The 576,716-nt window shown below is 43.2% G+C and overlaps 3 protein-coding genes across 5 annotated transcripts; 2 read left to right on the top strand and 1 right to left on the bottom strand.

The window, feature by feature from the left end:
* The first annotated feature begins 159,910 nt into the window (after nt 1–159,910).
* Nucleotides 159,911–219,776, top strand: col1a2 (collagen, type I, alpha 2). Its single transcript, XM_068009944.1, has 52 exons — nt 159,911–160,158; nt 164,144–164,160; nt 164,267–164,287; nt 166,808–166,852; nt 167,126–167,203; nt 168,207–168,257; nt 171,750–171,794; nt 171,952–172,005; nt 172,114–172,167; nt 174,425–174,478; nt 174,670–174,723; nt 174,835–174,888; nt 178,309–178,353; nt 178,500–178,553; nt 178,996–179,040; nt 181,489–181,542; nt 183,600–183,698; nt 183,802–183,846; nt 183,953–184,051; nt 184,185–184,238; nt 184,345–184,452; nt 185,010–185,063; nt 185,223–185,321; nt 185,875–185,928; nt 187,284–187,382; nt 188,120–188,173; nt 191,543–191,596; nt 192,132–192,185; nt 193,818–193,871; nt 195,333–195,377; nt 196,271–196,369; nt 198,524–198,631; nt 199,081–199,134; nt 199,265–199,318; nt 199,533–199,586; nt 199,798–199,851; nt 199,953–200,060; nt 202,452–202,505; nt 203,676–203,729; nt 207,120–207,281; nt 207,403–207,510; nt 209,213–209,320; nt 209,447–209,500; nt 209,603–209,710; nt 209,826–209,879; nt 210,516–210,623; nt 210,721–210,774; nt 210,865–210,972; nt 216,719–216,968; nt 217,657–217,847; nt 217,947–218,189; nt 219,608–219,776. Exons 1-52 carry the CDS (start codon nt 160,077–160,079, stop codon nt 219,752–219,754), a joined length of 4,113 nt encoding a protein of 1,370 aa, XP_067866045.1. The 5' UTR covers nt 159,911–160,076; the 3' UTR covers nt 219,755–219,776.
* Nucleotides 219,777–262,668: 42,892 nt separating this feature from the next.
* casd1 (CAS1 domain containing 1) lies at nt 262,669–363,232 on the top strand. 2 transcript variants are annotated; one of them, XM_068009923.1, is made up of 18 exons: nt 262,669–262,848; nt 307,024–307,120; nt 315,817–315,937; nt 328,630–328,674; nt 329,876–329,938; nt 335,816–335,860; nt 335,956–336,079; nt 336,191–336,405; nt 339,183–339,599; nt 340,383–340,472; nt 340,674–340,793; nt 342,168–342,324; nt 343,018–343,097; nt 346,141–346,242; nt 347,188–347,328; nt 352,211–352,288; nt 352,410–352,502; nt 360,539–363,232. In XM_068009923.1, the coding sequence occupies exons 1-18, from the start codon at nt 262,716–262,718 to the stop codon at nt 360,800–360,802; spliced, it is 2,385 nt and encodes a 794-aa protein (XP_067866024.1). In that variant the 5' UTR covers nt 262,669–262,715; the 3' UTR covers nt 360,803–363,232. The 2 variants fall into 2 exon arrangements, with proteins under 2 accessions (XP_067866024.1, XP_067866034.1); XM_068009933.1 differs by lacking the exons at nt 352,211–352,288; nt 352,410–352,502; nt 360,539–363,232 and adding an exon at nt 343,594–343,742 and having other exon boundaries at nt 347,188–347,318.
* Nucleotides 363,233–377,264: 14,032 nt separating this feature from the next.
* sgce (sarcoglycan, epsilon) lies at nt 377,265–502,706 on the bottom strand. Of its 2 annotated transcripts, XM_068009915.1 has the most exons (12): nt 502,588–502,706; nt 499,100–499,204; nt 479,717–479,842; nt 476,655–476,809; nt 464,764–464,836; nt 448,590–448,788; nt 442,765–442,927; nt 431,696–431,907; nt 431,217–431,243; nt 401,469–401,660; nt 386,225–386,268; nt 377,265–380,441 (listed from the first exon to the last, which is right to left on the bottom strand). In XM_068009915.1, the coding sequence occupies exons 1-12, from the start codon at nt 502,622–502,624 to the stop codon at nt 380,425–380,427; spliced, it is 1,350 nt and encodes a 449-aa protein (XP_067866016.1). In that variant the 5' UTR covers nt 502,625–502,706; the 3' UTR covers nt 377,265–380,424. The 2 variants fall into 2 exon arrangements, with proteins under 2 accessions (XP_067866016.1, XP_067866009.1); XM_068009908.1 differs by lacking the exon at nt 499,100–499,204.
* Between the last annotated feature and the right edge of the window lie 74,010 nt (nt 502,707–576,716).

Here is a 576,716-nt window from a genome sequence, read left to right as displayed (position 1 = left end):
ATAACTACGAGATGATAAAGTAGATTAGAATCAGAGATCACCTTGGCAACAGTGACCACAGGTTAGGTTTATGCCCAATGGAAGTCGTATGGCAGGCTTCAATAGAAAATACATTCAGGTGGGCTGTAGAATGATCCACAATCGCCAGTTTTCCACCTGCGCTCCAAATTAAAATGACCCCCAAAGCTGTCTGAGGTTGAAGATGGCACCATATTGGAGGAAGGATTTTAAATACTAGTGAAGAGGTAAACCAAAGTTTTCTAAGTAAATTAAGAAGGTGAGCAAATGACATTTAAGTTAGACACATACAGGGTAATGGAATTGGGGGAGGAAAATAAAATGTAGGAATATATTGTGATCTTTGTTTTTCAAATTATTTTTCAGCAATTTTTTCAATTGCCAAATTTTGAGAGAGTGAGCAACTTTTTGAAATGGTATTTTGCATTCGTGCTTAGGTCTAATAAAGGTTCAGTATGGTATTTACATAAGTGGAATAAGGTTTGGTGAGTTTTTTCTGCCTGCCTCTAAAGGCTTGTGTAGGTGGAGTTCTCTTGAACTGTGGTTAACTCTTACTTGTGTTTTCATCAAAGTCAAATGTAAATTTGGAAATATTTAGCCATTTGCTAAGGAAATGTTTGACAGAGACCAGAAGTTGCATCAGCTACAGTCCAGAGTTTATGGAAGTTTGAGTAGCTGATTCGTTTTTGCACTAGTGGGCTTGTCTTTGGCAATAGAAATAATACATATACAGTATGTACTTCCATGAGTATTAGTCAAGTCTGTCTGTGACCCCAGGCATACTGTAAATTACAATTGTAGTTTGAAACTAAGATATAACTTAACAAGGAACTAAACATGATATCGCTAAACAATCTGAATGTGAAATATATATTTTTAAATTTGATTTCTGCACTCAATAGCTGAGCCAAACCATGTTATAAGAAGCTCAATTATTATATGTTCTCTTATAACAAACATTCAAACTAAAGACATTTTGTACTCAGAAATGGAACTCTAACCATAATATGATCAAACCCTGATAAGAACCACCTAACAATTCAATGGTATGTTTGTAATAATGTATTCTTACTGTGTCCCATTAATTTGTTCCTCCTGCTCTTGAACTAAACCTTTTCACTACATAGACGCACATACTCATAGACACACACACACACTTTCACGCTTAAATACACAGACACACACTCACTCACACACACTCACGTATGCACTCACATATACACTCACAGATACTCACAAAGACAGACACATTGACAAACAGACACACGCACATGCACACACATCCTGGCAGTTTTTAAAAATGTAGTCCTCGCTATGTGTGAGCAGTTAATCTACATCTGCTGTGCAGATGAGAACCAACTGTTCTCTGGGCAGCAGATAACCACAATATTATAATTTATTGAACTTTTTGCATTTTCATTTACTAATCACAGCATAATACCTAATCTGAATTTATAACACAACTAAAACTGACGTCAACATAGATTCTATACATTCAATATGAAACATTCACATTTATTTCTTGTAATATTTTAATTTACTTTTAAGTTTTATGCTTTGTTGAACTTTTTTGAGCCATCTTCCTTCTTTACTTACATATATGTAAGTGATATTTTTGAACCTGCATTTTCAGGCACTTGATTTTATTGGTGTTTATGCAAAATATTCAAATATGCATGGAATTTATTTTAAGTTTTTTTGGGACAGTGGGAATAGAGGGAGTTGTCACTATATAATTGTCAGCTCACCACGGCATACACGTTTCAGTTTAGCATAAAGATTTATGGGAAAGATATATTTCCCTGTGATAAAATCTGAAGCATTGCCTGAATGAAATACTATTATTTACTACCTTTTACGGCATAACAGTACCACATATTTGGGGGATTTAACTCATTCACTGCAGTCTTCAGTGAAGTTCCTTGCTATGGTCTGCTTTCATTTTATTTAGCAGCAAGCAAGCTGCCAAATGGCATCATCCCAACTGGAATACATGCCATAGGATATTTGTGTTTGTAACAAATGAGGTAGTGTAATTTCTTGCTAGATCAGAATCACCAGTGTGTTTAAAGACGGGTGGGTAAAAAGGGGGCATGCTCTTGAACTGTAATCCAGGCTCAGCTTTTAAGGCTGTTGAGGCATTGAGAGACATTCCTTCATAAAGACATCAAAAAATTGATTAGGGCCTTTTGTTGGTTTACCCTTTTGTCCACCACCAGTATAGTGTCAGCTCAACTCAGCTCAGCTCTGTTCAAGTACTCCTGTCTCTGAATTAGAAGCTTGTGGCTTCAAGTCCAAAATGAAAGCCTCACTTAAAGTCTCGATAACTTTGGCTATCATTCCTGGGCAATGCTACATTATTAGAGGTGTTATCCTTTGGATGAGACATTCAGCTGCAACCCATCAATCTGTTCAGGAGTATTGGAAGAAGAGTGTGAAATCCTCCTGGTATCCCAGCTGATATTTCACAGCACCTTTCACCCACGATTATATGTGCTATATGAATGCATTATTTCTTTATTTAGTTATTTATTCCACAACTGACTCACTCCCAGGGAGTAATTGTGACTTTGTGTGAAAGTGTAAAGCAGGTGATAGTGAATCGACAATCTGATTTATAGCTTTCCTAATTTCTATTTCTGTTGACTTCAGTGGAAATAAAAATGGGGAGATGTAAAACAGTCTGTCATAGAAACATAGAAACATAGACAATAGCAGCAGGAGTAGGCTATTCGGCCCTTCGAGCCTGTTCTGCCATTCATTATGATCATGGCTGATCATCCAACTCAGTAACCTATTCCTGCTTTCACCCCATATCCTTTGATCCCTTTAAACCCAAGAGCTATATCTAACTCCTTCTTGAAAACATACAATGTTTTGGCTTCAACTGCTTTCTGTGGTAGTGAATTCCACAGGCTCACCGCTCTCTGGGTGAAGAAATTTCTACTCATCTCGGTCCTGAATGGTTTACCCGATATCCTTAGACTATGACTCCTGGTTCTGGACTCCCCCACCATCGGGAACATCTTTCCTGCATCTACCCTGTCAAGTCCTGTCAGAATTTTATAGGTTTCTATGAGATCCCCCCTCATTCTTCTGAACTCCAGCGAATATAATCCTAACCCTCTCAATCTCTCCTCATACGTCAGTCCCGCCATCCCAGGAATCAGGCTGATAAACCTTCGCTGCACTCCCTATGTAGCAAGAACATCCTTCCTCAGATAAGGAGACCAAAACTGCACACAATATTCCAGATGTGGCCTCACCAACGCCCTGTATAATTGCAGCAAGACATCCCTGCTCCTGTGCTCGAATCCTCTCGCTATGAAGGCCAATATACCATTTGCCTTTTTTACCACCTGTTGGACCTGCATGCTTACCTTCAGCGACTGGTGTACGAGAACACCCAGGTCTCACTGCAGATTCCTCTCTCTCAGTTTATAGCCATTCAGATAATATTCTGCCTTCCTGTTTTTGCTACCAAAGTTTATCCACATTATACTGCATCTGCCATGCATTTGCCCACTCACTCAACTTGTCCAAATCACCCTGAAGCCTCTTTGCATCCTCCTCACATCGCACCCTCCCACCCAGTTTTGTGCCATCTGCAAATTTGGAGATATTACATTTAGCAATAACCTGCTTTTCACTAATGTACAAAGTGACAATGACCGCCTCTTTCACTATGTTTACGTGAGACTGTTACAACACAGTGATGGCATACATTTTATTTTGCATCACTACTATTACTACTTTATCAATAAGAACATAGGAACTAGAAGCAGGAGTAGGCAATTCAGCCCCTCGAGCCTGCTCCACCATTCAATACGATCGTGGTTGATCTCATCTTGGCCTCAACCCCACTTTCCTGACGGTTCTCCATAACCCTTCAACCCATTACTAATTAAAAATCTGTTTATCTCCTCCTTAAATTTACTCAATGTCCCGGCATCCACCGCACTCTGGCATAGTGAATTCCATAGATTCATGACCCTTTGAGAGAAGTAATTTTTCCTCATCTCTGTTTTAAATCTGCTACCCCTTATCCTAAAACTATGACCTCTCGTTCTAGATTGCCCACAAGAGGAAACATCCTTTCTACGTCTACTTTGTCAATCCCCTTAATCATTTTATATACCTCAACTAGATCTCCTCTCATTCTTCTAAACGCTGGAGAGTAAAGGCCTAAACTGCTCAATCTCTGTTCATAAGACAAACCCCTCATCTCTGGAATCAATCTAGTGATCCTCCTCTGAACTGCCTCCAATGCAACTACATCCGTCCTCAAGTAAGGGGACCAAAACTGTATGCAATACTCCAGGTGCGGTCTCATTAATGCCTTGTACAGTTGCAGCAACACTTCCCTACTTTTATACTCTATTCCTTTAGTAATAAATGCCAAAATTCCATTTGCCTTCCTTATTACCTGCTGCACCTGCATACTAGTTTTCTGTAATTCATGCACGAGAACACCCAGATCCCTCTGCACCGAAGCACTCTGAAGTTTCTCTCCATTTAGATAATAATTTGCCTTTCTATTCTTCCGACCAAAATGGATAACCTCACACTTATCCACGTTAAACTTCAACTGCCAAATTTTGGCCCATTCACCTAACCTATCCATATCCATTTGTAAATTTCTTATTTCTTTCTTGCAACTTACTATCCCACCTATTTTAGTGTCATCTGCAAATTTGGCTATAGTACCTTCTATCCCTGCATCCAAGTCATTAATATAGATTGTAAATAGTTAGGGCCCGAGGACCAAACCCTGTGGCACCCCACTAGTTACATCTTGCCAACCGGAAAAGGACCCATTTATCCTGACTCTCTGTTTTCTGTTGGTTAGCCAATCCTCTATCCAAGTTAATAAATTGCCCCTAACCTCATGTGATCTTACCTTGTGTATTAACCTTTCGTGCAGCACCTTATCAAATGCCTTCTGGAAGTCCAGATATACTACATCTACAGGATCCCCATTATCCACTTTACTTGTTACATCTTCGAAGAACTGTAGCAAATTAGTCAAACACGATTTACTCTTTATAAAACCATGCTGACGCTGATGGATTGTGTTTTGACTTTCTAAATGTCCTGTTATTACTTCCTTAATAATGGATTCTAACAATTTCCCGACAACAGATGTTAAACTAACTGGTCTATAGTTTCCTACTTTCTGCCTCCCTCCCTTTTTGAATAAGGGTGTTATATAAGCATTTTTCCAATCCACTGGAACCTTTCCCGCATCCAGGGAATTTTGGAATATTATAACCAATGGATGTGCTATCTCCGCTGCCACTTCCTTTAAGACCCTAGGATGTAGGCCATCAGGCCCTGGGGACTTGTCTGCCTTCAATCCCAATAGTTAGCTCAGTACTTTTTCCCTAGTGATGATGATTGTTCTAAGTTCCTCCCTTACTATAACCTTTGCATTACCTGTTACTATTAGGATGGTGCTAGTGTCCTCCACCGTGAAAACTGAGGCAAAATACTGATTTAATGTCTCCGCCATTTCTGTGTTCCCCATTATTAACACCCCAGTCACATCCTCCAAGGGACCAACATTTCTTTAGCTACTCTCTTCCCTTTTATATACTTATAGAAGCTTTTGCTATCCGTTTTTTTTTTCATAATTCATAGTTTTCTTTCATAATTTACCTTTGCTTTTTTTATTACTTTTTAGTAACCCTTTGTTGATCTTTAAAAGTTTCCTAATCTTCCAGCCTGCCACTGGCCTTTGCAATATGGTATGCCTTAGTTTTTGTCTTTATGCTATCCTTAACTTCCTTGCTTAGCCATGGATGTTTTTTCCCCCTCTTACAATCTTTCTTCATCTCTGGAATATATTTTAGTTGGGAGGAATTGAATATCTCCTTAAACATCTGCCACTGCTCATCAACAGTCCTACCTTTTAGTCTTCCTGCCCAGTCCACTAGGGCCAAATCTGCCCTCATGCCTATGTAATTACCTTTGTTTAACTCCAGAATGCTAGCGTGGGACTCCAGCTTCTCACCCTCAAACTGAATTTGAAATTTTAGCATGCTATGATCACTCTTCCCTAGAGGATCCTTAACTATGAGATCATTAATTAATCCCACCTCATTACATAATACAAAATCTAGAATAGCCTGCTCCCTGGTTGGTTCCACAACATATTGCTCCAAAATAATATCTCTAATACATTCAATGAACTGTCCTTCGAGGCTACCCTTGCCAATTTGATTAATCCAGTCTATATGCATATTAAAATCACCCATTATTATTGCCATCCCTTTCTTACAAGACCCCAGTATTTCCTGGTTTATACTGTGCCCCACTGCAGAACTACTGTTTGGGTTATAGATTACTCCCACCAGGGACTTCTTTCCCTTGCTATTTCTTATTTCTACCCAGATTCTATGTCTTGATCTCCAGTGCCAATATAATTTCTCACTACAGCACTGATCTCTTCCTTTACTAACAAAGCTACACCACCTCCTTTTCCTTCCTGCCTATCCTTCCGAAATACTGAGTACCCTTGAATATTCAATTCCCAAACCTTGTTTCCCTGCAACCACATCTCAGTAATCTCCACTAAATCATGCCCATTCATCTCTATTTGCGCTGTTAACTCATTAATTTTATTCCAAATGCTTTGTGCATTCAGATACAAAGCCTTTAAGATTGTTCTTTTATCAAATTTCCCTACTCTTGTACGATTCCTTGGTGCAATATGACATTTACACGTTCTGTCCCTACTTTTTATTTTCTGATAACAATCAGCCTCATCACTAGCCTGCACTCCTACCTTCTCCTTTAACTTTGACTTCCTAATTTTCCATGCAATTGAACCCTCCCCCCCACTATTTAGTCTAAAGCCCTATCTACAGCCCTAGTTATGCGATTCGCCAGGACTCTGGTCCCAGCATGATTCAGGTGGAGCCCGTCCCATCGGAACAGCTCCCTCCTTCCCCAGTACTGGTGCCAATGTCCCATGAATTCGAACCCATTTCTCCCACACCAATCTTTGAGCCATGCATTTACCTCTTTAATCATATTGACCCTGTGTCAATTAGCTCGAGGCTCAGGCAGTAATCTGCAGATTATTACCTTTTTGGTTCTGCTTTTTAATTTAGCCCCAAGCAGCTCATATTCCCTCAGCAAACTGCTGGACATAAATCACCCCAAATAAAATGGGCATCCAATGTTGATACGCAGTAAGGAAGAGGTGCATTTCAAGGGCCCAACTGTTGTTATAAAAGGATTCATGGAAACCTAACTTCAAGAATTTTTGGGAGGTTTCCTGTTATTACAATTTTTTCATCTTTGTGACTTTAGCAGGGGTGGTGTTTGGAGAGAGTGGGTGTGGAGGAGCTCCATTGTTTCACCCTGCCTTTCTCCCTAGCAATTCTAAAATGGCTACAATTAATTTTCCATTGTTGCACCCCTGTATCTTTGCTCCTGCTCTTACTGCTACAAAGAGCAATGATGAGAGGTGAAACTGCCTGGGCACCACAGGAGACCCATGACATCTGCGAGTATGCCTACTCTAGAATATACAGGCTAAGGCACGACTAGCTCCCAAGGAGCAGGGTTTGCAGGCTCTACGCTTCACAAAGGATGTCATTAGTTATACCACATGCTGCAGCTTAATCTGCAACCCACCTTCACCATAGGAACTGCACTGTCAGTGGCTATGAATATCAAGCTGCCCTGCATTTTGATGCTATAAGGGCATTCCAGGCTTGCTACTGGAGACATCACTAACATCAGCCAATCAGTTGCAAACAGTTGCATAAGGTAAGTTACTGATATATTGTTTGCTGGAGTAAGCCAATTCATCCACTTTCTCATAGACAATCAACTGCAGCAGGACAAATCCTTGCAGGTTTAGGAACATAGGAGCAGGAGTAGGCCATTCAGCCCATTGAGCCTTCGCCGCCATTCAATATGATCATGGCAGATCTTCCACTTCAATGCCTTTTTCCCACACTATCCTCACATCCCCTTATGTCATTTGTATTTATAAGTCTGCCAATCTCTGATCGAAACATACTCAATGACTGAGCTTCCATAGCCCTCTGGGGTAGAGAATTCTAAAGATTCACAACCCTCTGAGTAAAGAAATTTCTCCCCATCTCTGTCCTAAGTGGCTTCCCCCTTATTTTGAAATTGTGTGCCCTGGTTCTAGACTCCCCAACCAGGGGAAACATCTTAGCTGCATCTACCCTGTCTATCCCTTTAAGTACCTTGCAGGTTTCAATGAGATCACCTCTCATTCTTCAAAACTCTAGAGAATACAGGCCCAATTTCCCAAATCTCTCTTCATAGGACAGTCCTGCCATCCCGGAAACAAGTCTGGTGAACCTTCTGGTGAACTCCCTCTATGGCAATAATATCCTTTTAAAGTAAAGGAACCAAAACTGCACACAGTACTCCAGGTGCAGTCTAATCAAGGTTCTGTACAATTGAAGCAAGACTTCACTACTCCTGTACTCAAATCCTTTTGTGATAAAGGCTAATAAACATATTGACAACATTCCCCAAGGTCTAAGAAGTCTCAGATTGTACCCAAATGCTCCATTAATCAATCTGAACAGGAAACAATTCACCTATCTCACTGCACAGCTTATTTCTGACTAGCAGAACACCATCCTCCAAGTGAATAAAAGCAAAATACTGCAGATGCTGGAAATCTGAAATAAAAACAGAAAGTGCTGGAAATACACAGAACCCTGATTCTGATGAAAGGTCACAGACCTGAAACGTTAACTCTGCATCTCCCACCACGGATGCTGCCTGACCTGCTGAGTATTTCCAGCACTTAATGTTTTTATACCCTCCAAGTGAATGCTTGTTTTCCTGGTATTAGATTAGATTAGAGATACAGCACTGAAACAGGCCCTTCGGCCCACCGAGTCTGTGCCGAACATCAACCACCCATTTATACTAATCCTACACTAATCCCATATTCCCAACAAACATCCCCACCTGTCCCTATATTTCCCTACCACCTACCTATACTGGTGACAATTTATAATGGCTAATTTACCTATCAACCTGCAAGTCTTTTGGCTTGTGGGAGGAAACCGGAGCACCCGGAGAAAACCCATGCAGACACAGGGAGAACTTGCAAACTCCACACAGGCAGCACCCGGAATCGAACTCGGGTCCCTGCAGCTGTGAGGCTGCGGTGCTAACCACTGCGCCACTGTGCCGCGTATCTCAGCGTGTCAGCACTCTTTCATCTAGAAGGCGGCCCCCTAGTCATAGCGCAATCTCACCAGTTCCCTGCAAAGGGGACACATGCAGGAAGCATCAGTGTGCCCCCGTCAGTGGCAACTGGACTGCCGGCAGCGTTTATATTGGGAACCAACAGCTCCTTTCCCTCTGTCTGCACAAGAAGATTGCAGACAATCAGTCAAAAGAGTGAGCCAAGACTGGCGGTGGGCTGCCCATTCTCCATGTCTTAACCCCGATGGAGGAGGAGGTCATGGCGCTGGCTGGACCACAGGACAACAGAATATTGTGGATGGAGAGACAGGGACACCTTTCTAAGACAGTGAGTAAGGTTGCCATGGGGGACAAGGGTGCATCTGTAGTGATGGGGCCATGATGCTCATCAAGCACCCGGTTTCCACAGGGATCCATGGGGGTGTGTGCGATGGCAGGAGGGGAGACCCTTGACCCTTAAATGTCTCTGTTCTCTCATGCAGGTCAAGCTGTGCCAAATCAGACAGCCTCGGAATCCATTGGGGAGCCTGACACCTCTGAGGGGGAGAAAGGAGCCTCAGAGGATCCATTGTCACCTCATACCTCTGCACCCTCCACCAGTGCAGATATTCGCACCTTGGTGGGTTTGCACTCGAGTTTAGATCTGGCCACACAACCTGGTGAGCACAGCATATACACGCCCAGGCAGCTGACGGAGCTTTTGACAGCCGAGGCCTCTGGACAGTCAAAGGACTGTGGGAGGTCAGGCCTATGCTGAGCCCCAGGCTCATGATGTGCCTCTGGTGTCGCCAGCTCCATAGGAAATGCTGCAGCTGCAGTGAAAGGTCGGTAAACATCTGGCAGAGATGCCAGAAGCAATGCGTGCCCAAGCACAGATGATGGAGGAGTCCATCCAGGCCTTGAGTTCGACATTGTCTCTTACTGGTGCATGAGTGGTGTCCTCTTTTGAGAGATTGGCAGTTATGATGGAGAGTCACATCCAGCAAAGCACTCAGTGTCTGCAGGACATTCGTGCAGATCTGTATACCCTCGTCTTGACTATGGTCTCAAGGCAGCAGTGGCAATGCGAGAGAGGACAGGGGAACAGGAATCACCAACAGGTCTTCTGCATTCTCAGGTCAGCAGGGAGTCAGAAGTCTGAGGAGGGGATTCCCTCTGCCTTCCAGCCCACTGCCGGGACCCTATCATCGGAATAAAATCCAGCCCATTGTTTCCCCTGCACCTCTCGCAATTATCATCTATCAATTTTTTTATGTTTTCATGGGATGTGGCATCGCAGGCAAGGCCAGCATTTATTGCCCATCTCTAATTATCCTTTAACTGAGTGGCTTGCTAGGCCATTTCAGAGGGCAGTTAAGAGTCAAGCACATTGCTTTGGGTCTGGAATCACATGTAGGCCAGACCAGGTAAGGATGGCAGATTTCCTTCCCTAAAGGACATTAGTGAACCAGATGAGTTTTTACAACAATGATAGTTTCATAGCACCATTACAGGGACTAGCTTTCAATTGCAGATTTTTATTTATTAATTGTATTTATTAATTAATTGAATCTAAATTCCACCATCTTACATGGTGAAATTTGAACCTGTGTCCCCAGGGAATTAGCCTGGGCTTCTGGATTACTAGTCCAGTAACATTACCACTACACCACCATCTCTCCTCATTCCACTTGTTTGTAGTGAGACAAAACTTACAGCATCAATCTAGTCCTCTACCTTATTCCAAGCTAAATAGCATCCATATATATATTTCTAATTTCTAACAACTGACATGAGTTGCTGACAGCTCGGGAATTAGGTGTGTTGCTAAAGCCAGATGGTTAGTTAAAACAGCAGTTAATGACTATCTGAATATTTTAATTATTTACCCAACAGCTCCAAGGGGGTTCCCTGCTCACCTGCAAACTCACCCAGGTGAAACCTGCATTGCAGCGGGATGATGTCAGGATCTGAACTCAACACGACATTAAGGGGATTTCATTTGCTGCACGCATCTAAATCCTCCTCCCCTGCCTGTCAAAATTCTCCCATGAGCCATTAACTTTAGGAAAGGAGAACATTTTAACATACATTGAATGACAATTAAGTACTACATTCATTATTTGAAAATATGGCTGTGTATTTCTACATTAAGTCGAGTTTAGATCTGGCCACACAACCTGGTGAGCACAGCATATACACGCCCAAGCAGCTGACGGAGGCTGTGACAGCCGAGCCTCTGACAGTCAAAGGACTTGGGCGGCACAGTGGCGCAGTGGTTAGCACCACAGCCTCACAGCTCCAGGGGCCCGGATTCAATTCTGGGTACTACCTGTGCGGAGTTTCCAAGTTCTCCCTGTGACCGCGTGGGTTTCCTCCGGGTGCTCCGGTTTCCTCCCACCGCCAAAGACTTGCAGGTGATAGGTAAATTGGCCATTGTAAATTGCCCCTAGTGTAGGTAGGTGGTAGGGAATATGGGATTACTGTAGGGTTAGTATAAATGGGTGGTTCTTGGTCGGCACAGACTCAGTGGGCCGAAGGGCCTGTTTCAGTGCTGTATCTCTAAAATAATAAATAAATTAAATAAAGTACCAAAGGGAATATATTGTGACATTTTCTGTTGTATATTTGGTGGTAATAAATTTATGTGATGCAGTTTTGGTGGTTTTAGTATTTTTTTACTCAACCGACTAATAGCTGCTTATGTCAGCAGCGCCTTGCCCATTACAGTCTGGAACCTGACCCTTCCCTTTAGTCACAGTGGCATATGTTTGAGTATTTGCCCACTTGCAATAATCTTTGATTTAACATAAATTTGCACTACACAACCACAGACCCTTCAAAATGATGGTTGTTGTCACAAATCAATGATGTATGAATTAAAACAATTAAGCCGACTGTTTCCGCTCAATTTCGGTGGTTTATTCAGTGCAATTCCCCCAATATTGGCATAACTGATACAAAAGACCACTCTAAGTGCATTGAACAAGAAGCAGGTCACACCCACAAAACTGGGCATGCCCCCAGGGTAAATCAATCACCATTGGGAGCTTCCGGTAACTGCGCTCGTTTGCAGGCCTTCAAGGAGGCTCCAAAAATTAAGCAGGAACTTTTGGATGCAAGAACATTTTGAAAGGTTTTGTATGTATTTTTATTTCATTTACTAAGGAACTGATTATTGTACTCCAAACTAGAAAATAGATTTGTATATTTTTTAACAGTCATTTTCATTAATTCAAAATCTGGTTGCTCACAGGTGGTGGTGCAATACTGTGATTTAAGATGCTTTTTTGTGATAAAACCCATTTCTGCTGTATTAATCAAACTTTATCAAGTTACCACTCTTAAAAATAACAAATATAATTGAGTTATATTTTAAAAGGCTGCCCAATTATGCTGATCATTGGTAGATTTTATGTACAGCAATTTGCAAATGAATTTGTGCAGAAACTTTGGGAAAAACATAGCAGGAAAGGATGAACAGGCTGGGTCTCTTTTCTCTTGGAAAAAAGAAAGCTGAGAGGTGACATAATAGAGGTCTTTAAAATTATGAAAGGTTTTGATACAGAGTTTCCACTTGTGAAGAACAGCATAACTGGAGGCCATCAATATAAGATAGTCACCAAGAAATCCAACAGGGAATTCAGAAGAAACTTCTTTACCAAAAGAGTAGTGAGAATTTGGAACTTGCTACTACAGGAAGTAGTTAAGGTAAATAGCATAGATGCATTTAAGGGGAAGCTAGATAAGCATATGAAGGAGAAGGGAATAGCTTCAGAGTATAGATTTAGATGAGGAAAGATGGGAGGAGGTTCCAGTGGAACATACATGGACTGGTTGGGCCAAATGGTCTGTTTCTGAGCTGCATAATCAATGTAATCCTATCAATGTAATAATGTTGAGTTTCCAGTACAAACACCACCATACTTTATATATACTGCCAATAAAAGGAAAGAACAGATGTCACAAATAAAATGACAAACATTCTGATTATTCTGTGGGAGATATGCCGATGAGGGACTTAAGTTTTGAGGACAGATTGGAGAAGCTGGAGCTGTTCTCCTTAGAGAAGGGGATGAGAGGAGATTTGATCGAGGTGTTCAAAATCATGAGGGGTCTGAACAGAGTGGATAGAGAGAAATCATTACCATTGGCAAAGTGTCGAGAACCAGAGGACACCGATTTAAGGCGAATGGCAAAAGAACCAAAGGCTTCCTGAGGAAAAACCTTTTATGCAGCAAGTGATTAGTATCTGGAATGCACTGCCTGAGAATGTGGTGGAGGCAGGTTCAATCATGGCTTTCAAAAGGGTGTTGGATAATTATCCAAAGAGAAAAAATTTTGTAGGGATATGGCGGAAAGGCAGGTGAGTGGGATTAGCTGAGTTGCTCTTGTAGAGAGAGTTTGAACATGAACACAATGGGCCAAATGGCCTCCTTCAGTGCTGTAACCATTCAAGATTCTATGAGTTTGTACATCTACATCAAACATGCAAGCCTTCACAATGGAACAAACTAGTTAGTTCATCTGAAATGGACAATACTGTTAATTAAATGAAGGTAAGGAAATAATTTGATCTTTAAATTAGACACAATTAATTTTTTATGTAAAGGACAACTGAGCAATTCAAATTCTGCTACAAAAGTTACAACTGCAGTGTAAAGATATAATATTTTCTCAAACTTTGAGCAAGTTTTAAAGCTGTAAGGAAGCTCTGCAAGCTGGGGAAAATATCAAACATTTTCTTGCAGTCTGTCTCAGGTCAGTGAAGTTGATCCATTGCTTATTTTGGCTCAACTCATCTTTTTTCAACAAACCACATACTTATATTTGGGTCTGTTTCAACTCAGCAGTAAACTGGTGTTCACAGCAGAATGAGTTTCTTTTAGGTTATTTTAGTTTTAGTTATATATTATGAATTTTTAAGAGAAGTTTGCTGGAGTGGTTTGAGATTTTTGTTGAAAATTATAACCATTCAATGCAGATGAAAACCTTTTGTTGAAGGCTGCACTTTTTTGGGGAAGTAGAAAATAGCTGAACATTCCCTAGGGCTCCAGTTGGCAGTCTACGTGGAAACAATTGCAGGCACCACTTATGTAGTTGGATAGAGCAAATAAATAGGCTGCTCTTTGGTGTCACAAGCACATCGTCGAGGATAGATTCAGAATGGACTTTTCAGCAAAAGTTGAAATATTGAAAAGATGTTGCGAGCACTTTGTAACAACAAGTTTATTTGTGCCTGATTGATGAGCATAAGGTATCAAAAGTGTTTAAAACAACCAGTTCATAGTTTTAGGAAAAAAAGCAGTTGACTGAAAAACAGTGAGAATAAGCCACTGCCAGTCTGAACAGAACAAGCGGCTGCCAAAATGAAATGAGGGGCCTCTCCCTTTCTTTCTCTCCCTGGCTCCCTGGAGGAAGTTAAGACTTCATAGACATGTATGAGATGTATGCTGAGTGAACAAAATCAGCAATGCTTTTGATATTGTTAAAAAATGTACATACTTGCTTGGAAGTATCTGGATGTGTTTGTCTGATAAGCTGGTATGATCATGTAGATAGATGGCACATCAAAATGTCTTAAATGTATAACAATAACAACACAATTGTATTTATAATGTGCCTGGAACATAATAAAATATTCCAAGGCAATTCACAAGAGCATTATAAAAGCAAATTTGACACTAAGCCACATAAGGCAATATTAGGGTCAAAGATGTAGGTTTTAAGGAGCATCTTAAAGGAGGAAAGAGAGGTAGAGAGGTTTAGGGAGGGAATTCCAGAGCTTAGGGGGGCTAGGGCAGCTGAAGGCACGGTCACCAAATATTTATTTCATTTTAATTCGAAGGTTTCCAGTTGGAGTAGCTAGTAAATAACATTGGCTACTGGAGGATCACATTCATTTTTATTCATGAGTTGTGAAACATTTCTCACTCTTCATTCATTACAATTAAGCAAACTAGAAAGAAAAGATCTGCACATGGTAAGAATGTTAACAGCGAAAGAAACTCAAGATTTCTTGAGAGGAAATATATTGATTGATAAACAGTTTTAATCTAAGACTGTGTTGTTAAGGGAGCTTATGTAAATCTAATACTGAGATATTAATATGCTGTTCTGGTCAGTGTGTGATATTTAAAAACTGATGTACATTTGTAAAACTTTAACTACAAGCCAACTTCAAACTAGTTTCCATTTAATGGAATGCAACCATCCTGTGAGGTTCATATGTGTTACCAGGTTTGTTTCTATCTCAAGTGGTGGTGTAGAAATGGGGTCATGTTCCAAGGCTGCTGGACCAGACAGCAGCTGTATTTCTCTACTGCCTGATTTCAATTAAATTGCTGAAACCCTGGCATTATTCACTAGTGCGAGTGAGTAGGAGGGAGGGACACAGTATTCATTTTCCCTGTGTCTGGTATCTGTCCACACATTTTCTCTTTGTCTAGCTACCTCTCAGCCTTAGTCACTTCACATCCATTTGCCTTTTCCTTCACTCTATGCTACACTGCACAGAGTGGGGCAATACAAGGAAATAATCCAAATCATTAGATTCATGCCTTTCTACTAGTCAGAAAAATTGTGTATAAAAGGTTAGATTTAAAAAAAACTTTAAAACTGGAAATCTGAAACTAAAATCGTGAGACAATCAACATCTTAAAGATCGATTCACATTTAGGGTGTCGATCTCTATCAGAACTGGAAACTGGAAGAGAAGTGAGCTCCTCAATAGAAATTATGAAAACAAAAGGAGAGAACAACAGGTAAATAAGAATCAGGAAATTTAACTCTGATCATAGAAGAACAGTTTAATGGGCATCAGAAAGAACCTTTGAAAAGCTGGAAGGAAATAAAATTGGTGATGCAAGTAATGATTAGAAATTTTTGCTTAATATTGGTATTATAGAGTCATACAGCACTGAAACAGGCCCTTCAGCCCACTGAGTCTGTGCTGACCATCAACCACCCATTTATACTAATCCTACATTAATCCCATATTCCCTACCACATCCCCACAATTCCCCAACCACCAACCTACACTAGGGGCAATTTACAATGGCCAATTTACCTATCAACCTGCAAGTCTTTGGCTGTGGGAGGAAACTGGAGCACCCGGTGGAAACCCACATGGTCACAGGGAGAACTTGCAAAGTCCACACAGGCAGTACCCAGAATCGAACCCAGGTCGCTGGAGCTGTGAGGCTGCAGTGCTAACCACTGCGCCACTCTTATATATTAGAATATTTCTGTATGTTAAATTCAATTATTTTGTTTCAACAATAAACCAGCAGGCTAAAACTAGGCTAGTTAGCATAATGATCTGGAGTATTAATTAGTAACCAAATGCCAAATCTAGGTTAATTATGTGTACTCGCAAACTTTCAGGCTATTATGAATGGAAGATCCTTAGTCAATGTTAGTTCCTTGAGTTGTCCCCAATACAGAGGAACAATATGCAGCTTACATTAAACCAGTATCATTCAGGACACTCTGGGCTGCATTTCAGGAAGTCACCAGATCTGTGCCGGCATCAGAAACATTGCTTGAGGACGCCAATAGTCTACTCAATGAAGGCACCAAGTGACTCGGAGATCTTACTGTAGTGGCGGCACAGTGGTGCAGTGGTTAGCACCACAGCCTCCCAGCTCCAGTGATTTGGGTTCAGTTCTGGTTACTGCCTGTGTGGGGTTTGCAAGTTCGCCCTATGACCGTGTGGGTTTCTGAAGGGTGCTCCAGTTTCCTCCCACAGCCAAAGACTTGCAGGTTGATAGGTAAATTGGCCATTGTAAATTTCCCCTAGTGTAGGTAAGAGAATGTTAGGGAATATGGGATTAATGTAGGAATAGTATAAATGGGTGGTTGATGGTTGGCATAGACTCGGTGGGCTGAAGGGCCTGTTTCAGTGCTGTATCACTCTATAACTATGACCCTATAGTGCAGTTCAACAATGGAATATGGGCCTTGAGAGGAGTGATGAATTAACTGTGCAAGTGATACCTTTGTCCTTAAGCAGCAAGCCTCACATTTGCTAAGCAGGGGCAAAGATTGGAGAAACAGAATTTGCTGCATGACACATACAATGCTCTGCTTGTGATCACACATCATTTGCACATTAAGGAGGCTGAATGGTAACAAGGGTGCAGGTAATGAGTTCTGGACTTGGGGAATTCCTGTAATAGGTGCAAAACCCAAAGCCCTATCCTGCTGCTTCTAGATGCCTATGGAGAATGTGACAAAAGTGAGTAAGATTTTATTCTGCCCTTGGAGATGGGCATGGATTTGGGGGGAGGGGGAAACAAAATGGCAGGGGGCACTATTCCTCATGTTGCCCAGTTTCCCCTGCCATTTTGTCTGGGGTGGGGAAGGCAGCAAGGACAGGGGGGTGGCTCTCAGTGGGCCATCCCTTCCCAATACCGGGCCCCTCAATCAGACAATGACTGCTTTTGAACGAGGAATGCCTCCCTACTCCCCCCCACCACCCGAGCCAGAAAGAAACCTGCTGGGGTTCACTTGTCATGCTCCCCGCATGGCGACATCATCACTGGGCTAATACTGGCGGCGGCAGGAAGAGACCCTTAATTTGAAATTAATTGCCCACTTAAGGGCCCCAATTGGTGGTGGGACAGGAAGGCAGTTCATGAGCCTTCCCGCCATGGACTTTATTGTGGTTGAGGTGAGAAGGTGGTGGGGTCCCTACCCGTCACCATCCCACCTGATTAAATGCTCTCCCGCCTTCAAACTCGCCACAGGGGAGAGCATAAAATCCAGCTCAGGTATGTTGCTTCCCTGGTGCCAAGGTAAAGGGCATCACTGAGAGGAAGCAGAACACTTTTTTGGGGGAAGGGAACAGCCAGAAGTTATAGCCCATGGGGGAACCAATGGCATCAGAAGGAAAATGGTTGAGGTCCTACAGTCAGGGTTTCAGGAGCTAAGGAGGAAGTTAAAAAGAAGAACATCAAAGGTAGTATTCACTGGATTGCTCCCAGTGCCATGTGCTAGTGAGCATAGGAATAGTAAGATAAAACAGGTTAACATGTGACTGGAGAAATGATGCCAGAGGAAGGGCTTCAGATCCCTGGAAGATTGAGACCAGTTCAGAGGCAGGAAGGACCAGTTCAAGGTGGATGGGTTGCACCTCAACAGAGGTGAGACCAATGTCCCCGCTGGGTGGTTAACTAATTCTTTGGGGGAGGGTTTAAACTAATTTGACAAGATGATGGGCAGCATATTGAAACATCAGAGAGGAGAAACAAGATGCACAGAGGACTGGGAGGGGTAAATAGCACTAGAGTAAAGAATAGTAGAGAAATAGGAGGGTTCAGACAGGGAGTAAATGCAAAGTAGTCTAGATGGGTTTGGAGTGCATGTACGTAAACGCACTGAAGGTGGTAAGTAAGGTTGGGAGCTGCAGACACAAATTGTCACATGTGAATATGGTATAGTGGCAAAGAAGGGGAGGATTAGGAAATTAATGGGGCTTAAATTGAATAAGCTCAGAAAATGGACGTGGGAATCGTGATGCCCGATTAATCCACACCTGTTCATTGTGTTGCAGACAGCATGATAAATTCAAGCCCCCATGATTTAAAAATAAAAATCCTATTAAAATGCAGATATGCAACCTCCTTAAAAGATTTTACAGGCTGACTCGACTCCTGAGAGTACATTGGTTGTCCGGCCCCCAACCCACCTCTGTTAAAACCAGAAGTGGGCAGGATGAAGGTGGCTTGGCGTTGAGTTTGAGATGTTTAACATTTTTATCTCTCATCCGGCCCAACCCACTCGTCCTTGGGGGTTAAATCTCCTCCCTGCTGCATCTTTTCCGACTTGAACACAACTTCAGGACCTGAAAAACATCATGGTCATGGTGCTGTAGATTACTAAAAGGTGAATGTAATAAATGTGCAAATACAAACACAGGGCAGAATTTTCTCAATTTAGTCCCTGCCGAAATGATGGAGCTATTAGGGGGTCGGAACTTGTCGAAATCCCGAGTGGACTTTGCTATGGCTCTTAAACTGAGCCATGGCATTAACACCCCGTTTCCAGGTTCCCCAACCAATCAGAGAGGCAGGTGGGATCATACGCCAGATCTGTCATTGAAGGCTTTCTATTGAAAGGGACCCCGGCAGGGGTCACAATGGCAGCAGTAAATCTTGCATTGGAAAAGAGGAAACTGTTTCATGATGAAAGCAAGACATGGGAAGGATAACATCCCTTAGCCCGCACCCACCCCCCCAAACCCTGGTTCTTGGCCTCATCCCTGGATGTAATGGTGAAAGCAGTTAGGGTCAGGAGAGAAGTCCTCTTCCCTGAGGACAGGAGGAGAAGGCCAGACAGCCTGATCAAGCATGCATGGCTGGAGATTGCTGAGGTTGTCAGCAGCCAAAGTGTGGTGCCAAGAACCTGGATCCAGTGCCGTAAAAGGTTCAATGGCCTCATTGGAACCATCATACCACTCTTAGGTGGCATCCAGCACTCTCTGACCTCCCTAGCTTTCTCCTGCAAAGCATTACTCTGACTGACACACCTTACGGTTACACACGTTCCTTTCTCTCCAGCCTCCTCCTCAAAACTCCATCTCAGCAGGCAGTACTCATACTCACTTTCATCCTATTGCTCTCTTGCACCAATCTTTCACAGTCTACTTCCACAAATGTTGTCATTCCATATGTCCACTCATTCCACTTCTCACACTCATAACTCTCTGCACAACTCCAGGGAAAGGCAGAAACCGGGAATTGAGCTGAAGCCATTGCCACCCTGACCACGCTGGAGGAGGATGCCTTAGAGATCAGCAGGGTGGCACGGGTACTGGGCATCAGTAATGGAGAGATGGGAGTGGCCCACAGACCTGGTGATGGAATTTGATGAAGCACTGCCACTTGGCATTTAACAGTCACTAATGTTGAATTGATGTTACCACTAACTAAACTGTTATGATATCCACTATGCTGAACTTGTACCTTTCTCAATGTCAGCACTAATTCATCTCTTTGATTTCCCACAGGTCCTTCAAGGGTGGCAGAGGAGCTGCTGAGGGAGGAGGTCGAGGGGTCCTCAGAGGAGGTAGAGTACTCTGAGGATGCATCATCACATGACTCACGCAGACCCTCCACTAGCGCAGATACACACACCTCAGTCGGTACTGCAGTACAGATAGATAGGGTGCCACATGGTTTCTCACACATCACATGTAAGCAGCAGCAAGTGTTGGAGACACGGAAGGTAATGGAGAATCCTTCCTCTGTGGAGAGAAAAGCAGTGTTAGCGTTTCAGGTCTGTGACCTTTCATCAGAACCATGCAATAAGTCAGAGCCGGAGACAGTTTAGTTTAGCACTGAAACAGGCCCTTCGGCCGACCATCAACCACCCATTTATACTAATCCTACACTAATTCCATATTCCTACCACATCCCCATCTGTCCTTATATTTCCCTACCACCTACCTATACTAGGGGCAATTTATAATGGCCAATTAACCTATCAACCAGCAAGTCTTTGGCATGTGGGAAGAAACCGGAGCACCCGGAGGAAACCCACGCAGACACAGGGAGAACTTGCAAACTCCACACAGGCAGTACCCAGAATTGAACCCGGGTCGCTGGAGCAGTGAGGCTGCGGTGCTAACCACTGCGCCACTGTGCCGCCCTACAGTCACGGAGGACGGAGATGTGGCTGTGAAAACGAATTTTGGTAGACACCTTATCAAACACCAGGAGGGAAATAGAAAGCAATGAACCTGAACAAGGTAAAAGAGACAAACGGAAATCCCATCGGAGAGAAGAGCAGAATTTCTTCAAGGTAGGTATTCCTGGAAGAGAAGTGGCAGTGAATTGAACACTAAAATCACTAAATAGTTCGGATGAAAGGTCACAGACCTGAAATGTTATCTCTGCTTCTCTCTCCACAGATGTTGCCTGACCTGCTGAGTATTTCCAGCACTTTCTGTTTTTATTTCATGGTTATCTGGGATTGCAGTGCTCTCCACAAGTTCCCACATGTTGCAGTTACAGCACCACATCAGCCCTGCCTCATCGATCTAACCTTATTTATTTATTTATTTGATTAGTTGATTAGTTACGAACTTAGTCAAGTAAAGTAATAGCTAATTACAGTTTCCTATCTTACAGACAAAATAAAAACATTCACCAGTAAAACAATAAAACAATAAAAAGCACCACCTCCTTCCCCCCTGCACTGAATTCCCACTTGCAGCAACTTTCTGACTTTATCACTCTGTTTACGAAACACGTCTTTCACCAAATCTCTGTGCTCCACACTCAGTCCAGCCACTGCAGCAAAGGCAAACGCTCTCTGTATCTGCCTGGCCTCATCAGTGCCAAAGTTTGCATATTGGGCGGCCTTGACAAACATGGCACCTGTGAACTGGGATATGGATTTGTGGGTTCCAGATTGTGAGATCCTGCGGTTATCCAGCTGGTGCCTGAAAGTAGTCAGAGGCAAGAAATTCAGGACTGCGGTTGACCTTGATAGCCACCTAGCACTCTTGGAAGGAGGCTCTTTTTCCAAAAGGTTGCAGGTGCAAGCAGTGAGCTGCCATGAGAGCCTGTGCCTCCTGAATTGCTATTGTTCTGTCATATTAAGGAAGCTGTTACACTGTTTTGGGGGTATCACCTCCTTCAAGCTGGAGCTCTATGTCCTTCCCCTCTGTCCTGTGGAGCGACATACAGCTGCAGAAATGACAGCTGCTATTGGTATCGGTGCTGCTGGTCTTTCTGTTCCTCCTCACAGGTCAATTTAATGGCCGCAGAACTTGCTGCCATTCTGCAGAGAAGAGTGAGAGCAGATAAGTTTTGATTAAAGCAAGGTCCAAAGTAAGTCAAATAACTTCCAAAAAGGTTGTTCCTGTCCTGTAAATCAGGGAATTCACGCTCTCAAGACAAGTGCCTAGAGTACAAGCCCTTCCCTTAGGCATGGCTGCAGCTGGTCTGTTTCACTATTTGAACACTTTCTAGTATATCAATTTCATTGATCAGTGACATCCCACTGTGTTCTTGCCTTGTGCACCCTGGCAAGATCCACACAGCAGAGGAAATCCACGCGTGGCTGTTAAAGACAGAATAAAAAGACAAATTATCAGTTAATTGCTATTTAACACATTTGAATGCTTGAGCCAGAGCTTTAAGGGGGTTTCCCACTCCATTTCAAATGCACACCTGTTAAAATGCAGAATTGAGCAGGAACATGTCAGGTTCCCCACATGCCATCATTTTTAGGAGCTTTAACCCGCCGCATACACCTGAGCCCGTCACCCACCCACGCCCCCTCTCATTCTCCCCCACCACCTTTGCACATAAAATTCTGCTCACTATGTCTATAATGGATTCGCTATTGGTGGGAGAGCATCAGACAGACAGTTGAAATGAGTGTCATTTCATCAAAATTAGATCCTTTTAAATGTTTACAAACAATGGCTGACTGATCATCAAACATACGAACATACATACGAACAGACAAGTTAGGAGCAGGAGTAGGCCATTCGGCCCCTCGAGCCTGCTCCGCCATTCAACAAGATCACAGCTGATCTGATTGTAACCTCAACTCCACATTCCTGCCTACCCCCAGTAACCTTTCATCCCCTTGCTTATCAAGAATCTATCTAACTCTGCCTTAAAAATATTTAAAGACTCTGCTTCCACTGCCTTTTCAGGAAGACAGTTGCAAAGACTCATGACTCTCTGAGAGAAAAAATTTCTCCTCATCTCTGTCTTAAATGGGTGACCCCTTATTTTTAAACAGTGCCCCCAGTTCTAGATTCTCCCACAAAAGGAAACATCCTTTCCACATCCATCCTGTCAAGACCCCTCAGGATCTTATATGTTTCAATCAAGTCGCCTCTTACTCTTCCAAACTCCAGCAGATACAAGCCTAGCCTGTCCAACCTTTCCTCATAAGACAACCCGCCCATTCCAGGTATTAGTCTAGTAAACCTTCCCTGTACTGCCTCCAACACATTTACATCCTTCCTCGAATAAGGAGACTAGTACTGTACACAGTACTCCAGATGTGGTCTCACCAATGCCCTGTATAACTGAAGCATTATCTCCCTACTTTTGTATTCAATTCCCCTCACGATGAATGATAACATTCTATTAGCTTTCCTAATTACGTGCTGTACCTGCATACTAACCTTTTGGGATTCATGCACTAGGACATCCAGATCTCTCTACATCTCTGAGCTATGCAATTTCTCACCATTTAGATAAAATGCTTCTTTTTTTATTCTTCCTGCCAAAGTGGGCAATTTCACACTTTCCCACATTATACTCCATTTGTCAGGTCATTGTGTCATCAGCAAATTTAGCAAGCATACCTTCGGGCCCTTCATCCAAGTCATTTATATAAATTGTAAAAAGTTGAGGCCCCAGCACTGATCCCTGTGTCACACCACTCATTACATCTTGCCAACCAGAAAATGACCCATTTATGCCTACTCTCTGTTTCCTGTTAGCTCGCCAATCTTCTATCCATGCCAATATGTTACCCCTACACCATGAGCTTTTATTTTCCGCAATAACTTTTGATGTGGCGCCTTATCAAATGCCTTCTGGAAATCTAAGTACAGTACATCCACCAGTTCCTCTTTATACACAGCATATGTTACTTCTTCAAAGAATTCCATTAATTTGGTTGAACATAATTTCAATTTCACAAAACCATGTTGACTCTGCCTGATTACCTTGAATTTTTCTCAATGTTCTACTATAATGTTTTTAATAATAGCTTCTAACATTTTCCCTAAGACAGATGTTAAGCTAACTAGCCTGTAGATTCCTGCTTTCTGTCTCACTCATTTTTTGAATAAAGGAGTTACATTTGCTATTTTCCAAGCTAATGGAACCTTCCCTAAATCTAGGGAATTTTGGAAAATTTAAACCAACGCATCAAGGTAAATAGGCCCTTCACCTCCACTCTATCCAGGCCCCTCAAAATTTTGTACATTTCAATCAAATCTCCCCTCAGCCGTCTCTGTTCCAAGGAGAACAACCCCAGCCTATCCAATATTTCCTCATAGCTGCATTTTTCCAGTCCTGGCAACATCCTTGTAAATCTCCTCTGTAACCTCTCTCGTCCAATTACATCCTTTTGCTTTTATTACATCCTTTCTGTAATGAAGTGACCAGAATTGCACACAGTACTCAAGTTGTGGCCTCACCAATGAACAAACAAAGAACAAAGAAAATTACAGCACAGGAACAGGCCCTTCGGCTCTCCAAGCCTGCGCCAATCCAAATCCTCTATCTAAACCTGTCGTCTATTTCCTAAAGGTCTGTATCTCTTTACCTCCTGCCCATTCATGTATCTGTCTAGATACATCTTAAAAGACGCTATCGTGCCCGCGTCTACCACCTCCGCTGGCAACGCGTTCCAGGCACCCACCACCCTCTGCGTAAAGGACTTTCCACGCATATCCCCCCTAAACTTTTCCCCTTTCACTTTGAACTCGTGTCCCCTAGTAATTGAATCCCCCACTCTGGGAAAAAGCTTCTTGCTATCCAACCTGTCTATACCTCTCATGATTTTGTACACCTCAATCAGGTCCCCCCTCAACCTCCGTCTTTCTAATGAAAATAATCCTAATCTACTCAACCTCTCTTCATAGCTAGCACCCTCCATACCAGGCAACATCCTGGTGAACCTCCTCTGCACCCTCTCCAAAGCATCCACATCCTTTTGGTAATGTGGCGACCAGAACTGCACGCAGTATTCCAAATGTGGCCGAACCAAAGTCCTATACAACTGTAACATGACCTGCCAACTCTTGTACTCAATACCCCGTCCGATGAAGGAAAGCATGCCGTATGCCTTCTTGACCACTCTATTGACCTGCGTTGCCACCTTCAGGGAACAATGGACCTGAACACCCAAATCTCTCTGTACATCAATTTTCCCCAGGACTTTTCCATTTACTGTATAGTTCACTCTTGAATTGGATCTTCCAAAATGCATCACCTCGCATTTGCCCTGATTGAACTGTTCCAGCATAACCTCCCTACACTTATATTCTATACCTCGGCTAATAAAGGAAAGGATTCCATATGCTTTCTTAACCACCTTATCTACCTGTCCTGCTGCCTTCAGGTATCTGTGGACATTAACTCCAAGGTCCCTCACTTCCTCTACACTTCTCTGTATTTTCCCATCAATTGTGGATTCCTTTGCCTTGTTTGACCTCCCCAAATGCATCACCTCACACTTCTCCAAGTTGAATTCCATTTGCCATTTTTCTGCCCTTCTGACCAGACCATCAATATCTTCCTGCAGCCTACAGCTATCCTCCTCACTATCGACCACACAGTCAATCTTTGTGTCATCTGCAAACTACTTGATCATACCTCCTACATTTACGTCCAAATCATTAATATATACCACAAAAAGCAGGGGACCCAGTACTGAGCCTTGAGGCCCACCAGTGGAAACAGTCCTCCAGTCACTAAAACAGCCTTCAACAATTACCCTTTGTTTCCTGCCACTGAGCCAATTTTGTATCCATCCTGCTGCACTTCCCTGGATCATATGTATTTTTTTTAACCAGTCTGCCATGTGGGACCCTGTCAAAAGCCTTGCTAAAATCCATGTAGACCACATCAACTGCACTACCCTCATCTATCTTCCTTGTTACTTCTTCAAAAAATTCAATCAAGTTGGTCAAGCTCAATTTTCCCTTAATAAATCCATGCTGACTATCCTTGCTTAATCTATGCCTTTCTAAGTGACAGTTTATCCCGTCTCTCAGAATAGGTTCCAATAATTTGCCCACTACTGAGGTTAGACTGATTGGCCTGTAATTATTCAGTCTATCCCTCGCTCCCTTTTTAAACAGAGGTACAACTTTAGAAGTCCTCCAATCCTCCAGCACCACACCTGTATCCAGTGAAGACTTGAATTTAATTTAAAATAGGTAACAGGACTGAACCTGAGAAGTATAAAAAAGAAGTTAAACCTCAGTCTTTGTGGAAGCAAAAATAACATTATTAATATGCAGCTGCAACTGGTGAGGTAGGCTTGGCCTACCGCAGGCTTGGAGGGCTGAATGGCCTGTTCCTGTGCTGTACTGTTCTTTGTACTTCTTAAAGAATGCAACAGTCATACCTTTGGCATTTTGAATAAGTACAACAAAGATTTGCTTTACTGTTAGGAACAATTTCAATCAAATTTCATCAAAGAACAAAGAACAGTACAGCACTGGAACAGGCCATTCGGCCCTCCAAGCCTGCGCCGATCTTGATGCCTGACTAAACTAAAACCTTCTGCACTTCCGGGGACCGTATCCCTCTATTCCCTTCCTATTCATGTATTTGTCAAGATATCTCTTAAATGTCGCTATCATACCTGCTTCCACTACCTCCCCCGGCAGCAAGTTCCAGGTACTCACCACCCTCAGTGTAAAGAACTTGCCTCGCACATCCCCTCTAAACTTTGCCCTTCGCACCTTAAACCTATGCCCCCTAGTAACTGACTCTTCGACCCTGCGAAAAAGCTTCTGACTATCCACTCTGTCCATGCCACTCATAACTTTGTAAACCTCTATCATGTCGGCCCTCCACCTCCATCGTTCCAGTAAAAACAATCCGAGTTTATCCAACCTCTCCTCATAGCTAATGCCCTCCAGACCAGGCAACATCCTGGTAAACCTCTTCTGTACCCTCTCCAAAGCCTCCACGTCCTTCTGGTAGTGTGGCAACCAGAATTGCACGCAATATTCTAAGTGTGGCCTAACTAAAGTTCTGTACAGCTGCAGCATGACTTGCCAATTTTTATACTCTATGCCCCGACCGATGAAGGTAAGCATGCCGTATGCCTTCTTGACTACCTTATCCACCTGCGTTGCCACTTTCAGTGACCCGTGGACCTGTACACCCCGATCTTTCTGCCTGTCAATACTCCTAAGGGTTCTGCCATTTACTGTATACTTCCCACCTGCATTAGACCTTCCAAAATGCATTACCTCACATTTGTCCGGATTAAACTCCATCTGCCATTTCTCCGCCCAAGTCTCCAACCGATCTATATCCTGCTGTATTCTCTGACAATCCTCATCACTATCTGCAACTCCACCAACTTTTGTGTCGTCCGCAAACTTACTAATCAGACCAGCTACATTTTCCTCCAAAACATTTATATATACTACAAAGAGCAAAGGTCCCAGCACTGATCCCTGCGGAACACCACTAGTCATATCCTTCCATTCAGAAAAGCACCCTTCCACTGCTACCCTCTGTCTTCTATGACTGAGCCAGTTCTGTATCCATCTTGCCAGCTCACCTCTGATCCCGTGTGACTTCACCTTTTGTACCTGTCTGCCATGAGGGACCTTGTCAAAGGCTTTACTGAAGTCCATATAGATAACATCCACTGCCCTTCCTTCATCAATCATCTTCGTCACTTCCTCAAAAAACTCAATCAAATTAGTAAGACACGACCTCCCCTTCACAAAACCATGCTGCCTCTCGCTAATAAGTTTGTTTGTTTCCAAATGGGAGTAAATTCTGTCCCGAAGAATCCTCTCTAATAATTTCCCAACCACTGACGTAAGGCTCACCAGCCTATAATTTCCTGGATTATCCTTGCTACCTTTCTTAAACAAAGGAACAACATTGGCTATTCTCCAGTCCTCTGGGACCTCACCTGTAGCCAATGAGGATGCAAAGATTTCTGTCAAGGTCCCAGCACCTGGTTTACATCTCAGGAACTGTAGCATAATCCCCACTGGAGATGTTTCTCATTCTGAGGCTGCTTCCACAGTGCCAGACACCAAGAAGACATTGTACATCTGTCCTTTGCTAAAGAGATAACCCTCACTCCCCTGAAAAATTTAAAAATATATAAAATAAAAACACACAATGGTAGAAATACTTTACAATTCAATCAGCTTCTGAAAAAGAAAGGTGGGCTCTTTCTGTTGTGATCCGTCAACAGTGCTGTGATGATTTGCAAGCCCCTAGAGAGAGCTACCCTCCTAATCCAAGACCACCTCACATATATGCCACTGATCCAACCCTGCCATGACCCAGAAATTTCTCTCAATTGCAACTGCTGTAAGGGCATGTGCCTCTTGTGGCACTCCTCAATTGCTGTTCTTGGCACTCGTGGAAATAAAAAGAAAGAAAACGCTTGCATTAAGATAACACCTGTTATGAAAGTGTTTCCATTTTTTAATATTTTTGAAGACTTGTGTTTAGAAATTGTGGAAATTGATTCATTTGAAAGACTGAAGAGATTTCTTAGATGCTGGACATTTTTTTTTTTAAAAGTCACATGAAGGACTTGGGACTTGGTTTAAAAACAAACCTTTACTGGAAGTCACATGTCTTAAGCTAAGCTAGGAGCCTTGATGACTAGAGGAGTTGTTTACAGAGAAGTGACATGTCAAGATTTATGGTGGTCAAGAGTTGGTTTCATTTTGAATATCATTTTGAGTCAGTTGGGTGTAAGCCTGCAAAGAGAAAAGCCACCAGCTCATCTTTCTTCCACTTCTTTGAGAACCCCTGAGAATCCAGTGTGATAGCTGAAACCCTGATGCAGTGATTCTCCTGGAAAGCCTGCCAGACTAATCCTTTGACGTTGCCTGGAAAGAATTGCTCCAACAAGATTCCAGTGACAGCTGTCTACATGTATTTGGATGCCAAAAAAAAAAGGGTCATTTGGGAAAATTCCATATCTTACCTTTTTTCCTTCAAGAATTAACAAGTATATGTTAATCTGTTAATTGTGTATCAATGGTTTGATTATATGCAGGGGAAGGGTGTTAATTGGGGTCTTAGTTGAGCACTCATAAACAGACATTCACTGAGACTAGTGGAGGGTTTTGAGTGAGGAGCTATATGTTTGTAATACTTTTACTCTGCCCAATAAATGTGAAACTGAGTAAAGATGGGCTCCAGCATTATCCTTTCCGGAGTTTAACAGTATTTAGCCAAAGTATTTTTTGTCTTCTTTGTAAAGAGATCACTACAGAGAAAACGTCTTTATTTTTTCTTTAGCAAGTGTGTGTGTGTGTTGAGTTAATTTAGAAGGGAACTTTCATGTTTCAATCCGTGTGTTAATAAGCTTTGCATCTGTATTGAATAAGTCTTGTTTTTATAATAAATTAATAATTTTGTTGTTTATTAAAGAAACCTGATTGGTGGATTTTATTCTGAAACTAAAATAGATATAATTGGCCATATTGGTAACTGGGTAAAACATTTAAATATATGTTGTGACCTGTGGAGAAGTGGAACTAGAAAAAGACTGTGCGCTCTACCAGCCTCGGTCGTAACACACCTTTCACAACCTCAGGACATTGCAAAGCACTTAACCACTGCTGTAATGTAGAAAATGAGGAAGCCAATTTTCACACTGCCAGGTCCCACAAACAGCAGTGAGGTAATGACCAGTTAATCTGTTTCTGTAGTGCTGTTGGTTGCGGCATAAATGTTGGCTAAACCAACAAGGAAAACTCCCCAGCTCTTCCTCGAAATGGTGCCTTGGCTTCTTTTGTGTCCACCTGAGAGAGTAAACGGGGCTTTGGTTTTACATCTTATCCGATAAACGGCACGCCCAAAAATGTCAGCCTAAATTTTGTGCTCAAATCCCTGGAGTGAGACTTAAACCTACAACATTCCGACTGAGAGGTGAGAGTGACACCACAGAGCCACAGCTGTCGGGATCATGATCTATGGTATCAGGGGCTAAGCTTTACCAGAAGCTATCCAGTTCTTCCATGAAGAGATCAGGCGTATAGAATTCAAAGCAGAAAATGTTGGAAATACTCAGTAGGTCTGGCATCATCTGTGCAGCCAGAAACAGAGCTAACCTTTTAACCTTATGACTTTTCAGCAGATCTAGAATTCCTCAGGACAAATGCACAGTGGTAACTTCCAGCAGAGAATGTAAAATCCATTGCTTGTGGTCATACATGATCTAGGCATTCAGCAAGTGGAAACCCATTTTATTCAAAAAGGATAGAGTGTTTACTGTAGCAGTTTGAAATGCAATGTGAGTGCCATCTATCACACCCTACAATTCAGTAACTTCATAAAACAGTATGTCTCTATCATGATGCTGCCTGGTATTCATGTCAAACTGAATGAACTCCCCTATTCTCCTAAGCATGTTACCTATTAAATGCATGTCCCAATTGCATCCTGGGTGATAAGTCAACTTGAAATGAGCCTAGCTCATGAAACGTGAGCACCATTGCTAGTTGCTTTCACTGCCACACCCAGATGATCTGAGCTGCAAGTCTTCAGGCAAAAGGTGGGTCTCCCATAGCCCCTTTGAAAGAAAAATCAGGAGAGATGTATAATAAGTGGATGATCCAGTATCTCCCGTTTTACACTATTGCCAAAAGTTAAAATTACCCCCAATGACTTACCTTTGAGGTGTAGTGATTTCGGCAAACAAGAACAGCCAGTAATCACCAGCACTGTCTCACAACTGGGCACCCAGATCATGGTTGAGGAAGGAATATCAGTCAGGACACGATGAAAACTTCCTGCTCATCTTTGAATACTTCTGTTGTGGGATGGCCTTAAGAATGGACCACCTCAAATGAAGGTCACCAGAGGAGGTGATGTCATGTCACACTTGACCAGGGAGTTGTAGGAGTAGCCCAACAGAGTGAGATGTGTTTAGATGTATCTCATAAATTAACTATTTATATATTTATGTTTCAGCTAGGTTATAATAAAAATCTACATTTACTTTGGATATTACTTATAGTCCTGTGAATTTTACAAAAGAACACATGCCATAAGAACAAGAACTATTACATGGTGACAACATTTGTGATATATTGTTTCTGAAGACCACCAAATATTACATCGTGGCAACATTTGATTTGATTTTTTTCTGAAGAACATTCTGAGAGAGAACAAAGAACAGCACGTCGCTTAACTGGAGTGGCAGAAGATCCTGAAGAGCCCACAACAAAGTGCAGTGAGATCAGATGACAGGCAAGACTCCGGGAGGTGTTGAAACTCTGTGAGTACAATGGACAGTTTGCCAGGAGATTAGAGCTCTCAACTAATCTGGCAGTGAGTCGCAAAATTTGAAGGGCAGTAGCTGAAGCCATTACAGTTTTATTTTCCTGGTTTCTTTTTGCTTCCTGGGTGGGGCCTAAGCCAAAAAGAGAGGGAAGAACTCAACAGTGCCACTAGAGGTCCACAGCACAGTGAGAATGCCTGGTTGTGGCAGCTGCCAGTACTTCAAGGTGCAGCTCTTCAGAGAAAAAAACTGTTCAATTTTTTTAAAAAGCTCACAGTTTTTTAAAAAAAGAAGCAGCTGTGCACACAAAGTTATCCCACAGTTTTAAAAAAAACTGAGTTGTGCAAACAGAAAACAGCTGTGGTATGTCACTCTTAAAGGGGCAGGCCTGCAGAAAACAAGTCTGTCTAAACAGGAAAAAGGTGTGCCTGTGAGAAAAAAAACAATAACAAGTCCTATGTTTATAAAAAATTTAGCAGGATAATTAAGACAATGGCTTTCAGGTATCCAGTTATAGATTGTAAGACATCAGACATAGCATCTAAATTAAAGTGTTTCGACAATGAGTGGAACTATGTTTCCTGGATCTAGAAGTGAGTGAACCTGAGAAACAAGCTACCAAAATCAATATTTCACTGGGCAATGAGGGCCTGCAACAGATCAATTACCTTAAGATTGTTAGATGAGGATCAGTAGGACCATAACAAGCTATGGACATTTCTGGAGCAGCAACTCAAGGTGAAGGTAAATTTCTGAGTACACAGGCTTGAGCTGCAAAGGCAAGATGAGTCCATTGACTGGTTTGTTGCAAAGTGCCAAGACAAAGCTCAAGAATGCAACTTTGCAGATACAGAATTGTAGGAACTGATTATTGAGCTAGTAATTACGTCTATCCCACTCGAGGCCTTTCAAAAAGACCTGCTAGAAAAGAAGAAAGGACAAACCATAGATGCACTACTCATTGATAGAAGAAAATTTGAAGTCATCATGACTGGGGGGTGCCAACAATTATAAGCATTGGGGGTGGCTATGGCAATTGATATGGTAACCAAGGCTCAGAAGTCTGCTAAGGCTTGTGGCAAATGTGGTCTGACTCATCCAATTTATAATTGTCCTGCACACCAGAACCAGTGCAAAGCTTGTGGCATGCGAGGACATTAGGCAAGGCAGTGCAGAAGGCTGAGCTCAGATACTGCACACAGGAATGGTGTGGTTAATTTGGATCAATGTGTCAATGCTATTATGCAATCTGAGGCATTTGCCATGATTGGGATTATATATCCGCAGAAGAGTGGCAAGCATAAGCCAAGACTGAAAATTGACATCGGAACAAGTGCAAATGTTCTGCCCATCCGTATACTGAAGGACATATACTTAAAGTAACGGAAATCTATGGTACGACCCACCGCAGCTAGATTGACCACCTACAATGGTTCTCCAATCAACTACATTGGAACAATAACCTTACAGTGCAGCTAAGGGAGCTCCGAATGGCTACCAATAGTGTTTTACATTGTAGACACAACTGCACCAGCTATCGCAGGACTTTCAATATGCCAACATTTACGAATTGTCACAATACATGAATTCATTAACCCACTGAAAACAACATAAAATGCCCACATCGAGTGTATCAGGTCGGTCTATGTAAAGGATGGCACTAAACCTGGGTGTCTTGACATGAGAAGGCAATAAAGCTGGGAGTCTCCTCTCAGCTTTCAGTTCATTGCAGCAAGTACCCAGAAGCCAGAGGAATCACTGACAATTGGTGATGTTGCCAGTCATTTTTCTAAGCTTTCTAAACAAGAGAAAATGAAGGCATCGTATGACAGGCAAGCAGGACCAGAATTGGCTCAATTACTGGTAGGACAGAAGGTCAGGGTCCTCATCATGCATCAGGAACTTGGTATCCTGTGGACGTTGCTAGGATATGCAATCAGCCCTGAGCATTCAAGGTCCAGACACCCAATGGTGCGATTCTCTAGACGGAATGAAAGTCAACTCAGAGAACTGTACAAAAATACTACATGTGACAACCCTGTGGCAATGCAGAGATGCTCAGAGACAAAGTCTGAAGTTGGCTGTATGAAGCTACAAGCACAGAGGGCGAACATGCTAACCAGAGTTCTGTGTCACGAGAGTCTCAGAGGAGTCGTGAAGATGAGCTGAGCTCTGGGAAGAGGTTTACGATAATAAGACCAGGACGAATAAGCAAATCTCCTCTGCGTTTTAGTGAGTATTAAACTTACTCACTTGTAAATAACATTTTGTTTTATTCATGTAGAGTTAGTTTGAACCACAACAGCATTGTATATTGTACATATGTTTTTATCTTTGGAAAAAAGGGGAATGTTATGGGATGACCTAAAGAGATGACCACCTGAAGAAGCTGTAAGTGAAGGTCATCGGAGGAAGTGATGTCATGTCACATATGACCAGGGAGTTGTGGGTGTAGCCCGACAGAGTGAGATGTGTTTAAATGTGGCTCGTGTAGTAACTGTATATATATGTTCTAGTTAGGTTATAATAAAAAACCCACATTTACTTTGGATATTACTTATAAAATTACTGTGAATCTTATAAAAGATCACACACCAAAGGGACAAGTAATATTACAAATCCCAGAGGATCTTCAGCATCCACCTGAATGACTAGAAAAGGCAGATTGTTTAATGTCTCCTCCAAAGGACAACACCTCTGTCAACAGAGTATTTCCTCAGTAATGCATTAATGTCAGCTTATATTGTGTGCTCACACCCCAGCCAGCAATGGGCTTAAAAACACAACCTGCTGAACCAGGTCCAAGATTTCTACAACGAGTAGCCTTGTTAGCAGAGACTCTTTTGTTTTGTATTTTTACCCAATATTCATTAATAAAGATGTGTATGCTAGCTACTAGCTACTTTTAAAAGGCATGAAACTTCTAAATGTTGATGTTCAGAGAGACTTGGGTGCACTTGTACAAGGAACACAGAAAGTTAGCATTTAGGCACAGCAAGCAATTGGGAAGGCAAATAACATGTTGGCCTTCATTGCAAGAGGATAGGAGAACAAGAATAAGGAAGTCTTGCTACAATCGTATAGGACTTTGGTGAGAACACACCTGGAGTACAGTGCGCAGTTTTGGTCTCCATATTTAAGAAAGGAAATACTTGCATTGGAGGCGGTCCAGCAAAGGTTCACTAAATTGTTCCGGGGATCAGAGTGTAGTCCTATGATGAGAGGCTGAGTAAAGTGGGCCTATACTCTCTGGAGTTTAGAAGAATGAGAGGTGATCTCATTAAAGCATATATGATTCTGAAGGGGCTTGACAGGTTAGACAGATTTTTGGTGTCTCAGGGAATCATGGGATATGGGGAGCAGGCAGGAAAGTGGAGTTGAAGCCGATTCGTATTGAATGGTGGAACAGGCTCAGCGGGCCGTATGGTCTACTCCTGCTCCTACTTCTTTCATTCTTATGTTCTGACTCCTGTGAAATGAAAGTCACCCACTGGGAGTTATTGGTTTACACCATCATTAGGACAAACAGCAAATGTGAGACTAAACTACACCAGATGTTATTGTTGTTTTGCAAAGATTGTCCACTGTCATTATAGGAAAATGAGAGATAATTATTGTAAGGATTAAATCTACTTTAATTAATTATTGAGAATTGCACATTACATATATTATTGAGCATGACACCTATTTTGTTAAATAATTCCTGTTTTATGTATTCCTTTTTCAGATGCAAAACAGACAGCTGTGAGTTGAATTTCTTCCCCACTGATATTAAGCTTCACTGGACAGATTCGAAAAAATAAAGCAGTACAGCAGGATTCACAAATTGTGCCTTCTTTTGGTACTTTTTAATGAATCAATTTCTGTGCAAAATGTTGAACATAGCAATGATTTTACTGTTATAGTCTTGATAGAAAAATGGGTCAGCCAAGCATAAGGGGAGAGGAAGGAAGGTCATAGTCAAATAAGAGAAAAAAGGTCAATAGATGGTGAAGTATTTACCCGAGAAATGGCCCCAGTAACATAATAATTTGACTGATCTGTAGATGAAACCCTAGGTTTGTAAGGGAAATACAGACTGCTGTAGGCAGGAGCAGCAGGGCTAGAGTCAATCAAAGTCAGGTCGGAAACAGTAGGAGGGGGTGAAGTTAAACTCAAAGTTTTAGTAATAGAGTTACTCCCCTGGTGTTTTTGCAAGCTTGCACTACACAGCTAAAACTGGAAATGATGCCACTAACAGCAGCTGATTCTTATTATTTTCTGTTGGCGAAATACCCTTTGCCCCTCCCTCCACCAAAAGGTTGATGACCAACTAGGAGATTTCTGGCTGAATCTGGAGCTGTGCTCCTGTAAATTGTGGGAGTGGCATTAATCACGCTGTGTGCAGCATAGTCTCACACTGGAAACATTAAAGCATAGTTCTGGTGGAAGTTACTTCCCTCTGGTCATAAAGCAATGCTCCCCCCAACCACACAATTGTTCAGATGCAGGAAGATTCAGTATGTAGTCAGAAAATAGCTAGAAAATTAAAGGCTTCAGACGCTTGTGCATGTTATACTCGTTGGATTGCTTCATTTTTCTTTAAGAACATGAATGAAAAGGTGCAGAGGAGATTTACTAGGATGTTGCCTGGTATGGAGGGAAGGTCTTACGAGGAAAGGCTGAGGGACTTGAGGTTGTTTTCGTTGGAGAGAAGGAGGAGAAGAGGTGACTTAATAGAGACATATAAGATAATCAGAGGGTTAGATAGGGTGGATAGTGAGAGCCTTTTTCCTCGGATGGTGATGGCAAACACGAGGGGACATAGCTTTAAGTTGAGGGGTGATAGATATAGGACAGATGTCAGAGGTAGTTTCTTTACACAGAGAGTAGTAGGGGCGTGGAACGCCCTGCCTGCAACAGTAGTAGACTCGCCAACTTTAAGGGCATTTAAGTGGTCATTGGATAGACATATGGATGAAAATGGAATAGTGTAGGTCAGATGGTTTCAAAGGTCGGCGCAACATCGAGGGCTGAAGGGCCTGTACTGCGCTGTAATGTTCTATGTTCTATGTTCTACGAAGTAAAAGAGTTTTGTAATTTTATTCATGCTCCCAAGAAAAAACAATTCCAAATTATATCATCTTTTCTCATTTGCTAGCAATCCTATTCTGGTCACGACAGATGGCAAAATATGATTTTACAAGTCTACAAGTCATTATATCACATAAAGTCCACAGAACAAGCTGATACTTTTACAGCATTTACTCCATTAGACCATTTAGGATTATTTAATTAAAAGATTTTTTTGTTAAACTTGAACAGCAATATGAAGTGTACTTGTATATTGTTCATAAAATGGCTGTTACACACCACAGGTCTGTTCTGACATTTGGGTGAGCAACCAGTGGCAAAGAGGCCCCAGTGCTTTTGAAATTAAATTTGGCAGTGAGTTGTAGGGCTCTAAAATGGTTCAGGTGCAACTTGCCGGATTGAGGCCTCAAAATCAGCTCGTGCAGCCCTTAGCAAGATAAGTTGCAAGAAAGGTCAAGATCGTGGTGGATGATGGGTCTGGGGCGACAACAGCCTAGATTATTTTTTGCTGCTCCCACTGGGCCCAATATAATAACTTAACCTTTGGTGGGATCTTCAGTTCCATCACCTGTGGAACTGCCAAGCTCAGACATTAAATGGCCACCGGGATAATAATTATATCACAAGACCCCTATTTCCATAGTGAAAAGGGCCTATTGCCTGAACGCTCGGCGGTAGGCCCCTATTAAACTGAAGCTGGCTACATCACCAGTGTTAATGGAGTAATAAGGCTGCTGACTCCATTTTGAGGATACTACCACAAGACAAAAGCTGTGAAAATTGACCCCAGAAAGAGCTATCAGTTAAGAGTGAAAATGTATCAGGCTGTCCTTCTCACAGTACTAATTTATCACAAACATGTACAGACATTTGTTCAGTAAATAGACTTAGAGTAATGTTTGCATTCTACCATCTATGGTACATTAAAGTGAATAACTTCAATTCTTCAAGAGTTCAAAAGGAAATAAACATTTTCTATTTTAAATACTACGGACAAAGATGAGATGCATTAAATCAAGCTATAGAATCAAATTGCTGCTGCAAATACTCTCCATCAAAAGCTTTCCTACAATATCTTCTTCTTTGGCCTCCTTGTCTCGAGAGACAATGGGTAAGCGACTGGAGGTGGTCAGTGGTTTGTGAAGCAGCGCCTTCCGTGTTGTTTCAGTCGCTGTGAGGCAACTATGGAGTGACCTCTCCATGGCGCATGCCTGGGCAAATTTATGGAGGTTGAGAGTTGCCCAGTCGTCAAAACCCCCCTCTCGGCCTTTCTGGTGGGGTCCAAAGGAGTGCAGGACACGACGTTTGGCACCAGTATGGCTGCAGGAACTGCCGGAAACATGCCAAAGGTGACACATGACCGCCTACGGGGTTCCGCTCCGGATTTTCTGTTAGGGTTTACTCCCTTAGCCTTGGTCTCTCCCGAGACGCCCACAAGGCAGTGGGGTTGTTGGGGCCCCTACACAGTTATGGAATGGTATTATACATAAAAAAACTGCCTTTTTCTGATGAAATCAAATTGAGAGTCTCACGCTGTCCTTCACCAACCATGACAGTATTATTGCCATATACAGAATGAGTATTAAGGAAATAGGATCAGGCTAGTCAGTCCAAGGTTACTCATTAATGGGTGTGTCTTCCAGTCATCACGAATGTCAGTGAAAATGTTGGGAGTGCCTGGAGTAAATTTTGCCCGTTTTTGTTGTCTCGGGCTACTGTCTGGTTAGATGGTGCGATGAATGGAGCCTCCGACTGACGGCTGTGAATTTGTTTTGAAAAACTGACCAAACACAAAGCAGCTCTTGGAAGAGTTCCTACAATATATTTTCATAAAAATTGGTGTAACTTTTCCTTGAAGCATCACTATTCTAATTTATTCAAATACAATAGCTGTTTGCAACAAGTGCCCAGGTAGCAATTTCCATTTGTTATGAGCCTTCATACCCTGACTCCCTTTCTTTATCCAAGTCTCACTAAATTTCTAATAATCTTACCTTTCCTGAATGCAATGGCCCAGATTTTGCTGGAGTGGGGCATCCTTCAGTGTGTCGTATTAGATAGACCTGGTTGTGCATGTTTAGGTTTTAAAATGGAAAGTACAAACTGATAATGGTGCAGTGAGAGCAACAGTGCAACTGAGACCTTGGTGAACAAATGGATAAAACAGTGTATCTCCCTAACCAATTGGAGTAAAAGAATTGAGAAATAAACAGCGGAAGAACTGAGACGGAGGGTGAATTATAGACGTATGATAGCATATTCGTTATGTTACTGGACTACTAGTCCATAGGCCTGGACAAATAATCCAGAGATCATAATTCAAATCCCAACATGACAGTTTGTGAATTTGAATTCAGTTAATCTGGAATGCAAAGCTAGTATCAGTCCTGATGACCATAAAGCTGTCAGATTGTTGTAAATTCCCAACTGGTTCACTAATGTCCTTTAGGGAAAGCCCGGTCTGGCCTATATGTGATTCCAGACCCACAGCAATGTGGTTGACTCTTAACTGCCCTCTGAAATGGCCTGGCAAGCCAATCAGTTGTATCAACCGCTACAAAAAAGTGCAATGAGAATAAAACCAAACGGACCACTTGGCATTCATCTCGGCATCGAATTCGGACATGACAAAGGCACATTATGTCCTGTCTTTGCTGCAAAGTCCTCCTCACATACGTCTGGGGACTTGTGCCAAAATTGGAAGAACTGTCCCACAGATTAATCAAGCAACATCCTGACTTGGTCATACAAGTAGGATCGTACATCACAGCCAATTTCCCAGATTCATCCATCATCATCCTTGGGTATGTCCTGTCCCACCGGAAAAACAGACCCACCAGAGGTGGTGGCACAGTGGTATACAGTTGAGAGGGAGTGGCCTTGAAAGTGCACAACATTGACTCTGACCCCATGGAGTGTCATGGTATCAGGTCAAACATGGGCAAGGAAACCTCCTGCTGATTACCATCTACCACACTCCCTCCACTGATGAATCAGTGCTTCTCCATGTTGAACACTATTTGGAAGTGGCACTGAGGGTGGCAAGGGCACAGAATGTACTCTGGCGGACTTCAATGTCCATCACCAGAAGTGGCTCTGTAGCACCCCGACTGACCGAGCTGGCCAAGTTCTAAAGGAGATAGCTGCCAGGCTGAGCTTGCGATAGGTGGCAAGCGAATTGACGCAGAAGAAAAACCTACTTGAACGCGTCCTCAAAAATGTTCCTGTTGTAGATGCATCTGTCCTAACAGTATTAGTAGGAGTGGCCACTCTATAGTAACCTTGTGGAGACAAGGTCCCGTTTTCAGATTGAGTACACGCTCTGTCATGTCGTTTGGCACTATCACTGTGAAAGCAGATCCAGCAGCTCAAATCTGGGCATCCAATAGGCGCTGTAGGCAATCAGCAGCAGCAGAATTGTATTCAACCACAATCATTAACCTCATGGCTAGGCATATCCCTCACTCTACCATTGTACCAATCCTGGTTCAATGCGGAGTACAGGAGAGCATGGCAGGAGCATCACCAAGCATACCTAAAAATGAGGTTCCAACCTGGTGAAGCTATAACACAGACTACATGCGTGGTAAATAGCGGAAGTGGCATGCTATAGATAGAGCTAAGTGATCCCACAGCAACAACAGCAGCTACTTGTGTTTGTATAGCATCTTTAACGTAATAAAACATCCCAAGGGATTTCATAAGGGCATTATAAAACAAAATATGACACCAAGCTCATAAAGAGATATTCGGGCAGATGACTAAAGTCTTGGTCAAAGAGGTAGGTTTTAAGGAGTGCCTTAAAGGAGGAAAAAGAGGTAGAGCAGCTGAGAGGATTAGAGGGAGTATTCCAGAGTTTAGAGCCCAGGCAGCTGAAGGGACAGCCACCAATGGTGGAGCGATTAAAATCAGAGTTGCTCACGAGCCCAGAATTACAGGAGCACATTAAAGGGTCTATATACATTTTAACTGTTGAAATTCTGCCAGCATAGCTCATTTTGCCCATTGGCCCTACTCAGCTTTTTAATCCCAATTCCATGTTTTTTCACATATCTTACTACCCCTGCTTCCCGGGTCAGGAGTTATCTCTTTCTTTGAATGAGACACTAAACCAAGGCCCTATCTTCCTTCTCAAGTTGGTGTTGAAGGTCCCACGCCATGATTTAAAGAGTAGGAGAGTTCTCCCAGTTTCTTGGCCAACATTCATCCTCAACCAACAACTAAAATAGATGAGAGATTTTCTGATCATTTATTTCACTGTTTGTGGGAGCTTGCTGTGTATTACAACAGCGGCTTCACATCAACAGTACTTCATTGACTGTATCGTGCTTGGGATGCCCTGAGGTCATTAATGGCACGATATAAATGCAAGTTCTTTCTTCTTTCTTTCTATCCTTTCTTTTTAAACACTTCCATCGTTTTTGCTTTTCTGGCCTTTAGAGCAATGCATTCTGTATTCTCACAACTGTTTGCATGAAGAGGATTTTTGTAGATTCACTCCTAACCTGGTTAGCTCAAATTCTAAAGTTCTATTCCATTTCCCTATTAAATGGTAGAAGCATCAGTCCCTATTTACCTTGAGAATTCCTTTCAATTAGATCTCCCCTTAACCACTTCAAGGCAGGATGTACCAGCTCAATATTATTTAAATTACTTTGGGATAGGAATCAGTTCTAAATATGTATCCATCTATTTATGACTTAGCTTTTGCAACATGGAGGACGCTTAGCACTATCTTTGTCTGTCTGTCACTCTCCCTCTGTCTATTTGGATTTCTCCAAAGTCAGCAATTTAACAAATTCTGGTTGAAAGGGTGTATGGAAAAAAATATGACTGACTCACTGGAACTTTTACTTAGCTGCACATATGCAGCCACGTTGTGCTTCTCTGAAGAGTTCAATAGTTCAATCTTAATTGTCTAGTTAACTCTTTCCATACCTTCCCTGACTCTGGGATGTTTATACGAACTGTTATTTTAATCTGAAATAAAACATTGGTGACGAAACCCAGTGGTGCATTCCAGAGGAAACTAAAATAAAGATGAACTGCTTGGTTGAAAAATGAAATTCAGTTCTAAGGACTGGGACTTTTTCACTTTTGTACCATATAGAGCTGTCAACATCAGAGAAATGTTTGAAGTGTCACTTGTGATCAGCAGAAGAGACACAGCATGAAACCCATTCAAACATATGGAATGGTTATACCCGGCATGTCTGGATCTTAAAGCTTTTTTTTACTTTGGTGGTTCAATGTTAACAAGTAACTTACTGGAGCATGCTACCAAGCTCACAAGTAATGTATTAATTTGACAAGAAATTAAGAAAATAAGAGGGCAGTTACATTAACTTTTGCAATAATGTGAAAGAGTTCCAGCTCTGTGTTGATACAAACCATGCAGCATAATTCAGACTGGATGTCTCCTGAACTGAATTTAGCTAAGTGGCAGTGGCTTTACATCACTTCGGTTACAAACCAGGCCAATATGGCTTCAACCAGTATAAAAAAAACTTCCCAGATAATCTACTGAACCATTTAAATTTCACCCTTTAATCCATTGAATACCATCAAAATGTCCCATTAACATTTTTGTTAACATTAAAAATGTAACTAGCATTTGCCAAATTCATTTTTCGCTGGCTGGAGAGCAACATTGGAGAGGCAGTGAAATTCTGGTCTGCCAGCTTTAGGCACTGACCTCAGGACAGTATCTATAGTGTAACAACACTCTAAGCTGCTTTTGAGTGGCTTTCATGTAGACTTGATGCCTGCATACCAGCTGGCAGGCAGGTGTTACAGAACATGCATTGATCTTCTCTGCATCAGTCGTTTGGTATGCTTCCAGGTTTTTTTTACAAAAAATCTTTATTTTTTTTTTGAACCAGCAAAGAGCTCTTAGAGACTGGGACATCAGCCAGCAGATGGTTAAATAACTGGTGGAAAACTAGACCAATGTGGCTCAGACTATGAGGAATGTGATATCATCATGTATTGTGCCACGTATTAGGAACCAGTGTGTAATCATTTAACCCTAACAGAGCCATAGTTTCAGGAAGCCATCCCAGCTGAAATAGCTGTGATATGCAGTTACAGCTTCTCATTTATTGCAATCAAATTATTACAGATACTAGTTAAAGATAAAAGGGCTGAAGTCGTCTTCTCACAATGAAAGGAAGCCATACACTGGCAATTAATTTGTCCTATGCATACATTTCTGTTTTCTAGTCTAGATGCTGTTTAAAATTAGAAAACTATGGATGCATTTGGTAGTTTAAAGATTGTTGTTAAAGGATCTTTAGTTCTAGAAATTCATTTTGGAAACTATCCATTTGAAAGATTCCTTTTGCTTCTCCAGATGAGATTTAGATCCTCTGAATGGAAAATGCAAATACCTCATACAGAGCACGCTTAAAGATCTATGAACCATGTCTAAACTTTGGTTACCTAAATGAAGTCCTGCACGTATATGTGTGTGGTTTCACTTTGCACTGGTGCTAAAAAGTTGTGATGTAAATTCAGAGTCCAGGTCCTGTCCGTCTCTGGAGAAAAGTGAAGTAAAATTTCCTCCCTTGAGGCAGCTTCTCCAGTGCCAGCTCCTCCCTGCAGTCAGGTCAGATCCCAAAATTGACATTACTCATGGGATAGAGTTTCCACAAGGAGTCTTGCAACCTTCTGCCATAACTTTGTCGGAAGATTGGCAGAAACTCTAGAGATTCAACATAAACAGCAGGAATCTGGGAGAACCCCTGCACAACTTCCAGGTGTATAACTTCAGTATTTGTGCAAAACGAAATCACTTTGCTCTCGTTCTACAGTTTTAGTGTAAATGCAGCCTTAAAATGGTTTTGGAAACCCAATGGGGTATGGAAGCATAATTTTATAACAAGCTAAAAGGAAAACCATAAAAAGGTGTGCTGATTGGATGGCAAATACTTCTCCACATCAAAGGAGGAAATCCTCAATGTAGAATCACCTCCGGCTGTTCTCAGACACCTCCCACCAACTAATTACCAAGCAGCACAGACAGATTTCTGAATAAGTCACCACCCTGCCTTTTCAACTCGAGCAGTGTGTATCATGAGGGGAACTTTTTAAATGAGATTAAGGAAAGCTCTTAACATTTTTCAGTTTTTAAACATATACTAATTTACAGTTTGTCATATCCTTCCTTGGAAGTAATGTGAAGTAGTGGAAGGATTCACAGGCATATTAAGTCTAACATTGCTATACGCTGATAGAGTGGTTAGTCCTATACAGTGGGCTATCACAACTGAAAAGATGGAAGGGGAGGGTGGGGGCAAAAATTCACCCATCAGACATGGGTATCATCCTAGAGCCAGAGCTCCAGTCCACGCTCTCGCCAGACTATCTGGAGTGCGAACTGAACGCTAAACCTACCTAATTCAGAGGCAGCAATGCTATCAATAAGCTGAAGGAAAAATTACATCTTTATAAAGCTTTCCCTTCCTGCCAAATGACTCTGAAATATAAAACTATAAAATTCTGTGCTACAGCAGGGAGCTTCACTATGCAGCCACCTATATCGAGGATTTGAGGGTGCAGTGCCCAGGATTTTCTGTACATTAAAGTTAGAACAGGAAGTCATGGGACACATCCCACAATTTCCAGATACCTACAACTGGCAGCGAGGCTCCCCAAAAGTAGCATGTGTTCAGAAAACTGACTTTATGTAGTTCTCTTATCTTTATTTAGCTAGTTAACATGCGATGTACAGCCATTGAAGTTGTGTTATCAGTAATAATAGAAGGTAAATATATATAGGACAAGGCTCACTGCTGGGAACAAATGGTTCAAACTCAAATAACAAGAACTGGCAACAGCCTCTCCGCCTTTCTCTTCTCCTATAAGATGCTCCTTAAAACCTACCCCTTTAACCAAGCTTTTGGTCACCTGTCCTAATAGTACCTTCTTTGGCTCGCTGTCAATTTTTGCCTGATTCCGATCCTCTGAAGTGCTTTGGGATATTTTATGATGTTAAAGACACTATATAAAGGCAAGTTGTTGTTGTGGTTGTTAGAAGGTGGTACAAGAAATGCCGAATCATGGTCAGCACACAATGAACTTATCAGAAGATATAACCCCATACAGTAAAGATATTCTGCTGTAGTGAAATATATGAACTGGATTACAACATTTATGAAAGGTATCTCAAATGTCCACAAGATCCATGCAACTAGTTTCCAGTCATGTGAGACACTCCCCAGAAAGCAATGGCAGAAGCCACACTGGAGGAAAGAGAAAAATCCCAGGTCAATATCATCCGCTCACTCTCTCCAAAGGATGACAATATGTCATCCCAAGGATCAAACAAAAATGAGAGAAAATAATTATTTCTTCCAAATTTCTCCTTATTTTCCTTCTCTCCTGAAGGCATGATTCTGAGGTGTGGTTCTTTGGTGTCAGAAGCCCGCCGATACCAGACCAAATGGTCTTTCCTTACTTATGAGTCGACACAGGGAGTAGCGTTCGAATATTCGATTACTGAACACGTAGGGCTGAATTTTAAAGCCTCTCTGCCGTCGGGAACGGTGGTGGGGGGGTGGGGGCCAATGAAGATCGGTGTGGAGGTGGCAGCCACCCCGCCAGCTTGGTGATGGGACCCCCATTTCAATATGTAAACTAATTTACATACCTGATTTAATAAGGGTCCCCTCGCCTGCTTAATCATCACACCGATCTTCATTTGGGCAGCCGACAATGCCATTCGGGGGAATGTGACACGACACCTGTAGGGAGGGGGGAGGAGGATTTTTTTCTCTGCAGGAGCGGGGGAGCGGGATGACAATGATGCGGATTGGTCGGGGGGGTGGGGTGGTGATGGGAAGGGATAAACGGCAAGGGTGCCGAACTTTGGGGGGGGGGGGTGGGGGCAGAAGGTCAAATTCTTATTATACGAGTTTTGCAGGGGGAAAGGGCAGGAATGTGTTGAAATGCCAATCGAGGGGGGGTGGGAAGGAAAAAGCATGGAAAGGTCATGTAATTGTTTTTTGCGAAATGGTCACTTCCCTGGCCCTTTAAATGTTAAATGTCCATTGAGGGCCTTAAGCCCTTTAAAAATGGTGCCGGCGCCTGCACATTGGCACCAGACGCCGTTGCCTGCGGCGGCTCACCCACCCCCTACATGTCATCACGGGGGGCGGGCACTGTGGCCATGCTAATGAGCCACTACGTTTGAAATTGCGGTGGCTCCATGACGTGGCGCCCACGCAGGCAGGCCGCATTTTTTTACGCCCTCCGCCGACTTTGGCGGTCAACTCTTAAAATGCAGCCCATCATATCCAACCCCAATTCTGTACTCATTCTACAACCCCATACATGAATTTCCAGCAGGAAACAAAGGACAATGACCAGGAGCAAGAAACACAATCAATTTTCCTCGCTTGGTGCTGAGACCAACTGTTGCCCTACTTGAGATTCACTAACTCTGAATAGATTGTCTATTAAAATTTGAACCTTCAGGTACTGAATGAGTATTTTCCATATGTCTTTACCAAGGAAGAAGATATTGCCAGAATCACAGTAAAAGATGAGGTAGTTGGGATACTGGATGGGTTAAAAATTGATAGAGAGGTGGTACTGGAAAGGCTGGCTACACCTAAAGTGGATAAGTCACCAGGTCCAGATGGAATGCAATTTAGGTTTCTGAGGGAAGAAAGGGTGGAAATTGTGGAGGTACTAGCCATAATCTTTCAGTCCTCCATAGTTATGGGGGTGGTGACAGTGAACTGGAGAATTGCAAATGTTACACCCGTGTTTAAAAAAGGGTGGAAGGATAAACCCAGCAACTAGAAGCCAGTCAGTTTAACCTTAATGGTGGGAAAGCTTTTAGAAATGGTAACCCAGGACAAAATTGAAAGTCACTTGGACAAGTGTAGATTAATTAAGGCAAGCCAGTGCAGATTTCATAAAGGAAAATTGGGTTTACTAACTTGATTGAGTTTTTTGATAAGGTAACGAAGAGGGATGATGAGGGGCAATGTGGTTGATATGGTATATATTGACTTCCGAGAAGCAGTTGATGAAGTGTCATATAATAGACTTGGTGGCAAAGTTAGAGCCCTTGGAAAAAAAGGGACAGTGGCAGCATGGATACAAAGTTGGCTGAGTGACAGGAAGCAGAGAGTAGTGGTGAATGATTGTTTTACAGAATGGAGGACAGTATACAGTGGTCGGTATTAGGACGACTGCTTTTCATGATGCATATGAATGACTTGGACTTGGGTGTACAGGATACAATTGCAACATTTCCAGAAGACCCAAAACTTGGAAGTGTAGTGAACAGTGAGGAGGATGGTGACAGGTTTCAAGAGGGCAAAGAAGGGCTGGTGGAATGGGCAAACAAGTGGCAAATGAAATTTAATGCAGAGAAATTAGAAATAATACATTTTGGTTGGAAGAATGAAGAGAGACAGTATAAAATAGTGCAATTGTAAAGGAGTGTGGGAGCAGAGAGACCTGGGGGTATATGTTCACCAATCATTGAAGGTGGGGGGGCAAGTTGAGAAAGAGGTTAAAAAGACATATGGATCCTGGGGGTTTTATAAATAGAGGCATAGAGTATAAAAGCAAGGAAGTTATGATGAACCTTTGTAAAACACTGGTTCAGCCACAACTGAAATATTGGAGTATAACATTTTGAGTGGATGGGATTGTCTGCAAATGTCTTCAGTGCTTCTATTGGAGTGATGAGGAATCGCAGACTGAGGCAACAATTTTACCGTTGGAGTGAATATTGACACAGCTGTGCCAGCCAATGAGTTGGAGGCAGGTTGGAGCAAACAGAGCTTCTGAACTCATGATCGAAACTATAGCAGTGTCTCGAGTACAGAAGGACTATTTCTCCAGCAAAATGCAGTGAATGGAGGATAGTTAATCAAATATGCACTTAAAATCAATCCCAGTTGCTTACAACAATGCAGCCTCTGTGGGGAATATTGCCCAATCATATCTGGTTGGAACTTGTGGTGTCTCTATTTTTAAATTTTTCACAGAGCAGGAGATATTTGTGCAGATTTCACGCGATTACACTTGGTGTACTGGAACACCTGGACACTGTATATAGAGGAAATTGAGCAGCAAGAGAGTATTGAAAATGGATAATGAATTAATGGATTGAAATTCAAGTGAGTGCCATTACATTCCTACCTGTCCAGTTTTACTGTACTGTATGCTGAGCTGAGGTGGCCCAGTTCATCAGTTCCCTGCACATATCGTGCTATAAGAAGGTCTGTGCCAGCCATTATAACACAAGGACATTGGACATGTCAGTGAAACAAGTTATTTACATCAGGAATTTATTTATGTCCAAGCTGAGAGAAGGATGCGTGCTCTGCTGATTAAAGAGCACACAAACCTTTATGACCATCTCTAACCCATGAAAGAAATGTCTCAGATTGCGCATAGATAGATATTGAAGATGTTTGCCCAAGATTGTACTTGTGATGGGGGAGGAAAGGGAACTTATGGTTCAATTTATACTAAGCTACACAGTAGAGATTCTAACTTTTTTTATTCATTCATGGGTTATGGGCATCGCTGGCAAGGGCAGCATTTATTGCCCATCCCGAACTGCCCTTTAGAAGGTGGTAGTGAGCTGCCTTCTTGAACTGCTGCAGTCCTTGTGGTGTAGATACAGCCACACTGCTGTTAGGGAGGAGTTCTGGATTTTGACCCAATGGCAGTGAGGGAAAGGTGATATATTCCAAGTTAGGATGGTATGTAGCTTGAAGGGCAACTCGCAGGTCATGTTGATCCCATGCGCCTGCTGTCCGTGTTCTTCTAGGTGGTAGAGGTCGAGAGCTTGGAAGGTGCTGTCGAAGAAGCCTTGGCGAGTTGCTGCAGAGCATCTTGTAGATTTTACACACTGCTGCGGTGGTGGATGAAGTGAATGTTTAAGGTGGTGGATAGCATGCTGATCAAGCGGGTTACTTTGTCCTGGATGGTGTTGAGCTTCTTGAGTGTTGTTGGAGCTGCACCCATCCAGGCAAGTGGAGAGTATTCCATCACACTCCTGACTTGTACCTTGTAGATGGTGGACAGGTTTTGGGGCGTCAGGAGGTGAGTTACTCACTGCAGAATTCCCAGCCTCTGACCTATTGTTGTAACCATAGTCTTTATACAGCTGGTCCAGTAAGGTTTCTGGTCAATGATAACCCCAGGATATTGATAGTGGAGAATTCAGTGATTGTAATTTCATTGAATGTCAAGGGGAGATGGTTGGATTCTCTCTTGTTGGAGATGGTCATTGCCTGGTATTTGTGTGGTACAAATGTTTTGTGCCGCTTATCAGCCTAAGACTAAATATTGTTCAGGGCTTGCTACATGTGGGCATGGACTGTTTCAGTATCTGAGGAGTTACAAATGGTACTGAACACTGCAATCATCAGCAAGTATTCTCACTTCTGACCTTATAAAGGAGGAAAGGTCATTGATAAAGCAACTAAAGATGGTTGGGCCAAGGACACTGCCATGACAAATTCCTGCAGTGATGTCCTGGGGCTAAGATAATTCACCTCCAATAACCACAACCATCTTCCATTGTGCGAGACATGACTCTATCCAGTGGAGAGTTTTCCCTCTGATTCCCATTGAGTTCAATTTTGCTAGGGCTCCTTGATGCCACATTCAGTCATATGCTGCCTTGATGTCAAAGACAATCACTCTTACCTCACCTCTGGAGTTCAGCTCCTTTGTCCATGTTTGGACCAAGGCTGTCATGAGGTCTGAAACTGAGTGGTCCTGGCAGAATCCAACTGAGCATCAATCAGCAGGTTATTGCTGAGTAAGTGCCGCTTGATAGCACTGTTGAGGGCACCTTCTATAACCTTACTGATATTAGAGAGTAGATTGATGGGACGTTAATTGGCCACATTGGATTTGTTCAGCTTTTGTGGAAAGGACATATCTGGGAAATTTCCATATTGTCAGGTAGATGCCAGTGTTGTAGCTGTACTAGAACAGCTTGGCTAAGGGTGTAGAGAGTTCTGAAGCACAAGTTTTCAGCACTACATCTGGGATGTTGTCAGGGCCCATAACCTTTGTTGTATCCAGTGCCTTCAGCCATTTCTTGATATCACATGGAGTGAATTGAATTGGCTGAACACTGGCATCTGCAGTGCTGGGTCCTCAGAAGAAGGCTGAGATGAATCATCCACTCTGCACTTCTGGCTGAAGATAGTTGCAAATGTTTCAGCCTTGTATTTTGCACTGACATTCTGGGATTTCCCATCATTGAGGATGGGGATGTTCATGTTCTCCTTCTGTTCGTTGTTTAATTATCCACTACCATTCATGATTGAATGTGACAGGACTTCAGAGTTTTGATCTGATCCATTGGTTGTGGGTTCACTTAGCTCTGTCTATCGCATGCTGCTTCTGCTGTTTAGCATGCATGTAGTCCTGTGCTGTAGCTTCATGGGATCTCTGGTCTGGTCATTCTCTGGTCATTCTGTCCTGCCGGTCAGACAGGATATGCTTATGGATGGTGAGGGAGGAGCCTGGGACATTGGCTGTAAAGTATGATTCTGTGAGCATGACTATGTCAGGTTGTTGCTTGACTAGTCTGTGGGACAGCTCTCCCAATTTTGGCACAAGACCCCAGATGTTAGGAGGACTTGCAGGGTCAACTGGGTTGGGTGTGCCTTTGTCATGAATAAAATCAAAATACTGCAGATGCTGGAAATCTGAAATAAAAACAGAAAGTACTGACAATACACAGCAGGTCTGGCAGCATCTGTGGAGAGAGAAACAGGGTTTACGTCAGTGACGTTTCATCATATGCCTTTGTCATCTCCACTGTGTGGTTGCATCCATTTTATTTTGTGATATCGATATAACACATGTCTAGTTTCCAAATCACTAAATAAATCAATGAGATTGTAGATTTTTATATATCAGAGAGTCGTAGAGTCATTAAGGCACTGAAGGAGGCCATTCAACCCATCGAGTCCATATTTGCCCTCTGTAGATCAATCCAATCTGTCCCATTCCCCAGCTTTATTCCCGTAACTCTGCAAGTTTATTTCCCTCACGTGCCCTTAAACCACATATTTAACCTATTCTTAGGGTACAAATTGGTCTTCATTGCACCCAAGTTGAGCTTTTATTCAGGCGACCCTGGCAGCCACCTAAAACAGGTATTAAATCCCTTCAATATGTAAATAAAGGGCCTAAGGCAAATGCAGAAAGAAGAGGGGTTTCAGGGGAGTATGGGTATATGGGTGGTGAGAGATACAAGGAAATCGTTTGAAATCACCAAAGATGAGGAGTCACTCATGATACGAAGGGAGGGAGGATATCTCAGAGAGAAACTTGGGATGGGCTTGAAGGTGTGGGGGGAGTGGTTAGAGAATGAGGATTTTTTTTAAATTCATTCATGGGATGTGGGCGACGCTGGCCAGGCCAGCATTTATTGCCCATCCCTAATTGCCCTTGAGAAGGTGGTGGTGAGCTGCCTGCTTGAACCGCTGCAGTCCATTTGGGGTAGGTATACCAACAGTGCTGTTAGGAAGGGAGTTCCAGGATTTTGACCCAGCGACAGTGAAGGAACGGCGATATAGTTTCAAGTCAGGATAGTGTGTGACTTGGAGGGGAACTTGCAGGTGGTGGTGTTCCCATTTATTTGCTGCCCTTGTCCTTCTATGTGGTAGAGGTCGTGGGTTTGGAAGGTGCTGTCTAAGGAAAGAGGAGAGATGAATACAGCAAGGGGTGGTGCTTGAAGGAAACAAAACAGCCAAAGGAGTAGAGGGAGAGATCAAGGTGAGATTTGGTGATAAGAGCCAAACCAGCACCAGTTTGAGCAGGATAGATGGTGGAATGATGTTGCACACGTGACTTCTGATTGTCTTCAGTTATCTTTACAGCAACTGAGTTGCATTTCCTAGTAAGTAGAAGAAGTATCTTATGTCAATCACATATCAGAAGTCAGATACGGTTCTGGTTATGGAATAGCAATCTCAGAGGCAGTGGTTTCAAATTTCACTATGGTATGTTATGAAACTGAATTCAGTTGGTGGGCTGCCACATTATTCACCACTGTCCATCAGAGAAGGGAATGTGCCAGCCTAGCCAGTCTATATGTGACTCCTGCACACACATGAAAGATTAAATAATAATGGCCTTTGTAGTGACCTAGAAAGCCACAATTCTAAAACAATTGCTTCTAGAAGGTTCACCAAAAAGTGTTGTTTTGCCCATATCCTGCGGATACATAAAAATAGATCAAATCGAAAGAGGAAATTTGCAAATGCTGGAAATCTGAAATTAAAGCAGAAAATACTGTAAATACACAGCAAGCCATTCAACACCTATAAAGAGAAAAGATAGATTAGAGATCTGTACCTTTCATCAGAATGAAAATTACCCAGAGAAGGTGGTCTCACACTGGGAAGGATAGTTATTGACTGCAAAGTAGAAGCAGTTTGTGTGAAACTGTCAAAAAAAAATAGTGTTTTAAAGATACACCAAATTTTATTAGCCTGTTCTATCATCATTCACATTTTAATGATTGATCGTCTTAGCAGTTATTTTTCACATTAAAAATCCTACTGGTGACAGGAGGCTGGTGAGGGCTAAATTCTTGGAATCCAAATTCACAACCATGCAAACAAGCAGTGAAAATGTGTCTCCAACTTGTAGCTCAGCAAATAGAAAAATAATGCATCCTTCTTGGCATTAATGCATTTGTCTCAGCTCTGCCTCCGAGCTCCTTCCTTTTCTTTCTTTCTCTCCTTTCGTTCTCTCCCCCAACCCACAATTTTTCTTTTTACCTACTTCCCTCTTCTAATTTTCTGCCATTCCACCTGGCTGCAGGTGTGGATAACACCATTGTAGTTTTCTTCTGTCTGACAGGCAATAAATGCTGGCCAGCCCAATGGCATCTCATTGAAACATAGAAGATTCTAAAAGGGCTGGATAGGGTAGATACTGAGAGATTATTTCTGCTGATCGGGGAATCTAAAACACGGGTCACAGTCTCAGGATAAGGGCTGATTATTTAGGACAGATTTGAGAAGAAATTACATCATTCAAAGGGTTGTGAATCTTTGGAATTCTCTACCCTAGAGGGTTCTGGATGCTCCATCGTTGAATACATTTAAGGATGGGACAGACGGAACTTTGGTCTCTTAGAGAATCAAGGGATATGGGGAGTGGACAGGAAAGTGGAATTGAAGCCTAAAATCAGCCATGATCGTACTGAATGGCGGAGCAGGCTCGATGGGCCAAATGGTCTACTTCTGCTCCTATTTCTTGTGTTCTCGTGTTCTTGTGACACTCACATCACATGAACGAATAAAAAAAGAATTCTGTGTTGACAGATCTATCTCAGGATCCACAGCAATGCACAGCAATTGAGAGAGCTGATTGTTTTAGTAGAGGGTTTTCACTTGCACTGTTGATTCTGAGATAGCCCCAACTCCAACATGTGCGAATGGCAGATTTCCTTCCCCTAAGGGCATTCATGAACCAAATGGGTTTTTATGACAATCCAGTAGTTTCATGCCATCATCATATCTTATTCCAGGTTTATTTAATCAATTGAATTCCCACAGCTCCTATGGTATTTGAACACATATCTCTGGATCATTATTTCAGAATCCTCACGCAGTAACATAACCACGATGCCTAGTATTTAATTCTATGTTCCACTAAAAATGTTTTAGGGGTGATGAGTGCGCAGCAGAATTAAAGAGGTTCTCTGTACTAAGCAATGGACTGTCATGGGTACTGTAGAACAATAGGCTTGTTAGCGGAATTGAAGTCGATGGGATTAAAGCAAGACGGAGCTGTATGAATACGAAATTGGCTAGCAAACAGAAAGCTGAGAGTAGCGGTAAAAGGTTGTATTTCACACTGGAGGTAGGTGTGCAGGTGTTGGCATTTTGAAAAGTATGAGCTAATAAATGAAATACAGCATAGTTTTATTAAAGCAAATCATGTTTGACTAACTTAATTGAGTTGTTTGATGAATTAATGGAAAGAGTTGATGATGGTGGGGGTGGGGGTTGATCTGTATATGGACTTTTAAAAGGTGTTTGACAAAGTATCAGATAATAGACTTGCTAGCAAAATTAACGGGACAGTGGCAGTGTGGATAGGAAACTGGCTAAGGGGCAGAGAGTAGTTATGAACGGTTGTTCTTCAGACTGGAGGGAAGTATGCAGTACTGTTCCCCAGGGGTTAGCATTGGGATAACTGCTCTTTTTGATATATTGAACTTGGGTATACTAGGCATAATCTCAAAGTTTGCAGATGACACAAAACTTGGAAATATAGCAAACAGTGAGGAGGATAGTAACAGACTTCAAGAGGACATAGTCTGATGACATGGACACATGGCATATAAAATTTAGCGTAGAGAAGTGTAAAATGAAATATTTCAGAACGAAGACCAAGGAAAGGAAATATAAGGTACAGTTTTGAAGAGAACAGACCAACATAGGAACATAGGCGGATACAAGACTTTGAAGGTGGCTTTTAAAAAGGCACGTGGAAGCCTTGGCTTTATTAATAGAAGATTAGAATACAAAACCAAAGAACTTATACTAAACATTTATAAAACACTCATTCGGCCCCAGCTGGAGTATTGTAACCAATTCTGGGCACCACATTTTAGGAAGGATGTCCAGGACTTAGAGTCATAGAGAGATACAGCACTGAAACAGGCCCTTTGGCCCACCGAGTCTGTGCCGACCATCAACCACCCATTTATACTAATCCTACATTAATCCCATATTCCCTACCACATCCCCACTATTCTCCTACCTACACTAGGGGCAATTTACAATGGCCAATTTACCTATAAACCTGCAAGTCTTTGGCTGTGGGATGAGACTGGAGCACCCGGCAGAAACCCACACAGTCACAGGGAGAACTTGCAAACTCCACACAGGCAGTACCCAGAACCGAACCCGGGTTGCTGGAGCTGTGAGGCTGCATAGCCAACCACTGCGCCGCTGTGCCGCCCACCTGTGCCACTGTGCAGCCCACCTGTGCCACTGTGCAGCCCACCTTTGCCACTGTGCCACCCACACTTAGAAAGAACGCAGATGAGATTTACTGGAATGGTACCAGTGATGCAACCTTGGTGTCATGTTTAACCCCGAGATGAGCTTCAAATCGCATACCTGCACCATCATTAACATCACCTATTTCTACCTCAGTAACATCGTCCAACTTTGCCCCTGTCTCAGCTCATCTGCTGCTGAAACCCTCATTCATGCTTTTGTTACCTCCAGACTTGACTATTCCAATGCACTCCTGGCTGGTCTCCCACATTCTACCCTCCATAAACTTGAGGTCATCCAAAATTCTGCTACCAGTGTTCTACCTTGCACCAAGTCCCTTTCACCTATCATCCCTGTACTCGTTGAACTACATTGGCTCCCGGTCAAGCAATCCCTTGATTTTAAAATTCTCATCCTCGTTTTCAAATCCCTCCATGGCCTCACCCCTCCCTATCTCTGTAATCTCCTCCAGCACCACAACCCTCCAAGATATCTGCGTTCATCTAATTCTGGCCTCTTGAGCATTTCCGATTTTAATCGCTCCACCATTGATGTCCGTGCCTTCAGCTGCCTAGGCCCTAAGCCCTGGAATTCCCTCCCTACACTTCTCCACCTCTCTATCTTAAGACACTCCTTAAAACCTACCTCTTTGACCAAGCATTTGGCCATCTGCCCTAATATCACCTTATGTTGCTTGATGTCAAATTTTGCTTCATAATGCACCTGTGACGTACCTTGGAGTGTTTTATTAGGTTAAAGACACTATATAAATATAAGTTGTTGTTGCTGTGGGACTTCATTACATGGAGAGACTGGAGAAACTGGGATTGTTCTCCTTAGAGCAGATACAGTTAAGAGGAGATTTGATAGAACTGTTCAAAATCATGGAAGATTTTGATCAAGTAAATAAGGAGAAACTATTCCCATTGGCAGAGGGTTGGTAACCAGAGGAGACAGATTTAAGGTGATTGGCAAAAGAACCAGAGGTGACATGAGGATAAATAAATTCACAGCAAGTTGTTGTGATTTGGAATGCACTGCCAGAAGGAGTGGTGGAAGCAAATTCAATAGTGACTTTCAAAAGGGAAATGCACGGCTATAGGGAAAGGGCAGGGAATGTACTAATTAATAGCCCTTTCAAAGAGCCGGCACAGGCGCAATGAGCTGAATGGCCTCCTTCTGTGCTGTAATATTCTATGATTCTCTGGCCGGAATTTTACGTCAGGGCAAAGGCCCCACCCACAGGCCAAAAAGCCGGTGACGAGACTGCCACCGCCGGGCCTGGAACCCAAACTGTAACTTTACATGGCACAGGCCCTTATAGCCTCCGGGCCCTCTGAGGCAGGAAGTCCCACCTCCAGAAGCTGCAGGTCAATCAGCAGTCTGGCCGCTCCTCCGTCCCAGCAGCTCCACCGGGATCGGTGACCACTGCTGGGATTGCACCAAGCTGCAAGGGGACCATAGCGTCAGCCTCCATAATGTTGAGTGGAATTTCGAACCTCACTGGGAACAATCAACTGGGCCCTGGCGAAGGGGTGAGGGTCATTCAGTAGGGCAGAGGAAGGTGCTCCACTGTGGGTGGCATGTGCTGATGTGCGGGCCCTCTGGGGGCACAGGATACCCGATCAGGAGGGCCCCCCCACCACCGCCGCCAGGTTTTACCGGGCGGCCTCCACAGGTGCTTAAGGTCCCTGCTGCCGCTGGTAATATACCAGCGACAGTGGGAGAAGGCTCTTAAGTGGCAATTAATTGGCCACTTAAGGGTATCAATTGGTCTGAGGCAGGCAGGCCATTTTTCACTTCCCCTGCTGCTTGTAAAACTGCAACAGGGGCGGGAAGGCAACGAGAATGGCACCCCCACCTCCCACATGATTTTACAGCCCCCCACCCCAGCCTCCTGCCTGCTCCCGCAGGGGGCATAAAGTTCCAGCCTATGATTCTAATGGTCATCTAACATTATAAGTACAATATTTTTGTACAGCATAGTGTAAGAAAATATAGTTTACAGAAAATACAATTCCATGATATATGGGGCTGAATTTTACCAGCCCTCTGGAGATTGGTTGGGATGCGGGAAGGGTGGTAAAATGGCAGCAGAAGGCATTGGGAGGGGAGGCCGCAATGTTCCCACCGCCATGGGATATTATCAAAGGCAGGAGCAACAGTGGCTCAGCTGCCCACCAACCAGAGGCAGGCGGTCAATTAAAGTAATTAATTGGCCTATTGTCAGCCATTTTACAACCCTGCCAGGATTTTATGAGCCTCAAAACAACCCCCTGCCATGTGGTGAGTCTGCCAGCTATATCAAGGCGGCCTTCCAGCAGCTTCCCTGGGGGAAGGAGGGCTTTCCTTTCTGAGGTTCCATGACCCACGGAGGGGCCCACCAGCGGCAATGGCCAGCCCCATGGCCCTGACACTGCTGCTGGAGGGTTCAGCCCTCCAATCACCAGGGCCTGCTGACTGGCCCCAGCACATTAAAAAAAAATTCATGTACCTGCGAGGGCACCTCAATATGAAGACGCCCTCTCCTTCCCCTTGCAGTCTCAACAGCAGCCACCTCCATCAGTGGTACTGCTGAGGCTGCAGAGCTGCCGGCCTTCTAGTTGGGCCAGCAGCTCCAAGAGGCAGGTCGTCGTCCTTAATTGGACAAGTTGCTGGCAGGAGCCTCTTAATTGGTCGCCGCCAGTACAATTGCCTCTGCGGTCCCACTGTTGGCCAACATGGGTTTGGAACCCGCATTTGGTCCCAACAGCAGGACTCAGAGCATGTCTGTAAAATTCAGGCCACAAAGTATAAAGTATTTTGTAAGTTATAATGTATTTTAAGTTTCTATTTAACACCAGTAATATTTTATATAAAATGTCTGGGGTAACTTTCCCTAAAATACATCAATAACTTTTTGCACATTCTATGTGCAAAACCCTAGATCCAAGATCTTTCATAAAAGCAAAATACCACGGATGCTGGAAATCTGAAATAAAAACAGAAAATGCTGGGAATACTCAGCAGGTCAGGCAGCTTCTGTGGAGAGAAAACAGAGTTAATGTTTCAGGTCTGTGACCTTTCATCTCTTTCTTCAGATTTCCAAGATCTTTCACTTTAGGACACAACTTAGTAAGTGACAAAACTTTTAATTAAACTGAATACATATGCAATTTAACTCAATGCCACACTTTCATCTCTAATAGACAGACTCAATGGGCCAGCTGGTCTTTTCCTGTCCTTATGTGTAAATTGATAGGTTTATATAATAACAGTAATATGTGCCTCAAAACCTTCATTAGTTATAACTTCCATCCTTATGATAGAATAATAAACAAAGTATGTACTGTAAAGTTCAATTAAAGTGTTCTGTTGTACTTAATAGTATCCATTATTTAAGGCTGATTGTGTGCACATATGCTATAGATCAGAATAGCACAAATTGGCCCAACATTATTTCTGGACTAAACAGGAAATTCCATCGAAATGGAGTCACAGACATCATAAACTTTCAGTGCACACATTCATTTGCTTTGGCAAATACGAAGTAACAAATGTATTAAACGGCTGCAGCACAAAAAAAAAATTTAATTTCAATCGATATTTAGGCAGGAGGCCCTACTTCTTAAACTTATATGATGACGGTGGACATGTATGTAACGGTAATGTATGTCTGGATGTGGCTGGAACTGCTTCAGCAGAAAGCAGGGAAGAGAGGTTTCAAATTCTTTGTTCAACATTAATCCACCCCTCCCCCAACTCCTTTGTGATTCCCCAGACAAGCTGTTATTCATCATAGCAGAGATCAGACCCACTCACTTGGAAACTTAGTAACGGCCCCTCACTTATCTCCAACATTATACACAAACATAAATGGAGAGTCACGAATTTCTTCAGCTTTCAAAACTGTGCTTGATTTCATTTTCTTCTTGTTGCTATTTTCAGTAATTTGCAGGATGATTATTCCTGTACAAATTGGTGCCTGACCAGTCCTGCTGTGATCTGATAGCTGTAGAATCAGGTCAAGTGCTGCCTGTCATCAAGCAACTACACGCTTGAAAATTTGATTTTGGCCTTGCTAATGGACTAATGGGAGAAGATGAATTTAAAGAAATAGTTGAAAATATTGCTGTGACCTTTCACAGTAATGTATTACAAACACTTTTGAAAGGTACTTTTTTAAGTTCCTTAGCATACTGTTTTGTGTAGATTAGTAATTAATAATACTGGACAAATCCACCAGAGCATCTGGAAGGCCCCACAGAAGAACAAAAGCAGCAACAAAAACATGCAGTTCCTCCAAACTAAAAGTTAAGTGACAAAAGGTCACATCTGAATATATGAAGTAATCAATCCCATCCATGGCCTCTGAATTGTCAGATTGTTTATCCAACATCTTGCACTGGATGAGCAGAAATTTCCCCCAACTAAATATTGGAAAGACCAAAACCATTGTCTTTCGTCCCTGCCATAAACTCTGTTCCCTAACCACTGACTGCATCCTTCTCCTTGGCAACTCTTTGAAGCTGAACCAGACTGTTCACAACCTTGATGTCATATTTGACCCTGGGATGAACTTCTGACCACACATCTGTGCCATCACTCAGATTGCCTATTTCCACCTCGTAATATCGCCCAACTCAGCCTCTGCCTCAGTTTATCTGCTGCTGAAACCCTCATCCATGCCTTTGTTACCTCTAGACTTGCCTACTGCAGTTCTCACCAGCCTTCCACCTTCCACCCTCCATAAACTACTTGCTGTGTCCTAGCTCGTACCATGTCCTGTTTACCCATCACCTCTGTGCTCGCTAACCTACATTGGCTATCAAATAAGAAACAGCTTGATTTTAAAATTCTCATCCATGGTCTCACCCCTCCCTATCTCTGTGACCTCCTGCAGCCTTACAACCCCCCGAGATATCTGTACTCCTTCAATTCTTACCTCTTGAGTATCCCCGATTTTAATTGCTCCATCACTGGCAGACATGTTTTCAGCAGCCAAGACCCTAAGTTCCGGAATTTCCTCTCTAAACCTCTCTGCCTCTCTAGCACTCTTTCCTTCTTTAAGTGCGAAGTAATACATTTTGTTACAGACAGGTGAGAAACGATAGGGATGGTTCCCCTTTTTCCACCGCTCAACTGACCAAAGAGATTATTTTTTTTTCAATGGTGTGTTTTTTACCCCTGAGGGCTTAAATTATCAAGAACAGACAAATGAGAGGCTTTACCATAGTTTAAAAAAAAAAATATTGTTATTATCTTCTTCTTTGGCCTCCTTGTCTCAAGAGACAATGGGTAAGCGCCTAGAGGTGGTTTGTGGAGCAGTGCCTGGAGTGGCTATAAAGGCCAATTCTAGAATGACAGACTCTTCCATAGGCGCTGCAGATAAAATTGGTTGTCGGGGCTGTTATACAGTTGGCTCTCTCCTTGCACTTCTGTCTTTTTTCCTGCCAACTGCTAAGTCTCTTCGACTCGCCACGCTTTCGCTCCGCCTTTATGGTTGTCCGCCACCTCTGGCGATCACTGGCAACTGACTCCCACGACCTGTGGTTAATGTCACAGGACTTCATGTCATGTTTGCAGACGTCTTTAAAGTGGAGAAGTGGAAAAACCCCCGGGAAGGACGGCATTACCCCTGAAATAATCAAGAGTGCCAAACCTGCTATACTCTCAACACTCCATGAACTGCTTTGCCTGTGCTGGGATGAGGGAGCAGTACCACAGGACATGCGCAATGCCAATATCATCACCCTCTATAAGAACAAGGGTGACCGCGGTGACTGCAACAACGACCGTGGAATCTCCCTGCTAAGCATAGCAGGGAAAGTCTTTGCTCGAGTCGTTTTAAACAGACTCCAGAAGCTGGCTGAGCATGTCTACCCTGAGACACAGTGCGGCTTTCGAGCAGAGAGATCCACCATTGACATGTTGTTCTACCTTCGCCAGCTACAGGAGAAATGCCTCAAACAGATGCCCCTCTACATCGCCTTCATAGATCTCACCAAAGCCTTTAACCTCATCAGCAGACGTGGTCTCTTCAGACTACTAGCAAAGATCAGATGTCCACCAAAGCTACTAAGTATCATCACCTCATTCCATGACAATATGAAAGGCACAATTCAGCATAGCAGTGCCTCATCAGACCTCTTTCCTATCCTGAGTGATGTGAAACAGGGCTGTGTTCTCGCACCTACACTGTTTGGAATCTTCTTCTCCCTGCTGCTCTCACATGCGTTCAAGACTTCAGAAGAAGGAATTTTCGTCCACACAAGATCGGATGGCAGGTTGTTCAACCTTGCCCGTCTTAGAGCGAAGACCAAAGTACGGAAAGTCCTCATCAGGGAACTCCTCTTTGCTGATGATGCTGCATTAACATCCCACACAGAAGAGTGTCTGCAGAGACTCATCGATAGGATTGTGACTGCCTGCAACGTATTTGGCCTAACCTTCAACCTCAAGAAAACATCATGGTACAGGACGTCAGAAATGCTCCATCCATCAATATAAGCGACCACGCTCTGGAAGTGGTTCAAGAGTTCACCTACCTAGGCTCAACTATCACCAGTAACCTGTCTCTCGATGCAGAAATCAACAAGCGCATGGGAAAGGCATCCGCTGCTATGTCCAGACTGGCCAAGAGGGTGTGGGAAAATGGCGCACTGACACGGAACACAAAAATTCAAGTGTTTCAAGCCTGTGTCCTCAGTACCTTACTCTGCGGCAGCGAGGCCTGAACAACGTATGTCAGCCAAGAGCGACGTCTCAACTCATTCCATCTTCGCTGCCTCCGGAAAATCCTTGGCATCAGGTGGCAGGACCGTATCTCCAACACAGTCCTCGAGGCAGCCAACATCTCCAGCATATACACCCTACTGAGCCAGCAGTGCTTGAGATGGCTTGGCCATGTGAGTCGCATGGAAGATGGCAGGATCCCCAAGGACGCATTGTACAGTGAGCTCGCCACTGGTATCAGACCCACCGGCCGTCCATGTCTCCGCTTTACTGTTTATTATAAAACAGCCAAAATATACACAACACCCACTCACATGTTCATACAGATACATACCCACTCAAGAAAAGATAGAGATCATAAAAATAACATGTGTTGGGTCTGATGATTTTAAAGAGTTCGCTGTTAAACTTGCTTTTGCCGGGGTGGGGCGAGGGGGTGGTAAAGAGTTGAAATGGTGCAGGCCTGTAATGTTTTCCCTTGTTTACTGAAGAAAGACTTGGGAGGTTCTGAAAGATAGATACGCTGTTGCAGACTGCACTTGTTATATTCCAGCCAAAGGTCAATGGCCAGGTCCTGGGATGAGTTCAAGGCCAAGCTCCAGTCTATGCCTGCACGTAGTTCAAAACTGGTAATCTCAGGCAGGGTACTTTCTCTTCGATGGCATAGATGGAAATCTCCTTTGTCTGCCTAGAATATACCTTTATTTAAAGCTCCTTATCAGAAATCTATTTTCTGTCATGTGACCATAGTTTCTCTTTCCATTGTCCCCATAAATGGTTTCTGGTAGTGAGGCCATTGTTAGATAATGGAGTCTGGGTGTATTCAACCTCATCTCACCCTGATAAAGTAGGGTTTTTCACACCCATTCTTTGGAATTTGAGTTTGGAGTCAAAAGGTCTGCAACAGTATTGTTAACTCAATCAGTTGAGAAAAGCAGCTATTACCACAGAGGGGGTCATTTGCATTTTAATGATTCTAGAAACAGAGAAACAGTGAAAAATAGGAGCAGCAGTAGGCCATTTGGCCCTTCAAGCCTGCACCACGATTCAATACGATCATGGCTGATCATCCAAACTCAGTTACCTGTTCCCGCTTTCTTCCCCTATCCCTTCATCCCTTTAGCCCTAAGAACTATATCTACCTCTTTCTTGAATATATTTAATGTTTTGGCCTCAACTGCTTTCTGTGGTATATAATTCCATAGGTTCACCACTCTCGGGTGAAGAAATCCCTCCTGATCTCAATCCTAAGTGACTTTCCCCTTTCCCTTTGGACTGTGACCCCTGGTCCTGGACTCCCCCGCCATCGGGAACATCCTTCCTGCATCTAGTCTGTCCAGTCCTGTTAGAATTTTGTAGGTTTCTATGAGATCCCCTCTCATTCTTCTAAATGCTAGCGAATAAAAGCCTAATCAGCCCAATCTCTCTTCATACAGCAGTCCTGCCATCCCAGGAATCAGTCTGGTGAACCTTCGCTGTATTCCCTCCATAGCAAGAACATCCTTCCTTAGATAAGGAGACCAAAACTGCACACAATACTCCAGATGTGGTCTCACCAAGGCCTTGTATAATTGCAGCAAGACATCCTTGCTCCTGTACTCGAATCTTCTCGCTTTGAAGGCCAACATACCATTTGCCTTCTTAACTACCTGCTGCACCTGCATGCTTACTTTCAGCGACTGGTGCACAAGGACACCCAGGTCTCACTGCACCTCTCCCTTTCCCAATCTATCACTGTTGAGATAATAATCTGCCTTTCTGTTTTTGCCACCAAAGTGGATAAGCTCACATTTATCCACATTATACTGCATCTGCCATGTTTTTGCCCACTCACTCAACTTGTCCAAATCACACTAGAGCTTCTTTGCATCCTCTTCACAGCTCACACTCCCACCCAGCTTTGTGTCATCTGCAAACTTGGATATATTACATTTAATTCCCTCATCTATATCATTAATATATATTGTGAATAGCTGGGGTCCTAGCACTGATCCCTGTGGTACCCCACTAGTCACTGCCTGCCACTCAGAAAAAGGCCCGTTTATTCCTACTCTTTGTTTCCTATCTGCCAACCAGTTCTTTATCCATGTCAGTACCTTATCCCCAATCCCATGTGCTTGAATTTTGCATGCTAATCTCTTATGTGGGACCTTATCGAAAGCCTTCTGAAAGTCCAAATACACCACATCCACTGGTTCTCCTTTATCTAAACTACTAATTACATCCTCAAATATTCCAGTAGATTTGTCAAGCATGATTTATTAAATCCATGTTGACTTTGTCTGATCCTGTCATTGTTTTCCAAGTGCTCTGCTATTACATCTTTTATAATGAACTCTAACATTTTCCCCACGACTGATGTCAGGCTAACCGGTCTATAATTCCCTGTTTTCTCTCTACCACCTTTTTTAAATAGTGGGGTTACATTAACTACCTTCTAATCCGTTGGAACTGCTCCAGAGTCGATAAAATTTTGAAAAATGACCAGCAATGCATCTACTATTTCTAGGGCCAGTTCCTTAAGTACTCTGGGATGTAGATTATCAGGCTATGGGATTTATTGGCCTTCAATCCCATCTATTTCCCTAACACCATTTCCCTACTAATACTGACTTCATACAGTTTCTCCTTCTCACTAGACCCTATATTTCCCAACATTTCTGGGAGGTCATTTGTGTCCTCCTTTGTGAAGACAGAACTAATGTATGTATTTAATTGGTGTGCCATTTCTTTGTTCCCCATTATAAATTCCCCTGTTTCTGACTGTAAGGGACCCACATTTGTCTTCACTAATCTTTTTCTCTTAAAATATCTATAGAAGCTTTTACAGTCAGTTTTATGTCCTCTGAAGCTTACTCTCATACTCTATTTTCCCCTTCTTAATCAATCCCTTTGTCCTCCTTTGCTGAATTCAAAACTGCTCCCAATCCTCAGATTTGTTGGTTGTTCTGGCCATTTTATATTTCTCCTCCTTAGATCCAATACTATCCCTAATTTCTTTTGTAAGCCATGGTTGAGCCACACTTCCTGTTTTATTTTTGCACCAGACAGGAATGAACAATTGTTGTAATTCATCCATGCACTCTTTAAATGCTAGCCATTGCCTATCCACTGTCAACCCTTTAAGTAACATTCCCAAATCTTTGGCCAACTCATGCCTCATACTTTCATAGTTTCCTTTATTTAGATTTAGGACCCTAGTCTCGGAATCAACTCTCTCACTCTCACTCTTAATGAAGAATTCTATCATTTTATGGTCACTCTTCCCCAAGGGACCCTGCACAACAAGATTGTTAACATCAGAGATGTGTCCAGAAAGGTCATTTATATTTTAATGACTTCTCCAAGACTTGTCCAGACATGAAAATCAGCCCAGGGTTCTTGTAGTTCTATGTGTATTGGCAGGAGAGGAAGGGTTACCTGACCTCTTACTCCATTTTATTTACAAGAAAAGTGTCCATTTCTGGTTTACTTCATAAGTTCATTTTATAGTTCATAAGTTTGGAATGCGTGGCCAATCCATAAAGAAATCCACAGATGTTTACCTTGTTCACTCAAATCCTAGATGCCTTGTTTCCCTTGCTGTGACATTATCAGCTCGCACTTTCAGCAACTTGCCATGCAAAAAAAAAGTAAAATGTGTAATGTCAAGTCTAACTAATGGCAGGCACCATTATTTGCCCGGCTAAAGGAAATGATGGCCTATTCTAATCACCATGGTGAATCCCATGATCCATTGTGGTGTCAGTTGTGCAGAAATAGGCTATTTTCTAATTTTGAAGGTCACACCTGTTAGAAAATATCTGAGATGTTTCCTTTCACATCACTAACTTCCATCACCTAACTGAGTCTAGATGTAACAAGTGACTACCGCACAATCCTCTTTGTGGAAAGACTTCCAGAGGCCATGATCATTTCAACACAGTAACATAGAGAAAGCCGAAAAAGGGAAATGCACAACAGGGCAGGAAAAGAAAAAGAAGCATAATGGTTGCAGATAGTAGGAGGAATAAGAGAAAAACTTCACTGTGGAAATTTAACTTTGGAGTTACAGATGTTTTCCACAAATTCCTTAGTTTTTGACTCCTGTGTCTGTAGAATAGATACAAGTATCAATGTAATCAAGGCTATGACTATGATAAGAGCAAAATAGTGCAGATGCTGGAAATCTAATATAAAAACAAGAAATGCTGGAAATACTCAGCAAGTCTATCAGCATCTGTGGAGAGAGAAGCAGAGTTAACGTTTCGGGTCAGTGATCTTTCATCAGAACTGACTATGACTATGATATTGGTATCTACCTGACAATGTGGAAAATTGTCTAGATAAAGAACATATCTAAACCAGCCAATTACAACTATATCAACCTCCTCCTAATCATCAGCAAAGTGATGGAGCAATTATCAATAGCACCATCAGGCTACACTTCTTAATGATAGTCTGCTCATGAATACTCTTTTGTTTCTTCCAAGAAAACAGGGCACCATGCCTTATGCATCCTTGCTGCAGACATGGACACTAGAACTAAATACTAGATCAAAGGTGAGAGTAGCTGCCCTGAACAACAAAGCACTAAGAAGCCGTATCAAAACTAAAGTCAATGGAGATCATTGCAAAAATCATCCAATTGCTGGAACAATGCTTGACATCCAGAAGGATAGTTGTGGCTATCATAAACTAATTAGCGTGACCCCATGATGTTACTACTAGATTTTATTAAGGTAGCTTTCTCAGCCCAATCATCTACAGCTACTTCAAAAATTGTTTACCTTCTGTCAAAAGCTCAGGAATGGAGTCGTTCACCTAAAGTTGCACGGGGCCCAGCTCATTCACAATAATGAAGCAGCCATGCTAGCCCACTGCAGGATCTAGCTAATATCCAGACATAGAATGACAAACAGCATGTGACAATAGTGCCAATATAAGTACCAGGCAATAACCATCACTCCAAAAAGGAGCCAACCACTTCCACCTCATCTTAATCGGTACCACCATTGCAGATTCTCTCACTACCAAAATCCTGGGGTTACTTTTGCTTTACTGAAACAATCATATCAAAAGCACAGCTACAAGAACAGGGCAGAGACTGGATATTTTGCAACAAGTCGCTCACCTCCTGATCCCTCATTGTTTTCCTACCAACGATAAGACCCAATTCAGGAGTGTAAAGGAATACTTACTACTCATTTAAGAGCATAAGAACATAAGAAATAGGAGTAGGAGCAGACCACACGGCCCTTCGATCCTGCTCCATTCAGTACAATCATAGCTGATCTTTGGCTTCAACTCCACTTTCTGTCAGCTCCCCATATCACTTGATTCACTGACAGTCCAAACATCTGTCTATCTCAGCCTTAAATATATTCAACAATGGAGCATCCACAACCATCTGGGGTAGAGAATTTCAAAGATCCACAACCATTTGAGTGAAGAAATTTCTCCTCATCTCAGTCCTAAATGTTCAGCCTCTTATCCTGAGACTGTGCCCCCATGTTTTGGATTCCCCAGTCAGGGGAAACAACCTCTCTCTGTCTACCCTGTCAAGCCCCTTCAGAATCTTGCATGTCTCAATGAGATCACTTCTCATACTCTCTGGAGTTTAGAAGAACAGGCCCAATTTACTCAGTCTCTCATCGTAGGGCAGCCCTCTTATCCCAGGGACCAATCTAATCAACCTTTGCTATTCCACCTCCAATACAAGCATATCTTCCTTAAATATGGAGACTAATATTGTGCACAGTATTCCAGGTGTAGTTTCAGCAAAGCCCTGTACAATTGTAGAAAGACCTCCAATCCCCTTGCAATAAAAGCCAGCATGCTATCTGCCTTCCTAATTTCTTTCTGTACCTGCATGCTAACTTCTTGTGTTCCTTGTATGAGTATGCTCAAGTCCCTTTGAATCAACTTTTACCATTTTCACGTCTTTTAAAAAAATTCTGCTTTTCTAATCTTATTATTAATATTAATTTAATATTATCGAATATTATTATCAAAGTGAATAACCACATCATACTTCACCTGTCACCTTGTTGCCCACTCAATTAACCTGTCTATAGCTCTTTGCAGACTCTTTGTGTCCTCCTCATAGCTTACATTCGCCCTAGTCTTTGTGGAAAAATTCAAAAACCAAAATGCCAGACTATTTTGATGGAGTTTACTATTACAGCCCTATCACTTAAAAATTATCCACATTGTGGGGCAAAATAATGTAATTTATGATGTTTTGTCTAGAATTTAACTTTGCTTTGAGTTATCCGAGTACAAAGATGGTACAATGCTGAAATGTTTTCATTGTAGGTAAAGACTGAATGAGAATGAGTGTGTAAATGTGTTTTAGTATCTTTTCATCTTCTGTTTTTTTCCCACACTTTGTAATGAAACGGATTTACAAATGGCATTTCATTCCTCCAAGGATGTAGGTGTTATGAAATTGCTTCCATTTTTTTATATTTCTTGAGGACTCATGTTTTAGAATTGTGGAAATGGATTTATTTGGAGGACTGAAGTGATTACATAGATGCTGGACTTTGTTTTTTAAAAAGATCACTGGAAGGACTTTGGGAATAGAGCTTTCTGTTTAAAAGCAAACTGGATGTCACATGTCTTAAGCTAAACAAACAACAGGAACCTTGGTGACCAGGGAGAGGTGTTTACAGAGAAGTGACATGTCAAGATTTATGGTGGTCGAGAGTTGGTTTCATTTTGGTTTGTTTTGAGTCAGTTGGGAGTCAGCCTGCTAAGAGAGAAGCACCCAGCTCATCCTTTTCTCCACCTCTCTGAGAAACCCTGAGAATCAGTGTGTGATCACTGAAACCCCTGATGTTGCATTTCTCTTGGAAAACCTGCCAGACTAATCCTCAACATCGCCTGAAGAGAACTGCTCCAAAAAAATCCCAGTTCCAGCTGTTTACGTGTATTTGGGATGCCAGGAAAGGGAGAACTCATATAATTCCATATTTTATCCTTTTCCTTCAAGAATTAGCAAGTATTTGGCCAATGTGTTTGTTCTTTTGTCTTTTTTTCAAAGAGATCTCTGCAGAGAAAACGTCTTTATTTTTGACGTGTGTGTCTGTGTGTGTGTGTGTTGCACTAAGTTAGAAGGGGACTTTCATATGTCAATCTGTATGTTAATGCTTTGTATCTTTACTGAATACATCTTGTCTTATAATAAATAGATCATTTTGTTGTTTATTAAAGAAACTTGGTTGGTGGATTTTATTCTGAAATAAAAATAGAATATATAATTGTCCATAACAGTAACTGGGTAAACATTTAAATATATGTTGTGACCTGTGGAGAAGTGGAACTAGAGAAAGACAGTGCACTCCTCCCACCTCAGTTGTAACAACAACCAAGTCCCTCTGAACATCAACATTTACAAGTCTCATGCCTTTTAAAAATATTCTGCTTTTCCAACCTTATCAAAGTGAATAACCACCCACCACCCCACATTATACTTAATCTGTCACCTTATTGCCCACTCACTTAACCAGTCTATATCTCTTTGCATAAAATAAAAGCAAAATACTGCGGATGCTGGAAATCTGAAATAAAAACAAGAAATGCTGGAACCACTCAGCAGGTCTGGCAGCATCTGTGGAAAGAGAAGCAGAGTTAATGTTTCGGGTCAGTGACCCTTCATCGGGAGGGTCATATCTCTTTGCAGCCTCCTTGTGTCCTTGTCACAGCTTACATTCCAACCTAGCTTTGTATCGTCAGCAAACATAAATGCATTACTCCCTGTCTCTTTGCCTAAATCATTAATATAGATTGTAAATAGCTGAGGCCTCAACACCAATCTTTGTGGCACGCCACTAGTTACAGCCTGCCAACTTGCATGGGTGAAGAGGCAACAACACTCGATAAGTTCAACAGCTTCTATGGCAGAGCAGTCTTCTTGGTTGGCACCCCTGCCTCTGAATTCAGTGTCTACTCTCTCCACTACCAGTACATTGTGGCTGCAGGATGTGCAGTATGCACAGCTACAGAATTCACTGTAGAAATTACAAGCTGACCTTGACAGGACCCCAATGCACCAACCTCTACTACTGAGAAGGAGAAGAACAGTAATGTCATTGGAAGACCATCACCTTCAAAATCCCATTCAAGTCACACAACATCCTGACATGGACTTACATTGCTGTTCCTTCATTATCACTGGGTCAAAATCCTGGAATTCCACAGCTAATATCATCATGGGAGTGTGAGTTCAAGGAGAAGACCCCCACCACCTTCTTAGATTAACAAGGGATAGGCAATAAATAATACTGTGCCAGCATCACCCACTTACTTTTCAACAAGTCTCATCTACAGAGGTCAATAACCAAGGGACAGAGATTTCAAATAAGTGGCAGAAGGTTTAGAGGGGAGTTGAGGAAAAATCTTTTCACTCAGAGAATTTTGGGGGTATGGAAATCACTGCCTGAAAAGGTGGTAGAGCAGAAATCTTCACACTTAAAAAATACTTGGAGATGAGCTTGAAGTGCTGTAGCCTTAGCAACAGCTAGAAAATAGCATTAGTCTGTATAACTCTTTATTGTCTGGCACAGAGGCATTGAGCCAAATGGCCTTCTTCTGTGCCGTGCTTTTATGTTTCTAAATTGGTTGACTATCTTGAGGAAGCCAAAAGTCTAACTTTGATAGAAGAAAATCATCTTTTTGCAGTTGTTTATTACATCTCTTCAAGGTGATTGTCACAATTATAATTCTAGTGCAACACCATAATTAGAAAACAGGCACTCCCTAATCAGGGAAGGAGCTACTTACAGAATTAACAAGGACATTGTTATATAATTAATAACTGATAGAAATAACCAAATTGTTGGAGTTACAATTTGAAATGTTGCCATCTATTTAGGATCGCCCACATCATGCAGGCTCATTCTCTTCTCACTTTCAGCAGGAAGAAGGTATACCTCTCAGAGGAGGAATCACCTGACATACCTCACAGCAAATATGTGGGCAAAATATCTGTATATCATTTCGTAAAATTAGCTGCAGATATATAGCTTGAGGCTGGAAAAGGCCCAAAAGGTATGCAACCTCGTCTCGCAGGTCCACTTTCTACAAGTGGCATTGCCCTGGGGTTTTACTTTCTGATTAATTTGATAATGGAACAATAAACAAGTGAAGAACTGTGGAAAGGCTATGGTCAGAATAGCAAAAGCTCACAGTGATAACAGGAGAATTGACAAACAAATTGATCACAGTTTTGTTAGAATTCAAATGGAAGTGGTCAGGACAGAGAGTAAAACATGCTATCAAGGCTGCAAAAATCTTAATTATCAGGAGGAAGGACCAAGTAGTAGAAATTCAGACATGTGGGGGGCACAGGATCCATTCCCTGCAACTGAATGGTGAGGCCCGAGGTGCCCTCAATATTCGAGCTCAAACCTCATTTCAGTGAAGCTGGCCAACTGCCAAAAGGAAACCAAGATCAGGCCACTTCTAGTGTTGCAGCAGCTCTCAGGTAAGTGAAGCAGGTCAGGGAGGTGTTGGGATGTTAAATGGAATAGGAGGCTGATGGGGAGAACTGGAGCCCAGGAGAGAGTATGAGAGACTTAGCGGGTTAGTGGGGGCATTGGAGGCTGGAGGGAGCACTGGGAGCCATTGAGGGGAATCAGAGGCTGAGTCGGGGAGTAGAAGCCCATATTATTTAAATGCTCCACATTCAGGTAGTATATTTCAATAAGTTACCTTATAGGTAGCAGGTGGTCCTGATCTGGTTTTACTGAGTGGAGCTGGTGCTGTCACTGCCTGCCTCAGAACAAACCAATCTTGAATTGGGGGGCTCAAACATATGTTAGACCCCTTATTTCCATATGTAAAGTATAGAGGAATAGGACTGCTCCTCTCGGCCCTACAAATTAATGTAGGCTCCAGCTAGCCCACCTTGGCCTAGCCTAAACCCCTGGATCTTCCTGTAATTGCCACAGCAGACCAATATAGAATAAATAATATTCCAGAGCTAGTCTCACACTGCCAGCATAACCATGCCATAAATCCATCCGAAACTGGGTTCACTTTGTACTTTGCTGCGCAGGGACATTAAGGTAATTTTTGAAAGAAAGCATTCCACTGGTGTGAATGTGTACACTCAGGAGATGAATATTGGTATAGTCCTGTTAGCACATGACTGTTGAGCTGTCCTTGATGCCCTAAGTTTGGTAATGGTTTCAAGGAAGGCCACTTTCTTGCAAACTGGGATAGAAGAAGGTGGCAATGCCAGTGTAGCCAATCAGTGGCTGAACATCTCCTGCACAATGTGATTTCAGATGGGCTTTATAGCAGCGAGGGATGATCATCCTCCTGAATTGCTGGGGCCTGCAGCTTCCTTTTCTCAGACAGCACTGAATCCTTGTCATGAAAGCTGAATTGATGGCCTTCTTCCAATGGAAAATAGTGTAGATTTCAGCATGCTCTGATGATCCACAAGACTCTTTGGTGTGAGTACTCCAGTTCTCTGCTGGATCTGTCCAGGCAATTAAATCTGCTCTTCAAGGTCCATCCACCAAGTCTTGTTGCTAAATCGGCCAGGTTGTATGTGTCCTCTAACTGTGGTCTCGATTTCCTCAGTGGAGTCATGAGACATAGTTGAAGAGAGTATGCCTCATCTCTGATGAACCATCCTTGAACATGGTTATCCTTGTAGAGGAGGTTGGAGACTGTACAGGGTCTCTATGAGAAGTATCATTATAATTTTGAAATATAGCGGAACAATGTTCTTGCCTGTTTCAGTCTGCCAGAAATCTGTAAGCCTCAAGTGTGGACATCTCAAGACTGGTACTTGTGAATAAACAAACAAGTAATAGTCATGGTCAATTTAAAGAGTCGTATACTTTACTATAGCAGTGAATACTGACAGAGTAACATTGCCATTTTGGTCTATTTATTTAAAGTCCACTGTAAAGCATTGCAATGGACTGATTGGGCTACAAAACCTATCATAGGAGTAGCCAAACATTGGCTCAGGTGCGACATGCAGCTCCTGACCAGGCATCCAGCCCTTGAACAAGCCGCACGGTTTCATTTGAACTTATATTTCTCATTCACTGTGGACAGGCTTTGGGGAGTCAGGAGGTGAGTTACTCGCTGCAGGATTCATAACCCCTGACCTGCTCTTGTAGCCACGGTATTTATATGGCTACTCCAGTTCAGTTTCTGGTCAATGGTAACCCCCCAGGATGTTGATAGTGGGGGATTCAGCGATCGTAATGCCATTGAATGTCAAGGGGTGATGGTTAGATTCTCTATTGTTGGAGATGGTTATTGCCTGGCACTTGTATGGCGCAAATGTTACTTGCCACTTATCAACCCAAGCCTGGATATTGTCCAAGTCTTGCTGCATTTCTACACGGACTGCATCAGTATCTGAGGAGTCACGAATGGTGCTGAACATTGTGCAATCATCAGCGAACATCCCCACTTCTGACCTTATGATTGAAGGAAGGTCATTGATGAAGCAGCTGAACATGGTTGGGCCTAGGGCACTACCCTGAGGAACTCCTGCAGTGATGATCTGGAGCTCAGATGATTAACCTCCAACAACCACAACTACCTTCCTTTGCGCTGGGTACAACTCCAACCAGCGAAGAGTTTTTCCCCTGATTCCCATTGACTTCAGTTTTGCTAGGGCTCCTTGATGCCATACTCGGTCAAATGTCAAGGGCAGTCACTCTCACCTCACCTTTTGAGTTCAGCTCTTTTGTCCATGTTTGAACCAAGGCTGTAATGAGGTCAGGAGCTGAGTGGCTCTGACGGAACCCAAACTGAGTGTCACTGAGCAGGTTATTGCTAAGCAAGTGTTGCTTGATCGCACTGTCGACGACACCTTCCATCACTTTACTGATGATCGAGGGTAGACTGATGGGGCAGTAATTGACCGGGTTGGACTTGTCCTGCTTTTTGTGCACAGGACATACCTGGGCAATTTTCCACATTGTCGGGTAGATGCCAGGGTTGTAGCTGTACTGGAACAGCTTGGCAAGGGATGTGGCAAGTTCTGGGGCACAGGTCTTCAGGACTATTGCCGAATGTTGTCAGGGCCGATAGCCTTTGCAGTATCCAGTGCCTTCAGTCGTTTCTTGATATCACACGAAGTGAATCGAATTGGCTGAAGTCTGGCATCTGTAATGCTGGGGACCTCAGGAGGAGGCTGAGATGGATCATCCACTCACCACTTCTGGCTGAAGATTGGTGCAAATGCTTCAGCCTTATCTTTTGCACTGATGTACTGGACTCCCCCATCATTGAGGATGGGGATATTTGTTTAATTGTCCACCACCATTCACGACTAGATGTGGAGGGACTTCAGAGCTTAGGTCTGATCCGTTGGTTATGGGTTCACTTTGCTTTGTCTATCACATGCTACTTATACGGTTTGGCATGCAAGTAGACCTGCGTTGGTCCCCTGGCTTGATGGTAATAGTAGCGTGGGGGATATGCCGGGCCATGAGGTTACAGTTTGTGGTTCAGTACAATTCTGCTGCTGCTGATGGCCCACAGCGCCTCATGGATGCTCAATTTTGCATTGCTAGATCTGTTCTGAATCTATCCCATTTAGCACGGTGGTAATGCCACTCAACACGATGGAGGGTATCCTCAGTGTGAAGACGGGACTTTGTCTCCACAAGGACTGTGCAGTGGTCACTCCAACCAATACTGTCATTCTCAGATGCATCTGCGGCAGGCAGATTGGTGAGGAGGAGGTCAAGTATATTTTTCCCTCTTGTTGGTTCCCTCACCACCTGCCGCATACCCAGTCTAGCAGCTATGTGCATTAGGACTCGGCCATCTCAGGCAGTAGTGGTGCTACTGAGCCACTCTTGGTGATGGGCTTTGAAGTCCCGCACCCAGAGTACATTCTGCGCCCTTGCTATCCTCAGTGCTTCCTGCAAGTGCTATTCAACATGGAGGAGTACAGATTCATCAGCTGAGCTTGCAAGTTTGGAAGGTGCTGTCGAAGAAGCCTTGGCAAGTTGTTGCAGTGCATCTTGTAGCCACGCTTTGGGGAATCAGGAGGTGAGTTACTCGCCACAGAACTCCCAGCCTCTGACCTGCTCTTCTAGCCACTGTATTTATGTGGCTGTTCCAGTTAAGTTTCTGGTCAATGGCAACCCCCAGGATGTTAGTAGTGGGGGAGTCAGCAATGGTAATGTGGTCAAATGTTAAGGGTAGGTAGTGAGATTCTCTCTTGTTGGAAATGGCCATTGCCTGGAACTTATGTAGCGTGAATGTTACTCGACATTTATCAGCCCAAGCCTGAACATTGTCCAGGTCTTGCTGCATGCAAGCACGGATTGTTTCATTATCTGAGGAGTTGTGAATGGACCTTAATACTGTGCAATCTTCAAACATCCCCACTTCTAACCTTATTATGGAGGGAAGGTCATTGATGAAACAGCTGAAGATGGCTGGGCCTAGGACACTGCCCTGAGACGTCCTGTACTTGATATCCAGGGGTTGAAATGATTGGCCTCCAACAACAACAACCACTTTCCTTTGTTGTAACTATGATTCCAGGCAGTGGAGAGTTTTCCCTCTGATTTCTATTGATTTCAATTTTACTATGCTCCTTGATGCCACACTTAGTCAAATGCTGCATTGATGTCAAGGGCAGTCACTCTCACACATGGAATTTAGCTCTTTTGTCAATGTTTAGACCAAGGCAGTATTGAGGTTCAGAGCTGAGTGGCCCTGGACACTGAACATCGGTGAGCAGGCTATTGCTGTTTCAGTGCTGCTTGATAGCACTGTCGACAACACCTTCCATTACTTTGCTGGTGATTGGGAGTAGACTGATGGTGTGGTTATTAGCCAGGTTGGATTTGTTCTGCTTTTTGTGGACATTTTTGTCTCTATGAAAGGTCTATCTGTATTCTTGGCTTTTTAGCAATGCCATGAAATAAATAAAACACCTGAAAAATTGAATGCTTAAAGTAGCCAAGCTCCCCAATTTTGCAGTTCATAAAGAAAGCATGTAACTCAGGTCATATAGGTTAGAAAGTCTAACTCGGTTTGAGTTCACTGATCTCAGCCAAGATTATCACAAAGCTGCTGTAATTGATCTGGACGCTTCTGGGGTTCCCACTCCTGATCACTAATGACCACTGCTAGAAAGTGTAGATGTCCAGTGAAGACAAGATCAGCCTTAACTCCAAAGTGGAGGGAAGAAAATTGAAGAAAAAATACCCCACACTACAGTTTGAAATTTAACCAAAGTTTTGCTCCAATTGAGGGCTGCAATACATTTCAACATTAGAAAATGCAACAATATAGAATACAATTACTTGATTTAGTGTTGAAATGTTTGTTCTGGCACTTACACAGTGAACTATTGGAACCCTTATGGCAAAGAATAATAGTTTATAATGAAGTTCTACTCTACATAAATTTACCTTCAGTTCAAATATTGGCCAGCCTGCCAGCACCAACTGAGACACATCACAGCAAGGACTCAAATTTGCGCTTCAAGAAATCTAACTCCAGGGTTGAGATGGTGCAGTGTGAGATAAGTAACAAATGCTTCAAAATGACCATTACCAATCTCACACGAAGCAATTCACCACATAAACAGTCATGTACATTATCAGAAAGATCAGTGGGGCTCAAATGAGTTTGCAGGAAATTTCTTTGCCTGCTATTTAAAAAGTTGCAAACCTGATTAAAATAAAAGGGTTAAAATAGCAGATGAAGTTTCCAACAAATGTGCTGATGCATTGCCAATATCACACAGTGCAATTGTACCCCAAAAACTCCACTTGTGCATCAAGTCACTCAGTCCCCTCAATCGCCACTAGAATTGGGACATAATTTCCAACTGTTGGTGAGCTTCAGGCACTAGTTGTGGCCCCACAGGCAGATCACCAGTCCCAGGAAGCAGCAAGATCTTCTGGTTCCAGCGCTAGCCGATGTTCCACTGAGAGTATGATGGAAGGAGGCATTCGGGAGGGGGTGAATGGTGACCAACAGCAGGCCATAGATTTAAAGTGGAGCTGGGAGAAGCATGCCTGCTCCACAATATGGTAAGTAAAAACATTCAAATTTATCTTTGAGTATCACCGGTTTATCTCGTGAGCACCTGAAATAACTGATCTCAACATGGACAGTGTATGCTGCAGTTGTGCGTAATCCAGTTTTGCAAAGTGCCTCTTGTTTGCATATGCAAAATCCTTGTCCCTGGGCATGATTTTCAAATCAGGTTCAGGAACCCAACGACAGGATAATTTCCAGGTCCTGCAACTGCGTCGTTCACACAACACTATCTTGAAATGTAAATGCCCTAATTGTGCCAGCAGTGAGCTTGGCGCCCAATTAGTGGTGCCAAACGTAACCAGGAGGCAGGCGTTGCTTGCAGTGCGCAAGTGGCAAAGGCAGTCAGCAGCCATGATAGGGCCTACCGCAGCCTTGCAAGAGAAAGCAGGCAGCAACTCAGAGGGCCAGCAGCTTCACTGAGCACAAAAGAGGCCAAATGGCCAAATAGAAGGTAAAGTGCATGATCCGACGACGCAAAATTCCCCAGCTCCCAAAATGTTTCAGCATCAAAAAAAAAACTTTACCTTCTGCCCGCTTTGAACCCAACTGCTGAGCATTAACATGCACCAGACTGTTTGGGTCAGGCGATTTCAACTTGAAAATTGCCTTCTCACCCTGCCTGGCCTGTTAAGGAGCTTAATGGGCCATCAATTGGAGGTGAACGGATTCCACGTTCCCCACTTCCCACCCTCTCTTTGAAAATTGCACCACATTCTGAAGGTGGCGGGATCCAGGGTCACGATTTTCAAATCGTACCCACACTCCTTCCCGACCCCACCAGCAATTGAAAATCCTGGCCCCTGTTTCAGGCAAGTGCCCCGGACACGTCTGGAGATACCTTTACGAAGATGGCGAATGGCTACTTAGGGCACAAAACGAGTGCATGCATGCCACCCATTGATACCTGTAAAATGGGAACAGTATGATCTAATTTCTAGGCCAAAGAGTCTATTAGCTTGACAATTGTATTTTGATCCACAATGGCAAACTAAGACAAACAAAATCATTGCACTGAACACAAGATAATAAAGAACTCTAAATCATGGAGGAAAGCCTAATACACAAAGATATTTCCATTCCTTCACTGACATGGATTTCTGCTTAAAATAGCAACAGTCAATAAGCAGCCTCAGAATACTGAAATTGTAAGAGCCAAAGAACTTTGAGAGCTATATTCAGTATTACCAATTACAGAGATCTAAGTTAAGTGTGATTGTTTGAGTAGCCTGAAGCACTAACTTTACAATTTGTGGCTCACTGAAATGAAAATGATGGTGAAATTAAGGTCCAAACAGAACTGTTTATTTCACAGTATACTGTCTTCAAATTTTTAAGTCCAGCTTCAAAGCTTTGTGTTGTTAAAATTTTACAATCCTTGAAGAAACAGTTCTTTAAGTTTTGACTGTTAGGGAATTGGATTAATACTTGAGGAGGAAAAATTGCAGGAATATGGGGAAAGAGCAGGGGAGTGGGACGAGCTGCATTATTCTTCAAAAGAGCAGGCACAGACTTGATGGGCTGAATGGCCACCTTCTGTTTTGTAATATCCTGTGATCCTATGATTGCAGCCTTATCTGAACTTTCAATATATTAATTTTTCCATTCTGTTTCCATGAAATTTCATTCGTGGCATTTTGAAATGGTTTCAAATTACATTTTAACAACTGAGCCATAATTCTTGACCGCAATACCACTTCTTTTTAAAGAACACACAATTTCTGGTGATTATAAAACTATAATAGCTATGACAGTAGATTAATTCAAATGATTCAGTGCAAATTATTATATGCAATTTATTTAAATATCATAAATTTAGCTATTTACATTAAGTTAAAATATCCTTATTCTTAGTTTCCAAACAGACGTTTATGTTTAACAGTAAAAACAAAAAGAAATGTTGTTGCCTGTTTATCCCACAGTGATCCAGGCAGAACTCATTTGTTCTGTTTTAGAAACTCAGTCAGCTATATAGCCCAATGCACAGTGACCAAATTCAAAATTTACTCTCCATATGTTGTCTATTAAACTTGGCTTGCCTTACGGTATCTGTTACATGAGGTCTCAAATCTGGAAAAAAAATTCTTCAGCACTCATTTGGAATTTAACCCTTTAGTATCACCAGAGTCTTTTTGTTTCAAAAATGTTTGGGCTGAAACTATACCCAAATCAAGTGGATGAAGTTGCACTTTTCACTGTAAAGAGTGTTGTTATACTGCAGCGACCACTCTCACTGGTGAAGAGTGACATGGGCCTGAGTTGTATTCCCAATTCCCCCCTCAGTATTGTGATCAGGGAATACTTACCTGGCAGGGGAAGAATCCATGATCAGTGGCCTTTGATCCTGTTCCAGGTAGGTTTTGAGTAAAATGGCTGTAACCAATTCTAGAGCTTCAGGCCAGGGAGTTTTAACACCGATTAGGTGGTGGTGAAGGATAAGGAAGGAGGTGCACCAGTTGACCATACCTTCTTCATTAAGAAGATCCTTATTGATTGCTGTGGATTCCAAGCTGAGGACATCTGCTGCCTGCAGGACTTCCCCAGCAGTGGATATTTCAACGTGACTTTCAAGAACACAGCAGGATGCATCAAGTTCCTGAAGGTGTTCAAGGAGAAGGGAAACCAGGCGCCGCTGTCGATTCTCACAGTGGAGCCACTCTTCATGCTGCCGTCGCAACGTGACCGGGTGGTGACAATTCACCTCTACAACCCCCATGTTCCGGTGGTGGATGTACTCACCTTCCTCGCCAGATACGTTGAGGTGGCCGACAGCAGCACTGATGTCAAGGACCCATTTGAAATTTGGACCAGCAAGCGGCAGGTCAAGGTGACCTTGTAGGTTGATGCCAACAGAGCCATCATCCATCCTCCCTCCAGCTTCACTATCGGGGGAAGTCGAGGCTTCTTGGTCTATGCGGGGCAGCCCAAAGTTTGTCGCACCTGTGGCAAATCTGGTCACGTGGCAGCCAACTGCAGCACAGTCGTCTGCAAGAACTGCAAGAATGAAGGCCATCAGACCAAGGACTGTAAACAGAGTAAGTGCTGCAAGCTGTGCGGCGAGGCAGGCCACCTCTACAAAACCTGCCCCAAATGCTGCCTCAGTTATGCTCAGGCAGCAAGATCCAAGGAAAGGCTGGGAGAAGGAATGGTGAATGCGTCTGGTGCTGGGAAGGAGACAAGCAACCCTCTCCGCAGCGAGGAAAGTCAACCTGAGAAGGAGAAGAAAGGGGAGGCAGCTGCAACCAACAACCCAACACCTACCCTGTGCCCGGAAACCCCTCCTCTACAGACAGAATCAATGGAGGATGAGGCAGCAGATGGACAAACTGGTCAGTGGCAAGCGGTACAAAGGAAAACCACAAAGAAAAAACCTCCAAAAAAGAAACAGGCCACCACCCAACCAGTGGCAAGAGGAGGCTACCAACTGAGACAGACTACGGCAGCTCCTCCTCATTGGACGAGGAAGGGCCGGAACAACGGCACCTGCAAAAGAAGCGACAGAACTCAAAGGAGCTGGAAGATAAAGTCCCCTAGCTCCTCTGAGCACTGGAAGCTGTGATGGGCCCAGCGCGCCCCAAACCCAAAGCACCGAACCTAGCGATATGCCCAGCACATCCCAGCTCCGGGACACCGAGAGCAAAGAAGTGTCGGACGCACTCCAGCTCCTGGAAGCCGGGAGCAGTGATGTCTTTGAGGAGGAACAGAGAGGAAAGACACCAACAGCAAAGGACAGTGGTGACTTCAACTGCATCATCGATGCAGCTGGACGATCCGGCAGTGATGACAGCAAACTACATCCAGATTCCTAATGGAAACAGTAAAAGATGCCAAGCTGCACGACGTCTTCAGCAAACCTGCAGATGGAGCGCAGCATAGATACACCTGGTGAAGATCGGACGGGTCTGCCCGTTCCAGGATTGACTTACTGTTTGTGTCCCGTGCTGTCACGGTCAGATCCATCGATGTCAAGCCAGTGTTCTTCTCTGACCATTGCCTCTTACTGGCCGACTGTCACTTACAGGACGACCAGCGGGTTGGCAGGGGGACATGTAAGCTCAATGCTACACTGCTAACCCCAGAGAACATTGAGGAACTCAAAAGGGATTAACAAAGGTTGGTGAACCGTGAAACTCCTCTTTGAGTCTCCAGTTCACTGGTGGGAAGCGATCAAGGAGGACATCAAGAGGTTCTTTATCCTCAAAGGGGTTCAGAGGGCGAGAGAGAGACAGAGGGAAATGTCCCGACTCCAGAAAAGAATGCAAAATCTGCTCCCGCTGCTGTCGATGGGGTTCAAGGTCATGGAGGATCTCCAAGAGGTGAAGAGCGAGCAAGCCTCGCTCTTTGCCACGGAGGCCTCCAACATCATCGTCCGGTCCAGAGTCCGCTCCGCTGAGCAGGATGAGACGTGCTCGCGTTACTTCTTCCAAAAGGTACACAGAGAGAGCTCTGTGATCAGCAGCCTGAATGAAGAGGATGGCTTGGTAACGTCTTTGTAGTCCGACGTACTAAGGATCAGCAAATCCTTTTATGCTGGGCTGTACGATGTGAAGCCCACGGACAACATAGCTTCCCATTCCTCCTGTCATCTATCACAGAGGTCTTAGATGACAGCAGGAGGGAGAGACTGGACAAACCGCTAACTCTGGATGAGCTGACAAATGCCGTCAGGTCCTTCAAGACGAGTAAAACTCCCGGAAGCGATGGCTTACCGGTTGAGTTGTATTCGGCCCTGTGGGACTGGGTCGGCCCAGACCTGCTGGAAGTATACGAGAGTATGCTTCTAGCCGGCAGCATGTCAGAATCCATGAGGAAAGGCATCATCACCCTCATCCACAAGCAGAAGGGGGAGAGGGCAGAAATCAGAAATTGGCGGCCCATCTCACTGCTTAATGTTGACTACAAGATTCTGTCCAAAGGCATCGCCAGTCGGGTCACGTCTGCTCTGGAGTTGCTGATTCACCCTGACCAGACCTGCACTGTACCCGGCAGGAAGATCTCTGATAGTCTCGCGCTACTCAGGGATACGATCGCCTACTTACAGAACAGGAGGGTGGACACCTGCCTCATCAGCCTGGACCAAGAGAAAGTTTTTGACAGGATATCACACACCTACATGATGGACGTGCTCTCCAAAATGGGGTTTGGGGAGGGAATGTGCAATTGGATCAACTGCTCTACACGAACATCAGTAGCGCAGTCTCAATCAATGGGTGGGAATCGGAAAGTTTCCCGATCCAATCTGGAGTCAGACAGGGCTGTCCTCTCTCCCCGGTCTCGTTTGTTTGCTGTATTGAACCCTTTGCTGAGTCCATTAGGAAGGATGCGGGCATAAGAGGGGTGACAATCCCAGGCAGCGGAGGCACTCAGGTGAAAACCTCCCTGTACATGGACAACATCGCCATTTTCTGCTCGGATCCGCTGTCCATTCGCAGACTGATGAGTTTCTGCAACCAGTTCAAATTGGCCCCAGGAGCCAAAGTCAACCACGGCAATAGTGAGGCCATGTTCTTTGGGAACTGGGCCGACCGATCCTTTATCCCCTTCACCGTCAGTTCAGACTACCTGAAGGTGCTGGGGATATGGTTCAGAAGGGCTGGGGCATGCGCCAAAACCTGGAAGGAGCAAATAGCCAGGGTACAACATAAACTGAACAGTGATCTCTCCCCATTGTGGGTAAGAACCTGGTCATCAGGTGCGAGGCGCTCACGTTGTTGCTGTATGGGGCGCAAGTCTGGCCCATACCCCACTCCTGCGCCATGGCGGTCACCCGAGCCATTTTCCACTTTATCTGGAGATGCAAAATGGACTGGGTCCAGAGGGTCACAATGTTCAAACCTCTGGATAAGGGCAGGAAAAATGTACCCAATGTCGCCTTCATCCTGATGACCACCTTTGTGTGCGGCTGCATCAAGCTGTGTGTAGACCCCCACTACGCAAACACCAAGTGTCACTACATGCTGAGGTTCTAGCTGTCCCTGATGTTGCGAAGGATGGGCCTGGCCATATTGCCGTGGAACACTCCATCCAGTTGGACCGTGCCGTACCACTTATCCTTCGTGGGAAAGTTTCTGAGGGAAAATACCTTTGACAACTGCTGCTGGAGGACTATCAATTCGGTGAAAGACACTCTTTGGTCTGCCCGAAACTTGCTGGTCTTCCAGCACAAAGAGTTGTCCACAACCGAATGTTGCAGACTGGCACATTCCAAGGTCCAGGATTACATGCTGAGGGACGCACTAAAGCTTGGGGCAGCCGCTGCGAAGGCTCAATGGGGAAAGACCACTGGGTAAGGTCCTCCCACCATAGTGAACTGAGGGGCTCGATCCATGGAAAACCCCTCAGGCTGTATACACCAAGTATGAATTTGCTGTAAAATGTACATGGCACGTAAAATGGAACAGAAGGGTTGTGAGGCAACTCACAGAAAACTGTTTTCCTTTGCACTCTTTGGAATGTCAACTTTGTGCTGTTTTGAACTGTTTGTAATGCATTTTTTACAGATTTTTATGAATGAAGTATATTTTGGGAAAAAAAAATTGTGATCAGGGAATGCTGAGCTCTGCTCAATGGCCCTGAAACATCAGTTAAAGTTTTATGTTACCAAAAAGCCAACTGTCTGATAAGCTTCGTGCTAATTCAGGCAGTAGAGACATTTTAAACTTTGCTTTACACCAGTCTTCAGTAATGCTGCAGAAAGTGTTTATCTTTTTGCTGTTGGTTTCACAGCTTTGCCAAACTTCAACCGATTTTGCGGCAAATTACATTACACAATTTTCATTGAGGCAAGTGAAGTCATTTTGCATCAATGTAAGCCAGATAATATAACTAGCCCATTTGTAATTATGTGTATTGGGCTTTTGCAATCTAGCAGTGTTTTTACAGAATGATTTGTACAAGTATTTTCTGACTTTCATGTTCAACAATATGGAAATGAACTGTTATAAAGGATCATTGAAGTAATTTTTATTGTCGTTTTAAAAACCCAGGACCCCAAAATTCCTGCAGAGGGCAAAATGTCTGGAGGTGCAGAATTTGGGATAGAATCTGTTTACACGGGATTGCTCCCCATTTCCTTGCCCGTTTAAATTCAGGTCAGTGGGGATCAGGTGTGGCACCTCTCCTGCCACAATCACAACCCCCCCCATCATTCCCAACGTGGTTTGAGGAGAATTCCTTAGTAACCTCGGGATTTCCACCCTTAATGCACTTGGAAGGCTTCATTGGAATTCTCATCAGCTGAGAGCAGGCATGAATCCCTTGGATGTCTTCTGGAAGGCCCTAAGCCATAACTTGACGAAGGTAATCTGGAACAAAAATAGGCTAATCCCCAAAAACATGGTTGGGGATTGTGGTACACAATTAACCTGCTCGCATTCATGCAGGTTAAATTGGTGCTGCCTGCTAATGCTCCCCGCGCCGTTGATTGGCTGCACGCATATGCAGGAGTCCAATATCGTGAGTGACTAGTGCTACTTAAAGGCAGTCTGCGCCTCTTAAAGGGGTGGTGGATTGTGGCTGCAAGAAGTGGTGGGAGCTTTTTCAAAAGTCAGTCTGTGCTGTGATACACAGGTTCAGCCACTGCTCAAAGTGAGAGCGAACACCAAGGTTTTCAGAAAATTTACTGGAGATCTTGCTGGAAGAGCTGGAAAGAAGGAATGATGTCCTCTATCCATGGGGGTAGCCGAGGCCAATGTCAGGTTACTCAAAGAACGTGGACGCAGTGCAGGAAGAGGTTTAATGCTCTCACACAAGCTGTCAAGATGAGTAAATGCCATATCTTACCATATCCTACCAATCTGTACTAGTAATCCAGAAGCCCAGACTAATGCCCTGGGGATACAGGTTCAAATCCCACCATGGCAGCTGGTGGAATCTAAATTAAATTAATTAATAAAAATCTGGAATTATCTCAGTGATGGTGCAATGAAACTATCATCGATTGTTGTAAAAACCCACCTGGTTCATCAATGCCCTTCAGGGAAGGAAGTCTGCCATCCTTACCTGGTCTGGCCTGCATGTGATTCCAGACCCACAGCAATGTGGTTGACTCTTAAATGCCCTTGGAAATGTCCTAGCAAGGCACTCAGTTCAAGGGCAATTAGGGATGGACAACATATGCTGTCCTTGCCAGTGACACCCACATCCCATGAAAGAATAAAAAAAACAACTGGACTACTAAGCTCAACCTCTACTCAATTCTATACACCCCCATTACCCACCTACCAGCAATCTTTATCAATCAGCACTCAACCCTTCAATAAATATATACTTTACCTCATCCTCACACATTTAGCACAGCTGCAAGTCTCGCACCACAGCTCACAGCTCACGCGCACTGGCAGCTATTGAACCATGAGAGCTACATCACCCAAATATATTGCAGTGTATCTACATACCTAATCCTCCTTCTCTCTTCCCATTTATCCCTCATCCCTCAATCTATACTGACTCACAAGTTGCAGAGAGCTTAAACACACGCTTCCTACTTTTTCCCTTCTTTTCAGTTCAACTCAACCTTTGTCCCCTTTTCATTTCTGATACCCAAGAACTGGAGCCTTTCCAGTTAGTGGAGAAAGAGGAAAAAGATAGTGAAGACGACGAGACACCATCACTCCATCTTACACTTGCAGCCACCAGCTCATAAATTGATACTGTGTGGCAATTGTATCAATCTCAGATTTAAAATTAACAATTGTTCTAGTGGGTCACCGCCGCCTTCTCAAGGACAATTACGAAATGGACAATGAATGCTGGCCTTGCCAATGATGTTCACATCCCAAGAATGAATAAAAAAAAGATTGATGCTAGAACAATTGTAAATTTTAAATCTTAGATTGATAGATTGTTGTTATCCAAAGGTATTAAAGGATATGGGGCATAGGTAGGTATGGAGTTAAGTCACAGATCAGCCATGATCTAATTGAATGGCAAAACAGGCTCAAGGAGCTAAATGGTCTACTGCTGTTCCTATATTCCTATTTTAGAGTTTAGGATGGTGGAGGGATCTGCACTCAGTGAGCTTTCAGGCACAAGTTCATAGGAGCCAGGGTGGAGTGGGGAGGAAGGATAGTACAAGTGTGAGCTTGCTGGATGGTGAGGTCACAAACTAGCTCTACTGCAGAGGAGTCAGATGATGATTTTGATGGGCCATGTTGCAGAAGAAGGCTCATGTTTGTACAAAGCCAAATGCTTGATGCACAGGAAAGCCTGCCAGATAACCTGCACTCAGTATCAAGCAGCATGGAGGAGTCCAGCACCAAGGTGGCACAGGTCTTTACCGAGAGCTAGTTTCCCATCCTTTCCAATATGGAAGGGGTGGTCACATCCATCAGCAAACCTATGGACCCAAACATGATGCAACTTCTGATGGCTGATGTCACTGCCGCCATTGCAGCATAAGCAATCTCCATGAAAGGCGTGACAATGGAAACTCAGATTGCTGTCATCATGGCTCTGGATACCACTGTTCAAAGGAGCTTCGAGGGAGTCACAGCAGTCCAACAATCTGTTCTCCAACAGTCCAGTAGGATTGCTGAGGAGCCAGCCCAGGGGAGCAGCAGTGACTCCATGGAGCATGAACCTGTTGTCCTCTCTCAGGATGACAGCATTTCCCGTCCATGCCATTCCACCTGTGTCCTTATTGTGGCCTGTCTGCCAGCCAGTCCAGACTGCTGCAACCCAGGTCGAAATGGTCTGAATCTGGGCCTTGTCGACGAGCTTCTCATGGTGACCCTCCAAGACCATTTGCAGTCATCTCACATTAGCACCCATGCTGCAGCCATTGGGGAAGCTCCATGTAGGAGCAAAAGCACATGCAAGACAGGAACTAAGGAATGCACAAGAGTGATCAGTTTAGTTTGTTTGCATTATTTAATGATTGGATGGACACTTCGATTGGAATGTGCATTTTCTGGTGGTTATTGGAAAGAAAACGATGTGATGGTCAGTGAGAGAGGAAAGGTGAGGAGTGTGGTACTGTTGGTGAATGGGGAGGTATGGCCGAGGTAATTGGAAATGTTCATTAATTATTTAATCATGTAGAGCCCAGGCAAAAGTTGGTGCCTAAGTTGTATCTTCCCTTCCTCTTCTTGTTCCTCTACCTCCTGTTGCAATTCCTCCTCTTCCATTTCCTCCTCTCCTCTTCCTCATGCTCCTGCCTGATAGGTGGTGGCAAGGGCTATTCCCTCATAATGGCCAGATTATGCAGTATCCTACCACAAATCTTCAAAACTTGATACTTGCTCAGCTAAGTATTGCAGGGCTCTTCCAGAGCAGTTCAGGCAGCGAAAGTGTTGCTTCAAGATGCCGATGGTGTGCTCTATAATGTTCCTTGTGACAGCATGGCTCTCATTGTAGACATACTGTGCACGTGTGCATAGGTTCTGGACTAGAGCCATGAACTATGTGATGAGTAGTTAACCAGCCTTTGACCTGCTGTGGTGGCTGAAACAGGGGACTGCTATAGAAAGAAGGAATCATGACCACTGCCAGGATAACAGGCATCACATGTATGATGTGGTGCCTGTGGTCACATACCAGTTGTACAGTGAGGGAGTGGAATTTGTTTCTGTTCATGAAAGGGGGCGAGTTCACATGAGGCACACAAAAGGTAATGTGTGCACAGTCAATGGCATCCTGCACCACTGAGATGTCTACAATCCATGCAAACTCTGTTGCTCACTCTACCTGCTTGTCTCTGACAAGAAGGAATAAGATGAAGCACACACAAACCCCTTTATCAAGATAGTGTCCCCACCTTTCCCTTCGGAAGCGTGAGTGCATATCTCGGACCCCATTTTCAAACGTTAGTAGGCTGCATAATGTCGAATAAGCAGGCGCTACACAGCCTGATATTCCCCCATAATATCTTGTCCGGAATCAGACTAGCTTTCTTTGGAACCAAAGACTGAAAAAAGTAAATTATCTTTTCGGGGGCCTTGCGGGGGGAATTCAAGAGAGTGGCTGTGGGCAGCTTCACCTTACAAGGCCAAATTAGATGGGCAGCACTGATGCACCTTTGTAGGCACTAGTGCTGACCCAACTGTACAAATGGGCCCTCGCCTGAGATTTGATATGCAGTTTGGGGCTAGGGCAGGTGAGTGATCTGCCACACTGTACTGGACCCAGAATTTCAGGACCAAGGGAATTTTTTTTGTGTATTTCTAACATTATATTTTTAGTGAAAAAAATAATAAAATCAGGTGGAGCAAATTGAATCCCAAATAGCCCAGGTAAACTCAGAGAGGGCAAAATTGAATAGCCCCCGAAATCGGGTGTGGGGATCATAACGTGCAATTAACCCATTTATTCCTATGCAGGCAGCACACAAACTTTATGCTGCCATCTCATTTACATAATTGTAGCATTCAGCCAGCGCTAAACGCACTTTTAAATGGCTGCAAGCACGAGCAGGGGGTGCAAAATAGAAGATCATGGTATGCTCATACCTCATCCCCCTTCTCCAAATATGTAAAAAGTAACAGAGTAGCAAATGTTAATGATGAAATGGCAGAGACGTTAAACAAATATGTTGCGTCTGTCTTCACAGTCGAAAGTACAAAAGCATATCAGAAATAGTGGGAGACCAAGAGTTCAGCGAGAATACAGAACTTTTAGTAATTAATATTAGTAAAGAAAAAGTACAGGAGAAATTAATGGAACCAAAAGCCGTCAAATCCTCTATACCAGGTGGCCGACATCCTAGGATTCTAAAAGCAGTGGCTGCAGAAATAGTGGATACACTAATTGTGATCATCCAAAATTCTCTAGATTCTGAAATGGTTCCAATGGATTGGAAGGTAACAAATGTAGCACTGCTATTCAGGAAAAGATGGGGTAAGAAAGCAGGGAATGATGGGCCGGTTAGCCTAACATCAGTCATCAGGGAAAATACTGGAATCCATTATTAAGTGGGTGGTAACAGGGAACTTAGGAAATCATAAATTGATTGGGCAGAATCAACGTGTTTTTATAAAATGGAAGTAGTGTTTGGCAAATCTACTAGAATTTTTGAGGATGTGACTAGAAGGGTAAATAAAGAGGAACCAGTGGATGTAGTATATTTGGTTTTTCAATGGCATTTGATAAGGTTCCACACAGAAGTGTGTTGCACAAGATAAGGGCTGATGGGGTTGGGGGTAACATTTTAGCATAGCTAAAGAATTGATTAAAGGTCAGAAAACAGAGAGTAGGAAAGAATGGGTCATTTTCAGGATGGGTAGGCTATTACTAGTGCCACAAGGATCAGTGCTGGGGTCTCAGCTATTTACACTGTATATTGATGAATTAGATGAAAGGACCAAGTGAAATGTATCCAAGTTTGCTGACTATACAAAGCCAGGTAGGAAAATAAGCTGTGAGAAGGACACAAGAGGCTGGATTTTCCAGCGGGCTTCAGGACTCCGACATCAGGACTAAATGGGGGTTCAAGAGCCCACATTTGCCAGTAGCACACCCAACAGTGCAATCTTCCCAGAGGCAGCCCCTAATTGGCCACCTACGCATTAGCTGTCCTATTAAGGTTCTCAATGCTGTAGGCACAATCAATGGCCTCTGGAGCCTCAGCAGCCCTAAGGGAGAGGTGGGTGCTGCTGAGGTAGTCAGGGACCACAAGTGTGCCTCAAAATGGAGGCGCTCTCGGAGGCATGGAAACAAGTCAAGAATTAAGAAGCCTTTTTGCACCTCAGGGTGGAGGGGAAGCCCCTCCCAAGGAATTGTTTTGGCCACAGATGTGGCCTTTCCTGCCCATGGACTTGTCATTGCGGCATGGAGCTTCCGGCTTCTATGGCCCCCCCAGCCTGCCTCAAGGAGGCCACCTCTATTGAGATTGCGGCTTCCGCATGCAGCGGGGGGGCGGGGGGGCTACTCCACCAGCGACAAAATGCTGGCAAGGCCACAAAATCACCCCTAATTGGACCTTAATCAGCTTAATTGGCTGCCTGCCTCCGTGGTTCCCCGCCCTTCCCTGGAGACAGGAATGCGTCAGGGAGCCATTCCGACACATCTTCCCCCCTACTTTCCGGGAGGCCTCTGTCTCCAACCCCATCTCTACAGGGCCAGTAAAAGCCAGCCCAAGGAGTCTGCAAAGGGATATAGACAGGTTAAGCGGGTGGGCAAGATGGTGGCAGATGGGGTATAATGTGGGGAAATCTGAGGTTATTCATTTTGGTGGTATGAAAAGGAAGACAGAATTTTTTTAAATAGTGTGAAGCTACTAAATGGTGTTCAGAGGAATTCAGTGTCCTGGTACAAGAAACATAGAAAGTTAACATACAGGAATAGCGAGCAGTTATGGAGGCAAATAGTATGTTGGGCTTTATGACAGGGGTATGGATTACATGAGCAAGGAAGTCTTGCTGCAATTGTACAGAGCTTTGATGAGACCATACCTGCAGTACTGAGAACAGATTTGGTCTCCGTATCTAAGGAAGAATATACTTGCCTTACAAGGGGTGCAACAAAGGTTGACTAAATTGATTCCTGGGATCAGAAGGCTGTGCTATGAGGAAAGGTTGAGTAGAATGGGCCTGGAGTTTAGAAGAATGAGAGGTGATCTCATTGAAACATATAAGATTCTGAGAGGGCTTGACAGGATAGATGCTGAGAGAATGTTTCCCCTGGCAGAAGAGTCCAGAACTAGGGGGCATAGTCTCAAGATAAGGAGACAACTTGAGTTGAGGAAAAATGTCTTCACTGAAAGTGTTGTGAATTTTTGTAATTCTCTACCCCAGAGGGCTGTGGATGCTCAGTCATTGAGTATATTCAAGAGTATAATCAATAGATTTTTGGGCTCTTAAGGGAATCAAAGGCTATGGGAATTAGGCAGGAAAGTGGAGTATATGCCGGCCTATGCAGAACAGGCTCGATAGGCGATAAGTCCTACTCCTGCTCCTATTTCTTATGTTCTTATGTTATTATATTTTCACATCCCACTTACCCCTCTATCACACAATCTCTTCTGATTTACAAGCTGCAGATGGAGTAAGCAGACAAATCTTGCTTCCCCCTTCCCTCACTGCAATCCTATGCTTCTGCCTTTCTCCTTTCAGACACCCAAGAACTGCAAACTGGCCAGGCAGTGGTGTAGGAGCAAGAATTGGAAGAGGAAGAAAGGACTGATGAAGAAGAAACACCGTCACTCGTTTTCACAATCGCAGTCACCACCTCAGATAGTGACACTGCATGTGCTTTAGAGGGAAGCTTAAAGACAAGAACAGGACATGGTGAGGCACCAAACATGAGCGTCCTACAATCAGGGCAGAGGAAATGGTAGCATAGGTGCCAACTCGTTGAAGAGTGAGGTCATACATGAGTTCTGCTGCAGAGAACTCAGAAGAGGAATTAAATGGGGTGGCCTACAGTAAAAGGCTGGTGCATATGTTTAGAGATACAGCACTGAAACAGGCCCTTCGGCCCACCGAGTCTGTGCTGACCATCAACCACCCATTTATATACTAATCCTACACTAATTCCATATTCCTACCACATCCCCACCTGTCCCTATATTTCCCTACCACCTACCTATACTAGGGACAATTTTATAATGGCCAATTTACCTATGAACCTGCAAGTCTTTTGGCTGTGGGAGGAAACCGGAGCACCCGGAGGAAACCCACGCAGACACAGGGAGAACTTGCAAACTCCACACAAGCAGTGCCCAGAATTGAACCCGGGTCGCTGGAGCTGTGAGGCTGCGGTGCTAACCACTGCGCCACTGTGACGCACACAGAAGTGCTTGGTGTATTGGCAGACCTGTCAGAAAGCCTGCAGTCACTGTTGTGGAGCCCTCAGATTACACATGACTTTGTGCAGAGCTTGGAACCCATGCTTTCCGCATACTTGTGGACCCAACCATAATGCAATGTCTGATGACTGATGTCTCAGCTCCCTTGCAGTACAAACAGAAGCCATACAATGTCTGAGTGCTACAAGTGGAAGCTCAGTCTGAAGTCCTGCAAGCATAGCCTGTCACCATTCAAGCACAGCTTGTTGCCACACACGCCCAGTCTGCTGCCTTCAATACTGTGGATACCAGTGTGTAAAGGGGATTGGAGGGTCTCACAGCAGTCCAACAATCTGCCCTCCAACACATTACTAGGATTGCTTAGGCACTACCCCATGGGTGTGGCAGTGGATCTGTCGAGCATGAAACTGTTGTCCTTTCTCAAGATAACAGCATTCATCCTCCCACTATTGCCACTCACCAGTGCCCTTGCTGTTGCCTGTCAGTAAGCTGGCCCAGACTGCCGCCACCCTTGCTGAGGTGGTGTAGTCTGAAGATGGGCCTTCTAGACCTGGAACTACTCGAAGGCATCCTCCAAGCCCATCTGCCTGACTGAAGGTTAGTAGCCTTCCACCAGCCATGCTGCAGCCACTGGCTAGCACTGCATAGCTGCACTCAGACAGACAAGATCATTGGGAATCATAGAATCATGGAATGGTTACAGCACAGAAGGAAGCCATTCGACCTGTCACGTCTGTGCCGGCTCTCTGCAAGAGCAACTCACCAATCCCACTCCCCTGCCTTTTCCCCATAGCCCTACAATCTTTTTCTCTTCAGATAATTTTACTGTTCTGTTTTGAAGGCCTCGATTGAATCTGCCTCCACCACAATCTCAGGCAGTGCATTCCAGATCCTAACCACTCGCTTGCATAAAAAGGTTTTTCCTCATGTCACTTTTCCTTCTTTTGCCAATCACCTTAAATCAGTGTCTTCTGTTTCTGGATCCTTCAGCTAATGGGAACAGTTCCTCCCTATCTGCTCTGTCCAGACCCCTCATGATTTTGAACACCTTTATCAAATCTCCCCTTAATCTTCTCTTCTCCAAGGAGAACAGACCCCGCTTCTCCAATCTATCTATGTAAATGAACTTCCTCACTCCTGGAACTATTCTCGTGAATCTTCGGCATCATCTCTAATGCCTCAACATCGAAAGTGTGGTGCCCAGAACTGGACGCAATATTCCAGGTGAGGCTGAACCAGTATTTTGTACAGGTTTATCATAACTTCCTTGTTCTTGTACTCTATGCCCCTATTTATAAAGCCCAGGATCCCATATGCTTTATTAACCTCCTCCTCAACCTGCCAATGATTTGTGTACATATACCCCGAGGTCCCTCTGGTTCTGCGCTCCCTTTAGAATTGTACCCTTTGTTTTATATTGCCTCTCCTCGTTCTTCCTACCAAAATGAATTACTTCACACTTTTCTGTATTAAATTTCATCTGCCACTTCTCTGCTCATTCCACCAGCATGTCTATGCCCTCTTGAAATCTATCACTATCCTCCTCACAGTTCACAAGTTTTGTCAAGATGTTTACTAAGGGGAGGCACAAGAGTGATTAATTAACTTTTGTATGGAATATTGGATTGTTCAATTTATAAAGTTGGTTTGGAATGTTCTTTTTATGATAGCTTTTATTTCAGCACTGTAGCCAAGAGAACACTGTAAAGGTCAGAAGTAGAGGGAAGATAAGGTGAGGGACCATTGGTGAATGGGAAAATCAGTTGCATTCACTGGTACTGCAGTTGGATGAGCCGAACATGGACAGCTCAGCCAGAAATGTGTTGGTTACCTTCACCCTTCATCTGCCTCCTCCTCCTTTTCCTCCTCTTCCTCCTCAGCTACTCCCATATACCCGGTGGCAGGGGCTGTGCCCTCATGATGCCGAGGTTGTGCAGGGTACAATAGATCACGATGAATCGTGGCATGCAGTCTGGACAGTACTGCAGGGCTCTTCCAGAGTGGTCCAGGCAATGGAAGCTTTTCTAAAGCACCTCAGTAGAGTGATTGATGCTTATTGGCCTCTCTGCTAATGGAAATTGATCCTTCTGCTTCTGCTTGATGACATTTTGTGTGGCAGCATAGCTCACATTATATGCATGCTACTCACACATGCGTGGGTTGTGCACCAGAGTCATGAGCCAGATAGTCAGCAGATAGTTTTTATCATCCAGTAACCACCCACTGGCTTCTCATGGTGGCTCAAATGGCAGCATAAAGGCATCATGACTGCTGGCAGGATACCAGGCATTGATCTGCATGATGCATTGAGTATGGTCGTAGACCAGCTGGAATTGGAGGGAATGGAACACTTTGCGGCTGCGATACATGTCTGAATTTACATGCAGCACCCACAAAGCAAAGTGTGTACAGATAATGACTCCCTGGAACATGGGTAAGCCCGATATCCTGCGAAGCCAGCTTCTATCTGGAAAGAGGGGATGCAATATATTTTCCTCTGTTTGCATACAGTGCATCAGTCATTTCCCTTATAAAGGCCTGCTCAGGTCAGGGAGAAAAAACCCAAACCCGAACCCGACAGAACCACATGGGACCCAAGCCTGACCCGGCCCGAGTCCCTCCATTTTTTCCCGCACCCGACCCAACCCAACCCAAGCCCAACCCCACCACTGGAATGTTCACTTTACCTTCCGACTCCCAATCTGCAGGAAGCTGCAGCATGAGCATGATGACATCATAGAGATGCTCACTCGCTCACTGCGCAGACTCAGAGCTTCCCTCCTTGACGTCACAGACTCCCAGCTCAGGTAGGTTTTTCAACTTTTGACACTTACCAGCAGAGCAAAATGCAATACTTACTGTGTGTGTCCGACCCAGACCCAGCTCGACCCAGACTCGGCCTGACCCGACCCGAGCCCGAAAGCCAGACCCAGAAGAGCGACCCAACCCGACATGAACCCGACATATGTCATCAGGTCCCGTTGGGTTCGGGTCGGGTAGCAGGCCTTTATTTCCATATACAACAACGGATAGCGAACTGCAAGATGCTGAAAATGTTAACTATGTACATTAGCTATGAGGAACGATTGGATAGACTGGGGTTGTTTTCATTGGACAGAGGAGGCGGAGGGGAGATTTAACTAAGGTGTATAAAATTATGAGGGGCCTAGACTGAGTGGCTAGGAAGGATCAATTTCAATTAGCAGAGAGGTCAATAACCAAGGGACATTGATTTCATGCAATAGGTGGAAGGATTAGAGGGGAGTTAAGTAATTTTTTCACCCAGAGGGTGGTGGGTATCTGGACATCACTGCCTGAAAGGGTGATAGAGTCAGAAGTCCTCATCGCATTTAAAAAAACTCTTGGATATTCATTTGAGGTGCTGTAACCCACAAGAGCTGGAAGTTGGGATTAGACTGGATAGCTCTTTTTCAGCTGGCCTGGACACGATGGGCCAAATGGCCTCATTCTGTGCCATAAATCTTTCTATGTTTCTGTCGCCTGTTCCTGCCTGGAAGGAGCCCAACACAAAGAAGTCCATGGCCACTGTCACCTTAATAGCCACTAGTATTGCCGTCCTCACCCTGCTTTGATGCTACAGTTCTGCATGTAACAGATGGAAAATTTCATTGAGCACCTCCTTAATGAAATGGAAACATCTTACACACTGTTCCCATATTAGATTGAGGTAGGAGAAATGCTCTCTGAAGACTTAGGTGGATATGGGTACCTGCTGACAGCCTTTCCCCTCCTCCTCATCTCTGTTCAAGCAGCTTGTCCTCCTCTGTGTCACCTCTGCTTATTCTCCCTGTCATGTTGCTGACCAAGAGGGATAGAAACTACAGCACCCATGATTGGGAGCAAGTAGTCGGAGCAGTATGCTTGAAGTGAGAACTGAGACCTTCACCAGCTGCTATACCACTCCCTGAAGACTTCACCAAGTTCAACTAGCACTGTAAACCTGCAAACACTTCTACTAACTCATCAACAGCCAGTAGAAACCAATCAGTAACTAAGCTGAACTGGAGGATCCTTTTAAATAACACTGGTGGTTTGTGGTTCCTTCTTGCTATGGAATGCATGTGTGAGGTTAAGAGAGGGCGTTAGCTGGAGCGTTCAAGACAAAAATGGCACCACCAGAGTCAAATCAGCATTACACACTGACTGACCTCACAATCTGCTTACTCTTCCTACTTCCAGTGCCCACACTAATGACTTAACCAAAATGGCATCTGCGCAGGTCACTCCAGATGTGTGTGTGTGCATGCGGCGCAAATGCCATTTTGGACCCCAGACAGCACCTATAACGCTGAACATATGGGTGCAATGCAACCAAATTTTGTGTCCAGAGTCTTTATATATTTTTATATTAGTCTCTCATGCATAATTTACAACCAGCCTCTGAAGTGCATCTCCAGCTAAAGGCTTGACGAACTTGGACACCAATGGATGCTTCTTCATTGGAAGTGAGTAATGGAAGCCAGTACATTGGGCTGCCATTCACATGATAGTCCTGCAGAATCCTGGGTCCTCGTTATAACAAATGTGTGCATTTCGTCAAGCAGACTACATACAAATAATAAAAGCAAAATACTGCGGATGCTGGAAATCTGAAACAAAAACAAGAAATGCTGGATTCACTCAGCAGGTCTGGCAGCATCTGTGGAAAGAGAAGCAGAGTTAACGTTTCGGGTCAGTGACCCTTCTTCGGAACCCTGAGTTCCGAAGAAGGGTCACTGACCCGAAACGTTAACTCTGCTTCTCTTTCCACAGATGCTGCCAGACCTGCTGAGTGAATCCAGCATTTCTTGTTTTTGTTACATACAAATAATGGTCAACACATGAATGCAATTTAAACAGACCATGCAGTTTTAAAATGTTTCCCATTCTGCCTTCTCACTGGTGAGGTTATACACACCCAAAGTGTACTTCGCCTGATATAAACTGAGCCCACCTGTATGTCAGGGTTAAGCTATTTACATAGGCCAGATGCTGCCTGCCAGGACCCAGTGCATGGAAGCTGTGGGGGAGAAAGCCAGCCTGAGAGGCCTGCAACAGCAGTAATGGCCACCAGCTGTGGGGCCTTTGGCTGATATTCAAAAACCGCAGCCAGAAATTCCTCCAGCTACAAAGGCGTTGGCCAGGACTTGCAAAAGAAAAAAGTACTTGCTTACTCTCTCTTCCATCTTCTAGCTGCCAGTCCCTTTTCTTATCCTTTTTCAGAACTAGAACTTCGGGTCTAGTTTTCCTCATAGTCACCGGGAATTCATGACTGCTATACGATGTGTGAGCAAATTAAAGCTGGCATTGTGGTTATGTCACTCTCATCTCATTTTCAGAGAATCAGCATACTTGTGCCCCTTCCCTCAGGGCATAGTCCCAGGGCAAAAGAAAAGGAGCAAAGATGGTGGAATGAATTTTAACTCCCAAAATAGATGGGTTACAAATCTCAAGCCCAACCCCAACCCACATCTAACCTGCCCACTTCCGGTTTTAATCGAGGCAGGACAAGCAGCAGGCAGCCAGCTTCCAGGAGGTGGGTTGACCATTTAACTATTATAATGAGGCTGGAGGCCTCATATTTCACCTGCTCTGCAGGTTTAACCCTGGCTGACTTGGTATCCCAGGTCTCAAGGGAGATCAGCAGGTGAAGAGAGGCAAGGACAGATTCGCAGAGAAGGTAACTGCATTTACAGCACTGCTTGTGGACCAGGAGGAACACAAGTGCTTACCTCCTGGGCACCAAGCTAACTCATTTGCCTAGGATCGGACCTCCACACCACCACCCCCATCAGTCTCCTCCCCTTAAAGACCCCTGGGGTCAGGGATCAACCAACCACATGCCCCAACCCCCATCGGGTTGGTGATTGAACAACCCCCCCAACCAGGATTGAAATTTCCCCCAGGGTCAGGGATCGGACCTGCCCATGCTCCCAGCTGCAGCTGCAGACTCCCAGCCTGGGGCTATGGCCTGGTCTACAGTGTCCCGGCCTGACCAGAAGGCAAGCTTGTTAATCAGGCTGACTTTCGGGCGATGATCCCGGTAAAAATAAATATACATGCTGTTGTGTCAAAACTCCACAATATGGATGTCCTCACCTAAACTCCACCCTCACCCCAACACTGCCCTCCATCCCCCACCTACACAACCACCCCCCACCCTCGTTAATATCAGGGCCATGAGTCTCCCACCCTTGTTCTCCACATTCCACGTGGCTCCCAGGATCATTCCATGGGCACAAATCAGAGGACATTGTCCACTCTCATGTTTCTGTTCATCAAGGTCTTATATTTGATACTAAAACAACATCTAAACCTGCATACACACGAAGTGTAAACAATTTCTTTTCTGTTTAAAGATGTCAACTGAGCTTTTTCCTACATTTTTCTGTTTCAACTGCAGATTTTCAGTATCCACAATCTTTTAATTCTTTTGTATATAAGTGAAGCTAATTTTTTGCTGTTCCAACCAATGCCAACGAATAATAATACAAAGACTACAGCAACTGGTTTTACTTTTAACTGATCGAAAAAAGGTAGCATTGCCAGTCACCATACACTGGGCTTTGAACTGTCAGAGGTTTTCGCATGGCTTTCATTGAAGGACACCGCACAAGCCTTGGAGGTAGTCGCCCGCAACACTGCCTGTCTCTGGGGAATCGAAGTTGTTTGCATAGAAGCAGCACTACGCGAACAAATTATTTTCCCAACGTTTTAAAATATTGTTCCAGCTATACCCCCAAATACATAAAGACTAATGTAGATTAAACTATTACAAGTGCTGTAAATGATTTCTGATTCTATGCCTCGAAGTGCATTTTATGGATGGGTTATTCAATATATCTCTTGTTAATAAGGTATATAAGTTAATTAGCTTTTATTTATGTGTATATTTCATCAAGTGGCCCATATATGAATGGAACTTTAAGTGAACATGCCAATTCAATTTTTCCTTCCCCAACACCCCCAACATTCCCCGCCCCCCAACCCCCCTCACATTCACCTAGACACAGGTTAGGTGGAGTACACTGGAAGTACTCTCTGCCTGACATGACCTCAACCCACCTTGATTTCCGAATTTCAGTCAGTTGCATTGGCTTGACATTCCCCAGGTTACTTGCTGGCCTCTGGAATCAGTACCAGAAATCCAGCCACTGCTGCAGTGGAGGAATGGCCAGAAAGCTTGCAGCTCAAAGTGCCTTGTGAAAAGATGTATGAATTGCCTTTTGACGTCCCCTCACCTTGCTGCTCTTCCTTCTCACATTGTCCAATCTGAGAGCAGTCAGGTGCAAAGACTTCTGCAAGCTTCTTTGGGGCCCGCAAATGGTTCCTGCCTGCTGTACTTGCAGGAAAATGAGGAGCAGGCACTGTTAAGTCTCTCTCTTCTTATTTCCTTCAGCCTCTGATTCTTGCCCCTGCATCAGGAACAAGTACTTGTTCCTCCACGGGAAAAGTTCAGAAAATCTGGAACGATGCAAAAGAGGAAGAGACTTAGAGTAATGGGTCTTTTCCATCTTCGCTCTGCTGTGGATCTCAAAAATAGGCATACTTGGGGTGCCTAGTAAAGGAAAATAAGCAATTCTGTGTTTCTGTTTCTGAAGTAAGTAGCACAAAGTCCAGTCTGCTGGAGTACTGCTTCGACAGAGTAATTAACCCAAGGAATTTGGTGAATGAGGGAATTTTAAGGGTTGATCTCTTTCTAAAATGTAGGCACATTTTGCAATTGGCATTTAACTTTAACCTTAACTTGTAATTTCTTTCACAATGTTACTGGTCAACAAGCTGCCTGCTAAGTGGCAGCTACACAGTTAATTCAGTGGCTCGTTAGAATTTGTTACCTGGTCAGCAGGGGCTCATTCAGGGCTTTGGAATTTTTGCTAGTATAAATACAGAAGACTTTTGCTTACACATGAAGTCCAGTTTGATGGACTGCTACTTCAACAGTCAGGTTTTCAAACCACATGGAGTGAGGGGCACACAGAGTGGAGACTACACCAGAGTGAGGCATAGTCAGAGTGTGAAGGTGGGAATTTGGCTCATGTGGGAATTCAGTGCAGAGGGGAAAAGAGTAATTGACATGTCATGTTATAGCACAGAAGGCAAATGATTGGTTGGTGAGCATTTTCTCTTTTCCTCTTATCTGAAATAAGGAATTTTAATTGGGGTTAGTATAACATTAATTGGAATAATAAACATAAGAATCTTCTAAGACTCAAGTGATCTATCAGTAATGTTTTATTAGTTGTAGTAAGGTTTACCAGCAGTAGTAAAGCTTACTAGAAATGGGGCTTAGTGGTAGTAGGGTTCATTAATTATAAATTAGTTAAGAAAAATATATTAATTAACACATTATAAAGACGGCAGGGCAGGTGATGTGTTGCAGCTGCAGTATGTGGGAGCTGGTGGATGCCATTGTCCTCCAAGGCAAACACATCAACAGTAAGTATTTGTGGCTCATGGAGCTTTGGCTCAGAGTCAATGAGGTGGAGGCTGAACTACAGACACTGCGATGCATCAGGGAGGGGGAAAGTTACCTGGATGCTTTGTTCCAGAAGGCAGTCACACCTCTTGGGATAGGGTCTTCTGATTTGGTCAGAGGTCAGGGACAGGAAGGTGTGACTGCAAGTGAGGTAGGTCAGGGGATCGAGAAGGCAGAAGTGGAGGAGCCTCAGCCCTTGCAATTGTCCAACAGATTTGAGGTTCTTTCTACTTGTATGGATGAGAGCAAGGACTGCAGTGTTGGTGAACAAACTAACCACAGCATCATGGCACAGGAAGCCATTCAAGTGGAGGGCATAAATAGGAATGTAATGGTAGTAGGAGACGTTATAGTCAGAGGGATAGACACCGTTCTCTGCAGCCAAGAGCGAGAGTCCAGAAGGCTGTGTTGCCTGCCCGGTGCCAGGCTTCAGGACATCTGCTCAGGGCTGGAGAGGAACATGCGGTATCAGGGGGAGGATCTAGTTGTTGTGGTCCACATGGGTACCAACGACATAGCTAGGACTAGGAAGGAGGTTCTGCATAGCGAGTATGAGCAGCTAGGGGCTAAATTAAAATGCAGAACCGCCAAGGTAATAATCTCTGGATTATTACCAGAGCCAAGAGCAAATTGGAGTAAGGTGAATAGATTTGGCAGTTAAATGCATAGCTCAAAGATTGGTGTGTGAGAAATGGGTTTTGATTCATGGGGCACTAGCACCAGTACTGGGGAAATTGGGAGCTGTATCGCTGGGACGGTCTTCACCTGAACCATGCTGGGACCTGTGTTCTGGCGAGTCATATAAATAGTGCAGTACAGAGGGCTTAAAACTAAGTAGTGGGGTGGAAGGGATCAAGTGAGGGAAGATGTGATAATTTCGAGAGAGAGGAGAAGACAAGACAGCAAGGTAGCAATAAGTGAATTGATAATCTGCATGTGGCAGGAAGGGATGTTTGGAGGGAAGTAAATCTGGTAACTTCTTGCTGATTACCACCTACAGCTCTCACTCAACTGATGAATCAGTACTCCTCCATGTTGAACATCACTTGGAGGAAGCACTGAGGGTGGCAAAGGTGCAGAATGTACTCTGGGTGGGGGACTTCAATGTCCATCACCAAAAGTGGCTCGGTAGTACCATTACTGACCGAGATGGCCGAGTCCAAAAGGACATAGCTGCTAGACTGGGTATGCAGCAGGTGGTGAGCAAACCAACAAGAGGGAAAAACAAAAGCAAAATATTGCGGATGCTGGAAATCTGAAATAAAAACAAGAAGTGCTGGTATCACTCAGCAGGTCTGGCAGCATCTGTGGAAAGAGAAGCAGAGTTAACGTTTCGGGTCAGTGACCCTTCTTCGGACCCGAAACGTTAACTCTGCTTCTCTTTCCACAGATGCTGCCAGACCTGCTGAGTGATTCCAGCATTTCTTGTTTATATAAGAGGGAAAAACATACTTGACCTCATCCTCACCAATCTGCCTGCCGAAGATGCATCTGTCCATGACAGTATTGGTAGGAGTGACCACCGCACAGTCCTTGTGGAGATGAAGTCCCACGTTCACATTGAGGATACCCTCCAGCGTGTTGTGTGGCATTACCACCGTGCTAAATGGGATTGATTTCAAACAGATCTAGCAATGCAAAACTGGGCATCCATGAGGCGCTGTGGACCATCAGCAGCAGCAGTATTGTACTCAACCACAATCTGTAACCTCATGGCCCAGCATATCCCCCACTCTACCGTTTCAAGCCGGGATACCAACCCTGGTTCAACAAAAAGTGCAGAAGAGCAGGCCAGGGGCAGCACCAGGCATACCTCAAAATAAGGTGTGAACTTGGTGAAGCTGCAACCCAGGACAACTTGCGTGCCAAACTGAGTAAGCAGTATGCGAAAGACAGAGCTAAGCGATCCCATAGCCAACAGATCAGATCTAAGCTCTGCAGTCCTGCCACATCCAGCCATGAATGGTGGTGGACAATTAAACGACTAATTGGAGGAGATGGCTCCACAAATATCCCCATCCTCAATGATGTGGAAGCCCAGCACATTAGTGGGAAAGATAAGGCTGAAGCATTTGCAACAATCTTCAGCCAGAAATGCCGAGTTGATGATCCATCTCGGCCTTCTCCTGAAGTCCCCAGAATCACAGATGTCAGTCTTCAGCCAATTCGATTCACTCCGCGTGATATCAAGAAATGATTGAAGGCACTGGATACTGCAAAGGCTATGGGCCCTGACAACATTCCGGCTATAGTACTGAAGACCTGTGCTCCAGAACTTGCCCCACCCTTAGCCAAGCTGTTCTAGTACAGCTACAGCACTGGCATCTGGCATGTGGAAAATTGCCCAGGTATGTCCTGTACACAAAAAGTAGGACAAGTCCAAACTGGCCAATTATCGCCCCATCAGACTACTCTCAATCATCAGTAAAGTGATGGAAGGTTTCATCGCCAGTGCTATCAAGCGGCACTGGCACAGCAACAACCTGCTCACTGATGCTCAGCTTGTGTTCCGTCAGGGCCACTCAGCTCCTGACCTCATTACAACCTTGGTTGAAACATGGACAAAAGAGCTGAACTTAAAAGGTGAGGTGAGAATGACGGCCCTTGACATCAAGGCAGCATTTGACTGAGTGTGGCATCAAGGAGCCCTAGCAAAACTGAAGTCAATGGGAATCAGGGGGAAAACTCTCCACTGGTTGGAATCATACCTAGCACAAAGGTTGTGGTTGTTGGAGGTCAATCATCTCAGTCTCGGACATCACATTCCTCAGGGTAGTGTCCTAGCCCCAACCATCTTCAGCTGCTTCATCAATGAACTTCCTTCAATCATAAAGTCAGAGTGAGGATGTTTGCTGATGATTGCACAATGTTCAGCACCATTTCCAACTCCTCAGGTACTGAAGCAGTCCATGTAGAAATGCAGCAAGACGTGGACAATATCTAGGTTTGGACTGATAACTGGCAAGTAACATTCGTGCCACACAAGTGCCAGGCAATGACCATCTCCAACAAGAGAGAATCTAACAATCACTACTTGACATTCAATGGCATTGTAATCATTGAATCCCCCACTATCAACATCCTGGGGGTTACCATTGACCAGAAACTGAACTGGAGTAGCTATATAAATACCGTGGCTACAAGAGCAGGTCAAAGACTAGGAATCCTGCGGCGAGTAACTCACCTCCTGACTCCCCAAAGCCTGTCCACCATCTACAAGGCACAAGTCAGGAATGTGATGGAATACTCTCCACTTGCCTGGATGGGTGCAGCTCCAACAACACTCAAGAAGCTCGACACCATCCAGGACAAAGCAGCCCACTTGATTGGCACCCCATCCACAAACATTCACTCCCTCCACCACCACCACTGATGCACAGTGGCAGCAGTGTGTACCATCTACAAGATGCACTGCAGCAATGCACCAAGGCTCCTTAGACAGCACCTTCCAAACCTGTGACCTCTACCACCTAGAAGGAGAAGGGCAGCAAATGCAAGGGAACACCACCACCTGCAAGTTCCCCTCCAAGCCACACACCATCCCAACTTGGAACTATATCGCCGTTCCTTCACTGTCGCCGGGTCAAAATCCTGGAACTCCCTTCCTAACAGCACTGTGGGTGTACCTACCCCAAATGGACTGCAGCGGTTCAAGAAGGCAGCTCATCACCATCTTCTCAAGGGAAATTAGAGATGGGCAATAAATGCTGCCCTAGCCTGCGACACCCACATCCCCATGAATGAATAAGAAAAGGAAGTAGAAAAGTAGTGAGAAAAATAGAAGACAGACAAAGCGAAGGCAAATATCAAATAGGATCAGAATGCAGAATAATATTCAAAAGTTACGGGCACTGTATCTGAATACACAAAGCATTTGCAAGATGGTAGATGATTTGAAGTCACAAATACAGGTAAATGGGTATGATTTAATTGCAATTAATTGTGGTTATAGGGTGACCAAGACTGGGAACTGAATATTCAAGGATATTCATCATTTAGGAAGAATAGGCAAAAAGGAAAAGGCGGTGGGGTAGCACTCTTAATAAGGGACAAGATCAGTACATTAGTGAGAGAGGATCTTAGTTTTAAGGATCAAGGTGTACTATCGGTTTGGGTGGAGCTATGAAAGAGGATTGGGCAGCAAACCTGCTGGGAGTTGTTTATAGGCCACCAAACAATAGTGGTAATGTTGGGCACAGTATAAATCAGGAAATTAGAGGTGCATGTAACATGGATAATACAGTAATAATGGGCGAGTTCAATTTACATATAGACTGGGTAAACCTAATCAGCACTAATGCTGTGGAGGATGAATTCCTGGAGTGTGTATGAGATGGGTTTCTGGAACATTACTCTGAAGAACCAAATAGGGATTGGGCTATTTTGATTGAGTATTATGTAATGAGAAAGGGCTAATGAGTAACCTTGCTGTAAAGGAGCCTTTGGGAAATAGTGACCATAATATGTTAGAATTTTACATTACATTTGCAATTGATATAGTTCATTCTGAAACTAGAGTCCTAAATCTGAACAAAGGAAACTATGAAGGTAGTTAGCTAGGGTGGATTGGGGAAATACATTAAAAGATTTGACAGTAGACAGGCAATGACTAGTATTCAAAGAAGTATTACATGGTTTACTGACAAATAAACATTCCTCTAAGACGCAAAAACCCAACAAGAAAGATGAATCAAACATGGCTAACAAAAGAAGTTAAATGTTGCATTCGATTAAAGGAAGTGGCTTATAAGATCACCAGAAAAAGTGGTAAGCCCAAGGATTGAGAGCAATTTAGAATCCAGCAAAGGATAACCAAGAAACTGATAAAGAAAGGGAAAAGAGAATATGAATGCATGCTAGTGAGGAACATAAAAGTGGATTGTAAAATCGTCTTTAGGTATGTGAAAAGGAAAAGATTAGCAAGGACTATTACAGGGTCCATTACAGGCAGAGACAGGAGAATTTATCATGGAGAAAAGGGAAATGGTGGAGAAACTAAACAATTACTCTGTTTCTGTCTTCACAGAGGAAGATACAGAAAATCTCCCAGAAATATTAGGGAACCAAGAGACTTGTGAAAATAAGGAACTGAAAGAAATTAGTATTAATAAAGAGGTAGTGCTCAAAAATTAACTGGATTGAAGGTTGATAAATCCCTTGGACCAGAAGTGCTACACCCCAGAGTGTTGAAGGAAGTGGCGATGGAAATAGTGGATGCATTGGTGGATATCTTTCAAAATTCTATAGATTCTGGAATGTTCCTGCAGACTGGAAAGTAGCAAATGTAACCCCACTATTCAAAAAAGGAGGGAAAGAGAAAATGGGGAACTACAAACCTTTTAGTTTGATGTCAGCAGTAGGGAAAATGTTAGAATCTATTGTAAAGGATGTAATAACTAGACACTTAGAAAATAATATGATTGGGCAGAGTCAACATGGATTTATGAAAGGTAAATAATTTATGAAAGGTTTAACAAACCTATTGGAGTTTTTTTGAGGATGTTACTTGTAGCATAGATAAAGGAGAACCAGTGGATATGGTGTATTTGGCTTTTCAGGAGGCTTTTGATAAGGTCCCACATAGGAGATTAGTAAACAAAATTACAGCACATGGGATTGGGGGTAATATACTGGTATGGATTGAGAATTGGTTAACAGACAGAAAACAGAGAATAGGAATAAACGGGTCATTCTCAGGATGGAAGGCTGTTACTAGTGGGGTACCACAAGGATCAGTGCTGGGGCCACAGCTGTTCACAATCTGTATCAGTGATTTAGATGTGGGGACTAAATGTAATATTTCCAAATTTGCTGATGACACAAAATTAGGTGGGAATGTAAGTTGTGAGGAGGATGCAAGGAGGCTTCAAGGGGACTTTGACAGGCCAAGTGAATGGGTAAGAACATGGCAGATGGAATATAATGTGAATAAATGTGGAGTTATCCACTTTGGTAGAAGAAACAGAAAGACAGAGTATTTCTTAAATGGTGAGAGGTTGGGAAGTGTTGATGTGCAAAGGGACCTGGCTGTCCTTGTTCATGAATCACTAAAAGCCAGCATGCAGGTGCAGCAAGCAATTAGGAAGGCAAATGGTATGTTGGCCTTCATCGCAAGGGGTTTTGAGTACAAGAGTAAAGAAGTCTTGCTGCAGTTATATAGAGCCTTGGTGAGGCTGCACCTGGAGTATTGTGTACAGTTTTTGTCTCCTCATCTAAGGAAGGATATACTTGCCATTGAGGGAGTGCAATGGAGGTTCACCAGACTAATCCCTGGGATGGATTAAAGGAGTGCAGGAATAGCAGCTCAACAATCCTGGTTACAGGATTTTCAGACTAGATATAGAGGGGGATAAAAAAGGAGGGGGTGGTCACAATATTGATTGAAGAAACAATTATAGCTGGAAGGAGGAATGATATGATAGAAGGATCATCAAGTGAGGCCATATGGGTTGAACTGAAGAATGAAAAAAGTCAATCACCCTACTGAAACCCCAAACAGTCATAGAAAGATAGAAGAGCAAATATGCAAGCAAATCTTCGTGAAATGCAAAAACAATAGAGCAGTAATAGTGGAGGATTTCAACAACCCTAATGTTAACTGGGGGCATTGGCTGGACAGCTAGAGTGTGATGGAGAAAAGCACCAACAGTGTGGGTTTAATACCTGCATTAACTGTAGTAGCTCATGGAGGTTTGTCTCCTCGCCTTGCCCCACATATGAGGAGCGGTGGTCCTCAAACTGTACTTTACCAGCTGTTTCTCTATAATGCAATGATATGCCTTATGGCCCTTTGGGCCTACAGCTAGAACAACAATATTAACTAGGTGCAAATTAGCCTGAAAGGCAAAGAGGGAGCAGAATTCTTAAAATGCATTTAGGAGAACTTTTTCAGCCAGTACATAGCAAGCCCAATGAGAGTGTGTAGCTCTGGACCTAGTTTTAGGGAATGAAGCTGGGCAGATGAAAGGGGTATCAGTTGGGGAGCACTTTGGTGGAAGTGATCATAATTCAGTTAGATGTAGGGTAGTTATGGAAATGAACAAAAATAGACCAGAAATAAAAGTCCTCAATTGGGAAAAAGCAAAGTTAACTCAGCTGAGATGTAATTTAGCTATAGTGGACTAGAAACAGCTACTTGAAGGTGAATGAGTACCAGATCAGTGGGAGGTGTTCAAGGAAGAGATAGTGAGGGTTCAGAGCAAGTATGTTCCCTTAAAGTAAAAGCATGTGACTAACAAATACAAAGCCCCATGGATGTCATGGGCTTAAAGGAGAGGATAAAGAAAAAAAGGGAAGCTTATGACAGATGCCGAGGGCTCAATACAGCAGAAAACTTAGAGGAGTATAAAAAGTTTAGTGGTGAGATTAAAAAAGAGATTAGGAAAGTAAAGAGAGGACATGAAAAAATATTGGCAAGTAAAATCAAGGAAAACCCAAAGATCTTTTATAAATACATAAAGAGCAAAGGATAACTACAGAAAGAGCAGGACCAGAAGGGTAATCTGTATGTGGAGGTGGAGGCAATTGATATGGTTCTAAATGAATACTTTGTGTCTGTTTTGACAAAAGAAAGGAATAATACAGCTATTGCAATCAGCGAAGAGGAGTGTGAAATATGAGATGAAATTAACATATTGAGAGAGGAAGTATTAAGGGGTTTAACATCTTTGAGAGTGGATAGGTCCCCAGGCCCGGATGAAATGTATCCTAGGCTGATAAAGGAAGCAAGAGAAGAAATAGTGCAAGCTCTGACCATCATTTTCCAATCCTCTCTGGCTACAGGTATGGTGCTAGAGGACTGAAGGACAGCTAACATTGTACTATTGTTTAAAAAGGGAGATAGTGATAGACCGAGTAATTACAGGCCAGTCAGCCTAATCTCGGTGGTAGGAAAATTATTGGAAAGAATTCTGAGGGACAGGATAAATCTTCATTTTGAAAGGCACAGATTAATCAAAGACAGTCAGCATGGATTTGTTAAAGGAAGATCGTGTCTGACTAACATTGAATTTTTTGAGGCGGTAACGAGGAGGGTCATGAGGGTAATGTATCTGATGTAATCTATATGGATTTTAGCAAAGCTCTAAATAAGGACCCACATGGCAGACTGGTTACAAAAGTAAAAGTCCATGGGATCCAAGGCAAAGTGGTAAATTGTTTCCAAATTCGGCTCAGAAACAGGTCAATGGGTATTTTTGTAACTGGAAGGCTGTTTGCAGTGGGGTTCCGCAGGGCTCAGTACTCGGTCACTTACTTTTTGCGGTATGTAGCAATGATTTGGACTTAAATGAATGATTAAGAAGTTTGCAGACAATACAAAAATTGGCCATGTGGTTGATGATGAAGAAGAAAGCTGTAGACTCAGGAAGATATCAATGGAGTAGTCAGGTGGGTGTAACAGTGGAAAATGGAGTTCAATCCGAAGAAGTGTGAGGTAATGCATTTGGGGAAGGCTAACAAGACAAGGAAATACACAATAAATGGTAGGATACTGAGAAGTGTAGAGGAACGGGGGACTTTGGAGTACATGTCCACAGATCCATGAAAGTGGCTGGACAAGTAGACAAGGTGGTCAAGAGGGCATACAGGATACCAGCCTTTATTAGCCGCGGCACAGAATATAAGAGCTGGGAAATTAGGCTGGAACTGTGTAAAGCACTAGTTATGCCACAGCTGCACTACTGTGTGCAGGTCTGGTCACTGCACTATAGGAAAGATGTGGGGCCAGATTTTGATTGACAGACTCTAGTCCCACCATCAGGACCAGAAGCGGGTGTGCATTATGCCAGGGCCAGGAGTGGCCAGCTGCATGCGATCCAGCACGTGATCCGGCTGGGCAATTCAGGGCAATAAAGCGCAGGGGCCATCCAATTACATGGTCGGTGGCGGGGGCAGAGATGGAGATGCCAGCATCAGCTGATTCTGCGGCAGGTGCTGGCACCATTTTTAAAGGCATGCCAGACCTGCATTCAATCTTGCTGTCTGTAGTGATAGGAGTGGCAGAGTTCTGAAAGGCTGCTGGATGATGGCGGACAGTAGAGCCCGGGTGGCACCAAGCTTCAGTGATGCCTCCCTCCAGGTGCTGTTACAGGCCTCCAGGGAAAGGCAAGATATTCTATTCCCTAGAGACGGGTGGAGGAAAGCTGGGAGCCTGACCAAGCACCGGGTTTCAGAGATTGCGCAGTGGCAAGATGCACTCATGGGATCCTGCCCTGCATGACTGGTCTTCCTTGTCCTTCTGGCAGTCACCCATTCCCCCTCTGCCTGTACATTTTTAAGCTGCTGGGTGACCACCTCCAGAAGTGTGCTATCCACAAAGCTGTCAACGAAAGTGAGGACCTCTTAATGCCTTCAGCTCCTGGGCCTTGGGCTTTGCATCTGGGAATGCAGGAGGGAGTGTTGGGTGTAGTGGGAGGTGCCCACCCTCCCATGGGCAAGGAATCAGGGTATGTAGACAAACTGCCTGAGGCATGGCGAAATGGCCCTAAAAGGAGGCCGTTTGTCGGTGCAGACCCTCAGGAGGTCCCTGGAATGGAGCCACATGCAGGAGGTATATGTCTGCCCCCATGAGTAACAGCTGGACTATCACCAACATATTTTGTGGGATTGTTCTCACTGAGGAACCAACAGCTTCCATCCCTCTGCCTGCAGGAGAAGATTGCACGCAATCATAGAAAATAGGCTGAGACCAACAGTGGACTGTCCATTCTCCATGTCCTGACCCCAATGGAGGTGGAGGCCATGGAACTGGCTGGATCACAGGATGGATGAAGCGTTGCAGATGGAGAGACAGGAATTCTCCCAAGACGGTGAGCGAGGTTGGCATGGGGCACAAGGGTGTACCTGCAGTGATAGAGTCATGCTGCTCATCAGGCATCCTGAGCCTACAGGGATCTCCAACGTAGGGGTGTGCACTATGTCGGGAGAGAGGCCGTTGACCCTTCAATGTCTCTAACCACTCATGCAGGTCACATGGTGCCTACCGGAAGAACAGAGACTGTGGGAGCTCCTGCTACCTCTGACAGGGAGGATGGAGCCTCATATCCCTATACCCTCCACCAGCACAGATACTCACATATCGATGGGTAGGTGCTCACGGTTAGACTCGAGCACACAACCTGGTGGACATAGCATGGACATGCCTGAGTAGCTGACTCAGGCTCTAACAGCCCAGACCTCTGACAGTTGGAGGACTGGGAAGGCCAGGCCTATGCTGAGCCCCAGCCTCACGACGTGCCCCTAGTATCGCCAGCATCATGGGAAATGCTGCTGCTGCAGCATGAGGTCTGGCAGAGATACCAGAGGCTATGTGTGCCCAAACACGGATGATGGAGGAGTCCATCCAGGCCTTGAGGCTGGCATGACTGGTGCACAAATGGTATCCTCCATTGAGAGATTGGCAGCTGTGATGGAGAGCCATGTCCAGCAGAGTACTCAGTGTCTGCAGAACATTCATGCAGACCTGCATACCCTCATCCTGACCATGGGCGTAAGGCAGCAATGACAAGGGAAGAGGGGACCTAGAGTCATCACCAGGTCCTTTACCCAACTCAGATCAGCAGGGAGCACAAGTTTTCCTTGGAAGGGAGGGGGAGCAGCTGCCCACTGTGTCGCTATGCGTACCCACATGGGTCCTAGTTATGCCTGTCTTTTTGTGGGATATGTAGAGCATTCTTTGTTCCAGTCCTACTCAGGCCCCCTCCCCCAACTCTTTTTCCGGTACATTGATGACTGTATCGGTGCTGTTTCCTGCTCCCGCCCCGAACTGGAAAACTTTATCAACTTTGCTTCCAATTTCGACCCTTCTCTCACCTTTACATGGTCCATCTCTGACACTTCCTTTCCCTTCCTCGACTTCTCTGTCTCCATCTCTGGGGATAGGTTGTCTACTAATATCCATTATAAACCCAGCGACTCCCACAGCTACCTCGACTACACTTCTTCACACACTACCTCCTGTAAGGACTCCATTCCATTCTCCCAGTTTCTCCATCTCCGACGCATCTGCTCTGATGATATTACCTTCCATGACGGTGCTTCTGATATGACCTCCTTTTTCCTCAACCGAGGATTTCTCCCCACTGTGGTTGACAGGGCCCTCAACCGTGTCCGGCCCATTTCCCGCACCTCTACCCTCACCCCTTCCCCTCCCTCCCAGAACTGTGACAGGGTTCCCCTTGTCCTCACTTTCCACCCCATCAGCCTCCATATCCAAAGGATCATCCTCCGCCATTTCCGCCACCTCCAGCGTGATGCCACTACCAAACGCATCTTCCCCTCCCTTCCCCTGTCAGCATTCCGAAGGGATTGTTCCCTCCGCGATACCCTGGTCCACTCCTCCATTACCCCCACTATCTCATCCCCGTCCCATGGCACCTTCCCCTGCAATCGCAGGAGGTGTAATACCTGCCCATTTACCTCCTCTCTCCTCACTATCCCAGGCCCCAAACACTCCTTTCAGGTGAAGCAGCGATTTACTTGTACTTCTTTCAATGGAGTATACTGTATTCACTGCTCACAATGTGGTCTCCTCTACATTGGGGAGACCAAGCGCAGACTGGGTGACCGCTTTGCGGAACATCTCCGCTCAGTCCGCAAGTAGGACCCTGAGCTTCCGGTTGCTTGCCATTTCAACACTTCCCCCTGCTCTCATGCTCACATCTCTGTCCTGGGATTGCTGCAGTGTTCCAGTGAACATCAATGCAAGCTCGAGGAACAGCATCTCATCTACCAATTAGGCACACTACAGCCTGCCGGACTGAATGCTGAGTTCAATAATTTCAGAGCATGACAGCCCCCCATTTTACTTTCATTTTTAGTTTTTTTTTCTTTTTTTCTTTTTTCTTTTTTACATTTTTTACAATTTTTTTTTGCATTTATTTCATTTCATCTTAGTTTGTTCAGTTTGCTTACCCACTGTTTTTTTTTTCAGGTTTGCACTTGCTGCTGTTCAATATTCAGTCCTTTAACACCTAATCTGTACTTATGCTTTGTCTTTCAACACACCATTAACATATTGTTTGCCTTTGCTCCATGACCTTTTGGTCAGCTATGTGGCCTTGTCCAATCTACACCTTCTCCTTTGTTATCTCTTGCCCCACCCCCACCTCACTTGCTTATAACCTGTGACTTTTCTAATATTTGTCAGTTCCAAAGAAGGGTCACTGACCCAAAACGTTAACTCTGCTTCTCTTTCCACAGATGCTGCCAGACCTGCTGAGTGGTTCCAGCATTTCTTGTTTTTATTTCAGCTGCCCATTGCTGATGGGTCTCCTCTCAGTATGCTCCTGGTGCGGCCAGCAGTTCCTCTGCCCCTCTGCCAGTGATGCCAGGGCCTCCATCATCCCTGACGACAAACAGTGCTACTGCTTCTGTGCAGGAGGATCCCAACATGCCAGGGCCCAACAGGCCTCAGGCAACCAGAGGACAATCGCCAAGGTCATCCCTAACCAAACCACTTCAGCTGACAGTGCGGGGAGGGCATCGCGTAGGAGTGCATACAAAAGAAAGAAAAAGACCATTTATAAGTAGAGGGTTTTCACAGGTGAATGTTTAGTTTTGTTTAGTTTAGAGATACAGCACTGAAACAGGCCCTTCAGCCCACCGAGTCTGTGCCGACCATCAACCACCCATTTATACTAATCCTACACTAATTCCATGTTCCTACCACATCCCCACCTGTTCTTATATTTCCCTACCACCTACCTATACTAGGGGCAATTTATAATGGCCAATTTACCGATCAACCTGCAAGTCTTTGGCATGTGGGAGGAAACCGGAGCACCCGGAGGAAACCCACACAGACACAGGGAGAACTTGCAAACTCCACACAGGCAGTACCCGGAATTGAACCCGGGTCACTGGAGCTGTGAGGCTGCGGTGCTAACCACTGCACCACTGTGCCGCCCTGTATATTGTTGATGGAAAGGGTAGCATTTGCTGTCACATTAAAGTTTCTTTATCCAAGAAATAAGATCTCCTTCCTCTTCCCTAAGGTTTTTGGCCCTCGCATCAACCCAGCCTCTGTGAAGAGGCTCGAGGTGAAGCATCATGCTGTGAGGGGTCCAGTCTGGAGCCTTGCCAGCTCAGCGCTGCGCAACTGATCAATGAGCATTTGTTCCCTAAAGGAAAGAGGCAACAACAGGGCTGCACTAAGGTAAGTCTTTATTGCTCAACGTACAACTGGCAGTCAGGATCGAAGGAAACGCGAATGTATAAGGTCATTGCGTGCCTCCATTGCACGTATATCCTGGTGTCTCTCCTGTTGTCCCTGGGGTCCTTCATCTGGCGATGCTTCACCAGCTTCCTCCTCCGCATCTTCATCATCCAAGGAAGCAGCACTGCCCTTGCATTCCTCAATGTTTACCGCCTCCCACCTCTGTAGTGTCTGGTTGTGCAGTGCACAGCTGACCATTATGTTATGTGAGACCCTCACCAGGGTATACTGAAGGGCTCCACCAGTATGATCTGCATCTCAGCAGACCAATGGCCTGCTCTATGGTCACACGAATTGCTCTGTGGCAGGTGTTGTATCTCTCCTCAGCATCTGTGCGTGGTTTCCTCACATGTGTCAGTAGCCATGTCCTCATTGGGTAGCCCTTGTCTCCAAGGATCCATCCCTGAAGGTCTGAGGGAGGCTAGGCCAGGGTTGTTTTCTTTGGTTCAGAGGAAGCTGATAGGAGCTATATAGGACGGAATTGTCCAACATACGGCCCGTGGGCCAGGATCCAGCCCGCCAAAGGTTTCCATCTGGCCCATGTACACTGTACCCATATTAACAGCTGACAGATGCTGAGAATGGGAACAGCACTTTCCAAACTTCAGATAGATTTGTTGTTTTCCAGTGGACATTTTTTTAAAATCAGAACCCGCTGGAAAACTGCAAATCTGTCCGAAGTTTGGTAACTGATGTTCCCGCTCCCAACACCTGTCAGGACAGCTTCGGGGCTTTCAGGTGGGTTCTGTTTTTTTTAAAAGCCCGCTGGAAAACCACGAATCTGTCCCAAGTTTGGAAGCTGCTGTTCCCGCTCTCAGCAATGGTCAGAGAGAGAAAGAAGTGGGGGTGGGGGTGGTGGGGGAGAGACTGGGCAGAGAGAGAAGAGAGGGAGGGGGCAGCGAGAGACAGAGAGAGGGGGTAGAGAGACAGAGTGAGGGAGGAGAGAGAGATACAGAGAGGTAGGGTGAGAAAGCCAGAAAGAGAGGGGGAGAGAGGGAGGGAGGGATGGACGGAGGGGGAGAGAGAGGAGGAGAGAGAGAGGGAAGAGAAAGAGATCAAGATCACTCCTGACAGATGGACATTTATCGGGAATATTCTGCTTTGCTACGTCAAGTGTGTAGGCAGAGATTGAGTACTTCTCTTTGGCCTCCTTGTCTCGAGAGACAATGGGTAAGTGCCTGGAGGTGGTCAGTGGTTTGTGAAGCAGCACCTGGAGTGGCTATAAAGGCCAATTCTAGAGTGACAGACTCTTCCACAGGTGCTGCAGATAAAATTGGTTGTCAGGGCTGTTACACAGTTGGCTCTCTCCTTGCGCTTCTGTCTTTTTTCCTGCCAACTGCTAAGTCTCTTCGACTCGCCACACTTTAGCCCCACCTTTATGGTTGCCCGCCAGCTCTGTAATCAATGTCACAGGACTTCATGTCGCGTTTGCAGACGTCTTTAAAGCGGAGACAAGGACGGCCGGTGGGTCTGATACCAGTGACGACCTCGCTGTACAATGTGTCCTTGGGGATCCTGCCATCTTCCATGCAGCTCACATGGCCAAGCCATCTCAGGCGCCGCTGGCTTAATAGGGTGTATATGCTGGGGATGTTGGCTGCCTCGAGGACTTCTGTGTTGGAGATACGGTCCTGCCACCTGATGCCAAGGATTGTCCGGAGGCAGCGAAGATGGAATGAATTAAGACGTCGCTCTTGGCTGACGTACGTTGTCCAGGCCTCGCTGCCGTAGAGCAAGGTACTGAGGACACAGGCTTCATACACTTGGACTTTTGTGTTCCGTGTCAGTGCACCATTTTCCCACACTCTCTTGGCCAGTCTGGATATAGCAGAGGAAGCCTGGCTTATGCAAGCAAAAACAGTGCCAGATATGTTACTAAATCAGTGTTCAACATAGTGATGAGAAAGCAAGTCATTTAAATTAGTTTTCTCATTTAAAGCTTCTTCACAAAAATGCACGTTTTTTGTTTTGATAGTAAAATAATTTTTTAATGCCTTTATCTTTTCGAAATGTTCTCATTGGCTCCCTATGTAGGAGATAAATTGTAATTTGGCTCCCCCCATGCGAAAAGGTTGGACGCCCCGTTATAGATTTATGAGGAGTCTAGATGGAGTGGATAGGAAAGCCATATTCCCCTTGTTTGAGGGGTCCATAAACAGGGGCATAGAGTTTGGATAAGAGGTAGGAGGGGAAATTTTCAAGGGGAAATTTTTTCACCCAGAGGGTGGTGGGAATCTGGAACTCACTGCCTGAAAGGATATTGAGGCAGAAACCCTCATAATATTTAAAAAGTACTTGGATATGCACTTGAAATGTCATAACCTACAAGGCTACAGACCAAGAGCTGGAAAGTGGGATTAGGCTGTATGGCTACTTGTCAGCCAGTATGAACTCGATGGGCTAAATAGCCTGCTTCCGTGCTGTAAATTTCTATTCTAAGGTTTACACTTGACTTTTTGTGTGTTAGAGCAATTGACCTAAGAATAATAGGGAACAATTTACTTTGCATACTGTCTGTAGCAAAATCTAAAACCTACTTTTAAAGAACGTGCAATATTTACAATGTTGCTATGTGAAGCACACAGAAGAATTCTTCTATCCATCATTCTTTCTGAATGGCACTTTATTAGATTATCATTGTGAATTTAAGAGGTGATAGAAGAATTCTAGCTATCATGGAATGGATCTGTGGAGAAACACATAGGAATCATAAGAATGTAATAAAAGAACCTGCTTCTTCCACAGATGTCTCCATTTATGGACTCTATCTCACCCACATACTGTCCTGAGGGAAAGATCTGCCTTAACACTTCCTGATTCAAACAAAGCTCCAGAATATTCATTCATACTCACTTCTCTGCTATTTAATCTTGCTCTGCTGTCTCCATAGATAATATTATAGCATTCCTCACCCCTCTCTCAGCCTCAGCAACACAGGAACTGCCATATCTCCTCAAGTATTTGATTATCATGCTTACATCTCAATAATCCTCAATTCTGTCCTAAACCAGATATTTATCCAGCTCTTAATTAACCCAGTATCAGCTGTGTACTAGAATCCAGCTCCACGTGCCCACTAGTCTGCGGAAAATTAATTTTCTTAATCTCATTTTAAACTTGTTAATTTTGTATCCATATTCTCTATTTCCATGCTCACAAACCAAGTAAAATAGCTGCATTTTATTTTCTCCCCAGTTTCTCCCTTCCTTTCCTGGTCGCAAACTCCCACTGGGCTATGGTTCCACGTGCACCAGGAGCCCTTCAGTACCAACAACAACAATTTGTATTGATGTAGCATTGTTAATATAGTAAAACATCCTAGAGCTCTTCACAATCAAAACGAAGATGGATGTTAGGCCAAAGAAAGAGATGAGGTGACCAAAAGCTTGGTCAAAGGAGGGTCTGAAATTTGGGAGAGAGTTCCAAGATACGTGTCCGAGGTTGCTGATGGTTCAGCCCACATGATGAGGTGAAGGGAGAAAGGATTGCACAAGAGGTTGCAGTCAGAGAAGCAGAGAGTTAGAATAGGAGTTGTAGGGCAGAAAGAAGTTGTGAAGATAAGGAGGGGTGAAACCATTGAGGGATTTAAACAAGGATGATAATTTAAATTTGAGGTACTGTTGGCATAGGTGTCAATGCAGGTCAGCAAGTACAGGGATGATTGGCAGGCAGGACGGTGCAGGAGAGGATTCACATATCAGAGTTTTGGAGAACTGGAATTTAGGGAAGGTAGAGAATAAGAATGAACACCAATGGAATAATCAAATCTGAATATAACAGTAGCAAGGATGATGGTAGATGTGTGAGGTGAGGTGGAAGTGGATGATGTCACAGCAGTGGAAGTAAGTAGTTTTTGTGACGGAGAGTATATTGGGTTGAAATCTCAATCTGGATTCAATAGGATGTCGAGGTTGTGAACAGTTCTGGTTGAGCCTGTGACAGAGGCCAGGAGGGAAATAGAACTGGTAGCACGGGTATAGAGTTTGGGGCAGCAGCTGATGACAATGCTCTTTCCACTGGAGGAAATTGCAACTCCTCTTAGAATGGATGATGGACAAACAGCCTGACAGCTCAGAGACAGTGGAGGTAATGAGAGAGGTGGTGGGTATCATCTGCACACATGTGAATGCTGACACCATCTGAGAATGATGCCATTAAGAAGCAGCATGTAGATGAGGAAGAGGAGGAGATTAACAGTGAGTGGATGGGGAAGTCAATGGATCAAAAAATTAGGAAAGTACATAACAGGCAGCCAAACCAATCCAGCTGGCTGCTCCCACTAATGTTGAAAGTGACCCCCTATGTACTAACTAGAATTTTCTTACAGCATGCCATTGGAAAGATATTTAAGATTTCCTGTAGATAAATCTATGAAACTACCAGCCCAATGCTTGTCTGCAATTAAAAGGCAAGTGTATTATGTTGCATTAGCAATGAGGAAGAAGAGAGATAAAGATTTAATTCCATATGGTTGGTTTCCACTGGAACAGCAATAATGTGTGGACCAAGTCATAGGCTGAGGTTTTGGAGTGAACTCTCATGCAGTTTACTAGCCCAACATGCAATAGGCAAATGCAGCCACATTTAGTACTGTTAATGCAGATGAGTTCAGAGTTTGTTGTTTCATTTTGGTTGTCAGTTTGTCTTCTTCTTTTTCACCTTTCCTTTTTGTTTGCACAGTTTCAATACATGTTGTTCAAAGAGCCATCTGTCTTGGTAAAGTAGTGTCCTGCTCCCTGACTCTTATCTGTGGCCTGCTGCTCCCTGGATACAATATCGATCTCATATTTCTTTATGTTCCATTTGAATGTACCATTATAATGTTTGTCCTCAATTAGATTAGGTTAAAATAATAGAATGTTACAGAAATAGCCCATTCAACCCATCAAGTCTCCACCTGACTCAGCTAGGCTAAACACATTTCACTGCTTGCTTCCACATATCTTTTAATATTCCTGCTTTTCAAGACAATATGGCCTAGAAATGCGGATGGGCATCAAACGTTTTTGTGGCAATAATGAGCCTACTAAGTCCTCAATATGGTGAACAAGAAGCGCGCACGCTTTTTTGGTGGAAAATGAGATTATGCTGGCAGTAGGTGTGCATGCTGGCAACATTTAAAAGCAAGAATAATTTATTTAACTTAAATTCTCAATTTTCAAATGCTCTATTGCTTCACCCACAACATGCTGATCTCGCACAGCTCAACATGGCATTAACCAGCATTAAGGCCTATTGACCGGCGCTATAGCAATGGATCACGCAGTACTTGCACGTTAATTGCTAGTTTATGATTTCAGTCTGCTGCCTGATTGCTGGACTTTTTTTTAGTGTGTTTTATCAATCTGCAACACCCACTTTGTCAATACAGAGAATGGTTTGACTGCTCTTGCACTGATGTTGCTCTTTACCTCAGAAATGATCTGGCTGCAGACACGTGTGGTCTCACATGGCTGTCTATCACTATGTAAATATCCCTGCTCATCCTTCTCAACCTGTCTGTAGCCTTTGATATGGTTGACCACACCATCCTCCTCCAAACACTCTCCCCCCTCACCCAACTAGGTGGGACTGCATTCACCTGGTTCCAATCTTATCTATCCATTTGTAGCTAGAGGATCACTTACAATGGCTTCTCTTCCCACTCCTGCACAGTTACCTTAGGAATTCCACAAAGATCTATCCTTGGCCCCCTTTTATTTCTCATCTGCATGCTGCCCCTCAGTGATAGCATCCGAAAACACAAAGTTAGATTCCACATGTACACTGATGACATTCAGCTCTACCTCACTACCACCTCGCTAGACCATTCCACTGTCTCTCATTTGTCACACTGCTTGTCTGACAATCCTATATGAGATGAGCAGAATTTTCCTCCAACTAAATATTGGAAAAACCAAAGCCATTCTCTTCAGTCCTGCCACAAACTCTGTTCCCTAGTCACCACTTGCTTCTCTGACCCTGAAAACTGTCTGAGACTGAACCAGACCATTCATGAGCTTGGTGGCATATTTCACTCCAAAATGAGCTTTCAATAACATGTCTATTCCATTACCAAGTCTGCCTACTTCCACCTCCATAACATCACCCAACTTTGCCCTGCCTTAGCTCATTTGCCACTGAAACCCTCAGCCATGCCTTTGTAACTCTAGACTTGACAAATCCGATGCTTTCCTGGCCAGCCTCCCATCTTCCACCCTCCATTAACTTAAACTCAGTGAAAGCTCTACTGCCTATATCCTAACCAGCACCAAGTCCCATTCACCCATCACCCCTGGGCTCACTGACCTATATTGGCTCTTGGTCCAGCAACGCCTCAATTTTAAAATTCTGATCTTTATTTTCAAATCCCTTCCATGGCTTGGTCCCTCCCTATGTCTCTAACCTCCAGCCCTACAACTCTCTGATATCTCTGCCCTCCTCCAATCTGACCACTTGAAAATCTCTGATTTTAGTTGCTCAACTATTGATGGTTGTGCCTAGGCCTAGGCCCTAAGCTCTGGAATTCCCTCCCTAAACCTCTCTGTCTCTCTACTGTCCTTTCCTCCTTTAAAACACTCCTTAAATCCTACTTCTTTGAACAAGCTTTTTGTCAACTACCCTAATATTTCCTTATGTGGCTCAGTGTCAAATTTTGTTTGGTAATGCTCCTGTGAAGCATCTTGGGATGTTTTACTATGTTAAAGGCACTATATAAATGCAAGTTGTTGTTGGTATTGTTGTTGTTGAACACTGTGCCTTCACTCAAAGCCAAACAACTCTAATTCCAGTTTTTGGACCACTGACCCTTATTATTTTTCCTGATTTCCTCATAATTTTTGATACGAATTGCTCTTTCTAACTGCTCTTATCTCTCACTATCTGATAGTGTTCCTTTCCCCTTTTCCTCTGACAGTATTTTCTCATTATGTATTTCTGCTATATTTATTGGCTCATGTTCTAACAGCTTTATTAATCTTGCTCTCCCTCTAGTCTCAAACTTAAATAATTCCACCCTCCAAATCCTACCCACTGCTTTGTTCACCCTCTCTGCAAGGACAATTATGCTATTTCAGGTCAGGTGAAGACTATCCCTTCAAAATAGCTTTCCCTTGTTCCAAAAATTACTTCAATGTCCCAAGAATGTGAACCTTTCTGTCCTGCACCAACTGTACAGAACACTATTGACCTGATATTCTTCTTAAACTGTCCAGCATTGTGGCGCAGGAAGCAATCTAGAGATTACCATCCTTGATGTCTTGTTTTTAAATTTCGTGCCTAGTTCCTTAAACTTCCACTGCAAGACCTCAAACATATCTCCATTTAAATCATTGTTTCTAATATGAACCATAACTTTTAAATGCTTCCTTTTTAAAAGTTGCTTTCACCCTTTCTATGATACCTTTCAACCTGGCACCAGGGAGACAGCATATTATTTGGGAACCCCAATCAGGACTGCAAAAAAGGCTGTCTATACCCCTGAGTACAATATCCCCCACTCCTATTCTTGTAATCTGTTTTTCAAATCCTGCCACTCTCTGCCCACCACCATCCCCACCCCCACCCCCCAGTTGCTCTTTGCTCCACAGTGCTACAATGTTGATCAATTTCACCCCCCTCTGTCATATCCTCTTCATGCCCCTCTAATGCTAAGTATCTGTTGATCAGTTCCAGTAACTGAGGGGTTTCTTACACCTGTAAGTCCTGTACCCCTCTGCTGCTCCTGCAGAAGCTTATCCACAGCTTTCCTTCTACTCTATTCCTGGTCCCAAAACCTCTAGCCTGCACCTTATCTTGCACTAAGTCCAGCACCTTTGTCATCCTGCCCACACCAATCTCTATGGCCCCCAGTACATTGAATTTTGTTTTTATTACTCGTTTGCGGGATGTGAGTGTCTCTAGATGGCCAGCATTTATTGCCCATCCCTAACTGCCCTTGAACTGAGTGGCTTTCAGAGGGCATTTTTTTAAGAGTCAACCACATTGCTGAGGATCTGGAGTTCACATGTAGGCCAGACCAGGTAAGGATAGCAGGTTTCCTTCCCTAAAGGACATTAGTGAACCAGCTGAGTTTTTACAACAATCAACAATGGTTTCATGATCCATTAGACTAGCTTCTTAAATTCCAGATTTATTAACTGAATTCAGATTTCACCATCTGCCATGGTGGGATTCAAATCCAGAGCATTAGACTGTGCTCTGGATTACTAGTCCAGTGCCATTATCATTACACCACCACCTACCCACATTCCCAAATCTTCAGTTTCATTTACAAATCTCTGCATAGCCTTGCCCCACCTCACCACTGCATCTAAGCCTAAATGCCAGCCTGCACACTTTGCCCTTCCCACTCTGACATCCTTTGCACTCCCATCTCCCTCGTCTTCACTTTGTGAAGTGGCTTAGGATATTGACAATGTTAAAATACTGTATAATTGCTAGAATTTGTTTTTGTTGGACTCCATCTGGAACATTGTGTGGAGTTTTGGTCATCTAATTGTAAGAAAGATATTATTAATCTCAGCAGAGTATGAAGGGAAGCAACAAAAATGATCCCAGGTATGAAGGATTTAAGTTAGGAAGAAATTAAGAGGTTGGATTTTATTTTTTGTGAAAATAGGTGGCCGAATTGAAGTTTTCAAGATTATGAAGATTATCAAATGAATGCAGCAAATTATTCATTTTTCAAAAGTTTTAAATACCCAGGTACACAAGTTCCAAAGTAGGAAATAGGGCTAAGAAAAGAAATCCAGCAATCTCTTTGCACATAATGGGCAAGAGAGCTGTGGAATAAGTTTTTATCAGGACAGGTCATTTAAGTGAAGTTCCAGAGTGTTGAAAAAAAGGATTGTGCAAAGGCATGAAAAGGCAGGTGTGTACAGATCAGCACCATTCATGACTCCTCAAATACTGAAGCAGCCCATGTCCAGATGCAGCAAGACTTGGATAAATCCAGGCTTGGGCTGATAAGTGGCAAGTAACATTCACACCACACACGTGCCAGCCAATGACCATCTCCAACAAGAGAGACTCTAAACATCTCCTCTTGACATTTAATGGCATTACCATTGCTGAATTCCCACTATCAGCATCCTAGGGAGTCACCATTGACCAGAAACTGAACTGGACCAACAACATAAGTGCTGTGGCTACAAGAGCAGGTCAGAGGCTGGGAATTCTGCGGCGAGTAGCTCACCTCCTGATTCCCTAATAACTGTCCACCATCTACAAGGCACAAGTTAGGAGTGTGATGGAATACTCTCCGCTTGCCTGGATGAATGCAGCTCCAATAACACTCAAGAAGCTCAATACCATTCAGGATAAAGCAGCCTGCTTGATTGGCACTCCATCTACAACTTTTAATATTCAGTGGCAGCAGTGTGTACCATCTACAACATGCACTGCAGCAACTCACCAAGGCTCCTTCAACAGCACCTTCCAAACCTGTGACCTCTACCAGCCAGAAGGGTAAGGACAGCAGATGCATGGGAACACCACCACCTGCAAGTTCTCCTCCAAGCCGCACACCATCCTGACTTGGAACTATATCGCCGTTCCTTCACTGTCGCTGGGTCAAAATCCTGGAACTCCCTTCCTAACAGCACTGTGGATATACCTACCCCACATGGACTGCAGTGGTTCAAGAAGGCAGCTCACCACCACCTTCTCCAGGGCAATTAGGGATGGGCAATAAATGCTGGCCTAGCCAGCGATGCCCACATCCCATGAAAGAATTTTAAAAATCAATTAAAAAGGCACGGTCTTTATTGGTTGCAATGGTCTTTTTCTATTTGTAGAAATTATAAACCCCAAATCCCTCAGTCATGGAGGATAATTCTGAAGGCAGAAGATGAGGAGGTAGTGTAATTTAAAGCAAGACCCACTGGATCTCCAACCCTTTTTCAATTATGAAAAATTCCAATGAGCACTTCTTCCCATTCACGCACCCCATCCCTATCACCCACACACACCCCATGCTCCCCACCACCCCCCCCCCCTAATGCCCGCACCACCGATGTTGGCTTCAGACAAGGAGCTGAGGCCAGCAGGATGATGCCATCTGTTGGACAGCACTCCAGTTCTGCTTAACTACACACCCCCACCCACCCCACCTACTAAAAGAATCCTTTGTTTATAAAAATTATTTGATTCGTTGCCAAAACAATCCACCCCACCCCACTGAAGAAGGTTTGTGGCCCTGTCATACTCTGGTGGACACACAAAGGAGATCTGTAAATGGCACAAGTCACAAGTGCCAACTCCATTTTGTGGAAATGACTCTGTTCCTGGAGCCTGGGTCAGAGTTGAGGTCAGGGCCAGGGCATACTGCTGAGTGGAAGTCCTTTACCACCACACTTCTGACAGTGGAGTTGGCCTCCAGCAATCTGAGGCATTATGTTTTCATTTTAAACTATATCAGCCCTGTGATATCACCAGGTCCAGAGACTACAGTAGCTTTCGCAACTATATAATGCCAGGACATCAACTGCTCAGTAGCTGTGTGAACCACATAACAAAAGTTATTAATTTATTCAAATATATTCTGTACTAGAATCCTGTGCAATAAACTGAAGTGATGAAGTAAGATGACACTTGAGACCTCAGAACAAAAATATTTCAGCAAGTTGGCTCTCGTCCAAATCTCTTGGTTATTTGAGTTGGCAAAATTTATAGCTGCAAGTTATGACTCTGAGTCTTTTCATGATTTTGGCTCAGGGCAATAATATATTATGCTATTGGTTCAGGCCATGTTCCAACACTGAAAATTTTTTTTGCTAGTATGAACAACTTAACTTGAATAAACCTCGTCAAAATGTGGCACAAGGGCGGTGCCAGCTCTGCAGTTCACAACAGTAACCTGCTGTGTCACACACAAGGACATGTAATTAGATTTCCTCCACGAGCACATGCATTTGGAAATTTATTCATTAATAGACTGAGAATAGATGTCAACAAAACTAGGATACATCCAGCCATCAGTCCAGCAATTTTCATTCCCCAAATTTGCATCAAGAAGATCCTAGTTCTGAGCACAGACAAGAGCTGCCAATTTTGACCCCAATTTGCTTCAATTACTTTTTTTTTCAATAGTAAACTCCAATAACTGTTTGTTATTCTTCATTCTCTTTCATAGCAAAAACAAAAACTTTCCCATTAAATTACCATTTCTCTTCAACAATGTCTCCAACCAGAGGCCTGTCTGCTTTTAGGAGACTGAGGCCATAAAATGTGCCTCAAGCTGGTGCCAGATGAAAAGGAAAATGGTGCCTGTTCCACTTTTGTCTTACCCCTCAGCAGGTGAGAAGTAATCATTACCTCTGGATCGCTCTGAAATTGATGACCTTGTTTACCTTCTGTGTTCGGACCTTCACTAGCCCGGCAATCGGACTTTAGTCTGCTCTCGACAGGTGATGAATGGGGTGGGGGTGGGGTGAGGGAGATGGGGAGGTTCTTGACCTCCTTTGGAAATTTTGACTGTTAAACCAGCAATATTAGCAATACATCCACGTGCAAGAAGCTGGGGCTCATGCCTTACAGGGCTGCATAAGACGAATCCCAGACAGATTGATTTCCAATTGATGTTGAATATACCATCCCGGATGCTGTAGTGGAAAAAAACTTACATCTTCAGCTCTTCATCTCAACCAGTCTGTTGACCCCATCTCTGGGATAGGGAATGGAGTCATGATGGAGACAAAGCGACAGCTTGAAGCTCCATCTGCACTGCACTTCTACTGGCGCAATACTGATACTGGAATTTATAGGACTTTTCCGGCAAGAAAAATTGGTAAACTAATAATATTCCAAAAGACAAGATTGGTGTATGTTAGAATAAAACCATGCTGTGATATCCATAGTCCCAGAGTGACTAAGGTTACAAAGAGCTGTATATTACATCACCTTTGAGGACTTTGGCAACAACCTCAGTATTGCAGTGCAATAAGGCTGTTCACCATATCTGTAAATGATAATGCTCCAACTTGCTCTGCCTAAAGAATTGGGAACTGATGGAATGCAACTACATGGGTTCTACATTGAAGAAGTGAGTCTAAGGGAGGGACAGGAGTAGATTTTACAGATATATTTTCTTCTGTGTGTAAAGTTAAAGAAAAATTAATTAACAAAATTGTTATTATTTTCCATTGGTTTTATGCCTCTGTGATGGTGGTGAAAGGTGCCGCTATTTTGATGCTGCAGTGAATACTTAAAAATTATGGGGACTAAATTGGATAGTCCCTGAAATCGACTGGGCCTGATCAAAGTGATGCAGGCACCATGTAAACTTCATGCTGTTTGCTAATTATAATGATTGTGACGTGCAGCCCAGCACTGAACATGCTGCCACCTATGCTGAGGTCGTACAGACCGAAATCAGGCCTTCTAGGTCCAGAGCTGCTCGAGGACTGCTCAAAGCCATCTCCCCTGGTGAAAGTCAGCAGCCTTCCATTAGCCATGCTGCAATCGCTGGGGTAGCACCGCACAGGAGCACTAGGATAGGCAAAGGCTCCCACAAGACAGGCACTAACAGGATGCACAAGGGTGACTAATTAAGTATTGTATGGAGCATTGGATGTTTTGTTGGATAAAGCTAGTATGAATAGTTGTTTTATGGTGGCCTTTATTTCAACATTGTGGCTAAGAGGATGCCCTGATGGTCCATAACACAGGGATGATGAGGTGTGGGACTGTTGAAAAATGGGGATCCAGTGTTTAATTCATGGGACCCAGAGTGGAATGATGCGGTCATGGACAGCCTTTCCAGAATGTGGATGTGCCAGCTACCTCTTCCCTTCCTCCTATTCCTCTTCTTGCTCCTCTTCTTCCTCATCCTCTTCCTCCTCCTCCTGAGGCGATAGCCAAATCCTTGGTGGCAAGGGTTGTGCCCTCATGACTGCCATGTTGTGGAGGATACGGCAGACCACCAGGATTCAGAACACCCACTCCGCGAGTGCTGCACGGCTCCTCCAGAGCAGCCAAGGCAGTGGAACCATTGCTTCATCACTCCAAGGTTGTTCCTCATGGCTGTGAATGTTTAAGAGAGGGCATTAACTAGAAGGCGAAATGGCAGGTCTAGCATCAAATCAACATTAGACACTGACTGACATCACAATCTGCCTACTCCGATACTTGCGGTGCATGGACTTAATGCCCATGTTCACACCCTCACCAAGATGGTGTTCGGCACAGGCCACACCGTAAGTGGGTGGAAGTGGCACAGACTCCATTTTGCTACTGAACCGGCAACCATAGCACCGAAACTACCAGCACTATGGAGGAGAATTTTGAGGCCGACATGTTTTCTTTAAAATAATTCTTCTTTAATTTTTACAATCAGAGCGAAATAAGACCAATATTAGAGTTAAGCACTCTCATGTCATTTGTAGAGTCTTCCAGCAACAGGGTAAGGCTGTATCCACGCTGCTGAAAGACCATAGACAAATACCCCTTGTCATGCAGACTCCCCCACCTGCCAAGAACAAGGTATATTAATGTTGTCATATGAACATTGATTTTGAACTGTTGCTGGAGTAAAGAAATGACTTGTTTGAAGATCACCAGACACTGGGCTGGAAGGACATTTGCAAGCCAAGAGATGCTGCTTGTGGAGACAAAGGACTATTCCCTGCTCCAATTAACCCAAATGGATTTTGATCACCAGACATTGAAGGGATAAGGAAGTGCATTCCAGAGACTACTAAGGTAATACAATCCACAAATCTCGTAGGAGAGGGTGTTCCAAATAAGGAGCAAGTCACATGACTAACCAGCTGGGCAACCTAGGGTTTTTTGAATTGTGCCACACAGAAAGGGACAGAAGGCAGTGAGCAACTGAAGCTGGAACAAGGAAGCTTCTCTCTCTCTCTCACTTTCTCCCAAGCCACCAGACCCTGGAAGACACGTAAACCTTAAGAGAGAAAAGACATTGGAACAAGTTGAAGCGTGAACTGGGCCCCAACAAATTGAGAGACTTATCAGCAACCAAAGACTCCACATTGAACTTAAAAGGACTGTAATTACCAGATATTGCCTCAAACAATTCCCCTTTATTCCTTCTACATTTTCTGTCTCTATCTGCGTGTGTGTTTATTGCGTATGTATGCTAGCATAGTTGCATTGCACATTCGTAGTCATTAACCAGATTAGAGCTTAAAATGAATAAACTTCTACCTTTCTTGTTTAAATCTAAGGAAACCTGTTTGATTTCTTTGCCTTACAATTGGATTAGTGAACAAGGATTCACTAAGGGGCAGCGAAAAACACGGTGTTTCTAAAATTAAACCCTGTTATGGTTAAACCAGGCTAAGGCTGAGAGGGAACCCCTAGACCCCTTCTCACCTGGCCGTAACACCCTCCTCAACTGATATGAATTGTTATATTTTCCAGAGTAGATATCATAGCAGAGCCGGATTAAGAACTGTTGGTGAGATAGGTACACATAACATTCCAGGCCTCTCCGTACACTGCTGTCCCCCACAGGCAGTGTGGAGTCATGGGCTCTGAATGCATGCCAGCTCTGTAGCATGGACCAATCAGTGGCACTCATGGTGCCAAGAGGCATGGAGTAGATGCCAGTTGCGCCCCAGCTGGTAGTCCCCTCCAGAAATCCACGGCACCATCCAAAGGCTGAGGCTGTCACCGATGAGGATGAGAGTGCCACCCCTCACAGTGCACCATCACCATCACTGGCCTCCTTGGCCTCTCTGACTGAGGGACCAACTATGCAGCAGGGCCCTGTGTCTGAGGCTGCCCCTGCATTGACGCTGATACATCAGCCTCAGAGATGAGCCCTCCCCCCCATCCCAGCATCTCCATGACAAGGACGACTGCCATATGTATCTCAGCCATAAGCCGACACACGTGAACAGGCTACCTCAGCTCAACCAAGGCCACAAGTTGCTGAAAGCGAAGGCCACTGCATTGGTCAGAGCACTGAGTGGTCCACCGAGGTTTATTTCACTTGTGAATGTGCATTTTGTAATTTATTAATAATATAATAATATTTATTATGGAGAGTGCAGCGGACCGCCATAATGTAAGAAACACTTTCGGGAGTGTACTGCAGGGCACTACCTGACTGGTCCAGGCACTGGCACCAGAACCGCATCTTCAGAAGCCCTTTGGCTGCTCGATGGTGGTCCTTGTGAATAGATGGCTTCAGTTATAGCGCCTCTGTGCCTCCATCTCAGGGTCACGTAAAGCAGTGAGTAGCCACCTCTTCAAGGGATATCCCTTGTCCTCTTGAATCTATCCACAGAATTTCGCCGGTGACACAAAGATCTGCGGCATCCTGGAAGGTGTCATGGCAGCTGCTAGGATAGTGAGCGCAAACATGCATAAAGCTCTTGATGTGATCATAGATCAGTTGAACATTTAGGAAATGGAAACACTTCCTGTTGATGAATCTCACTGACAGCTCACTAGGGGCCATGATGGCCACATGGGTGCAATAATGATGCTTTGTACCTGGGAAAATCCAGCAATGGAGGCAGTTCCCCCTGCCCTTTGTACCTGCAAAGCCCCATCTGTTTGAAATTGTATAAACTTCCCAGCTCTCACAAATAGAGCATCGGTGACCTGCGAGATGCAATGGTGTGCTGCCGTTTAAGAGACACCACCGAGGTCTGCTGCTGAGCCTTGGAACGAGTTAGTGGTGAAGAAGTTCGAGGACACAGTGACTTTAATGGCTAATAGCAGAGCATGGCAACTAGTGCTGTGAGGTCTGAGGTCTTCCTCAACGAGGACACAAATCTCAGTCATCATCTGCCTAGATAGGTGCGGTCTCCTGCGGCACTGATTCTCTGTTATATCCAGGTAGCTTCTTTTTTGGTGGTACACCCGATGCTGAAGGTATGGCCTTCATTGCCTTCTTCCCCTTTGTTCCTCTCCTCTGCCCTCCTCATGCCCAGGGCTCTGCATCTGCTCCTGAGGATGCTGATCCTCATCGTTACTGATCCCTATCTCCAAGTACCTTAATCCCATAATTAAAGCAAAATACTGCAGCTGCTGGAAATCTGAAATAAAAACAAGAAATGCTGGAAATATTCAGCAGGTCTGGCAGCATCTGTGGAGAGAGAAGCAGAGTTAACGCTTCAGGTCAGTGACCCTTCATCATGCGGGACCTTGTCAAGTGCCTTCCTAAAAGCCATGTAGACCACATCCACTGCACTACCCTCATCAATCCTTCTTGTTGCTTCCTCAAAAAGTTCTATTAAGTTAGTAAGACATGACCTTCCCTTAACAAATCCATGCTGACTATCCCTGATTAATCCGTGCTTTTCTAAGTGGCAGTTTATCCTGCCCCTCAGAATTGATTCTAATAGTTTACCCACCACCGAGGTTAAACCGACCGGCCTATAATTATTTGGCCTATCTCTTGCGTCCTTTTTAAACAATGGTACGACATTCGCAGACGTCCAATTGTCTGATACCTCTCCTGTATCTAGTGAGGATTTGAAGATGATCCTCAGTGCAGCCACTATTTCTTCCCTGGCTTCCTTTAACAACCTGGGATGCAAACTATTTGGCCCTGGCGATTTATCCACTTTCAAGGATGTCAGACCCTCTAGTACGTCCTCTCTCATTATGCTTATCGTATCTAATATTTCACACTCCTGCTCTTTAACTACAATGTCTATATCAACCCTCTCCTTTGTAAAGACAGAGACAAAAAACTTATTAAGAATCCTGCTCAAATCTTCTGCATCCATGCATAAGTTCCCTTGTACATCTTTGATAGGCCCTACCCTTTCCTTAGTTATCCTCTTGCTCTTAATGTACTGATAAAACATCTTTGGGTTTTCCTTGATTTTACCTGTCAGTAATTTTTCATGCCTTCTCTTTACTTTTCTAATTTCCTTTTTTATTTCACCCTGCACTTTCTATACTCCTCTAGCTTTCTAAAGATTTTGGAGATCATCATAAGCTTTCTTTTTCTGTTTTAACTTTCCCTGTAAGCTTCTAAATAACCAGCGGGTTCTAGATTTGGCCATACCACCCTTTATCTTTGTGGTGACAGGCCTACACTGTGCCTGTAGTATGTCCTCCTGAGCAAAATCGCCAACAGTCAGCACGGCGACAGGAAACCAGCACAACTGCCAGCAGCACGAAATTACACGCCCACCTGCCTCCATTCTTACCCACGTATTGGGGCGAAAATTTAGCCGCATATGGTTTAAGTGCATTTACATTCCAGTGACATTGTGTCTTTGTATCATAACATTGTATTAAACATTTTTGCAAAAAAACATTAATCATTATCTTAAATAAAAACAGAAAATTTTGGAAATACTCAGCAAATCTGCAGCATCTATATGCAAAGTGTCAGAGTTAACGGCAGAATTTTGTTCTCATGGTGGCAGGCCTGATGATGGGCCCGAAACCTGGGGTGTGGAGGACGACCCCATCTCGGCCATCTGTGGCACTGAGAGCTGCATTTTACTGGGGTCAGGCAACTAATTTGCTGCTGTCAGAGCTGCCATCCCTATTAAGGATGGTGGCCAGCCCCCAGAAACTGCCAGCCAATCGGAGGGCCGGTAGCTCAGCTGTCTCAGCAATGCCACCGGGAGTGGTGACCACTGCTGGGACTGCGCCTGGAAGAACAGGATGCCATGGAAAGGTGGCACCCTCCCAACCAGTTAAGTAGGTTCTGGAGGGTGCCAGGACCAGTCAGACGGGCCCCAGTTAGAAGGGTGCAGGGATTGGTGAGGGCAGGCAGCCCAGTTGCCACAGGGGGGCCCTTCCATGGCCAAAGAGTGCCCGAATAGGAGGGCCCAACCCCCACTGCCTCAAGCTGACTCAGAGGCCACCAGGGTTTACCTCGTGGTCTCCCCACACAGCAGAGGTTCCATCTGCCATTGGTAAAACATTAGCAGCATCAGGAAGAGACTTTTAATTGGCCACTTAATTGGTTCAGTTGGTTTCTGGGCAAGAGGGCCGTCTCCCACCTTCCCCACCACTGGCAAGATGGCATGGCGGCAGGCAGGTGATGGGCACACCATCTTAATCCTTCCCTCGCCATTTTATGGGCCCCTGCCTCCCAGCCCTTCCCCAAAGGCCTGGTAAATTTCAGCCCAATGTTCCAAGTCTGTAACCTTTCATTAATCATTATCTTATATCTTTTATGTTTGTTGATTTCAAATCATCTAAATCGTGACAGCAAACAAGTTGATCTGTCTCCTGAACCCCAGCCCCTTTGTGTAACAGTATATAACTACTATAATACTCCTATGATACATATTATCTTTCCTTCACCTTGAACAAAACAAGCTTTAGTGCACTGTAGTGAGGAAGATTTGGAGGACATGAGAGAAAGCATACCAACCAAATCATCCAATTTTATTTTCATGCCAGGTGATCTTGTGTGATTGAGATGTGACTGCTGAGCAACACGAAAGATGTCCTCTTTGGAATGAAAATCAGTGGGTTCCAAATCCAAACAATGTGCCTGCTGAGCAAATATACACTCTACCATAAGCTTAACAAGTACAATGATTGAAATTCCTCCAGCATCAGAAAGCAGGAAGCATAAGTCACACAGCTATAATCAAACTTGCCTAACGGGGAACTGATGAGATTAGATATGCCACCTATTTTACACCCTGACCAATTTTACTTTCCATTGAAGTCAATAGAGAGTAAAATGGGGCACAATACAAGATAATCAACTCATCTGATCTTGTTAATTTCCTGATGGACAGGTTAAGATAAAATGATCCCAGATACACAGGCAGTCAATCGGGTTTTTGAAAGTGAAAGCTGAAAGGCAGTCAGGCCCAACAAAGGCAAGATAATCCACTCATGTAGGGAAGCGTAGCATGTTCATTATTTTGTATTATTATATTGTATTATTTTGTGTATTTTGTGTCTGATATATTTTAATACCATACTCCCAGTATAAAATAAATGTATGAAATAGTTGGCCTTTCACAATACTTCAATCTTCATTGCTTTTTCTTCTCTCTGTAAATGGAATGTAGCACCTACACTGAGATATTTTTTCTTTTCTTTATACTTTTTTTAGGACTGTTATAGTTCTAGTTCTTCATTTTTCATCACACCATTCCTGTTTTCACAAGAAAATGAAGGTGGGCATGTTTTTCAAACATTCCAATTAAACAGTAATGAAATTTCAGAAGCTAATCTCGTTCTCACCCGACGACCATGTACGTAGACTTCCAGTAGGGGTCACAAAGACCAATGTGCATTATTAGGAAATATAAAGGAGCATCTGGTTAGCACTCATGAGTTCTATACCGTCATTTAACCTTTCACAAGTGGTAATAGGAGATACATGTGTGGAATAATTCCAGCAAAGGAGGACCTATTTCCACTGCAGGCCCAACAGGATTAATCACAAATACAGGGAGTGGATCTTTATGTTACCTGGAGCTTAGCTGTTACATGTGCAGCCATCCATCAGTGTTAATCAATCTGTATAAAGATATTTCCTTTACTACATGTTTGTCTCATCACTGCATTTATGCAATCTACTGTTTCACAACTGCTACCAGAGGGCCTATATGTAACTCCCACTACAATCTTAAATCCTTTTCTATTTCTTAATTGTATGCATAAAATCTTGACTGCCTGCTCACATCCTTTCTTATCTTTGAAGTGATTTCATTGCTATGATCAGGTGAGGAGGAGGTCTAAGACTCCCCTCTTGTCCTTCCTCTTATTTGACCACAACAGGGCTTATTCCTTTAAAAACAATGGATGAGCTTACCACTTCAGTGAGTATTTTACCATTTACCTTTGTTGTGATTGTAAAAGAACCAATTGAACAGGTTTTCTTGAGTTTAAACAAGAAAGAGGTGAGTTTATTATACGAAACAATCTAAACCCGATCTAAATAAAAATAATAAAATTATGCTACACTTTCATGCATACACACACATGAGAATCACACATTCACAAATAGATTACAGAGTGATGAGGAATGGATTTATGTTGGATTAGAGTCCAGAACAAATAAAAATAATACACAGCCTGTGTTGTCTGGTGACTTTAGTGGTCTTCCAGTTAAATTCATGCTCCTGAAGTTCTGTGTTGGTAGTTGTCCTTGGAGACAGTTGAGCAGAGGGCTTCCTTCTCAGTGTCTTTGTCTTGGATCCAGCAGCCGGCAGCTAGGCTTCACATGCCCCACCAAACATTCTGGGGGGAGAGAGAGAGAGACAGACCTTCTGGTTTCTGCACAGATTGAGTCTCTGACTTGTCTACTTGTCCAAGGGTAACTCCCTGCTTTCACAGAGATGGACAGATGATCACATGACTGTCTCTGTGTATTTTCTGGTACCTTCTAATGAGATTCAAGTTTAGGAATTTCCATCTCTCAAGCCTCATGGTTTCAATGTTAATGTCCCAGGATGGCTTTGAATGTCTTGCTAATGAAAGCAATCTCAGGTAGCTCAATCAATAGTGCTACAACCAAGGTGGGAGGAGTGTACCATCTTTTCTAGTTCCAGTTCTCCACAGGTCACAACATGTATTTAAATGCTTACCCAGTTACCGATATGGTCAATCATATACTCTACTCTTTATCCCAGAATAAAATACAGGAACCAGGTTTCTTTAATAAACAAAATCATCAATTTATTATAAAAACAAGACTTATCCAGTAATGAAGCAAAGCATTAACACACAGATTAAATATGAAAGCTCCCTTTTAAAATATCCCACACACAAACTCACACACACACTGAAAAAATAAAGAAATTGTCTCTGCAGAGGCCTTTTACAAAAAAAGACATAAAAGAATGCTTTGGCCAAATACCTGTTAATCCTTGAAGAAAACAATAGAAGATATGTAAGGATCTCAGTTGTCCCTTTCGGTCTGGCATCCGGCTACATGGAGATGGGTCACTGGGATCTTTTCAGAAGCAGTTTGTTCTGGAGATGTCGAGAATTAGTCTGATAGGCTTTCCAGGAGAAATGTAGCATCAGGAGTTTCAGTTATCACACTTTGGATTCGCAGGGTTTTTTGAAAGAGGTAGAGAAAGAGGAGCTGACACTCTGGATTTCTCAGAGTCTCTTAAAAGAGGTGCAGGAAAGATGAGCTGGGGATTTCTTTTCAGCAGGCTACAAAATTAAATGCTTTTCAACACTGTACACAACCAAATGAACCAAAACAATATCTCAGAAGCGAAACCACCTCCTGACCCTCATAAATCTTGACATGTCACTTCTCTGTAAACATCTCCCACAAGTCACCAAGGTTTCTGTTGTTTATTGAGCTTAAGGCATGTGATATCCACTAAAGGTTTGTTTTCAAACAAGACCTCTTACTGTCCTTTCATTGAACTTTCAACAAAAATCAAAATCCAACATCTATAAGATCTTCTGCCTTCCAAAACCAATTCATTTCTGCAATGTAAATATGAGCCCTCAAAAAATATTTAACAAAAAATGGAAGCACTTTCATAAATATAGGGCAAGACAATTTTTTGGCTAATCAGACATGCATCTCCACTTTTGATGCCTTGGAATATGCAAGGTTTTCAATTGGTGGTGGCTATTTTTAGCTGCAGCAAAGCCTTTGTAAAACTTGTCTCTAATATTCCAGCTTTCCTTTTTTTAAAGTTTAATGTGAGTTTCCAAATGATGAAAAGTCCTCATTTGGCATAGCATGTTTGCTTGACATCATCCTTAATCACTCAGACTACTCCTGCCCTCTACTAGGGGCGGCACAGTGGCGCAATGGTTAGCACCGCAGCCTCACAGCTCCAGGGACCCGGGTTTGATTCTGTGTACTGCCTGTGCGGAGTTTGCAAGTTTTCCCTGTGACCGCATGGGTTTTCGCCGGGTGCTCCGGTTTCCTCCCACAGCCAAAGACGTGCAGGTTGATCGGTAAATTGGCCATTGTAAATTGTCCCTCGTGTAGATAGGTGGTAGGAAATATGGGATTACAGTAGGGTTAGTATAAGTGGGTGGTTCTTGGTCGGCACTGACTCGGTGGGCCGAAGGGCTTGTTTCAGTGCTGTATCTCTAAAATAAATAAATTTTCCCTATCTTTCCTGTAGGCCTTATAACCTGTATATCTAGTGCTGATCATCCTGCAGCCATGCCTCAGTAATGGCTTCCATATCATACCCTCCAAGTTGAATTTTTGCTTGCAATTCATTCATTTTTTTCCTTATACTCTGTATTAATTACAATATGTTTAAACCTTTAATAGTTTTTAATGGGGGATTTTAACTTTCAGACTCAAGGGGCTTAATAGCCTAATCCTGTTCATAAGAACATAAGACCGTAACAAATAAGAGCAGGAATAGGCCATTTGGCCTTTTGAGCCTGCTCTGTCACTCAGCAAGATCATGACTAATCATCTATCTCAACTCCATCTTACCACACTATCCCCATATCCCTTAATTCCCTTTGTACCCAAAAATCTATCAAACTCTGTTTTGAATATATGAGCATAATGTGCCAATGTTCCTACATTCATACTGGTTACTAACGTCAATATTATTTTATTGATGAAGATACAAAGGAAAAGTTTTTAACTCTTGCAGCATCAGAATGAACTGGCACAATGGAGGGAATTTTAACCTTGTAAAGTGAGTGGGTTTGGGAGCAGGCAGCTGGTTACAAGGGTTGGAATGGACAGCACGTCAGGAAGCCAGCAGCATCTGCCTTAACTTCAACATGTTCAACTGCATGCAGGAAACCCTCTTGGGAGAGGTGGGCTGCCAATTATAATAATTAATTGACACCTGTTGGGAGCACAGGCAATGATGCCAAGGAGAGTTATAATGGAAGCCACCTGACCACAAGAGCTGTCATCGAGCAAGCAATTGGGTTGCTGAAGATGCACTTCAGGTACCTGGACAGATCCTTCAGTATGTATAAGCTGGAGTATCCAAAATGATAGTGGTGTGTTGCACAACATGTCACAGCAGTGAGGACTGGAGCTCCAGGTGGAAGAAGGTGCTGAGTGCACTGCCTCTTCAGAGGAGGAGGAAGAGGAGAAGGAGTAGGAAGGAAGAGGAGCAATATGAAGAGCAAGAGGAGGAGGGACTTGAAGTGGCAAAGACAACAGCAGTGGCACAAACAGCTGCCTGGGATGTCTGAGATGCCCCAATTCTGATACGCTTCAGTTAGACTGCAACAGTGAACAAATCTGACAGCCAAATTCTGAACCCACTTCCCCCAACACCACCCCCACCGCTGCATCTCCCAACACAAAGCAGTCCTACAATCAACAAAGCAACCCTGTCACAGACATCCATTGTTTATCTTTAACTTTTGTTTTACCATACATCATCAGTGAGCAGGCCACTTGTCACGCAGCAGGCAAAAATGAGCAAGACAGAAAAATGGAGCAAACAACTAATAGTAATCATACAGAAAAATTAACAGAAACTTAACAATGGTAACATTGTGTTAAACACTCAGGTGCATACCCTTGAACCTTTACTCTTCCTTTTTCTACTACTCCAACATGATGCAATTCCTGTGGATTCAGCAGGGGTAGAGGGAGGTTAATTATACCCCTGCTCTGACGGCTGAGATGACCTTCGCCAACGTTCTCTGCCTTTTGAAGCCCACGAGGGCCCCGCCAAAGACTGTTTCATCTACACCTGTGCAGGGGCAGACCCAGCCATCAGGACAGGACAGTCTATTGACAGAAGGGGTTCAATGGGTGAGAAATGGAAGCGCTTTGAGCACAGTCCCTACTTCCATGTCCCCTTTCGCCTTCTTCCCTCTAATGGCTGATCCACACTTCCCTGCTCGCAAAGAGCTGGAGAACACATCACTCAGGCTCTAAATGGCCAAAGTTAGGTGTTCATCATAAAATTCTAATAAAAGGCAATCAACCTGAAACATTAATTCTGTTTATTTCTCCACAGATGCTGACTGATATGCTGAGTATTTCCAGCATTTTCTGTTTTCAGTTTCCTCTGGCATCTGCAATATTTTGCTTTCTTTTTATCAATCCTGTGGGCTGAATATAGTGGAGCTGGTGGGGCTCCTGGTGCCGGGCCGAAAAGGCGAGGGGAACCCCGCCTTGGCCTTTTGGAGCCACGCCCCCAGCACTGTTCAACAGCACTCTGGTAGTTAAGTGCCCAGTGCCGGGAACCCGTCCCTTTATAGAAGGGGATCCTGCCTCCAAGAGCTGCCAGCCAATCAGAGGGCCAGCAACTCAGTAGTATCGGCAACGCCACCGGGAGCAGTGGCCACTGCCAGTACTACAGGAGGCTTGGGTCTAGCCCAGGACCAGAGGTAAGGGAGGTGGGGTTGCTGAGGCCAGTCTGGCAGGCCCCAACGATGGGGGCAGGGGGGAGGATGGACAATGAGGGCAGGGGTGTGGTGTTACTGGAGGTGTGGCCTTTGCCGCCGGGGGCCCTCCTGAGCCACAGATTGCCCATAGAGGAAGCCACCATAAGCCCACAGGGAGGCCACTTTTTTCACTGATTGGCCACTTAAGGGCCTCAATTGGATTCTGGCTGGGAAGACTGTCTTCGGTGTTTCCCACCCCGACTTAATCGCGGTGCAATGGGAAGACAACAGGGCCTTCACCCCTCCCCACCACCTTCCATCGCAATTCTATGGGCCCCCATACCTCCTAGCCCGTCTCTGGAGAGGCCCCATTAAATTCCACCCTGTAGGTGCAAGCCATAGGTTAGGGCCAGCATGGACTTGTTTAACTGCTGCGTCTGATGCTTCATGCAGATGGCCACTCTTTCCACAAATGTAGACGTCATTGTGCAGGTCCGAGGCATCATGGACCTCATTCTAGAGATGGAATCCCCCAATCTCTCTCCAAGCATGTACAGTGCGACTGTAAAGTCTGACAGACTTCACAATTTTTCTGCTCCTGCTCCAGAATAGTCCTCTTCATCAACAGCCCCCGAGGTCTGTGTCCAGCTGAGCAGAGTTTGGAGTGTCCTGCCCACTCCAATGGGAGATCTGTACTGCTCCTCCTGTTTCTACCACCTGCTCCTGCTCACTTGTGATGTGTGAAACACATGTCTTGGAGCCAACCACTTGTCTTGGAGCCTCCCCAAGGTGTGTGTAACTGCACTGGTGGACAGTGCACAAGTCATGTGGCGGTGCTTCCTCAGAGTGAGTGATCTCCTCTGAGGAGTCTTCATCCTCCTCCTGTACCATGTCCTGAGGGACGCTTGATGAGCCTATTGGAGATGAAAGACATGATTTAGAACTGTTAATGTAAGAAGGTGTTCATTTACATTATGCATATAATCTTGCTGCTGACATCAAGTCAACATGAGTGAACGTTATGTGCCTTGTGACTGTGTGATATTTAAGTCTGTCACCAGGTGGCTGGGAGACCACCTTCCCCCCCCCCCCCCCCCCCCCACCCACACCGCCAATCTCTCTATCTCCAATAGCCAGCCATGCTGAGACATGGCTTATCTCCAGCACCTCCTCCTCTGCAGCTGTCAGTATGGTGATAACTGGAGGGCCATCCCCAGTTCTCTGCCTCTCCCTGGTTTTCTGTGCTCTGTTCTCCTGCAAGGAGAGAAAAGATACATATGAGACACAGTAATGGGCTGTGTTGGGTGGGCAACACTTGTGAACAGTTACTGTGAGGAATGGGTATGACATTGAATTAAGATGAGGGTGAATGTCAGTGGTGGATGGTCAGATGGGGATGCGAGTAGGTGCCTTGAGACAGATGTATGGGTACACCTGCAAGGTAAGTTGGTCTGAGAAGTGATGTGCGGGAGTAGGCTTTGGAAGGCAGAGTAAGGGGGTGTGTTGGGGTTAGACACACATCAGGACAGACTGGAATGTGCCATGCTCTCACCTTTCCAGATCTGATCAGGTCATTAAACCTCTGTATCCAGGAGTGTGGCAGCACATTCCTGCTGCTGATCTCTTCAGCAATTCCCAACCATACCTTCTTGTTTTCTGTGGCAGGCTTCTTCCTCCTGTCAGCAGGGAGCAGGATCTCCCTGTGGGCCATTACAACCTGCAGCATCAGCTCTAGGGAGGCATCAGTGAAGCCTGGTCTTGCCTTGTAATGTTGTGAGCCCATTGCTGCTCAGTTTCTTGCTCTGTTGAAACACCTGGACGATCCTCCAAGTTTCATCCTAGTGGGGTCCCTTTAAATAGCTGAAATTGACTCATGCGGGTTGTCATTGCACCCGCTTGCACTAATTGGTTGGGAAACCCGGAAGTCAGATGCAAATACAGTGGTTGGTTTCAAAAGTCTCTAGGTTCCCCACTCGCTGCCGGGATCCCCGATGACAGTGAATCAAAAAGTTAAAGTCCAGCCCAATGCTGGTAAAATTATTTAGTGATGTACAACAATAACATCATTATCTTACTCTCCCCACTTAGTAGCATTGGAGCAGCACTTGCCAAAAGACCTTTCTATTGATTGGATAAGCAATAAGCAGAGCAATAATAATGCTAATGTTTTACATTTTGTGTAGTGCAATGAATCTTGGTCTGTCAAGTTATATAAATTCCTTAGAAGTAAGCAGCATTTCTAATACATGCAATAAGTAGCATTTATTTTTTCCTTTAATTTTGTGTTATGGTGGGATTACATCACAGTAAGTACTACCTGGATTTGGGAGTAACTACAGTCAGACCCACAGCATTCTCAGGAAAATCATAACAAGGCAGATATTCTACATAAGCCATTGCTTTGCCTCCTGAGACTTCCTTGTGAGGATGTGGTGGGCCTGAGGTAAAATAAATTGGCTAATATCGTCTTAGCTTTGGCCAGAAAATCTGTTACCCTGGCATGGCTCAGAGAGAAGCCTTCCCCATTTAAAATGTGGCTTGAATTAACTTGCAACGCAATGGCTATGGAGAATTGTTTCAATTTAAATGATTGAATTACTTGATAACCCTTGTGATCCAGTCATAAATATTTCAGTATATCTGAAGCAGTACATGGGATGTCTTTTAAGAGGCATAAACCTGAAAATTATAATGTGTGATATTATATAAACTTTTAACATCACGCACTGTTATTTTAACAGATGCTAGCTAGATTATTTTAAATGGGTTAATACATCTATTAAAATAGTCGATGCAGGAATTTTATACAAATGTGGTAAGATTTTCTACACTAAAAGCAGAACAGCATAGCTTCCAGTCTACTGTTTTCATAAAAGAACGCAAGAACAAAAGAATTAGGATTTGGACCCTTGAGCCTGCTCTGCCATTCAATAAGATCATGGCTGATCTGATTGTGGCCCCAACTTCACTTTCCTGTCTGTCCCCCATAACCCTTGGCTCCTTTGTTGGTCAAAAATCTAACTCAGCCTTGAATATGTTCAATGACCCAACCTCCACTGCTCCCTGGGGAAGACAATTCCACTGAGAAAAAAATTCTCCTCATCTGAGTCTTAAATGGGAGACTCCTAATTTTTAAACTGTGTCCCCTAGTTCTAGACTCCCCACAAGGAGAAACATCCTTTTAGCATCCACCCTGTCAAGTCCCCTCAGGATCTTATATGTTTCAGTAAGATCACCTCTCATTCTTCAAAACACCAATGGGTATAGGCCCAACCTGCTCATCCTTTCCTCATAAGATAATCCTTTCATCCCAGGAATCAGCCTAGTGAACCTTCTCTAAACTGCTTCTAACGCAATTATATCCTTTCTTAAGGAAGGAAACCAAAATTGTACACAGTATTCCAGATGCGGACTAACTAAGGCCCGAAGATTAGCAACACTTGCCTAGTTTTATATTTGATTCACCTTTTGCAATAAATGCCAACATTCCATCTGCCTTCCTAATAAGATTTGTCATGTATTTTTTTTAGTGTACCATTTGAGAATTGCATGCTATGGTGCAAAATTCATTCACCCCAATTTTGGTGGCAGGAGCCACGATTCGTGGCATTCCCACACCTGTTAGAAACAAGGCAGGTAAGACTACCCACCTCAATTCCCTGATCATAGTGAGGTCACTAGCGGCTCCCGCACAGCCCTGGACTCCATTTCTCTGCTGGCATCCTCGATTAGCTCCAGGGGACCGTTGGGAAGAAACCATGTATTCCAGGCAGCCTTCCCTTTTTAAAGGCACAGCCCCTATAAAAGGGATGTTGCAGTAGTGCACTGCAGATCTGCTGGATAATCATTTATTACCATTGAGGGACAATGTGTGGCACACCTGGGGAAGGAGAGGGCTCCCCACATTAGTGACGCCACACTGGATGCACTATTTACAAAGGTTGAGATCAGGAAGAAGGCCATGTTTCCAGACCCTTATCCTGAAAGGTGCCATGAAATGGAAACTGCAGATGGAGCACCCATGGATCTCCTGCTTTCCTCCCCATCCCACCTCCTTCCCTGACCCCTACTCTCCCCTTATATTTTTCTGCTTCCTGATCAGCCACTGCAGCCTCAGGTGGAAGGGTAAAAGGAGGAAGAGGTCTCACTTGACCTTACACTTGCAGCCACCAGCTCAGATACTGGCACTGTGCGAATGTTAGAGGCTAGTTCAGAGTCAGGATCAACACGTGGTGAGTCACCAGTCAAAAGTGGGCTGCAGTTAGTCCAGTTTATGTGTGAACTCCCTGGAGGGTGAGGTTGCACACCAGTTCTGCTTCAGGGGACTCAGATTAGGACCTCATTGAGACAGACTACAGGAAAACATGATGATGTACACTGAGATATTTGGTGCATTGGCAGGCCAGCCAGATAGCCTCCAGTCACTAACTAGGAGCTTGGAGGAGTCTGGCTCCACTATAGCACAGGGCATTGTGCAGAGCTTGGAGCCAATCCTTTCAACAACAATAACAACAACCTTTATTTATATCACATTTTAAATGCAATAAAATATTCCAAGATATTTCACAGGAACAGTATAAAACAAAATATGTCACCAAGCCACATAAGGATGTATTAGGCCAGATGACCAAAAGCTTGATCAAAGAGGTAAGTTTTAAGGAGTGTCTTAAAGGAGGAAAGCGAGGTAGAGACGTGGAAATGTGTAGGGAGAGAATTCCAGAGCTTAGGACCTCGGCAATTGAAGGCACGGCCACCAGTGGTGGAGCAATTAAAATTGGGAATACTCAATTGGCTGGAATTAGAAGAGCCTAGATATCTCAAAGAGTTGTGGGGCTGCAGGAGATTTCAGAGATGGGGAGGGGCGAGCCATGGAGGAATTTGAAAACAAGGGGTGTGGTCAACAGTGTCAAAGGTTGCAGACAGGTCGAGAAGGACAAGGAGGGAAAGTTTACTTTTGTCACAGTCACTAGGATGTAATTTGTGTCTTTGCTAAGAGCTGTTTCAGTACTGCAGCAAGGGCAGAAACCTGAACATGAATTCCAGGAAAGATGGACACAGATTTGGGAGGCGACAACACTTTGGAGAGGAAAGAGAGGTTGGAGATGGGGTGATAATTTGCAAATACAGTGGGGTCAAGGGTAGATTTTTGAGGAGGAGGTGATGACTACAGATTTAAAGGAGAGAGGGAGAAAACCATTTACAATAACAGTTAACATGGGAAGCAGAAGGGGAAGTTGGGTGGTCATTAGATTAGTGGGAATAGGATCGAGGGAACAGGAGGTAGGACTCATGGACAAAATGAGCTTGGAGAGGGCATGAGGGGATGAGGGCAGATAGGAGAGAAATTAGAGAAAGATGAGAGGAAAATTTCCACTGTGGATGTGACAGACACTTCCATGGCAGCACTGCCCAACTGCCCCAGGATGGAGTGCTTGCTGGCCACGGCCTTAGCTTCCACTGCAGCACAGGTGGAGGCCTCCCAATGCCTTAGAGCTGCAGTGGAAGCTCAGATAGAGTCTCAGACTGTTCCCATCGTGGATGCATATTTCAGTGCTCAATGGGACATGCAGGTTCTCACTGCAGTCCGGCAATCTGTGCTTCAGAAGATTACAAGGATTCCTGGGATACTGCCCTGGGGAAATGGCAGTGGCTCTGTGGAGCACGAACGTGATGTCCTCTCTCAGGCTGACAGCATTCATGCTCCCACCACTGCCACTCCGCCAGTGCTCCTGCTGTTATCACTCCACCAGCCAGCCCAGACTGCTGCCACCCATGCTTAGGTAGTGCAGTCCAAAACTGGGCCCCTAATGCCGAGAGCTGCTCAAGGGCATCCTTCAAGACCAACTTCAGTCTCCACCAGTGAATGTCAGCAGCTTTCCACCACCATGCTGTAGCCACTGGGATAGCACTGTGTAGGAGCATTAAGTTAGGCAAAGGCACCCGCAAGAAAGGCCCTAAGGGGATATGTAAGGGTGGTTAGTTTTTTTTTGTATTAATACTGGATAAAGTTGTTGCGTGAAAGATTTTGCCATTGGCCTTATTATTGAGTGATGTTGGCCCAGGGGACTTTGTCATGGGGAGTCAGAAGTGAATGTACTGTTAGGGAATGGTGGATCCATGTTGGGGGTAGGGAAGTTCCTTTTAACTGAAGCGAAGCCACAAAATGCAGTCCCTCTCTCTCTGTCCAGTTGCATGTGGTGGATGTGGTCTCCTTGTTTCCTCCTCCTCCTCCCCACGAGGTAGCCTCTGGATCCCAGGAGGTAGTGACTGGGCTCTCATAATTGTAAGGTTATGGAGCATGCAGCACAACAGCACAAGCATGGACACCCTCTCGGGCATGTACTGCTGAGATTCCCCAAACAATCTGAAACCTTTGCTTTAAGAAAACTATGGCTTGCTCGATGGTGTTGTTAGTGGTACCATGGCTTTTACTGAAGGCCCTCAGACCTTGTGTGGTGGAATGGTGGAAGGGGGTCATGAACCATGTGCAAAGGGGAGTTTTCTCTGGTGTCCTAGCCAATATTTATCCCTTAATCACAAAAACTATCTGGTCATTTTCACACTGCTATTTTGTGGAAGCTTGCTGTGTGGCTGCATTTCCTACATTATAACAGTGACTACACTTCAGAGTACTTCATTGGCTGTAGGCACTTTGAGACATCCTGTGGTCATGAAAGGCACAATAAAAATGCAAGTGGTTCCTTTTTTCCCTCAGCTGCTCACCTTGTGGCAAGGCTGTACCCTCATGATGGCGAGGTTGAGCAGCATACAGCAGAACACGATGAATGGTAATACAAGCTCTGGTGAGTACTGCAGTGTTCCTCCAGAGCAGTCCAGGTAGTGGGATCATTGCTTAAACACCCCAATGGTCTGCTCAATGACATTCTGTGTCGCAATGTGGCAATTGTTATATGTATGCTGTCCACATGTGCTTGGGCTACCCACTGGAATCGTGAGCCAGGTGATGGATAGCCCTTGTCACCCAGTAGCCAGCCTTTAGTTTGAAGGGGTGGCTCAAATAATGACTGGAGCAGAACAAAGGCATTATGACTGCTATCAGGATACTGAGATTTACCTGCATAATCTGTTGCATGATCACACACAACTGCACATTCTGGCAGTGAAACCCTTTGCAGTTGCAGTACATCTCTGCATTTAGATACAGCGCTTGCAAAACCACATACATGCAGTCAATGGCACCCTGCACCATGGGGAAGCCCGTATTCCTGGCAAAGACACATGCTTGCTCTGCCTGCTTCTCCTTGGTCTGAGGGAATGCAATGTAATCCCCTTTCTGGCATACAGAGTGTCAGTCACCTCCCATATACAGCAGTGGACAGTAAACTATGAGATGTTACTCATATTGAGATGCTCCAGCCTGATACAAATGAGTTCATGGCCACAGGCATATTGACAGCCACTGGTAGAGCTTTCCTCACCCTGCTCTGAGGCTGCAGATCGACCTGAAACAGGTCGCAGGCTTCAGTGAGAACCTCCTTCGTAAAAACACACTGAGCTGAGTTTTATGCATCCAGAAGGAGACGGTTGGGAGTCATGGGAGGATGAAAAATTGGGAGGGGACGTACACACCCCCCGGAAACCCGATATCGTGACATCAGTTCTGGATTTTGTCAGGTGGGAAAGGTCCATAACAGAGTTGCCGCTACCACGCAATGGGACTGCAATTTGAATTGCTGAGCATGTACTTCATATGCATTTGCATACACCTCACTCCGATTTTATGAAGTGCTTTGAATTTAATCAACAGTGCTCAGTTAAAGGTGGCGGTACCAAGTCGAGTCCTCAGTGCCACCCCGGGAAAGTAGCTATGGGGGGGGGTTGGATGAATGCAGGAAAGGGATGGGGGGGGAGCAGCAGCCATTGCCTGACAGTGGTGTAGCCCTTATGGCAAGGGTGTCCGCAGAGGGTTATCAGCCTTAACGGCAAAGGCGGGCACATAGGGTAGTGGACTCCCTGCAAGGTTGAATGCTGAGAGGCATTTGCCTATGTTCAGAGGGGAGTGGCAAAAGGAAGGTTCCAAAGGCAAGGTCCTCTCTCCAGGACAGTGCACAGGAAGGAGACCAATCAGCTAGAATGGGTCTCATACACCCAGTCTTTGTAAACCCCCGCGCTGTACAACAGAAACTCCGAGGGAGACAGGGCCAAGCAGCAGCTGGGCAAGCTGGTGAAAATCAACTAAAGGAGCCATAGCAGCGGCCGTGCCAAGAAGGCCGCAGCACAGAATGTACCTGACTCATCTCAACTATCTCCAAATGTCCGAGCATCAGTGTCAGCAAAGACTGCGGCTCTCTAGAGAGGCCATCATCGACTTATGCACCATGCTGCAGGACGAGCTGCGACCCATGGGCTTTGGTGGACATTCTAGGCCTGTGGCCCTGTAAGTCACCATGGCACCTTACTTCTACACCTGTGGATCTTTCCAGGGATCCACTAGGGACATGTGTGTGGTCTCCCAGGCAGCAGCTGATCAATGCATGAAGGAGGTGACCAATGCCTTGTTCAAGAGGGCAGGAGACAAAGTGTGGTATCGGACAGATCCTGACAGACAGGCAGAGAGGGCCATAAACTTCGGGACCATCGCTGGATTCCCCCAGGTGTAAGGTGTGATAGATTGTATGCATGTGGCCATCAAGGCTGCAATGGACCAGGCAGCCGCCTTCATCAACAGGAGGGGCTTCCATTCCATCAACATTCAACTGGTCTGCAATCACCGAAAGCGTTTCCTGCAGGTGTGTTCCTGCTTCCCGGGAAGCAGCCACAATGCCTACATACTTCAACAGTCCCAGGTGCCACAGATTTTCAGGCCTCCCCACTCGCCTTCAGGAATGGATTCTCTAAACAACGAACTGGAGGAGGTGGCTCCACTAATATCCCCATCCTCAATAATGGAGGAGTCCAGCACATCAATGCAAAAGATAAGGCTGAAGCATTTGCAACAATCATCAGCCAGCAGTGCTGAGTTGATGATTCATCTCGGCCTCCTCCTAAAGTCCCCAGCATTACAGATGCCAGTCTTCAGCCAATTCAATTCACTCCACGTGATATCAAGAAACAACTAAAGGCACTGGATACTGCAAAGGCTATGGGCCCTGACAATATTCTGGCAATAGTACTGAAGACCTGTGCTCCACAACTTACTCGGCAATGTGGAAAATTGCCCAGGTATGTCCTGTACACAAAAAGCAGGAAAAGTCCAAACCGGTCAATTACCACCCCATCAGTCTACTCTCAATCAGCAGTAAAATGACAGAAGGTGTTGTCAACAGTGCTAGCAAGCAGCACTTGCTTAGCAATAACCTGCTCAGTGATGCTCAGTTTATGTTATTTTTTGCGCAGCCACACTTGCACTGTAACGTAAAGGGGCCGACTTGCGCTCAGTCTGCATGGCAACTTCTGGGTTACTGTGCAGCTACACGGCCGTGCAGCTTAGAGAAACATTGCTTTTGGGGGGTCCTTTCTGCTGCTGAACACATGTTCAGCTATGTGAGGTTAAAATAGCATTGAGGTCCAAAATAACTGCACGATTTGTCTACTCTGCGTACTTCCAATGCCTGTTCCTAATGCCTGCGCTAACACCCTCGCCAGAAGTGTGCACATGTGACGCTGACGCCAAAATGGCACCTGTGGCGTCAAAAGTATGGGCACTATGCAGCTGAATCTTGCGGCCAGTGTGTCTGCTTATGAACATGAGAAGAAGTTATAATGAGGCCACTGAGTACAGGCAGTTTTCAGGTTCTTTTGAGAGGTGACAGATGCAATTAGAAATTCAAAAATGAACTTAGTCTTTGAATGTATAGATGTCACATACTTCCATATGTGTAAACTCCAGAGTGTCTGCAGCCACGGCATGCGGTAAGTCCATTGAGGTGAAGAAGGAGCTGCGGGACCCGAGAGAAGTCCTGAGAAAAGGTGCCCCGAACACCCAAAACATCCACGAACGGCCCCCCCGGCCGCAACTTCAAAGCGCCCGCGGGAGATGGCTCGGAGAGCATCTGCAGCGCACTGTCGGCAATGCTGCATGCCTTTATTTAAACCACCGCAAAAAAAAAAACTCTTAGCAAATGTAATCACCTCTAAGTCTGCCAAATGATGCTTCACCTCCCGAAGGACGTGGATGAGCTTTCCGGACGTCGATGGTGGGCACTGAGGAAATGGCTTATTACCTGCACCAGATTCCACCCCCCCTCCCCCCCCCTTTACCCCCCTTCCACCCCCCCCCACCCCCGTCCCCTTCCCTGCTCCACCCTCTCAGCTCACCCCCTCACAACCCTGTCCCAGCCCGCCCCCCCCTCGCACCATCTTCACCCCGCACCCCCTTCCCCTGCACCCCCCCCCCACCCCCTCCCTCTACCCCTCCCCCTTGCATCCCCTCCTCCCACCGGCACCATCCTACACCTGTGTAGGGGCCCCAACAACCCCACTGCCTTGTGGGCGTCTCGGGAGAGACCAAGGCTAAGGGAGTAAACCCTAACAGAAAATCCGGAGCGGAACCCCATAGGCGGTCATGTGTCACCTTTGGCATGTTTCCGGCAGTTCCTGCAGCCATACTGGTGCCAAACGTCGTGTCCTGCACTCCTTTGGACCCCACCAGAAAGGCCGAGAGGGGGGTTTTGACGACTGGGCAACTCTCAACCTCCATAAATTTGCCCAGGCATGCGCCATGGAGAGGTCACTCCATAGTTGCCTCACAGCGACTGAAACAACACGGAAGGCAGCAGTTACGGGTTATAAGTCCAGATAAATTGGCGTAGAAACTGGGCGCCACGGGTTGCCTTTGTCGGTGGGAGAGGTCATTGCACCTCACTGGACAGCTACCGCCCGCCTCAAACCGGGCAGCCCCCGGTCAATAAGGTTCTGTCCCGCCACAGTCTGCCTGCTTCAATGGGTGCTTGGAGCTCAGGGTCATTGCCCGAAAGGTGGACTGATACACCGCACCAAACAACATGAAAAAAGGAAAGAAGGTACCAGCCCTCCGCTTTGCAAGCTGGAACGTCAGAACTATGTGTCCTGGCCTGTCGGAAGACCTTACACAAATCAACGATTCTCGGAAGACCGCCATCATTAACAACGAGCTCAGTAGACTCAATGTCGACATTGCAGCACTTCAGGAGACTCGCCTCCCCGCGAGTGGCTCTCTAGCAGAGCAAGACTACACCTTCTTCTGGCAGGGCAGGGATCCTGAAGAACCAAGACAGCATGGAGTGGGCTTCGCCATCAGAAACTCCTTGCTCAGCATGATAGAGCCTCCCTCAAATGGCTCGGAACGCATACTGTCCATCCGACTGCTCACCACCTCTGATCCAGTACACCTACTCAGCATCTATGCTCCAACACTCTGTTCCGCATCTGAAGCTAAAGACCAGTTCTATGAACAACTCCATAACATCATTAGCAGCATCCCCAACACCGAACACCTATTCCTGCTGGGGGACTTTAATGCCAGGGTTGGGGCCGACCATGACTCATGGCCCTCCTGCCTTGGGCGCTATGGCGTTGGAAGGATGAATGAGAACGGGCAGAGACTGCTTGAGTTGTGTACCTATCATAACCTCTGCATCACCAACTCGTTCTTTCACACTAAACCCTGTCACCAGGTTTCATGGAGGCACCCAAGATCACGTCGTTGGCACCAGCTAGACCTCATTGTCACAAGGCGAGCCGCCTTAAACAGTGTTCAAATCACACGCAGCTTCCACAGTGCGGACTGCGACACCGACCACTCCCTGGTGTGTAGCAAGGTTAGACTCAGACCAAAGAAGTTGCATCATTCCAAGCAGAAGGGCCGCCCGCGCATCAACACGAGCAGAATTTCTCACCCACAGCTGTTACAAAAATTTCTAAATTCACTTGTAACAGCCCTTCAAAACACTCCCACAGGGGATGCTGAGACCAAGTGGGCCCACATCAGAGACGCCATCTATGAGTCAGCTTTGACCACCTACGGCAAAAGTGCGAAGAGAAATGCAGACTGGTTTCAATCTCATAATGAAGAGCTGGAACCTGTCATAGCCGCTAAGCACATTGCACTTTTGAACTACAAGAAAGCCCCCAGCGATTTAACATCCGCAGCACTTAAAGCAGCCAGAAGTACTGCACAAAGAACAGCTAGGCGTCGCGCAAACGACTACTGGCAACACCTATGCAGTCATATTCAGCTGGCCTCAGACACCGGAAACATCAGAGGAATGTATGATGGCATGAAGAGAGCTCTTGGGCCAACCATCAAGAAGATCACCCCCCTCAAATCTAAATCGGGGGACATAATCACTGACCAACGCAAACAGATGGACCGCTGGGTTGAGCACTACCTAGAACTGTACTCCAGGGAGAATGCTGTCACTGAGACTGCCCTCAATGCAGCCCAGCCTCTACCAGTCATGGATGAGCTGGACATACAGCCACCCAAATCGGAACTCAGTGATGCCATTGATTCCCTAGCCAGCGGAAAAGCCCCTGGGAAGGACAGCATTACCCCTGAAATAATCAAGAGTGCCAAGCCTGCTATACTCTCAGCACTACATGAACTGCTATGCCTGTGCTGGGACGAGGGAGCAGTACCCCAGGACATGCGCGATGCCAACATCATCACCCTCTATAAAAACAAAGGTGACCGCGGTGACTGCAACAACTACCGTGGAATCTCCCTGCTCAGCATAGTGGGGAAAGTCTTTGCTCGAGTCGCTCTGAACAGGCTCCAGAAGCTGGCCGAGCGCGTCTACCCTGAGGCACAGTGTGGCTTTCGTGCAGAGAGATCGACTATTGACATGCTGTTCTCCCTTCGTCAGATACAGGAGAAATGCCATGAACAACAGATGCCCCTCTACATTGCTTTCATTGATCTCACCAAAGCCTTTGACCTCGTCAGCAGACGTGGTCTCTTCAGACTACTAGAAAAGATCGGATGTCCACCAAAGCTACTAAGTATCATCACCTCATTCCATGACAATATGAAAGGCACAATTCAACATGGTGGCTCCTCATCAGAGCCCTTTCCTATCCTGAGTGGTGTGAAACAGGGCTGTGTTCTCGCACCCACACTTTTTGGGATTTTCTTCTCCCTGCTGCTTTCACATGCGTTCAAATCCTCTGAAGAAGGAATTTTCCTCCACACAAGATCAGGGGGCAGGTTGTTCAACCTTGCCCGTCTAAGAGCGAAGTCCAAAGTACGGAAAGTCCTCATCAGAGAACTCCTCTTTGCTGACGATGCTGCTTTAACATCTCACACTGAAGAATGCCTGCAGAGTCTCATCGACAGGTTTGCGTCTGCCTGCAATGAATTTGGCCTAACCATCAGCCTCAAGAAAACGAACATCATGGGGCAGGATGTCAGAAATGCTCCATCCATCAATATTGGCGACCACGCTCTGGAAGTGGTTCAAGAGTTCACCTACCTAGGCTCAACTATCACCAGTAACCTGTCTCTAGATGCAGAAATCAACAAGCGCATGGGTAAGGCTTCCACTGCTATGTCCAGACTGGCCAAGAGAGTGTGGGAAAATGGCGCACTGACACGGAACACAAAAGTCCGAGTGTATCAGGCCTGTGTCCTCAGTACCTTGCTCTACGGCAGCGAGGCCTGGACAACGTATGCCAGCCAAGAGCGACGTCTCAATTCATTCCATCTTCGCTGCCTTCGGAGAATACTTGGCATCAGGTGGCAGGACTATATCTCCAACACAGAAGTCCTTGAAGCGGCCAACACCCCCAGCTTATACACACTACTGAGTCAGCGGCGCTTGAGATGGCTTGGCCATGTGAGCCGCATGGAAGATGGCAGGATCCCCAAAGACACATTGTACAGCGAGCTCGCCACTGGTATCAGACCCACCGGCCGTCCATGTCTCCGTTATAAAGACGTCTGCAAACGCGACATGAAATCGTGTGACATTGATCACAAGTCGTGGGAGTCAGTTGCCAGCATTCGCCAGAGCTGGCGGGCAGCCATAAAGACAGGGCTAAACTGTGGCGAGTCGAAGAGACTTAGTAGTTGGCAGGAAAAAAGACAGAGGCGCAAGGGGAGAGCCAACTGTGCAACAGCCCCAACAAACAAATTTCTCTGCAGCACCTGTGGAAGAGCCTGTCACTCCAGAATTGGCCTTTATAGCCACTCCAGGCGCTGCTTCACAAACCACTGACCACCTCCAGGCGCGTATCCATTGTCTCTCGAGATAAGGAGGCCCAAAAGAAAAAAAGAAAGAAAACTCCGAATAGCGTAGAGAAAGAAATTGAATGGGCTTGATGTAGAATGGGATTGTGAAGGGATAGAATGTACTGCCCTGTGTCAGAAACAGGGACAGATCTTCCTCTTTAACACCTGGCAGTAAAACATTGCTTGAGCATAGAACATGAAAGAAAATTGGACAGGGAGTATCACACACTCATAACAGAGCCTATCTGGTTTTCCATTCATTTAAATTAATAGGCAGGCATCTGCCTGCAAAACAGGTGCTGCATGATCCAATTTCTAGACCCATGGCTTCGGTCTTACCAATCTTGAATTGAAGTTCTTGCTTATGCAGTACTTGATTCAGTTGAATAGTCAGGTAGCAACATATTGGCCCAGAAATCAAAAATGCTGGGAGATAGTTGGATTTGGATGTTGTCAGCTGGCTTCAGGCCTATGAATGATATTGCCAAGGCACATCATGGAGATGAAAAAGAAATAAGTGTGTTAAGGAGGGAGGTTTTGGACATACCCAAGGTTATTGTTCAGGGACAGGAGAATGAAACCATTGCAGGAAAAGTAGGAGTTGCTCACAGAGGAAAGAGAAAGAATGGTCAGTTATGATAAAAACCACAAAAAAAGTGAAGGAGAATAAGGATGGATACTGTGGGCAGGGCAAATCATCAAATGGTTTTGAAGGGGAGAAATGAGAGAAGTGGGGAGGAAGCTGGGTGGTAATGACACATTCAAGGTCTTTAGGGAGGGAGGGGAGGTTGGAAATGAACCATTAGTTGGGGTTGGTGGAAGGATTGATGTTGATTTCCAAAGAGGAGGTTGATATAAGAAGTCTTGAGACAGAATCGAAGGAGACAGCTATTGACAATATCAATGAGCATTGGGCTGAGAAAGGATAATTAAAGAATAATTAGAAGCTGAACAGTACAGGAGGTGGGTGAGGACCAGTGTGGAGATGAGCGAGAAGGTGATGTGTGGTTAGAACAAGTAGATTGACGAGACAGGAAGGAATCCAAAACAGGAGGGGGACGAATTGGGAAAAGAATGGAATAATCAAAGAGTGGAATCATCAACAAAAGCATAAAGGATGATGAGTGGAGTAAGCCACTGATATGGAGAGACTGTAGAATTGAAGTGGATAGAAGGAAGACTTTTATTTACATGGAGCATCTCCTAGAAAAATTCAAAGCACTTCATATACAACAAATTACCTTAACCATAATTACTGTAGTCATTTGGCACACAACAAAATCTCACAGTTAACAATGGGATGAATTACCATTTCCTCTGTTTCTGATTGAGTGCAGAAATGTTGGTCAGGACAGCAGGAGTACTCTTTAAATTGTGCCCTATGATACTTAATGCCCATGTGAACTACCAGAACAGACAAACAAAGCCTTATCTCCTGTGTTACCAAACTATGCAGTACTCCCTTATATTGCACTAAAGTGTCAGTCTAGGCAATAGGTCTGAGGATGAAGAATTTTGAGTTGGGATATGGTGTAAATAGGCAATTATGCATTTGCAGGGCCAGGAATATCTGATAAACACTGGAAAAATGCCCCAGCATAAATTCCTTTCAGTTTCAGGACATGCTGAAAAAGCACCTGGACTCCCACTGGCAGCTACATATAAATGGCAGAATTAGAACTGGATGATGTCATCCATCTTAAATTCCATGACTTGCACCTTCCCACCCACCCTTGTATTGTGTGCCACTATTTAAAAGATAAAGTTTTCCCAGACCTGCTCATTAATGCAGAAGTACTTGGTTACAGGATCACTGAGATTACTTGTGACGGCTTTTGGTCATACCTTGGTACTTACTGCACATATTGCAAAAATAATTCCGCTCATATTCAGAAAATCTTCCCCTACATTCTGAAGTATCCTTAGAAAGCATTCCATTTTAATACAACTACTGTGTTGGGTACTGTGAGTTGTATAATGGGCTTCCCACTTTACATGTTCTACATATGATGAGGCAGTGGCGTAGTGGTATTGTCAATGGACTAATAACCAAGAGACCCAGGGTATTGCTCTGGGGACATGGGGGTTCAGAGCAGAAGGTGGAATTTGAATTCAATTAAGAAATCTGGAATTAAAAAGCTAGTCTAATGATGGCCAAACCATTGTTGATTGTTGTAAAAACCCATCTGGTTCACTAATGTCCTTTAGGGAAGGAAATCTGCTGTCCTTACCTGCTCTCGCCTACATGTGACTCCAGACCCACAGCAATGTGGTTGACTCTTACATGCCCCCTGAAATGGCCTAACAAGCCACTCAGTTGTATCAAACCGCTACAAAGTCGATAAAAAGGAATGAAACCGGACGGACCACCCGGCATCGACCTAGGCACCGGAAACGACAACGGCAAACCCAGCCCTGTCGACCCTGCAAAGTCCTCCTTACTAACATCTGGGGGCTTGTACCAAAGTTGGGAGAGCTGTCCCACAGACTAGTCAAGCAACAGCCTGACATAGTCATACTCACGGAATCATACATGACAGACAATGTCCCAGACTCTGCCATCACCATCCCCGAGGTAGCGGCACAGTGATATACAGTAGGGAGGGAGTTGCCCTGGGAGTCCTCAACATCGACTCTGGACCCCGTGAAGTCTCATGGCATTAGGTCAAACATGGACAAGGAAACCTCCTGCTGATTACCACCTACCGCCCTCCCTCAGCTGATAAATCAGTACCCCTTCACATTGAACAGCATTTGGAGGAAGCACTGAGGGTGGCAAGGGCACAGAATGTACTCTGGGTGGGGGACTTCAATGTCCATCACCAAGAGTGGCTTGGTAGCACCACTACTGACCAAGCTGGCCGAGTCCAAAAGGACATAGCTGCTAGACTGGGTATGCGGCAAGTGGTAAGGGAACCAACAAGAGGGGAAAACATACTTGACCTCATCCTCGCCAATCTGCCTGCCGCAGATGCATCTGTCCGTGACAGTATTGGTAAGAGTGACCACCGCACAGTCGTTGTGGAGATGAAGTCCCGCCTTCACATTGAGGATACCCTCCTTCGTGTTGTGTGGCATTACCACCGTGCTAAATGGGATAGATTTCAAACAGATCTAGCAATGCAAAACTGGGCATCCATGAGGCACTGTGGGCCATCAGCAGCAGCAGAATTGTACTCAACCACAATCTGTAACCTCATGGCCTGACATATCCCCCACTCTACCATTACCATCAAGCCAGGAGACCAACCCTGGTTCAATGAAGAGTGCAGGAGGGCATGCCAGGAGCAGCACCAGGCATACCTCAAAAAGAGGTGTCAACCTGGTGAAGCTACAACTCAGGACTATCTGCGTGCCAAGCTACATAAGCAGCATGCGATAGACAGAGCTAAGCGATCCCATAACCAACGGATCAGATCTAAGCTCTGCAGTCCTGCCACATCCAGCCATGAATGGTGGTGGACAATTAAACAACTAACTGGAGGAGGTGGCTCCACAAATATTCCCATCCTCAATGATGGAGGAGCACAGCACATCAGTGCGAAAGATAAGGCTGAAGCATTTGCAACAATCGTCAGCCAGAAGTGCCGAATTGATGATCCATCTCGGCCTCCTCCTGAAGTCCCCAGCATCACAGATGCCAGACTTCAGCCAATTCGATTCACTCCGCGTGATATCAATAAACGACTGAAGGTACTGGATACTGCTAAGACTATGAGCCCAGACAATATTCCGGCAATAGTACTGAAGACCTGTGCTCCATAACTTGTCATGCCCCAAGCCAAGCTGTTCCAGTACAGCTACAACACTGGCATCTACCCTGCAATGTGGAAAATTACCCAGGTATATCCTGTACACAAAAAGCAGGACAAGTCCAACCCGGCCAATTATTGCCCCATCAGTCTATTCTCAATCATCAGTAAAGTGATGGAAGGTGTCATCAACAGTGCCATCAAGCAGCACCTGCTTAGCAATAACCTGCTCAGTGACGCTCAGTTTGGGTTCCGCCAGGGCCACTCAGCCCCTGACCTCATTACAGCCTTGGATCAAACATGGACAAAAGAGTTGAATTATAGAGGTGAGGTGAGAGTGACATCAAGGCAGCATTTGACCGAGTATGGCATCAAGGAGCCCTAGCAAAACTGAGGTCAATGGGAATCAGGGGGAAAACCCTCCGTTGGTTGGAGTCATACCCAGCGCAAAGGAAGATGGTTGTGGTTGTTGGAGGTCAATCATCTCAGCCCCAGGACATCACTGCAGGAGTTCCTCAGGGTAGTGTCCTCGGCCCAACCATCTTCAGCTGCTTCATCAATGTCCTTCCTTCAAACATAAGCTCAGAAGCGGAGATGTTCGCTGATGATTGCACAATGTTCAGCACCATTCGTGACTCCTCAGATACCGAAGCAGTCCGTGTAGAAATGCAGCAAGACTTGGACAATATCCAGGCTTGGGCTGATAAGTGGCAAGTAACATTTGCGCCACACAAGTGCCAGGCTATGACCATCTCCAACAAGAGAGAATCTAACCATCTCCCCTTGACATTCAATGGCATTACCATTGCTGAATCCCCCACTATCAACATCCTAGGGGCTGCCATTGACCAGAAACTGAACTGGAGTAGCCATATAAATACTGTGGCTACAAGAGCATGTCAGAGGCTCGGAATCCTGCGGTGAGTAACTCACCTCCTGACTCCCTAAAGCCTGTCCACCATCTACAAGGCACAAGTCAGGAGTGTGTTGGAATACTCTCCACTTGCCTGGATGGGTGCAGCTCCAACAACACTCAAGAAGCTTGACACCATCCAGGACAAAGCAGCCCACTTGATTGGCACCCCATCTACAAACATTCCCTCCGTCCACCACCGACGCACAGTGGCAGCAGTGTGTACCATCTACAAGATGCACTGCAGCAACGCACCAAGGCTCCTTAGACAGCACCTTCCAAACCCACGACCTCCACCAACTAGAAGGACAAGGGCAGCAAATGCATGGGAACACCACCACCTGCAAGTTCCCGTCCAAGTCTCACACCATCCTGACTTGGAACTATATCGCCGTATCTTCACTGTTACTGCGTCAAAATCCTGGAACTCCCTTCCTAACAGCACTGTGGGTGTACCTACCCCACATGGACTGCAATGGTTCAAGAAGGCAGCTCACCACCACCTTCTCAAGGGCAATTAGGGATGGGCAATAAATGCTGGCCTGGCCAGTGACACCCACATCCCAAAATGAATTTAAAAAAATAAAAAATAACTGTGTTATAAAGGCTACTTTTATTGCTTCCTGGATTGGAATGCCCACTGCTGAGTGGGAGGGCAGACCTGATGATATCAGTTAGATCCTACATACCCTGACTGATACAATTTTGAAGATTAAAAGGACTACTTTCCATTGTTTTCTTCAAACTCTCCTCATCAAAGTGTTCACTGCCAGTGATTGGTTAGTCTGGAAGCTTCTCTGTCAGGGAAGACAGATACAGTTGTTTGTGCTGCCACCACCTGCAAGGGGTAGAGCTTCATTCTGTTGAATCCTTCTCAGATGTTGGTGTTGAGAATGGTCTTGGGCTCTGCTACGACCCCTACCATCTGTTTGAGGTCCACGAAGGTGCCTCCTGGTGAGTGTGGTGCTTATCCAGCATCCTGTCTGGGCAGGGCCTCCGAAATCTTGAGTCCACAGGCTCGCCAGGGACTGACTTCTGTGGAGCTGTCATTCCTCACTGTTAGATTTTATTTTCACCTCTGACTCCTCAGGCACTATGAGGATAATGAATGAAGCAGTACCATGCTGATAAGGAAAGGTCAAGGGGAGCAGACAGACTATCTTGGCTGCTGTCATGAGATGGTTAAACTTCTTCCTAAAGGACAAAGGATTCCTGAGTTTCAAGGAGTGGCATTCATTGCAATCGCTATCTCACTAGAACGCGAGGAACTGTGCCATCAGAATAGAAGAGAAATTCGTAGAAGCTTTCAGCCTGGAAATCCCTTTTTACTCAATTATTTGACAAGCTGCTTACTATAATAAAAGATGTAGAGAATAACCTAATCGTGGCCTAAAATATTACTGTAAATAGTGAAATTCGATGTGACTTGATCTTGTAAACTTGGCCTTAGTTGATACATTTTTACATTAAAGTGAATAGATGTTTTGTTGTTTGCAAATGTTTTATTTATTTCAAGTGGAATTCTATCCTTGTTCAGCATTTATCTTCAGCTAGTTAGGATACATCCAATTAGCAAAATGTCATAAAACTTACATGCTGACATTAAACTCACAATCGTTAATATAGTGTCACACTGATAAATGTCATTGCTAACAATAGGATAAATCAAGAAGTGTAAAATTCTTATTGATCAGGATTTTCAAGATGAAGATCTGTTTGACGCTTTAAGAGAATTTACACAATGTTGCATTACGTTCTTCTCCAGATCAACGGATTTTTTAAATCAGCTGTTTCATACAAAATGAAAGTTGCCTCCTTATATCTTCATCCATTTTTGGTGAGTGGTAGGAGAGATAGCCCGTCTTTCCTTGTGGATCATAGTCATTTTGAAAACATGTTCAGGTGTGCAGAAAAAACGAAATGCTGACTTGCGCACGACTGGGGGAAAAAAAGAGCTGATATTCCAGTTGTCCCCAGGATTCAAACATATCACACCGTCTATTTGAGAAATAACTGTAATCAGAACAATATTATCTCGCCGTCTGTTAAAGATGAAATTGGTACCGTGCCGTCAGTGAAAGCGAATATGCCTCCATGACCCAATTTCCCATCTGGCTAACGTCTCCACATTTCTTTTCAGAAGTGATAAGAAACCATTCTGCAAGAAGAAAGGGGTGGTGGGGCCGTCTGCTGCTGCTCTGTTTGTCTGGGCATGGTTTTTCTTGCCCTGTTTCTCATTTTTAAGTGAAATAAGAGCACAGAGTTTTTGTTCCCTTTAGGCGCAAGCCTGTGTTAAGAATCCGCTGATAATATGGGCAGCAGCAAGTCAACGCCACGCTGCATTCCTCCAACTGAGGAAGTTTCTAAAGCTATAGGACTCCCAATTTTAAATACTGCAGTCGTTCTATCGCTAGAAAAATCATTTTGTCACTTTTCACCTTGGACATACAGTGCCAGAGATGTGCAGAGGGTTATCGATACGTAAATGTGCGAATGTAATATTACTAAGTTACCGGTTATGCAGCATTTTTGTTTGACATTTGGATGATTTGTCTGATTTATGTACAATTCAATAGACACAGAAGGAATTTGAATATGTGGCATCTTTTGTAGCCCATAGCTCTAGATAAGAGCTGGTCTGGTCATCTGGGGGGGGAACCTCAGCCACGATTACAGCTAACACCGCAACTTAAATATAGCACAATTTCAAACACGTCGCAGTGTCATTAGTGGCTTTCTCTAAATAGAATAAATGTGAAATTATGAAACTCATTTGCATAGCGAAAGAAATGAACCACGAAGTTAACAGTACACAGGTTTCATGCGTTTTTATATATAATTTTGGACATTCACCCTATTTCAGAAAATACATGAAAATCTACTGCTACACAGGACCCGCACCCCTTCCCCCTCACAAATATAATTGTGTTCATATGATGAAACTTGAATTTGGAACTGTAATCGCAATTCCATCTCTTTTTGTTTAAGAAACTGACACAATTAAATGCACTTCCGCTCAGCCACGAGTACAATTCAGCTGCACCCTATCTGATGGTTTCTGATGAGAATGATAGCATTTTGGTTTACGAATTGCAACACCATTATAGCGAGGGCAATTCTGAATGACGTTAAAGTTTCGAATGAAAAGGATACATGAGCAATGTTAAGAGCAACATTATTGTTAAAAGTTTTGCAAGCTTTTCAGAAGATAGTTGTGGCCAAGCTTACTGAAAGAATCGTTTTGTTTACAGAGACAACCCGCGTCACTTGATCATTTAACGTTAACGATATTTTGCACAGAGGAGGACGAAATGTTTCTCATCCTATTGTAGCTGATGGAGGGGTTTTAATGCTCGCTCAGTGCCTGTTCATTATTGTCCTGTGTAATCTTTACAATTGAACTGCGACAAACCATGAAAAATGACATTGATGTAAATTAAATGCAGATTCAAAAAACACCGCGTGTGTTTTATAATAGATGATGCCATGCATGTTTCTTTTTGTCAGCGATGTTTTTTTTATTTTAAAGAGATACACATATTTTGGCGTCTAATATCTTTCAGGGTGTCCTTTGTTGTGTCTTTTGTGAAAGTGAGACAGGAAGCGCATCTCCTGCGATGCAACCAAATAAATCTTTGGGTTGATTTCCAGCATATGCAGTATTTGGCTTTTATTTGGGTTGACTCTGTTCTTTTACGATGGGTTGATTTGTAATTTGAGCTCCTGCCGTTAAACGGTTTGTTTACAATCGCTACTGATAAGCAGGTAATGAAGCCATTTAAGAACTAAAAAGGCAAAGTGCTTTAAGACCCTGTTAAAACTGCCCGTTACATGGATTGAGACAAGGGAGCCGCCTGATCTCTTAGGGAAAGGGCGTGGACCCCTTAGATTGTCATCCTTTGATTTCGCTGTTCTTTCTTCCCATTGAAATAAGTGTCGAAGTTTCTACCAAATCCTTTGGAATTTAATGACTGGCAAGTAGTTACCATAAATACTCGGTTTTTCCGATGCAAGTTACTGAAACGATCGTCAGCCTTGTTGGCGAAAAGATCTAATATATACCCAAAGCAAACTATTGAAATGTTCTGTTCCTCGGGTTCACACATAAAGTTGCCCTTTTTTTTCCTTGTCCTGCTTTGTTAGTGTTAGCAGTTTGCTGACACGATAGCCATCAAATTGGGGCACATATTAAATACCCCAGCACAGCTCACGAAGACTGACCCGACAAAGCAGAGGGCTGGATTCAATTAAGTGTTTCTGGATTCGTCATCCAATGTTGCTGTGCCAGTATTCCTCTGGCAGGCTGGGCGCATTGGAACATGTTCCTCCAATGGACCTGTTGGGGTTGAAAGTATTGGGCCGTTGGCTTTCTATTGGTTAGGGGGATGTCCTGACACGCAGACAGGGATCCTCCTGTACTATAAGAAGGGTACAACACGCTGAAGATACGGCAGGAGGGTTCTGTAAAGTCTGGAGTTATCATCACCTCTGTTTTATGCTTGCTGGGTAAAAAGGCTGGGCTATTTTTCACAAGGAGTCTGCATGTCTGACATTTAGACATGCTCAGCTTTGTGGATACACGGATTTTGTTGCTGCTTGCAGTAACGACGTTCGTTGCAAGAGGCCAATATGAAGACGAATGTAAGTGCCCCTTTTCAATCTGACAATCTAATGTATATGTTTGTTTGGACGCTGCAGCCCAGTAAGATAAGGCATGCCAGATTCTTTCAGAAACCCTAAGTTCAAGCTTATCAAAAAGTATAACAGTGAAACAAGAAAAATAAAAGTATAAAATCATTTTGTGGCCCGTTATAAATCCAGTAATTTGCAATGAACAATCTTTCTTAACAAGTAACGCAATACAATTGCAAAGGATTCGTCAAACGCACCTTGTTTATTTCGTAAAATATATAGGCATATATTTGCTTAAAATTAATGTGTGTTTAAGTACTTGAAGGTGTGGTCGCACAAGCGTTGAACTTTTAACGAAAACTAGCGCTGGTGTATTTAATACGATCCATCGTTTAACTGGGCGTCAGTTTAAATTATTCTGTTTGATTGAGCCCAGATGACATACCAAAAAATCAATAAACAGGAAACTATCTTGGGGATGGAGGTGGAGGGGATTTATGTTTAATTGATAGAAGTAATGTTTTCCATGACAATGCCGGGCTGGGCAGAGAGAGGACGGCGAGTATTTTGCCATGTCGCCACCTTGCGGTAGTCCTTCCACTTTAATTCGGCGCTTTACCTCATTGTTCTGTGAGGCAGACTGTAGTAAAGACTGATCTGTTATATTTTAGGAAGAGCGTTTGAGGATATCTGTTTACAAGGTCCAAAGCACTAATATATCAAATGAGCAAATGTATATTTCGCGCGCGTGGATTTTTTATATGCCTCTGTCCATCTAATGGGCTTACATTGCCCTTTGGAGCAACTGCAGAGCAACTTACAATGTTTCCAGTTGAGGAGCGGTTTACGAATTCTTAGTTTCAAATAGTACTTATGTTAAACCCAAAGAAAGCGTGATCTTTTTGAGCGTGCGAATTAGTGACACGTAGAGAGATCAGCAGGTTTGATCATTGGTGGGAATGAGGGTACATCTGCAGGATCTCATTACAGCTCGACTTCATCAATTCCCAAAAGTATTCAGACGCTGAACATATGTGATGACGATTTCTCATTTATAACAAATGCGTTTCGGATCGTTTAACGTATTGGACAGATTGAATCTTTATATATCACCTACAATGTAATTTGGTGTTTAATTATATATGTATATAAATATATATAGGTGCATTACATATATATATAGACACACACTATATATATACACACATATTCATACTGGCAGTGGAAAGAACTGAAACCAACTCAAGAACTTTGGAGCCTCCTACTGGTAATTCTAAGTAGGTGCCGATTTGGCCCTGGCGAAAGCTGGGAGAGAGCAAAAGGAAAGTAATCAGTACAGTTAGGGCAGAGATAGATGTAACTTCAGCTAATTTTTGACATTTTCACTGGAATCATTCTTTCTATTTTGCTTTGAGCAAGGAATTTCTTATATTGCTTTATTTTGTCACGGCTGTTCTAATTTTTTAATCCATTTTTGGTACTATAAAAATAACAGTGCGTGCAAGGTAGTTTTGGATAGTTTTGCACATCACAAAGTATTGCCCTATTGAAGTGATGTTCATTTGCATCTACTGGAAGAGCAAAACATATTGTGATTTCCAGAATATGTTTGGTTTGTGCTCATGTAAGGACAAATCATTAATAAAGCAGTTTCTATCTAGATGTTACATGGCCAATCTTATAACCATCGTGCATCCTCATAAACACAATAGAAACACTTTTTAATGTCATCATCTGGCATTGTTGTAAGTGTATAGTTTTAAATTCAAATATCATTGCCACCAACAAGCTAGCAGATATAAACAGTGAAGTACCAAGCCTGCTTGTACTGTTCAGCTTTTTATGAATAACTTGGTTTCAGTACATTGAAAGCATTTGTATATATACATGACTTGTGGTTTGTAGCCACTTGCCATCATCTCCCTATTGCAGCAGGCCTAGGTAACGGTGTAGGGTGAATCAAAGGGCAGGAAATTAAGAGCAAGGAGGTGTAGAAACCTCAGCCTTGTTGGCCAGGTTTGTGTGACAGCAGCCCTTTGACCCTGATGATATCATTGGAGGGTCAGCAAGGTGGCTGCCAGAGTTATGGGGGAGGAAATGTCAACAGAGTGCCAACCTGATCCTAACAGCACTAGCCTTAACTCATCTTCCAGACCACACACTTTCTATGTTCCCATTTTCATCTGCCTCATTGGATTATTAATGTTCATAAATAACTGGACTCCAAACTGAAATCTGATAAGATCATTATCTACCTTAAATAGATTTACATGTTTGTTTTTAATGTATAAGTACTATAAAGCAAGTGTGCTAATCTGATTAAACAGCAATTAAGAAGTATAATCAATGAATAAGACATCCATTTAAATTTCCTTCACATTTTTATAATAAATATTAAATAATTAATGTAGGTCACCAATATAAAATGTTTGCTTCAGTGAAATTGACATTTGAGTTTTTTAAATTACCAACATTTTTTAAATGTCATTTTGTGTATTCCAGAAAGCAAAGAGACCTCGCACAGTTTTAAAGTAAACAGTATTTTTTAAAAATAACTAATTTAGACCCACTAGTTTCGTGACCAAGATAAATATACACCATGTAATTAATTGGTGATAAATAATAAGTGCAGATGGGAATAATTATTTAAATAATTCCAAAAAATAACTTTCTGCAAATCTGCTTCACTACTTACTTGCTGACTCACACAGTGACAACAATGAACATTTGCTTCACTCCCCTTCAGTTGAAGATGAGTTTCTGTTCTAACTCACAGAGGTTATTTCTATTCATGACTGCTCTGGATCCTACTAACAGGAATCAGTTTTATCACCATCCAGTTCAAATGAGGAAGGGAATAAATAAGACATACTTTTAGCCGTTACATTTGGTTTAGCATAATGGGTTCCAAAAAAAGTAAAACTATCACTGCATGTCCATTCCATTTCAACATTTTTTTGCATATTACATTGGTACTGCAGTGGCATTAGATAATGTATTTTTGTTCTTTGGGACGTAGGCTGATGGCCAGCCTAGCAGGACAGGATAAAAGATTTTTTTTTAGCTCTTTTGGCAGTAAGAATTCTATGTGAACTGGGTTTGGACAGTCTCAACCTAGTTGTCAGAATGCAAAGAGCACAGTTGTCATAATTTGCCAGTGAATGGCAATTTTGCTGAACAAAGTCTCAAGCAAAACTATCTATAGGCAAGGAGGGTTCACTTCTGACAGTGGATGTTGGGATTCGCCACATTGTTGGAGCAGAATAAAGTTACTTCACATCTAGCTATGATGCGTTTGATCTGTGAGAACTTGATGCTAGGTGCCTGAAATGAGAACATGTTTCATTCCTCTATGAATGCAAAATTCACCAAAAAAATGCATTATCAAATTTTTTTTAATGTACTTATGATTCTAAGAAGTCACTTATCACAATTTAAAAGTGTACCAATTACTGAGTTAGATTTACTTTTGACGTATTTTGTTTTATAATGTTCCTGTGAAGCGCCTTGGGATATTTTATGTTAAAGGCTTTATATAAATATAAGTTGTTATGTTGTCCAAATCACAGCTCCAGATACAGATGCAGTGCCGTTCCACTGGGGTATATTTCTTACTGAAAAATATTTGATGATTAACCTTCTGAACAATGTAAGAAGGACATTTTTATTTACTGAGCCTGAAGCTTCAGTTTCATTTTATCCATTTTGAAAAACATCAAATGTTTGGGGAAGATTTTACTCTGTTATTTTTAGCAAAATCACAAGTCAAGTGATTACAATTTTATGACAAATAGTGAAAAAAGGAAATATTTCCCTACTTTCACTACCATTATATGTTGACTACTACTGTATACCACTGCATCAACCAGGATAGGTTTACACCAGTTTACAATGATATGGAGTATTGTGTATGCACAATATATGATTAACTCTATCGTTTTATATATATGGTAACTACATCATTAACATCTTATTTTATGTTCTCTTTCTGCAGACACATATGGAAGCGAGGTAAGTGTTAACAGTCATTATGCTGTTACTCTTAAAAATTTGATTATATTTTGGTTTTGTCTAGATAAAATAATTAAGTAATTTTGTTTTCTCTTGCTTGTTGCAGGCTTATCAAGATGACTTAATGGTGAGTATAATTATATTATTATTTTCTTTGTGTGACTGTGCACGCTGTTGTATGGGATATTTCCACAAACTACTGAAATACAAATGCAGTGAGACAATCTTGAATAGTCTCAACTCACTCCTAGCAGACACTTGCTCACACTTCAGTACTAATTGCACAAAGCCCCTCAGACACCTTAAGAACATTCCACATATCAGATGGAAACTGCCAGTTCCAACTGTTCCAGTAAGAGGTGCTCTTCTGAGGTTGCTGTTAAGGCAGTTTGTTGAGATAAGTACTGTGCTGCATAGGTACTGTGCTATATCCAGTATTATATATATATCATATATATGTTATATATATATGTAATCACAAAGAAATAAAGTGCACTATGAAACCAATTTAAACATTTTTTACTCAGTTGTCAATGCATGATGTAAACAAAATACTTTACATCAATCCACTGGGCATGGTTATTACCTTCTCATGGTGTTCACCATAGCTTATGTAATCTGTGTCAGTCATGAATTACACAAGTCTATTCATGTGGCATAAATAAATGCCATAGGTTTTTATAGCTTGTTGTCTACTTTGTGTTCCTCCAGTTTGCTAAAAAAAAACACAAAAATGCAACAAAAAATTCGATAACAAAAATCAGCACACAATAATACAAAATTTTCCTTTTTGACATGAAAGCTGATGCTCACCTAGTATCAGCAGCACTGGAATTGTGTCCAATAATCACAAAGATTTAAATTGAAGTGTGATTTTTACATGCTTTCACTTGCTAATTTTTGTTTCTTCACATTTCCCATGGAACCTCTCTCTGTAGGCAGCTGTCATCACACATCCTTCTCCAGTCTTGACTGCAGGATGGTCTGAAGCACAGATATTTGCATAATTGTCTTGCAGGGGTTGCATGTCAACTGGATGATATCAGTTTGATTTCCTGCATCCGCGAAAGAAAACTTCTTGTTCAAAGACAAAGCTGTATCGAGCAGCATGGCTGAGCACTGACTAAGCTCACCAAAATGGTCCAATGAGGCTCTGAATTAGAATTTAGCTGATGGACCAAGCTGATATTAGATTAGAGATACAGCACTGAAACAGGCCCTTCGGCCCACCGAGTCTGTGCCGACCATTAACCACCCATTTATACTAATCCTACACTAATCCCATATTCCTACCAAACATCCCCACCTGTCCCTATATTTCCCTACCACCTACCTATACTAGTGACAATTTATAATGGCCAACTTACCTATCAACCTGCAAGTCTTTTGGCTTGTGGGAGGAAACTGGAGCACCCGGAGAAAACCCACGCAGACACAGGGAGAACTTGCAAACTCCACACAGGCAGTACCCAGAATCGAACCCGGGTCCCTGGAGCTGTGAGGCTGCAGTGCTAACCACTGCGCCACTGCATGATCTTTCTCCATTCCTTCTTCCGTTTGTTCTGATGCAATAAGCAAGCTCAGTGTCAAGCAGCTCTGATTAAGCATTTGACTGCTGGGCTACTGTGAAGCAAGCATAGAAAGAACTACATTATCACATTTATCCTATTTACTGAATTTTTTTCTTAGGAAGCTTTTCATTCTGTCACTTGTCACAGTATCTTCATACATTGAGTGGGAGTGGCAATGGGCAACATTGAAAGGAAATATTGGAAGCAGTATTTTAAGGTAGAATGTGTGTTTCTTATTTCGGTGAAGGAAACAAGACTGAAAAAAAAATCTTGCATTGTCTCTGAATGTCTTTCAACTCCAGCATTTTCAATGTATATGCTGTTTCATTATAAAAATAATGATCCACCCTTGATTAATGTTAATTCTCTCCTCCCAAGCCTCTCTGGGCAAATCCTTTGCAAAACACTTTTGCATCTTTTGGTAATCTTGTAGGCTTTTTAGTCATTGTGTCAGCCTTGGTTCAGTGGTAGCATTTTTGCCTCTGAGTCAGAAAGTTGTTAGTTAAAGCCCCACTCCAGATACTTGAACACATGACCTAGGCTGGCACTTCAGTGCAGCACTGAAGGAGTGCTGGACTATCAGAGGTGCTGACTTTTGAATAATGTTAAACTCAGGCCCATCTTTCCTCTCAGGTGAACGTAAACAATTCCATGGTGCTGTTCAAAGAAAATCAGAAAAATTCACCAGGTCTTCTGGCCAACATTTATCTCTCAACAAATGTCACCAAAAATAGATTGGCTGATCATTTACCTCATTGTTTTTTTGGGAGCTTGCTGTCCACAATTTGGCTACCTGTTTCTCTACATTACAACAGTGATTACATTTCAAAAGTACTTCATTGACTGTGAAGTGCTTTGGGATGTCCTGAAGTTATGAAAGGCCCTATATAAATGCAATTTCTTCTTTCCATATTTCTTCTTAGACATTTCTATGATATGAGCTTATCAAACATAAATCTAAGGGAAGGGTAATGAATCAATCTTGTAAACATTTGGAAGTATCATATAAACTGGAACTTTTGAAATTGTATTACAGCTTTGTATATCTAACCTGATTCAAATATTGATGTTTTTAGGGACCACAAGGACCCCCTGGCAATCGAGGTCCATCAGGAGACAGGGTATTTATGCTTGAGATGGATGCGTTTTCACCAACTAGATTTTTTTTTAATTAAAAATTTATATTTAACCTGCTTTGGAGAAAATGTTGCTGCCATAGAATATTTTTTGATATTTCCTAGTTTTGTATTCTGTTGATAATATCAAATTGATTTATGGATAGTCGCATTGTTCCAAAAATTATATTAATTAAATTGTCAAACCTAAACATTTCCATTTTTTAAAAATTATACCTATAGTGACCATAGTCACAATCTACATTCTTTCTATCATAGGGTTATCCAGGACAAGACGGTAAAGATGGAACACCAGGCATACCAGGCCTTCCTGGACTACCTGGCCTACCTGGCGTTGTAAGTTATTAATGCATAATTGGCTGATTCTATTTGTTATTAGATCAATAATTTAGACCAATCTCTGTTCCCATTACTCAATATATATAATACAAATGGCATAAAGCAACAGTAAGCATTTAGACCATCTCCCAATGTTCTCCTTCCTTCCAATAGCAGTAAAAAATATATTCAATATATTCATTCTTGCAGTTTTTTCTTCCCTGTACATTTAGTTTAGTAAAATTACATGGTTTAAATCAGAGCTTATTAATGACAAAAAAAAATTGGGGTGCATTTACAATTGTCCAGTGCCTTATCCAAGCACCAACTTTTCAATCTTCTAAAGATAGTATCACAGTGATAATACAAAGTAGGAACATCACAGCCAAACCCAACCTTGCCTTCACTCAATGTATTCACAGGTATATCTTTCTAGCTGGGGACAGTTTGGGAAGGGAGGGAGAGAGAGAGGAAGTCACAGGCTAATGAAAAGGAACTAGAATCCTGGTTAATTTGTTTTCTCTTGCTTAACTAGTGGATGCTGGAACTAATTTGAGTGTTCCCACATATTCACCTTAGCCGAGTTCAGTTAACTCCTTAACACAGCCCAGGGATTGAAACTAGGACTTTCCTCCTTGGTGTGGCAACAATAAGGAATAATATTCAGTAAACCCTGAATTTTTATGATTTTGAGTGACAACAATTGAATATTTAAAGATTAGTTATATGGAAAACAAGAACAGTGATAAATTTAAAAATATAGTTTGATTCCTCTGCCCCTTCTCATTCTCTCATCCCTGCCCCTGTCCTTGGGAAGAACTGGTTAATATGGATGTTAGCTTTATCATGTATTTGAAAGAATTCTGTGTAGGTTACTATTATTTATACATCTAGTGTTGATTTTTTTAATGAGTGTAGCCATGTTGCTTTTATTATAGCTAATATTTCCATGGCTGCACATAAGTTGATGATCAGTTTAAGGCCTCTGTTAAACTAAGAATGTGTCTCTTCTTTTTTTTAGAGCTTTGCTGCTCAGTACATTAAACGGGATGATATGACACCAGGGATCATGGTATGCATTTACAGCCTGTTTTTCATTTATCTCACTTCACAGTAGGGTAAATTTTGTGATCCAGTTCTCCCAGCACCAAAGTCACATTTGAAGAGAATGTGGGGCCTAAATAAAATTACAAGATTGCAGCTATGATTATTCAGCTTACATTTCTTGCAAGTGTGGCTGCCCACTGGGATTGTGGGATCACAGAATTAGCCTTTATGTAATTTTGTAACTAAGAATGTTCTTATTTTTCACACAAAGGGCTGAAATTAATGTTGGCGGCTGTAAACAATGGCGGCCCGCTTGCGCAGGCCAAGCTTCATGGAGCCGCTGCAATTTGAAACACAACGGCTCATTTAAATGTCTGGGATGCACCGCCACCCACCCCCCCAATAATGTGGAGGGGGCAGGTGACCCGCCTGGGCAATGGCATCAGGCACCACTGCACAGGCGCTGACGCCATTTTGAAAGGGTTTCCAGCCCTTCAATTTAATTTAAATATTTAAAGAAAAATGACTTTAAAAAATTAAATTAAGTTATCCCGACCCTCTCCCACCACCCCACCCCCGCCATGACCATCAAATTCATTACTTGCCCTCTCTCCCCCCAAAACACTTACCTTGCGCTCTGGACCTTCCCCCCCAAAGTTCATATACTTTAAACTTTACCCCTTCCCACCGCCCCCTAGACCAATCACATACGTTTGACGCTGCTCCTCCCACCCCCGGCCACCCTGAAAACTTACCTGCTCCCCCCTCCCCACCAGTATTCTGTCTCGGATCCCTGGACGGGGATCTGAAGGTGTGGGGGTGCCGGCCACCGGCACGAATATCGCACCAGGACCAATGGCGGGAGCAGGTAAGTCATCAGTTCATTACTTTCAATAAATTAACATATTTAAATTTTGATCCCACCACTGAACGGCAGGGGGGCTGCCACGAGGCCTTGCTGCCGCCGGTAATATGGGACCAGGCCTTCCCGTGTCAAGGCCCATGCTGGGCCTTTCCTGGAGGCATCTTCCACACCACCACCTCCCCCCACCATGACCCCCGACCCCCAACATCAAGAGGGTCTGTAAAATTCGCCCCAAAGTGTCCTGAAAATGAATCATGTTTTATTTGAAAACTATCGTTAAAGAAAACTGAAACCGCACACTACTTTTAAGATGCATAAGTGCATTGATTTTCATAAGAAAGAATTTGAAACACCAAGTTGTATCTGAGAAACCAGAATATAGCTGAAAGGTATGATCTTACGTCTTTCAAGATTTTACACTACCTTGTTATTATAAAGACCGTAGTTACCCCTTATATTATCTAGGAACATTATTGCTTCTGTGCCGGGTGTTCTGTCTAAGACACTTTAAAATAAAATCTTAAAAGTATAGGTATAATGTAAGGGAACATTTCAGTATGAAGTATTCCCCAAGCTATATTATTTCAAGGCATGAAGAAAAGATCTTCCAGAGATACCATCATTATTGCCACTCCATCTTCCCAGCATGCACACCCACTGTTTTGTTCTCTATTCATATTGAGCACCACTCTCTGTAGCTGGTCCAATGAAATGGGTTATAGGTGTCTCCAAGGTCAGATCCATAGTATAACTCAGTATGCTGAATTTGAACCAATTTGTATGTTATTTCAGTGGTACCTGAGCAAAGAAAATGCTGGATTTTAGCAGCTCAGGATACAAGAAGAAATCCAAATTGCAGGGCTCCACTGCCTGAAAATGTAATTATAAAATATATATAAATTCCAATTCTTTTGAAATTAGATGGGTGATGACGGTGCTTTGCTAAACCTCTCCAAGCACTTATTGCACATCATACCCTGTAATTCCCTTTCCAAAATAAGGCAGCAGACAAAGACCAATAAGAAATATATTGAGATTTCACTCCTTTTGTTTTTCTCCAGTAAGGTCAGTTTAGTAAAATTATATAATATTAATGAAAACGTGCAATGATGAAGAAATCACTGGTAAAATAAAGTATCTCATGTAGCTTGTCCTGTAATTGTTATCAGAAGATTTGTGTCTATTGTAATTGACAGCACCAATCCCAACAGTGGAAGAACTTTTGGTCATTATAATTAGAGGACAGATCAGAAAGTTTTCCTTTTTCACTTTATTTTGGGTAGTTCCCTTTTAGCATAAATATCCCTTTTGATATATACTATCAACATAAGCTTGGGTTAGTTGCTGTCTCTGTCAGAATGTTGTGGGTTTGAGACCCATTCTAGTATTTCAGCAAATATCTAAGTTCAGACTTGGTGCAGTACTGATGGAGTTTTATATTGTTGAAGGTTCTGTACTTCAGATGAGACCCATCTGCATATTTCTCTGTTTCAGTTGGATGTTAAAATTCCATGGTACTATTTAAAGAAGAACAGAGAACCCTTCCTGTTTCCTGACCAAGTTTTTCTCTTAACCAACACCACCAAAAACAAAAAAATTGGTCATCATCCCACTGCTTCTTTTTGTGAGAACAACTGGCTGCACTTTTACCCATATAAAAACTCACTGCACTTCAAAGTAATTCATGGTGAGGCTCTTTGAGGCATGGCAAAGCCCTATATAAATTCAAATCTTCATAGTTCCCTTTAGTTGATAGAGAATTAAATATCTAAACGCAGATTAAATTGATTGAAACATAAGCAGGTGAAAACATTACCAACACAAAAGCAAAGTACTGCAGATGCCGGAAATCTGAAATAAAAACAGAAAATACTAGGAATACTCAGCAGGTCAGGCAGCATCTGTGGAGAGACAAACAGAGTTAACGTTTCAGGTCGATGACCTTTCATCAGAACCATATCCACTAAAATATATCAATCAGTTATATTGATCATCTAAAGTCAGATTCACTTATAGTTTAGTATTTGTGGATTACATTTTTGTTAACTGGCCACCTATTTATAAAGACTAAGCCTAAAGACAGTCTAAAACATAATGGTACATGTAGATTATTCAAGGGGAGATGGTGGCATAGTTGTAATGTCATTGAACTAGTAATCCAGAGACCCAGGCTTATACACTGGGGACATGGGTTCAAATCCCACTATGGGAGCTGGTGGAATTTAAATTCAATTAATTAATTTTTAAAAATGCTAGACTCAGTAATGGTGCCATGAAACTAGGATTGATCATTGTAAAGACCCATCTGGTTCACTAATGTCCTTTAGGGAGGAAATCTGCTGTCCTTACCTGGTCTGGCTTACATGTGGCTTTTGTCACATGTGGTTGACTCTTAACTGCTCTCTGAAATGGCCTAGCAAGCCATTCAGTTGTCAAAGGCAAATGGGATGGACAACAAATGCTGGAGTTGCCAGCAAAGCCTGCATCCCATGAAAAAAGTTTTAAAAATTAGTCAATTATATCATCAGTCACTCCACTTTTATCTGCCTTGTCTTCATCTATACTGTGTTTATGTTTCCAAAGATTGTCTTGTTGTTTTAATACTGATTAACATATTGTGCACGAATTCTAATATAATGTGTTTTTCTTTAGGGACCCATGGGACCAAAAGGCCCACAAGGAGGCGCTGGTGCTCCTGTAAGTTTTACAGCTTCTTGGTATTTTGCTCTTGCCCATTTATGATTAAAACTATGCAACACATTGTACTACCTCTCTTTGAATTTATCATAATGAATATTTATTTTAGATACTTCAGACTTAAAAACTCAAATCAAATGCATGTGTTCATTTTCAGGGTTCTCCTGGCCCCTCTGGAGTTCCAGGCATTACAGGTGAATCTGGTGCAACTGTAAGTATACTTCCAAGCAGCAGTTTCATTTTGTGGCAAATTAAGTAATTTGTGAATCTATTATTTCATATTGATTTTGATTATCTTTTTGTCCGTTTTATTCACTAGGGTCAAGCTGGTCCTCGTGGTCCTCAAGGCGTACCTGGAAAACCTGGTGAGGATGTAAGTATAGATTATTAAAGAAGTAAAATATGAACTGTGACAGCATTTTTAAATGTTGTCAGCTCCTTGAATTACAACTGTTTTAAGTGTCAATCAGATAATATCACTTGTTGCGATGCTTCCCATGGTCCCTCACCCTATCTGAAATTGGTTGTCAATCACATTTTTGCTGCCAAACAAAGGCAATATCTAAAGGAAACAAATTTAAGTTCTGAATAATTGAAAGAAATGTCTGCAAACTAGTGCTGGGCATTCAGATCATTCTTAACTGCAAATTCAGAACTTCACATAGGAATTTATTTGAATCCCTAGTCCAAAATAGAGGTGAGTGACTATGAAGGGAAAAGAAAATTCTAAATTGCCAGAGTTTAGAAATTAGTCCTATCACCTTGATTTTTTTAATAATAAACTGCATACTTCAAAGAATTGACTACTGGTCAAGTCTCCCTGGGGTTTTGCCTTGGAGATAGTTCCATAAATGACCATCTGCAACTTCTTGAGTTTCCTTTTCTCTTTTGTTCCCAAGATAAAGAGCTTGCACTAGAGTATAAGGAAGGATCAAGATGATTCACAATGAGATAGGGTGATAGTATTACTAACACACACATAATTCTTCCCTTTTGTGATTGACAGCATCCGATTTCTTAGAATTTGATTATACATTTACCAAGATAGTCAGAACAAACATCTTTGATCACCTTCTGACTATTAAATGCTAATGGACTCCTATCCTTTGTGAAACAATTCTCCTGCTTTCCTTTTGTAGTTCTGGATGTTTTAAAATCAAAACCATTTTCATCCATTACATCAAAACATGATGTGAGTTGTATATTCCGTGGGCAGAAGCTGTTAAACATGTCCATAGCAATGCATAAAGCCTTACTGGTATTGCCAATGGAAAGCTTAAAAATAACTTGCCAGCATGCAAATCTAACTCTTTTAATTCTTAGCCAGTTGAACAAATAATGTCACAAGTATGCAACTACGAACTAAAGAACAATGCAATGTGTTTCATAATGCAATATGACATTACTAATTTAGATTACTAATCTAAAATGTACATCGTTAAGGATGAGAAAATCCTTGATTCAGTATCCCATCATATAGGGAACTTGCATTTGTAGGTTTCTATGTATTTAGTGCCTTCTCAGAATTGGGCCAGATAAGCATCTTCACTACATTTGCCATCAGGCCTGTTCATTCAGGTCAAGGTTTGCTTATTGTTACACATTATAAAACAACGTAAGTTTCTGGTATTGCATGATATACAATTTTTTTTTAATTAATTAATTAATATTAGAGGTGAATTTGGTCTATGCCAGCAGTGTGAAATGTACTCGTAACGAATCAGCAGCCAATTGTTCACTATGCCTGATCATCTTTCCACTGAAATTCACAAATCAATAGTTCAAACTCTTTTTGGACTCTCATTTCCTAGTCTCACTGTCACTTTCACTTGGTTTGAAATTAAAATACTTTCCAAGCCAGTGGAAAAGAAAAACTGACATGGTGAAAAATCAGCTGCCGATTCTCTATGAGCCTGTTTTACACCGCTGATGTAGGCCAACTTCACCTCATGAAGTTTTTATTTTTGCCATATTTGTCCAAGTTGCTGAAGAAGACGTCCATCATGTTATCCTGACCAACAGAATAGCTAGCCACCTGCACCCACGCAACACCCCCCACCACTGCCGCCACTCCCTCACACCACCGTTCCAGTTAGTGCCATTCTGTAACCAACATTATGTTCACGAGTACAGGATAGATGCAAGTCAAATTTCCCGTTGTAGGGGAACAACCTTAATTCCTCTCTGCAAATGGGTCTGGATAAGATCATAAATGATCCTATGGCTAATCTGGGCCTTATCTGTCCAGCATATAGTTTTAGCAATCTACCCCATTCTACCTCCAAAAGAGATAAATACAACTGTGGCTTGATCTGGAGGACCAAGTATGCATTGAATCCACCAAGTTTCTGTAAATGATGTTATCATTTTGGCACACTATACTGAAAATCTATTCACCTGATGGATATTAAACAATTTGCAAATGTCTAATGTATGAACAATTACTTATTTTGGTAATTGTTAATGCACCAGAAGTAAAAATGTTAACATTTATTTTAGCAAGTATAGAAAAGCAGAGCATGTCTCTCATATGTAAATAGTAATATAATCTATCTAATAGTATAAATATATGTGGATCCCTTCTTTAATTATCATTGTATTAATACTAAGTATTTACTTTTCTCAAATAGGGTGCAAATGGCAGATCTGGCAAACCTGGTGACCGTGGTATTCTTGGATCTCAGGTAAGATTGCAGCATGAGGTAAATATACATGCAATCTACTAATAACATCTGGTTTTGTGCTATCTGACTTGAAGGCACTTCTCCTTCTGCTGAATGCAAATATTTATTACTTTCTTTAACAAGCAGCCACAACAACAATGTCAGATCTTTTCATTTTGTTATTGACTTGTATTTCTGCTTCCTCTTCACAGGGTGCTCGTGGTTTCCCAGGAACCCCTGGTCTCTCCGGCAAGAAAGGACACAGAGTGCGTTAGACATTTTATTTTGATACTTTCGATATCTTTTTTCTACTGTAGTAAATAATTAGTGCTATAATGTTTAACTGACATTTTTTAATATCTTCCATTTCATAACAGGGTTTCAACGGTTTGGATGGAATTAAAGGAGAGCCTGGTGTTACTGGTATAAAGGTAAAACATGCAGCCATGGTCAAATCACAGTAGACTGAGCTGTTAAACATTAATTGGGGACTATGTTATTTGTACAGTAAAAAAGGAATATTCTGTGTACCGACTGTAGCTTTTCAATTTAAAAGCTATATACTTAATTTCATATCAAAAAATTTATAATTATGTTCAGATGTAGTGAACTTCATATTTTTCTGTGTAAGTATGTTTAACCACTTGCTCATTTTGGGTATTATTTCTGCAATTTAAAGTATTAGTGAAAACCAGACATGAGTACGAAACTGGAAATCCCATTTTGTACTCATGCTGGGGGAGATTACATTGGGAAATTAGAATGTCCAGGAAGAGAAAGTACAAATACAGTCCATTTTTGGGGATCCCAGTACACTGAAATCATAAGTTCCCTTATAAAGAACAGGTGTAGAATTTTGTTACCCATATCCCACATTGGAAATCTTCCTGCACTGACCGTTTAGATAAAAATGTTTGAGGGAGGTAGTTCACCCCTTTTTATTCTCACTATTCCTGAGTTGTTCACTGGAGCCTGCTTCCACATTATAATATTGACACATGTAGATCTTTGTTGCTGTATGGGTTTTCCTGGAAATCTATGCTCTTATTTCAGGTCTTTTATGTGGTTCTTTTCCCTAGAGTTCTGCGATACATCTTTTCAGTCCATGTTAGCAATGCTATTGTACTTTGACCAACTAGCCTATTGTATGTCACTGCATCCTAGTAGCAACCACAGCATTCTATTAAATGTGTGTCATAACCAAAATATACCATAAAGTAATGAAAGTCAGAAGCAGTCACTTGCAACTAAAATCATTACAACAAGAGTTCACAAAGCACCTGGGTCAGCAGCTATGTTCTTTACTTTCCATGCCAGTCCTGGAATTAAAGAGTTCCTGGATCCCAAGTGCAAAGCCACCCATGAGGTCTAGACAAGACTGATTCATATCAACCTCTAGTCATACAAATGAAAAAGGGATAAATAATTACAATTTTGCCTAAAATTGTATCTCCCAGGAGTTGGAGCCTGGTTGGAGGATTTCACAGCAATGTACATACAAAAGAAATAATTAAACAGAATAAAACATTAGTGGCTATAACACATGCAAAAAAATGCAGTATCAAATGTGCTCAAAAACTGCTGAATTTGTTTGTTACTCACCGCAGTCGTGAATTGATATGCCAAATGTTCTATCTCCAGACCATATGGAAAAAGTTACTGTTTTATGAGGGCAATGACTCATGCTTTGGCAAAAAAAAACACATTTTAGCTTCACAGCCATGCATATCCCAGTGCAGAAATTAAAAACAGATTTATAACTTTGAGGCCAATGATTGTTTCCATGCAGAACACAAGATAAATTGTACAAATCGAGTGTTGGCTGCTTCATCATGTCTTTAAGGGTTGCAGTGAACAGTCAAAAGCCAAACTTCCTTGCAACTTGCCTCGACATATTTGAAGTAGATATTCAAGTTCATCATAAAACAACCAAAACAATTCTGCAGCAGACATGTCAGATGTTGTTTCTAGGCATATTATTCTCTGGACGGAATCTTCCCAGCTCCACGGAGGTGAGACTGGGTGCAAAGTTGCAAAATAGCATGCTGAGTCAGCAACCTGACGCATTCCCACCTCCGAGTGAGCTTGCCGGAGGCAGGGTCAACATGGATGAAGCTATTCTCCCAGCAGTGACAGGTAGACAATTAGGCCCATTAATGAGGTAATTAGGGGAGAGATGATTGTGCCACCAGGATCTTACCAATGGTGGAAGAGCCCCCGCTGAGGCCAAAGCCCAGAATTAAACAGAAGGCAGCCTCGTAGCAGCAGGCCGGGGGCCATCAATGCCTCCTCTCAATCACCCCAGCACAGTTGTGGGGGTGGGGGGGAAGGGGCTCCCCTTCCACAATGATATCCTGACAGTTGTGGTTGTACGATTTTTAATGTTGCACAATGCTGCAGAGAATGCCTCCATTTTGAGGCGCCCTCACAGTCTCCTGCCTACCTCAGCAGCACCCACCTCTGCCAGTGGGGTTTCCAGCCAGACATTGCTGCGGGCCCTCTGATTGGGCCTCCCACTTCCCTGGTCCGCCAACCGGCCTTAATTAGATGAGGCTCCCGGAGGCGCTTCTCCATTGGTCACCCTCCGGGATGATCATGACCTATGTCCCGCTACAGCCACTTCCGGATTCCAGACCCAGAATTGAGGCTGACATCAGGATTGTGACTCAACCAGGAATATTCAGCCCTCTGTATTTAATGATTTCTGTCAGAAAACTTGATGTTATACATAGAGGAATATCCTACAGGAACCAGAAATGTTTATTTTCTATTGTAAGCACATCTCAGACCATTTATAAAGTTTGCATATCATGATTCTATTGAACCGCCCTTAGAGAATCAAAGATCATGGCAGACAATGTGGATCTGGTATTATCTTTATACTGAATCACATTTCTGACAGTCTGAAGAGACGAATGTTCATTAAGACAACATCCAAATAAACTCTATAAAATCAAACTTTTCTCTGCTTTTGCTTGATAAGGACAAATCCTCTTTTTCTTCCCTACGTTATTTTTATCAGGATTTATTGGTTTAGCTGAGAGGTCTGGAATAAAACTTGGAAAAATTGCTACATAATGTCATCAGAGTCAGGCCCGAGAAACTAATACCTCTAACATTAAGTTTTATAAATCTGATGGTATACACATTATGCAGATTGAAAGTAGCAAATTGCTTTTCAAATGCATGTCATAATTCTCTACTCTGTTATATCCTATTGTTGTCTGGCAGCAGACATAAATGAAATGATATTACCATTTAACCATCACCTTATCAGCATTCTCTTCCTCAAGCTACTGAGGAAATGGTGTATAGTCCAACTCCACTTGATTTAACGTTGCTTAATTCACATTATCTGACAATTCAAATTTTTTAGTACTAAATTTACAGTTGACTGTGCGATTTACTTTGCTTCATTCAAATTATTAGGTATTTTCAATTTTTTCCATCAAAAGATGACATTGGTTTTATCAGGATTAAACTGTCAATGGACCACCTCTGCTACTGAACATGAGGAACACTTAGCAACCCCTGTAAACAGAGGCTAAGTCATTATTATTGGAGTAGTTTTTCCACTACTGTCTGAACAGTGAGCATGTACATTTCTCAATGTCTAGAAGCACTGAACAAAGCAAAGTTTTCTTGATTATGTTTGTTTCAAGCTGGCCAGTCATCAGACAATGAAATATTTTACATTTCGTTTTGCACAAATTAAAGAATAGAATCTTTGTTATCAGGTAAGGTTAGAATATATCACCCATTCAAGTTTAATTGTTACACAGGTTTTCTTGTGTAATTAATATTGTAAAAAGCAACAAATAAAAATAAATATTGTTTTCATGTTCTTCCAGGGTGAAACTGGTAACCCAGGATCAAATGGTAGTCCTGGACTCGTGGTATGTGTTCCTTCATTCAAAATGTAAAAATAGTTATGATCACACTGTGTAATCCTTAAAGATAACTTTGTACACAATGACATATATAATGTTTAAAACTACATTGCCTAAGCAAAATAAAAACATCCGTTTTGTTTTGCTAACAGGGTCCTCGTGGTAGTCCAGGTGAGAGAGGCCGTTTTGGAGCTTCTGGCCCAACTGTGAGTTTCAAGTTTTTAATATTAACTCAATTTCACTTGCTAGTGCTCCCAGTATGGAGCCTCGCCCAACAAGAGGCAGATCAGACAATTGGGCTTGGTGGTCACCTCAGCTGATTCACAGCCCTCTCATTTTTGTACTTATTCATTGCCAGATCTGCCTTCCCATTGAATGATGCCCTACACTGAGGTCACCAATAATATTTTTAAACATTATTAAATATATACCATTAAAAATAGGTCTCGAAGATTATTTTTAAAATATTGCAAATGTTTTACTTTTTTTAATGTTATATTGTAAACTGTTCTGGCACTTTCATGAAAGCATTTATTTTATTGTCTACATTTATCATCAATTTGATACCTATTGATAGTCTGTCTTGTAGGATTGAGCATTCTTAGGTTTTTGTAAATTTATTAATGCAATTGTTGTTTTTCCTTTAAGGGTGCCCGAGGCAGTGATGGTATGCCTGGACCTGCTGGCCCTCCTGTAAGTATGCCACTTGCATATTATTAAATGAATCTTAATCCATCAGTTAATCAGCAAATATGCAATTATGAACAAGTTATAAGAGTGATTCTGCAATCCGCTGCCCCCCCCCCCCCCCACCCCAGTGGGGAGCCACAGTCTCTGGGAAAGCAAAGGATGACTACTGGGCAATAAGGGCTATCCACTGACAAAAAGACTGTTGACTCTGTTGCGCAACCCATGCACATCTGCGCAGCTTGCAAACGATGTAACCTTGCTGAATTGTAATAGGGTAGACCTTTCGGGTGCTGAAACAATGTTTCCGCTTCCTGGACAGCTCTGGAAAAGCCCTATAGTACTCAACAGAGCAGGTGTCAAGATTCGTGGTGGTCTGCTGCATGCTGCACAACTTCGCCTTCATAGGGGCACAGACCCTGCCACCAGCTATACTGTGGCCAGTTGAGGAGCAGGACGAGAGGAGGAGGAGCAGGAGAATGAGGAGGAGCAAGAAAAACAGGAAGAGGCAGCACAACCACATTCTGCTCAGGTTATCTGTGATCAACTCAACCAAATGCAATATCAGTAACTGCAAACCAATTCCCCATTCACGAACACTCCCCCATCTTACCTTCCCTCAGTCACTTAACATCACAGCATCCACTGGGCACAATGCAAGAATAAAATTCATCACAAAAAAAACAAATTTATAAATGAAATCATGCCATATTGCATACAAAAGTCAACTAATGACTCTTGTGCATTCCCGTAGTGTCTGTCTTCCCTGTGCCTTTGCCTATCCTAGTGTTCCCACCAAGTGCTACCCCAGTGACTGCAGCATGGCTGGTGGAAGGCTGCTGACTTTCACTAGGGCAGACTGCAAGTAGCCTTGCTGGATGCCCTTGAGCAGCTTTGGGCCTAGAATACCTGACTGCGGACTGCAACATCTCGACGTGGATGGCAGCAGTCTGGGCTGGCTGGCTGACAGGGCACTGGTGAACTGGCAGGAGTGGGAGAATGAATACTGTCTTCCTGCAAGAGGAGAGCAGGTTTGTGCTGCATGAAGCCACTGTCGCTCCCGCACACAGGCACCTCAGAAATCTTAGTAATATGTTAGAGGACAGATTGCTGGAATGCTGTGAGACCCTGAAAGCCCCTTTAAGCATTGTAGTCCACAATCATGATGGCAGCTAGCCGACCTTGCACAACAGCAGTCTGAGCTTCCATTGGTCATCAGATGCTGCATCATGGTTGAGTTCACAAGTGTTCTCTTGTAGTTGTCCACCACTTCCATGTTGAAAGAGATGGGCTTTTAGCTCATGTAAAACCCTGTGCCAAGTTGTGCTGGACTCTTCTATGCTCTTTGACATTGACCACAGGCTTTCTGAACCCGAGGTAGCCACAAGTCACATCCACTTTAAGGAGCACAGGCTAGCTTTAAGTACTGCAGGCCAGCTTTAAGTGGCGCCAGCCACTCATGATATTGACTCTCTTCTATGTTTCTATGAATCCAGCCATTCAACGCACAGTTCACATTGGCTAGATGCTGAAATCGTTGAAATAAGTGGGGAGGCGGTGGCGTACTGGTATTGTCACTGGACTAGTAACCCAGAGACCCAGGGTATTGCTTTGGGGACATGGGTTCGAATCCCACCACAGCAGAAGGTAGAATTTGAATTCAATTAATAAAAAAAAATCTGGAATTTAAAGCTAGTCTAATGATGGCCATGAAACCATTGTCAAAAACCCATCTGGTGCACTAATGTCCTTTAGGGAAGGAAATCTGCTGTCCTTACCTGGTCTGGCCTACATGTGACTCCAGATCCACAGCAATGTGGCTGACTCTTACATGCCCTTGAAATGGCCTAGCAAGCCACTCAGTTCAAGGGCAATTAGGGATGGGCAATAAATGATGGCCTGGCCTGCGACGCCCACATCCCATGAAAGAATTTTTAAAAAGCAGGCAGCTCTAAGTTGGCATGCTGCCTGCATTGCAATCAATGAGCACAGGTTAATTGCACATCACAGTACTGGACCCATTTTCAGGATGCTATTGAATTTTGCCCCCAATATCATCAGTGCATCAGCATCTACTTTTGTATAGTCTGGCACTGTGCATTAATAATATGAAAAAGTGACATACTAATGATAAGTTAGTTTATGTTACATGATTTCCATTAAAGCTACTGTGCATGGTATAATATGAGTAGATAGGTACAATGCTGGAACAGTATCTCTCCAGTTACTGATGCTTAAACTATAATCAGCAGAAAAACAAGTCCACTGCAATACCACTGAATTGATTTTGATGGAGGTTTTATCTATTTCCCAATTTACTACAGTTTTCATCAGTATTAGCATAGAAGTTGCTTCTGTAGACAATTGATAAAGCATGGAACCACATGGTAAATTCTGCGATAAAATGAGCATAAAAAGCAAACCATTGATATTTACAATTTATTTTCTGTACAGGGAGCCGTAGGTGCAAATGGTCCCCCAGGCTTCCCAGGCAGTCCTGGTTTCAAGGTAACGGTTGACATTTTATAATGGTACAAAAAGTGAATGCAGAGCAACATTATTTAAAAGTGAACATGTAATATCACAAAAAATATAATTTACAGTTTGGGATATTATTGCATTTCTAACCATTGAAAATTATGAGAATGCTCTAAATAAGCTATTTACCAATTCATTGTATCTGTCACAATTCAGTATTCAAATTTCTGAATATATTAGTAGTTACCATATGATTTAAAATGCTTAAAAGTCTAACCATGACTCCCATTCACAAACCCCAGTTGTAGAACAGGTGTTTCACAACCAATTGCAACAATTGTTTAATTGTTTGAACATAATTCTACACAGACCAAACACTTACATTTGTTACACAAATGCCAAATTTATTGTATTCAGTATTGTGTTAAAGTAAATATTGTATAATCTTGAGATACAAATTACATAAGTAAAGTAGCTCTGCAGCTTTTATTTATAGTTACATGTCCAACTCTAGATAAGGCAAGTGCAAACAAGAACAATCATTGAGCTCATTTTATCTTTATGCTAGTCACATAGGGACTATTTTGACTAAAGTCTCCGTAAACCTGCGGGTATAATAGTTAGTAGCTGTAAGTAGGCATCTATTTATAAATTGGATGTCTCACCCATATCCTGCCCTATTTGGACAGCTCTGATGTCACAAGAGTTCAGAAACTTAGTGATATTAAAGGCACAAAACTCACAATTTTACAACATTCCTGAGAAAACATGGGAAGGTGAACAGAAGTACCTTGATTATTATTCAAACTAAAATTATGCTGGATTATCAATAACTAATTTAATTGATATGCCTACCTTAAGACATTTTGCCTACCAAAAAATCGTTGCACCCATAGCTTATTTCAGAAAGTAAAATAATACCATCAAAATGAACTTATTGATTATTTAGTGAAGTCCCAAAGAATGGTGTGTTTTTAAGCATTTCAAAATCATGGTTTGGTTTTCATAGCACCGCAAATTTGATCGGCCAGTACTCAGAACTGCCTTTAGTCAAAGAAATACATATATTATATGATTTTAAAGAAATGTCAGTGTGCATTATTTGTGGATAAGAAGAAAATTAAAAGTACTCTTTTCTTCATTTTTATTCCAAATAGCAACCTATAATTAGATCTAACAAATTAACTTATTGAACTTGAGCAATATCGTTATATAGTTTCCTGCCATTGGCTTGATCATTAGGTATCATTTAATTTATATTACAGATTAAAGTCAAAAGCACACCCATTTTATAATTAATTTCAATTTTGAACTAGAATGACAATCATTCAGGTGTTCTAAAAGTTGCAGCTTGGTTGTTAAAAAGCCAAAAGGTTCTCCACAAACTGAATGTAAATAAGAACAATAAAATGATAACTTATTTATTTTAGCACCAAAAAATTTTAATTAAATATCCACGCTTCACAGAACATCAATTGAAATGATTCATAAATAGTTTCTGAATTTATTTAGATAGGATTTAATGTAGTTCCCATTCCATTTGTTTAACTAGCAGGCATAGATTTAAGATAAGGGGCAAGAGGTTTAGAGGGGACTTGAGGAACAAATTTTTCAGTCAGAGCGTGGTTGGAATCTGGAACACACTGCCTGAAGAGGTGGTAGAGGCAGGAACCCTCACAACATTTAAGAAGTATTTAAATGAGCACTTGAAACGCCATAGTATACAAGGCTACAGGCCAAGTGCTGGAAAATGAGATTAGAATAGTTAGGTGCTTGATGGCCAGCACAGAAATGATGGGCCGAAGGGCCTGTTTCTGTGCTGTATAACTCTATAACTCTATGACCTTCCTTATTTAAAACAATTAGAATTAAAATGCGCCATTGCTGAACAGAATCAGACTATCTCACTTTGTATTGTTCAGTAATCATGTGTTAGTCGGAGAAGATTATAAAGAAAGTTAGTTTTGTGCTGGATGTACTTATACTGTATCAATTAGCTTTTAGCACATTAATAAGTACAACATACATGTGGTAACAACCTATGTTGAATACACAATTTAATTTTCTTTTATCTCTGCATAACATAGGGTGAGCTTGGACCAGCTGGTGCTCGTGGTCCATCTGGTGCTCAGGGCCCTAGAGGTGAGCCTGGTTCTGCAGGTATAATTGGGCCAGTGGGTCTTCCTGTAAGTACTTGTGCTAACAATATCATTATTACATCTTGAGATATGATTTGACCTAATCAGCAAAATTGCACCTACTATATTCATATTTTTATTCTAATCCTAGGGTAATGCAGGTTCCAATGGACTAACTGGAGCAAAGGGTGAAATTGTAAGTATATATGGTACACCTATGTAGTGCTTTCATAAACTGCCTCATTGATAAATCCACTTATATTTTAAAATATAAAATGTTTGTCTTGTTTTTTTTTACATAGGGTACTCCAGGTGTTGCAGGTGCTCCTGGTTTTCCAGGCCCACGTGGTCTCGCTGGCCAATCTGGAGCAAGTGGTCCTGCAGGTCTTCGGGGGATGCCTGTAAGTAAAATACATAATCCTATATTAAAGCAATTGTCATAAATAATCCCTTCATGGATTGTAACAATGGAATTTTACTGAAGTTATAACTAAATTTCCAATAAACTTGTTCTTTTGTAAACTTCCTGCACAGGGTGATCCAGGTGTCCCAGGTGTCAAGGGTGAGACCGGTTCCAAAGGCGAGTCTGTAAGTACTTTTTAATTTGACATGCATTTAATATTTTAATTGTATATTTTCTTTCATATTTTTGATTACCATTGCTCATGCCTGCACCTTTTTGCTGCAAAACCAGGGTGATGCTGGCCCAGCAGGTGTTGCTGGTTCATCTGGTGAAGAAGGCAAGAAAGGTCCTCGTGGTGAAACAGGTTCTCAGGGGCCTGCAGGAGCTCCAGGTGAAAGGGTGAGGTTAATTTTACATTGTAAAACTTACATTGACATATTACTGAATTATATTTACAGGTCTTCACTTTTTTTGAAACAAATCAATAACTAATGGTGACTTTGTCATAATGTTTACAAAGATTTAATGAAATAGTAAAGCTTATATCTATTGTTTCTAATTAGAAAATTCCAAGCAAGACAGTTCTGATCAAATAAATCTTGGATTATTAAGCGATTCAGGATATCATGCATTTGTGTCTGATACTATTAATCATTATAACTTATTAGGATAATTTTTACAAAGTTCTAATGTGCTGATCATGAGTTTTGTGTGGGACAATCATATCGATACAGAATGGGCCATAATAGTTTTGGCTGTATAACATTAGTCCATGTACTTTATAATAATTATATATATATAAATTAATTGTGTAGTAAACAACATTAAGATAAATGAGAAAATATTACATCTGCATTACAATTGTTTGCTGATAACTTCCCAGCAAGTTAACACATTCACAGTTCATTGAGTCCCATGGGTAAGATTTTCAGCTTTTTCTCTCATTTCCTTTGCAGGGTTCCCCTGGTAACCGTGGTATCCCAGGGCGCGATGGATCAGTTGGTGGCATGGTAAAGTTTGTTTTGTTATGATTAATGCATCAAGTTAAAAATTGAAAACATGTAGTTATATTTTCTACAGTGATATTTTCTCCATATGAAATGATGAGAATGGCACATTTATATGTAGTGTTCAGAATGGTGCTACCATATTTTCTATTTCATCACTAGGGTCTACCTGGCAGACGGGGTGAAACTGGTCCACCTGGTATCAAAGGGACTTCTGGTGACATTGGACGTCCTGGTGAAAGTGGTATCACTGGTCCACGGGTGAGTGAAATTGAAACAACTACAATAGCAATAGGCCTAATTGTATTGCATAGAATTAAAATTTTGTTTAGTAATATTTATCTTTTACTTATATACTTTTAAACTTCATATAATGTTTATACTTTCTTAATTTGATATACTGCTGCAGTTTATCATGTTAATTAATTGTAATTGAAATTTTAGTAGAAGCTCCAAGAATTATGTTGTAGACAATAGAAAATATTTCATTATCAAAAGGTACTGTGTAACTTAGACATTTTTCATCAATACATCTTCAAGAGAATGAAGTGTCACTGATTTTGTTTTTCTTATTTCTTAACTTGGAGCTGGTGTTTGATTTGTTTTACTAACTATATCTGTTGAGCACTTTTAGGAGCAACACATTTCTGTTTTCACAGATGGGATTGTCATCACCCCTAATTAAAATTAATCTTTGAGAGTTTTTAACGACTACATGAAAATGAATGGACTTCAATGAAAATATAAAATAAAGTATCTAGTTGTACACATGATAGAATGACATCTAAAGTGGTTTTACTTTCAATATTTATAGGGTCATATTGGACAACCTGGTAGAACTGGTGCTATGGGAAATCAAGGTGTTCCAGTAAGTTTTCTCACCTTACAATAATGTGTTATTTTTTCAGGGTCTCGTAGGTAGTGCTGGCATTATAGGTGCTCCAGGCAAGTCAGGTCCTCCTGTAAGTTGATTTTGAGGTTTTCTGCTCCCCATTCTTGACAGCTTATTCAATCTAAGTGAAGGTTTGAATTAAGCATGGCAAATTGCATGGGGATACTACATTAAAAATGTTGCAGAACATTTAAAAATGAAAAGGCTTCAATTGTTAGGTTTTGCTAACCTTAAAGGTAACAACTTTTTTATTAGCAATTAAAATAATATATTAATATAGGTGCAGTAACTGCAAACACTGTGCCGTATAGTTATACTAACAATTACTTATTTATGATTTAATAATATTGCATACTTATTACTACTTAACAAAAGCTATGTCTAGTAACATGAAATCATATAATAATTGTACAAGAAACCTGCCTCCTACACAAAGACTGCACTTCATAATTACTACCGTAATTCAAATATATAATTGTGTTATATTAATCATTTATTACCTAAAATAAACCCATATCCATATTTTATGCATACACGTTTAAGCATTATACATATGATATATATCATAGAATGCTAAATGAAGTCTCTTAAATATAACTTTGCAGTGACTGTCAGTACACAAGGAGTTCAACGTAGTTAAATAAGGTTTAGCTACATAGAAGGCAAAATGTCAGAATAATGTGCTTATGAAAATATTGGCATTCAGTCTATTAGAAAGGAGCAGCCATATGACAACATTTTGAATGTTATATTAAAACTTAATTATGTGTTCAACACGAAGAATTCTGAGCCATGTTGATTAAGGGTATCAGCCATCGCAATACAGCTGTAGCAGTTTAGTTTGATTCAGTTGCAGTCGTTTTATGTATTACTGTCCGGTCATAATTAGAGTGTTATTCAGATTATATTATCATAATTTAATTATCAGTATTTCAGACCAATATATAGACCAGTAGATTAAAGTTATAAATCCTGCTGCAATTTACATATTACTGGAGATAATATCATAGAATAAGTAGTAATCATTGACATCTTCCTCAATTGATTTTCATGTTGTGTTGTTCAGATCACAATTTTCTTCGATGTGTAATGTGATCCTGAAAATATTAAAGCATACTAATGTTAGATTCGTGCTTTATACTACAATACCAACTACTGTGGAATTAAAAATGAATAACAAATGCAGAGTATTCACTCAAATGTTTTTGCAATTAATAACATGCATGGAAGTAAACAATAAACCAAAGCACAATTAATTGAGCTTTATGCAAAAATAATCTGCAGTAACTTGTGAAGAGCAATGTTTCATTGTCTAAGATCATACATTTTAGGGCCTATCTGGTGAAGAAGGTCGTACTGGTCCCCCTGGTGCTGCTGGCCCAAGAGGTCAGGCTGGTATGATGGGCTTCCCTGGTCCAAAGGGTGCTAGTGTAAGTGACACAAATACATTTTTATCAGTAAATAAATTATAAATTTTTAAATATTTTGTCTTAACATTTTTTGAGTCGCCTTTACAGTGGATCTATAAGTACCATTTTTATTATTGAAATTATTTGAATGATTTTTAAATAAATTTTTCCTTAAAAACTTTTGATATTCTATTAATTTAAACAAAATAATTTCTATTGCAGTCAATTTCTTTGTGTTTTCTGAATTGTAGCTTTGACACTCAAAGGAGAGCTTTAGTTAGACAAACAATAAGAAGTGATTGGCGATTGATTCTACTCTTAAACAACTGCAAAACGTGTTGTCATTCTTTAGTGGCTTGTACATTTGACGCATCAGCTGTTTGGATTTTGTCTGAGTGATGTTTATGTGCCGGCTCCCTGCATTTACATAACTAAAACCAGTTCCTGTAGCCAAATGGCAGAATTGATAGCTTTAACAATATAAATGCAGGGAGCTAGTATATAGATGCCAACTCTAACAGTCTCAATAACAGAAGCTCTAAATGTGAAAGCACTGTTTGCTTGTTCTGCACTAGCTCCAAATATTATCTAGGATCAATCTCCCAATTTTAGGTCAAGTTAGATAAAATATGAGCTAGTTTGAATAATCATTCATTTAGATGAGTTCAAACATGATTCTTCAAAGTGCCAAAGATAAAAAGAAACCTTGTAATGGAGTCGTAACTTATTCTTATTACAATATCTACTTTATTTCCCAGGGACAACCTGGTAAACCTGGTGAGAGAGGAAATGTTGGTTCTGCTGGTCCAAGGGTATGTTTAATGTCATTAGATCTGCAATGGTTTCAACAGTATTGCTTATTTAATGTTCTGTATAAAGTCAATACATAATACACTCGAGCATCAATGGGCTGAATTTTTCCAGGAGTATCAGGACCCCTCTGTTAGGACCAAATGGGGGTCCCAAGCTTGCACGTGCCAGCAGCAAGACCACAGAGCAGTCTTCCCAGAGGCAGCCTCCTAATTGGCCGCCACCACACTCGCAGCCCAATTAAGGATGGCTGGAAGCTCTCGAGGCTCAGCGGCCCCACCAAGAGAGGTGGGCACTGCTGAAGAAAGTCAGAGACTGCAAGGGTGTCTCAATATGGAGGTGCCCTCGGAGGCCAAAATTTAAGCAAAAATGTCAGAGAGATCAAGTCGGTAAGCCCCTCGGATTAGAAGGGTAACCCCTCAGCGGAAGTGCTTGGCTGCGTGTGCAATCTTTCCTGCTGGCAGCCTTCCTTTTTGGGCATGGGGCCTTCAGTTCTGATGACACCCTCTGGCCTTCCACTGGGAGGCTGCCTCCATGGAACTGGTGGTGTTCGCATGTGGCAAATGCTGTAAAATCACCCCTAATTGGGGCATTAAGTATGTAAATTGGTTGTCTGCCTCTATTCAGCAGGCAGCCGATCCGTTTCCCATGCCACCCCTGGCAAACTTGCCTGGAGGCAGGAATGTATCAGGGAACCATCCAGACATGGCTAGCCCCTATTTTCTGGGCACCACCCCCTGCCTCCCCCACAAAACGTTTTCAAGCCCACCATCACATGGCCAGGAAAATTCAGCCCAATATGTCTATTTAGTTACTTAAAGTAAGAATGTGCTTTTTAGAACCATTTAAGGGTAAAAGCTGCTGTTGTGATGTTGGCAGAAAAACATTTGTTTTCATAATGTTTCTCGATCCATTATTTTATCAGAGAGTTAACCCATTTTAAATAAAAGGGTTAATTCCTGCATTAAAATAGCACAAGACCATTGCATGGAATATTGAAGCAGTCATCAGCAACTTCCAGCCTTTAACATCTGATCTATGTTGACTATGTAACAAATTCCACCAATATTAATGATTGTCACTTGAAGATAATTTAACCGCATTTACTAGGAATGGAAATATAGGAATTACTATACCTTGATTTCAGTGGAAAGTAAAATCGAGCAGGGTGTAAAACAGACAGGCAATCGTTTTCCAGTGGGCGGGTTAGGTTACATTACCCCCCACCCAGGCATTTTAATCCTGCCATGAAAAACAGGCATTCAAATTCTAATGTGTCTTCTGAAAATCTATTGTCCACTATTTTAGTGAAGAAATCAACTGATTTATTTCAAATGGGTTCATGGCTCAACTAAAACAGTAGAGGGAGGAATTTCAGATAATTACATTAGCATTCATATGCAATATTTCATGGTATAATTCAATGCTATGGCCCTATTTGTCTAAAAAGGTGAACTTTGCCTTAACATTAGGCCACTTAGACAATCAAAAGATAACATGCCCAAAAACAGAAGAGTCTAAAAGCTGAATTAGACTTTCAACAGGACTATACTTGAGAAGAAATTTAAGAATATATATTGCTGTTCTCAGAGGCAATCTGGTAACTTTTTTTTCCATACACAAGAAGCTTACATTTCAGAAGTCTATCATCCTTCAATTACACAAAATAGTCATGCACATTAAGTGGGAACTTAAGATAAGCAATGATTGGATGCGGATGGCGTGAGAGGTTACCAAATAGTAGAGCTGATTTTCAATTTTGACCGGAAATGGATATTGCTGTCTGCAGTGAACCCATGGCACCCATCTAAGGCCGCATTCACAAGGCCCGAATTATTTTCCAGTTCCAGCCTTATTTGAACTTTACAAGTAAGCTGCAGGAGTGAAAAGGGCACAGATTGCCGATTTCAGATTGCGGAAAATTGTCAGCTTCCACACAGAGTGGCTAGCAAGTAGGTTCTGGTTCTTCTGATCTTACATAACCTTAAAAATAAAACATTCCTTTTCTTGGCCTTTCTATGGACCGTTAGTTAGGCCCCTCAATGTCTGGCACAGCTGGGATTAGTATGCATGGTACATACTTCACCCCTATTTAAATTTACCTTACAGTCGGCATCCTGAAACCCTGACTTACGTCTTTAAATAACCTGTCACCAATTGTGGGTGAAAAAGGCTGGACAGCTATTTAAAAACCTGCTTGAAGATTGAACCAGGTGGACAAATTGTTGTCCAAGCTGCCCTTCGGGTTTTCCTCTGCTAGTCACTTGCTTCTCAGGCAAGGAAGGAGGAGCCAACAGTTAAAAAACGCTCCCAATGAGTGCGATGAAGAGCATTAATTGTTAATATTTTTTTGATCTGTTGCTCGTAAATAAAGTTTGTTTGGGAATTATATAGAAAGCAAAGAATAAAATACAACAGGGCAGAATTTGAGATTTATTACATTTATTACAAAACTGTGTAAGTCTGTAGATGATTCTCCATTTCTGGAGAAAGATGTAGCAATAGAGCTGAGTCTCCAATAAAGTCAATAACAGAGCAGCAGGCCATTGTATAAGATATATGGGCAGGATTTTATGCTGCCTTTGGAGATGGCATGGAGGTGGGGGAGGCAAACAAAATGGCAAGTGGTGCCATTCCTGACATTGTCCTGGCCCCCTGCCATTTTGTCTGGGGTGGGTAAGGCCAAGGACAGCCACCTGCCCTAGGCCAATTGAGGCACTTAAGTGGCTTCCATTCCAATTTTCTGGAGGGTAGACGGGCTCGTCGCCACATGGAGATGCTGCCAGGTGAGACATGACAGTTTTCTAGCTGCCTCAGGGGATCTCTCCTTTAGGGGAAATCCATGGACCCCCAAGGGAGCCGCCGTGTCAATGGCTTTCCCCACCCCAGCAAGACCCCGCCCTTCTCCCACTCTCACCAACCACTCCCCCTACCCAGTTGCAGAGGCCTGCCTGACTGGTTCCGGAGAATCCGCCCCCACTCACCTGTCCCCGAGTCTCCAATATCTTTGGTACTGGCCACCACTCCCGATGGCGCTGACCATACTGCACAGCTCATCCCTTAATGAGACTGTGTCCCTGACAGCGGTCAGTTAATTGGCTGCTCGCCATTAAATTACAATGGGGGGCCAATGGAGGGCCGAGGTGGGTTCTTCCCCCACCTTCCAGCCCATCACTAGGACTCCCATTGCCGGAATAAAATCCAGCCCTAAAGTCAGAAGAATCTCCAAAAATGGCAGGCACAAGATGCAATTAACCTAATTGTTCTGAATGTTACATGCAGTATGAAGAATGCAGACAAGGCAGTAAGTTGTGTTTTTGATGTAAGTAATAGCACTGACAAGATTTTCTTCTGATCCCTTTGTCTTTCAGGGTGCACCTGGCAAAGATGGTGAAATTGGAGCACAAGGTCCTGCTGGTGTTGCTGTAAGTAGATAATTGCAAGCATAAAACTACGTTACTGGTTTTAGATACAAAACCAGGCCATAAAATGATGCTGTATGAATATTAATTGATGAATGCTTAATATATTCATATGCAATTCCTTTTTCTTTACTTTAACAAAGACTTTAACCAACTTAAAATAAATGGGTTAATGCCTAGATTTAAATCAAGGATACTAGAATTGGACATAGTGTATTAGAGTGTTTGCATATTAATAGTCACACAGTTTAATTTTAGAATCTTAGTTTTTATAAAGGCTGTTACTTTAAAATTTAAAAATGTTTTCTTCATGCAACCTTAGCAGGTATTAATATACCAGTAGATGTTTTATAGCAGCTAAACTAATAAATGTATGTAATTGACTTTTAAGATTTATGCAATAGAAAGTTTTAAATGGCAATATTATTTCAGAGTAAATTAATTTACTTCTTTTGATTATCACATATATTGTAGATATAAATTTGACAAGTGCACTCAGCAATTTGGTCAGATAAACAATTTCAGTGTTATTATTTAGGGTCCTATGGGTGCAAGAGGTGAATCAGGTCCAGCTGGCAGTTCTGGCTTCCAGGTATGTCTCTAAAATTGAATATCCTTTTTGTACTAGATGCAATAGTAGAACCTTGTTGAATTATAATACTTTTATAGGTAACAGCACAGTAAAATGGGACATATGGGAGGTGGTGGCATAGTGGTAATGTCACCAGACTAGTAACCCAGAACCCTGGGTTAATGCTCTGGGGACATGGGATTGAATCTTACCATGACAGATGGTGAAATTTGAATTCAATTAATAAATCTGGAATTAAAAAGCTGGTCTAGTGGTGATCATGAAACCATTGCTGATTGTTGTTCACTAGTGTCCTTTAGGGACTGAAATCTGCCACCCTTACCTGGTCTGGCCTACATGTGACTCCGGATCCACAGCAATGCGGTTGACTCTTAAATGTCCTCTGAAATGGCCTAGCAGGCCACTCAGTTGTATCAAACTGCTACAAGAACTGTAGCGGTTCAGGAAGGCAGCTCCCCACCACCCTCTCGAGGGCAATTAGGGATGGGCAATAAATGCTGGCCTAGCCAGCGATGCCCACATCCCCTAAAGGAATATAAATATGTAAAACAATCCTGTAAATTTTACTATAAAACACAAATAGGTTGCAATTGGTTTGTGTACAGGTATAAATTTAAAATAAGTGGGTTTCTACAAACACTAGGCCAATGGATGTTCATACATTTGTGTTAACATATGGCTTACTAGCATGCAGCTTTATTTCAATGCAAAAAAAATCTTATAGCAATTGTATTTTAATCAATTTTTCCAAATTTGATGTTATGGCTGACTGGGGAGTTGTTACAGTCACATAGTTAATAGTATTAATTCTACGGTGTCAGCATTATCTTGCAAGTGCTGAATTAGGAAATTACAAATATCCCATTACTGGTGAGGTAAAAGCACCTGGTATTGATTTTGAACACACTGCGAGGGATTGCAGGCTGTAGTTAGAAGAGGTTGCAGTTGGCTATCTATCTGAAGTTCATTTAAAACCCATTAAGTGAATCTTAGTTCCCCCAGGATATAGTATTTTGTGTTTTGCCAATCAAATAAAACAGATGTATTACTGCTAAATGTAATTCTTGCATTAAAGCAGTTTGTTCTTGAAGTAACAATAAAGGGGCATTTTCTAAGTGTTAAATATGGTTGACAGTTGATTGATGATAAATTCTCCTCTTGGCTAAATAGATTTGAAATATTTCTCATTTTATTAACTTTAATCATGAACAGCATGCACTAATTTCAAGTCTTACAAGTAGAATTATTGTCAATAATATTATTATACAAACATTTAACATACTCATAGCAAGTTCCTCTCTTTGTTAAAATAAATGGATTAATTCTTATATTAAAATAGTAGAGGGAGGAAGTTGGTATAAACAAGTCAAGCAACTCATACATCAACATCTCCAGCAATAATTTCTGCAATTTAATACTTTTAAAATTTGGTATAGTTACTGAGAAGAATGTAGTATGAAGTAAATTTCCAAAATATTTATTTTTCTATTCTTAGACAATAGAAGATTTTATAAATGCGCACTATTAGCTTTGTATGCCAGTTGCACATGATTTTACAATGAATTAAAATCCCTTTTATCTGGTATTACAATCATAATGTGCTAATGTCTAGCATATTTTCTGTTATTTTAGGGAATCCCTGGTCCTTCTGGTGCAGCTGGAGAACCTGGTAAACCAGGTAATCAGGTAAGGGAAACAATCATCTGCTCATACCATGGGAGACAAAATATGAGAAATAACTTGTATGATCTATATGTTTGAAGTTGTATAATCTGAAAGTTATGGTACAAAATACTGCAAATAATGAACTTTGAAATAACTATACCACCCTGCCCCCACTTTATGGAACAGGCACTGGACAGAACAAGCCTGTTACCTGCTCAGTGAGCTTCACTGGAGGTCTGTACCACTTTCATGATTGAGCCTCACTAAAACATATTGACGAGCTGCCCAGAAGTTTGCTCCACTTGGTCCCACAAATGTAGTTAGAAAACCTTACCTGGGGTAATCTTTTGAGCAGCCTCCAGCAGTACCTTTAAGGTCTAATGGTCTGTCCACTTTACAATGAGTACTACTGGGCAGTGCTTGCACAGCACATGCATCACATGTTGCAGTATTGAAAGTGCATTAGATTCCTATGTATGTCATAAAACCCCGATTCACTTAAATTAATGAAGTTCCTGTCTGCTTCAGGCAAGTATGGTAGTTGCCTATTTTTCAGCCCACTGCAACATCTTAGCAGGCTAGACATCAACAAGAACAGGATGATAAATGCTACACTGTGATTTTGATCTCACTTCCACTGTCATGCCATGGTGGTGATCTGCCCAAGGGCAGGTCTTCCACTTTTTTTCCTCCACCCCGGAGAAATGAGCATGACTAGGGAAGAGGGTATATCAGGTGGTTTCCCGTTGCCTTCCTCAGATCGGAACGCATATTGCACTTACGCTGTTGAGATTGTTCTGAACCATAAGTTAGCCATCTAGCCAACTGAGCTACCCAGTGCCACACATCCACAGAGAAAAGTGGGGCTGCACTGAGAACAAAATTTGCCTAATTGCCTCCAACAGCTTGATTTAATTAACAAATGATGCGCAAATAAATAACGTTTTCTGTTAGTCTTTGCCCACTGAACAAAAGTTGAAGGACAATTATGCTTCTAAATTTACACATCTGTCCTAAGATAAACAAACTGTAGCAGTATTCATCCTACTTACATTCATGTATGTTAATCTTTGTTGAAGGAATTTGGGGTAGATTTTCATCGTCACTACCTGGGTGATAATTTAGTGAGGTGGATCGCATGCTCTTTATAGAACCCGTCTGATTTTTATTCTAAAATCAGATGGGTTGTATAATAGGCAGACAATCTGCTTCGCCAGATTACAACCCATACAGTAAAGGTGAAAATTTACCCCATATTTTCAGCATTCATACCAGCCATTACAGACAGTGGTATGGTTTCCTTTTTGTGTTGTGTGTGATGAAATCATAAATCCAAAGGGCTTATGAATTTATTACAATAGCATGCAGAGAAACTCTTCACTATAATGGCCAAATATAGCATTTTTTTCATTTTTAATATGTACTTTATAATTCACTGTGGTATCAAAACATCTTACTTATTATTGCCTCATTTCTCTACAGGGTATCCGAGGTGATGCTGGTAGTCCCGGTATTGCCGGTTCAAGAGTAAGTTTAAATCTCTTCTGTGGTTTTACACTTTCAGTTTGTTTAATGTCATAAGATCATGAGCTGGATTTTACCGGGCGCCCGACTTCGGGCTCCGTGGTGGGGGGGGTTGGATGTAAGATGGTTCTGGCAGAGGCCCGCCATGGAGCCCGACGCCAGGAGGGTCAGGCCCGATCTTTCCAACAGGCACAAGGCTACGTGGCTGCACCCCATCTACTGGGCGACGGGACCTCTCTTTGCATAGTGAAATGAGCATCATGAATACGTTTAAAAAAACTTACCTGGGATCTTACAGGCCCACCGTGATGTTCAGTGCAGCGGCCGGCACTGCCGTGCCTTCACTTCCCCGTCTAGGGAAAGCAGATGTGACACTGGTGAGGAGGGGCTGGGGGGTGGGAGTTAAGATTTGTAGTGTGAGGGTAGGGGACGGCGTCAAATAAGCTTCATGAGTGTAGGGTGTGGTGGGAATGGGTGAACTTTAAACTTTGCACAGTTTTCATGGGGGGGTCATATTTCAAAGGTAAGTGTTTTGGGGGGGGAAAGGGCAAATACTTAATGTTATTGCCATTAGGCAGGTGGGAAAGGGGTGATAGGATTTTTACTGTAGTGGGGGAGGTATGACTTTAAAAATGTTAATTCACCTGCAGGGCTGGCTGCCCTTTAAAAAAGGCGCCAGCGCCTGTGCACAGGCAGTTGACGCCATTGCCGGCATCGGACAGCGCGCCCCCTCCACATGATTGGGGGGGCAGGCTGAAACAGATATTTAAATGAGCCGCACGGTAGATTGTGGCGGCACGCGGCACGCACATACAGGCCGCCATCTTTTTAAAGCGGCGAGCTCTTAAAATCCAGCCCCATGATTAAAGCATTGTGATTCACATTTTCCTATTTAGGGTGAACGAGGTCTCCCAGGTGAACGAGGTGCTCCAGGTCTCCAAGGTCTTAGTGGTGCTCGTGGTTCCTCTGGTGCTCCTGGTACTGATGGTGGAAAGGTATGTTGAATGCAAACAACTTTATAGAATGTCTAATGCCTGCTTTTTAAAGGTTCTTTGAAAACAAAGAAGATGTTTGGTTTCTACCTTGAAATCTAATTATAGACATCACAAATGTACAGTCGGTGTCGCCCAAACTCACTTAACAGTTAATTAGTGAATCTCTGGTGGCTCTAATTTTAAATTCTAACAGAACACTGTCACAATTTGATAGTTTATTTCCTGTAAAGCACTAATTAGAAAGATCTATTGCAGTTTGTTTTACTTTGAACATTATAATATATAGTTTATAGACTAATATTACACCATAATAATTTGGGGTAAGTAAAATCTGTATTTTTCCTTCTGTCTAAAATTCATATGAAATATATTCTTGCTAAGGTTTACAAAAGAAAATTTGTATGTGTACTTTTTTATATGTCACAAGCATTATGCAGTGTTGAATAATTTTCTGATATCTAATTAGAGGTTACTGTATTGTGCACAAGCCTAGATATTTGATTTTATTCTATCCGGTTTAGGTCAGTTGTGAATTCACAAGCATAAAATTAGGTTTACTGATGCCACATTGATTTGATTGAGGAAATATATACTTAAAATGGTACAATATAAAGTATCATAAATAAAATGTATTTGAAATACAAGCTTAGTGAAGTTTTTTAGTTTCACACCAATACTAAACTTGTGAAGTATTATTCAGGTATTAAAGCCCCAACAGCCTCCCAAATGAAGAGTGTGGAAACTCTCCCTGTGTTCCTCACTCCACTTTGCTCTGGTGTCAGCTCAGCCTGATATTGGATTCAAATTGCATTCCCATTGTAACTGCTGTGTCAATAGGAAGTGAAACCACTTTACACTGGCCATACGCCACTACACTGTGAATGTATCCATAATTTCCAGGTGGAAATTCGAACAAAAGTCATTCAGAAGTGATACATTCTCCCTCATTACTAATAATATTTTCTCACAATTTAACTCTTAAGTTCTTAAAACATTTCTGTAGTAGCTAGTAGGAATATTTTTAGGAGTTTCGTTATCAATATTCAGCCTATGCTTTGATGTCTGCTCCTTGATCTCTTACAGTATTTCTTTGAAATCATTTGCACATATCTCATATAATAATAACATGGATACAAAGGGGAACAAATTCACATTCTGCCATTTTTCCGGCATAAGATCTTCGGATTTCATATCACAATCTGCCATGCCTAAGCCGCGCCAGTAATGTGCTGGATCTCATATTGACTTGGGTGACCTTTAGTGCAGAATCTTCCTGGCCTCGCAGAGATGGGTTTGAAAGGGGGACTGAAAGGAAAATCAGAGATGAAGGCCTCAGGTCGGTGCCCCGATGCCTTCCCGCCTCCAGGTGGTCTTGCCAGAGGCAGGATCAATGCGGCACTGGTTACCCACCAGGCAAAAGTGGGTAGGCAATTAGTCCAATTAAGTAGCCAAATGGGAATGGCAGGGACTCCGCCAGGATCTTCCCAGGATTGGAACAGACCCCCACTGAATGTGAAGCTGGAAAGTTCCATGGAAGCAACCTCCAGGCAGCAGGCAGGGGGATGGGGGCCATCGGAGCAGGAGGCTTCATGCTCCAATGACAGGGCCGCGGGGACAAATGGCTACACCTGCAGTCAACATCAATCTTCCAGATGAGTTTCCCCTCCACTCTGATGTCCCTGTTAGCTTTGAACCTCTTTAATTTTGGCATTTTGTTCACACTTCTGAGGGTGCCTCCATTTGGTGCATCCCTAGCTGCCTCAGTAGTGCCCACCTTTTCAGGTGGGGATGCTGGCTGTCCACAGCTGCGGGCCTTCCAATTGGGCCTGGAGCTTCAGGAACCCACCTGCCATCCTTAATTGGAGGCTACCTCCCAGAAGATCATGCTGGAGTGCGCATTACAGACCCGTGTGGGGTCGGGACCCGGAAATGATGCCGACACCAGAAAATAATCTATCAGCAGAAGATCCCGCCCTTAGTTGTCGATGGTGCACACCAGAAACTAGCATTAGGCTCTTTAAATTTGGAAACTGGGTTCTTACACCATAACCTGGATTTCTTAAGAGGTAGCAATGGGGTTTTCAGTGCTTTAAGTCTGGTGTTGTATTAACTAACTCTTAGCAACTTAATCAGCTGATCCTTGTTCCTTATTAGGGTGAAGTTGGTGCTACTGGTTTGATTGGTCATTCAGGTCCCCAAGGTGCTCAGGGTATGCCTGGTGAGAGAGGTGCTGCTGGTGCTCCTGGTGTCAAAGGTGAAAAGGTAAGTTGCTTTTAATATTGTGAATCTATTTTTAACCTATCTAAAAATGTCTCCATTTTCTTTTTCCCTTTTTAAGGGCCTCTACCTTCCTAGCTGATTAGTAGTATAGGCTTCTATAGAGTCCATTAGTCATGCATCTTTTTTTCTCTTTCTGAAATACAATGCAGTATCACCAATCTAAATAAAAATTGTTGAAATTCACTCATATGTCCTACGCTTCATATTAGAAGCTTTATAATTATAGCTCATTCTATATGTTTCCAGGATTTAGTATTAATTTTTTAATGATTTGCAGGATACATTGTCATAATAAGTATTTCACAAAAATAAAATTATTAGCAGTTTTAAAGTAATGCTTTGAAGAATTCTAGAGATATTAAGCAACAATATGTGTTGCTATTTCTGCATTATCCTAAGTTCAGCCTAACTTATCATGCATGTTTTTATAGGGTGATCCCGGTCCAGCAGGTCCTCAAGGGAATTCAGGCTTAGATGGCCCACGGGTAAGTGTCCCATAATTGCTTGCTGCATATAGTTAAGCCTTTAATACCACTGTATCTGTAAGTACACGGCAGTCTAGCCTTTATCTTATTTTCAGATTTATCTTTAAATTGCCATACTCCTATTTTATAGGGTGCTCCTGGTCCTGTTGGTGCTCCTGGTCCCAGTGGCCCTCCTGGTGATAGGGTAAGTTTCTGAAAGCTTACATTAACAATTATCAGAATTACTGTACTTTCTATCAATACCACCATCATTAAGACCATTGCTGTCATTTTATTATCAACATAAATATCACCATTGTTCTCATTAGTATTACAATCAAGAATTCCTTCTCATAATATTTTTCATCTTTGTAATGTTTTATTGCCATCATCAGCTGACTAACATTTTTCTTCTTCAGGGTGAAGCTGGTGCTGCTGGTCACTTTGGTCCAGCTGGTCTTCGTGGTGCTCCAGTAAGTAAAAAACAGGAATAAGTGGTAAAATGAATTTCAACTGAGTTCCTGTATTTTATATGGTCTTCCAAATATTTTATCAATTGCTGATACTACAATGAATTGAAAGTCTGTTGTAATTCACAGCAATAGTAATGACTTTTCAATCAGGCGACTATGTGAGAAGCAGCTTGGACAGTAAGGTTATTTGGTTTGATTTTCCTCTGCCTAGGGTGAACGTGGTGAAGCTGGTCGTACTGGTCCTCCTGGATTTGCTGGTCCACCCGTAAGTTTCAAAACTTTATTTTATTTTCATTTAATTATTTCCATTTCTTTTAAAAATTGGGCCTACTTTTTTATTTTGCTTATTTTTTTCTTCTGATGTAGGGCGCAGATGGACAGCATGGAGCTAAAGGTGAGCACGGTGTTCCTGGTTCCAAAGGAGAACTTGGCTCTGCTGGTGCTGCTGGTCTTCCTGGTCCCGCTGGTCTTGCAGTAAGTATCCTGTCCTAAAGTCATTAGAGTAAAGTGTAACTCTATCTTAATTCATTGGCAGTTTATTATAAAATATTTCTCTTTTTACATGTAGATCATGGTTTAAAGAGATATATATTATCTGGTGTAAAAATGGGCAGTGATCTGGTGTAATGTGCCATTACTGTAACTAAAGCCGTAGTAAATAAGAGGAAAGGCCTACCTGAACTGTCCAAACTCTGGGACAGTTTTGGTTATCTTTGAAATACCCTTGACTCTGAGAATGAAATATTAGCTGGGGGTTGTGATCCTAAAGACTAGTTTACATTGAAATAAATTGTTTAGATGCTGAAGGGCACAACTTACTTTAACGACATTATGCTTCTGCAGCAAAAGATTTAAGCTGAAATCCAGGCAAACATTTAAATTCCTTATGCATGCCTCAATACTATTTCCACATCATACTTAGGTTATCATGATCTAAAGAATTTGTGATATGAAGTTAGAAATTACTCTTGGCAATAAAGAAGCATGATGTGAACATTCCTCATATTGTTTCAGTGTGATTTTGCACACTTTGAAACTACACTTTTACTCTTTTTATTTAGTATGTAATTCTGTGCACTATAATGAACGCACAACAGAATAGCCAATGGAATATTAATGGCATTAATCCAGTCCAGCACCTGTATAAGGTGCTAAGCACCCATTTAGGTTATGAAAATTGTATATATCACCTCAGCACAGCTGTTTCCTGGGCAATTTCACTTGAACAATCGAGCACCTGGGACTCTGATAAAGGGATTAAGAGTACAGATGGATACCAACTCCCAGACAGATTGGTAGCCTCCCAGGGAAGCGCCTAGTTTACTAGGCAGGGGAAGGAATAAATGAACAATATTGGTGTCTGTAGGGGTGCCCTTGGTGATGCATGCCATAGCTATGTGAATGCTGGCATTACTGCTGTAGTCCATTGAGGCTAAGTTTTCCTCTCCAGCACTATCATTAGCAGAAGTGTGGTGGGGAGGAATGCTACCTGCCCGCTAGACTCAGCTCTGACCACGATGAACTTTCTACAGTTAGCTTAATTGAAATATATCAGATGGTTCCCCCATGTCATTGGTACTTGTTATTGGGAACTCATCACTGGGACGGGGGCAGAAAATAGTTGTTGCTGCAGGATTGCAGTACCTGCTGCAATTTAAAGAGCCAAGCAATATCCTCAATTATTAGCATGCAGCTGCCTCCACTCAGATACACAAAATTCTTTAATAAGGAACATAAGATCGAACTTCCTTCTCGTTATTAAAGTTGCTGCTGTGGCTATTTAAATATTATTCCTCATTTCCCATCAACATACACTTTAATTTGTCTGTTGTTAATGCAAAAGTACTATGAGCTATTGTTGTAGAAGGTGTATATGTAATCAACGTTCCAATCTTACTTTCCTTCCAAATAACAATGATGCTGTGGACCAGCTTAATATAAAGGTGCTGTGCAAGTTCCCTGGGAAGTGAGCATTTGCTTATATAATTCTAAGCTGGGGCAGCATACCAGCTGCATATTTAGTCAGTAAAGCCCCTTGCAGTTCATGTAGAGCATAACATTGTGCATGTGGACATGAATGGCAAGATGCATGCAGTGAATGCTGTACCTTTGGGAAATATGTTGCCCAATTGGTGCTATTGGCTGGTCAATCGAGAAAGGAATGAAATTGTTGGCATGGCAGAGTAAAATATCTGTCATTGCTGTGATGAATCTGAGTATAGCAAACTGGTTCACACTAAATATATCAGCAGTGCTTGCCTGGAATGCCCCAAGGCCACAGAAATTCCAGGGACTTTTATTATCACTGGCAGTGCTGTATCCAAGTGGACTGCAGACCTTCATTCAGCAGATGACAGAGATCTCTTAAGAACCTTGGAGTTTAGCTTCAGCTCTGCATGGAACAATATACTTGATGCTTCAGGTTCTGCCTTCTGTATTACCTTGCCACACAGGCTTCCCATAGCCATTTTTCCCTGCTCCTCCTCAGACAGTTGTGATGTGAGGGGCACACTAAACACAGTTCCACTTGTTGCTTCAGTATTTCCAAAGTCTTTGTTCACTTGTCCAATCTGATTTATTCTGAGCAAAGCTGTTACAAAAATCAGCATTCGATCCACGACATATGCAAAGCATTAATATTGCAAAATTGTACAAGTTGGATTTAAGTACCATTAGGCAAACATTACATGCTAAGCAATGCTTCAGCAAGAAATCAACAATATAATACCTGCTAGTCACTTCTTGCTGGGAGTCATTTTGTAAACACAGGTAAAATATGCTCTCTGCAGCTCTCAGGAAATCATTTGTCTATAATTACCATGCACATTAATCTATGTTTATAATTATTTGTATTTCTCTGTTTAGGGTCCTGTTGGAACTCCTGGCATACAAGGACCTGTTGGTTCCATTGGTCCATCAGTAAGTTGAATAATAATTGTACTACAAATATTTAATTGAGTAAAATTGACCCTTATCTCTTGAGTTTAGAACAATCAAGAGTAGATCTCAATGAAACATGTAAAATTCTGACAGGGTAGCTGCTGACATCTGTTTCCCTAAGCTGGAGATCTAGAACTAGCAGTCGCAGACTCAGCATAAGGGGCGGGTCATTTAGAACTGAGATGAGGAAAAATTTCTTTACTCAGACGGTTGTAATCTTTGGAATTCTCTACCCAGAGAGCTGTGGATGCTGAGTCAGTGAGTATGGTCAAGACTTTATTGTGACAATGGGGATCCCAGCAGTGGGCTGGAAGTCCCTCCGTCAAACCCCCAAAGCCATTTGGCGGCAGACAGCCAATTAACTGTTTGCCATTGGGATGCAGACCCTTTGAGGGACCAGCTCCTGCCTCCAGAGCTGTGGGCAATCAGAGGGCTGGCAGCTCTGCAGTACTCGCAGTGGCACTGGGAGCAGTTGTGACTGTGGGTACTGCAGGAGGCCCTTCAGTATAAAGATGTCCGGGAGACCCCGAGAAAGGTGAGCGGGGTTGCAGTTGCCAGGATCATTCAGGCAGGCCCCAGCGACTGGGTGGGGGTTGGTGAATGTGGGGGTGTCTTCCCAGGGTGCTCAAAAGGAGGCACCCCTACATCCCCACTAGTAGGTGGCCAGACTTTACCAGGTGGCGGCAAGCCCCTCCGCCTTTCACAAAATTGAGATGGAGGTGGGAGGAGGCCCTTAAATGATCATTAATTGGCCACTTAAGGGCTTATTTGACCTGGGGCGGGAAGGCCACCCTTCGCCTTCACTGTCCCAGACAAAATGACAGGGGGCTTGGGGAACATTGAGAATGGTGCCCCCTGCCATTTTGTTGGCCTCCCCCCCACCTCTGTGCCCACCTCCAAGGGCAGAACCAAATTCTGCCCTAAGATTGATAGATGTTTAGGCACAAAGGAATCAAGGGATATGGGGATCAAGCGGGAAAGTGGAGTTGATATAAATGTTCAACCATGATCGTATTGAATGTCAGAGCAGATCGAGAGGTGGTAAAGCCTAGTCCTGTCCCTATTGCTTGAGTTCAAGTTGAGTTCAACTTGAGTAATGTGGCTTGGCATATAAATAACTAATTTCACCAACTGCTTTACTTTTTCTAGGGTATGACAGGTTTCCCAGGTCCTGCTGGTAGAGCAGGTGCTCCAGGTCCAGCAGTAAGTATTTTTTCCTAATGTTTAGTAATTAACTTTGACACTATGACGAATCTGATGCACAGCATTCAAATGGCAAGAGTTAATGTAACAATAATATTTGTCTTCTGGTGTAAAGGGCAATATTTTTTCATTGTACAGTGATAACTTTGGGGATTGGTATTTTGAACAGCAAATCTAGACTGAAGGTTTATGTTGTAAGTTCCACACTAGTACCCATCATACCTCAGCACAAGGTAATTCTGTGTTTAATTACTGAAAATTGGATTTGAGGTTAATTAGGAAAGATAAATTGATTGAATATGTCACTATTTGCAGCTATCCTCAACATTATGTGTTCACCGGTATCTCAACTCTCAACCAACGGAGACTGAATTAACATCACACAGATGTTTGTTATAGAACTCTACCTATCTCGAGTGAATTTTGCCTTGGGTTAGACTGCTAGCTTAATTTTGTTTTACACATTCGTGGGATGTGGGCATCACTGGCTATGCCAGCATTTATTGCCCATCCCTAATTGCCCTTGAGAAGGTGGTGGTGAGCTGCCTTCTTGAACCGCTGCAGTCCATGTGAGGTAGGTACACCCACAGTGCTGTTAGGAAGGGAGATCCAGGATTTTGACCCAGCGACAGTGAAGGAACGGCGATATAGTACCAAGTCAGGATGGTGTGTGACTTGGACGGGAACTTGCAGGAGGTGGTGTTCCCATGCATCTGCTGCTCTTGTCCTTCGAGGTGGTAGAGGTCACGGGTTTGGAAGGTGCTGTCGAAGGAACCTTGGTGCGTTGCTGCAGTGCATCTTGTAGATGGTACACACTGCTGCCACTGTGCATCGGTGTTGGAGAGAGTGAATGCTTGTGGATGGGGTGCCAATTAAGTGGGCTGCTTTGTTCTGGACAGTGTCGAGCTTCTGAAGTGTTGTTGGAGCTGCACCCATCCAGGCAAGTGGAGAGTATTCCATCACACTCCTGACTTGTGCTTTGTAGATAGTGGACAGGCTTTGGGGAGTCAGGAGGTGAGCTACTCGCCGCAGGATTCCTAGACTCTGACCTGCTCTGTAGCCACAGTATTTATATGGCTACTCCAGTTCAGTTTCTGGTCAATGGCAGCCCCTAGGAAGTTGATAGTGGGGGATTCAGCAATGGTAATGCCATTGAATGTCAAGGGGAGATGGTTAGATTCTCTCTTGTTGGAAATGGTCATTGCCTGGCACTTGTATGGCGCAAATGTTACTTGCCACTGATCAGCCCAGGCCAGGATATTGTCCAGGTCTTGCTGCATTTCTACATGGACTGTTTCAGTATTTGAGGATTCACGAATGGTGCTGAACATTGTGCAATCATCAGCGAACATCCCCACTTCTGACCTTATGATTGAAGGAAGGTCATTGATGAAGCAGCTGAAGATGGTTGGGCCTAGGACACTACCCTGAGGAACTCCTACAGTGATGTTCTGGAGCTCAGATGATTGACCTCCAACAACCACACCCATCTTCCTTTGCGTTAGGTATGACTCCAACCAACAGAGAGTTTTCCGCCTAATTCCCATTGACTCCAGCTTTGCTAGGGCTCCTTGATGCCATATTCAGTCAAATGCTGCCTTGATGTCAAGGACAGTCACTGTCACCTCACCTCTTGAATTCAGCTCTTTTGTCCTTGTTTGATCCAAGGCTGTAATGAGATCAGGGGCTGAGTAGCCCTGGCGGAACCCAAACTGAGCATCACTGAGCATGTTATTGCTAAGCAAGTGCTGCTTGATGGCACTGTTGATTACACCTTCCATCACTTTACTGATGATTGAGAGTACACTGATGGGGCGGTAATTGGCCGGGTTGGACTTGTCCTGCTTTTTGTGTACAGGACATACCTGGGCAATTTTCCACATTGCCGGGTAGATGCCTGTGTCGTAGCTATACTGGAACAGCTTGGCTAGGGGTGCGAAAAGTTCTGGAGCACAGGTCTACAGTACTGTTGCCGGAATATAGTCAGGACCCATAGCCTTTGCAGTATCCAGTGCCTTCAGTCGTTTCTTGGTATTACGCGGAGTGAATCGAATTGGCTAAATCTGGCATCTGTAATGCTGGGGACTTCACAGTGATTGTGCCGCACAACACGATGGACGGTATCCTCAATGTGAAGGCGGGACGTCATCTCCACAAGGACTGTGCGGTGGTCACTCCTACCAATACTGTCATGGACAGAAGCATCTGCGGCAGGCAGATTGGTGAGGACAAGGTCAAAAAATTTTTTTTTACCTCTTGTTGGTTCCCACACCACCTGCCGCAGACCCAGTCTAGCAGCTATATCCTTTAGTACTTGGCCAGCTTGGTCAGTAGTGGTGCTACCGAGTCACTCTTGGTGATGGGCACTGAAGTCCCCCACCCAGAGTCCATTTTGTGCCCTTGCCACCCTCAGTGCTTCCTCCAAGTGGTGTTCAACATGGAGTACTGATTCATCAGCTGAGGGAGGGCGGTAGGTGGTAATCAGTTGGAGGTTACCTTGCCCATGTTTGACCTGATGCTATGAGGGGTCCGGAGTCGATGTTGAGGACTCCCAGGGCAACTCCCTCCCTACTGCAGACCACTGTCCCGCCACCTCTGCTGGGTCTGTCCTGCCTGTGGGACAGGACATACCCAGGGATAGTGATTGCAGTGTCTGGGACATTGTCTGTAAGGTATGGTTCCGTGAGTATGACTATGTCAGGCTGTTCCGTCAGGGTGGAGGAAGGGTAAAATGAAAATAAGGAGCTTGAGGAGCAGGATGCCAATATCTTGTTTCTTGTCAACAAGCAAAATACCACAGATACTGGAAATCTGAAACAAAACAGAAAACTCAGCAGTCAGACAGTATCCGTGGGGAAAGGTAGGTAGGGTTAACATTCAGTTCTATGATTCTTTGTTAATTCAGACAAATGGTCATAAACCTGAAACATTAGCCCTAGCTTCATTTCTCCACCTTTGCTGTCTGATCTGCTCAGTGTTTCCAGTATCTGCCCTTTTTTATTTCATGGTTCTTGTCCCCGCTTGAATTATTCATTGTTAAATAATCATGGAATTGACCATGCAAATTTAAGATTGTCTTAAGACCACATTGTAAAGAGTTCTAGTATTTATCCTTTGAGATTATCATATCCATGGAGACTTCTATCTGAATATGTCTCACCAAAGTTCATACAATAGCAGAGGAGGCCCATGTGTGGTTTCTAGAATGCATGCTCTGAATATACACCATATAATAGAGCTGTGAAGGCTTGTTTTGCTAACAGGACAAAAAGCAGGTTTTATACATGTTCTATTCAGGAGAGAACAATAGAAAATATGTTATATCAGCAGGCATCAAAAGGTGTAATCAAGAATATAAATATATGTGATTAATGCATTGTGCTTTTACAGGGTCCTCAAGGTATCACTGGTCCCTCTGGTCCAATGGGTAATTCTGGCCCACAAGGTCCAAGAGGTGATTCAGGTCCACAAGGTCGTTCAGGTCCATCAGGTCCTTCTGGCCTAGCTGGTGCACATGGAGAGAGGGGTGCACCCGGTGAATCAGGTCCTACTGTAAGTTACTTTGAACTAGTAGGAAAGATTCTTTTTAATGGACATATAACTTTTGAATTTCCATTACTTCCTTCAATAAACACATTATTACTTATGCACTTATTTTGATATGTCTTTACAGGGTCCTCCAGGCATCCCTGGTCCTCATGGACTTCTTGGCTCAGCAGGTTCATTTGGTCTTCCAGGTGCAAGAGGTGAGCAAGGTCTCCCAGGTATCTCAGGTCCAAATGTAAGTACAACACTTTTATCAAACAGTATCTTCTGAAATAGTTAACAGTTTAGTTAAGTAGTGCCATGGTATGTTCATGGCTTCCATGTATCTACTTGGAACAAATACAATATAATGTATTATCAGCTCAGACCATACTTTTAGAAATATTGCAGAGGTGACAATATATTCAACTTGAATGTTGTTTAATATTTATATTCAGAAACCAATATAAATGTTGAAAAGAATAAGAGAGGAAACAAGATAAATCAAAAAGCTATGATTAGGTGCGAACAAATTTAGATTTTAAAAGCCTGTATGTTGTAGGAGAGAGGTAAGATTTGAAGAATTTCCACTATGCTTAATTTCAATACAAATTAGTTTGAAATACAGAACAAGAAACTCCATTTATATATCTGTTTTAGTCAGTTTGAAATTTGTTTAAATACCTTTTCCTACATTAATATTTTACACATGTACATTAAAGGGCTAGCTTTCTGAGTCTAATTCCCAGCAAGGAGCCTCACTCACCAGGAAAGCACATTGGAAACTTGTTTGTTTAAATGGCTGGAAACTTGTGCAAGCCTGAAATTTTTAACTATGATACTTGCAGTACAGAGGGAGTACTGCATTGTCGAAGATGTCATTAAAGCGATGTCCCATTCCCTGTACAGGTGACTGTAAAAGATCCTGTGGCACTTTTTTATTGGTGCCCCGCCAGTGAGCTGATCTATATTCATCTCTCAGCCAATAGTACCAAAAATCGGTCATCTGTCTCACTTACTGTTTGTAGGATATTGCTAAGTGCAAATTAGCTCTCACATTTGTCTACAAAAGCAACAGCAACTACACTTCAATTAATTTATGAAGTACATTGGGAGATTCTTCAATTGCGAGACGTACTATATAAATTTATATCCCTTTTTCTCATGTGTTCACAACACCTGAGGATTCCCAGCAAGAAAGTAGACATGGAACATTATCCCTCAAGTGTGCGAGCAAAGCTTTGTTTAGCAAGGCTGTTGGTTTAGGCTCATCAGACAGAGCAAGTGGTTTTAAGGTTGGGTTGTTCCTCACAATGGGATTTTGGGGTGGGTTGTTGCTCTTTCATTTTCTGGTCATATCTGTTAGTTCTTTCAATGAGTGCAAATAGAACACCTCGGGGGAGATTTTAACTCATTCAAAACCCATCCACTTGTACAGAGCTAAAAGCAGGTCTCGATTGTCCAATTTTTAAATGTTCAAGTTGGAAATATTGGGCGGTTTCTGCAGCGGGAAGCAGCATCCGCACGTAGCCCTGGTTGGGAAATCATGAATCTGCAGCCCTGATTTCCTGTCCATTCATTTAATGGATAAAAAAAAAATCATGGGCCGCATATCTGGAATTCCTTGAAAAACACTCAATGTGTTCTTCTCCAGGAATTCCTAAATATGGAATCAGTCTTTATGTTTTTCCTTCTAGACCATTTATTTCAAATATGTTACCATTACAATTATTATCCAGAACAAAAGGCCTATATTATTATATGTCACCAGCCTATCCCAACCTCAGCAAAATCGCTTGGTGACAGGGCAGCAATGGGCCCTCCACTCCCTGCCTCCCGTCATGATTCTATGGGCCCCCCCACCTCCAACTTCATCTCGGGGTGGAAGGGGGGGGGCCATAAAATCCAGCCCGAAGAGATTTCTTCTGCATTTAATCTTATTTGTTATTTATTTCTAGGGTCTACCTGGTGCAACAGGTCCTGCAGGACCTCAGGGTTCCCGTGGTTCATCTGGTGCTGTCGGTCCTGGTGGTCTGTCTGGTCCAAATGGTGAAACTGGTCGCGATGTAAGTGAATGAATACGTCAATATTGCCAGTCTTGTTATTATGTACATGATAACATAAATGGGTAAATAATTATGGGTATACAACATTGCATGATCCTTTCTCTTCCTTTCTGTTTTGCTTTTAAGGGAAATCCTGGCAGTGATGGTCCTCCTGGTCGTGGTGGACTCCCTGGATCTAAGGTATGTGCAGTCATAACATCTATCCTCAATAGGGTTATAGGTTTTTGACCGAATACCACATATCTTCTTGAATGATTAACTGTTTTTTACTTCTGTATTCAGGGTGAACGTGGTGATCCTGGCAGGGTTGGCTCAGTTGGTGCGGTTGGTCAACCTGGTGCCCATGGTCATGCAGGTCCCGCTGGCAAGTCTGGCAACCGTGGCGAGGCTGTAAGTTTAGAATTTTATTTTGCTTTCAAACAAGGAGGTGTGTATTAGTAGATTTAAGTCTTGCATTTTGTATTTTATAAATAAAAATAATTCTTTATTTCCCCTTTTACATAAGGGTGCTACAGGTTCAACCGGTCCTGTTGGTCAAATGGGTCCAAGAGGTCTTGCTGTGAGTACATGTTCAAGCAGCTGTAATATCATTCATATTAATAGAGAAAGGTTAGATGATTTAGGCTTCAAGGTGTTTCCCCCTATGCCTGGGAAAATGATTATTTCACAGGTGCTACGAAGAGGAGGAGGGTCGGAGAACCAGTTATGTTGAGGTTTATGTTGCATGGAGATTTCTGGGGCTTTGCCAAAAAATCAGGATCTGCATCTACAATAAATCACAGATCCAACATTGGCATTATAATGATATGGGAATGGGCATTTCCAGCTCTCCCACCTCAATATTCTCTGCTAATCTTCAAAAAGATAGTCACCTACAACTGTACTCCAAGAATCTGCCACTGAGCTTTGCACTAGAATCCCACTTAAACTGAAGGGCTTGGTATGACAGCAAGGCAAAGAAAGGCCAACAGCTAAGTGTCCTTTTTATTGTAGATATGATTGGATTGTGCCTCAAGAGTTTCCTTCTGCTGTTCTCCAACAGCAGAACCTGGCAGCTAGTCCCAGAGCTATTACTTCTGTTTTCACCCACTACTTCTAAAAGTAGGGTCCTATTGGGAGTCTTTCTTTGTAATTTTGTTCTGTTTCTTTTTCATATGATATCAACAATTAAGTAAATTTATTGTTTATTTTGTAGGGCCCTCAAGGTCCACGTGGAGAAAAGGGTGAAACTGGTTTTGCAGGTGTCAGAGGCTTGAAAGGATTAAGAGGACCTGGTGGCTTGCAGGGTCTTCCTGGCGTTTCTGTAAGTAATCTTTATTATTCTTGAATTTTCCCCCCTTCAATCTTTGTTCTATTGTTCTTGGTGACAAAATTCCTAATTGATTTCTTTTTCTTGATAGGGTATTTCTGGTGAACCTGGTAATCATGGTCCTGCCGGTCCATCTGGCCCAAGGGTGAGTAAATAAATATCCGTTTGAGCATTCTACTGATCAGTCATTTGCAATTGAGATGGTGGGTTAAACTGCTATGTTGTTTCCATACAGGGTCCAGCTGGTCCTTCTGGTCCTCCTGGCAAAGACGGTGCATCCGGACATCCTGGTCCTATGGGTCCCGCTGGTCATCGTGGACGTCCTGGTGATCACGGTCCTACAGTAAGTTGAAATTTATAAGGGGACGACAGTATTTTTAAAGTTTTTAAATGCAGTACAAGGGCCACCTCCCTAGTGCGTCAATGGCATGGTGAAATGTGACATTGAACCCTACAGATCTGGTCCAATCTGCTGCAAAGTGACTTGTGCATGGCTTTTGGCTGACAAACGGATCAAGCACAATTGTGATGCCCTCATTATCAAATAGCCACTGAATTGCTGTCCAGGTTCACACTTGAAGAATGGTCACTTACTGTCCATATAGACGAATGGATGCTTTGTGAGGTACCATTTATAGAATCCACCATCAGAACAGGGAAGGTAAGGGGAGGAAATTGAAGGGGAAAAAAACACAATCTGAATGAATAATTAAACCCCACAATAATGACCTCCAGATTCCCTCTTAGAGGTGATAGTTTCTGTTCTGATTGTTCATATAACCAAGTTGTTTTAATAGCTGATCTAAAAAAAGAAAATGAAAACTTGTACTAATATTGATTCCTCTCACAGAGGAAGATCCCACAAAAAAATGGATAATCAGTTTTTTAGGTAATGTTTAAGGGAGTAATCAGTTCCAGAATAATGGGAGGACTCTGCTTATTCAAGTAGTGGCATGGGATCTTTAACATCTTCAGTTTAACATCTCAGTCAAAGGACAGTCCTTCCAATGAGTTACCATTTCCTCAGTCAGCCTAGTTATGACTCAAGTCCTGAGAACAAGCTTGAATTGCAATTTTCAGACTCAAGGGGAAAGTTCTAACAACTGAGTCATTTTGGAAGTGATGTCCAAGCTGCGAGCTGGAAAAATGCATACCCAATCAAAGTATGAAAAATAAGCCAGAATTTATAAACAAATTACTATTTGTTAATCATATTCAAATGTACATTCTTGCCGATTTTTTTGTGGTGAGGTGAGTGTGTACATAGAAATCCCACAAGTTTAAGAATCTGCAAATCACGCTACTAAGAATTCACATAACTACAGCTTATATTTATATAGCACCTTTAATCTAATAAAATGTCCCAAGGCGCTTCACAGGAACATGATAAAACAAAATATAACACCTAGCCACAAAAGCTTGGTCAAAGAGGGAGGTTTTAAGGAGTGTCTTAAAGGAAGAAAGTGAGGTGGAAAGGCGTAGAGGTGTAGGGAGGGTATTCCAGAGCTTAGAGCCTAAAAAACTGAAGACACCACCACCAGTGGCGGAGTGATTAAAATTGAGGATGCTAACAAGGCCAGAATTAGATGAGCACAGATATCTCAGAGGATTGGGAGGCTGGAGGAGATTACAGTGATAGGGAGGGGTGAGGCCATGGAGGGATTTGATAACAAGGCTGAGAATTTTAAAATCAAAATGTTGCTTAACTGGGAGCCAATGTACATCAGCGAGCACAAGGGTGATAGGTGAACGGGAGTGGTGTGAGTGAGAATACGGGCAGCAGAGTTTTGGATGACCAAGTTTGTGGAGAGTAGAATGTGGGAGTAGAATGTGGGAGACCAGCCAGGAGTACATTGAAATAATTAAGTCTATAGGCAACCAAGCAATGAATGAGGGTTTTAGCAGCAGATGAGTTGAGGCAGGGGAGAAGTCGGGTGATGTTATGCAGGTGGAAATAGGCGGTATTAGTGATGTCATAAGTATGTGGTTAGAAACCTGCTTGATTGGCACCCCATCCACAAACATTCACTCCTTCCACCACCGACGCACAGTGGCAGCAGTGTGTACCAGCTACAGGATGCACTGCAACAATGCACCAAGGCTCCTTAGACAACATCTTCCAAACCCGCAAACTCTACCACCTAGAAGGACAAGGGCAGCAAATGCATGGGAACACCACCACCTGCAAGTTTCCCTCCAAGCCACACACCAGCCTGATTTGGAACTATATCGCCGTTCCCTCATTGTCACTGGGTCAAATCCTGGAACTCCCTTCCTAACAGCGCTGTGGGTGTACCTACCCCACATGGACAGCAGCGGTTCAAGAAGGCAGCTCACCACCACCTTCTCAAGGGTAATTAGGGATGGGCAATATATGCTGGCCTAGCCTGCGACATCCACATCCCATGAATGAATTAAAAAGAAGCTCATCTCAGGTTCAAATATGACACCAAGGTTGTGTACAGTCTGGTTTAGCCTCAGACAGTTGCTAGGGAGAAGGATGGAGTCAGTAGCTAAGGAACAGAGTTGGAGTAGGGACAAGAAACAATGGCTTTTGTCTTCCCAATATTTAATTGGTGGAAATGTCAGATAAGCAGTCTGATAATTCAGCAACATTGGAGGAATCAAGAGAGGAGGTGGTGAGCCTGAGCTGGGTGTTGTCAGGATACATGTGAAAACTGACAGTGTGCTTTCGGATGATGTTGCTGAGGGGCAACATGTAGATGAGAAATAGGAGGGGACCAAGAATAGAATCATGGGGGACTCCAGAGGTAATGGTGCGGGAGCAGCAAAAGAAACCATTGCAAATGATACTCTGGCTACGATTAGATAGATAAGAATGGAACTAGGCAAGAGCAGTCCCAACCAGCTGGATGACAGTAGAGAGGCGTTGCAGGAGGATGGTGTAGTCAACCATGTCAAAGGTCAAGATGGACAAGGAGGAATAGATTACCTTCGTCACAGTCACATAGGATATCATTCGTGACTCTGATAAAAACTGTTTCGGTACTGTGGTAGGGACAGAAATCTGATTGGAGAGATTCAAACATGAAATTCTAGGGAAGAAGGCCACGGATTTGGGAGGTGGCAACACATTCAAGGACTTTGGAGAGAAAAGGGAGGTTGGAGATGGGGGAGTAGTTTTTAAGAAAGGTGGGGTCAAGGATATGTTTCCTGAGGAGAGGGGTGATGACGGCAGCTTTAAAAGAGAGGGGACAACACCTGAAGAGAGAGAACCATTAAGAATGAGCTAATGTGGGGACCAGGAGAGGAAATTAGATATTCAGCAGTTTAGTGAGAATAGGGTCAAGAGAGCAGGAGGTGGGTCTCATGGAGAGGGCATGAGGGAAGATAGGAGATAAAGTAGAGAAAGATGAAAGTTCAGGGCTAGGGAAAGGGGGGAGCTTTAGAGGAAGTTTGACCCAGTAGGCTAGTAGAAGGGAAGGACGCGGCAAAGGCAGCTGATCAGATGGTCTCGGTCTTGGTGCCAAACAAGTCCATGAGTTCCTCATACATCTTTTTGGAGGTGAGCTTGGAGGAGACAGAGGAGAGGGATTTAAGAAGACATTTTACAGGACAGAAAAGATGCCGGGGGCTATCTTTGCATTCCTAGATGATCCTGGAATATTGAACTGTTTTAATAGATGAGAGCAGGACTCAATAGTCCTTTGTATGATCCAGCTAGATCTGCCGATGAATAGCTAAGTCCTTTCAAGTTTGCATCCCTTCTGTTATTTGGTTAATTATGTTGTTAAAGGATCTGTGTCTAGCTTCATTCTTCACCATTTGGCTTGGATCTATATAACACCTTAGACTTAAGGGAGTGGAGATGAGGGCCATACCAGAGGGAACGACCGGGGGAGAGAGAGTAATTGTTTTATTTGGGACTAGGGCATCAAAGGTGGAGGTTTCCCCTGCGTATGATTATGATTATGATTAATGATTATGATTAGATTATGATTAATGATTATGATTAGATTATGATTATGATTATGATTATGATTATGATTAGAGATACAGCACTGAAACAGGCCCTTCGGCCCACCGAGTCTGTGCCGAACATCAACCACCCATTTATACTAATCCTACAGTAATCCTATATCCCTACCACATCTCCACCTGTCCCTATATTCCCCTACCACCTACCTATACTAGGGGCAACTTATAATGGCCAATTTACCTATCAACCTGCAAGTCTTTTGGCTGTGAGAGGAAACCGGAGCACCCGGCGAAAACCCACGCAGACACAGGGAGAACTTGCAAACTCCACACAGGCAGTACCCAGAATTGAACCCGGGTCGCTGGAGGTGTGAGGCTGCGGTGCTAACCACTGCGCCACTGTGCCACAAACTGGTGCGGTCAAGGGGGTGACCATGAATATGAGTTGGGGAGTTTACATGGAGGGAGAGATTTGGGGAGGATAAGAGGGTTGTGAATTCAGAAACGAGAGAATGTGATGAAATCACCAAGGATAAGAAATCTTATGGTGCAGAGGCTGAGGGAGGAAAGCAGTGAAAATATCTCAGTGAGAAAACTCTTATTGCACTTAGGAGGGTGGTACAGAATGAGGATTTTAAATGAGAGGTAAGGGGAACAAGGTGAGATGTTCAAAGGAGGAGAAAGTGCCAGAGGAGTAGGGGGTCAGGCCAAGGTGGGATCTGCTGATTAAGCACCACACCATCACCGGGATGGTCTTGAGTGGCAAGTAGTGGAAGATATAGCCAGACGGGGAAGCTTCATTAAGGGGAAAGGTGTCATCACCCCTCAGACAGGTTTTCATTAAAGCCAAAATAAAAGCAAAATACTGCAGATGCTGGAAATCTGAAATAAAAACAAGAAATGCTGGAAATACTCAGCAGGTCTGGCAGCATCTGTGGAGAGAGAAGTAGAGTTAACGTTTCAGGTCAAGTTCCGATGAAGGGTCACTGATCTGAAATATTAACTCTGCTTCTCTCTCCACAGTTATGATGCCAGACCAGCTGAGTATTTCCAGCATTTCTTGCTTTTATTCCATTAAGGCCATGTTGTCAATGCAATCATCCACAATAAGTATATGGATGGCAAGAGCCTTATTCACAAGTGGACGGACATTCTGCGGGGGGCGAGGGGGAGATGCATAGAGAGGCAGTGAGAGCTGATCCACTGGCAGAGTCCACAATGATAGCACGTGGAGGGGTGAGTTGGATGGGAAGGAGATTGGCAAGATTAGCCTCAGCAAGCCGTCTGGGCAGGAAGGTCGATGACAGAGTAGGATGGAGCAATTGGGGCTGCTGCTCATCATGAGACAACACTGAGTACCTTGCAGAGCACTTTGGAGATTGCCAAGAAAGACACAGAGGGAAGCTGTAGGCTGATCTAAGAGGGAGTCAAGCTTGGGATGATGGTAAGAGAGCAGAAAGGTCACAGATATAAAGTTTCTGTCTACTCAAGTCAGAGTAGGTACTCTCTCCTAAAAGGACACACTTCATTTATTTATGTCCAGAGGACTTAGGCAAAGATTAAGAAGGCTAAGGGGTGGGAACCTTGAATTGTACGCATGAATGGAGTTTCACCAGCTAAAATCACAGTTTATCATGACTGAGCTTCTCCCCACTGCTCGTCAATCCAGACCACTCTATCCACAGATTATTAGCTTGCAGGGTTAACTAAGTTCAGAAAGGGAGGAATTTCAGCTTCCAGTGAGCTAGGCTGACTGGGCAATAGTACTGCCCTGGAGTACTGTGGATCTGTCTTGTTCAGGTATTTGATTACCGAGTCAGCCACAGACAAGTGAACATCCATCACCAAACATGTTATCTTGGAGTCACCTGGACCCAAAGAGGCACTGCTGACCTCCCTACCCCAACTTTCCACCCCAAGATAGACAAACACTCACTCAGTCAGTCAGTGTTATTTCTTATTTAAATAAACTCTTATTTCTGAACATATAAAGCAACATTTCTTTAAATAAATGAAAATTGTAAAATCATCTGAAAACCTATGCAAGGAGAGCTGTATGGTGATAACGGAAAATAGCAAGCAAGTAATTTGTTATATAATGGGAGCCAACTGAAAATAGACAAGTAACTTCTAAACCTTGCCTTTCTTAGGGTCCTCCTGGTGCACCAGGCAATGCTGGCCCCCAAGGTATTGCTGGCGGTCACTATGAAGTGAGTTACGATCTTGAATATTACAGAGCCGATCAACCAGCTGCAGTAAGAGAGAAGGATCTTCAAGTTGATGCCAAACTGAAAGTTTTGACCAATCAGATTGAGAACATCCGCAGCCCTGAAGGCTCAAAGAAAAATCCTGCTCGCTCATGTCGCGACCTGAGACTCAGCCACCCAGAATGGAAGTCGGGTATGTCCATGCACAAAATTATTACATGAGAATCAGTGGTTTGTCATAGGAAAAAATTGCTAATTATACCATGTGGTATGGTACAATGACCAGGAAAGTCAAAGGGTCAAACCCTGATCTGTGCTGAGTGAGCTAATACAGCCACTGAGGAAAGGTTATAATTGGCCCCTGTCCTTAGTCTAGGGAGGAGAAAAATTGGCCAAAATTCTAATTCGTGATTGCTATTCAGTGATCCCTGCTGGAAAAATGTAGATATCAGATGAGGGTGAACTAAATTTCATTATGATGTTCTTTATCTTTTATAACAATCATTATGTAGTTCTCACATGAAAATTGATCAATTGAGCAAGGTGGCACGGGACTGCCAACAGCTACAAAATTGGGATAAAAAGAATTTAGAATAAAGTAAAATACATTTATACGTCACTGCTACCTCCTCCTGGAACTACAAATAGAGATTATTTTGTGTGTTTATTCCTGGCGAATGCAGCAATAAATTAGTTAGCATTTTTTACTTTATTAAATTCTAGAAGTTTTAGTTTACAAACTGTGAATTTCAAATCCATTTATGAGAAGTATAATTCAGATTTGAGCATCTGTTTTCTAAGTTTTTATAGAGAGCTAGCTGTGACCTGAGTTGGTCTGGTACAAGAAAGTATGCTTTATCACTGTACTTTCTCAAATTTAGGTTACTATTGGATCGATCCCAATCAAGGATGTATCATGGATGCCATCCGAGTTTACTGCGACTTTGTATCAGGCGAGACTTGTGTACATGCTAACCCAGACATCATTGAACGCAAGAACTGGTGGAATAATAAGACTCCCAAAGAACAGAAACACATATGGTTTGGTGAAACTATCAATGATGGTGTCCAAGTAAGTCCAATTCAGATGCCAAAAAGTCTATGCAGCGTATAGTACAATACTTGAAATATTGGGAGACAGATATCTTACCCTAAATCTCTTTTTTTCTAGTTCACTTACAATGACGAACATATCACTCCATTTGTAATGGGTACCCAGCTGACCTTCTTGCACCTCCTCTCCAATGAAGCCTCACAAAATATCACCTACCACTGTAAGAACAGCGTAGCATACATGGATGAGGAGACTGGAAACCTGAAAAAGTCAGTTATTCTGCTTGGTTCCAATGATGTTGAACTCCGAGCTGAAGGTAACAGCAGATTCACTTACAGCGTTCTGGAGGATGGATGCACAGTAAGTCCTGGTTACTTGTTTTAATACTAATCGTGTCCAAATATACTAACTGTGCATATTGTAAGAAACCTGCAGCTACCAAATGGATTATCTGCTTGCACACAATTTTTCTTTTAGCTGCAAGCAATGTAATGAAGCATCACAAATCTCACTGAAACAAATTGTAAACTCTGACCTGAATTTTTACTGGTGGATATTTCTTCAATACTCCTAACTAAAGTTCTCACTAAGCTGCAGGCACCCATGCCTGCGCAGTAGCCTAGAAGTGACTGCACAGGTCTTGTTCTAGGTTAAATACTGTCTGTACATAGCTTAATGGTACCGTGCATTGAAAATACTGGTTGTGCCCAACAACAAAATTTTACAAGGAACATTACTCCTAACTCCAAATTCCCAGAAAATATTCTCAAAGTAGGATACTACTTTTCTTTCTCTTACATTATATACCTTTTATTTTTCTTTATTATTTAAATGTTTATTTTCAGTAATTGAATTCTAGAAAGAAAATTTGGTCTGAAAAGCCATACTTATTTCATTATTTGTCTCATCCACATTCCAGCCTTCTCACTATATCCATCTCTCACTTCTGTTCCTTACATCCATTTTGCATTAATTTAACCACTTCCAGTAAAGGCCATGTCATAAGCTTTACTTCCTTTTCACTACCTCATTGCTCCTAACTATTTTATTCTATAATCCTGGTAACTGTTCTTGATACCTTTCCAGAGATTGGCTGTGGCACTGTAAACTGAAAATCAAATGATGGGCATTTTGTACTTTTGCTAAATATATCCTGTAAAACAAAGCATCCTAATCACAAAAAGAAACTGAAATATATAAAACTATTTGCACGAGTAAAGCTTGTGCATATATTAGCAAGATGCTGCTACCACTGACAATAAACACATTAAATAAAAAAGATCCGTACACATGTTCAAAACATTTGATAGGTCCATAGCATGAAGGCAATAATTGGAGGGTTCAGTAACTTCTGGAAGAATATTTTAAATAGTATGTCTTATTTCTATTCCTTTATGGATATTGAAGAAGGAACCATGTGAATTAAATCAAACTGTGCCATTATGCTCTGCCAAAAATAAGACTCGTCTTGCATGTGCAAACCCAACCCCCATCACCCCATCCCCACACCCGGCCTCGACATTTGAGGCCTGGCTGATTTTAGCTCCTGGGCCTCACCTGCATGCCCCCAGTTAGTAGTTCCTCCAAAACCAGAAGAAGCAGCAGCTGGCTGGAGCAGAATCTCAGACAGCAATAAAATTGCTCCATTTGTGACCTATTTAGCTTAGAATGAAAAAAAAACTTTTTTCCTTGATATCTACTCATGTCACATTTATCCTTTTAATAAATCATAATGCATTGCCTCAAAATAACCCTTCACTCTCTTTTGCTTGTAACAGAGACACACCGGTGAATGGAGTAAGACAGTCATTGAATACAGAACACAGAAAACATCTCGCTTGCCATTTATGGACATTGCATCTATGGATATTGGTGGCCCTGAACAAGAATTTGGTTTGGACATTGGCCCAGTCTGTTTCAAATAAATGAACTTGAGCTAACTTAGAATACTCTCCGCATTTTTTCTTTTATTTTTTACTGAATGCTGACTCATTCCATGTCTTCTGCTCATCCACTTGCTTAAGTTCTGGGCTTAAAGAGAAGTAGGAAATCCAAAAAAAAGGAACATTATTTTCTCCATGCAATTTTAATGCATTTCCCAACAACTTGGACATTTCAAGAGATTATTGCAGGTGAAATCTTGCCCTAAAGGTCACAAATAATGGAAAGTAAATAAAAGAAAGTGAAAACGAGTGTCATCTGTAGTCTTTGAATATTTTTCAAAGAGGAAGTTTAAAACCACAGCTTCCCAAGGTTTAAACTACCTCATATACTTATTTTAAAGTATTAAACACATAATTTCTTTCTCAAAATTAACTGTGGTACTTGGGGTTCAAGTCATTTTGTAAAGGTGCTAAGTGGTATTGAATTGTGCAGATACCGTACTTGAAGTACTGACTGTGGTGCTAACTGAATGTCCCATGCCATCATTGAGACGGTCACTATGTGAGGCCACGTTTCCAATGCTGTATTAAGTTGTACAGTAGTTTTATTTCTTAGTAAAATCCATTCATTATTATCATGGAATCCTCTTGTCTATTCCCAAATTAAACATGTGGATACCTTCCTTGCCATTTCCATCTCATTACTTCAGGTGTTCATGCTTTTAGCCATGCACTTTCACTCCAACTGAATGGAAAAAGGAGGCGACAGTTCTAAAATCAAAATAATAAAAACCAAAAATGTTCCTATTTTGTATATGTGACAAGTGAGATGTTTTAATAATTGTGAAATAAAGCATGAAAATGTTCTGAAGTAACTTGTTTCATGACTGTGGTTCATGTTACAACTTTGTGAAATAGAATTACCCTCAGTCTCTACCTCCCATATAGACAGAGGTGTAGTTTGTTTGGATGTCGCCACCTTTCTCATATGGAGACCTAATATTCTCTCCAGTCCAGTGATTGGTAATAAAAGCCTGTTGTCACCAGTACCTATCTGAAGTCACAAGTTACTCAAGTAACTGGTAATTTCACTATAGTACTCAATGTAAATTGGCTGGAAAGTGTAGGTAAAGTGGACTAATTAGTGCAATAAAATATCAGGTGTGAAATTAGGATGGGTAGCACCCATTGTTTGGGAGCGAGGGATGCCATTTGGGGACCAATATGACATCTGATGTGTGCCAGAGGCTGTCTTGATAAAGGACAAACTAGAGGCATCCTTTACCCATGTCTGAAGCAGGCAATAGTCCATTTGCATATGAAAATAAAGGATCTAACACCTGCTTCTGGTCCCTGCAGTAGCTTTGGTTCACCCTAAGGCAGGCAGTGGCAGTGCTGATTGCCTCCAGGAAAACCAACGCTTAACACCATGTAAGTTAAAAAAGGTAACTGCTTACCATAACCACCGCTGCTTCTAGTCCTGGGATCTCTAACCTCATCCTGACTCTGACTTCCAGGACTCCCGATCTTCTCCTCCGCTCCCCCGTCCCTGACCTTCTAGCACCCTGTCCCCAACAGCACGCCCAACTCCCCCACTGGTAGTCTCAAGATGTGCAATCTTCCTACCCGATTCCCAACAGAAATCCTGACCACACCTCCCAAACCCCCACAACAGGACTCCTAAGGCCTGCAACCATAATACCTGATCCCTCATGAAATCCTGATCCTAGTCTCCAAGACCAACCCATTCCTCCTCAGGACCCCCACAATCCAACCAATCACTTACCTGGAAATTTGAGCACTAACCTGTGTGTGTTCCTACAGCAATGCAATGAGGCCTGCGGCAAAAATTCCAGCATCTTCTCATTTCAGCACAGATTGTTAACACTGTGAGGGTAAGGTGCCCAAAAATAGGCACACCAAAATTTCTAGGCCATCATCTTTTAAAGCGGGATTGACAATGCAAACTCAAGGCAATGGTCAACTTGAACAATTACCAACTTAGAACAAACAGGAAGCATCTCTAGCACACAATATTCTAATGAATTTGCTTATTATTCATGTTCAACAAAACAGTTTCCTTCATCGGAATTCAGCATATTTTCAGAATTTGCATTCTTGTGGTTGTAAGTACAGACATGTATGTAATGTTTATTATTGTGTTTTCCTTTCTATGACCCTGGATTCAATTTCTAATCTAATGGCAATGGGCTACTAATGTTCCACTACACCAACATTCTCTGTTCCTGCTCTTTGCAATGGCCTCCCTCAGCCAGTTCACCTTGCCACCTGCCTTCATATCTTCGGAAATCTTCTAAAACTCTTCTTTCACTGCCCCTTTCATCTCCTACCCATTTACATTTCCTCACATTGTACTACATTTTTCCTTATTTGATAAGTACATCAACAACTTGCATTTATATAGCATCTTTAACATCGTAAAACACCCCAAGGTGCTTCACAGGCATGAAATCAAATAAAAATAAAATGCAAAAGCAAAATACTGCAAATTCTAGAAATCTGAAATAAAAACAGAAAATGCTGGAAATATGCAACATGCTTGGCAGCATCTGTGGAGAGAGAAACAAAGTTAATGTTTCAGATCGATGATTAAATTAAAAATGCAAGCTGCTTTTAAAATAAAAATCTTAGTCAAGACAGTTTTATTTGCGTCGAGATGAGAATAAAGTCTTTCTTTTCCTAGGCATATTGTAGGCCTTTACTGAAGCTGCGGTATAAAAATACTTCCCATTGTCTGAAATTCTGAGAGCAGTGTGTATATTTCCTCAGTTTCCTAATGTCAGAGAAAAGTCAGCAGGAATACAAAATAAGCTGCTACGCTTGTATAATCATGGTGATTTTTTCATTCAGATTAGTGAACAGAGAAAAATATCATCTCAGACTTTTTTTCCCTAAAGGCTTTTCTGGGATAAAATTTGAATGACATAATGCACCTTTATCACCCTGGCAAATGTCCATTAATTGTATATGAGCCTCAATAGTAAGTGCCAGTAGCTTAGTTGACTGCAGAGTAGGTCACAACTTAACCTAGCCCTGTCTTTGCAATGTCCGTGCATGTGCTCTTTCAGTGGGGGCATTGGATAGTAATCAATAGCAGTAACCTCAACTAATTTGTTCCCTTACTCACCAGTAACACCCATTCCACCTCTACGGCTAAAATGTGCAGAGACCAGGGATTGAGTCTTTTTTATACAAGATACATTAGCTGAGATGCTATTATGTACTTGAATTTAAAATGCTGACCTAATTAAAGTTATAGGCTTCAATTTGAATCCCTGTCCATCCCACACCTATGGCAGGCAGGAAAGGGTTGAGCAAGGGGTTCAAATCATAAACATCAAAATCCCACCTCCAACCTGTGTTCCAGGACACCATAATATTTATGGCAGCGAGTCAGGATCTGGACAAGGATCACACTTAAAAGCAGGCGGGGACTACTTCAGATTCAAAGTCACTGATCAATGATGTCTTCAGCATTGCAACATAATTTTAAGGTCCATGCAGGGGCAGACCTGCCCCGTCTGCTGCCTGGCAGCAGAGACATGGCAGGAGGATCCAATTTACCAAAAGAGGAGGGGCAGGAATACTTAAACCCGAGGCTTTTCAATGGGTCCTTGGACCTGCCGAGTCTCGACATCCACAGAATCTCCAGAGAGTCCCCAGCCCAGACATTCCCCCAATCTCTCACTAAGAAGAATCCTCGGCCTATTCCTCCCACCACGTTGCAAGGGAATCCCCTCCACTGACTGCCAGCTTCTGTTCTCATTGGCACCGTATTCCTACTCCCGCCTGTTAGCCAGGTAGTCAATCAGCTTAGGGCTCGAATGAGGGCCTGACATTAGGTTTGACAGGGCATCCATGTCCTCCATCTTGCTGGGATCGTCAGCTGCTACTGGGCACACCCTTCCCATTCACCCCTGTAAGAATCAAGGCCACTGTCTACAGAAATGTGCCCTCATCCTAACAGTTGAAATGACATATATGAGTATCATTGTCTCCTAGTCACCCCTGAATAACCTTTACTAAACTTTGAATTGCTGACCGAAAACAACTAGCGATGTTATAAATAAGAAGTGCTGTCCACAATCCACTGCCTCCATTCATGTCAGTAGACATGGTAATGTCACAGCAGGAGACATGCTACATAGTTCTCTGGTTGGTTCTAAGTAGTAGGTAAAAAGCGTAAAACTGGTTAACAAGTGTTTAATTCACTGCCACTTCTCTTCCAGGAATACCTACCTTGAAGATGTTTTTATCTTCTCTCCGACGGGATTTCCGTTTGTCTCTTATAAGCCCACCGACTCCCACAGCTACCCCGACTACAATTCTTCACACCCTGCCTCCTGTAAGGACTCCATTCCAATCTCCCAGTTTTCCGTCTCCGCGCATCTGCTCTGATGATGCTACCTTCCACGACAGCGCTTCTGAGATATCTTCCTTTTTCCTCAACCGAGGATCCCCCCCCCCCACTGTTGTTGACAGGGCCCTCAACCGTGTCCGGCCCATTTCCCGCACCTCTACCCTCACCCCTTCCCCTCCCTCCCAGAACCGTGACAGGGTTCCCCTTGTCCTCACTTTCCACCTCATCATCCCCCATATCCAAAGGATCATCCTCCGCCATTTCCGCCACCTCCAGCGTGATGCCACTACCAAACTCATCCTCCCCTCCCTTCCCCTGTCAGCATTCCGAAGGGATCGTTACCTCCGCGACACCCTGGTCCACTCCTCCATTATCCCAACCACCTTGTCCCCTTCCCATGGCACCTTCCCCTGCAACCACAGGAGGTGTAATACCTACCCATTTACCTCCTCTCTCCTCACTATCCCAGGCCCCAAACACTCCTTTCAGGTGAAGCAGCGATTTACTTGTACTTCTTTCAATGTAGTATACTGTATTCACTGCTCACAATGTGGTCTCCTCTACATTGGGGAGACCAAACGCAGACTGGGTGACCGCTTTGCGAAACACCTCCGCTCAGTCTGCAAGCAGGACCCTGAGCTTTCGGTTGCTTGCCATTTCAACACTCCCCCCTGCTCTCATGCTCACATCTCTATCCTGGGCTTGCTGTAGTGTTCCAGTGAACATCAACGCAAGCTCGAGGAACAGCATCTCATTTACCGATTAGACACATTATAGCCTGCCGGGCTGAACATTGAGTTCAATAATTTCAGAGCATGACGGGCCCCCCATTTTACTTTTATTTTTAGTTATTTTTTATTTTTTACATTTTTTACATTTTTTTTGTATGTTTATTTCATTTCATCTTAGTTTGTTCAGTTTGCTTACCCACTGTTTTTTTTTCATGTTTGTGCTTGCTGCTGTTCAATCTTCAGTCCGTTAACACCCTATCTGTATCTGTACTAATGTTTTGTCTTTCAACACACCATTAACATATTGTTTGCCTTTGCTCCATGACTTTCTGGTCAGCTATTCTGTGGCCTTGTCCAATCTACACCTTCTCCTTCATTATTTCTTGCCCCACCCCCGCTTTACTTGCTTATAACCTTTGACATTTCTAATATTTGCCAGTTCCGAAGAAGGGTCACTGACCCGAAACGTTAACTCTGCTTCTCTCTCCACAGATGCTGTCAGACCTGCTGAGTATTTCCAGCATTTCTTATTTTTATTATGTAGGTGTGTGATATCCTGTCAAAAGCCTTCTCCTGGTCCAGGCTGATGAGGCAGGTGTCCACCCTCCTGTCCCATACCATGGCCCTACCAACAAGCTACTTTCTCCAGGGCTGTCACTGACCTCATCTCCTCTGGTGATCTTCCCTCTACAGTTACCCACATCATAGTCCCGCAACCCCGGACAGCCTGTTTTTACCTCTTTCCCAAAATCCACGAACAGACTGTCCCATTAGACCCACTGGGCAGGATTTTAAGAGCCTGCTGCTGGTCTCATCGCGAGCTTAAAAAATGCTGGCCTGCCCATGCGGGCCGTATGCCAAAGGGCCGCTGCGATCTCCCGCACTGCAGCTCATTTAAATAGCCAGGGCGGCCCACCAATCACATGGTGGGGGCGGACTGTCCGTCCCTGGCAATGGCATCAGCTGTCTGTGTGCAGGCGCTGGTGGCCTTTCTAAAGGGCAGCCAGCCCTACTGGTCAATTTGAATTTTTAAAGCAGTATCCCCACAATTTATGAAACAAATTTCTAACGCCCCTTTCCCACCCACCCAATAACAATGACATTAACTATTTGCCCTGCACCCCCCACCCCCCCAAAGACACTTACCTTTTAAATCTGACCCTCCCCCCAAGACTGCACTTTGTTGAACTGTCTGCAGCGCTGGCAGCCTTTTAAAAATGGCGCCAACACCTGCTTCCGTATCGGTGGCCTATGAATGGCGTCACCAATGCTGTCCCACCATGTGATTGGGAGGGCAGCCGCCGTGAATATGTAAAGTAGCACGGGTCCCAGGAGGGACGGCCGCCATTTTGCATCCCCACCGCTGCTCTCGATAGCGGGACAATAAAATCCAACTCTGCTTCTCTCTCCACAGATGCTGCCAGACCTGCTGAGTATTTCTAGCACTTTCTGTTTTTATTTCAGATTAAGAGCTTCCGCAGTATTCTGCTTATAACAAGGGATGATTGGAAGCCATCAGTAAATTGTAAAACATCTCCCTTTGTATTAACATTTAAGATTATGAAGCAATTCCATAGATTATACTTCTCCTTCAAGCTGATTCCTTTTGCTAACCCATCTACTGATGTGGCTAGAGATAAATCACTAAAATCAAAAAAAAACATGGGAGAGCAATACATCACGTGAAGCAATATGCAGCTGGGATTCTTCACAGTGATGATAAATCCTTTGCTAGTATATAGCAAAACTTCAGCCAATAAACACTGCACATTCAAAACACACAACTGACATAAGGGCAATTATTTTTGTGGGGGTTCTTCCACCTTCCAACATAACTGCAGCAGAAACCTCAGAGCAACAGTATAAACTGCTCTTTGTGCCATTTCTCAGGGGTTTTCATCATAGTTATGGTGGGAGATCGGGAGAACCCCCATGGAAATATAACCCCAAAAAGACGTGTGAGTGGCAAGTTTGATTTCAAGCATTTTATTATGTAAATATAAATGTTATTGGCAAAAGAAAACAATTATTCCAGTGTTTTATCGATAACTTTTTTATTTTAAAACTTAAATATTTACATGTTGATGCGTGGCAGGCCATCATGTTTGGAGCTGTGCAACTTTCGGGGGTGCACCTTCACTCTGCTGCTGATAAGAGAGTGGTTGGTGTCGCAATCTGCGCTATGGTAGGTGCAGGTGTGAAGAACACTGGGCAGATCGCGCTTCCTTGTGATGACTAGGTCTAGTTGGTGCCAATGTCCAGATCTTGGGTGATGCCATGATGCCTTGTGGTCATGTCTGCCCTGGAAGTAGGTGTTGGTAATGCAGAGTTCATTCAGGAAACAAAACTCAAGAAGATGTTGTCCATTATCGTGGATCTTGCCCACCTCATGATGACCAAGGCACATTGGCCATGAATCACTGCCTGCCCCAACAAGTATGTTGAAGTCATCCGGGATGAATAGCCTCTCGCCACTTGGGATGTTCCTCAGAACGCCACCTAAAGAGTCCAAGAAATGCTCTTTATCTGAGGTGTCGACATTCAGAGTTGGTGCGTAGACACATATGATGTCGACTGGCCCTCCATCAGATGATAACTGCAGGGATATGAGACGCTCCGAGGTTGCTACCGGTGGCTCAATTGACTGTCAGCCGATTGCTCACTGCAAAACCTACACCATACTCACAGTAATTTTCAGCACTCTCTTCATGCCAGTAGAAGGTGTTAATAGCCTCTCGAATAGAGTCTGTGTCAGCTAATCTGGTTTCTTGTAGAGCGGCAATGTCGACACCAAGCTTGTGTAGCTCACGGTCAATCAGAGCTGTCTTGCATACACTTGCTGTGGAGTGTGGGTCACTGTTGATTCATTCCTTCCAAGCCAACATGCACTGCACTGTACAGTTTGATGGCTCCACTTCCAAAAGTTTCGGAGTGAAGAATGGAGTGAAACAGGGTTGTGTCCTAGCCCCCACTCTGTTTAGCATCTTCTTCTCCATGCTCCTGACCTTCGCCTTCCCTGCAGATATGGAAGGAGTCAACTTGCACACTAGGTCAGATGGCAAGCTCTACAATCCATCAAGGCTGAAATCAAAGACAAAAACACATCACATCCTGATCAGAGAATTCCTCTACGCTGATGATGCTGCACTAGTAGCTCACACGGAAACTCAACTACAAAGACTCATGGACCGTCTCTCCCGTGCCTGTAACTTGTTCCCCTTGACTATAAGCATCAAGAATCATGGGACAAGGTGTTGTATCTCCACCCTGATCACACTAAATGACACCCCACTGAAAGTGATTAGCAAATTCTGCTACCTTGGGTCCACGGTGACAAACAATCTGTCCCTTGATGCAGAGCTCAATACACGCATAGAGAGAGCAACTACCACCTTTGGCCGACTTTCGGAACGTGCATGGAATAACACCAAGCTGAGTCTTAGGACCAAGCTGATAGCTTGTAAGGCCTGTGTTCTCGGCACCTTGCTCTATGGCTGTGAAACATGGGTGACTTACAGCTACCAGGAAAAGAAGCTCAATCATTTCCATCTTTGCTGTCTGTGGTGCATTATGAGTATATCCTGGCAGGACAAAATTACAAATGTGGCAGTCCTCTCAAAGGCAGAGCTCCCAAGTGTGTTGACACTAATCAAACAGAGGTGGCTTCAGTGGATCAGATAGGTTCGCAGGATGGAATAGGGTCACAAACCCAAGGATATTCTGTATGATGAGGTCCGGAGCCAGACAACCAGTGAGGCGCCCAAACCTCCACTTCAAGGAGGCTTGCAAGCGAGGTATGAAGGCCCTAAATTTCGACTATCACACCTGGGAGTCACTAGCTGGCGAAAGAGGGAAATGGCGACACATCCTGTGGACTGGTGCGGACTACCACAATTACCAGTTGCTACAGTAGTTTGGCAACAAGCGCCAATGTCAAAAACAACAACTTACAGCATCACTTGGCAGCTTCATGTGCAGCACTTATGGTAGAACCTGCCTCTCAAGGATTGACCTTCACAGCCATCAACAAAGATGCACCAAGAGAAGACACCCCACCTAAATGGATTGTTTGCTGCGCATCCATAATCTTTCATAGCTGAAAGGATGCCAACCAATATTTACATTGACTGAGAAATTTGATGGAATTAGCCTTGCCTGGTTCTTATTCATATTTATCGAGTCATAGCCAGAGTATCTCATGTAAAGTCTTCTGTTCCTGCTTCTGCACCATTTTCTCTGGAGTCCCCTTCCTGTTTCTAATCTACATGCTGCCGCTCAATAACATCTTCTGAAAACAGGTCAGTTTCCACATGTACGCTGGCGACAACCAGCTCTAACTCATTATCACCTTTCTTGACCCCTCTACCAGTTCTGATTTGTCATTCTGCGTGCCTGACATAGCACTGAGTGAGCAGAAATTTTCTGCTAGTGAATACTGGGAAAACAGAAGCCGTTATCTTCCTTCGCCATCACAACTTCAGTTCCCGAGCCACCAAATCTATCCATCTTCCTGGCAACAGTCTGAGACTGAACCTGTCCACAACCATGGCATCCTATTTACCCCTGAACAGAGCTCCCAACCCCATCTCCACTCCATCACCAAAACAGCTTACTTCAACCTTCCTAACATCACTCATCTCCACCCCTACCTCAGCTCATCTGCTGCTGAACCTCTCATCCATGCCTTTGTTACCTCTAGACTCAACTACCCAATGCTATCCTGGCTGGCCTCCCACCTTTGTAAACATGAGGTCATCCTAAACTCTGGGGCCATGAACTGTCTCCTTTTCACCCATTTCCCCTGTGGTCGTTGGCCTACATTGGCTCCTAGACCAATAATGCCTCAATTTTAAAATTCTCATCCTTGTTTTTAAATCCATCCATGGCCTCGCCCCTCCCTATCACTGTAACTTCCTTCAGCCCGACATTCCTCCAAGATCGCTGCACTGCTCCAATTCTAGCCTTTTGCGTATCCCAGATTTTCATTGCCCCACAAATGACAGCTGTGCCTTCAGCTGCCTAAGCCCTAAACTCTGGAATTCCTTCCCTAAATCTCTTCATCTTTCTACCTCTGTCTCCCCCTTTAAGGCACTCCCTAAAACCTACCATTTTGACCAAGCTTTTGGTCATCTGCCCCAATATCTCCTTAAGTAAATTTGAGTCAATTTTTTTTGATAACTCTCCTGTGAAGTGCCTTGGGATGTTTTACTATATGAAAGATGCTATATAAATACAAGTTGTTGTTGAATCACATAAGGGTTCATGCTCGTTCACATATTCTCAATGCCTTTAAAGAGAAATCGGGACAGTTTTGGAAATTGAATGGCGATCTCCATTCTATCCTGTTGCTGGAGAAGCTGAACATCACCTGTGCGACATGAGGACATTCATGATTAAATTTTTTATCAATCTGCTTTTCTGGCATCACTATCTATTCAGGCTTCAAATGAAAATCTCACATTGCTAAAGCCACTCTCGGATGCCTCAGTTTCGTTTTGATGGTAACCTCTGTTATGGGCGTTTGCACTTTACCTTAATTTTTTAAGAAAACATGCAAGGCAAGTTACAACTAACAACATAGCAGTATATATAGCAAACAGCTCTAAAGCTTTGCAGATAAATTCTAAACAGATAATAATGTTTCCTGTGAATGTACATAGTTTTGAATATATGCTTGAAACTAAATCATAGAGGTTGATTTTAACTGGAAGCACGTTTGGGAAGACATGGGTGCAAGATGGGAGAGGAACCCCCACAGGGAACTCAGCATGGTGCCTAGACCATTTTGACTGCTGAGTTTCATTTGAATAAAACAGGCAGTCTCTTGCTTGAAATCAGCAGCTTGATATTAGGACTGACAGACGGGAGCAAAATTGGACTGGGAGCATAAGGGAACAGAGAGTGACATAAAGTTACCACTGGGGAGAGTGGGTTCGCAGCTGATCCAGGGAGGCAAGGCTGGGGCTGGAGAGGTCCATGGACTCTTGGCGGGCCTGCGGGAGCACTCCTGCTCCTCCTAGTGCACAAGGATCGTTAAATATTTAAACTTACCTTGAGTCCATCTGGCCACTCCACAACTCCCTCCATAGTCTGGCAGTTGGAGCTGGTCTCTTGTGGAGCTTCTGATTATGGAGGTTAGAATGTCATTGCCAGGTATATTATTGGGCTGCAGCTTCCCCATGCAAAGTAGGTCCCCACTTGCCAGTGGTGCACGGATCCTCTGTGGTCGTTTCTCAGGTAAGTTAAGATGGTAGGGATGGGAGTGTGGCTGGAACATAGCGCGACCTTCACCCCCGCCTCACCCCCACCAACCCCCACCAACCTTCTTAATGCACCCACACCTTTCTGCTGGGCAGGGGAGGGGGGTTAAAATCTACTTCCTCATGACAAAATGATGCAGTATGTCAGAGCACAGATACTCTGTTACAAAGAAAGAACAGAAAATGCTGGTAATACTCAGCAGGTCTGGCAACATCTGTGGAGAGAGAAACAGAGTTAATGTTTCAGGTCGATGGCCTTTCATCAGAACTTTCATCTGCAGTATTTTGCTTTTGCCTTTGTTACAAATTGATAGGTTACAGTCAGCAGCTCCCATGCACCATCTAGTGCTTAGTCCCGGAATAACATCAGTAAATGCTGGCCCAAGGGAAAATGGAGGGAAAGTCACTTGATGTCACACTCATCCTCTCTTGGCCATCTCTGGAAACAAGAGTGTACATTGCCTGGCCCAAGAAGCTCCAGGAGAAGGAAATCTTTTTTTGATGGGCTTAAATAATTTAAAATTTAAAAAGATGACTGAATCCCACAGTAAATATCAAATTATTTATTTGTATAAACAGTATCCTTAGGACCCAGATTTTCCCATCAAATTAACAGTAAGGCTAATGGTGCTTGCTGTTATTTGTGTGCAAATAGGGCAGCAACTTCAAGTGAAGGCATTTTCACAGTTATAATTGGTATTGGAGATTTAAAATATGTTCAAAATAGAAGAGGGTAGAGAGGAAGAGGTAAAGCCAGTTATCTATGGTATGCCTATGAAAGCTGATTCCATGCTTACTGATAATGTATAGATGGAGAATGGGAGGGACGAATGATGGAACCTGCAGGCTTATCACAGGAGACTGTTCTGGAAACTTTCAGATATCTGCAGACAGTGTAATGGAGGTGAACCATGGATAAGTGGTGGAGGAAGATGGTATAGTCGAAGACCTCAGAAAAATCAAGGACGAAGAGAAAGGATGATTTCAAGTGCATTTATCCAGTATACTGTTGGTATTTTGAAGCAATGTAGGTTGTGTGTTATACTGAGTCTGTTTATATTATGAACATTTACCTGCAGTGGTATTACAAAATCACAGAATCGTTACAGTGCAGAAGGAGGCCATTCAGCCCATTGTGTCTCTTACCGTCTGGGAGAGGAGCAGATCTGCGGGAAGAACACGGAGCGAGGAGCGGATAAATAGAGCCCGAGGATCGCAGCCTAGAACAGTTACTATCTGGGAGAGGAGTCCAGGCTCACCGGAGTTTGAAAACAAAATGAACAGTGACATCACAGGAAAGCTGCACAGTGATTGGTTGGTGAGTAACTGCTCTGAGGGAGAATCAGTAAATAGCTGGGTTAGAAACTAAAGAGAAAGGTAAGGTCTACATTTTTTTATATAATAAGTAGTCTTTTTTAGGGAATCAAGGTCCCTAATGTAAATAATATCTATATCTAATTTTTGAGTAATTTAAGGGAGTAAATTAAGGATAAGGCATGGCAGGGCAGCTCAGCAGCGTGGAGAGCTCCTCCTGTGAAATGTGGGAAGTCAGGGACGCTTCCAGTGTCCAGGGTGAACACGTGTGCAGGAAGTGTCTCCAGCTGCAGCTACTTGAAATCCACGTTTTGGATCTGGAGCAGCGGCTGGGGACACTGCAGAGCATACGCAAGGCTGAGGTCATCGTGGATTGCATGTAGAGTCATAGAGTCATAGAGTTATACAGCACAGAAGCAGGCCCTTCGGCCCATCGGGTCCGTTCTGGGTATCAAGCACCTATCTATTCTAATCCCATTTTCCAGCACTTGGCTTGTAGCCTTGTATGCTATGGCGTTTCAAGTGTTCATCTAAATACTTCTTAAATGTTGTGAGGGTTCCTGCCTCTACCACCCCTTCAGGCAGTGTGTTTCAAATTCCAACCACCCTCTGGGTGAAAACATTTTTCCTCAAATCCCCTCTAAACCTCCTGCCCCTTACCTTAAATCTATGCTACCTGGTTATTGACAACTCAAAAGTTTCTTCCTATCTACCCTTTCTATGCCCCTCCTAATTTTGTATACCTCAATCAGGTCCCCCCTCAGCCTTCTCTGCTCTCAGGAAACAATCCTAGCCTATCCAGTCTCTCTTCATAGCTGAAATGCTCCAGCCCAGGCAACATCCTGGTGAATCTCCTCTGCACTCTCTCCAGTGCAATCACATCCTTCCTATAGTGTGGGGACCAGAACTATACATAGAATTCCAGCTGTGGCCTAACTAGCGTTTTATACAGTTCCATCATAACCTCCCTGCTCTTATATTCTATCACTCGGCTCATAAAGGCAAGTATCCCATATGCCTTCCTAAACACCTTATGCACCTGTGCTGCTGCCTTCAGTGATCTATGGACAAGTACACCAAGGTCCCTCTGCTATTCCTAGGGTCCTACCATCCATTGTATATTCCCTTGCCTTGTTAGTCCTCCCAAAATGCATCACCTCACACTTCTCAGGATTAAATTCCATTTGCCACTGCTCCGCCCATCTTATCAACCCATCTATATTGCCCTGTAATCTAAGGCTTTCCTCCTCACTATTTACAACACGGGCGGCATTTAGGGCGGCACAGTGGCGCAGTGGTTAGCACTGCAGCCTCACAGCTCCAGGGACCCGGGTTCGATTCCGGGTACTGCCTGTGTGAAGTTTGCAAGTTCTCCCTGTGTGTGCGTGGGTTTTCTCCGGGTGCTCCGGTTTCCTCCCACAAGCCAAGAGACTTGCAGGTTGATAGGTAAATTGGCCATTATAAATTGTCACTAGTATAGGTAGGTGGTAGGGAAATATAGGGACAGGTGGGGATGTTTGGTAGGAATAGGGGATTAGTGTAGGATTAGTATAAATGGGTGGTTGATGTTCGGCACAGACTCGGTGGGCCGAAGGGCCTGTTTCAGTGCTGTATCTCTAATCTAAAAAAATCTAATCTAACACCAACAAATTTCGTGTCATCTGCGAACTTACTGATCATACCTCCTATATTCACGTCTAAATCATTAATGTACACGACAAACAGCAAGGGTCCCAGCACCGATCCTTGCAGTACACCACTGGTCACAGGCTTCCAATCGCAAAAACAACCCTTGACCATCACCCTCTGCCTCCTGCCACTAAGCCAATTTTGGATCCAATTAGCCAAATTGCCCTGAATTCCATGGGCTCTTACCTTCTTAACCAAGCTCCCATGCGGGACCTTATCAAAAGCCTTACTGAAGTCCATGTAGACTACATCAACTGCTTTGCCATCATCTACACATCTAGTCACTTCCTCAAAAAATTCAATCAAGTTTGTTAGACACGTTCTCCCCCTGACAAAGCCATGCTGACTATCCTTGATTAATCCCTGCCTCTTCAAGTGGAGATTAATCCTGTCCCTCAGACTTTTTTCCAATAGTTTCCCTACCACTGATATTAGACCCACAGACCTGGTTTATCCCTGCCACCCTTCTTGAATAATGGTATCACATTCACTGTCCTCCAGTCTTCTGGCACCTCTCCTGTGGCCAGAGAGGATTTGAAAATTTGTGTCAGAGTCCCTGCTATCTCCTCCCTTGCCTCACATAACAGCCAGGGATACATCTCATCTGGGCCTGGGGATTTATCCACCTTTTAGCCCAGTAAAACTGCTAATATCTCCTCCCTTTCAATGCTAATTTGTTCAAGTATATCACAATCCCCCTCCCTGATCTCTACATCTACAACGTCCTTCTCCATTGTGAACACAGATGAAAAGTAATCATTTAAAACCTCACCTATGTCCTCCGGCTCCACACACAGATTGCCACTTTGGTCCCTAATGGGCCCTACTCTTTCCCTGGTTATCCACTTGCCCTTAATATACTTATAAAACACCTTGAGACTTTCTTGCCCACCAGTGTTTTTCATGCCCCCTCTTAGCTCTCCTAATTACTTTTTTAAGAACCCTCTACACTTTCTATACTCCTCGAGGGCTTCCACTGTTTTCAGTGCTCTGAATCTGCCATAAGCTTCCTTTTTTTTCTTCATCCAATCCTCCAAATCCCTTGACATCCAGGGTTCCCTGGACTTGTTGGTCCTACCCTTCACCTTTACGGGAACATGTTGGCCCTGAACTCTCACTATTTCCTTTTTGACTCCCACTGGTCTGATGTAGACTTTCCTACAAGTAGCTGCTCCCAATCCACATTGGCCAGATCCTGTTTTATCATATTGAAATCGGCCTTCCCCCAATTCAGTATCTTTATTTCCGGTCCATCTTTGTCCTTTTCCGTAACTACCTTAAATCTTACAGAGTTATGGTCACTATCCCCAAAATGCTCCCCCACCGACGCTTCTACCACTTGTCCGGCATCATTCCCTAGGATTAGGTCCAGTACCACCCCTTCTCTTGTCGGACTTTCTACATGCTGGCTCAAAAAGCTCTCCTGTATGCACTTTTGATTGATATAAACTAACAGGTAGTGCAGGAGTCCCCTGGTCCATCTCCCTATCTAACAGATTTTCCGCTTTGGATACTGTTGTGGGAGATAGCTTCTCAGGGGAATGCAGCAAGAGCCAAGTCTGTGGCACCATGGGTAGCTCAGCTGCACAGGAGGGGAGGAAAAAGAGTGGGAGAGCTATAGTGATAGGGGATTCTCTCGTAAGGGGTACAGATAGGTGTTTCTGTGACTGCAAACGTGACTCCAGGATGGTATGTTGCCTCCCTGGTGCAAGGGTCAAGGATGTCACGGAGCGTCTGCAGGACATTCTGAAGGGGGAGGTTGAACAATCAGAGGTCAATGTTCACATTGGTACTAATGACATAAGTAAAAAGAGGGTTGAGGTCCTGAAACAAGAATTTAGGGAGCTATGTAGTAGATTAAAAAGCAGGACCTCAAAGGTTGTAATCTCTGGATTACTCCCGGTGCCATGTGCTAGTGAGTATAGGAATAGGAGGATAGAGTAGATGAATCCATGGCTGAAGAGTCATACAGCACAGAAACAGGCCCTTCGCCCATTGTCTCTTCATCAAGCACCAATCAAGCACCAAGCCATCAAGCACCTATCTATTCTGATCCCATTTTCCAGCACTTGGCCTAGAGCCTTGTATGCTATGGCGTTTCAAGTGCCCATCAAAACACTTCTTAAATGTTGTGAGATGGTGCAGGAGGGAGGGCTGTAGTTTCCTGGATCACTGGGTCTTCTTCTGGCGAAGGTGGGACCTGTATAAGTCGGACAGGTTGCACCTGAACCGGAACGGGCCCAACATTCTTGCAGGGAGTTTGCTAGTGCTGTTGTGGGGGGGGGGCGGGGTTTAAACAAATTTGACAGGGGATGGGATATAGAGTGGAGGTACAGTAGGGGGTGAGGCACAGCCAAATATAGAAGAGAAACTGAGTCAGTCTGGAAGGCAGAACAAATATAGACCTGTTAAGGCACAAACGGATAATGCAAGGCTGGATTGTGTCTATTTTAACACAAGGAGTCTTACAAGTAAGGGAGATGAATTGAGGGCATTGATTAACACATGGGAATATGATATTATAGCTATTACAGAGACATGGTTAAGGGAAGGGCAGGACTGGCAGCTCAATATTCCAGGGTATTGAATCTTCAGGCGTGACAGGGGCTGGTGTAAAAGAGGAGGTGGCATTGCACCATTGATCAAGGAGTCAATTACTGCAGTATGGAGGGATGATATCTTAGAAGGTTCCTCAAATGAGGCCATATGGGTAGAATTTTAAAACAAAAAGGGGGCAATCACTTGGCTGGGAGTGTACTACAGGCCTCCAAACAGTCAGGGAGAGATAGAGGAGCAGATATGTAGGCAAATCTCAGAGAGGTGTAAAAAAAATAGCATAATAATAGTAGGGGATTTAACTTCCCCAATATTAACGGGGGATAGTCTGAATGCAAAAGGCTTAAAGGGGACAGAATTCTTAAAGTGCATCCAGGACAGCTTTTTGAGCCAGCAAGTATAAGAAAGTCCTAAAGATAAGAGGTGGTACTGAACCTAATCTTAGGGAATGAAGCTGGACAAGTGGTAGAAGTGTCAGTGGGGGAGTTTTTCTGGGATAGTGACCATAACGTGGCTACAAGAGCAGGTCAGAATCTAGGAATCCTGCGGCGAGTAACTCACCTCCTGACTCCCCAAATCCTGTCCACCATCTACAAGGCACAAGTCAGGAGTGTGATGGAATACTCTCCACTTGCCTGGATGGGTGCAGCTCCAACAACACTCAAGAAACTCGACACCATCCAGGACAAAACAGCCCGCTTGATTGGCACCCCATCCACAAACATTCACTCCCTCCACCATCAGCACACAATGGCAGCAGTGTGTATCATCTATAAGATGCACTGCAGCAACGCACCAAGGCTCCTTAGACAGCAGCTTCCTAACCCGTGACCTCTACCCACTAGAAGGACAAGGGCAGCAAATGCATGGGAACACCACCTCCTGCAACTTCCCCTCCAAGTCACACACCATCCTGACTTGGAACTATATCGCCGTCCCTTCTCTGTTGCTGGGTCAAAATCCTGGAACTCCCTCCCTAACAGCACTGTGGGTGTACCTACTCCACACGGACTGCAGCAGTTCAAGTAGGCAGCTCAGCACCACCTTCTCATGGGCGATTAGTGATGGGCAATAAATACTGGCCTAGCCAGTGACACCACGTTCATGAATGAATAAAAAAAACTTCTCCAATCTATCATCATAACTGAAATTCCTCACCCCTGTTACCATTCTCATGAATCTTCTCTGTACTCTCTCCAATGATCTCACGTCTTTCCTCACGTGCGGCACCCCGAATTGAATGCAATACTCCAGCTGAGGCCAAACTAGTGTCTTATGCAAGTTCAACATAACTTCCTTGCTCTTGTACTCTATGCTCCTATTAATAAAGCCCAGGATACTGCCTGCTGTATTAACCGCTCTCTCAACCTGTCCTGCCACCTTCAATGATTTATGCACATATACAACTCGGTCCCTTTGCTCCTGCACCCCCTTTAGAATTGTACCCTTTATTCGATATTGTCTCTCCATGTTCTTCCTACCAAAATGAACCACTTCACATTTCTCTGCATTGAACGTCATCTGCCAACTGTCTGCCCTTTCCATCAACTTGTCGATGTCCTTTTGGAGTTCTACACTATCCTCCTCACAATTCACAATGCTTCCAAGTTTCGTATCAGCTGCAAACTTTGAAATTGTGCCCTGTACACCTAGGTCTCGGTCATTAACATATATCAGGAAAAGCAAGGGTATCAACACTGATCCCTGGGGAACTCCATTACAAACCTTCCTCCAGCCCGAAAAACATCCATTAACCACTACTCTTTTTTTCCTGTCACTCAGCCAATTTTGTATCCATGTTGCTACTGTTCCTTTTATTCCATGAGCTACAAGTTTGGTCACAAGTCTGTTACAAACAAAATGTATAAGCTATGTATTAAAAGAGTCATTAACCGCTATCATACAATTCCACATCAGGACCGTTTGAGATTTACCATCTAGGTCTGAGGTTATTAGATTTAACTAATCTCTGAAACAAATTACGTTGCTCAGTCCAAAGTATATTATCAGTAACACAAATCAAACGAACCAGAGGAGGAATAGTAGGATACATACAGACCCAACACCCATAGGTTACAATAACTGATATTTTTGTTTTGAGCAAGAACGATGATTAATAGATATGAGTGGCAATTAACAGAAAATAAAGAATTATACTGTTGTCCTCTGGGTAGGAGCTGTATCCTGGTGGCTGCAAGAATGTCCGATATTGTTTCTCCATCATAATTATCTGGTCTCGCTGTAAAGTTATACACTATCTTAATCGCCAAACATCATTATATTACGGCATGGGACTGTGGTAAAAACAGGTCAATTAGCTCTCCTAACTTATTTTGCCCATGGTCCACTTGTTAACCTGATAATATCCTGATAATAACCTGATCAGCATTTGTGTACACAATCCATACATTAACCTAATCACAACCTGATTATGTGCTGAGGTCTTGCATCAGCCAGGTGTTTTGTAACTTCTGTCAGCATGCTCTTAGCTCTCATTTTTTACAGTTATCTGCCTCCTCCAAATCACCTTCTTACAGTATTTAGGCACTCCTTCCGAGCTGTGTTTGTCTTGACACATTTAGCCTAACTAATCTGGCCTGGAGTTTGTGTCTTCTCAGTCTGCGGCAGATGTCAGTTCACTTGCTCTGTTTTTCATCACCCAGTACTCCTGCTACTTTAATCAACACCTTAGCTGCTGCACAGAAACTACCAGGGACAGCATTCCTTTATAGTCCCCGCTCTGAGAGTGTGAAACTCCTAAGAGGGCCAATTTCTCATACTTTCTTAAGTAGGGTTGCCACCTCCAAATTCCTCTGCTTCCAAATCACCTGTGTCAAAGCTCACTTAACACCTTAGTGCATCTTTCTCCGTAACCAGTATTCAGTTACAGCGGGGACTATAAAGGAATGCTGTCCCTGGCAGTTTCTGTGCAGCATCTAAGGTGTTGATTAAAGTAGCAGGAGTACTAGTTCTGAATACTAGTGACAGTGATAATTTCTCTGGGGAATACAGCCAGAGCCAAGTCCACAGCACCATGGATGGCTCAGCTGTGCTGATGGTTGTGGGGGGGAGAGGAGGAAGGTAGTGAATGCAATAATAATAGATAATTCAATAGATAGGGGAACAGATAGGCATTTCTGTGACCACAGACGTGTTTCCGGGATGGTATATCGCCCTCTGGGCAAATGGCCGGACAAGATGCATCTCAACAGAGCTGGGACCAATGTCCTTGCGGGGAGGTTCACTAGTGAGGTGGAGAAGGCTTTACACTAATTTGTCAGGGGGGTGGGCTCCAGGATGTAACATTAGAAAGATTAAACAAGGACCGAGATTTTGTTCTAGTGGCAGGCTAGAAGGCAGAGGGGAGACCACACCTTGGGCCTGTTTTGGAACCTCGTTGCAATTTCATGGCAGGCAGCCATTAACTGCTTGCCATCGGGCATACTGTCCCTTTAAAGACAAGCTCCTGCTGCCAGAGTTGCTGGCCAATCGGAGGGCTGGCAGCTCTGCAGTACTGACAGCGTCACTGGGAGTGGTGGCCACTGCCAGTATTGCAGGAGGCTTGCAGAGGACAAGATGTCGGAGACCCCGGGATGCAGGTAAGAGAGGGTTGGGGGGGGGGGAGGGGTTGGTTGGTGAGGGTGGGGGGCTTCTTGCCACAGGGACAGCCATTCCCGCTGGAGAGACCCTCCGGTGGCCATGGATTGCCGCCAGAGGTGGGACCACCACCCCAAGCTTGCTAGGAGGCTGCCAGGTCTCTCCTGGTGGTGTCTCCAAGCAGCGGAGGGCCTTTCCGACTTCAGTAAAATTGGAGTGGAGGACACTTAAGGGCTTCAGTTGGCCTGGGGCGGGAAAGTTGACCCTGAACAAAATGACAGGAGGCCAGGATGACGACATCGGGCATGCCGCCCGACGCCACCCCTTGCCATTTTGTGTGCACTCCCCACCTCTGTTCCCTTCTCCAAGGGAGAACTAATGATTTGAAGAGACAGATATCACTAGAGTAAGAAATAGTACAGTATTAGGTGAAATCAGACTAAGAGAGAATACAGGAAGGTCTAAGATAAGTTTACAGTGCATGTGTGAAAAGGCATGGAGCAAGGTAAATAAGGTTGGGAAGCTGCAGGTGCAAATAGCCACATCGGAATATGATGTTGTGGCAGTAATGGACACCTGGTTCCAAAAAGTGCAGGATTGAGTACTAAATATTCCTGGATACAAGGTTTATAGGGAAGGAAAGAAAGTAGGAGGGTTGGCACTATTGATTATGGAGAATATTGCAATGCTGGAGAGAAAGGATGTCCTGGACCGGTCAAGGGCAGAATCTATTTGGTTAATGTAAGAAACAATACTGGTCCCATTACACGACTGATTGTATTCCAACTAGTGGGAAGTATATAAAGGAGCGCGTTTGCAGGGAAATTACAGAGAGGTGCAAGAACTATACAGTGGTGATAATGGGAGACGTTTATCCTAATATAGAATTGGACAATACTGCAAAGGGCACAGAGGGGGATGAATTTCTGAAGTGTGTTCAGGAGAACAGCTTGATCAGTACTTTTCCAGCCCAATAAGGAAGGGATAGAATAAAACTAGGGGGCACAGTTTAAAAATAAGGGGTGTATCATTTAAGACTGAGATGAGGAGAAATTTGTTTCTCTCAGAGGGTCATGAGTCTGTGGAACTCTCTTCACCGGAGAGTGGTGGAGACAGGGTCATTGAATGTTTTTAAGACAGAGGCGGACAGATTCTTAACAAGCAAGGGAGTCAAAGGGTATTAAGGGTAGGCAGGAAAGTGGAGTTGTGTCGACAAGGTTAAAGTCTCCCATTATCACCATTGTATAGTTCTTGCAACTCTCTGTAATTTCCCTGCAAATGCGCTCCTCTATATCCTTCCCACTAGTTGGAATACAATCAGTAGTGTAATGGGACCTCTCTAGTTTCTTACATTAACCAAATAGATTCTGCCCTTGACCGGTCCAGGACATCCTCTCTCTCCAGCCATGATCTTATACAATGGCGAAGCAGGCTCCAGGGGCTGAATAGCCAACTCCTGCTCCTAGTTCATATGTTCTTATGTATGTTCGTATGAGGCATTGCTGTATCTGGTTCTGGGGAATATGATGGTTCAAATGGTGGAAGTGTTAGTAGGGGAACACTTAGGGAACAATGATCATAGTATCATAAGGTTTAAATCAACTATGGAAAAGGACAAGGAATAATCTAAAATAAAAATAATTAATTAGAAGAGGGCCAATTTCGTTATGTTGAGAATAAATCTGGCCCAGGTGAATTGGAATCAAAGATTGGCAGGAAAAACCGTAATTGAACAGTTAGCTGTCTTTAAAGAGGAGATATTTTCAGTACAGTCAAGGTACATTCCCATAAGGGGGAAAAGTAGGGCAACCAAAGCCAAAGCTCCCTGGATGCTGAAAAAGATAGAGAATAAAATGAAGCAGAAAAAGAGGGCATATAACAGATGTCAGGTGAAAACTAGGCTGAATATAGAAAGTTCAGAGGGGTAGTAAAAGGGAAATATGAATGGCAAAGAGAGTGTAAGGGAATAAACTAGCAGCTAACATAAAAGGAAATCTGATAGTCTTCAATAGAGGTATTAATTGTGGAGGCCACACAAACAATCGGAACCAGCCTGGATCAGATTTATCCATTCAAACATGTTAACTGATTGAAGGGTGTGGCTCCTTGACGGGCATGGAATGCTGCAGAAGAGGTCACATAACTGGGGCAGGTAGGTTTCCTAGGTTGGGATAGAGATCGTGAGGTGGGGTAGGTTCTGAGTAGTTTGGAGGGTCGGGAGGTGATCGTGGGAGGGAGGTCAGAGAGACATTGGAGCAGATATGGGGGTCGGTGGAGTCAGTGATCACGAGGATTAAGTCAGTGATCACTGGGAGGGGAGGGTTCAATGATCGTGAGGGGCTTGGCGATGATCTGAGAGTTCTAATCATGGTGGGGGTTGGGGGAAGGTTCCGACTGCAGGGAGGGAAGTGGGTTAGCTTGGTGAACTGGGGGACTGCACTCATTCTCCTGGCCCACAAGCAGTACTGGAAAGGCAATTACCTCTTCTACACAGCAGTCCTTGCCTCCCTTTAGCTGCCAGGTTTTCTGTGGCCTGGGAAACTTGTCTGCCCAGTGGTAAGGCTGGAAGCTTCACTAGCATATTTAAATGAAGATCAATCTGCCTCTTGGTAGAAGGTTGTTTGTCCACTTATCCCATCGGTCTCCATTAAAATCAGAAATGGATGTGTTTGAGATGGGTTGGGTTCTGGTTTGAGATTTTTTAAATTTAAACATTCCACAGACCCATACCCACTTGTTTTGGGGGTAAAATTCCCCTCAATGTGTCTGGCATGGCTATCACATTGGAACTCCGCTACCGACAGTACTGGTAGAGCTGACTCGCTTCACTTTCAGCTCTGAATTTGGGCTTCCTGTTCAATTGGGGCAGAAGGGGTGGGAGCAGTAGCAGTTGCTGTCACTTGTTCTGATTATGCCATAATATTGCTGGTTGTCATTTCTGCTATGTCCAATTTATCACTCGTGGTACTCTGTGGCGAATCACATGCCAGCTGTTCGGAGTATCGGGGTGCGGCACCAGGACAGTGTTTGCTCCCTGCCTACACACTTCACCAAGGTGTCCCATCTTGCCACAGTTGTAGCACTGTGGTCCCCTGTAGCTAGGTCCTGATCCCCTTTTGATCCCCAATCCTTCTTTACCTTCAGTGGTCCCTCCCCCACATCAACATGGGTTTAACAACTTTCACAGTCTCCTATGCCTGAATAGAAAGTTTCAAGATATCACCTCAAGTACTATGTTTATTAATAACTCCGTTCAGTGTCATCTTCACTAAGGATAACTGAACTAATAACATTTGCTTAAAGAAGAGTTCATCATGTCTATTATGGGGTCGGACTCCAGGCACCACAGGTAGCATGGTAGGCTGTGTTCTTTCAATATACATCAAACAGATGGGTCACAAAAGCACTAGGGTGTTCTGTTGACCACTGTATGGTCTATCCACAAATCTACATTAAAATTATACTACCTATTCCTAACAAAGGTAATATCTCTCCAAGGAACATCCCCCAGTCCTGGCCTGGTAAACTGCAGGACCAAGTCACTGCTCTAAACCCCCATCCAAAGCAGTTAGTAAGCCAGATTTTAGGTCCACATTCTCCAATTCCCTGTATCCTCTTTTAAAATCTCCCCTTGCCCGGGCCAGCATAATGAAGTCATCCCTGTCTTTTATGGGTCCCAACAGGCATCATCTGGCCTGAGTGATCTGCTTCCAATATGCTGTGTGATGATCAGATGGTTTGCTTTGCATCCCACACAGGTTGATATCACATTGGTGGGCTGACTTTCCCAAACCCCACAATTGGAATTATTGTAACATGATGCTTCTCTGCCCAGAGAATCACAATCTATACCATCTCCCCTGCCGCCAGCAGTGATGGCAGAAGAAAAGGTTGCCTGCTGTTCCAATTTGCCTTGTAACTCGCATTTTCATTTGGCATTTGGTATGATCTGCCACTCAGGCAGGTTGCTTTACAGTGGTAGCATGGGTACAAATTTGGTTCAGGGACAAACAACAGAGAGTAGTGGAGAATAATTGTTTTTCAGATGGAGGGAATCATATAGTGGTGTTCCCTAGAGTTCGGTAATTGGACCACTGCTCTTTTGATATATATTAATGACCTGAATTTGAATACACAGAATAATTTCAAAAGTTTGCAGATGACATGAAACTCAGAAAAATTGTAAACAATGTGGAGGATAGCAATAAATTTCAGGTGAAATGGGCAGAAACACGGGAGATGAAATTTAACACAGAGAAGTGTGAAGTGATGCATTTTGGTAGGAAGAATAGGAAAGGAAATATAAACTAAATGGTACAATTTTAAGGGGGTGCAGGAACTAAGTACATACACAAATTTTTGAAGGTGGCAGGACAAGTTGAGAAGGCTGTTAAAAAATCATATGGAATCCTTGGTTTTATTAATAGAGGCATAGAGTACAAAAGCAAGGATGTTATGATAAAAAATTTTAAAACACTGGTTAGTCCTCAGCTGGAGTACTGAGTTCAATTCAGGACATCACACTATAGGAAGGGTGCCAAGGCCTTAAAGAGGGTGGAGAAGAGATTGATTAGAATGAGACCATGGGTGAGAGACTTCAGTTATATGGAGAGACTGAAGAAGCTGGGATTGTTTTTAAAGAGCAGAAATGGTTAAGAGGATATTTGTTCAAGGTGTTCAAGAGCATGAACAGTTTTGATAGAGTAAATAAGGAAAACTGTTTCCAGTGGCAGAGGACTCGCTAACCAGAGGACAGATTTAACGTAATTGGTAAAAGAACCAGAGGCTACATGAGGAAACATTTTTTTACACAGTGAGTTGTTCTGATCTGGAATGCACTGCCTGCAAGGGTGGTGGAAGCCTATTCAATAGTAACTTTCAAAAGGGAATTGGGTAAATACTTGAACGGAAAATAATTACAGGGTGAAGGGGAAAGAATAGGGGTATGGGACTAATTGGATAGCTCTACCAAGGAGCTGGCACTGGCATGATGGGCTAAATGGTCTTCTTCTGTGCCATATCATTCTATGAGACTACTATGAATTTTACACCACCCCAAAGAGCGGGATGATGGAGAGGAGGTGGCGTGAAATGGAGTGGGAGGTGTCAGAAGCCCTTCCTGATCCACTCCTACCTCCACCACCACTTTACGCAGGACGGTGGCAGCAAAAAACAGCCCACCTGCCCTAGGCCAATCAAGGCCGTTAAGTGGCCACTTAAGGACCTTTGCCCGCCTCCAGGTGGATTTTACGCATGACAAGTGGGCCTCCTAGACCCAAGAGAAGCCGTCTGGCAAAAGCAGGTGGCTCTTGAACGTCCCGGGGGAGCCCTCATGACCAACCACCCTTGCCTTGCCAGGGCCCGACCGATTACCCCCGGCGAGGCAACCAAAACTTACCTTTGCTCCAGGCTCCTCAACATCTTTTCTTCATGCTGGGCTCTAGTCCCAGTAGTGGCCACCACTCCTAAGGGCGCTGCTGGGACTAATAGCTGCCGGCCCGCTGATTGGCTGGCAGCTCTATTATGCGGGACTTCCTACCTCAAGTGGGTGGAAGTTCCGCCTCACACCAATTGAAGCCCAGCGACCCGCAAAATACGAGTCGGATCCCCAGGCGAGGCGGAAGCGGGTTCGTCACTGACTTTTCAGTAGGGTAAAATCCCAGCCAATGAGCTGGTATTTGTTGTTAACTGACAGGTTTGAATTTTTACGGGAACACACATTAGTACATTGCAATATCTCAGCATTATCTGTTACAACAGTAAATTAGTTACACTTAGTACCCAAGCAAGGTTACAGTTATAGTTTGTATTCATGGTATTTCAAAAAATGCAACTAGTCAAGTACAAATTGCCCAAATCTAACATAACTGTTCTTGATTAGCTGATGTATTTCAAAATGTTCATTAATGCCATCATATATTGTGGATTCTCGAGGGCAGATTCTCCTATTATTGTGCTTGCACATAAAGGATCACACAAATGCTGTGTAGGTTAGTATGGAAGTATGAATTCGGAAAATGCCGAGAAGCGAGGCATAATTTTTAAATAATATAAGATTCTGATGTATGGAGGATGGTGGAAAGAAATGTCAAGCTGTTATAAAAGCTTAGGTCAGGATGTATTCTGACCTATGGCTGCCTGGAAGCTTGGATAAGCATTTTTGTCTGCCAAACTCTATAATAAGACAATAGCAAAGATAAAGAACTATGTTATGTTAACAATGTTAGCTAAAGGGTCTCCTGCTTAGTAAACAAAAATACCATGCAGGAGGGACATGTAAGTTTACAATACAGTAATGGACAATAATGAAATAATGTGAAACTAATCAGGTCAATAATAAAATAATAGTAAACTAATAAGGTTGGCTAAGATAAGGTTTCACACTGCACTACTCAAGGGTAAAACTAATCAGTCACCTAATATGGCACAAGGCTGGACTCAAAAAGGGTATAAGAAGAAGGATCTTGTAACCCTCAACACACAACCAAGAGAATAGGAGACAGACTATGGTGGACAAGAATGCAGCAGAAACAAGAGCAGGAGACAACACCCCAATTAATCGGAGAGTCCAGAGCTGGTGTTCATAAGAAGAGTGTGACTACTGCGTTGCTAAGTACCATTTTGTTATACTAATTGTGCTTCCACTTAATAAACTTACTACTGTTTATACCAAATGCCTCATACCCGGAGTGATCAGTGACTAGTCAGAACTAAAGGTCCCAAATGTTGACTTGAACTTATGTTGGTGCCGAAACCCGGACCTGACTAGCACAAAACGACGCGGCCGTGATAAGCAGGGTAAGGGTAAGCGCAGGGAGACCTGTTTGGCCGATGGTGATTTGTGTGGGGAAAACTACTCATTGACCTTGAGAGGGAATGCCAGTTTTTACTGTTCCGGTCTGTCTCTTGAATGTCTGAAATGTCTGTAAAGACAAATTTAAAGGGGACCCTGTGGCAGGAATTCTAGGCTCGGGTGGTCGCCAAGTGCAGCACCAAGATGGTTCAGGTCCTAATGACTGAGTGCCGGGTCGCCTTGGGGGGCATGGTGATGTTTATAGGGGACCAGATAGCAGCAAAAAGGTGGAAGGCGGACAAAGCAATGATTGTTGCCTACGTCATGATGTATTGCACTCTAAAGAGTGAGGATCAAGTTTATATTCTCACCGAAAAGTGCCGACAGCAGCAGGAACAACTCAGTATAGTACAAAATCAATTGGCTTCTTCTATAACCATATTGCAGCAGCAAGCCTTGAATGCCATATCAGCAGGCTCAGCTTAGCATAAGCTGCAGATGGCAGTGAAAGAAATTGCTGTCTTGATTCAGGACAATGCACAGCTGAAGCAAAAGTTAGAAGACGCCTGGGGAGTGTCGAGAGAAGCTCTCAAGCAACCCATTCAAGAAACTGATCATACACCGTGTAAAAGAGTGATCCAGCAGCTGAGGCTGCAATTGGGAAAGCAGCAAGCAGCGGTAGCCGCAGTTACCATGACAGGTTATGAGTCTAGCGAATTGATCAAAGAGACTATCATCATGAGGACAACAAGGATGGTGTCCCCCTCCCAGTGTGTCCCACCACCAGAGCAAAAACTGTTAAGCACATCAAGCCACCAGCAAGGCTTGAAAAGAAAGATGAGATGGCTGGGGATGAGGAAGAGGAGAGGGCAAAAGGACCCAGGGGAGTATCACCACCGAAACTTTGACAGAAACATTTACCCCTTTGAGTTACACAGAACTCAAAGCACTAGCAGAACAGTTAGGTCCCATAAGTCACAAAACTTACCTCTTGAGTTGGCTCAGAGGCTCCTGTCCTTTTGACAGTGTAACTCACAGTTAGGTGATGAGGATATGAAATGGATAGTGCTGTTGGCATGTGCCAAGGATTTGCGAGATAACCTTCCCCAAGAGATCTTATTAAGTGGGACTATTTGGCGAGATTTCAAACAGGGAATTCAAAATGCCTTGGGGCTGGACTGCATAGACCTCAGGGAGGTGTTAAACAACACCAGACATTCTTCACGTGAGAGCCCGACAGTCTTTGCAGCATGGCTATATACGGTATTTAACATGATGCAGGCTGAACCTAGTGAAGGAATAACCGGTATGATCTCGGAGCCCTTTAAAAATTGTTTCTACAAAGACTGCACCCAGGTCTTAGGAATGCCCTAAGTTATGCTGCTATCCACAGGATCCCATGGACAATAAAGCACGAGAAGGCTAGAAATGCCTGGGAATATACCAGGAGTCAGGGAAAATTCCAAGCTAGCCCCAAGTGCCCTGTCCAGGTGGTGGAAGAACTGAGAATTTCACTGTTGACTCCCTTCTAAAATGCTATAATTGTGGAAACCCAGGGCATATGGCTAGAGAGTGCCAGGCCCTGCAAAGGTAGGAAGTGGGTGTGAGGAATGGTCCACCTAGAAGACCTCAACCTTGGTCCTCAACCTCTTCCTGCTCATAACAGCGCCTCCCCCGCCTAGGGAGGAACCTCCCCAATGCACACCCACACCTCCCGATATGACACAAAGACAGTTGGATGCTTTAACTAAAGATATAGGGAAGCTTACAGCCATGTTTCAGACCTTGATCTCGACCCAGGGACCAAATTTGGCAACAAGGACGGGCCTGTACCCTGTATGCCCAGTAACTCAGGAAGATCAGGGGACATCACTCACTTCATTGCTGGGGGGGCAGGATGGCCAGCATGATTGCTGACGATGATCAGCCCCATCCAGTCTGTCTGGAGTGGGGTTCAGGCGTGACCGGCATGGCAGATGGCACGGTACAGCATGTAGTTACACCATTGCTTCCTGGGGGCCGGCAACAAACTATGCTGATGGACACTGGTTCTTCTGTCACCATCATACACACCCCACATCCCAAACAATATTTGGGAACAGGACATACCTCACAAGCTATCAAGGGAGTCTCAGGAGCAGAGGCAGTTGCATACCCGGGACGAGATATGCACCTTAAGTTAAGGAACCGCCAAGTCTGGGTAGGACAATCCCTATACATGACAATGACAGATGGAAAAGGCATATTGGGCAACGATACCTTAGATTTGGCAGGTGTGGCCGTCAGTTATAACAACAATTATCTTTGGATGGGGGTGCATCATGGGAAACTGAAGCAGGTGTCAGAAATGCATTCTGTTTTCACAATTAAAAAGGCCAAAATTCTAGCAATGCCCAAACAACCCTTCCCTGAGGTTGAGGTACTCCAATGTCAACATTTGGAGATCTTTGCGAAGCCTAAACATGACTGCGGATGTATGAGTATGGAGATTCAGATTAAATGACTTCCCCACAAGCCTTGTAAACAGTACCTGATTCCACGAGAAGGCATTACGTGTCTAAAAACCGTCATTGCCTCCTTGATGGACCAAGGGGTTCTCTGGAAGGGATCTTTCACTACTAATTCCCCTATATGGCCAGTCAAGAAGCCTGATGGCTCATGGTCATCGATTACCGAGCTTTGATTAAGGTCACCCCCCAAGCATACTCCTATTGTGAATGAGGCACCATCTCTCCGATCTACAATTCCCTCTACTGCCTCTGTTCTCTCGACCCTCGACATAGCCAATGGGTTTTGGAGCATCCCCGTGGCCAAAGAAGATCAATACAAGTTTGTGTTTATGTTTGAAGGGCAAGGATACACCTGCCACAAGGCTTCCATGACTCCCCATCGATATTCCATCCGTATATTGGAATTTGAATTCAATTAATAAAAAAAATCAGGAATTGAAAAGCTAGTCTGATGATGACCATGAAACCATTGTCGATTGTCGCAAAAACCCATCTGGTTCACTAATGTCTTTTAGAGAAGGAAATCTGCTGTCCTTACCTGGTCTGGGCTACATGTGATTCCAGACCCACAGCAATGCAGTTGACTCTTTAAAAAATGCCATCTGAAATGGCCTAGCAAACCACTCAGTTGTACCTAACTGCTAAAAGGTCGATAAGGAATGAAACCGGATGGACCACCTGGCATCGACCTAGGCACCAGAAACGGCAATGGCAGGCCCAGCCCTGTCGACCCTGCCAAGTCCTCCTTACTAACATCTGGGGGCTTGTGCCAAAGTTGCAAGAGCTGTCCCACAGACTAGTCAAGCAACAGCCTGATATAGTCATACTCACTGATCATACCTTACAGACAATGTGCCAGACACGACCATCACCATCCCTGGGTATGTCCTGTCCCACCAGCAGGACAGACCCAGCAGAGGTGGTAACACAGTGGTGTACAGTCAGGAGGGAGTTGCCCTGGGAATCCTCAACATCGACTCTGGACCACATGAAGTCTCATGGCATCACGTCAAACAGGAAACTTCCTGCTGATTACCACCTACCGCCCACCCCCCCCCCACCTCAGCTGATGAATCAGTACTCCTTCACGTTGAACACCACTTGGAGGAAGCACTGAGGGTGGCAAGGGTGCAGAATGTATTCTGAGTGGGGAACTTCAATGTGCATCGCCAAGAGTGGCTCGGAAGCACCACTACTGACTGGGCTGACCGAATCCTAAAGGACATAGCTGCTAGACTGAGCCTGCAGCATGTGGTGAGAGAACCAACACGAGGGAAAAACATCCTTGACCTCATCTTCACCAATATGCCTGCTGCAGATGCATCTGTCCATGACAGTATTGGGAGGAGTGACCACTGCACAGTCCTTGTGGAGACGCAGTCACGTCTTCACTTTGAGGATACCCTCCATCATGTTGTGTGGCACTAACACCGTGCTAAATAGGATAGGTTTTGAACAGATCTAGCAAAGCAAAATTGGGCATCCATGAGGCGCTGCAGGTCATCAGCAGCAGCAAAATTGCACTGAACCACAATCTGTAACGTCATGGTCAGGCATGTCCCCCACTCTACCATTACCATCAAGCCGGGTATCAACCCTGGTTCAATGAAGAGTGCAGGAGGGCATGCCAGGAGCAGCACCAGGTGTACCTCAAAATGAAGTGTCAACCCAGTGAAGCTACAACACAGGACTACTTGCATGCCAAATAGCATAAGCAGCATGCGATAGACAGAGCTAAGCAATCCCGCAATCAATGGATCAGATCGAAGTTCTGCAGTCCTGCCACATCCAGTCGTGAATGGTGGTGGACAACTGGCACGAGGAGGTGGCTCCACAAATATCCCCATCCTCAATGATGGGGGAGCCCAGCACATCAGTGCAAAATATAAGGCTGAAGCATTTGCAACAATCTTCAGCCAGAAATGCTAAATGGATGATCCATCTCAGCCTCCTCCTGAAGTGCCCAAAATCGCAGATGCCAGTCTTCAGCAAATTCGATTCACTCCGCGTGATATCAAGGTCTGAAAGTACTGGATACTGCAAAGGCTATGGACCCAGACAGCATTCCAGCAATAGTACTGAAGACCTGTGCTCCAGAACATGCCGCGCCCCTAGCCAAGCTGTTCCAGTACAGCTACAACACAGGCATCTACCCGGCAATGTGGAAAATTGCCCAGGTATGTCCTGTACACAAAAAGTAGGACAGATCCAACCTGACCAATTACCACCCCATCAGTCTACTCTTGATCTTTGGTAAAGTGATGGAAGGTGTCAATGACAGTGCTATCAAGCGGTACTTGCTTAGCAATAACCTGCGCAGTGACGCTCAGTTTGGGTTCCGCCAGGGCTACTCAGCTCCTGACCTCATTACAGCCTTGATTCAAACATGGACAAAAGAGCTGAACTCCAGAGGTGAGGTGAGAGTGACTGCCCTTGACATCAAGGCAGCATTTGACCGAGTATGGCATCAAGGAGCCCGAGCAAAACGGGAGTCAATGGGAATCAGGGTGAAAACATTCCACTGGTTGGAATCGTATCTAGCACAACGGAAGATGGTTGTGGTTGTTGGAGGTCAATCATCTCAGCACCAGACATCACTGCAGGAGTTCCTCAGGGTAGTGTCCTAGGACCAACCGTCTTCAGCTGCTTCGGACACCGGACAGGGTTTTCCAGTGTCAAATGATACCACATAGGTTAAGGGGTACTTGAGAAACTTCTCAGAGTATAGTGAACCCAGTAGTGGTCAGTGCTCCTAGCTGTGCAGTTCACCTGGCTGAGGTGATGGACAATCGGGACACTTGGAAGGAAAACATGAAACAATTGGAAGACTATGCTTGGAAATTTGAAATGGGTTAATTGGAACAAACTTTTGAAAATTTAAAGCCGAAATGTTCTGGTGGAAATTGGTGCTGTAGTCTAAACATTTTTTTTAGACAAGTGTATATCTGTAAATGCGGCGATCAAATGTGTTAGCATTTTTTCAATTTGTATTTTTTTTACCCATTGTAATGAAATGCATTCCAGGAATGACATTTCATTTCGCTAGAGGCAGAGGTGTCATGTTCCTGTCCTTTTATTTTTCTCCGGGGAATATGTGGAGTGTCTTTAAGGCTTGCAAAGGATCAGTACTACTTTAAGAACTAGCAAGCTTCAGGATTTGGAGAAAATGCATTTTTGGTTGCCGTTGGATACAGCCATTTGGGGACTGCGATTCAAAGGGTGCATTCTCGTTACCTTAGATACAGCCACTTGGACTGAGCATCAAATGATACATTTGTTACAATTCAATTTTAAACTGACTTTTTAGTTGAAGACAGTCTGTTTTAACAGAACACAGACAGACAGCTGGTGTTAGCATCTGAAAGAAGGGCTCTCAGCCATTTAAACTGAAGGAAGAGAATTTAGTCTGTTTAATTATTATTATCTCTGATAATTTAAACTGAAGGAAGGAAAGCAACACTTACTGCTGGAATTACACTCTCTCTCTCTCTTTGGCCTCCTTGTCTCGAGAGACAATGGGTAAGCGCCTGGAGGTGGTCAGTGGTTTGTGGAGCAGCGCCTGGAGTGGCTATAAAGGCCAATTCTAGAGTGACAGACTCTTCCACAGGTGCTGCAGAAAAAATTGTTTGTCGGGGCTGTTACACAGTTGGCTCTCCCCTTGCGCTTCTGTCTTTTTTCCTGCCAACTGCTTCGTCTCTTCGACTCGCCACACTTTAGCCCCGCCTTTATGGCTGCCCGCCAGCTCTGGTGATTGCTGGCAACTGACTCCCACGACTTGTGATCAATGTCACAGGACTTCATGTCGCGTTTGCAGACGTCTTTAAAGCGGAGACATGGACGGCCGGTGGGTCTGATACCAGTGGCGAGCTCACTGTACAATGTGTCTTTGGGGATCCTGCCATCTTCCATGCGGCTCACATGGCCAAGCCATCTCAAGCGCCGCTGACTCAGTAGTGTGTATAAGCTGGGGATGTTGGCCGCCTCGAGGACTTCTGTGTTGGAGATACGGTCCTGCCACCTGATGCCAAGGATTCTCCGGAGGCAGCGAAGATGGAATGAATTGAGACGTCGCTCTTGGCTGACATACGTTGTCCAGGCCTCGCTGCCATCGAGCAAGGTACTGAGGACACAGGCTTCATACACTCGGACTTTTGTGTTCTGTGTCAGTGCGCCATTTTCCCACACTCTCTTGGGCAGTCTGGACATAGCAGTGGAAGCCTTTCCCATGCGCTTGTTGATTTCTGCATCGAGAGACAGGTTACTGGTGATAGTTGAGCGTAGGTAGGTGAACTCTTGAACCACTTCCAGAGCATGGTCGCCGATATTGATGGATGGAGCATTTCTGACGTCTTGTCGCATGATGTTCGTTTTCTTGAGGCTGATGGTTAGGCCAAATTCGTTGCAGGCAGCCGCAAACCTCTTCAGTGTGAGATGTTAAAGCAGCATTGTCAGCAAAGAGGAGTTCCCTGATGAGGACTTTCCGTACTTTGGTCTTCGCTCTTAGACGGGCAAGGTTGAACAACCTGCCCCCTGATCTTGTGTGGAGGAAAATTCCTTCTTCTGAAGACTTGAACACATGTGAGAGCAGCAGGGAGAAGAAAATCCCAAACAGTGTGGGTGCGAGAACACATCACTGTTTCACGCCACTCAGGATAGGAAAGGGGTCTGATGAGGTGTCACTATGCTGAATTGTGCCTTTCATATTGTCGTGATGATACTTAGTAGCTTTGGTGGACATCCGATCTTTTCGAGTAGTCTGAAGAGGCCACGTCTGCTGATGAGGTCAAGGGCTTTGGTGAGATCAATGAAAGCAATGTAGAGGGGCATCTGTTGTTCGCGGCATTTCTCCTGTATCTGATGAAGGGAGAACAGCATGTCAATGGTCGATCTCTCTGCATGAAAGCCACACTGTGCCTCAGGGTAGATGCGCTCGGCCAGCTTCTGGAGCCTGTTTAAAGTGACTCGAGCAAAGACTTTCCCCACTATGCTGAGCAGGTTGATTCCACAGTAGTTGTTGCAGTCACCGCGGTCACCTTTGTTTTTATAGAGGGTGATGATATTGGCATCGCGCATGTCCTGAGGTACTGCTCCCTCGTCCCAGCACAGGCAAAGCAGTTCATGGAGTGCTGAGAGTATAGCAGGCTTGGCTCTCTTGATTATTTCAGGGGTAATGCCATCCTTCCCAGGGGCTTTTCCGCTGGCTAGAGAATCAATGGCATCACTGAGTTCTGATTTTGTTGGCTGTACGTCCAGCTCATCCATGACTGGCAGAGACTGGGTTGCATTGAGGGCGGTCTCAGTGACAACATTTTCCCTGGAGTACAGTTCTAGGTAGTGCTCCACCCAGCGGTCCATTTGCTTGCGTTGGTCAGTGATTGTGTCCCCTGATTTAGATTTGATGGGGGCAATCTTCTTGATGGTTGGCCCAAAAGCTCTCTTAATGCCATCATACATTCCTCTGATGTTTCCGGTGTCTGACTATGAACTGTTCTATTGTGGAAGAACCTTTTTTCCCCATCAGACGGTTTGTGAGGACTTCAAGCAACATTGGACTGTCAATTTACAAGGACCCTAATTTTTTCTATTTAAATATTGTTTATATCTGCATAGTGTTTCAGAATTTAGTTTTTTTAATTAAACAGTTAAACCGGGTGCTCCGGTTCCTCCCACATGCCAAAGACTTGCGGGTTGATAGGTAAATTGGCTACTGTAAAAAATTGCCCCTAGTGTAGATAGATGGTAGGAGAACTGAGGGAAGGTGGGGATGTGAGAGGGAAAATGGGATTCATGTAGGATTAGTGTAAATGGGTGGTTGATGGTCGGCGCAGACTCGGTGGGCCAAAGGGCCTATTTCAGTGCTGTATCTCTCTATGACTCTATGACTCTAAAGACACCTGGTTTGCTTAGCCTCATTCGGAGGTTAATAGATGGTACAATTTGGCTGGGTCTTTCTTTAATTTGGAAAGTTTAAAATAATATGTTAGATGATCTGTGGAGGGACGAGATTGAATTAACAGTGCGTTTCTCCCACCACAATCAGAATCGAATATTTTGATTGGGGGCTTTGACTGGAGCGGTTGGTCGCAACACCTGGTGTACCATTTTTTTTTAATGTCTGTGTGTGTGCATGAGGGTTAAGGCATTAAGGAGTTTATTATATATATAGATTTATCTCCTTAGCAGTTAAGACCTATTATTTCTTTTCTAATAAATAGTTAATGTTGTTGTTTAAAGAAACCTGGTTTGGTGTGATTTATTCTGAGGGACAAATAGAGTGTCTACTTTGCCTATTCTTTAGTCAGTAGAAACATCTTTCTTGATATACTGTGACCTGTGGATTAGTGGGACTGAATTAACAGTGCATTGCTCCCACCTTGGTCATAACAGTAGTGAAATAAAGGGCCTTGTCAATGATTGAAACCACAGGAAAGAAAGGCCATGTGAGATGGCAAGATTTTGTGGATGGCTGTTAATATGGGTAAGAGAGTTTAAGTGCATGGAGAGTTTAAGGGAGGACAGTGTTACGACTAGGAGAGAAAGAGGTCTTAGGTTCCCTTTCAGCCTTCACCTGGTCTTAGTGTAACAGAATTTATGTTTCTAAACACACTGTGTTTTGAGCTCCCCCTTGGTGAATCCTTGTTCACCACTTTCCAATTATAAGTCAAATAAATGAGCACAAACAGGCTTTCTTAGGTTTAAAGCAGAAAAGTGAAATTTTATTAAAACTTGAACTTAAACTCTAATTCGGTTAATGCCTATGGATAAACGCCACAGCCCACGCTAGCATGCATACGCAATACACACATAGAGATAGGAAAGAACAGAAGAAAAATAGTGGAGAGGTTTGAGGCAATCTCTGACGAGGGGTTTTTGTTACTGTGCTTCAATCTCGCTGTAATCCTTGCTTGTAAGTAGATTGTGCTTTTCGTTGGGGCCCAGTATTCTTCTTAAACCTTGTTCTCTGTATGAGACTTTTCTCTCTCGGGGTTAATATGTCTTCAATGGATTGAGAAGCTGGTGAGAGAGATGAGAGCAGGCAGAAGAGGCTTTTCAGTCCAGGAGCAAACAGTTTTCTGCCTTCAAACACTGTTTCTCCAATTTAAAACTCCCCTAGCTGGCCAGCAGGTGGTCACGTTACCGACTGGTTTGACCAGGTCTCTTCTGTGTATTGGGACAACTTAGCAGTCAACCTGGAATGCTAGCTCCTCCGCCTGCAACACCTGGTATTCAAAAGTCCACTGTGGATTGAATGGGTCAGGGAATGGTCTTTTGCCCCTTTTAAGCACCGTCTGTAAATATGCAAATGTCTTGCCAGTCAAGGGTCTGGTGTTGTTTTCTTTTAAAAAGCAATTTTTTTCTTTACTCCATTAACAGTTTAAAAATCAATGTTCATGTGCCGAAATTAATGTGCCTCATTCTTGGTGGGTGGGGCCTGCATGACAACAGTGATTGATGGATTCAGACAAGATAGGGTAGGAAGAGTTGAAATGGAGATCGAAATCACCAAGGATGGAGAGCCACTTAGTGTACAGGCTGAGGGAAGAAAGGAGGGAGGCTACCTTGGAAAGTAACTTGAGATGAGGTTTGGGGATGGCAATAGAGAACAAGGATTTTTAAAGGAGAGGATGAAGAGTGGAACAGGTTGAGATGCTCAAAGGAGGGGAATGTGCTGGAGGGGTACAGGGAGAGATGAAGCTATGATTCAGTAATAAGAGGTTTAAAATATAAGGTTTAAAGAAGGTTGAGAGGAGATTTGATCGAGGTGCTCAAAATTGTGAGGGGTTTGGACAGAGTAGATAGGGAGATACTATTCCCATTGGTGGAAGTATCGAGGACAAGAGGGCACAGATTTAAGGTCTTTGGCAAAAGACGCAATGGCGACATGAGGAAAAACTTTTTCACGCAGTGAGTGGTTAGGATTTGGGCTGCGCTACCAGAGAGTGTGGTAGAGGTAGGTTCAATTGAGGCATTCACAAGGGAATTGGATTGTTATCTGAATGGAAGAATATGCAGGGTTATGGGGAGAAGGTGGGGGAATGGCATTAGGTGAATTGCTCATTTAGAGAGCCACGGCAGACACGATGGGCCAAATGGCTTCCTTCTGTGCTGTAATAATTCTGTGATTCCATTGGGACCAAACGGGGGTCGTAAGCCCACTCTTGCCGGGAGCTACAGCAGCAGATTAATCTTAACAGAGGCGGCCTCCTAATTGGCCACCTCCACATTTCCCGTCTTACTAAGGACGGTGGGCAATCTCCCCATTCTGCCATGCCAGCCCAATCAAAAGGCTGGCAGATCTGGACTCAGCAGCCCCACTGGAAGGGGTTGGCACTGTTGAGGCAGGTCGGGGACTGCTAGGCACCTCAAAATGGAGGTGCCCTCGCTGGGCTGCATATCATGGAATAAAGAACTGGGATCTAGGCCAGTAAATCAAGCGTTTTGGAGGAGATTGATTTAGGCTGCAATTGAGGCCATTAATAAACACAGTTCCCTATTAGCAGCATGGAGCCTTTGACTCTGATGATCTCCTGGCCTGTTGCTGAGAGGCTGCCTCCTTTGAGATGGCAGCCACCACATGTGGTGGAGGCACTGCTCCGCCGCTGAAAAAATGGCGGAGAGATTGCAAAATCACTCCTGAATGGAGCCAATACAAATTGGCTGCCAGCCTCAGTTGAGTGGGCAGCTGACCCACTTCCCAGCCCACCCCTAGGAAAGATCCCAGGTGGCGGGAATGCATTGGAGAGCAGTCTCGACGTGATTCCATGCCATTTCCCTGGCACAGCCCTTGCCCCCCCCCCCCCTTCCCCCGACCTCCAAGCACATCATCATGGGGCCTGGAAAATTCAGCCCAATAACGAAGGAGACGTCTTGGTCCATCAGCCTAGAAATTTGGCTTCTCAGGACCTCTGAGCATTTTTTTGATGTGGTTGTTCTGTGTTTGTTCTTGTCCTTACAGATGGTCTGGCTGCAGTGTGGCCTCATAGGGCTGTCTTTGGGGTTGGAGTATGCAGGGAAACAGCATGTTAGACAACCCAGAGCAGAGAAGCTGCCAGAAGAGAAAGAAAGATTTGCATTCATATAGTGCCTTTCATGACCACAGGATGTCTTAAAGTGCTTTACAGCCAATGAAGTACTTTCGAAGTTTAATCACTGTTGTAATGTAGGAAATGTGGCAGCTTATTTCAGCACAGCAAGCTCCCACAAACACTAATGTGATAATGACCAAAGACTCAATTTTTGTGATATTGATTGAGGAATAAATATTGCCCACAATTAATGCTGCCATGGAAGCTGTCAAACCTATCGCACAATGTTCCATCATGGTGGGTTCCACTGTGTTGTTGATGGATCTGCCACTCTATGTTAGACAGTGATGTGCAAAGCTTTGAGACAGGTTGGAGTTGGACTGCTGCATGCTCTGCGAAATTGAGCTCACAGCTATTGTGCTCAGTATGCATTAAGAGTAAGGGAAACAGCAGTGAGCTCCTGGTACACCCGAAAGCACTCAGGTTTCTTGGCCATCATATCTGTTCGAGATCTTTGCTAAAACAATCCAAAACTAATCCAACTGCAGTGCTCTCTCCCTAGTGACCTTTAACCTGTTTTGAGTTGTGAAGACTTTTTGGCATGAAACATTGTTGCAATATTTGTGTAATCTCATTGTGATATGATTGTTCCGGGTTTCTTGCTTCTGTAAACATGGATAATTTCCCTCTTTAAAGATGTAATTGTTTTTATTAGCTAACTGCTAACAATGCTTATTTTACCTCCTATTAAAAACATGATATTGCGACACTGCCACGATTAAATGACACAGTACGTTTAAGGTGGAGCACAAAAGATTAAAGCCCCGCCTATGCCAGAGTAGATCTGGCTCTGTAGAGGAAGTAAAAGAAAGTCTAATTTCAGCCTCATTTCAGTTTAACACACCTGCGACAATTCCTGCTTCAATCTATCTTCCTGTTGTCTTCGCAGAAACTCAGAGAAATGGATCAGGTTTCCAACAATCCAACAACAGAGACAAAATCTCCATCGTGTGCAGGTGAGAGAGTTTTAAAAATTAATTAGTTGATCTTCTGTTGTTTTGCACACAGCAGCGTAAAATTGGTTTGGAGTGGCTTAACTTGATTGTGACTAGTTGTCAAATGATTTCAGCTCTGCAATGTAATGATAAATAGATCATTTATAAAGTATATTACTTTCTGTGCGCCAGTGCATGGTCCTGTCTGTTCTTTCAGGCTGAATGTGTCCTGGACTCTCCTCCCTGTCAGTGTGCTCTGCCTTGTCTCTAATGATTGCGGGAGAGTCATGCACGGCCCATGCATTCCAGGTTGTGTCCTTTTTCTCTCTCTCTCCCTAACTCTGTGGCCAACATCCCACTTTTCCACTCTTTCTTACTGATCCCATCACCTCAGTCTCTCCCCTCTCTTTCAGAGTGCCAGTCTCTTCTAACCTCTCCTCTCTCTGAATGGTGAGCCTTCTCGTTGTGGTTGAACATATCCCCACCTCCCCTCTTGACTACCCCAATCCCACTGGTACAGTGTGGTCCAGCCTCCACTCTCTATCTCAGCCCAGCCCACCTCACTGATACAGTGTGGCCCAGCCTCCACTCTCTACCACCCTCAGCCCCACCCCCACTGGTACAGTGCTCTGGCACAGGGAGGCCCCAGCTCCCATATCTAGCCCCTCCCCACTCTGATGCAGTGAGGTCTATTCTTCCATAACTAGCTATTCCATGCACTGATGCAGAAGCCTACTTCCCGACTCTAGCCACCTCTCCCCAGTCTAGATCCAAGTACTACTGCAATGAGGTGCTACATCCCCACCATGCTCAGGTGCATTGAGCACCATCTCCCTTTGTAGTTTCTTTCTGCACTAGTATACCTATGCCACGCCAACACACCTCTGTCGCCCCTCCATACTCTTCTGCAGTGATGCTCCGCCTCCTGTTCCTTGAGCTCCACCTGCCTACCAATACAGTGTGGCCCCACCCCTCTCCGTCCCCGCCTTTAATACCCTGCAGTGGGACTCACCCCTCTCTAACCATGCCCCATTCCATTGCAGCATGGCCCCACCCCTCTCTAACTCCATCCCTTTCTGCTGCAGTGTGGACATATGCCTTTCCGCTGTGGTTTGGCTCCGCCCCTCTCTATCCCACTTCTATTCCGACAGGTGTTGCCCTGCCCCTTTGCACTGTGGTGTGGCTCTGCCCTCTCTAACCCTGCCTCCATTCCACTAACGTGCGACTCTGCCTCTCTTTAACACCACCTCCATTCCTGCGGTGTGGTGCCACCCTTTTCAAGCCTCGCCTCCATTCTGCTGCAGTATGGTTCTGCCCCTCTCTAATCCCACCTCCATTTCACTGTGGTGTGGCTCTGCCCTTCTCTAACCCTGCCTCCATTCCTGTGGTGTAGCTCAGCCCTTCTCTAACCCCGCCTCCATTCTTGTGGTGTAGCTCAGCCCCTCTCTAACCCCACCTCCATTCCACTGTGGTGTGGCTCTGCCCTTCTCTAACCCTGCCTTCATTCCTGTGGTGTAGCTCAGCCCTTCTCTAACCCCATCTCCATTCTAGTGCAGTTGGCTCCGCTCCTCTCTAACCCCTAAAATAAAAGAAAAATACTGCGGATGCTGGAAATCTGAAATAAAAACAAGAAATGCTGGAACCACTCAGCAGGTCTGGCAGCATCTGTGGAAAGAGAAGCAGAGTTAACATTTCGGGTCAGCGACCCTTCTTCAGAACTAGCAAATATTAGAAATGTCAAAGGTTATAAAAGGTTATAAGCAAGTGAGCCGGGGGTGGGGCAAGAGATAACAAAGGAGAAGGTGTAGATTGGACAAGGCCACATGGCTGACCAAGAGATCATGGAGCAAAGGCAAACAATATGTTAATGGTGTGTTGAAAGACAAAGCATTAGTGCAGATAGGGTGTTAACGACCTGAAGATTAAGCAGCAGCAAGTACAAACATGAAAAAAAACCGTGGGTAAGCAAACTGAACAAACTACGCTTATAACCTTTGACATTTCTAATATTTGCTAGTTCCGAAGAAGGGTCACTGACCCGAAATGTTAACTCTGCTTCTCTTTCCACAGATGCTGTCAGACCTGCTGAGTGGTTCCAGCATTTCTTGTTTTTATTTCAGATTTCCAGCATCCACAGTATTTTGCTTTTAGTTTAGTGTTTAATTCACTGCCACTTCTCTTCCAGGAATGCCTACCTTGAAGAAATTCTGCTCTTCCCTCCAACGGGATTTTCGTTTGTCTCTTTTACCTTGTTCACCTTCATTGCTTTCTATTTCCCTCTTGGTGTTTGATAAAGTTCTACCAAAACTTGTTTACACAGCCACATCTCCTTCCTCAGTGACTGCCTCTGGCTCCGACTTATTCCACGTGGATTCCAACTGCATTTTCACCCATCATGTTTTGAATCCACCCAGGATTACAGATATCTCCGAGAAATACAACGTTCCTCGGACTGCTACTCTCGCCACATCCTGAGATCCACACTCAGTGCTATGTGCCGCCACATGCACACACTGAACCCCTCTCTCCAGCAGCACCGCCTCACCTTATCTCAAAGCAGTTCTACTCCGCAGTTTCATTTCATCTTTCGTCTCATCCGACGCATTAACAACAAACTTTTTTTACAATTTTTTTCCTTTTGTTTATTTCATTTCATTGTAGTTTGTTCAGTTTGCTTACCCACGGTTTTTTTTCATGTTAGTACTTGCTGCTGCTTAAGTCTCAGTTCGTTAACACCCTATCTGTACTAATGCTTTGTCTTTCAACACACTCTTAACATCTTGTTTGCCTTTGCTCCATGATCTCTTGGTCAGCCATGTGGCCTTGTCCAATCTTTGCTTATAACCTTTGACATTTCTAATATTTGCTAGTTCCGAAGAAGGGTCACTGACCCGAAACGTTAACTCTGCTTCTGTTTCCACAGATGCTGCCAGACCTGCTGAGTGATTCCAGCATTTCTTGTTTTTACTTCTCTAACATCGCCTCTATTCTGCTGTGGTTGGCTCCACCTCTCTCTAGCTCCACCTCTCTCTAGCTCCACCTCTATTCTGCCGCAGTTGGCTCCGCCCCTCTCTAACCCCGCCTCCATATTTGTCTTGTACCAGATACTCTGAGCGATCAGTTCTCATTCGGTTGTCATGGGGGAGCCAAGATGGCGGCGCAGGCCTACGCGATGGGCAGACGGGAGATTAATCAACACTTCAACATCAGGAACGCCAAGCTGCTCGCCATCAGTTTCGTGATCATCCTAACCGCTGGCCATGGGATCCACAGGATTTATGGAGGTAAAGTAAGGAAAGGCGATGTGAAGGGGTCCGCGGGGAGACGGGTTCAGTATCGATGGGGCTGCGGGATTGGGGAGAGGCGCCGAGCGAGTGTCTCTGACATTCCGTTTAGTACCCACCGGGTTAGGCCAGGTCGCGCCTCAGGCCTGGAGTTGGGTCTGGCGAATGAGACCGGGCTGAGGGAAGATGAGAGTCGGGTTGAGCTGGACCTGGCTGTGACTTTACGTTGAAGTGACCCAAGTTGCGAGCACAAAGGAGTTCACGGCTCGGCTCGCCTCAGGTTGCAAAATGTCAGCCTTGATTTGAGTGGCTGCCGCCTTTGTGTTTCATTAACTGGGGACGATATGCTGCCTCCCCGAGCCTTTCTTTTGTATTTGGAACAGAAAACCCAAACATCGAGAATTACAGCCGCCAGTATACAACGTAATGTGGAGAGGGGCTGCGGAGTCTTGGCGGTACTGCGCTGAAATGCGAAACTCGCGATGGTTCTTTGTTGTTTTTGGTAAAAATATCCAACATATAAAAAATGTTGCACTTTATCGAGAGAAGTTGTATTTTTAATGTTTATTGTCTCACTTACTTTGTACTAGTAAGTTATAAATTGGCTATTCAGCAACTTCGTATGTCAGTGAATTAAATGTACAAATGCGTCCACTGTAAAGGTAAAATAACCAAGGTTCAAAATTGGAAAATGTATAAAAGATGAAGCCAAGAAATCTTGATTGAGACTTCCCGAGCTTGGACTTAAAAGCCTGAAGACCATGCCAGCAGTAAATTACTGGTTCCTCTTTTGCTTATCTGATCGTAGCCAGAACATTTCTACTGTGGTTAGCACCGCAGCCTCACAGCTCCAGCGACCCGGGTTCAATTCTGGGTACTGCCTGTGTGAGTTTGCAAGTTCTCCCTGTGTCTGCGTGGGTTTTCTCCGGGTGCTCCGGTCTCCTCCCACAAGCCAAAAGACTTGTAGGTTGGTAGGTAAATTGGCCATTATAAATTGCCCCTAGTATAGGTAGGTGGTCGGGAAATATAGGGACAGGTGGGGATGTGGTAGGAATATGGGATTAGTGTAGGATTAGTATAAATGGGTGGTTGCTGGTCGGCACAGACTCGGTGGGCCGAAGGGCCTGTTTCTGTGCTGTATCTCTAAAACTAAAAACTAAAAAAATTTCTGGCACTGGCTTCTTTTGCCCCTGGACCAATACCTCTTGAGACCCTGAGGATCTATTTTTGCCTCTCTTGCTCCTCATCTACAGGCTGACTCCTCGCTTGCCCCATATCTGTGCATGATGTTGTTTTGACATGTAAGCCAATGACACTCAGTCCAATCTTCAACTCTCATCTCCTCCACTGTCTCTATGCTATAGACTGTGCAACATCTAGTCTTGGACAGTCTTAACTTCTTGCTGCTACTCAATGGGAAAGTTAAAGTCACCAGCTTCAGCCTCTACCACAAACTGTATCCTTACCAGTAACTGTTCTCCTCCTGACTTAGGCTAAACCAGAATTTTCATCTATCTTAGTATCTTGCTTGACTTTGAGGTGAGAGCTGGTATAACAGTACCTGTTATAAATGCACAGTGCATTTGACTGGTTTCCGCTGCTCTTGCATTTGGTATGATGATCATAGAAAATTAAAGCTTGGGGCAGCCGCAGCAAAGGCTCAATGGGGAAAGACCACTGTGTAAGGTCCCCCCACTAAGCTGAACTGAGGGGTTGGATCCATGGGAAACCCCTCGAACTGTATCGGGAAGATTTTCGTTTGCTGTAAAATGTAAAAAGTATATGGCATGAGAAATGAAATGGAAGGGTTGTGAGGCAACTCATGATTGTATTGAAGGAAACTGATCTCCTTTGCACTGTTTGTATTTTTTGACTTGGTGCTGTTTGAAACTGTTTGGTAATGTATTTTTTTACAGATTTTTATGAATAAAGTATATTTTGGAAATAAAAAAAATCATAGTAAGTTAAAGGCACAGAAAGTGGCCACTTGGCCCTTCTTGTCTATGCCGGCTGAAAAACGATCCACCTATTCGAATCCCACCTTCCAGCATTTGGTCCATAGCCCTGCAGCTTGCGGCACTTGAGGTGCATATCCAGATTCCTTTTGAATGAGTTAAGGGTCTCTGCCTCAACTACCCTTTAGGGCAGTGAGTTCCAGACCATCACCACCCTCCGGGTGGAAAAGTTTTTTCTCATCTCCCCTCTAATTTTGCTACCAATCACTTTAAATCTATGCCTCCTCGTCACTGACCTCTCTGCTAAGCTGAATAGACTCTTCACCTCCACTCTATCCAGGCCCCTCAAAATTTTCAATTCAATCTCCCCTCAGCCTTCTCTGCTCCAGGGAGAACAACCCCAGCCTATCCAATATTTCCTCATAGCTGCATTTTTCCAGTGCTGGCAACATACTCATAAATCTCCTCTGTACCCTCTCTAGTGAAAGTGCATCCTTTCTGTAATGAGGTGACCAGAACTGCACACAGTACTCAAGTTGTGGCCTAACCAATGAGTCATACAGTTCCAGCATAACTTCTCTGCTCTTGTATTCTATACCTCGGCTAATAAAGGAAAGGATTCTATATGCCTTCTTAACCACCTTATCGACCTGTCCTACCTTCAGGGATCCGTGGACCTTCACTCCAAGGTCCCTTATTTCCTCTACACTTCTCAGTATTTTCCCATCAATTGTGGATTCCTTTGCCTTGTTTGACCTCCCCAAGTGCATCACCTTGCACTTCTCCAAGTTCAATTCCATTTGCCACTTTTCTGCCCACCTGACCAGACCATCAATATCTTCCTGCAGCCTACAGCTATCCTTGATATCTACCACACGGCCAATCTTTGTGCTGTCCACAAATTTCTTGATCATGCCCCCTACATTTACGTCCAAATTGTTAATATACACCACAAAAAAGCAGGGACCCAGTACTGAGCCCCGCGGAACGCCACTGGCAACAGCCCTATCGTCACTAAAACAGCCGTCAACAATTACCCTTTGTTTCCTGCCGCTGAGCCAATTTTGTATCCACCTTCCCTGGATCGCATGGGATTTAATTTTTTTAACCGTCTGCCATGTGTGACCTTGTCAAAAGCCTTGCTAAAATGCATGTAGACCACAACAACTGCACTACCCTCATCTATCTTCCTTGTTGCTTCAAAAAATTCGATCGAGTTGGTCAAACAAGATCTTCCCTTAACAAATCTGTGCTGACTATCCTTGATTGATCTGTGCATTTCTAAGTGACAGTTTATCCTGTCTGTCAGAATAGATTGCAATAATTTGCCCACTACTGAGGTTAGACTGATTGGCCTGTAATTATTCGGTCTATCCTTCGCTCGCTTTTTAAACAGAGGTACAACGTTAGCAATTCTCCAGTCCTCCGGCACCACATCTGTATCCAGTGAGGACTGGAAAATGATGGTCGGACTCTCTGCTATTTCCCCTCTTGCCTCTTTTAACAGCCTAGGATTCATTTCATTTGGCACTGGTGATTTATCAACTTTCAAGGATGCTAACCCCATTAATACTTCCTCTTTCCCTATGTTTGTCACATCCAATACTTCACACTCTTCCTCCTTAACTACAATATACTTTAAAAAAAAAAATTCATTCATGAGATGTGGACGTTGCTGGCTAGGCCAGCATTTATTGCCCATCCCTAATTGCCCTTGAGAAGGTGGTGGTGAGCTGCCTTCTTGAACTGCTGCAGTCCATGTGAGGTAGGTACATCCACACTGCTGTTAGGGAGGGAGTTCCAGGATTTTGAGCCAGTGCCAGTGAAGGAACGGCAATATAGTTCCAAGTCAGGATGGTATGTGACTTGAAGGGGGACTTGCAGATGCTGGTGTTCCCATGCATTTGCTGCCCTTGTCCTTTCAGTTGGTAGCGGTCGCAGGTTTGGAAGGTGCTGTCTGAGGAGCCTTGGGGCATTGCTGCAGTGCATCTTGTAGATGATACACCATGTTGCCACTGTGCGTCGGTGGTGGAGGGAGTGAATGTTTGTGGATGGGGCTGCAATCAAGCGGGCTGCTTTGTCCTGGATGGTGTCGAGCTTCTTGAATGTTGTTGAAGCTACACCCATCCAGGCAAGTGGAGAGTGTTCCATCACACTCTGACTTGTGCCTCGTAGTTGGTGGGCAGGCTTTGGAGAGTCAGGAGGTGAGTTGCTCTCTGCAGGATTCCTAGCCTCTGACCTGCTCTTGTAGCCACTGTATTTATATGGCTACTCCAGTTCAATTTTTCTGGTCAGTGGTAACCCCTAGGATGTTGACAGTGGAGGATTCAGTGATGGTAATGCCATTGAATGTCAAGGGGAGATGGTTAGATTCTCTCTTGTTGGAGATGGTCATTGCCCGGCACTTATGTGGCGCGAATGTTACTTGCCACTTATCAGCCCAAGCCTGAATATTGTCCAGGTTTTGCCGCATTTCGACACGGACTGCTTCAGTATCTGAGGAGGCGCGAATGGTGCTGAATACTGGGCAATGATCAGCTAACATCCCGACTTCTGACCTGGAAGGTCATTGATGAAGCAGCTGAAGATGGTTGGGCCTGGGACACTACCCTGAGGAACTCCTGCAGTGATGTCCTGGAGCTGAGATGATTGGTCTCCAACAACCACAACCATCTTCCTTTGCATTAGGTATGACTCCAACCAGTGAAGAGTTTTGTCCCCGATTCCCATTGACTCCAGTTGTGCTAGGGCTCCTTGATGCTGTACCCAGTCAGATGCTGCATTGATGTCAAGGTCAGTCACTCTCACCTCACGGGTTCAGCTCTTTTGTCCATGTTTGAACTAAGGCTGTAATGAGGTCAGGAGTTGAGTGGCCCTGGCGGAACCCAAACTGAGCGTCACTGAGCAGGTTATTGCTAAGCAAGTGCTGCTTGATCACACTGCCGATGATGCCTTCCATCACTTTACTGCTGATTGAGAGCTGACTGATGGGGTGGTAATTGGCCGGGTTGGACTTTTCCTGCTTTTTGTGTACAGGACATACACGGGCAGTTTTCCACATTGCCAGGAAGATGTCGGTTTTGTAGCTGTACTGGAACAGCTTGGCTAGGGGCATGGCAAGTTGTGGAGCACAGGTCTTCAGTACTATTGCCGGAATATTGTCAGGGCCTATAGCCTTTGCAGTATCCAGTGCCTTCAGTCATTTCTTGATATCACGCGGAGTGAATTGAATTGGCTGAAGTCTGACATTTGTGATGCTTGGGACTTCAGGAGGAGGCTGAGATGGATCATCCATTCGGCATTTCTGGCTGAAGATTGTAGCTAATGCTTCAGCCTTATCTTTCGCACTGATGTGCTGGGCTCCCCCATCATTGAGGATGGGGATATTTGTGGAGCCACCTCCTCCTGCTAGTTTTTTAATTGTCCACCACCATTCACGGCTGGATGTTGTAAGACTGCAGAGCTTAGATCTGATCTGTTGGTTATGGGATCACTTAGCTTTGTCTATCGCATGCTGCTTATGCAGTTTGGCATGCAGATAGTCCTGTGTTGTAGCTTCACTAGGTTGACACCTCATTTTGAGGTATGCTTGGTGCTGCTTTTGGCATGCCCTTCGGCACTCTTCATTGAATCAGCGTTGGTCTCCTGGCTTGATGGTAATGGTAGAGTAGGGGATATGCTGGGCCATGAGGTTACAGATTGTGGTTGAGTACAATTCTGCTGCTGCTGATGGCCCACAGCACATCATGCCCAGTTTTGTATTGCTAGATCTGTTTGAAATCTATCCCATTTAGCACTGTGGTAGTGCCACACAACACGATGGAGGGTATCCTCAATGTGAAGGCAGGACTTCGTCTCCACAAGGATTGTGCGGTGATCACTCCTCCCCATTCTGTCATGGACAGATGCATCTGCGGCAGGCAGATTGGTGAGGATGAGGTCAATGAATCTCCCTCTTGTTGGTTCCCTCACCACATGCCGCTTACCCAGTCTAGCAGCTATGTCCTTTAGGACTTGGCCAGCTCAGTCAGTAGTGGTGCGACCGAGCCACTCTCGGTGTTGAACATTGAAGTCCCCCACCTAGAGTACATTCTGTGCCCTTGTCACCCTCAGTGCTTCCTCCAGGTGGTGTTCAACATGGAGGAGTACTGATTTATCAGCTGAGGGGGGTGGTGGGTGGTAATCAACAGGAAGTTTCCTTGTCCATGTTTGACCTGATGCCATGAGACTTCATGGGGTCCGGCGTCGATGTTGACGACTCCCAGGGCAACTCCCTCCTGACTGTATACCACTGTGTCACCACCTCTGCTGGGTCTGTCCTGCCAGTGGGACAGGAGATATCCGGGGATGGTGATGGCAGTGTCTGGGACATTGTAAGGTATGATTCCATGAGTATGACTATGTCAGGATGTTGCTTGACTAGTCTGTGGGACAACTCTTGCAACTTTGGCACAAGTAAGGAGGACTTGGCAGGGTCGACAGGGCTGGGTTTGCTGTTGTCATTTCCGGTTCCTAGGTCGATGCTGTGTGGTCCGTCCAGTTTCATTCATTCTTATTGACTTGGTAGCAGTTAGATACAACTGAGTGGCTTGTTAGGCGATTTCAGAGGGTATTTAAGAGTCAACATTTGTCTTCACTAATCTTTTTCTCTTCACATATCTATAGAAGCTTTTACAGTCAGTTTTTATGTTCTCTACATGCTTACTCTCATACTCTATTTTCCCCTTCTTAATCAATCCCTTTGTCCTCCTTTGCTGATTTCTAAACTGCTCCCAATCCTCAGGTTTGCTGGTTGTTCTGGCCTTTTTATATTTCTCCTCCTTGGATCTAATACTGTACCTAATTTCTTTTGTAAGCCACGGGTGAGCCACCCTTCCTGTTTTATTTTTGCGCCAGACAGGAATGAACAATTGTTGTAATTCATCCATGTGCTCTTTAAATGATCGCCATTGCCTATTCACTGTCAACCCTTTAAGTAACATTCCCCAATCTATCATAGCCAACTCACCTCATACCTTCATCGTTTCCTTTTAGATTCAGGACCCTAGTCTCGGAATCAACTCTCTCACTCTCCATCTTAATGAAGAATTCTATCATGTTATGGTCGTCTTCCCCAAGGAACCCCGCACAACAAGATTGTTAACTAATCCTTTCTCATTACACAATACCCAGTCTAGGATGGCTTGTTCTCTAGTTGGTTCCTCAACTTATTGGTCGAAAAACCATCACGTACGCACTCCAGGAATTCCTCTACAGTAGTATTGCTAATTTGATTTGCCCAATCTATATGTAGATTAAGATCACCCATAATTATAGTTGCACCCTTATTGCATGCATCTTTAATTTCCTGTTTAATGCCATCCTCTACATTACCACTGCTGTTTGGGGGTTTATATACAACCCCCACCAATGTTTTCTGCCCCTTGATGTTTCTTCGCTCCACCCATACAGATTGCACATCAGGATTCTCTGAGCTAATATCCTTCCTCACTATTGTATTGATCTCCTATTTTACTAACCATGCTACTCCACCCCCTTTCCCTTTTTGCCTGTCTTTCCTAAATGTTGAATACACCTGCATGTTCACTTCCCATCCTTGGTCACCCTGCAGCCATGTTTCCATAATCACAACTGTCTCGTATCCATTTACATCTATTTGCGCGGTTAATTCACCTACCTTATTGCGAATACTCTGCGCATTGAGACACAATGCCTTTAGGCTTGTCTTTTTAACATTCTTAGTCGTCTCAGCATTATTTCGCACTATGGCCCTATTTGTTTATTGCCCTTGATTTCTATGCCTTCCACTTTTGCCTTTTTGTTTCCTGTCTTTCGTTTCTATCCTTGTTTCCTCAGTCTCCCTGCTCATGTTCCCATCCCCCTGCCATTCTAGTTTAAATCCTCCCCAATAGCACTAGCAAACGCCCCTGCGAGGACATCGGTTCCAGTCCTGGGTGTAACCCGTCCCGCATGTGCAGGTCCCACCTTCCCCAGAACCAGTCCCGATGTCCCAGGAATCGAAATTCCCTCCCTCCTGCACCATTTCTCCAGCCACGCATTCAACTGGTCTATTCTCCTGTTCCTATACTCACTAAAACGTGGCACAGGATGTAATCCTGAGATTACTACCTTTGTGGTCCTGCTTTTTAATTTAGCTTCCAACTCCTTAAATTCATCTTGCAGGACCTCATCCCTTTTTCTACCTATGTTGTTGGTACCGACATGTACCGTGACCACTGGCTGTTCACCCTCCCCGTTCAGAATGTCCTGCAGCCGCTCTGAGACATCTTTGACCCTAGCACCAGGGAGGCAATGTACCATCCTGGAGACTCCTTAGTGGCCACAGAAATACCTATCTGCTCCCCATACAATTGAATCTTCTATCACTATGGCTGTCCCAGTCTTTCCCCCCCACCTGCTGTGCACCAGAGCCATCCGTGGTGCCATGAACTTGGCTGTTGCTGTTTTTCCCTGGGAGGTCATTCCCCCCACCCACCCAACAGTGTTCAGTGATATATCTGTTTGCGAGGGGATTAGCCACAGGGGACTCGTGCACTACCTGCCTGCGCCTACTACTCCGCCTGGTGGTCACCCATCCCTTTTCTGCCTGTGCAGCCATTACCTGCGGTGTGACCACCTCGCTAACTGCTATCCACAACGTCCTCAGCTTCGCAGATGCTTCACAGTGAATCCACCCGCAGCTCCAGCTCCGTAATGCGGGTAGCCAGTAGCTGCAGATGGATACATTTCCTGCATGCATGGTTGTCGGACACTGGAAGCGTCCCTGATTTCCCACATAGTGCAGGAGGAGCATGTCACAGTTGCAAGTTTTCCTGCCATGACTTACCTTTTAGATTACTTAGTTATTCCCTATATAAAAAAAAAATACTAATTACAGTAGGGGCCTTGTTCTACTCCAAACACTACCCACTGCAATCTAAAGTCCTTAATAAATTAAAAAAAACACCTGCCCATCTTCATTTCCTAAAACAAAGTCTAAAACTGTGCCGTCTCTTGGACTTGCTACATACTGGGCACAAAAGTTCTCCTGAATGCACCTCAAGAATTCTGCTCCCATTATTCCTTTCACACTAAAACTATCCCAGTTAATATTGGGGTAATTAAAATCCGCTACTATTACTGCCCTATTGTTCTTGCACTTCTCGGAGATTTGCCTACATATCTGCTGTTCTATCTCCCTCTGACTGTTTGGGTGTTTATAATATACTCCCAGCAGTGTGATTGCCCCTTTTTTGTTCCTTGGCTTAATCCATTTGGCCTCCTTTGAACCTTAATGCATATCATCCCTCCTCACAACTGTAATAGTTTCCTTGACCAAATTTGACACTCCCCCTCCTTTCTTATCCCCCTCCCTATCGTGTCTGAAAACCATGTAACCAGGAACCAGCTGCCATTCCTGTCCCTCCTTAAACAATTTTTCTGTAATTGATGTGACGTTTGCCACGTTTCTATCTGTGCCCTGAGCTCATCTTTATTTGCTATACTCCTTCCTTTGATTTAGATACCTTTGAGCACTGCCAGACTTTTTTATTTTCTAACCCTCGTTTCCTCTGTCTTCCAGACTCTTCCATTAATTGTCCGCCTTCCATTTTAATTTCTGATTTTTGTCGCAATTGAGTCTACCCTCAGGTCTCCATCTCCCTGCCAAACTAGTTTAAACCCTCCCCAACAGCACTAGCAAAACGTCCTGCAAGGAGCTCAGTCCCAGCTCTGTTCAGGTGCAACCCATCTGGCCTGTACAGGTCCTATCTCCCCTAGAGCCGGTCCCAATGTCCCAGGAATCTGAAGCCCTCCCGCCTGCACCATCTTTCCAGCCACGCATTCATCTGTCTAATCCTTCCATTTCTATACTCACTTGCGCGTGGCACTGTGAGTAATCCAGAGAGTACTACATTTGAGGTCCTGCTTGCCAATTTCTTACCTAGCTTCCTAAATTCTGACTGCAAGACCATATCCCTGTTTCTGCCTATCTCATTGGTTTCGATGTGGACCATTACTGCTGGCTGTTCACCCTTCCCCTTCAGGATGCTCTGCAGCTGCTCAGTGAAATTCTTGACTCTGGCACCAGGGAGGCAAGTTGTATCCTATTGTGGATAAGTTCTAGAAAAGAACTATCGCAAGCAGATTTTCTTCTTGTTTTATGGTAGTGGTCTTAACTCAATAGTGGTGTTGCAAGGGTAACCTGAGCATGCGCAAGCTCTTGACTGGCTGAAATAGGTCATCCCGCTGCAACAGCAACTTGCAATATATAACACATTTAATGTAATAAAACATCCCAAGGCAATTCACATGAGCATTATAAAGCAAAATCTGATACTAGGTCAAAGAGAGAGGTTTGAAAGGAGAATGTTAAAGGAGGAGAGAGGGGTGGAAAAGTTTTTAAGGAGGAAATTCCAGAGACTGGGGCCTAGGCAGCAGAAAGCAGGGCTGGCAATGGAGAAGTATTTAAAATAGGGGATGAGTAAGAGACAAATATTGGAGGCACACAGAGGTCTTGGAGGGTTGTAGAATTGGTGGAGGTTAGATAATGAGTGGTGACACCAGGGAGGAATTTGAAAACTAGGATGAGAATTTTAAAATCAAGGTTTTGCTGCACCAGGAGCTAATGTAGATCAGTGAGCACTGGGGTGATGAATGAATGGCACTTAGTGTGAGTTAGGATGTGGGCAGCAGAATTTTGGATGAACTCCAGTTTATGGAGGGTGGATGATGTTGGGCTACTCAGGAGTGCATTGGAACAGTTAAGTCTAGAGGTTCCAAAGGCATTGTTGAAGGTCTCAACAGCTGATGAGCTGGGGTGGAGTTGGACAATGTTCTTTATTCTTTCATGAGATGTGAGTATCGCTATCGAGCCAGCATTTGTTGCCCATCTCTAATTGCCCTTGAGAAGGTGGTGGTAATCTGCAACCTTGAACTGCTGCAATCCATCGAGTCATAGAGTTGTACAGCACAGAAGCAGACCCTTTGGTCGATTGTGTCTGCGCCGGCCATCAAGCACCTAACTATTCTAATTCCATTTTCCAGCGCTTGGCCCGTAGCCTTGCTGCTATGGCGTTTCAAATGCTCATCCAAATACTTCTTAAATGTTGTGAGGATTCCTGCCTCTACCACCCTGTCAGGCAGTGCGTTCCAGATTCCAGCACTCCATGTGATGTAGGTACATGCACAGTGCTGTTGGGAAGGGAGTTCCAGGTCTTTGACCCAGCGACAGTGAAGGAAGAGTGATTCTAGTTTCAAGTCAGGATGGTGTGTGGCTTGGAGGGGAACTTGCAGTTAGTGGTATTCCCATGTATCTGCTGCCCTTGTCTTTCTCGATGGTAGAAGTTGCGGGTTTGGAAGGTACTGTTGAAGGAGGCTTGGCGAGTTGCTGCAGTGCGTCATGTATCGTGGTTGCAGAAGTGAATGTTGAAGGTGGTGGATGGGGTGCTGATCAAACAGGCTGCTTTGTCCTGGATGGTGTCTGGCTTCTTGAATGTTGTTGCTGCACTTATCCAGGCAAGTGGAGAGTATTCCATCACATCCAAGACTTGTGCCTTGTCGATGGTATTGTGGACAAAATATAACCACTCTGGAGTCCACGGGATTAAAGCAAATAAAGGCTTTAATCAAGCATATGCAAGGGAGAGATCTCTGGTTCACCCAAAGAGCTTCTCCATAAAACAGAGTTTGCAGTTGACATTTATAGAATACAATAACCATTACTCACTGTTCACAATACCCCAACACATTCCAGGTCTATAACGTGATCAGTACATTGGATTGTATTGTCCTACAAACTTCCTCCCATTATCTCCCCCCTAAACCTTGAAGCTGCTAGTGAAGCTGCCAGTTCATAGTTTATTGCTTACTGCATCTTGTCTCACTCCAGCCTTTCCCCTTATCCCTTTGTTTAGTGAAGCAAGGAAAACATGTTTACACAGATGTGGAGGCAATTAGGTGCTGGGTTGTATAAATCCCAGAATAGTGGTCAAGTATCCCATCATTCAACAACTACAGTGTTTCTTCTAAACTTAGTAATACATTGCGATGCTAATTCTACTAATGTTGCCCTTCTTGTCCCACTTCAGTCCCTCCTTTTGGACACCTGGTCAGGTGCACCACCTGACTGGTTGGACATGCCCGAAATCCTCCACCCAACAACTGCTCCAAGGATCCAACTGGATTTCAGTGGGCTTCAGATCTCCTAGTCTACAGTTCTCTTCTGGCTTCACTGAAGTCATATTGACCTAGGCTGGGCCCGGAACCATCATCCCATTAGATAACAAAATCGTCATAAATGTTCCTGAGTTTTATATTCCCTGGGAGAGGGGTTTCAACTGCGGTGGATACCGCGATGTACCCTTTGTTGGCCAACATCCCCATCTGCACCGCTTGGGATATCATCAGTTTTTGGTAGCAAAAAATACAGAGAACAACTAACAGGGCCGCAATGGACAGGACAGCTGCAGCGATCCTTCCCACCAGTTATACTGCATTCTTGCTATCTTGGCTGGATTGTTGGCCAAGACCTCCAATACTGCAAGTACTCCTTTGGCTAGGTTCACCTGCACCCTACCCCTCATGATTGCTTGACAGCTTTGCTCCATAAACCTCCAACTGATGGCTAGGGCCCTTTGCACTGCTTCCCAGGCAACTCTTCTCAGGACGTTGTCAATGATTTACAAACCATCCCGCCATGGGCTGAATTGATTTCCACGAGGGTCATGTCCGCAAGGTAGAAATCCCCCACCGTAAAGGAGTCAGTGATCTATAGGCAGAAGGTATGGTTATTATCACACTCCAATCCTCTGTATAAGAACCTCATCCTGTCTGTGAAAAAGCACCACTGCGTAGGGGTGGTTTGGACTCTGTTAAAAGCTTTTACAAGAGGGCTGACCGATAGCACTATGGCAGTCCTGATGAGTCTCAGAGTATTACAAGAGCAGATGATGTAATGCTGCAACTCAGTACAACATTCTCATATTGTCATCAAAAGAGTACCATTTAAACCTGGAGCTATGTGCCCCCAGGATCCTACTTGATACACCAACTCATCCCTCACCACCCCAGGGATACAAATTTATATCCCCTGTAAAGTACTATTGGCATGTTCTTGAGGCACAATCATCAGGAACTTGATTGTGTTCTCCACTCCCTTGTTATAGGTCATGTAACTACTAGTTCCTGTCTTTCCTCGTGCAAATTAATAAGATCTAATCTTTTCACAGCCTGATGTGTGTGTCAGAGGGCTGTACCAAATCTTGTATTTTCAATATCTGAAGCAATGTTATCTACCAAGTCCCAAGCCAACATGTCACAGGCCCTTCCCTTTGAGTTCTCAAACAAATGGAGGCAGATTAGTCCATCCCGCCATGATGTTCACTCTGGTGTTGTATGCCCTCGAGGAACTCCATTCTTTAAGTAGTTGCACTTACTGTCCTGAATACAGGCAATGTGGTTCTGTTGATATTTACAGTGGGCGCCTCTCATGTTGCCGCAGTTACCAGGAGAGTGATCCCCTTTACTGCTACCCACCATGCTGCCATTGCTCTAGTGGTTTACGTGAAACAAAATAATTCAGAGATCTGCTGGCCCTCCTGTGGGCAGAAACTGAGGATGAGTCATATAGTTTGACCTGAGATTATTGGGAGTGGTGTCACCCTGTGCGGCATTCCTGGAAAGTAAAGTACCATTCCCAACACTTTAAGATTTTTCTTTTTACAATCTAGCTGTACAGGATATACCTGTACTAAACCTCTGAGCTGACACACAGTGGTGTTGTTTTCATATTTAGTCCAGTATTTACTGTTGTCCAAAGGGGAACCACCAAGATTGTGTGTGTATTTTCCTAGAATCTCGTCAAATTTCAGTTAGAATACCAACTCAGAGTAAATTAATTTAGTTCATATTTAATTCATTGTAGATGTCTGATCAAATTCCTGAAGCTGTCAGCAATCTTGTTGCAATAAATTTTGAAAGTTGTGTGGTTAGCTTAAACTGTTAGCAGAAAGGGTTAACTTTCTGCTAGTTTGAAAGGGGGTGGGGTGAATATCTCATGGACTAGTGATGTCACCACCCCCTTTCCTATGAAGACAGAACAAACCATGAGCTGTGGAATAGTCTAAACACACACTTTTCAAACAAATGAGAAATTGGTATTTCAGAAAGCTTTCCTCTGACAATGTTTCAAAATTCCAAGTTTTTTAGATCCCTTCTTCAAATTCTCTTCCTTTTGACAATTTGAACTGAAAACACATGGATTGTTTCAGACCCCAACTATTTTCCAAGTTCCAATTAGCAGTATCCAACATTAAAAATTACCCTGTTCTCACATGCGTGAATTCATATCTGGATTAAAATTCCCACGTTTATCAAAATACAGTCGGGATGTGATTCTTGGCCAGAAATCTCAACTCGAATCTTATAACTTAAACATTTAGTTTGTTGACACCTTCCTGTTGATTCAACTCATATTCCTCATTGTGAAATTCCTTTTTAAAAAAAATGTGCTGGCGCCCCTTTTGCCCAACCGCCATTTACGGAAGCAAGCACATGAAACTTGCACACATATTATCCACAAAATTTCTGCAACACTCATTCAACTTAACAACTTAAGATGAAAGAAAGGAAATAAAGTGCATCAGTGGTCTTGGTCCTTCATTTAAATCTGCTAAACTTCGAACAGCAGCCTCTCAAGCATGGGGGGAAGGAAAGGATGGTATTTGAGTTTTTCACCCACAGGAACAATCGAATTGACAGTGCTGAGTGTCATTATCTATCATTTTCCCCCTCCCCCCTTTTTAAAGGAACCCCTTTCTCTTTTCATTTGCCAAAACAAAGCGTGTGCTTTAACAGTTTCTCATCCATTTTGTACAGCTATCAAAACTTTAGAACATTGGGTTGATAGGTAAATTGGCCATTGTAAAAATTGCCCCTAGTGTAGGTAGGTGGTAGGAGAATTGAGGGAAGGTGGGGATGTGAAAGGGAAAATGGGATTGATGTAGGATTAGTATAAATGGGTGGTTGATGGTCGGCGCGGACTTGGGCCTATTTCGGTGCTGTATCTCTCTATGACTCTATAACGTCATGCAGGAGCAGACCTCTGAGGGTTAATAAGCAATTAGTTCGGTGACAGAGATAGACAAGGAAATCACTGGATGCTGATACAATACACCAACAGAAACTTTATGCACACATGAGTTTTCTTTCTGACTCCTGCCCAAGTTTGTTCAGGACAGTTCCCTAAAATGGTAAAACAACCCAAATTATTTACTGTCAATCCTCTAAGATCCTTTATCTTTCCTCATGTCTGCTGCGCACCATGTGTCCATGACACAGAGCTACAATTCCCTTTTCTGTTTTATCCTTTGTTTGTTATCATAGATGACATTTCAGTTTCTTAAAAGTAACTTGCTGAATTACACTGCACTTTTTGCATCTCAAAACTATCCCAAATTCAAATAACAGTGTTGCTGGAGTGACAGGTTTTGTTAATGTTCCATTGATTTCTTCCCAAAAGAAACATTTCTCTATATTCATAGAAACCACCTAGATTGCTTGCTTTTTGTTTCTAAATTTGATTTTCCCCTTAAACTTCAAAACATCGCCATTAGGGAAGGAAGCATTTTAGATTAAACTCCAATTGTTCCCAAATTTTTAACATTTTGTAAGCGGTTCCTAACCTAAGGTTTTTTTGATGCAACAAAGATATTCCAAATTCCAATTCACAGCAATAAGCATTTAAAATTCAAAACTGCCAATGTTATATATGAGCGAGCCTTATATCTGGAATTCAATACTCCCTCATACCATGAGATGATCATTTTGAAGTTCATTGTGGTCAAATGAAATTCCAGTTTTCCAACTTAACAGGTCAGTTAACCTTAATAATTTAAATCTAATTCAAACCACTGCTTATTAGCTATGCGTAGAAAAGAATAGCATGTGCTTTTTTAAAAGAAAAGGTAATTTACATAATTTTTCATGTTCTTTCTTCCGGCGCCTTTTCAAATGACTGTAATAAACCAAGAATTGAAGAAAAGGTTATTTAACATTATTACAATGAAGACTTAACACCAGCCTCTTAAACTAACTTTAAAATCTTTCCAATATCTCCTTTTATTTATCCTTTTGTCAGTCAGACATGTCTTTAATTTAAACTAAAAAAAAAAGCAATTGCAGATTTTAAACTTTGGTCCAATTAAAACAAAACATTTAAAAACTTCAAATTGGATTTCTGCCAGGCATCTTTAAGCCTTCAAGGCTGAAGTTTATCGCTTACAAAATTGTTCATTGTCTTTTCACAGTTTCAAGACGAACTTTTAAAATAAAAACAAAACAGTACACCAGCATCTTTAATTTAAAATGTAATTCAATTTTTATATCCCATTTCTGGGTACACAATCTTGAAATGAACACACTCAGCAATCACATACACACTTTCTTAACTCCAAACAATTTCGAAATATTGATTCCTGTAATTGAGTCATAGTCATACAGTTATACTGCACAGAAACAGGCCCTTTGGCCCATCGTGTCTGTGCCGTCCATCAAACACCTAACTATTCTAATCCAGTTTTCCAGCACTTGGCCCGTAGCCTTGTACGCTATGATGTTTCAAGTGCTCATCTAAATATTAAATGCTGTGAGGGTTCCTGCCTCTACCACCCCTTTAGGCAGTGCGTTCCAGATTCTAACCACCCTCTGGGTGAAAACATTTTTTCTCAATTTCTCTCTAAACCTCCTTCTCCTTACCTTAAATCTACGTCCCCGGTTATTGACCCCTCCGCTAAGGGAAAAAGTCTCTTCCTATCTAATCTATTAATGCCCCTCATAATTTTGTATACCTCAATCAGGTCCTCCCTCAGCCTTCTCTGCTCTAAGGAAAACAACCCAAGCCTTTTCAGTCTCTCTTCATAGCTGAAATGCTGCAGCCCAGGCAACATCCTGGTGACTCTCTTCTGCACCCTCTCCATTGCAATCACATCCTTCCTATAGTGTGGTGCCCAGAACTATACACAGTACTCCAGCTGTGGCCTAACTAGCGTTTTATACAGCTCCATCGTAACCTCCCTGCTGTTATATTCTATGCCTCGGCTAATAAATGCAAGTATCCCATATGCCTTCCTAACCACCTTATCTACCTGTGCTGCTACCTTCAGTAATCTATGGACAAGTACACCGAGGTCCCTCTGATCCTTTGTACTACCATCCATTATATATTCCCTTGCCTTGTTAGTCCTCCCAAAATGCATCACCTCATAATTCAGGATTAAATTCCATTTGCCACTGCTCCGCCCATCTTACTAGCCCATCTATATCGTCCTGTAATCTAAGGCTTTCCTCCTCACTATTTACGACACCACCAATTTTCGTGTCATCTGCAAACTTACTTATCATACCTCCTATATTCATGGCTAAATCATTAATGTACACTACAACAGCAAGTGTCCCAGCACCGATCCTTGTGGTACACCACTGGTCACAGGCTTTCAATCGCAAAAACAACCCTCAACCATGACCCTCTGTTTTCTGCCACTAAGCCAATTTTGGATCCAATTTGCCAAATTGCCCTGGATCCCATGGGCTCTTACCACCTTCACCAATTTCCCATGCGGGACCTTATCAAAAGCCTTACTGAAGTCCATATAGACTACATCAACTGCTTTACCCTCATCTACACATCTAGTCGTCACCTCTCAAAATTCAATCAACTTCGTTAGACATGATCTCCCCCTGACAAAGCGATGCCGGCTATCCCTGATTAATCCCTGCCTCTCCAAGTGGAGATTAATCCTGCCCCTCAGAATTTTTTCCAATATTTTCCCAACCAATGATGTTAGACTCACCTGCTTGTAATTACCTGGTCTATCCCTGCTACCCTTCTTGAATAATGGTACCACATTCGCTGTCCTCCAGTCCCCTGACACCTCTCCCGTGGCCAGAGTGGCTCTGAAAATTTGTGTCAGAGCCCCTGCTATCTACTTCCTTGCCTCACATAACAGCCTGGGATACATCTCATCTGGGCCTGGGGATTTATCCACTATTAAGCCTGCTAAAACATCTAATACTTTTTCCCTTTCAATGCTAATATGTTCAAGTATATTGCAGTCCCGCTCCCTAATCTCTACACCTACATCGTCCTTCTCCATAGTGAACACAGGTGAAAAGTAATTATTTAAAACCTCACTTATGTCCTCTGGCTCCACAGACAGGGACCAAAGTGGCAATCTAATGGGCCCTGCTCTTTCCCTGGTTATCCTCTTGCCCTTAATATACTTATAAAACGCCTTGGGATTTTCCTTTATCTTGCCATAATGGGTTATGAATTCAAAGTATCAAAAATCTGCATTAAATTCCCAGTTCCAAGCCCAAGGAACATACATAGCTTCAACTAGTTCACAACCAAAACATGACACAAGGTTCCCACAGAAATATACATGTGCAAGAATAGAACAAGTAACAGAATTGTACTTTCAACATTAAAGCCAGACCACAAAGGGTTAACGACTGTTAGCTCTACAGCACACAAGCTACACAGACAAGGACGTAAAGTCGTGGAAGCTTCTAACATTCATACAGACTTGAACAAAGACACAGTAACATTTTTACTCACTTTAAATTTCACTAAAGCATCTTATTTAAGTTGTCCTTCTGACTTCCCGCTTTCCCGCTCCAACTCTCGCCCTTCTAAAACTTGTAACCTGTCTCTTTTCCTGTGTTAGCCTAGCTAATTCAGACTTTCTGGACTGACACGTGGTAAGATAGCATTTGCATAATATCATTATTCCCTTTAGTCTGTTCTTTCCACCATTCTTTATGCTTATCCAGGGTCCACGAGGGATCCCACCCTTATTTTATCTAAAGTCGTCTTAGTTTTTGGGGCTTCCAAAAATTCGGTGAGTGATCCTTCAGGTCTCCACTCCAGATCCTTATTTGCCATGGCTGATGTTTTTTAGTTTGACTGTTCTTATTTGTGTGGGTACAGACCTCTCGTTACCTTATGTTTGTTCCGACGTCGGAAATGGACCTCTGGTTTCTTCTCCGATCGTTCTTATTTCTTCCCGAAAACTGACCTCTCATCTGCTCTACAACTGTTCGTTACTTTGCCTGGTTAACCCTGAGAACGATATTACCTCCTCGTTTACCCAAGGAACTGCGATCCTGGCACTGCGCTGTCTTTAGTTACTCCACCCGTGGACCTGTTCTTTGGTTCAGATCAATCAAATTGGCACCCCAGCTTCCTGTACCGAATGCAACCTCCCTATCTAATGGGTGGTAAAGTAAATGTACTCACCCGCTCTCTCGTGCTGACGTTTGATTGGGCACCAGCAACCGAGCCTTGACAATCCTGCCGACTGTGCCAGACTGTTGTGGAGAAAATATAACTGCTCCCAAGTCCCTGGGATTAATGCAAATAAAGGCTTTAATCAAGCATATGCAAGGGAGAAGTCTCTGGTTCACCCAAAGAGCTTCTCCGTGAAACAAAGTTTGCAGTTTATATTTATAGAAACTAATAATTATTATTCATTGTTCACAATACCCCGACACATTCCAGGTCTACAACTTGATCAATACACTGGATTGTATTGCCCTACAAACTTCCTCCCATTATCTCCTCCTTAACCCTTGAAGCTGCTCGTAAAGTTGCCAGCTCCGATAGTTTATTGCTTACTGCATCTTGTCTCGTCTCCAGCCTTTCCCCTTATCCCATTGTTTATTGAAGCAAGGAAAGCATGTTTACACAGATGTGGAGGCAACTCGGTACTGGGTTGTACAATTCCCAGAATAGTGGTCAAGTATCTCGTTATTCAACGGGCCCCAAACAACTACAGTGTTTTTTCTAAACTTATTAATACATTCTAATACTAATTCTACTAATGTTGCCCTTCTTGTCCTGCTTCAGTGGTATACAGGCTTTCAGGAGGCACGAGGTGAGAGACTTGCTCCAGAATTCCTAGCCTCTGACCTGCTCTTGTAGCCCCAGTATTCGTATGTCTTGTCCATTTCAGTTTCTGGTTAGTGGTAACCCCCAGGATGTTTGTGTGGGAGATGGTGATTGTAATGCCGTTGAATGTCAACGGGAGATGGTTAGATTCTCTCTTGTTGAAATGGTCATTGCTGACATTTGTGTGGCATGAATGTTACTTGCCACTCATCAGTGGAATATTTCTTGTGTTCTGAAAGTGACTCTGTTTTGTGAAAAATAATTTCTTAAAAAAAGGAATTTTTAGTTAAGCTAAATTTTTTTTCTAATCAAGGGGGCAGTGAGGGCTGGATTGGCAACAGTGTTGCTGTTTGTCACCTGGTTTGGGCTCTGCTTGGAGCAGAAGCCATGGCAACAGGGGCAGAAATTGACCAGCACTCTTGATTGGACAAGCCCAGTAGCAACAGAGAACATCTGGGTGGGCAGAAAACTGCCAAGCTGTTTGGTTGTTAGTGCGTGTGTGTGATACCTTCTGGAAGGAGACAAAAGTCAAGTGCTGCTAAAGTGTCAAAAAAGGGCAGAAAAAGGAGAGAATTCCAAGGAAGAACAGAAGAATACAATAAAGTTTGCTTCCTAGAAATTCCATAGAAGATCCTGTGAAGTTCAGTGTCGATTTGTCTTGTTTCCTGTTTTTGAAGAAAGCCTGCTGAAATTAATTCTCCACGCCATCTGAAAAAGAACTGTTTTTAAAAAAGACCTGTTTATGTACTCGGGAGTTACAGTATGCCAGTTTGGAACAACATAAACACCCCTGTTTCCTTCAAAAGCAAGCAAGTAGTTAACACACATGCTTTTTGTCTGCATCAGAGCTCTGATCTAAAAATCCTTTTTATTCCAGTTAACTGATATATTCACATTATATATTAAATTAAATGTGAGTGTGAAGGGACGAAGTTAAAGGGGACTTAAAAAAAAAAATTAATGTTGGATATTTAAAAATTTGATCTATGTAATATTATTTGACTTCATTATTATTCTATAATCTGTTAATTTTGTTCAGTAAAGAAATGTGGTTAGTGTGTTCTATTCTGGGGAAATATAGTATATTGGTTGATTGTTTCAGCAAGTGGGAAAAGTTTAAAAAAAAATATTGTGACCTGTGGGACTGAAATAACAGTACACTCCTCCCACCTCATTTGGACCACTTGCCACTCATCGGGATGTTACTTGCCACTCAGGTTATGAAGGTGGAAGTAGGCAGACTTAATCATGGTGCAGATACATGGTTGGAAGCTCATCATGGGGTTATATATGACATCAAAATTGCAAACAATGTATTTTCAGCCTCAGACAGTTGCCAGGGTGTGGAATGGAGCTTGTGGCTAGGAAATGGAGTTTGTGATCAGGGCTGAAGACAATGGCCTTGTTCTTTCCAATATTTAGTTGAGGAAATTTCTGCGTCAGTGATAAATTATGGACACTGAAGGGGTCGAGAGAGGTGTTGGTGAGGTAAAGCTGAGTGTGGTCAGTGTACATGTGAACCTGATGCATTTTCGGATGATGTTGCTGAGGGGCACCATGGAAATGAGAAACAAGAAGTGGGGGGACCTAGGATAAATCCTTGGGGCCTTAAACATAACATATCATGGACTGGGTTGCAGTTTTAATCTGACTAGGTTCGTTAGACGACTTGAAAGGTTGGTTTTTCAGTTAATCAGTTGTTATGGCCAGGTGGTAAGGGGTATGGGTGGTTCCCACTGTTCACCTCCCAACTGACCACAATCTTATTTTGTTTAAAATGATGAGTTAGCCCCTGGGTGTTTTGCTCGCCAAATAAACAGACGGTCGCAGGTTTTCTTGTAGGTTCAAAACAGAAGATGAACTATTTATTGAACAATATTCCCTGAAATATTCGCAACGCCACTCATGCACGCATTGTTACGACTGAGGAGGGAGGAGTGCGCTGTTTAATCTAGTCCCACTTCTCCACAGGTCACAACATATATTTTTTTTAAATTTTCCCACTTACTGATGCAGTCATTCGTGTATTCTATTTTTCTCAGAAGAGAACACACTAACCAGGTTTCTTTGAATGAACAAAATAATCAGTTTATTGTAGAACAAGTCTTAACCAGTTATGAAGTAAAGCATAAACACAGATTGAAATTTTTAAAGTTCCATTTTTACCTTGGTCCCTCATACTCCCACTAACACATACCTGTCTACTGGTTAACTGGAAAAATAAAATGGATTTTTAAAAATTCAGAGCTCTGTTATAGACAAAAAAAACACTTGGGCTGATTACTTGCTCATTTTTGAAGAAAACAGCAGATGAGATATGTTGTTCCAAAACTGGCATACAGTCTAGCCTCCGAGTACAAGTGGACAGGTCACTAAGATCTTTTAGAACAATTCTTTTCAGGCAGCGTTGAGAATTATTTTTAGCAGGCTCTCTTCAAAGACAGGAGATGAGATGAATTGACGCAGTGGACTTGTCAGGTTCTTTTAGAGATAGTTATACAGCACAGAAACAGGCCCTTCAGCCCATCGTGTCCGTGCCGGCCATCAAGCACCTATCTATTCTAATCCCATTTTCCAGCACTTGGCCCGTAGCCGTGTATGCTGTGGCATTTCAAGTGCTCATCTAAATACTTCTTGAATGTTGTGAGGGTTCCTGCCTCTACCATCCCTTCAGGCAATGAGTTCCAGATTCCAGTCACCCTCTGGGTGAAAACATTTTTCCTCAAATCCCCTCTAAACCTCCTGCCCCTTCCCTTGAATCTATGCCCCCTGGTTATTGACACCTCCGCTAAGGGAAAAAAGTTTGTTCCTATTTACCCTATCTATGCCCCTCATAATTTTGTATACCCCAATCGGGTCCCCCCTCAGCCTTCTCTGCTTTAAGGAAAACAACCCTAGCCTATCCAGCCTCTTTTCATAGCTGAAATGCTTCAGCCCAGGCAATATCCTGGTGAATCTCCTCTGCACCCTGTCTCGTGCAATCACACCCTTCCTTTACAGTGGCGACCAGAACTGTACACAATACTCCAGCTGTGGCCTAACTAGCGTTTTATACAGCTCCATCATAACCTCCCTGCTCTTTTATTCTATGCCTCCGCTACTAAAGGCAGGTATCCCATATGCATTCCTAACCACGTTATCTACCTGTACTGCTAAATTCAGTGATCTATTGACAAGCACCCCAAGGTCCCTCTGATCCTTTGTACTTCCTAGGATCCTACCAGCCATTGTATATTCCCTTGCCTTGTTAGTCCTCCCAAAATGCATCACCTCACACTTCTCATGATTAAATTCCATTTGCCACTGCTTCGTCCATCTTACCAGCCCATCTATATCGTCCTGTAATCTAAGGCTTTCCTCCTCACTATTTACGACACCACCAATTTTCGTGTCATCTGTGAACTTACTGATCATATGACCTATGTTCACGTCTAAATCATTAATGTACACTACAAACAGCAAGTGTCCCAGCACCGATCCCTGCGGTACACCACTGGTCACAGGCTTCCAATTGCAAAAACAACCTTCAACTATTACCCTCTGCCTCCTGCCACAAAGCCAATTGTGAATCCAATTTGCCAAATTGCCCTGGATCCCATGGGCTCTTACCTTCTTAACCAATCTCCCATGTGGGACCTTATCAAAAGCCTTACTGAAGTCCATGTAGACTACATCAACTGCTTTATCCTCATCTACACATCTAGTCACCTCCTCAAAAAATTCAGTCAAGTTTGTGAGACATGATCTCCCCCTGACAACGCCATGCCGACTATCCTTGTTTAATCCCTGCCTCTCCAAGTGGAGATTAAGCCAGTCCAACATAATTTTTTCAATAGTTTCTCTACCACTGATGTTAGACTCACCGGCCTGTAATTACCTGGTTTATCCCTGCAACCCTTCTTGAATTCGCTGTCCTCCAGTCCTCTGGCACTTCTCCTGTGGCCAGAGAGGATTTGCAAATAGTTTCCCTACCACTGATGTTAGACTCATTGGCTGTAATTACCTGGTTTATCCCAGCTACCCTTCTTAAATAATAGTACCACATTCGCTGTCCTCCAGTCCTCTGGCATCTCTCCTGTGGCAAGAGAAGATTTGAAAATTCGTGTCAGAGCCCCTGCTGAAACTAGACCGCATGATGTCTCATGGCATCAGGTCAAACTTGGACAAGGAAACTTTCTGTTGGTTACCACCTACCACACTCCCTCAGCTGATGAGCCAGTACTCCTCCAGTTTGAACACCACTTGGACGAAGCACTGGGGGTGGCAAGGGCACAGAATGTACTCTGGGTAGGGGACTTCAATGTCCATCACAGAGAGTGGCTCGGTAGCACTACTACTGGCAGAGTCCTAAAGGAGATAACTGCTCGACTGGGTATGTGGCAGGTGGTGATTGAGCCAACAAGAGGGTAAAACATACCTGGCCTCGTCCTCACCCATCTGCCTGCCGCAGATGCATCAGTCCATGACAGTATTGGTAGGAGTGACCACCGCACAGTCCTTGTGGAGACAAAGTCCCGTCTTCACATTGAGGATACACTCCTTCGTGTTGTTTGGCACTGCCACTGTGGTAAATGGGATAGATTTCAAACAGATCTAGCAATGCAAAACTGGGCATCCATGAGGCGTTGTGGGCCATCAGCAGCAGCAGAATTGTACTCCACCACAATCTGTAACCTCATGGCCCAGCTTATCCCCCACTCTATCATTACCATCAAGCAAGGAGACCAACACTGGTTCAATAAAGAGTGCAGGAGGACATGCCAGGAGCAACACCAGGCATACCTCAAAATGAGGTGTCAACCTGGTGAAGCTACAACACAGGACTACCTGCATGCCAAACTGCGTAAGCAGCATGCGATAGACAGAGCTAAGCAATCCCATAACCAACGGATCAGATCTAAGCTCTGCAGTCCTGCCACATCCAGCTGTCAATGGTGGTGGACAGTTAACTAACTGGAGCAGATGGCTCCACAAATATCTCCATCCTCAATGATGGGGGAGCCCAGCACGTCCGTGCGAAAGATAAGGCTGAAGCATTTGCAACAATCTTCAGCCAGAAGTGCCGAGTTGATGATCCATCTCGGCCTCCTGCTGAATTCCCCAGCATCAGAGATGCCAGTCTTCAGCCAATTCGATTCATGCCGCGTGATACCAAGAAATGACTGAAGGCACTGGATACTGCAAAGGCTATGGGCCCTGACAATATTCCGACAATAGTACTGCAGACCTGTGCTCCAAAACTGGCCATGCCCCTAGCCAAGCTGTTCCAGTACAGCTACAACACAGGCATCTACCCTGCAATGTGGAAAATTGCCAATGTATGCCCTTTACACAAAAAGCAGGACAAGTCCAACCCGGCCAATTACCTCCCCATCCGCCTACTCTCAATCAGCAGTAAAGTGATGGAAGATATCATCGGCAGTGCCATCAAGCAGCACTTGCTTAGCAATAACCTGCTCAGTGATGCTCCGTTTGGGTTCCGCCAGGGCCACTCAGCTTCTGACCTCATTACAGCCTTGGTTCAAACATGGACAAAATAGCTGAACTCCAGAGGTGAGGTGAGAGTGACCATCCTTGACATCAAGGTGGCATTTGACCAAGTATGGCATCAAGGTGCCCTAGCAAAACTGAAGTCAATGGGAATCGGGGAAAACTCTCCGCTGGTTGGAGTCATACCTAATGCAAAGGAAGATGGTTGTGGTTGTTGGAGGTCAATCATCTGAGCTCCAGGACATCACTGCAGGAGTTCCTCAGGGTATTGTCTTAGGCCCACCCATCTTCAGCTGCTTCATCAATGACCTTCCTTCAATCATAAGGTCAGAAGTGGGGATGTTCGCTGATGATTGCACAATGTTCAGCACCTTTCACAGCTCCTCAGATACTGAAGCAGTCCGTGTAGAATTGCAGCAAGACCTGGACAATATCCAGGCTTGGGCTGGTAAGTGGCAAGTAACATTCATGCCACACAAGTGCCAGGCAATGACCATCTCCGACAATAGAGAATCTAACCATCTCCCCTTGACATTCAATGGCATTACCATTGCTGAATCACCCGCTATCAACATCCTCAGGGCTACCATTGACCAGAAACTGAACTGGAGTAGCCATATAAATACAGTGGCTACAAGAGCAGGTCAGAGACTAGGAATCCTGCGGTGAGTAACTCACCTCCTGACTCCCAAAGCCTGTCCACCATCCACAAGGCACAAGTCAGGAGTGTGATGGAATACTCTCCACTTGCCTGGATGGGTGCAGCTCCAACAACACAGCCCGCTTGATTGGCACAATCTCGAGTCAGGCCAAACAAAGATACACGGGTTGCCCTTGCTTCTTGTGCACACTTAGGACAGAAAGATGTATGGCCGTAAAGGGATTGGAACATGAGGACCACAAGCTCCCACAAAGAGCAATGTGATAATGGCCAGATAATCTATTTTTGTGGTGTTGATTGAAGGATAAATATTGACCAGGACTCTGGGAATAATTCCCCTGCTGCTCTTAGAAATAATGCAGCGGGATCTTTTATGTCCACCTGAGAAAGCAGCCAGTACTGGTTTAACTCTTTGTCTGAAAGATGGCACCTTTGACAGTACTGCATTGGCGTGTCAGCCTAGATTTCTGTGCTGTAGCCCTGGAGTGGGATTTGAGCCCACAAACTTCTGACTCGGAGAGCAAGAATGCTACTGACTGACCCGCAGCAAAGCTGATTACAAATTAGTGAATTCAGTATACTAGCAAAGAAGTGAAATCCAGGGGCTGAAAGCAGTAAAGCACAGGGATCCAGGGATGGTAAAAGCTAAGTCCATAGTTCCCTCTGAGCTGTGCATGTGCTCAGTCATGCAGCAACCCAGAAATTACGGTTGTCCCCTTTAAGATATCAAATGTGCACTGCAGTGCAAAAAATTCAAAGATGCCACATTTAGATGAATAGCCCATACACAACAAAAAAAAGAGAGGACTTGCTGCAGGGGGAGGTGGTAGAAGCAGGTACGATAGCGACGTTTAGGAGGCAACTTGAACAATTACATGAATAGGATGGGAATAGAGGGATACGGACCCAGGAAGTGCAGAAGGTTTTAGTTTAGATGGGCATCATCGGCGCAGACTTGGAGGGCCGAATAGCCTGTTCCTGTGCTGTACTGTTCTTCTTTGATGTTGCACAGGAACCTTGCAGATGACAGGAGCACACCAGATTGGGAGGTGGAGTCCGCAATGATCAGAAGTGAGCTGGAAGTGACAAAGCAAATGGCATTTGGCAGCAATGGAGCAGAATCCGGAGCAGGATGGGAACCAGCAGGAGCAGTGCAGCGTTGGCTCGGTAGAGTGAAAAATTCGCAGCAGAAAACTGAGGAATCTGGAACTGGACAAGTACGAGGATTGAGGCAGTCCAGCAGAATACAGCCTTTGTAGATAGCGGCGGTGACATTGTATTTCACCAAAGGTTTCAGAGGCCACTGGCACAGGGAAAGTGGATGTCTGTCTGGGAACCCGTGGCAGAGAAGTAAAGTTCAGAAACCAGCAGTGCATTGGAGTACAGTTGGAAGCTTAACAGATAGCACTAGTAGGTGGGGGATGGACTGTAGGCGAGAAAAGGTTACCTTAAAACATGAAACAACTTAACAGAAGATCAGAGTCACAGCAGCTGACTCTTGTAGTATAGACCAGCAGAGTAGTGTAATCCTGATGACTGAGAAATCCAGAAATGTGGGAAATCAGATCGGAGTAGTGTTCCAGCTGTTGAAACAAAGAACAAGCAAATTCAGGGTATGGCATTATGGTCTGTGCAGGTAGCTTTAAACTTGTTACTTCAACTTGTAACTTACATGAAAATGCATTAATTAATAGGGCTAGGGATTTTAAGCAGTGGAGGAGGGAAGAATCGGGCGGGTGGAAAAGAGGGAAATGGATATTAGGCTCCAAGTGAGACGAAGAACAGTACAGCACAGGAACAGGCCATTCGGCTCTCCAAGCCTGTGCTGATCTTGATGCCTGCCTAAACTAACACCTTCTGCACTTCCGGGGCCCATATCCCTCTATTCCGTTCCTATTCATGTATTTGTCAAGATGTCTCTTAAACGTCGCTATCGTATCTGCTTCCACCACCTCCCCTGGCAGCATGTTCCAGGCACTCACCACCCTCTGTGTAAAAAAAAAAAAAAACTTGCCTCGCACATCCCCTCTAAATTTTGCCCCTCGCACCTTAAACCTATGTCCCCTAGTAACTGACTCTTCCACCCTGGGAAAAAGCTTCTGACTATCCACTCTGTCCATGCCGCTCATAACTTTGTAAACCTCTATCATGTCGCCCCTCCACCTCCGTCGTTCCAGTGAAACCAATCCGAGTTTTTCCAACCTCTCCTCATAGCTAATGCCCTCCAGACCAGGCAACATCCTGGTAAACCTCCTCTGTACCCTCTCCAAAGCCTCCACGTCCTTCTGATAGTGTGGCGACCAGAATTGCACGCAATATTCTAAGTGTGGCCGAACTAAGGTTCTGTACAGCTGCAACATGACTTGCCAATTTTTATACTGTATGCCACGACCGATGAAGGCAAGCATGCCGTATGCCTTCTTGACTACCTTATCCACCTGCGTTGCCACTTTCAGTGACCTGTGGACCTGTACGCCCAGATTTCTCTGCCTGTCAATACTCCTAAGGGTTCTGCCATTTACTGTATACTTCCCACCTGCATTAGACCTTCCAAAATGCATTACCTCACATTTGTCCGGATTAAACTCCATCTGCCATTTCTCCGCCCAAGTCTCCAACCGATCTATATCCTGCTGTATCCTCGGACAATCCTCATCATTATCCGCAACTCCACCAACCTTTGTGTCGTCTGCAAACTTACTAATCAGACCAGCTACATTTTCCTCCAAATCATTTATATATACTACAAACAGCAAAGATCCCAGCACTGATCCCTGCGGAACACCACTAGTCACATCCCTCCATTCAGAAAAACACCCGTCCACTGATACCCTCTGTCTTCTATTACTGAGCCAGTTTTGTATCCATTTGAATTGTTGAATCACACTTGAATTGTTTGACCTATGTTGTACTTTGCTGAGTATGCTCTGCAAGAAATATGGTGCCTACCATTTATTATTTATTTAGAGATACAACACTGAAACAGGCCCTTTGGCCCACTGAGTCTGTGCCGATCATCAACCACCCATTTATACTAATCCTACATTAATCCCATATTCCTACCTTCCCTCAATTCCCCTGCCACCTACCAATACTCAGGTAAATTGGCCATTATAAATTGCCCCATCAACCTGCAAGTCCTTGGCTGTGGGAGGAAACTGGAGCACCCAGCGAAAACCCACGCGGTCAGAGAGAACTTGCAAACTCCGCACAGGCAGTACCCGGAATCGAACCCGGGTCGCTGGAGCTGTGGTGCTAACCACTGCGCCGCCCCATTGTTTCAGTTAAGGTTGATCTTGGGTTTATGTTGGAAGGAAATGAGAATGCATTTAGAATTGGCAAACTATAAAAGACTGAATCAAAGTATTGAGATAAAGATATAATCCTGTAATTATTCAATTAATTTCTCAAACTTGCCAAAATGACCTTTTTGATCTTGCTACAAAAACAAGAAATGCTGGATTCACTCAGCAGGTCTGGCAGCATCTGTGGAAAGAGAAGCAGAGTTAACGTTTCGGGTCAGTGACCCTTCTTCGGAACTGACAAATATTAGAAAAGTCACAGATTATAAACAAGTGAGGTGGGGGTTGGGCAAGAGATAACAAAGGAGAAGGTGCAGATTGGACCAGGCCACATAGCTGACCAAAAGATCACGGAGCAAAGGCAAACAATATGTTAATGGTGTGTTGAAAGACAAAGCATTAGTACAGATTAGGTGTGAATATACTGAATATTGAACATTGTTCAATTCAGTATATTCACACCTAATCTGTACTAATGCTTTGTCTTTCAACACACCATTAACATATTGTTTGCCTTTGCTCCGTGATCTTTTGGTCAGCTATGTGGCCTGGTCCAATCTGCACCTTCTCCTTTGTTATCTCTTGCCCAACCCCCACCTCACTTGTTTATAATCTGTGACTTTTCTAATATTTGTCAGTTCCGAAGAAGGGTCACTGACCCGAAACGTTAACTCTGCTTCTCTTTCCACAGATGCTGCTAGACCTGCTGAGTGAATCCAGCATTTCTTGTTTTTGTTTCAGATTTCCAGCATCCGCAGTATTTTGCTTTTATTTTTGATCTTGCTATTTATTTTGTGTTCAGTACAACCCGCAACAATCTAAAATGAAGAATGGCTTCACTGCAAAAAGTCTTTGGCTTTTATCTTCCCTTTTGATGTTTTCCAAAATCAGCTGCTTAATAAATTGAATGTGCCTATTCATAGCGATGTGCTGAGCATCAGCTGTATTGCAAAAATAGTCTGCAGTACAGTACTTGTCTTTTTATAGTGGCAAATCTTAAAACAGATGAAGCAGTGTTGTGAATTAAGGAACTTTCAACACAGTATATAAATGAAATGAACACTCTTGAAACTTGATTTTCTTTTTCTGAAAGAGTTAAATTTAATGTGAGGTTTGAACTTGGTCTAATTGTCAACTATTTTAATCAATAATCATTGCTTGATGGAACTATTTAAGCCAGTAATACTGAGATTCCTTACTTTTATCTATTTACTGAGTAACTAGTAAATTGAAACATGTATGGCCATAATTTAGGTGTATTTATTCTTTATATATTGTACAGAGTAGGTTTAGCTTTTCAATACTTTATTGGGTAGTTTTCAAAATATTTTTCCATGCATAGTTAATTCTGAAAATCTTGTGCAACTTTGGATTAGTTGTATATTTTTAATAAATATTAACACCAAATATGGCTCCATACTCGGTACATTGTAGTGCCTGCTAGAAACGCATGAACTTACTGTCAGTGTTACAAGTGTTTCCATTTTTATTAAATTTTGAGAATTTGTATTTTAAAACTGAAAAGGATGCTATAGATGCTGGAACTTTGAAAAAAAAATGGAGGTCACAAGAAGGTTTGGACTGAGTTTCAACTGTGAACAGTTACTGGAAGGCACCTGTTTTCAAATAAAAATCCAACAGGAGTGGTTTTTGACTTGGAGAGATGTTTACAAAGAAGTGACAAGCCGGGATTTATGGATGTCAGGAGACTTGACTTTTGGAATGTTTTCAGTTTCAATTTGAATTGTTAAAAAAGCCAGTTGATTTTAGCCTGCCAGAAATTAGATGATGAGATGAGATGAGAGATACAGCACTGAAACAGGCCCTTCGGCCCACCGAGTCTGTGCCGACCATCAACCACTCATTTATACTAATCCTACACTACCATATTCCTACCAAGCATCCCCACCTGTCTCTATATTTCCCTACCACCTACCTATACTAGTGACAATTTATAATGGCCAATTTACCTATCAACCTGCAAGTCTTTTGGCTTGTGGGAGGAAACCGGAGCACCCGCAGAAAACCCACGCAGACACAGGGAGAACTTGCAAACTCCACACAGGCAGTACCCAGAATCGAACCCGGGTCCCTGGAGCTGTGAGGCTGCAGTGCTAACCACTGTGCCGCTGTGCCGCCCTAAATTGAATAGCTCCATTCTCTCTCTCTCTCTTGAAAATCAACCCTGCATATAGTAAAGTAGTTTCCAATTGCCTCCTGTATTTGAAGAAACCCTGCATGTTTGAAGGAACCTTTGCATCAGATGTGTGGGAACTGAAACCTTTGTTGCTGCATTCCTGCTTTAAGACCTATTTGGAGCCTCTGTAGCTGCAGCTCTTGGAAAGCATACACAAACTGATCTTCATCGCTCGGAAAGAACTGTTCTAGGAAGATCTTAGTGATGGCTGCCTTTATGCATTTGGGGCACCTGACTGAAATAAAGGACATCTTTCCATACCTTCTTTTCAGCCTAAGTGGGTCTTTTTTATTCCTTCTATTTCTTTGTAACAGCTGTAAACGAAAATCCCTTTCACTTTTTTTGTGTGTGTGCGCGCGCGCTCTAGGATAAATAAGGGGGCTTTAATGTGTGAATTTGTATGTATGTTTTACTTCATTGTTGGTTAAAACTTGGTTTATAATCTGTTAATTTTGTTGTTTAAAACACACCAACCAGGTTTCTCTAATATTCTAGAGAAAAATAGAGTATATGATTAACTATTATCACGGACTTGTATTTATTTTTCTCCTCGGATTAAAAACCGTGAGTGTGCCTTTAACACTGTTAAAAACAATGCATCTTTAAGAGAAAGTTCTGGAGACACAGTATGCCACAGCTGCATTTTTGTTACCCTGGGCAACAGCAGGAGAGAGGTCGCATGATGTAATGTTTCCACTTAACTGTGTGTAAAACTGGCAAAAATTGGTAGAAACCACTTAGTTTTCAGACTTTCCTGTGAACTATACTGAAGAGAAAGGAGCTGTTTATTCTCTCGCAGCAGAAATTCTACAAGGTGCTACAAGCCAAGTTAATTCCCTGTGTAAAGAAGAAAAGCTGCCTTTTTCAAGAAACTGTTTGTATTGCCTACTGCAGCCGAAGAGTTGCATGCCTATCTACAGAAGCACTATTTTCATCAAATTCATGTGCGTGGCTTTGATTGTTTCCGCATTAGAATACCTCATCCACCAGGAACGTAATCCACAAAAACTTATATATTTTATTCAGTCTTAAAAGACAGCTAATTTTTAAAAACCGGCACTTATAAAACTGGTAACTACTGTTATTTTTGAGTGTATGTGTGTGAATGGGGGAGTGAGATTTAAATAAGAAGTTAGAAGGTCTTTAGGCATAGATTTATCTTAATAGTCTTTAAGATTTAGTTTTTTAATAAATAGTTAATTTGTTGTCTAAAGATACCTGGTTTGGTCTTGGAGTTGCATTTCTGGTTAAAGAGGAAATTAACGCAATAGTGAGTAAAGATATGAGCTCTGACTATGTGGAATCTGTATGGGTAGAGCTGAGAAACACTAAGGGGCAAAAAATGTGAGGGAGGTTGTATATAGACCCCCACAGTGTAGTGGTGATGTTGGGAAATTAGAGACACATGCGATAAAGGAACATTTGTAATTATGGGTGACTTTTTAATCTGCATTTAGATTGGACAAATCCAATTAGTCACAATACCGCAGAGGAGGAATCCTTTAATTGTATGCAGGATCGTTTTCTGGACCAATACATTGAGGACCCAACTAGAGAACAGGCCGTCCTAGACTGGGTATTGTGTAATGAGAGAGGAATAATTGACAGTCTAATGGTGCGAGACCCCTTGGGGATGAGCAACCATAATATGGTAGAATTCTTCATCAAGATGGAGAGTGACTTAGTTGATTCTGAGACTAGGGTCCTGAATCTTAGTAAAGGAAACTACGAAGGTATGAGGTGTGAGTTGGCTATGACGGATTGGGAAACTTTATTTAAAGGGACGATGGTGGATAGGCAATGGCAAACATTTAAAGAGCGCTGGGATAAACTGCAACAATTGTTTATCCCTGTCTGGTGCAAAAGTAAAACGGGCAAGGTAGCCAAATCATGGCTTACAAGGGAAATTAAATCCAAGGAAGAGGCATATAAGTCTGCCAGGATAAACAACAGACCTGAGGATTGGGAGCAGTTTAGAATTCAGCAAAGGAGGACCAAGGGATTGATTAAGAAGGGGAAAATCGAGTAGGAGAGCAAGCTTGTGGGGAAAATAAAAACTGTAAAAGTTTCTATAGGTATGTGAAGAGAAAAAGATTGATGAAGACAAATGTAGGTCCCTTACAGTCAGAAACAGGGGAATTTATTATGGGGAACAAAGGAATGGCTGACCAACTAAATGCATACTTTGGTTCTGTCTTCACAAAGGAGGACCCAAATATCATACCAGAAATGTTGGGGAACACAGGGCTTACTGAGAGAGAGGAACTGAAGGAAATCAGTAGAGAAATGGTGTTGGGGAAATTGATGGGATTGAAGGCCGATACTCCCCAGGGCCTGATGGTATGCATCCCAGAGTACTTCAGGAAGTGGCCCTCGATGCATTGGTGGTCATCTTCCAAGATTCTATAGACTCTGGAACAGTTCCTACATATTGGAGGGTAGCTAATGTAACCCCACTATTTAAAAAAGGAGGTGGAGAGAAAGCAGGGAATTATAGACCAGTCAGCCTGACGTCGGTAGTGGGGAAAATTCTAGTCATTATCAAAGATTTTATAGCGGAGCACTTGAACAGTGGTAGAATCGGGCAGAGTCAGCATGGATTTACGAAAGGGAAATCATGCTTGACAAATCTACTAGAATTCTTTGAGGATGTAGCTAGTAGAGCTGATGAGGGGGAGCCAGTGGATGTGGTTTATTTGGACTTTCAGAAGGCTTTCGACAAAGTCGAAGAGATTAGCATGTCAAATTAAATCGCATGGGATTGGGGGTAGTGTATAGTGATGGATAGAAAATTGGTTGGCAGATAGGAAACTAAGAGTAGGGATATACGGGTCTTTCTCCGAATGGCAGGAAGTGACTAGTGGGGTCCCGCAGGGATTGGTGCTAGGACCCCAGCTATTCACAATATACATCCATGATTTAGATGGAACTAAATGTAATGTCTCCAGATTTGCAGATGATACAAAACTGGGTGGGAGGGTGAGTTATGAGGAGGATGCAGAGAGGCTTCAGGGTGATTTGGATAAGTTGAGTGAGTGGGCAAATGCATGGCAGATGCAGTATAATGTGGATAAATGTGAGGTTATCCAATTTGGTAGCAAAAACAGAAAGGCAAATTATTATCTGAACGGCTATAAACTGAGAGCAGGGAATATGCAACGAGACCTGGGTGATCTCGTACACCAGTCGCTTAAGGTAAGCATGCAGGTACAACGGGGTAAAAAAGGCAAATGGTCTGTTGGCCTTCATAGCGAGAGGATTTGAGTACAGGAGCAGGGATGTCTTTCTGCAATTATACAGGGCCTTGGTGAGGCCACACCTGGAATATTGTGTGCAGTTTTGGTCTCCTTATCTGAGGAAGGATGTTCTTACTATAGAGGGAGTGCAGCGAAGGTTTACCAGACTGATTCCTCGGATGGCGGGTATGAGGATAGATTGAGTCGGTTAGGATTATATTCGTTGGAGTTCAGAAGAGTGAGGGGGGATCTCATAGAAACCTATAAAATTCTAACAGGACTTGACAGGGTAGATGCAGGAAAGATGTTCCCCAACCAGGGGACATAGTCTAAGGATACGGGGTAAACCTTTCAGGACAGAGATGAGAAATTACTTCAACCAGATAATGGTGAGTCTGTGGAATTCGCTACCACAGAAAGCAGTTGAGGCCAAAACATTGTATGTTTTCAAGAAGGAGTTAGATCTAGCTCTTGAGTCTAAAGGGATCAAAGGGTATGGGGAGAAAGCGGGAACACATTACTGAGTTGGATGATCAGCCATGATCATAATGAATGGCGGAGCAGGTTCGAAGGGCAAATGGCCTACTCCTGCTTCTGTGTTTCTATGTCTGTTTCACTCTGGGGTTACTCGAGTGTTTGTTTAATTCGGCTGTTTTCTGATTGGGTGTGAAAGCTTGATAATATGCTGCGACCTGTGGAGTGACGGGACTGAATTGATGGTGCGTTGCTCCCGCTGCAGGCGTAACCATATCAGTAAGTGGAGAAATTTAAATATATGTGAACTGTGGAAATGTGGGACAAGAATAAACAGTGCACTCCTCCTGCCTCAGTCGTAACAATAGGAACACAGCAACTCACTGGATATTTATTTCTTGCCTTTATAGTTTTGAGCGGGCTATGTTTTTGTTGAACTATTCTCTTACTGCACTAACAAATTGAATAGTTCTGAAGGGAAATCATGAGCAACATTACTCAAAACAAAGATATGTAGACAATGACCTTTTCCTTAAATTATGATGTGTTTTAAATCCCTTGCTATATTCATTACATCAGTCTGTCAAGACAAATAATTTCTACCTTTTTAAGTGTCGAAGATTCAGATTTGGACTGACTAGAAAGACTTGAGATGCAGTTTAGGCAGTCAGTTTTTTTCCTCTGAAGTATTAGGATTAAACATAAAATGTTCTTAAGTAAGTGAATTTGGTGTTATGTAGACACAGCTTGCAAATATAAATATGGTATTAAGGCCTGAACTGACTCCACAACAAATTAGATTGAGGCTATCTTCTTTGTGGCATCACTTGGGCTCTGATTCAAACTCTATGAGCTGAATTTTACGAGCCCCTCGATGTTGGGGGTTGTGGCGGGGGGTGGGGGCTGTAAAATTCTGCCTGGACTGGGCCACCTCAAACAGATGTTGAGAAGGCCCTGTCTGATATTACCAGCTGCGGGGTGGGGGTGGGGGGGGAAACCTCGGTGTGGCCCGGCGGGGCCTTCATCTAACTATTAAAATAAACATTAATGAAATGCAAATGTACTCACCTACCATTGGCAGCCATCCCACACCGATTTTACATTCCACCGGGCAGGACTCGCACACCTTCGGAACTCTGTGTTGGATTTCTGAGGCGAGACCCTGGTGGGAAGAGGGGGGAGGAATAAGATTATCAGGGCGGGAGAGGTAGGGGAGCTGGGAAAACACATTTTATTGGCTGTGGGGATTCAGGGAAGGGGTTGAAGGGTAAATGTGAGAAGATTGGGAAGGGGAAGTTCGAGTCAGGAATAAAATAACTTTGCAGAATAAAAGGCAATGAAAGGGCCTCCATCTTCTAATTTATTAAAAAATAAATTAAATATAATATGCCTTTAAAAATGTAAAATTTTTGCTAAGGGCTTGAAGTCTGTGCGGTGGCACCAGACGCAGTTGCTGGGGATGCAGCGGCTGCCCCCTCTGTCATTTGGGACGGTCAATCCACTCCCTCTATTAAAAGGGATATAGCATGCGCGGGGGCTCGGCCGCGGCATTTAGGAGCGCAGTGCGCTGATAAAATTCAGCCCTATTTGTATTTTAACTGCAGTATCATTGCCAAGGGTAACAGTTTTCCTGAAAGTTTGTGTGAATTCATCTTGAATTTCCTATTTTTAATTGAGATACCAGACATATGGAAAAGATGTTGCCATTATTTATTTGCTTTGTTCAGATTTATTTTCATTTTACTGTTGTTTTTACTGCATCTTTTATGGTAAAGAATTTTCTTTAAAGAATGACTGCTCAGAATAAATGCTTGAACCTTGCGATACATTACTGACCAGATAAGCTCAAATCTTGTACTCACGAAGTGCCAATACCTATTTCAATGCTGTCCATTTCCCTGCTATACCTACTTTTGGAGAGTTTTAACTGATTACACTGGAGCATTGAGTGATGAGGCAAACTGATGCTTTATGGATGTTATTTCCTGTGAATTCTGTGAACAAGTTGGCATTTATTTAAAAGTTAGACTGAGCTTTGTAGCAAATGGAAACATTAAGGTTCTTGTAAGCTGGGGGCTTGACATTCCTTGTGTGTGTGTACCTGGTGCAGTTGACTTGATGTATCCTGGAGACTTTTTTTTTTTCCCCCTCCCCCCCCCAATTAGTTTCTTGAATTCTTAGAGGAATCCACAATGCCAGAGTCCACAGATGAACAGTCTCCTTGCATTGTAATTATTTTTCCAGTAATCCTGTATTTGCTGTGAATCCTAAAATTCCATTCGGTGTCTTGTTGAGTTCTCGCTTTCTCCTGTAGAACAGAACCACTATTGGTCCTGGATGTCGGGCGGGTATCCACAGCTTCCTCATGATTAGTATATTCTTTACTACAACATTCCTCCTAATTGCCAAAGACTTGCAGGTTGATGGGTAAATTAGCCATTGTAAATTGCCCCTAGTGTAGGTACGTGGTAGGGAATATGGGATTACTGCAGGGTTAGTATAAATAGGTGGTTGTTGGTCGGCACAGACTTGGTGGGCCGAAGGGCTAGTTTCAGTGCTGTATCTCTGAAATAAATAAATAAAAATATCCAGAGTTCAGTTCCAGACTGATGTAGTGATCTCTGAAACATGTTACTGACTTCTTGTTTTTTGCCTCATTGAGTGCCCCCAACTTCACCTCAAACAATACCTTTCTTGCGCTTTTGTCACCCTTACATGACACATTAAAGGTCTCAGATTTCCTTTTTGAAGGACATTAGTGAACCAATTTTCAGTCATTTTCTTCCCCTGATGCTGGACCACAAATTACTAGATTTATTGAATTCAAATTCACAAATGGTCAAGATGGGATTTAAACACACAACCTCCAGGCTGCTATTTCAGTACCAGAACTGCTACATTACTGTGCTCTTAAATTTAGGACAAATAACAGCAAGTTCATAGACTAATAGGTGCATCAAATGGGCAGAATGGCAGAGGTGCAAATAGTGCAATTATTTTGAAAGCCATCGGATGTTGAAATTTGAGATCGGTAGAGTCTTTCTGAATGTATGAGTGAAGTTGATACAAATAATCTTCATTTGTACGTAAAATTAAAAGATTGCATTAGAATCAAGGCAGAATTGTTGCAATATGATGCCACTTAAAATTGTTTATGGATTATTCTAAGATTGTAATTTACTTTGATTTAGGCAATAATGCTTCCATCTCCATATGTGGCGCTTGAAATTGAGGGGAACCCAAAAGATTATTTTGGTGTATCTGGAGAGGACATTTTAAAAAATGTTATTGTACAACAAAACCAATAGTACAAATAGACTGGATTATTTTGAAATTAATCCTGATGGTCTTCATCCTAGGTTCTTAAAAGAAGTGGCTAGTGAGATAGTTGATGCTTTGGCTTTAATTTTCCAAAATTTTCTAGATTCGGGGAAGGTTCCATTAAATAGGAAAATAGACAATGTAACTCCTTTTATTTAAAAAAGGAGGGAGTCAGAAAGCGGGAAACTATAGGCCAGTTAGCTCAACTTCTGTCATGGAGAAAATGTTAGCATTATCATTTATAGCAGGGCACTTGGAAAAATTCAAGGTAATCAGGCAGAGTCAACATGGTTTTGTGAAAGGAAAATCATGTTTAACCAATTACTGGACTTCTTTGAAGAAGTAACATGTGCTGTGGATAAAGGGGAACCAGTGGATATACTGTACTTGGATTTCCAGAAGGCATTTGATAAGGTGCCATATCAAAGATTATTGTGGAAAATAAAAGCTTCTGGTGTAGGAACATATTGGCATGGATAGAAGATTGGCTAGCTAACAGGAAACAGTAGGCATAAATGGATCATTTTCTGGTTGGCAAGATATAACGAGTGATGTGCCACAGGGATTGGTGCTGGGGCCACAACCTTTTACAATTTAGATCAATGACTTGGATGAAGGGACCGAAGGTATGGTTGCAAAATTAGCTGATGCCACAAAGATAGGTAGGAAAGTAAGTTGTGAAGAGGACATAAAGAGGCTACAAAGGGATATAAATAGGTTAAGTGAGTGAGCAAAGATCTGACAAATGGAGTACAATTGTCTATTTTGGCAGGAAGAATAAAAAAAAAGCCTATTATTTAAAATGGTGAGAGATTGCAGAGCTCTGAGATGCAGTGGGATCTGGGTGTGCTAGTGCATGAATCGCAAAAGGTTAGTATGCAGATACAGCAAGTAATTAGGAAAGCTAATAGAATGTTAACATTTACTGCAAGTAGGGAGGTTGTGCTTCAGTTATACAGGGCAATGGTGAGACCACATCTGGAGTACTGTGTACAGTATTGGTCTCCTTATTTAAGGAAGGATGTAAATGCGTTAGAAGCAGTTCAGAGAAGGTTTACAAGACTAATATCTGGGATGGGCGGGTTGTCTGAGGAAAGGTTGGACAAGCTAGGCTTGTATCTGCTGGAGTTTAGAAGAGTAAGAGGCGACTTGATTGAAACATATGAGATTCTGAGGGGTCTTGAAAGGGTGGATATAGAAAGGATGTTTTCTCTTGTGGGAGAATCTAGAACTAGGGGTCACTGTTTAAAAATGAGGCAGAGATGAGGAGAAATTTTTTTCTCTGAGGGTTGTAAGTCTTTGGAACTCTCTTTCCCCAAAAGGTGGTGGAAGCAGAGTCTTTGAATATTTTTAAAGTGGATAGATTCTTGATAAGCAATGGGATGAAAGGTTATTGGGGGTAGGTGGGAATGTGGAGTTGAGGTTACAGTCAGATCAGCCATGATCATCTTGAATGGTAGAGCAGGCTCGAGAGGTCGAATGGCCTACTTCTGCTCCTAATTCGTATGCTCGGAGCTTTTTGTACTTTAATATATAAATTAGTAAAGAGATTCATCTTATGAAATGGTCAAAATACCATTTATTTTCAAAGTTTCATCCCATCGCTCCAAGCTGGATCGTGATTCCAGAGGCGAAGGAGCCATTAACTCCACCTTAATCACTTCAATTATATATATATTCCAAATGATTTGTATTTAACACCACAGACTTTCTCAAATACCTAGATCTTCTGATTATTGTAATTGCCATATATTGCATTATACAATAAAAATTATGGAAATAAAAGCTCAAAGCTAAAGTATGCTGCTTGCAGCTACCAAAAATTTTGAATTCTAACATCTGCTTAATGATTAAAACAATTTTCACCATAGATGGGATTAAGATTGAAAGCTTGCAGCTTGTGCAGAAATCGAATGAACCTGAATGCTCCGGCGTTTGAGACCCAAAAACAGGTGCAAGGATTATGGTGCACGAACTTATGTACCTATGTTGCTTCCGACGCAGTAATTGCACAAACTTTGTGCTGCCTGCTCATTTAAATGATTGTAGCGTGCAGCCAGTGCTAAGCATACTGTTATGTGGCTGCAAGACTGAGCGGGGCACAAAATCGTGAAAGGCAAGCACAAGTTCAAGTTAGCCAGCACTACTTAAGGCCAGCCTGCACCTGTTAGAGGAGGTGCATTTTGGCTGGAGCAGATGCTGGAAGTCATTGTAAACGTGAGTTTGACCTGGCAGTCACGTCATTGGTCACATTGGCCAGGCAGTTTTTATATTGTGAACCATGTGGGGTATTTGGACGGAAGAGTTTCAAACCGAATGATGGGAAAGCTGAATCTATACCTAGGAGATGGAAACTTATTCAAGTGCCTTACAGTAGAAAGGGAAGTTATAGCTGGGGTGAGGATGGGAATGGGAGTTTTGAGCAAGAGGATGACTTTTTTTTCCCCACCTTTGAACTGGGGGATGGGGAAGACCTTGAAACCAACTATTTTAAAAAGATGATGATAAATCAGCTACTGTATGAAAATTGGTTCAGTACTGTAATTGAGACTTGCTATATATTATCTGATCTTGCAGGAGCTGTATAATGCTGCTACCTAATCCCTACGAGCTGAAAATAGTGTTACTGGTGTAATTTTTCTATCGTAATGGTAGCATAGTGTTAATGTTACTGGAGGTCTGAATGAATGCTCTGGAGATATGAGTTCAGATCCCACCACAACAGTTGTGAAAACTTAAAATCAATTATTTAATAAACCTGGAATTAAAAGTTAGTCTCAGTAATGGTGACCATGAAACCATCAGATTGTCAGAAAAAAATCTAGTTCACTAACGTCCTTTAGGGAAGGACGTCTGCTTACACAGTCTGGCTTACATGTGACTCCAGACCCACAGCAATGTGGTTGATTTTTAACTGCCCTCTGAAATGGCCTAACAAGCCACTCAGTTGTATGAAACCGCTACGGAAAAGTCAAATAGAAATAAAACAGGACTGGCCTCCCGGCATCAGCCTAAGTAACAAAGGCACATCCAGCCCAATCAACCTTGAAAGTCCTCCTCACTAACATCTGGGAACTTGTGCCAAAATTGGGAGAACTGTCCCACAGACTAGTCTAGCAACAGCCTGACATAGTAACCTTATGGCCCAGCAAATCCCTCACTCTACTACCATTACCATCAAGCCAAGGGACCAACACTAGTTTAATGAGGAGTGCAGGAGAGCATGCCAGGAGCAGCACCAGGTACACCTAAAAATGAGGTACCAACCTGGTGAAGCTACAACACCGGATAGAAACATGCTAAACAGTGGAAGCAGCATGTTATAGACAGAGCTAAGTGATTCCACAACTAATGGATCAGATCAAATAGAATAGAATCCTAAAATCATACAGCTGGTGGTTGACCATTTAAAAAATACTAGAGAGGAGGAGGCTCCACTAACAACCCTATCCTGAATGATGGTGGAGCACAGTACGTCAGTGCAAAGTTGGAGGCTGAAGTGTTTGCAACTATCTTCTGCCAGAAGTGCCAAGTGGGTGATCCATCTCATTGCCTCCTGAGGCCCCCAGCATCACAGATGCCAGTCTTAGATTCACTACACAGGGCAGCACAGTGGTTAGCACCACAGCCTCACAGCTCCAGCGACCCGGGTTCGATTCTGGGTACTGCTTGTGCAGAGTTTGCAAGTTCTCCCTGTGACCGCATGGGTTTCCTCCTGGTGCTCCGGTTTCCTCCCATATACCAAAGATTTGCGGGTTGATAGGTAAATTGGCCGTTGTAAAAAATACAATTGCCTCTAGTGTAGGTAGATGATAGGAGAATTGAGGGAAGGTGGGGATGTGAGAGGGAAAATGGGATTAATGTAGGATTAGTATAAATGGGTGGTTGATTGATGGTCGGCACAGACTCGGTGGGCCGAAGGGCCTGTTTTGGTGCTGTATCTCTCTATGACTCTACACGTAATACTAAGAAATGGCTGAGCGCAATAGACGCAGCAAAGGCTCTGGGTCCCAATAACATGCCAGCTATAGCGCTGAAGATGTGCTCCAGAACTAGCTGCGCTCTAGTACAGCTACGAGACAGTCATCTACCCGACAGTGTGGAAAATTAACCAAGTATGTGCTGTCTGAAAAACTCAGGACAAATCTGATCCAGACAATTGTCGTCCCATCAGGTTACTTTCAATCGTCAGCAAAGTAATGGAAAGTGTCATCAACAGCACTATCAAGCAGCACTTATTTGGCAATAACCGATGCTCGGTTTGGGTTCCACCAGGATAACTCTGCTCCAGACCTCATCACAGACTTAGTCTTGGGCTCAATCATCTTCAGTTGCTGCTTCAATAACCCTACCTCTATCATAAAGTCAGAAATAGGGACGCTCGCTGATTGTGTACAGTCCCTTTTGTGACTCCTCAGTTAATGAAGCAGTCCGTTCTCGCATGCAGTAAGACATAAATGTTAACGCTTGGGCTGATAAGTGGCAAGTAGCATTTGTGCCAGGCAATGACCATCTCCAATAAGAGAGAATTTAACCATTTCCCCATGATATTCAACAGCATTACCATTGCTGAATCCCCCATCAACATCCTGAGGGTTACAATTGACTAGAGACTTAACTGTACCTACCATGTAAATACTGTGGCTACAAGAGCAGGTCAGAGGCTGTGAATTTTTTGTGGCGATTAACTCACCAACTGACTTCTCCAAAGCCTGTCCACCATCTATCAGGCACAAGTCAGGCAAGTAATGGAATACTCTCCAGTTGCCTGGATGAGTGCAGCTCCAACAGCACTAATCTTGGACCAAGCAGCCAATTTGATTGACACCCCATCTGCCACCTTAAACATTCACTCCCTCCACCATCGGTGAACATTGGCTGCAGTGTTTACCATCTACAGGATGCACTGCAACAACTTGCCAAGACTGCGGTTCAGTAGTACATTCCAAACCTGTGGACTCTACCGCCTAGAACAACAAGGACAACAGGCGTATGAGAACACCATGACCTGCAAGTTCCTCTCCAAGTTGCACACCATCCAGATTTGGAACTATATTGCTGTTCCTTCATTGTCACTGGGTCAAAATCCTGGAACTCCCTCCCTAAACTATGGGTGTATCTACACCATAAAGCCTGCAGCACTTCAAGAAGGCGGCTCACCACCATCTTCTGAAGGGCAACTAGGGATGGGCAATAAATGTTGGCCTTGCCAGTAACGCTCATATCCCATGAACAAATTAAAAATGTAAAAAGAAATGTTGATGCTGTGTACATTTTGGTTTGTGGGGTTTTCTAACTTTATTAAACCTGTATCTGCTATATATTTGTTGTGACTCCACATTTCTGTAAAGTGCTGCCCATTGAAAAGGATGGGCAAAATTCAAATCATACCATTCGCCGGCTAGGAGTTGCACAAACAATTGCTTCAGATTCTGTCCATGCGTTCAATAGTTTTGCTGCTTTCAATCATTACCTGGATTCCTTTTTCACTTCTTGCATCCAGTCACTACTTGTTTCTTCATTGTTTCTAGTTGTGGTTAGTAAACATCTACATAACAGATTTGTTTCTATTTTGTGATCATCTCTCTCCAGGTGGTGATACCTGTGAGTCGCTCCTTTCTAGTGGCCGATTCCTTGGTGAAAATGTGTGGCAACCTAATGGCTGCATGATGCATAACTACAAAATCAGGCAAGTGACTTTGAAATAATTTCATGGAAATTTATGTGCCGTAAAGACTATGTGGATTGTAACATTCGTGCAAGTAAAGATGTTGCCAGTATCTCAGTTGCTTAGCACATTAATAGGATGTGTGAAAATGATGTGACTGAGCTTCTACATATTCACCTATTTCTTTCATTTCACTCTTCTAATTGTCGAATATGTTAATTGCTTCACATTGAGGGAGGAGCATAATATCCTCGGAGATAGAAAACCAAAATTTTTTCTGCATAGAAATGTGGATTTTAGCTACTGTGGCTTTATCTGATTAGATTAAAGGCTTACTTGTGCCTGCACAAGGCTTGGTCTTCCCCTTCTGTGGATTCTTATTTTTTCTGCTTTTCGTGGTGGTTGGTTTTAAAAGTCGGGGATATTGTATGTTAAACATTTTTTCCTTACTACAAACCATGTGTTTATGTTTCATTTGTAGAAAGTGGCTTAAAATAACAGTGAAGTTTAGCCTGTACCATTTAAACACCATTGTTTTACTGATTTTGCTGGTTTATTTATTTTACTTTGTAAAATAAGTAATTCTACTCCAAACACATCAAGCTGCGGTTTTAAGCTAGGATATTTCCATGTGTCTCTTCTGTGTATTTGTTTTAAGTATTCTGGAAAAGGTGGTGCTTGTACTCTCCTAAGGAAGTGCAAATATTCCCTATGCCGTAGAAGGCACAATCGAAGATTTTTCACTCCTATTTTGCAAATTTACATGTACATCTCCCAGACGTTACAAAGGGCAAGAGAGTTCAGTGTAATTCCCTCCTGTAATTTCTGCCCAGTAACTCCCAAAAGGAAAGTGCTTATATGGACAATGTTGAAAACAGGGTTGTGCATTCAGCTGTTCTATGCAAGGCTGAATAACCTGCCAACAGTCAACTTTCTAGGCTTGTAAAGAATGGCCATATAGGTGAATTATTGGAGGGCAGCTGATGCTGGCAGAGCCATAATCCAGGTAGTTATTACCTTCAGGAAAGGAGGGAGGAAACTTGGAAAGAAAAAAAAACTCCACTGGACTTAAACTAAATAGCATTGCCTGATTGGTTCAAATTTTTCAGGTTATTCAAGTGTACTTCTGCCACAGTAACCCAACTATGTATCAGTTGAAATTTCAACTAAATTTATTGATCTGTAACCTACTCTTTCCAAATTCAGGCTGACACACTTTAATCGGCTTGCTTGTCCAAATGTTCAGTTATGCTATGTCTGATATATTCTCGTAATCATCCCACATTTGATGTTAAACTGATGGGTCTGTAATTATCTGGTTTCTCCATCCCTCCAACAGGAACCACTTTTTGTACTTTATATAGTACCTTTATAGCATCTTTAATATGGTAAAACATCCTACAGCACTTCATACGAGTATTATCAAACAAAATTTGACACCATGCAACATAGAGATTATAGAGATTACAAACACTTGATCAAAGAGGTAAGTTTTAAGGAAGAAAGAGAGTTAGAAAGGCAGAGAGATTTAAAGAAGGAATTACAGAACTTCGAGCCTAGGCAGCTCAAGGCACAATCACCAGTAGTGAAACAGTGAAAATTTGGGATGTGCAAAAGGCCAGAATTGGAGCAGCACCGCGATCTCGAAGGGTTGCTGGGCTCGAGGAAATTAAAGAGAGAGTAAGGGATGAGGCCATGGAGGAATTTGAAAGCAAGAATGAGAACCAGTGTAGGCCAGCGAACACAGGAGTGATAGGTGAATGGGATTTGGTGTGAGTTGGAACACAGGCAGCAGAGTTTTGGATGAAGGTAGAACATGCAAGGCCAGCCAGGAGTGCGCTAGAATAATCAGAATTGGAAGAGACAGATAGCACTAGAGTAGAAAATAGCAAAGTATTAGGTGGGGTGAAAGTGTTCGTACTAGAGATGGGAGTGGACTGCGAGGAATGCAAAGACAGGATTACAATGCATATGTGTAAGCACACAAACTGTGGTGAATAAGGTTTGGTGAGCTACAAGCACAAATAGCAGTATGGGAATATGATGTAGTGGCAATAACAGGAACGTGGCTTAAAAATGGTGAGGACTGGGTACTTGGTATACAAGGATATAAAATGCTCAGAAGGTAGAGAAGGAAAAAGGGAGGTGGGGTGCAAGTCCTAATTAGGGAAGATGTTGCAGTACTGGAAAGGAAGGATGTCCTTGAAGGGGCAAGGATAGAATCCATTTGGTTAGAGTTGAGGAACAAAAAGAGTATGATCACTCTACTAGGGGTGTTGCATAGGCCTCCAAAGAGTGAAGGAGAGTTAGGGAGCAAATCTGCAGGGAAATCACAGATGCGCAAGAACTATAGAGTGGTGATATTGGGAGACTTTAATTACCCAAATATCGATTGGGCTAATTTTAGAGTAAAGGCTAAGGAGGGGGAGGTATTCCTCAAATGTGTTCAGGAGAACTTCCTTGATCTGTATGTTCTCAGCCCAACTAGAAAAGAGACATTGCTGGATCTGGTACTGGGAAATGAGGTGGACCAAGTGTCTGTGGGGAGCACGTGGGTAAGAGTGATCATCGTATCATAAGGTTTAGATACAGAAAAGCAAGCATTCAGGTGCAGCAAGCAATTAGGAAGGCGAATGGTATGTTGGCCTACATTGCAAGAGGATTTGAGTACAGGAGCAAGGATGTCTTGCTGCAGTTATACAGGGCCTTGGTGTATTGTGTGCAGTTTTGGTCTCCTTATCTGAGGAAGGATGTTCTTGCCATGGAGTAAGTGCAGACTCCTGGGATGGCAGGATTGATGTATGAGGAGATATTGGGTCAACTAGGCCTATATTCACTAGAGTTTAGAAGAATGAAAGGGGATCCCCTAGAAACCTATAAAATTCTAACAAGACTAGACCGGCTAGATGCAGGGAGGATGTTCCCGATGGCTGGGGAGTCCAGAACCAGGGGTCACAGTCTCAGGTATGCCGTTAGAACCGAGATGAAGAGAAATTTCTTCACTCAGAAGTTGGTGAACCTGTGGAATTCTCTACCGCAGAAGTCAGTGGAGGCCAAATCATGAAATATATTTGAGAAAGAGATAGATATATTAAAGCCAAAGGGATCAAGAGATATGGGGATAAAACAGGAACGGGGTACTGAATTAGACGATGAGCCATGATCTTTTTAGAATGGCGGAGCAGGCCCAAAGGGCCGAATGGCCGCCTGCTCCAATTTTCTATGTTTCTAAAATAAGGTAGAATGTCTAGGTTGGAAGAGGGCTAATTTCGACCACTAAAAAGGGATCAAGCCAGTGTAGAATGGAACTAAAGACTGGTAGGAAGAGCTGTATCGGAACAATGGATTATCTTGAAGGAAGAGATGCTTCTGTTACAGGCTAGGAATATTCCAATAAGGGTGAAAGATAGGGGAACCAAGAACAGGTCTGCTTGCATGACCAGGGAGATGGAGCTGCTGATGAAACAAAACATTTTGCGTGCCAGGTGAACTCAAGTGAGAACCAGGCCATATACAATAACTTGAGAGGCGAGGTGAAGAGGAAAATAAGACCAGCAAAGGGAGAATATGAAAATAGAATGGCAGTCAACATAAAAGGGAACCCAAAGATCATCTTCTAACATGTAATTAGTAAGCGAGTAGTAAGAGGAGTGGGGCTTATTTGGGACAGTAATATATGCTTAGAGATGCAGGACAAGGCTAATCTACTTAATATGAGTGCTTTGTATCAGTGTTCACTAAGGAAATGGAGGCTGACAAAATATCGGTTGAAGCAGAGAGAGTAGAGGCAATGGACAGGCTAAAAATTGAGAGGGGGAGGTACTAAAAAGGTTGATAAGTCACCTTGTCCAGATGGCTTGCATCCCTCGTTGCTAAAGGAAGTGGGGATGGAGAAAGTAGAAGGGCTTCTTGCTATAATCTTCTATTCTTCCATGGATACAGGGGAGGTGCCAGAGGATTGGAGAGTGGCGAATGTGATACCCTTATTCAAGAAAGGGTGTAAGGACAGTTGTAGCAACTACAGTCCAGCCAGTATAACATCTGTGGTGGGTAAGGTTTCAGAAGAAATAATCAAGGGAAAAAACAGGCAGTTGGAGAGGTTTGAGTTAATTAGGGAGAGCCAGCACTGATTTGTAAAAAGCAGATCATGCTTGACTAATCGAATTGACTTTTTTGACGAAGTAACAGAATGTTGCTGAAGGGAATGCAGTGGATGTTGTTGATTTGGATATTAAGAAAACATTTGATAAGGTACCACATAAAAGGCTGGTTAACAAAATTGAGGCACATGGAATAGGAGGGTCATTGGCTTAAGGACAGAAAACAGCGAGTCTTGGTAAATTAAAAGCAAAATACTGCAGATGCTGGAAATCTGAAATAAAAACAATAAATGCTGGAAATACTCTGCAGGTCTGGCAGCATCTGTGGGGGGAGAAGCAGAGTTAACGTTTCGGGTCAAATAGTCATAGTAAATGGTTGCTTCTCAGACTGGAGGATGGTAGACAGTGGTGTTTCCCAAGGGTCAGTGATGGGACCACTGCTTTTTTTTGCTGTATATAAATGACTTGGATCTTGGAATACAGAGTAGAATCTCAATTTGCTGATGACACCAAACTTGGAGGTGAGGCAGACAGTAAGGATGATATGAACTGCCTGCAACAGGACATACGTTAGCAGAAAGGTGGCAGATGGAATTTAATACTGACAAGTGTGAGGAGATGCATTTTGGCAAAAGGACTAGGGAGCAGCAATATATACTAAAGCCAGGCTCGGGTATAAAATTAAAATCCGATCCGGGCCCAAGTCCTTTTAATTTTTTTAAATGCCCGACCCGACCCGAAAATAACAAACATATTAGATTAAATGTAGATTAAAATGAAAACAATACGAAACAAAACCGTACAGTCCAGCCCGACCCCGAATGCTGGACACAGAATACGGACCCGATCCGACCCGAACCCTGTTCATACACCTGGAAGCAACCTTTTTGATAAACTAGATGACCATTATTTATGCTCAGTGAAGCAAAGCACTGCCGCCCTTCACACTGGTCCTCTCCACCACAAAACATCCCTTCACACGCACATTTATAGAGGCCTGCATTTAATTTCGGCTCCTCATCTTCACAGCTAGAACTCGGAAAGGTCAGTGTCATTAGGACAGGAAGGATCATCGTACCAGTTAACATCATACATCTGTACATTACTTTTCCTGGATGCAGATTTAGAAAATGTAGAGTGCAGAGAATCAGCTCTTTATTCTGAGTCAGTTCCTTCCAACAGGTCTCTTACGAAGTCTAAATTCCTCTTTAGAAGAGGCAGACATCGATCCAACTCTTCAACCGGGCTTTACCGCTACTGAAAAAAAATGTTCAACCATGTGGTCGGGTTCAGGTCAGGTAGCCAGGCTTTAATATATTCTTAATGATGCAGTTCTAAAGAATGTGCAGCAACAGAGGGACCTTGGAGTGCATGTGCATCGATCTTTGAAGATGGCGGGACATATTAAGAGAGTGGTTACTAAAGCATATGGAATCTGGGGCTTTATAAATAGAGGCATTGAGTACAAGAGCAGGGAAGTCACAGTGAACCTTTATAAGGCCCCAACTGGAGTACTGTGTCCAGTTATGGTCACCACACTTTAGGAAGGATGTGAGGGCTCTTGAGAGGGTACAGAGGAGATTTAGCAGAATGGTTCCAGGGATGGGGATTTTAGTTACAAGGTTAGGTTGGAAAAAGCTGGGTTTGTTCTCCTTGGAACAAAGACCCACTCTAGGGCTTAATCACAAAAATCAAGACACACTCTCTAGTGCAGTACTGAGGGAGTACTGAGGGGCCATCTTTTGGATGAGATGTTAAACTGCGGCCCCATATGCATGTTTGGGTGGATGTAAAAGATTCCATAGCACTATTTCGGACACGAGCAGGGAAGTTACCCCGATGTCCTGGCCAATATTTATTCCTCGATCAACATCACAGAAGAACAGATTATCTGGTCATTTGCACATTGCTGTTTGTGGGAGTTTGCTGTGTGCAAATTGGCTGCTGTTTCCTACATTACAACAATGACTACAATTCAGAAATGCTTCATTGGTTGTAAAGCACTTTGAGAAGTCTGGTGGTCGTGAAAATTGCTATAAAAACGCAAGTCCTTTCTTTATAATTTTCAAGCTTACTCCTGATGATGAATTCCATTTTGCACAGAGTGCAAGTAAGACTTAGCGAGACTGTAGTTACCTGTGTCTGATTTTTCTTTTTTGAATGATGGCAACCCATTAACCTATTTTACCACTCTACAGGTACCTCCCCAGCTTCCAATGATTTCCTTATAATAATAGTTGATGTGTCACAGATCTTCTGTCTAATCTTTCAGCATTCTTGGATAAATACAGTGTTGTGCATTTTGATAAATACATTTGTGTTGAGCATGTTTAGCCTACCTCTGGTGTCCACCTCATTAATATTGAAGCTATTGATTTTACTTAGATTAGCTCTTTTTGGAGAAGGTATATTGCTTGTTTCTTCCCTGGTGAATACTTAGATGTTTTTGAAAATACATATCATTTATATCTAGTCATTTTCCTTTTTCTAACTTCCGTTTCTGCTAAGAATGCTGAATTTAGTCAAACAGAATTTGATTTTTAGAAATATGTGTTGAGTGGCCCTGATTAACTGTTCCTCAAAGTGCCTACTAATTTCACCAGCAAGTGAAGTAAGACCTACTGGTCCATAATTTCCTGGTTTATCCCTGTCTCCTTTTTTGAATAGGGAAAATTTAAATCTGAGCCTCCAGTATTTCTTCCCTAGCTTCCTTCCAGATCCTCAGATGCAAACCTTCAAGTCAGGGTGTCTTGTCTGAATTTAGAATAACTTCTTTTGTACTAATTTTCTTTGAATAAGAACTGTTCTGCCCCAGTTCTGATGGTTCTACAATCCCAATATCAACAACCTCTGTGGAAACCAAGGAAAAGTACAGTACTTAGTAAGGCTGCATTCCCTCAATCTCCACTACAAGCTTGTTTCCTTCATCTCTTAGCAGCACTTGCCCTGCCTTGATTATCTTGCCATTAATGTGCCTGTAGAAAACCTTTTGCATTGGCCTTTATGTCTAGTACAGTTTCTTGATTATAAGGTGACTAGAAACTTGTCTGTTCCAAATAATGTTTGCATGGCCATCTAAAACAAGAAATAGCAGGAGTCGACCAAAGGGCCCGTTGAGCCTGCTCCGCTATGCAATACGATCATGGCTGATCTTGGGCTTCAACTCCACTTTCTCGCCTGCTCGCCATATCCTTTGATTCCCGGAGAGACCAAAAATCTGTCTATCCCAGCCTTAAATGTACTCAACGATGGAATATCCACAACCCTCTGGAGTAGAAAATTCCAAAGATTCACAACCTTTTGGGTGAAGTAATTTCTCTTCATTCTCAGTCCTAAATGATTGGTCCCTTATCCTGAGACTGTGCCCTCATGTTTTAGCTTCCTCGACCAATGGAAGCAATCTCTGTGTCTACCCTATCCAGTCCCATCAGAATCTTGTATGTTTCAATGAGATCGCCTCTCATTCTTCTAAACTCCTGAGAGGATAGGCCCAATTTACTCACCCCGTCATCCTAGGGACCAATTTAGTGAACCTTCGCTGTATTGCCTCCAATGCAGTATATCCTTCCTTAAATTTGGAGACCAAAACTGCACACAGTACTCCAGATGTGGTCTCACCAAAACCCTGTACAATTGTAACAAGACTTCTTTATCCCTGTACTCCAATCCCCTTGCATTAAAGGCCTACATGCCATTTGCTTTCCTAGTTGTTTGCTGTACCTTCATGCTAACTTTATTTCATTCCTTGTATGAGCATACCCAAGTTTCTTTGAACATCAACACTTAAAAATTTCACATCATGAAAAAAATTTCTGTTCTATTCTTACAACCAAAGTAAATAACTTCACATTTCCCTACATTTTACTCCATCTGCCATCTTGTTGCCCACTCACTTAACCTGTCTTTATCTCTTTGCAGCCTTTCTACATCCTTCCCACGGCTTATCTTGCCACCTACCTTTGTATTGTCAAACTTGGATGAAGAGACAGAGAGGAATGTATCTAAGTCATTAATACAGATTGTAAACAGCTGAGGCCCCAGCACTGATCCTTGCAGCACTCCACTATTTACTGCCTGCTAACTTGAATATGCCCACTCTTTGCTTCCTGTCAGTTAGCCAATCCCCTCTACCCATGCTGATATATTACCCCCAACTCCATGAGCCCATATCTTGCCTATTAACTCTTTATATGGCATCTTAGCCTTTAAGAATGCCTTTAAGAAATCCAGGTATACCACATCTACTGGTTCCCCTTTATCTACCCTACTAGTTACCCTACTAGTCAAAGAACTGTAATAAATTAGTCAGACAGGATTTACCTTTTGTAAAACAATGTTGACTTGTCCAGCATTTTCCCAACGACTGATAGGCAACTGGCCTGTAGTTCCCTATTTTTCTCTTACACTGCTTTTCAAGAAAGGAGGGAAACATTTGCCAATTTTCAATCTGATGGGACCGTTCTTCAAATTGAATTGGTATGACATTTTTTATTATGACGTCAAAAAGAAAAATAGGGCAGCAAATGTAACAGGAGGTATGGGTGTGTGTTTTAATTCAAATGTATTCATTTTTATTACTTCCCTGTTTAATTTGTATTCATAACATTTTTCTTTCAGTGAAGTAAAGAGGTGTCTTATGAACAAATACATAACTTTTGTAGGAGATTCCAGAATTCGGCAATTGTTCTACTCCTTTATTAAAATTATAAATTCCGACATTAAAGAAGAAGGTAACAAGGTATGTATCTGTTCTTTTGCTTTGACTTAAACTGTTACTGCAAACCCTGCCCTCTAATATTGACACAAAGAAATGTAATTGCCACCATACAGTCTCACTCTCACTCTGGAACTTTGTTTTCTTTTGGCTTCTGAGTTTTTTTTATAAAGTATTTAACTCAGTGCAGCTCCAACATTAAGTAAACACACCAAAAAAGTTTTAATTGTGGACATTGGTATCAAGATCAATTGAACAATGATTTAAAGTTGAAATTAGTTATTGTATGTTTTCTGTACACTATACCATTTAATTGTATTAACTACAACAAAAAATCAAAAACAACTTGTATTTATATGGTGCTTTTAATGTAGTAAAATGTCCCAAGGCACTTCAGTGCAGTGTTATCAAACAAAATTTGACACTGAGCCACATAAAGATAAGAGGGCAGATGACCAAAAACTTGGTCAAAGAGGTAGGTTTAAGGATTGTCTGAAAGGAGGAAAAAAGAGGTAGAGAGGTGTAGGGAGGGAATTTCAGAGTTTAGGGCCTAGACAACTGAAGGGGGTTGGGCGATAAGTGGTGGAGTGATTAAAATCTGGCATGCTCAAGAGGCCTGAATTGGAAGAGCACAGAAATTTTGGAGGGTTGTAGGACTAAAGGATGTCAGAGATGGGGAGGGTCGAGGCCATGGAGGGATTTGAAAACAAGGGTGAGAATTTTAAAATTGAGGTGTTGCTTAACTGGGAGCCGATGTAGGTCTGTGAGCACAGGGATGATGGGTGATTGGGACATGGTGTGTGTTAGGACGTGGGTAGCAGAGTTTTGGATGACCTCAAGTTTATAGAGGGTAGAAAGTCTGAGGTCTGCTCGGAGTTAGAATAGTCAAGTCCAGAAGTAACAAAGGCATAATCAGCAGCAGATGAACTTAGGCAAGGGTGAAGTCAAGTGATGTTATGGTGCTGGAAACTGCATATGATTACTGAGAAATGAGAAGTAGTGGATAGCAATGGAAGCCCCTTTGATGTAACGATAGTATTTCCTAATATGTAAGTTTTATTCAGGAAATGTGTTGACCGTTCTCTGCTACTCTAAGTAAGGAAGGAGCTTGACATTTGATGTTTTCAGAGGTTGAATTTTACATCTGTTATGGTTGGTCAATATTCAGACTTTGCGTGCATGGTTTCTGAATAGTTCAGTTTCGAAGTGTTAGAGGACAGCTATTTTATTGAACTTAGTTTCTGCAGTAAAAGATTAGTGTTACCATGCATTTTACAAAGAAGCTGTTAACTTAGTTTTCTTTAAAGATTGTTGGATCGAAGAGGATCAGACCAAGCTGCAGTGCAATTGTAAGGCTTGCATAACATACATCTTGACGGCAAAAGTTGAGCTGTTCATGCAGGTTCTATAAAATAAAAGATTGTTTTATCATAATGTTGTAGCTGCTTCTCTGTTAATAGTCATTGTAAAACGTACCATGCCTGTCTGTGGTCCTCTCTCGAGTTGTAATGTGTGTTTATGGTTGAAAATAATGCTTCATTGGTATGTGGAAACTGGGGGGGCTAATCCTGCCTGCCTGCCCACGTTTCATGTGTCTATAATGGGTCTTCAGTTCCATGGGAAAGAGATGGGAGCCGGCAGGAGAGAGATCTTTTCAGTCCAGGAGCAAACAGCTTTCTGAGTTTTAAAACTCTGTGGCAAGTTCGAATTCATAAAACTCCAATAATCGGTTAGTCATGTGACTGAACTGTCTGACCACATCTGTTTATGTATTCGGTCGTCTTAGCAGTTAACCTGGAATGCTAGTCTCTCCACCTTCAACGTCTGGTAATCAAAAGTCCATTGTGAATTAAATTGGAGCAGGGAGTGGCCCCTTTGTCCGTTCCAAGTAGTGTCTGTTACTATGCAAATGTCTTTCCAATCAGGGGCTTGACAACCCCTTGTAATCGGCCGCCTTTTCTTCCCAGCAGCAATTTTAAGTTTTAATGTTCATGTGGCGAAATAATGTGTGCCTCATTCTTGGCAGGTGGGGGCCTTTTTTTATTTATTCCAGCTGAAAATGAAGCTCTCATTCTGGCTGTCTATTTCCTGGCTCTGGAAATGAGATGGTGACATAATATCCTTCTGACTTTGTCTGTCTCTGGGCGTAGTAAATTATACTGAACAAAAGCATGAAGTTCTGGACAATTTTCTTTTATATATTTAAGATGACCTTCACTCATGCGGTGTATCAAGCAAAATGATGCTTATAACCAAAACTACTTTTTATTGTTTCATCAAATTTTGGTATGTCCTCCCCTTAATTTTTCTCCATAACAATCAAGGATCCAGCTTTCTAATGACATATTAAACTGAGGCCCTGTCTGCCCCCTCAGGTGGGTGTAAAATATCCCATAGCACTGTTTTGAAGAGCACAGGAGTTCTCCTTTGAGCAGTGAAGGTTATCCTGATCAATATTTATTTCTCAGCCATCACCACTAAAAAAAGAAATTACCTGGCTATTATCACATTGCTGTTTGTGGGACTCTACTGTGTGCAATTTGATTGCTGCATTTCTTACATTACTACATTTAATTTGTTATAAAGTGCTTCAGGACCTTCTGAGGTCATGAAAAGCATTAGATAAATGCAATAAAAACTAAGTCCTGAAAATGCACAGCAGGTCTGGCAGCATCTGTGGCGAGCGTAAAACAGAGTTAACATTTCAGGTCTGTGACCTTTCATCAGAGCTACCAAAGAACATAAGAACATAACATAACATAAGAACTAGGAGCAGGAGTAGGCAATTCAGCCCCTTGAGCCTACTCCGCCATTCAATACAATCATGGCTGATCTCATCTCTGCCTCAACTCCACTTTCCTGCCCATTCTCCATAGCCCTTCAACCCATTTCTAATTAAAAATCTGTGTGTCTCCTCAAATTTACTTGACGTCCTGGCATCCACCGCACTGTGGGGTAGTGAATTCCACAGACTCACGACTCTTTGAGAGAAGTAATTTCTCCTCATCTCTGTTTTAAATCTGCTACGCCTTATCCTAAAACTATGACCTCTCGTTCTAGATTGCCCCACCAGAGAAAACATCCTCTCTACGTCTACTTTGTCAATCCCCCTAATCATTTTATACACCTCAACTAGATCTCCTCTCATTCTTCTAAACTCTGGAGAATAAAGGCCTAAACTGCTCAATCTCTTCATAAGACAAATCCCTCATCCCTGGAATCAATCTAATGAACATCCTCTGAACTGCCTCCAATGCAACTACATCCCTGCTCAGGTAAGGGGACCAAAACTGTATGCAATACGCCAGGTGCGGTCTCACTAATGCCTTGTACAGTTGCAGCAACACTTCCCTACTTTTATACTCTCTTCCTTTAGCAATAAATGCCAAAATTCCATTTGCCTTCCTTAACACCTGCTGCACCTGCATAGTAGCTTTCTGTAATTCATGCACGAGGACACCCAGATCCCTCTGCACCAAAGCACTCTGAAGTTTCTCTCCATTTAGATAATTTTGTCTTTCTATTCTTCCGACCAAAATGGATAACCTTACACTTATCCACATTAAACTTCATCTGCCAAATTTTGGCCCATTCACCAAACCTATCCATATCCATTTGTTAATTTCTGATTTCTTTATTGCAACTTACTATCTCACCTATTTTAGTGTCTTCTGCAAATTTGGCTATAGTACCTTCTATCCCTGCATCCAAGTCATTAATATAGATTGTAAATAGTTGGGGCCCGAGGACCGAACCCTGTGGCATCCTACTAGTTACATCTTGCCAACCAGAAAAGGACCCATTTATCCTGACTCTCTGTTTTCTGTTGGTTAGCCAATCGTCTATCCAAGCTAATAAATTTCCCCTAACCCAAGTGATCTTACCTTGTGTAACCTTTTGTGCGGCACCTTATAAAATGCCTTTGGGAAGTCCAGATATACAGGATCCCCATTATCCACTTTACTTGTTACATCTTCGAAGAACTGTAGCAAATTAGTCAAACACGATTTACTCTTTATAAAACCATGCTGGCTCTGATGGATTGCGTTTTGACTTTCTAAATGTCCTGTTATTACTTCCTTAATAATAGATTCTAATTATTTCCTAATGACACGTTTTAAACTAACTGGTCTACAGTCTTCTACTTTCTGCCTCCCACCCATTTTGAATAAGGGTGTTATATTAGCTTTTTTCCAATCCACTGGAACCTTTCCTACATCCAGGGAATGTTGGAATATTATAACCAATGGATCCACTATCTCCGCTGCCACTTCCTTTAAGACCCTAGGATGTCGGCCATCAGGCCCTGAGGACTTCAATCCCAATAGTTTGCTCAGTGCTTTTTCCCTAGTGATGATTGTTCTACGTTCCTCCCTTTCTATAACCTCTGCATTACCTGTTACTATTGGGTTGGTACTAGTGTCCTCCACTGTGAAAACTGAGGCAAAATACTGATTTAGTGTCTCTGCCTATAGTGTTCCCCACTATTAACTCCTCAGTCTCATCCTCCAAAGGACCAACATTCACTTTAGCTACTCTTTTCCCTTTTATGTACTTATAGAAGCTTTTGCTATCCATTTTTATATTTTGCGCTAGTTTTCTTTCATAATTTACCTTTGCTCTTTTTATTACTTTTTTAGTAATCCTTTGTTGATCTTTAAAAGTTTCCCAATCTTCTAGCCTGCTACTGGCCTTTGCAATATGGTGTGCCTTATCACAGAATAATACAGCGCAGAAGAGGCCCTTCAGCCCATCGAGTCTGCATTGATGCATTGAAGACACCTGACCTGTCTACCTAATCCCATTTGCCAGCACTTGGCCCATTGCCTTGAATGTTGTGACGTGCCAAGTGCTCATCCAGGTACTTTTTAAAGGATTTGAGGCAACCCGCCTCTACCACCCTACCAGGCAGTGCATTCCAGACTGTCACCACCCTCTGGGTAAAAAAGTTCTTCCTCTTAGTTTTTGTCTTTGTTATCCTTAACTTCCTTGCTTGGTCATGGATGTTTTTTTTCCTCCTCTTACAATCTTTCTTCCTCTCTGGAATATATTTCAGTTGGGAGGAATTGACTATCTCTTTAAACATCTGCCACTGCTCATCAACTGTCCTATCTTTTAGTCTTCCTGCCCAGTCCACTAGGGCCAAATCTGCCCTCATGCCTATGTAATTACCTTTATTTAACTCCAGAATGCTAGTGTGGGACTCCAGCTTCTCTCCCTCAAAGTGAATTTGAAATTCTAGCATGTTATGATCACTCTTCCCTAGAGGATCCTTAACTGTGAGATCATTAATTAATCCCACCTCATTACTTAATACCGAATCTGGAATAGCCTGCTCCCTGGTTGGTTCCACAACATATTGCTCCAAAAAACAATCTCTAACACATTCAATGAACTCTCCCTCGAGGCTACCATTGCCAATTTGATTAATCTAGTCGATATGCATATTAAAATCACCCATGATTATTGCCGTACCTTTCTTACAAGCCCCCAGTGTGTCCTGGTTTAAACTGTGCCCCACTGCAGAACTATTGTTTGGGGACCTATAGATTACTCCCACCAGGGACTTCTTTCCCTTGCTATTTCTTATTTCTACCCAGACTGATTCTACGTCTTGATCTCCAGTGCCTATATCATTTCTCACTACTAACAAAGCTACACCACCTCCTTTTCTTTCCTGGTTAGAAATGTAATTGGCTTTGAGCAGGTGAAAGAGGGGAGGAGGTTCGGGGGTGGGGGAGGAAGAAGAGCAAAGGGAAAGGTCTGTGATAGGGCAGAGGGTAAGAGAAATTAAATGGCAATGAGGTCATGGAACACGAGGCAAAGAGAGTGATAATAGCCATAGTTAAAGACAAAGCATTTGTACAGAGTGTTAACTGCAGAATATTGAAGTGTTCTGTCCGAAAGCAAAAACATGAGAAGCGCGTTTGAGACTGGTACATGGGGGGAAAAAAGAAACAAATCGGCGGTCATGGTCTGAGGTTGTTGAACTCGATGTTGAGTCCAGAGGGCTGTAGAGTTCTTAATTGGAAGATATGTTGCTGTTCCCTGAGCTTGTGTTGAACTTCACTGGAATACTACTGCAGGACAGAAATGTGGGCGTGAGAACAGGATGATGAATTAAAATGGCAAGCAACCAGAAGCTCAGAGTCATGCTTGTGGACTGAATGGAGGTGTTCCGCAAAGCGGTCACCCAATTTGGCCTCCCCAGTGTGGAAGGGACCACGTTGTGAGCAGCGAATACAGTATTCTAAATTGAAACAAGTACAATTAAATAGCTCCTTCACCTGAAAGGAGTATTTGAGGCCTTGGATGGTGAAGAGAGGAGGTAAAAGGGCAGACATTTCACCACCTGCGATTGCATGGGAAGGTGCTGTGGGAAGAAAGAGGTGATGGAGGAGTGGACCAGGATGTCGCAGAAGGAAGGGACCCTTTGGAATGCAGACAGGAGAGTGGGGAGGGGGAAGATGAGTTTGGTGGTGGCTTTGTGTTGGAGGTGCTGGAAATGGCGAAGAATGATCCTTGGATGGGGAGGCTGGGGTGAAAAGTGAGGACAGAGGGACCGTGTAGCGATTAGAGTCATAGAGTTATACAGCACAGAAACAGGCGCTTCGGCCCATCTTGTCCGCGCCGGCTATCAAGCCTATCTATTCTAATCCCATTTTCCAGCACTTGGCCCGTAGCCTTGTGTGCTATGGCATTTCAAGTGCTCATCTAAATACTTAAATGTTGAGGGTTCCTGCCTCTACCACCCCTTCAGGCAGTGTGTTCCAGATTCCAACCACCCTCTGGTTGAAAAATTTTTTCCTCAAATCCCCTCTAAACCTCCTACCCCTTACCTTAAATCTATGCCCCCTGGTTATTGACACCTCTGCTAAGGGAAAAAGTTTCTTCTTATCTATGCCCCTCATACTTTTGTATACCTCAATCAGGTCCCCCCTCAGCCTTCTCTGCTTTAAGGAAAACAACCCTAGCCTATCCAGGCAACATTCTGGTGAATCTCCTCTGCACCCTCTCCAGTACAATCACATCCTTCCTATAGTGTGGCAACCAGAACTGTATGCAGTACTCCAGCTGTGGCCTAAATAGTGTTTTACACAGCTCCATCATAATCTCCCTGCTGTTATATTCTATGCCTTGGCTAATAAAGGCAAGTATCCCATATGCCTTCCAAACCACCTTATCTACCTGTGCCGCTGCCTTCAATGATAGAACAAAGAACAAAGATAATTACAGCACAGGAACAGGCCCTTCGGCCCTCCAAGCCTGCGCCGATCCAGATCCTCTCTCTAAACATGTCGCCTATTTTCTAAGGTTCTGTATCTCTTTTCTTCCTGCCCATTCATGTATCTGTCTAGATACATCTTAAAAGACTCCATCGTGCCCGCATCTACCACCTCCGCTGGCAATGCGTTCCAGGTGCCCACCACCCTCTGCGTAAAGAACTTTCCACGCATATCCCCCCTAAACTTTTCCCCTTTCACTTTGAACTCGTGTCCTCTAGTAATTGAAACCCCCACTCTGGGAAAAAGCCTCTTGCTATCCACCCTGTCTATACCTCTCATGATTTTGTACACCTCAATCAGGTCCCCCCTCAACCTCCGTCTTTCTAATGAAAATAATCCTAATCTACTCAACCTCTCTTCATAGCTAGCGCCCTCCATACCAGGCAACATCCTGGTGAACCTCCTCTGCACCCTCTCCAAAGCATCCACATCCTTTTGATAATGTGGCGACCAGAACTGTACGCAGTATTCCAAATGTGGCCGAACCAAAGTCCTATACAACTGTAACATGACCTGCCAACTCTTGTACTCAATGCCCCGTCCGATGAAGGAAAGCATGCCGTATGCCTTCTTGACCACTCTATTTACCTGCGTTGCCACCTTCAGGGAACAGTGGACCTGAACACCCAAATCTCTCTGGACATCAATTTTCCCCAGGACTTTTCCATTTACTGTATAGTTCACTCTTGAATTGGATCTTCCAAAATGCATCACCTCGCATTTGCCCTGATTGAACTCCATCTGCCATTTCTCTGCCCAACTCTCCAATCTATCTATATTCTGCTGTATGGACAAGTACACCAAGGTCCCTCTGATCCTCAGTACTTCCTAGGGTCCTACCATGTATTGTATTCCCTTGCCTTGTTAGTCCTCGCAAAATGCAGCATCTCACACTTCTCGGGATTAAATTCCATTTGCCACTGCCCTGCCCATCTTGCTAGCCCATCTGTATCGTCCTGTAATCTAAGGCTTTCCTCCTCACTATTTACGACACCACCAATTTTCGTGTCATCTGCGAACTTACTGATCATACCTCCTATATTCACTTCAAAATCATTCATGTATACTACAAACAGCAAGGGTCCCGGCACTGATCCCTGTGGTACATCACTGGTCACAAGCTTCCACTTGCAAAAACAGCCCTCGACCATCACCCTCTGCCTCCTGTCACTAAGCCAATTTTGGGTTCAATTTGCCAAATTGCCCTGGATCCCATGGGCTCTTGCATTCTTGAACAATCTCCCATGTGGGACCTTATCAAAAGCCTTACTGAAGTCCATGTAGACTACATCAACTGCTTTACTCTCATCTACACACCTAGTCACATCCTTGAAAAATTCAATCAAGTTTGTTAGACATGATCTCCCCCTGACAAAGCCATGTTGACTATCCCTGATTAATCCCTGCCTCTCCAAGTGGAGATTAATCCTGTCCCTCAGAATTTTTTCAATAGTTTCTCTACCACTGATGTTGGACTCACCGGCCTGTAATCACCTGGTTTATCCCTGCAACCCTTCTTGAATTCGCTGTCCTCCAGTCACCTATGCCTGAAATGCTCCCCCACTGACACTTCTACCACTTGTCTGGCTTCATTCCCTAAGATTAGGTCCAGTACTGCCCCTTCTCTTGTAGGTTCTGGGAGGGAGGGGAAGGGGTGAGGGCAGGAGTATGGGAAATGGGTCGGACATGGTCGAGGGTGTGCCTAACCATGCAAGACCCTTCAGGTGCAGCAGCAATTTACTTGTTACTTCTTTCAATTTAGTATCCTGAATTCCCTGCTCACAATGTGGTGGTCTCTACATTGGGGAGACCAAACGCAGATTGGGTAACTACTTTGCGGAACACCTCCGCTCAATCCGCGAGCATGACACTGAACTTCCGTTGCTTGCCATTTTAAATCACCATCCTGCTCTGATGCCCACATTTCTGTCCTTGGCCTGCTGCAGTGTTCCATTGGAGCTCAATGCAAGCTCAAGGAACAGCGTTTCTTCCGATTAGGCACTCTGCAGCCCTCTGGACTCAACATTGAGTTCAACAACTTCAGACCATGACCGCCAATTTGATTTTTTTTTTACACCATGCACTCGTCTCAAACTTGTTTTTCATGTATTTGCTTTCGGACAGAATTGTTCAATTATCACTCCCTTTGCCTCTTGTTCCCTGAACTCATTGTCATTTAATTTCTCCTGCCTTCTGCCCTGTCACAGACCTTCCCTTTGTTGTTCTTCCCTCCCTTCCCCCTTTCACTTGCTCAAAACCTATTACATTGCTAACCATTGCTAGTTCTGGTGAAAGTTCACAGGCCTTTCTCTCTCTCCAACGATGGTGCCAGACCTGCTGTACATTTCTGTTTTTGTTTCAGGTTTTCAGCATCCATAGTATGTTGCTTTTATTATATAAATGCAAGTCTGTTTTCTTTACCCATTTTAGTCTCCTTTTGAATGTTTCACATTGAACATTTTGTCAGAATAGTTAAATATGTGAATCAAAATTTTTTTTAATGTGTTAATTTACAAGCAGAATGTTCAGATACTCAATCGGAACAACTCATTTTAATCGTATTGAGCAGATCATTATTGATTTTTTTTTTTAAGGTGCTTTTATTCTTGCTAGTGCTGTCAAGTCCAACCAGCCGCAAGCCAAATTTAAAACTGCTGAAACTTGCTAATACCAGCTACAAGGAAGTCCAGCAAATTTGCATTCTTTTATCCTCAAACTCGCACAAAAATACAAATGTTTGTGGGCTCTCCAGCACTATCTCCTTTTGTGTGATGTCCCGCTTCTCAACTAGGAATTCAACTTGCAGGCTTCCTGGATCTAGCAAGGGCACTATAAGTGCTTTTATGTTGCAGGGATGTAGCTGATAGCACAGTCCTCCTTCTGCCTCTGTCAGTTGTATTCCTTAGAGTAAATGATCCAAACTAACTAGATCAATAGCATTCATGAAAATATGGATCTACACATCGGTTTTTGCAGTTCTTGGATGTAGATTTTCAGTTTTGCCATCTGTTATAGAAACTGCCCAATATTCACTTTTAGCTGGTTTCTATAATGGGCAGGTAATCTGCAAAACCAGTTTTGCACGCAGGCAGCATGTTAAAAATCTGCCCCAGTGACTCGGGCTCCCATAGTCATACACGATAATAGTCAGCTGTCCTGATGACGCGGTAGAGCCTACCACATCCAAAACTTGATTGAACTGATAAGTGCATTGAGTCTGCTTCTTACATGAGAACTGTTTTAAATTGTTGGTGTAAAAGTACCATTATAGGCTTTTTAGATAGATGTGCAACGATTTTACGATGTTTTCAGCTTCCTTGTTTAGTGTGGAAAGCTGCAAATATTTTGTCGGAGAATTCAAATTAAGGAAGTCCAGCAACCTTTCACCTGAATATGCTTCCTTTAGCAGCCAAGAAATGCTTGTTTAGCTCTTTGTTAGACTTTTCCAAATCCTTTTATAGTTTTCTTAAAAAGAAAATCAGCTTTTTATTTGTTATCCCCAATTAATCCTTCAGTTTATCTCTCTGGAAATCTCCAGTTCCTTACAGTGCTCTTCTGTACATAGGCATCTGTACTACTATTTCTGACTTTAATATTTTTGATCTCGAGTTGAATTGTGTGTCTGCCTGTTTTCGATATACTAAATTATTTTTGTTGGACTGCTAAGACGTGAATTCATATTGCACTCCTTATATTTTCACCTTTTCCTTTCAATGTCACTTCATCTCTAAAATGTTGTAACATTAAATCTTTAAGTTTTTCTGCAGTTTATCTTACTTGCCTAAATAGCTTTCTGTCCAGATGTTCAAGCAGCTGACGATTATTACTTTGTCACCCTGTCATCATTTTAATCCTTGTATTGATGAAGCATCTTTTCCACATGAAACGTCACAAAAGTCCTTTCACAAATTCGATTATAAGTCCTTAGTAACATCTTTTGTCCGTCTTCTGCTCCTGTCAGTGTTAAATTAATGATGTCAGTTATTTTGACATTTTCACTGACTGTATTAACCTTTAGTTTGTGCTTAAAATAAAAGGAATGCTAGGATAGCTAAATATTTCTATTCTCATTTTCTATTTTTCTGACCATTATTTATTGTTGTATTCCTTCTTGGCCTTCCTGGTCTTATTGTCCCTTGCTTTCCAGTTCACTTTGTGTAAAGCTTGGTTTCTGTTTTGCTGGGTTTACCATTAGTTCTGTCAGACTGCTCCTTTGACTGGAAAGGAATTGTGACAGCATGACACTGCAGGGCACGAAGTTCAGTATCTTATCCAGCTAATTTGTCTGGAGCCTCTAGATTTCTATAGTCCATCGAAACCAATTTTCCCAGCAAACACCACCAAAGTTTGGATGGGACTGGATTCCACAATAGGTCTACTCAGGACCGGAGGGGAGCTGGGAGGAGATCAGATTTGTTTGTCGAAATGAAGTGTTCATTATACATTTATTTGTTATAACAAATCATATATTGCTATTACTTCATCGTTGCTGTGTCAGAATTCTGAAGTTTCCTACTGATCACCATCACTAAGACTGCCGCTATTCTAGAAGGCCAACCATCACATTTGGGCAACTAGAAATGGGGGATTAAATGCGCCTTTGCCACCATCATCCGCATCCCAAGAATAAAAGAAATAAGTAAATCTACAGAGACATAGCTAACAAGACATCCTCTGCTTCCTTACAAGAGTAAAACAACAATAACTGGAAGAAAAAAAATGATGAATTTGCAATAAAGTTTTGCTCCAACTGTAGGTTAAACATTCATTAACCATGACCTATGTCATTCTCATTTCAGAGTTCTGCTACTATTATATTTCATCATTCCTCAAAATATGATTAAACCAGTGCTCAAATATTAAGCCAGTGTTATGTTTCTGTAATCTGAATTTTAGATAGTTGAATATTGTGTCCTGACCGTAAAGGTACAACCTTGTTTTGTTGTAACTTTTTTTTCCTGCGTGTCCGTCATAGCTCAGTGGCAGCTCTCTCGTCTGAGTCAGATGGTCGTGGGTTTCAGCCCTACTCAAGAAACTTGAGCATATAACTTAGGCTGGCACTTCGGTGAAGTACTGAGGGACTGCTGCCAACATCTTTCCCTTGATGGATATCACTGGAAAAAGAGTACCCAGTCATTTATTTTCTTGCTGTTTAGGATATTTCTGCACATTTGTGATGTGACCAAACACAAAACAAGTCCTTGCCATAAGTTTGGTTACCATCAGCAGACATAGTAAATGAGAGTTGAAGATTGAGTAAGTTCCAGTCTCAGCAACAGAAGTGTAGCTTTATGATAAAAATAGTAGTAGTTTGTTTGGCCACAAGATTGGAGAGTGGGGTCTGTTCAAATGTGTGTGAATGTTATAAGTTGTGTGTCATGCTGTAAGAAACAAATGTTAATTTGATTGAATAATGTACTTAATTGACAGCATGAGAACATTTCCTTTGAAGACAGAAGTACTTCGTTGAAAGTTGTAAGTCCCAGTGTTCTTTTCAGATTTTAATGCAGTAAATTGTTTTAGAGAATCTTATTATCTATTATATTATTGTATATTATAATTTGACGGTGATATTTGTGTTTACATGAACTTGAAACAGGGATAGCTGAGAACCATTTCTCAAAGTCATTGGTGTGTAGGAAATAAAAGGCACACTTCACGAGCAGCTTGGATAGTATTTTGTATGAATCATTATATTCAAGAAAAAGGTGTAAAGAGATAATTGGGGTGCTGGAAATAACATTCCAGACAATTTTGGCTGTTAAAAGATGGCTGTTTTATTTGAGCTGCAATTTTCTGCTTTAACTCGTACAGCATTATGAAAAGTTCTAGTTGGTAGCAATTATTAAATACAGGGAGATTTCATTGCTCCGCTTCGTGAATCCATCTGTGAAGGATGTATTTATTGTGACTACTATGTGCTCTGTGGGAGCAATGTAAGGCTTCTCACTCCTCAGTGCAAGGCTGCATGTGGGAACTGCAATTGATCTCATTATTTTCTGCTCCCTAATTCAGGAACCAACACTTGAATTCCTGGTCCTGATATCTTCAGTGACAGCACTGTAAAATGTGTGTGGATAAAGGACAAGTACAGAGTTAAGCTTAGCTGTGGTGCTCCCTCAGCTTTGCAGCTTTTGTCTGTATGGTGACTTGGTGTAATATTGTTGAGTTGCATCTTTGTTTCTAGAAAAGGCAATGGCATAGTGGTAATGTCACTGGACTAAATCCAGAGGCCCAAGCTAATGCCCTGTGGACACTGGTTCAAATCCCAGCACGGTAGCTGGTGGAATGTAAATTCAATTAATTAAAAAAAAAATCTGGAATTGAAAGCTAGTCTCATTACTGGTGCCATGAAACTGCCATCAATTGTCATAAAAACACATCTGGTTCACCAATGTCCTTTAGGGAAGAAAATCTGCTGTCCTTGCCTGGTCTGGCCTACCTGTGACTCCAGACGCACAGCAATGTGGTTGACTCTTAACTGCTCTCTGAAATGGCCCAGCAAGCCATTCCAAGGCAATTGGGGATGGGCAATAAATGCTGACCTTGCCAGTGATGTCCACATCCCATGAAAGAATATAAATAACTTTTATAACCTCACCAAATGCCCAAAGAATTTAAGAGATAGAAAAACCTCTGCTTTTGCTTAGTATTTGCACTTTGTTTTGAACTACAGGATTTTTTGTGGTACCCAGAAGTAAACAATTCAATGAAGGACTGTTTTAAAGCTTGGACTGAGGTTTGTATAAAATTTTATCAGTTTTTTTCTAATATAGAAAAATAATGGGATAATTTACAAGTTCAAATATGATCGAGAAGTTCATGTATTATGGAAAGTATGCAAATATATTGAAGAACATGCAAACTATGGATTGACGGGCTAATTAGTATGCTGAAGTTCATTTTATACTGCAATTTCAGTTTACTTCATTGCTGGAGTGGGTGTCCTTTTGATATGTCAAGTAAAAACTACACATTTTTGTGCCAGCAGGACAATTGAAACATATTCACTTATAAATTATGGTAACTGCATTAAGTTCTCTTTTGATCACTACATTCTCCTGCACCACCATTCCACCACAGTTCATCTCCATGGCCTCCCATAGCTATCACACAGTAAACATTATCTGAAATGGTCTCTTGTAAAGCGTGGCTACCCGACCAGACCCGGCGATGTATCTGGTTCTGGTTGGGTCTCTCTTCTGGATCCAACATTTGGGCTCGGGTCGGGTCAGGCTGGATATGGGAACAGTTTTTTCCGTATCCACTCTGTTGACACCTGTCATGATTTTGAATACCTCTAATAAATCTCCTCTTAGCCTTCTCCAAGAAAAACCGTCCTAACTTCTCCAATCTATCTTCATAACAGAAGTTCCTCATCCCTGGAACCATTCTTCTGAATCTTTTCTGTACTGTCTTCACATCTTTCATAAAGTGTGGCGCCCAGAACTGGATGCAGTACTCCAGCTGAGGCTGAACTAGTGTCTTATACAAGTTCAACATAACCTCCTTCCTATTGTACTATATGCCCCTATTCACAAAGCCTAGGCCTAGCATACTATATGCTTTATGAACCGCTCTCTCAACCGGTCCTGCCACTTTCAGTGACTTGTGCACATATTCCTCCAGGTCGCTCTGTTACTGCACCCCTTTTAGAATGGTACTCTTTATTTTATATTCTTCCTACCAAAATGAATCTCTTCACATTTGTCTGCATTAAACATCACCTGCTGCTTGTCCGCCCATTCCACCAACTTGTCTGTCCTTTTGCTGTTCTGCACCAGGGTTGTCCAACATATGGCCCGCAGGCCAGAATCCGGTCTGCCAAAGTTTTCAATCAGGTCCGCCAATCCTTCATAACTTGTGAACAGAAAGGACGAGATTGATTTTGTTCCATTGTGTTCCCCCCTCCCCCCAGTTGTTAGCAGTAAGTGAGCTAAGAGTTGGTGCATTGCAGCCTGTACCTGAGCAGTCACTAGTGTTCGTTTCCTGCAGCGAGCGGCAGTATGTGGGTGGGCACCAGAATGATGCTCATGCGATTGATGTGGAAGCTCACCATCAAAAGCGTGAACAGTTTGCCTGTGCACAGACCTTAGTCGGATTGGAATGCGGAGGAGGTGGGGAGGCGAGACTTGCTGGGAAGACTGGTGCCATCAGTCAGGGGACGCGAGTGAGCATGCAGAGACAGTGGTTGGTGAGGTCGCAGAGACGGTGGGGGGTGCGGGTGGTGGTGAGCATGCAGAGATGGTTGGTGGGATGGGGGGGGGTGGAGCGATGGTGAGCATGCAGAGATGGTGGTGGGGGGTATGGTGGTGGAGCACGCAGAGACGGTTGTGGAGGTGGTGAGCACGCAGAGATGGTGGTGGGGGCACGGGTTGGTGAGCTCGCAGAGGCGGTGGTTGTGGGGGGTGGTGGTGAGCACGCAGAGATGGTTGGGGGGGGTGGGATGTTGGTGAGCACAGAGAGATGGTGGGAGTGCTGGTGGAGGGAGGTGATGTGCAATTCAGAAAGCAGTGTGTTTCTGCTCCTGAAGCATGATGGGTGAAGGGAGGAATTGTTGGGAAAAAAAGTTGGTAATTTTTTTTAACCCAGTGTGCCCTATCCTTACCTACCCTAACGCCTTTATCTTTCCAAAATTTGCTCACTGGCCCCCGATGTAGGACAAAAGCTGTAATGTGGGTTCTCATGCGAAAAGGTTGGACACTCCTAATCTACATTATCCTTCTGACAGTTCACAATTGTTCCAAGTTTTTTATTGTCTGCAAATTTTGAAATTGTGCCCTATACACCAAGGTCTAGGTTATTAGTATATATCAGGAAGAGCACGGGTCGCAACACTGACCTTCCTCCAGCCTGAAAAACATTAATTAACCATTACTTTCTGTTTCTTGTCACTTAGCAATTTCGTATCTATAAATATAAATTCATCTTCAGTTAATTTGAAAAGATTTCCAACCGCAAGGATTGACTGCATGATCTTCAGGAAAGCATTGCTTCCTCAGATTGAACATAAGAACACAAATGGGAGCTAGAGTAGAGCATACAGCCCCTTGAGCCTGCTCCATCATTCAATACAATCATGGCTGATCTTCTGCCTCAACTGAACTTTCCTACACGTTCCCCATATCCCTTGATACAAAAACCTGTCTCTCTCCGCCTTAAATATACTGAACAATGGAGCCTCCACAACCCTCTGGAGTAGCGATTTCCAAAGATTCACAGCCCTTAGTGAAGTAATTTCTCCTCATCTCAGTCCTAAACGTTCGACCCCTTATTCTGAGACTGTGCCCCCATGTTCTTAATTCCCCAGCCAGGGGGAACAGCCTGAGTGTCTACCCTGTTAAGCCCCTTCTGAATCTTGTATGTTTCAGTGAGATCACCTCTCATTCTTCTGAACTTCGGAGAGTATAGGCCCAATTTACTCAGCCTCTCATCATAGGACAAGCCTCTTATCCCAGGAACCAGTCTCGTGAACTTTTGCTGTACCGCCTCCAAAGCAAGTATATCCTTCCTTGAATATGGAGACCAAAACTGCACACACTACTCCAGGTGTGGCCTCACCAAAGCCTTGTGCAACTGTAGCAAGACTTCCTTATTCTTGTACTCCAGTCCCCTTGCAGTTAAGGCCAACATCCAATTGTCTTCCTAATTGCTGGATCTACTAAATGTTGGTCAGGAGTGTTTTTACACCAGCACAATGTTTTAGTAGCAAACTCTGGCATCCAAAATGACAGGCTCATTTCTGTACCAACCTTCCTCCAAATTGCTACCTAATTCTCAGACACTCACTGGAAAACAATCAGTTCTGTTTCCACAGTTGGGTCTGATCTCCACTCTTACTCTGAAAGATGTTATCACATCCCTTGCTTCTCTGGGTTGTTGGCAGAATTCTGAATATAGTTGTCATCTTCCAGTTACAAAATTTCTGATAAAGTATTGGAAAAAAATAAGCAAACTCGAGGTCAACTCCTTCAAATGTTTGATCCCAGAAAAGCAACTGACCATGATGGTGTAATGCTTGACTTTTTAAAGCCTTATGTGAGGAACTGGCTATTCAACTGGATGCTAAGCAGCATATATCCTGCCTTTCAACAAAACAAAATATCAATGTCGGCCTCCAATAACTGCAGGCTGCCTGCTGTGTCAAAACTTACAACAGAAGTTTCTTGCAGCAACTCAACAGCCTGAAGTCTGTCCCAATCTCACTTCAGAGTGGATGGGCTGGATTCTACAGAGCCTTCGACGTCTGGATCCATGGGTGGGTGGGGGGAGGTGGTGGGGAGCCTGAAGATGGCCCCCAGATGAGGCAAACCATGGACCTCGACGCCAGCAGGGCCCAGCCTGGCCCGCCACTCTGCGACAGGACTGCAATTTAAATATTCAAATAAATTGCATTGCCTGAATTAATGACTCTCCCGTCGCCTCCTAATGTCCTGGCGTGATCTTCACCCCAGCGGCTAGCACTGCGGCGCCTTCGGATCCCCATCCAGGGAAATGAGACGTAACACTGGTGGGGAGGAGCGACGAGGTATGTTTCTCAGTGGAGGAGGTTGTGGGGGGAGGAGGGGGGAGGTCATATTAGCGTCATGCATGTAGGGGATGGTGGGAAGGGTTATAGTTTAAAGTTTGTCCAGTTTGGTGGGGGACGGGGAGGGGGGAGCGGTGTGGTGGGGAGAAGGTTAGATAGTAAAGTTCAGTGTTTTTGGGGGGTTGGGATGAAGGGCAAATAATCAATTTAATTGTTATGGGGGGATGGGAGAGGGGAAAAAGAGATGTATTCATTGTTTTCATTTAATCTATCTTTAAATATTTACGTTTCCTGGTAGGACTGCCAGCTCTTTAAAAGTGGCATCAGCTGCCTGGGGACAGACAGCCTGCCCTCTCCACGGGATTAAGGGGGTGGGGTGGCCCGCCCTGCCCTGGCTATTTAAATGAGCCGCCGCGATTCTGTGGCCCGTCCTCACCCACTGCCGATTTCAGTGGCGGGCTTATAGAATTCAGCCCGATTTATATCTAATTGTGAAACACTGCTCAGTATCAACTTCAGAGCTCGTTCAACATTTATGGCACCCTGCAATTATTGAGACGTTGTCCTCCTTTGTGACATGTTGGATATCTTCAGTGGATATTCAGTTATAAGTGGATACTTGCCTTTATTGCAGCACTTGAGCAGGATCCCATCATGAAAACATGCTTGGCCCTTTCGATTTCTCATTTTTCAATGACCTGTGATAGATATCATCAAAGGTAATCTCTTTGTCTTCACCAATTGGATAGTTAATGCACAAGTGATGTGCTGAGAACATGAAGCCTCAATGGATGAATGTAGACGACAATCCACTCACCTCTGCTCCTAAAAATGTTTGCTTTCTCCATTTAGACATTCAAGTTCTTGGCTTGGTAATTTACATTCAGTCAGTGTTGGAGAAGTGGCACAGATGGAATGAAATGTTGATGGAAGAGCAGGAATTCTCAAAAATACTTAGGCCCCTCATCATTTGTCATTTCAATGATCTAAAAAGCCTTTGTCTTCCTATAATATGTTAGGTTGCAAAGAATACAACCACTTTGCCTGGAATCCGTACAATACAAAGGAATACAGATCTATGAACTGATTTTTTTTTTTTAAATCAACTACACTTCAGCAGAGAGATGTGACCAGCCTCTCTGCTCTGCAGTATTGTGTCTAGGTACCATTAGAATTAATTATGCCTGAATTTCAAGTTAATTCTAGAAAATAAATGGCTGAGAAGCTGCATCATAACATTCTGTACTTTTTTTCCCCCGAACAACTTTATATAGAATTCCACAATGGCATAGTTAGTAAATGTTCTGCCCAATATGAAACTGAACAGTATAAACCATGAAGAAACTAGGTTTTATTTCTGGTCTATGCTGGGTTAGCTGATCTCAGCTGGGGCAGCTCTAATTGCAGGGGAGACCAGAACTAAGGGCCATAAATATAAGACTGTCACTAATAAATCGAATAAAGAATGGAAGAGAAATTTCTTTACACAGAGTGGTTAGAATGTGGAACTCGCTACCAGAAGGAGTAGTTGAGCTGACTATCATTGATGCATTTAAGCGGAAGCTAGATAAACACATGAGGAATAGAAGGATATGTTGATGGGTCTGATGAAGGGTGGGAGGAGGCTCGCGTAAAGCATATACACTGGTATCAACCTGCTGGGCCGAATGACCTGTTTCTGTGCTGTAGATGCTGTGTAATACTTTGTAATAAAAAACCCCACAAAAATACTAAGAGAAGTTGCCTACACTGCTTCTGCCTATAGACTTCTATCAGATAGTATTAAAGTTTAGTTGTACCTGGCTGTACCCAGTTATACTAACATACAAAAATGTGAAAAGGGTGGTAGTCCCTTTTATTTTCCCCTTTAGTAATCTTCAAAAAAACAGATTCCAAGTTAGTTTGGCATCTTGAAGATTAAATCATGATTCTCTTCGTGTTTCCTTTCTTGTCATCCTGTCTCCTTGTATAGCTATATACTAAGAATCTACTTTGTAGTCTTAATATCACAATAATTTTCCTTTCTTGCAATAACATTGTTGTCTGCTTACATGACTACAGAAATGTAACTATTGTTTTTCTTTATAGGGTACCCAACTAAAACCCCATATTATCGTGGTGGGTGCTGCTACGGTAATTTAATTTTCTTAAAATCTGCAAAATATTCTACAACACAATTTAATCATTAGTTTTGCATTGCAACCAAATGTATGTTTGTTTGCTTACAGTGGTCAATTAAGATACATAATGGGAGTATGGAAGCCCTCACCCAGTATAAAATCAACCTTACATCAATTACGCCTCTTCTGGAGAACTTAGCAGAAACCAATGACATTTATTGGGTTCTGCAAGGTAAACCCATCCTTATCAATTCCTTATTGTACTATAGAATTTGGGTGTTCTGTAGGTTATCTGAAATTTTAATTTGACTTGTAGAGGTAATTTATTTTTTATTTTTCTTAGATCCAGTATATGAAGATTTGCTGAGTGAGAACAGAAAAATGATCACTAATCAGATGATTGACTTATACAATGATGTAACTTTGAGTATTTTGAACAACAGTGCCAGAAATATGGCAGCCAAGGTCAAGATCCTCAAGGCTTCCAAATTAGTTGCAGAAGAAACCATTGCAGGATCTTTAGATGGCTTACATTTACCTGAAACCACTAGAGACATTGTAAGTATCTTATGATAATAAATAGCATGCAAGTTTTATTACTTTCAATTAGATGAAAATACACTATATAACTCTAATGATGTTTGCTCCTTCATGTACCTATGAGAAGGAAAATTTAATGGGTAAAAGATGAGAATTAAATAATGAGATAGGAAATGTGTATTTTATTTGTAGATGACCACATGGAATCTGTTGCCCTGTTGGTCTGAATCTTGTAGCCTTAATATAACTTGGATAAATGCAGGTGTAGGTGAAGCAGACTAAACAGGTACAGCAGTTTAGATTTCTGATACTGGAATAGATATTTAATTTTTATAAATATAAAGTTATAGGAAACTGTCCAAAATGATGTCCTCTTGGAATACAAGTGGTAGTCAATCACCCAGATGGAAGGAAACTGGTGAGCAAAGGTGCTCTGTATTCAGTGTGGTGTTATTTATTGGCTAGAGGGACCCTATAGAAGAACTGGGAGGAGCACTCTTGTTTTGGATGCTGTTAGTTACCCATACTTTATTCTTTTGGCCCCTGTATAATATTCCCCAATTAGTGTTAAGCAATATGCTAAAGGGCTTATCATGTCTGCTGTCTCTTGTGTTGGTTCCTATCCAGGAAAAGATATCTTGTAACCCTCTGGGAGCATCTTCATCTTAAAAGACCTTCTGAAATGTATCAGTGGCACTAGTCTGGATTGCTGAACCTCAAAACTAAGACTTAACTCCTTTTTGATTCTGTGGAGGACAGTAAAAACTTGGGGGATGATGGGAAGTTCTGTCACGTTTCAAATCATAAAGTTCCACCTTTTGTTGCACATGTGTGTCACTGGGCACTCTGTTTTGCTGCAAGCTTAGTTTCTGCGGGTTGGGGACAGAATTCAAATTCCCTAATAGGTCGGTGGAAATTGCCATTGTGGAAGAACAGTTTAGAGATATTGGCTCAAATACTTGCAAGCAGGAAGCTGGGGGAACTTGGAGTGGCCAGGAAGTTTGGAGAATGCAGAGGTCCAGCCAAATTTAACGGCAGGATCACATTTAATTTTTTTTCTCCTTTCATCATCAGCTGATCAGATCAAGTGGCTAATACAGAAGTAAAATACTGCAGATGCCAGAAATCTGAAGTAAAAACGGAAAATGCTAGAAATGCCCACCAGGTCTGGCAGCATCTGTGGAGAGAGAAACAGAGTTAATGTTCCAGGTCTGTGACCTTTCATCAGTTCTGATGAATGGTCACATTCCTGAAATATCAACTCTGTTTCACTATTCACGGATGCTGCCCGACTTGTTGAGCATTTCCAACATTTTCTGTTTTTATTTCAGATCAAGAGGCTGTCGAGCAGGACTGCCTGCACCAGAAGGGACTGTAAAGGAGGGAGGAGGAAAAGATTGCAGAGATAAGGAAGATGGAGAGATCACTGGTCAGACTGGAGATCGGGATCACATAGAATTGGGGTCGGCCTTAAGATTTTGCAGCAGGTGGTGGCCATTCATGGCAGATTAGCCTTAGGGCCAGAGAGAAGCACTCCTCCTTCTCCTGGTCCACAAGCAGCACTGAAAAAGCCTGGTGGATCTGGCAATTGTCACCAGCCTTCAGCTGCCGGAATTCCCGAGCCCTAGGAAATGCAGCTAGCAGCGATCAAAACTATTTTACTTACTGATCTTCTTGAGAGCAGGTTACTCGACTGCTCCCCGCCCCGGTTAAATCAAAAGTAGGCTAGTTGGGGTCTGCTTTCAGTTATTTTAGGAACTGCCCCTCTCCTGGGTTAAAATTCCACTCATTGAATTTTTCATATGTAAATACATTTTGATTGTAAAGCAAGTATAAACTCCTCAACGCACACTTCTTGGGATTGAAATCAGTTTCAGATAAAAAGTTTGGTAACACATGTAATTGATTTTGTGTTTGACATTTAATATGTTACTTGAGCAGAAAGATATATTTCCACAGCCTGCTGCAGCTTTCCCGTTCTTCTAGGCTCATCTAGAGAGAGCTAAAGATGCTTTTGTATAGATTTTCGTTAACAGATGCCTGTGCGGTTTCAGTATATCAGGATAGTCAGCTTTCTATTCAGGCTTTTGAGGAGATGAAAGTTAAATGTTTTATAATTATGTGCAATCTCTTGTACTGATATTTACATTTTTTTTGTATTGTTAATGAACCCAATTTATAGTTTATATCCCAAGTGACAAGATCTGATCTTTCTTATTCTGATCTTAATTGAAAATGAGAAGGAGATGGCTTATGACAATTCAGTATGCTATTTATAGTCTCGAGGATTTCTGGTTGACATCCATTTAGCACTATGTCACCTGATAAAGTATACTGTCACAATGTAATTTATAGGGAGCAAGGGATCACTTGCAGACGTGACATTTGATGCTGAACACAAGGAAGCTAATCGATGAACTGTTAAAAGTGTAACAGTTATCAAAAATGTAAATTAGTTTTAGTGTTAGGTATTTTTAACACATTGCTGTATTATTGGATAATGTTTATTTCATAAGTAGTAGCATTGTATTCATGCTTTATGGTACTAAGGGATTTTGGAAAGTAAGGGAATTAAGGGATATGGGGATAGTGCAGGAAGGAGGAGTTGAGGTGGATCAGCCATGATCTTAGTGAATGATGGAGCAGAGTTGAAGGGCTGAGTGGCCTACTTTTTTTTAATGAAATGAATACCTATTGTGGAGTATTTTTGAATTTCAATTGAAATTGAATGTTGAAAAATCTCGTGTAAATTGTTGAAAGGTGAAAAATCAATCATTATATTCTTTCTTCTACAGAGCGCTATGATTCTCATGAATTCCTACTGCAACAGGATTGTGAAGCCCATTGATGGTTCATGCTGCCTTCCCCGGTCTCCTCTTTCTTTAATTCAGAAATTGACCGGCTGCTTTTTCATCATTTGCATAATTAGCTGCACAGTTGTGACTTACTTTTGTCATAGTTGGCGGAAGAGTAAGCCTAGTACTGATGTCGAGATTGGCGAAGAGAAAAAACCTGCTACAGCTTCACTTTCCAATCCTGAAAAACTACTGTTGTCCCTCTCTAAGTTGGGCTTGATCATGGGCTATTTCTATCTTTGTGACAGAGCTGATTTATTCATGAAAGAGCAAAAATATTACACACATTCAACATTCTTCATACCACTAGTATATATAATTGTACTGGGAGTTTTCTACAATGATAACACGAAAGAGGTATTTTTTTTATATCTATGCAGCACTAATATATTGCAGTGTACTTACTGAGAGCAACAACATTTTGGCATCAAAACTTTTGTTTATTTCAAAATGAGTTATTTAATTTACACAGCCTCCTAATGCTTTATATATGAACCTTGCAGAAAACTTATGCAGATATATAAAATATAAAAATGTATTCAGCCCTGAATGGTTACTTTTTCACTTTGTAAAATGTGATCATAGAATTAGTTTTGGAATCTGTTTCCCTTTGTAAAATAATTTCTTGGATCCATAATTTGACCTGTATATTAAATCAAAGAAAGTCTTGGGTTCATTCATTTGTTGTTTCTCCTGAGACCTAAAATCAACTAACTTACAGCAGGTATTACAGTTGAAGGGTCTGCTGCCATCTTTTCTTGAAGTTGGAAATTTTTATGGTGCCATGGTGACCCAATGCACTGTTAAATTCAGGTTCCCTCTCTGAATACTTTGCTGTCAAAGATGGGTGCAGATTAGGGATTGCCACTAATCCCACTGCAAAAGGTAAAAATACTGAGCAAATCATGCTGGGTTGCTCTTGGACGCCCCTTTAAACAAATAAGCTATTTGTGGTGGGTGGCTGTTGTGATTGGAAGGAGATCAAAGCATTGATAAATTCTTGACCAGCAGAAGCGAAATGTTTGGACTTTCTTTGACTTGTAGGCCAGAGCAGTTTATGCTGTTGGTTAATGGCAAATGGGAATTAATATATTGAAAATGTATCTATGTTTATGAACAGTTTATTCTTGTTCTTATTAGACCACTATGTTGAACAGAGAGCAGACAGATGAATGGAAGGGTTGGATGCAGCTAATTATACTGATATATCATATATCAGGAGCAAGTACCGTAAGTGTTAGTTCTTATGCATTCTAGATATGTGCTTGAAGAGAGTGTGAAGACTTTTTAGACTGAAAGTTTATTTAATTTTGTGTTAATTATTAACAGATGGTCCTTATTTTTTTGCTGTTAAATATTTGTGAAATATTTTTATTTCTGTCTAGTGTTGACATGAAAATTGTAATCTAATATCAAACTTTACATTTTTAGTTTTTACCTGTGTACATGCATGTTCGTGTTCTCGTGGCAGCATACCTGTTCCAAACAGGCTATGGACACTTTTCTTTCTTTTGGAAAAGCGGGGAATATGGAATATCTCGAATTTGTCAGGTAAACAATATAAAAATCATACATAGATTGCACAATGTGGGAACTGTTTGTATTTACCATTGTTGCTCTCGGTTAAAAATGACCTCAAAGCTGTAGTACCAACATAAAACAGTTTTGGTCAGTAATTTAAAAAAAATAAACAAATTCTGTTTAAACCCGTTTTAAAAAAAATTTGTTGGCCTTTTGAATGTTTTTTTACTCCAGTGTAAAGTTCAAAGTGCCAGTTTAACACTTTGCTTAGAAATCTTAACAGTTAAGAAAATGTGCCTTTGGACGTTTAATCTATATTAGTTTTCAATCCAAATTGCTCTAGTAATTTTCATCTCGATTGAGGGTTTATTTTTTGAAATGTTGAAGAGAAACTAACTTTCTAATCCAATGACACTAGCTGTAGAATGTTTGAATCCCAAGTGGGAGATCTTGATCTGCAACCCAGTATATATACATATTGCTATTCACGCTTGCTCTTCCTAAAGGAAGTTTTTGGCAATCTCAGCTGGTTCATCTTGATGAGGTGGGGGGGGGAAAGATGCCTTCTCATATTGCTTCAGCATACTTGTTCGGTTAGTTGATCAAGGAGCAATAGTAATGACATTTGTGGAAAAGCTGTTGATGGTAGTCTATTCCTCCTTCTCAACTGAGGCTGTGCTTGGAATGAAATGAGATGGGGTCCTTGAAAATGAGGTTTCTTAATGTTTTATTGGTATGCATCAATTTGCGTTGTGAAAAATGTTTTATTCCCATTCTAATAAATTAAGGGATGACCTTGGGCACTTGTCAGGAAATATGGTAAACCCTTCCTTAACAGTTTTGCAAAACATGCTCTGATATATATCCAGAGCCTGATGTTCAGTATACTGTACTTGTATGAAAATCATGGCACATTTTTCACTTGACAAAATACTGAACCACACAAACCACAATAGCCCAAGTTAAATCTTGGCTTACTTGACTGATGTAATTTGGGATGCCACATTTGACCTCGGATCCCTGAGCTAGGGCAGTGAAAATCAGCAATAGTTTTTGTTAAGATATCGGAAAAAGAAAGAATTGGAAATACTAAAAACCTGGGAAAAGAGGTAATTCGATAAATGCACACAGGCCCATTAGTTTCTGAAGAGAGAAAAGACAGATTTAATGTTTCATTTGTGAGCCTTTAGAAGAAGAGCAGGGAAGAAAACTGGAGGTGGAGGAGAGAACAGAAATGACATGAAAATATTGCGTTTTAAAAAAAAAACTAAAGTGGTACCAATATTGACAGTGTTCATTATTCCCAACCACCTCTGCTTACAAAGGATGTTGATAGCTGATATTTGTTAGCTTTGATAATGTGCTGGAAATAGTGATCTCTGGCTTATCAATTATCTGTTACAGATATCATTTCGTCTGAATTTCTTGGTGGTGGTGCTGTGCCTAGTAATGGATCGACCATATCAATTCTACTACTTTGTTCCATTAGTAACTTTCTGGTTCATGGTCATCTATGCCATTCTAGGCATTTGGCCTCAGACTGGCAAGAAAGATGAAAACGGTATAGTACTTTATGTTAAAAATAATAAAGTGCAAAACTTTTTTTCCGCAACTTGCACCATTTAGTGGGCAGGGCAGGCCAGCAACATGGGAATCAAATTACATTGCTTTTTTTTGCAAGGTGGTTGTGTTGTATCAGCCAGTGGAAGCATATGTCCCAGAAGTGTGTAATGTCAACTGCCATAAACACTTGCTGGTTCACTAGACTTGAAACAATGATCTGAAGGACAGTTATGCTAACTCAGTTTTGAATAACTGGGAGGCAAGAAACTAGGACCTTCTGCTACCTGGGAATATATAATGTAATGGCCAGATGGTTAAATTTCCCCAAATAATATTAGGGGTAGCTACAAGTTCTGATTGAAAATGAGTATTCTTGTAATCTGAAACAGAACAGATCGTCAAGCTTGCTATAATAAAATTGGCTGGGGATCATGCAGGTGGTGAAGGAGGAGGGACTAGTTAATGGCCTCCATTTTTTTCACAAGATGGATGTAGTGGTATGAAAGGTAAAGGCTTCGATTTATTTTCAAGCTAGCCAGTTGCACCAAATTATAATAAGCACCACATATTAGTGCATGCATGAAATAATTTTACCCTTCACTACATGCTTTCACAGTCTTTTTATAGTTCTACTAATCTGAATTTATTAGTACACTGATCTAATGTAGAATTTTTTTTTTTTTAATTTCAGGTTCTTGTTCCCCCTATTGGGAGGTAGTGTTCAAACTGCTTGGTTTGCTTTTGTGTATATGCCTTCTTGCAGCTTCTCAGGTTAGTATTTATATTCTTTAAATGAAAATTATTAGAAGGAAGAGCTCACCGTTTTTCTTTACAGGTCGAGTAAAAGGAATTAAGTGCACTATTTTTAATCACCTCTAGTGGAAGAGGAGAGAAGTGTGTTCTTGCATGAACTGTTGACTGTCAGCATTCAATAATTTGCAGCTTCTAGTTTTGAAAAAGACTGGCGGGCTGTCGGACTTCATAGAGTGATTCATTCTGAGATGTCCGATTCTTTTTTAAAAATACAAGGCAGGCACCCTAACTTTGAGAACTTGTATGTATTTGAGATTATCATTAAACTTCCAATAATGCTCAGGTTGGAACAATAGCAGATGCACCTAGAACTAGAATTTTAGGATTTTTTTCTGCAAATGTAATAGTTAATTTTTGGGGGAAAAGTTGATTGTAATTTTGTGATTTTTCTACAAATGTTGAATTTGGTCTGGTTCTAATTGTACTTTGCAAATCGTCTTTATAAATGTTTCAGTGCAAGGAATTATCCCATTTAGCCACTTCTGCTCCCCCCCGCACTGAAAAACTTAGCTGTTCCGCCTCAGATCCCCAGATGGGGACCCGAAGGCGCAGGAGTGCTGGCCAATGGCACCAGTTTCGCTCGGGAACGGACGGCGGGAGCGGGTAGGTCATTTATTTGTTAATTTAAATTAATTTAAATTTGGCTCCTGTCACCGAGCAGTGGGGGGCTGCCACAAGGCCTCGCTGCCGCCAGCAATATCGAGCCGGGTCTTTGGAGATCATGGTATGCAATTGACCCACACCTGTTCATTGTGTTGCAGACAGCATGTTAAATTCTTGCTGGCTGCTGCTCTACCTAATTGCTAAGTGCAGCTAACACAACCTGTGCTGTTTATTAGTTACACTCATCAGGGGCTTCAATATCATGGGTGGCTAGCACTACTCAAAGGGAGCCTGCACGTCTTAAAGCAGAGGTACATTGCAATAGCAAGAAATGGTGAGAATTGTTTCAAAACTTGTGCTATAATATTTTGAGGAATGGCTGAACATGTGAGAGAGTGTACACCAAGGCATTCTGATAATGCACTGGAGATCTTGATGCAAGACATGGAGAGAAGGAGACACATCCTGTATCCGCAGGCGATGGGGGGTCCTGCTTATGTCTGTCCTCATCCTGCAAGGCCCCTCCACCCCCCCACCCATCGAGTGCGTAGCTGTGCAGAGCACAGCAAACAGCAACGATACGAGCTACCCTTTCCGGCTCGTACTGCAGGGCACCACCCGATCTACGCAGACAGCGGAAGCGCATTTTCAGCATGCTAATTGCCTGCTCAGTGGTGGCTCCTGTAGCTCCGTGGCTGGCATTGTATCTATCCTCTGCAGCAGTGGTGGGGTGTCTCACTGGTGTCAGGAGCCATGTCTGGTAAGGGGTAGCCCTTGTCTCCAAGAAGCCACATTTTTATCAGAGCCAATTCAGTATGCAGCAGCGGCAGCTGGAACTGTCGCAGGATGAAAGCATCATGACAGCTGCCTGGACAGTGGGCACAGATTTGCCTAATGCAGTTACGGTGATCACATACTAACTACATTGAGCAAATGGAAGCCCTTACGGTTTACTTATGCAGCTGGTCCCTGGTGGGAGCCTTGATGGCCACATGGGTGCAGTCTATGACCCCTTGCACTTGTGGGAATCCCGCAATGAAGCCGAAACCAATGGCCATCTGGGCCTGGCTCCCAGGGTCCGTTGTGAAGTGGACATAGCCACCGGCCCTCTAGTACAGGGCATCGGTCACCTCCCTGATGCAGTGGTGCACTGCTGACTGACCCTATAAAGGTCTGGGGTGGGCCCCTGAAATGATGCAGCGGCATAAAAGTTAGAAGTCACTGTCCGTATGAGGGTTACAGGCATGGGTTGTCCGCCAAAGCCCATCAGCTACAGGTCATGGTTGAGCAGGGCACAGAGATGTGTCACAGCCTCTCTCGACATCCGCTGTCGCCTCTGATATTGGCGCTCAGACATCTGCAAGTATGACTTGCAGGACCTGTAGATGCACGGCGATCTGTAGTGGCGAGCTCTCCTTGGGGTTGCTGCTCACGACCAGGGGCTTCTACATGTCTGTCCTGCTGGTTTTGCCTGCGGCGCGTATGGATCCTCATGAGAAGCAGATCAGACAATATAGGTTGAACCATACCCATCTCCATGTGACAAATAATGTCATATTCCTCACTTTTTAGGAGATTCCTATTAGGGCAGGCAATGTTGCTTTCATGCATCAACTATGTGGCATAGCAAGGCATTACCCGTCTTAGCTCCCACGAAGAATGGCACAGCATGACCGCATCAAGATTCTACCCGCTGCATCGATTTCCCCATCAGCCTGGTAATCTTTACATGCTTACCATTTCTGGTACCCTCCCCACTCACAGGGTGACTGGAGTGCCATTGCTCCCTCACTCACGCAAACAATGCAGAGCAGCCTCCCTTTACAGAATGAGGGCATGCAGTACCTCCTTTCAAGTACGCAGAGCTGTGCCCCAGTAATCCCACCTCCCCTCCCACCTCCCTCAAGTATGCAGAGTGGAGATCCCGATATTCTCATCTCCCCCTCCCTGCAAGTATGCAGAGTGCACACCCCGATATACAGAGACTTACCTGCACTGACACCGATTGCTCCCTCTTCTGTCCCACTGGCTTCTCATTCGTGAATGGGATGGCACGTGACAGCCACCCGTTCAGCGAAAAATATGGAACTGAGGAGTGATGAGCAGCAGGATGCGTAATTGGGCAAGGTAAGCAGCGCTTAATATATTTAAATTGGGGTTCCGCTGCCGGAGGTGGGGGCCACACCGAGGTCCTGCCGCCAGCAATAAAATGGGGTGGGACATACCCAGCATAAGGGGGTCATGCTGGGCCTCTCCCGCTAGGATATTCTGGGCCCCTCCGCCACAGCCCCCGATGTCGGAGGGCTGCTAAAATTCAGCCCCGTGTGTGATTGTTAAGCTTAACCCACTTAATACTGTGCTAAATGTCTAAAGTATTGTTTGTTTTTGTTAATTTCAGAGTTCCTTTGAAAATGCATTTTCAATATGGCCAATTTCAAAGCTATTTGAGTGGCAGGGATTCCTTCATGAATGGTGGTTTCGATGGAAGTTGGATCGCTTTGTATGTAACCTTTTATCAGCTGTCACATGATAAACCTCTTGTTATATGCTGCAGTGATTAATCTGAATGTTAAAGGTTTAGTTCTTTCAGTAATAAATTGTTAGCTTAAGGTATTTTTGTTTTCTCAACCAGGTTATTACTCATGCCTGTTTTTTTTTTAAGTAGAAAAAGTTAAATTAACAGTGTCCGAAGGTATGGATCACTTGGCTAAAGTTTTCTTGCTTTTACAACTTAATCTAAATTTATAGATATGACTAAAATTAGTTACACTGTTAATACAGACTAGTCTTTTCCTGTATCATTTGAGCTCGAGGGCAATTAGGGAGGGGCAACAAATGCTGACACTGCCAGTGATGTTCACATCCCATGAAAGAATTACAAAAATTACTATGAATTGGAAATTGAAAGGGAAGGGCATATCTTCAAAATAAATGGGAAAAAAAATAACTTGCGGTGAATACTTTCAGTAGTAATTAGTAATCTATTTGTCTTTTGTGGTTACTTTATTTTGTAACTTTGTGTATTTAATTTATCTTTTTAATAATGTATGAGAGTAAATAGATCCTATCGAAAGAAAGTAAATAATTAGACTGAGTTGTTGAGATGGATGTGTACTTCATCCTCTTCTGAAAAGAATGTGTACTTGAGGGGAGTTGTCATTTATATAGATTTGATGATGAATAAGTTATAACAGGATTTTATGATTATCAGCTCATTCACAGCAGGGGTTAAGAGCTGGATACAAAGACTATAGTTTTCACCCAAAATGTGCCTTTATTTTCCAGATTGCTATAAAATCATTTTTGCTATGTTCTGCATGCCTTATTATGTTGATTAAAATGGTTTGTGATATTACCATTTTGTGTCCTTTTAAGCAGATAGTTGTCTATGCAGTAGTTTAAAATATAACTTTTTTTTAAACTTTAATCTTATGTTTCTATACAGGCAGTCCTGCATGGTATGGGCTTTGCTTTTCTTTATGGTGTATTAAAGAAGGGTCACCTGCTTTCTGAAGGCAAAGGAGAGACATTGTTCACACCTAGGATGTCATCCTTCTTACTTTTTACATCAGTAGTTGTATTTTTGGTGAGTCTGATGAATTATAATTTAGATAAATGAGATTAGAAATGTTTTGTCAGCAATGGGAGAATACTACGTTGATTTAACTGTATGTTGCTGTTCTGTGTAAAAGAAACAAAGAACAATCTTTATGCATATTTGCAAATCCCTCCTTGGCTTTACCCCTCCCTATCTCTGTAATCTCTTCCAGCCCCACAACCCTCCGAGATATCTACACTCTAATTCTGGTCTCTTGAGCATCCCTAATTTTAATCGCTCCACCGTTGGTGCCCATGCCTTCTGTTGCCTAGGCTGAACTCTGGAATGTCCTTCATGCACCTCTCCACCTCACTTTCCTCCTTTAAGATTCTCTTTAAAACCTACCTGTTTGATCAAGCATTTCGTCATTTGACATAATATCTCATTGTGTGGCTTGGTGTCATAATTAGTTTTATACTGCTGTGAAGGACCTTGGGGCATTTTATTACGTTAAAGGTGAGATAGATATATATATATATATATATACACTAACTTGCATTTATGCAGTGCCTTTAATCAGGATTTGTGATCCCATTACAAAGACACCCAGTGAAGTAGCAGAACAAATTATTATATTGAAACTTTTCTCTTTATGGAATTTTAAAAATTAGTCTTTTGAAATTTCCAAATATCACGAATCATAAGCAATATTCAGTTTTCAGTCGTGCGGATATCAGTAAGACTCTCGCTGTGGCTCCATCTTCTTTTGTGAGCACCCCTTCTCTACCCCATACACCACCTCTGCCATATCCTTACCCATGCCCGTACTTCATTTTGCAAATCTGCACATGGTAATTCTAATCTTGGTACACACCAGGCAATTACCTGCCTTTTCTTTGGAACTGGGTCTGTGACTTCTCATCTATAAGTGATATGAGGGGTTGTTGTGTGCCATTCTGTTACCCATAATTACCAGCTAACTGTACTTTCCTTAAAACTCAGACTTGGCCAGCACTCCCAGATCGGAAAACAGTAATTGACGCTTATGGATCACAGCAGATATCCTGCTGAATTTGCGTACTCAATCCTGACTGCAAGACTGTGCTTATCGCCCTGACAGAATGCCTCCCAAAAATGGAAATTCTAGCCCATTCATAGTGAAATCAGGCCCAGCAGATAAATACATCGTCATCAACCTTCACCCTGGTCCCTTTACTGAAAGAAACCAGGCTTTGGGGGGTGGTGGTTGCAGTAACCCTCTCCACCGTAACTAAAAAATGTTCTTAATCACTCAATACTGACCAAAATTATAGCCCTCAGTGGAAGGAAAATCATCCTAAACTACAGCCACTTAGAAAAACTGAGCCCCAGGGACAGAGAAGGTAAAACTTAGCACCCTCTCCCACCCACCCACTTTGCTCTTGATGTTCCCAACCCCCCTTCTCTTCTCTTGTCACTGCAGCCAGCCACCTTCCTTTATCCTCCTCTTTCACACCTATGCTCCTGCATCTTCCATAGAGGTCTGAAATAAAAACAGTACTTCACAGGCAGCTGAAAAGAGTATTTAGTTGACATCGAAAAATCCTTTATTGGCATCTTTTGAATGGATGACCTCAATGTGCACCAGGGCACTTAAGGCACCAAATGGAAGCATTTCCCCTGTGGGAGGAGAAAAATTCTAAATCAATCCATACTAGCCCTCTGTTCATCAGAAGAGCAATTATGGGACAGGTGTTGGCCTGCGAATAGCTCATCTGCCTCCTGTATTGGTCAGTGAATGAAGGATGCAGAGGGAACTTAGAGGGGTGAGAAGAAAACATCTTGAGGCAGGGGGAACATAGAGTCATAGAGTTATACAACACAGAAACAGGCCCTTCGACCCATCGTGTCCGTGCCTGGTTTATTCCTGCTACCCTTCTTGAATAATGGCACCACATTCGCTGCCCTCCAGTCCTCTGGTATCTCTCCTGTGGCCAGAGGGGTTTTGAAAATTTGTGTTGGAGCCCCTGCAATCTCCTCCCTTGCCGCACATAACAGCCTGGGATACATCTCATCTGGTCCTGGGGATTTATCCATTTTTAAGCCCTCTAAAACAGCTAATACTTCCTCCTTTTCAATGCTAATATGTTCAAGTATATCACAATCCCCCTCCCTGATCTCTGCACCTACATCCTCCTTCTCCATAGTGAGCACAGATGCATTTAAAACCTCGTCTGTGTCTTCCGGCTCCACACACAGATTGCCACTTTGGTCCCTATTGGCCCCACTCTTTCCCTGATTATCCTCTTGCCCTTAATATACTTAGAAAACACCTTTAGGATCTTCCTTGATCTTGCCCGCCAGTGTTTTTTCATGTCCCCTCTTCACTCTCCTAATTACTTTTTTTAATACCCCCCTACACTTGCTATTCTCTGGTGCCTCCACTGTTTTCAGTGCTCAGAATCTGCCATCAGTCTCCTTTTTTTTTCTGATCCAATCCTCGATATCCCTTGACATCCAGGGTCCCTTGGACTTGTTGGTCCTCCCCTTCACCTTAACGGGTATATGTTCGCTCTGAACCCTCACTATTTCCTTTTTGACTCCCACTGGTCTGATGTAGACCTTCCTACAAGTAGCTGCTCCCAGTCCACTCTGGCCAGATCCTGTTTTATCATATTGAAATCAGCCTTCACCCAATTCAGTACCTTTATTTCCGGCCCGTCTTTGTCCTTTTCCGTAACTACCTTAAATCTTGCAGAGTTATGGTCGCTATCCCCGAAAAGCTCCCCCACTGACACTTCTACCACTTGTCCAGCTTCATTCCCTAAGATTAGGTCCAGTACTGCTCCTTCTCTTGTAAGACTTTCTACATACTGGCTCAAAAAGCTCTCCTGTATGCATTTTAAGAATTCCGCCCCCTTTAAGCCTCTTACACCAAGACTATCCCAGTTGATATTAGGTAAATTGAAATCCCCTACTATTATTACCCTATTATTTTTACACCTCTGAGATTTGCCTACATATCTGCTCCTCTATCTCTCCATGACTATTTGGAGGCCTGTCATTCACTCCCAGCCAAGTGATTGCCTCCATTTTGTTTTTAAGTTCTACCCATATGACCTCATTTGAAGAGCCTTCTAAGATATCATCCCTCCTTACTGCAGTAATTGACTCACTGATCAATAGTGCAATGCCACCTATTTTATCCCCTCCCCTGTCACACCTGAAGATTCTATACCCTGGAATATTGAGCTGCCAGTCCTGCCCCTCCCTCAACCATGTCTCTGTGATAGCAACAATATCAAAATCCCATGTGCTAATCAGCACCCTCAATTCATCTCCCTTACTAGTAAGACTCCTTGCATTAAAATAGATACAGTCCAACCTTGCATTTCTCCCTTGTGCCTTAACAGATCAATATTTGCTCTGCCTTCCAGACTGACTTAGTTTCTCTTCTATATTTGAGCATCACCCCCTACTGTACCTCCACTCTGTATCCCATTCCCCTGCCAAATTAGTTTAAACCACCACCCTACGGCAACAGCACTAGCAAACCTCCCAGCAAGGATGTTGGTTCCATTCCAGTTCGGGTGCAACCTTTCCAACTTGTACAGGTCCCACCTTTGCCAGAAACAGACCCAATGATCCAGGAAATTAAAGCCCTCCCTCCTGCACCATCTCTTCAGCCACGCATTCATCTGCTCTATCCTCCTATTCCACACTCATTAGCATGTGGCACTGGGAGTAATCCAGAGATTACAACCTTTGAGGTCCTGCTTTTTAATCTGCTACCTAGCTCCCTAAATTCTTGTTGCAGGACCTCATCCCTCTTTTTACCTATGTTGTTGGTACCAATGTGTGCCACGACCTCTGTTCACCCCCTTCAGAATGTCCTGCAGCTGCTCTGTAACATCCTTGACCCTAACACCAGGGAGGCAACGTTCCATCCTGGAGTCACATTTTCAGCCACAGAAGCACCTATCTGTACCCCTTACGATAGAATCCCCTATCACTATAGCTCTTCCATTCCTTTTCCTTCCCTGCTGTGCAGCAGAGCCATCCGTGGTGCCACAAACAGTATCCAAGGTGATCTATCTGTTTGAGAGGGGGATGGCCACAGGGGACTCCTGCACTACCTGCCTGCGGCTACTACTACACCTGGTGGTCACCCATTCCTTGTCTGCCTATGCATCCATTATCTGCCATGTGAGCACCTCGCTAAATGTGCTATCCATGACGTCCTCAGCATCACGGATGCTCCACAGTGAATCAACCCGCAGCTCCATCTGTAATGCGGGTAGCCAGTGGCTGCAGCTGGATACATTTCCTGCACACATGGTCATCGGGGACACTGGAAGCGTGCCTGATCTCCCATATAATGCAGGAGGAGCATATCACGGGTGCGAGCTCTCCTGCCATGATTTACCTTTAGATTAATTAGTTACTCCCTTAATTTAAAAAAAAAATGCTAATTACAGTAGGGGGGCCTTGTTCTACTCCAAACACTACCCACTACTATCGAAATTACACTAATTAAAAGAAAACACACTAGTAGTACTCACTTTATCACGAGGTCTTTTTTTTTAAAAAAAAACAACTTTCCCCTTTTTTTTAGCTATTTAAATTGACTAACAGTTGTTACTTACCCAACCAATCACCTTGCAGATTTCCCTTGAGGTCACTAAGTTTTTTTTTGAGAATTATTTGACATGTTGAGATTTGAACCAAATTTATAAGTAGTGTTCTCTCATTTAGCATTATATTTCAATAAGTAGCAACTTGTGAACTTATTTTCTGAATGTTTACTTTATTGCATAGAGTAGCAAATTAGTATGTATACAGACAGAGATCAACTTCAACTGAATAGTAGATTATCATGTGCATAACAACTTGTCCTTTTTTCTGTGTGTGTGTATTGGCAACAAATAAATACCTAATCTTGTTTACACAGACCTATTCAATATGGTGTGCCAGTTGTAAAAACAAAACTGAGTGCAATGAGCTTCATCCTTACTTCTCTGTGTTGCAGGTATTTATTTCCCTTTATTTTTGATTCAGGATTAAAGTGTGCTGTAAATTTATATTTGCTATATATGTATGTATGCAATACATGGTATTTCTTATCACAGTCCTCAAACGTTTTTTTCCAGATCTTGTCCTTCGTTCTTATTAGGAATATTCCTGGTTATGTTCGTTCTGTGTACAGTTCCTTTTTTGCCTGGTTTGGCAAGATTTCCTTGGAGGTAAGTGGCCCATACAATGTGTAAGTTAACTTTGAGGGAGTTGAGTTCTGAGAGTTTAAAAATGAGTTGAACTTCCATGGCATTCCTATTCAATGGCAAGTGGAGTTAGAGGGAAAAAAAGTTGCATTTATATAGTGCCTTTCATGACCACCAGACATGTCAAAGCTCTTTACAGCCAATGAAGTAAAGGAAAGGTGGCAACCAATTTGCACACAGCAAGCTCCCACAAAGAGCTATGTGATCCTGACCAGATAATCTGTTTTCGTAATGTTGATTGAAGGATAAATATTGGATGGGACACTGAAGATAACTCCCCTGCTCTTCATCAAAATAATGCCATGATCGTTGACATCCAACTGATAGAGCAGCTGGGGCCTTGGTTTAATGTTTCATCCAAAAAACAGCACCTCCAACGGTGCAGCAGTCCCTCAGTACTGAACTGGAGCGTCAGCCTTGGGTTTTTTTTTTGTGCTGAATTTCTGGATTGGGACTTGAACCCAGAACCTTCGAGTCAGAGGCAAGAGTGCTACCAACTAATCCACGGCTGACACACAATTGAAGTATTAAACCATGGTGGACAAGATGAGAGGAGGCAGTTGGAGGTGAATAGGGGCACTGGGCCAGACAGAGTACATCCAATGAACGAAAGAGAAGAGGGATGTAGCAAAAGACATGGGGTTGGAAAGGAAGAGGAGGAGGGTGAGCTGAGAAGGAGGGGAGGAATGGAGAGGTAAGCTATGTATAGCTGGGAGAGTGATGAATGACAGCGGGAGAGATGGGATGAGGGGCAAGTGAGTTTGCCTCAGTGGGGTGGGTGCTAGGTAACTGCCACTGTTCAGCAAAATGGTTTTGTAATGTGATTTTGCTTTTGTTCTTCCCCTTCCTGCCACTGCGCCACCTTCACCAACACCCCAACCCACCTCTCAACCTTTATGGGCTTTTTCCTTCAGGTGGCCCTCTAATTTGACATGACATCACTTGACAGGCTCACAGCATTCCCTCCTGTTGCTATACCTTTGAAATGTTGAGGCCGCTAAACATGTTTTATAGATTGTTAGTAATTTCATAAATTGTGGTTCTGATTCATGATTCCAAATTCTTTAAGTGCATTCCTTAAGTTTTGAAAAGGCAATAAAACTTAAAAATCAGTAGATTTTCTGTGGTGTTACAGGTGGCAAGGGATGGGAGTCAGGCTGAGGGGCATCGCTGTAAGCTAGGTGTAGAGTGAACTTGCAGTGCTTTGAACTTGAACAAACAGAAATCACCAGATGAGGGAAGATTGGGGATCCGTCTCTTGCAACCCATTTTTTCTATTACTGAGATTTGATTGGCTCTTGCTAATTATGGTCTATCGTACATGTGTTTAGCAATCAGAAAGCAGGAAGAATACATCCCTTTCCCCACCCCCCCCCACCCCACCCTTTTCCCTTCCCTTCTTTCCTTTCCTTCCTCCCTTTGTGGAAATGCAGAATGCCTCACTGCCACAGTGCACAAGACTTTCACATTGTTAAAAGAAACTCTTAATACCATTTCTGATCCAAATACTATTGGGCAGCTAACCAAGCTGGCTATGTAGCCATTTATCCTCACTAGTAAGAAAATAAATTGAACAAAAATGCGTTTATACTACTGCAGATACTTGGATCTAAAGCACCTTGTTTGAGAAATCTCAGCATTTATCACAGAAAAGATTTTGAAACTTAGGAACCCTGTGTTTTGAAGCTAAATAGCATTGCAAGCTGAACACAATATTAAGTACAATCATTGAATTTCATAATCACAGTGTAACTCAGAACCTACCCAGCAGGAACTGGACAGCCCTTGCCAACAGGTATATGGCAAGCAGCTGTGAAGGAGGAAGAAAAGGGAGGAGGCAACTTAAACAGCCCATCCGTGAACATTTTAGCTGACTACGGTGCCAGTAAATGCATCTCCAGTTCCCCAACATTTCCACACCTTACCTTTCATCTTTCACTGACCATCACAGTGTTCACTTGGCTACAATGCAAAAATAATAGCCAAAACAAAAGAGACATTCCAAACCAAATTTATGAATCAAAGCTTACCAATCTGCATACCGAGGCCAACTAGTCACCCTTGTGCATTCTCTTTGTGCCTGTCCTAGTGCTTTTGCACAGTGCTACTGCAGTGGCTGCAGCATGGCTGATGGAACGCTGCTGACTTTCAGTGGGTGTAACTGCAGTTAGTCATGGAGGACGACCTTGAGCAGCTCTGGGCTTGTCCCGGCTGCAGACTGCAGCATCTTGCTGTGGATGGCAGCAATCTGCACTGGCTGGCTAACATGCAACAGCAAGGTGAAGCGGTAGTGAGAGTGGATGCATAGTCCACAGAGCCACTGCCGCTCCCCTGGGACATCGCCTCAGCTATTCTAGCAATCTGTAGGGGGGCATATGGCTGGCCTGCTGTGACACCTTCGAATACTGGTATCAACAGCCATGATGGCAGTATTTTGAGCTTTCATGACACAAGTCTGAGCTTCCATTGCAGAAGCCAGAAACTGAGACATCAGCCATCAGACACTGCATCATGGTTGGGTCAAATATGTAAATGGAGTTGGCCGCCACTTACAGTCATGAAAGGATTGGCTCTAAGCTCTGCACAAAGCCCTCTGTAAAGTTAGTGCTGGAGTCCTCCATGCTCCTTGATGACTGCAGTCCTTCTGGCAAGCCTACCAATGTACCAAGCATTTCATTGTGCATATCGACTCCTCATCGGAGTCCACTGCAGCAGAACTCGTGTGCAACCTTCTCCTCCTACAAGATGGCACATGTTCAACTCTTGTCTCCTGCCCTGACTGCTGATCACTTGGTGCTTGATGCCCCATCACTTGCAGAATTTGCCTCTAAGCTATCCTCTAAATTACACAGTGGCAGTATCTGAGCTGGTGGCTGAGAGTGGTAAATCGAATGATAGTGTTTCCTCCTCATCAGTGTCTTGTTGCTCCTCCAGCACTGCCTGGCCAGGTGGCAGTTCCTGGGTTTATGAAAGGAAAAAGGCATGAGAGTAAGATTGTGGTGATGACAGGTGGGGAAAAGCAAGAGATACGTACTTACACCATCTGCAGCTTGTAAATCAGAAGATATTGTGTGATAAGTGGGATGTGAGAAGGAGTATTGGGTATTTTCTGTGGTTTCAGCCCCACAGCTGGCCCTGGCCTCAGCCATGGCTGCTGTAACGATGATGAGTACTATCTCCTCCATTGGGGTAAGGACATGTAGGTGTGCCTGTTAGCCATCGGTTGGCTTGGGCTGATAAGTGGCAAGTAAATTGGTGCCACTCAGGTGGCAGGCAATATCCATTTCTAACAGAGTCTAACCACCTCCACTTGACATGTATTGGCATTACCATTGCTGAATCCCCCAACATCAACATCCGGGGGGTGGTGCTTACCATTGACCAGAAACATAACTGGACCAGCCATATAAATGCTATGGCTACAAGAAAAGGTCAGAAACTGGGTATTCTGCAGCAAGTTACTCTCCTGACTCCACAAAGCCTGTCCACAATCTACAAGCCACAAATCAGGAGTGTGATGGAATACTCCCCACTTGTCTGGTTGAGTGTAGCTCCAACAACACTCAATGAAGAAGCTCGACACCTTAAACATTCACTCCCTCCACCACTGGTGCACTGTTGCTGCAGTGTGTACCATCTACAAGATGGACTGTAGCGACTTGCCGAGGCTGCTTGACAACAACACTTAACAGGAGCAACAACAATTTATATTTAACTAGCACAATTAGCATTATTAAAACATCCAAAGGTGCTTAACAAGAGCCATATCTATATAAAAAAATTAATAACACTTTAGACACTGCCACAGAAGGAGAAATCAGGACAGACCAAAATATTGATCAAAGTGGTAGGTTTAAGGAGTGCAGCAATCTCAAAGGGCTGGAGGAGGCTACACAGATAGGGACCAGTGAGGCCATGGAGAGATTTGTGAAAGTAAGGATAAGGATTTTGAAATTGAGCTGTTGTTTGATGGAGGGAGCCAGTGAAAATAAGCAAGCATGGGGTGATGGGTGAACGAGATTTGGAGCGAATTAGGATACGGGCAGCAGAGTTTTGGATGAGCCTAAATATATGTTGGGTGGAAGATATATGGCCGGCCAGGAGGACATTGGAATTATCAAGTCTAGAGGTGTCAAAGGCATGGATGAGGGTTTCGGCAGCAGATGAGTTGAGGCAGGGTCAGAGGCAAGTGATGTTACAGAGGTGGAAATAGGTAGTCTTGGTGATGGTAGGGATGTGTGGTCGGAAACTCATCTCAGGATCAAACACAACACCAAATTGCAAATGGACTTCGTCAGATTAAGGCCAGGGATGGAAATGGAGAGGGAACAGAGTTTGTGGTAGGAACCAAAGACAGTATTTTCAATCTTTCCAAAATATAATTGGAGGAAATTTCTGCTCATCTAATATTGGATATAGGGCAAGCAATGACGAATCAGACAGTCGAGGAGTCAAAGGGGAGGTGGTGTTGAGGTAAAGCTGAGTAGTGTCAGCATACATGTGGAACTTGCTGTCGTTGGAATGATAACGCTGAGGGGTAATGTGTAGATGAGTAGGAGGCCAAGGATAGATAAGAGATTTTGGGAAGTGAAGCCATAGCAGGAGATTTTCTGGCTACGATTAGGTAGATATGAATGGAACCAAGTTAGGGCAGTTGCCCCCCAGCTGGACAATGGAGAAGAGGCATTCGAGGAGGACGCTGTGGTGCAAAGAAGAGGTGTTGGAGGAGGACGTTCTAGTCAACAATGTCAAAAGCTGTAGCAGGATCAAGAAGGGATCATTTATCATTATCCCTGTTGCAAAGAATGCCATTTGTGACTTTAATATGGACGATTCAGTACTGTTGCCGAGCTGAAAACCTGATTGGAAGGATTCAAACATGGAACTATGGGAAAGATGGGCATGAATTTTGGAAACAACAGCACATTCAAGGACTTTGGAGAGGAAAGGGAGGTTGGAAATGGGGTGGTCGTGACCCCCCCCACCCGAGACCTCTGCTGCCCAGAAGAATAAGGGAAGCAGGCACATGGAAACGCCGCCACCTGCAAGTTCCCCTCCAAGTTGCATACCATCCTGACTTGAAACTATATCACTGTTTCTTCAAAGTCATTGGGTCAAAATCTTGGAACTCACAACCTAACAGCACTGTGGGTGTACCTATGCCACATGGTCTGTGGCAGTTCAAGGTGGCAGCTCACAGGCAATTAGGAATGGGCAATAAATGCTGGCCCACATCCTGTGAACTAATTTATAAAAAGCTTCTGTTGCCTCTGGTTGTTATCCCCCTTTTGCAGGACAAGGTAACTGTGTGTCAGTGAGTGTGGTGCAGTCTTTTTGAGTGATGTGGCTGTCATTGTAGCATAGCTGGCTGTGTTTGAAAGTCTAAGATATGAGTATGAGGCTTGCAGCAGTGCTAGGTATGTAAGGTGAGGAGTAGCTATGAATGTTGGGTAAGAGTTCTGATGGAGATTCTTGGTAGGTGAGAGGTGGGGGGGGGGGGGTGGTGGTGGGTTGGGTGGTGCACTGAGCGGTGTCTGAGGCGAGTGGTGCAGTTGATGGGATATGGCATTTGGAGGTGAATTAACTGGCGACCACTCGTGCGAGGTCATTGAACTTCTTGTCGCACTGTATCCAGGTACTCGCGGCTTGACTATCTGGCTGTTTGGTCCAACTGTTTTCTGAACATTTCTCTGGAGGGCCCCCTGTGGATGCAGCACTTCTATTTTTCACTTTTTCCACCAAGGTCTCCAGTGCAGTGCCCAAGAGCCTTGGAGTATGGTCTGTCCCACGTTGTGCTGTAATTCGGTCTTTTACTGAACGACTTGTACAAGGACTTCCAGCACCTGTACCTCTACTTCAAGAGGTGCAGGGTGACTTTAAATAGTGCAGGGAAGCTTAAACATGTGCTTGCCCCTCTCTATTTTAGACACCCTACTGTGCAGCCATTCAACAGTGCATTTAGTGCTGGCTGCATTCTACAATCATAGCAATGAGCAGGCAGCACGAAGTTGAAGTTCTGCCTGCATCACATAGAATGAGCATGGGGTAATCTGCATTATGAGCAATATTGCCTCTAGGCTATGTAGCAATCCAAAACCTTCCACGCACAAGTTGGCTCTGTTAAAGTACTCAACATGCGCAGTCATGAAAAAAAACTTAAGTGACTCACGCACTTAGACAAATTGGCCATGCACAGCAATAAAGCAATTATGAACCACATGCATGTTTTCGGCGACTATCTGATTTAGCCCCCTAAATTTCTAAATATGTTTCTACTAATAGTAATAGATGTTGACGTGCACTTTACCATCCAGATAATAGGCAGACTGGTGTTTGGTTCAGTTGGTAGTGTTCTCACCTCTGAATCAGGCGATTATGAATTTAGTCCTAGGGACTTGAGCACAATATAGACCAACAGAGCAGTACAGTATTGTGGCAGTGCTACATTGTCGGAGGGTGCTGTCTTTCAGAGGAGACATTGAGCCAAGGCCTTGGTCCATTTGTTATTATTTGAAGAGCAGCAAGTTCTCTTGTTTCAAGGCAACATTCTCCTTCAGTCACCTCACCAAAAATAGGTTATCAAGTCATTTGTAGAACTGCACTTCTGTAATTAGCTGCAGAACAGCAATGCCTGTACTTTGGTAGTAATTCAGTGGCTGTAAAACATATGGAGACATGATGAAAGGGAGTTTCACTAAATTGAAAAGCAAGCAAACCTTGATTTTTTTTTTATGTGTGCGCAGAAAATTTGAAATAAAAAAAAAATGCTAGAAATGTACAGCAGGGCCAGTCAGCATATGAAAGGAAACATGAATTAATCCTGGGGATGTGAGCATTTAACAGAACTGTCCATGACTTATGGTAACTTAATTTGAAACATGAGGCGTATTGATAAAGGTTGCGTTTGCTGACAAGGCAACCACTACGTGGCGCAGTACTGGCACATGTGCAAATACAAACTCATCCACTGAAACGTCACTCTGTCAAGGCAGCTGCCAGTAATAAAGATGGCGCTGCTCAATTTATCTCAAAAAGCAAATTAAACCCAAACCCTCTCAGTGGCTATGATCGCCGCCTCCATCCCACCCCCAACAGTACCCCGCTCCCTTCTACCACCACGATTCTCTTCGCTGCTCCCTCCCATGCCCTTCTGCTCCCCGCCTCGCCACTGCCTTCTCTCAGCCACTTGCTCCTAATCTTGTCCTTCGGCCGCTCTGTCCCCGCTGCTTCTTGGGGCAGGGAGAGTTTGACGAGGGGAAGAAGCAGTGAGGCCTGGACCAAGCTGCTGGGGTGGGGACTGGTAGTTTGATGAAACGGGGTATGAGCGGCCGAGGTGGGGAAGTGACGAGGCCGGGAGTGAGTATCTGAGGGGGGGAAGCAGCGAGGCCGGGAGCGAGCAGCCCTGTTCCAGCACACAATGACGTTTTAGAGCGCATGCACAAATTAGTCCTGGTAAGCTGGGTGCTGACATAGGCTGTGCATACGCAGCACCACACTGGCAGGAAGAAACCGATCTGCGCATCTGGGAACGCACTGATGACGTTGGCACTTGGCTGCGTTGTTAGGAGTCACTATTTCAAGTGTATCCTAGTTTTTGATAGAGTATAAATTTAATGCAGTTGAATTGATGAGTAATAAAAACAAAATTGCTGGAAATACTTAGATCAGGCAGCATCTGTGAAGAGAAGAATAGAGTTAACTTTTTCAGGTTGGTGAGCTATCGTTAGTTAATGTTTCACGTCTATGATCTGTTTCTTTCTCCACAGATGCTGCCTGACCCCCTGCTGAGTAGATCCAGCATTTTCTGTTTTTATTTCAGATTTCCATTATCCGCTGTATTTTGCTTTTGTATGAGCTGATTAGTACATTCAAAGTAGCTTATGCTTTCCAACAGAATAGAACATGAATAATATGGAAAGTTGGTCTTGTTAAAGTTTTGAAGTGACTGTATATTATACCAGCTTGTATTACAATACATATTGAAACTTTTTTTCTTTCAGCTCTTCATATGCCAGTACCACATCTGGCTTGCAGCAGATACCAAAGGAATCCTCATACTCATTCCTGGCAACCCAGTGCTCAATATCATCGTCAGCACTTTTATTTTTGTGCTAGTTGCTCATGAAATCTCTCAGATCACAAATGATCTTGTACAAATAACCATTCCCAAAGATAACTACATTGCACTGAAAAGACTGCTGTGTGTAGCTATTTTTTTACTGGGGATTCTTGCATTGTCAACTGTTGAACAATTGAACAAATAACTGAAATAATGACTGAGCAGGCTCAAGTACCTACTTTTTGACCTTCATATTTATAAAAAGATAACCTCAAAGAATTCAGTGTATTGGGGGGAAGAAAGGAGCATAAATCTGTGAGACACTGTGAAATTCATCACTATCAAATCTGAAAAAAACAGCTATTGCTTATGTATATAGAAGTGATAAAAATGTTTGGTCATATAATTGATTTGAAGGTGATTTTTATAAGCATAGGCACGATTGATGGAATGACTACTGAAAATATGGCATTTTTTGAAATGCTATTTCATGTGATTTTCTTTTTGGATGTATTTCATGGGCAGATGTTGGGTGATACTTTAGTTCCACTTCAAGTTTTCCATATTTCCACTGCAATTTTTTTAAATGGCAATTATTCTAATTTTATGAAGGAAACATTAGAGTTATCTGCTTAAGTTAGGTCTTAAATACCTGATGGTGCATATTTTTTCCCATTCATTCCAGCCTTATTTATTGAAAATTGCAATTTTCTGATGCCGAAGACTTTGACATTTATTTTCCTTTGCATTGATGGTGGTGATGGAAAAGAAGTGACTCTTTCTCACACTTCATATATCGGTGCAGTTTAAAGAATGAATATTTGTATGGAGCACTGGCAAAATGAAAAGTTTGAGAGTTTGTTCACTGATTTATCCCTCACTTGAAAGAGTCTTACTGGTTGTTACTTTTGAGGTGTTGTATTAGTGGCAAAATAGGGCTGCCAAAAAAATTTAGCCATTGCTCGTATTAGACTGCTGTTACATTTCTCTTTTTTAAAAAATAACCTTTTATGAGCTTCTTGTGGAATAACTGGTTAACTGTTGCAAAAGTAAATTCATCTGTTTAAAACTCCTAACACCTAGAATGTTGTCAATAGACTGAAACACTGGTCTAATTAGGGACCCTTGCTTTGTTGTCAAATGAAGTGGCCAATGATTTGTAAATTAAGCTAGCGTGATTGAATCACCAGGTCCAGTGACATTTTGTGACCCTTTTCAACTTGTATGATCGGTTATGTTTTAGGATCATTGAATTATATTGGAACTTACTAACAATGTGCTAGAATTTGTTCATTAGTAAAATTAAAATAAATTAGATGAATACATTCATACTACTTAGGTATTTTAAAAGTTTGATAGGAAGAATGGGAAGGAGGGGAGCTAAAGATTTATGTTGCACATTCATGGCTTCACCATAACTTCTAATCTCGGATTTGAACTGCATTTCACTAATCACTTCCTCTTATTGGAATCTGGATTCCTTTTTGAAAAATGGCCATATTGAATACACGTATCTTGTTTATGCATTTTTAAACATTGATATGTTACCACAATAAATTTTAAGATACTTTATCAGATTTTAACCAGTCTTGATAAATGATTTGTATTCTTCTGAAAATAACATACTGGAAACCATCAGGTGACTTGTAAATGCCAAATTCTTCATTTTTTCACTAGCTTTATAGATCAAGTAACTGAAGTATTTGAAGTAGTTATGAATTTCTTTTTATATACAACGTGCCATAAATCATTGTTACTGCTATCTTTGAAATCATGGTAGCATCTTTAAATATACATATTTCGGACTTGATTTAAGACCCTGCAGTACATTATTTTTTCTCATTCTTTGCCTAATGACCACCAAATTTCAGCATATCTGCATATTTCACAACAAATATTCTGAAGTTGTATAGTATGTACTTTTCAAACCAGAAATGCTGGAAATTGAATGTGTCCTTGCAGTATGACTAAAAATATGATTCTTAATGGGTTCTAAACACTGAATTTCTTAAGTGTCTGAAGCATGTACCACTTTTGGCCCATCTGGGAAAGGTGAATCAGGAGCACTCAATAGTAATTCTAATTTATCTGGATTAAAAATTTGATTTGTTCTTGTATTAACTGAGATTTCATATAAAATTCCCTTTCTGCTATCCAATAAACAAGTGGGTAGAGGTGCTCTAGCATTGAGACACCCAAACCATAAGACCCCAGGTTTGACTGTGTAAGTTATTAGCTGATTTCATTGGGGATACTACAGTTGACCTTAGCAATGATGGGCTAAATGTTATAGGGTATCTTCTATTGGAAAGTGTACTCCACTACAGAGGACTCCACAGTTGAATACGCTGCCAATGCTCACTGTTTAAGATCATGTGAAGCACAGCCTTATAGGCAAGGAACTGTGCCCCAGCATCCTCAGGGGAAGGAAATGACATATTAGGGAATATAATCTTTCTAGAGAAGTGTGTCAAAGTGGGTAAAATGTTGTCACAATGCAGTCAGATTTCTAGTACACTAGTTAAATTCAGACTATTGTTTGTGTGTTTGCCACAATTGCTTGAGCCTTTATTTTGTTCTGAAAATCTGAAATGTCAAGAAGAATTAACGCTCTGAATAAACTTTGCACTATGAATTTGAGTTTATAATGTTTCACTATTTGCATGTGCTTTTCTTTTTGCTTGCGAATGATTTCTATAGCCTTCTGTATCTCTAGTCACCAGAATTGAGGTGATTTTTATGATATGGCCCTTTTGTGTTTTTTAAACTTTGAAATGATTGCTTGGCTGAAGATCTTACTGCACTTAATCAGAATTCTGCCTCAAGTAAATTCCTGCAGTTACAGAAATTAATATATAAGTACAGTTTAATGTAATACCAAATGTTAATATCTTTTAATGACACTTTGTATTGCACTTGGGGACAGCACCATTTATATTTTGGAGCTCTTGCAGTATTGCTGGTCAAGCATATTTTACGTATAATTTAAATCCTTGTTTTGAGATTTTGCACTTATGGAGCTATGTGACTGTGGTAAGGTACAATGGGTTATAAACTTTCAACTTTTTCCTGAAACAGCTTAGTGCTAATTGTTTTTACTTAAATGTTTGTTTTCATTTACAGCTTGGTTTCATTTATGATGGATTTCCAGGGTAGTATGAGATGTGAAAATTAATGTTGCATTACAGACAAAGTTATATTTTGTTCACTTTTTAATGTAAATTAAGGTGTTTTGCAGCTTTCTGAAATTGCTTGTGATTTTTTTTTTGCTGTTAAAATTAAGAATGTGTTGTAGAGTTGCAATGTCATTCAGTGGTGTTTACGCATAAATTGTATGGAAGAATTTTACCTGGATCAATGGTTGAAGTCTGTTTCTTTCTACACATTTTTAATTAGCCTGTGGGCCGTATGTAAAATAACTAACCAGTTATGCTAAGCATAAATAAATATATTTCTGACTTAAGCAGATTGAGGAATGCATGTTATTTAAATCTTTTCCAGAATGTTTGTAGTTTTCATATTTCAATTTTTCTTTTAAATTGCTTCGACTATATTGGATTTTGCTAGGCCACCAACACTTGGTGTGTGTATCTGGTACCGAAGGTAGTAAACCTAAAATAAACTTGCCATGTTTTCGAAGGCCAGCTGCTAGGGAAACATGTTTACTGAGTTTTTCTGGCAAGCTGGTATTGGCGAATTGGCAAGTTGCCACCAGATGCATGGAAACCCTCAAGCCTAGGAAAACATTAAATTAATATAAACTGTTTTATAAGTAGCTGCTGCTTTCTAAAAACCATAAATTTGTCTGTTATTTTAATACACTTGTTAATGCTTAGTTTATAATTTTCTCTGGATAGTTTGCAAGTTGCGTTGTAGTTTGTTTAGTTATAGTTACGGTATATTCCTTTGAAGTGTCTTTTATGGGCCTATGTTAGTAAAAAAGTTAAGACTCTAAATTTATGCAGCTCATGTCCAACAGGGAATATAGTGGAAAAATTAGTAGCAACTAGTTTAACTAAACAGGAAATTCCTACTTTTTTTTTTATATAGTGGCTCCTATTTCAGAGATTTAATATTGGCTGAATAGTGAAGAGATATTTCCTGTTATTCACTTGTATTGCAGTGGAATCTGGGCAATTCTTTGCTTCGTTTAGGTGATCCAGGGTAATATTCCTCTTCAGTCCCACTTAGAACTGTTCCAAGTGCAATCCCAAGCGCATTTGTTTTGTTAAATGTTTGCATATCTACATAATGTTTACTATTGCCAGAATGTTGAATTCTACCTTTTGGTTAGTTTTTTTTAATAGATCAGGTAGATAATGCTGGCATTCAGCACTTGTTTTATGCTGTGTGACACAAAATGCCAGTAAATGAGCATTCCAATCCATTGGCATTGGTGAGACCACATCTGGAGTACTGTATACAGTATTGGTCTCCTTATTTAAGGAAGGATGTAAATGAGTTGGAAGCATTACAGAGAAGGTTTACTAGACTAATACCTGGAATGGGCAGGTTGACTTATGAGGAAAGGTTGAACGGGCTAGGCTTTTATCTGCTGGAATTTAGAAGAGTAAGAGGTGACTTTATTGAAATATATCAGGTCCTGAGGGGTCTTGACAGGGTGGATGTGGAAAGGATGTTTCCTCTTGTGGGAGAATCTAGAACTGGGGTCACTGTTTAAAAATAAATGGCTGACCGTTTAAGATAGAGATGAGGAGAAATTTTTTCTCTGAGGGTCGTGAGTCTTTGGAACTGTCTTCCTGAAAAGGCGGTGGAAGCAGAGTCTTTGAATATTTTTTGATCACTTCTAAAACCTGTCCACACAGAATAAGCAAATTGTGTAATTTTGCTGTTTATACTGTGTAGTCCAGTAGTATGCATAGATTATTGTGCAGTAAATCCAAATCAAGTTAAACAATAGAGTTAAACATAGAACCCTGTCAGGTTACAGCTTTATTAGGGGCTGTTAGGAATTGCAGAAAAGCATAGATTGAAAAGAAAACATTTTTTGAATAAATTAGGTATTAGACCCAGATGTGTATTTTAAAATAACTACAATGGTCTGTTGTGAGGGACATAGTCTGAGTGAATTCATCAAACCAATACAGGCAAATCCTTTTCACAAACTAAATCCACATGTCAGAAAACATCTTTGTGGCACCTTATTGGGGTGCGCAATGTAAATTCAAATGACAGTGTTAATTAATATTCAAATGAAAGCAGAAAACAGGATTTTTTTTGTGCTTTTTAAAAGCTTGAGAAATGGGCTATATGTTTAAAGATCTTTTTATATTTTGGATGAATACAATCATATAAGTATTAAAACATTTCATTATGAATATCTGGCCATATCTTGCTCACTGTACAGGTTTCACAAATTACAGCAATTGTGGATATTTTAATAAACGTTTTAATATTTGAGGTCCAAGTTTCAACCTGGAAATTGGCAAGGCCTATCACTACCTTGTAATTTTGATCTCTTTGTATGTTTGAAGTCTTTTGCAGCAGCACAAAAAATACAAGTTCTCAGGCAGTAGCAAATACACAGTCAAATAGTTTGGAAGGTATAGCAGTTCTGCCATGTGATACTTGACCTAAAGACATTGATCTAGAAACAAAACGAGGCTTTTGTGTAGCTTCCAAATAATTTAAAATGCATAAATGTTGCCAACTCCCTTGCTGCTCAGAACATGTTTTGATTGTAAATTATTACATGCTATTTCAGTTCTTACAGCATGTGTTAGTGTGGCTAAAGATGAAGTAGAAATTGTTGACATGCAATAAAAACATTGTGGCAAACAATTTTTTAAAAATGCAATAGATCAAGATAATTAAATGCTGAATTAATTCCTTTGCTTTATCTGTCTACAACTTTTGATGAGTTGAAATTCAGTTTAAGTTTAATTCTTGGTATGCAATAGAAGTGATGGTCTTATTTGTAACTTGTTCAATGATGTGATTGATTCTCAAATAAATGAAGCAATCTTTTTCTTTTATGGACGAACTCTATCAATTAGAGACACTCTTCGCAATGTAGTCCAATTACAAAGAAGTAAGTTCAGGGTTTTTTTGGTCTAAAAGCTGGTTAAAGTTGTCTATGTCCCAGGTCGATAGATGCTTTTTAAAATTGCTTTTTTTCCAAAATATTTCTGTTCTGAATTAGGGTCTGTGATCAAAATTATTGAACTGGAATTTATATTTTGTTCCTTTTTTTAAAAAAAACTTAGTGCTTGCAACATATTTGAGTATGCATTGAAATTTTTGATATGCAAGTTTGAAAATGGCGGCTGTATGAGTTCCCAGTCATTTTCACAACAATGTGACATTTATGAACAGCTAGGAAAGATTACAACTTACATAACTGAAAAAACATTCTTCACTACATTAAATAAAATTTTACCTGAGCCAGTGTGTTTATTCGAAATAGGTCCCTTTTATAAAAAACAGAATTATGACCAATGCCAAATAGAGTAGGAGAGTCTGATGTAGAATCTCCAATATGCTGGCAAACTCATTAATGTGTGCAGTAAGTGACGAGTCCAATATAATTCCTCATTACTGAATTCAGGCATGAGATTGCTGTGTTCACTGCAGTGTAGATGGCTTTGTCTTCATGATTGTGTGTGTCTTTGTTCCGCTGATAGTATGATAACACTGTACATTGCTGTTCTTTTGTGCTGAAGTTGAGAAATTATACAAAGTAATTGACTTTTGTTGAATCTAAATATTGAACCACTAGACAATTGCTATCCTTTAAACAGCAATACAGTGAACAAGCATATAGAAAGATTGTTGCATCTACACAGTACTCTAATGTATATTTCAACTATAAGTATGCCACTGAAAAATGTGTTGTACAGATGTACATACAACATCTATTAGATTTGTGTACGTTAAGTTGTCATTTGCTGTTTACTGTCTACCTGAAATGTAACACTTTTTTTTGTTTAACATAATCTTTTCACTGGATTTTAAAAAAAAATGTTCAAATCAAGTGTGTCTCAAATATGGATGATCTGTGAAGTTAAATGACTATTTATTTGAGATTTGACCTAATTTATGATTCCTTCGTCATTTGAATCTGATTTTGCATGAAAAGTAAAACATACCCTGAAATATATTGTGCACCCAACGTATTTCAATGCTGTTTGCACTTCATGTTCTGTAATATTTTAGTCAAATACAGTGTAAAACACTTGTCATTTTCAGTATGTTGTACAAATTGCAGCATAAAGCTCCGATGTAATAAACAATTTGGGGACTTGGTTTTTAAAATAAAATTTGAAGACTTCATTTTACAACATTAATGTTTGTACTTTTACTAATGCATCTATTTATTTATGTTATAGTTCAGCTTCTGCCTTGTGATTTTTTAAAATACAGAACACATCCTTGTCCTAGATATGTTTATCTTTATTTTCTCCCCCTTTTCTATTTCTAGTTCTTGCTGGAATATGATTATCACACATGCCAGCTGTCATCTAATACCTTCCCATTCTTGATGGGCGAGTCTAGTTGTGTAATTCTAATTAGTCAGAAAATACTACCAGAGACTGGGAGACTTAATTCACAGTACAATAAAGCTAATGGCACCATCATCCCCAATGCATCCCCAGTTTTTCCAAACTCCAAGTTCTTCTTCAGAAGTGCTGCTAGCCTCATAACCCATGTCTCAGCGCTGTGAAACCCAGGATTCCTACTTCAATGCTAAATTTCTCTCCTCCCCATCCCCTCCCCCAGCAATGCTGCCAACCTCCAGATCACTATCCACTACTCAATCATCTCTCTGCAATACCAGAAAAGCCCAGACCCTGCACCAGTGCTGCTAATTCCAAGGGCAGGATAGGGTGAGTTAATCCAGTGGAAGGTGTTTGCTGATTGCAAGATCCAACTACTGTCACTACTATCAAAAACATGAAGCCAGAAAATTGGGTTGCTGTGGAAGGGACAAAATCATAGTTACGTTTCGAAACTGGTTGGGTAAATATGAGTGCTAGGCTTGAGGCCAAACAACTAATATCAAGAAAAGGAAACTGGATGAGAGTGGGTAGTGTGTGACTTGTGCCAACCAATGGTTAGTATGCAATGTTTTATCAGCAGCATGAAAAGCAAATATTGACATACTTAACCATGAGAAGTGTTGATACCTTTGTAAATAGTGATATGGACCTAAAATTTGATAATGTGGAGTTCAGATAACTTAGTGGTATGGTACTGGACAAGCCATAATCTTCCAATCCTCCTTAGATATGGGGGTGGTGCCAGAGGACTGGAGAATTGCAAATGTTCCATCCTTGTTCAAAAACAGTGTAAGGATAAACCTAGCAACTACAGGCCAGTCAGTTTAACCTTGGTGGTGGGAAAGCATTTAGAAACAAGAATCTGGGGCAACATTTAACAGTCTCTTGGACAAATATGGATTAATTGAGGAAACCCAGCACAGATTTGTTAAAGACAAATCATGTTTAACTAACTTGTTAGTCATGCGGTTGATATATTATACATGGACTTCCAAAAGGCATTTGATAAAGTACCACATAATGTATTTACAAGCAAAGTTGAAGCTCATGGAATAAAAGGACAGTGGCAGCATGGATACAAATTTGCCTGAGTAACATGAACCACCGAGTGGTGGTGGATTATTGTTTTTCAGACTGGGAGAATATATACAATGGGGTTCTCCAGGGTTTGGTACTAAGACCATTGCTTTTCTTATTGACCTAGACCTGGGTGTACAGGGCACAATTTCAAAATTTGCAGTTAACACCAAACTTGGAACAATTGTGAATTGTGAGGAGCACAGTAATAGATTTAGAGGACATAAACAGGCTGGTGGAATGGGTAGACACGTGGCAGATGAAATTTAATGCAGAGAAATGTGAAGTGATACATTTTTGTAGGAAGAATCAGAGACAATACAAAATAAAGGGTAAAATTCTAAAAGGGGTGAAAAAACCGAGACCTGGGGATATATATGCACAAATCTTTGAAGTTGGCAGGGCAGGTTCAGAAGTGGTTAAAATGGCATACAGGATCCTGGACTTTATAAGTTGAGTACAAAAGCAAGGAAGTTATGATGAAGCTTTTAAACCACTAGATCGATCTCAACTGGAGCATTGCGTCCAATTCAGGACACTTTAAAGAGGGTGCAGAAAAGATTTACAGGAATGGCTGCAGGGATGAGGCACTTCAGTTATTTGGATAGATTGGAGAAGGTGGGGTTGTTCTTCCTGGAGAAGTTTGAAAGGAGATTTGATCGAGTTGTTCAAAATCATGATGTGTCTGGAAGAGTAGATAGAGAGAAACTGTTCCCATTTGTTGAAGGGTTGAGAACCAGAGGACACTGATTTAGGATGATTGGCAAAAGAACCAACAGTGAGCGATTAGGACCTGGAAAGCAGTGCCTGACTGTGGTGGAGGTAGATTGAATCATCACTTTCAAAATAGAATTGGTTGAGCAATTGAGAGAAAATTTGCATGGCTATGGGGAAAGGGCAGGGAAGTGGGGCTAGCTAAGTTGCTCTTGCAGGGAGCCAGCACAGCGACAATGGGACGAATGGCTTCCTTCGATGCTGTTAACCATTTGATGATTCTATGTCCTTTGGGGAAGACCTGTCTGGTTTGGCCTACATGTGAATCCAGTTCCATGGTATGTGATTTTTAATCTCTGGGACGTTGCATGCTAACTAAGAATATGATCTCTTACCTGCTGTGCTGCTGTTTTCTGGTTATTTCCCCTTAACTCTTAATTTTGCTTTTTGCATTTTTCCTTTTGGATGAGAAATGGAGGAAAGAGCTGCAATGGGCTGCAGACTGAATTTTCTGATTGGGGTGGGGAGGGGAATTACAAGCTTCCTTCCACTCCCTCATTCACATTTGAATCCCCAATCACCCCCTTCACTTATTCAAAGGGCATGAAATTAATTTGAGAAGCGGTGCCACAAAGGCCTAACTGATTTTTAGCAGCCTGTGAGGCATCATTGGCTACTTCCTACACAGCCCATGCTGGATAGCGCATGCATGTCCCCTGTGTACCTGAAAATGGTGAAAGTGCATGGTCTTGATGTCACTGACTTCAACAGAGCTGATGCAATGCCAGGATGCCAAAATTGGTCAATGAATGTGCATGCAGTCTTCTTCCTTAACTCCTGAAACAACAAGCTTCAGAAAGCAAGATGGTGCCTGTTCTGGTGCTATTTAAAGGGCCATGCAACAAGTTGAGGCTGAGATGCTTTTGATTTGTGTTCAGGCAAAGTTTGTGGATGCAATGTGGTGAGTTGCTGGAGGAATTGAGGTTTTAACTGATGAGGATATAACATTGCCATGCATGGGTATGTACCTATACCTATCTGGGATAGTATTAACTGGGATAGTTTTAGTGTGAAAGGAATGAAGGGAAATGAATTCTTAAGGTGCATTCAGGAGAACCTTTTTTGGCCAGTATGTAGCAAGACCAACAAGAGAGGGCACGGTTCTGAATTTGGTTTTAGATAATGAAGCTGGGCAGGTGGAAGGAGTGGCAGTGGGAGAGCATTTTGGTGGTAGTGATCATAATTCAGTTAGTTTTAACGTAATTTTGGAGAAGGACAGAGATAGAACAGAACTTAAAGTTCTAATTGGGGTAAGGCCAATTTTACTAAGCCAAGAAGTGATTTAGCAAAAGTGACTGGAAACAGCTACTTGAAGGTAAATCGGTGTCAGAGCAGCGGGAGGCATTTTAAGGGCAGATTCAAGGTGTTCAGAGTAAACATGTTCCCACAAAGGGAAAGGATTGGACAGCCAAATCTAGAGCCCTGGATGTCAAGGAGCTTACAGGGTATGATGAGGCAGAAAAGGAAAGCTTGTGTCAGACACAGAGAACTCAATACTACAAAAAGTCGAGAGGAGTATAGAAAGTGGAGGGGTGAAATCAAAAAGGAAGTTTGGAAAGCAAAGAAACGGCATGAAAGAATATTGGCAAATAAAATCGAGGAGAACCCAATGCTGTTTTATCAATACATTGAGTAAGAGGATAACTAAGGAAAGAAATAGGGCCCATAAAAGACCAAAAAGATAACGTGTGTGGAGGCAGGGAATGTGGGCATGGTTCTTAATGAATATTTTGCGACTGTCTTCATAAAAGGAAGGGGGGGGGGGAGACGGTGATGCAGATACAGACACTGTAGTAAAGGAGGAGGAGTGTGAAGTATTGGATGTGATAAACATAGGGAGAGGGGAAGTATTAAGGGGATTAGCATCCTTGAAAGTGGATAAGTCACCAGGGCTGGATGAAATGTACCCGAGATTGTTTTAAGAAGCCAGGGAAAAAACAGTGGAAGGTCTGACCATCATTTTCCGATCCTCACTGAATAAAGGTGTAGTGCTGGAGGAGTGGAGATCTGTTAACTTTGTACCTTTGTTTAAAAAGGGAGTGAGGGATAGACTGAATAATTACAGGCCAGTCAGTCTAACCTCAGTGGTGGGCAAATTATTGAACTCAATTCTGAGAGACAGGATAAACTGTCACTTAGAAAGGCACAGGTTAATCAAGGATAGTCGGCATGGATTTGTAAAAGGAAGGTCGTGTCTGATTAACTTGATTGAATTTTTTGAGGAAATGACGAAGAGGATTGATGAGGGTAGTGCAGTTTATGTGGTCTATGTGGATGTCAGCAAGGCTTTTGACAAGGTCCCACATGGTGTCATGAAAGCTCTACATGCCAAATGGGAAAGATTAATTTCATCAGTTGGAACCTTCCCAAGGACTTTTACTGGAAATTGTTACAAATAACTTTTTTTTTAAAAAGCCAGCAGCCAAGATGGCCAGTGCAATTTACATAGAATCATCAACAGACTGACTCCACCGCGCCAGAACAATGGGGTGCTCACTGATAAAATTGGCACAGAGCATATAAGATTAGAGAAATTAATGTGTGGCTCAAAGACTGCTGTGGTAGAAGTGGGGTCTGGTTCGTGGGGCACTGGTACCAGTACTGGGGAAAGTGGTGGCTGTACCGTTGGGACAGTCTACACCTAAACTGTGCTGGGGCTGGAGTTCTAGTGAGCCACATAAGTAGGGAAGTAGAGGGGGTTTTAAACTGAATAGTGGGGGAAAGGGATCAAATTTGGGAAGATAGGGTAAATCAAGGAGTAGAGACAAGGCAAGAGAGAAAGGTATTAATATGGGAAATGATAGACTGTAACAGGAAAGGACAGAGTGTATAAATCTAAGAGTAAATCAACAGATAAGGTTAGAGGTTACAAAAATAAATGGACAAAACTAAAGACTCTATCTGAATGCATGTAGCATTCGAAACAAAACATAAACTGAGCACGTAAATAGAAATAAGTACGATCTGATAGCCATTACAGAGACATAGCTGCAGGACAACATAGATTGGGACTTGAATATTGAAGGGTACATGGCATTTAGGAAGGACAGGGAGCTAGGAAAAGGTGGAGTCGCTCTGTTAATTAATGATGGTATTAAAGCAATAGAGAGGGATGACCTGAATTCAGGGGACCAGGATGTAGAAGCAGTTTGGGTAGAGATGAGAAATCATAAAGGCAAGAAGTCACTTGTGGGAGTCGTGTACAGGCCACCTAACATTAACCACACTGTAGGATGGGGTATAAAGGAAGAAATAATGGCAGTTTGTCAGAAAGATACAGCAATAATTATGGGGGATTGGTTGAGTGGGTGGAAAAGTGGCAAATGGAATTCAATCCAGAAAAGTGTGAGGTAATGCATTTGAGGAGGGCAAATAAAGCAAGGGAATACAGAATAAACAGGAGGATGTTGAGAGGGGTAGAAGAAGTGAGACCTTGGAGTGCATGCCCACAGGTCACTGAAGGTGGCAGGACAGGTAGGTAGAGTGGTGAAGAAGGCATTTGGAATGCTTTCCTTTATTGGCCAAGGTATAGAATTCAAAAGCAGGGATGTAATGCTGAAACTTAAACGCTGGTTAGGCCACAGTTGGAGTATTGTGTACAGTTCTCGTCACCACGTTACTCAAAGGACATAATTGCTCTGGAGAGAGTATAGAGGAGATTTACAAGAATGTTGTCAAGGCTCGAAAGTTGCAGCTGTGAGGAAAGATTGGATAGGCTAGGGTTGTTTTCCTTAGAACAAAGGAGGCTGAGGGGTGACTTAATAAAGGTATACAAAATTATGAGGGGCCAAGATGAGAGTAGACAGGAAGGGCCCGTTTCCCCTAGCAGAAAGGTCAATTACCAGGGGGCACGGATTTAACGTGATTGGTAGAAGGATTAGAAGGGACATGTGGTGGGTGTCTAGAATTCACTGCCAGGAACTGTGGTGGAGGCAGAAACCCTCAAATCTTTTAAAAGGTATCTAGGCATGCACCTGAAGGGCTGTAAGGGAATGACAAGGTATTGGAGGTTTTGGAAGGCTTAAAAGTGGACTAATCTCCAGGTCCGGACGATTTGTGTCCCAGGATGCTGTGGGAGGCGAGGGTGGAGATTGCAGGGGCTCTGACCCAAATTTTTAATTCCTCTCTGGCACCGGGGAGGTGCCAGAGGACTGGAGAACAGCTAATGTGGTCCCACTATTTAAGAAAGGTTGCAGAGATAAGCCAGGGAACTACAGACCAGTGAGTCTCACGTCAGTGGTAGGGAAACTATTGGAGAAAATTCTGAAGGAGAGAATCTATCTCCATTTGGAGAGGCAAAATTTGATTAGGAATAGTCAGCATAGCTTTGTCAGAGGGAGGTCATTGTCTAACAAATTTGATTGAATTTTTTGAGCATGTGACCAGGTGTGTAGATGAGGGTAGTGCAGTTGATGTAGTTTACATGGATTTCAGCAAAGCCTTCGACAAGGTCCCACATGGGAGACTTATCAAGAAAGCAAATGCACATGGGATACAAGGTAACTTGATGAGGTGGATTCAAAATTGGCTTAGCTGTTGGAGACAGAGAGTGATGACAGATGGCTGATTTAGTGACTGGAAGCCAGTGTCCAGTGGCGTACCACAGGGATCTGTGCTGGGTCCCCTATTGTTTGTCATTTATATAAACGACATAGATGACTATGTGGGGGGTAGGATCAGTAAGTTCACGGATGACACAAAGATTGGCCGAGTGGTTAACAGTGAGGTGGAGCGTCTTAGGTTACGGGAAGATATAGACGGGATGGTACTGATTAAGTTGTTGGAGCTGTGGGCTGACAAGTCCCTGGATCCTGACAGACTTCATCCGAGGGGGTTAAAAGAAGTGGCTAGTGAGATAGTTGATGCGTTCGTTTAAATTTCCAAAATTCCCTAGATTCCAGAAAGGTTCCGTTAGATTGGAAAATGGCGAATGTAACTCCTTTATTCAAAAAGGGAGATGGAAAGCAGGAAACTACAGGCCAGTTAGCTTAACATCTGTTTATATTTTATATTCAGTTTGAGGGAGAGAAGAGTGTGTCCAAGACGAGTATTTTAAACTTAAATAAGGACAATTATGAGGGCATGAAAAGGGTGTGAGGGATAGGCCAAATAATTATAGGCTGATCAGTCTGACCTCTGGTGGTAAATGGTTAGAATCTATTCTGAGGGACAGGATAAACTGCCACTTAGAAAGGAATGGATTAATCAGGGATAGTTAGCATGGATTTGTTAAGGGAAGGTCATGTCTTACGAAATAGTTTTTTGAGGAAGTAACAAGGATTGATGAGGGTAGTGCAGTGGATGTGGTCTACACATTTGAAGCATTTGACAAGGTCCCACATGGCAGACTGGTCAGTAAAATGAAAGCCCATAGGATACATGGGAATGTGGCAGGTTGGATCCAGAATTGGCTCAGGGCCAGGAAACAAAGGGTAGTAGTCGACAGATGTTTTCGTGAATGGAAAGCTGTTTCCAGTGGTGTTCCACAGGGCTCAGTGTTGGGTCCCTTGCTGTTTGTGGTATATATCAATGACTTGGACTTAAATGTGGGAGGTATGATTTGGGAACTTTGCTGATGACACAAAAATTGGCCGTGTAGTTGATAGTGAAGTGGATAGCCATAGACTCCAGAAAGATATCAATGGTTTGGTTGAGTGATAACACAAAGATAGGTAGGAAAGTAACTTGTGAAGAGGACATAACGGAACTACAAAGAGATATAGATAGGTTAAGTGAGTGGGCAAATGGAATATGATGTGGGAAAGTGTGAAATTGTTCACTTTGGCAGGAAGAATAAAAAAAGGATATTATCTAAATGGTGAGAGATTGCAGAGCTCAGAGATGCAGAGGGATCTGGGTGTCTTAGTGCATGAATCACAACAGGTTAGTATGCAGGTACAGCATGTAATTAGGAAAGCTAATAGAATGTTATCATTTATCACGAGAGGAATTGAATACAAAAGTAGGGAGGTTTTGCTTCAGTTATACATGGCATTGGTGAGACCACATCTGGAGTACTGTGGACAGAACTGGTCTCCTTATTTAAGGAAGGATGTAAATGCGTTGGCGGCAGTACAGAGAAGGTTTACTAGACTAATACCTGGAATGGGCGGGCTGTCTTGTGAGGAAAGATTGGGCAGGCTCGGCTTGTATCTGCTGGAATTTAGAAGAGTAAGAGGCGACTTGATTGAAACATACAAGATCCTGAGGGGTCCTGACAGGGTGGATGTGCAAAGGATGTTTGCCTTTGTGGGAGAATCTAGAACTAGAGGTCACTGTTTTAAATGGGCGACCCCTTATTTTTAGACAGAGATGAGGAGAAATTTTTTCTCGCAGAGGGTCGAGAGTCTTTGGAATTCTCTTCCTCAAAAGGCGGTGGAAGCAGAGTCTTTGAATATATTTAAGGCAGAGGTAGATAGATTCTTGATAAGCAATGGGGTGGAAGGTTATCGGGGGTAGGTGGAAATGTGGAGTAATCAGTTCAGCCATGAACTTATTGAATGGCGGAGCAGGCTCGAAGGGCCCAGTGGCCTACTCCTCCTAATTCTTATGTTCGTATGAAAGGGATAATGAGTATGAGGCAGAAGGAGGCCTAGGCAATTCTCAAATTGAACCTCCTACTATCCGGTTAGCTAATAGTGAATTGCTAGGAAGATTGGACATTATACTTTCATATTTAGATGCAGACCAACGAGAAGACCTCTCTAAGGCAACTCACAGCATTTAAAAGAGTCTGTAGGGATACGTCAGGATGTACAATCTCAGCCACACATGATGTGGATGTCAGGGAATCCGTTCCTGTAAAACAACATTCTAACCGCTTAAGTCTAGGTGAAAGCAGAAATCCAATACCTGTTGGAAAATAACCTAATAGAACACAATCAAAGCAGCTGGAGTTCACCAGTAGTATTAGTGCTTAAACCTGACAGTTCAACTAGACGCTGTGTAGATTATAGAAAAGTTAATGCTGTAACAAAAACAGACTCCTACCCAATTCCTCGTTTAGAACAACTGAGGGGCTCTATTTGGAAGGTGCAGTCGACTGATTTGGTGATAGACTTTATGGAAAAATTTTAAAACCAGAATGCCAAACTATTCCAATGGAGTTTACTATTGTTACGACCGAGGCAGGAGGAGTGCACTGTGAACTCAGTCCCACTTCTCCACAGGTCACAGTGTAACAATAAATTTTCCCACTTACTGAAACAGCCAATTAGATAGTCTATTTGTCCCTGAATAAACCACAGTTTTTTAAATCAAATACAAAATTTAACTGTTTATTGATCAAGACTTGGTTTTATAATAATGAAGTGAATCTATATACGAATTGAGATATTAAAGCTCCTTATTTTCTCAAGCCTTCATGCACACGCACATACATCCAAAAACTGGTTAACTAGGGAAAAAAGGGATTTTGGTTTACAGCTGTTATCACAATCTGGAAGGAGGTTCTTCGGTTTGGCGAGGTGTCCCAAAGTCGAATGGTTAGCTGCCACTCGAAGCCTTTCCAGGCGAGGTTGATGAGCAGTCTGTGATGGGTAGGTGTTCCAAGAACTTCAACAGTAGAAGGCTTCACATAAAGTCTTACATCAGGTGTGCAGCAACAAGGATCTTGTTGGGTCTTACAGCAGCAGTATAGCAGTAAAAGGTTTCTTCCAATATTCTGGATTTCTTAAACCCAGGGTAACAGTATAGCTCGATGCAGGGATTCTTCAGAAACAGGAGGCAATAGGAATCTGCCACATTTGAAATACAGGGTTTCTTCTCGAGATGCAGCATTCCTTTACAGAGAGGTAATACTATTTCTGGGTCTTCTTATCTCCAAGCAGGTCAAAAATCAAATTTCACATGCCTGCTTTTGTCCAAACACACTAGCATTTTAAAGTTCAAAACTGAAACCAAAACCTTCCATAAACAAGTCACATGCCCAGTCATAAATTATCTCTAGTCATAACAGGGTAGCTCTGATGTGAAGCCCTGGTTTCCTTGAAATTGCCTGGATTCCAGTCCTTGTTTATCAGTTCAGCCTTTGTTGAACTTCCTTTCAAAACATCCATAAAGTTCAACTAGTTGCAGGTGTCTCAATGTCCATTGAAATTCTTTTTCAATTTTTAAAAACACAGAATCCGAAGTTTTAATACAAAAAAAATCCACCTAACGCTATTACAGAAGATTGTCCACATTGCAGGCAAAAATAATGTTATTGCAGAAGCTTTATTGAGAACCTAACTTTGTTCGAGATTTCTGAATGAACAGAGGATACAAAGCATAATTGTATTAACTATAATAAAAGAGTAAATGAGTATGAGTGTAAAATGTTTTCAAATTTTTGTCTTTTATTTTGCCACACTGTGTAATGAAACACATTTAAAAATGGCGTTTCATTCCTCCGAGGGTGGAGATGTTATGAAAGTGATTCAGGTTTTTGTTAAAAATATTTTTAAAAGGAATTTATAGTTAACCTAAATAAATGTTGGACCAGTTTTTTGTAATCAAGGGGGCCACTGGAAGAACTAATTTGGCAACAATGTTACTGGTTGTCATATGACTCAAGCTAAAGATAGAACAGAAACTTTGGTAAGGGGGCAGAGAAGTGACGAGCGCCCCTTTGATTGGACAAGCCCAACAGTAGCAGAGCACCTGGGATGGGCAGAAAACTCATAAGCTTTCTGGTTGAGGGTCAGTGTGGTTAGTGTGTGTTTTACTTCCTCGAATGAGATAAAATCAAGTCTGCTGAAGTGTCAAGGAAGGCCAGAAGACCACAACCCAGCTCACTTTCCAGAAACTCCCAAGGAAGGACCCTGTGAAGTCCACTGTGCCGATTCATCTCGTTTCCTGTCTTTGAAGAAAGCCTGCTAAATTACTTTTCAATGCCACCTGAAACGAACTGTTCTAAAAGATCCCAGTGACCTGTCTGCGTGTACCCAGAAGGTAGACTGTATGCCAGTTTTGGAATAAAATATCTCATCTGCTGTTTACTTCCAAAATACGCAAGTAATCTACCCAAAGTTTTTTTTGTCTGTAACAAAAAATCCCTTTTTTTTTGGTTAACTGGTGTGCGTGTGTGTATATTTATTATATATAATCTATATATATTATATAAGATAATATATACAAGTGTGTGTGTGTGATGAGACTTGGGTAAAAAGGAAACCTTAAACATTTTGATGTGTGTTTGTTTTACTTCATTACTGGTTAAGACCTGTTTAATAATAAACTGATAATTTTGTCTTTTTTAAAGAAACCTGGTAACTGTATTGTTATGAACAGGTGAGAAAGAGGTTCCATTTCAGCCTTCACCTGGTCTTACTGTAACAGGGTTTTATTTTTAAACACACTGTTTTAGCTCCCCCTTGGTGAGTCCTTGTTCACTGCTCTCCAATTATAAGGCAAAGAAACCAGCACAAACCGGCTTTCTTTCTATCACCTCACCGATCTTTTATGTCCTTTTTTTCTATTGAGCAATTTTAAGGTCATTTAACTATTAACGCCCTCTGTGATGGGCTTTTCTTGATTCTATCTTACTCTCCCCGTTCTTGTTTTTTTTTCTGTTTACTTATCTTTTAGTTCAATGAAAGGTACACACCTGAACATCAAAACCTCTATCAAGATTTTGCTTTTATTTTAGATTTCCAGTATTTGCATTTTTTTTTGCATTTTAGACGTTTCTAGTTTGAGTCTTAAATCATTTTCTCCAATACATTGTTCCCTATTCTATATCCTGAGATTGGCTTTCTGCTCAGTTTTATCAAATCTTCAAGGACTGGATGAGTTCTTGGAGAAGGCTGATAATGCTGCATTAAAAAGGTAAGTGAAAATGTGGGGAGCATTAAGGGTTATGATGCTTAGTTGCAAGTTGGGTGCACATCAGCGAGAACTATTGATTCATTGGCTGCTTGGTGGAGGGTGGGCGATGGAAAGGTTGGTGGTGATTGGGAGGTTTCCTTGACTTTGTTTAACCTAGTGCTGTGAGACTTAATGGGAGTCCACAATATTAGTTCTGGCCCCCATGACCACACACAGTTAACTGGCTTGCTGTGTTCATATCAAGTTGCCAAAAGAGGTATTATGCAATATGTAAAGTAAGAAGTGTTACAATTTACTGAAACTGATGGTAAAATGTCAGGTATTTATTAATAGCACAATGTATTGGACATTATTAGGCAAGTTATGACAAAATTCCTTCTACCTGTAACAAAGTTTTCCCTGTTAAGGGTTAGCTTTTTTCCGCAAAAAATAAATATTACAGGCTTGTTGTATAATTCGATGCACAAAAAGCAAATATTGCATTTGTTATGCTGGAACAGCGTCAAACACTGGTATCAAACATTAAATTCAGAACATACACATACTATAACCAGATTCGTCATCATGCATTTGGTCAGTATACAGAAGAGGAATAACCTTCCGAAGTGGAATCTGATATCAGGAAAATGCTTCATTCAGTTTTCCTTCCTCAGGTTTGCCATTTACCTAAACATAGATGGATAGATTCATTAATTGAACATCACTGGAATTGTCCAAGATTCCCACAATAGTGTAAGCTAGGTAGGGGCAGGCAGTAGACTGATTTACCTTATTCCACTGATAATGACAACAGCCCAGACTTTGGTAACAGTGCTGCTGTTGTCAAGCTCACCAAACGAAGTGGTTTTGCTCTCATTTCTAAAAGGAGTTCCACAGCAGCAATACAAATGCTGCTGCTGACACCGCTAGTCTTCATTTTCTCTCGCTAGTGGACTGACCACACAAATTTCCAATTATGAGCTGCACGGACCTTTTCTGCTCATATCTTATGGCCAAATTACAAGCAGAAGATCCTGAATATACCCTATTCCACAACACTATCACCTTTTTATTCTTTCACGGGATGTGGGTGCCACTGGCAAGGCCTGCATTTGTTGCCCGTCCCTAATTGCCCTTGACAACTGAGTGCATTGCTATGCCATTTCCGAGGGCAGGTAAGAATCAACCAACTGCTGTGGGTCTGGAGTCACATGTAGGCCAGACCACTTAAGGAGAGCTGCTTTCCCTCCCTAAAGGCATTAGTGAACGAGATGGGTTTTTATGACAATCAATAATAGTTTCACGACACCATTACTGAGACTAGCTTTCAATTCCAAATTTTTTTTTTTATTAACTTTAAAGCTGCGTGGTGGGATTTGAATCGATGTCCCCAGGGCAATAACCCCAGACCTTTACATTAGTTCAGTGATATCATTATGCCACAGTTTCCCGAAGAGTATTGCTGAACTGCCTCTTGCACAGTACTTCTGTAACCTAAACACAGTGATTGTGAATTTCCTCAGAGGATCATAATGAATGGTGCAGCAGGCTTGAAAAGCCAAATGGCCTCCTCCTATTTCTTATAACTGTGCCAGAAGAGCAGTGGAAACTCCATTTACAGTCATTTTTTAAATTATTCGTTCCTGGGATGTGGGCATCGCTGGCTAGGCCAGCATTTATTGCCCATCCTTAATTGCCCTTGAGAAGGTGGTGGTGAGCAACCTTCTTGAACCACTGCAGTCCACGTGGGGGTAAGTACACCAACAGTGCTGTTAGGAAGAGAGGTCGAGGATTTTGACCCAGCAGCAGTGAAAGAACGGCGATATCGTTCCAAGTCAGGATGGTGTGTGGCTTGGAGGGGAACTTGCAGTTGGTGTTCCTATGCAACTGCTACCCTTGTCTTTCTAAGTGGGAGCCTTGGTGAATTGCTGCAGTGCATCTTGTAGATGGTACACACTGTTGACACTGTGCATCGGTGGTGGAGGGAGTGAATGTCTGTGGATGGGGTGCCAATCAAGTGGGCTGCTTTGCCCTGAATGGTGGCGAGCTGCTTGAGTGTTGTTGGAGCTGCACCCATCCAGGCAAGTAGAGATTATTCCATCACATTCCTGACTTGTGCCTTCTAGCTGGTGGACAGGCTTTGAGGAGTCAGGAGATGAGTTACTCACTGCATAATTCCCAGCCTCTGACCTGCTCTTGTAGCGACAGTATTTATGTGGCGACTCCAGTTCAGTTTCTGGTCAATGGTAACCCCCCCAGGATGTTGATAGTGGGGGATTCAGCAATGGTAATGCCATTGAACATTAAGGGGACATGGTTAAATTCTCTCCTTTTGGAGATGGTCATTGCCTGGCACTTGGGTGGCATGAATGTTACTTGCCACTTATCAGTTCTCCCCGATTCCCATTAACTTCAGTTTTGCTAGGGCTCTTTGATGCTAGCTCAGTCAAATACTGCCGTGATGTCAATGGCAGTCACTCTCACCTCACGAGTTCAGCTCTTTTGTCCATGTTTGAACCAAGGCTGTAATGAGGTCTGGAGCTGAGTGGCCCTGGTGGATCCCGAACTGAGCATCAGTGAGCAGGTTATTGCTGTTGATTGAGAGTAGACTGATGGGGCAGTAATTGTCCTGCTTTCTGTGTACAGGACATATCTGGGCAATTTTCCACATTCCCGGGTAAACGGCAGTGTTGTAGCTGTACTGTAACAGCTTGGCTAGGGGCACGGCCAGTATGGAGCACACGTCTTCAGTACTATTGCTGGAATGTTATCAGGGCCCATAGCTTTTGCAGTATCCAGTGCCTTCAGCCGTTTCTTGACATCACGCGGCGTGAATCGAATTGCCTGAGGTGTCATTCCAGATTATGTGCTCATATCTACGGCGTAGGACTCGAACCCACGACCTACTGACTCGAGCAAGAGTTTCACTCACTGAGCCATGGCTGATATAAATTGCTGGTTAATGGCAAAAAAAACAGCAATGTTTCTTCCAGAAATGGAATAACGCTGGGACAATTTACCTAGTAGCCCAGCTGAAGTGTCATTGTGCTTGAGTTTCTGATCATAGTGTAGATGTTACACACTGCTGTCACTGTGCATCGGTGGTGGAGGGAGTGAATGTTTGTGGATGGGGTGCCAATCAAGCAGGCTGCTTTGCCCTGAATGGAAACTGTGGATATTTGTTTCATTTAAAAGCAGAAATGTAAATTCAATAACAACACCTTGCATTTTTAGCACCTTTAATGTACTAAAATGTCCAAGGTGTTTCACTAGAGCATTATCATCAGACAAACTTTGATACAGAGCCACAAAGAGATATTAAGACAGGTGACTGAAAGCCTGGTCAAAGAGGCAGGTTTTAATAAGCAACTTGGAGGACAGGGTTGGAAGGGCAGAGAGGTTTAGGGAGAGAATTCCAGTGCTTGGGTGTAGGCAACTGAAGGCACAGCTGCCAATGGTGGAGTGAAGGAAATCGGGGATGCATAAGAGACCAGAATTGGAGGAGCACAGAGATCTGAGGGTTGTCAGGCTAGAAGAGTTTAAACAGATAGGTAGATACTAGGGCAAGGAGGGATTTGAACAGAAGAATGGGAATTTTAAAATCTAAGTGTTGCCAGACTAGGAGCTACTTTAGGCCAGCGAGCAGAGTGATGACTGAAGATACAGCAGCAGAGTTTTGGATGAGCTCAAGTTTATGGAGGGTGGAAAACTGGCTAGGACAGGATTGGAAGAGTTGAGTTTAGAGATAACAAAAGCATGGTTGAGGGTTTCAGCAGAAGATGAGCTGATGCAGAGATAGAGATGGGCGAATTTATGGAGGTAGAAGACGATAATCCTAATAATGGAGAGAAGCTAGGGTCAGACTTTCAGCTCAGTCAATTAGGACACCAAGGTTGCAAATAGTGGCCTTGAAATTCCATCACTTAGTTCTTTCTTCTTTTGGGCCTCCTTATCTCGAGAGACAATGGATACGCGCCTGGAGGTAGTCAGTGGTTTGTGAAGCAGCGCCTGGAGTGGCTATAAAGGCCAATTCTAGAGTGACAGGCTCTTCCACAGGTGCTGCAGAGAAATTTGTTTGTCGGGGCTCTTGCACAGTTGGCTCTCCCCCCTTGCACCTCTGTCTTTTTTCCTGCCAACTACTAAGTCTCTTCGACTCGCCACATTTTAGCCCTGTCTTTATGGCTGCCCGCTAGCTCTGGCGAACGCTTAGTGCCGCTAGATAAAGGCCTACCTGGCTTCCCCGAGGACAGGCTATGCCGCTGCACTATCTGCACAGCCTGTGGGGTGTTCTCCAGCAATGTGGATGCACATGTAAATTGGTGCTATCCTTACATAACACAGCTAAATCGGCTGATGTGACACCAGGATTCCAAATTTGAACAACGCAGGTCCTGGCAATGCCTGCATTGTCAACTCTTGAAGAAAGTATGAAACAGAAAGAGGTATGGTCACACCCTTGGCACCTTACATATGTCAAATAGCAGGATGAGGGTCGTGCTCGGAATTGAGAAGGGGCATATAGCTGAAAGATGCCTTCATATTCTCAATGTTCTCAGCAACGCGGATGCTGCGGGCCCTGTTTCAGCCAACACCATGATGCAGAGAACCATCTCCTTTCGAAGGCTCAAAAGGTGAAAGCGTCCTCGAACCCCGCTGGCTCTGCTCCCTTCTATTGTGTGCCATCGTGTCCTGCAAGAGGGAGTATAGAATATCAATGGTTGTTTAGCATCGTGTGAATAGCTGGAGGTATATGGAAGCAGTGAGAGATGGGGTAAGGCTGACAGCATTGGTAGGTGTGTGAGCATGAGGTGGAGTAGCTGGATGTTATGCATGAAAAGTGAGTGATGAGAATGTGGTGCATTGAGCAGTGTGAGATGTCATCTGAAGATGCATTCATTGACCATGACCACCCATGTGAGGTCATTAGAGCTCTTGTGGTACTGCTCCCATGCCCTTGGGTCCAGGCCCTGCAGCTGACCTTCCTGACCAGTTGCTCCCACTCCCTCCCAAGCATGGTCCTTGAGGTTCTGCTGGCCATCTAGCAGCTGCATGGTGTCTTTCCTTCTGTCCACTTGCAACACTTATGCCTCCAGCTCCACATCCGTCAATCTGGATCGTTCTGTCTGCCCTAGAGTTCAGTTTGCAATCATTTCCATTGCAGCAATCTCTTTGTGCAGCTTTCCTTTGAGAGGCAGCCTGCCTTTAACAAAGAGCAGATTGCCTCCACATGATCTGCAGCAATGCTGCTGTGCCTCTTGCTGTACGCAAAGCTCCCTGGCTGTATTGAGGAGAGCGCCGCACTGGAGGCACAGGAAATAGTGCCTAAATCATTCAGATGAGATGGGTATATAAATTTTGCGTCTTACCCACCTCAATCTGAACAGGCCCAAGCACGCCGCGAATTGCAGCTCCTGCATCCAAAGATCCGGGCACATGGATTTCACGCTCAGTCTATTTTAGCCTTACAGTGGCCAGGGAGGGGGGATGGAATCAGTTGATAAAGCTTGTGATGGGGACCAAAGGCAATGGCTTCAGTCTTCCCAATATTCAATTGGAGGAAATTTCTGTTCGTTCAATACTGGTTGTTGGATATAGAGTGACAAATCAGAGGCAGTGAAGGAGTCGAGAGTGATGGTGATGAGATCGAGCTAGGTGTAGTCAGCATACATGTGGAATCTGACATTGAATCAGCATGCACATGAGAAATAGGAGGAAATATTCATTTACATAGTAAATAAATGTTATGTCCTTCCTGATATATAAAAAAAAAATCAAAACACAGCCTTCATATTAAAATTAAACCTGTTGGCACGGTGCCAGTTCAAATTGAGTTCACATGCCATAAAGCTTTTGATCATTTGTGCTCAGATCAATGGTTTACCCTGTAGATGATGCTTGGCTTTAATGGAAAGGGATTAAAAAAGACTTAGAAATGTCTTTTTAAATAAAATGATGGAAAATCTTTATACTAGTTTGTACTTGCCTCAAATTGCAGAAATGTCGACATATAAAATTCTCCTCCAATCAGGAAAGCAAGAATGAAGAAGTAAAAAATTTGATTATGAATTAAGAATTTATTTTTTTTCCTTCTGATAAGACTATACCCACTGAAAAGAAAAAATCTTCTGCAAATTAGCAAATGGCTTTGTTTTGGTTATATTAGCACGCACAAAAATGGAATGGGCCTTTATGACAGCAGTACATGAAGCGTGTTATCCAAGGGTCCTATTCCCCTGTATACTGACATAACAGTACCACCCCTTGTCCAACATGCAATATCTGAGCCAAAGTATTTTGATTGTAACAAAATCTGTAATCTGATACAGTTAACTAATACAGTTATTAAATAAAAAATACACATTCATGAGAAGGCTTTTCTCTACAGTTATTCTTCAATTATGCTGCATGATAATCAATATGATAGTGGTTTGAGCAGGGAATGGCTGGTGAGAGAGATGGTGGATACTGACCTGCATCTTGCTGCTGGGGGAGCTGCGTCTGTAATGGGTGATTTCTGCAAAGACAAGACACAACCTCATTAGACAAAACTGAGCTAGAACCAAATTCTGCATCTGGTGTGAAGAATGATTTTTGTCTTTAAGTCGGTCAGCTTTTACTCTACCAGGACCATACAGTTAGAAATATAAGGAACTTCATACTAACAGTTAATTATTTCAGCCAATCCTAATAAAATTTTATAGCTCAATGAACTGGCACTGTCAATAAGTTTTCACTCTAGTTTGTTCACCTGACTGGATTTCAAAGTTTTTTTTTAATTATTTGGTTCATTGATAACTTGAAATAAATCTTAGCTACAGTAATTAAATCATAGTTTGGACTTTTTTTCTAGGCTATAAGGATATAATTTGTTTCCCCTTTTGTTGTTCCCCATTGGTTTATGCGTCTCTATCTGAAAGAAGAAGATTGTCACAATTCTGCTTTCCATTGTCAATGCTGCTCTGGGCTAGCCACCAAGAGAGTTCCACTGAAGATTCTTCCCTCTGATTTTCCTTCCTTTCTGCAGAGAATTGATATAAGAAAAGTCAAGGGCGGCACAGTGGCTAGCACTGCAGCCTTACAGCTCTAGCGACCCGGGTTCGGTTCTGGGTACTGCCTGTGTGGAGTTTGCAAGTTCTCCCTGTGACCGCGTGGGTTTCCTCCGGGTGCTCCGGTTTCCTCCCACGTCAAAGACTTGCGGGTTGATAGGTAAATTGGCCATTGTAAAAACTGCCCCTAGTGTGGTAGGAGAATTGAGGGAAGGTGAGGATGTGAGGGGGAAAAAATGGGATTAACGTAGGATTAGTATAAATGGGTGGTTGATGGTCGGCATGGACTCGTTGGGCCGAAGGGCCTGTTTTGGTGCTGTATCTCTGAGTCTAAGGATCAGAAATGGCAAATGGCTCACTGACACTCATCCCACCAGTACCTTAATTCTTCCATTACAACATCCAAACTCATTTGGAATTACCCCAATGCTCTTGCCTCTGCTATTTGGACCGGCAAACCACTTCAAACCTTATCTGTCTTTCAGTAAAGCAGTTATATATGAAATCCATTTAAATTTACTTTCTTGGTTTATAGTGAACTTATAGTTTGCATCTATTTTTATCAGCACTGTTAAATAGTTCATGTACATGCATCATATCCCCCGCTCTGTTTTTTGACAGTGTACAGCTTGAGCTTCTCTAATCTTTCCTCATGGTCTAACATGTGTTACGACCAGGTGAGGAAGGTATCTAGGGGTCCCTCTCAGCCTTCACCTGGTCTTACCGTAACTGAGTTTAATTTTAAACACACACTGTTCTTAGGTCCCCCTTGATGAATCCTGGTTCGCCACTTTCCCATTATAAGGTAAATAAACCAGCACAAACAGGTTTTTTCAGGTTTAAAGAAGAAAAGTTGAAATTTATTAAACTTTAACTTAAACTCTACTTCGGTGGACGCCTAAGGATACATGATGCACCCACACTAGTATGCATATTCGATACACATATGCAGATAGAGACAGAACAAAGTAGAAGAAATAAAGTGGAAAAGTTTGAGGCAATCTTTGAAGGGGGTTTTTGTTACGGTCCTTCGAGTTCACTGCAGAGTCCTTGACTGTAGGTAGATCTTGCTTTTCGTTGTGGCCCAGTATTCCTCTTAAACCTTCTTCATTGTAGGAGACTTTTCTCTCTTGGGGTTCATGTATCTTCAGTGGATTTGGAGTTCCGTGAGAAAGAGATGGGAGCAGACAGGAGAGATCTTCTCAGTCCAGGAGCAGACAGACACTCTCAGTTTAAACTCTCTGTGGCCAGATCAAAAGAAAACCCTGGAACAGCCAGGCAGTCATGTGACCAGCTGCTCTAACCAGTCCTGGCCCTTGTGGATTGTATCATTAGCAGGCCCTGGAATGCACTTCCTCACCTTCGACGTCTGTTAGTATGTAAATATTTTTCTCCAGCCACGGCTGATCTGTTTAACAAGTCATTTCCTCGCTCCAACAACAGTTAAAAATCAACGTTCATGACAAAATTGATGTGCCTCATTCTTGGCAGGTGGGGGCCTAGCATGACACATGGTTTATGCTGTCTCTGTACCCTTTCTAACTTATGGACCTCTTTTTCAAAGCATGATGATCAGATTCAAACAGCACTCCAAACAAGTAAACTCAGAGTATAAAATCTCTAGGCCTGCCTTTTACTGTTCTTGTTACATATCTGAACCTGCATTTGCTTTGCTTTTTTTTTTTTTTAATTGCTTCACCATTCTTTCTGGACATTGAAAATAATGAGTTTACAATTACAAAAGCACAAAACGAAGCCACAATTACAGCAACATATATTTATTTAGCGCTTTCAATGTAATAAAATGTCCCAAGATGCTTCACAAAGTATGACACCAAGCCCCAAAAGGAGAAATTCGGTCAGATGAACAAAAGCTTGATCAAAGAGGTAGGTTTAAAGGAGTGTATTAAAGGAGGAAAGCAACGCGGAGAGGTATAGGGGTGTTGTTCCAGGGCTTGGAGCCTAGGCAACTGAAGGCACGGCCAATAATGGTGGAGCAATTAAAGTCATGGATGCACAAGAGGCCAGAATTCGAGCAGTGCAAATATCTTAGAGGGTTATGGGGCTGGAGGACATTACAGAGATGAGGAGGAGCAAGGCCATGCAGGGATTTGAAAACAAGGATGAGAATTTTAAAATCAAGATGTTGCTTGACTTGGAGCCAATGTAGGTCAGCAAGCACAGGGGTGATATGGGAACGGGACATGGTGCGAGTTAAGACACGAGCAACAGAGTTTTGGATGACCTCAAGTTTATGGAGAGTAGCATGTGGGAGACCAGCCAGCAGTGCACTGGAATAGTCAAATCTAGAGGTAACGAAGGCATGAATGAGGGTTTCAGCAGTACCTGAGCTGAGACATGGTGAAGTCAGGCGATGTTACCAAGGTGGAAATAGGCAGTCTTAATGATGGCGCAAATGAGGTCGGAAGCTCATCTCGGGGTCAGATGTGACACCAATGTTGCGAACAGACTGGCTTAATCTCAGACAGTTTCCAGGGAGAGGAATGGAGTCCGTAGCTATGGAACAGAGTTTGGAGTGGGGACAGAAAATAATGGCTTCAGTCTTCCCAATATTTAATTGGAGTAAATTTCTACTCATCCAGTTTGGATGTCGGATAAGCTGTCTGATAATTTAGCAACAGTGGAGGAGTTGCGAGAAGTGAAGTGGTGATGAGGTCAAGCTGAATGTCATCAGCATATATTAGAAAACTAATGCTGCACTTTCAGATGATGTCGCCGAGGGGCATTATGTAGCTGGGAAACAGGAGGGGGCAAAGGATAGATGTTTGGGGAACACCAGACATAACGGTGCAGTAGCAGGAAAAGAAGCCATTGCAAGTGATTCTCTGGCTACAATTAGATAAATAAGAATGGAACCAGCTGAGAGCAGTCCCACCCAGCTGGACAACAATGGAGAGGCATTGGAGGAGGATGGTGTGGTCCACCATGTCTAAGGTTGCAGACAGGTCAAGAAGGACTAAGAGGAAAAGTTTACCTTTGTCATACAAACATACAAATTAGGAGCAGGAGTCACAATCATAAAGGATTTCATTAGTGACTCTGATAAGAGCCGTTTCTATACTGTGGCAGGGCTGAAACCTGATTGGAAGGATTCAAATATGGAATCCCTCCAAAGATGCAAACGGATTTGGAAGGCAACAACACGTTCAAGGACTTTGGGGAGGAAAGGGAGGTTGGAGATGGGACAGTAGTGCAAGGATAGTGGGGTCAAGGGTTGGTTATTTGAGGAGGGTGTGGAGAGAGACACTACACCTGGAGAGAGAGAGAACCATTTACAATATTGCTAACATGAGGACCAGGAAAACATGGGGACTAGGAGGGGAATTGGGATCATCACTTTAGTAAGAATAAGATCGAGGGAACAGGAGGTCTCACAAACAAGATGAGCTCAAACAGGGCATGAGGGGAGATAGGACAGAAACTTGAGAAAGATGGGAGCTCAGGGCTAGGGCAGAAGGGAGCATTATAAGAAGAATGGCAGGTGGGCTAATAGAAGGGACGTGGCAGAGGCAGCTAATCAGATGGTCTTGATCTTAGTGACGAAGAAGTCCATGAGCTCCTATCACATATTGTTGGAGGTGAGGGTGGAAGAGACAGGGGAGAGGTGTTTAAAACGACAGTTTTCAGTCGAGAAAAGAAGCCAAGGGTGTTTTTGCATTTCAAGATGATCCTGGAATAGTAAGCATTTGTGACAGACAAAAGCAGGACCCAGTAGTGTTTTAAGTGGTCCAGCTAGATCTGGCGGCGAATGGCTGAACAAACTGTCTGCTATATCCAGAGTAAAATGGAACCAAAGATTGACAGGAAAATCTATAATGAAACAATGGGTGATCTTCAAGGAGAAGCTGTTTCAGGTACAGTCTAGGTACATTCCAACAAGGGCGAATGTTAAGGGAACCAAAGCCAGGTTTGGATGACGAGAGATAAAGAATATAATAAAACAAAAAATGGTGTATGATGCCTGTCACGTGAATTCTTCAAGCGCAAATCAGGCCAAGTACACGGGGCTGAATTTACACGTGCACTGCGGTTCACGGATGCTCACTCTAAAAGCAGCAAGCATCCCGTGCGGACGTGCCGTCCCTGAGCCCCCCGCGATATTACGCGCAGGGGCTTGTTTAAATAGAGGAGGCGGAGTGGCTGCCCCCGATGACGTAAGGGGGCGGCCGTCACATCCCCGGCGTCCGGCGCCACCGCGGGCGCCATTTTTAAAGGGCTTTAAGCCCTTGAGTAGCATTTTAAAATTTAAAGGTCCCGATCTCCAGGATGTAACATTAAAATGTCATTTCAAACATAAATTCACTTCCCCCACCCCCACAATGGGTAGATTATACATTAATCTCATTCTTCCTACCCATAATAAACCTTTAATAGTATTCAGAACTTTCCCCCCAAAATCTTTTCGCTTTGACACTCAACCCCTTCCCACCACCCCATTAGCCAGTAAAGATTGTTTACCCCGCTCCTCCACCTCTCCCGTCCTGAAAATTCTATTCCTCCTCCCTCCCCACCAGGTTCTCGCCTTGGAACTCGATACGGAGTTCCGAAGGCACGCAGAGTATGAATGGTGGCTGTAAAATCGTCATGGGACGGCTGCCGCCTGCGGGTAAGTTCATTTACATCTTCTTATTGTCAATTTGAATATTATGAAGGGCCCACTGCACTGAGGCCCTCCCCGCGGCTGGTAATATGCGGGAGGCCCTTTTCGACATCGTGGGTCGTTGTGGCCTCTTGGCCTCTCCCCGCTGCATTTTACCGGCCCCTGCGCCACAATCCGCGGCGTTGAGGGGCTGGTAAAATTCAGCCCACGAAGTTAAGAGGGGAAGTGAAGAGGAAAACAAGACTGAAAAAGAGAGAATATGAAAACAGACTGGCAGTTAACATAAAAGGGAACCCAAAAATCTCCTACCAGCATGTAAATAGTAACCGGGTTATAAGTGGTGGGTTGGGGCCTATTCGGGATAAAGAGGGTTATACATGCTTAAAGGCACAGGGCACGGCTAGAATACTTAATGCGCACTTAGTATTAATGTTTACTAAGAAAGAGGATCTTCCAATCTGCCCTAGATACAGGGGAGGTGCCAGAGGATTGGAGAGTGGAAAACATGATACCCTTATTCAAGAAAGGGTGCAAGGACATTCAGTAACTTTTTGTTTATTCGTTCGTGGTATATGGGCATCATTGGCTCGGCCAGCATTTTTGCCCATCCCTAATTGCCCTAGAGAAGGTGGTGGTGAGCTGTCTTCTTAAACCACTGCAGTCCTTGGGGTGTAGCTACACCAACAGTGCTGTTAGGAAGGGAGTTCCAGGATTTTGACCCAGCAACAGTGAAGGGATGGCAATATAGTTCCAGGTCAGGAATTTTTTTTTTTAGAATTAGAATATTACAGCGCAGTACAGGCCCTTCGGCCCTCGATGTTGCGCCGATCATCTGACCTACACTATTCCATTTACATCCATATGTCTATCCAATGACCACTTAAATGCCCTTAAAGTTGGCGAGTCTACTAATGTTGCAGGCAGGGCGTTCCACGCCCCTACTACTCTCTGCGTAAAGAAACTACCTCTGACATCTGTCCTATATCTTTCACCCCTCAACTTAAAGCTATGTCCCCTCGTGTTTGCCATCCTCATCCGAGGAAAAAGACTCTCACTATCCACCCTATCTAACCCTCTGATTATCTTGTATGTCTCTATTAAGTCACCTCTCCTCCTCCTTCTCTCTAACGAAAACAACCCCAAGTCCCTCAGCCTTTCCTCGTAAGACCTTCCTTCCATACCAGGCAACATCCTAGTAAATCTCCTCTGCACCCTTTCCAAAGCTTCGACATCCTTCCTATAATGCGGTGACCAGAACTGCACGCAATACTCCAGGTGCGGCCTCACCAGAGTTTTGGACAGCTGCATCATGACCTCGTGGCTCCGAAACTCGATCCCCCTACTAATAAAGGCTAACACACCATATGCCTTCTTAACAGCCCTATTAACCTGGGTAGCAACTTTCAGGGATTTATGTACCTGGATACCAAGATCTCTCTGCTCATCTACACTACCAAGAATCTTCCCATTAGCCCAGTACTCTGCATTGCTGTTACTCCTTCCAAAGTGAATCACCTCACACTTCTCCGCATTAAACTCCATTTGCCATCTCTCAGCCCAGCTCTGCAGCCTATCTATGTCCCTCTGTACCCTACAACACCCTTCGACACTATCCACAACTCCACCGACCTTCGTGTCATCCGCAAATTTACTAACCCACCCTTCTACACCCTCATCCAGGTCATTTATAAAAATGACAAACAGCAGTGGCCCCAAAACAGAACCTTGCGGTACACCACTAGTAACTAAACTCCAGGATGAACATTTGCCATCAACCACCACCCTCTGTCTTCTTTCAGCTAGCCAATTTCTGATCCAAAGCTCTAAATCACCTTCAACCCCATACTTCCGTATTTTCTGCAATAGCCTACCGTGGGGAACCTTATCAAACGCCTTACTGAAATCCATATACACCACATCCACGGCTTTACCCTCATCCACCTGTTTGGTCACCTTCTCGAAAAACTCAATAAGGTTTGTGAGGCACGACCTACCTTTCACAAAACCGTGCTGACTATCGCAAATGAACTTATTCTTTTCAAGATGATTATAAATCCTGTCTCTTATAACCTTTTCCAACATTTTACCCACAACCGAAGTAAGGCTCACAGGTCTATAATTACCAGGGCTGTCTCTACTCCCCTTCTTGAACAAGGGGACAACATTTGCTATCCTCCAGTCCTCCGGCACTACTCCTGTCGACAATGACGACTTAAAGATCAACAACAACGGCTCTGCAATCTCCTCCCTGGCTTCCCGGAGAATCCTAGGATAAATCCCATCTGGCCCAGGGGACTTATCTATTTTCACTCTTTCCAAAATTGCTAACACCTCCTCCTTGTGAATCTCAATCCCATCTAGCCTAGTAGGCTGTATCTCAGTAATCCCCTCGGCAACATTTTCTTTTTCTACTGTAAATACTGACGAAAAATATTCATTTAACGCTTCCCCTATCTCCTCTGATTCCGCACACAACTTCCCACTACTATCCTTGATTGGCCCTGTTCTAACTCTTATCATTCGTTTATTCCTGATATACCTATAGAAAGCCTTAGGGTTTTCTTTGATCCTATCCGCCAATGACTTCTCGTGTCCTCTCCTTGCTCTTCTTAGCCCTCCCTTTAGATCCTTCCTGGCTAGCTTGTAACTCTCAAGCGCCCTAACTGAGCCTTCACGTCTCATCCTAACATAAGCCGCCCTCTTCCTCTTGACAAGCGCTTCAACTTCTTGAGTAAACCACGGCTCCCTCGCTCGACAACTTCCTCCCTGCCTGACAGGTACATACTTATCAAGGACACGCATTAGCTGCTCCTTGAATAAGCTCCACATTTCGTTTGTGCCCATCCCCTGCAGTTTCCTTCCCCATCCTATACATCCTAAATCTTGCCTAATCGCGTCATAATTTCCTTTCCCCCAGCTATAATTCTTGCCCTGCGGTATATACCTGTCCCTGCCCATCGCTAAGGTAAACCTAACCGAATTGTGATCACTATCGCCAAAGTGCTCACCTACATCTAAATCGAACACCTGGCCGGGTTCATTACCCAGTACCAAATCCAATGTGGCATCGCCCCTGGTTGGCCTGTCCACATACTGTGTCAGAAAACCCTCCTGCACACACTGGACAAAAACAGACCCATCTAAAGTACTCGAACTATAGTATTTCCAGTCAATATTTGGAAAGTTAAAGTCCCCCATAACCACTACCCTGTTACTCTCGCTCCTGTCGAGAATCATCTTCGCTATCCTTTCCTCTACATCTCTGGAACTATTCGGAGGTCTATAGAAAACTCCCAACAGGGTGACCTCTCCTCTCCTGTTTCTAACCTCGGCCCATACTACCTCAGTAGACGAGTCCTCAAACGTCCTTTCTGCCGCTGTAATACTTTCCTTGATTAACAATGCCACACCCCCCCCCTCTTTTACCCTCTTCTCTGTTCTTACTGAAACATCTAAATCCCGGAACCTGCAACATCCATTCCTGCCCCTGCTCTACCCATGTCTCTGAAATGGCCACAACATCAGGATCCCAGGTACCAACCCATGCTGCAAGCTCACCCACCTTATTCCGGATGCTCCTGGCGTTGAAGTAGACACACTTTAAACCAAGTTCTTGCTTGCCAGTGCCCTCTTGCGTCCCTGTAACCTTATCCCCTACCTCACTACTCTCAACAGCCTGTACACTGGAACTACAATTTAGGTTCCCATTCCCCTGCTGATTTAGTTTAAACCCCCCCGAAGAGCACTAACAAATCTCCCCCCCAGGATATTGGTACCCCTCTGGTTCAGGTGAAGACCATCCTGTTTGTAGAGGTCCCACCTACCCCAGAAAGAGCCCCAATTATCCAGGAAACCAAAACCCTCCCTCCTACACCATCCCTGCAGCCACGTGTTCAACTCCTCTCTCTCCCTATTCCTCTCTTCGCTAGCACGTGGCACAGGCAACAACCCAGAGATAACAACTCTGGTTGTTCTCGCTCTAAGCTTCCACCCTAGCTCCCTGAATTTCTGCCTTAAATCCCCATCTCTCTTCCTACCTATGTCGTTGGTGCCTATGTGGACCACGACTTGGGGGTGCTCCCCCTCCCCCTTAAGGATCCCAAAAACACGATCGGAGACATCACGTACCCTGGCACCTGGGAGGCAACACACCAACCGTGAGTCTCTCTCGTTCCCACAGAACCTCCTATCTGTTCCCCTAACTATGGAGTCCCCAATGACTAATGCTCTGCTCCTCTTCCCTTTTCCCTTCTGAGCAACAGGGACAGACTCTGTGCCAGAGACCTGCACCCCATTGCTTACCCCTGGTAAGTCGTCCCCCCCAACAGTATCCAAAACGGTATACCTGCTGTTGAGGGAAACGGCCACAGGGGATCCCTGCACTGCCTGCTGGTTCCCTTTCCTTCCCCTGACGGTAACCCATCTACCTACTTCTTTTACCTGAGGTGTGACTGCCTCCCTATAACTCCTGTCAATAATCCCCTCCGCCTCCCGAATGATCCGAAGTTCATCCAGCTCCAGCTCCAGTTCCCTAACGCGGTCTGCGAGGAGCTGGAGTTGGGTGCACTTCCCGCAGATGCAGTCAGCAGGGACACTCTTGGCGACCCCTACCTCCCACATTCTGCAGGAGGAACATACAACTGCCTTTACCTCCATTCCCACTATTCTAGATTCCCAATAAATCTACTGAAAAACCAAACGAAAAAAAAAGTCAAAATTTGTTCGCTTAGCAATCCGACGGACTGAACTTTTTAAATAAAAAGCTTACCTTATCAACACACTAGAGTCCTTTTTTTTTTGGTTAGAGGAGAGAGGAGGAGGGTGGGTGGGAGACACTACACGTGTAGTGTCTCGGGTACTGCCACTGCCCAAATAAATAGTTTTCCCCTACCCAGCAGTCCCCGGTCCTCCGAAACAAAAAAGGGATTAACTTGTAACTTACTGAAATTGACCGCTCAGCTGAAAGTCCGCTCCGCACCTCGTTCTGTCAAGGTGAAATTGACTGCTCAGCTGAAAGTCCGCTCCGCACCTCGTTCTGTCAAGGCTGCTCCTCGCAAAAGGATGTGTGTGACTTGGAGGGGAACTTGCAGGTGGTGGTGTTTCCATGCACCTGCTGCCCTTGTCCTTCCAGGTGGTAGAGGTCGTGGGTTTAGAAGGTGCTAAGGGGTCTTGGTGAGTTGCTGAGATGCATCTTGGAAATGCTGCCAATGTGCATCGGTGGTGGAGGAAGTGAATGTTGAAGGTGGTAAATGGGGTGCCAATCAAGCGGGCTGCTTTGTCCTGGATGGTGTCAAGCTGCTTGAGTGTTGTTGAAGCTGTGCCCATCCAGACAAGTGTAGAGTATTCCAATACACTCCTGACTTGTGCCTTATGGATGGTGGACAGGCATTGGGGAATCAAGAGGTGAGTTGCTCACCGCAAAATTCCCAGCCTCTGACCTGCTCTTGTTGCGACGGTATTTACGTGGCTGATCCAATTCAGTATCTGGTCAATGGTAACCCTCAGGATAGCGGGGGATTCAGCGATGGCAATGCCATTGAACATTAAGGGGAAATGGTTAGATTCTCTTTTGTTTAAGATGGTCACTGCCTGGCATCTGTGTGGTACGAATGTTGCTTACCACTTACCAACCCAAGCTTGGATGTTGTCCAGGTCTTTCTGCATCTGGATACAGACTACTTCAGTATCTGAGGAGTCGCAAAAGGTGCTGAACATTGCGCAATCAGCAGCAAACATCCCCACTACTGAATTTATTCAGTGGTTATTGATGGAGCAGCTGAAGATGGTTGGGCCTAGGACACTACAGGCCAGACAGTTTAACATCTGCGGTAGGTAAGGTTTTAGAAACAATAATCCATGGGAAAAAAAATCAACAGGCACTTGGAGATGTTTGAGTTAATTAGGGAGAGCCAGCATGGATTTGTAAAAGGCAAATCATGCTTAACTAATCTAACTGATTTTCTTGATGAAGTAACAGAGAAGGTTGATAAGCAGAAAGCAATGGGTGTTGTCCGCATGGATTTTAAGAAAAGTACCAAGTAACGTGGTCTCTTCAGACTACTAGAAAAGATCGGATGTCCACCAAAGCTACTAAGTATCATCACCTCATTCCATGACAATATGAAAGGCACAATTCAACATGGTGGCTCCTCATCAGAGCCCTTTCCTATCCTGAGTGGTGTGAAACAGGGCTGTGTTCTCGCACCCACACTTTTTGGGATTTTCTTCTCCCTGCTGCTTTCACATGCGTTCAAATCCTCTGAAGAAGGAATTTTCCTCCACACAAGATCAGGGGGCAGGTTGTTCAACCTTGCCCGTCTAAGAGCGAAGTCCAAAGTACGGAAAGTCCTCATCAGAGAACTCCTCTTTGCTGACGATGCTGCTTTAACATCTCACACTGAAGAATGCCTGCAGAGTCTCATCGACAGGTTTGCGTCTGCCTGCAATGAATTTGGCCTAACCATCAGCCTCAAGAAAACGAACATCATGGGGCAGGATGTCAGAAATGCTCCATCCATCAATATTGGCGACCACGCTCTGGAAGTGGTTCAAGAGTTCACCTACCTAGGCTCAACTATCACCAGTAACCTGTCTCTAGATGCAGAAATCAACAAGCGCATGGGTAAGGCTTCCACTGCTATGTTCAGACTGGCCAAGAGAGTGTGGGAAAATGGCGCACTGACACGGAACACAAAAGTCCGAGTGTATCAGGCCTGTGTCCTCAGTACCTTGCTCTACGGCAGCGAGGCCTGGACAACGTATGCCAGCCAAGAGCGACGTCTCAATTCATTCCATCTTCGCTGCCTTCGGAGAATACTTGGCATCAGGTGGCAGGACTATATCTCCAACACAGAAGTCCTTGAAGCGGCCAACATCCCCAGCTTATACACACTACTGAGTCAGCGGCGCTTGAGATGGCTTGGCCATGTGAGCCGCATGGAAGATGGCAGGATCCCCAAAGACACATTGTACAGCGAGCTCGCCACTGGTATCAGACCCACCGGCCGTCCATGTCTCCGTTATAAAGACGTCTGCAAACGCGACATGAAATCGTGTGACATTGATCACAAGTCGTGGGAGTCAGTTGCCAGCATTCGCCAGAGCTGGCGGGCAGCCATAAAGACAGGGCTAAATTGTGGCGAGTCGAAGAGACTTAGTAGTTGGCAGGAAAAAAGACAGAGGCGCAAGGGGAGAGCCAACTGTGCAACAGCCCCAACAAACAAATTTCTCTGCAGCACCTGTGGAAGAGCCTGTCACTCCAGAATTGGCCTTTATAGCCACTCCAGGCGCTGCTTCACAAACCACTGACCACCTCCAGGCGCGTATCCATTGTCTCTCGAGATAAGGAGGCCCAAAAGAACCAAGTAACACATAAAAGGCTGGTTACCAAAACTGAGGATCATGGAAAAGGATGGTCAGTGATGCTTTGGAAAAAAAAAAATGACTTGAGGACAGAAAACAGTGAGTCGTGGTAAAGGATTGTTTTTCAGACTGGAGGACGGTAGACAGCAGTGTTCCCTAAGGTTCATTGCTCGGACCACTGCTTTTTTTTATATACATAAATGACTTGGATATTGGAATATGAAGTAAAATTTATAAATTTGCTGATGATACCAAACTTGGAAGTGTGGCAGACAGTGAGGATGATACCAATCAACTACAACAGGGCATAGATAGGCTGCAGAATGGGCAGACAAGTGGCAGATAGAATTTAATGCATTGAAATCTGAGGTGATACATTTTGGCTAAAGGGATAGGGAGAGGCAATATAGACTAAATGATACAGTTCTAGAGAGCATATGGGGACAGAGGGACCTGGTGTTTATATAGATCTTTAAAGATGGCAGGATGCATTGAGAGAGTAGTTAGCAACGCATGTGGGATCTTGGGCTTCATAAATAAAAGGTATGGAGTGCAAAAGCAGAGAAGTTATGCAGAACCTTTATAAAGCGCTGGTTAGGCCATAACTGGAGTATTGTGTCCAGTTCTGGTCGCCACACTTTAGGAAGGATGTGAGGGTCCTCGAGGGGGTGCAGAGGAGATTTACCAGAATGGTTCTAGGATGAGGGATTTTAGCTACAAGGTTAGGTTGGAGAAGCTGGGGTTGTTCTTGGACCAAAGGAGATTGAGGGGAGATTTGATAGAGGTGTACAAGATTATGACAGGTTTAGATATGATAGACAAGGAAAAGCTGTTTCCATTAGCTGCTGGTTCAAGGACTAGGGGACACAGATTTAGGTTTTTGGACAAGAGATGCAGGGAGGAATGTGAGGAAGAACTTTTTTACGAACCGAGTGGTAATGACCTGGAATTTGGTGCCTACGCAGGTGGTGGAAGCGGAGACAGTGAATGATTTCAAAAGGAAATTGGATGGGCACTTGAAGGAAATAAACTTATATGGCTTAGGGGATACAGCCTGGGACTGCGACTGATTGGACTGCTTTATAGACAGCAGGCATAGATTTGATGGGCTGAATGGTCTCCTTCGGTGCCATTATGATGCTATACATTAAATAATGATTTCACTTTGGTGTTTAAAGGGAAGTTAGAACAGGCAGACATCACACTGAATGATGAGATAAGTGTATTTAAAACAAAGGGGATGTATCAAATAAACACAACAAACTCAAAGATCCCTTGGTCTGCAGGGATTGCATAAACCTGGGGAAGAGATAGCAAAGGCATTACTAAACATATTTAATAATTTGTTGGAAAAAGATGTAGTGCCAGAAGACTGGTGGATAGCTAAAGTAATTCCTATATTTAAGAAGAGGGAACAGAACATGCCCAGGGAATTATAGACTAGCCAGTTTAACATCAGTGGCAGGAAAAATAATGGAATCCCTAACTAAAGGCGAGCTGGCATCAAGACAGAAAGCAGAGAATGGAAGTAAAGGGTAATTATTCAGAGTGACAGAAGGTGAGAAATGGTGTTCCACAAGGATCAGTGCTAGGACCACTGCTGTTCATAATTTACGTTACCAATTTGGACTTTGGAATCAAAAACACAATTTCTAAATTTGAGGATGACATCAAATTGTGAAGGATAGTCAACACGGAGGAGGACTGCAACAAATTACAGGAGGACATTAATAAACTTGCAAAATGGGCAAATAATTTGCAAATGAATTTGGTAGGAAGAATAGGGAGGTCACATATTACTTGAAAGGTACAAGTCCAGGCTGGGTAGAGGAACAAAGGGATCTCCAAGTACAAACATAACAATTACGAAAAGTTGTGCCACAGGTTAGCAAGATCATAAAAACAGCAAACTAAGCACTAGGTTTTATTTCTAGAGGAACAGAATTGAAAAGTAGGGTGGTTATGCTAAAACTGTGTCGAGCCTTGGTTACACCACATTTGGAGTACTGCGAGCAGTTCTGATCGCATACCATAGAAAGGATATAGAGGTACTAGAGAGGATTTACAAGGATGATACCAGAAATGCATGGGTATACAAATCAGGAAAGGATTGACAGGCTAGGTCTCTTTTCTCCTGAAAAAAGGCTGAGGGGTGATTTATTAGAGATCTTTAAACAACGAAAGGTTTTGATGCAGTGGATGGGGAATGTTTCCTCTTGTGGAGTAAAGCATGACTGGAGGCCATCAGTATAACAGTCACCAATAAATCCAATAGGGAATTCAGAAGAAACTTCTTTACTCAAAATGTGGTGAAAATGTGGAACTCACTACTGCAGGGAGTGATTGAAGCGAACAGTATAAATGCATTTAAGGGTAAGTTTGACAAGCATATGAGAGAGAAGGGAATAGAGGATTATGATGATAAATTAAGATGAAGAAAGATGGGAGGAGGCTCAAGTGGAGCATAAACACTGGCATGGACTAGTTGGGCAGAATGGCCTGTTTCTGTGCCATATATCCATTGTAATCTTATGTAAACATCACTGCATAACGTTAAAGTTATTCATGTGCTGACTGTTCTCTGTAAGAAATACAAATACTCCAATTTCGTTGAGCTCTGTTGCATTACGGAGGAGAAAAAATATTCTGTACCATCTAATAATGTGGTATCAAATAAACACTCACTGTTGCGTCTGCATGAGAGGCATGTTGGAGGTGTCACAGTTATCTGAATGGTGAAGGGGTGGCACGATCTCACCAGTTACTGGGTTAAACACTGGCAGTGTGGAGAGGGGCCAAGCTGCCTCCCGATTCTTCGACATGTTCCGAAGCTCCTTAGTTGACTTCTGGATGGAACTGTGATGAACCAACTGGATGCTGAAGAAAGACGTGAAATTAGAAATTAGAAGATTATTCTGTAAACTCTGAACACTGCATCTGGTTGTATTATCTTGCTTTTGTAAACAAAGCTAAGCACTGCTCATTTTCTGACTCAGGAAACCAGCTCAGTTCTAAGTTTCTGGATTGAAAGAATTCACTCTGCAAGTAAGTTTCTGTTTGTGCCTGATATACAGATATAGGTAAGCATTTTTTAAATGATATTTATGAACTGCAGCTGTGAAGTCAAATGCAGACCCGATATAATAACCAGCAATAGTAGCGGATTGGTGTTTAATGCATTCGTATGACATTCCTCTATTTATTTTAACATAGGAATCAGACTATTTCAAATAACCAGGTTAACTGCTGTTTAAAAAATGGATAGAGAAATTCCATAAGAAGGTTAAGTAGCTTGTTCCGTTATTATTGTCATTTCCAGCCTTATAACTCAAGATCCTCAAAGTTGAGCCTTTCCTTTGCTGCTGTGTTTCTATTCATGTCTAAGAGCCATCAGATGCTAGTATGGTTTGGATTTCAAAATCACAAATTTAAAATATAATAAAAATTGTATTCGAATATTAATAAGAATGTACAATTTTAATTTATCTAATGGTCAGAAACCACTTCCGTAAAAACATTGCACAGGGTGATTCCCAAAGCATCACTGATTCTAGCAGGTAATTTAAACTTCTGTGAATGTCCAGCATATTTGGATTTTATACTAACACCAGCTACGTACTAATGTATAAAACCTTAGCTACACTATGATTCAAGTCAGGTGAGAAATTGCTAGGGACAGATTTTAAGTGTATATTTTGAACTGGTCATCATTAACAGAGCTTTTAAAGTGGAATTAAAAGTAACATATTGAAATTAAACAATTAACATTTGCTACAGTTCCTTTTTTTCATTGCTGTCTTTTATATGCGGCTACAATCTATCCACTTTCCTGCTGGGTATTATACAGCAATGGATGGATCAATTATTAGTGTCAGCAAAGAAATTAAGTGAGTCTTGTATGAATTCATCGTGTAGCTTCCAAATTGAAACTAGCAACATTAACTGTGCACCTGATGAAAAGGTTATTACGGTGGCTTTCACTTCTGTTATTTGCTTAGAGGGCGAAATTGTAAATATTGCCACACACAAGTTATTTCCTACCTACACTCAGTTTGAAAATAAGCATTCCCACTGACTGTGGCTGTGGTAAATAATGAAACTAAGACAATGATCAGAAGCTGCAGTTGTGGCCTCAGCAGTGACTACTGAACATGCATTTCAGTGACTGTTCCCTGCATTTTTAAGGCTCTTTTTCTGAACAATAACGTGTTAGAAACATTCAGTGTGACACAATTGGGTTCTAAAAGCATTTAAAATATAATTCCAAAGTAAGGAAGGTAGAAAATGTTCACTGGGAATGTTACAGCTTTGTCTTTGTAAAAAACAGTGTCAGGCAAACCCCCCACCTACCAAGACTGAGGCACGCATTATTTTGCCACATGAACATTACAACTTAAAATTGCAAGCCCTGACTGGAAAGACATTTGCATTGTAACAGACAGTGTTGGAACAAGGGGACCCATTCGTTGCTTCCTCAATACACAGAAGTGGTCTGACCAGTTTTAGTCACCTGACTGACTGGAGTTTTATTGAATTTGAACTTCCAACAGGGAAAGAAGTCAGAAAACACTTTTCCCCAGACGAAGAACATCTCTCTCTTGTCTGCTCTTATCTTGCTCTCACCAGCTTCGGAAACCATTGAAGATATATCAATCTCAAGAGAGAGAAAAGTCTCCTTCAGTGAACAAGGTTTAAGAAGAATACTGGGCCCCATCGAAAAGTAAGAGCTGTCTACAATCAAGGACTCTACGGTGAGCTGGAAACACAGAAGCAGCAACAAGAAACCCCCTTTAGAGACTGCCTCAAACCTCTCCATTTTTCTTGTCTTCTGTTCTTTTCTGTCCCTATTTGCATGTGTGTATCGCATGTGCATGCTAGCATGGGCACGTCGTATATCCGTAGGCATTAACTGTATTAGAGTTTAAGTTTAAGGTTTAATAAATTTCACTTTCCTTCTTTAAACCTGAGAAAGCCTGGTGTGCTAATTTCTTTGCCTTATAATTGGAAAGCTGTGAACAAGGATTCACAAAGGGGGAGCTCAAAACACAGCGTGTTTAAAATTAAACCCTGTTACAATAAGACCAGGTGAAGACAGTAAAAGACCCCTAGACACCTTTCTCACCTGGTCATAACAGAAATTTGGGTGCTAGCATCCGGAATTTTACCCACAGACGAAATTGTTCCCAATCAAAAAGAGCAAATTTCAATACAGGTTTTCTTGTGGTTGTGTGTGATTGAATACTAACATGTTTGCAAATGAAGCTAGTAGCTCTCCAAGCCAGGGTGAAGTAACTTTGGATAAGTTAAAAGCACTGTCCATGGAGGAGTTGAGAAAAATGGCTGAGGAGTGTGGGATCACTGTACATAGCAAGTCGAGGAAATCTGTACTCCTAAGGCTAGTGGCCAACCATTTTTCCCTAGAGTCTGAAGAGGTAGAAACAGGCTTAGAAGCAGAATCCAACAGGGTATTGTTAGCAAAGATACAACTGGAACAGAGGAAACTGGAATTTGAGGAGAAGAAGAGAGAGAGAGCTTTCCAGAAGGAACGGGAAGAGAGAGAGCCTTCCAAAAGGAATGTGAAGAAAATGAAAGGCAGGAGAAGGAACAAGAGAGAGGAGAAAGAGAGAAAGAATATTTTGGAAGGAACGCGGAGAGAAAGAGCTGAAGCGGCTTGAGTTAACTGGGGGCAACAGAGTAACCCAAGTGAAAGCATGGCCATTATGGAGGAGCACAATTCAGGGCTGGGTACAAAATTGCTAAAACTCGCTCAATTAATTCCAAAGTTCAAAGAGGAAGATGTGGAAATGTTTTTTGTGTCTTTTGAGAAACTGGCAAGGTAGCCAAAATGGCCAGCTGAGACCTGGTCTCTTTTAATGCAAAGCAAAATAACCGGAAAAGGTTTATTCGCTGTTGCCAGATGACAGATCATCAAATTATGAACTGACCAAAAATGCTATCCTCGGGGCATATAAATTAGTACCCGAAGCCGAACGCCAAAAATTTAGAAACCTTAAAAAACAAGCTAATCAAACTTAGCTGGAGTTTGAAAGCAAGCAAGCAGCTGGCTTTTGACCAGTGGCTGAAGGCTTTAAAAATACAGCTCAGCTTTGAGACTCTCAGAGAAGTAATTCTGTTAGAGAAATTTAAACACTCTCTCCCACTCTCAATAACAACCCAGGTAGAGGAAAAGCGGGTTCAGGGGGCTCGGCAAGCAGCTGTTCTGGCTGATGAATTTGCTTTAATTTATAAGTCGGTTTCCCAGGGGAGAACCTTTCCCATCACCCCCACAAATCCGAAAAGGACAAAGGGTGGGAAGGTGATTGAAGCCCAGGCAATCCTGGAAGAGAAAGGAAAGCAGGAGACACAGGGGCCCCTCCTCCAGCCAAAAAGGAAGGTACTGTGAGCAAGAGTGAGACCCGGAGACCTGTGTGCTTCCATTGTAATAAGGTAGGGCATTTAAAAGCTGACTGCTGGAAACTAAAGGGGAAACCGGTGGGGTTAATCAGGGCACCCCCGCTCAATGAAGACGAAGGCCTGATGGAAAACGCGGAACAAGCTGTGGCTTTAACTGCAGTAAAGAGTGCAACCCAGGAAGCTTACCATGGCCAGTGCAGGAAAAGTTAATAGGATTCCTGAAGGTTATCAGGGTTTTGTATTTGAAGGGAAAGTAACTCCATATCCCTTGAGTGGGGGAAGCAAACCCATATTAATTCTCAGGGACACAGAGGCCACTAGATCCCTTTAACTAGGAAAAGGCCTGACCTTTCCCCCAGAGAGTGCACTGAACACCAAAATGGTAGTGAATGGTATTGGAGGGCAGTGCATGCCTGTACCTGTACACCGGGTGCACCTGGAGTGTGACTTAGTTTCCGGACCAGCGACTGTAGGGATTGTCCTTAGTTTGCTAACTTAAGCAAGGAGTCAGGAGGGCTAAAAGGGGTCATGAAAAGTCATTGGCAATCAGGATTAAGGAAAATCCCAAGGCTTTTTATACGTATATAAAGAGCAAGAGGGTAACTAGGGAAAGGGTTGGCCCGCTCAAGGACAGAGAAGGGAATCTATGTGTGAAGCCAGAGGAAATGGGCGAGGTACTAAATGAGTACTTTGCATCAGTATTCACCAAAGAGAAGGACTTGGTGGATGATGAGCCTAGGGAAGGGAGTGTAGATAGTCTCAGTCATCTCATTATCAAAAAGGAGGAGGTGTTGGATGTCTTGCAAAGCATTAAGGTAGATAAGTCCCCAGGGCCTGATGGGATCGACCCCAGAATACTGAGGGAGGCAAGGGAAGAAATTGCTGGGGCCTTGACAGAAATCTTTGCATCCTCATTGGCTACAGGTGAGGTCCCAGTGGACTGGAGAATAGCCAATGTTGTTCCTTTGTTTAAGAAGGGTAGCAAGGATAATCCAGGAAATTATAGGACGGTGAACCTTACATCAGTGGTAGGGAAACTGTTAGAGAGGATTATTCGGGACAGGATTTACTCCCATTTGGAAACAAACAAACTTATTAGCGAGAGACAGCATGGTTTTGTGAAGGGGAGGTCGTGTCTCACTAATTTGATTGAGTTTTTTGAGGAAGTGAAGATGATGATTGATGAAGGAAGGGCAGTGGATGCTATCTATATGGACTTCAGTAAAGCCTTTGACAAGGTCCCTCATGGCAGACTGGTACAAAAGGTGAAGTCACACGGGATCAGAGGTGAGCTGGCAAGATGGATACAGAACTGGCTCTGTCATAGAAGACAGAGGGTAGCAGTGGAAGGGTGCTTTTCTGAATGGAGGGATGTGACTAGTGGTGCTCCGCAGGGATCAATGCTGGGACCTTTGCTCTTTGTAGTATATATAAATGATTTGGAGGAAAATGTAGCTGGTCTGATTAGTAAGTTTGCGGACGACACAAAGGTTGGTGGAGTTGCGGATAGTGATGAGGATTGTCAGAGGATACAGCAGGATATAGATTGGTTGGAGATTTGGGCAGAGAAATGGCAGATGGAGTTTAATACGGACAAATGTGAGGTAATGCATTTTGGAAGATCTAATGCAGGCGGGAAGTATACAGTAAATGGCAGAACCCTTAGGAGTATTGACAGGCAGAGAGATCTGGGCGTACAGGTCTACAGGTCACTGAAAGTGGCAACGCAGGTGGATAAGGTAGTCAAGAAGGCATACGGCATGCTTGCCTTCATCGGTCGGGGCATAGAGTATAAAAATTAGCAAGTCATGCTGCAGCTGTACAGAACTTTAGTTAGGCCACACTTAGAATATTGCGTGCAATTCTGGTCGCCACACTACCAAAAGGACGTGGAGGCTTTGGAGAGGGTACAGAAGAGGTTTACCAGGATGTTGCCTGGTCTGGAGGGCATTAGCTATGAGGAGAGGTTGGATAAACTCGGGTTGTTTTCACTGGAACGACGGAGGTGGAGGCGCGACATGATAGAGGTTTACAAAGTTATGAGCGGCATGGACAGAGTGGATAGTCAGAAGCTTTTTCCTAGGGTGGAAGAGTCAGTTACTAGGGGACATAGGTTTAAGGTGAGAGGGGCAAAGTTTAGAGGGGATGTGCGAGGCAAGTTCTTTACACAGAGGGTGGTGAGTGCCTGGAACTTGCTGCCGGGGGAGGTGGTGGAAGCAGGTACGATAGCGACGAAGGCATCTTGACAAATACATGAATAGGATGGGAATAGAGGGATACTGTCCCAGGAAGTGCAGAAGGTTTTAGTTTAGACAGGCATCAAGATTGGCGCAGGCTTGGAGGGCCGAATGGCCTGTTCCTGTGCTGTACTGTTCTTTGTTCTTTGCCTGTGGACGGGGTTGCTCCTCGGTAATGTTCTGGCAGGGGTGAAGGTGGTAGCCCCCCCCAGCTGTGAAAGAAAGACCGCAGGAGGTCAGAGAGACAGCTCAGTGGCAGGAGACGGTCTCCTGCAGAGTCCCTGAATGTGAAGTGGATCAGGCCATGATCAAACCAGCTTCCCCAGAGGAGATGCATTGGTACTGCAGGCAAATGACCATGAGGTCTGCCTGTCTGAGACTTCTTTAGAAAGTTAGGAGGCCCAGGGAATGAATTAAATGGTAGGTCAGTCTCAGCCAGCCGATCCAGCAATACGAGAGTTAGCATAGGCTGCCCAGTCTGAAATTGAAGCAGAGGGAGTCGCTGATTGCTAATATTTAAAGAATGAGGTACTGATGAGAAAACAGAGTTCTCCTCACAGACCTGAAGGCAAGGATTGGACGGTAGCTCACCAGTTAGTGGTGCCACAGAGGTACTGGGGAGAAATATTAAGAAGGGTCCAAGAGGCTACAGTAGCTGGACATGCCAGTATACAAAAGACAAAAGCCCGCATAAGACAGCAGTTTGACTGGCCAAAAACTCCAAAGATGAGGTAGAGTACTGCAGGAGTTGCCACATGTGCCAGGTTGAGGGGAAACACTAACCTACAGTGAAACCTGCAACCCTAAGGCCTGTATCGGTGTTAGGAGGACCCTCCAGTGGAGGGCTGGTGAACTGTAAGGGAACCCCAACAAGAATAATCGGGGACAGGCAGGCACATGGCTGGCAAAGAGAAGGGGAAATGTGATCAAGAGGGCAGGTTAAAGGAAATCTGGGAAGAATCCCGCATGAAAACCCCTGCTGTCCGGTCAACCAACCCTGGGAAATGTGAAAAGTTAGACCCCACATCCTCCTATGTAAATGCAGACTCGAGAAGCACCCCACCAGAGTTGCTAACAACATTTACAGGAACATGCAGAGACAAAGAGACACCTCTGGGGAGCACAGAAACCGTGAGGGTGATGCTTCACTTAGTTGAAGTGCCACAGGAGCGTGCAGCCAAGTTTGCAGAAATACCTGCAGGGAGGAGTGTCCCAAAGAACAAAGGGGAGAGTAACAAAGACTCCTCCCCCACAGTTAGAGGAAAAGGGAACCCTGAAGTCAAAAGTCTTTGCATGACTCAGAGTTCAGGATAGACCCACCCACTAACAACTCTCCAGGGAAAAAAGGGGAAATTAAAACAGTACTGGCACCCAGAAAAGGCCATTTTTAATAAGCTTTAGGATTGGTGAATGAATGGAAATGAATGAGAGAAATGCATGGTTTTTCTTTCTGTATCTCATATTTCTCTCAAACCCTGTAATGAAATGCGCAGTTTTTTCCTCAAATCGCATTTCATTCCCCTGGGTGTGGAGGTGTCAGGCAAATGCCCCATCTGCCAAGACTGAGGCACACATTATTTCACCACATGAATATTGAAACTTAAAATTGCAAGCCCCTGACTGGAAAGAAAGTCATTGCGTCCTCAATACACAGAAAAGTGGTCAGACCAGTTTTAGCCATGTGACTGACTGATTGACTGTTGGACTTTTTTTTTTGAATTTGAACTTCCAACAGGGAAAGAAATCAGAAAGCACTTTTCTCCTGGACTGAGAACACCTCTCTCCTGTCTGCTCTCATCTCGCTCTCACCAGCTTCAGAAACCACTGAAGACATGTGAACCCCAAGAGAGAGAAAAGTCTCCTACAGTGAACAAGGCTCAAGAAGAATACTGGGCCCCAACGAAAAGTAAGAGCTGTCTACAATCAAGGACTCTACGATGAGCTGGAAACAAAGAAACAGTAGCAAGAAACCCCCTTTCGAGACTGCCTCAAACCCCTCCATTTTTTTTTTCTTCTGCTTTCTGTCCCTATTTACATGCGTGTATCGCGTGTGCATGCTAGCGTGAGCGCGTTGTATATCCCTAGGCATTAACCATATTAGAGTTTAAGTTTAAGGTTATGTAAATTTCACTTTCCTTTCTTAAACCTGAGAAAGCCTGGTGTGCTAATTTCTTTGCCTTATAATTGGAAAGCTGTGAACAAGGATTCACAAAGGGGGAGCTCAAAACACAGTGTGTTTAAAATTAAACCCTGATACAATAAGACCAGGTGAAGAAAGTAAAAGAGCCCTAGACACCTTTCTCACCTGGTCGTAACAGCAGTTATTGCACATCAGCATTAATTCATCAATGTGAACCACTTTTGAGACATTTCAAATGCAGAGGGTTCAGTAAAAAGCCAGAACTTGCTGAATGCTCTTCATGTTGTTTAGGATACTGAGTGGATATGACAACAACTTGCATTTTTAAATTGCCTATTTCACGTAGCAAAACACCCCAAGGTACATCACAAAAGTGTAAGCATACAAAAATCAACAATGAGCTAAAAGAGAAGATATTAGGAACAGTGACTAAAAGTTTGGCAAGAAAGCCGAGTTTTAAAAAGGATCTTAAAAGAAGAAGGAGGTGGTAAAGTAGAGGGCATCAGGGAGGGAATTGCAGAGATTAGGGCCTAGATGACTGAAGGTGCGACTGCCAATGGTAAGGCAAAGGCAGCAGGAAATGCACAAGAGGCCAGAGTTACAGGAACACAAAAGTTTTCAGAGGGTCGTAGGACTAGAAGAAGTTTCATTAAGACCATTAAATGGATCTGAATACAAGGATGAGAAATTTCATTTGGAGGAGCTGGGAACTGGTAGCCAATGAAGGCCAACAAGGACAGGGCGAATTCGATTTGGTGCTGGATTGGATACCCACAGCTGAATTTTAGATGAGTTGGAGATTATGGAAGGTGAAGGATATGATGCCAGCGATAAAAACACTGCAATACTCTAACCTGTAGATGACAAAGGCATGGTTACTAGTTTTGGCAGATGTGCTGAGGTAGGGATGGAGACTGGTGATGTTACAGAGCGGAATAATAGAGAACATGGGGTTGAAACTCAGCTGTGCTTGTGTTTGAAGTCACCTCGAATTCATTAAGTTTCAGGTGCAGTGTCTTTGATAATGATTAATCAGTCAAATTTGAGCACGAAAAGATCTGTTGCATGTTGGACACACATGTATTGTTGGTGCAGAAGAGGTGCTTGTGGCTTTGGATTTGGGAAGTTCACGTTTCCCCACTTGTCTGAGTGCAGCCCCAACATTCAAGAAGCTCGACAACATCCAGGACAAAACAGTTCGTTTGATTGCCACCCCACCCCATAGGGTCATAACGGCACAGAAGGAGGCCATTAAGTCTATACCGGCTCTCTATGGAGCAATCCAATCAGTCCATTCCCCTGTTCTATCCCTGTAGCCCTGCAAGTTTATTTCCCTCAAGTGTCCATCCAATTTCCTTTTGAAATTATTCTCCATTTTCACCAACCTCAGACAACAAATTGCAGGTCATTACCACTCGGTTCGTAAAAAGGTTCTTCCTCACATTTCCCCTGCATCTCTTGCCCAAATATTTCAATCTGTGTCCCCTAGTCCTTGTACCAGCAGCTAATGGGAACAGTTTTTCTTTGTCTATCTTATATCTAAAACTTGTACACCTTTATCAAATCTCCCTTCAATCTCCTTTGCTCCAAGGAGAACAAACCCTGCTTCTCCAACCTAACCTTGTAGCTAAAATCCCTCATCCCTGGAACCATTCTGGTAAATCTCCTCTGCACCCTCTCAAGGACCTTCTCATCCTTCCTGAAGGTTGGTTACCAGAACTGGATGCAATATTCTGGTTGTGGCCTAACCAGAGCTTTACAAAGGCATAACTTCCCTGCTTTTGTACTCTATGCCTCTATTTATGAAGCCTAAGATTCCAGAAGCTTTGCTAGTTACTCTCTCAATATGTCCTGCCACCTTCGAAGATCTATGCACATGAACCCCCAGGTCCCTCTGTCCTTACACACTCTTCAAACTGTGCCATTTAGTCTATATTGCCTCTCCTTATCCCTTCTGCCAAAATTGGTAGGATCGATGTACTGGAAAGGAAGGCTATGCTTAGAGTGGATACGTCGATTGCTTCCAAGGTTGCTAAAGGAAGTGGCAGTGGATAGCAGAAGGTCTTCCAATAATCATCTAATCTTTCTTAGATAAGGGGGAGGTGCCAGAGGATTAGAGAGTGGCAAATGTGACACCCTTATTCAAGAAAGGTGTAAGGGTATTCCGAGTAACTACAGGCCGATCAGTTTAACCTGAGTGCCGGGTAACGTTTTAGAAACAATAATCAGGGGAAATAATTAACAGGCACTTGGAGAGGTTTGAGTTAAATGAGAGCTGGCATGGATTTGTAAAAGGCATATCATGCTGGAGTAATCGAATTAAATTTTTTGATGAAGTAACAGAGAAGGTTGATGAAGGGAGAGCAATGGATGTTGTCTATATGGATTTTAAGAAGGCATTTGACAAAGTACCACATAAATTGAGGCTCATGGAACAGGAAGGTCAGTGTCGGCTTGGATTAAAAATTGACTTAAGGACGGACACAGCATGTCATGGTAAATGTTTGATTTTCAGACTGGAAGCTGGTAGCCAGTGGCGTTCCCCAAGGTTCGGTGCTAGGACCATTGCTTGTTCTGATAGAAATGACTTGGATATTGGAATACAGAGTAAAATTTCAAAATTTGCTGATAATACCATTGTGGCAGACAATGAGAATGATATCAATCGACTGCAATAGGCCATGGATAGGCTAGCAAAATGAGCTGACAAGTGGCAGATGAAATTTTACCCCGTATTCCAATATCCAAGTCATTTATATCAGATTATATTAGGGCCTTGCCAGCGACAGCCACATCCCGTAAAAGAATAAGAAAATCCAAGGCTTGGTGTCGTTGGACAAGCATCAACACAGAAGCCGTAAAGAAGTTGAGAAAAGTACAGAAGACACAGTTAAGTTACAGATTATGCCCATGCCTGACAAAGAGCACCATGTCAGATCTGAAGCCCATATGTGATAGTGTTGAGTATCTAAACATTTTTAAGGGAGTAAGTTAGTATTCAAAGATAGGAGTGGCTCCACAGCATAAATCCCGTTACAAATAGTTGCTCTAAAATGTAGGATTACACTTAAAATTGTACAGGAACCAATACATATTTCATAGTGAAACTTTTTTTTGCCCTCTCTGTCCATTCTGTAAATCTGTCAACACATTTTATACATCAACTTTGTAGCTATTGCGAACAAGTGTACTCAAAGTAGCAAACCGGTAACAATTTGCAAATTGTTTACACTGTGAAAGGGGCAGCACTCTTCAGGCACACCAAACCTTAAGAGTATACAAATTTATACGAAAAAAACATTTTATACTTTGCAAAGAATATTCCCTATAAAGTTACATTTAAAAAAGTGCAAATTACCTTTAGTGCTGCACACTAGTGGACGAAAATCAGTACCTCCCAATTTAGAACTAAAATGGATAATCTGCAACCAAATATTCTATAAACTAGATTTTTAATCTTTTCCCCATTCAAAGAAGAAAAATTACCAATACAATAGATAATCTCAGATGCCAAAGAGTTTATTCAATACAGCCTTTAATTCATTTTTTTTTAAAAGAGATAAATGGTTTGACCTTTGCTGAGCAGATCTGGTGACAAATATTCTAGCAGTATCATCTCAAAACAACCCAACTCTTCTATTGAGAAACATAGATGAAGGACCGAGCCCTTTGGCACAGGGAGCAGGTTTGACAGAAAATAGAATAAGGAAAATCAAGTAGTAGTGATGAAGTGTCACCAAGTATGGGTTTTAAGAGTCTATATGTTGTGAGTATAAAAGAAGCAAGGAGTTCCAGAGTATGGAGGTCCTGGAAAAGAATGAGCTAAAATAGGATGTGGTGTAATAAGTTTTGATTTTAAGAGTGATGATGTCTGGATTAGAAAGTGTGTGTTTCGTGGGAACAACAAAGAAAAACTAAAAGAGCAATGATCGTGGAAGTATTAAGGAGTGGGACACTAATCAAACAGAGGCGGCTTCGGTGGATCGGACATGTCCGCAGGATGGAAGACGGTCACATACCCAAGGATCTTCTGTATGGTGAGGTAGCCGAGACCAGGCAACCAGTGGGGCGCCCAATGCTCCACTTCAAGGATGCTTGCAAGCGTGACATGAAGGCTCTAAATATTGACTATCACACCTGGGAGTCACCAGTTGGAAAAAGAGGGAAATGGCGACACATCCTGTGGACTGGTTTGCACTACCACCATGATCAGTGGCTACAGCAGCTTGGCAACAGGCGCCAACTTCAAAAACAACTACTCACAGCGTCAGCTGGCAGCTTCGTATGCAGCACTTGTGGCACAGCCTGCATCTCAAGGATTGGCCTTCAGTGTCATCCACAAAGGTGCACCAAGAGAAGACACCCCACCTAAAAGGATTGTTCGCTGCATGTCCATCATCTTTCGTAGATGGAAGGATGCCAACCAACAAATTAATAGGACTAAAAGCTGCCAAATTCCCTGGACCTGATGGCCCACATACGAACATACGTATGAACAGACGAATTAGGAGCAGGACTAGGCCACTGGGCCCCTCAAGCCTGCTCCGCCATTCAAGAAGATCATGGCTGATCTGATTGTAACCTCAACAGCACATTCCCGCCTACCCCAATAACCTTTCACCCCCTTGCTTATCAAAAATCTATCTACCTCTGCTTTAAAAATATTCACAGACTCTGCTTCCACCGCCTTTTGAGGAAGAGAGTTCCAAAGACTCACGACCCTCAGAGAAAAAAATTCTCCTCATCTCTGCCTTAAATGGGTGACCCCTTATTTTTAAACAGTGACCCCTAGTTCTAGATTCCCTCACAAGAGGAAATATCCTTTCCACATCCACCCTGTCAAGACCCCTCAGAATCTTATGCGGAACATCTCCGCTCAGTCCGCAAGCAGGACCCTGAGCTTTCGGTTGCTTGCCATTTCAACACTCCCCCCTGCTCACATCTCTGTCCTGGGATTGCTGCAGTGTTCCAGTGAACATCAACGCAAGCTCGAGGAGCAGCATCTCATTTACCGATTAGGCACACTACAGCCTGCCGGACTGAACATTGAGTTCAATAATTTCAGAGCATGACAGCCCCCCATTTTACTTTCATTTTTAGTTATTTTTTCTTCCTTTTTTTTACATTCTTTTTTTACATTTTTTACCATCTTTTTTTTTGCATTTATTTCATTTCATCTTAGTTTGTTCAGTTTGCTTATCCACTGTTTTTTTTTTCAGGTTTGCACTTGCTGCTGTTCAATATTCAGTGTATTAACACCTAATCTGTACTAATGCTTTGTCTTTCAACACACGATTAACATATTGTTTGCCTTTGCTCCGTGACCTTTTGGTCAGCTATGTGGCCTGGTCCAATCTAGACCTCCTTTGTTATCTCTTGCCCCACCCCCACCTCACTTGCTTATAACCTGTGACCTTTCTAATATTTGTCAGTTCCGAAGAAGGGTCACTGACCCGAAACGTTAACTCTGCTTCTCTTTTCACGGATGCTGCCAGACCTGCTGAGTGGTTCCAGCATTTCTTGTTTTTATCCCCTCAGAATCTTATGTGTTTCAAGCAAGTCACCTCTTACTCTTCTAAACTCCAGCAGATACAAGACTAGCCTGTCCAACCTTTCCTCATCAGACAATCTGCCCATCCCAGGCAGTAGTCTAGCAAACCTTCTCTGAACCTCTTCCAACGCATTTACATCTTTCTTTAAATAAGACGACCAATACTGTACACAGTACTCCGGACATGGTTTCACCAAAGCCCTGTAAGCTGAAGTATAACCTCCCTACTTTTGTATTCAATTCCCCTTGCAATAAAGGATAACATTTTATTAACTTTCCTAATTACTTGCTGTACCTGCATACTAACCTTTTGTGATTCATGCACTAGGATACCCATATCCCTCTGCATCTCAGAGCCCTGCAATCTCTCACCATTTAGATAATATGCTTCTTTTTTATTCTTCCTGCCAAAATGGACAATTTCAGATTTTCCCACATTACATTCCATTTGCCAGATCTTTGCCCATTCACTTAACATATCTATATACCTCTGTCGCCTCCTTATGTCCTCTTCACAACTTACTTTCCTACAAATCTTTGTAGCATCAGCAAATTTAGCAACCATACCTTCGGCCCCTTCATCGAAGTCATTGATATAAATTGTAAAAAGTTGAGGCCCCAGCGCAGATCCCTGTGGCACACACTCATTACATCTTGCCAAGCAGAAAATCATCCATTTATGCCTACTCTCTATTTCCTGTTAGCTAACCAATCTTCTATCCATGCCAATATGTTACCCCTACACCATGAGCTTTCATTTTCTGCAATAACCTTTGATGTGGCACCTTATCAAATGCCTTCTGGAAATCTAAGTACAGTACATCCACCTGTTCCCCTTTATCCACAGCACATGTTACTTCTTCAAAGAAGACCAATAAATTGGCAAAACAGGATTTCCCTTTCACAAAACCATGTTGAGTCTGCCTGTTTACCTTGAATTTTTCTAAATGCCCTGCAATAATGTCTTTAATAATATCTTCTAACATTTTCCCTATGACAAATGTTAAGCTAACTGGCCTGTAGTTTCCTGCTTTCTATCTCCCTCCCTTTTTGAATAAAGGAGTTACATAGTCTATTTTCCAATCTAATGGAACCTTCCCCGAATCTAGGGAATTTTGGAAAATCAAAAACAACCACATCAGCTATCTCACTAGCCGCTTCTTTTAAGACCCTAGGATGAAGTCCATCAGGACCCAGAGACTTGTCAGCCCGCAGCTCCAATAATTTTTTCAGTACCACTTCTCTGGTTATTGTAGTTTTCTCGAGTTCCTCCCTCTCTTCCATTTCCTGATTTACAGCTATTTCTGGGGTGTTACTTGTATCCTCTATGGTGAAGAACTTTACAAAATACCTGTTCATCTGCCATCTCCTTATTTTCCCTTATTAATTTTCCAGACTCACTTTCTATTGGACGAATGCTCACCTTGCTAACTTTTCTTTTTAAAATATCTATAGAAACTCTTACTATCTGTCTTTATATTTCTCGCCAACTTTCTCTCGTGCTCTAGTTCTTCCCTCCTTATTAATCTTGTAGTTGTTCTTTGCTGCTTTTTATATTCTGTCCAATCTTCTGACCTGCCACCCATCTTTGTGCAATTATATGCTTTTTCTTTAAGTTTGATACTATCTTTAATTTTTTTAGTTAACCACGGATGGTGGGTCCTCCCCCTAGAATTTTTCTTTCTTGTTGGAATGTATCTATTCTGTGTATTCTGAAATATCCCCTTAAATGTCTGCCAGTGCATCTCTATTGACCTATCCCGTAACCTATTTTTCCAGTTCACGTTTACTAGCTCTGCTTTTATGCCCTCATAATTGCCCTTATTTAAGTTTAAAATACTAGTCGTAGACCCACTCTTCTCTCCCTCAAACTGAATGTAAAATTCAATCATATTATGATCGCTACTGCATAGGGGCACCTTCACTAAGATTAATTAACCCTATTTCATCGCACAATACCAGGTCTAGTATAGCCTGCTCTCTGGTTGGCTCCAGAACGTGCTATTCTAAGAAATTATCCCAAAAACATTCTATGAACTCCTCATCTCAGCTACCTTTGCCCATCTGATTTTTCCAATCGAAATGTAGATTAAAATCCCCCATGATTATCGCTGTACCTTTCTAACAAGCACTCATTATTTCTTCCGTTATACCCCGTCCTACCGTATGGTTACTGTTAGGGGGCCTGTACACAACTCCCACAAGTGACTTCTTGCCTTTATTATTTCTCATTTCGACCCAAACAACTTCTACATCCTGGGTTTCCTAAACGTAGGTCATCCCTCTATAATGTGCTAATACCATCATTAATTAACAGAGCCACCCTTCCACCTTTTCCTAGTTTCCTGTCCTTCCTCCACATCCTCGGATTTTAAAAGAGGTGGCTACAGAGATAGTGGATGTATTGGTTTTGATCTTCCAGATTGCCTACATACTAGAACGGTCCCCGTGGATTGGAAGGTGGCAAACATAACCCCAAGAAAGGAGGGAGAGAGAACACAGGGAACCGTAGGCCAATTAGCCTGACATTAGTAGAGAAAATACTAGAATTTATTATTACGGACATAGTAACAGGGCACTTAAAAAGATTGGGCAGAGTTAACACAGATTTATGAAAGGGAAATCGCATTTGACAAATCTATAGAGTTTTCTGGGGTTGCAACTAGCAGGTAGATAAAGGGGAGTTAGTGGATGTAGTGCATTTGGATTTTCAAAAAGCATTCAGTAGGGTGCCACATAAGACGATATTGCAAAAATTAGGGCACATAGGATTGTGGACAACATAATACCATGGATTGAGGATTGGTTAACACACAGAAAACAGAGAGAGTAGGAATAACAGGCTTGTTTTCAGGCGTGCAGGCTGTATTTAATGGGGGATCTCAAGGATCAGTGCTTGGGACTCAGCTATTTACAATTTAGACCAATAACCTAGATGAGGGGATCAATTGTAGGGTATCCAAGTTTGCCAACAATACAAAGTGGGGTGGGAAAGTAATCTATGAGGAGCATGCAAAGAGGCTGTAAAGGGATATAGATGGGTTAAATGAGTGGGCAAGAACGTGGCGGATGGAATATAGTGCGGAGAAATGTGAAGTTAGGAAAAATAGGAAAGCAGATTTTTTTTTTTAAAACAGTGAGAGACTGGGAAATGTTGGTTTTCAGAGGAACCTGGGTGTTCTTATATACGAATCACAGGAAGTTAACATGTACGTACAGCAAGTAATTCAGAAAGCAAATGTTCGCCTTTATTACAAAGGGATTTGTGTATAATAGTTAAAAAGTCTTACTGCAATTATATAGGGCCTTGCTGAGACCACACCTGGGGCTGAGTTTTGTGACCGTCGCAGGTCCAAGCGGCGGACCCAAAAGTGGGCGCCATCATCGTTCATCATGTGTGCGGCTGGCCCACCTCGATCACGGTGCGGGCGGCCAATTATCACAATGGAGGTGTGGGACCTGTCCAATTACATGATGGGGCTGGGCGGTAAGGCGCGATGGCGCCATTTGCGGATACGACGAAGGTGCTGGAGCCATCTTTAAAGTGCTGACAGGCTGCTTCACTGACTGACTTTGCTGCTGATTTGCCTTTGCTGTTGCTGGATTTTTGTACTGCTGACTCCCTGCCTGGAGTCCCTCTGCTGCTGTACTGCTATGCAGCTGACCAAGGCCTCAAAAGGCCAGGAGCTCACTGGAAGCCAAGAGGAAACATATCAGACGGAAGACACACAGTTCAGCGATGCCTCCCTGGAGATTCTCCTCCAGGCTGCAAGGAAAAGGCAAGAGGTTCTCTTTCCAAAGGATGGCAAGAAGAGGTCCTCCCGCCTGACCAAGTGAGCCTGAATGGAGATCACCGAGGAGGCCAGCAGCGTGGGGTCACCCAACACAACCGAGTTCGGTGCAAGAAGAGAGCCAATGACTTGTTTTGTTCTGCCAAGGAGAGTGCTCCATATCTCTCTCTTTGGGGCTTGCTTGTGGCTACACAGGAGGCAGAGCAACATGGGGAGGAAATCACCACAAATGCAATGGCAAGGTGGTGAGGCATCATCACATCCTGACAGATACACAGATGCATCTCATTCACAGGCTACCTTCTTTCACAGCTCAGCCCAATAATGTCCTCTGAGAGCCAACGTGAGGAGGAACCATGTAGGAAACCTCAGCAGGGGACGCGAGGCTGCCTCTAGTAGAACTATTCTCACGCTCATCCTGCAAAGCCTAACTATGTCGCTTTTTCCACTTGCAGGACAAAAGGGTCCATAACGCCAGGGAGACCTCAAGGACCGGCGGAGGAATAGAAAATATCTGTCCTCTTTCCACAACTGAGAAAGCACTGGAGCTAACGGGGGTCCCGGGTGGCTGCTCTATAGTGGATGGTGAGATTGCAGTCTCCACACAACAGAGTGAGGATTGTCTTCATTCAACACTCCCCACACCTCTGGAGATCCACATCACACTTGGTTGGCTTGACAAGATCTGCACAACCAAACCCACATATTTGTGTTCTCTCATGCATGTCGTTGTCCGCGTGAGACTCCAGCTGAAGGGGGACAGCCGTTAACCTCCGAGGAGGATCAGCCGTCAGAGGTTGCACCGTCTCATGACTCTCCTGCACCTTCCACCAGTGCAGATACTTTCACCTCGCTGAGTTTGCACTAGGATTTAGAACCAGGGTCACAAGCTGGTGAGAGCACCGCATGCAAGCCCGAGCAGCTGGCTGAGGCTGAGACAGTCTGAGGACTAGGAGTAGCCAGGCCCATGCTGAGCCCCAGGCTGATGACGAGCCTCTGGTGTCGACAGCATAAGGCATACTGGATTTGCAGAGTGAAGTAAGGCAACATTTGGCAGAGCTGACAGAGGCATTGTGCAGCCATGAGCGGATGATGGAGAAGTCCATCCATGTCATGAGTGCTGCCAAGTCTCAGGCATGTAAGCACATGGCTTCCTCCATCGATAGGTTGGCAACCCTCATGGAGAGCCAGATCCCATAATTGTGCGAAGACCTGTGTCTGCGTGTTTTCTCCGGGTGCTCCGGTTTCCTCCCACAAGCCAAAAGACTTGCAGGTTGATAGGTAAATTGGCCATTATAAATTGCCCCTAGTATAGGTAGGTGGTAGGGAAATATAGGGACAGGTGGGGATGCGGGAGGAATATGGGATTAGTGTAGGATTAGTATAAAATGGGTGGTCGATGGGCGGCACAGACTCGGTGGGCCGAAGGGCCTGTTTCAATGCTGTATCTCTAAACATAAACCTGCACACCATCGCCTTGGCCTTGAGCGCAACACAGCAGTGGCAAGGTGAGAGAAGGACAAAGTGCCTGGAGTCTTCTCCAGCTCCTTGTCCTTCTCTGGCCAGCAGAGAGGTTCAAGTGAGCCTTTGAAAGGGAGGAGGCGAGGCTCACCTCAGCGCACTTTGAGCATGCACAGCGGCTCCTCAGGCACCCAGAGGACGGTCGCCTAAGTCATCCCAAGCCAAGCGGCAGCCTGATCCCAGCCCAGTTGCCAACGCAGGGGTCAGACTTCATAGAAGCACACGGAAATGTATAAAGAAAAACACATAGACACACTTGGGTTTCACAGGTGTTTGCCATTTGCTTGTGTTATAAAGATCTAACGTAATGACAGTTCACATTTGATGTTGGAAAATGCATATTATTTCATGTCTTAAGTGCGAGATGCTGCCTTCACCCTTCTGTCTTATTGGTCTGCCAGTATAGCTGCAACCCTCCTTTGGTAAGCATCTCAATGTGCCAGAGCATGTGGTTAAGCTAGACATTAGGCACGGAATCCAAATAGAAAGGAGGCAACAGATTAAATCCATTGAGGTGAGTCTTTATTGACCACTTTGAGAGGCCATCATGGTGGCTAGAAGCAGGTAAGTATGAGATTGTCCCTTGCCTCCTTGGCCCATTGTTGAACGTACCTGGCCTCCAGTGCAAGGGGTTCAAGATCCAGTGCTGTCTACTCATTAGCCTCCTCCACGTCCTCCTCGTCGGTTGAGGACTGGCAATCAAACATATCTTCATCATGCAAGGCCTCCCCCCTCTGTAGTGCTAGATTGTGGAGAGCACAGCAGACCACCATGATACACGAGACCCTCGCTGGGGCATACTGCAGGGCTTCATCGGATCAATCCAGGCACCAGAATTTCATCTTCAGCAGCCCAATGGCCTGCTCAATGGTCGCTCAGGTGGAGCAGTGGCCAGTGTTGTACCTCTCCTCCGCTGTGAGGGTTCCTCACAGGTGTCAGTAGCCACGTCTTCAATGGGTAGCCCCTGTCCCCATCCCTGAAGGCAAGCGGGAGGGCCTGAAAAGCTGTGGCACCTGGGACTGTCCAAGTATGTAAGTGTCGTGGTTGCTTCCCAGGAAACGAGCACATATCTGCAGGAAACTGCAGACCAGTTGAATGTTGATGGAATGAAAGCCCTTCCTGTTGATGAAGGCTGCTGGTCTATCCATTGGAGTCTTGATGGCCACATGCGTACAATCTATCGCACCTTGTACCTGGGTGAGTTCAGCTATAGCCGCAAATCCAATGGCCCTCTCGGCCTGACTGTTATGGTTGGTCGGTAGTGCGCATAGTTATCGGCCCTCTTGAAGAGGGCATTGGTCACCTCCTTGATGCAATGTTACACCACACAGGTCCCCAGTGGATCCCTGGAAAGTTCCAGATGCACAAAAGTTAAGTGCCACTGTGATCTTCAGGGCAACTGGCACAGGGTAAACACCGAAGCCCACAGGTCACAACTTGTCCTTCAGCAGGGTGCTGTTGTCTCCGCTGACCATGTCGCTCAGACATCTGTAGGTAGCTGAGTCGAGTACAGTACACTCTCTGGTGCAGGTATCTCTTCTTGACATGGTTGACTGCTGTTGCTCCCATTGTGGAGCTTCACGGGCAAGCGCAACTGCCTCCTGCCTTCCCTCTGTTGGAGGCGCTGCATCATGCCACGTGAGTCCAAAAAGACAGGGTGTCGGAGACCCATACCAGCTGATCATTAGATCTCCAGAGTGCTGTCTTTGCAGAGACAAAGCTGCCTTGGTATCCTTGCCTTTGCTACTCCTCTCGGCTTATGCACTAATGGCACCCAGTGCCCACCCTTGCTGATAGCCAGTCCTCTCACTCTATAATATAGCCACGCGACCCTCTCACCCAAGACCAAGCCCACCCGGTACTGCCACCCAATACCAAGCCCAGCTGTGCAGAGTTCACAGCACTGCAGGCCAACAATGGCCTCCGCTCCCCCCTCTTCCCCTATCCAGTGCTGGTCATGGCTATCTTCCCTTTGCGGCACTGAGGCCTCACCTCGGTGCCACCACCTTTCAATGGCCGGGAATCTGAAGGCGCATGAGGGCGGCCCGTTGTCCACTTAATTCCCAGCCACCCCACTGAATCACAATCAGTTGCATGCAAATGCATTATAAGCAACTGTTCTACAATGTAAAATGCATTCCCATCACATCGGGGCGGCAACGCCACCTTGGAGCTTTCCCACCACTGACTAAATCCGGAACCAACGTCACATCATCAGATTTCCAGGGGGACGTGTCCAATGCTATTCTCCGGCCTCCTATGCTTCCATTCCTGCTCCAAATGGGCTCATTAAATTCAGCCCCTGGAGCAGTGTCTACAGGTCTCCTTACCTAAGGAAGGGTATACTTGCATTAATGGAGTGCAATGATTTCTGGGGATTATCCTATGAGGAGAGATTGAGTAGGTTCAGCCTATATTCCCTGGAGTTTAAAAGAATGAGAGGTAATCTAATTGAAACAAAAAGTTCTTAAGGGGCTTGACAGGGTATAGGCTGGAAGGATATTTCCTCTGGCTAGGGTGTCTAGAACTAGGGGTCAGCCATTTAGGACTGAGATGAAGAAAAACTTCTTCACTCAAAGGATTGTGAATCTTTGGGATTCTCTATCCCAGAGGGCTGTGGATGCTCAGTCAATGAGATTGATAGATTTTTGGATATGAAGGGAATCAGGGATATGTGATCATAGAATAGTTGCATCACAGGAGGAGGCCACTCGACCAGTCACGTCTCTGCCGGCTCTCTACAAAAGCAACTCACCTAGTCCCACTCCCGAGCCTTTTCCCCCCAAAGCCCTGCAATTTTTTCCCTTCAAATAATTATCCAATTCTCTTTGGAAGGCCTTGATTGAATCTGTATCCACTACACTCTCAGGCAGTGCATTCCAGATCCTAACCACTTACTGCATAAAAAAGTTTTTCCTCAAGTTGCTGTTGCTTCTCTTGCCAATCACCTTAAGTTGGTGTCCTCTGGTTCTGGATCCTTCGGCCAATGGGAACAGTTTCACCCTATCTGCTTTGTACAGACCCCTCATGATTTTGAACACCTCTATCAGATCTCCTCATAATCTTCTCTTCTTCAAGGTGAACAGCCCCAGCTTCTCCAACCTATCCACGTAACTGAAGTTCCTCATCCCTGGAACAATTCTCATGATTCTTTTCTGCACCCTCTCTAATGCCTTAACATCCTCCCTAAAGTGTGGTGCCCAGAACTGGACTAAGACACCAGTTGAGGTCAAACCAGTGTTTAATATAGATTTATCATAACTTCCTTGTACTCTATGCCGCTATTTAAAAAAGCCCAGAATCCCATACAGCTTTATTAACCGCTTTCTCAACCTGTCCAGACACCTTCAATGATTTATGCACATACACCCTTAGGTCCCTCTGCTCCTGCACCACCTTTAGAATTGTATCCTTTATACTGCCTCCCCTCTCATTCTTCCTACTAAAATGAAACACTTCAAACTTTTCTGCATTAAATTTCATCTGTCAATTGTCTGCCCATTCTACCAGCCTGTCTCTTTATCACCATCCTCCTCACTGTTCACAATACTTCCAAGTTTTGTGTCATCCGCAAATTTTGAAATTGTGCCCCATACACCCAAGTCTAGGTCATTGATAAAAATCAAGAAAAGTAGGAATCCTAACACTGACCCCTGGGGAACCCCACTATATATCTTCCTCCAGTCCAAAAAACAACCGTTCACAACTAATCTCTGTTTCCTGTCACTCGGCCAATTTTGTATACAAGTGCTACTGTCCCTTTTGTTCCATTGGCTCTAACTTTGCTGACAAGCCTGTTGTGTGGCACTTTATCAAATGCCTTTTAGAAGTCCTTGTACACCACATCAAACACACGATCCTCATCAACCCTCTCAAAAAACTCAATCAAGTTAGTTAAACACAATTTGCCCTTAACAAATCCGTGTTGGCTTTCCTTAATTAATCCATAATTGTCCAAGTGACTATTAATTTTGTTCTGAATTATTGTTTCTAAAAGCTTTCCTACCACCGAGATCAAACTGAATGGCCTGTAGTTGCTGGGCATGTCCTTACACCCTTTTTTGAACAAGGCTGTAACATTTACAATTCTCCAGTCATCTGGCACCATCCCTGTATCTGAGCAGGATTGGAAGATTATGGTTAGTACGTCCACAATTTCCACCCTTACTTTCCTCAGTATCCTTGGATGCATCTCATCTGGTCCTGGTGACTTTTCAACTTTAAGTCCAGCCAGCCAGTCTAATACCTCCACTTCATTAACTTTTAGCCCATCCAGTGTCTCAACTAACTCCTCTTTCACCATGACTTGGACAGCATCTTCTTCCTTGGTATAGAGAGATGCAACATAATCATTTAGTACCTCAGCCATGCCTCATGCCTCCATGTGTAAATCCCCTTTTAGATCCCTAAACAGCCCCACTCCTCCTTTTACTATTTATATGCCGACAGAAGACGTTCAGATTTCATTTTATGTTGTCTGCCAGTCTCTTCCCATACTGGTGCAGGAAGGTGGAGTTGAGGTAGAAGATCAGCCATGATCTTACAGAATGGCAGAGCAGACTTAAAGGGCCTACTCATGCTCCCATTTATGTCTTTTTTAACAAGGGAGAAGGAGAGATTTATTAAGAGTAACTGAGAGATTAATTGCGAGATTGAGAGATTAATTGACAGATTGATTGATAGTTAGAAGTGGGAGGTAGGTCACTTATCAGAAAACAAGCAATTGCCATGAAAGAGAAAAATGATTTTCTTAGAAGCAGCTTTAGCAAATGAAGAATTGTGGGAACTCCAACGGAGGTCGGAGAAAGAGCAGGACTGGGATTTGAACCAGGGTGGAGGGGGAAAGATGGGTAACAGGAAAAAAAAAATCACGTTATGGTCATATTTTCATTTAATCTCCCAAGCCAATGATGTACTGCACTGCCAGATACAGTCTGTCCAAATCAAGATTGTTTTTAATAAATATCAATCCCTTCACTCCATTAAAGCTATTAAAGAGCAAAATAAAGTTGCATTATAGTACTCTACTGCTGGCAGCACACTAGAAATGGTAGATTCCTCTACAGTAAACACCAGCCACTGACTGCCAGGCAGCAAATGGAGACTTTTGTATTGGTTTTTGGGTGGCTTCAGACAATCCTAATTTACAAATATACACTTGAACTGTTCATGTTGAAAAGCACAAAATCCACTGCCTTGCAGACCAGAGCAGTATCTGCTGATGAGACAGTGGTTCACAATGAACACATCACAGTCTTATGTAAACTGAAGTCTTGAGTCGTAGAAAACTGCAGCAAACATTTAGATTCTCAGCCAGCTGTCACTACTACAGCTACTGGGTGTTAAAATAAAATTGCCACATAAGGTGTCAAAAATTTGATTCAGAAAGCAGACTTGAGACCACCATAAGTAATGCACCAAAAAGAAATAATGCAGGACAAGGAACTTTCCCATTTTAGCACACATTCCTGTGCAAACATGGCTATTATTTAAAACTAGCAGCAGCACAGCACTAGGTAGGAAAGGTTTAAGTGCAGTCTAGTAGCTCAACTTGTACTCAAATAGAAACAGAATGTGCTTGAAATAGGTCGGCAGCATCTGTGGAGTGAAGGAGGTCGGGTTAACATTTCAATGACCTTTCGTCAGTTACTTCAGATCTCCAGCATCTGCAGTATTTTGCTTTGTACCTTATTTAAGTAGATTTCGTAGTTCTCAGTTTTTAAGAAGTGAGAGAACCAATTTACTCTCCACAACAGCTGCTTGGATGAAAGGTTATTGACCTGAAACATTGGGCTGAATTTTTCCAGCTCGCCGGTCAAAAACAGCACGCCACACACACGAGATGTGTATCGCTGCGATATTTCGCACAGCGGCTCATTTAAGTGAACGGAGCGGACCCAGCCTCCCCTAATGACATGGAGGGTGTGGGTGCTCCATCCCCAGCAATGGCTTCTGGCGCCACTGCGCAGGCACCATTTTTAAAGGGCGTTCATCAGCATTTATGCTCCAACCCTGAAGGTTAACGCCAGAGTGGGCCGTGACAGCCTGGCATTGAAGTGAGCGCTCGGAAACCATGGAGTTGGAAACTGTAATGAAAACAGATGTTTACTCTTGGAACCCTGAATGAAAAGCAGCTACCCATAACCAACACCTTCTTTCAACAAAAAGATCGTTTCAAGACCTCACGGATGCAACACCGCTCTAAACACTAGTACCTGATAGATTACATCTTGGTACGCCAGTGTGACCTAAAGGATGTCCTGTATACTAGAGTCATGCCCAGTGCTGACTGTAATACAGACCACCGACTCATTTGTTCAAAGCTGAGCTTCCACTTTTAGCCTCAGCCCAAGAACAGGCCTAGAGACAACCCATCAAAGAAATTTCGAGTCAGCAACCTGCAAACCTCATCTTGCAGAGATAGATATCAAGCAACCTTACAGACTAGACTGGAACATCCTGATCTCACTGCTGATTCCACTCCAGAAGAACTCTGGGAACTCATCAAAGCTCCATCGAGGTCATCGGACCCAGCACCAAGAAGAATAGGGACTGGTTTGATGAAAATGACAAGGAAATTCAAGATCTGCTAAAAATAAAAAGGTCAGTTCACCAGGCTCACCTGGATCAGCTGGTCAGCCAAGAGAAAAACACAGCCTATCAGCAAGCAAGCAGCATCCTTCAGTGTAAACTGAGGAACATCGAAAATGACTGGTGGATTGCACTTGCGGAAAAAACTCAACTGTACGCTGATAGTGGTGACATAAGAAGTTTCTATGAAGCACTAAAATCTGTCTATGGACCAGCACATCAAACCCAAAAGCCCCTGAGCAGCGCCGATGGCAAGACCCCACACGCCGAAAAGGAGTCAGTCGTGGATCGCTGGTCGGAGCACTTTGAAACTCTTTTCAATGCCAAGTGCACAGTGCATGATCCTGCCATCAATCGCATTCAACAATAGCCTGTCAAAGAAGAAATGGATGAGAGCCCAACTTTGGAGGAAACTGTGACCGCCATCAACCAGATGAAGAATAACAAAGCCCCCGGAGTCGATGGAATTCCACCCGAAGCCTTGAAGCATGGTGGCCCTGCCCTTTACACCAAGCTCCATGAGTTTTTCATGGCCTGCTGGGAACATGGCAGGATTCCATGGGATCTTAGTGATGCCGTTATCATCACCTGGTATAAAAACAAAGGAGAACAATCAGACTGCTCCAACTACCATGGGATGACCCTCCTTTCTATTGCTGGGAAGATCCTGGTTAGAATACTTCTGAACAGGCTTGTGCCTACCATTGCGGAAGAAAACCTCCCAGAGAGCCAGTGTGGTTTCAAAGCAAATAGAGGCACTACTGACATGGTATTTGCACTCAGACAATTACAAGAAAAGTGTTGTGAGCAAAACAAAAGCCTGCACATCACTTTCGTAGACCTCAACAAGGCATCTGAGCAGAGATGGACTTTGGAAAATCATTGCAAAACTTGGATGCCCACCCAGGTTCCTGGCCATGGTGAAGAAGTTTCATGAAAATCAGTACGGACAAGTCAAGCAAAACAGTGACCTCTCAAGTCCCTTCTGAATCTCCAATGGCATGAAGCAGGTATGTGTGCTGGCCTCAACCTTATTCTTCATCTTTTTCAGCATGATGCTGCAGCAGGCAACAGAAGACCTTAAGGAGGGAGTTAACTTACGCTTCCAGATTGATGGAGGCCTTTTCAACCTCAGGCGTCTTCAGGCTCACACAAAGACACAAGACAAACTCATCCATTAACTTCTTTTCGCCGATGACTGTGCTCTCCTGGCCCACAGTCAGTCAGACCTGCAACGTATAACAACATATTTTTCCGAGGCGGCACAACTCTTCGGACTAAAAATCAGTTTAAAGGAAACTGAAGTCCTACATCAGCCTGCATCCCAAGAAGAATATAGACCACCAAGCATTGTCATCGAGAGAACCGAGCTGAATGCTGTCAAGCAATTTACTTATTTGGGGAGCGTCATCTCGTTTGATGCCACCATAGACAAGGAAGTAGACAATAGGCTCTCAAAAGCAAACAGTACATTCAGCAGACTCTACAAGGGAGTGTGGAGCAACCACAGCCTCAGAGCACAGACCAAACTTAAAGTGTACAAAGTCATAGTCCTCACCACCATACTATGTGGTGCCTATGGGTCCTATACCTCCGTCATGTCTGCCTTCTAGAGCGCTTCCATCAGCGCTGCCTCCACAGCATCCTCAAGATCCATTGGCAGGACTGCATCACAACACATCACCAGCATCGAGGCTATCCTCCTGCAAAGCCAACTGCTTTGGGCGAGTCAAGTTGCCCGGATGGATGACAGTCGCCTGCCCAAGATCATGTTGTATGGAGAGCTGACCACGGGTAAAAGGAACAGAGGGGCCCCATGCAAATGTTTCAAGGACTCCCTGAAGAAGTCCCTCTCTGTGTGCCACATCGGCCATCGCCTGTGGGAAATGCAGGCCATAGACTGTGATGCCTGGAGATGCTACATCAGGAGGGCCACAGACACTTTTGAGATGGAACAAAGAACCAGCATGAAAGAGAAAAGGAGAAGGATAGATCCATTTCCCCCAGCAGCGACTACACCTTCACTTGTACCCGCTGTTGGAGAATCTGCCACTCACAGATAGGCCTCACCATCTCCCAGCGGGCCTGCAACCAATGAGTACAACCTTCCCAAAATCTTTGTCCGCGAAGAAATGCCAAGAGAGAGAGCCCTTACTGACAGTTTCAGTTATTAAAGGGACAGTGCATGTGAACTTATTAAAAATTGCAGAAATATTCCCAGCCCCTCCCAACACCACCCCCCCACCAATAGCATTACATATCATTCCTGCCCTCTTCCCCCCTGAAATACTTACCTTGAGTAAATGACTTTCCTCACACCACCCCCACCAAAGTTCAGAACCATTTACCTTTTCCCTCTCCCCCGCCCCCCCACGCCACCCTGAAAACTTACCTGCTCCCCCTTTCCAAACAGTGTTCCGCCTCAGATCTCCAAATGGAGATCCGAAGGCGCGGGAGATCCGAAGGCGCGGGAGATCCGAAGGCGCGGGAGTTCCAGCAATCGGCCGGAATATCGCAGCGGGACAGCCGTCGCGATGAGGAAAGTATTAATTCATTTATTTACATGAACTAAAATATTTTAATGAGGCTCCTGCCACCGAGTGGCCGGGGCCGCCACGAAGCCTATCCGCCGCCGGTGAACTGGGGCGGGGCCTTCCCGACGTCGAGACCCATGGTGGGCCCTCCCCGCCACGACCCCCGACATTGGGGGACTGGTAAAATCCAGCCCATTAGCTCGGTTTCTCTCTCCACAAATGCTGCCCTACCTGCCAAGTGCTTTCCAGCAATTTCTCTTCTTATTGCAGTTGCCTGGGTGTGGTTATGTGTCAAATGAGTGCTGCCAGCTACTCACAGGTGGGTCTTGTACAGCTAACGGTAATGCCAAAACAAACTGGTCACATTTTATAAATAGAAGCATACAATATAAACGCAGGGAAGTTATGGGGAAACTTTATAAAACACTGGTTCTGTTTCAACTAGAGTAGTGTGTCCAATTCTGGGCACCATACTTTAGGAAAGATGTGAAGGCTTTGGAAAGGGTGCAGAAAAGATTCATGAGAATGGTTCTGGGGATGAGGGACCTCAGTTATGTTGATAGATTGGCGAAGCTAGGGCTGTTCTCCTTAGATAAGGTCAAGCGGAGTTTTGATCGACGTGTTCAAAATCATGAGGGGTCTGGACACAGTAGAGAGAGAGAGATGTTCCCATTGGTGGAAGGGGCCAGATTCAGAGGACACCGATTTAAGGTGATTGGCAGAAGAACCAAAGGCGACATTAGGAAGAACTTTTTTATGCAGTGAGTGGTTAGGATCTGGAATACACTGCCTGAGAGTGTGGTGGAGGCAGATTCAATCGTGGCTTTCATAAGGGAATTGGGTAATTATCAAAAGAGAAAAAATTCACAGGGCTACAGAGAAAAGGTGGGGCAGTGGGAATAGCTGAGTTGCCCTTGCAGAGAGCCAGCATGGACATGACAGGCTGAATGGCTACCTTCTGTGCTGTAACCCGTTCTGTAATTCTATTTACTCGGGTAGACCATTGTGCTATTCCTCCCACTCTTGGAGTCACCCCCATTGTCAGGTTCGCACTGAGTTGTAATGAGGGCAGTCAGGACGGAGATCATGGCCTAGATGGCCACAGCATTCCAGCTGAAAGAAGCTGTGATGTTGGGGATGAAAAGACCCTCCAGGGCAAAAGTTAGAAGCAAAAACACATTCTAATTAGAATGTTACTATGTTCTAGACACTTGGGGAATAAAGTTTTAAAAGAAAATAGTGATAATGGAATACAATCCTACTGCAGCAGTCAAAGGCAGGTAGTTATTTCTTTACAATCCCTCAAGAGAAATACACAATTTTCACTGAAAATAAATGAGAGTTAAGAGGTCTCTCTCTTTCGTTGCAATTAACCATGCTTTGCTACATTAAAAGAAGCCATTACACATGATTTTAGGAGCGACTGAACACTCAAGAGCTCACTTGCTATGCTTTCAAGAGATCTAACAGCAACACCTCCTCAGTTATGGGTCAACAGTATGAAATGAACCATGAGACGTATAAACTCAAACGGACACAAGCGTGGAACAGACTCTGAAGCCTACAGTAGCAGATTATGATCTGATAAAACAAAAAATAAATTAAAAACAGAAAAATGTTCAATTTAAAACATAACAGGAAAGAAGACACTTACTCTGGTGTTTGCATGTCTCTCTTTTGCCTAGGAACAAAACAAAATTAATGAATTAAATAATAGGCATTGATACTTGAAACATCAAAAGATATTTGCTAATGGTGGACCAACCTTTGGCAGATGTTGAGAAGATGATCACTGAATGCACTTGTCAGTATCTGCCTACAAGTATAGGGCCAGAGTGACTGCACACACAAGCATGTGACAACCAAACATGATGGGCACACAGAATGAAGAAAAGGCTTGAGGGAAAATAAATTCACATGGATGGAGCTGAAATATGAAGATGTGCAATGGTAATGACAGAGTCTGTGCTCTCTACCTGCTTCTACTAGCCTGTGATATTATTACTGTTATTAGGAAACCCAGTATTATTTTAAGATATCACAAAGTAGAAGTGTCTAGATATTTTTTCTTTAAAAATGTGCTCATGTTTTGAGTACCTGGACAGTATTTGGACAGCAGTTTGATGTACTTACACTCCTTCCCGACGGCAAAACATGATGTAACCAAGGATAACAAAAAGCACCAGGGCAACGGCTATTGGTATCGCCAGCGTAATCACAAAGTCTGTGTAATAGTCCTTGCTTTTCAGATTTGTTGAAGGTGGTTTATACTCTCCATCATCAGGCAGAACACCATCTCCCCGAATCACTTCACTGTTGACAGAAGACGTCTTCGATTTATCGACCTGCCACCAAATTGTAAGAAAAAGATAGCTGCATCTTTTTGTTTTACTGTTTTGTTTTAATCGTGCTAGATGTACCACATCTCAGACTTATACAACATGGGAGTGAAAAATTGTTCCTTCGTCAGCTTTGATATCCCTCATCTTAGTCAGCACAATGGCTTTACAGCTGTGTTTACTTTCTTTATACCAATACTTGATTGCATTAGCACTGTCATGTATAAATCTTGCATCTATTAGCAGCATTTTTGGATTTTTTTCTCTGTACCTCCAGGACAGCCTGAGCACAATTAATCCAGCCCCTGCACCACCATCAACAGTATTTTATTTCTTTTGGGGGAAAGATCAGCTTTGACTCACACAGTTCTGACAGCTGCACAAAATATTTAGTAAGGATATTTGAAAAAATATTTCTTTCAGTATAGAGGCTCCTTCAAAGACCATGGGGCTATTTTCCAAATTTTCCTCTGCTGGATCCTGATTCCTACCAGCAGCAAAAGACATCAGATTTTTCTGCCATCGATGCCAGGCTCACAACATTGCTAACTACACAAATCAAAGACCTTCCTGATCTTTATGGCACAGTACCTTCCAACACATTGTATTTAGCCATTGGACCATTCAGGAAGACACGGTTTCAGATTAACAGATCTTTGATGGGGTGGCAGTGTGGTTGTTACAATTAGCATCAGCATCCTTATGCTAAGAAGGGGAAAAACTGAATAGTGGGGGAGGTGGTGGCGTAGTGGTAATGTCACTAGACTAATAACCCAGAACCCCAGGCCAATGCTCTCGGGACATAGGTTCGAATCCCACCATGGCAGATACTGGAATTTGAATTCAATTCAGAAATCTGAAGTTAAAAAGCTAGTCTAGTGGTGGCCATGAAACCATTGTCGATTGTTGTAAAAACCCATCTGTTTCATTTGTATCCTTTAGGGAAGGAAATCTGCCGTCCTTACCTGGTCTGGCATACATGTAACTCCAAAGCCACAGCAATGTGGCTGACTCTTAAATGCCCTCTGAAATGGCCAAGCAAGCCACTCAGTTCAGGGGCAATTAGGGATGGGAAATAAATGCTGGCCTAGCCAGCAGCACCCACATCCCCAAACAAATAAAAATAAACATTCTCAATCCAGATTCAGAATGGCAGGCGTTTAGCTGCATATGTTCCTCCACAATTACTCTACTGGAACTTACTGTCAGTGTCAGCTTTGGCTCAGTGGTAGCACTCTCACCCATAAGTCAAGAGGTGTGGGTTCAAGTCCCGCTCACTCCATAGACTTCAGCACAAAATCTAGACTGACATTCCAGTGCAGCACTGAGGGAGTGCTACACTGTCAGAGTCACCATTTTTAGGCTAAGAGGTCAAACCAAGGCCCTACTGACCTCTCAAGTGGACATAAATAATTCCTTGGCATTATTTCAAGATGGGGGAGTTCTCTCAGTATCCTGGTCAATATTTATCCCTCATTTAATATCACAAACATTATCTGGTCATTTATCTCATTGTTGTTTATTGGTACCTGTTATGTGCAAATTGGCTGCCATGTTTCATAGATTACAAGTGATTACACTTCAAAACTATTCCTTGGCTGTAGAGCACTTTGAGGTCATGCTTATATAAATGAAAGTTCCTACTTCCATTCTCTCTTTATCTAGGTTCATGTACAGAAGAGTCTTGAGTGAGTTACCAGAGGGCTGTTGGCAGCATGGAACTGTATATGAAAAAGAGTCAGCAGAGTAAGAGATAAATAAATCAAAAATAAGTACAGCATTAGGTTTGCATAATATACTAGAACAATGTAAGTAACTTGATTTATCTTCCAGGATCGTTGTTAGTTTATATTTATAAGATTCATGTTTTTTATTCTCACTTCATCCTTTCTGTTCCCAGTAAAAATACTGAATATCATTGAGATATTTTAAATCACTTTTTTGTCTGCACAAGTATGATATTATCTGCCAGCTATACAGTAGATTTTCATCTTCAGCACCTGGGTATAAAATATCACCTGGTTGGAGCACAGGAAGTACTGCATGCCTATGAGTACACCCAACTAAATTAACAAAGAAATTTGGGCTGTCACGCTCACATAAGGAACACTTATGAATTAAAGTGAACTGGAACAATTATGAACTATAAAAATTAACTGATGAACGAAACTCCAAAAAAGGACACACTTTTACTACAGACAAGAGGTCAGGTAACCTCTCCGGTACTGCAAATACAAGCAGAATTTTCTTGATTGAAATGGATTTCCCAGCTTCCTGGCTTTCTGTGTCTTTCTTTCAGAGAGCTCTTTTTTTTAAGAAAAAAACCTTATCAGGCTTGGTTTCGGTCAGGTGACCGTCGATGCTCTCTCCTGGCATGTTCATACAATGTCTTTGAACGTGTGGCCATTGCTACACAATGAGGTTTGAATGTGGCTTTTCTTGATAAAGTGGTGTTACATCCCACCTATTATCTTGGCTTTGAATCCAGAGTGTCTCTGTCTACGAATGCCTTTGTCAACCCAATTTTTGAAGATAGGAGCCACTTAGCACTGAATGGGCTGTTCAGCATTTTAATGTGCCTTCCCCATGACAAGTCCAGACATCATGATGGGTTTAGTATCCAACAGTCACGATGTATATTTGCAGTACAGGGAGGTCACCTGACCTCTTACTCCATCTTGTCTGCAGTAAAAGTGTGTCCACTTTTTGGAGTTTAGTTAATCAGTTCATTTTTACAGTTCATAATTGCTCCAGTTCACTTTAGTTTGTTACTGTTCCTTGTGTGAGCGTGACAGGGCAGACTCCATTACAGATGTATTTTATAATTAAATAGAATAGATGTTAATGAAGTTCACAGAAATCATCCATAGCTTCCAGCAGTGAGTAGAGGTGGTTTAGCTGTGAAGAATGGCATCAATAGGCCAGCTTGGCTAGGAGTTAATTCAGTAACCAGAAAATGGACTGTGGTGCTACAGCAACAAATGTGCATAGATAACAGATATTTTGGGCCAGATTTTGCTCCAGCAGGGTATCTAACATGTTTGCCATTAATTGTCTTGCCCAACCCCCACCTCACTTGTTTATAATCTGTGACTTTTCTAATATTTGTCAGTTCCGAAGAAGGGTCACTGACCCGAAACGTTAACTCTGCTTCTCTTTCCACAGATGCTGCCAGACCTGCTGAGTGAATCCAGCATTTCTTGTTTTTGTGCCATTAATTAGACTTGCCCCTGCACCCTTCAATGCAAAAAGGTTTTCTCATAAACTTGTTGAGATTACGAGCTGGTAACAGCACAGTGGGGAAAATCAAGCATTTGGACCTGAGCAAACAGGACAATGAACAACATACCTTCTTAACCAATGTGATTGAAGGGGCCGGATTTTAATAGCACGCCGCAAATTGTAGCAGCGCGCTTTGAAGTCGGCAGTCTGCACTCGTGGAGCGACCGCTGCTGAGCCCCCGCATGCTGGACCGCATTTAAATGGAGGGGGTGGAGCGGCCACCCCAGCAGCCGCTCCATCCTCGGCGATGGCGTCCAGCACCACCGCTTCAAGCCCTGACAGATCAGTTAACTATTTAAAGTAAACATTACCTTTACTCGAAATAAAAACAATAAAGTCCACATCAAAGACCCTCTTCCACCCCCCAATCAGACCATAAATTTATTTCCCTCTTGCCCCCCCCCCCACCCGAAAAACCATTTTTACCAGTCCCAACCTTTCACCCCCAAACTTTATGATCTTTGCCCTTCAACCCCTTCCCACCAGCCCTCAGCCAATGGAATCAGTTTTCTCTGCTCCCCCCCCACTACCGACCTGAAAATTACACTCCTCCCCCCTCCACACAAATGTCTCACCTCAGTTTCTCAAACAGGGATCCGAAGATGTGTGACAAAACACATTGATGAAGGAAGAGCAGTGAATGTGATGTATATGGATTTTAGCAAGGCGTTTGATAAGGTTCCCCATGGTAGGCTCATTCAGAAAGTAAGGAGGCATGGGATACAGGGAAATTTGGCTGTCTGGATACAGAATTGGCTGGCCCATAGAAGACAGAGGGTGGTAGTAGATGGAAAGTATTCAACCTGCAGCTCGGTGACCAGTGGTGTTCCGCAAGGATCTGTTCTGGGACCTCTGCTCTTTGTGATTTTTATAAATGACTTGGATGAGGAAGTGGAAGGCTGGGTTAGTAAGTTTGCCGATGACACAAAGGTTGCTGGAGTTGTGGATAGTGTGGAGGGCTGTTGTAGGTTGCAACGTGACATTGACAGGATGCAGAGCTGGGTTGAGAAGTGGCAGATGGAGTTCAACCTGGAAAAGTGTGAAGTGATTCATTTTGGAAGGTCGAATTTGAATGCAGAATACAGGCTTAAAGACAGGATTCTTGGTAGTGTGGAGGAACAGAGGGATCTTGGGGTCCACGTCCATAGATCCCTCAAAGTTGCCACCCAAGTTGATAGGGTTGTTAAGAAGGCGTATGGGGTGTTGGCTTTCATTAACAGGGGGATTGAGTTTAAGAGCCGCGAGGTTATGCTGCAGCTCTATAAAGCCCTGGTTAGACCACACTTGGAATATTGCGTTCAGTTCTGGTCGCCTCATTATAGGAAGGATGTGGAAGCTTTAGAGAAGGTGCAGAGGAGATTTACCAGGATGCTGCCTGGACTGGAGGGCATGTCTTATGAAGAAAGGTTGAGGGAGCTAGGGCTTTTCTCATTGGAGCGAAGAAGGATGAGAGGTGACTTTATAGAGGTGTACAAGATGATGAGAGGCATAGATAGAGTGGATAGTCAGAGACTTTTTCCCAGGGTGGAAAGGGCTATCACCAGGGGGCATAATTTTAAGGTGATTGGAGGAAGGTTTAGGGGAGATGTCAGAGGTAGGTTCTTTACACAGAGAGTGGTGGGTGCATGGAATGCACTGCCAGCGGTGGTAGTAGAAGCAGATACATTAGGGACACTTAAGCGACTCTTGGATAGGTACATGGATGATAGTAGAATGAAGGGTACGTAGGTAGTTTGATCTTGGAGTAGGTTAAAGGGTCGGCACAACATCGTGGGCCGAAGGGCCTGTACTGTGCTGTACTGTTCTATGTTCCAGCCACCAGCTGGAATATTGGCGTGGAACGGCCACCCGGTCCAGCTAAGTTCATTAACATGGATTTGAATTAATTTTATTATGCAAATGATGGCACCGCCTCCATGCAATGGGGGGGGGGGGGGGGGGGCGCCACACCAAGGCCTCACCACTGCCGGCAAAATGCGGCGGGGACTTCTCGGCGTCGGGGGTTGTGGCAGGCCTCTGCAGTAACAATTTTCCGGGGCCCCTCGCCACACCCCCAATACCAGAGGGTTAATTCAGCCCAAGAATTGGAAAATAAAACAGCAGAAAGACTGAGGAGGGTGAATGCAATGCTAAATCAATAACAGAAAGAGAATTAAAGAGAAGGAAAGAAAGATTGGATTAAGAATGAGAAGGGAAGACAAAAAAAAAGGATTTATTAAAATGGCCCCAAAAAATTCAAAGCCTGAAGCAATGAGACTCCGCATTTACAGTTAATAGTCAGTGCAAGAGAGATTGATTAGCTGCCATTTACAATCATCACAATGTTAAAGGGGTACTTCTGCAATCATCTACTAGCCCTAAATATCTCTGGTAAGTTAGTTTATATCTACCATGCAAATACAGAAACCTCATGACATTCAATGCATTTCACTGGTGAGGCAGAGACCGAAATGCCATTTTTGTGAAGCCAACGGCAGAGCAAAACGGCACAACATTTGGATTTTTGAGTTTAACCCTGCGTCTGCCCCTCACCTGAAGTTGCTGTATCATTTACACATAATTAACGGTGAACTTTATTTAAGTTAGCGTCATTAGGATCACTGTTATTTTGACAGCAAATTCTGGTGCAATGCAAGTAAATTACCAAAGTGTTCTTTACAAGGACTGTAGAATACCAACTGCAAACAGGTTAAGAGTTACCGGCAAACCCCAGACAAGGATTGGCCAGGTCCAGCATCAGATAGTATTCAATATCCAGGTCCATATTTCATTGGCCATTGTTTACATTGTAAAGGTCAATAAAAATGAAAAAAACAATAATCCTGATGCTTTGAAATTCATCTATAATTAGTTTCCATTCTGTAATTTATTTTACTTCCCTACTTCCACCTGTGTTTGTCTCCCAATACAACACACCTTCCCAGCTGACATAACTGGAGTAAGCTTTCGCCAATGCTGCTCTAATACCAGTCACTGGGAGGTCTGCAAGAGTTAATCATGGTGACCAATCTTTTGATTTTCTTTTTAAATCACTCCCTCCCTACACTGCAGTCCTGAAATTTTTGGTGGGCTGCCTTTGTGTCAAGCTGGCAATCCTATCCCCAAACCCAGAGTACATCAATTGCATAACTAGGGTGGGGACTTTGCATTTGTATAGTCGCTTTATCAGCTCCCACCCCAATATATTTGCCAGAAGGCAGAGTGGCCGACTGGAGGTGCCACAGGCTCTTCTGAGCTGATGAAAAAACACAAAGAAATCCTCTTCAGTCCCAGTGGAGCTATTGCAATTCCAGGAGTAGGTAATCAATACTTCCAAAACCGAACCTATTCATGCTCTCATCAGGTGTAGGTTCTGTTGGACCTCTCAGATGCCATGCTAGGAGCAATTTCCTGGGGAAGCCTGGGAATTTTGCCAGACACACCCCCAACTTCTGTGGCGGGGGGTGGGGGGGGGCAGGATTTGGTTAGGCTCAACATTCATTAATGGCCCCGTTGCCCCTACTTCACCAAATTTGAAGAGACACAAGCAAACTGAGGCAGAATCCTGAAGAATTGACTTCAGCTCCAGAATCAGGCTTTTTGCCTTCTCATGTCCCTGGAAATTTGGAGCTCTGCTGTCTATTCAATCTGATATAACTATGATCAAGTTTTCATGAAGTACAAACCACAATCGTATAACAAAGTTGAAGCTCCACCAAAATAGAATAAATTAAACAATATGGAAGCTAAAATATATAATTTTTTTTTAAACTAATGTAGCTCGAGCCTGCTAACATGGGGCAATGGGAGTGAGATTTAAGTTCAGAGTGAGACAGACAGCAAACAGATGGAACATATAAAGAGTTACGTACATCAAAATTGGGTATATTTTGACTCCACAATAGGCAAGCCTCACTCCAAATGTGCGATAGTAGATCAATCTCTGTAGCTCGGTAAAGTTTAGTGTTATGACCAGGTGAGAAAGGTGTCTATGGGTCTTTTACTGTCTTTACCTAGTCTTGCTGTAACAGGGTTTAATTTTAAACACACTGTGTTTTGAGCTCCCCCTTTGGTGAATCCTTGTTCACCACTTTCCAATTATAAGGCAAAGAAATGAGCATAAACAGACTTTTTAGGTTTAAAGAAAAGTGAAATTTATTAAATCTTAAATTTAAACTCTAATACCGTTAACGCCTATGGATATAAGCCGCACTCCACACTAGCATGCATACGTGATACACACATGCAAAAAGAGACAGAAAAGAGAAGAAAAATAAAATGGAGGGGTTTCAGGCAATATCAGAAGAGTTTCTTGTTTACTGTGCTTCGAGCACACAATAGTCCTTTTGTAAGTAGTCCTGCTTTTCGTTGGGGCTCAGTATTTTTCTTAAACCTATTCATGGTAGGAGACTTTTCTCTCTTGGGGTTCATGTGTCTTCAATGGGTTCCGAAGCTAGTGAGAACGAGATGAGAGCAGACAGGACGGAGGTCTTCTCAGTCCAGGAGAAAAGAGACTTCTGATTTCAAATTCCTTGTTGGAAGTTCAAATTCAAAAAACTCCAAGTCAGTTAGTCATGTGACCCAACTGGTCTGACCACTTCTTCTGTGTACTGAGGAAACAAGGACTGGGTCCCTTGTTCCAACACTGTCTGTTACTATGCAAATGTCTTTCCAGTCAGGGGCTCCAATTGTTTTTTAAAGCAAATTCTTTTTTCAGCAACAATAGTTTAAAATCAATGTTCATGTGGCGAAATTAATTTTCCTCATTCTTGGCAGGTGGGGGGCTTGCCTGACAATAGCAACACCATCATGGAAAGACAATTGGCTAGCTGTATGTCTTTTTTTTTTAATTCTTTCTTGGAATGTGGGCATTGTTGGCTTTTCCCCATTCCTAATTGCCCTTGACAACTGAACAGCTTGTAAGGCCATTTCGGGGACAGTTAAGAGTGAACCACATTGCTGTGGGTCTGGAGTCACATGTAGGCCAGACCAGGTAAGGACGGCAGATTTCCTTCCCTAAAGGACATTAGTGAACCAGATGGGCTTTTATAATAGTTGATGACAGTTTCATGGCAATGTTACTGAGACTTTCAATTCCAGATTATTTTATTAATTAATTTAATTTATTAATTAATTGAACAGGGCATTAGCCTGGGCCTCTGGATTACTAATTCAGCGACATTACTACTACACCACACAACTGCAGGAGAACTGAATAGGCTCAAAGGCAGAAACTATGTCATTTAAATGGGAACTGGCTAACTATTTGAAATGGAAAAACAGAAGGCAGGAAAATAGGATTAGTGGAGGGAAAGAAAGAGCGAACTTTCATTTATATAACATTTTTCACAACTCAGGCCATCTCAAAGCCTTTTAAAGCCTATTAAGTACTTTTAGAAGTGCAGTCACTATTATAGTCTAAGGCACTTTGGACAATGCAACATTCAGTGCCACATTGGAGTGTCAGTCTAGATATTTTTTCTGGTCTCTGCAGTGGAGCTTAAATCATGACCTTTTGACTCAGAGGCAAGAGTGCTACCACTGAGCCAAGGCAACATACCTTATAAATTTGATGATTCGATGAACTAGAGGCTTAGTCCTTTCAAACTGATTTAGTTAATATTTGCACAACGTTGAAATTGTACAGGGAAAAAAATAAACAAACAAGTTTAGTTTCTAAAACAAAAGGGTTTTATTTTCCCCAGTCTTGCACTTGACTGCTTAAATTTATATAGGTGACTAAGTAGATAAAGTGAAGCTAATTGATCTATTTTCACTCAATGAAAGACAAAGCAATTCATTTTCTTTGATTTTTGTAGCTAATGAAATTTAAGTTCATAGAGATAATGTTAACTAGGCAGAACCATCCTGCCTCATCAGGGCCACTTTCTTGCATTCCAGCTCAAGCTGCCCCTCCTAGGCCCACTGCTGATTTGGCAATTCTAGGCTACAGACCTGAATCTAAATAGATGTATCTCAACTACAAGTTTTCGGCAGCAATGGACTCTACTGCTTTTCTTGACACTTGACTGTGTTTTTCTATTGTTATTCCCATCAGAAAGTGTCTGAGATTGGAAAATTCAGTGCCCAAATGGTGTTGGATGTTCCTGTCTTGGATGCTCTGGACTGAAACTAAGCACTTAAAAGGATGCTGGGTGATATGGAAGATTATGGAGTCCATTTGCTAGGAGCCCATAGTTAAACATAGCTCTGTGGTGACTAGTCTTTAACAGATCCTCTTGGCCCGTGGATGGAGAAGGTGTAACTGATCTACAATCAAACTTCAGACAATTAGTGAATGGAAACAAATACTGGCAATCTAAATGATAATTAAACAGGCTTATATATTAACTGTTTGCATCATGATTTGATTGGAATCCTCTTGGAATTTTTCTTAGCTAATATTGGTATTTTTATTAAAGTGGAGCTGTCTTATGATGGATTGGGGACAGCAAGTCCCAAACAAGATAATGCTCGAGATTGTGATCCTCGACAAACATTAAACAGCAGCTGGAAAATAGCTGGCCAATCGTGGAAAATAGTGTTCCACAAGGAACTGGGTGCTGGGACCACTCTTGTTCGCCATCACCATCCACAATTTGGACTCGGGAATTGGAAGTACAATTTCAAAATTTGCCAACAACTCCGAATTGGACTGTATAGTTAATAAAAAGGAGGACTGCAACAAAATAGAGAAAGACAATAATAAATTTGCAGAATTGGCTTGCAGTTGGTAAGTGTGCAGTGGTATATTTTGGTAGGAAGAAAAAGGAGGCTGCCTGCTCCCTGGAAAAGTAGTATCTAAATGGGATAGAGGAACAGATGGATCTGGGGGGTAGGTACGGATACTAAAAATCACAAAATAGTGACGCAGGTTAATAAGGCCATAAAAAAAGCAAACAAACCTCCGGGGTTCCTTTCTAGAGGAATAGAATTGAAAAGCAGAGAAGCTATGCTAAACATGTATAGAACCTTGGTTAGATCACACTTAACGAACTGTAAACAGTTCTGCTCTCCATAGGATAAAAAAGATGCATCAGAGAAGGTGTAAAAAATATTTACTAGGATATTATAAGAAATGAGAGGTTATACCTATCAGGAAAAATTGAACAGAAAAGACTGAGCTGTGACCTGATAGATGTCTTCAAGATTATGAAAGGATTTTACAGGATGGACATGGAGAAGATGTTTCCACTTGTGGGGAGACCAGAACTAGGGCCCATAAATATAGCTTAACTACTATCAAGTTCAATAGGGATTTAGGAGAAACTTCGTTACCCAGAAAATGGAACTCACTACCACAAGAAGCAGTTGAGGCGACTAGCACAGATGCATTTAAGGGGAGGCTAGATGAACACATGGAAGAGAAAGGGATAGAAGGATATGTTGATGGGGTAAGAAGAAAGGTGGCAGGAGGCTCATGTGGAACATAAATATCAGTATGGACTTGTTGGGCCGAATGGCCTGCTACTGTACTGTAAACACTATGCAATAATCTGGAGCTAAAGCACGAAAGAGTAGATCAAAATGCGTGTGATCCCCCTCTAAAAGAGGGAATACGGAAAGGATTGTAAAATCACAATTAGATGGTGCCTGACTTACCAAAGACAGTTTACACCAGTCAATGTCAAACTGGGCCCTGAATTTCTTGTCACAGCTTATGCCTGGTTCCATCTCCTGGCTGCACTTCAGCTGATTCTGTGGAGTTTCCACCTCCCTTAGGCATGATGAGAAAGTCACATCTGTACCCACCATAACATAAACCCTGTAGAGGAAGAATTCCAACAGAATGTAGTGTTTTCCAGCAACCTGAAAACCTGTGTACTGAACCACTGTCCAGAGCTGGGCATTACAAAGTGCATTTATACCTTAAAATGGCAATTTCAGAAAACATTTGGATTTAACGAAAACATGAAAATGACAAACAGGAAACGATCCACTGGATCATCCGCCCGTCTCAGTCATGCTGCCTGCTGCATCACAACGCATATACTCCCCACTCACCTGAGACATGTAGGATAAGAAATTGGGATAGCTTGCATCCTTTTCTCAGGAATTATGAGTGCCCTCAGTCCTCTAAAATGGCACCTGCGGTGCAAACGCACACATTTGGGGAAAATTGCGATAGATGGCATACTGGTGAGGGCATTAGCACACGCAGTGGACGGTAATTAGAAGTATGGAATACAGCATGACAGGGAGAATGAACACAAGACAAGTAGAGCAGAACAAGGTGATGAAAGAGAGAGGAGCAGAAGAGAGGGGCTCTCAGCAGGAAGCCACATCTTCCCACAGTGTTCAGGGAATCATTTTCCAAGTGAACCTCAGCAAGGAAAAATGTGTGAAATGCCTGCCCTTCAGTAGGGACATCTTAACTGAAATCTGACACCTGCAGCAGCCACAACTGCAACATTAGAGTGGAACAAGGACTGCCAGTGCTGGTGAAATTTTATTCTTCTGGCTCATTCCAGGCTGGTCTGGAGATATCTGCAACATCTCTCAGGTTGCCTTCAACTGTTACGTAAGGGAGATCATGGAGGCTCTCCACTCAATGACAGCTAATGACATTTCATTCTGTCTTGTCAGAGAGAGGTAGGCAATGCAAGAGCACGGGTGTTACTGACAGCACATACATATCTTTGTGGGCACCACATGTCAACTCTGCCCGATATCGGAACTGAAAGAGAATCCATTCCATCAACATCCAGCTGGTGTGTAACCAAAGGCAGAGAATCATGCAGGTTAATACCCGACATCCAGACAGCAGCCATGATGCCTTCATTCTGCAACAGTCTGCTGTGCCAGCTGGATTCGAGACACCACAGCAAACCAACAGGTGGCTACTGGGTGACAAGGGCTATCCGCTGACTACACAGTACATGACTCCTGTGTTCAAGCCACATACACATGCGCAGCATGCATACAAATTAAAACCATGCTGCCACAAGAAATGTGATAGAACAGATCACTGCTGTGCTGAAGCATGAGTTCCACTGCCTGCACTGCTCTGGAGGAGCCCTGCAGCATTCAGCAGAGCAGGTGTCAAGATTCATGACAGTCTGCTGCATGCTGCACAAAGTCGCCATCATGAGGTAACAGCCCTTGTCACCATCTATACTGCGAGCAGGAGCATGAAAAGGAAAAGGTGGAGGATCAGCAGCAGCAGCATGAGGAAGAGGTAGGCAGGAGGCAACCTCGATAGCCCCTTTCTGGTCCAGCTGTCCACGAAGAACTCATTCAAACACAATGCCAGTGACCGCAGCCCAATTTTCCATTCACCAACAGTTCCACACCTGACTTTCCCTCTGTCGCTGACCATCAAAGTCCACTTGGCCACAATGCAAAAACTAAAAGCCAACACAAAATAAACATTTCAAACCAAATTTATAAACTAAATCATGCCATATTGCATACAAAGGTCAATTAATCACTCTTGCACATTCTCTTAGGGCCTGTCTTCCATGTGCCTTTGCCTATTCTAGTGCTACCCCAGTGTTGCAGCATGGATGGTGGAAGGCTGAGTTTCAGTGGAGAAGACTGCAGATGACCTTGGAGGATGACCTCAATCAGCTCTGGGCTTAGAAGGCTGACAGGCAACAGCAAGGGCACTGGCAGAGTAGGAGTGGAAGGATGCATGCTATCTTCCCGAGGGAGGGCAACACATGGAGCCAATGCCACTCTCCTGGGACGGCGCTCAGCATTCCTAGTAGTCTGATGGAGGATAGATTACTGAATTGTTGGTGACACCCTGCAAGTCCCTTTGCACACTCTAATCCACAGCCATGATGGTAGCAGTCTGAGCTTCCACTGCAGCACCCATACGTTGGATGGAAGGTGCAACATCAGCCATCAGGTACTGCAATGTGGTTGGGTCCAAGCCTTGTGCCAAATTGGGTGCTGGACTCCTCCATGCTAACGACTGCAGGCTTTCTGGCAGGCTTCCCAGTGAACCAAGCGTTTAATTGTGCTAACCATCAGTATTCTTTTGTAAACTGCCCCATCTAGGTGCTTATCAAACTAGTGTGCAACCTTGCCCTCTGGTGAGTTGGCACCTACACTATGCTTGTCCCCTGCCCTGGCTGCAGCCCACTTGTGTCCAGTGCAGATCCCATCTCTAAGTGGGGAGATGGTGGTGTAGTGGTAATATAACTGAGCTAGTAATCTAGAGGTCCAGGCTAATGTCCTGGGGACACAGGTTCAAATCCCACCACAGCAGCTGGTGGAATTTAAATCCAATTAATTAATTTTAGGGGCGGCACAGTGGCGCAGTGGTTAGCACCGCAGCCTCACAGCTCCAGCGACCCGGGTTCAATTCTGGGTACTGCATGTGTGGAGTTTGCAAGTTCTCCGTGTCTGCGTGGGTTTCCTCCGGGTGCTCCGGTTTCCTCCCACATGCCAAAGACTTGCAGGTTGATAGGTTAATTGGCCATTATAAAATTGCCCCTAGTATAGGTAGGTGGTAGGGAAATATAGGGACATGTGGGGATGTGGTAGGAATATGCAATTAGTGTAGGATTAGTATAAATGGGTGGTTGATAGTCGGCACAGACTCGGTGGGCCGAAGGGCCTGTTTCAGTGCTGTATCTCTAAACTAAACTAAGCTATCCTCTAAATTACTTGCAGCATCGGTATCTGAGCTGGCAGCTACAAGCATGAAATCGAGTGAAGGTGTATCTTCATCATCTCTCTCTTTCTGCTGTTCCTCCACTGCCTGAAACTTCAGTTGTTTGAAATAGAAAGGTACAAGTATAAGGTTCTAAAGAAGGGTCACTGACCTGAAACGTTAACTCTGCTTCTCTCTCCACAGATGCTGCCAGACCTGCTGAGTATTTCCAGCATTTCTTGTTTTTATTACAAGGATAAGGTTGTGGTGCAGGGATCGCAGGTGGAGTAGGAGGTGCATGTATGCACTATCTGCAGCTTGTAAATCAGAACTGAATGTGGAATGAGGGGGCATTGGCATATGATAAGGAGGATTAGGTATGATATTATCTTCGACAGTTTCAGCGTCGTTGACCAAGACCTCAGCAATGGCCCTTCCCAATAAGGGCCAGCAGTGTCCCCTCCATGGGGGTTAGAGCATGCAGGCATGCCCAACCTCCTCCGGTTAGCACCTGTTGCCTCCGGTTGTGTGCCACCTTGTCCTGCAACAGAGAGCGAAGTGTGTCAGTGAGTGTGGTGCAGTGTGCTCGGCTGATATGACTGTCATGTTGAATAGCTGGCAGTATCTGCAATCTTTGAGGTGGGAGTGAGGCTTGCAGCAGTGTGTGAGAATGCAGTGGAACATATGAATGTTAAGTATGAGTCCTGATCAAGATTGCTGCTGGATGAGTCTTGGGCTGAGGTGAATTGAACAGTGTCTGAGGCTAGTGGTGCAGTTGCAGTAGGATATGGCACCTGCATTCATTGACATTGACCATTTGTGTGAGGTCACTGAACTTCCTGCACTACTGCATCCAGGTCCTCAGGGCTCAACGCCTACCACTGACCTCCAAGGCTATCTGCTCCCACTGACTTCTGAGCATATCTGGAGCGCCACCTAGCCCGCTGCAGATACAGGACATCTCTCTTCATTTCCACCTCCTCCACTAAGACCTCCAGTGCAGAGTCTGAAATCCTTGGAGCCTGCTCTCTCCCATGTTGTGCTATTCTTCAATGTTTCGCAGGTCAGAGTCACTTCCTGCAAGACTGCCAGCATCTGCTCAGGCCACAATGCGCCTCCCCTTTAAAAGGTGCAGGCTAGCTTTAAGCAAAGCACCCTAACATTAAGTGATGCTAGCCACTCCTGATATTGGCCCACTGCTGATGCATCTAGTCAATCAACAGTGTGGTTAGCACTGGCCGAATGGTGACATAACTGAAATGAGCAGTTAGCACGAAGTTGGCATGCATCCTGCATCACAAGCAACGGGGAGATGGTGGTGTAGTGGTAATATAACTGAGCTATTAATCTAGAGGCCCAGGCTAATGTCCTGGGGACACAGGTTCAAATCCCACCACAGCAGCTGGTGGAATTTAAATCCAATTAATTAATTTTTAAAAATCTGGAATTAAAAGCTAGTCTCGATAATGGTGCTGTCAAACTATCATCAATTGTCGTAAAAAACCCGTGTAGTTCACTGGAAAGAAATCTGTCGCCCTTACTTGTTCTGGCCAACACGTGACTCCAGACCTACAGCACTATGGTTGACGCTTATCTGATACGGCCTAGCAAGCCACTCAGTTGTCAACGGCAATTAGGGATGGGCAACAAACGCTGGCCTTGCCAGTGACGCTCACATCCCATGAAAAAATAAAAAAGAAATCCTGCACCAGCGATATGACTGGGCCATTCAAATAACCTGATCCCCAAATTCCGGCATGGTGAAGTGAGGCTAGGCACAACGCATTTCATGATGGGTAACAGGAGGTGCAGATAGGTGGCCTTTGGATGTAACTATGTATGAAAGGTTACAGTTTTGAATAAAGCCCCTTGCCAGTTTTTGGGTGCTATCAAATTTAGCCCGTGGTCTCCTGAGAGGGGCAAACTTGGCAGGGTTGGGGGATGAGGTGGGGGTTGTAAATGAAAAATTTGTCTCCATTTCTCTTAGGCAATCAAACTCGCCCTGATCACATAGGCCCTGATTTGCGTAACAGGTGATATCTTATCAAGAGCAATTTTTCCATAATTTCCTTGTAAACATACGGGTCACAGAAATCCATGATCCCTCTGGTCCAAGTGTGGCAGGAATGTGGCAGAAGAGACACAAATAAAGCTGTATTCACGATATGCCAGGCACCAGCCTTCCATACCAGTTTCTGTGGGGTCTAGTTTGGGATGAAGTCACTACCCAACTCAAACGTGATCCCTGCATCAGAGGGCATGAGACTGGGCAAGAGGACACCTAGACTAAGAATTTCCTCATTCCAAGCGTGGAAAAGAATGGCCAAGTGTACTAAAATAAAAGCAAAATACTGCAGATGCTGGAAATCTGAAACACAAACAAGAATGTGCTGGAAATACTCAGCAGGTCTGGCAGCATCTGTGGAGAGAGAAGCAGAGTTAACGTTTCAGGTCAGTGACCCTTCATCAGAACTGGCAGATATTAGAAATGTAAAAGGTTTTAAGTAACTAAAGCGGGGGTGGGGCAAGAGATAACAAAAGAGAAGGTGTTGATAGGACAAAACTAAGTGTACTAGTTTGCTCTCTGCCGGAAGTGAGCCCACCTAGGCTTCCAAGTCTAGAGAAAAGGATAATAACAAAAAGGACAAATCCACCCATGCCATTTTTTTTATGTCAAGCCTGGCAGCAATTGAGCTCAGGGAAGAGGCAACCTACCTCCAGCCCCTTGGCACAGTGACCTGGACAGGTGAACAAAACAAATTTTAAAAAAACAAAGGATTAGATGCAAAGGATTATTTTTGTCTCTTTGAAAAATTAAACTCACCCTTCCTTCATATTATTGATGGGAAGAGGCACTCTCCCACCCCGGTCTAGTGCTGAGGTGATGTTGATGGCAGTGAGACGATCAGGCTGCCAAACATTCTTCACTGCTCCCAGGAAATCACCAATAACCTCACTTGCCAACATCTCTTCCACATTCATGTTCTTCACAAAGAACTCCGCTTGATATGGCAAAGGATAATCTTTAAAGAAGAAAAATGTAAGGTTTGAAAATAATGTATGCTCAGAGCACATTTTATGAACCACAAAAATATGTGGCAAGTGGTGTTCCACAGTGCTTACGTTCATACATCATGTAAACAAGTAATCTGGAGGCTAATTTCCCTATGGTTTGTACCTGGGGAACACTTATTCCTCAAGTGCAAACCGCTGGGCACAGGGTGAAGACCCACGATATTGGAACTCTAGACTTTCAACATTGCTCCGGGAATGTGGAGCACTTGCATTGATAACAAGCAGAGAGGAGACACTGAAATGACGTAAGGCCTTTAAAATTAAGTCCTCTGACACCTGCAGCATCTAACTTTTTCTTGGGAAAGGCAGGCAGGCCTGCACCAGCGATATGACTGGGCCATTCAAATAACCTGATCCCCAAATTCCGGCATGGTGAAGTGAAGCTAGGGACAATGCATTTCATGATGGGTAACAGAAGGGGCAGATAGGTGGCCTTAGAATGTAACTATGTATGAGAGGTTACAGTTTTGAATAAATCCCCGTGCCAGTTTTTGGGTGCTATCAAATTTAGCCCCTGTGGTCTCCTGAGAAAGACAAACTTGGCAGGGTGGGGTGGGGGGTTGGGGGGGGGGGGGGGGGGGGGGAGTGGGGGTTGTAAATGAAAAATTTGTCTCCATTTCACTTAGGCAATCAAACTCGCCCCGATCACATAGGCCCTGATTTGCGTAACAGGTGATATCTTATCAAGAGCAATTTTTCCATAATTTCCTTGTAAACATACAGGTCACAGAAATCCATGATCCCTCTGGTCCAAGTGTGGCAGGAATGTGACAGAAGAGACACAAATAAAGCTGTATTCACGATATGCCAGGCACCAGCCTTCCATACCAGTTTCTGCGGGGTCTAGTTTGGGATGAAGTCACTACCCAACTCAAACGTGACCCCTGCATCAGAGGGCATGAGACTGGGCAAGAGGACACCTAGACTAAGAATTTCCTCATTCCAAGCGTGGAAAAGCATGGCCAAGTGTACTAAAATAAAAGCAAAATACTGCAGATGCTGGAAATCTGAAACACAAACAAGAAATGCTGGAAATACTCAGCAGGTCTGGCAGCATCTGTGGAGAAATTGGGACTCCTTTCACTAGACATGAAAAGGTTAAGGGATTACCTGTTAGAAAACTTCAGGACAATGAAGGGTTATGATCAGTTAAATATTGATAGAGGGCACAAATGTATCAAAATTAAAAAGGTAAGAAAAATATATTTACACAGAGGATATGTAGAAATGTGAAATTTGCTACTGCTGATTGGTGCTGATGCAGAGTCTAAATATTCATAAACAGGAATTAGATAGTTGCTTGAAAAAGAGGTCTATTGAATACTATGAGAACAACTAATACAGCGTGGAACTTTAGGTGTGAATGGCTCAGTTTCACTTACACATTCCACTCACTCAGCCACCATATTTTAGATCTGAATTCAGTCACTTCATATAAAAGATAGATTGTTCAACAAGTGAAATAGTCCTCTTTATAAAAAACAGAAAATACTGGTAATATTTAGAAAGTCTGGCAGCATCTATGGAGAAAGAACGAGTTAATGGGCCTGATTTTAACACTGTGCAAGTAGATAAAACTTTGAGTGAGTTAAAATCTCGCCCAACGTTGCAGGTTGATGACCTTTTGGTCACCAATTCTGATGAAAGATGATCAACCTGAAACATCAACTCTCTCCACAGATGCTGTCAGTCCTAATGAGTATTTCCAGCATTTTCCGTTTGTATTTCAGATTTCCAGCATCTGCAGTATCTTGCTTAGAAAATAGTCCGGATTGCTTGAATTAAGTTTCCTCCAAACATAGGTCTAAAACCATAAAAGCACAAAGCAGGAAGTGTAATTGTTATTTAGCAAAACTAATCTTCTGTTTCACCTTTTAAACAACATCCAATTGTTTTCTTTAAAACTTAATTCTTTACTGGGAAGGTCAACATTTACTTCCCATCACTAAATACCCAGATCAGTGAGTGGCTTGCTAGACCACTTTAGAGGGCTGCCACGTTGGTGTAGAACTGGAGTCACGTACAGGCCAGACCGGGTAAGAACAGCAGGCAACCCTCCCTAAAGGGCATGAATGGATCATTTTGTTATTTATGATAATCCAACTGCTTAAGTCACTTTCACTGATACCAGCTTTTTTTTTTGCACTTGTTTTGCTCTGCAGCAAGGCCCTGCTTGCTTTGACAAATCATTTAAAAAAAATTTTGTGACCAGTATACTGCTTTGTTTTAGAATCTTGGAATGGTTACAGCACAGAAAGACGCCATTCGGCCCATCAGGTCCATGCCAGCTCTCTGCAAGATTCAGCTAGTCCCACTCCCCAACACTTTCCCAATATGCCAGCAATTCTTTTCTCTTCAGGTGATTATCCAATTCCCCTTTGAAAGCCACAATTAAATCTGCCTTCACCATCCTCTCAGACAGTGCATTCCAGATCCTAACCGCCAGCTGTGTAAAAAAAAGTTCTCTCATGTCATGTTTGGTTCTGTTGCCAATCACCGTAAATGTGTCTCCTCTGGTTTTCAACCCCTTCGCCAAAAGGAACAGTTTTTCTCTAATTGCTCTGTCCAGACCGCTCATGATTTTAAACACCTTTATCAAATCTCCTCTCAACCTTCTCTTCTCTGAGAACAAACTCAGCTTCTCCAATCTATCCACGTAGCTGAAGTCCATCACCCCTGGAACCATTCACATAAATCTTTTCTGCATCCTCTCGAAAGCCTTCACATGCTTCCTAAATACAGTGCCCAGAATTGGACACAATACTCCAGCTGAGGCCAAGCCAGTGTTATATAAAGGTTCATCACAACTTCCTTGCTTTGGTACTCTATGTCTCTATTTATAAAGCACAGGAATCCATCTACCTTTTTAACCACTTTCCAATCTGCAATGTTTTGTGCACATTATACCCCCAGATCTCTTTGTTCCTGCACCCCTTTAGAACTGTACACTTTATTTTATATTGTCTTGCCTCATTCTTCCTCCCAATATATATCACTTCACATTTATCTGCATTAAATTTCATCTGGCAAGTGTCTGCACATTCCACCAGTCTATGTCCTCTTGAAGTCTATCACTATCCTTCTCACAGTTCACAATACTTCCAAGTTTTGGGTCATCTGCAAATTTTGAAATTGCGCCCTTTACACCCTTGTCAAAGTCATTAATAAAGATCAAGAAAAACAGTGGTCCTAGTACCAACCCCGGAAAACCCCACTGTAAACATTCCTCCAGTTCAAAAAACAACCGTTTATCACTACTCTTTGTTTCCTGTCACACAGCCAATTTTGTATCCATGCTGCCACTGTCTCTTTTATTCCATGGGCCTCAACTTTGCTGACAAGCCTGTTATGTGGCATTTTATCAAACACCTTTTGGAAGTCTATATACACATCACAAGCATTACTCTCATCAATCCTTTCTGTTACCACATTAAAAAACTCAATCAAGTTAGTTCACCATGATTTTCTTCTAACACAACCATGCTGGCTTTGCTCAATTAATCTACCCTTGTCCAGGTGACTGTTAATTTTGTCACGGATTATGGTTTCTAAACATTCCACCCCACCAAGGTTAAGTTGACTGGTCTGTAGTTGCTTTGTTTATTCTTACACCCTTTTTTGAACAAGGGTGTAATATTTGTAATTCTCCAGTCCTCTAGCACTACCCCCATATCTAAGTAGTACTGGAAGATTATGGCCAGTACCTCCACAATTTCCGCCCTTATCAACTTTTAGTATAGCCAGCCTTTCTAGATCCTCCTCTATCAATTTTTAGCCTATCTAGTATCTCAATTACCTCCTCTTTCACTACAACTAGGGCAGCATCTGCATCCGTCTTTACCAACGAAGAAAAGTACTCATTTAGTACCTCAGCCATGTCTTCTGCCTCCAGCATAGATTTGCTTTTTGGTCACTAATCAGGCCCATCTCTCTTACTAACTTTTTACTATTTATATGCCTTCAGAAGACTTTTGCATTCCTTTTATGTTAGTTGACAATCTCTTCTTATACTCTCTCTCTCTTTGCCTCTCATTTCCTTCTTTACTGCCAGTGAACTTACTAGTCAGCCTGGTTCTCACTTGTATTATCCACCTGACATCTGTCATATGCACCCTTTTTCTGCTTCATCTTACTCTCTCCATCATCATCCATGAAGCTCTACCTTTGGGTGCCCTACCTTTCCCCCTTGTGGAAGCATACCTCGACTAAATCCGAACCAACTCTTTAAAGGCAGCCCATTGTTGCATTACAGCTTTGCCTGCGAATCTTTCATTCCAATATATCTCACTCCACTGAAATTTTCCCACCTCCAATTAAGTATTTTTTACTCTAGATCGCTACTTGTCTTTTTCCATAGTTAATCAAAACCATATGATACTATGATCACTGTTCCCTAAATGCTCTGCTACTGATACTTGGTCCACTTGACCCACCTCATTCCCCAGAGCCAGATCCAGTAATGCCTCCTTCCTTGTTGGGTCAGAAACATACTGATCAAAAAAATTCTCCGCAACACACTCAGAACCTCTTCTCACTCTCTGCCCTTTACATTATTGATATCCCAGTTTATATTATGATAATTAATGTCCCCCATTATCACTACTCTATAGTTCTTGCACCTATCTAATTTCCCTGCAACTTTGCTCCTCTATATTTTGTTACGACCGAGGCTGGAGGAGTGCACTGTTTTTCTCTAGTTCCACTTCTCCACGGGTCACAACATATATTTAAATATTTTACCCAGTTACCAATATGGCCAATTATATACTTTACCTATTTTAGTTTCAGAATAAAATCCATCAACCAGGTTTCTTTAATAACCAAATAAAATATTAATTTATTACAAAATAAGACTTATACAATAAAGATACAAACCTATTAACACAGGTTGAAATATGAAAGCTCCCTTCTAAATTAACCCAACACACACACGCACACACACCAGTTAAAGAAAAAATAAAGAAGTTTTCTCTGCAGAGATCTTACAAAAAATACAAAAAAAAAAGTTTGGCCAAATATGTGTTAATTCTTGAAGGAAAAGGATAATACAGGGTATGTTCCAAGCTGGTCCTTTATTCTAGCGTCTAAACACGCAAAGTGGCGCAGGAACACCTAAACGCTTCCCAAACAACTAGCAAGAAATGGGCAGACAAGCATGCCGAGACTCAAACGTTTCAACCAGGGGATGAGGTATTAGTATTACTGCCTTTACAGGGTGAACCGCTGAAAGCACGGTTCAGTAGACCATATAGAGTAGTCAAAAGGATTGGTAAAGTAAGTTATTTGATTGACACCCCAGATCGCCAGAAAAAGAATCGGCTGTGTCACAACAATATGTTGAATCAGTATCACCACCGGGAAGCGTTTAGGTGTTCCTGAGCCATTTTGCAGGCTCTTATGAACTGTTCCCGGTACAGAGATACATAATCTAACACAGAGGATTTGTCCCTCTGCTCTAAAAACCTTTCTTTGATTAGTTTTAGAGGACCTCTGACCTCATGTCCATAAACTAATTGTTAAGAAAACAGTATATACCAAATGAGAAACATTACATAACAGGAAGCCCAGCTAGGATAATTGCTCTGGCTAACTGATTACATTATCCAGATCACCCTGGTTAGCAGCACATTCAAACTCATCTTGAGGCACTCATGAATGGAGACATTCTTCCAAGGGGTAAACACTGACAATACCACCTCAGAGCGGCTTTGGGTTTCAGACTTTGGACCTCATTAAAAACAAAGGGGATTGAGAGACCCTTGTGACCATCTCCCCAGGCTGTGAAAAACTGGGAGTTTTGACACACACAAAGAGACAAGCAGTAACTGAGTGTGCAGCAGCAGAGAAGGCTGTGTGCCTCCCTTTCTTTCTCTCTTTCCAGAAAACATCAAGTTTGAAAATCATCTGCAATGTGGACCCTCCAAGCCTACAGACTGCTACAGCCAGAGACCAGGGCAAGAGAGCCATCTATAATTCTGCCTCCAAGAAAACCCTGAACCAAGTGGGCCAGCCACAAAGTGAACTTTGACCAGCCAAGACTTCAAGAATACAACTCCAGCCAGAAGACCACCGAATCATCCAACCTCAAACTGTGTATTTAACATTTATTTATTCTGGACTTTAATCCAACCAAAAAAAAACTACTTTTCACTTTGTAATCTATTTGTGTGTTTGATATCCTCACGTGAATGTGTAGGTTTTTTCCATTATTTTTAAGATCATGTTTAGCCTAGTGAGTATAATAAATTTAACTCTTTCTTGTTTAAACTCAAGACAGCCTGTCCAATTGGTTCTTTCACAATCACACTAAAGGTAAAAAGGTTAAACATTCACTGAGGTGGTAAGCATCATCACTGTTTAAAAGGAATAAACTCTGTTGCGGTCAAATAAGAGAAAGAGGCAAAAGGGGCGACTGTGACCCCTTCACTTGGCCGTAACAATTTAAAAGGACTAAACTGGTAGACTCAGTAGGTGAATCCCTGGTGGCAAACAAAAGAAATTCCAGCCCTTCGTTCCAATCATGGGGATATCCCTAACAATATGCCCAGATCATTGTTTTGAGAGTCTGATGGTACCATTCTCGAGCCCCTTGTGTCTGTGGGTGGTATGCTGAGGACTTTTAACACTTTTCAGGAAGTTATGAGTGCACATAAAATTGGAACCTTGATCCGACTGGATCTCAATCGGTAATCCACATCGAGTGAAGAACTGGGTTATCTTCTCTACCACTACCTTAGCAGAAATTGTTTGCTAGGGAAATGGCCTCTGGAAAGCGAGTAGCCATATCCATACTAGCGAGTTTATGTTACGACCGAGGCTGGAGGAGTGCACTGTCTTTATCTAGCTCCACTTCTCCACCAGTCACACCATATATTTAAACGTTTACCCAGTTACCGATATGGCCAATTATATACTTTATTTTAGTTTCAGAATAAAATACACCAACCAGGTTTCTTTAATAACCAAAAAATAATAAATTATAAAACAAGACTTATTCAATAAAGATACAAAGCTTATTAACACACAGGTTGAAATATGAAAGTTCACTTCTAAATGAACACACACACACGTTAAAGAAAAAATAAAGAAGTTCTCTCTACAGAGATCTCTTTACAAAAAAGACAAAAAAACTTTGGCCAAATACTTGTTAATTCTTGAAGGAAAAGGATAAGATATGGTATGTTCCAAGCTGGTCCTTTATTCTAGAGTCTAAATATGCGTAGATGGCTGTCAGTGATCTTTTTCGAGCAGTTCTTTTCAGGCAACATCGAGGATTAGTCTGGCAGGCGTTCCAAGAGAATCACGGCATCCAGGGTTTCAGCTATGACACTGGATTCTCAGGGTTGTACCAAAGAGGTGGAAAAGGATGAGCTGGTACCTTCTTCCCTAGCAGGCTTACACCTAACTGAACCAAAACAATATCTAAAAATGAAACCTACTCTTGACCACCATAAATTTTGACATGTCACTCCTCTGTAAATAACTCCCTTAGTCACCAAGGCTCCTGCTGCTTACCTAGCTTAAGACGTGTGACTTCTAGTAAGGGTTTGTTTTTAAACAAAGTCTTTCCAGTGACCATTTAAAAAAAAAATCGAAGTCCAGCATCTCTGGAATCTCTTCAGTCTTTCAAATGAATCCATTTCCACAATTTTTAAACATGAGTCCTCAAAAAAGTTTTTTAAAAATGTAAGTACTTTCAGAACAATCTTTCTCACTGGTTAGTGGCCTATAGAATACACCCAGTAGTGTAATGGCACCTCTATTGATCCTCAACTCTAACCTAATTGATACCATCCTTAACTGCTCCATGACAACCTTTCTTGCCAACACTGTCATATTCTTCCTAATCAATACTGTTACAACTGCAGTGAGACCATTAATGTTAAAATGAGATATGAACCCCCAGACCAATTTAAAGCATTACACAAGATTTCATGTTTTAAGACTTTTATTGTAACAACTAAACTAAAAAGAAATCTTCATTAACTAAATAGTACTTTGTAAGTAGCTGATACCCCAGATTACAAAGAAAGGTATTTTTATTACTTATTAAAATACTTGAAAACCTCACACCACACTTATACATTACACAGTCCTTTTTTGATGGCAAAATCTTTGCAGTTAGAAGTCCCAAACTCCTCCCAGTAGCAATGGGTTGGTTTTCCAAGACCATTTCAAAAATCAACGTCCTCTTCGCTCACTTCTCCGAGCGCTTCCGACCTGGTGCCTGTGAATAAGACGATTCCTAGTGATCCTTCTGGTCTTCTACTTCTCCGCAAGTTTCAACTTTCAAAACAGGTTCAAGTCTTAGCAGCCTTTCACTGGTTTCCAAGAGCAGGTGTTCCTCCCTTCCCTCTCTCGACTGCTACCACTGGTTGTCTTCCTTACCACCTTCACTGCGGCTGCAACCGCTGGGTTCCCTTCTTAAAGCCTGCCTTGAGGCCGCAACCACTGGTTTCCTCTCTTACAGCCTGTCTGCCTTCAGAAAATCTGTTAAATTTATCTGAACTCAAAAGTTAATAGCTCATTGCCATGTTCCAATATGCAAAGTCCAGAAGTTTGCTTTCACAGACCTACTTGGGCCTTCCATGGGACCCAGGTGTTAACAGCTGCTTGGTACATCTGCGTCTTCATAATCACTGACCCTCCTGTTTACAACCCTAACGTCTGGGAGGCTGAAACTCACTATTCTTCAGGTGTTACCCCGGCAGTCTACGTTTTTTCAAAAAAAAGTCTTTGATCTGTCTTGTCCTTTATCAGAGTGGATGAGGTCACCTGATCCTCCAGACTCCATCTTAAATTTTTAAATCATGTTACAAAGTCCAGTGTTCATAACACCTCCCCACTAAAAATAGAAAATTCATTACCACAGTAATGACTTTTCTTACAACATAATCACATATAACCTTGTAAAATTTCCATTGTTAACATTTTATACTTTACACAGGTAAAAGCACTATTTTATAATTCAATGTTGATTTCCTCCATTCTTTAAATTCTGGATAGAGCATCAGCAATTACATTGTACATGCTGCAGGAAAGAGCAATCTTTAGGATAAATGGTTTTAACAGTAAACTCCACCGAAATAATCTAGCATTCTTAGTTTTGAACTTTTCCACAAACCTTAATGGATCATGATCAGTGCAAACAGTTATTTCCCCTTGGCCATTATTGACAGATACTTCAAAATGTTGAATGGCCAATACAAGAACTAAAACCTCCTTCTCAACAGTGGAGTACTTCTGTTTCTTATTGAATTTTCTAGCGAAATAACTGACTGTCGTTCAATACCAGCATCATCATCCTGGAGGAACACTGCTCCTACTCCTACATCACTGGCATCAATAGACACTTGAAAGGGCTTGCCAAAATTTGGCGCTGCTAGAATGGGTTCAATTATTAAAATAGCCTTTAGCTTCTCAAACACCATCTGACAGGATTCTGTCCACTGGATTTTTATGCCCTTTTTTAACAAATTCGTCTGGGGAGTTAATACAGTACTGAAGTTAGGAATGAACTCCCGATAGAACCCACACATCCCTAGTAATCATAGTACCTCCCTTTTTGTCTTCTGGACTGGGAAGTCTATTATCGCCTGAATTTTAGCACCCCTAGGCAACACTTGACCTTGACCAAATACATGCCCTAAATAGGTGGCCTTAGCAAACTCGCTCTTCACTAAGTTTACTACCAAAATGGCTCTTTCTAACCTGTCGAATAGAGCCTTCACGTGTTTAACATGGTCTTCTCAGGTGTCACTGTATATCAACAGATTATCAAGGTACACAAAGAAATTGTTCAGTCCAGCAATCACCTGGATGATCAACCTTTGAAATGTGGCTGGTGTATTTTTCATACCATACGGCAAGACCTTACACTGAAATAGACCATCTGAGGTTATGAAAGCGGAAATTTCTTTAGCTTGGTAGGTCAAGGGGACTTGCCAATAACCTTTCAGCAAGTCAATTTTGCTAATAAAGACTGAATTCCCCACTTTGTCAATATAATCCTCAAGTGGTGGGATTGGAGAAAAGTCTGTTTTAGATTACTGCATTCACTTTCCAATAATAAATACAAAATCTTTTGGAACCATCTCGTTTTGTGAAACTCCAGCTTCTTTGACTAGGTTCAATTACATTGTTCTTTAGCACATATTGAACCTCCTCTTTGACCTGAGCCAATTCATCAGGATTGAGTTGATAAGGATTCTGTTTAATGGATGTAACTGCCCCTCCATCAAACCCATGAATAGCCAGAGGAGTTTGATCTGACTTATTTATTTATTTAGAGATACAGCACTGAAACAGGCCCTTCGGCCCACCGAGTCTGTGCCGACCAAAAACCACCCATTTATACTAACCCTACAGTAATCCCATATTCCCTACCTACACTAGGGGCAATTTACAACGGCCAATTTACCTATCAACCTGCAAGTCTTTGGCTGTGGGAGGAAACTGGAGCACCTGGTGGAAACCCACACGGTCACAGGGAGAACTTGCAAAGTCCACACAGGCAGTACCCAGAACCAAACCCAGGTCGCTGGAGCTGAGACTGCAGTGCTAACCACTGCGCCACTCTTATATTTTAGAATATTTCTGTACGTTAAATTCAATTATTTTGTTTCAACAATAAACCAGCAGGCTAAAACTAGTTAACATAATGATCTGGAGTATTAATTAGTAACCAAATGCCAAATCTAGGTTAATTATGTGTACTCGTAGACCATTCAGCCCTTCAAGACTGCTCCACCAGTCAATTAAATCATTGCTGATCTTCTACCTCAATGCCATTTTTGCGCACTATCCCCATGTCCCTTGATATCTTTAATACCCGATCTCTGTCTCGAATATACTCAATGACTGAACCTGCGTAGCCCTCTGGAGTAGAGAATTCCAAAGAATCACCACACTCTGTGTGAAGAAATTCCTCTTCATCTCAGTTCTAAATGGCCTACCTCTTATTCTGAGACTGTGTACCCTGGTTCTAGACCACCGCCAGCCAGGGGAATCATTCTTCCTGCATCCACCCTATCGAGCTCTGTAAGAAGTTTGTATGCTTCATTGAGATCACCTCTCATTCTTCGAAACTCTACAGAACATAGGCCCAGTCTCCTCAATCTCTCCTCATATGACAATCCCGCCATCCTAGGGGTTAGTCCGGTGAACCTCCTTTGTACTCCCTCTATGGAAAGTATATCCTTCCTTAGGTAAGGAGACCAAAACTGTACACAATGCTCCAGGTGCACTTTCACCAAGGCAATTGCAGCAAGATTTCTTTATTCCTGTACTCAAATCCTCTTGCAATAAAGGCCAACATACCATTTGCCTTCCTAATTGCTTGCTGCACCTACATGTTAGCTTTCAGTGACTTATGAACAAGGACAACCAGATCCCTTTGGACATTAATACTTCCTAATCTCTCACCATTTAAGAATACTCTGCAATTCTGTTTTTCCTACCAAAGTGGATAACTTCACATTTTTCTGCATTATATTCCATCTGCCATGTTCTTGCCAACTCGCTTCGCCTAATTCCCCTTGAAACATCTTTGCATCCTCACAACTCACATTCCCATCTAGTTGTGTCATCAGCAAACTTGGAAATATTATATTTGGTCCCCACATCCAAATCATCGTTATAGATAGTGAATAGCTGGGGCCCAAGCACTGATCCTTGTGGTACCCCATCCTTCCAACTCCTTTGAAAGTTTCCAAATTGGGGCCTGTAACTACTGCTTTTGTGGATCAATTCATAATCATCCACCATTTCTGCGACATTCCTTATTTTACCGACATTATGCTCTTCCAGGTGGAACCTTATTCCTGATGGAACACTATTTTTAAATTCCTCCATTAGGATTAGTTCCCTAAGGTTTTCAAACTTCTGTTCAATCTTCACGGACCGACACCAACAATCAAATATCATTTTCTTCCTTTCTAGCAAATTCCATAAATGTCTGGTCAGGTTTCTTTCTTAAATTGCTGATTTTTTGTTCTTAAGCCTCTGGTATCAACTCATTAACTTGAAAACTGCAGTTTTAACCACTTCACCATCACTTGACTGTTTGTCCAAAAGTGATGAATATACTTCTAACGCTTTTCCCAATTACACACTTTACAATAAAATTGCCCAACTTTCCTTCGCCCATTGCCATTTCATACCAATTTTTTCCAAAGGACACAAAGTAAACTTCAACTCCTTCCTCATGAATTTAGACACTAAACGAATATCCCTTTCCTAAACAAAACCAGGAGTTAAATTGGATTCATCCTCAAACCTTCCTGCCACTCCCTGTTCGTGTAATCTAGGTTTTCTCTAACCAGTGCAAATTTCCTGACTTCTCTTTCTTTTTGTAACTCTTCTCTTTTGGATTCAAGTTTTCTCATTTCAAGTTGTAATCATCTGTCTTTTTCCCTTTCTTTTTTGCTCCCTTCGAATTCAAGCTCAATTCAAGTTGTAATTGTTAGTCCCTTCCTTTTCTTTCCTTTTCTCTTTTTTGAGTTCCAGTTGCCTCATTTGTAACTGAATTTTAGCTAACTCAAGCTGATAGACACCAGGATCACCCTTTTCTTCAAGGTTAAAATGTTGAGCCAACATTTTCTGCCTTTTTAACTTTTGATTCCCAACTAACCCCCACTTGCTCTGCTGTAGCCATTAATGCACTGTTAACTGTGTTATATCATTGAGAGTCAAATCTTCTCTGGAATCTGGAATACTGTGTGCAGTTTTGGTCTCCATATTTAAGGAATATATACTTGCATTGGAGGTGGTACAGCGAAGGTTCACTAGATTGGTCCCTGGGATGAGGGGGTTGTCCTATGATGACAGTTGAGTAAATTGGGCCTACGTTCTCTGCAGTATCGAAGAATGAGAGGCAATCTTATTGAAATACACAAAAGTCTGAAGGGGGTTGATAAGTCAGATACAGAGATTATTTCCACTGGTCAGGGAATCTAAAACATGAGGGCACAGTCTCAGGATAAGAGACCAATCATTTAGGACTGAGATGAGGAGAAATTACTTCACTCAAAGGGTTGTGAATCTTTGGAATTCTCTATCCCAGAGGGTTGTGGATGCTTCATCATTGAATACATTTAAGGCTGGGACAGACGGATATTTGGTCTCTCAGGGAATCAAGGGATATGGGGAGCGGGCGGCAAGTTGGAGTTGAAACCCAAGGTCAGCCATGATCGTACTGAATGGCAGAGCAGACTCGAAGGGCCATACGGTCTACTTCCGCTCCTGTATTCTCTCTCCGCAAAGGCTTGAGCATTAAAAGTAGACATGCTGACTTTCTCTATATAAGTATAGCAAAAGTAAATTGAAATCTTGTTCATTTAAATTCTAACAAATTCCACTGTACCTGTTTTACAGCCTCTGATGCAGGTTGATAGGTAAATTGGCCATTGTAAATTGCCCCTAGTGTAGGTAGGTGGTAGGGAATATGGGATTACTGTAGGGTTAGTATAAATGGGTGGTTGTTGGTCGGCACAGACTCGGTGGGCTGAAGGGCCTGTTTCAGTGCTGTATCTCCTAAATAAATAAATAAATATCACAGACCCGATCCCCCAATTTGTTACAACCTCAGTGAGGCCGTTAACTTTAAAATACGAGATAATGAATCCCCAGACCAATGTAAAGAATTACACAAGACTGCATGTTTTAAGACTTTTATTATAACTAAAATAAAAGAAATCCCCATTAACTAATCGTACTCTGTAAGTAGCTGATATCCAGATTACAAAGAAAAGGTATTTTTATTACTTATTAAAATACCTGAAAACCTCACACCACACTAATATGTTGCATAGTCCTTTTTAGATGGCAAAATCTTTGCAGTTAAAAGTCCCAAAATCCTTCCAGAAGCAATGAGATGGATCACCCAGACCTTTTTAAAAATCAATGCCCTCTTCGCTCAGTTCTCCATTCACTTCCAATCTGGACGTCCGTGAATAAGGCAATTCCTGGTAATCCTGCTGGTCATCCACTTCTCTGCAAGATTCAACTTTCAAAACAGGTTCATTTTCACAGCCTTTTGTTGTTTCAGGCTTTTAAGAGTAGGTGTTCCCTCTCTCTCTCTCAAAGCCGCCACTGCTGCTCGTCTTCCTTACCGCCTTCTCGGAGGTTGCAACCACTGGTTTCCTCTCTTACAGCCTGTTTGCCTTCAGAAAGTCTGTTAAATTTATCTGAACTCAAAAGTCAATAGTTTATTGTCCTGTTCCAATCTGCAAAGTTCAGAAGTCTGGTTTCACAGAGCTACCTGGGCCTTCCATTGTTTCCAGGTGTTAACAGCTGCTTGGTACATTTGCATTTTCAGTGACCCTCTTGCTTATGACCCAAAGGTCTGGAAAGGTAAAACCCATTGTTCCTAAGGTGTTACCCCTGCAGTCTCTGTTTTTCAAAAAAAAAAAAAGTCTTTGAATTGGCTTGTCCTTTAGCAGAGTGGATATGAGGTGACCTGACCTTCCGGACTCCATCTAAAGCTTTTAAAAATCACAATTTTAAAAACATTACCTTGTTAGAAAATCCAGAATTCAAAACAATACTGCCACCCCTTCTCCTTTCTTTCCTTCCCTATCTTTCCAGGGATATTTAGTACCCAATCTTATTTTTTGAGCCAGGTCTCTATTTTTGGCACAACATTATATTCCCATGCGGCTATTTGCACATGCAGCTCACCAAACTCACTCACCACTCTCTGTGCAATAACGTACATGCGGTGAAACCTGAATTACATCTTACTGTATTTCCTCTCAGTCTGACCCCACCTAATAACTTACTATTTCTGCTCTAGTGCTATCTGTCTCTCCCAATCCTTTGTGCACCTTGTTTATCATTCCTAATGCTACATTTGTTGTTCCCATCCCCTTGCCAAATTAGTTTAAACCCTCCCAACAGCACTAGTAAACCACCCCACGAGTACATTGGTCCCAGCCCCGTTTTGCCTGTACTTTATTATTCATAGCTTCAAACAGCCGAATGTGGGATTTTTGTTACACATACCAGTGAGTAAACGTGCCTCCAAATACTTGTTATTGATGCTTATTGCCCCTTGTTTCTCCCTGTTCCTCTTCACTTCTTTAGTTTTTGATGTTGAAGGAGTTAAGTAGAAACAAGTTGAGTTTTAGAAAAGCATCTCAGCAGAATTTACCAGTCAGGTTGAGAAAAGAAACAAACATGATGTTAGGGTAAAGGACAGGATTCGGGAGCGCGGGTTGGAGCCGGGGCCTCGAGGCTACTGTTTCCATGGAATGTTGGTGTAATGGGAAATAAAGAGATAATAAGCTAGGTTAGAGCCATCTGGTATGTGTATTGAAAAGGCTGAGGATGTGTGTTCATTGGAATGTGTAATCAATCACCATTGTTTTATGATCAATCATATCCGCTGTTTGAACACATTGTATGATAAGAACGGTATATAAGTTTGTGCTCCTGAATATTAAGTTAGAGTATTACCTCGGAATACCCGAGGTGATGTTTCTCCCTGCGTATGCTTAAATAAATCGATTGAACCTGTACCTCAGTTTCCTCGTGTGGTAATTGAGTTGCCCCACAACAATGTAACTTCAGTATTAATTTTTCACCTTCTAGGGCAAAGACGCAAATTTGTTTTGTTGTAAAACCACTTCCTTCAATAAAGAAGGTGTTTTGAAAATTGCCTTGTGAGCAGTTGGCAATTTTAAATTTTTCTTTTGTAATGTCTCCACAATAGGATTTGGCCAGAAACAACTTTAAGGTCAGATATACCCAAAGCTGCCTCTTACAGTTGCATAGAGGACACATGGAGAAGTAAGCTATGAAAGTTCTACATCCAAATCATTAACCTGTCTTTTGTCTTTACAGATGCTGACACAAATATTCCAAAGACATTATCCTTGCTATGTAAAACAGTAAAAACGTAAAAAAAAAGTATAGCAGCTCACCATCTGAAGCCATGATATTGACAACCAAAGTATGCCTTGCAGTTTCATACGTTCGCCTATTATAAGCAGTGATCTGACAAAAGAGAAAAGAAACAGAAAATCAACAAAATTAAAAGATAAATATATGCCAATTAAAAGTGAACATGCCTAAGACAATAGGTAAAATCCTACACAATTACTGTGCAAATTGTAAATGTACGTTCTGTGCTGCCTATTGTAAATGTAAATAATTAAATCAATCTGTTCAGAGCAGTGAAACAGTAATGAAAAACGTAATTAAATGAAAATATTACGGACACCTACATCACACATTTTTTCTGCAGTCAAAGCAGAGATACGAATTGGGGGAAGTCATGTTCAAACATTATACAGTACTTTCACTGCCGGTAAACTGATTATTTTACTAGTGGTAACTTCCCCCTGTTGTGAGGAATTATAATGCCAGTCATGGGCAGGGAAACACATGCAAGTTCTGAAGTGCATTCTTCAAATGAAAACCTGGTACTTTGTTTCCTTTTCTGTGGTTTTGATAAGCTCACGAATACCACTTAGTCTTTGCAATTTAAAGTATACATGCATCCTTTCCAACAAGATGATGACTTCTGTGGGTGGAATTATAAAACTTTAAACAAATGGATATTTAAACAGGAATTGCAGCAGAATTTGGTACATGTAGTCCATATCTATGATGCTTATATGCCATTATGATGCTGTTATAGATAGGTGGTCGAGGTGTGGGTGGTTCCCACTGTTCACCTCCCAAGTGACCGTAATCATGTTTTGTTTAAAATGATGATTTAGCCCAAGTGCTTTACTTGCTAAATAAACAAGACAGTGACAGGTTTTCTTGTAGGTTTGAAACTGAAGATTAACTATTTATTGATCAATATTCATTCCCCAAAATGTTCGCAACACCATTCACGCACACATTCACTCATATGCACTCTCAAGAGAAAACAGATAGAAGGCAAAAGGTAAGGGTTCAAAGTGTGATAGATTTTTGTGGTTTGTGGTAAACCTGTTGAATCTTCTAAGCAGAACAGTTTCTTTTAAAGATGCAGGCCTGGGTTGTTCGTAATCTTGACTTGTTGAGGTGTTGTAGATTTCTGATGGTTAAGATTTCAGATTGGAGGTGACGGCAGCCACTTTCAGTTCTCTGCTGCACCAAGTTGAAGTGTAGAATGAGCAGCAGGGCTCCTCCCTTGTTTTTTTGGATCCTCACAGCTCTTGGCTGGACAGGCTTTTCTGTGATGCAGCTGTGGTCGATCTCTCTCTCTCCAAAGCATTCCTTTTAAAAGTCAAAATGCAACAAATTAGAGTCTTTGTTAGTTGGCACATGGCCCTCTCCCCTTGTGTGATCACACAATGAACCAGGATGTGGAATCCATGGCCATCCATTAATGGCTGGCGAGTATAATCCTATTATGATGTAGCTACTTCACACCTTCTTTATCAGAAGAATTCAGTCAATTCAGGAATGTCTCTTGAAGGTTTCAGGATGGGTGTAATTGACACTTCTTAGCCTAGAATGTATCCTTTTGTCCTTAACAGACAGTAAGGTGGTGTTCGAATACACAGGCCAGGTCATCCAACCTTTGGTGGCCAACTTTTGCAGCATTGTCCACCTTTATAAAGGTAAAGTCAATTTTAAAGCGTCTACCTTGAATAAAGTCCATATCTTAAAAGTAGGAATATGGTATGTCTTTACTGGATTGCATTTTTCCTTTTTACATAGTCTTCAGGGTAAGGTAAGAGAAACATGAACACACATTCTGCACTCATTTTGACATGTACACCTCAATCTTACAACGGCTATAGCTGGCATTGTTTGCAACAGCTACTTCCTGTTCAAGTTTGAGTTTCTCATCTTTTTTTTGGATGAGGGACAATTATAATTGCATTTCTTCCGGGCATTGAAGTTTAAGGCTTTTGTTTAGGAAACCTCGTGTCTTCTATTCCTTTCTCACCACACTTATGTGGTGTCCAATGCGGTTGGATTTCTCTAGCATCAGTTTGCAGTAATTTGGGAGACTGCTGGAGTGACATCTTTTCTGTACCAAGGTCTGCAATATGCAAACTTCCATTAATATGCAAACTTCCATTACTACATTGTTCCTGGCTGTTAACAAATTTCACTGCCTGTACAGGCCTTAACTCCTTATCTGTTGCTTCCACGACACATAGATTGAATAGTTCAGGTTCTAGCATATTGATAATTCTTATCTCAAGGGTGACAGAGGGTGGTAAACTTTTTCTTTTAGCCCCTGTGAAGCATCTGGGTTTTCGTTCTGCACTTTGTCTGCAGTGGGTTCTGAATCTAATTTGCTGTGTTTGATTAGCTCTGGATTTAAAACCTGACCCTTTGATTCTTCAGTGGGCACATCCACACTGACCTCACTTTTATTTTTCTTGTGGCTTTCACAAGTGCTGTTTACTTTAGGGCATATTACCTTCCCTTTTCCTTTTACTTTGGGGATGGGGATTTCCCCAATCTGCCCTATGTACTTTTTTTTATCCATTCATGGGAAGTGGGCATCACTGGCTATGCCAGCATTTATTGCCCATCCCTAATTGCCCTGGAGAAGGTGGTGGTGAGCTGCCTTCTTGAACCGCTGCAGTCCATGTGAGGTAGATACACCCACAGTGCTAGTCAGGCCTCCTCCTTGACCTCTTTTTACATTACATTAACAACTGTGTCAGTTCTAGTTCTTGATCATGCCTGATCTGGAGAATATCATTAATTTTGCTTCAAATTTCCATCCCTCCCGTACCTTTATATGAACCACCTCCTACACTTCCTTTACTTTCCTGGACTTCTCTATCTCTACCTCTCAACATCTGCTTTCCACTGACATCTACTAGAAGCCCACTAACTCCCATCACTGAATTATACTTCTTTCAACTCCACTTTCTGCAAGGTCTCCATTCCTTTCCCCCAGTTTCTCCATTGGTCACAACTGCTCTGATGATATTGCTTTCCCTACCAGTGCTTCTGAAATTTTCTCTTTTGCCCTCAGCCGAGGACTGCTCTCAATCGAAGGTGCTATTTACTCTGATCAAGTCCATCTATGCGACTTCCCATATTCAGCTCGCTTTCATTACACCCTCCCCACCTACCCCCAACAGAACCATGAAAGGGTCCCCCTTGTTCTCACCTTCTACTCTCAAGCTTCTGTATTTGACAGATCACTCTGTCATTTCTGCCACGTCCAGCATGTCCTTACCAAACGCATCCTTCCCACCTCTCTCATTTTCTAAAGAGACACCCTGGTTAGTTCTTTCATCACCTGCTCTCCTCACTGTGCATCTTCCTATGCAAGCAGTGGAAATACAATATCTGCTCGTTTATCGCCTCCCACAACACAATTCACAGTATTAAACACTCCTTCCAAGTGAGGCAGCAATTTGCATGCATTGCCTCCAACCTTGGATACTATATCTGCTACACACAGTGCAGTCTCCTCTACATCGGGGAGATCAAATGCAGGGTAGGCAACTACTTTTCTACCTCTAATCTATCTATAACTGCGAACCCAAGCTCCCCGTCATCTGTCCTCAATTTCCCGTCCCACTCCTATCTTTGGCCTTCTAAGCTACTTTGATAAAGCTCTACACAAGCTCAAGTAACACCACTTCAACATTCTATTAGGCACTTTGCAGTCCTCTGGCCTTGATACTGACTAATAATTTCAGACCTTAACTATAGCTCCCAACCATCCACTCTCTGACAGGAAGTGCTGTCAATGTGGAATGTGTGTGCCAGATTTCCGGGAATGGGGAAACAGAAGGGTTGACACCCTTCATAATCGAACTTTTCTTTTTCCTTCTACCAATTTCCTGGGCAACTGGAGCCTGCTGTGCTTTTCCATTTTTTCAGGCTTCCCTTTCACCTGCTTATTACTCATTCTTTTAGCTATTCACACACTTTTTTGCGCTTCAACTCTGTCTTTTATTTCTTGGATTTCTCTTATGCCTCCTGCTAATGTTGCGTGCTTTTATCACTTTTTAAAAAATATACATTCATGGAATGTGGGCATCACTGGCAAGACCCATCGCCAATAGCCCATGAGAAGGTGGTAGTGAGCTGTCTTCTTGAATCGCTGCAGACCACGTGGTGTAGGTACATCCACAGTGCTGTTAGGGAGGGAGTTCAAGGATTTTGACCCATTTCTGCCAGTTAACCACCTGCTATTTTCCATTCCGGAATTTTACACCTCATTCTATTTTTTTTTTCTCCGACGTGTAGACTCACAATGTAATCCCTCCACCAAAACTCTTCAAAATGGTGCTGTTGTTGCTCTACAGTGCTGTAACCCCTGATACACAAAGAAAAAAACAGCAGGGCCTAAACAGAGTGTTTCTGAGGAAAAGAATCTGGAGCTCATTCAGTGTGTAACTCAGGCGTGGTGTAAATAGCAAAAAGACAGCAAGTGAAGAGCAAAAACCCCGTACGCGAGAAGTGACAGTATGCAATGCGTTACTGATGATCAGGTAAGTGAAAGTTTAAGAGAAAAAGCACAGCTTCCAGTGATTATTCTTAGCTGTGACCAGACTCGAAGAGGACAGGATAGCCATTTTATTCAAATGTCATTATTTGATTGGCAGCGCCCTCACCTTAAATCAGAAGATTGCAGCTCAAGCTCACTCTCGGATTAGCAACATATAAGCCAGACTATCACTGCAGCATAGCACTGAGGGTGTGCTGCACTGCTGCAGATGTCACCCTTTGGATGAACAATGATGTAAAAGATCCCTTGGCACTATTTAAAGAGTAGAAAGTTTTCTGCGTGTTCACGCTAATGTCCATCTCTTAGCCAATACCAACAAAATGAACTTGGCATTGTTATGTGTGCAATCTTGCTATGTACAAAATAGCTGCCACATTTGACCTCCGTAAAAAGAGGCACATCACTTCCAAGTATGTAAAGCGTTGAGACACGCAATAAATGCAATATAAGTGGAATGCCTGATCCCCATTTTCGATTATAAATTTATTGTATAACCTTGGAGCTGCTTCTGCTGCCAAACTTTGCTGGAAGAGAGGTGGAAGACTGGATCTTGTTGTCCCCCCGGCATCGGGTTCTGTGGCTGGAAGATCAGAGCCAGACACCCAGAATGTCAGGCCCGATCTTCCCGGCGGCGGGGAAGCTCCATGGCGGCCCCTCCGCCACGGGTCCCAACTTAGCATATGTAAAACAGTATACAGTACCATGTATCCTGTCACGATCCAACCAGAAGTTACCAATCTTCAGGTGGACGTGCGACACTTACGTGCCTTCAGTTTGCTGTCCTGGAAAAGCCGATGCTACCGAGTCAAAAATCTTCGGAGCCTGTGAAGGTCAGCAAGTACTGTGCTGCTCTCCTCCGTGTTTCTTGCGAAGCAGAGTTAAATCTCCTGAGGGGCTTCGGAACTCTACATCCATGTTGTTTGCGGTGGGGGGAGGGTCTGAACTCTGCATTCATGTTGGGGGGTGGTGGGGAATCCTGCACCCTTGTTTTGTGAAGGGGGCCACCACTGGAAATAGATGATCGTTTCTGTGGGGAGGGAGTGGGGGGCACAAATGTGATATTCTGTACGTTCCAGTTGCTGGTGGTCCACTGCGGGCACCTTGAATGATATAACAGTGGTCAGGTTGGCTCGCACTTACTTAAAGTTACTGCAGGCGTCAAGCTGTACCACACATCTCATGCTGCAACACAGCAATTAACATTACTCTCTGCCCCCCACCCCCAACAACATGGATGCAGAGTTCCAACCCGCAGCGTAGCCCCCCCCCCCAATCACCCACCCATGAGTTTAGCTGGAGCATAGAGATGGGGATGGTCCACCCTGTCTTTCTGGATCCTCGTGCTGTGAAGAAGCATGTCCGCCGGAGGCAGGATTACCAGGCAGATGCAGCCCATGTGGAAGTTCCAAGATGCGAACAGCAGCTGCCACCACGGAGCAGAATAGCCCAAAGACAGGATGACGGACCTGCAGATATCTGAACACCAGTGTCAGAGACAACTGCGGATTTTTTTTTTTCCAAAATATACTTTATTCATAAAAATCCGTAAAAATTACATTGCCAAACAGTTTCAAACAGCACCAAAAAATACAAACATTGCAAGGGAGATCAGTTTCCTTCAATACAATCATGAGTTGCTTCACAACCCTTCCATTTCATTTGTCATGCCAATTACATTTTTACATTTACAGCAAATGAAAATTTTCCGATACAGTTCGGGGGGTTTCCCATGGATCCAGCCCCTCAGTCCAGCTTGGTGGGGGGACCTTACACTGTGGTCTTTCCCCATTGAGCCTTTGCTGCGGCTGCCCCAAGCTTTAGTGCGTCCCTCAGCACGTAGTCCTGGACCTTGGAATGTGCCAGTCTGCAACATTTGGTGGTGGACAACTCTTTGCGCTGGAAGACCAGCATGTTTTGGGCAGCCCAAAGGGCGTCTTTCACCGAATTGATAGTCCTCCCGCAGCAGTTGATGCTTGTCTCGGTGTGCGTCCCTGGGAACAGCCCGTAGAGCACAGACTCCTGTGTTACAGAGCTGCTTGGGATGAACCTCGACAAAAACCACTGCATCTCTTTCCACACCTGCTTTGCAAAGGCACATTCCAGGAGGAGGTGGGCAACTGTCTCTTCCCCACCACAGCCACCGCGGGGGCATTGAGCGGAGGGGGCGAAACTTCGGGTGTGCATGAAGGATCTGCCGGGGAGGGCCCTTCTCACCACCAGCCAAGCTACATCTTGGTGCTTGTTTGAAAGTTCTGGTGATGAGGCATTCCGCCAAATGACTTTGACGGTCTGCTCAGGGAACCATCCGACAGGATCCACCGTCTCCTTTTCCCGTAGGGCCTTGAGGACATTCCGTGCAGACCACTGCCTGATGGACCGGTGGTCAAAGGTGTTTTCCCGCAGAAACTGCTCCACGAAGGATAGGTGGTACGTCACGGTCCAACTGCATGGAGCGTTCCGCGGCAATGTGACCAGGCCCATCCTTCGCAACACTGAGGACAGATAGAACCTCAGCACGTAGTGACACTTGGAGTTTGCGTACTGGAGGTCTACACACAGCTTGATGCAGCCGCACACGAAGGTGGTCATCAGGATCAGGGCCACGTTGGGTACATTTTACCCGCCCTTATCCAGAGCTTTGAACATTGTGTCCCTCCGGACCCGGTCCATTTTAGATCCCCAGATGAAGCGGAAAATGGCTCGGGTGACCGCCACAGCGCAGGAGTGGGGAATGGGCCAGACCTGCGCCACGTACAGCAACACCGTGAGCGCCTCGCACCTGATGACCAGGTTCTTACCCACAATGGAGAGAGATCGCTGCCCCCACATGCTCAACTTTTGTTGTACCTTGGCTACTCGCTCCTCGCAGGTTTTGGTGCACGCCCCGGCCCTTCCGAACCATATCCCCAGCACTTTCAGGTAGTCTGACCTGACGGTGAAGGGGACAAAGGATCGGTCAGCCCAGTTCCCAAAGAACATGGCCTCGCTCTTGCCGTGGTTAACTTTGGCTCCCGAGGCCAGTTCGAACTGGTCACAGATGCTCATCAGTCTGCGCACGGACAGCGAATCTGAGCAGAAGACGGCGACGTCATCCATGTACAGGGAGGTTTTAACCTGAGCGCCTCCGCTGCCTGGGATTGTCACCCCTCTTATGCCCGCATCCTTCCTAATAGACTCAGCAAAGGGTTCAATACAGAAAACAAACAAGACCGGGGAGAGAGACAGCCCTGTCTGACTCCAGATTGGATCGGGAAACTTTCCGATTCCCACCCATTGATTGAGACTGCGCTACTGATGTTTGTGTAGAGCAGTTTGATCCAATTGCAGATTCCCTCCCCAAACCCCATTTTGGAAAGCACATCCATCATGTAGGTGTGTGATATCCTGTCAAAAGCCTTCTCCTGGTCCAGGCTGATGAGGCAGGTGTCCACCCTCCTGTCCCGTACATAGGCGATCGTATCCCTGAGTAGCGTGAGACTATCAGAGATCTTCCTGCCAGGTACAGTGCAGGTCTGATCGGGGTGAATTACCAACTCCAGAGCAGACTTGACTCGACTGGCTATGACTTTGGACAGAATCTTGTAGTCAACATTAAGCAGTGAGATGGGCCGCCAATTTCTGATTTCTGCCCTCTCCCCCTTCCGCTTGTAAATGAGGGTGATGATGCCTTTCCTCATGGATTCTGACATGCTGCCGGCCAGGAGCATACTCTCGTATACATTCCAGCAGGTCCGGGCCGACCCAGTCCCACAGGGCCGAGTACAACTCGACCGGTAAGCCGTCGCTTCCGGGAGTTTTACTCATCTCGAAGGACTCGACGGCCTTTGTCAGCTCGTCCAGAGTTAGCGGCTTGTCCAGTCTCTCCCTCCTGCTGTCATCTAAGACCTCTGTGATAGATGACAGGAAGGACTGGGAGGCGCTGCTGTCTGTGGGCTTCGCGTCATACAGCCCAGCATAAAAGGATTTGCTGATCCTTAGTATGTCAGACTGCGAAGACGTTACCGAGCCACCCTCTTCCTTCAGGCTGCTGGTAACAGAGCTCTCTCTGTGTACCTTTTGGAAGAAGTAACGAGAGCACGTCTCATCCTGCTCGATGGAGCGGACTCCGGACCGGAAGATGATCTTGGAGGCCTTCGTGGCAAAGAGCGAGGCCTGCTGGCTCTTCACCTCGTGGAGGTCCTCCTTGACCTCGACCCCCATTGACTGCATACTCTTCTGGAGTCGGGACATTTCCCTCTGTCTCTCTCTCGCCCTCTGAACACCTTTGTGGATGAAGAACCTCTTGATGAGACAACTGCGGATGACCAGAGAGGCGGTCACACATCTCTGTGCAATGCTGAACACTGGCCTGCAGCCACTGGGCTTTGGTGGTCACCCTACGCCCTCAAAGTGACAGCGGCCCTAAACTTCTGCGCCTCTGGAGCATTCCAGGGTCTCTTGTGTGGGGTCTCTCAATTAGAAGTACACCACTGTATCAGGGAGGTTACCGATGCTTTGTACAGGAAGGCCGGCGACTAAGTGCGCTTCAGGACGGACTCTGGCCAAGAGGGCCATTGGTTTTGGGGCCATTGCGGGATTCCCACAGGCGCAAGGAGTCATCGACTGCACGCATATGGCCATCAAGGTTCCCAAAGAACAACCAGCCACATACAGAAACAGAAAGGGCTTTCATTCACTCAACGTGCAGCTAGTTTGTGACCACAGAAAGTGCTTCCTGCAAGTGTGCTTGCTTCCCAGGTAGCTGCCAAAACTCTTTCATCCTGCGCTAGTCCCAGGTACCGCTGCTGTTCACTCCCCTCGCCCACCTTCAGGGGTATATTCTTGGGGATATGGGCTACCCCTTACTGACATAGCTTCTGACGCTAGTAAGGAACCCCAGGAATGATGCAGAAAAGCGACAACACCTGACAGGGCTCCAGCTAAGCGACATCAAACAGGCCATTGGCATGCTAAAGATGCATTTCCACTGTCTCGATAGATCGGGTAGAGCCCTACAGTACGCACCAGACAGGGTTGGGCGCATAGTTGTGTGCTGCATTCTACACAACATCGCAGTAGAGTGGGGAGGCCTTGCAGGATGATGAGATACGGGAGCAGGAGACATCCTCAGATGATGAGGGCGCAGAGGGCAAGCAGGAACAACCGCGCATGAGAGCACGGAGAGCAGTGATGGAGGGCCGGCATGGCAAGACAGCGACTGATTCTTCAGCACTTCCACAAGCAACAAATGCTCCTCACACCACAAACCACCATCACGCATCTTGTTTGAAGTCTTCTGCCTCTGTAACATCCGCCTCTCCAGCATGACTGGCAGCAGCTGACTGAGCCATTGCCCGTGTGACTAATCCATGCAGTGCCACATCATGCATATTGGCATGGCAATGACGTTATGTTATTCCTTACATTGGCAGTACTGTCAGGCTTATGATGTAAAGGCACATAATCGATACATGGTGGCATACGTTATTCACACAGGAATGCTGAAATTGTCCGAAAAGCACATTTAATTAAGGTATAAATGACATAGCCATCTGACCCGTGCATACCCATATGTATCAAGGTGTTTTTTTAATACGTCTGCAGGTGCTCCTGCACAGTGCGACCTCTGCAATAGCAGCTGGACTGGAGGCAGGCTGATCAGGATGCCCCTTGGCCTGGGATGACTTTGGCAGTCGTCCTCTGGTTATCTGAGGCCTGGAAGGCCCCGGCTGCCTGAGGGTGTCCTGTACTGTTGCAGGACTCTCCTTAGGCATCGCGGCTGCTGGAGCTGGACTCACTGGCAGAGGGGCTAAGAAGCCAGTGTCCACAGTCAGATCACCCCGAGTGGAGATCCCAGACGTGAAGCGCAGCCTCTCCTCCCTCTCACGGCTCATTGGAACCTCCCTGCTCTCCAGAGAAGGACTAGGAGCAGTCTCCATGCTTCTGGTCCTCAATCTCGCCCAGCCACTGCTGATTTGAATTCATGGCCACAGCGATGGCTTCCAGGTTACGGAGCATCTGTAGAATATGCCTGGCCTGGATGGACTCCCCCACTGTCTGCTTAAGGCTGTGCAAGACCTTTGGCATCTTCGCCAGATGTTGCCTAACCTCTCCCTGCAGCTCCAGCATGCCCTGTGCTGCCGACACAAGAGGCTCATCATCAGCCTGGGGCTCAACATAGGGCTGGACACCCACAGTCCTCCAACTGTCAGAGGCCTCAGCCAGCTGCTCAGGCGCATATGGTGCTCTCACCAGCTCGTGACCACAAATCTAACACCAATCGCACACCCACCGAGGCGAGTGTACCCATGCTGGTGGAGAGTGCTGGGTGAGTCATGGGACAGTGCATCCTCTGAGTGTATCTCTTCCTCAGAGGTGCTGTCATTTTCAGGGTCTCCAAGGCCAACTCGGAGGGTCGCCCTGCAAGATACAATGTGAAGACGACATTTAGGTGTTATACTGCACATGTCGTAATGATGACAGCATAACGCCTGCGTAGGAAATGTCATTAGCAATTACTCTGTGTTTGGCAATAATCACTTTCAACTGAGACCCCGAGCTCCACATCTGAGATGGCACCTGCTCCCTGGCTCCTGGCTAACTCAAGTGCCTCCTCTTCAGCTTGCGACAGCGGCCTCAGGTCGGGCACCCCACCTCCGGTCCTGGTTGCCTCCCTTCTGTTGTGGGCCCTCTTCTCCCTGAAGAGCAAGGATGCCAATACTGAACATTGCCGAACATCAATCTCACAGTTGTATTAACATGGGCGCTTCAGCATCAAATGGGAGATGCTTTGTCTGGTATATGGAATCATGCTGTCATGGGTGTGACATGCTCTAAGGTATAAACCAAGTTGACTTGGTGTGCATAGGCAGTCAGTCATGCGCCATCTATCCTCCCTGACTCTGATATTGCAGTTGCATCCATATGGCATAACGTGCTGCACCAACCAGTTCACAAAAGGAATCTCGAGACTTGCCACTTACCTTTGCTGATCGCATGAGGTCACTGACCCTCTTCCGACACTGCACCCAGTCTCGTCGGATGGCCCCACAGCTGCTAACCTCCTGTGCCACCTCCATCCAGGCTTGCTTGGTTAGGTGGGAGGACCTCTTCCTTCTATCACTGGGGAAAAGGACCTCCTGCCTTTCCCTTGCAGCCTGGAGTATGGTTTTACCTTTTCCTTAAACTTGTAGTTACTGTAACTGCAAATTTTCAAAAAAGGTTCAAAAATTTTGATAAATTACTAGATTGCATTTATGTACAAGATAGAATTAACATATTTGATAAGTTAAAGTAGCTTTGAGAATAAACTGTTCATACTTGGTCAGAAATTATTCTTTATCTTGTCCACAATCAGTAAAAATCTACTACAATAATGCATTACTCATCAAGTTACTATAGTACCTCAATGATTGTTGTTTTGTCAGCATTCTCAATGGTTGGCGACCCATAAAGCACTCCGTCACTGTATGGAGTTCTTTGAATATACCGCAGCCAGCCAGGTCTGTCTGGGTATCCTTTTAGATTCGTCTTAAATGTAATGGGATCATTTCTGGCATCTGCCAAACCAAAATTAGCAACATGTTAGAAATGGATTTATAATACACATGCAGATTTCTTTTTAATTATTTGAATTGTGTTTTTTAACCCCATACTGCATTATGAATTAAGTGAGCATTGCACTTCAAAGGTGTTTATTGGTATAATGAATAATTAGAGTAAGACAGCTAGTGTAGATAATCACACTGTAAATGAGCTCCCCTAATGGTTCACTATGTAGCTGAGATACAGAGACCAGGAATGCACCATAATTGGTTTGCTCCAAATTCACTGATCTTAGGCAAGATGGTGGTAAGGAAACTGCAAGTCATAGAATCATTTACAGCACAGAGGCCATTCAGCCCATCAAGTCAATGCTGGCTCTCCACAGAGCTATGCAGTCAGTCCCACTCCAAGGCTCAATCCCTATAGCCCTGCAAGGATATTTCTCTCAAGTGGCCATCCAGCTTCCTCTTGAAATCATTGATTGTCGCCGCTTCCACCACCCTTCTGGGCAGCGAGTTCCAGGTCATTACCACCCACTGGTAAAAAAGTGCTTACTCATATTCCCCCTGCATCTTTTGCCCAAAAATTTCAATCTGTCCCCTAGTCTTTTTGTAGTACCATTTGTTAAGTGGCCTCAGTGCCAGGAGGAAAGAAATTTTTTCCCAAAATTTGTGCTGCTGATTGCTTTCCAGTAACTTCTGTTGAAATGTGTTTATGTATTTTGGGTAAAAACAGGTTTGCGGTCAGGTATGACGTCCTCACAAGTAGTGCTGTAACATTAACTATTAAGATTCACACAAAAATGGATACTTTAGTGAGGTACTGTGGGGTGTCTGGCATCCATGGGACCACCCACTAAGAAGGAGTCAATTCCTCAGAGTGTGGGGTAGATATTAGCAATTTAAAAGTGCCTTCATTTAACTTGAAAAGAGATAATAACCACTAAAAAAAAAAATCTATATTTTGTTGTTTTTATTATCTATTGATTTCTTTTCTCTCTTTCTCTTCAGAGTACTGATTCATGCTCACCCAAATGGCCACTTTTCTTGTGTGAGCTTTGACAGTGAGTTTTAGCAGGCTTTCAACATTATAGCCAAACTCATCCTGTCCTTGCTAAAAGTCCATATATGTGTATCTCCTAGCAGGCACCACTGGGGATTTTTTCACTTCCCTTGCCCAAAGACACTGAGGCAACTGCAGCATCCAATTGCTGCCCCAGCATACAAACTTAGCAGACACATTTCAAACCCAACTTAGGATCTTCCTGGCCTGTACAGTTTAGTACTACACTGAACCACTCTAACATCAGTTATTAGTTAATCTGACAATATAAGGGATCTGAATTATCAACAGGGTATAACTAGCTCCCATGCTGCTAATGTGGCCTGTATCAGCTGCTTGAAAGCACCAGGGATGATCATGCGTGAATCTGCTCTCTAATCTCCTGCTGGAAGATGATCTTTGTTCACTTCTTTCTTCAATGAGGCACGAATCCAGAACTGGCCATACCAGAACTTCACCTACTTTAGCCCAGCTCCACAGCAATAAGCTACCTTAAAAATGGTAAATAGAAATAAATAAAAGGAGTACAACATTGCATCCCATTGCTGAGAGATGAGCTCAAAATTGACATGGTTACAGTTAATCATCCACTGGCCAGGAAAAAAATGGAATTTTAAATACTAATTGATGATTTTTAAATGTGCAATAGCAGTTAGCAGTTACAACACTGGCATGGACATTCTTTTTTGTAAATCATAGCAGTGGGGAAAATAATTTTTTTTTTTTAAAGACAGCTGCATCATTAACCTAAATACAAAATATCAACATCCAATTAATTGTAAATGAAAGCAAGAATGGAAAATACCTTGAACACACAGTAAGGCAATATACGAGACCGGCTTGTACTCAAATACAGTAGCAGCGCCACCTAATGGTGGTTGGAAGAAGTATGGACAAGCAGGCACTATTTGTTATGGCATTAGCTGTCATAGCGTCACCCATTAAAAGTAGTAGCAAATAAGCGGTACATAGACGTTAATTAGACATCACTAAATGTCATGCAGGCTTTGCAAAATCACGACATGGGAACAGGGTGACAACAGTGCCAAGAATTTTAATTTATTGTATAGATTTTGCTAAATGTAATATTTTGCAACAGTGGCCATGAAACTTCCAAATAGTTTACACCCCATTTTTAAAATAGATTTTCACCTTTGTCAGATCTTATTGGGCCTGAACATTTTCCTGGCTCATATTACCTATTTTTACAATCCCTGCTTAAGGAGAACAAATTGGCGTATGTTGCTCTCCCTTTGTCCTTTTGCTGTCGGGTGCCATTATCCAAGAGTCCCACTGTGAATTGTGAAATGCTGCACCAATGGAAATGTTGAAATGGGCTCCTACATATGTTTTATCAGATACTTGTAGAATATTTTATCACTTTAGAAGCATAAGGCTAAAGCCCTTGTGATTTTAATCCCACACATTATTCAGAACATGTGTAAAGAGCTTTTGCAACCCAACTAAGTACATGATTTTAATTGTTCTCAACTCAGTCATTGAGTTGTGAAGTTGTCAATTTACCACATTGTAGAAAGCATAAAAAAGACAAGTCTAAAAATAATTTGTATATAAACATACAATACAAACATTTAGCAGTAACAAAAAAATGTAGATTTCTGCCTCAAGATTACCATCTGCAAAACCTTGATACTTTATTTGCACAACTAAAAACTGATTTTGTATTCACACAGGGAGTATTCTGCAGCAAAGTAGTTGCAAAACTTGCAACACTGGCGGAAATGAGTGTCACGCATCAACAATGTATCAAGCAAATAAACGCCAATGTTAAAACAGGGTTTAAATAAATCTATTCTAAGCACAGGGTAATTGAGCTGGATTAGCAGAGTGCCACTTACCAAGTTTCATTGAGTAGGGAGGAAATTCCCCTTTAAAGTACTCTCTCTCCAAAACATGGACAAAAAGAACTCCGGAAGATGGATAAACATTCCGATCGGAATGGACTCGTGAAAAAATGGAATACACTAAAAGGAGAAATGGGGGGGGGAATAAATTAAAGTGAAAATTCAAGTTATATAATCATACAGGGTTTTACATTCAATTAGAACATATTATGCTGATCAAATATCAAACTGCACCATATAATGAATATAGAGAGACTCCATAGATTTGTATCCCAAGATACATATTTGATAACTAAAGAGCTCAACTGAAATAATAAAATCAATTAATAAAAACACTATTTTAATTACACAGATATTAATTTTAACGTTATGATTTGTTATTTACAATATCAAGGAACAAGGCAAAAATAGTTTTAAACATTATTCCATCAACAAATGTTTCAAGGAAACTGGTTTACATCAATATTTTTGCTAATGGTGCCTTAAGTGAATTGCTGTGAAGCAAATCTTTGTCCTTTTGTATCATTTTGTCTATTAAGAATCTGAGGTTTTTTTTGTTTACAGTAGGAACAGTAACTACAAATGCATTTTTTCCTGCAGTGCCTTGATGGCATATTGGATTAAGACATTCTTTTCACCTCTGGGACTTGAATCAAGGCTGCTTAGAAAGATGGGATTGATGGCCTCCTGATCCTAAGTGAAATGAATGCATACAGCATTAAAGTCCCAGCTAAAACAGGTTTAAATTTTGGCACAACCTGTACTAACTCCATTGGGGAGACTTCAAGTATTAAAGTTCTGACACCGCATTAGGGAGTAATAGGAGCTCTATTCTGAGGCTGGATGTTTCAAGATAACAGATGGGGTTGTGAGGTTCAGGGTTATAGGGCAATGCAGAGGGAGCTACGACATTGGGGACTAGGCACACTATAAGGTAATGCAGAGGGAACTATGACATTGGGGACTAGGCACACTATCAGAGTAATGCAGAGGGAGTTATGAGGTTGGGGATTAGGCACATTATAAGGTAATGCAGAGGGAGTTATGAGGTTGGGGACTAGGCACACTATCAGAGTAATGCAGAGGGAGTTATGAGGTTGGGGATTAGGCACATTATAAGGTAATGCAGAGGGAACTATGACATTGGGGACTAGGCACACTATCAGAGTAATGCAGAGGGAGCTATGACATTGGGGACTAGGCACACTATCAGAGTAATGCAGAGGGAACTATGACATTGGGGACTAGGCACACTATCAGAGTAATGCAGAGGGAGTTATGAGGTTGGGGATTAGGCACATTACCAGAGTAATGCAGAGGGAGCTTTTGCTTGAGGTTGATGTTTAGGCAATTTGTCAAGCAATCCGGAGAGACCTTTATGAAGCTGGAATTTAAGCACTGTTAATAGTAGAGTGGTGGGTGTTCGGCAATTGCTACAGTATCCTAGACAACAAGAATGAGAATGTCAAATGGAAAATTGTTCCATTACTATACATGTTCATTTCAAGCAGAAAATGCTCAAACAGAACTGAGCAAAACAAAATGTGAGGGTTTTCAATGGTTGCGGGAGAATAGTGAATATAATGAACAATTATGAAGGAATAGAAAGTTCTCAAGTACTGTACTGGGAAAAATAATTTAGCTATTTACAGTAATTGAATTCCTGTAAACTGCCATTCCCACAATGACAGTCATTTCATTTAACCACCAGAGATTTTAAAAATTAGCATTACAGGACTGTGCTGGTTTAGAAAGCAACAAGTAGATATTCTAAGACTGCTCAGAGACAAAAACTTTCACTTTCCACTTATTTCTGTAGCCTAGAAATAGAAGTGAACAATATGTTATTTTCAATTTGAATGAGGTCTGCAGTAGACAAGCCCCATGAATTTTAATTTGAAAGTCTAGTGCATCACTCACGGATTCAGAGGCCATATTTGAAAAAATATCTTTTAAGGCAGAATAATGCCATGCTCATTCTGTAGGAACGCTCTGTAAATTCAAAGTTCTGCTTTCACTAATATAAAAGCAAAATACTGCGCATGCTGGAAATCTGAACTAAAAACCAGAAGTGCTAGAAATACTCAGCAGGTCTGACAGCATCTGTGGAGAGAGAAACAGAGTCAACGTTTCCAATCTGTGACCTTTCAGCAGAACGGTTCTGGGTTCTGATGAAAGATCACAGACCTGAAACGTTAACTCTGCTTCTCTCCCACAGATGCTGCCAGACCTGCTGAGTATTTCCAGCACTTTTGGTTTTTAGTTTTGCTATCCTTGTTAGTTATGCGTTTACAACTTTTATTCTCCAGAACAACCAAGTCAATGAATTATTTTAACATTTGATAGAGAGGATGCGTTTTTATTAAAGGAGGGTACTCAACCCATGATGTCAGTTAAACAATTGCAAATGTAACTCTTCTTAATATGACATTTAACATTTATAACCACAAGGACTGAAATATATTTTAAATCACAGAAAATACTGAACTAACAACAAAATCTAATTGAATTTAAGAAATTAGGTAAAACAACTTCCTGTTAAGCCAGAATTTAAAAAAAATTAAAATTAAAAACATAAAGGACACTACTTTGTTGATTAATTGTTGGTTAATTTTCACAAATGCTCAGGTAAAGTTGATGCTCATGAACTGCTGCCATGTAAAATATTACAAGAGTTAAAGAGATGAATTTGTGCAGTTGGTTAGACTCTAGGAGCTAGGTATGAATCCTGTTCTGACTGATGTGTTCAAAGCATCCTCTGGCTTTTCATGCTGAGGGTCCTGTGTAAATTGTTCTTGGGCAGCATCAACCCAGTTCCTAAAGGGCCCGGAGCATAAAACTGCCTCTAATTTGGCCATCTTACAGAGAGGCTGCTGTTTTGGAAATGGAAATGGTAAAGGAACGCTCTTCTAAATTTAGAACATTGTCAGGACAGAGCAAATGGAGTTTTACTCTGCCTCTAACACACACTATGCCTAAGCTGGAAATATTTGAGGCTGACACACCACAAACACAAAATCCAGCAAAAAATAAATTTGAGGTAATTTTACATTTGCCAAAACCTATCAAGCTTTCCCACATTCATTCTGTGGCAAATATAAACAGGAATATTTCAGAAGAAAAAGCTTTGGAGATTAATGAAGTCACAAATATTTCTAAGCTGGCCACTGTAGCCAACTGTCGAAAGAGCTGACTTTTGCTGGTACAGTATATGAACACAGGAACTGAGAGATGATAAAAGACCAAGCTCCCTTTCTACCATCCTGGGAGGTGCATGATACACTGATAATGAAGTTGTTGACTAACCATGGAAATCATTAATCTATAACAGACCGAGACATAAGGTGAGAAAATCCCCAGTGGTGGAGAGCTTTGGGACCCATGGTCCAAAATCACCTATTCTTCCAAAGTGTCCTACTCTCACATATCATGGGCTGGATTTTACCAAGCCCCCGACGTTGTGATCCGTGGTGGGGGTGGCCTGAAGATGGGTCCGGAAGAGGCCTGCCACTGACCTTGAAGCCGGCCCCGCCCGAACCTCCCAGCGGCAGTAAGGCTCTGTGGCAGCTCCCCTGCCATTGGGTGACGGGACCAGAATTTAAATATTTAATTAATAAAATGAATACATTTAAATGGATTTGCCTTCAATCTTCCAGGCCCGCCGCGATCTTCGGAGCAGCAGCCAGCACTCCCGCGCCTTCAATTCCGCGCCTGGGGTAAGTGGTGTGACACTGGTAGGGAGGGGGGGGGAAAGGAATTAACATTTTCTGTGGGGGGTGGTGGTTGGGGGGGGGGGGGGGGTTTGACGGGGTCAAATAAACGTAATGGGTTTGGGGGATGGTGGGAAGGGGTGAACTCTAATCTTTGTGCAGTCTGGGAGGGAAAGTCACATTTCAAAGGTAAGTCTTTTTTAGGGGGATGGGGGGAGGGCAAATAATGAATGTAAATAGTATTGGCGGGTAGGAAAGGGGCATTAGAAATTTATACTTCCTTAAAAATTTAAATGTCGGCAGGACTGGCTGTCCTTTAAAAATGGCGCCAGCGCCTGCGCACAGGCTGCTGATGCCATTGCCGGGGACTGGCAGCCCATCCCCTCCATATGATTTTGGGAGGTTGGGGGGTGGGTGGCGGGCTGCCCCAGCTATTTAAATGAGCCACCCCATGGGAGATCGGCGGTGAGCTCTTAAAATCCAGCCTCATCTCTCAAATTACTCAAATTGTATCCAAAAATATTATTTTCTGAAAGAAATCTGTCTAATTTGCATTTGAATAAATCAATACTGATAGTTTTTAAGGAGTCCGGTCCATAGATTTACCACTTACTGAAATGATGTTTCCACAGATTCGTTTTGAACATACCCTTTTTAAAGTGCAGGCCATGTTATCTGGTTCTACTATTCTGAACAAGGTGAAACAGCTCATCATGGCCTACATTATCACGTCCCTTTTGAATCTTAAAAATAGCAAATCATATCACCTCTCAATCTTCTCTTTGAGTGAGAAAATGCCCAATTTACTCCTCTTAATCTAATCCCTCCATCACCCTTAATCATTCTGTTTACTCTCTTCCATATCCTTTCAATAGCTGCGAGATCTTTTTTGTACTGTGATGACCAGAGCAGTACACAGTATTCTAAGTGCGGTCGCACCAATAATTTATTTAAGTAGCAGAATTACCTCACTATTTCAGTCCAATATCATTACATTATTAAGCCAATGCAAATCCCCGGAGCCAAGTGATAGCCTCCTCATTTGCTGAGTTTAAGGTGATTAGTCCACCACTTAGTCTGTAGAGGGGACATTCCTCGGTAATGTGCAGCATGGGTTTGTACTGAGGCCCCAGCGTTGGAGGTTGGCTGCGCAGGGGCCCTGGCTTGTCCTCAGCCTGTTTAGCAAGGACCACTCTCACCGTGGTAGTTCAAAGCCTGCCATTCAACAGATGGGATCTGTCACAAGGAATGTGTTAGTGACTTCCCATGTTTCCCATTCCTTGATCCAAAGGGTGCCTGCTGGTAGATCGTGCTCAGGAAAGTTGCTCCATCTGGGGCGCCAAGATGCAAGGTGGGCAGTAGGTGGATTGAACATGTCATTATGGAGTGGTAAGTGAGGTGCAGCACAGATGGTTTCAACAAGCTTGTGGGTTTTTTTCAGTCAGCGGAGGTGTGGGGGAGTGATGTTTGCGAGGACAGGAAGCCAGGAGAGGGGTTGTTGAGTGGAGGGTTCCTGTTATGATATGCATTGTTGCATACAATTAAGTATCAACAAGATGTGTGTGATATGACCTATGCCAGACAGGTATACAGTACTCTGCTGCTGAGTATGATAGGGCAATTGCTGAGGTCTGGAGTGTCATACAGGGCTCAATAGTGAACTTTTGATACACCCCAACATCTTTACTCAATGCCACCAAACATTGTTTTGATGGCTTCAATCAGGACCTCCAGGTCTTTCATTTTATATGTACATTATTTACTTTCCAGTTAAATCATAGACCTTTTCTGGATTTTTGTCCCCATGTGAAGCACTTTCTCTACAATGCCATGTTCCACCTATCAGTCCCATTCACATGTCAATTCATGTCCTCCTGTAACCTGTTCAGCTTTAGAGTCTACCATCTTCATTAGTTTTGTATCATCTGCAACTTCAGCCTTTATGCTTATGACTCCTAGCTTCAGATTATTGATCAGAATATTTTTTAAAAGGTCACAAAACAGACCTCTGTGGAACTCCATTGGTAGGCTGATGACAATTCCTGAACTACAACCCTGTGGAATCTATTGGTAAACCAATTACATATCGATCGCAAAATATTTCCACTATTCCAGCTTGCTTTATTATCAGTGCCAGCCGCCCTAGAGGAGCTGCATGAAAAGCCTTACTGAAATCCAAGTACACCACATCCACTGGCTTACCCCAATCAAGTTCCTTTGTCAAACCCTCAAAGAAAACCAGTAAGTTTTGATTGACAAGACCTCCCCTTCATGAACCCATATTATTGTTCTTTAATAATCTTACTTCCATCAATACTTTCCATGTTCTCATCATTAATAAGGGTTACCATAACCTTACTCACAATGGACGTCAAACCTACTGGTCTGTAATTTCCTAGGTCACTTTTGTGACTTTTAAAAACTTTTGTTTTGGTCGCTGTGAGGCGACTATGGAGTGACCTCTCCATGGCGCATGCCTAGGTGGATGTATGGAGGTTGTGAGTTGCCCAAGGGTCAAAACCCCGCTCTCAGCCTTCCTAGTGGGGTCCAAATGAGTGCAGAGCGCGATGTTTGGCACCGGTATGGCTGCAGAAACTGCCAGAAACATGCCAAAGGTGACATGACCGCCTAAGGGGTTCCGCTCTGGATTTTCTGTCAGCCATCTGCGTAACAGCCCCGACAACCAATTTTATCTGTGGAAGAGTCTAGAATTGGCCTTGAGAGAGAGATAGAGAGAGAGAGAGAGCACTGAAACAGGGCCTTTGGCCCACCGAGTCTGTGCCGACAAACAACCACCCATTTATACTAATCCTACATTAATCCCATATTCCCTACTACAACCCCACCATTCTCCTACCAACTACCTACACTAGGGGCAATTTACAATGGCCAATTTACCTATCAACCTGCAAGTCTTTGGCTGTGGGAGGAAACCGGAGCACCCGGCAGAAACCTACGCCAGGCGCTGCTTCACAAACCACTGACCACCTCTAGGCGCTTACCCATTGTCTCTCAAGACAAGGAGGCCAAAGAAAGAAAAGAAAAAACTTTTAAAAACAGGAATACCAGAATGTGCCAGAGTTCCTGTAATTTCCTCCCTTATTTTCTTAAAGATTCTCCGTGCATCTTAGCTGTCTCCTGAGATTTATTTACCTTAAGGTTGTACCGCTGTTTGGCTACCATGCTGGTAGTAATGAAAAAAAGTGTTACAACTTACCTCTGCAACACCCTCTAGTTCCCTTTCCAAATGAAATAAGTTACCTGTCTCCTCCTTGGCAAAAACTTACTTAGCACTTTTGCAATCTGTGTAGCAAAACAATTTGTTTTATTATGTAATTGGGTCTGAATTCCAAAGCGCCAAACACATCACTGTGCAATTCAACAAGCAATCACTCATGTTTCAACTATTTACATCAAAGAAAGAAAATATACATTTTACCTTGGACAAGTTCTCTGCATTCCTATCCAAAGAAAGTCATACAGAATACAGTTAAAGACTAACTATTATTAATTTACTGTTCTAAATCAAAAAGAGTTATGGCAGTGTTAGAATCAACAATAGCTTATCCAGTCTCTACAACAAAATAGTGTGTTGAACTACACTGCTTAATCGGTACAGTGCTCTGGTCATGCCTCACTAGTAATATTTCCTATTTTGGTCAATGAGATGCAGGAGAATGAATCATTCAAGGCTTGGTAGTGCAGGGTAATCGTTATCCCTCCCAAAACTCTGAACCACTTCAGTTTGGCTTCTGTCCCCACCAAAATTTTGAACGATATCCTGTGGCTTTAATCGTGCTGCTTTATCCCTCCTTGTTTTCCTACGCTTTTCAGTGTTTTTTGATATAGCTGATAACATTATCGTCCTCCAATGCCTCTGCCTGTCTTTCTCTGAGATACTACCCTTGCATGGTTCCATTCCTAATCTATCGAAATACAACCAGAACATCTCCAGCAATCATTTTTCTTCCATTCCTACACTGTCACCTCTGGTGCACCCCTTCTTCTCCTGATTTATATGCTAACTTTGGTGGTATCATTCTCAATTACAGGTTACCTTCCACATGTATGCTGATGACACACAGCTTCACTGCTCCACTATTTCGCTTGACTGCTTTCATGCCATCAGTCTACATGTCTGACATCAAGTCCTGGATGAGTCACAACTTCCTACAGGGCAATATCAGGATAAGCCAAGCCATCAATTTTTCCGTATCAAAAAATGTACTCCCTTGTGACTGGTCCCATCCCCCTCCCCAGCCCATCTAACAGACTGAACTGAACCATTGACAATCTTGACGTACTGTTCAATCTTGAGATTGAACGGGAAGGCGGTGGCATAGTGGTATTGTCACTGGACTAGTAACCAAGAGACCCATGGTATTGCTCTGGGGACATGGGTTCAAATCCCACCACAGCAGAAGGTGGAATTTGAATTCAATTAATAAATCTGGAATTAAAAAGCTAGTCTAATTATGGCCATAAAACCATTGTCGATTGTTGTAAAAACACATCTGGTTCACTAATGTCCTTTAGGGAAGGAAATCTGCTGTCTTTGCCTGGTCTGGCCTACATGTGACTCCAGACCCACAGCAATGTGGTTGACTCTTACATGCCCTCTGAAATGGCCTAGCAAGCCACTCAGTTGTATCTAACCGCCAGCACTGTGGGTGTACCTACCCCACATGGACTGCAGCAGTTCAACAAGGCAGCTCACCACCACCTTCTCAAGGGCAATTAGGGATGGGCAATAAATGCTGGCCTGGCCAGCGTCGCCCACATCCCATGAATGAATAAAAAAAAAAAAATGTGCTTCAAACCACACATACAACCCATCAATAAAGGAACAGCATCATCCATCTCCACGCATACCTCAGCCCTTCCACCACTAAAACCGTTATACACATCTACGTTCATTCCAGGCTCGACTATTGCAATGCCCTCTTTCCTGGTCTTCCATTCTCATCCGACCATAAACTCCAACATCCAAAACATCCATTTCTTTTTTTGTTACAATGTGTAATATCTTGCCATTGTTCTGTCCACTTGCAAATGTTGTCAAAGTCTTTTTGTGTTTTCTTGGCTATCTTAACATACCTAACTTCCTTGCAAAGCATAGTATAATGCACAAATTTTACAAAAATGCATCTTGTTTCTAAATGCGGGTGGTTTGCGAGCATTGGGTATAGTGGGGGTCCAACAATGATCCCTGGGGCACTTCATTCAATACGTCTTCTCGGTGTAGAACCATGGGACATTTTCTTCATTAAAAGATGCTATTTAAATGCAAGTTATTAATTGTTAGGGTGGAAAATATTACAACCCTATCGCTCGAATAGCTTGTTACAAACTCCACCCACAATTGCTTTATTTTGTGACGAGAAATCGGGATTACTCCCAGTGCCACACGCAAGTGAGTACAGGAATAGAAGGATAAGATAGATGAATGCGTGGCAGGAAAGTTGGTGCAGGAGGGCTTTAGATTCTTGGGACATTGGGACCGGCTCTGGGGGAGATGGGACCTGTACAGGCCAGATGGGTTACACCAGAACAGAGCCAGGACTGAGTTCCTTGCAGGACATTTTGCTAGTACTGGTGGGGAAGGTTTAAACTAGTTTTGCAGGGGGATGGGAACCCGAGGGTAGATTCAGTTGGGACAAAAATCAGAAATTAAAATGCAAGGCAGAAAATTAGTGAATCAGTTTGGAAGGCAGAGAAAACAAAGGTTAGAAAATAAAAAAAAGTATCTACTTCAATGCAAGAGTAGCAAATAAAGCAGACAAGCTGAGGGCACAGATAGAAACAAGGCAGTATGATATCACAGCTATTACAAAAACATGGCTTAAGGAGGGACAGGAATGGCAGCTCAATTTTCTTGGTTACAGGGTTTTCAGACGCAATAGGGAAGGGGATAAAAAGAGGGGTGGCAATCTTGGTCAAAAAATAATTACAGCTCTGAGGAGGGATGACATGTTAGGAGGATCATCAAATGAGGCTATATAGATTGAGCTAAGGAACCAAAATGGGGTAGTCACACTGCTGCGAGTGTACTATAGAACCCCAAACAGTCAGAAGGAGCTAGAAGAGCAAATATATAGGAAAATCTCTGAGAAGTGCAAAAACAATAGGTCAGTAATAGTAGGGATTTTAACTACCCCACTATTAACTGGGATAGCTTTAGTGCGAAAGAAATTGAGGGAGCAGAATTCTTCAGGTGCATTCAAGAGAACTTTTTTGGTCAGTGTGTAGCAAGTACAAGAAGAGAGGGTGCAGTTTTGGACTTAGTTTTAGGAAATGAAGCTGGGCAGGTGGAAGGAGTGGCAGTGGGAGAGCATTTTGGTGGTAGTGATCATAATTCAATCAGTTTTAAACATAATTATAGAAAAGGACAAGGATAGAACAAGAGTTAGAGCTCTCAACTGGGGCAAGGCCAATTTTACTAAACTGAGGAGTGATTTAGTGAAAGTGGACTGGAAACAGCTACTTGAAGGTAAATCGGGTAAATCAGTGTCAGAGCAGTGAAGGCATTCAAGGGTTCAGAGTAAACATGTTCCCACAAAGAAAAACAGTGAGACCGCCATATCTAGAGCCCCTGGACGTCAAGGCGCTTACAGGGCAAGATAAGGCAGAAAAGGAAAGCTTATGTCCGACACGGAAAACTCAATACTACAGAAAGCCGAGAGGAGTACAGAAAGTGGAGGGGTGAAATCAAAAAGGAAATTAGGAAAGCAAAGAGAGGGCATGAAAGAATATTGGCAAACAAAATAAAGGGGAACCCAAAGATATTTTATCAACACAATAAGAGTAAGAGGATAACTAATAAAAGAGTAGGGCCCATAAAAGACCAAAAAAGTAACCTATGTGTAGGAGCGGAAGATGTTGGTATGGTTCTTAATAAATACTGTGCGTCTGTCTTTACAAAAGAGAGAGACAATGCAGATATTGTAGATAAGGAGGAGGAGGAGTGTGAAGTATTGGATGTGATAAACATTGGGAGAGGGGAACTATTAATGGGACTTGGCATCCTGGAAAGTGTATATATCACCAGGGCCGGATGAAATGTACCCCAGGCTGTTAAAAGAAGCCAGGGAGGAAGTAGTGGAAGGTCTGACAATCATTTTCCAGTCCTCACTAGATACAGGTGTGGTGCTGGAGGACTAGAAGACTGCTAACATTACTTTGTTTAAAAAGGGAGCAAGGGATAGACCGAATAATTACAGGGCAGCCAGCCTAACCTCAGTAGTGGGCAAATTATTGGAATCAATTCTGAGACACAGGATAAACTGTCACTTAGAAGGGCACAGATTAATCAAGGGTAGTCAGCATTGATTTGTTAAGGGAAGAACGTGTCTGACTAACTTGACAGAATTTTTTGAAGTAACGAGGACTGATGAGGGTAGTGCTGTTGATGTGGTCTACATAGATTTTAGCAAGGCTTTTGACAAGGTCCCACACGGCAGACTGGTTAAAAAAAAACCCATGGGATCCAGGGAAATGCAGCCATGTGGATAGAAAATTGGCTCAGCGGCAGGAAACAAAGGGTAATTGTTGATGGGTGTTTTTGCAACTGGAAGGCTGTTTCCAGTGGCGTTCCGCAGGGCTCAGTACTGGGTCCCCTGCTTTTTGTGGTATATATTAACGATTTGGACGTAAATGTAGGGGGACTGATCAAGAGGTTTGTAGACGACACAAAAACTGGCCACAAGGTTGATAGCGAAGATAGCTGTAGACTGCAGGAAGATATCAATGGACTGGTCAGGTGGGCAGAAAAGTGGCAAATTGAATTCAACTCGGAGAAGTGTGAAATGATGCATTTGGGAGGTCAAACAAGGCAAAAGAATACACAATTAATGGGAGAATACGGAGAGGTGTAGAGGAAGTGAGGGACCTTGGAGTGAATGTTCACAGATCACAGCAGGACAGGTCGATAAGGTGATTAAGAAGGCATATGGAATCCTTTCCTTTATTAGCTGAGATGTGGAATATAAGAGCAGGGAGGTTATGCTGGAACTGTATAAATCATTAGTTAGGCCACAACTTGAGCACTGTGTGCAGTTCTGGTCACCTCATTACAGAAAGAATGTAATTGCACTAGAGAGGGTACAGAGGAGATTTACAAGGATGTTGCCAGGACTGGAAAAATGCAGCTATGAGGAAAGATTGGATAGGCTGGGGTTGTCCGTCTTGGAATGGAGGAGGCTAAGGGGACATTTAATTGAGATAGAACAAAGAACAAAGAAAATTACAGCAAAGGAACAGGCCCTTCGGCCCTCCAAGCCTACGCCGATCCAAATCCTCTATCTAAACCTGTCGCCTATTTTCTAAGGGTCTGTATCTCTTTACTTCCTGCCCATTCATGTATCTGTCTAGATACATCTTAAAAGACGCTATCGTGCCCGCGTCTACCACCTCCACTGGCAAAGCGTTCCATGCACCCACCACCCTCTGCGTAAAGAAATTTCCACGCATATCCCCCCTAAACTTTTCCCCTTTCACTTTGAACTCGTGTCCCCTTGTAATTGAATCCCCCACTCTGGGGAAAAAGCTTCTTGCTATCCACTCTGTCTATACCTCTCATGATTTTGTACACCTCAATCAGGTCCCCCCTCAACCTCCGTCTTTCTAATGAAAATAATCCTAATCTACTCAACCTCTCTTCATAGCTAGCGCCCTCCATACCAGGCAACATCCTGGTGAATCTCCTCTGCACCCTCTCCAAAGCATCCACATCCTTTTGGTAATGTGGCGACCAGAACTGCACGCAGTATTCCAAATGTGGCCGAACCAAAGTCCTATACAACTGTAACATGACCTGCCAACTCTTGTACTCAGTACCCCGTCCGATGAAGGAAAGCATGCCGTATGCCTTCTTGACCACTCTATTGACCTGCGTTGCCACCTTCAGGGAACAATGGACCTGAACACCCAAATCTCTCTGTACAAAATTGTTAGGGGTCTGGATAGAGTGGAGGTGAAGGGCCTATTCACCTTCGCAGAGAGGCCAGTGACTGGAGGGGCATAGATTTAAAGTGATTGGTAGAAAGATTAGAGGAGAGAGGAGGAAAAGATTTTTCACCCAGAGGGTGGTAAGGGTCTGGAACTCACTGCCTGTAAGGACAGTAGAGGCAGAAACCCTCAACTCATTTAAAAGGTGTCTGGATATGCACCTGAACTGCCATAACCTGTAGGGCTATGGACCAAATGCTGGAAAGCAGGATTAGGTTGGGTGGCTCATTTATCGGCCAGCGCAGACACGTTGGGCCAAGTGGCCTCTTTCTGAGCCGTAAACTTTCTAAGTTTCTATAAATGCAGGGATTAAAAGACTGCAGACCCTTTTCCATTTTTGAAAGGGCTGCTTTTAAACTTTTGGCTTCGTTTTCCCTATCTTTATTTTAATTCACCTCGTACTTAGGCTGGGCAGATCAAAGGATGTACTAATGGACTCGTTCCTGTTAAAAATCGGCTATCCACAGGTCAAGATCACTCAGGATAACTGCCTATTTTTACAGCTTTGGTTTATTTCCATCAATTTGCTGGATGCCTTCTGTGACTAATGGTCATAGCATGGAATCTTTGGTTTCACTTCTTCCAACCATACCCAATGAGTTTTGTTTTTCATTAATTTTATAATATTTATGAGTTTGGTTCTTTAAATCATAAGGGTGATCCCCCCATAACATACTAACATATGATAGGATACGATAACCTTTAGTAGCACCTTGGTTTATGCAGAGGCGCTTGATATATCTCTGTTGCACTGTGATTTGTCCTGTCCCACAATTTCACAGGCCAACCACACAACTGCTGCCAATGCCTTAGGGTTGTGATATTGGTGAATGATGAGAATTTTGAAATCAAGGCATTGCCCAACCTAGAGATAATGTAAGTCAGCAAACACAGGGCTGATGGATGGACAGCACATAGTGCGAGTTAGGATACAGGCAGCAGAGTTCTGGATAAACTCAGGTTTTTGGAGGGTGGAAGATGAGAGGCCAGCCAGGTGAACATTGGAATAAAAAGCGTAATAAAGTCCAATTTCTATCGATGAATACAATTGAGAGGAAACTAAACTTATCTTGTTATACTTGCATTGATATAAAACTTTTTCAAGTTTCTCAACATGCTTCACAGCATTCCACATTCAAGAATTACTCTGAAGTGCAGTGACCGTACAGAACATTACGCTCCACATAATTTCAAGATAAAGAGTAAAGAATACAAAGAATAGATACATTCCAACAGGAAAGAAAAATTCCAAGGGGAGGACCCATCATCCGTGATTAACTAAAAAGTTAAAGATAGTATCAAACTTAAAGAAAAAGTATAGAATTGTGCAAAGATAGGTGGCAGGTCAGAGAATTGGGCATAATATAAAAAACAGCAAAGAATGACTAAAAGATTAATAAGAACGAAAAAATTAGAGTATGAAAGAAAGCTAGCTAGAAATACAAAAACAGATAGTAAGAGTTTCTATAGATATTTAAAAAAAGAAAAAAAAAAAGAGTTAACGAAGTAAGTGTTGGTCCTATAGAAAGTGAGTCTGGGGAATTAATAATGGAAAATAAGGAGATGGCAGATAAAGTGAACAGGTATTTTGCATTGGTCTTCACTATAAAGGAAATAAGTAACATCCAAGAAATAGCTGTAGATCAGGAAATGGAAGGGAGGGAGGATCTCAGGAAAATTACAATCACCAGGAAAGGGATACTGAGCAAATTGTTGGAGCTGCAGGCTGACAAGTCCCCAGGTCCTGACGGACTTCATTCTAGGGTCTTAAAAGAAGTGGCTAGTGCGATAGCTGATGTGTTGGTTTTAATTTTCCAAAATTCCCTAGATTCAGGGAAGGTTCCGTTAGATTGGAAAATAGACAATGTAACTGCTTTATTCAAAAAGGGAGAGACAGAAAGCAAGAAACTACAGGCCAGTTAGCTTAACATTTGTCGTAGGGAAAATGTTGGAAGCTATTATTAAAGACATAATAGCAGAGCACTTCAAAAAATTCAAGGTAACCAGGCAGAGTCACCATGATTTTGTGAAAGGGAAATCATGTCTAACCAATTTACTGGAGTTCTTTGAAATACTGCCTGAAAGGGTAGTCGAGGCAGAAACCCTCAAATCATTCAAAAGGAGTCTGGATATGCACCTCAAGTGCCCTAACCTGCCTGGCTACGAACCAAATGCTGGAAGGTGGGATTAGAATGGGTGGATCGTTTTTCAGCCAGCACAGACACAGTGGGCTAAGTGGCCTCTTTCGATGTTGTAAACTTTCTATGATTCTAAGTACCATGTGCTGTGGATAAAGGGGAACCGATGGATGTACTGTATTTAGATTTCCAGAAGGCATTGGATAAGGTGCCACATCAAAGGTTATTGCAGAAAATAAAAGCTCATGGTGTAGGGGGTAACATTTTGGCATGGATAAAATATTGGCTAGCTAACAAGAAACAGAGAGTAGGCATAAATGGGTCATTTTCTGGTTGGCAAGATGTAACAAGTGGTGTGACACAGGGATCTGTGCTGGGGCCTCAACCTTTTAACAATTTATGGAACCGAAGGTATGGTTGCTAAATTTGCTGATCACATAAAGATAGGTCGGAAAGTAAGTTGTGAAGAGGACAAAAGAAGCATATTATCTAAATGGTGAGAGATTGCACAGCTGAGATGCAGAGGGATCTGGGTGTCCGAGTGCATGAATGACAAAGGTTAGTATGCAGGTATAGCAAGTAATTAGGAAACCCAATAGAATGTTATTGTTTATTGCGAAGGGAATTGAATACAAATGTAGGGAGGTTATGCTACAGTTATACAGGGCACTGGTGAGACCACATCTGGAGTACTGGTCTCCTTATTTAAGGAAGGATGTAAATGTGTAGGAAGCAGTTCAGAGAAGGTTTACTAGATTAACACCTGGAATGGGGGGTTGTCTTATGAGAAAAGGTTGGATGGGATAGGCTTGTATCTGCTGGAGTTTAGAAGAGTAAACGGTGACTTGATTGAATGGTCTTGACAAGATGGATGTGGAAAGGATGTTTCCCTTTGAACTAGGGCTCACTGTTTAAAAACAAGGGGTCACCCATTTAAGACAGATGAGAAATTTTTTCTCTCAGATGGTCGTGAGTCTTTGAAATTCTCTTCCTCAAAAGGCAGTGGAAGCAGTCTTTGAACATCAGAGGTAGATAGATTCTTGATTAGCAAAGGGGTGAAAGGTTATCGGGGGTAGGCGGGAATGCGGAGTTGTAGTTACAGTCAGATCAGCCATGATCTTGTTGAATGGAGGAGCAGGCTCGAGGGGCCAAGTGGCCTACTCCTGCTCCTAATTTGTAGGTTCGTATGATACAAGGACACACAACTAGTTAACGGTAAGGTAGAAATACTACCCAACAGTTGCTGACTGTGGTATTTTAACAAGGATTTACATAACAGGATTTGAGCACCCCTATTGACATTAGGCCATTAGGATAATCTTCAGGGTTAGCAATATTTAACAAGGTTAGGTCGGGTGCACAAGTTGTCAAAGCTGCCAACTGATCCAACCCTGTTCAGCCGCTGCAATGAGAATAACCATCCTTCAGTTTGTCCTAGTAACCTCTCAGTATTATGACTTATTGAACTGTGTTGCTAGAGCCTAGGCAGGAAGTTGAGTTGTTTAGTTTACAACATTAAATAACTGCAATCTATCTCTGTATATGTAATTTTTGAGGATCACATTTTAAACATAATACTTCAAGGAGTTAGCTTTTGTTTCAAATGCAAAACAATCCTGAAAAAGTATATATGTTGCTACCATTCTGCAGAGACTCCCGTCGTTATAAGCAATGTATCTGCTAATTTATCAACTGTACCAAGGGAAAATCCAGCAGTAGCAAAGAAAAGAATGCAGGAATAGGATAATAACATCCCATCTGTCATCCAGATCTGATTTGACAATTCTTTACCTTTTTCTTCTCGCCAAAATCCACTCTCTGTTGCATCAGGGATCAATGCAAGTAAAAACGATAGCCTCCATTTTGTGAGCCCCAAGCTAATCCACAGCACACTGAGGTGACAGTGCTTAATTTTGCAAGAACACATCTAACTAATTAGCATAAATACAGCTTTGGCATTGTACTGCGTGTTAGCCTAACAGGAGGTATTCAAAAACTGGCCAATAGCTCAAATTTAAAGATATTTATAACATCTATATATTTCTAATGCCTGGAAGGAAAAGGAGAGGAAGGGATATGGAAATAGGGTGGGTAAGTGTAAGCCTATTTGGCTGATGTAACCCTTTTTGCTTACACGGAAGGTCAATACCAGCATGGACGTGTTTGGGTCAATGGTCTGTTTCCATGTTATAGCATCTATATCTGGCTACTTAAAAGTAGGTGGCTGCATTTGAAGCCAAAATATTGTTTCAGTTCTTTAAAGCTTCCAAGTTAATTTTAAATACATGGCAGCCTTTCTCTCATGTCCCCTGGACATCAGCAGACTGCTATCATACCTCAACAAAATACACAGCAGAAAATGCCCATTTTCAACATTACAGCCAAGAAGGGCAGAAGCAGCTTTAAGGGGCTATACCTGAGCGTGCGTGCACACACACACAGTTCTATTCAGGAAATTGTGCTTTTCACAAGACCACTCAGCCTCTAAGCTTGTACAGGAGAATTCAAATTGCGTTGCATAAATAAGGACAGAAGACCCAACTGTAAAATATGTTGATGTTAATGCACTAGCGCCACCTTCCATTGCAGAAATTCAGCCGGAGAGTAACTTGCCAACCAAAATTCAAGTAGTAGTACTCATCTCCAAGAAAGCTACTCTCACAGTCTAGATCACCCACACACAGTAGTGACCATTTTAAATGGGTGAGCAGTGCTGCTGGCATGGAAATAGCATACGAACATACGAATTAGGAGCAGAAATTGGCCATTCGGCCCCTCGAGCCTGCTCCGCCATTCAAGATCATGGCTGATCTGTTCGCGTTTCGAAATCTACGCTCTCATCTACCCCCAATAACCTTTGATTACCTTGCCTAACAAGAATCTATCTACCTCCTCCTTAAGAATATTGTATGACCCCACCTCCACCATCTTCTGAGGCAGAGAGTTCCAAAGTCGCACAACCCTGTGAGAGAAAAAATTTCTCCTCATCTCTGTCCTAAAAGGGCGACCCCTAATTTTAAAACAGCAAGAAAACAGGAAGATCCAAAGAGGGGGGCCTACCTAAATAAAATTTGGAGCTTTAATGACAGCAACAGCCAAGGCTCAAAGTGCAGTCATGACAAGATGCAGCCAATGTGAAGCAGGCTCACTAACCTACGCCCCCAATTTTGCAACCCATACTCCCAGCCAGTGAGGCCCCAGACTACCAATGAAACCTCACAGTCAGCCCTTACATAATTTTACAAAATCTCTCGATTTTCACAGATATTTATTTAGAATCATTGTACAGTGCAGAAGGAGACAGTTTGCCCCATCATGGCCTGCGGCAGCTCTTCAAAGAAGCTATCCAATTATTCCCTCTCCTGCTCTTTCCCTATAGCCTTGCATACAATAGCTGAAGGCTGCCCCTAGAGTTTCCTAATGTTGGTTGCTATAATTTTGTTTGGTATTATTTAAACCCAGTGAATCATTATGTGAAACATAGGGTGTTTTTACCCCCATTTTTTGATCCTTTACAAAATGTAAACAGTAAAACACATTTGAGGCAAAAAGTGTCATTTAAAAGAATAGCTCACAGACTGCTGAAAACAACCTGCAAAATCTGATACAAGCCACAGGTTGTAAGAGGTGCCTCTAAGTATTTTTAAGTTACATTTCTATCACACCTTTATCATCCTCAGGATGTTCCAAAGTATTTTATAGCCAATTAATTACTTTTGAAGTGCAATCACTATTTCAATACAGGGAAATACAGCAACTAATTTGCACATAGCAAAGTCTCACAAAAAAAGTCTCTCAGTCTCATGAGAAAACTGCACAGTTAATCTGGTTTTGATGATGTTGCTTAATAACTCCTCTGCGCTTATCCGAATAGAGCCATGAGATCTTTTATATCCATCTGAGCAAATAGACAGGGTGTCAGTTTAATATCTCACCCTCAGACAGCACTTCCAGCAATGCACCACTCACTTTACTGCACTGGAGTGTCAGCAAGTCTCTGGAGTGGAGAGTGAACCACAGTCTTCTTCCTCAGAGGAGGTCAGACTGAGCCAAGCTTGTACTGCATTTATCAGTGAAGGTTAAATTCAAGAATCTGTAGTATTTTTACTCCTACCCATTTAAAACTGTATTCCTGCCTAAACAATTCCCCTTTGGAGTGAAGATTATTTTAATCTGAGGAGCTCATGTTGGAGATGTACACAGCGTAATATACTGGAATGCAATACCAATTAAATTTCAGCAGATGTACACCCTAATAAATGTGTTTAATATATTAAACAACAAATATAAATGCTTGTAAGGTGCAAGCGGCAACTGGAATTCAATTGGGTTAAACTGGTAAGCATGGTTAGAGGAATCCAAGTTATCAAAATGGCAGCATGTAACACTTATGAAAATAGTTAGAGAATCAAGGAAGACAAATTAAACACAAATATTAAAACAAAACTGAAATATACAAAATATTTAGTCCAGCTCTGACAAACCTCCCACCAAGTACATTTTGGGTTTATTACCGGACTCACCCTCCATCATCTCAGCAGTCCTACTCCAGCTAATGCGATAACTGTTGATTCCACTACTGTCCCATTTTTTGAATTCAATGCCATCTGCACAGCATACGAAATAGACTTTTCAAAACAAAACAATATTAAAATGTTGTATAGAGTACTTTTTGCTAAAGTATCAATGAATAGTTTTATTCATAAAAAGAAATTCAGTGGAATGCACATCGTGCAAATGTTAGATATTTTCCCCCAGCGAAAATGAATGGGCAACAATTCCAGTCCCGCGTGTTCACTGTGACTCTCCCCTGATAGATCACATGAATTTTATTGGGTTTTCAGGCTTAACAGCATTGAAATTATTCACTGACAATAACAAATTTCAGGCACCCTGAAAAAAAAACTTCATTTGTTCCAAATGGATGCCTGGTACAAATTGTGACACCTTTGTCTCTATTTTATCTTCAAAAAAATAGGCATGAACATAAAACATGAATTATATTTTATCTACAGCCCAAAAATCTCCAATTGCCATCGAATCCAGTGCATGTGGTTCCAGAAACTGTGCTCCTGTTCTGCTGCCTTAACCATGATACAGTAGGAATCGCATCCCATTAGTGAAACCTGATTCAAGCTTCTAGGATTAGGCAATTTCTACAATGCCAGCAGACATCTGCATCAGTATCATCCCGTCTTGGGCACCCACTAGGTTGAGGGAGGAGGAGCGTTTAGGGAAATATGGCATTGGATAACTGCCCATCTGCAAAGTCTAGCAGAAGAGAATAAAAAGTTTTACAATAGCAGTCCGTCATCTGGAAGGCCAATGACATCTGATTATCCCAGGCCATAAACACCAAGAGATCACAACCTGAAAAATTCTTATGGGCCTCATTTTCAACTCTTCGCTATACAGCTATAATTTTACCAGCATTGAGAGAAGAGGTGGGAAGTCTGGCAGATTATACTGTATCACTCGTACCACCTGCTTTTCATATGTCAGGTTACGAACAGACAGACACAACTATTGCTCTTCCTACCCCAATACTAGATCCCCACAGATGTTCATTTGAGGTAGAGACCAAGTATCATCATTTCCTGTCCCTACCTGTCCATCCCAATCTCTTCGTAATTTGGGAGCCAATTATTTTATAACTGACAATAGCAAACAAAAAGCAAAAGCTATTTTCCTGTCAACAACGGGGGAGGCATTGGGGTAGTGGTAATGTCACTGGACTAGTAACTGCTCTGGGGACATGCATTCAAATCCCACCATGGCAGATGATGACATTTGAATTCAATTAATCTGGGAATTTAAAAACTAGTCTAATGCTGACCATTGTTGATTGTTGTAAAAACCCATCTGGTTCACTTATGCCCTTTCGGGAAGGAAATCTGCTGTCTTTACCTGGTCTGGCCTACACGTGACTCCAGATCGACAGCAATGTGGTTGACTCCTCAAAAAATGCCCTCTGAAATGGCCGAGCACACTGCTCAGTTCAAGGGCAATTAGGGATGGGCAATAAATGCTGGCCTAACCAGTGACGTCCATATCCCACAAAAAAAAATTAAAAACCTAAAACCAGTGTTCTAATCTCTCCACCTCCAACAATTTTAATAATTCTTTTTCTCTGCTTTCCTATTGTATGCAGGTGCATCCCATCCTGCTGACGAGCTCCTCCCCAAGCTAAAGGTATGTATCATTCATTTTTACTGAATTGTTCTGCAAGAAATGTAATTCTGATTTCAACAAATTCCCTGCTTACCAATTGCTAAATGACTTTGAACATGTTTTTCCTGCACTGATAACAGGCAAATCTTTACTGAACCAGTTACATACCCATTTTCACATGCCAAGCATTCTGTGCCATGCCCATTGAATGCAGCATTCTAAAGCCAAGTATGCAAGTTTACTATAGTTAGCACTGTCCTTTCTTCGAGAAATTACAGAAGCTGCCCAACTCTGATTACAAATGAAGATTAAGGGTACCAGTGTACAAGCCGTCCATTTTTTACTTTAAGGATTAGCAAAAGTACAAATTACTCATAAACTGAGAGGACACAGTTTGACATTTTAAAATCTATATATCTTATTAGCTTCTGGACAATGAGAAAGTTGCCACATAAACTCAACTCAGTCCTCTTTTCATAACACAATATTAATTTCATATGCACAACTCGACAGGAAAGGACATTAAGAATTTGTAACTGTTCATCCTATTTTAAAACTGCACTAATTCATTCAGTTGTTCTGCCCTTAAGTGAAAGATTACTAGATCAGAAGTATTCCTTAAGTACTGTAAATAGTTACCTTATTAAAGAATTCACAGCAGATACCGCTGCATACAAATATAAATTTACTGAATCATTCACATATCACAAATCTGTGATTTAAATACTACATTCAGCAGTAACAACAACTTGTATCTGTATAGCACTTTTAACCTTGCAAAACATCCCAAGGAACTTCACAGGAGTGTTTTCAAACAAAATTTGACACAGAGCCAATGATCAAAAGCTTGGTTAAAGAGGTAGGTTTTAAGGAGCACCTTAAAAGGAGGAAAGAGATGGAAAGGTGTATGGAGGTAATTCCAGCATTTAGGGACTTTGTAGCTGATGGCACGGCAAGCAATGATGGGGTGATTAAAATCAGAGATACTTAAGAGGTCAGAATTGGAGAAGCACTGATGTCCAGAAGGGTTGTGGGGCTGGAGGAGATTACAGAGATAGCAAGGGGTGAAACCATGATGGGATCTGAAGACAAGAATGAGAATTGTAAAAATCATGAAGTTGCTTAACTAGGAGCCGGTGCAGGTCAGTCAGCATGGGGTGATGGGTGAAGAAGACTTGGTACAAGTTAAGACATAGGCAGCAGAATTTTGATTGACCTCATGTTTACAGAGGGAACAATCAAGTCCAGGGGTAACAAAGGGACAAATGAGTGCTTCAGCAGCAGTTGGGCTAAGGCAGGAGCAAAGTCTGGTAATATTAGAGGTGAAAATAGGTGGGCTTGGTGATGGTGTGAATATGTGATGCATAACCCACATTTTTGTTTATACTGTTTATATTTATTTTTTAAAGGAGTTAATGAACTGGGGGGACGGTACTCGGATTGTGCTGAGGGGCGGAAAACTTGCATTTGAATGGTTACTTTTTATAGTATCTACCAGAAAGAAAGCACAATTTTAGCGAGTAAAAATCGTTTATATTTGCTTTAAAAGTCAAGTGAGTGGAAAAAGGAGCAGTAAGAGACGAAACCGAGATCCATTTCCGTGCGGTCGCTCTGGGACTGCTGGAGTCAGGTTCTGTTGCGATGCGGGAGTGTAACGGTGACTGAGGAAACGGCCCAACACCACACCCACAGCAGCAATTTATAAATAGTTTCTATAGCGGGAGGCCAGGCTGTGCCCCAACACACGTAAACAAGGCGCTGTCAGCATCTCTCTGTAGTATGGAGAAATGCTTTCGGGGTTTGTGAAATTGCTGCAACAGAGACTCGGCGTTAAACTCACCAGATAGCAGAGAGATGCAGACGGCAGTGGTCCCCATGGTGTGCGGACACGATCTGGATCCCGATCTCCAACCTGAATCTCAGCAATGGAACAATCCCCGGGAATGGAATGTGGTCCGGAGCATCGCCCGCTCGGCATTATGGGAACAACATAACCATTGGTCCTGGGAGGGAGCGGGAAGGAGGGCGAGAGAGGAAAAGAAGGAATTGCAGAGCATGCGAAGTGGGGGGAGAATGCAGAGATAGAATGGCTACAGACTGCAATGGAGATGCTGCACCAGAGAGAAAGGAGTGGTGCTGAGAAAGGAGAGTGAAAGAGGGTCTACAGAGAATGAGAGGCTGGGAAGAGGGGCTGCAGGGAATGTGGAAAGGGATTGTAGAATGAAAATGGGGAGAACAGCTGCAAAGAATGACAGTGTGGGGAGAGAGGCTGCAGAGATTCAGAATTTAGGAAAGGGGGCTGCAGAGAATGCTGATGTTGGTATTTGCCCATCAATGTAAGTCAGGCAGATTTAGCAGGATCCAACATTATCCAAATAGTCATTATTTATTTCTGCATCAGAACAGTTCAGTGAATGTCAGTAGACTATTCGAGCATTGGAGCCATCACAGCCAAGCTTAACATTATCCTCAGTGGCAGTTTTTACCTGCTCAGTGTGGGAAATTCGGGTTAATTTTAGTACCTCACTACTGCACAATGTGGGATCATAAATTTATGATTAACATCCTGAATGTAATTATGAATACCTTAATACAGATATTTTAATAAAAATCATAGAAATATTCACAGAGACAATCTATCTTATTTAGTTTGATGCCTGTCCATTTAAATCCAGTCATAATAAAGAATCAGTTTAAATTTAAAAAACAAACTGCATTTCAGATTCCTGTACCAACTTATCCCTGAAAGTTTTGTTGGAGAGACAAATAACAAAGTTCAACAATGATATGAAATTTGGTTGGCTTGTAAATGACTTTGCTTTATAAATTTGTGTGATCAGATATTCAAGATGCAGAAATTCCAGTAACATTCTTCTGGGATATAAAGTGGGGCACTAATTAAATGAAGAGGATACATAAGATATGAAAAGAGTAATAAACCTTGGGTTATCCTTATCAAAGAGAAATAAAGAACTTGCATGAACTCCAGCTCCTCGAGAACCGCGTTAGGGAACTGGAACTGGATGAACTTCGGATCATTCGGGAGGCGGAGGGGGTTATTGAGAGGAGTTATAGGGAGGTAGTCACACCTCAGGTAAAAGAAGTAGGTAGATGGGTTACCATCAGGGGAAGGAGAGGGAACCAGCAGGCAGTGCAGGGATCCCCTGTGGCCGTTTCCCTCAACAACAGGTATACCGTTTTGGATACTGTTGCGGGGGACGACTTACCAGGGGTAAGCAATGGGGTACAGGTCTCTGGCACAGAGTCTGTCCCTGTTGCTCAGAAGGGAAGGGGGAAGAGGAGCAGAGCATTAGTCATTGGGGACTCCATAGTTAGGGGAACAGATAGGAGGTTCTGTGGGAACGAGAGAGACTCACGGTTGGTGTGTTGCCTCCCAGGTGCCAGGGTTCGTGATGTCTCGGATCGTGTTTTTGGGATCCTTAAGGGGGAGGGGGAGCAGTCCCAAGTCGTGGTCCACATAGGCACCAACGACATAGGTAGGAAGAGAGATGGGGATTTAAGGCAGAAATTCAGGGAGCTAGGGTGGAAGCTTAGAGCGAGAACAAACAGAGTTGTTATCTCTGGGTTGTTGCCCGTGCCACGTGCTAGCGAAGCGAGGAATAGGGAGAGAGAGGAGTTGAACACGTGGCTGCAGGGATGGTGCAGGAGGGAGGGTTTTGGTTTCCTGGATAATTGGGGCTCTTTCTGGGGTAGGTGGGATCTCTACAAACAGGATGGTCGTCTCCTGAACCAGAGGGGTACCAATATCCTGGGGGGGAGATTTGCTAGTGCTCTTTGGGGGGGTTTAAACTAATTCAGCAGGGGAATGGGAACCTAAATTGTAGTTCCAGTGTACAGGATGTTGAGAGTAGTGAGGTCAGGGATAAGGTTACAAGGACGCAAGAGGGCACTGGCAAGCAAGAACTTGGTTTAAAATGTGTCTACTTCAACGCCAGGAGCATCCGGAATAAGGTGGGTGAGCTTGCAGCATGGGTTAGTACCTGGGATCTCGATGTTGTGGCCATTTCGGAGACATGGGTAGAGCAGGGGCAGGAATGGATGTTGCAGGTTCTGGGATTTAGATGTTTCACTAAGAACAGAGAAGATGGTAAAAGAGGGGGGGGGTGTGGCATTGTTAATCAAGGAGAGTATTACAGCGGCAGAAAGGACGTTTGAGGACTCGTCTACTGAGGTAGTATGGGCCGAGGTTAGAAACAGGAGAGGAGAGGTCACCCTGTTGGGAGTTTTCTATAGACCTCCGAATAGTTCCAGAGATGTAGAGGAAAGGATAGCGAAGATGATTCTCGACAGGAGCGAGAGTAACAGGGTAGTTGTTATGGGGGACTTTAACTTTCCAAATATTGACTGGAAATACTATAGTTCGAGTACTTTAGATGGGTCAGTTTTTGTCCAGTGTGTGCAGGAGGGTTTTCTGACACAGTATGTAGACAGGCCAACCAGGGGCGATGCCACATTGGATTTGGTACTGGGTAATGAACCCAGCCAGGTGTTAGATTTAGATGTAGGTGAGCACTTTGGTGATAGTGATCACAATTCGATTAGGTTTACCTTAGCGATGGGCAGGGACAGGTATATACAGCAGGGCAAGAATTATAGCTGGGGGAAAGGAAAGTATGATGCGATTAGGCAAGATTTAGGATGCGTAGGATGGGGAAGGAAACTGCAGGGGATGGGCACAATCGAAATGTGGAGCTTATTCAAGGAGCAGCTACTGCGTGTCCTTGATAAGTATGTACCTGTCAGGCAGGGAGGAAGTTGTCGAGCGAGGGAGCCGTGGTTTACTAAAGAAGTTGAAGCGCTTGTCAAGAGGAAGAAGGCGGCTTATGTTAGGATGAGACATGAAGGCTCAGTTAGGGCGCTTGAGAGCTACAAGCTAGCCAGGAAGGATCTAAAGGGAGAGCTAAGAAGAGCAAGGAGAGGACACGAGAAGTCATTGGCGGATAGGATCAAGGAAAACCCTAAGGCTTTCTATAGGTATATCAGGAATAAAAGAATGACTAGAGTTAGATTAGGGCCAATCAAGGATAGTAGTGGGAAGTTGTGTGTGGAATCAGAGGAGATAGGGGAAGCGTTAAATGAATATTTTTCGTCAGTATTTACAGTAGAGAAAGAAAATGTTGTCGAGGAGAATACTGAGATTCAGACTACTAGGCTAGATGGGATTGAGGTTCACAAGGAGGAGGTGTTAGCAATTTTGGAAAGTGTGAAAATAGATAAGTCCCCTGGGCCAGATGGGATTTATCCTAGGATTCTCTGGGAAGCCAGGGAGGAGATTGCAGAGCCTTTGTCCTTGATCTTTATGTCGTCATTGTCGACAGGAATAGTGCCGGAAGACTGGAGGATAGCAAATGTCGTCCCCTTGTTCAAGAAGGGGAGTAGAGACAGCCCTGGTAATTATAGACCTGTGAGCCTTACTTCGGTTGTGGGTAAAATGTTGGAAAAGGTTATAAGAGATAGGATTTATAATCATCTTGAAAAGAATAAGTTCATTAGCGATAGTCTTCACGGTTTTGTGAAGGGTAGGTGGTGCCTCACAAACCTTATTGAGTTTTTCGAGAAGGTGACCAAACAGGTGGATGAGGGTAAAGCAGTGGATGTGGTGTATATGGATTTCAGTAAGGCGTTTGATAAGGTTCCCCACGGTAGGCTATTGCAGAAAATACAGAAGTATGGGGTTGAAGGTGATTTAGAGCTTTGGATCAGAAATTGGCTAGCTGAAAGAAGACAGAGGGTGGTGGTTGATGGCAAATGTTCATCCTGGAGTTTAGTTACGAGTGGTGTACCGCAAGGATCTGTTTTGGGGCCACTGCTGTTTGTCATTTTTATAAATGACCTGGATGAGGGTGTAGAAGGGTGGGTTAGTAAATTTGCAGATGACACGAAGGTCGGTGGAGTTGTGGATAGTGCCGAAGGATGTTGTAGGGTACAGAGGGACATAGATAGGCTGCAGAGCTGGGCTGAGAGATGGCAAATGGAGTTTAATGCGGAAAAGTGTGAGGTGATTCACTTTGGAAGGAGTAACAGGAATGCAGAGTACTGGGCTAATGGGAAAATTCTTGGTAGTGTAGATGAACAGAGAGATCTTGGTGTCCAGGTACATAAATCCCTGAAAGTTGCTACCCAGGTTAATAGGGCTGTTAAGAAGGCATATGGTGTGTTAGCTTTTATTAGTAGGGGGATCGAGTTTCGGAGCCACGAGGTCATGCTGCAGCTGTACAAAACTCTGGTGAGGCTGCACCTGGAGTATTGAGTGCAGTTCTGGTCACCGCATTATAGGAAGGATGTGGAAGCTTTGGAAAGGGTGCAGAGGAGATTTACTAGGATGTTGCCTGGTATGGAGGGAAGGTCTTACGAGGAAAGGCTGAGGGACTTGAGGTTGTTTTTGTTGGAGAGAAGGAGGAGGAGAGGTGACTTAATAGAGACATATAAGATAATCAGAGGGTTAGATAGGGTGGATAGTGAGAGTCTTTTTCCTCGGATGGTGATGGCAAACACGAGGGGACACAGCTTTAAGTTGAGGGGTGATAGATATAGGACAGATGTTAGAGGTAGTTTCTTTACTCAGAGAGTAGTAGGGGCGTGGAACGCCCTGCCTGCAACAGTAGTAGACTCGCCAACTTTAAGGGCATTTAAGTGGTCATTGGATAGACATATGGATGAAAATGGAATAGTGTAGGTCAGATGGTTTCACAGGTCGGCGCAACATCGAGGGCCGAAGGGCCTGTACTCCGCTGTAATGTTCTAATGTATATCGCACTCTTCACAACTTCAGGATATCCCAAAGTATTTTCCAGCCAATTAAATAATTTTGAAGTGTTGTCTCTGTAGGAAATGGAGCAGATGATGTGCATACAGCAAGAGCCCACAATCAGCAATATGATAATTGCCAGATAATCTGTCTTAATGATATTGGTTGAGGGATAAATATTGGTCAGGACCCCTGTGAAATGGTGCCATGGAATTTTTTGTGTCCACCTGAGGGGAGACAAGGCCTTGATTTAACATCTCATCTGAAAAACAGCACCTCTAACGGGACAGCACTCCCTCAATGCTGCACTGGGAGAGTCAACTTGGATTGTGTGCACAAGTCTCTGGAGTGAGACTTAAACCTACAGCCTTTTGATACAGAGGCAAGGGTTCTACTGTTAATTGTATAGTAGTTGTGGTTAATTGTAGGCAGGTGGTGGGCATTAACTAGGGATTAACTGCAAATTAACTGTCACTAAAGGGCCTCCTCCCACCTCCACTAGTATTTTACCAGCGGGCTGGGATGTGGGGGCCCTCCTGATCGGACACAGCAATTGCCTGAAGGCTCAGAAAATATCATTATACATTACCTGGACTCCTACTTTACAGGTTGAAATACTTGCTGCAAGTTTATCCAGTGAGCAGCTGAGATGCAAAGACCAGGTAGGTCCTGAGTGATTAATTATTACAAAATATACAGTATTTGTATTTTAAAAAATGATCACTATCAGGACTTTAATCTACACACATACAGTACTATAATGTATAATGATATTTTCTGAGTCTTCGGGCAATTGCTGTGTTTATTTTAAGCAATACAAATACTGGTACAGTGTGACACAACCTGTCTGGGCACAACTCCATGGGTTTCAGTTTAACTTGTGACCAAACAATCATGGACTTCGTGGCTCCAATTTCATCTTTTTAAACAACCTTTCAAGTCCAATTACAGTTTTTGTTGCTTATCTGCACAAACAGAAAAAGTGAAAAACGGATTTGAAATCGGAAGGTAGGTAAAGTGAACATTCCGGTGGTCGGGTCGGGCTCGTGTCAGGTTGGTGCAGGAAAAAATGGAAGGACTCAGGCCGGGTCAGGCTCGGGTCCAATGTGGTTCTGTTGGGTTCGGGTCGGGTTTCTTTTTCCTGACCTGAGCAGGCCTTTATTCCAGACACCTACCACCCTCTGGGTGGAAATGTTTTTCCTCATGTCCTCTCTAATCCTTCTACAAATCACCTTAAATCTGTGCCCCCTGGTAATTGACCTCTCCACTAGGGGAAACAGGTCCTTCCTGTCTACTTTATCTAGGCCCCTCATAATTTTGTACACCTCAATTACGTCACCCCTCAGCCTCCTCTGTTCCAAGGAAAACAGCCCTAGCCAATCCAATCTTTCCTCATAGCTGCAACTCTCAAGCCCTGGCAACATTCTTGTAAATCTCCTCTGTACTCTCTCCAGAGCAATTATATCCACTTTCAAGGATGTCAGACCCTCTAGTGCATCCTCTCTTATTATGCTTATTGTATCTAATATTTCACTCTCTTCCTCCTTAACTACAATGTCTGCATCAACCCTCTCCTTCGTGAAGACAGAGACAAAAAACTCATTAAGGATCCTGTCCACATCTACTGCATCCACGCACAAGTTCCCTTCAACATCTCTGATAGGTCCTACCCTTTCCTTAGTTAACCTCTTGCCCTTAATGTACTGATAAAACATCTTTGGCTTTTCCTTGATTTTACCTGCCAATAATTTTTCATGTCCTCTCTTTGCTTTTCTAATTTCCTTTTTTACTTCACCCCCTGCACTTTCTATACTCCTCTTGGCTTTCTAAAGTATTAAGGTTTTTGTGATCGTCATAAGCTTTCTTTTTCTGCTTTAACTTACCCTTTAAGCTTCTAGATAACCAGGGGCTGTAGATTTGGCCAAACCACCTTTTATCTTTGTGGGGACGTGGCTACACTGTGCCTGTAGTATCTCGCTTTTGAATGCCTCCCACTGATTTGCCACTGATTTTCCTTCAAGTAAAAGTATCCAGTTCACTTTCGCCAGATCACCTCACAGTTTCGTAAAATTTGCCTTCCCCCAATTTAGAACTTTTACTCCTGTTTTATCTTTGTCCCCTTCCATGATTATGCTAAAACTTACTGTATTATGGTCACTATCTCTAAAATGGTCACCCACTGTTACTTCCTCCACTTGCCCAGCTTTATTACCAAAAGACTAAATCTAGAATTGCGCCACCTCTCATTGGGCTTGTTACGTGTTGGCTAAAAAAGTTCTCTTGAACACAGTTCAAGAATTTTGTGCCTTCTGGCCCTTCACACTGTTTGTATCTCAGTTGCTATAGGGGTAGTTGAAATCCCCAACTATTATTGCCCTATAGTTTTTGCACTCAGAAATTTGCCTTCATATTTGTTCTTCTGTCTCCCTCTCACTATTTGGGGGTCTACAGTACACTCCTAGTAGTGTGGCTGCCTCTTTTTTATTTCTGAGCTCCACCCATATGGCCTCATTTGATGATTTATTTAGCATATCATCCCTCCTCAAAGCTGTTATTGATTCCTTAACTAATAATGCTACACCCCCTCCTTTTTATCCCCCTCACTATCCCGCCTGAAAACTCTATATCCATGGATGTTAAGCTGCCATTCTTGCCCCTCTTTAAGCCAAGTTTCCATGTGTCTATCTGTGCCCTCAGCTCATTGGCTTTATTTACTATACTCCTGGCATTTAAATAAATGCCCTATAACACTGCCAGATTCCTGTGCTGCACACTTTTTAACCTTTGCTTCTTCTGTCTTTCAAAGTCTCTCACTAATTTTCTGCCTCCTGTTCCCTGCCCTGAAATTGTCCTATATAAGACTGCGCTCCGGTTCCCATCCCCCTGCCAATCTAGTTTAAACCATCCCCAACAGTACTAGCAAACCTTCCTGCAAGGATATTTGTCCCAGTCCTGTTCAGGTGTAGACAGTTCAGCTTGTACAGGTCCCACCTTCTCCAGAACCAGTCCCAATGCCCCAGAAATCTGAAGCCCTCCCTCCTGCACCATCTCTCCAGCCGTGAGTTCATCTGGTGTATTCTCCTATTTCATTAACACGTGGCTTTGGGAGTAATCCTGCAGGACCTCGTCCCTCTTTCTTCCTATATTGTTGGTACCAATGTGGACCACAACCTCTGACTGTGCACCCTCACCCTCCAGAATGCTCTGTCGCCGCTCGGTGATATCCATGCCCCTTGCACCAGGGAGGCAACATACCATCCTGGAATCACCTCTGCGACCACAGAAACGCCTATCTGTTCCCCTAACTATAGAATCCCATATCACTATTGCTCTCTTGTCCTTTCTCATCCCTCCCTGCACAGCTGAGCCACCCATGGTGCTCTGGTCATGACTCTCACTGCACTCTCTAGAGGAGCCCTCTCTCCCATTGGTACTCAGAACTGAATGCCAGTTAGAAAGTGCGATGCCCTCCAAGGACTCCTGCACTACCTGTTTTAACCTTCTTGTCTATCTGGCTGCCAATCCCTCTCTCCCTGTGCTCTCTTAAGCTCCGGGGTGACTACCTCCTGAAACGTGCTATCCATGTAGTTCTCTGCGCCACAGTGACTCCAGCCACCGTTTGAGTTCCGAAACCTGGAGCTCAAGCTTTTGCAGCCGGTGACACTTCCTGCAAATGTGTTAGTCAAGGACACATGGTGTGTCCACGACTTCCCACATGCCACAGGAGGCACATTCCACTCGGCTGAGCTGCCCTGCCATTACTTAGCTTTACAAAAAAATTATTGCTAATGTAATAAGTAGAATAACTTACCAGCTACTTGCCAATCAGCTTCTTCTCTTGTACTGCGGAGGCTGAAAAGGCAGTAAAGAAAGACTGCAACGAGCACCTCCTTCCCCTAGTCAGTGGAATCCCTCACTCACAACTCACCGTCTCACTCTGTCCAAACAGCATTATTCTAATTAGTAATAATTAATAAATTACACTAATTAAAAAACCTTAGTAGTAATTCTAACCTTCACTCGAGTCGTTTTAAACAGGCTCCAGAAGCTGGCTGAGCGTGTCTATCCTGAGGCACAGTGTGGCTTTCGAGCAGAGAGATCCACCATTGACATGCTGTTCTCCTTTCGTCAGATACAGGAGAAATGCCGCAAACAACAGATGCCCCTCTACGTTGCTTTCATAGACCTCACCAAAGCCTTTGACCTCGTCAGCAGACGTGGTCTCTTCAGACTACTAGCAAAGATCGGATGTCCACCAAAGCTACTAAGCATCATCACCTCATTACATGACAATATGAAAGGCACAATTCAGCATAGCGGTGCCTCATCAGACCCTTTCCTATTCTGAGTGGCATGAAACAGGGCTGTGTTCTCACACCCACACTGTTTGGGATCTTCTCCCTGCTGCGCTCACATGCGTTCAAGTCTTCAGAAGAAGGAATTTTTCTCCACGCAAGATCAGGTGGCAGGTTGTTTAACGTTGCCCATCTAAGAGCGAAGATCAATGTACGGAAGGTCCTCATCAGGGAACTCCTCTTTGCTGACGATGCTGTATTAACATCCCACACAGAAGTGTGTCTGCAGAGACTCATCGACAGGATTGTGGCTGCCTGCAACAAATTTGGCCGAACCATCAGCCTCAAGAAAATGAACATCATGGGACAGGATGTCAGAAATGGTCCATCCATCGGCGACCACGGTCTGGAAGTGGTTCAAGAGTTCACCGACCTAGGCTCAACTATCACCAGTAACCTGTCTCTCGATGCAGAAATCAACAAGCTCATGGGAAAGGCGTCTGCTGCTATGTCCAGACTGGCCAAGAGAGTGTGGGAAAATGGCGCACTGACACGGAACACAAAAGTCCGAGTGTATCAAGCCTGTGTCCTCAGTACCTTGCTCTACGCCAGCGAGGCCTGGACAACGTATGTCAGCCAAGAGTGATGTCTCAATTCATTCCATCTTCGCTGCCTCCGGTGAATCCTTGGCATCAGGTGGCAGGACCGTATCTCCAATGCAGAAGTCCTCGAGGCGGCCAACATCCCCAGCATATACGCCCTACTGAGCTAGCGGCGCTTGAGATGGCTTGGTCATGTGAGCTGCATGGAAGATGGCAGGATCCCCAAGGACACATTGTACAGCGAGCTCGTCACTGGTATCAGACCCACCGGCCGTCCATGTCTCCGCTTTAAAGACATCTGCAAATGCGACATGATGTCCTGTGACATTGATCACAAGTCGTGGGAGTCAGTTGCCAGTGATCGCCAAAGCTGGCGGCAGCCATAAAGGTGGGGCTAAAGAGTGGCGAGTCAAAGAGACTTAGCTATTGGCAGGAAAAAGGACAGAAGCACAAGAAGAGAGCCAACTGTGTAACAGCCCCGACAACCAATTTTATCTGCAGCGCCTGTGGAAGAGTCTGTCGCTCTAGAATTGGCCTTTATAGCCACTCCAGGCGCTGCTTCACAAACCACTGACCACCTCCAGGCGCTTACCCATTGTCTCTCGAGACAAGGAGGCCAAAGAAGAAGAAGATCACTTACAAGGTAGTTATTTGAGGGTTTTTAAAAAAAAATAACTTTTTTTCTCTGATTTTTTAAGCTATTTACAGGTAATAACAGCTGTTACTTACCAACCAATCAACTTACAGATTTCCTGTGATGTCACTGTTAGTTTTTTCCCAATTTTCAAACACAGTGCGTGCTGACACAGCCACAGAGAGAGGCTGTCAACTATCGTCTGCTCCTCAGGTAGGACCATACCCTTGAGAAAAATTACAGCCAAAGGTGTGGTCAAGGGGCTGACCCAGTTTTTCACCCAATACGGACTGCCCAAAGAAATCCAAAAAGATCAAGGATCTAATTTCACATCCCGGGTCTTCCAAGAAGTCATACATATCATCGGCATCGAACAGCTAAATTCTTCAGCATATTACCCACAATCACAAGACGCTATGGAAAGATACCACCAAACACTGAAAACCATTGTTATGACAGATCACTCCAGTCAAAGCCCCCAATCAAAATATATGATTCTGATTGTGGTGGGAGAGACACATTGATAATTCAATCCCGTCACCCCACAGATCACCAAACATATCATTTAAAACTTTCCAAATTAAAGAAAGACCCAACCAAATTGTACCATCTATTAACCCCTGAATGAGGCTAACCAAACCAGATGTCTTTAACTCAATAAATTAACTCTTTCATTAGAAGAAATACATTCTTAAACACTGTGAAGATATAAACAACATTTAAAATAGAAAAAATTTACAGTGCAATGTTGCTCAAAGTCCTCACAGGATGTTGCTTGAAGTCCTCACAGGATGTTGCTTTCCTTCTCCAGCGAATTTCAACAATTAAAGACTTGCAAACACTTTCAACAGAATCAATCTGACTTTAGAGTTTTTGAGGGATAAAAGATTGTCACAGTCTAACTTCCCTTTCTTCAATTTAAACTACTAGAGATCTCTGATTTAGCTTGACATTTTTTTAGAAGTTTGAGAGATAATAATTAAACAGACTAAAATCCTATTCCTTCAGTTTAAATGGTTGAGAGCTCTTTCTCAGCTGTCTGAACAGCACAGCTGTCTGTGTCCTCTGTCAGTCTGTTAGAACAAACAGTCTTCAAAACTAAATTGTAACAAATGTATCGCAAGAGGCTCACTCCCAGTGGCTATGTCTATGGTAACGAGAATGCACCCTTTGAATTACAGTCTCCAAATGGCTGTTTCTAAGGCAACGAAAATGCACCTTCCTATAACTCCTAAAGTTTGCTGACTCAAAGCAATACTGATCCCTTGCAAGCCTTAAAGGCAAACCGCATATTCCGAAAAAAAACTACAGGACCATAACACCATGATCAGAATATATTGCTGTGAGAACCCCACGATTGGGATAAAGGGTTAGCTTTTCTGCTATTTACCACCAGAGATTCACCAAATGAATCAACAAACTTCACTCCATTTGTATTGATCTATGGACAGGAGGTAAGAGGCCCCTTAAATTGATCAAGGAAAAATTCCTAGATCAAAGGGAGGAAACGTCATTATTAAATTATGCTTCAGATTTTCATGAGCAACTTTTTAAAGCCTCTCAGAAAAACATGAAAAGGCAGGCAGACTAAAAGGCTGAAGCACCAAGCAGTTAAACCAGAGGACCAGGTCCTGCTACTATTACCATTACAGGGTGAACACCTAAAAGTGAGATTTAATGGCCCACACAGTGTGGGGATAAAAGGTCAGTGAAGTAAATTATTTGATTAACACCCCAGACCGGAGAAAGAAGCAAAGACTGTGCCACATAAATATATGGAAAAGATACCACAATGGGGAACCAGACAAACCAGTGACTGTATCAGGCAGTGAGAACAGTGAAAGAGAGCAACAATATTGAAGACGGCCTAGGGGAAGAAGGGAACCCAGAAAATTCTCAAATTGGACCCCTTACTGTGGAATTGGACAGAACAGAAATCTTAGGGGGATTGGATACAATGTTTAACTATTTGTCTGACAGAGAAAGGACCGAGCAACACTGCTAAGGGAATTTGAAGAAGTGTGTAGGGATAAAGCGACTCCTTAACCATGCATGATGTAGATGTAGGAGAGATCCCCTCTATAAAACAACACCCATATAGACTGAGCCCCGAATTTGGCTCAAGCTTGCAAAAAAAAATCCAGTACATGCTGGACAACAATCTAATTGAACCCAGTTAAACAGCAGGAGTTCACCCATTGTATCATTGCCCAAACCTGATGGATCAAAAAGACTCTGTTTTGAGTACCGCAAAGTTAATGCAGTAACACTAACAGACTCATACAATTCCTTGCATTGACCAAGTAGGCAACTCCGTGTACATCAGCAAAATTGAATTATTCGAAGGAGACTGGCAAGTCCCCATGACCACCCAAACCAAAGAAATCTCAGCTTTTATAACACTCAATGGTTTATTCCAGTGTAAAGTCATGCCATTCGGTTTAAAGAATACCCCAAAACATTTCAGAGATTGATGAACCAGGTAGTGACTGGTTTAAACAACTGTGTCATCTACCTGGATGATCTGTTGGTCTATAGCAACACCAGGGAAGACTAACTAAACCAGTTAATAGCACTGTTTAAGGGTCTACAAAACACTAACCTAGTGGCCAATTTATCTAACAGTGAGTTCGCTAAGGCCAAAGTGACCTTTTTAGGACACATTGCAGGCCAAGGTGTAGCCAAGGGAAGCAAATGTACAAGCCTTGATAGATTTCCCCATTCCCAAGATCACGAGAGAAATAATGTGATTCCTGGGGATGTATGATTTCTACAAAAAATTTGTTCCCAGCTTCAGCACCCTAGCTGCCCCCTTAACTGACTTATTAAAGAAAAACACTCAGATTATGTGGTCAGAATGGTGCCAGATGGCTTTTGAAAAGTTGAAGGCAATTTTAACAAATGAACCTGTATTGGCAGCTCCAAATTTCAACAGATCCTATAAGGTGGCTGTAGACACCAGCAATGTAGGAGTAGGAGTGATCTTACTCCAAGAAAATGACTCACGCCTAGAGAGGCTGATTGGCTATTTTTCAAAAAAAACCTAAATAAACATCAATTTATCTTTCTTTTAATCCTGGAAGAAAATCTGTCTTTTGCCTATTTGTTTGACCACTAAAACACTCAGGGACTAAAACAATATTTTTAAAAATATTGTCTAATTTCAGTTGAGAGGTAAAAAGTGGAAGTCACTCACACCATTTCCCCCCTGTCTGTAACAACATAAAACAAATAATGAAGCTGTGATGTTTGATCTGCTTATCAAAGACATGAGATATCTTATTCTGACATGGGATAAGATCAGTAGGTAAAATTAATTAAGAAAACATAGTTTTCTGTTTTGTTATCCCGGACCATGTTTCCACAGCTTCCTTAAATTTCAACAGTAAGGGGAATTGTTGTTCGGGGTGCTAGAGGAGGGGTGTCTCACAATGTAATACTTAGTACCCAATATGGAATTTATTTTGATTTATTTTGAACTGTTCTTTGAGCATGTTAATACTTTGTGTATGATATGGAATTTATTTTTGAAATGTTGCTTGAGCATTTTAATCCAAGTTGTAATGTAAAAGAAAGAAGGGAATCTGTTAATTGTATATCAATGGTTTGATTATATGCAGGTGAAGGGTGTTAATTGGGGTCTTAGTTGAACACTAAAGCGAACAGGTGGAGGATTTGGGTGAAGAGCTACATGTTTGTAATCCTTTTAATCTGCACAATAAATGTGAAACTGAGTAAATATAGGCTCCAGCATTATCCTTCCATAACTAGCTTTCTGAAGTTTAACACTTGTGACCTGCCTATGAAAGTGATCTACTGTAGTACAACTGAAAAAATCTAGAGTAGGAAAAGATCCAAAAATTTAGTCATTTTCTTTTCTCTGTAATTAATGACATGGTGAAATCATATTCTCAGAAAATGAACATTTCAAGTCATGCATTATTGTAAGTTATCCATGGCTCATTAATTACAGAAAAAGATATGTTTTTCCAATTTTTCATTAAAAACAATGTTTTACCCCATGTTGAATGCCTTATTGAGAATGTCAAGAAAAACTTGCTATGTCAAAGGACAATTTTTTAATTCATCGATTGAAAACCTACATTAAACTTTTATGAAACAAAAAGAGCTAGAATTCTACAGTTAACTTTTTAAAAAAAGCTGATAGCCAAGATGGTCACCACAATTTGCATTTGAACACCTTTCACATTCCAAGGCCTCAAAGAGGAGACATATGTCTGATAAGCATCTACCCAAAACATTAGCTTGCTCCATTGAGTGACCTACTCCTTTCATTAGCAAGACAATCAAAGCCATCCTGGGACATTAACCTTGAAAGAGCCAACCCTTCCAGGTGTAAACATTAATATCCTGAGGCCTGAGGGACTGAAATTCCTAAACTTGAATCTCATTAGAAGGTTCCAGACAACATACTGAGGCAGACATGTGACCATCTGTCCAGTTTTGTGAAAGCTGGGCGGGGGGTGGGGAGGGGGGATGGTGCAGGGGCGACAGGCTTGCAAAGCCTAGCTGTTAGGTACTGGATCCAAGACAAAGACACCAGGGGAAGAAAGCCACCTACAATTCTGCCTCCAAGAAAACCCTGGGCCAGGTGGGCCAGCCGCAAAGTACACTTCTATCAGCCAAGGACTTGAAGAACACAACTTCAACCGGAAGACAACGGAATCACCCAACCCCACAGACTGTGCATTAATTTTTATTTGTTCTGGACTCCAATCCAACAACAAATCTACTCCTCATCACTCTAATCTATTTGTGTGTGCGTGATTCTCGTGTGAGTGTGTGTGTATCAATGTGTAGCGCAATTTTATTATTTTATTTAGATTGGGTTTAGATTGTTAAGAAAAATAAACTCATCTCTTTCTTGTTTAAACTCAAGAAAACCTGTCTGTTTGATTCTTTTACGACCACAACAAAGGTAAAAGGTAAAACACTCACTGAAGTGGTAAGCACATCCACTGCTTAAAAAGGAATAAACCCTGTTGCGGTGAAATAAGAGGACGTACAAGAGGAGAGCCTTCTCACCCCTCCTCACCTGATTGTAACAAAAATTTTGGGCTCGAATCCATGGTTGTAACCCAATGACAAATGAGAAATTGTAAGTGGGTAAAGAAATTGAACCCTATCAAATTTTTAAAAATTCTATACAGGTTTTCTTGTGGATTTGCTGCTAGAGTACTAACATGTCCACATTCAAGACCAGTACCTTCCTAAGCCAGAGTGAAATAACTTGGGACAGGTTAAATGCCCTATCTATTGAAGAGTTGAGAAATGCAGCTGGGCAGTAAGGGATTACTATCCGTCCAAAAGCTAGGAAACCCAATCCTAAAACTTGTGGCCATCTATTTTGCACTTGAAACTGAAGAACAGAAGACAGGCTTAGAATTAGAAACAGACAGGGCAATGTCAGCTAAGATACAACTAGAACAGAGGGGATGAGAATTAGAACAGCTGAAATGGCTGGCAGAAAGCTGGACTCTATTGTTGCAAAGCAAACTAACAGGAAAAGCCAATGAGGTTTACTCACTATTGCCAGATGAGAGTTCATCAGACTATGAGATGACTAAAAATGCTATCCTGGGTGCATACGAGCTGGTATCGGAGACATACCGCCAAAAATTCCAATCCCTGCGAAAGCAGCCTAAACAAACTTACCTTGAGTTTGAAAGAGTTAAGCAGCTTGCTTTTGACCAGTGGATACGGGCAATTAAGCTACACCCCACATATGAAAACCTCAGAAAGGTGATCATTCTTGAGGAGTTCAAAAACTCACTCCCCCTTCATATTAAAACCCACATAGAGTAACAAAAGGCTCCAAGAGTCAGGCAGGCTGCAATCCTGGCTGATGAATTTACCCCTTGTACACAAATCCTTATCCAAAGGGAAACCCTTCCCTTGTCACCCCCACAAACCCGAAAAGGATAAAAGGTGGGAGTGTGATAGGAGCCTGAACAGCAAGGGAAAGCTGGACACACAGGGGGCCCTTCTCAGGCCACAAAGGACGGTGCTGAGAGCAGGAGTGATGCCCAAAGACCTATGTGTTTCTATTGTAACAAGGTAGGTCACCTTCAAGCTGACTGCTGGAAGTTAAAGGGAAAACCTGTACGATTAACCAGGGCACACCAGGCCAGTGCAGGACAAGGGACCATGATGGAAAGCATAGCAGAGCTGGCTGTGGCTTTAACTGCAGCTGTAAAACCCAGTAAACCTACTGCTGTGAGTGCGGGAAAATGTAACAAAATCTCTGAAAGTTATCAGGATTTTGTATCCCAAGGAAAAGTGACCCCATACCCCTCAAGTGAGGCAAGGAAGCCCATAGACATACTTAGGGAAACAGGGGCCACCAAATCCCTTCTGCTGGGAAAAGGCATGACCTTCTAACATGTCCAGGCTCAGGAGCACCTAAAAACCTCCCAGACAGCTATGAAAATGCAAGCAGATAATCATGCCAAGGCCAGAACATTTCGGCCCAGAGACCATGTATTAGGGTATTCAGGGTAAAGCCCTGAAAGCCCAATTCGGTAGCCCATACCGAATGGCAAAAAGGATGATTTGATTGACACCCCAGACCAAAGGAAAAAACATAGGCTGTGCCACATTAGCATGTTAAAACAGTCTCACAGCCGGGAAGGAGACAGGCAAGCACAGGTCTGTCAGACAGTCAGGAAGGACAAAAAGGACAGTGATGACATGTTCGAGGAGGGCCAGGAGGATTCCCAAACTGAACGCCCTACTGTCTGGGTAGCCAACTTTGAAATGTTAGGAAAATTTGACCCCACACTCCCCTATTTAAATGCAAGACAAACAGAAGCTGTAGCAAGGCTGCTAACAACCTTTATAGAAGTCTGCAGGGACAACAAAAGTTCTCAAAAAGGCAAGCCAACAGTGAGGGAGATGCCTCACCTAGTTGAAGTGCTGCAGGAGAGTGCAGTGAAAGCGGCACAGACATCTGTGAGCGGCAATGTCCCAGAGGACATAGGGCAGATTAGAAAGAGACCCTCCCCACAGTAAATGGAAAAGGGAAGGGAGCTTGTCCTAAAGCAAACAGCACTTGTGTAATTCACCAGAAAACTAAAAGTGAGGTCATTGTGGATCTACCCACCGAAGAACCCAATGATCAGGTCCCAAACCCAAAGCTAATCAAACCCAGCAATTTAATTCAGAATTCAGCAAGAACAAGGGCCCAGAGGAAATCTCAGACACCTCACAGGGGCTAAAAACCAATTTATTACCCACTATTAATATAGGGAGAAAAATGATCAAGGTGCTGGAACCTGATCAGTTAAAGCCACGTGTTGCATAAACAGTAGTTTTTATTTATTTAGAGATACAGCACTGAAACAGGCCCTTCGGCCCACCGAGTCTGTGCCGACCAAGAACCACCCATTTTTATACTAACCCTACAGTAATCCCATATTCCCTACCATCTACCTACACTAGAAGCAATTTACAATGGCCAATTTACCTATCACCTGCAAGTCTTTGGCTGTGGGAGGAAACCGGAGCACCCGGCGAAAACCCACGCGGTCACAGGGAGAACTTGCAAACTCCGCATAGGCAGTACCCAGAATCGAACCCGGGTCCCTAGAGCTGTGAGGTTGCGGTGCTAACTACCGCGCCACTGTACCGCCCCGAGGTTGCGGGGTTAAAGCTTATACATACAGGAGACTCCGCCACAAGCGATAATGGAAATTTTCAGACCACAAACTTCACCAACAATCACATGTTTATTGAGATGTCTATTCCCAGGGTATTACAAATTGATGCTAGAGAAACGTTAACTCAACTTGACAACACGCAACCCAAAAGAAATGCAATTTCTTAATGGTACCTCATCCAAAGAAAAGATGATGACCAAAACTCAAAAAAGTTAAACCAGAATAGCTGTGCAGACCATGCCAGCTGCTGCAATTCTAAGATTAATGTGTGAATTTGAGAAGTGAGTATTTGAGAATGAATGTGTGTGATTTTTTTTTCTACAACCTTGTAATGAAATGTTCCTGTGATCACATTACATTCCATGTGGTGCGGATGTGTCAAGAAAAACCTGCTATGCCAAAGGACAATTTTTTAATTCATCGATTGGAAACCTACATTAAGTGTTTATGAAACAAAAAGAGCTGGAATTCTACAGTTAACTTTTAAAAATATCTGACAGTCAAGATGGCCACCACAATTTGCATTTGAACACCTTGCACATTCCAAGGCCTCAAAGAGGAGACACATGTCTGATGAGCATGTACCCAAAACAATAGCTTGCTCTATTGAATGAACCACAGGAGATTGCTTTCATTAGCAAGACATTCAAAGCCATCCTGGGACATTAACCTTGAAAGGGCCAACCCTTCCAGGTGTAAACATTAACATCCTGAGGCCTGAGGGACTGAAATTCCTAAACTTGAATCTCATTAGAAGGTTCCAGACAATACACTGAGGCAGTCATGCAACCATCTGTCCATCTCTGTGAAAGCTGGGCATTTCCCTTGGACAAAGTGGACAAGCCAGTGACGCATTCTGGGCAGAAGCCAGAAGGCCTCTTTCTCTCTCTCTCTCTCTCCAGAAGGCCTGGTGGGGTGTGTGAAGCCTAGCTGCTGGGTGCTGGATCCAAAGACAAAGACATCAGGGGAAGAAAGCCACCTACAATTCTGCCTCCAAGAAAACGCTGAGGCAGGTGGTCCAGCCGCAAAGTACACTTCTATCAGCCAAAGACTTCAAGAACAGAACATCAGCTGGAACACCATGCAATCAACCAACCCCACAGACTGTGTATTAATTTTTATTTGTTCTGGACTCTAATCCAACCACAAATCTACTCCTCGTCACTCTGTAATCTATTTGTGAGTGTGTGATTCTCATGTGAATGTGTAGTGTAATTTTATTATTTTATTTAGACCGGGTTTAGATTGTTTAGTATAATAAACTTACCTCTTCCTTGTTTAAACCCAAGAAAACCTGTCTGATTGGTTCTTTTATGATCACAACAAAGGTAAAAGTAAAACACTCACTGAAGTGGTAAACACATCCACTGTTTAGAAAGGAATAAACCCTGTTGCGGTCAAATAAGAGGAAGGACAAGAAGGGAGCCTTCTCACCCTTCCTCACCTGATCGTAACAAGAAGAGCTAAATTGGAGGAATTACTAATCATGATTTAATGGTTCTCACCCAAGGCAAGTGGCCTAACAGGCATCCCAACCTATCCAGTGCCTCTTGCTGGAAAGTGAAGCATGTCAACTGAAGGCAAAATCCAGCCCAGGATCTCTTCACTGCTCCATTATTTTTAGTACACCTGTAACCATGGTGATGCAGCTTGTACTTTGAAATGCTGCTAGCTTAAAACTGATATTTTATTCAGCAGCACAACATGTTCTTTCTAACCAGTGAATAAATGTTAATTTGGCAATTTGAATGAGTGTTTGGCAACCTTTGCAACACTGGACCAGAATGTGATAAAGCTGTGGGTGTGGAGGGGAGGGAGGGGTGCAGTGTATGGTTTCAAATGGAAGAGTAAGGGAGCCCAACAAAATGAGTGAGAAACTATTATTGGTGACTGCTTTGGAAGGACAATGTTCAGATTCTTGACTGGAAAAAGAAAGGTATGATTCTTTTGCCTTGTATTAAAAAAATGGCATTAAGGATGTTTTGTGCACTTCAGAGGGCTCTTTAAAATTAATAATGTTGTTGATATGGACCATCTGCGGTCCACTTGGAGGTAACACAATACATAGCAAGAGGCAAGGAAGAGGCAGCAGCTAAACTTACACTGATAATGGTCTCTGTTCCTTCCTTAGCAGTATGTTGCACAATTTTTGGACCATGTTAAAGGGGGGACAGGTGAGATGGGAGAAATATGATGCTGTATGGGCATGTTCTGAACTGTGGCATAGAAAAGGAAATTCTGCAAACAGACAATCCAGACACAATCTATAATCAAATTGTATGGTGTCCCAATGTTTGTGAGAATCAGACATGACTCATCTTGGCCACATTTCTTGCATGTTAGACATCATTCAGTCTGTACATTGTACAAGCAGCCCACAATTTTGTCTCCGGATCTGCAAGCTTTGCGTTGGCCAGCAGGGGACACAAACAAGCTATGAAATTGACTTGACTAAGATGATGCCAACATTGCTCAGAAGTGTTAAAACATTAGGTACGGGGCGATTTTCCTTGAAGTGATTTATGTCACTGTTGCACCTTCAGATCCATGTTTGCGCAAGTCAGTGGCCTGTCGAGGGAGTCACACAAGCATTTGACGAGTCTGCTTTTTTGCATACACATTGGTTTAATCATTAAATTTGTGCAAAATGGGTGTAAGCAACTGAACTGCTAGAAGCTTCTGTGTAGCCTTTGAAAAGACAGTTCAGCTTACACACTTCAGCAGCAGAATGTAGGACAAATAGGTAAAAAAGGAACAATACTTAACTCTTTCGCTTCACTCTCAAATAAATTTATTACAGGACTTATCAATAACATGATTATTTGTATAGAATTCTGAACACTCAAGCATATTCTGGGCCCAAAGGACATGGCCTTATCTCCAGAGAAGGAATCAGAACTTTAAAGGTGCAGATCTCCAAGTCCTCCATGAAGGTTGTACAGGAAGGATATAGGGTATGTTGCATATGTTTACCACCAAGCCTGCCAGGAAGGAAAGTTGTACTGTTGTGGTTCGGTGGGTAGTATTCTTGCCTCTGCGCCAGAAGGGTGTGGGTTCGAGTCCCACTTCAGAGACTTAAACATAAAAATATAGGCTAACACACCAATGCTGTGCTGTTCTTTAGATCCAACATAAAACAGGCTACATAGGCCTTTCAAGTGAATGCAGAAGATCCCATGGCACTATTTCAAAGAAGAGCCATGGAGTTATCCCTGTTGTCTTGGCCAATATATATCCCTCAACCAACATCACTAAAACAGATTATCTGGTCATTATCACATTGCTGTTTGTGGGACCTGCTGTGTGCAAATTGGCTGTTGTATTTCCTATTTTACAATAGTCGACTATGTTTCAGCAGTACTTAATTTGTTGCAAAGTGCTTTGGGGTGGCTTGAGGTTGTGAAAGCTGCTATAAAAATGCAAGTCCTTTCTTTCTTTGCCTGCACACAGGTAGCATTGTCCCTGAGTGCCAACTCCCTTACCCGAGCACTGCTACAAAAAGTTCAACAACCTCACCAGGACTAACAAGGTAACATGGAGAAATCTCTCCTTTATTTCCTTGCCCTCCCTGGACATCAACACCCTCTTGGAGCAGCACTTTCACAACTAACCCCCCACAGTGCTCTCTGCTTAAGGGGTCGTGGGGATGGGAGGCAGGGGTTTCAACTGGTATCCTGCACTATGGCTACCCAGCTCTCCTAACATCAGTTACTTGCATTACCAACCCTGAAGTCACCTCCTTCACATAAATAGCCCCAGAAACCTGAGATATCTTACTTAAGCTCTTTTGTGCCATTTGGCACACGCTCCTCAATGATAGATTCAAACTTTTTCAGGACAAAATGGCATTCAGCCTGAGGCAGGCTGCAGAAGAGGTCATCACCACCTTTAAACCTTTCACCCTATTCAAGGAAAAGGCCATGGGCTCAGTGGGGACTCAGTCAGCTCTTGCGATCAGCCATAGAGTCATTTATGGCATAGAAGGAGGCCATTGGGCCCATCGGGTCTGCAAAGCAATCCAATCAGTCCAACTTCCTCCCTCAATCCCTATAGCTGTGCAAGTTTACTTCCTTCGAGTGCCAATACAATTTCCTTTTGAAATCACTGATTAGCTCCACTTCCACAACTCTCGTAGGCAGCGAGTTTCAGGTCATTACCACTCACTGCATAAAAAAAGTTCTTCCTCACATTCCCCCTGCATTTCTGTCTCCCCTAGTCTTTGTACCATCAGTTAATGGAAGCACTTATCTAACTTATCTAAACCTGCCATAATTTTGTACACCTCTGTCAAATCTCCCCTCAATCTCCTTTGCTCCGGGGAGAACAATCCCAGCATTCCAACCTAACCTTATAGCTAAAATCCCCCATCCCTGGAACCATTCTGGTAAATCTCCTCTGCACCCTCTCAAGGACTCCCACATCCTTCCTAAAGTGTGGTGGCCAGACTGGATGCAGTACTCCAGTTGGAGCCTAACCAGAACTTTATAAAGATTCAGCATAACTTCCATGCTTCTGTACTCAATTCCTCTATTTATGAAGGCCAAGATCCCATATGCTTCACTAATCACACTATCAATATGGCCTGCCACCTTCAAAGATCAATGCACATGCACCCCCAGGCCCCTCTGTTCCTGCACACTCTTTAAAACTGTGCCATGAAGTAAATATTGCCTCGACCTATCCCTTCTGCCAAAATGCATCATCTCACACTTATCTGTATTAAATTCCATCTACCCCTTGTCGACCCATTCTGTTAGCCCATCTATGTCCTGTTGCAAGTGGCTCGTATCATCCTCACTGTTTGCCACCCCTCCAAGTTCGGTATCATCAGCAAATTTTTAAATTCTAGTCTGTATTCCAAAATCCGAGTCATTTATATATAGCAAAAAAAGCAGTGGTTCTAGCACTGACCCTTGGGGAACACCACTGTCTATCCTCCTCCAGTCTGAAAACAACCATTTACCATGACTCGCTGTTTTCTGTCCTTAAGCCAATTTTTTTTCCAGTTGGACACTGATCCTCCTATTCCATGAGGCTCAATTTTGTTAACCAGCCTTTTATGTGGTACTTTATCAAATGCTTTCTTAAAATCCATATAAACAACATCCACCGCCTTCCCTTCATCAACCTTCTCTGTTACTTCATCAAAAAAGTCAATTAGATTAGTCAAGCATGATCTGCTTTTGACAAATCACTGCTGGCTCTCCTGAATTAGCTCAAACCCTCCAAGTGCCTATGGATTATTGTTTTTAAAATCTTACCCACCAGTGATGTTAAACTAACTAGCCTGCAGTTTCTAGGACTGTCCTTACATCCTTTCTTACATGAGAGATTACAAAGTTGGCAGTATTTACACTGTTGTCCTAGAATCCCTGTGAAATAATTCACAGACATAACCTTCCATCTTCCTCACAATGCCTACTCATTCTTAGCTTCTACTTTCCTTTACTGCAGATCCACCACATCAGTGGTGGGCAGAGGAGAAGGAGGAGCTGGGGAATTATTTTACCCTTGTCACATATGACAGAACAGAATCAGAGCACCTTCCCCGTACAACTCCATGAGCCTGCCTCATCATCCTCTGCCTGAAACCCTGCCAAATCACACGCTGCATCACGAACTTGTTCACTCCCAGGTATGAGCTCACTTTCACCAGGGGACAATTAGATATCATTCCTGAGGATTTAACACCAGGTATATTGCAGGGCATGAGAGACCTAGAGAAGTCAGTGAGGAAGTGCCACCTTCCCAGTTTAGGCTGGCAAGAAGGCTGGCAAGATCTTCAAAACATTGAGACTCAGAATTTATGAATAACCACCTGAAAAGGGTATTTGAGGAACATCGTAGCAGAATCTGAGGTTAATCCCAGAAGGTATGTGACAACTGACAGGTGTAACTCTTGAATCTACAGCTGTCTTTTGCAGCAATATCAGAGAAGCTTTCTCTTCCTTACAAGTGGACTGAGATGCAGTTTGATTGGAATCTGGACATTCTCAGCCAAGAAGCAGCCAGGACCAGTTGGTGCCTCCATTTCTATTAAAGCACAGACTGCAGTTCAGGAGGTAATAGAGGATAGAATGGAGCACAGTTTTCAGACTGTGGTGTACATTCTGTGTGGGGTTTTCACAATTTGTTAGCTGCCATTAGGCTAGCCATCCTACTGATCATTAGGGTCACAGCTCCAGGGCTAGGCGGAATGGCAGCAGCAGACATCCACCTGCCTGATATTTCTGTTTCAACAAAAACAACTTATATTTATATAGTGCCTTTACTGTAATAAAATGTCCCAAGGTGCTTCATAGGAGTATTATGAAACAAAATATGACACCAAGCCACATAAGGTGATATTAGGTCAGATGACCAAAAGTTTAATCAAAGAGGTAAGTTTTAAGGAATGTCTTAAAGGAGGAAAGTGAGGAAATGAGGCAGAGAGGTGTAGGGGGGTATTCTAGAGTTTAGGCCTAGGCAACTGAAGATGTGGCCACAATAGGTGGAGCAATTAAAATGAGGGATGCTCAAGTGGCCAGAATTAGAGGAGTGCAGATATCTTGGAGGGTTGTGGGGCTGGAGGAGATTATGTAGATAGGGAGGGGAGAGACCATGCAGGGATTTGAAAATAAGGGAGAATTTTAAAATCAAGAAATTCCTTGACCGGGAACCAATGCAGATCAGCGAGCGCAGGGGTGATAAGGGAACGGGACTTGGTGCGAGTTAAGACAGGGGCAGCAGAGTTTTGGATGACCTCAAGTTTACGGAGAGTAGAATATGGTAGACAAGTCAGGAGTGTATTGGAATAGTCAAGCCTAGAGGTAACGAAGGCAGGAATGAGGGTTTCAGCAGCACATTACAGAGGTGGAAATAGGGGCAGTTTTGGTATGGCATGAATATTAGGTCAGAAGCTCATCTTGGGGTCAAATATGACACCAAGGTCTCAGACTGTTGCCAGGGACAGGGATGGAGTCAGTAGCTAGGGAATGGAGTTTGGAGCAGGGACCAAAACAATAGCTTCAGTCTTCCCAATATTTAATTGGAGGAAATTTCTTCTCATCCAGTTTGGATGTCGGATAAGCAGTCTGAAAATTTAGCAACAGTGGAGGAGTCGTGAGGAGAGGTGGTGAGGTAGAGTTGAGTGTCATCAGCATACATGTGAAATCTACCACTGTGCTTTTGGATGATGTCACTAAGGGACAGCATGTAGATGAGAAATAGGAGGGGCCAAGGATGGATCCTTGGGGGCCATCAGAGGTAACAGTGCGGGAGCAGGAAGAGAAGCCATTGCAAGTAATATTCTGGCTCTGATTAGACAGATAAGAATAGAACCAGATGAGAGCAGTCCCACTCACCTGAACAACATTGGAGAGACATTGGAAGAGGATGGTGTGGTCAACCATGCAACCGTGCAGATAGGTCTGGAAGGAGGAGGAGGAAATGTTTACCTTTGTCAGAGTGACATCAAATGTCATTTGTGACTTTGATAAGAGCTGTTTCGGTACTGTGGCAGGGGTGGAAACTTTATTGGAGGGATTCAAAAATGGAGTTCCGGAAAAGATGACAACGGATTTGGAAGGTGACAACATGTTCAAGGACTTTGGAGAGGAAAGGGAGGTTGGAGATGGGACAGTAATTTGCAAAGGCAGTGGGATAAAGTGTTGGTTTTTTGAGGAGAGGGGTGATGCCGGCAGATTTAAAGGAGAAAGTGACAACACCTGAAGAAAGAGAACTGTTTACAATATGATAAAACAGGATCTGACCAAAGTGGACTGGGAGCAGCTACTTGTAAGAAAGTCTACATCAGACCAGTGGGAGTCATTCAAAAAGGAAATAGTGAGAGGTCAGGGCCAACATGTTCCTGTAAAGGTGAAGTGTAGGACCAAGAAGTCCAGGGAACCCTGGATGCCAAGGGATATAGAGGATTGGACAAGGGAAAAAAAGGAGGCTTAGGGCAGATTCACAGGACTGAGAATAGCAGAGGCCGAGAGGAGTATAGAAAGTGTTGGGGGGGGGGGTACTTAAAAAAATAATTAGGAGAGCGAAGAGGGGGCATGAAAAAACATTGGCGGGCAAGATAAAGGAAAATTCCAAGGCGTTTTATAAGTATATTAAGGGCAAGAGGATAACCAGGGAAAAAGTAGGACCCATTAGGGACCAAAGTGGCAATCTGTGTGTGGAGCCGGAGGACGTAGGTGAGGTTTTAAATTATTACTTTTCATCTGTATTCACTATGGAGAAGGACGATGTAGGTGTAGAGATCAGGGAGCGGGATTGTGATATACTTAAAAAAAATTAGCATTGAAAGGGAGGAGGTATTAGCGGTTTTAACGGGCTTAAAAATGGATAAATCCCCAGGCCCAGATGAGGTCTATCCCAGGCTGTTACGTGAGGCAACAGAAGAGATAGCAGGGGCTCTGACACAAATTTTCAAATCCTCTCTGATCACAGAGAGGTGACTGGAGGACAGCGAATGTGGTACCATTAGTCAAGAAGGGTAGCAGGGATAGACCAGGTAATTACAGGCCACTGAGTCTAACATCAGTGGTAGGGAAACTATTGGAAAAATTCTAAGGGACAGGATTAATCTCCACTTGGAGAGGCAGGGATTAATCAAGGATAGTCAGCATGGCTTTGTGAGGGGGAGATCATGTCTAACAAACTTGAATGAAATTGTTGAGGAGGTGACTAGATGTATAGATGAGGGTAAAACAGTTGGTGTAATCTACATGGACTTCAGTCAGTGTCTTGATAAGGTCCCGCATGGGAGATTGGTTAAGAAGGTAAGAGCCCATGGGATCCAGGGCAATTTGGCAAATTGGATCCAAAATTGGCTTAGTGGCAGGAGGCAGAGTGTGATGGTCAAGGGTTGTTTTTGCGATTGGAAGCCTGTGGCCAGTGGTGTACCACAGGGATTGGTGCTGGGACCCTTGCTGTTTGTAGTGCACATTAATGATTCAGATATGAATATAGGAGGTATGATCAGTAAGTTCGCAGTTGACACGAAAATTGGTGGTGTCGTAAATAGTGAGGAGGAAAGCCTTAGATGATAGGACGATATAGATGGGCTGGTAACGTGGGCAGAGCAGTGGCAAATGGAATTTAATCCTGAGAAGTGTAAGGTGATGCATTTTGTGTTGTCTAACAAGGCAAGGGAATATACAATGGGTGGTAGGACCCTCGGAAGTACAAAGGGTCAGAGGGACCTTGGTGTACTTGTCCATAGATCACTGAAGGCAGCAACACAGGTAGATAAGGTGGTTAGGAAGGCATATGGGATACTTGCCTTTATTAGCCGAGGCATAGAATATAAGAGCAGGAAGGTTATGATGGAGCTGTATAAAACATTAGTTAGGCCACAGCTGGAGTACTGTGTGCAGTTCTGGTCGCCACACTATAGAAGGATGTGATTGCACTGGAGAGGGTGCAGAGGAGATTCACCAGGATGTTGCCTGAGCTGGAGCATTTCAGCTATGAAGAGAGACTGGATAGGCTAGGGTTGTTTTCCTTAGAGCAGAGAAGGCTGAGGGGAGACCTGATTGAGGTATACAAAATTATGAGGGCATAAATAGGGCAGATAGGAAGAAACTTTTTCCCTTAGCAGAGGTGTCAATAACCAGGGGGCATAGATTTAAGGTAAGGGGTAGAAGGTTAAGAGGGGGTTTGAGGAAATATTTTTTCACCCAGAGGGTGGTTGGAATCTGGAACACACTGCCTGAAGGGTGGTAGAGGCAGGAACCCTCACAATATTTAAGAAGTATTTAGATGAGCACTTGAAACACCATAGCATACAAGGCTACGAGCCAAGTGCTGGAAAATGGGATTAGAATAGATAGGCTTGATGGCTGGTGTGGATACGGTGGGCCGAAGGGCCTGTTTCTACGCTATATAACTCTATGACTCTATGACAATACCGGCTAACATGGGGACCAGGAGGGGAAGTTGGGTGATCAGCATTTTAGTGGGAATAGGATTGAGGGAACAGGAAATGGGTCTCATGGACAAGATGAGCACAGAAAGGGCATGAGAGGGCGAGAGATCGGAGAGAAACTAGAGAAAGATGTGAGTTCATGGTTAGAGCATTATAGGAAGTTTCCCAGGACAGCATCACTTATCCTACCAGGCATTCAGCACTACCCTCCTCTGCGGAAACTGTCCTGTAGTTCCAATGAATGGCAAACCCAGACGATATGAAAGTTGCAACAGGCTTCTTAGCAGTTTCTCCAACACTGATCCAGAATCTCTGGCCTTCCCCCTCAGAGCGCCACATCCAGTGGAATATGGCAGTGACATCAGGTGGCACAGGAGCAAGCTCCAGAGATGCAACCAGCAGTACTCTCAGGAAAAAAAGTGAACTGCCATAATGCCAAATATAGTGACAAGAACAAGTCGTGGAATTAATTAATTGACTCATGCAGAGATGAAAGTAACACCAGAGAACAGAATTGACGTCAGCACAATAGGGCATGTGTCCTTCCTCCGCATCTGTTCCCAGGTCCTGTGACTAGTGTGCACCATGTCATCACCTCCTGCCAGGCATTCAGCACTGCTTTCCTTTGTGGAAAGTGTTCTGTAATGCCAATGAATGGCAACACTGCAGGATATGAAAGATTGAACCAGGCTTCTTAGCAGTTTTTTCCAGCACTGATCCAGAATTGCAGGTCACCAATGATGCAACTGAGCTGGTGTCTGGTATTTATGATGAAAAAAATTCAGTTGACTCTCCAGAAACTACAGACCAAATAGCCTAAAATATGCTTTTAATGTGTTTCAAGAGCAGTTTAGCAGGAGATACAAAACAGTAAATGTGTGAAAATTCTTTAAATCCAAAGCAGCCAACTGTGTGCCATTAGCATGGGAGGTGCTCCTATCTAATTACAGTTTTACAAAAGTTACATAACACAAAACAAGTGTATATATTGTTACGACCAGGTGGTTCCCTCTCAGCCTTTGCCTGGTTTAACCATAACAGGGTTTAATTTTAAAACATCGTGTTTTAGCTCCCCCTCAGTGAATCCTTGTTCACTGCTCCAATTTTAAGGCAAAGAAATCAGTCAGGTTTCCTTAGATTTAAACAAGAAAGGTGGAGGTTTATTAATCTTAAACTCTAATCTGGTTAACGACTGTGAATATGCAACGCAGCCACGCTAGCATGCATATGTGAGAAACACACATGCAGATAGAGACAGAAAAGGTAGAAAAGAATAAATGGGAAAAGTTTGAGGCAATATCGGGATTATAATTACAGTCCTTTGCGTTCAATGTGGAATCTTTGGTTGCTGGTAAGTCCTACTGTTTGTTGGGGCCCAGTTCACGCTTCAACTTGTTTCGATGTCAGAGTCTTTTCTCTCTTGAGGTTTACTTGTCTTCCATGGGTCTGGTGGCTTGGGAGAAAGCGAGGGAGAGACAGCCAGGAGAGAGGCTTCCTTGTTCCAGCTTCAGTTGCAAACTGCCTTCTGAATTCAAACTGTCCTATGGCTAGTTCAAAAAACCTGAACCAGCCAGTTAGTCATGTGACCAGCTGGTTTAACCAGTCCTGGCTTTGTGGATTGTATCATCTTAGCAGTCCCTGGAATGCGCTTCCTTCCACCTTCAATGTCTGATGATCAAAATCCATTTGGATTAATTGGATCAGGGAGTAATTCTTTTTGTCTCTCCAAGCACTGTCTCTTAGTATGCAAATGTTCTTCCAGCCAAGTGTCTGGTGATCTTTAAATAAGTCATTTCTTCACTCCAGCAACAGTTTAAAAATCAATGCTCATATGGCAAAATTAATATGTCTCATTATTGGCAGGTGGGTGTCTGCATGACAATACCTTAAAGCAGTCAAGTAAATGAAAGAAACACCATCTATTTTAGAAATTTCGTTCTTAATTTTTTTGATCTCCACTAAATTGTTCCAGTTTGAAATCAAAATAAACAAGAATGAAACAGAAAACTCTTGTACAAGAATTATTCATTAGTTATTAGGACTGACAAGCAGCAGTGAGTTGGTAAGGCCAGAATTTAGGCCTAATATTGATGTACCTAAATGGCATTGGAAGGGATGGAATGGTTATCTGCTCCCTCCAAGGCCTTTGGTGTAAAAGGAAGCAGTGCTGGGGCTGAGCACTCCCTACATTAGGAGTTCTAGCATTCCTAGCCTTCAGAAGGATCCTGCAGAACGTCAATGCCCATTTGCTTGGTAAGACTAGGCCTATACTACTGAACCACTTGCATCCCAAAGAAAAAATAAGCAACTTAAATATGTATACATATACATATAGTGTCTCCCTGACAAAGAGAAATTCTGAAGACAACTTAAAAGTTGTTTCCTGGGACAAAAAACAGAAGAACATAAGAACATAAGAAATAGGAGCAGGAGTAGGCTATTCGGTCCTTCGAGCCTGCTCCGCCATTCAATAAGATCATGGCTGATCTGATTGTGGACTTCATTCCACTTCCCTGCCTGCTCCCCATATCCCTTAACTCCCCTGTCAATCAAAAATCTGTCTAACTTAGCTTTGAATATATTCAATGACCCAGCCTCCACTGCTCTCTGGGGAAGAGAATTCCAAACACGAATGACCCTCTGAGAGAAAAAATGTCCCCCTGACTATTGAATCCCCTGCTATACTACCATGTTATGGCTTTCCCCCCTCCTCCTCTTCCTCCTCTCCACCAGCACATTCCCTCTCCCCACCCACCCACCACTAAAGCTTTGGACAGCCTCCTGCTCCAAGGTGCCAAGGTCTGTATTCTAGCTGTCCTTCTGTCAGTCTTTATCCTTATCCTCACAGGTAGCAAGTACCTTGTACCTGTTGGATAGAATCAGTTTCTGTAGTTCCTCAGTCTCTATTGCACCTGGGTTCCCCTTACTCTTCTTCACACTATTGGTCACACCAAGCCCAATCTAAACTTGCACCTCTCTACAAGGCATAACCAAAGTCTGGAGCAAACTGTGCAGATACTGCTCCTCCTCCAACTCACACACCAGTTTAATGGCTCTGAGCCAGAGATTTGAGATGGAAAGGCTCACTGATCACAAATTCCCACATATTGCAGTCCAGACTCACAACCTGCTTTGCCATATCTCAGTATAAATTATTTATCTAGTTTTTAGTTTGTTGTCAGTTTTTTCTTTTTCTACACATGTATGTGTACAAAGCAGTGGACAAAAATGTTAAATACATTGTTAGATATTGTTATATTATTCATAAAGAGCTAAGAACTAGTTTGCTAGGAACTAATTGTTACATGTAAGTGTGTTCCAGAGGGCCACATTCACTGATGCACTGCATCATGTGAGACGTAACCCTACACCGCTCTGGGGAGTCCTCAGCAAGCAGCATGGCGAGCTGTATGAAATAAACAAAGAGCTCTAACATTTGAAGTCTAAAGAGTGATTATTTCTAACGTATGGGAACCAGAAAATAAAATATGGTGGCAGCAGGTGTCTATGAGTAAGCCTAAAACGTTTTTAATTAATTTAATGCTGAACTAGATTGAAAAAATCAACCCAAAATAGTGCCAGAGAGAGAGAGAAACTAAGTCAATCGTGCGAAAATGAAATGGCCGGTGACACAGCAATGAATGCACAGCTACAGCCCATAATGAATTGGGAAGCTGATGATAGATAGAGTCATAGAGAGATACAGCACTGAAACAGGCCCATCGGCCCACCGAGTTTGTGCTGATCAACAACCACCCATTTAAACTCTTCTTCTTTGGCCTCCTTGTCTCGAGAGACAATGGGTAAGCACCTGGAGGTGGTCAGTGGTTTGTGAAGCAGCGCTTGGAGTGCCTATAAAGGCCAATTCTAGAGTGACAGACTCTTCCACAGGTGCTGCAGATAAATTTGGTTGTCGGGGCTGTTACACAGTTGGCTCTCCCCTTGCGCTTCTGTCTTTTTTCCTGCCAACTGCTAAGTTTCTTCAACTCGCCACATTTTAGCCCCACCTTTATGGCTGCCCACCAGCTCTGGCGATCACTGGCAACTGACTCCCATGACTTTTGATCAATGTCACAGGACTTCATGTCGCATTTGCAGACGTCTTTAAAGCGGAGACATGGACAGCCGGTGTGTCTGATACCAGTGACGAGCTCGCTGTACAATGTGTCCTTGGGGATCCTGCCATCTTCCATGCGGCTCACATGGCCAAGCCATCTCAAGTGCCTCTGGCTCAGTAGGGTGTATATGCTGGGGATGTTGGACGCCTCAAGGGCTTCTGTGTTGGAGATACGGTCCTGCCACCTGATGCCAAGGATTCTCCGGAGGCAGCGAAGATGGAATGAATTGAGACGTTGCTCTTGGCTGACATACGTTGTCCAGGCCTCGCTGCCATAGAGCAAGGTACTGAGGACACAGGCTTGATACACTCGGCCTTTTGTGTTCCGTGTCAGTGCGCCATTTTCCCACACTCTCTTGGCCAGTCTGGATATAGCAGCAGACGCCTTTCCCATGCGTGTGTTGATTTCTGCATCGAGAGACAGGTTACTGGTGATAGTTGAGCCTAGGTAGGTGAACTCTTGAACTACTTCCAGAGCGTGGTCACTGATATTGATGGATGGAGCATTTCTGACGTCCTGTCCCATGATGTTCGTTTTCTCGAGGCTGATGGTTAGGCCAAATTCATTGCAGGCAGCTGCAATCCTGACAATGAGTCTCTGCAGGCACTCTTCAGTGTGAGATGTTAATGCAGCATCGTCAGAAAAGAGCAGTTCCCTGATGAGGACTTTCCGTACTTTGGTCTTTGCTCTAAGATGTGCAAGGTTGAACAACCTGCCACCTGATCTTGTGTGGAGGAAAATTCCTTCTTCTGAAGACTTGAACGCATGTGAGAGCAGCAGGGAGAAGAAGATCCCAAACAGTGTAGGTGCAAGAACACAACCCTGTTTCGTGTCACTCAGGATAGGAAAGGGGTCTGATGAGGCACCGCTATGCTGAATTGTGCCTTTCATATTGTCATGGAATGAGGTGATGATACTTAGTAGCTTTGGTGGACATCCGATCTTTTCTAGTAGTCTGAAGAGACCACGTCTGCTGACGAGGTCAAAGGCTTTGGTGCGATCAATGAAAGCAACGTAGAGGGGCATCTGTTGTTCATGGCATTTCTCCTGTAGCTGGCAAAGGGAGAACAGCATGCCAATGGTGGATCTCTGTGCTCGAAAGCCACACTGTGCCTCAGGGTAGACGCGCTTAGCCAGCTTCTGGAGCCTGTTTAAATCGACCCGAGTGAAGACTTTCTCCATTATGCTGAGCAGGGAGATTCCACGGTAGTTGTTGCAGTCACCGCGGTCACCCTTATTCTTATAGAGGGTGATGATATTGGCATCGCGCATGTCCTGTGGTACTGCTCCCTCGTCCCAGCACAGGCAAAGCAGTTCGTAGAGTGCTGAAAGTATAGCAGGCTTGGCACTCTTGATTATTGCAGGGGTAATGCCGTCCTTCCCAGGGGCTTTTCTGCTGGCTAGAGAATCAATGGCATCACTGAGTTCCGATTTTGTTGGCTGTACGTCCAGCTCATCCATGACTGGCAGAGACTGGGCTGCATTGAGGGCGGTCTCAGTGACAACATTTTCCCTGGAGTACAGTTCTAGGTAGTGCTCCACCCAGCAGTCCATTTGCTTGCGTTGGTTTGTGATTGTGTCCCCTGATTTAGATTTGAGGGGGACGATCTCCTTGCTGGTTGGCCCAAAAGCTCTCTTAATGCCATCATACATTCCTTTGATGTTTTCGGTGTCAGAGGCCAGCCGAATATGACTGCATAGATGTTGCCAGTAGTCATTTGCGCAGCGCCTGGCTGTTCTTTGTGTAGCGCTTCTGGCTACTTTAAGTGCTACGAGTGTTAACTCACTGGGGGCTTTCTTGTAGTTCAACAGTGCAGTGTGCTTAGCGGCTATGACAGGTTCCAGCTCTTCAAAGTGAGATTGAAACCAGTCTGCATTCTGCTTCACACGTTTGCCATAGGTGGTCATTGCTGAGTCATAGATGGCGCCTCTGATGTGGGCCCACTTGGTCTCAGCATCCCCTGTGGGAGTGTTTTGTAGGGCTTTTTCAAGTGAATTTAGAAACTTATGTAACAGCTGTGGATAAGAAATTCTGCTAGTGTTGATGCACGGGCAGCCCTTCTGCTTGGAGTGATGCAGCTTCTTTGGTTTGAGTCTAACTTTGCTGCACACCAGGGAGTGGTCGGTCGGTGTCAGTGGTTTGAACGCTGTTTAAAGAGGCTCGCCTTGTGATGATGAGGTCCAGCTGGTGCCAACGACGTGATCTTGGGTGTCTCCATGAAACCTGGTGACAGGGTTTAGTATGAAAGAACGAGTTGGTGATGCAGAGGTTATGATAGGTACACAACTCAAGCAGTCTCTGTCCATTCTCATTCATCCTTCCAATGCCATAGTGCCCAAGGCAGGAGGGCCGTGAGTCATGGTCGGCCCCAACCCTGGCATTAAAGTCCCCCAGCAGGAACAAATGTTCGGTATTGGGGATGCTACTAATGATATTATGGAGTTCCTCGTAGAACTGGTCTTTAGCTTCAGGTGGGGAGCAGAGTGTTGGAGCATAGATGCTGAGTAGGTGTACTGGGCCAGAGGTGGTGAGCAGTCGGATGGACAGTATGTTTCCGAGCCATTTGAAGGTGGGTCTATCATGCTGAGCAAAGAGTTTCTGATGGCGAAGACCACTCCATGCTGTCTTGGTTCTTCAGGATCCCTACCCTGCCAGAAGAAGGTGTAGTCTTGCTCTCTTAGAGATCCACTCGCATGGAGGCGTGTCTCCTGAAGTGCTGCAATGTCCACATTGAGTCTACTGAGCTCGTTGTTAATGATGGCAGTCTTCCGAGCATCGTTGATTAGTTTAAGGTCTTCCGACAGGCCAGGACACATCGTTCTGACGTTCCAGCTTGCAAAACGAAGGGCTGGTACCTTCTTTCCTTTTTCTGTCGTGCTGTTTGGTGCGGTGTTACAGTCCACTTTTCGGGCAATGACCCTGAGCTCCAAGCACCCATTGAAGCAGGTGGACTGTGGTGGGACAGAACCTTACTGACCGGGGGCTTCCCGGTTTGAGGCCGGCAGTAGCTGTCCAGTGAGGTGCGATGACTTCTCCCACCGACAAAGGCAACCCGTGGTGCCCAATCTCTATGCCAATTGAGCTGGACTTATAACCCGTAACTGCTGCCTTCTGTGTTGTTTTGGTCGCTGTGAGGCGACTATGGAGTGACCTCTCCATGGCGCATGCCTGGGCGGATGTATGGAGGTTGTGAGTTGCCTAAGCGTCAAAACCCCCCTCTCGGCCTTCCTGGTGGGGTCCAAAAGAGTGCAGAGCATGACGTTTGGCACCGGTATGGCTGCAAGAACTGCCGGAAACATGCGAAAGGTGACACATGACCACCTTCGGGGATCCCCTCTGCATTTTCTGTTAGGGTTTACTCCCTTAGCCTTGGTCACTCCCGAAACGCCCACAAGGCAGTGGGGTTGTTAGGGCCCCTGCTCAGGGATAGGTGGATGCCGGTGGGAGGAGGTGGGGGTGCGGGGGTGGAGGGGGTGCGAGGTGGAGGGATGCGGTGGGAAGGAGTGGAGAGAAGGGGATGCGAGGGGGAGCTGGGAAGGGGGCTGCAGGGGGGTTGGGGAGGTGGTGCAGGGGAAGAGGGTGCGAGGGGAAGATGGTGCGAGGGGGGATCTGGGAAGGGAGTGCGAGGGGGTGAGCTGGGAAGGGGGAGCGGGGTAGGGGGGAGGGGGTGGAGGAAGGGGGTGCAGGTTATAAAACATTTTGTCAGCTCCCACCATTGTCCTCTAGTGATCTGAATGCTGGTGGGATACCTTTATTAATTGGTTAGTCGTAATGCACTCAAGAAAGGACCTCATCAGGGTAATCGGGCTCTCGGTGAACCTATTCGCTTCCATCTGCATCGTCTTTGTCAACAAGTGGATTGCGACCCTGGTGAGCAGGCCAGCCCACAGCCTGCATGGCCTCCTCGATATCAGCGTCCCCCAGGCTGACGCTGCGCTCGTGGTCACTATCCAGCTGACGGTATAAGTATAAGTCAAACTTAGCTATAAGATTAAAAATCCATATACTGTTTTTAGAATACCTGGAAATGCCATAGTTAACAAAATATCTACAGGTTAACCTTCACCTGCATTCTTTGACTCCATTTATACTAATCCTACATTAACCCTATATTCCCTACCACCTCCCCACAATAGGGGCGATTTACAATGGCCAATTTACCTATCAACCTGCAAGTCTTTGGCTGTGGGAGGAAACCGGAGCACCCGGCAGAAACCCACGCGGTCACAGGGAGAACTTGCAAACTCCACACAGGCAGTACCCAGAATTGAACCGGGTCGCTGGAGCTGTGAGGCTGTGGTGCTAACCACTGCGCCACTGTGCCGCCCTTTAAACAATTAACAATGGTTTCATGATCACTATTAGACTAGCTTTTTAATTCCAGATTTATTAATTGAATTCACATTTCACCATCTGGTATTGTGGGATGATGTCGTAGAGGCTTTTGACAAGTAAAAACAAAAGTGCAGATTGACATCAGTAGTTTTCTAAAAGGCACTGGCGAAGAGGAGAGCATCAGCTACATCCTTCTGTGGGCAGGAGATAGAGAATTACATTTGTTTAATAGCTGGGAGCTGAGTGACAGCAACAGCAGAAACCCAGACAAAATTTTTGAAAACTTTAGCACCCATCTCCAGTCAAAATCAAATCGGAGCAGACAGATGAAGACACTGAATACTCAAACAGCTAGCCTTCAGTTAAGCCAAGAGAAAGGCAACAGGGTTGATGCAGTGAAACAGCAACAAAAGAATGCACACCAGACAGAGAGAAAGACATGCAGGAGCTGTGGACAACCACATGAATTCACAGACAGGAGGAAATGTCTCGCATATGGATGAATCTGCAGGCTTGCGGAAAGGCCAATCACTGGAGAAGATATACAGAGCAAAGGGAGAAGGTGGTAGACGAGTCACCAGAGACATAGCAACAGAGCGAATGAGTAGAAAAAGAAACAAAAACATCCATACCCTGGAAGATAAGAATGAGTTTGAAAACATAGGAACGATACAACGGGATGAAATGTCAGGATGCGACAGTTCCCAGAGAAAAGAAATTCACACAACCATTCAGATCAGGAAGAGGGTGAGAAATAAACCCACAATGATAAATCTGAAGGTGAAGATTGATACCAGAACACAGAGTAACATCATCTCGCTCAGACTATACCAGAAGATCTTTCCTGATAATTTGAAAGAAAATGCTTATCCAAGGAAAGGTGCTCTGAGACCGGACAACGTCATGCTAACGACATATGGGGGAACTGAGATTCAACAGCTAGGAGCAACCTAAATCAGAGGGACACACAAAGGAAAAGATGTTAACAGTATGTTCTACGTCACTGAAACAGATGATCCCGCTTTCCTAAGGTTGAGCAGTTGTGAAGAGCTGCAGATTATCTCAGTAAACCATGAGGTGAAAGAGGCGACACTGAGGATTGAAGACAGTACATTTATTGAAAAGCACCCTCTGATCAGAAACAATGAAGATCTGGTACAGATGCAGCCAGAGTGTTTTGATGAGACGGTTGGATGCTCTGAAGGTTTTGAGTATTACATCACTATTGACCCAGTAATGAAATCAATGATTCATCCCCCATGTAAAGTACCAATAGAACTAAAAGAAAAGCTTGAAAGAGAGCTCCAAGAGATGGAAGAAAAGGTGATCGCCAGAGTCACAGAACCTATAGATTGGGCAAATTCCATTGTGGTGAGAGAGAAGCTAAATGGACGGCTAAGAATTTGCCTGGATCCCTAGGATCTTAAGCAATAAAGAGGGATCACTACCCTATTCCAACACTGGAAGAAATCACACGAGCACTGGCAGGGGCAAAAGTTTTCAGCAAACTTGATGCCAGAAATGGCTACTAGAACGTGAAGCTAAATGTAGAATCTTCGCTTTTGACAACATTCAACACACCCTTTGGACAATCCAAATTCCTGCGTCTACCTTTTGGCCTCAAAGTGAGCCAGGATGTGTTCCAGCAGAAAGTAGATGAGACATACCGAGGATGTAAAGGAGCAGTCAGCATAGCTGATGATATCCAGATATATGGTGTCGATGGAAAAGATCATGACAACCATCTACATGAAGCCAAGGAGAGAACCAGGAAAGCTGGGATCAAGCTAAATGCAGACAAAGGCATTGTGAAAGAGACAGAATGCCAGTTCTAAGGAATGGTGTACACACCTGACGGAATCAAGCCAAGTCCTGAACGAATCTCAGCTATCTATGAGATGGAAGGCCCAAGAGATAAGAGAGAGAGTTGAGAAGTTTCCTTGGCTTGATCCAATACATGAGCTCCTTCATACTGTAAATCTCATAACACACAGCAAACCTGTGGGAGCCGATGAAAGAAGATGTAGAGTACCAGTAGTCGGAGTCACACAACAGAGGTTTCAACAAACTCAAAAAGGTAGTATGCAAGGAGACAAGTCAGTCATACTACAACAGAAAGAAACCTGTCACTCTGCAAGTAGATGCTTCCACAAAAGGAATGTGAGCAGCCCTGGTACAAGAGGGAAAGCCAATAGCATTTGCATCCAAAGCTCTAATCTCATCTGTGACCAGATATGCCAACATAGAAAGAGAGCTTTTGGCAGTTGTTTATGGATATATATGTTCCACACATATCTCTATGGGAGAAAGTTCATGGTCGAGAATGATCATCATCTACTGGAGCAGATCTATAAGAAAAATCTAAAATGCACCAGCAAGACTGCAGAAGTTACTCTTGAGCCTTCAGAGTTCCGATTTCACTCTGAAATACGAGTCAGGAAGAGAAATGGTGCTGGCAGATACCCTATCTCGGTTGTTGCCACAGAAGAAACATAAGATACAAGATCTAGATATAAAGATGCATAACCTAGTTAACAAAACACAACCAAAACTGAGGCAAATTAGAGATGAGACCAGCAAAGACGAGGAGTTACAGATGCTATCTCAGGAAGTGATCCAGGGATGGTCTGATAAGATACAGCACACACAGCCAGCAATACAGCACTCAGAGATGATATTTCACTAGAAGATGTGTTCTGCTGGCCGGATCCAGAATAATCACCCCAAACAATGCAAGAAGAACTTCTCCAGAAGATTCATGAAGGCCACATGGGAATGGAGAAGTTTAAGCTCAGAGCCAGATCAGCTGTGTACTGGATAGGCATATACAAAGACATCAAAAATATAGTGTCTACATGCAACGTATGCCAGAAGTACAGAAACACACAGCAGAAAGAGGAGATGATAGCTACTAAAGTACCACCCAGACCATGGCATACAGTAGCAGCTGAGTTATTCATATACAATCAAGAATGGTATCTCATAGTCACAGACTACTACTCAAAGTTCCCTTTTATCCAGAAGGTGAAAGACTTGAGAGCCACAACAATCCTCTCAGCAGTACGAAAGATTGTTCTGAAAGATTAATATGTTACAATGGCACCCAATTCACCTCTAGAGAATTTAAGGAGGTTGCTGAACAGTATGGGTTCAACACCATCACCTCATCACCACACTATCCACAGGGACACGGGTTTATGGAAAGACACGTCCAGACGGAGAAAAGAAACCTTGTGAAATGCTGAGAGATGAAGGAAGACCAAAACCTTGCCTTATTGTCACTCCGATCCACACCTCTCAAGGCTAACATGAAATCACCTGTTGAACGGAAGAAAATATAAGACTACTCTGCCGAGCAACATTGATCCTCCAAGTGACCAGGAGCAAGTGAGACAATAACTCATCAAAGCACAGGTAAGAGGAGATTAACAATTCAACAAGCATGCTAAATCCCTACCTGAGCGGTTGAATGGGCAAACTATACATATAGAGGAACTGATCATGAAAACCTGGATCCAGCAAAAGTTGTAGTTGAAGCTGAAACTCCAAGGTCCTACATCATTGAGGCTGAAACTGAGAAGCAAATGAGAAGAAACAGAGGCCATATTCGACCTACACCAGAGCAGGAAAACAGAAAAGATCATCAAAAACACCAGGAAAATATCAATGTCACCAGCAAGTGATACAACATTAACAGCAGCAAGCACAACACCAGGAGCAACATGCACAACATCACCTGTGCAGCATGCTAACTCACCACTAAAAGCAACGAATGCCAAGTCTGCAAGATGGATGCCAACATCATTCCACCGAAATGATACCATGAATAATAATCTTAAAAAAGAAAACAAGCTATAAAAGACCCTAAAAGGGGTTCAGTTTATTTATAAAATTCGACTGTTAATCTTCTTTAGTTTAGAAAAAAGGTTAATGACTGGAACAGTTATATCGATACAGAGGCATTGTGTTTTTTAAAGAAAAAGGGATGTTATATTTTGTTCTATTATTTGTAAAGAACTAGGAACTTATTAGCGAGGAACTAATTGTTATGTGTAAGTGTATTCCAGGTGGCCACATTCACTGTTGTACAGCAGTCATGTGACATGTAACACTACACTGCTTTGGGGTAGTCCTTACCAAGCAGCATGGCAAGCTGTATGAAAAAAACAAAGAGCTCCAGCATTTTTAAGCCTAAAGTGTGATTATTTCTAACTTATGGGAACCAGAAGACATAACATACATACTGTCTCATGCTTCCACTACAAGTATTGAAGATAAAAAAAAAAGAGCACCTTCTTCCTGCTTTCCCACTTGCACCAAATTCCCAAATTTAGCTCTTTTCATGGCAACACTGTGCAATAGCAGATACGGTTTACTTATATCGAACTTAATAAATTATTTCTAAGTTACAACTCAGCTTCCTTCTCACAGTAATCAGCACCTATAGCTTACAAATGATCAACAGTTAACTGCCACTGACCAGCAATTTTTGTTAACTAGGTAGCTTAAGTAGTTTGCAGTTTTCTCACACCCTCCCCCCACCCCCACACTTTTTAAAGCTCTAAGCCAAATTCTAGATGTTTAACTAAATTTTAGCTTGAGAAATACTTAGCAGAGAATTTCCAATTGCATGAAATTCCCAACTTTAGCAATCTATGAATGTTGCATTCTTTTCATGACCACTTTGTGCTTCCACGTTGAAAATCTTGGGTAGCCACATCTCACCTGGGCTATGTCCCTGCTGATTATGACGGGAGCACTACAGGTTTCTGGTGCCAGAGACTGTCTTCAAGACCAGATTGGAAGTGTGAGATCAAAGGAAAACTGATAATCGTCAAATAATTAATGGCAGAGACTGTAATATATGTGTATGTGTGTGTGTGCGTATATTATATGTATTATATATATAGCTCAAGAGTTTAAACTTAAACCTAGGGGTAAGATTAAGAAATTTGCAGTTCATACAAAAATTGATTCTGTGATTGATAATAAGGAAGAAACTTGTAGACTGGAAGATATCAATGGACTAGTCAGTTGGGCAGAAAAGTGACAAATGAAGTTCAGTCTGGAGAAGTGTGAGGAAGTGCATTTAGGGAGGGAAACAAGGCAAGGGAATACACAATAAATGGTTGGATACTGAGAAGAGTAGTGGAAATGAGTGACATTAGAGTGCATGACCACAGGTAGGTAAGGTGATGAAGATGGCATACAAGATACTTTCCTCTATAAACTGAGACATAAAATATGAGAACAGGGAGGTTATGCTAGAACTGTATAAAATACCAGTTAGGCCATAGTGTACAGTTCTGGTCACTGCATCACAGAAAGGTGTCATTGCACTCAATCGGGTACAGAGATTTACGAGGATATTGCCAGGAATGGAGAATTTTAGTTATGAGGAAAGATTGGATAGACTGTCATTTTCTTTGGAATATTGGAGGCTGAGCAGAGTTGTAATTGAGGTGTATAAAGGTATGAGGGGCCGAGATAGAGTGGATAGGAAGAACTTATTTCCCTTTGCAGAGGGGTCAATAACAAGGGGACATAGATGTCAAGTATTTGGTAGAAAGATTAGAATGGAGTTGAGGAGAAATCATTTCAGCCAGAGGGTGGTGGGAGACTAGAACTCAATGCCTGACAGGGTGGCAGGGGTAGAAACACTCATCACATTTAAAATGCAACTGGATACACGTTTGAAGTGCAGTAACCTACAAGGTTATGGACCAAGAGCTGGAAAGGGAGATATACCTGGATAGCACTTTTTCAGCTTGTGTGGACATGACGGCACAGTAGCGCAGTGGTTAGCACCGCAGCCTCACAGCTCCAGGGACCCGGGTTCAATTCTGGGTACTGCCTGTGCGGAGTTTGCAAGTTCTCCCTGTGACCGCGTGGGTTTTCACTGGGTGCTCTGGTTTCCTCCCACCGCCAAAGACTTGCAGGTGATAGGTAAATTGGCCATTGTAAATTGCCCCTAGTGTAGGGAATATGGGATTACTGTAGGGTTAGTATAAATGGGTGGTTGTTGGTCGGCACAGACTCGGTAGACTGAAGGGCCAGTTTCAGTGCTGTATCTCTAAATAAAAATAAATTAAAAAATGACGGGCTGAATGTCCATTCTATGCTGTAAATTTCTATGACTCTCATGTCAACCACTGATTCATAATTCAATACAACACTACATTAGTGCACCCACGCATGTAATAAAAAAAGTTCCTTCAAGGCATCCCCCTCATGACGATACTGGATACATGGAAAAAGGTCATCAATCGGAAAACTGCAGTGTGAGTACTGAAATTCATGGTATTTAATTTTTTTAAAATAAACCACAGCCTCTCTTAACACTCAGGAAAAATTCTACCAATATAAAATTTTGAAATTTGTCCTCTTGCTTTTCTTCAAATAACTTTGAAAAGCTTTCCAGCAGAAACTACCAGAAGCTGAAGAAAAATATTGCATCAGTACAACTGAACTGTACTGATATTTCTTGAGAAATTAACTGACTGCACATTCAGCTTCAAATTCAGCTTAGTGAGGGGGATTTGCTCTCTCGAAAGGGATGGGTATGCATAATGTTGTGTCTTTATTCGCTGCCTAGGTTACAGGTGAATGGTCCATCCAGTTTGATTTTTTTCACTTCAGATAATTATCCAATTCTCTTTTCAAGGCCTCGATTGAATCTGCCTCCACCACACTCTCAGACAGTACATTCTAGATGCTAATCACATGCTGTGTAAAAAAGTTTTCCTCATGTCACCATTGCTTCTTTTGCCAATCACCTTAAATCGGTGTCTTCTGGTTCTGGACCTTTTGGCTAACGGGAACAGTTTCTCCCTATCTACTCTGTCCAGATCCCTCATGATTTGAACGCCTCTATCAAACAGTAACTCTGCTTCTCTCTCCACAGATTCTGCCAGACCTGCTGAGTATTTCCAGCATTCCTGTTTTTATCTCAGATTTCTTTGTTAATATCAGGAATTTGTTTTATATTTTTTTGCAGTGTACATTCTAATGTATGCAAGATACATAGATTGGGGAGGTGCACCATTGTTATGAACAGGTAGTGAAACGATATTTTTCTCTGAACAAATTTCTCTGTTTTTCCAACCACCTGTCCATAAACAGCTTCGTGATTAAATTTTTCCCTCCCTTAAAACCTGATAATAAAGGACCGCAGCAACAACACGGTTGTTAGAGTTAAATCAAAGAATTAGGGTTTATTTACACACTCAAACTCGGGAAGGGGGTTTAGCTTTTACCATGCACACTTACAAACATTCAAGAAAAGGTTAAAGGCATAAAAAGGCAAAGATATTTCCTAAATAGAACTATAAACTAATATTAATTTCAGTTAAAACTAGTGTCCATTTAAATTATCAAAAGAAAGTCCAAAAATTGGAGACCACAAACTGAAAAGGCCAATTGGGGAAGGAGCTGTTGGAAATACCTCCTCTCTTACAAATTTCTTCTTCTTCACACTCTTGAAGATAAATGGAGGTAGCTTGATTTGGCTGAAGTCACCTTTTTCATAGATGGAGAGGAAACTGGTAGAAATCAGACTTCCCTGCTGTTTTTTGCAGCTTGTCTACTTTTTGATTTTTTTGCTGGAGTTTGCAGAGTATGGCTTCTTTTTAAGTTGCTTGCTGAAAAGGCCTTAGAGAGACATGTACAGCTTCAGGCAGCTGTGGATTGAAAACAGGCTGTACCCTCAAACTGTTCCAGTTTCAAGTCCAGGCAGGTTGGGATAGGGCATTCCTGGGTCCTAAAACTAGACCCTTGCAAGTTGCTGTCCCATGATCTCTCTCCTCTATTTTAACAAGTGAAATCCAGCTAGAATTTAACATGCTGTATCAAAATGGTGGTTGACATTAATACTCAAATGCACAAAACACAATTTATGAACATGGAAACATACAAATTAGGAGCAGGAATAGGCCACTTGGCCCTATGAGCCTGCTCCGCCATTCAGTAAGTTCATGGCTGAACTGATTACTCCACATTTCCACCTACTCCCGATAACCTTCCACCCCCTTTCTTATCAAGAATCTATCTACCTCTGCCTTAAAAATATTCAAAGACTCTGCTTCCACTGCCTTTTGAGGAAGAGAATTCCAAAGACACATGATGCTCTAAGAGAAAAAATTTCTCCTCATCTCTGTCTTAAATGGGCGACCTCTTATTTTTAAACAGTGACCCCTCGTTCTAGATTCTCCCACAAGAGGTACCATCCTTTCCACATCCACCCTGTCAAGACCCCTCTGGATCTTATAAGTTTCAATCAAGTCGCCTCTTACTCTTCTAACTTCCAGCCGATACAAGCCTAGCCTGGCCAATCTTTCCACATAAGACAGCCCGCCCATTCCAACTATTAGTCTAGTAAACCTTCTATGTACTGCCTCTGTACTGCCTCCAACGCATTTGCATCCTTCCTTAAATAAGGAGACCAATACTGTACACAGTATTCTGGATGTGGTCTCACAAATGCCCTGTATAGCTGAAGCATAACCTCCCTACTTCTGTATTCAATTCAATTCCCCTCGCGATAAACAATAACATTCTATCAGCTTTCCTAATTATGTTCTGTACCTGCATACTAACCTTTTGTGATTCATGCATTAGGACACTCCGATCCCTCTGCATCTCAGAGCTCTGCAATCTCTCACCATTTAGATAATATGCTTCTTTTTAATTCTTCCTGCCAAAGCGGACCACTTCCCACTTTCCCACATTATACTCCATTTGCCAGGCCTTTGCCCACTCACTTAACCTATCTATATCCCTTTGTAGCCTCCTTATGTCCTCTTCACAAGTTACTTTCCTACTATCTTTGTGTCAGAAGCAAAATTTAGCAACCATACCTTCGGTCCCTTCATCTAAGTCATTTATATAAATTGTAAAAAGTTGAGGCCCCAGCACAGATTCCTGTGGCGCACCACTCATTACATCTTGACAACCAGAAAATGACCCAATTCTGTTTCCTGTTAGCTAACCAATCTTCTATCCATGCCAATATGTTATCCCCTACATCATGAGCTTTTATTTTCTGCAATAACCTTTGATGTGGCACCTTATCAAATGCCTTCTGAAAATCTAAGTACAATACATCCACCGGTTCCCCTTTATCCACGGCACACGTAACTCCCTCAAAGAACTCTAATAAATCGGTTAAACTTGATTTCCCTTTCACAAGCCCATGTTGACTCTGCCTGATTACCTTGAATTTTTCAAAATGCCCTGCTATAACATCTTTAATAATAGCTTCTAACATTTTCCCTCAGCTAGATGTTAAGCTAACTGGCCTGTAGTTTCCTGCTTTCTGTCTCCCTCCCTTTTTGAATAAAGGAGTTACATTCACTATTTTCCAATCTAAAGGAACCTTCCCCGAATCTAGGGAATTTTGAAAAATTAAAACTAACACATCAACTATCTCAATAGCCGCTTCTTTTAACATCCTAGGATGAAGTCTATCAGGACCTGGGGACTTGTCAGCCCGCAGCTCCAATAATTTGTTCAGTACCACTTCCCTGGTGCTTGTAGTTTTCTTGAGATCCTCCCTCCCTCCCTTCTATTTCCCAGCTAATACTGGGATGTTACTTGTATCCTCAATTGTGAAGACAAATCTCTGTTCAAAATATCTGTTCAATTCATCTGTCATCTCTTTATTATCCATTATTAATTCCCAGAGTCACTTTCTATAGGACTAATGCTCACGTTTTTAACTCTTTTTTAAATATCTATAGAAACTCTTACTATCATTCTTTATATTTCTAGCTAGCTTTCTCTTGTACTCTAATTTTACCTTCATTATCAATCTTTTAGTCATTGTTTGCTGTTTTTTATATTCTGTCCAATCTTCTGACCTGCCTCCCATCTTTGCATAATTATAGGCTTTGTCTTTAAGTTTGATACTATCTTTAACTGTTTTAGTTAACCACAGATGGAGAGTCCCACCTTGAAATCTCATCTATTCGTGACACCATACTATCATGTACCTCTGCAGGATCTTATTACAGTGGTCTGTATCTACACAAAAGCTTTCCAGGTTGGATAGCTCAGCTGAGTTCTGATGAAATGTCATTGATCTGAAACATTAACTCTGTTTCTCTTTTCACAGATGATGCCAAGCCTGCTGGGTATTTCTAGAATTCTCTGCTTTTATTTCAGATTTCCAGCATCTGCAGTATCTGGTTTATGTAAAACTTTTTTTCTAATAGATGACTGTTGATTGATGGATTCATTTCTATTTGCATAGTGGGGCTCTGTAATTTGATGCCCTAGTTAACTCTCTTATATTCACCATTGATAGGGTGAAGATGATGAGGTCCTTCTTTGTAATCTGTAAAGCTGATCTATTGTGTCACCTACACACCTATAGAAAAATATTGTTTTAAGGGAGCATTTCTAATCAATTAAAGACGTTTAAAGGAGGCTGAATTTCTGGAACTTGGAAGCTGCCTCTTATGAAAACTCAGTTCAATGTTGGAGCAGATGCTGTGTTGTCTACAATGAGGTTTTAAATTTATTTATAGAAATTTTTATTTTAAGATTTGGGAGGAGGCGTGATTTTCCATCTGTCCCCCTACCTTAAATTCCAGGTAGGATATCTAAGTTGAACTGCATTAACACTGGTTCTTATTTCCTGGCACAAGTGTAAAATTATGTTAAAACTGTGAACATATGAATTAGGAGCAGGAGTAGGCCACTCGGCCTCTCGAGTCTGCTCCACCATTCAATAAGATCATGGCTGATCTGATTGTAACCTCAACTCCACATTCCTGCCTACCCCCAACAACCTTCCAACCCCTTGCTTATCAAGAATCTATCTACTTCTACCTTAAAAAACATTTAAAGACTCTGCTTCCACTGCCTTTTGAGGAAGAGAGTTCCAAAGACTCACGACCCTCTGGGAGAAAAAAATTCTCATCTCTGAGTTAAATGGGCGACCCCTTAATTTTAAATTTAAACTTTAACACAAATAGATCAAAAACAGCAATTGAGCCAATTGGCTTTTCCTCCTTTTAATTTTACATCTTTTCACACTTCATGAAACTTTGGTACAGAACAGGAAGCCAGGAATTAAACTGGCACCCCCAATTGCCCCTGTGAAGGTGGTGGTGAAGAGCTATTTTTTGTCTACCCTATCTAAAGTGCCATAATTTGGTGAGGTGACCAGAGCTGGATGTAGTACTCTAATTGATCTATGCACATGAACCCCCAGGTCCTTCTGTCCTTGCGCACTCTTAGAACTGTGCTATTTAGCCTATATCGTCTCTCCCTATCCCTTCTGCCAAAATGCATCACTCTACATTTCCCTGTATTAAATTCCATCTGCTACTTGTTTGCCCATGGCTAGCCCATCCATGTCCTATTGTAGTCAATTGGTGCCATTTTCATTTTGGTCCTCATTTTCTGCCATACCTCCAAGTTTGGAATTAACAGCAAATTTTGAGATTTTACTCTGTATTCCAATATCTATTTGTTTTGAAGGAACTATAATTTTGTACCTAAGTAAACTTTCCGTCAAAGTTCAAATTTTCCTAAGTTTTCTTTTCCAATTCAATTTCCTTCTGTCCTTTCCTGGAGGAGCTGACTCATGCCAGCTTGCAGTTCTATGGGCAGCAATGCCTTTGACACCTTTCGCAAGTGGTCCTCTATGTTTGAGCCTACAAAATGCATGTCAGCAAGTTGTTCAACTATGGGGGCTCATCACAGCCAAGTCCAATACTGTTCTCACCTACCAGCTACAAACGCACACTTTCCTACGACAGTCACCAGACAGAAATCAGATGCAGGAACCTGGGCTAATTTACCCCACTCAAGCACTGGAATGTGGAGACCAGTTGTCAGATCTCAACTGCTACTTCAGCTGAAATGAACAAGCTCAACACAGACTGGGAACCAAGCCTGGGTCTTTCTACTTTATATAGCTTAGTTACAAACTGAGCCTTCCATTAATTTCAGACTTTCCTGATAGCTGAACATGCACAAAACTATACACCAAATGCTGGGAGTTATTTGTTTGCAAACACAAAATCTGTCAGTGATAAAATGATCAAGGGCTGTGGAATATAGTAATGAATGTGCATCATTGTAGTACAGAGAATGGGCTGAGAGGCCAATTGACACAGGTATGTGCACCTGACTCATTTTATTTAAGGCCTTCATATTTACCTGCTGGCTTATATCAAGGTGCCTGTTACAAGCTAAGATCCTTTTGTGTGTTCTTTATATAAAGAACATAACAGCAAGGCACAGTAAGAGCAACTGTATCTAGGACAAATGAGGAGTTGTTTTTCTACAAGTAGCTACTGCTGTGATTTAGGTATGTGAAGAGAGATGTTGAGGTTTTCGTCTGCTTCTGCAAAGCACAGTGTTAGTTTTTACATGTATGCTGACAACACTCAGCTCTGCCTCACCACCACTCCTCTCAACTCCTCCATTGTTGCTAAATTATCAGACTGTTTATCCAAACATCCACTACTGGATGAGAAAAAATTTCCTCTAATTAAATATTGGGAAGACCGAAACCATTGTTTTCAGTCCCCGCTCCAAACTCTGTTCCTTAGCTACGGACTCCATCCCTCTCCCTGGCAACAGTCTGAGATTAAGCCAGTCTGTTTGCAACCTTGGTGTCACTTTCCGACCTCAGATTTGTGCCATCACTAAGACCCTCTATTTCTACCTCCGTAACATCGTCGACTTTGCCCCTGTCTCAGCTCATCCAGTACTGAAACCCTCATTCATGCCTTCATTACCTCTTGACTTGACTATACCAATGCCTTCCTGGCTGGTCTCCCACATTCTACTCTCTGAAAGCTTGAGGTCATCCAAAAGTCTGCTGCCCATTTCTTAACTTGCACCAAGTCTTGTTCCCCTATCACCCCAATGCTTGCTGACCTATATTGGCTCCCAGTCAAGCAATGGCTTAATTTTAAAGTTCTCATCCTTGTTTTCAAATCCCTCCATGGCCTCACCCCTACCTATATCTGTAATGTCCTCCAGCCCCATAAGCCTCCAAGATATCTGCGCTCCTCTAAATTTGGCGTCTTGTGTATCCTTGATTTTAATCCCTTCACCATTGGTGGCTGCACCTTCTGTTACTTAGGCCCTAAGCTCTGGAACACCCTCCCTACGCCTCTCCGCCTCGCTTTCCTACTTTGAGACACTCCTTACAACCTACCTCTTTGACCAAGCTTTTGGTCATCTGACCTAATATATCATTTTGTGGCTCAGTGTCATACTTTCTTTTATAATGCTTCTGCGAAGCACCTTGGGACATTTTATTCTGTTAAAGGCTCTATATAAATATAATTTGTTGTTGTTGTTCTGCTTGTGGAGGGTCAGGTTATTGCTGAAACAAACAGAAATGACCCATGTCTCAATGACCCATGAGTAAAGGCACTTGGTGCAGTACTGAGAGGGTTCCATATTCGTTTCTTGGTCTGTATGATCTGAGCTGAGGCAACAGTTTGGTGCTACAATTGACTCCAGTGACCCTGGACTATTGAAGAGATATAAGTCAGAAAGAGAAAAGGTCAGTCAAGAAACCTGCTGCTAATTCCATCAAAGTATGTGTTTGTGGACATCAGTTGAGAGAATAATCAAGGCAAGACTCAGCTGTCTTGCCTTCTATGATTGGATAACCTCCGAGTGCTCACTGTCTGAGCTAAGACATGAAGAATCTCCTCTTGACCGAGTTACAAGATGTCTGCTAGCATCTTTAGAACCATTTGCCAGCAAGGTCAGTGTCATTGAGAGATGAGGGAAATTGAAATCTAATAGAAGGAAAGAAAGGCTGCAGAAGGTGACAAGGCCGGATGATAGAATAGCAAACATGATGCAGTGTTAGTACCAAAATGGCATTGTGCCTGCCACTGTCTCATTGGGTCCTTAGTTCCTCAGACCAAACTACTTCCAGAAACATAATTTTTTTATTAGCTAGATACAAACAGCTCATAGAACATAAATTTTCTTAAAAGATGTATTAACTCAGACTATCAGATGTACTACAGGTCTATCATGCATCATATCAATTATCACAGCTACTACCCCCCAACAGAGTTGAATCATAGGTGACAATGACATATACTATGCTGAACAGTTAGGTGGAGATGAGAGACAGAGGGAGATAAATTTGCTGCTACTACTTCTTGTAGCTACTCCTACCAGGAGCTCAGCTGTCATGGTATGTTACACTCGTCTATCTTGCACCATCCTCACACATCCACTGTAGCTCGTCCACAACTGCTCTGTGACGTTCATCATCCACTATGCCTAGGTTGACCCCTCTTTCTGCTGACCTCCATTTAGCCCTCAGGAAGAGATCTCTGTAGCTTTTCAGCTCTGATCAAATGGCTGAAATACTGACATTTTCTTTTCTGGATGTCACTTTTTAGAGTTCTTTCTGCTCTTGCAATTTCAAACACCACTTCATTTGTTTTTTGAGCTGTATAAGGAATTTTAAGCATATGTCTTAGCATCCACATTTCAAAGGCCTCTATTTTCTTCCACAGATCGTTACTTATTGTCCAGGTTTCTGAGGCATACAGGAAAGGGATAGAATGTAGCATCTTATGAGTTTTTTCCTTGTTAAAAGCTTAAGCTTTTCTGTTGTTAGCACATCCTTCATCTTCACAAAATTACTTCTGGCTATCTCTAGCCTTCTTCTGACTTCGGCATCACATCTGTCATCTTCTGTTATCATTTGTCCTAAATAAACAAACTTATCTACTTGTTCCATTGTGACACCATCCACTTCAATCTTCACATGGTTTCTTCTAATGTATTCCTTTTAGCTACCATTGCTTTTGTCTTTTTGGTTTTCATAATCAATCCATATTCTAAACTTTTAGATTTTACTTGATCTACGATATTTTGTAGGGCTAAATTTGATAGCCCCCAAAACCAGACATGGGAATCACAATGTGCAATTGATTAACCCATGACCGTTGGCAACAACACAGGTACCACATGAACTTTTTGTTGCCTGCTGTTTTAGATGATCTCACTGTTCCCAGCCTCAAACACACAACTCATAGCTCTCTGAGGACGACAGCATTCGTCCTCCCACCACTGCTACTTCACCACTGCCATTGCTGTTGCATGTCAGCCCAGGCTGTTGCTGCCCGTGCCTAGATGATGTAGTCTGCAGCTGGGCCTTCTAGGGCCAGAGCTGCTCGAGGTCATTCTCCAAGGCCATCTGCAGTCTCCCCCACTGAAACTCAGCATCCTTCCACCAGCCATGCTGCAGCCACTGGGGTAGCACCACGTAGAAGCATAAGGATAGGCAAAGGCACATGGAAGCCAGACATGAAAGGAATGCAGAAAGGTTATTAGCTAACCTTTATATGCAACATGGAATGGTTTGATTTATAAATATGGTTTGTAATATTCATTTTGTGTTGGCTTTTATTTTTGCATTGTGGCCACATGGATGCTGTGATGATCAGTAACTGAGGGAAGGTAAGGTGTAGGATTGTTACATAAGAAATAGGGGCAGGAGTAGGCCATTCAGTGCCTCAAGCCTGCTCCGCCATTCAATGACTGATCTGATTGTGACCTTAACTCCACTTTCCTGCCCGCACCCCGCCCCCGCCGTAACCTTTGACTCTCTTGTCAATCAAATATCTGTCGAACTAAGCCTTGAATATTTTTTGTTTTTTATTCATTCATGGGATGTGGGCATCGCAGGCCAGGCCAGCATTTATTGCCCATCCCTAATTGCCCTTGAACTGAGTGGCTTGCTAGGCCATTCCAAGGGCATGTAAGAGTCTGGATCTGTGGATCTGGAGTCACATGTAGACCAGACCAGGTAAGGACAGCAGATTTCCTTCCCTAAAGGACATTAGTGAACCAGATGGGTTTTTACAACAATCGACAATGGTTTCATGGCCATCATTAGAATAGCTTTAAAATCCAGATTTATTCATTGAATTCAAATTCCACCTTTTGCTGTGGTGGGATTCGAACCCATGTACCCAGAGCAATTCCTGGGTTTCTGGGTTACTAGTCCAGTGACAATACCAGTTAGCCACCACCTCCCCATGTTCAATGACTCAGCCTCCACTGCTCATTGGGAAAGGGAATTCAAAACACTAATGAACCTCTGAGAGAAGAGATTCCTCCTCATCTCTGTGTTAAATGGCAGACCCCTTAATTTGAAACTATTCCCCCTAGCTCTAGATTCCTCCCTGAGGGGAAACCTCCTCTCAGCATCTACCCTGTCAATCCCCCTCAGAATCTTATATGTTTCAATAAGGTCACCTCTCAATCTTCTAAACTCCAGTGAATATAGGCCCAACCTGCTCAACCATTCCTCATAAGACAAACCCCTCAACCCAGGAGTCAGCCTAGTGAACCTTCTCTGAACTGCTTCCAATGCAAGTATGTCACTCCTTAAACAGGGTGATCAAAACTGTACACAGTATTCTAGGTATATTCTCACCAATGCACTGTACAGTTGTAGCAAGACTTCCCCACTTTTATACTCTATCCCCCTTGCAATAAAGGTCAACATTCCATTTGCCTTCCTAATTACTTGCTGTACCCGCATGCTAACTTTTTGTGATTCATGTTAAAGGACAGCCAGTCCCTTTGTACTGCAGAATTCTGCAGTCTCTCTCTAGTTAAATAATATTCTGCTTTTCTATTCATATTTTCCCACATTATATTCCATCTGCCAAATTTTTGCCCACTCACTTAACCTATCTATATCTCTTTGCAGACTCTTTTTGTCCTCCTCACAACTTGCTTTCCTACCCATCTTCGTATCGTCAGCAAATTTGGCTACAATACACTCGGTTCCTTCATTGAAGCCATTACTATAGATTGTAAATAGTTGAAGCCTAGCATTGATCCCTGTGGCACTCCACTAGTTACAGTTTGCCATCCTGAAAATGACCCATTTATCCCGACTTTCTGTTTCCTGTCAGTTAGCCAGTCCTCTATCCATGCTAATATATTACCCCTGACATCATGGGCTCTTATCTTGTGCAGTAACCTTTTATGTGCAACCTTATCAAATGCCTTTTACAAATCCAAATACACTACATCTTCTGGTTCCCTTTTATCCACCTTGCTTGTTGCATCCTCAAAGAACTCTAATAAATTTGTCAAACATGATTTCCCTTTCACAAAACCAAGTTGACTCTGCCTGATTGTATTGGGATTTTCTGCTACAACCTCTTTAATATTGGATTCTAGCATTTCCCAATGACAGACGTTAGACTAACTGGCCTATAGTTTCCTGCTTTCTGACTCCCTCCCTTCTTGAATAGAGGTGTTACATTTGCAGTTTTCTAATCCACTGGGATCTTTCCAGAATCTAAGGAATTTTGGAAGATTACAACTAATGCATCCACTATCTCTGCAGCCACTTCCTTTAAGATGCAGTTGCAGGCCATCAGGTCCAGGGGACTTGTCAGCCTTTAGTCCCATTAGTATTCTAATTACTTTTTCTCTAGTGATAGTGATTGTTTTAAGTTCCTCCCTCCCTTTGCCTCCGGATTTTCTACTATTCTTGGGATGCTTTTTGTGTCTTCTACTGTGAAGACAGATACAAAATACTTGTTCAAAGTCTCTGCCATTTCCTTGCTTCCCATTATCAATTCCCCAGTTTCACCCTCTAAGGTACCAATACTCACTTTAGCCACTGTTCCCTTTTATATATATTTGTAGGAACTTTCATTGTCTGTTTTTATATTTCTTGCTAGTTTTCTCTCAAACTCCAATTTCTCCCTTTTTTAGCCATCCTTTGCTGGTTTATAAAATTGTATTGTATGCCTTTTCGTTCAATTTGATACCATCCTTAATTTCCTTAGTTAGCCACGAATGGTGCATCCTCCTGTTTTTTTTTATTCATTCATGGGATGTTGGTGTCACTGGCTCTGCCAGCATTTATTGCCCATCCCTAATTGCCCTTGACAAAGTGGTGGTGAGCTGTCTTCTTGAACCGCTGCAGTCCATGTGGTGCAGCCACGGTGCTGTTAGGAAGGAAGTTCCAAAATTTTGAGCCAGTGACAGTGAAGGAATGACGATATAGTTCCAAGTCAGGATTGTGTGTGACTTGGACGCGAACTTGCAGGTGGTGATGTTCCCATGCATCTGCTGCTCTTGTCCTTCGAGGTGGTAGAGGTTGTGGGTTTGAAAGGTGCTGTCGAAGGAGCCTTGGTGAGTTGCTGCAGTGCATCTTGTAGATGGTACACACTGCTGCCACTGTGCGTCGGTGGTGGAGGGAATGAATGTTTGTGGATGGTGTGCCAATCAAAATAGTAGTGTCTTTTTTCCTCAACGGAATATATCTTTGTTGAGAGTTATGTAATATCTCCTTAAATGTCTTCCACTGCTTCTGCACCATCTTGTCTTTTAACATATTTTCCCAGTCCATTTTAGCCAACTCTGTTTTCATACCCCTGTAATTGCCTTTATTTAAGTTTAGGACACTAGTTCTGGACCCACATTTCTCAATCTTAAACTGAATGTGAAATACTATCATGTCATGATCACTCCTGCCTTAAGGATCCTTTACTCTGGGGTCTTTAATTAATCCTGTCTCATCACACATTACCAGATCCAAAATAGCTTGGTCCCTGGTAGGTTCTAAATTGTAATGTTCTAAGAAACTGTCCTGAATACAGACTATGAATTCATCTTCCAGGCTATCTTTGCCAATTTGATTTGTCCAATTGATGTGAAGATTAAAATCACCCACGATTATTGTCATACCTTTGTTGCAAGCCCACAATATTTCTTGATGTATACTCCATCCTACTTTGTAGCTACTGTTAGGGGGCCAATAAACTACTCCCACCAGTGATTTCTTTCCTTTACTCTTTCCTATCTCTACCCAAACTGACTCTACATCTTGATCTTCTGATCCAAGATAATTTCTTACTATTATACTGATCTCATCCTTTATTAACAGAGCTGTGCCCTCATGAAGACGAGGTTTTGCAGCATGCAGCAGACCACCACAAATCTTGACACCTGCTCTGCCAAGTACTGCAGAGCTCCTCTAGAGTGGTCCAGGCAGCAGAAGTATTTTTTCAGCATGCCAGTGGTCTGTTCTATCACATTTCCTGTGGCAGCATGGCTTTCATTGTATGTATGCTGCACACATTTGCCTGTGCTGTGCACTGGAGTCATCAACCATTTGGTCAGTGGATACCCATTTTTGCCCAGTATTCGCCCTTTGGTTTGCCATGGTGGCTCAAATTTAGACTGCCACAAAATGAAGGCATCATGACTACTGCCAGGATACCAGCCATTAACTTGGATAATCCTCTGCGTATGGTCAGACACCAGCTGGATGTTGAGGGAGTGGAATCCCTACTGGTTCTGGTATGGGGCAGTGTTGACATATGGCACCCGCAAATCAATTCACATCCAGTCAATGGCGTCCTGCACCATTGGGAAGCCTGCAATCCTACTGATGCCGCATGCTCACTGCAAGATAGAATGATATGTAGTTAGCTCTCAATGAATAGAGAGCGTCAGTGACCTCCCTTACACAACAGCGGGTGCAAACTGGGAGATGTTGCAAAGATCTCCAGCTCCAGCTTGGAAGGAGCTGGATGTATTAAAATTCATCAGCATGGTTACCTTCACAGCCACTGGCAATGCGATCCTTGCCCTGCACTGAGGTTGCAGTTGCTGCTACAACAGGTGGCAGTTTTCAGTGAGGATGTCCTTATTTGAAGCGCAGATGTCTCACACACTGTTCGTCGCTGCGATTAAGGTAGGAAAATTGCTCACTGAATGCTCTGTGTGGGTATGGACTCTTGCTGAGAGCCCTTCTCCCTCTTCTCCTCTTTACTCTTCTGGCAGCTTATTCTCCTGTGCATGGCCTCTCCTCATTCTCCAAGTTGTGCTGTGTTCCAAAGGGGCATCCAGTTGTATTTTCTTTCTTCTTTCATGGGATGTTGTCTTCACTGGCAAGACCAGCATTTATTGCCCATCCCTAATTGCCCTTGATAACTAATTGGCTTGCCTGGCCATTTCAGAGGGCAATTAAGTCAATCACATTGCTGTGGGTCTAGAGTCATTTATCGACCAGACCAGGTAAGGACAGCAGATTTTCTTCCCTAAAAGGACATTAGTGAACCACATGAGTTTTTACGACAATCAATGGTAATTTCATGGCACCATTACTGAGTCTAGCATCAGAGAGCCATGTGGAAATGATATAATTAAAAGAAGACGAAATTAGGGGAAGGAACAGAGAGCCAGGTGGAAATGTGACATGCTGGCTCAAGCTTTGTAACAGTATAAATTGTGTGTTTGATGTCATAGCAGCAGAGTTGCAGCTTACGTTTGCGAGGGTGACTCTCCCTGCATATGATGGAATAAAAAGAACTGCTCCTATCGACATCCGACTCTCGAGGTGATCATTTAAAGGGAAACCTGGAGGGACATTTACCCTAACACCTTCAATTCCAGATTTTTATTAATTGATTGAATTTAAACTCCACTAGCCGCCATGGTGGGATTTGAACCCCTGTCCCCAGCGCATTAATGTAGGCCTCTGGATTGCTAGTCGTGTGACATTACCACTACGGCATCATCCCTCCAACAACAGTTGTGCAGAAAACTTGAAGTCAGCAAAAAATGCCTTGAGCACCTGCCACATCAGTCCCTCTAGACTTTGGCAACTTAAACAACACCTCTCTCAATCCCTCCACTGCCTCTAAATTGTCAAACTGCTTGTCCAACATCCAGTACTGGAAGAACAAAAATTCCCTCCAACAAAATATTGTGAAGATCAAAGCCATTGTCTTTGGCTCCCACCATAAACTTCACTTCCTAGCCACTGATTCCATCCCTCTCCCAGGCAACTGTCTGAGACTGAAACAGACTGTTCACAACGTTGGTGGCATATTTGACCCCGAAATGAGCTTCCAACCACATATTTGTGCAATCACTAAGACCACCTATGTCCATCTCCGTAAACCCAACCGACTCCGCTCCTGCCTTTGCTCAACTGCATCCTCTATCTCCATAGCAGCATAGTACATGTGGGATGTCCCAGACAGCAATTGAAGCTAATTACCTCCAACTCCCAAAGCATCTCTTTGATTTCTGATATCGACATGAATAATTAATATTGCTAACAATGACAGAGCAATTTCTTCTAAGCTTTCTGGTTCCACCTGCCCAACTAAATGAGTCCACCTACGTTTTTCTGGCTCTCACCTCTAACTCTGTAAGCACTCACGGAGAGATGTTGAACTTTAAATCTTGGGTGGTCTGCAACCTTTTTAAATTCTTACAGCTACACATTTCAATTCCCAAAATTAAAAGTGACTTCTAAAATATTAATATAAACCATAAACCAAGTGATCGTAACGCCTTCTCCCAGGAAAAATTTAAAATGCGTCCACCAACGTAATGTGTTTTCATTTATACCAACAAAAATAAAGAATAACTTATGACATGTTATACATTTTAAACAATTACCTTATCACATGCAATACACATAACAGTCTTCCCCTTTGTCCACAAAATAATCCATCTTGACAATATTCCTTTCCTGAATTCATAAACAGAAACCATGATGCAATAAAGACTTAATGTTTCTTTTTGTGGTGTTTCTGCAAGTTGTCTTCTTCTGTGTATGAAAATCCAATTTATTGCCATGTCCTTGGGTAAATGGTGATTCTGATTGTCACTCTGGCTTTTGCATACCAGTAGATGCGATTTCTGAAAGTGGAGATTCCTCATGGTTATCCCTGTTAAGTTTCAGTCTTGAATCAGTCTGTTAAGATTTCACCTTCTGAACTTTATTCTCCTCCATATTTCCAGGTTCTTCATTGTTTAAGTTTGTAAATAATGTCTCAATTAATTTCAAAGTTAAACTGCTTAATTCTAGGCTTATCTTTATTTTTAAGTCCATTCTCTAGACTCAAATGTTCAAGGTTCTCTTTCTGAGATAGCAAGTTTAAAATTGCTTCTTTTTGTACAAACATCTTATTATTTTTTCTTTAGCCAGTTTAAGAAGGTTGCTCAAATTGTCCTGATATTTAAATAAAAATTCTTGATATTCCTGTTTGGTTTGGTCCTTAAACATTTTCTAATCCTTCAGTTTTTCTTGATCCCATTCAGAGAGTACCTTGTTCAAAACTCTGCGAGTGAGGTCAATAGCGTCTTCATTTTAGACTTCCACTTTCTGTTCTAACACTGTGATTCTTTTCATGCAATTCATGAATAATATCATACCAATCTGTTACGACCAGGTGAGCAATGTCTAGGGGTCTTTTGCTGTCTTTACCTGGTCTTATTGTAATAGGGTTTAATTTTTAAACACACTGATTTGAGCTCCCCCTTTGTGTGAATCCTTGATCCCAGTTTCCAATTATAAGGCACAGTGGCGCAGTGGTTAGCACCGCAGCCTCACAGCTCCAGGGACCCAGGTTCGATTCTGGGTACTGCCTGTGCGGAGTTTGCAAGTTCTCCCTGTGTCTGCGTGGGTTTCCTCCGGGTGCTCCGGTTTCCTCCCACACGCCAAAGACTTGCAGGTTGATAGGTTAATTGGCCATTACAAATTGCCCCTAGTATAGGTAGGTGGTAGGGAAATATATAGGGACAGGTGGGGATGTGGTAGGAATATGGGATTAGTGTAGGATTAGTATAAATGGGTGGTTGATGGTCGGCACAGACTCGGTGGGCCGAAGGGCCTGTTTCAGTGCTGTATCTCTAAACTAAACTAAACTGAGCACAAACAGGTTTTCTTTGGTTAAAAGAAGAGGAAATTTATTAAACCTTAAACTTAAATATGTTTCACACCTATGGATATACGACACGTCCATGTTAGCATGCACAAGCAATATAAACATGCAAAAATAGGGAGAGAAAACAGCAAAAGATAAGTAGAAGAGTTTGAGGCAATATCTTGTTACTGATTCTCGAGCTTGCTGTAGTCCTTGATTGAAGATATGGTCTTGCGCTTTGTTGGGGCCCAGTATTCATCTGAAAAAAATTTTGTTCGTGTAGGAAATCTTTCTCTCTTTTAGTTTCACATGTTTTCACAAGATTCAGTTCTGTGGGAAGAGATGAAGGCAGACAGACAGGAGAGGAGGTGTTCTCAGTTCCAGAAGAGGTCTTTACTCCTTGAGCCACAGCTTTGTCTCCCTCAATTCCCTTTGTTGCGAGTTCAAATTAAAAAAAACCTCCCAAGGTGCCCAGCAGGTTGATCATGTGACTAGCTCTTTATAAAGAACAGTTTTGTCATACCCTTTGTGGAGGTTCAAATTTCTCTGCAAAAGCCAGTTAGCCACGTGACTAAAACTGGTCTGGCCACTTCTGTGTATTGGGGAAGCAACTGCTGGATCCCCATTGTTTCAACATTGTCTGTTACCATGGAAATGTCTTTCCGGTCAAGGCTTGCAATTTTAAGTTTTAATGTTCATGTGGCGAAATAATGTGTGCCTCAGTCTTGGAGGTGGGGTTTGCCTGACACCTCCACACCCAGGGGAATGAAATGCAATTTGAAGAAAATGGCGCATTTCATTACAGAGTTTGAGAGAAATATTAGAAACAGAAAGAAAAACATGCATTTTTCTCATTTATTTCTATTCATTCACCAGTCTCATTAAGATGGTCTGTTCTGGGGTGCCTGGGCTGCTTTAATTTCTTTTTTTTTCCCCTCAGGAGAGTTAGGAGGGGGTTGGGTCTATCCAGAACTCTCTGATTCATGCAAAGGCTTTTGGCTTCAGGGAATGGGTGGTTCCTTTTCCCTCTGACTGTGGGGGAGGAGTCTCTGTTACTCTACCCTTTGTTTTCTGGGTCACTCCTACCTGTAGGTGTTTGTGCAGACTTAACTGCAGTCTCCTGTGACACTTCGACTAGGTGAGGCGTCACCCTCACTGTTTCTCTGGCCCCTAGAGGTCTCTCTTTGTCTCTGCGAGTTCCTGTAAATGCTGTTAGCAACTCTGGTGGGGTGCTTCTACAGTCTGCATTTACATAGGAGGATATGGGGTATAACGTTTCACATTTTTCTGGGTTGGTTGACTGGGCGGTAGGGGTTTTCATCAGGGATTCTTCCCAGACTTCTGTTAACCTGTTCTCTGGGTCACTTTTTCCGCTTCTCTTTCTCAACAGCCATGTGCCTGCCTGTCCCCTTTTTGTTCTCGGCAGGGGTCCCTTACAGTTCACCAGCCCTCTGCTGGAGGGTCCTCCACCAGTACAGGGCTTAGGGGTGCAGGTTTCAGTGTAGGTTGGGGTTTCCCCTCAACCTGGCACATGTGGCAACTCCTGCAGTACTCTACCTCATCTTTGTGGAGTTTTGGCCAGTTAAACTGTGGGCTTTGGTCTTTCATATACCGGCATGTACAGTCACTGCAGTCTCATGGGCCTTTCTTAATATTTATCCCCGGTACCTCTGTGGCACCACTAACTGGTGAACTACTGTCCACTCCTTGCTCTCAGGTCTGTGAGGAGAACTCCATTTCCTCATCAGTACCTCATTCTTTAAAAAGTAGCAGTCAGGGATTCCCTCTGCTTCACTTTCAGGTTGGGCAGCCTGTGTTAATTCCCGCAATACTGGGTCGGCTCGCTGAGCCTCACCTAGCCTCACTACTGGGGATGCTACTACCTTCACCCCTGCCAGATTATTACCTAGCAGCAGGTCAGCCCCATCCACAGGCAAACTAGGGACAATCCCTACAGTCACTGGTCCCGAAACTAGGTCACACTCCAGGTGCACCCTGTGTACAGGTACAGACATACACTACCCTCCAATACCATTCACCACCATTTTGATGTTCACTGCACTCTCTGGGAGAAAGGTCAGGCCTTTTTCCAGCAAAAGGGATCTAGTGGCCCCTGTGTCCCTGCGAATCACTATGGGCTTGCTTACCCCACTCAAGGGATATGGGGTTACTTTCCCTTCAGATATAAAATCCTGATAACCTTCAGGAATCCTATTAACTTTTCCTGCACTGGCCGTAGTAAACTTCCTGGGTTGCACCCTTACTGCAGGCAAAGCCACAGCCTATGTTTTTCATCAGGCCCTCATCTTCACTGAGCAGGTGTGCCCTGATTAACCCTACCAGTTTCCCCTTTAGTTTCCAGCAATCAGCTTTTAAATCCCCTGCCTTATTACAATGGAAGCACACAGGTCTCCTGGTCTCACTCTTACTCACAGCACCTTCTTTTTTGGCTGGAGGAGTTCCCCTGGGGTCTCCTGCTTTCCTTTCTCTTCCAGAACTTGCCTGGGCTTCTATCACCTTCGCACCCTTTATCCTTTTTGGAGTTGTGGGGGTGATCAGGAAAGGTTCTCCCCTGGGAAACATATTTATATATTAAAGCAAATTCATCAGCCAGAACGGCCACTTGCCGGGCTACCTGAACCCACTGTTCCTCGACATGGGTTTTTATTGAGAATGGGAGAGAGTTTTTAAATTCCTCTAACAGGATTACTTCTCTGAGATTCTCAAAGCTGAGTTGTATTTTTAAAGCCCTCAATCACTGGTCAAAAGCCAGCTGCATACTTCTTTCAAACTCCAGATATGTTTGATTCGCTTGTGTGTTGAGGGTTCTAAATTTTTGGCGATAGGCTTCGGTTACTAATTCATATGCCCCAGTGATAGCATTTTTGATCAGTTCATAATTTGATGAACTCTCATCTGACAGCAAGGAATAGAACTCACGGGCTTTTCCAGTTAGTTTGCTTTGCAGTAAAAGAGACCAGGTCTCAGCTGGCCATTTTAGCTGCCTTGCCAGTTTCTGAAAAGACACGAAAACCCTTCCACATCTTCCTCATTGAATTTTGGAATCAATTGGGTGAGTTTTAGCAATCCTGTACCCAAGCCTGAATTCTGATCCTCCATATTGGCCATGCTTTCACTGGGGTTACTCTGTCACCCCCCTAGCTAACTCAAGCCACCGTAACTCTGTTTCTTCACATTCTTTGTGGAATTTTCTTTGTCTCTCTCTGTCTTTCCTCTCCCTCTCGTTCTTTCTCCTGTCTTTCTTTTTCTTTCTCCTGTGTTTGTTTTTCTTCCCGTTCCTTCTGGAAAGCTCTTCCTTTCTCCCTCTCCTGCCTCTCTCTCTCTTTTTCCTCTTTCCTCTAATTCAAGTTTCCTCTGTTCCAATTGTGTCTTTGCTAACACTACCCTGCCGGAGTCTGCTTCTAACCTTGTTTCTACTTCTTCAGATTCAAGGGAAAAATGGTGGGCCACTAGCCTTGGGAGTTCAGTCTGCCTATCCTTGCCACGTACAGTGATCCCACACTGCTCAGACATTTTTCTCAACTCCTCCACAGACAGTGCTTTTAACTTATCCCTAGTTACTTCACCCTGGCTTGGAGAGCTGTTTGCATCAGTTGCAGACATGTTAACATACAATCATGCACAACCACAAGAAAACCTGTATTGATTCGTTCTTTTTGATTGGAAACAATTTATCTTCCCACTTCAATTTAACTTGTTTGTCTGTGGGTAACAAACCTGATGCTAGCACCCAATTTCTGTACGACCAGGTGAGCAATGTCTAGGGGTCTTTTGCTATCTTTACCTGGTCTTATTGTAACAGGGTTTACTTTTTAAACACACATGGGGGGCATAGTGACACAGTGGTTAGCACCACAGCCTCACAGCTCCAGTGACCCGGGTTCGGTTCTGGCTACTGCCTGTGTGGAGTTTGCAAGTTCTCCCTGTGACTGTGTGGGTTTCCGCCCGGTGCTCCAGTTTCCTCCCACAGCCAAAGACTTGCAGGTTGATAGGTAAATTGGCCATTGTAAATTGCCCCTAGTGTAGGTAGGTGGTAGGAGAATGGTGGGGATGTGGTAGGGAATATGGGATTAATGTAGGATTAGTATAAATGGGTGGTTGTTGGTTGGCACAGACTCGGTGGGCCAAAGGGCCTGTATCTCTCTCTAGGACACAGGTTTGAGCTCCCCTTTGTGTGAATCCTTGTTCAAAGTTTCCAATTATAAGGCAAAGAACTGAGCACACACAGGCTTTCTTTGGTTTAAAGCTGAAAGAGGAAATTTATTAAAACCTTCAACTTAAACTCTAATATGGTTCACACCTACGGATATACAATACACCCACGTTAGCATGCACACGCGATATAAACATGCAAAAATAGGGACAGAAAAGAGCAGAAGAAAAGATAAGTAGAACAGTTTGAGGCAATATCTTGTTACTGATTCTTGAGCTTGCTTTAGTCCTCGATTGAAGATATGATCTTGAACTTTATTGGGACCAAGTATTCATCTTAAACAACTTTGTTCATGTAGGAAATCTTTCTCTTTTTTAGTTTCATGTCTTTTCACAAGATTCAGTTCCATGGGAAGAGATGAAGGCAGGCAGACAGCAAAGGTGATGTTCTCAGTTCCAGAAGAGGTCTTTACTCCATGAGCACACGCCTTTGTCGGACCTCAAATCCCTTTGTTGGGAGTTCAAATTTTAAAAAAAACTCCCAAGGTACCCAGCAGGTTGGTCATGTGACTAGTTCCTTATATTGAACAGTTTCATTATATCCTTTGTTGAAGGTTCAAATTTCTCTGCAAAAAGCCAGTTAGCCACATGACTAAAACTGGTCTGACCACTTCTGTGTATTGGGGAAGCAACTGCTGGATCCCCATTGTTTCAACATTGTCTGTTACCATGGAAATGTCTTTCCAGTCAGGGCTTGCAATTTTAATTTTTAATGTTCACGATTCTTTTCATGCAATTCATGAATAATATCATACCAATCACTCTGGATTTCCAATGGTTTCTTGTAATCTATCCATTTGCTTGGATTCCTGCTGCTGTATTCTGTGTTGAATCAGCATTGTCCCGCACCTTTGATTTAGTGTCAGTTTTCATTAATCCTTCAGGGTTAGTCTGAAGTTTCAGTCCCTCTTGGGGAGGACTTTTAATTTGAAATTCTTTAGGTACTTCTGCTGCCTCTATTAAGTTTATTAATGGGGTAAATACATTTGTATCTTCTATTCCTATTCGTGTCTACTGCTCCAGAAAATGGAAAAACCTTGGCCGGAATTTTACGCCCACCACCCCTCCCCCCCCACAGGAACGGGCTGGTGGTGGGGGTGGGGGATGCCGTAAAATTGAGTAGGAGGCAGGGAGTGCCATTCCCAACACCTTACCAACCCCGCAGCAATTTTACCAGGGGTGGTGACGGCGAGTAACGGCCTGCCTGCCTTAGGCCAATCATGGCTCTTAATTGGCCAATTAACTGCCACTTAAGAGCCTCCTCCCACTGTTGCTGGTATTTTACCAGTGGCCCGCGGATGCCTCAGGCCTCCAGTACGCTGCCAGGTAAAATCTGATGGCCTCCTTGCGGGCTGGAGGTGTCCCTCCTGATCGGGGACCCTGTGCCCCACAGAGGCACCCCCCAGAAGCCCCAACAACCCCCACTAAAATAAAATCCTCTTCCCTCCCAACCAACCCCCCTTGCCTTGCGGGGCCTGGCCAATTGTCCCCGGCGAGGCGCCAAAAACTTATCTTTCTTCCGGGCCCTGCTTCCAGGTTCTTGTTGTGGCTGGGTGCAGTCCCAGCAGTGGCCACCACTCCCAGTGGCGCTGCTGGGACTGAAAGCTGCCAATCCACTGATTGGCTGGCAGTCTTGGAAGCAGGACTTCCTGCCTAAGAGAGGTGGAAGTCCCGCCCAAGTCCAATTAAGGGCCTGGGCCACGTAAAATCCTGGTGTGGCTCCCAGGACAGCTGGAGGCAGGCTTGCCCCTGACTTTTTGACCAGTGGGCGGGGCCTCCTGCCCAACGTGAACTTCCGGCCCTTATCTCCCACGAGATCTTTTCCCAATATAAAATCAACTTGATTAAAGGGTAGTTTAGACACACAACAATAACAGATTCTTTACCAAATCGATGTTTAAATTCACTCTATACAATGGAATGGGCACACAATTTCCATTGATACCCCCCATCTCAATGCATTTTTATTAAGCGAACGCTTTGAAGAAAAGTTTAAATCTTTTTCTAGCATTAAGCTCTGAGTTGAAATGGTATCTCTCGGGATAAGGATCTTTTTGGGCCTTTCCTTCGACAAAAATGGAATGACTTCCCTTCAAATATAAAACCTTCAGAATCTTTAAAGATCCTATGTACACCCACTGTAAATATATTAGATGGTACTGGTTTCTCACCAGCCTCACTCTTTGGTGCAGTATCACACTCACTAAAGCTACAGCTTTCAGTTTTAACTTCCAACACTCTGCTTTTATGTGTCCGACCTTATGACAATGAAAACATGTTGATCTTTTTGACTTGCTCCTATCCTCCATACAATCTTTTTTTTACCACTTTGGGAAACATATGTCTTCTCATTTCTGCTATCCCCTTCTCTGTACTCAGAAACTGGTTCACTATCATTCTGTCTATCCCTCCAACTCCTGTGTGGATTTGCAAATGAAGATCTAATGCCCCCTAGCTGCTTATTGGACAAATCATAACTATCATCTTAAACAGCAGCTTCTCTTATATTAGAAACTTTACAATCCTCTAGGTGTGCCTTAATAGCTACTGGAACACAATTTTTTAATTCCTCCATTAACAACACCTCTCTCACATTTTCAAAATTCTGTTCAAGTTTAATTGAACGTTACCAACGATCAAAAACTATTTCTTTTTCTCTAGCAAATTCTACAACAGTTTGATTCTGTCTCTTCCTCAAATTTCAAAATTTTAATCGATAAGTTTCTGGAACCAGCTCATACGCGTTAAGTACTGCATTTTTAGCTGCTCATAATCTGCAGGCTGTTGCTCCAAAAGTCTTGAATAAACATCTAATGCTTTTCCCATGAAGACATTTTGCAAAAGAATGGTCCATGTTTCCTGTGGCCAAGCTAACCATGTAGCAATTTTCTCAAATGAGACAAAATATCTTTCAACCCCTTCCTCTCTGAATTTAGGCATGAGAGTGTTCCTTGTTAAATCAAAACCCAAAGTTGAACTTGAATCATCATCCAAGCTACCAGTTATTCCCTGTCCATGTAAATGAAGTCTTTCTCGTTCCAATTCAAGTTGTCTTGTTTCCCTTTCTCTTTGAACCTTTAATTTAAGTTTCTGCATTGCCCTTTCTTATTCCTCTCCTTCAAGCTCACGTTTTTTCATTTCCATTTCTTTTGCTCTTTCAAGTTCAAATTTTTGCTTTTTTTTCCCCAAGTCAAGTTGTTTCATTTGCAACTGAATTCTAGCTAACTCAATCTGCATTTTAACTGCATTTCCCTCTTTAAATTCCAAATGTTGTGCTAAAGTCTCCACTATTTCTGCTTTTTTAGCCCCTGCTTTTAACTCTATCTTCAACTCTTCTGCCACTGCCATTAACGTAACTTTTATTGATGGTTGCAAAACACTCAGGGGTAAATCTTTCCATCCCAGAAAAGTCTAAGCAATTGACAAAGCCATTCTGCTTCTCAATAAATACAGTAAAAGTCACCGTGAAACTTTGTTCACTTAAACTTTAGCAAATCCCAGCAGATCCTTTTCAGTCTGTGGATTCGAATTTCTGCCAAGTGCACCCAATTTGATACCATGCTATTAGGGACCATTAACTTTTAAAAAGAGGAAGTCAAATTCTAGCTATTACTGAAAGAATTACACCACAAAGATTTCAAGTTTAAACAAAAAATCCTTACTGTACAAGAGTTAAACAAAACAAAACGCTACTAACGTAACAGTACAATTTGGAAATTTGAAACTTAAAATCTTAACAGAACATGAAGACAAATACTTTAAACTCTAAATTTCAACAGAACACTCCTGTTTGACTATAACTTCCATCTCAAGAGTTCCCCTGTAAGTTCCAGGATCTTGGTGGTTTGTTCACTTCTCTTGGGAACAATCCAAAGTGCACCACTTTAGGAATTCACTTCGATTTCCTCAATTTCTCAGCTGTCTTCTGAGGTATCGGACCTCCTGAATCTGGATTTCCCAGGTTGAGCCCGGGTCTTACTCAAAACAGAAACACCCCTGGTTCTCAATGGCCTCTTTGCTCCTGAGTCCAGCTGCTCCCAAAGCCAACAGCTTTCTCTGTGACCAACAGCCTGTCTGAAGTCAACAGCTTTCCAAAAGCCAACTGCTGTCTGTCAGCAAACACACAGATCAAAACACCAACAGGCACCCTCTGCATCATCTATCTCCATAGCAGCATAGTACATGTGGGATGTCCCAGACAGCAATTGAAGCTAATTACCTCCAACTCCCAAAGCATCTCTTTGATTTCCGATATCGACATGAATAATTAATATTGCTAACAATGACAGAGCAATTTCTTCTAAGCTTTCTGGTTCCAACTGCCCAACTAAATGAGTCCACCTACGTTTTTATGGCTCTCACCTCTCTAACTCTCTCTGTAAGCACTCATGGAGAAATTTCTGAACTTTAAAATCGTGTGGTCTGCAACCTATTGAAATTCTTACAGCTACACATTTCATTTCCAAAAATTAAAAGTGACCTCTAAAATATTAATATAAAAAAGGTGATTTCAACACCACTAAACTGTAAGTTGCTGATGATCCCTTTAAATATCACTGGTGGGGGGATCCTTCCAGCTGCTGCCAATTGCTGAATGTGTCTTCAACTCTTCAAGGTTAAGAGAGAGCATTAGCTGGAGTGTTGAGCTCCAAAATGGCACCTCTGGTGTCAAATCAGCATTGCAGGCTGACTGACTTCATGATCTGCTGGCTCTGCATACTTCTAATGGCTGTTCACTGCACACACATTAACACCCTCACCAAGATGGCACCCAATGCAACTTGCCCTGAAAGTGTGTGCACATGCTGCCTATGCCATTTTGGACACCAACAGCACCCATTGTGCCTGAATGCACCGGCACTACTGATCCAAATTTTGTGCCAAGAGTGATTGTAACCAATTTTAAATGCAATGTTTCGTTATTAATACCAATGTCAGCTTCCAATGAACATTTGAACTTCAACCTCTTTCAAAAAGCTTGACCTCTCATGTGTTGTTTCAATTTTTAATCGATGTGAGGTATAACTTGGGTGCGAAGTTACATAAATCATAGTTATGCAATGTTGTACAAAAATGCACATAAGGGACTTTGAAATGGGACAGAAACAAAACTCATCACGTTTGCAGGTGATACCAAACTAGAAGGAACTATGAAAAACAGAATAGACTGGTCAAATACAAAAGGATCGAGAAAGACTGGGGAGCCTGGTTGATGAGTGACTGGTGCCATCTAATATGAGCAAATGCAAAATTATTGTGAATAGGAGAACAAAAAGTAGTAATATCATTAAATATTATTCTATAGGAGATCACACAGGAGAAGAATTTCATGGTATTGATGAATTAAGGGGGAGGCGGTGGTGTAGTGGTAATGTCACTGGACTAGTAATCCATAGGCCTGGGCTAATGCTATGGAGACATGGGTTCAAATTCCACCACGGTAGATGGTGAAATTTGAATTCAATTAATAAATCTGTAATTAAAAGCTAGTCTAATGGTGACCATGTAACCACTGTCAATTGTTGTAAAAACCCATCTGGTTCACTAATGTCCTTTCGGGAAGGAAATCTGCCATTCTTACCTGGTCTGGCCTACATATGACTCCAGACCCACGGCAATGCGGTTGACTCTGAAATGCCACCGGAAACCTGCTCACTGATGCTCAGTTTGGGTTCTGCCAGCTCCTGACCTCATTCCAGCTTTGGTTCAAACATGGACAAAAGAGCTGAACTCCAGAGGTGAGGTGAGAGTGACTGCCCCTGACCTCAAGGCAGCATTTGACCGAGTATGGCATCAAGGAGCCCTAGCAAAACTGGAGTCAATGGGAATCAGAGGGAAAACTCTCCACTGGTTGGAGTCACATTTAGAACAAAGGAAGATGGTTGAAGGTGTTGGAGGTCAATCATCTCAGTCCCAGGACATCACTGCAGGAGTTCCTCAGGGTAGTGCCCTAGGCCCAACCATCTTCAGCAATGACTTTCCTTCCATCATTAGGTCAGAAGTGGGGATGTTCACAGATGATTGCACAATGTTCAGCACCATTCGTGACCCCTTAGATACTGAAGCAGTCTGTGTCCAGATGCAACAAGACCTGGACAACATCCAGGCTTGGGCTGATAAGTAGCAAGTAACATTCATGCCACAAAAGTGCCAGGCAATGACCATCTCCAACAAGAGAGAATCTAACCATCTCCCCTTGACATTCAATGGCATTACTGAATCCCCCAATGTCAACATCCTGGGGTTTACCATTGACCAGAAACTGAACTGGATCAGCTACATAAATACTGCGACTCCAAGAGCAGGTCAGAGGCTAGGCATTCTGCGGCAAGTAACTCACCTCCTGTCTCCCCAATGCCTGTCCGCCATCTATAAGGCAAAAGTCAGGAATACTCTCCAGTTTCCTGGATGGGTGCAGCTCTAACAACACTCAAGAAGCTCGACACCAGCCAAAGACTTGCAAGTTGATAGGTAAATTGGCCATTGTAAATTGCCCCGAGTGTAGGTATGTGGTAGGAGAATTTAGGGAAGGTGGGGATGTGGTAGGGAATATGGGATTAATGTAGGATTAGTATAAATGGGTGGTTGATGGTCGGCACAGACTTGGTGGGCTGAAGGGCCTGTTTCAGTGCTGTATCTCTCTATGACTCTATGACCATCCAGGACAAAGCAGCTGCTTGATTGGTACCCCATCCACCACATTCAACATACACTCCCTTCACCACTGATGTACAGTGGCAGCAGGGTGTACCATCTACAAGACGCACTGCAGCAACACACCAAGGCTCCTCCGACAGCACCTTCTAAACCCGTGACCTCGACCACCTAGAAGGACAAGGGCAACAGATGCTTGGGGACACCACCACCTGAAAATTCCCCTCCAAGCCACACACCATCCTGACTTGGAGAAATATTGCCATTCCTTCACTGTCGCTGGGTCAAAATCCCGGAACTCCCTTCCGAACAGCACTGTTGATGTACCTACATCCCAAGGACTGCAGCGGTTCAAGAAAGCAGCTCACCACCACCTTCTCAATGGCAATTAGGGATGTGCATAAATGCTGGCCTAGCCAGCGACGCCCACATTCCACGAATGAAAAAAAAAAATGGCTGATGAACCCACCAGCATTGTGTTCGGAAAGTATATAGAGACCAAATGGGATAAGAACATAAGAAATAGGAGCAGGAGTAGGCCATTCAACCCTCGAGCCTGGCAGATCATGGCAGATCTGATTGTGGCCTGAACTCCACTTTCATGCCCGTCCCCCATAACCCTTTACTCCCTTGTTGATCTAAAATCTGTCTCCCTCAGCCTTGAATATATTCAATGACCCAGCCTACACTGCTCTCTGGGGTAGAAAATTCCAAAGATTAACGACCCTCTGAGAGAAGAACTTCCTCCTCATCTCCATCTTAAATGGGAGACCCATTATTTTGAAACCATGGCACCTAGTTTTAGATTCCCCACAAGGGGAAAAATCCTCTCAGCATGTACCCTGTTGAGCCCCCTCAGAACCTTACATTTTTCAATAAGATCACCTCTTATTCTTCTGAACTCCAATGTATGGGCCTAACCTATTCAACTATTCCTCATAAGACAACCCCTTCATCCCAGGAATCAATCTAGTGAACCTTCTCTGAACTGCTTCCAATGTAAGTATAGTACCATACCCTCAATTCTTCTTTGGCCTGCTTATCTCGAGAGACAATGGGTAAGCGCCTGGAGGTGGTCAGTGGTTTGTGCAGCAGCGCCTGGAGTGGCTATAAAGGCCAATTCTAGAGTGACAGGCTCTTCCACAGGTGCTGCAGAAAAATTTGTTTGTCAGGGCTGTTACACAGTTGGCTCTCCCCTTGCGCTTCTGTCTTTTTTCCTGCCAACTGCTAAGTCTCTTCGACTCGCCACACTTTAGCCCCGCCTTTATGGCTGCCCGCCAGCTCTGGCGAACGCTGGCAACTGACTCCCACGTATGTGATCAATGTTACAGGACTTCATGTCGCGTTTGCAGACGTCTTTAAAGCGGAGACATGGACGGCTGGTGGGTCTGATACCAGTGGCGAGCTCGCTGTACAATGAGTCTTTGGGGATCCTGTCATCTTCCATGCGGCTCACATGGCCAAGCCATCTCAAGTGCCGCTGACTCAGTAGTGTGTATAAGCTGGGGATGTTGGTCACCTCGAGGACTTCTGTGTTGGAGATACGGTCCTGCCACCTGATGCCAAGTATTCTCCGGAAGCAGTGAAGATGGAATGAATTGAGACGTCGCTCTTAGCTGACATACGTTGTCCAGGCCTCGCTGCCATAGAGCAAGGTACTGAGGACACAGGCCTGATACACTCGGACTTTTGTGTTCCGTGTCAGTGCGCCATTTTCCCACACTCTCTTGGCCAGTCTGGACATAGCAGCAGATGCCTTTCCCATGCGCTTGTTTAATTCTGCATCTAGAGACAGGTTACTGGTGATAGTTGAGCCTCGGTAGGTGAACTCTTGAACCACTTCCAGACCGTGGTCGACCAATATTGATGGATGGAGCATTTCTGACGTCCTGTCCCATGATGTTCATTTTCTTGAGGCTGATGGTTAGGCCAAATTCGTTGCAGGCAGCCGCAAACCTGTTGATGAGACTCTGCAGACACTCTTCAGTGTGAGATGTTAAAGCAGCATCGTCAGCAAAGAGGAGTTCCCTGATGAGGACTTTCCGTACTTTGGACTTCGCTCTTAGACGGGCAAGGTTGAACAACCTGCCCCCTGATCTTGTGTGGAGGAAGATTCCTTCTTCTGATGACTTGAACGCATGTGAGAGCAGCAGGGAGAAGGAAATCCCAAAAAGTGTGGGTGCGAGAACACAGCCCTGTTTCACGTCACTCAGGATAGGAAAGGGGTCTGATGAGGTGCTGCTATGTTGAATTGTGCCTTTCATATTGTCATGGAATGAGGTGATGATACTTAGTTGCTTTGGTGGACATCCAATCTTTTCTAGTAGTCTGAAGAGACCATGTCTGCTGACGAGGTCAAAGGCTTTGGTGAGATCAATGAAAGCAATGTAGAGGGGCATCTGTTGTTCGCGGCATTTTTCCTGTATCTGACGAAGGGAGAACAGCATGTCAATGGTCGATCTCTCTGCACGAAAGCCACACTGTGCCTCAGGGTCGACACGCTCGGCCAGCTTCTGGAGCCTGTTTAAAGCGACTTGAGCAAAGACTTTCCCCACTATGCTGAGCAGGGAGATTCCACAGTAGTTGTTGCAGTCACCGCGGTCACCTTTGTTTTTATAGAGGGTGATGATATTGGCATTGCGCATGTCCTGTCCCTCGTCCCAGCACAGGCAAAGCAGTTCATGTAGTGCTGAGAGTATAGCAGGCTTGGCACTCTTGATTATTTCTGGGGTAATGCTGTCCTTCCCAGGGGCTTTTCCGCTGGCTAGAGAATCAATGGCATCACTGAGTTCTGATTTTGTTGGCTGTATGTCCAGCTCATCCATGACTGGTAGAGGCTGGGCTGCATTGAGGGCAGTCTCAGTGACATCATTCTCCCTGGAGTACAGTTCTAGGTAGTGCTCAACCCAGCGGTCCATTTGCTTGTGTTGGTCAGTGATTGTGTCCCCTGATTTAGATTTGAGGGGGGCGATCTTCTTGATGGTTGGCCCAAAAGCTCTCTTAATGCCATCATACATTCCTTTGATGTTTCCGGTGTCTGAGGCCAGCTGAATATGACTGCATAGGTGTTGCCAGTAGTCATTTGCGCAGCGCCTGGCTGTTCTTTGTGCAGTACTTCTGGCTGCTTTAAGTGCTGCGGATGTTAACTCGCTGGGGGCTTTCTTGTAGTTCAACAGTGCAATGCGCTTAGTGGCTATGACAGGTTCCAGCTCTTCAAAATGAGATTGAAACCAGTCTGCATTTCTCTTCGCACATTTGCCGTAGGTGGTCAAAGCTGACTCATAGATGGCGTCTCTGATGTGGGCCCACTTGGTCTCAGCATCCCCTGTGGGAGTGTTTTGAAGGGCTGTTACAAGTGAATTTAGAAATTTTTGTCACAGCTGTGGGTGAGAAATTCTGCTCGTGTTGATGTGCGGGTGGCCCTTCTGCTTGGAATGATGCAACTTCTTTGGTCTGAGTCTAACCTTGCTGCACACCAGGGAGTGGTCGGTGTCGCAGTCCGCACTGTGGAAGCTGCGTGTGATTTGAACACTGTTTAAGGAGGCTCGCCTTGTGACGATGAGGTCTAGCTGGTGCCAACGACGCGATCTTGGGTGCCTCCATGAAACCTGGTGACAGGGTTTAGTGTGAAAGAACGAGTTGGTGATGCAGAGGTTATGATAGGTACACAACTCAAGCAGTCTCTGCCCATTCTCATTCATCCTTCCAACGCCATAGCGCCCAAGGCAGGAGGGCCATGTGTCATGGTCGGCCCCAACCCTGGCATTAAATTCCCCCAGCAGGAACAGGTGTTCGGTGTTGGGGATGCTACTAATGATATTATGGAGTTCCTCGTAGAACTGGTCTTTAGCTTCAGGTGAAGAGCAGAGTGTTGGAGCATAGATGCTGAGTAGGTGTACTGGACCAGAGGTGGTGAGCAGTCGGATGGACAGTATGCATTCCGAGCCATTTGAGGGAGGCTCTATCATGCTGAGCAAGGAGTTTCTGATGGCGAAGCCCACTCCATGCTGTCTTGGTTCTTCAGGATCCC

This window comes from Heterodontus francisci, chromosome 2, assembly GCF_036365525.1.
Source record: "Heterodontus francisci isolate sHetFra1 chromosome 2, sHetFra1.hap1, whole genome shotgun sequence".
NCBI lineage: Eukaryota > Metazoa > Chordata > Chondrichthyes > Heterodontiformes > Heterodontidae > Heterodontus > Heterodontus francisci.
The sequence above is the reverse complement of the archived record's forward strand: the minus strand, read 5'-3'. Positions and strand labels throughout refer to the sequence as shown.

What these genes read in the sequence shown, in the direction of transcription:
- sgce (XM_068009915.1), bottom strand. Translation starts at nt 502,624, where the DNA reads ATGGGGACCACTGCCGTCTGCATCTCTCTGCTATCTG. An exon ending in GACTGCTGAGATGATGGAGG is followed by an intron (nt 479,843 to 499,099) that starts GTGAGTCCGGTA and finishes TTCTCCTTTTAG; the next exon opens with TGTATTCCATTTTTTCACGA. An exon ending in TTTTGCCGTCGGGAAGGAGT is followed by an intron (nt 431,244 to 431,695) that starts GTAAGTACATCA and finishes TTTTGTTCCTAG; the next exon opens with GCAAAAGAGAGACATGCAAA.
- casd1 (XM_068009923.1), top strand. Translation starts at nt 262,716, where the DNA reads ATGGCGGCGCAGGCCTACGCGATGGGCAGACGGGAGATTAATCAACAC. An exon ending in GAAGTACTTCGTTGAAAGTT is followed by an intron (nt 328,675 to 329,875) that starts GTAAGTCCCAGT and finishes TTTGAACTACAG; the next exon opens with GATTTTTTGTGGTACCCAGA. An exon ending in CTTACTTCTCTGTGTTGCAG is followed by an intron (nt 352,289 to 352,409) that starts GTATTTATTTCC and finishes GTTTTTTTCCAG; the next exon opens with ATCTTGTCCTTCGTTCTTAT.
- col1a2 (XM_068009944.1), top strand. Translation starts at nt 160,077, where the DNA reads ATGCTCAGCTTTGTGGATACACGGATTTTGTTGCTGCTTGCAGTAACG. An exon ending in CTGGACCTGCTGGCCCTCCT is followed by an intron (nt 179,041 to 181,488) that starts GTAAGTATGCCA and finishes TTTTCTGTACAG; the next exon opens with GGAGCCGTAGGTGCAAATGG. An exon ending in CAGGTATCTCAGGTCCAAAT is followed by an intron (nt 207,511 to 209,212) that starts GTAAGTACAACA and finishes ATTTATTTCTAG; the next exon opens with GGTCTACCTGGTGCAACAGG.